General features: G+C 39.4%; 7 protein-coding genes and 1 long non-coding RNA gene across 10 annotated transcripts; 4 read left to right on the forward strand and 4 right to left on the reverse strand.

Moving 5' to 3' along the window:
- Window positions 1–26,021: 26,021 nt before the first annotated feature.
- camkmt (calmodulin-lysine N-methyltransferase) lies at window positions 26,022–190,804 on the reverse strand. The gene is made up of 11 exons (XM_036573831.1): window positions 190,505–190,804; window positions 188,149–188,327; window positions 184,487–184,551; window positions 75,231–75,291; window positions 71,326–71,380; window positions 67,876–67,939; window positions 61,232–61,298; window positions 58,140–58,214; window positions 42,638–42,701; window positions 39,642–39,773; window positions 26,022–26,775 (listed from the first exon to the last, which is right to left on the reverse strand). Exons 1-11 carry the CDS (start codon window positions 190,601–190,603, stop codon window positions 26,683–26,685), a joined length of 954 nt encoding a protein of 317 aa, XP_036429724.1. The 5' UTR covers window positions 190,604–190,804; the 3' UTR covers window positions 26,022–26,682.
- A 115-nt stretch (window positions 190,805–190,919) lies between these two features.
- prepl (prolyl endopeptidase like) lies at window positions 190,920–206,232 on the forward strand. The gene is made up of 14 exons (XM_036573832.1): window positions 190,920–191,201; window positions 192,911–193,039; window positions 193,144–193,210; window positions 193,330–193,542; window positions 193,898–194,024; window positions 194,815–195,031; window positions 196,058–196,249; window positions 197,412–197,618; window positions 198,538–198,713; window positions 200,705–200,921; window positions 201,010–201,159; window positions 202,051–202,177; window positions 205,439–205,521; window positions 205,995–206,232. Exons 1-14 carry the CDS (start codon window positions 191,097–191,099, stop codon window positions 206,091–206,093), a joined length of 2,109 nt encoding a protein of 702 aa, XP_036429725.1. The 5' UTR covers window positions 190,920–191,096; the 3' UTR covers window positions 206,094–206,232.
- On the reverse strand, window positions 206,146–216,893 carry slc3a1 (solute carrier family 3 member 1). 2 transcript variants are annotated; one of them, XM_036573833.1, is made up of 10 exons: window positions 216,355–216,893; window positions 213,867–214,046; window positions 213,567–213,709; window positions 212,470–212,595; window positions 210,424–210,543; window positions 208,936–209,060; window positions 208,640–208,841; window positions 208,239–208,415; window positions 206,818–206,943; window positions 206,146–206,679 (listed from the first exon to the last, which is right to left on the reverse strand). In XM_036573833.1, the coding sequence occupies exons 1-10, from the start codon at window positions 216,764–216,766 to the stop codon at window positions 206,254–206,256; spliced, it is 2,037 nt and encodes a 678-aa protein (XP_036429726.1). In that variant the 5' UTR covers window positions 216,767–216,893; the 3' UTR covers window positions 206,146–206,253. The 2 variants fall into 2 exon arrangements, with proteins under 2 accessions (XP_036429726.1, XP_036429727.1); XM_036573834.1 differs by lacking the exon at window positions 216,355–216,893 and adding an exon at window positions 215,245–215,356.
- A 6,437-nt stretch (window positions 216,894–223,330) lies between these two features.
- ppm1ba (protein phosphatase, Mg2+/Mn2+ dependent, 1Ba) lies at window positions 223,331–251,916 on the reverse strand. 2 transcript variants are annotated; one of them, XM_036573836.1, is made up of 6 exons: window positions 251,699–251,916; window positions 233,102–233,971; window positions 232,845–232,962; window positions 229,511–229,622; window positions 227,825–227,882; window positions 223,331–223,522 (listed from the first exon to the last, which is right to left on the reverse strand). In XM_036573836.1, exons 2-6 carry the CDS (start codon window positions 233,954–233,956, stop codon window positions 223,493–223,495), a joined length of 1,173 nt encoding a protein of 390 aa, XP_036429729.1. In that variant the 5' UTR covers window positions 233,957–233,971; window positions 251,699–251,916; the 3' UTR covers window positions 223,331–223,492. The 2 variants fall into 2 exon arrangements, with proteins under 2 accessions (XP_036429729.1, XP_036429730.1); XM_036573837.1 differs by lacking the exon at window positions 251,699–251,916 and adding an exon at window positions 240,586–240,746.
- Window positions 251,917–252,080: 164 nt separating this feature from the next.
- On the forward strand, window positions 252,081–266,590 carry LOC118810232. The gene is made up of 3 exons (XR_005007408.1): window positions 252,081–252,253; window positions 264,605–264,651; window positions 265,012–266,590. It is a non-coding gene; the product is annotated as an uncharacterized LOC118810232 (long non-coding RNA).
- A 30,022-nt stretch (window positions 266,591–296,612) lies between these two features.
- Window positions 296,613–365,206, forward strand: lrpprc (leucine-rich pentatricopeptide repeat containing). The gene is made up of 38 exons (XM_036573838.1): window positions 296,613–296,797; window positions 298,944–299,167; window positions 299,691–299,813; window positions 299,894–300,015; window positions 301,001–301,059; window positions 301,224–301,310; window positions 301,458–301,584; window positions 303,246–303,390; window positions 303,651–303,808; window positions 304,755–304,860; window positions 305,006–305,113; window positions 311,890–312,008; window positions 312,089–312,182; window positions 313,708–313,777; window positions 314,906–314,933; window positions 315,199–315,256; window positions 316,781–316,887; window positions 318,539–318,616; window positions 318,739–318,801; window positions 319,003–319,116; window positions 319,236–319,366; window positions 320,918–321,003; window positions 327,472–327,679; window positions 332,160–332,284; window positions 334,096–334,202; window positions 342,482–342,550; window positions 342,631–342,721; window positions 344,976–345,118; window positions 347,464–347,608; window positions 348,746–348,872; window positions 352,371–352,459; window positions 352,607–352,811; window positions 354,490–354,620; window positions 355,383–355,498; window positions 358,591–358,665; window positions 360,861–360,945; window positions 362,269–362,411; window positions 364,971–365,206. Exons 1-38 carry the CDS (start codon window positions 296,643–296,645, stop codon window positions 365,034–365,036), a joined length of 4,287 nt encoding a protein of 1,428 aa, XP_036429731.1. The 5' UTR covers window positions 296,613–296,642; the 3' UTR covers window positions 365,037–365,206.
- Window positions 365,207–366,214: 1,008 nt separating this feature from the next.
- Window positions 366,215–376,557, reverse strand: abcg8 (ATP-binding cassette, sub-family G (WHITE), member 8). The gene is made up of 13 exons (XM_036573840.1): window positions 376,391–376,557; window positions 374,962–375,066; window positions 374,471–374,618; window positions 373,037–373,275; window positions 371,410–371,542; window positions 370,848–371,117; window positions 370,592–370,754; window positions 370,360–370,458; window positions 368,591–368,790; window positions 368,396–368,472; window positions 367,899–368,166; window positions 367,142–367,269; window positions 366,215–367,044 (listed from the first exon to the last, which is right to left on the reverse strand). The coding sequence occupies exons 1-13, from the start codon at window positions 376,454–376,456 to the stop codon at window positions 366,907–366,909; spliced, it is 2,034 nt and encodes a 677-aa protein (XP_036429733.1). The 5' UTR covers window positions 376,457–376,557; the 3' UTR covers window positions 366,215–366,906.
- A 10-nt stretch (window positions 376,558–376,567) lies between these two features.
- On the forward strand, window positions 376,568–398,738 carry abcg5 (ATP-binding cassette, sub-family G (WHITE), member 5). The gene is made up of 13 exons (XM_036573839.1): window positions 376,568–376,932; window positions 378,059–378,180; window positions 379,045–379,181; window positions 381,742–381,840; window positions 382,269–382,401; window positions 383,977–384,116; window positions 384,338–384,467; window positions 384,829–385,042; window positions 393,184–393,389; window positions 394,589–394,727; window positions 394,992–395,177; window positions 397,410–397,522; window positions 398,248–398,738. The coding sequence occupies exons 1-13, from the start codon at window positions 376,637–376,639 to the stop codon at window positions 398,430–398,432; spliced, it is 2,100 nt and encodes a 699-aa protein (XP_036429732.1). The 5' UTR covers window positions 376,568–376,636; the 3' UTR covers window positions 398,433–398,738.
- The last annotated feature ends 24,977 nt before the right edge of the window (window positions 398,739–423,715 follow it).

Below are 423,715 nucleotides of genomic sequence, written 5' to 3' on the forward strand. Positions count from 1 at the left end.
TTAATATTATTAATATTAAGGACCTCTATGTGGGCCTCACTTTTACTTTAACCCCTTAAATTTCCAGGGCCCAAACTTTTATTGCACACTTCTATAACCTCAGAATAGCTCAGTCAGTTTGCATTAAAGTCCCTGTACTTACTGAATAATTAATAAGGCTTATTATTTTAGGGGTTAGCTACTTACATATTAGGTTCATAATAGTGAATATTTTGTGGTACTTACTGAATAATAAGCCTGCAATTTAGGGGGTTAGGTTAATAATAAATGTGCATATTATTCCAAAGAGCATGCCGAGTTACTCAGATTAGACACATCTGCAATAATTGATGGAATTTAGCTAAACAGCACTTACAGTTTGAAACCACTGTTGCCAACAGTTTGTCTTGTTTCTACTGTTTATTTTCACAGGGCCCAGTGCTTGATTAACACAAGACTATGTTCAGTCCACTCACACTAGGTGATACAAATCTAATGGAGTTAGCTACATGCTAACACGATTCACTTAAATTCATATTAGAGAGGAGAGAGACCTTGTACCTGTGTCATTGTGCTTGCTTCAGTTAAAAAAATCTTTTCTAGCTTTTTTTAAGATTTTAAAATATACCTTCTTATTACATTGAAGTAATACAGACTTAAATTGCTTATAACGATACCAGTTTAGCATTGCTACAGTGCCTTTGGTCAGCCATATTTAGCAGTGTTACATATAATGCTAGGTCATAATACAAACCATCTTTTTGTAATATGTTTTTATAGAGGACAAGCTTCATAAAAGCAAACATTACAAGTGCTGCTATATAAAGAGCAGAAAAGGTTTAAAAAGTGAACAGCATCAATTCTGTGTAATGTAGTCATGATTCTGTTACATCTGTGATGAAACAGCATCTCAGCGATCATTATATCAAAATTTAAATCACAATTCAGTGTGCTGACATGGCCTATAGTCATACACTCTTAAAAATACAACTAGCAAAAAGGGCTCTTTGGAGCGATGCCATAGAACCACTTTTGGTTCCTTAAAGAACCTTTCAGTTGAGTGGGTTAAGAGTTTTTAAAGAACCATCCATTTAAAAAGGTCATGCGTAGTGTGCACATACATGGACAGGTCATTTATGGCCAGTTTGTTATTTTTGCCTGAACAAAGACAAAAAGTATCTTTTAAAAACATGAATGTTTTTCAATAATTTGTGCATCACAGTACTTACTTAAATGCAGAATCCTTTATTTTTAGGAGTGGGGTTTGTCTTTTTGTACAGACTGGAGCTATGTACCATAAGACGGAAATGTGGAAACATGCAGCTACAGGTGGGCCTCCTGGTAGAGCAGTGCCCGCAGGCATGGCCTCTAAGCTGGTGCATAACTGGATAAACGGTCATGGGTCCTCACAGTCAGATCAATTTCATACTCTAGAAAGATGAGTCACTTGTGCCATTTTGGAGTGGGGAGTATCACACATGTCTCCGGCCATTGTTGTGCCGATTTCACTGTTAAATCGGATTTTCTGCTCGTATGGAAATTGCGTGTCACCCCTGCCGAATAAGCCCAGTTTTACATTATCTATCCTGTTCCCCATCCGATCCGGTGCAGCACCGGGGGTAAACATTGCCCCAAGATGTATCCCTCACAGAGCACGCCTTCACTCAGTGTTCAGGCTTCTTTCTCGCTCTGCCCCCCGACCAGGCTCGCTAATTATCAGCTAATGATGATTCCTTTCACAAAGAACACATCGCAGACTCGGGAGGCATGATAATGCTCTCCAGAGGCTTTTGAAGGCGCTTATGTTTGTGTGTGTGTGTGTGTTTGTTTTAAGTTTTGTAAAAAGTGTATTTGTATTGTTGTGAAGTGTACACTTGTTTCTAAATGTCTATTTTAAAGTGTCTATTTTAAAGTGTACACTTTCCAAAGTGTTTCTTTTTTGTGAAATATGGTTTGTAAAGTGTTTCTTTTTTGTGAAATGTACACTTTTTCTTAGTTCTTTGATTTTTTAAAGTTAACACCTTGGAAAGTTTTAGATTTTTTAAAGTATGCACTTTGGAAAGTGTGTGTGATTTTGTGAAGTGTACATTTAAAAAATGACCCACTTTAAGTGTATACTTTATTTTTATTTTGTAAAGTATGCTCTTTGTAATGTGTTTTATTTCTTAAAAGAAAGGTTAAAAGCATTTCTTCTTGGTTACAGGGTTTACAGTTAGGGTTAGATTTAAGGTTAGGGTGCTTATATTCATATGGTACATATGGGACATATTTGTGACCTCATGCCCTGACAGTGCGTGAAAATAACAAACCTGTTTGTATGTGTGTGCATACATGTTCAGTCCCCAAAATCTCATTTCAGACAGGTGAGACTCTTATCCCCATGCACAGCTGCACACTGCACCCCCTGCAGGTGGACGTTTTTCTTGATGCCGACGCTGCAAATGAAACCAGAGGCTGGGACAAGGCACTGTTCAGAAGTAAGGAGAACAGAGCAGATTGGAGCGAATGGGGTGGAGAAAATCATCCCTGGAGCACAGAGAGCACGTACCGTACACCAGGAGTCACTAGAATCATGCCACTAACGCTTGCATACTACCAGCAATATAAGAACACAGTTGCTATGTGACAGCTGTTTGATATGTGACACTACACGTAAGGATATGCAACATGGGAAATACAGGTTTAACTCAATTTTCTATCATTCTGTGAGCGCAAACACATCAAGGCCTTTTAATGTATGGCCTTAGTCTCGTGAAGGAAGTCCTGAGAGTAGAATAATAAAGAGGAGGAACCTTCATTCGTCCACTCCAAACAGGCCCTAAAACAGTTTGCATAACGCTGACAGCACCGCGCCAGCCGCAGTGTGAGTGGAGAACACAGACACGGTCCAGAACATGTGACAGACCCTGATAGCGATGAAGGAGGATTTCAAAGAGGCTGTGGAGGGGAGTGTGGGGGGATGTCTCAGTTCACCCTCGCACACACCACGCACACCTGTCTCCTCATCCATCCACACCAGCTCTGTTAGCCGGCCACAGCAGCAGCGCTGACCAAGAGCCAAAGCTGTCCTCTCCAAGCGGTCGGAAGAGTGCCATCCTGTTTCTCTCCATCCTCACTCTTTTTATCCCTATCCCTCTTTTTCCATGCTTTTCTCTCTCTGTGCCTCTCCCTCTCTTTTTCCCATTTTCTATTCTTCCCCCTCTCCTTCCATACCTTTCTCACCTTTCTCTTCCTCTCACTCTGTCTCTCTGCTTCTCTCTCATTTTTCTCTATTCTCCCCTCTCTCACTCTCTCTTCATGCTTCTGACTCTATATCTTTCACTCTTTCTTCCTCTCCCTCTTTCTCTCCATGGCTCTTTTACTCCATCTTGCCCTCTACATCCATCCACCTCTCTCTCTCTCTCTCTCTCTCTCTCTCTCTCTCTCTCTCTCTCTCTCTCTCTCTCTCTAATTTTTGCCTCTTTCTCTCTTTCTGTCTCCCCCCTCTAATCTGAACCTCCTTTTTGTCCCCCTCATTGTCTTTATAAAACAATTGGCAGATGTAACATTTAATTAAATGCGGTATCTCCTCAGGGCTGCCTGGTCTGTCACTGGCTTTGTGAAGGAGGTTGCATTACAATTTGCTGAGAAGCATGATTTGAGAGAGAGAGAGAGAGAGAGAGAGAGAGTGCAGATGGAAAAAAAGAGAAAGTAATTTCTGGATCCCTGTTGAAAAAAGGTCAAATGCTTTTTAATGACTGTGTTTTGTGATAACGGCGAGCAGGGATGGCAATAATAAACTTGCAGATTGGTATCGTGCGCGTTGCACTTAAATGCCGCGCACCGTTGAGGACTTAATTTACTAGCGTGGCACCGGGCGACTGTCAGCAGGTGTGATTTCTCTATTCCAGATGCCAGCCCTGTTTGCTGCAGAGCGCAGCCAATTTGAAGAGAGCAAATACAGAGACGGACAAGCGGCCAGTTATTGAACGGCGATTAATAAATGTGAATAAATACAGGCGAGGAGTGGGCCGCTTCCCCAACAGCAGACCCTTTTTCTTACATTTGACGCTGTTAAATTAGAGAAACAGAGCAGGACATCGATAAGACAGTGAGGAGGATGACATGCATACTGATGGCACACAGTGGTTTGTTCTTTTGGGTCGCGCGCTCTGGCACGGGTCACAGTGCTCTGCCACCTCTCAGTTTGAATTCAAGGGCTTTTTTCTGAGCTATGATTAGTCTTCACCATGGTTACTACTCTAATGCCTTTTAGGTGGCATGACCTCACTGCCAGCTCCTTTTAATGGGAACAGATGATTGACACACAAACACACAAACACGTGCACGCTCCAATTACGGACAACACAAAAGAATATGGAAGTGATCGTGTCTGGTTTCAGAGAGAGCGCTGGTTCAGAAACCTTCACAAGCTAACATGTCATATTTAAACGCACCTGCTCATCTCTCGTTGAATACTTATTTAGCTGTAACTGTATTTCCATGTTCTCTTCCAACTGAATAGGTGACTGAGATTGTTTTTCATTTCACCGAGTGGAGAGAGCGCCTACAACTACTACACAGCTAAATCCAACCAGTGTTTGTTAATGTTTCCATTCAAACCCTTAGCACTCCCTTCTCATTTTGGAGAAGTTTTGTTCTGTTCTGACAACAGCAATATATGTGTGGTGTGTGTGTGTTTTTTATATTACATACATCCTCTACAGTGAACACACTTCTGTACATTTTAATGCACAATTACTGTGTATCTGAATTTAACACATTTGAAAAAAAAGTGACCTGTGCACAAGTTATGTCACATTTCATAGGTTGATTTGGCAAATAAATAGAAATGATGCTTAAAAGTTGCATAAATTTACCATGTTTACCACCTAAGTTGACCTTTTTTTTAATCAATAGTCAAATTTTTTAATTTGATTATATAAATACAAATTAAACAGTATTTTCCCTTCTTTAAAGCAGAATCACATTTTTACTTTTAAAGTACAGTATCTTCTCCATTTATATATTGAGACTGCACAAACTTGTTTTCACATAAAAGATGACTTTAGCTGAGGTATTCATTTATTAAGCTTCTGTTTCATTGTCAGTGGTAGAATATTAAAATATATATTTCCTGTTTTCTGCTGATACACAAATATCTTAAATTTGTAATCAATTAAATGAAACATACTTTCTAACTGAATGACTCAAAAACTGAACAAAAACAGTGTGCAGTGGAATTGTTAGAGTGGTCAAGCTGTGTATACTGATGTGTTTAAATCTGTATGTATGCATTTTTATTCTCTATGAAATGTCACATCACTGTGTCACACTTTATCACATAACACTGTATTGGTACTGGTTTTAAACATATTTTTGAGCCAGGATTTTAGTTATGCAGAATTTCATTTGATGTAATATTATTAGGGTGAACAATATTGAAGAGAAATCAGATTAAAGAGAAATCAGCACAGTGTAGAGAGATCAGAATTGGATTTTTATTTTTAATCAGTCTTTTTAATGAGTTAAAAAACAATACATTTAGATGACAGAATACTGAAGTAAACAGTTTTGAAATGCATTCCATAGAAGACATGGATAGGTATTTGTATGATTTCTGTATTCGGGCGATTTCTTGAGTATGGGATCCATTTTATTTATGTGCTTCCTATTTAGAAAGTTTGCCTTCTAGACAGCAAACATCTTTATTAGAGGTATGTGTTTATGAAGACTATGAATACCGCATCATCAGTGACATGAACTCCTTGATTGTACAGACCATGCATTTTTTTTCTTTTAATAATCCATAATTCCTTTTGTGCAGCCTCAATCGTTCATATACAGTGGTGATTTAGGTTAAATAATTAATAAGAGGAGTGATCTGAGTGCCTGCAGTCTAAGATATTGAAATGCAGTAGTAGGAATGTATAGTCATAAGAGGGGGGGGGTATTAATTCATCCTAAGGCTGATCACACAATCATATATAACAAGGAGCTTTCTGTTCACTGACCGTATAACAAACAAAAAGATCTTTAAAGCAGTCCAGTGAACACATATGTACAGGTGACAGCGTTTGTATAATCTGAGCTCTGCTACCTCGAGGAGAGTTAGTTGAAGGCTTCAGTGCACTTCACTCAAAGACTCTGTTTGTGCTGATTATGCCCAAGTAGTAGTGTTGTTCATCCACTGGCTCACATGCCAAAACAAGCATTTATTTAGCTGGGGACAAAAGGAACTCTGGTTAAACCTGGTCACACACACATGCCAAACAATCTGAAAGAGGCTGCGTGTCTCTCTGAACCTTCGACAGTGTACACTAGAGTTTTGGTGGCCTTGGAGGTCTAGTGCATTCCAGAGAGAGTGAAACGCGAAGCCGACCCAAGGATCCTTTCAAGATCTGCCTACAGTGACGTAATAAGAGTCTCCCCCGCACTGTCATTATTATCTCACAAGTAGGTGAACTCCTTCTCCTCCTCTGGTCATCCCCCTTTTGTCTTTTTCAGTACACTGTTGTTCCCATCCTGAGAGAATTCTCAGGAATGCACAATGCTTCCCAGGCAGACCCACCGGTCCTGAAGGGCATAACGGTCGGAACGCGAAAGGCCCATCACCACCCTGCTCAGAGCAGGAGAGCCCTTCTGCGTCTCAAAGGCGCATTCGGGGGAGTTTTTGGAGGGCTCCAGGAGTGGGGGGCTATGGACAAGGTAAATAGATGCACTCGGTAGGCAGAAGAGCGTCTTCGCTCTTAATTGGGGGGGAGGAGAGGGGCCTTACTCCGGCACTGCAGCAAGCTGCTAGCGAGGCCTCAGGCACATCCTTACAATGCAAGGTAATTGGGATTTCTACCTTGGTGAAAGCTGCTAATTTTCCATAGGAAGTGCGAACAGGACCTTTGTCCGGCATGTTTTCCTTTTTCCTTCCTAAGGGAGTTAGGGGAGTGGAGAATGGGGAATGGCTGGGGCAAGTACCTGAGAGGAGGAGAGCCTCTGTAATGAACCACTTCACATGCTGGTTTATGGGGGGAGAGAAGAGGAGGGGGAGAAAAAGGGCCAGAGAAAAAGGAAGCCTAATTTTGTGGCCTGAGAAAGGCTGGGGGCACAAAAGGTCTTGTTTAAGGACGCTATTAAGAGTATTCTTCAGACGGGCCTTAGTCTTCAGCAGCAATAGGCCACTTAGCACAAGTGTACCAATCTCAGTCCCTAATGGAAACAAACCGATGCAATCTGTCAATGTTTACCATTATGGATTTCATGTTCCAAATCCCATATGCAAGGCCTCAATACCGTGGAGGTCTGATACATTGTCTGTGCCTCTGATAAGTTTGCCAACATAGCCACAAAACGTAATGCAAGAGATCTAAATGTCTGATCTTGTGGAATGTTTAGGCCTTTTTGTTAAGTTGATCGCTTGTGATTATCATTGACGGCTAAGTCACTGTAGCAGGCCAGTTCAATCAGGATTCAGGAAGGTTGGACGTCCTGCATGATTTATGCTACAAAGTGAGTGTTTTGTGAAAGTATTTAGTAAAGAGATCTTCATATATACAAATCTGCTTTTAAAATTTGACACACTTTATTAAGTTCTAAAACATCTCATGGCACCTCACATTAATTCCATAAGCCATTTACATTGGGTTCAATCATTTACAATGGGTTTTCGGAAGGGATGGAGAACAGGGAACGACAGCAAGGGACCAGCATAAGAGGACAGACTCTCTTTCTCCACACACAGGGAGCAACAATTAAAAGAAAGAGATTTCCGTTCCTTTTTCCATTTCTCCCTTTACAACGTAGGATTGGTGAACAATAGCCCCCTGCCCATTGCCCTGCTTCTGACTGCCCCCCTACTGGCCTGTGTGGGGTAGAAGAGCTTCCTAGAAGTTAGCCCCACTTCCGTTGTGCTTTTGTGCCCTGGTGGCCTGGCTCCAAAAGCCTCCAAAAGATATTGTAGTAGCTGGTGGCCTGCAGTTCCTGCCTGTATTGTGCAGGTTGTTCTTTCAAACAGTCAAAAGCAGCCTGATCAGAGCTCGGCTGTTACATTGTACGCGTCAAAACTTACAGAAGAAGGAGCTTCAGCAGGAGCAGGGTTCGTACTGAACATCGTACAGTTATGTATGAATTATGAGGTGGATGTTTTAAATAAGGAAATGAATTGCAACTCCTTATGGAACTCATGGAATAGGGCAGCAGAGGATGCTTATTATTAGCAGTAGTAATAGTATTGTTATTTTCTCGTGTATCGATTATATGGTTTTTTATATATATATATATATATATATATATATATATATATATATATATATATATATATATATGTATATATATATGTATATGTGTGTGTGTATAAAATATTCGTTTGAGCGCCCAAAATTACATATTTTGTTGATTTTATAAAATACAATATTTTTACTTAGAAAATTATATAATTTATATAATATATATAATTAAACATATAATTTGACCTGGAGTGCCCTGGCTTTTTTTATGTATTTAACATTTTGCTGCTGTTGGAACAAAACTCCATTTTTCAGCTTTTGACCTAAACATCTGAAAATACCTGTTGCCCTTTACATGGTGTGTAAATTTCATGATGGATGAACCAAAAGAAACAACACAAAATTACTTGGAAAAAGTCTGGTTCCATTGACTTGCATTAAAAGAAAAGTATATATTTTTTCCTCTCCTGTAAAGTTACCATTTTGGAGATACGAGGCCAACAACAGCGATATATCTCTGTGCTCTAATGGTAACACTTTATATTCACTGTCTACTGTAGATGCTTTGTTAATGCTCACCTTGTCTTTAACTGACATTTAACTAAATATCCATTGAATACAATTTAAAGAAATACTCCACACTTTCTCAAGATAATCTCTAGCTGGTGCATCCATAGTATATGTCTGATAAGCATGGACGAAATGTTTGCCACATTTCTCTGTGCTTAATAAAAGAGCGGAAATATGTTGACTCAAACATGTTGACAATCATAGAAGCTAATGGGCAGATGCTAAAACACTTTCCCACTGCCGTCTTTTAAATGGGTTTCGAGTCAACAGGTTTTCTGTTTCTTTCTAAGTGGACAGAAATTATTTCCTGTGGTAACTGATCAAATTGTCCAGGTGCGGCAGAGAGAGATTAGGCTAAAAAATGCTGGAGTGTGCCTTTGACTTTTCCCAAACCATAAGCCTTGCATACTCTAAACTTCAACCCAAAACCTAAAGCTAACCCTAGTACTAATAGTAACTTTAACACTGTTTCACCAGATAGTTTGTTAATAATTTGTAGGGGACAAAATACAGTGCCTGAAATATGTAACTGATGACTGCACTGAGCTAATGTGCTGGTAGGATGAAGTACCACAAAAGAACAACGATGTTTGAATATAACTGTTTTATGGTCCACCTTGTAATATGTGACCATAAACAGATTGCTTGAGAATAGTCAGTGATACGACTGCTTAATTTGAGTGGTGAATATAGTGACTGTACTGGCTTATAGAGAGAAACAGATAGGCGCAGAGACGGGGAGAAGCTGGCAGACAGTGTGACGGTTCCATTAGAGTTACTTTACTGTAAGCTGGGGCACGGCTCTGCTGCTGTAGAGGCTGCTGTCACCATGCTGCTGCCAAAATGACAAGCACTCCAAAGAGGACACGAAGGACAACTGAGAAAGTGTCATCTTTTCTTCTCTCGCTGCGATGTCTTGTTCGATAAAGGAGCAGCAGAGGGAACAAAAGGAACAATGAGGAGAGAGAGAGAGAGGGGAGAGAGAGAGAGAGAATCCACACCATACGGTAGAGAGACACCGCGCTGACATCTGAATTACATTTTAGGCGTGTGAGGAGAAAGAAAGGGAGAAATAACTGCGTCTCGAATGTTTATTTAACTTCGGCTTTGTCTTGTCACTCAAGCGCCCAGAGCTGCAGCTCAAATGGGCATGTATACATTGGAAGGCGCACAGATAACTGACAGACTATGTGTACATATTGCAGGTTCAGGTGCCAAAGTGGCACAGCTGACATTTATATCATTTAACTTCACTGACATTTTACCCCACTGCACTGAATGTATGCCACTATCTTTACATGCCATATCTCATCTCGCACTGCACTGGGGGATGTGTCAAAAAGGACATTTGTAGTGTACATATAACAATAATATAAAGATTTCTGGTTGATTAGTCCAGTATATGGTCAGATATTATCAGTGTTGTAGAACGCAGCCAGATAGGGAATCCCAGCCTGTTTAAATTTCTAAGGCAATAGTGAGATAATCAGAGTTTTCAGCTGTCTTTCTCACTTAAATGCCTTCCTAACAGTTATTTTAATCTGAATCAGTATTGGGATTATGTTTTAAATCGTGTGTCATCTACTGTCATTCTTTATATGAGAGTAAATTGAAGGTAAGAGCAGTTAGCTCCTCCCTGAGGACCCAGGCATGACTGACAAAGTAGTTTCATAGTTATTAATTAATTCATATGGTTATAGAATAATGAATCTATTACTTAATAAGGTGACACTTTATTTTGAGTGGTCCTTTTAGATGAAACAAACACTCAGCTGACTCTCAGTAACATGTCAAAAACATGTGGGTTAGGATTAGGTTTTGGTTTGAGGTTAAGGTTAGGGTTAGGATTAGGGCCAGGGTGAGGGTTAGGTGTTGGGTAAGGTTGGTAAGGTTAGGGTTTGTGTAATGGAAGTAACATATTAACAGTGCATCTACTTAATGTAAGTAATGTATCAACAGAACAAGTTATTTACTTCAATGTATTCAGTACTGCTACTTCACTGATATGTTGTTGATGTGTTACTGATAATCTGTTAAGACTTTATTAATTATCTCCAAAAGAGGCTCTTCAAATACAGTGTTACCCTTAATAAAAAAAAAAAAACAAGCTTATTAGTTATCTATCCAACTAAGAAACAGAGAGATAGATTTATCGATATACCATCCATATATCCATCCATCCATCTGTCTGTGGTCATATGCAAAGACTTGGACACCCCTGGTCAAAGTAAATGTTTTGTTGACTTTCAGCGAATATATTTCTGCACAATTTAAATGCACACACATTAATGTTTACTTGCTGAATTGAACATATTAGGAAACACAAAACAAAACAACAAAAAAAGTAAAATGGCTAATCCAAAAGTTATGGCACATCTTATATTTTATTTCTTCCAAGATTTGAAATTCAACAAATAAATAGAAAATGTGCACTTTAATCTGCGTTAAAAATCTATATTTAGGTGTGTTCTCTATTTATCCATTTGTCTATCTATCTATCTATAGATAGCTATTCCTCCATACCTCCATCCATCAATTAAACGCAATGCACATTAATCAAAATAAAACAGTGCGCCAGTTTTAGCCAATTGGTTCATTTTCACTTTGTCCACTGACGCCTAACAAACTAATAAACAATTTACATACAAACTCTTAAAATGAGCAGAACACCAAAAGAAGCCTAAACATAAGGCTAATAATAAGTCTAGTAATAATAAAGCCTAGGAGTCAATGGTTACAGTTGGATTCAGTCCATCAGCAAACTCTATTACATCCCCACTCTGCTTTTCCAGCCTGTCTAAATCACTGCATAATAAATGGAGCTACAACGATGAATAAAGAAATGAAATTTAAAGAGCAGCGGGGCTGGCTGTTAAATCTGATGACATTTCCTGCTAGTAAGATAAGCATTAAGTCACGATGAAACAATAAATAATTGATAGCTATCATAGTAGGCGAAATGCTTCATTTCACTTTCTTGGCTTTTTAAAAATCTGAAGGCCCCAGCGTGAGGAGGAAGAGGGCTGGCAGGGTGAGCTGCTCCGGCTGAAATGGCACGTTTGGTGACACTGTATCAGCGCACAGCAGGGCCAAATTATCCATGAAATAAAACTGGGTTATGAGACAGGTATGCTGATTGTCTTCTTAAACCACCCCCCCAACCTTCCCAGCACACACACATACACATACGGTGCAAAGAAACAGAGACCCAAAGTCTGACATCTCAACCCCCACACAACCTCATTACAACCTTTCAACAAAGGTTAGCACCTGAAGGCACTCTGACTGTGCTTTGATGGCTCTGGGTCTAAAAATGTCAGTCAGACGGCCCCCTCATGTCAGCACCAGCTCCATCACTCTCTTTCTCTCTCTCTCGGCGTGCACTTGTGCGCTTTTCTCCCGCTCCCACACTTATTTGGGAGTAATTTTATGTGCCAGCATGGCACATAATACACTTTTAATGGACAGCTAATTCTCTGCCATTAATTTGTCAACATGATTACTGGATCTGCCGTCTCAGCGCAGGCAAAGTCTGGGCTCTTTTTAAGTACATACAAGACATTAATGTGTTTCTATTCAGGTTTACATCAAGGGACGTCAGAGATTTACATAATGCGGCCATTGAGGTCCATGACAGCCCCCTTCTCTCCCGAGCTCGTTTTTCCTTGACTTGATTTCTTCCTTACAAAAAAAAGGCCCTCTGAGCTCTCGAGCTCAGCTCAGCTGAATGCTGCCATTTCTCTGAGCCGGGGACGTGACCAGAGCCGTGGAAGAAGGATGTAAGAGGACATCATAGCCTCTTGAGTGGACTGGCATTATTTTAACATTTGCTACTAGACAATTTTACAGAAGCAAACAGAGGTGGCTAGAGGAGCCTGAACTCATACTCGAGTAAAAGTTCTGTTAGAAGTAATGACTCAACTAAAAGTTTCCAAAAAGAAACTTGACTCAAAGTACAAAAGTAGCACATCAAAAAAAGTACTTAAGTACTGAGAAACGTATAGAACTGGAGCGGAACGTCTTCTTGTTTTCAGCATCAGCATAAGAACTGACGTTTCTTAGGCTCTTTTCTTCTCTTTTTGATATACTCTTGGTTTAAAATAGAATGATAAACCTCAATAGTCAGCAGTGTGACCAATCAGAAAACAGCACAAGTGCTGTCACCAACATAATGAATTTAAACAGAAAGAAAAGGAATTAGGGGAGAGCGGGGCACAACCTAAAACATTTTGGTTTTTGCAAAATAATGTTTAAAATATTTAATATGGAATAATCATGTTTTTATACATGCAACATGTACATCTCTAATACAACGAACACTTGAACTTTGTTTCTAGCACCTACCGTTCATGTACAATTCCCCCTAAAATGTTGGGAAGTGCAGTGTTACAATTTACCCCATGGGTGTGTTAACTGTAACAGACAGAGGGTCAGTTTAACACTTCCTAGAAAAGTCTTATGAATTAGTGCAAACAAAGTTAATTCCATATAATTCTGTGTTGTAAGAAACAAATATATTTTCTGACTGTACTGCATTATGTATTATCATCTATGACAGTCAAACAGATCAACTGACAGATATGCACACACACACACACACTCACACACACACACACACACAAATTATATATGAAAACTATCTGTGTGTCAGATTTATTTTAGTCCAGTGAAGGACAGCAAATAAAAACATCACACATCAGTAAAATATGGAACATTGTTTCTAAATAACTACAGCTTTACCAGCAACTGATAATATCAATTTTATTAATATACTTATTTAAAACCAAACATCTGAAAGATACTAATAAAGTAGAAGTAAATCCCTGTTTTCAGATGTTTTCTGTTTTTTATCTTAAAATCTGTGTAAAAATATGGAACAAAAAGGCATAATTTACTTTATTTGTCTTTGTTTACTAAAGGTGGCTTAGTTGTAACAACGTGTAACAATTAACTCTGCAGTATGGAGGCTGTACTTAAGCCCAGCTAGCACTTGCTGTGAGCTTGTCACCTGCTTCAGAACATGCTATGCTGTAGGCAGCAAGATGATGATTAAAGTAATTAAAGACGTTGGATTTTGTGATGTACACAAATAGCTCAGTAACCAAAAAAGAACTTGTGTTGAAAAAATTTCGTACATGTGCTGAAAACACTCTTGGGCACAGATCTCTTTAAAATGCTGGCGAATCGCTCTGAATTTTTGCGGGAGGCCTTGGCTGGGAAACATGGCCAGAAGCACACGCTGCTTGACCTTGTATAAGAAGATAAAAAGTCTGTGTTAAATTGTGCCCTGTGTTAGGTTGCTCCCCGTGCTCCCCTATTAATTGAATGACTAAAATGGAAAAAGTACACTTTCCATACAAATACAACTGAGTAAGTAAACTATTATGATTTGAAAAAACTCATGAATGTAAAAAGCCATCAAACTTTTTACTCAAGTACATGAGCAGAGTAAACATAACTATAGCACTCTAAATTGTCACTTCCTGGTTTACTCTCAGACCATGTGACTGATTTAAGCATCATGGCTTCATATAGGCTGACCTGATAGGGCTAAATGTGGGCATAAATAGGGTGCATTTTGAGGTCCATGCCAAACTTTATATTGTCATGAGTGCTCCCTTCCACTTACTGGCACTTCTTTCCATCACAGATAAATGGGTGTTTCTTGTCAGGCTTTTGGTAAAGTGGTCAATTTTTCCAGAGTTTTCCTTTTTTCATGTGATCTCAGCATTTATTAAGTTTTACATCACGATTAAAAAACACTGTGGCTGCATCCAAAACCACATACTGTACTATACTACACATACTACACTAATGAAGGGACTTCTATTGGTGGTGTCCTATTTTTGACATACTAGTATGAAAGTATGCAGTTTTGGATGCAACCATTTATACCCCTATAGCTGACACTTGGCACTGGACATGGTAACCCTAGGCTCATGTTTGGCTGCTCCAGAGCTTCCCATTCTATTGGTCAGTGCTTTTCTATGGAGATTATACAAGCAGTGTGTGCACAGTTGGACTTGTGTGCAATGGGTGCACCTTAAAGGAACTACATTCACTAATTAGATAGGGGGAAAACTTTTGGACATGTACTGCAAATATCAGCACAGGCCACAAGCTGTTACTACCTAAGGTTCAGTGTGAACCCATCCTAAACACATGGCTGAAGAGTCCACCTCACATGAAAGCTCTTCAGAACTCTGTACACAGGAGGTTGAAAAGGTACGCAAAACCCGGAGGTTTGCGCACAGGTCACGGCTACGAGCAGAGCCTTAAACCTCCCAACAACACAACCCAGGAAACACAACCTCTTCTGGCAGGAAGTTAACAAGGCGACAGACTGTAAGATCAAAAAAAGTCCCTCTGCTCAGGTTTTGGCTGGGCAGAGCACATATACACACTGGATTGTTTTTGCCGGCAGTTGGACTTTTCCTGAGGAGCCATCTTTGATGTACAGAAAAAAATGAGGTTGATGGACAGGTCAGAAAGAAGCTCCTCCTCCTCTCCCACTACTTTGATGTACAACTACAAGCAGCATTTGAATTAGTTTATTATTCAATACTTATAATGCAGATGCTACATAAGCTATTAAATAAAGTTAAATAACATGTCAAATAGACAATTCAAAAAGTTTTCTGTTTACAATGTTGATAGATTCTACTTATTTGATATTCACTTTTGGTGATAAACCTATTAATGGTACAATCATATATCATACCTTACTAATTCTTACTTGAAAAGGGATTGTTTTTGTGTCATATAGTTTTAGAATTTTAGAATTTTGATCATTATCATTTTTAAATCTTAATCTTAACACAGCACTGATATTTCTTGTATCTATATATACAAGAAGTCATATGCAAAAGTTTGAACAGCCCTGGTCAAATTACATGGTTGATTTTGTAGTAGACATTTATTTATTTATGTATTCATTTATTGACTGACTGATTGAATGATTGATTGCTGAGCTTAACATGCTAAAAAAATGAAACAGTGCTTAATATATTAAATTTTTTTCAAGAAAATAAACAGTAATTGTGCTTAAAATGCACAAGGTGTGTTCTCTGTAGAGGATGTGCAACTTATTTTCACTTAGAAAATTAACAAAATGTAATTTGACTGGGGCGCCCAAACTTTTGCATATGACTGTATATCATGAAATAAAAAGAAAACTCATTAAAGTGTTTGACGTGTTTTGGAATGAAATTCTTCTCACGAACAAATGCATACAAAGTCTTCTCACCACAAGACATTTTAAATTTTTGTTTTTAGCTTTTATGCCAACCTGATTTAAACCCATAATCTGCAGAGACCCCTATTATGGTCCACACTTACCTACATGACTTAGATATTAGTTTTCTAGTTTTCTATTGGTGTATTTGTATTGAATGTTAAGCTTTAGATTAATAGCTGAATAATGAGGCTGCAGCAATGATTTTAAAAAGTTAAAGTCAGTACGTGTATTTACAGGAAGTACAATGGACTTGTACTTTTACTGTAAATCAGGGCTAAATATTTAAATGTGCAAGTCATAATTCATAGTAAAACTTCAGTAAAGGATTATCATTTGCACATATTTGCCACTGCTGCTCCTCTTGTTGTTCTAAATATCCCACATATACCAGCTTTCATTGACTGATTCTTTGAATTTTGTACACATCACAGCTTGTATTACTAATAAGAAACACATTCATTGCCTCATAGTTGACTTTTACTTTAAATATTGCTTGTAATATGAGCAGCATAAACATTTGGAAATGAGGACTAACCCTGGCTGTTGCACAAGCAGTATATCATCACTGTCTTAAAAACCTAAAAAACATTTTCATTTTTTCTCATCATTTGAGCACAGCAGTTATGCTTTATATTGTGTGAACATTTTGGACTAATAGAGCCAGAATTATTTGAAATAAAACCTCTTTAACTTACACTAAAAGTTAAGAGTGTTTTTGCCTTCTCCTGTAAAGTGACCATTTTGGAGATACACTTTTTTCCCCATGATGATGTATGAAGGAAAAAAAACTTTTTTTGTGATCGTGACTCATTTTCTTTTTTATTTTTATGTTTTTTTATTCAGTGGGCCTTCCCTCTGACCGCATATTTTGACCCTGTCATAGTGACCCAGACTTGACCTCCAGCTGTCACTTCCCAGCACCATCTATGGTCGCTGGTCTTTTAGAACACTGTTTCTTGCCTTGCTCTCAGGGTATTGCCTCTACGTTTTCAGGGCCTCTGCTTGGTCTCTACACATTATTTTCCAGAAACAGCACCAACATCAATATCCTTTACAGTCCTCTCATTAACTAAAGCTAACTATATGTGTACCAACATGAGCCACACCGAGGAGACGCTTCATGTCTTGCTCGTCTTTCCGTCTGTTTTTATTTCTATTATAAACCAAGGTTTATGACATTCGACTGAACATGACTACTTAAGAACGAGCAGTAATTGTGTGACAGGCTAAAGCTTCAGGTTCTCTTATGTTGACAGTGAGTCGACGCTATCAATTAGAGAAACTGTGGGACCCTAATTAACGGCATCAAACGGTTAATTAATACGAGCAGTGTGAGTTAATCTACTGCGCAGCCTGGCTGCATGTAGTATAGCATGGAACGCAATTTCTATAATCCAGGCCGTGGCACAAAGCATGGCGTAATCTACACAGAGAAAGACTACAAGCAGGAATTTGCATGCCAGACACAAGGCTTAGACCCGGCGAAGCTCTACAGGCTACTGGTTAGCTGATCTGCGCTCACTCAGCCAGAGACAGCAGCTAAGACTTTCTGTGCGAGCGTATGAGAGTGACAGAAGGTAAGAGTAAGATTTGATGGCAGTGCACATCGCTGCCTCGTTGACCTTCAGAAAAAGGAACTGACCCTCTTAGTGCTTAGCAGGCCACTTGTGAGAGGAAGAGGCTTGTTGACCAATCGCAGAGCCTGAAAAGGATGAGAGCCTTGGGGGCATTCACATGGTCCCCTTGGAGACCGAGAGAAGCCAAGAGGACTTGACGCCACTAGTTCCTGTGAAATAGCTCGGGTACCTAGGACATGCACACATCCTGTACAATCATAGTTACATTGTGGCTAAATAGAAATGACTCATTTTTAAACTGGTCAAACAATACATAGGAAGCAGCCACAGCAAGCTATTTTTCAGAGCTCTGTAATCACTGTGGCTGAATACGGAATCAACATCATGAGGAACCAATCAATAAAACATACGCTGTTCCACTGCCTCTTGAGCTGCTTGGCTCTTATACAAAAAGCTTAATGTCAGATGCAGGTGAATGTAGCAGTCATGCAATGTGATGGAGAGGTAGCTCTGTAAGAGCTCTCCTTCAGTGGACCGCATTCAAGACCCCCGGCCCAAAGAGGCTTACTTCTCATCTGTCAAATGAGGGCATTAGGTTTGAAAGAGTTTGCGAAACTACGTTCTTAAAAATGAAAGGCTCCTAAATGGTTATTGGCTTAGATGCACAGTTCTAGAAAAAATCTTTAATTGATATAGAATGTTCATATTATGTGGGGGTCCTTTAAAATTCAAAATCTCCTTTACAACAATGCTTCTCACACAGACATCCATTGAAAGATTCCTTAGCCTCTTTCTGCTGGCCCCCTAGTGGCCATTCTGCTGGCACAATGGAAATTGATTTTTTTTTCTCACCAATTTAGTTGCGCCAATTCCACCCACTAGTTAGGTCTCCCCCAATCACACGATACAACCAGTGCTATGAGGGTGAAGGGTAGCACAGGCTTCCTCTGAGACCTGTGAAGCCAGCCACCACATCTTTTCGACCTGCCGCTCACACAACATCACTGGACAGCTGAACGTGCTCGGAGGAAAGCGCCAAATGCCAGATCTGTTACGTCAAGTGAGGCCAATTGTGCTCTCTTGGACTCCCGGCCATTGGTTGCTGTACCATCTCCGAGGATCGAACTCACGATCTCCTGATGCTTAGATGGTTGCGCCGCTCGAAAGCCCTGAAATCGACTTTTTAAAAATTATATTTTAATTAATGTAATCTAATGCAACATAACTCTTTTATCAGATTAACTCAGACACAGTTGACTTTGTGTGTGAAATGCTGTGACACTGTATTGAGCTGCTGGGGAGCAATGAGGGTGAAAGGGGAGAGGTGAGACCCCCTGCTGTGAAAACAACGCCTCTCCATTTAGGCAGTCCTGCTAAAATGAAACAGACGGCACAACTGCAGCTTATCATGTCATATCAATCATGGACAGCCACTAATGTACATAAAATAGCTATTAAACACAATAGAAACGCTTCAAAAATGTTGATTTGCTTGCTCACCTACAAAGACGAAAATCCAGTTTGCGTCCAGCTCATAAATCAGACACCTTTCCGTCAAAATATGTTCTCTTAATGTTACTGAAGACAAAAAATGCATAATTCAAAGGAGGGACCTCCTCCAAACTGGTGGAAACGGCAATTTATGGCTACTGTGAAAAAACTGGGAAGCCAAAAGTAGTTCTTCTATAATATCACTCCAGATAACCCTTTTTGGCACCTCACTTTTTAAAAAGAGTGCTGAGCAGCAGTGTATATAAGTAGTGCATCTCCAGCATTGCCGTAGCAGTCAGAGTAACTGAAATCTAAAATGCAACCCTGCTCCAAAATATCAATAATCTATTTTATATCAGATACAGCATCCGTCTTTCATGAGTGAACTGTACCAAAACTACTTCACCTCATCATCGCACTATATATGACGCTAAAAAAGGTTTCACGGAACCTTCCTGAACATGCAGCCATGGAAATGGCCTTGCAGATACGGCAGTGTTGACAAACAGGCCTGATACAGTCTATTCATCCCCATCAGTGAGGTTCTCTCAGTGGAGGATGTGCAGGAGTGAAGGTAATTCAGGTTCCTCAGGGCTGCTAGCAGGAGTGAAGCACTTCCTGCCCTGCTGCCAACACTCAGAGATGCTTTCAGCTCCTCTCTGTTCTGCTCGACGAAGGGAAACCTTTTAAAAAGAAAGTAAGAAATTCGAGGACAGAGATTTTAAAATCTACTTCCTCAATAAAAAAGAGTTCACCAAAAGCATTTAAAAAAATCATGTTGGAGAGGAAGAATGTGAGCTTTTATTGCTTTTCGAATCAAGGACGAGTGGTTGGGGGGGGGTGCAGAAGTGGGGCGCAGAATTTGGGAAGTGAATGCAGCAGCGTTGAGTCAGAACACTTCGGAGCTCAAAGCGCAGCCACAGAATTCGTCAGTAATTCTCAGAAGAGGTAAACAGCAGAAAACTTGAAGTGAACTAGAGGAAAAGAAATATCTGAGTCACTGCCCATCAGAACTGAATTCCCTGAAATTCCCACTCTGATTCCACTTGCAGGGAATGTAAACAGATCTCTGGCTATGAACACAGTGTCTTTTATTCGTAGATACAGAAATCTAAATGTTGCCGGATACACATTTGAAAATATGAAGTAGTGAGTAGACCTAATGAAGTGCTGCATTAGTAAATGTTCTCTGTTAGAACCAAACCTTGTACAGCAACTTTACAGGTTGAGGAGAAAACTTTAACTTGTGATGAAAGTTAATGCAACAATATTGTTATCTGAGTAATTTTAGACCATTTTAATTGGTCCATTCAAGATGAAATTTTAATACAAAGAGTAACTAGAATTTTGCAATTATGTGAAGAAGTAAAAAAAAAATGCTAAAAATGAAGAAGCACTAAAAATAACAATAAAAGTAACTACTCCTCTGATTCATTACATGCACTGCACTATGCGATCTAATCCATTTTTTGTTTAAAATATGCCTTATTAACAATGTGAGTAGAAGTTGAGTAATTTAAGGTTGTAGCTTTCTTTAATAATTTCTGCAAATAAACCTAGAAACAATCCAGTCCTAAGCTGGGACTGATGTGCATGGCATGAAGAGCTATGTGTGTCTGTCAGAGCTGTGGAAATAATTTAGTTCTCTGCAAAGTTGTTTTTCTTTTCTTTTTTTTTTAAGTGAAGTGTCTGTTAAGGTAGATGGTGCTGTGCAGCAGAACTGTAGACTACGTCAGTCTTGAAGGATGCGGAACACACAGCTCATTATTAGGGCTTATAAAATATTCAAGCTACCAAGAGTGACCAGCATCTCATCACCTGTCTCCAGGACCTAGCCCAAGTCTACACTTTCAGAAGTAAAGGTACAAAACAGTGACTGGGGTGGGACCCTCAACATCTATGGTAAATAACTGTACCATAATCCATTGAAGTTATATTTCGTCTTCAGGCTTTTATTGCTCTGTTTTAAAGCATTAGCTTATGAAAAGGTACAAATACGTACTTTTCACCTGGAAAAACTTATTTAAGGTACAAAATTGGACCTTAAAGCCACTGTTGTACCTTTGTTCATACCCTGATGAATGAAAAATGTACCTGCACAGAACGGCACAGAAGGTACGAAAAGGAATTTTACTCCACCTGTGTTTATTCAGAGTTCTACCTAAAGTCTTAAAGGAGTTATTCCTGTCACTCATAAATAAATACATAAATGAATGAAGGAATGAATGAATGAATGATCTAAAATGCAAGTGACACTTTATGGTAATTATGAAAAGCCATGTGACCAGCAGAGAGCTGGTAACATGCAAGAAAACACTGCTTATTTTACCTTCATGCAGCCTATTAGCTTCTAACTAATTCACAGCAGTATCATAAACACTGTGCAGAGTCGTTCAGGTACAGTACATATGTTGAAATGGATTATAAACAAATATCATTGGAAAATCTATTTCATTCATTACCGTTACATGCACTACTAGCATCGACTACAAAGCACTTCAACAGATTTGACAAAGTCTATCTATCTATCTATCTATCTATCTATCTATCTATCTATCTATCTATCTATCAGTATGGCAAAATCTCACTCTTAGGTATCCACTTTTATGGTATTGCATTTCCTGTTTCCAGTTCAATTAGGTCTAATTTTTGTTTCAAATATATACAATTTCATTTTACGAACAAATTTTCAGTTCAGTGGAATTTGACAACACTAGTCTTACCTATAGGATCCACGTTCCAGGATTTCAGCCTTTTACAGTGTGCAAAAGTTTAAATACCCCCGGTCAAATTATGTTTTGTTGAATTTCTAAGTGAAAACAAGTTAACACATCCTTTACAGAGAACATGCGTAAATATCAGTGCACAGTTTCTATTTTTTGTTTAACATTTACATATTGGAGAAAAATAAAACAAAATATGAAATGTGAAAACTTCTGCACAAGCCATATTTTGTTTGTTTTTTTTTCCCCTAACATGTTAAATTCAGTAAATAAACAGTAATTGTGTATAAAAATGTGCAGAAGTGTGTCTCGGTAGAGGACGTATTAACTGATTTCCACTTAGAGTATCACTGTGTCGTTGACCAGGGGAGCCCGGACCCTTGAATACGACTGTGTGATACGTATTTGTATGTTTATTTTTCATTCTTTCAGAAGCCAGGTGTCGAGTAAGCGAGTCTGTGAACGGGGTAAGGAGAGATAAAATGGCCACCTGAGCCACCGTAACCCATTCACTATCAGTGCTGGCTCTTTGGCCTGGCACTGCTGACCTGAACCCATGACTACACAACATGGTGCTCGCTGTGTGTCTGTGGGTGTTTGTGCAGAAAGTCATGCATCAGTGGGAGGAACCTGAGCCAAGCGTGCTGCCAGCTGCCCCAACTGCAATCAAATCTCCCACAATAACTCCATATTTGCCACTGCTGGACATTTTAATGGAAACTAGGCATAAAATGCATGAGCAAACAAACTAATTGAGAATTTCCATTTCTACTTCTAACGCATTCATACGCCGCCACCTTGGAGTGCATTCAAGCAATTTGCGTGGTGTAGACGGAAGTAATTCAAAGCTCTATCTAGCTCCATGCACTAGTGGAAAATATGGCAGCCTGCATGAAACACGCATGTAGTTCATTTTTAAATGGCTGCCCTCTCTTGGTCGGTTAACAGCGCCTGCTCTCTGCGTCTCTCTGCATCTTGACACAGCACACTGAGCCTAATCGCACATAATTGGGTGGGTGGGACAGGGGGCCGGCCCAGGCTTTGTGTGCAAAGGGCAAGTGGTCAAGTTAATGGGGCCCTTGTATGGAACAGGGAGCTCTCTCTCTCTCTCTCTCTCTCCATTTCTCCCTCCCTGGCTCCAGCAGGATGGAGGGAGGGGAGAACAGGCCTCTTTCAAATCTCAAAAGACAGAGAGGGGGCACTCGTTCCCCCTCCCTCCGCCAGCAGTAACCTCTATAACCAAGGCCTGTGGATTAGGCCGCCTAGCATGCTCCTATAGCTGAGCAGCCAGAGTTCAGGAAGAGAGACAGGAGGCGAGACAGGCGGAGGGCTTCAGCTGAGACTTAATTCTGAAACTGAAACTTAAAAAAAAACTTTATGCTTTAATCTACTACACTGCACAGATCTAGAAATTAAAAATAGTTGGAATTTTACATAAAAAGCTAGATGTATTTGCATAATCTATCTCACACAAAATATCACAAAGAATCAATTTAAAAACATAAATAAATAAAAAAAAAGATTTTTGACTTTTGAGATAATGTCCATCAGAACTCCTCAGGCGCCAATATTCACTGCAAGATCTAATGATATTACAGAGTTAAATCTGACTCAGAAACTTACGTTTTAATCTAATACACTGCACAGGTCCATAAACTAGAACTTAATTTTACATAAGAAGTAAAAAAGAACAATAAAAATCTGGATGTATTGCCATAATTCATCTCAGTTCCACAAAGGACAACAAAAAATAAATTTAAAAGCAAGTTAAAAAAAAAGAATTAAATAAATAAACAATGAAAATTCTGGACAAAAACTTATTTAACACACACACACACACACAAATTAAATGAAAAAAAGGAAGCTTTAGCAAATCAGCATCTAAACCGTTCAATTCTTACATCGAAATAGGCCACAGATTTAAAAAAAAATTTATACACGACAATATATTTTTTTTTTTAAATCTGAAATTAATTACAGCAATTAAACAATGTTAATAAACCCAGAAACTGCAACTTTGTCTTTATGCGCAGCATGCTGTATCAAATAAATCGGTGACAAAGCTAAAATAATATTTGTTGAAAAATGGCACTGGACACAAAACTGTTTCAAATAATGATTTAATCACAGTAATTACAACCACCTGCTCCATTAGTGTAAAACAATCACTTTGGACTCATCTGTGTATCGGGTAGGAAATACAGTCACAGTGCAGAAGCACACAGCTCAGAAAAATACAAAGCCAAAAAAAAACAAACAAACAAACGTCAAATAAAACGAAATGTTTAGAAAAACTCAAACGAATAGAAACTCAAACAATCTGAGTCAGAAGCAGCTCAGCGTAAACAGCTGAAAGTGGGGCACCAGTGAGTACTTACACTACACAGACCGAGATTTATGATAATACTTCTCTTAAAGTGATCTTGATATGATACCTTGACTGATATAATCACATGCAGACCCTGTGAAACTTAATACAGTGAGTGTAAAGATTTGTGATATGCTGATATGTCAATACGTATCAGATTGGATATAACTAACACTGTAATGCACCTTTCATTCCCTCCTCTCCATAATAGATCATTCCATCTAAATACTCAAAACATACCGCCTCCTCTATCTCGCACAGTGGATGAACCTTAAATTCATTCTGCATTGTGTGGTTTGTGCTGAATACAGTCTGTTAACACAGCACTCCATACAGTGTTGAAGGTCTTTCCGTAAGCTTTTGTAATACAGTATGTTAACCAAACATCATATTCTCACAGGACTTGAATATGGGCAGTGAGAGTGGGTCACAGTGAAGCAAGTGCTCTAGACTCTCCTCTCCTCCACAAAGCCTTTCGTGTAAAGCTTGAAGCACACTATAGAAACAGCATCACTAGACCATATTCATATTTCGTCAACTGGTCAGTGCTGTAGGATGAATAGAATGTGGCTATGCACGGTTACATTAAAATAATTATGCCTGGGATATATAATTAGGCCAACCATTATACAATGAGCCATTGCATTAAAGGGGAATTCCACAGATTTTTCAAATTTTTTTCTTCTACTGAATGCCTTTAAAAGCTCCCTCACATAAAATGATTACATGAAATAGTTATGAAAGTGCAGCATGCCTGAGACACTGTTTTATCATAGTCAGAATCAGAGGTAAAGCAGTAGAAAGTCATGTGTAACAATAAGATAAGCATTTTTTTTCTGTAACAAAACAATGTAACACATGCTAGTTCTTGTAATCACATTAGTTACTGACTTGGGAATTTCATTACTTTTGTTGCGCTACTCATATTTTTTCAAAAGAACATTAGTAATTATGTCTAATTCATTTTAATATTCTTAATATAGATTAGAGACTATCCCTGCCTGTCCTTGTACAAAAACTGCATGTGCATGTGCTGCCTGCCACAGCGTGGCTTTGATTGTGAATAAAAGCAGCACAGCGCGGGCGCAGGAAGTGCTGTAAACTCAGTAAGCAGTCTGTCGAAGCATCTAAACACACTAATACGAAACTGATGGATAAAGATTTTATTTAGAGGCAGTTGCTTTTGGGCCCTTTCCAGAGGCCAGTTGATATGTTTTCAAACAGCATCAGCTAAATTCATAATTTTATTCAAGCATGACTGGCTGTTTAACACCTTTTAAATGATGTTCACTGTGAAGCATCTAAACTGAAATGTACTGAAAATGTACTGAAATGACCAGGGTCTTTCTTGTACTTTACAATTAGACTGGACTTGTGTAGGTTTGATAGAGACACAGAAGCACACATTAAAAAATCTAAATATCATAAGTAACAAGTGAAGTAATCCCATCACAGTTTGAGATAAGTAATCAGTCATTTGGAATGGATTACTTTTTAAGTAACTTCCCATTTTTTTTTGCTCTTTTGGGCCTAAAACTATTTCTTTTAATCCATATCAAAATGTACCAGAGATGTGTATCACTGCTGTCGGAACAAAACCTTGTATCTCCAAAATGGTAACTTTACAGGAGAAGGAAAAAACCTACTTTACTTTTAATGTAAGTCAATGGAACCGTATTTCTTTCCAAGTCATTCTAGGCCATTTCCTTTGGTTCATTCCTCATGAAATCTATATACAATGCCAAGGATAACAGGCATTTTCAAATTATGCCCAAAACTGAAAAATGAAGAAAAAAATTGAGATCAAGGTTTTGTTCCGACAGCAGCGATATGCAGGGCACTGTAAGGCAAAATAGCCATCAAAGAAAGCTTATTTTCTCAGATTTACCATTATTTTACTATCATCAACATTACACATAAAACTCTGAAGATATGTGGTGAATCACTGGTCATTTTGGATAGTAAACAAAATAGATATATTTGTATTGTTAACATCACAACCCTGGTTCCTTTCACCACCACTGTAAAGAAATCAGAGTCGGTTTCTCTGAAATGCACCATTTCACATTAAACCACTCTGAATGACTTTGTTTACATCTCAACAATTGGATTACGCAAAAATTTTGAAGAATCGGTGGAATTCCACTATAAGTTAACATCTGTTATAAGTCAATGACTCAAAACTGATGGTATGCACTTCAGCATTGAATGATATTTCCGTTGTGCTGAATACATCTGGAAGTATTCAGCGAGTTTGTGAGGATGGCTCTGTTCCATGTGGCCATGACTCTGTTTAAAAATTTCACACAATTTTTATCGCACAGTAACAAGGTCAGGCATGAGTTCACACACCAACTCAGTCACATACACTGCAACACACATTCACACACGTACACACACTCTCTCACTCCCACACGCTTACAATACCCTAAAAACGTTGTGGTTAAAGGAGTGAAAAAGGCTAGGTTGAGTAAACCCCTGGAGGTCACAGTGGCAGAGCCAGTGGGTGGCACAGCAGGGCAGGCTGGCACTGCCAGGCTCACAGCAGGCCTGGACTTGGTCTGTGGGTGAGCGTGAGCAGCACAGGATAGTGGATGTTCTCGTCGTACACGTCCTTCCCCTCGGTTTTCATCTGAAACACACACAACAAAGATCAACAAGGATCCTGAGAAGTTATTCAATCACTTTGCTTGACCTGCTGAGGGCCAGGTCCTACATTTTCCCTGCATTTTATTTTTTTTCCCCTGGTGTTTGTGAGATGTTATGCAAACCAAGTAGGTTTACATGACCATTTTCCAGCCTCTCTTTATCCCTTAAAATTACTTTTTGTTTACAATTAGTTTTTCTTACTTTGTCTTCAAGATTTATATGCAAACAACCTCTCTTCTAACTGGTTTCACTGTATTGTGCCTCATTCAGAAAGCAGGTTATGCTGAAACATTCCTTATAACTTCAGTGTAAATGGGCGGAGCTAAACTGCTGTAGTCTGAACAGATGTATGTTATTGTGTTCGTTTTTGGTGAAATCACAAACACAGTGAGTTCAAAATGGACTGTTTTTGCAGTTTCGCTTCCATAACTTATGGGCTGAGGAATGAACAGTATATTTCAAAAGTTGGTGATGATAAAGATATGGGCCCTTTAAAGTGACAATTCAGTGAAAAATACACAATGTTCCTGCTTACCCAAAATGTTAATGTCCGTGACACTGTTTGACCTACTGCTATCTATAAAAATGCACACACATATAATGCATGGCTGAAACAGCAGTAGCAGCATCATGAGGCCTGAACTGTATCTGTGCTTTGGTCAGTTGTGCCATAGAGTGTTGAAAGACTATTTGAGATTATTTAAAGCTCCAGTCAGTCCATGTTTTCTATCTATGTTGGTTAAACTTGCACTAGTGGGCACAAAATACACATGTACAAAGCACTGACTTTCCAATATCCGATAAATCTTGTCCCTGTTCCTACTTCACTCATTAGGAAGGTTTTTGATTGTTTTCAAGACGATGTTTAGCTATTGTAAACTGTTCTCTGTCAACAGGGGCTTTTTTTCCAGATGCTCTTAAAGCTGCCCTGGTGAAAAAAGAGTAGCATAAGTTTTCTAAATAATTTATTTAAACTAATTTCTAACCTCCTTTTTAAAGTAAAGTCCAAAAAGGTTGTTTTCAAACAATAAAATTGTATCTAATATCAAACAAGTTATTTGAGACGTTTCAATCAAGTTTTCATTCTAACCATAGTACTAGATGCAGCACTGGTTCATGTTGTGAATGACCTCTGTCTTAGCACTGATGCACAAAGCCCCTTTATTCTGGTCTTACTGAACCTTAGTGCAGCTTTTGATCAATATCATTGATCAAAAGATTCTACTCCACCATCTTGAGTACAGGATAGGCTTCTCAGGCACAGTTTTAGAATGGCTTAAATCATATTTAATGAATAGACAGTTCTTGGTTTCACTGGGAAATCATTCATCAAAAAAATTAACATTTGCTTGTGGAGTCCCACAAGATATCATGATATCAATTTTCATAGCTACACTGATGACACATAATAATACATTTCCATTCCTTCTGATGATCAAGACTCTGTAGACAGGCTAACCAGCTGTGTGTCAGATATTTCTCAGTGTTTGAGAAATGTTCTACAACTAAATCAGGAAAAAACTGAAATACTGATTGTTGGTACTAAAACTCAGTGAAAGCTGCTTTATGAGAAGCTCAGTTCTTTAGCTTCGTAAACCAAACCTGAAGTATGAAACCTGCGTGTGATCTTAGACTCTGGGTCTGTTTTATCCCGCATGTAAACACAGTCACTAAAGTAGCTTTTTATTATTTGAGAAATATCACTAAAGTTCAGCCTTTTCTATCTCAGAGTGACGCAGAGAAACCTGTTCATGCATTTGTTACGAGCAGACTTGATTACTGTAAGGGTCTTATTACTGGACTTCCTAAGAAAACAATACATCCTCTACAACTCTACAACATGTGGCAGCACAGATACTAACAAAAACAAAAAGAGCTTATTTCACTCCCGTTTTAAAAGAACTGAACTGGCTGACTGTGTTCTACTGTATACTACGTTTCTTGGTATTTATCTCTTTAATCTGATCAGTGTCATTGTCTTACATGATGTTAAATTAATACTAGAATAATAGAATATAGTTTCTTCTATTACTGTTAAGCTTTATCACCTGTCTTTGAGCTGCCACCTGTAAAAAAGTGCTCTATAAATAAATTAAGATATTATTATTATTATTATTAGTAGTAGTAGTAGTAGTAGTAGTAGTAGTACTAAATAGTCAGTGTATTTTGCCAAATTCCCTTCTTTCAGTGTAAACTGGGCAGTCCTAATCTTGGGTTACGCATGTGTACAGTGCACTCCATAAATATTGCCATTCCTAAATTAAATGATATTTTCATTTAAATTTATTAATATTATTGTTTTTAATCCATTGTACTTCAAATAAAGGTTAGATTTTTTGGCAATATTTAGAATAAAAGATCAAAAGCATAAAAAATAAAGAATGTTTTTTATAGCTTGATTTGCTCATGTTTACCAGGGGTGCCAATATTTGTGGAGGGCACTGTAGACAATATCTTCATCAATCACAAGGCTGATATGGGTTGTCCTGCCTGCACTGTGTTCCCCTATGGTCTCTTTAGCTAGCTACTGTAAGTCAGAGAAACTTACCAGGTGAAAGTTAACAACTAAGTAAAAGCTAACCTGGAGAGCATAACTTAGCTAGGGAGCTAGTTCATCTGTCTGCCTGTCGTTTGTCCATTCATTCGTTCATCTGGCTAAGCCAGCATTCCCTGGATGCAGTACAGAAAATAATCTTCTCTTCTTTAAGATGCTGCAAAATAAAAGCTAGATTATGCTTTTATTGAGTCATAAACAAAGCAGGAAGAGTCTACAGCACCGCCTGCATACGTAGAGCCTGTTTCACTCGTTTCTTCTTGCTCATACTGTTGTGTTTAGTGATTTTCAAGCCATGTTTTATTAATTATGTTGTGTTTAATTTTTTCATTCAAAATTTGCTGGATGTTTATAATATTCAATTTTAGTATAATACAAACATTTCAAACATTTTACATAATGAGAAGTTAATAGCTTGATCCAGTTCAAGGCGACTGTGTGATGATTAAGCTGTTGAATATAAGCTTCTCTTACTTGTTAGATATAATGGCCTCGTAGCTCCAGTGCAACAATGCAGACACAAACTTTGGATGCCAAACATGTCTTGGCTGATCAGCCATATTTGAGTGTAAGGGATAAAAGCATGTAAATGTAAGTTTTGTAGAACTACCACTTTAATAGTAACATGCAAAAGCCAGCACTGATTTATTTGCATCTTGTTTGAACCCCTGTTGCTTCCATCCTTGTTATACATGGCTCATCTCAACAGCACCCGAGCCACAGTGAGCAAACAGGGACAGGCACACTAACTGCCTCACAATGACTCATTTAGAGCTGAGGTGTCTGCATGAAGAACATCAGCAAACCCCTGTCGTGCTACAGGCCCCCAGGCTCCACTTGCTGCTAACAGCTGAAATGCGGCATTACTGCCACCCTCTTTCTCTCTGCCAGCGGGCCGGCTCGCTGCCCGGCAGCCCTGCCCTGTCCCAACCAATTGGCTTTCCCGCAGGCCGGCCCGCACACTCCTCCACGAGCACTGTGCAATCCTGTTAGGAAAATCACAGCCTCTATACAGCCTCCAAAACTGACATGCACACAGTGCTTAGAGAAGGTGGTGTGAAGCACACATATACAGGGAAGGAGAGAAATAAGCACAACCAATAGTCAACAAGCAGTGCTACAAAATTAATACATCTGGGTTGCATATTAAAACTGAAGACATTCCAAATGGTGTAATCTGAAGTGAACCAGAGCTGCACACACAAGTGCATCGCAGCAAAAAATATCCTAGCAAGCAAAATCATTTTTAATCTGCTCAATATTTCTAATGTTCTTTCATTAGGAGACTGTTGTAAGATTATTCAACTACTTCTGGACATTTTTAGTAATAAAGTAATTATATCTAGTGAAACTTCATTGTTTGTTATTTCATTGTTTGTTTGAAGTATTATTTGTTGAAACAAATAAAATTATCCATTAATACAATAAAACAATAGAAAGAGGTGGAATAATCGTATAATCTTCCTACAACAGTCTCGTAATAGCAAACATTAGATACACTGAGTAGATTTAAAATTATTTCACTTGCCAGTATCTCATTTTGCACTGAATAAATTATGATTAAAGTACTCTATGCAATTTCTAGGGGCCCCTGATATGCAAGTAAAGACCCCGAAAATTTGTAGGTTGTGCTGTGTAAAAAAAAACAATTCTAGTTAATGTTGTCCACCTTTGCTGTTTTTTGGCACTTGGCCTACCAGCACTCATTTTTTACTGGCTAGTAGCCCTAAACTGTTCTGAACTTTTCACACTTTGCTTTTACTTATAAAGTTTGCTACAAAGTGATTACTAAAAGGTATTCATACAGAGCACATGGCTACACTGCAGATGGCTATGAAATTAAATAAAGGCAATCAATACTAAATGTTTATTTCCCCTCCAGCAGCGCTCTCTGTTTAATTTTGTTGAACAGTTTTAGGATTACGTTCAGAAAGTTTGCATTTCCAAGACAGGACTTTTACACTACAACAGTAACTAAAGCACCTGAAGTTGATCTGTTTTATTACAATGTGTGCATCTGTATGTCAGGCTGGAGACTGGTGACCAAAACAAGTATTTATTATGTCAAAGATAAAAGTGTTAGCAGCACAATGAAGTGCACAAACTACATCTCTACACCAAAATTGAGGCCTCTGATTTGGGGTTTTATGTACAACTTTGAAGCAGTGTGGCATCACCTCAACCCTCTGCAATTATATGTTCAACTGAAAATTCATATTTTAACCCTTAGAAGTTGAGCGTTAATTAGTGTGGTTTTGCTACATGATCTAAATTAAATTACATAATTAATCACAGTTACATAATGAATTACATAATTAGAATCTGCACTTTCATAACTTCTACGTTTGTAAGAAATAATTATTTTCAAATTACCCCATGCTTTCGTTATTGCTGTTATCTGAAACTTTTAAGTAGTATCGTCCCCTTTGGGCTGAGGCAACTCATTATCATTACAGAGCTCTGAATAACAGCACCTCTTATAGGTTGGGAGAGCTTGGACAGATCAGAGGGGGAAATAAAAAAAACTCATCTACAGCAGATAAATTCACACTGTACTAACACTGTAATAACACATGTACACTCCTCTCCAGCACACACACTCTCTTTCTCCTCAGTGGCTAGAGGAGGACAGATGAAAGACTCCCCTCTTGCCCTTCATGTGTGTTATCTCTCCCTCCACCCTCTCTACACAGCGGCCGGTGGTTGAACCCGTGACCCCTCGGTAATCAGGGCGGCCAGCCGGCCAACACTAAACCCACTGCAGGGACCAATACATTCACATTCAAATCCCACACCCCAGAGAGTGAGAGAGAGGGGGGGGGAGAAAAAAAATCATAAACTGTTAGAGAGTGATACAAGAAAAAGCTTAGAGTGATGGAGAGAGAGTGAGAGAGAGAGAGAGAGAGAGAGAGAGAGAGAGAGAGAGAGAGAGACAGACAGACAGACACAGGATAAGAAGGAAAGTCAGAAACTTAGAGAGTGATATAAGAAAGAAGCTGAGAGAGAGAGAGAGAGAGAGAGAGAGAGAGAGAGAGAGAGAGAGAGAGAGAGAGAAGACAGAAAGAAAAAAGGTGAGAGTCAGAAGAGGAAAAAGTTGGAGAAAAGGGAGAAAGGAAGGAAGAAAAAGCAAAAGAGAAAAAAAGAGAAAGAGGAAGAAATAAAAGCAAACTTTATAAAGTGTTAGACTGATACAGGAAATAAGCTTAGGGTGAGAGAGAGAGAGAAAGAGAGACAGACAGAGAGAAAGAAGACAGAGAGAGGGGGAGAGAGACCGACAGACAGAGGATAAGAAGGAAATTCATAAACTGTTAGAGAGTGATATAAAAAAGAAGCTTAGAGAGAGAGAGAGAGAGAGAGAGAGAAGGCAAGAAAGAAATTCTAAACTGAGTGATAAGGAAAAAGCTTAGAATGAGAAAAAGAGAGAGAGAGGAAAAGAAAGAAAGAAAAATGAGAAACAAGAGAAAAACGTCAGAGAAAAGAGAAAGGAAGAAAGAAAATAAGAGGGAGAGAGAGAGAGAGAGGAAGGGAAGTTCAAAGTGTGAGACTGATATAAGAAATAAGCTAAGGGTGAGAGAGAGAGAAGGAGAGCAAGAGACAAAGGTAGAGACATGGAAAGAAAGTAAGAGAGAAAGAAAGAAAAAGAGAGAGTAAGAAAAAGACGGCGAGCCTGCAAAGGTGAAAAGTTTAACAAGCAAAGCTGTTCCTCCTGATCAGAGGCCGCTAATCAGCTTCATGGGTGGCTGCATAAATCGGCTCGTACGTTAATCGCACGGCTGCCGAGATGCAAGTCATTTATTTTATTGCCACTTTCGCCCCCTCACCCCTTCTTTTTTCTCTTTTACTCGTCCTCTGAGCCGGTCCTCAGAGAGAGAGAGGGACTGAACATCAGCAGGTTTGAATCGCCAGCCCCAGAGAAGGATGGATGGATGGATGGATGAAGCAGGAGTGGAGAACAGACGCTCGGGCGTGTGGAAAGGGGAGGACTCGGAGGGGTGAGGTTAATGTGTGCGGTGTGTGTGATGTGTTTGTGTATGTGTTGGGGGGAAGCTGTCAGAATTAAAATTCATGACTCTCTTCACCACCATTTGAGTAACAAGATTAAGACGGGCGGGCGGAAAATAGCGGCATTATCAGGCGGCTTGCAGTCCTCCAGCTGCTGGGGCTCTATTCCAGAACAGTGGGGATAAGAGGATAACACGCAGCCCCCTCGCCGCAGCGCCGCACCGCTGAGAGCACAGCACAGCCCCACACACCCCTACACACACACCACACCATCCTGCCTTCCATCAGCACCACACACTGTCTGGATGTGTGGGGAGGTTTTGGGGGTCAAAGGAAACACCCCAATCTCCAGGACATCAGAGACTGCAGCTGAGGAGTGAGAGACATATGGGGGTGTGAAAACATTCACACACAAACAACCACACACACACACACACACACATAAGTAAATATCTGGCATTAACTCTGGACTGACCATGTCTGTTTAGGCTTATAGGTAAATAGTCGGACTTGGTGTAGTGTGGAAAGTGTCTGTCACTATCATTTTTCAAAATTTTCACACACACACACAAAACGTACATACACGCATACATACAATACTGTGCAAAGGTCTTAGATACCTGAGCACATAATTAATAAAAGTAAAAATAATACCTATTCATGCGCATAATAAATGCAAATAAACATAGATGTAACGTTTATGTTTTTTTGCTTTTATTATGCATATCGCTACTGTCGGAACAAAATCTTCATCTTCTTCTCCATTTTTGCCAATTTTCAGTTTTTGACATAAATTATCTGTTGTCCTTTACATTGTGTGTAAATTTCTTGATGAACAGACCAAAACAAATGGCCCAAAATTACTTGGAAAAACGTCTGGTTCCATTGACTTACATCAAAAGCAAAGTAGTTTTTTTTTTTCTCCTGTAAAGTTACTATTTTGAAGATATGAAGTTTTGTTCAGACAGCAGCGATATATGTATAAGTATTATTTATATGTATATGTATAAGTAAAAGGAATTTCTTGTTTTCAAAAAAGATGTCTTTTGAACTAGACAGAAGAACAAAGTTTAATTTCAAAACCCAAAAGACATCACACAGATGTGTTAAAGCATTTCTGATGTATTTCATGAATTAATTGTAAAAATTGATTAGACAAACCAAGAGCTTAGGTTAAAGGTTAAACAAACACACTGACACACATAAAACTTACTGCATTATTATTTGTATTCATTCCAAAGTAACTAAATGCTTCTTAATAGAGATTTTCAGGTATTTATCTTTTTTATTCCTCCTTTCTCTTTCTTTCTCTCACCTCATCTAAGTTTATTTCATATATCATCCTCACACTTTAAGAATCTTTCTTATTCATCTTTCTTTCACTATTTTTTCTAATCAGTCTGTGATGTAAGTTAACAGATGCCATGTTGGCAAGCATTGTACTGGATGTTGGGGTGGGACTGGGTGGTTGAGCGAGGGCTGTCCCACCCACCCAGAGAAAGCAAAGACAGTTATCACTGCTGTCGGAACAAAACCTTGTATCACCATTTTTCCAGTTTTTGACTTAGTTTGAAAATGCCTGTTGCCCTTTACATTGTGCGTATGTTTCACAATGAATGGACCAAAAGAAAAAACCCAAAATGACTTGGGGGGGAAAAAGTCTGGTTATTTTGACTTGCATTAAAATATGTATGTTTTTTGCTTCTCCTGTAAAGTTACCATTTTGGAGATACAAGATTTTGCATTTTGCTCTCTTGGACTCCTGGCCACGGAAAGCTGTGCCGAAGCTCTGTTGGTACCTGTTAAAGATTGGTACCACCAGTTCTTAATAGTATATACATTCTTCTCTTCTGCCCATAAGTGACATGACAGAATTAGCAGTTAGCATTCTGCTCCCAGCGTGTTGAGCTGTCCAGTGAAACTATAGGACTTTGATAAGACAGTAACAATATGTAACTATATATAATAAGACTTTTGTAAGCCTAGACCTAAACCAAACCCCAAGTCTGGACATTTCTGCCCTGAAAATGTAGGAAAACAAACACACACACCACACACACACACACACACAAGTCTGGGTGTTCATCAGAAGATAAGAACTGTGCCTTAATCACCTTCAGATATGATGAGGCCACTTCACTTTGTCCTGCTATCACACACACAGCTGTAATATCCTGCTGACATGTCCAAGAAGCACACACACTCATGTGCATGTAAAACCTCTCTCTCCCCCTTTCTCTCTCTCTCTCACACACACGCAAAGGCACACTCACACACAGAGGCAGTAGTAGAACACTTGACTCAGCTCTCATGGCCCCTCACTGTTATCATCATTATCCACACAGTGGCACAGTAGGTGGTCCTGTTTCCTGTGCAGCAAGCCCCCATCAGCCTTCAGGTGCACCATGCCAGTGTGTGTGTGTTTGCAGGTGTAACTCAGGGAGAATGCTACATTCATATCCTCCTTACTCCTACACCTCATGATGCTTTGAGCGACAGATGGACAGAACTTCTGGTAAAGTGTGAACAGATAATTTATTAAATGCTAATAACATGCTAACATATAAATATATAATTAATGTAAAACAAATAAATATATAAATTATATATTGCTGGGATGTTTGAATGCCTGTGTGCTGATGTTTGTGATCGAGGTGTCAACAGAAACTTGAACATGCAAGAAATGCTTTAGTCAGAAGATTATACTTTCAGTCGTATGCAAAGGTTTGGGCGCCCCGAGTCATATAAAAAAGTAAAGTTAATACATCCTCTACAGAGAACTCTACAGAAAATGCACAATTACTGTATAAAATAATAATAATAAAAAAAAAACATTAAATGTGTCTTGTGCAATTTTTGATCACAAGGTGCTGGCTCACTATTAGTACCAAGAATTAATCAAGTTACATCAGGGGGTAGAGCCTTTTTATACAAAGCCCCGCGGCTTTGGAATAACCTTCCAGTCAGTGGTCATACCTACTCGTTTGTAACTTAGTCGAGCTTTTGGTAATTAGTTTTTCTAAGTAGATAAAAGGTGCAGATCTGAGGGTGTCTGTGCTGTCGTCCCACTGCTCTTACAACTCACTTAAAGTGGAACTCAACCATTCAATGGTTTAGATGTAAACAAAGTCATTCAGAGTGGTTCGTGTGAAAAGCCCCTTCCTAGAGAAATTTACAGAGTCAGAATTGTTCACCATTATAGTACTAGGAACCAGACATTCGAAGCATTAATGGCTCTAAAAGCCATGTCCCTTTAAGTTATTACACAAAATGGTTATGAATGTGTTGCTTAATACTTGAGACATTGTTTTGTGATAGTTTTGTTGTAAATTTATGGCCTAAAACATATTTTTAAAACAAAATATTACTCCAGGATCACTTCCGTGTTTCCTCTGTATTTTTCTCCATTTATTTTTGCATCCTGGTTCAGCGCAGTTCTCCATCATTCTGAACAATTAACCAGCAAGGTAAACTGTGATTTATCACGCCTCCTCTGAAGAACACTAACATAAGCTATGAGTTTTGTTGACACCATGAGACACAACTAATAAACTGTATTCCTAATGGCTTCAATCAGACTAGTCTATTCTGATTGAGGTGTATACAGGGACGTAATTCTATTCCGATTGAGCTATTAGTCAGATTATTAATGGGTTATTAAGCTCCATGTAAACGTGGCTACTGAGAGCCAGGTACAATATAAAAATGTAAAATTCACAGAGTCATTATGAAGCCACATGTATTTGCTCTGAAGCACTTCTGTTCTTGCCAAACTTTCATTTTTACTCAGCTGTGATGTCAGGTGCAAACTGCACACTGTCCCAGAATGCCTCTGAGACATTTCATGGAGCATATATTGATAAATTAAAAGGTAAACACACTTTCTTTGACTTCGTAATGAATGACACTTCCCGTCTGTTTGCCCATAATTTCGAAATACAGGTGTGAGGAGAAATGTAAGGTAAATGTAATGTAATACATTATATACAAATACAAAAACAGAATAAATAACAATTTTAGGCAGATAGTGAAAACAATATGAGAGGAAGTGGAATGGCACAAGGTTTCCAAACTTGCTTAGTATGCAGAACGTAATATCTGTTATCCATCAATCTTTTATTTCCATCATATACACACTCACACACACACACACAGTTTCCCATTCCACTACTCACTCTAAAGGGTATTCACTCTAGGTGCTTTAGTTATTGTGTTAATATAATTACATGTGGACAGTGAAGAGGTCCAACATTAGACTTTGAAATGATTTCACCACACAATTCCTTTCTGAGTTAGCTGACTGAGTGAGATGTGAAAGATAAATCCACGGCAGCATAATACAGGGACTCTTTAGTCATTGTATTATGAGGTTCTGGGCAAGGACATTAAAGGCACAATGAAAACAGCTCTCTCTCCCTCTCCAACTCTCTCTCCCTCTCGCCTTTAACCATCTTTCAGCTTCACATCTGTCTCTCTCCCTCATTCTGCCCACTGACAGCTCTAAATTCACTCTCTCCAACCCTGCAGCCCCAGTGGTTGCTTACCATTTTTTCGCAAGCACCTGCCTCTGGCCACACACAGCCGCTGGTAGAGTGGCCACTCAAAGGGCCATGAACAAAAAAAGGCCCAAATCACTCAGTGCCAGGGTCCTGCTGGCAGGCCCATTTTCCTCAGGCATGGGCAGGGCCACCCGTCAGGCCCTCGGGGCCTAATGGGTCCTGACAGCTTCCTCCACAGTTAAAAATGGCAGCCATAGCCATCCTGTCAATGTTAGTTAACCAGCTGGACTCCACAGCCACTGCCGGCCAGCCACTGTGCTGATGGGCATGGTGACATGGGCAGTGGCCAGCACTCATTTTTATGTCCCGTCATTGTGCTCGGACTTACTTAGGAGTTTGACCTGTCAGAAGTTTTCATTTGAGGTTGAGTGCTGGAGATGGAGAAACACATACGCACGATAAACAGCACCTTCAGAGTTTGGAGCATGTAAGTGCAGCAAAACTATGCTTTTCAATGGCTGGAGGTTTGAGTGACTTTATTCAAGAGATAACTTAAAGGGTTCATGTCCTGCACTGTTTGTTAGTGTGGTTTTACATAGCAAAAACAATTGCAGTTCATGCTCACATCACCTTTTTCCAGCCTCTCTTAACTGTTGTCAAGTCCCACCAGCAAAAGGCAATCACCGCCTGTCAATAGTTTGGCAACCGAGCTGTGAGTGTGGACTTCTAAAGAGTTTCATCCAAAACTTTATAAGCATCAGGGAAGAAATAAACACATCTCTTAGCCCAGGGGTGTCCTAAGTTTAGCCCCCAGGACAAATGCAGCCCGTGTACAATTTTAATTGGTCCAAACTTTGAATATGGCCCATGGTTAACACATCCTCTACAGCAGTGGTTCCCAAACTGTGGTATGCATACCCCCAGAGGTACATCAAATGACAGTCGTCATATGTCAAAAAAACTGACTTAATCTCCATTTAACTTCATTTAACCAGCCGGCTGCACAATTACACAAGTAACTACATGGGTGACACAAAGAGCTTCCAGCACATAGTGTACTTGTGATCTAACAGTTCAGTATTTTACTCTTTTATTATAAAAGGTTGTATTAGAGAAGAAAATGTTTCACTCCAGCCTCTTCTGAGCACCACATATTCAGGAGAAACTATCAACAGTAGAGCTGTGGGTGCCAAGGCTCATCGATGTGTGAGGGCAGCAAAGGCTATTCTGTCTGGTCTGAACCGGCAGAAGGGCTACTGTGGCACAAGTCATTTTTAATGATGGTTACAGGAGGAATGTGTCACAAAACACACATTGCATCCTGCTGCATATGGGGCTACATAGCTGCAGACCGGTCAGAGCGTCCCTGCTAACCATCAAAAAAACGTAAAAGTGCTTGCTGGGCCTGCAAGTATCTGAACTGGACCTTGGAGCAATGTAAGAAGCTTGCGTGTTCAAGGTGTTACCTGGTGTCCAAATTTGCTCAGATCTCAATCCATTCGAGCAGCAGTGGGATGTGCTGGAACAACAAGATTGATTCACAGCAGCTCCACCTCACAACCTAAAGGATCTGCTGCTAATGTCTTGGTGCCAGATACCACAGGGCACCTTCAGAGGTCTCACAGAGTCCATGCCTTTGTGGGTCAGAGCTGTTTTGGCAGTATGCGAAGGACCAACAGCATAATAGGCAGGTGGTCACAGTGCTTTGGCCCAGTGTGTATATAAAATTGTTTTAGGTTTTGCCTTTTCAGTTTCTGTAAAAACACACACAAGTTTTAGTTCATTAAGACTCACCTTCAAGTGCAGGTCCCAAATGTGCGAGTCATAGTTGTCATAGCGACACACAAACAGTCCCACTTTCTCCGCCAGTCTGCAGAATTCTGTTAGTGTGTCTCCCCTCGTAGGTGCAAACACTAAAGCTGTGCCCTACAGAGATGCACACACACAAACATACACCAGAAACATTATTTACTTCAGTTTATTATTATCAACAAATGCTTGTTTTTCATTTGATTCCAAGTTATAAGTAAACAATCTAAATCCCATGTGTCAAACACAAGGCCTGCAGGCCAAGTCAGGGCTGTGGTACAATCCTATTCAGCCCGCAAAATCATTTTAATTTTCTATGAATATTAGCCCATTTCACCATGAACTGCACTACATTTCCCAGCATGCACTGCAATGTAACGTGGGCTCCCACCCCCTCCCAAACAATGATCTATGGGACAGCACCACATGCCAGGTGTCTAGTTCAAGCGAATGGGCAGTTTTAAAAACGCTGCTGTACACTGGGGACATTTAAAAAGGTTTAACAGTTGTCCACAGCTAATGTAGTCTATTGTTTTATATGAAACAATTTGTTTTTATTTAACATCATTTTTTAATCATTTAAGTATTCAGTGCCTATTATTTGCCATTGTAGTTTTGGCATATTTTGAATAAACAATGGCCAGTTTGGGTCATGGCAAAATGTTAAGTAAAAATGAAATAAAAACACAGCTGGCCCACTGATTGAGATTTTTCAATATGGCCCTTTTAGTGGTTGTGTTTGACACCCCTGCTCTAAATAAACATCCATTCCAAGCTTTGTTAGTCCGAAGACCAGCAGTGAAATACTAAACTGACTTGTGAGTAAAAAAATAATAATTTTAATTTTGAGAATGAGTATCTTCCCAGAGATAAATGATACTGATTGGAGAAAAAGATCTCCAATATACAACCTCAATAGCATCAGACATCACACTACTTACAACACTCTACCATTACGGTAAAGTAAGTCAAAATAATTCATAATTAGTAAAGCCCGGCTGAAATTAAGTTTCCCTCTGTAAATAAAAGCAGCAGTTTCACTTGCAGAATGAAGTGATGAGCACTGATTAAAGAGCTAAGCTCAATCCGGCTGTGTCGTCTCCATCCTGGCCCACCGTCCTCCTCTCAGCGGCTCAGAAACACCATCAAACAAGGCTCACCGCAAGTGGTGGTTTGCATCATTACATTCTATTTGATTTCTCCCAGGTATTATATTAGATAATAAACAAAAAGATTAAAGCTCACCTAATCCAATCAATGGCTGCAAGCGCATCCCCACCCTTTATAGATCAACGGGCCCTGGACGGCCAGCCGTGCTAAGAGGATTACCCAAAGGTTCAAAGTTTCTTTGAAATCCTTCGGCTTTAAATATTATTTCATATTTTTTGATCATATTATTGTTTTAATTAAATGGTGGGCTGAGTCCAAATGAAACAAACAAACAACAAACGTGAAAACAAGCGCTGGATTGGCTCACTTCTGCTTTTTTTTTTCTTTTTTATATTTCATTAGTGTTTAATTCAAGTTTGGATGTGTGCTAGAAACACGCACACGCACACACACACACACACTCACAGCTGTGTTAATCTGTGTAGTGTGTGTGTAAATGTGACAACTGGTCCAACTTCATTTTATAATAACAAGAGTCATTAAAAGGAAAATTAATTGGATTTCCTGAGTGCAGTCAGACATTTGGCCACCACAGCCAGACTGCTGGCCACTGCCATTAATGATATTCTATCCAGAGCTGTCTTAATCATGAAAAAACAGATCTCTCTCATTCCTGAGTGGGTTATCGTTTTTATTGCAGGGATGAGAGGACTGTGTGTTTGATATAATCAGCCAACGTTTCATCACCTAAACCGTAAGCCTAATTCATTACACGGCAGGAAGAGCTATCACTGATCAGCTCCTTTGAAATGTGCAACTGTATGGATATGTGAGGGTCTTTATTTAAAAAAAAAGAGTAAGAGAGCGAGAGAGGGGGGACAGAGGGATGGAAAAACAAAAAGGAGAGAGAAAGAGAGAGGGAGAAAGACAGCGTGAATAAGAGTAAAGAAAGAAAGAAAGAAAGAATAAGGGGTAGAGAGAGATGGAAAAGAGGCGGAGAAGACAGCGACAGAAAGTAAGGAGTGAAATAGAGAAAGATGAAAGGTGAGAGTGTGAGAGAGAGAATAGAGAAAGAAAAGAAAAAAATAGAGGGCATAGAGGAAAAAAGGGAGAGAAAGGGAGAGAGCAAAAATGAGAGAGAGAGGGCAAAAGAGTGTGTGAGAGAGGTAGAGAGAGAGAGCAAAAAAGAAAAAAGAAAGAGTGAGGGAGGAACAGAGAGAGGGGGAGAGAAAAGAAAGAATGTGAGAGAGAGAATGAGAGGGATGGAGACAAGCAGAGAGAGAGGGAGGGAGAGAATGGGAGAGAGAGCAAGAGAGAGAATGAGAGAGAGAAAGGGAGTGTGAGAGAAGGAGAGATTTACTGAAAGAGAGGAAGAGAACGAGAGAGAGAGAGATGGAGAGAGATGTAAACATAAACATGAAAATCACAATGATCATTGGGGCTGCACAGCATGTGCTTGATCACACAGCTGTAACACTGACACAGAGCGAGAGAGAGAGAGAGAGAGAGAGAGAGAGAAAGAGAGAAAGAGAGAGAGAGCTCTGCCCTTTTTTAATATAAAGACATCCACTATCAAAGGCTGTACTTGAAAAAAAACCTTGAAGATAAATACAAATCTGTTGCTATCTTTGAAGCTTTTTCATTTGCCGTGGCTCTGGCAGCGGCGGGTCTTATCACAGGGCCAGGGAGGAGAAGTTGTGTGCTTTATGATTAGTGCAGAGCATCAAATAGGCCAGAAAGCCCAATTCAAGTTACGTACAATAAGTATTAAAGTATTACAAGATATTAATCCGACCATTCCATTACTCACCCAATCACTACGCAGTGACTAATTACTGAGAGTACACGCATGCACACTCACACATACTTACATCAGGTCGCAGTAATCTCCTTAGAGCATCAACCAGACTGGCTCTGTACTGGTCCAGAAACAGGCTATGACAGACAACACAGCAGAGGAAGAGAGAGACAGAGAGAGACAGAGAAAGAGAGATTACACTGCATTTCAATGATAGTTGTGTGAGATAAAGCTGTCGGTTATTTATTTTTTGTTTACAAAAATTTCCACCTACAAAGTGATTTGCAAGAAAAAGATTATTTCTCTTGTATATGTATCACATTTTTCCTTTGTCATTTCATGTCTTGCTTATGCACTCAGTGAATATCAAGAATCAGAATACAGACCTGAGAAATACAGTACTGTGCAAAAGACAGAGACCACCGTCAATTTATTTAATAGCCAGTCAAGATGGCCATTCAGTTATTCAGGAGATATTTCTGAGGTGATTCTACGTAAAATCATCTGCTTGCTCAACACTATGGGTCTGAAAGGATGTGTAGCTGTCAAGAAGGTGTTACTGAGAAAACAGGCTGCTGCTGGTGCTCTCAGAACTATGGACTGTCCATCCCTTAACATCATAGAATATGTTTGGGATTATTTGGATCATTAAAAGCACAGAGTGCAACCAACTTCTTAGACTGAACTTTAGAGGTACGGGAAAACATCCCTGCAGATTGGTTTGAAAAACTGAAAGCAAAAAGAATGGAAGCTGTAATAAAAGCAAAGGGTAGACATACAAAATACAGAAAGAAATGATATCATTCAGGCGCTGCAGCTTCTGTGTAATTTTCTGTCATATCGCTGTTGTCAAAAGAAAATTTTGTATCTCCAAAATAGTAACTTTACAGGAGAAGGGAAAAACCTACTTTACTTTTAATGCAAGTCAATGGAACCAGACTTTTGTCCAAGTCATTTTGGGCCGTTTCTTTTAGTCCATTCATCATGAACTTTACACACAATGGAAAGGACAACAGGCATTTTCAAATTATGTCTTCTTCCAACAACAGCCATCTGGGTCATTTTACATTTGGAGAGGGAATTCAGGGGGATACATTACAAAAAAAACAAACAAACAATTTTTCATCCCAAAACTAAATAATATGTCCATTAACATCTCCTATTATCATACATGCAAAAAGGAGAGCTTAATTCCAAACATATTTTACACCATATTCATATAACACCAGTGACTGTGACTCCAGTGACATTCTGGTTAAAACTCAGGATTCTGTAAATTGACTAACTCGTTGGTGGTCAGATGACATTGTGCAACTATTTAAAATCAGTAGTGAAAATTATATTTGGCATTTTTTTGACAAAACTTTAATTACCCAGCCATTAAAGCACATAATACTGGTGACACACAGAAGTTATGTGCTGCCTGATAAACAAAATTATTAATAAATTAATGAAAAATAGTGAGCAAGTGTGAACTTGCCTTCTCATGCCTTGCGATGCTTCCTCTCTGATGGGTTTTGACCCAAACAAGCAGTTCAATAGAGCTGAAAATACTGTGTTAAAATGTCATATAAGAGTCCTGATAACACCAGTGACCAAAATCTCTGTGACTAATGATTTTTTTAAACCTTTTTTAAACCTCTTAAAAATACTGTTTTATATTAAAAATGATTTCTCCAATGTTGAAAATTGGTTTGTGATGAGCTGTTTCACATTTGTAGAGTGATGATGAAACTGGATAAAAAAAAAAGAAAAATCAGAGAAATAATAAGGGAAAAATATTATCTAAACTTAGGTCAACTGTCTAAATGTACATACCGACTTCTGGAGCTGTGCCTAATATTTTAAGCATCTTTTTAAGCCCTGCAACCTTTGCGACATGGTTTCCCACTCCAAATGGAGAATGAATCCTATATCTTTTTTGACACTCAAAAAAATAATGAATAACTTGTCCTTTATGGTCGTTTTGACTGTAAATAAAAGAAATGAAGAGTGGTCTCTGACTTTTGCATAGTACTGAATATGAGCATGGAAGAAGCTGCACACAAACAAAGGCTAGCATGTCTGCTGGACTTCTACATGCAGTGTATGTAAAGTAGGAGTCCTGAAAGCTCTGTGTTATTTGGGTCTCAGTGATATGAATAATAATTTATTCTCAATTGTCACAATCTTACAACAAAATTACCATGTTGCAATAAAGTTTTTCAAATACTGACAATACACTCGAGTCCCATTATTTCTCTGAATGATGGTGTGTGTGAGAGTGAAAGAGAGTGAGAGAGAGATGGAGACAGAGAGTGTTTGTTTATTTCATGGTCATTTCTGCTTGAGTGCTTGAGTGTAATTGAGAGTGAGCTAATCACTGAGAATGTATGTACAAATGTGTAGTTGTGTGTAGAACTATTTGAGTGCTAGACAATGCATTGATGTGTGTGTGTGTGTGTGTGTGTGAGTGAATGATTGGCTGAGCATGAGACTTATTTCTGCTGCAGATTTGAGCCTGAATAGACATTGAGAACAACATGAGAGGAGCAAACGGACTCCAGCGTTTCTTTTATTGCACTTATTCCCCGGCCCTGCCTCTCTTTTTCTCTCTCTCATATTTGTATAGCACTGCCGAAGACCAATGAAACATCACATCTATCACTTGCCCACCAATCTTCAGGTGCCATCAGACTGGGGTTGCATTCACATTTACAGCGAGTGACTTACAAATGTGCCCTGTCGTCCACTCAGAGAATGTATCCTAGCTAGTATAAATAACACTCTGCCAGAAATGAGAGTCAGTGCTGATACCTATAAAGACACATAATATAGAAATAAGTGCAAACACAAGACATAAACTATATGGACAAATGTACTGGGACACTCCTCCTAATTATTGAATTCAGGTGTTTCAGCTGCACCCATTGCTAACAGGTGGATAAAAGTAAGCACATAGCCTTGCAGTCTCGATAGACAATGGCAGTAGAATGGGTCGTACTGATGAGCTCAGGCACTTTAAACAAGGCACTGTCTCAGGATGCCACCTATGCTACAAGTCAGTTTGTGAAATGTCTGTCCTGCTAGATCTGCCCCATCAACTGTAAGTGCTGTTGTTGTAAAATGGAAGAATCTAGGAGCAACAACAGCTCAGCCACGAAGCGGTAGACCACGCAAACTCACAGAGCGGGGCCGCCGAGTGCTGAAGCGCACAGTGCCTATCCTCTGTTAAATTACCTGCTAAAGAGTTTCAAATTGCCTCTGGAAGCAACATCAGCAAAAGAACTGCGTATTAGGAGCTTCACAAAATTGGTTTCCATGGCTAAGCAGCTACACACAAGCCTAAGATCAAAATGCACAGTGCCAAGCGTCAGATGGAGTGGTGTAAAGTGCCACCACTGGACTCTGGAACAGTGAAAACGTATTCTGTGGAGTGATGAATCACACTTCTCTGTCTCTCAGTCTGATGGATGAGCCTGGGTTTGGTGAATGCCAGGAGAACATTACCTGCCTGACTTCATTGTGCCAACTTTGAAGTTTGGTGGAGGAGGGATAATGCTATGGGGTTGTTTTTCAGGGTTTGGCCCTTAGTTCCAGTGAAGGGAAATCTTAATGCTTCAGCAGACCAAGAATTTTTGGACAATTGTACGCTTCCACCTTTGTGGGGACAGTTTGAAGAAGAACATTTGCTGTTCCAGCATGACTGAGACCCAGTGCACAAAAACAAGGTCCATAAAGACATGGCTGGGTGAGTTTGGTGTAGAAGAACTTGACTGGCCTGCACAGAGCCCTGACCTCAACCCCATCAAACACCTTTGGGATGAACTAGAACAGAGACTGCGGGCCAGGCCGCTCGTCCAACATCAGTGTCTGACCTCACAAATGCTCTTCCGGATAAATGGGCAAAAATTCCCACAGACACTCCAAAATCTTGTAGAAAGCTTCCCAGAAGAGTGGAAGCTGTTACAGCTGCAAAGGGAAAACCAACTTCATATTAATGCCTATGGATTTAGAATGAGATTTCATAAAGGCTCCTGTGGTTGTAATGTGTAGGTGTTCCTATACTTTTGTTCATATAGTGGATCAATAAGTGCTAGATTAGTGTTCATTTAAAGGCTTCACAAAGAGGTGGGTCTTCAGTCGGAATTTGATGACAGTGAGGGGCTGCTGGGACAGCCAGCGGAATTTCATTCTATCACTTCATATTATAAATAAAGCTAAATCAGCTACGATGTTGGTGTGGGATGCGCATCAGCTACGATGTTGGTGTGTGATCGCATCAGCTTTAAAGGATTTAGTATTGCCCCATTAGAAGAGTGCCCATAAGGCATCCTTTACTTGTCTTGTGACAGTTTCTGTCTGTGATTGTATTGACTGTAATTTTGACTGTACCTATTAATGTTTGTCTGTATTAGAGAGCAATGTAAGCTTCACATATCTGTTATAAATAATAAAAAAATATTCTGACAACTGATTATTTAGCTACAAAAGGAGACTTGAACTATAAAACAAACTTAACTGAGCAAAAACAAAAAGTATGCACAGGCTTTCAAAGATTATAAAACACTTAACTGAAAAAAGATAAACTAGCCTTTACCAAGACTGAAAGTGATACAAAAACTATATGGCAACAACATATAAAAGGGCTTTGTTTCTTACAGTAAGCCTGGCTCTACACGTTGAAACTTGCATGAAACTTTTTTGTGCAACTTGACAGGTAGTCAAAGTTGCATGCAACACAGCCAATTATTCCACAAGTTAGCAAGGTTAGTAGGTAGTTTTTTTGTGTATCATATCATTCAAAATGTCTTGTGTTGTGCTATTTAGCCTCGTCAAGAGAGGAGAAAATTAATACTCTAGCAATGTAGATCACAGCAGGCAAAAGTTATTCCAATAGATGTTTTATTTTCTTGTCAAATGAAATTTATTTTTATGTATGTTTCAAGCAACTAAAGCTGCAGTGAAGTTTCATCATGCAAATAACATTATGCATGCCAACTAACAGCTGCCAATTTCTGACAGCCTTACAGATTGTATTAAAGTCAAACAGGGATCATACTGTTACCTTTTAATCAAACCCAGTCCTACTCAATTGCTTCTCCCACCATAGGTAAAAGTATTGTCCTTACATGCTTATTGTATTAAACTCAGACAGTCAAAACAGAGCAATCAGTTTTGCTGATGAAATGTTTCCGCTCTCCTGTCCTGTCAGACGTTCAGGTCTAAGTCAGGCTGAAAAATGACCTCTCTAGCCATGTATAGTCCACTTCAGTCTGGAATCTCAGTCTACTTCATTAGCAGCAAAACTACTGACCCTGTGTTTTGGGTGGAGCAGGTCAGGGTGGACAATAGAGGGTGAACTGAAGGGTGGGACAGACGAGATTTGGTCAGGCAGGACCAGCCTTGACCAGGGCGACCCTTCCCAGTTTTAACATGGTACTTCCTTTTTCACTTCCTCTTATCCACCTGCCAGTCATCCGATACCACTCTATAGTCATCCAATTACAACAAATCCTTCCCTAAACCTTTTTGCTATGCTCACTGAGTTTATTGCACCTATTAGAAAGTTAGTTCACTCACGTTGACCATTTTTGTCCCTCTGGTCATCCATTTTTCCCCCATTATGAAGTATCATTGCTCCAATTTTGACAGCTTTCATGCTAAAGCTACCAAAATTGCTGTGATGTTCTGAGTCCTGATATGAAATACTTATCTGCTTTTCACTCACTATTCCTCCTTTATCATCCCATACACTTAAAGTGACTGCATTCTATAGACTTCGTCCCTCCTGTTTACAAACTCGTGCCATTAAAAAAAACAAACAAGCTCTTTCATTTTCATTTCTCAATCAACCTACTGAAACCCACATTTCCCTACTCCTAGAATTGAGCTTGAGCGAGCAACTGTGGACCATCGAAAGCACATAAATGCATCATACTGAGAGCACTCATCTATCTAACCCTATCATTCCCTAGAAACCCACTGTTTTTGTTACTCCTTGAATCTAGAGCCATGTGGCTTGGTAGAACGATTTGACAGGTGACCCAAAGTACATAACTGCATTTCATACTGATAGCACTCGCCTATCTAACCCTGCTGTCCTTTCTTTCATCTCTCCATCATACCATAGAAACCCACCGATTTCAATATTTCTTGAATTTCCAAGGTATATTCAACAAACTCTGTGGAAATATTCATCTTTTGACCCCAAGCGTTTCATACTGATAGCACCATCTAGCATTTCCTCTCCTCATTTTACCCCTTCCTTTAGTGCATAAAAACCTACACATTCTCTCACTACTTTTAAGCTAAGCTAACTCATGCGTTCTTTCTTTCTTGTAGTGGGCTTTGACAAGGCGACACAAAGCTTGTTTATAAGCTTTAAATTCTAGTTTTTCTGGATTCTAATTTTCAGCGCATATCAGTACCTCATATCTGCCAATCAATGAATTGGGTACATAAAATGCACCAGTCATACTCAAAAACATGTTTTTTGAAATAATTATAATAATAAGCTCTAAATGTAATGCAGTGCTGGTTCTTCTCATACGCAAACTATACAAGTTCTGTAGGGTCCCCCACCTACCAGGGGTGTCCCTCATGGCAAGCCTGACAGCATATTTCATAGCTATTTATTAGAAAAGTGTATTATACATTTCTTGAGAGCGAATGGTACCCTAATAGGCCTGAACAATTTGTGGTGTTCACAACAAAGTGTGACAGATCCCACTGAATATAACAATATGCTATTTTATTTTTTGTTATTCATATAAAAAAAATTGTGGGATGAGACAGCAAGATGCATGGTTTAGAAGTGGTCTTTATGCTTTTGTGAGGTTAAACTCTGTAGTTCTTTCACAAGTATAAGTAGGCCAGAGACTTCTTTCATATCTGTATAAATGTAAATTATTTTTAGACTTAGAGATAAAGACATGTCAGGTATGTGTAATAGCCTATGTTTTCTCATTTAATCAATTCAAATATATTATTCAGTTTACAGTTTATCCAGGGCACAGAATCTAATGTTAAACAAGATGGTCGACTCATAGGAGGGCATTCTAGGCTACGACAAGCACTGATGTAATGTCTACATCTTTGTAATATTACTCATATTTGCATTATGTTAATGAAACAGACACTATAAAAAGGATGACAGATTAGAAAAGACACTCTAAATAGCCCTACAAGTCACAGATTTTGGCTTTGACACAATTGCCCAGCTCAACAAATCTTGCCTACACCCCAGAGGGCACCCAGATCTGGGCCCTGCCCCCTCTTCCATTTACAGAATAGATCTGGTATGGTATGTTACAAAAGTACTACATTTATTGATGAATGTAATTAATCCAAATGTGCTTATGTAAGTTCTTTAGCCCAGTTCTTTAGCCCAACAGCACAAAAAAGGACAAAAAGACTAGACCATCCACAAAGAGAGCCAATCTCTTTGACACAGAGAGCCAAACTCAGAAGCCTTTCCTAGCAGAAGCCTAACCCGGTTAATCTGGAGGTGAACGCCCTTAGATTATGTCGAGCATAATCTGGGCAGGGTCCCTAAGGGTGGCCTGCCACTCTGACCCCACTTCGACACTTAATCTGCCCTAATCCCGCCGGCATTAACCTCATCCCTGTTATGAGACCTGAAGGGTGCAGTGGAGGAGCGGCCGGGGAAGGCATTTACTGAATTACTCCATGGAATCATATGGTGTTGTTTAGCAGCTTATTCTAATCAGATGACTGACATTAGCAACGATTAGTGAGTAAACCTTTCCTTTTAGAGGAGGGTTGTGGATTTTTGTCTTTTTTTCATTCTGCTGGTCATGGTTGCCCACATTGTTTTGGCTTCCATATTTATTGTGCTTTGACTAATTCATCTGCTTGTGTGAAGCTTTGTGTGAAATGAAAGGGGATTGTGGGAAGAAGGAAAAAAAAACAAAAGCCCTCTCCTGTCTGTCTATTTGTCTATCTCTCTTTTTCTTCCTCTTCCTCACAAACACAACACACACAAGCCTGTCCAACTTGCACCATAAAGCCAGGTCAATGAAAACGGACAGTTATCGAAACAGAAACTACTCTCGAGCATTAGACACAAACTGTAGTACATTTTAGATTCTGCCGTGAACACAAACGTACACACACACACAAAGGCTTTATCTTGGAGCCCACACACAGGCAGCTTAGAGCAGGCAGACATGCCAGGCACAGTGCTAGCCAGGCAGCCGCAGTCGCAGTAACAACAGCAAGGCCTCTGCAGGAATTCCACATCAGTCTTACAGCGCTGCCAAGATTACACCACTGAGCCGTCTGTGTGTGTGTGTGCATGTGTGCAACAGAAGATGCTCTGTTCCTATACGTATAGTACTGTGCAGTCTTAGGCATCCAAAGTGTTTAAAACCATTCATTTCAGCAGCTTGTTTTTGCCAGAAAAAACCTACATTATTATTATTTATCGCCGTCAAACCGGTTCCATTTTCTTGGCGACCACATGGATAGTGTTTCTCCAGAATGTCCCATCTTCTGTTGGGGTTTAGGCTTCTTGATGGCTTATTCATGATATCTCTGATTGTGTCCATCTATCTTGTTTCTGGCCATCCTTTTCCTCTTTTAGTTTGAAGTGTTCACATGTTCCAATTGTGCTTTCAAATGAATTGGTTCTTCTCATATGATGCTGAAAGTTGAAGATTGCTTCAGCTTGGTTACCTGGGCGAGAGGCAAGACTTGATTTGGTCAAGAATCCATTTGTTTTAAATCCATCTGCTTTAATTTGCCATACAAGCTACTCTCAAAAGTCCTCACTAATACTAAAGTTCACATTTTTCCTGGACTTGTTTGTATTGTCCAGCTTTCACATCCATAAAGAACCACAGAAACGACCACAGCCTGGACAATTCTGATCTTTGTTTGTAGAGACGTATCATTCCCTTTGAGGGCATTTTCAAGCTCTATCCTTGTTCTGCTGAGTGTCAATTTGTGTCGTATTTCTCAACTGCTGGATACTATGTTGTTAACTTTGTTGTCAACATTTCATTTGCTTATCCAAGTAAGCAAAAACTGTCCACCACTTCCATGCACTTGGCTTGTAACTCACACACGTTTATCAGGCTGACGATTCTCCACAAGGAGGCATTGTTAGCACACAAGCAGAGTTGCCAGGTTTATAGTTTTCCGGGCTAATTACCAGGCATATACAACGTAGAGACTTGATTTTTCAAATATATGGGTATCTGACCTTATCTTGGTATTTAATTGCGTCTTCAAATAAGGTAATCATTGTTTTGAGTAAATAAGTGCAATCGCATCTTGAAAGTAGCAAAGTTTTTGACTTTGCGTCTCATATTAATTGAAATGGAAACATAAGTGCCGTTGCATATGAAAATATTTCAAACAAAAAGATGACATATTTGTGCAGAGTTATGTCAGGTTATCATTCTGTAAGTAGTGAGTCACATATGCCTTAAACACAATTGCTAAACCAACCAAAAATAGATATTGATCACTATGCTACTTGAACACAAACAAAAGTAAAGAAAATGGAATATTTGTAACAATCTAAAACATCAGAATATTATTTATTGAGAAATGCGGATTTGTGAAAAGCAAAAATGATTGAAATGCCAATCCTTAGTACCGCTAGCTGTAATATTATGTTCTTATTTGTTGCTATCTATAAAATTACTGCCTGAAAATCCTCATAGTGGAAGTTGAAAGTGGAGGCAGGCTTGATGAGGAAGAAAAGAAGTGTGTGGTTACATGCTCTCTCAATATACTTTAAGATAAGGCTGTAACTCTGCCTCTGCCTCTCTCTCTCTCTCTCCCTGGTGTGAGGGTCTTGGCGGCGGCTTGCAGCGTTACTGGGCCCCTGCCTGAAAGACTATAATTAATGGCAGCAGAAGTACGGCTGTTGACCTTTTCGCAGGTGATCGTCGGTGCAGCGATGTTCATTAATCGCAGAGAGATCACTCTCCTGACGACGGCAATTACAGACAAGTCGCCAGCAGGAGCGATGGGGGGACAGTCACCACCGCGTGAGTCATATTCACTCTCGCACACACACACGCACTTACACACACATCAACCACATGCTGGCCCTCTACTGTTCATTTCACCTGCGTATTAGCTGCCATTTGTGTGGCATTAGAATAATAGTAGGCTGTGTGGGGTTTTTGTGCTCATCGGAGCGAGCGCAGGTATCACTGCCCTGCCTGCTACGCTCACACGGATTTATCAGAACACGTTGTGTGGAGCACATCTTGTACAGGTTTAGTGTGTGTAGTAAGCATTAATAACATAATAGAGTGTGACAGATGAATAAGCTTTTGAAGTTTGTCCTTTAAAATGTTGGGGTCAGAAATTTGGCCGATAATTAAGAGATTTAAGTGCATTAAAGGTTCTGGCTAATTCATTTTTAATATACATGTCAACGTTTCAACCTCTATGTTTCATAGCTCATTTTTAGGGGTGCACACCCACTTTATATAGCATTTCATGTTCATTTACATTTAATTTTCTTGGTCGCAGCTTTTTTGATTAATGTAAATATTAAGTAAAGACTAAGTATCTACTAATGTAAAGATTCTACTAAGTATCTACTAATCTAAGTAGTCAACAGAATTAACCCTTAGAATTTGGGTTATTAGTGTCATTTTGCTATACTTTCTAAATGTAATTAGTGCTGTCAAAGTTTATGTGTTAACGTGATAAATTATGAACAGCACCTACACCAGTAACATATATTCGTAGTTTGACCCATTGAACCATCCATTGCTCCAGCCTAAAGCCCAGCCGCTCACACGCTGGTAATGCCACTGTGTAGCCCTCTCATAGAAATACAGCTTTTTAATGGCAGGTTTTATTGATGGCTCTCTTTATAAAAGGTATTTCCATCTACTGCCATGCTGCGAATTTGTTTAGCGCCGAAGTACACTAAGTCCAATATCTCATTTACAAGCCAAACACAGCACTAATACAGGCAATACCAGTAATATCAGCAACATTAGCACTGGAGGATGCTACGCTGATCACGAGAAAAATGTGGATAAATCTACTACCTGAAAACTAACAAAACCAACAGCAACATGGAAAGCTCCAGTTCAAAACGTCAGCAACAGCCAAAGCTCAAAACAAGATGCAACATAGCAGTTGGAAAGCGTGAAGCTATAATTGAGGAAGAGATGGAACATGCAGCCAGTGTGGCTCTCAACGGACATCAGTGACGAAAAGCAGAAACTGCATTCACCTTATTTTCATTTTCACCTTCGCCTCTACGTTCAAGTAGAACTACTGAAGGGAATAAATTTATTCTGATTACTTTGTGCACCGATATAGCTAAAACAAAACACTTTCTTAATTAAGATGAATTACTATTAGGGTCAAATTAGAGCAATGATGACAAATGTGATTAATCGTGATTAATCATTCTAACAGTCTGACAGCACTAGTCTTCATCCAATTACACGATATGTTAAACAGTCATATTATGAATTACATTTCATTTACATTCTGCATTGAGAAGTTCGAGTGTGCACCGCTAACGTTTTTCTTCTGTTTGGTTTGATCCCAAACCATGAATAAAACATGGCAAAACTGTAAAGAACATTTCTGTACACTAAATCTTTTAAACAACTTAAACCATAACAAAATACCTCCTTTTTCTATTTACGCACACAAATAATCTCAAGTTAAATTGTGCATTTTTGACAGAATTTCCCCACTTGTTATAATGAGCTACACATGAGAAATAAGCCATAGCAAACTGCTTTTGCCAGCTTTACCTGCAACCTTTAAGAGCTAAAAATATGCCTCTTCTTAAAATTCAATTTTTAAATCAGTCTTTTCATTTCGATTGAGTTTTAACTTCCATTCAGTAGCCATTAAACAGAGGCTGGAACTCCAATCTAATCTAACAAGCTAATGTCCCTGAGAGTAATGTTACATTAGTTGTGTTACATAATTAGCAAAAAATCAAGTTTGAACTTAGCAGACCATTTTACCTCTACATGAGGGAGCACACAGCATAAGGATAGGGAGACAAATCAGCAGTGCGATCTATGTTAAGAAGCGGGCTAATTGAAATGTTTGTGTTATTCTCTCTCCCTCTCTCTGTCTCTCTCCCTGCTCCTCACACGGGCATAATTATTTGCAATTTGCCTAAGACATCCATTTGCTGGGACGCCGAGCATGAAAAAAGAGGCAATTTGGGGAAAAATGGAAATGCCTGGCGGAGTTAGCCGAGGGGAAGTAACGTGGTGCCAGCCTGGGGCTGACGGCTGCCATCTGATAAGCGCCACGCGTGGGGATATTAGCGCACCGTCACCAGGCCAACGAGCCGTGCACCGTTATTGAGGGTGTGGACATATTGCGGCTGAAAAAGCTGCTAAAGGGTGAGATATGATATTTGGTTCACAGTGATGAGAGCAGAGATGGCACGGAGAGCTGCGCTACCTGTGGATGTTTGTAAACTTGTAACAGAGCGGGTTTGTGTATGGATGATCATTGTGGGTTCTTTTGTGCCATAAATGAGAGGGTTGGAGGTGAGATGTCGGTGTGGTTAGTGTATTTAAAAACCCATTAAGCCGCAAAGGCTTGTATGTGGGCCCACACTTCAAACTTTACTTGCATAACTACATAACTTACATACTAGCACATGTCTCTTTCCTGCATGATTCTGAAGTGTGTCGTGTCTGCTGCTGGCCCAAAACAGTAGCTGCAAGGCTCCTGACTGGAACCAAGAAAAAGTAAAGAGGTAAAGGTAAAGAAAAGCATCAGCCCTATACATGCCACCTTATGTTGGTAACCAATTAGATGTAGAGCTGAAGTTATGGTTTTATTATTCATTTTGAAAGCTTTGAAGTGCGCAAATCATAGTGCGTTGTCATGATGCAGTTTTATCACGGGGAAGCGTGTTCTTAGACACGATGCAAAGCAGAGTTACACCTCAATTCTATCACACCAGTCATACATCAAACACACTAGCAGCAGTTCAGCAGCAGTCCAACCAACATAAACATTTAGCTCAGCAGCTCAGGAACTGATCCTAAGAATTAATGTGCTTGCAGCAAAGCAAAGATGTCAGGTGTCTAGATCAAGCAAACAGGTAGGGCAGACCTAGCTCCTAGAGACTTTTTAAAATATTTATGTATTACATATTTTATATTTTATTTATTTAAAAAAATGTTTTTTTAATAACTCATGTGACATATTTTCATGTGACATACTACAATTTTTAAATCAGTCTTTTCATTTTGACTTTTATATTTTATCTATTAAAACAAAATTTTCAAATTACTCATGTGACATATTTTCATGTGACATACAAGTGCCTATATTTTGCTGTTGACGTTTTGCTGTATTTTGAATAAACAATAGTCAGCTCAGGTTATAGCAAAATGTTATTTAAAAATCAAATAAAAACACAGGTGTTCTCTGCTCCACTGATCTCTTGAGATTTTTAATATGGCCCTTTTAGTGGTTGAGTTTGACACCCCTGCTTTACAGGATGGTATCGCTACCAAGAAATCATGGCCCGCTGAATACGGAGCCATTCGAGATTCTGCCTGGATTTGATGTTACTTCTGACAAACACAGATATTTGAAGTGTGTAAGCCATTGAAGTGACATTCTTTAGATTTTTATATTGCAGTTCTCTTTTAGCCTGTTAGCTAGCTGACCAGCCTAGTTCTAGTTAAGAAAATAAGTTGTCAGTCCCTCAGTTTAAACAGAAAATGAGTTCTTACTTCATCAGTATACTTGGTGGTCCATGTGAGCAGGATTAGAGTAAAAAATTAATCCACTAACAGCACAAGGAATTTTCGTGACGCAGTAATGCAGAATTCGGTCATAGATGTGCGTACATCCTGTACTTTACAACAGCTTTGAACGTGGCTCAGCCAATCAGATTTTTGGACCAGAACTATCTGATTTATGAGGATAATTTTCTTGTTGAAGTTATTGTGCAGTTTTTACCATACATCAGTGGCACTTGTTTTAATCTCTTTTTCTTTTCGTTTTCATTGAAGTTGATTTGCTTGCAAAGCACTTTGGCCGACACTTTTTGTCTTTTAAACATGTTACATTAATAAAGGTGACTTGACTTGTGTATGTGTAAAGAGTGTTTTAAACTGTGGTGTTACTTGCTTTCTACCTACTACAAACCAAATAGGGGGAAAATGAATGGGCTCAAATGAGCTGAACTGACTGAATTGAGTTGAATTGTGCTGAACTGAATTGAATGGAATCAAAGTGAACTGAATTACTGGTTTCATAGTAGTTGGCGAAGACTTTATAGTAGTTAACAAATAATAAGCAGGTGATAAAACATCAAAGTAGCTGAGATCTAACTTTCTCATTGTAAAAAAAAAAAGGTCTAATTAAAAAAAAAATCAAGGGGGATGTTTAAATGACTCGGGGGTGGATGTACAAACAGACATCAGACATCTTTAACAATAACATACTACAACACAAAAAAAAAAATGGAAAGAGGGGCGACAGTTCTACAAGGAAGGTGATTTATGGCTTATTTTTTGACCAAATCAAGGGCCATCACAGAGTCGCTTACTAAGTGTTGTCGAATCACTGCAGAAGGAGACATATCCTACATGTAGACCTGCTTACTGAACACATGAAACTCCAAAAAAAAAGCTCATGATAGAAAAAAAGTTGCTTTGTACATAAGAGCAATAATGATTGACATAACTAAAATATGCTGCTGCTTTCTGGCATTTAAGTCTGCAGTGTTTATGAGCTGGTTGATGATTGTCATGCTCAGATTTGGAAAACTGTGCTTACTCTTTATCTAGTCCTATATTGTGTGCCTGGCTACTTTCATTGTTAAAACCAGCTGCATTAATTTGCTTTAATCCTTAAATCCATGTAACAGCAATCTCCATATTTATCTCCAAAACACTAACAGTATCATTTCTAACATGGGACTCAATAAACTCATAAACTCACAAGAAACTGTAGCTGGGTGTCTTACAGTATGTTAAAGGCTCAAGAGGGAGCGATACGTCGATGCATTACAGTACACTGTTGGAAATAAAGGTTCAGTGCAGGTACATTTTTAGTTCAACAGGGTACAAACAATGTAAATGTGGTGTTAGGGTCCAATTGTGCACATTAAATAAATTTTCCCAGGTGAAAAGTACATATTTGTACCTTTTCATAACCAAATGTTTTAAAACAGAACAATAAAATAAAAAGCCTGGAGACGAGACGGGGTGTGTGGAGTCAATACAACTTAGAAAATATGATTTCAATGGATTATGGTACAATTATGTTCCCTGACTAAAGGTACTGAGATGTACCCTTGAGGGTACCACCCCAGTGACAAGAGGGGTACTGCCCCAGTGACTGTTTATTTCTTTATTACCTTTATTTCTGAGGGTGTATAGTTACAGTAAATGGTTAAACTAGGATTGCAATTGGTCAGTGTCAAAAATGGAAATTTGAATGTGTCACTTTAGCAAGTGTGTTTTCATTTGTATTTCAGATTGTTTATTTTGAGATTTTAATATTGAAAGTATTAAGCAGTCATTTTGGGTGGGCCAATAATAAAAAAAATGGGCCCAATCATAGCACCATCACCGGTTGAGACTTACCAGTCAGCACACATCACCACATCAAAGTAGCCCTCCAGAGCGGACACGTCCACCTCACTGTCCCATCTGACCACTCTGAGGAAGAACAACAGACTTGCACTGTGAGCATTTGTGTACATGAGAACAACAATCAGAGAAGGATAACAACAGAGAACAAAATGAGTGAAAGAAAGCACAGTAGCTGACAGTGATGATATTTACCCTAATTCAGACTGTTTTAACTACTACTTTGTAGCCAGCAGAGCTTGAGATTTATCCACTCCAACACATACTAAACCTGGTAAATAACTGCAAAGTCAAATCAAGCACAGTACTTTGCAAGAATCAGAGACCTCCCTTCATTTATTTATTTATCTTTCCAGTCAAAACAGCTACCAAGTAAAAGTTGTTCATTTCTGGAATGTCAGGAAAAAGCAGAAAACCTTATTTAACAAGATATTACACTACAAGTTCAGAGAACCTCCATTGTTTTCAGGAGATTTGCATTATTTTTTCAAAGAAATTTGAAGGGACATTGTTCCACACCTCCAAAGCTCAGTCTTAGAAGTTGGTTGCATGTTCTGCATCGCACGATCCAAGTAATCCCAAACACATTCAATGATGTTGAGGTCTGGTGGACAGTGCATTTTTCAGTCACTGTGCAGCTTCTTTGATCTTCAAATTCTTTTTCTTAGTGATGTTTCCTTGACAGCTACCAGTTTTACCTTTCAGGCTCATGGCGCTGGGCTGTCCTCTCATAGTGGAAAGATGAAAAGAAACACTTCCCGGCTTTTTCAGATCTAAAGTGGAGCTTGATTTTCATCTCTCAAAGATGAAAGGTTCAAGCACTGTTTATCTGATGGGGACAGTTTTGATGGTCTACAAGTTCTTGCATGGTTGTTAGAAGTCCCATTTTCTCTGTATCTTTTAATCATTTTTTGGAAACACCTGTTTTTTCACTGATTTTCCTTTGACATTCCCTTTCCTTGTGCAAGTGGATAATCTTTTAGCTAATCTCCTCAGAAATATCTCCTGAAAAAAGCGGTACTTAGAGGCCGTTCTGACTAGAAATTAAATAAATGAAGGGTGGTCTGAGACTTCTACACAATACTGTTTGTTTGAGCAGGCAGTGCTCTTCCACGTTCTAGGACTGCAACTGTTAGTGGGCCACTGCACCCACCCTCCCGATCTCCACGCCCAAAGTAGACTGTCCAGAACCAGGTAGAGACAGTTACAACAGTTGACTTTTTATTCTTGCTCACTCACTCTCTCTCTCTCTCCTCTTCGCACCTATCTCCTCCTTAAGTGGCGAGGCCGATTTTCAGGCTGGCGAATCTGATTATTAATTAGCCATTATTAACAGTCAGTAAACAAAAATTATGTCTTGTGGAAATACAATCTCCTCTCTCAGTGGGGGGCCACGCCGCTTATTCACTGAGTTGAGAAAGAGAACCCCCCCCAGCCCCCTCCCTCGTCCAATCACGCACGACCTTCACCCCACTCAAAGCGCGTGCTCTGACAGGAAGCCTAATCTCTAAAGAAAACAATCAAAGTAATGCAGGCTAATTATACGTTTACTCTTGCACTTCATCAGCCCAGGGTAAATACAGAGGGAGGAGGGAGGTGTGTAGAGAGAGAGAGAGAGAGAGAGAGAGAGAGAGAGAGAGAGAGAGAGAGAGAGAGAGATGAGAGAGAGAGGGAGAGAGAGAGAGAGAGGAAAAGAGGAGAAGAGAGCAGTTAGATCACTGAACACCAAAATTACTTTAGGTGATAATGCATTTGAATGGCGGTACGCAGATTGTGAGCTGTGTTGTGGGAAATGCGGGAGGTGTGTGTGTTTTCGTGATGGAGGCTTCAATCATGGAAAGAGGCTCATCACCCTGTTGAGATTGGACTCAGTGCATGTGATTGTAGCTCTCAATCATGGATGCTGATACCTAGTTACAGAGGCAACTTGGTTCAAAGGGTAACTTGAAGTCACGTGACCCCATCCTCCAGCACTAGGCTTGACAATGACCCGAAATACCGGTGCGCTACTCACACTTCCCACCAAACGTCCGTTTGCTTCTCACAGTTAGGCAAAATTTGACAGTAGGCCTGTACTAAAAACAAAGTCCTCTTATTCAGGTAATAGTGTTGGAAATAACCATGGCAAAGGGTTAAACCCGGGACTTGGTGGTGGGAGGGTAAATTTGATCATTTTGAGACTGTCCCTACTGCGGGAGAAAACACAGTGATAGAATGTAAGTGGAGCTTAGTCTTTGTTAAATAAAAGATCATAAAAATAGCACAGTTCTGTAAATTTGGGGTTGTGGTCCTAAATAAGGGAGAATTCCACCAATGCTGCAAAACTTACACATATAATTTGTTGAGAAGTAAAAAAAAATATTTAAAGTGAATTGATGAGAAATGGTTAATTGTAGAGAAATTAACAGACTCAGATTTCTTTACAGTGGTGGTGACAGGAACCAGGGGTCACAATGTCTATAACACAGATATAACCCTTTTATTTACTATCCAAGACCACCCATGACCCTTTTTTAAACTGGAGGTAAATGAATTTTTACCCTCACTGGGAGCAGTTACCGTGGTAACTCGGTTAACCATAACCGAGCACAGGCCTATTTGAAAGCCTGCGGATCAAGTCACCTTAAAGAAGTAGCTGTTATATGTTAAAAAAACAACTACAGGATGCAATTCAGGCTTTGGTAGCTGTTTCCACTGTTTTTAGCGAAGTGATGGACTTCGTCCATATTTATAGATAACAGTATGTCATAATGTGTTAAAATAACACATAAGCAAGTCTATTTGAGGTTACTAAACTCAACATGCCTTCAGTTAGCGTGGTGCTAACTGATGAGCTATAAGCTTTCATTATGTGTTAGCCACATTAGCCTCACAGCTCCAGTGCAAAACTAAAGAAGCAAACTTCAGACATCAGATGCCTTGGCTGACTGAGTGCATTTGGACTAAGGGGAAGAAAGAGTAAATCATTTTTTTTCTCAGGTTATTACTTCAAGTGCACTTTTCGAAGCATACTCAATAAATATAGAAGATGGTGTAGACGTGTGAAGCTGGTAAATGATGATGTTGTCCATCAGTAGAAAGCTCACCTGCTGGACACATCAGTGGAGCCGAAAAGTCCAGCTTGTCTGTTCTTCTCGATGACACCACGAACATCTGATGAGGAGGTCAAGGTAAAGGCTTTTTAAGGTCTTCCATAAAAACACATTCCTGCCTATAAACACACACTCATACACTCTGTCTTTAGGCTAATATTATTGGTATTTGTTCTAATATTTATGTGATCATCTGGGAATATAAGTGCTTACTGATCAGATAAATAGCTTTTTAAATATCACTTTCTATAGGTGCCTTAAACTTTTACACAGTACTAAACCTTTTAAAAAAAATAGGGAAATGGAAAACCTATAGAATGTGGTCATGTTCTCTGTTCAGCATTTTAATGTCAAACACCCGTAAGTCCTGATCCACTGCAATACTTGCAGCATGTGTACATGTACACTCCATACATTCAAGCCATGCGTTATAGTTATAAACAAGTGTGTGGAATTTAATTATAATAATATAATAATAGAATTAATTATATAATAATTAATCATGACAGCAATAATCATTGTCATATTGCCCAGCCGTAAAGGTGTGAATATTAAACTTTCAATTAACACCACATTTGTGCCAATCATTAAGATTTTTTATGATTTGAATTTGATGAAATCTTGTTGTATACAGTCTTGTTTTGCAGAAAGAAAAACCACCCTGTAATTTTTTGCCACATTTGTGGTTCTGAATATCTAAACAAACGGACAAAAACAGAAATGCAGAAACGCCTGTTGATACAGAATGTTAATCCAATATGAAGTTCACAACTCTCAGCAACAAAGTTGTTGTGTTGTCTCAGTTGCTGTAAAAACTGGCTTAGCTGCAAAATATGCATGAAACTTTCAATGTATTAGGTCTTCAATGTACATGATAAGCTCCTTTTTTTTTTAAATTGTGTATGATGTTAAGCCAGGCATACCCTACATACCAGCCTCCCTCCATCTCTATCCCTCCCTCCTATCGCTCTCTCATCCTTGGATTACCAGCAAGAACAAAACCAACTCTTGCAAAGCTTCCCCATAGACAATCAATAAGAAGGCTTTTAACCTGTAGCCACAGCTCCCAATGAGCCTCCACCCAGCGTGCTCTACAGCAGGACTGATGGTAGCCCATCTATTAATAGACCAGACCACAGTTTTAAGCTAATTCAATTAGGATTTCTCCCTTTTCTCCTCCTGTCCGGTCCCTCTCCACACCAAACAGCCACAGCAAATCCAATCTGTAGCGCATAGTGCGGCTCGGAGACTCTGAGTGTTGCTGATGGAGGAGGGCAGGGTAAGAGAGGCTGGGGAAGTGTGTCACACGGGTGCGATCAGCCGCTAAGGAGATACAGCAGAGCTTACAGTGTAATCTCATCAGGAGAAGCCCACTGGGGGAGAGGTCAGACATGCTGCGTATCACATCACCATCCACACAACACACACCCACTAACACTCCATACATTCGAGCCATGCCTTATAGTGATAAACAAGTGCATGGAACATGATTTGACTTCATAAATCTTCAACTGTCTGAAAGAAGGACGTTTACATAGAACTGTACTCAAAATTCGCAAGTACTACAATGAGAGAGTGAGAGAAGGAGACTGAGAGAGGGAGAGAGGGAGAGTGTTATTGTGCTACTGAGTATTTTATTATTGTTGTTGTTATCATTATCATCACTAACTCTTTGGTTACCATTACTTTTACTGTTTGTGTTAAACTTCACAACGTCCTCATCTTGAATTGAACTGAATTATGTTCTCAAACCACCGTATGTGTACTCTGAGCCAGGTAGCACACAGTGGCAACAATGTTCGTGCAGGCACACACACACATATATAAGTAGTACTGTATGTACAAAGTTTCTTCTTTTATGGCCAGAAATGAGCACATCTGCCCTGGTGTGAGTGGAATGACACTTTCTCTACCCACTCAGCAGACTCACTCTTAGCACAACTTCAGATAAGTAACTGAATACAGCTGTCCTTATTTTTTAGTAATTAAACCATTGAAATGACTCAGTTGTGGTCAGTAATTGTGAATCAGACAGCTGACATACTATTATGTAAAAAAACATAATAGAATCACTAAACAAATGCAATAAAAAGTACTTTGGGCTCTAAAATCTGATTGGCAGATCTAAATTCTAAGCATCTGTAGTATATTCGACATACACATGAATGAGCCAACACATGAAATGCACCAAGTTGTTAAAAACAGTGTGCTATTCATTCCATAATCTCTTACTGTAATGCTGCTTGACAGGTAACACCTACTGTTAACAAACTACAGAGCTTGGCTGAAGAGTTCATTTAATTTCATCTATTATTTCTGCTTTTGTTTATTTTGTTTAAGCTTTTTCTTAGAGCTTATTCCCTTTTAATACTTATTTTTTCAGTTGTATTTGGCTTAGTGACATTTAGGTACTGGTGTTTTCTTTTACTTTTTTCCACTGTATCTGCATCTCTCATTTTTATTTTACTTTTAAGGCTGTAAAGCACTTTGATCTGGTTCCAGTTGTAAAATGTCACATAAATAAAGTTATTAATATTATTATTATTAGTAGTAGTAGTGGTAGTAGTAGTAGTAGTAGTAGTAGTAGTAGTAGTAGTGGTAGTAGTAGTAGTAGCAGTAGTAGTAGCAGCGTGTTAATTGTTTGTGATCATTAAAAATTATTTAAAAATAATTTATTAAACGTGTGTACTTTTTCAGTTCTCTGAAAGCATCAACACTTGAGGTCATGCATTACAGTGATTTTACTTCACTTTGCATTATGCAAAAACATTCCATAACAGAGATAATATTACTGTAACCCACATCCATTAGTGGATTATTGCTTTAAAATACTTACCAAATCTATTGCTTTCAGAGTCGAGCAATTAGCCAATACAAACCCCCATGTCTGTAAGAGCACACCTGCACAAGAAGCATACAGCCAGCTCTTGGTTGATCTGACTGGACATCGTTGCAGCATGCCTAACCACACCTGGTGACTATGTAGTTATTCGAACCCACGCCCTTTCAAAATTAGCATCTGCGCCAACGGGCACAACAATACCAAGCAATTTTCTAAAATTCTACATACACACAGAGACAGGGAACCAAGTTGGACAGCAAGTTAACTCAATAAACTGCACTCTTTTTATTCAGTGATTAATATTAAGGCTTGTTATCCAGTAACGACTACAAATCATTCAGTCACTGCTACAGAGTAGTATGTAGATTATGAGAGTAAGGAAGAACAATCTGCACCCACTGATGGGTCTTTGAAGTTTCAAGGGTTACGAATATTTATTTTCTGTTTCTCTACTACATGAATGTCAATATTTTAGACATAATGGAACACTTCCACTGATCTTCAGCCTGTAATTCAAGGCTGGATGAGCTTGAGACCAAGCACCATATGGAGGCTCCATATCAGTTATCATAGTTACAGGTTGGGCACAGTTTGGAGTAATCATTTCACAAGCCTATTGTGCTCTAATAGAACTGTTCTGAACTCCTTTCCTCCCCTCCATTTCTGCCTTTTGAAAAACCTATACAGTGTACATACAGGAATGTTATTTTTATTCTCCAGGGACAAGCGGCCTTGTTCTGGCTCCAATCACATCATCAGATCTATCAGTGCTCTATTATGGCAGAAACATCTCTCGCACAAAGCGCCGCCAATTAATGTTCTATCAACCCACCGGCAGCCTTTTCACTCTCTATAAGAGGAAATGGCTTAGGCACGGACTCTGACTGTTGCGAGCGTGTCCTCTCTGATTATCCGTTCTCGGCACCCTTCCCCTCCATTTGGACTCCTTTCTTTTAAACAAATCTCTCCTCTCAATGGAGAATTGTGTGCGTTTTCGTGTCACCACCATTGTTCGCCGGGTGCTGAGATTCAATAAAGGCCCATTGTCGTCTCAGCGGCGGCTGTTGTGCTAACGAACACGGGTGCTGTAATTTCGCCGTATTTGCCGTCATCTCTGTTGCCGCTGTTTTTCCGGCTTTTGTGCGCCGGGTGGTTTAGGCTGTCGTGAGATGGATGCGCTCCAGTGGGAGGAACTGAAGAAGAAGAAGAAGAAGAAGAAGCAGAAGAGAGAGACTAAGAGAAAGAATGAGAGAGTAGGAGGGACAGGAAGAGACTGAGAGAATAAGAAAGGAGATACAGCAGGTGAATCAACAGACAGCTGCAGCCTTCAGTGGCATGAATATGTATTAATCATACTAAATGGCAGCTTTGGGTGTCAGCTGGAAGATTTGACTTATTCTCGAGGTGTGTGTATGAGAGAGAGACAGACGGAGAGAGGATGTGCCTCAGGCAGGGTAATCTAAGAGAACATTATGTCACCGTGTGCGTAGGTGCATGCATGTTAATAATGAGTGAATGTTCCTTTTTGGAGAGATGAGATGAGGAATTACAATGTGTGCAGAGTATGTGAAGTGTATGGAGTATAGAGTGTGTGAATGGTGTAGTCCACGTGGTGTACAGACTGTATGGAACATATAGAGCATGTGGAGTGTGTGAAGCACATGTGTCAGACTCCAATCCTTGGGGGCCAAAGCACTGCAGATTTCACTGTTCTGCCTCATTTATCACACCTGATTCAACTCAGATAATTAGCAAGGCCTACCTGAACCTACCTGAACACTAGATGAGAAAAGCTAATCTCTGCAGAGCTGTGGCCTGAAAGGAACTCAGTTTGACACATCTGGTGTAAGGCGTGGGGAGTGTGTGGAGCATCTACACCAGGAGGAGCGAAGTAGAGCTTGCGAAGAGTGGCACATGAGGAATGTGTAGACTGTGGAGCACTGAGAGTATAGAGAGTGCATGCAGAGAAACGTGTGGGGAACACACAAAGTGTCTAGAGTCTGGAGCACACAGAGTATGGAGTGTGTAAAGGGTGGCATGTGTGAAGTGCATAAAATGTGGAGCATATAGAGCGTGAAGAGTACAGAATTTGTAGAGCGTGTACAGCATATTGAGCATGTATAGCACAAAGAGCTTGAAATGTATCGAACGTATAAGCGTATGTAGAGCATATTGAGCAGGTACAGTATGGAGCATGTATAGTACAAAGAGCGTGAAATGTGTAAAACATGTAGAATATGTAGAGCCCATGTGTCAATCACAAGGTCCGCAGATCAGGCCCATGACGCAATCCTCTCCGACCCACAGAAGTAATTTAATTTTCTATTAATATTAGCCTGTTTCACAACGCACTGCACTACAGCCCCCAGCATGCACTGCAACATTATGTGCACTCCGATTCTCCTCCCCCAACAACAATCTATGAGACACCAGTTACACCAGTTCTACACAATTCTACCTAATTCCACACCAGACATATTACCAAACGCACTAGCTGCATTTCAGCTGCAGTTCAGCCAATATAAAACACCCAACATCAGCTCAGCAGCTCAGAAATTGGGCCCAAGTATTAAACAGCTTGCAGCAAAGAAAGGATGCCAGGTGCCTAGGTCAAGCAGATAGGTAAGTTTAAAAGACTGAGCTCCTGAGGGCATTTAAATTTTAAATATTTCAAGTATTCATGTAATATTTGAAGGTTTACTAAAAGTGCCTATATTTTACTGTTGAAGTTTTTGTGTATTTTGAATAAACGATGGTCAGTTTGGGTTATAGCACAACATTACTTAAAAAATTAAATAAAAACATTTACTTTCGCAGGCCCACAGGTTTGTTGTGATTTTCTAATATGGGCCTTTAACTCATTGAGTTTGACACCCCTGAAGAGCATATAGAGCACGTGGCATATATAGAGCATGCAGAGTATGAAGAGCATATAGAGCGTGTAAAGCAGGTTAAGCATGTAAAGTGTGTAGAGCATGTAAAGCATATAGAACATGAACAGCATTTAGCACATGTAGAATGTGCAGAGCATGTTAAGCTTGTAGAGCATATAGAGCATGTGGAGTATGTAGAGTATATAAAGCACAGAGTGTGTAGAGCATGTACAGTATGTAGAGCTTGTAGAGCATGTAAAGTGAGTAGAGCATGTAGAGTGTGCAAAGCATGTGGAGCATGTAAAGTGTGTAGAGGATGTAGAGTGTGAGGAGCTTGTTGAGTGTGTAGAGCATGTGGAGCATGTAGAGCAGAGGTTCCCAATCCCAGCCCTGGTGACCCCACGCTCTGCAAATGTTTTGTTTTCCCTACTCCACACTCCTGACCCATCCCATAAGGAGCTTGTTAATTAGTTGTGTTGAATCAGCGTGTAAAGCGTGTAGAACATGTTAAACATGTGGATCATGTAGAGTAGGATCATTCAGAATCTTATCCAATAAGGCCAGGTGTGGCTCCAGGTTTTGATTCCAACCAAGCACACGCACCAAGCACACCTCATATAACTCACTAATTGTCTGAGGACTGACTGAACTGCTCAACTGAAATGAAAACTTGCAGCCACACTGACATTTTGTGGATAAGACTGGTGACCCCCGAAGTAGAGCGCATGGTGGTAGCATCTTGCTTCTCCAGACTGAACACGCTAACCTACTCTAGACAAAAGATTCAAATACAAAGCGCCTGACAACAATGCTTTGTTATTTTTTTTGGGTAAAAAAGGGTGCATGATATCAGAAAATTGAAGCCCACACACCCACCCACACACACACACACACACAGTAGTTGCTGAGTATACGGAGGATACTCTGGATGGCCTTCTCATTCCCATCAGATAGCAGCACTTCCTTCACATCAGCACAAACCGCAATCTGAGAGAAAAGAGAAAAGACAGAAGACAGAGACAAAGATGAAAACCCAGGAAATGAAAACACACACACAAAAAATCACAAAAACAAAACATCCCCCTTATACACAAACACACACACCTCTCGGAATTTTAAAACCCCTCTGCACACAGACCACCCTCTCTCTCTCTTTTACTCTCCCTACCCATTTCTCCCCCTTTCTCTCCCTCTCTCTGTCTCCTCTCATCCCTCCCCTTCTGTCTCTCGGCCCGTTTTTTCATTTTACGTCTGCATTATTTTAATCATTCAATCAAATCAGTCAATACTTTTATCATTCCCGGTGGCTGGGAGCCCTCTATCTTGCTATCACTCTGTTGGGTAATTGCATTGTGACAGGGGATGATGGCGAGCGCCGAGCCTTTCATTTGCGGCGAGGCGTTTATCAGGCGGGGCCATCGCGCTCCGCTGTCACTCCGCACTCGGCTCGCCAGGCCTGCCTGATGCCCTTCATATAACTTTGTACCGTGCTGCCTCTGCTTTTTTGTGCTCTCACTCTTTCCCTCGCCTTTTGTTACCCTATTTTTTTCCTTTCTTTCGTACCATCTTTTCATTCAAGTGGTTGTCTTTATCGGAGGGGTGTGTGTCGCCGTTGTTTTGAAGAGGGAGTGTGGGTAGAGGTGGGCTCAGGAAGAGCAGGGGTGTGTGTGTGGGTGTGTGTGTGTATGTGTGTGCAAGATGGGATTTTTTAACACAAAGGGGAAGTGGCATGTCAAAGCAAATCTATACACTGCATTTGTGGACTGCTCTTGCATGTGTACAGTACTGTGCAGAAATAAGAGACCACTCTTCATTTATTTACCTCCAGCCAAAATAGCTATTACGTATTCAAGTTATTCATTTTTCAGCCTCAGGAAAAAAGCAGAAAACATAAAATTACACAGAATTTTTCAGCATTTAGTGTGTCCATTCATTGCCTTTATTACAGCCTCCATATTTCTCTGCACCTCTAAAGTTCAGTCTTAGAATCCATTGAATCCATTGTTCTGAGAACACCAGGAGTTTTGTTTGATTTTCAAATGTTATTCTTTTTGGTCTATTTCCTTTATTCAGTAAGAGCTTCTTGACAGCTACACATCCTTTCAGACTCATAGTGCTGAGTTGTCTTCTCACAGTGGAAGGAGGACAGAAACACCTGTGGATGTTTTCAGACCTGAAGCCGCTTGATTTTCTCCTCTCTCTCAAAGATGAAAGCTTTAAGTGCTGTTTATCTAATGGTGACAGTTTTGGTGGTCTACAAGGCCTTGCACAGTCATTGGAAATCATTAGGAATTCTCTCAATATCTTGTAATACTCCAGTTCTGGAAATTCTTGTTTTCTCACTTATTTTCCATTGACTATGAAAGTGGATTATCTTATATCTAATCTCCTCAGAAATATCTCCTGAAACTGTTACTTAACGGCCATTTTGACCGGAAATTAAACAAATGAAGCGTGTTCCCTGACTTTTGCACTATCACTGGGTGTGAGTGATTCTGTCTGTCTGTGCAAGCGTCCTTATGCCCCTAAACACTAGGCTTATAATTTGGTTTGCAGTCTTAAAAAAGGCACTGCTAGTTTGTTTTCCTGCAACACGGTATTGATTAGCCTGCTATGATTAATCTAAAAAACAAGTTAATAAAACCTTGGCACAGTTAGATCTGGAAATGTTTAATTTCAAGCAAATGCAGAATTCTAGCACATAGCTAAGGACAAAGTCATAGTCTGAAGCAATTTGATCAATTTTGCTAACCTAGAATATCCAACAGTGACCACATTTAGCAAGACAATTTTTAGCACTTTATCACAGCTACCTACAGTGCTGTTATCAACCTCGCCGTTGGCTGCCCTTATAGATCTTTAGTGCTTTTATTGTACAGCTCTGAATGTGAACTGACAGCATTGATTAAGTTCTCATCTTAAACATCAAAGTGATTGACTGAAGCCCCGTCCCACAACAGGCTGACTCATGGTTACGCCAGAGAACATTCAATCAAATTACAACAACTATGAATTATTCAGTAAAACTATGAAACTAGTACATAGGTTATGTATTTATGAGAATGAGGAAGTTATAAAAGGGAGATTCAGACAGATGAACAGACAGACAGAGCAGTCAAAAGGCCAATGAGAGCTCTACTCAGTCACATCTAGCTGGTACCATGCATGTGAGCGCAGTCATCATTAAAAACAGTCAGAGATGGAGCGTGAGAATGCGTGAGATGGGGAAAAAAGAATGCTGGATAAATACTGCCTCCATCTGTTTTTCTAGTGTTTTTTTGTTCGCTCTCTCTCGCCCTGAGGAGTGATACCAGGTCAAAGGAGCCTGCAACAGTAGCTCGCCACATGGCTCCTGACCTCAGGGCATCGGAGCAGTCACTCGAGAGGAACATGAGTGTCACTGCCAATACCACATACCTACAGGACAGAGAAGAGAAGAGAAGAGAAGAGAAGAGAGAAATAATGAGAACAGAACAGAACAGACAAGGAGGAGAGGTGAGGAGAGGAGAGGAAAGGAGAGGAGAAGATAGAAATAATGAGATAAAAGAATAGACAAGAAGAGAAGAGCAGGGTAGAGAACATAAGGTGAGAGAAGATATAAATAATGAGAGAAGAGAAAAGACAGAGAAGAGAAGAGAAAGACAGAGAGAAGAGAAGAGAAGAGAAGAGAAGATAGAAATAATGAGAATAGAGAATAGACAAGAAGGAGAGTGGAAAAGAAGACAAGAAAAGATAGAAATAATGAGATGAGAATAGACAAGAACAGAATATTAGAGTAGAGAAGTAAAGAGAAGATGGAAATAATGACAAGAGAAACAAAGAGAAGACAGAAATACTGAGAGAAGAGAAGAGAACAGAAGAGAACAGAAGAGAATGGGAGGGTTGGGGAATAGCACACATGACCATGAATAAGACAAAGGAAATGAAGGAGAGATGAGAACCAGAATGGAGGGACTGGGAAGAGGAGTCGAGGTTTTGCACTGGTGCTTTGCAATGTCACAACACAGGGGTATTGAGTGGTGCAGATAAGGCTGGGTAGGTCTTATGAAGACACAGCAGAAGATCGATTAGCTCTACAGCATATCCATCTGGAGGGGAGCCCATAGACCACCACTCATGACACACCAGCCCTCAGGACATGTGTGTGTGCGCATGTGTGTGTGAGCATGCATATGCATATGTATGTGCATGCTTGTGTGTAAGCATGTGCTCATGTGGAGTTGGCCCGTTGGTCCCCAGCTGCTGGAGCGGAAATGCCTGTGTATTTGAACTCATTTCACATTGCTTACAATATGCCTGTGTTTGGGTATCCATGCTGAAATTGACCATTTGCCTGTGATTGTGTTGTGTGTCTGAGCTCATTTTTGACTTACCATGAGCCCAGCAAGACATGTCATTCCTCCACCCAACTCGCACACAGAGGAACCCCTGTAAGAGCAAGAGAGAGGGATGGGGGAGAGAGAGACAGAGGGAGAGAGAGAGAGAGCTGCATGAGTGTTGAGCCTGTACAATAACTCTAATTAACTGTGCATACCTTGTCTCTGTAGGGGAGTGCCATTGATTGGAATGCAATTCCACTGGGCTCATTGATTTCAAATCTCTCTCTCTCTCGCTCTTGTTCTCTTAGAAGGAAGTGACATTGTCCTTTTTTCTGCTAGAAAAGGTGGATTTGTAGCGTAGCAGGAAGATTAACTTAATTAGAGTTATAAGGATCCCCCACAGTGCTGTTTGCAGTGTGTACAGATGGCAGGCCTGTGGGCTTGCTTTGCCAACACAAACACACATGAAAAAATTACACGTACTATACATAACAGACATGATATACTCTGGTGCATTCATATTTTTAACGCATTGGGTTAACGCAATACAAAGTAACATGTTATAGTAATGCTGTTAATTTTTCTGTAATCTTGTAAACAGTGTAATACATTACAGTCTAAATTCTTATAATCACATTACAGTTACTGGCTTAATAAGAATGTCATTACCTGTGTTACTCATATGTTGCTAAGCAGGACTGAGTGGTAACGCAATACAACCCTATTTCCAAAAGGTTGGGACGCTGTTCAAAATAGTGAAAATAGTACAAAAACAATAATTCAAATGTTGAAACTGAGAAATTGTATTGTTTTTTGAAAAATATATGCCCATTTATAATTTGGTGTCAGCAACACGTTTCAAAAATGTTGGGACAGGGGTACGTTTACCACTGGGTCACATCATCTCTTCTTTTAACAACACTTTGTAGGCATTTGGGAACGGAAGAGACCAACTGCTGTAGTTTTGAAAGTGAAATGTTTACCCATTCTTGCTTGATGTGGTATTTCAGCAGCATAATCAGTACAAAAGCATGAGTCTCCTTTGTCGTATTTTTGTTTCATAATGCGCCAAATGGTCTCACTAGGTGACACGTCTAGACTGCAGGCAGGCCAGTTCAGCACTTGGACTCTTTTACTACAGAGCCATGCTGTTGTAATACATGAAGAATGTGGTTTAGCATTGTCTTGCTGAAATAAACATGGCCTGCCCTGAAAAAGACGTCATCCGGATGACCGTATATGCTGCTCCAAAACGTGGATATGCTGCTATCGTTCAGCATTATGGTGCCTTCACAGATGTGCAAGTCACCCATTCCATGTGCACTAATGCACACTATACCATCACGAATAGTGCCTTTTGAACTGTGCACTGATAACAAGCCAGCTGGTCCCTCTCCTCTTTAGCCTGGAGGTCGCAACGTCCATGATTTCCAAAAAGAATTTAAAATTTTCATTCATACACAGGACACTTTTCCACTCAGGCCCAGAGAAGCCGGCGGTGTTTCTAGATCCTATTTATATATGGTTTCTTCTTTGCATAGTAGAGTTTTAACTTGCATTTGTGGATACAGTGACAAACTGTGTTCGCAGACAAAGATTTCTGCTAGTGTTCCTGAACCCATGCAGTGATTTCCACTACAGATTTCATCTCTGTTCTTAATGAAGTGTCGCCTGAGGGCACAAAGATCACGGTCAGCCAATACTGGTTTTCGGGCTTGTCCTTTGCATACAGAGCTTTCTCCAGATTCTCTGAATGTTTTAATGATATTATGCACTGTAGAAAATGAAATCCCCAAGTTCTTCGCTATTGTATGTTGAGAATGTAGGAATGTACTATTTTGAATTAAAATAGGGTTTAAATGATTTGCACATCATTGCATTCTGTTTTAATTTACAATTCGCCCAGCATCCCAACTTCTTTGAAAACGTAATCAGGATACAAACCTAAGGTAATTGTATTCTGTTACAGTAACAGAAAAAGACAGTAATCAGATTACAGATACATTATAAAAAGAGGGTGACTATAGGATTACATTAAAAACGCATACGTGCAAATTCGTCACCTTCCATTGATTTCATTTTGGGAAGAAGCGTCCTGATACCAGCAGAGAATTCTAAAGAACCCCCCCCTCACCCATCTATATACACCCAGTTTAGCCATTCTGTAGACATTTTAGTAAGTATTTCATTTATATTGGCAGAAATACGATCTGCAGCACTGTCCTGAAGATATTTGAATCAAGCTCCTCGTAGATTTGGCCATTTTACTAAATGTGAAATCAGTGACCATTTATGTGAGGCACAGTATCAGCTGCTTATGTCCCTCCCAACCATGTCTGTAAGAGAACAATATTAATTTTGCATGGTGCATTCTAAACATACATTTCCTCTATATAGATTATCAGTGCCTGTCCTTGTACATAATTTGCGCACACGTGCTGCCTGTGATGGCTGACTCTATGATTTTTGTGAATCAGCAGTATAAGCAGGAAGAGCACCATAAACTTTGCAAAGAATCTATCAAAGCATCTAATCACATTAGTATTAAACTGATATGCTGAAGATTAGAGACCTCCAATCTCACCTAAACAGGCCAGACTTGATTTTCACTTTATTCATTAAGATTTCATTTGGAGGCCTGGAGGCAGCTGTTTTTGTTTCTGTCGGCTAGTTTCTCGTATTTCAAACAACATAAGCCAATTTTTGATTAAGCATCACTGGCTATGTCTTGTTCAAAGACAGGCCTTTTAAGCAATGTTTACTGTGACTATTTCTTTCTGAATAAAGCACTGAAAAGGACAACTGGGTTTTCCCTTGTCCTTCCCAGTTGGTACGGATTTGTGTGGGTTTTAGAAAGTAACTTAGAAATAAAAAAAAGAGTGTGATGTAATGTGATTAATGTAATGGGACAGTAATCTCATTACAGTTTGAGAGAGGTAGTTAGTAATTTGTAATGGATTGCTTTATGAGAGTAACCACCTCGACATTGATTTTTAATACCAATGAAAGAAACTGTATTCAGATCTGTATATAGGATCTGTCATTTACAGCTCTAAAAAAAAAAACAAACGTTGCTAACTTTGTCGCCCACTGAAATCAGACAATGCGGGCACTGTGCGTATTAAGCATGTAATATATAAGCTTCCAGAGAGGCAGACTCTGAAAGGAGGATGAAGGGCTGATTGTTGCAAGGAGTGCAATTAAAAATTAATGTGCACAAAGCTGTTAGCATGAGCTTCAGCAGGGACAAAGGCCCAGTGACAGGTAGCTATTTGGCTGTACAGTGGGCCAGTATAGAGAGAGGCAGAAACTGCAGGGCTCAAGTGGAAAGATGGGAGCTTGCTGTAAATTGCCTCCCTGCCTCTCTCTCTCTCTCTTTCCTACACTCCTTCATCCTCGCACTTGCTTCTCTTTATGGGGAGTGCTTGATAACAGCTCCGCCAGATAGTGCCAGGGCAAAAGTCCTGGATGACACAGAGACATGCTAGTCACACATACATACACGAACACAATAGAAAATGAAAAAAAAAGAAAACAAGAGGTAAAAGAGCAGTGAAGGAAACTGCCAGAAAGAGATCAAGAGTTTCAGAAAGTCCTCTTAATATTTACGCTTCAAACCTTGATGCATGTAAAGAGGCAGGTGCATAAAGACCGCACACGCACAAACACACGCACACACAGAGCGGCCCATGGGCTCAGCGCCCTGCGCTCTGTCTCTGTATGCCCAGTTGACCTTCAGCTTGTGGCTGAGTGATCGATAAGCCTCTCTTCCCCTCCTCTGCCTCTTGAATGTAAAAACAGGAAATCAAAGGCTCGTGTACCGCCTTGAGTGCAAATCAAAAAGTGCCCCTTGCATCTCTGTCAAATGGCCTGAGCAAGAGTGGAGGGGGCAGAGGGGGAGAGGGGAAGAGAGAGAGGGGGAGAGAGAAAGAGAAAGAGAGACAGAGAGAGAAACTCACGTAAACATTTGACGTTTCTTCAAACAGTAGTAGGCCATCACCTCTTCAGAAGGCCAAACACCTGAGAGAGAAAGCAGAGACAGACATAAAGATTAGTAAAGTAGTCATTTTGGGCCATTTCTTTTGGTCCATTCATCATGAAATTTACACACAATATAAAGGGAATTTTCAAATTATGTCAAAAACTGAAAAACAAAAATGAAGATAGAAAATCTTTGGAGTTTTTCTTTGTTGCTGTTGGCTTGCTCATTTGGGTCTTTGACCTGGATTTTTTTGTAAAGGTGCTATAAAAAAGTAAATTTAATTTTCACTTGGAAAATCAACAAAACATATTTTGACCTGGGGTGCCCTTTTGCATAGGACCGTATTTCTATATATGTGAGACAATGCTCATTAATAAAGGTAAAAGTGAATGTGCCAGGGTTAGCCAGCTGGCTAATATACAACCATGGTGCCTGAGGTCTGATGTTATTAGCCCAAACAAAATAAACAATTTACACACACATAAAAGTAACATTTACAAGAAGCAACACAACACAATACGCCTAATATTAAGCTAAGAGTTCATGGGGTTAAGAACACTGGACAGTTTGTGGGCATCCTGCTGACTGCCCAAAAGACAAAAAGCGACGCTCGCTGCTCTCTCTCTTACACAGGCTGCTGTGTTCATCCTCTCTGTTCTACAGAGACTGCACTGAGCCTGTAATACAGCTCCACAGCACTCCCTCTATCTATGCACACACGCACACACATACACACACACACTCTCTCTCACACACACTCACACACACACACACACACACAAAACACACAGAATTCTGGCTACTTAGAGCTGTGTAAGCTCTGTGTGTGTGGGGAGAGTGGGGGTCCAGTGAGTGATTATCAGAAGGAGCAGGCTGGTGGTCTTATCACCCACTGTCAGCCTCTGCTCCTTCTGCTAGCTCCAGCAAGAGCCATAACGCTGCTTTTGTCTCTGAAACACACACACACACACTCACACACACACACTCTGGCAGTGGAAGAGATAAATACTCATTTCAATAAACTTCGGCCCCTGAGCCGTCACAGCGACGGCTGAGACGCTGAGCTGCTGCTTGTGTGTTTGGGGACGTGTGCAGGTTTACACACACACACGTGTGTGACATCACTTCTCTGCGAGTATATTGGAGAGCCAGGAGTAGGAATTTTGGGCCTCTTGCCTCAGCTCACATGCCTTAAAGGGCCCATGTCCTACATGTTTCTTGTATTCTATTCCTTCCCTGAGATCCACTAATGATGTTCATGAGGATTTACTCGTTACTGTACTTTGTGCTGCTGTAACAGATGACTTACCCTCTTGGATTAATAAAGTGATCTATCCAAAAACAGAGGGTATATTGTTTTTCAAGGGGAAAACTCAAAAATACTTAACTTTTTCAGTAGGATGGCTCTGTCACTTCATTTCCATATGAAAACCACAATTAAAGCATAAGCTTCTTTCCTATTAACAGCTCCAACATATTAATATCCTGCTATTACCTCCAAAAACTGTCATTCCTGTTTTTGCTGTTCTTCTTTCTTTTTTTAAATTTTTCGTCATCTTTGTTAGTATTAAAACCAAAAGTCTCATTCTTCTTACAGACCTTGACCAGGCTAATCCACTGAATGTTTACATGGAGTGGTCCACTGGAGGGGTGACAGAAAGTATGTAGTGCTGTTCACACTGTATCTAAAAGTACTCTTTTGTTAGTACTTAATGAACGAAGTGCTTCAATTAGGAGTATTTCATTAGGCCTAAAAATCACACACACACAAAAAAGTGGGCCCCTGTCTCGTCAGTGTCCCTGGAATCATCCTAACCCCCCCATTCAGTGCCTCTGCAGAGAGCTGGAGAGAATCTGGCATGGGCACATAGTCTCTGCAAGCATGTCTACTGGCTCAGTCTTAACGCTTCCAGTGTGTTTTGTCTGCCTGTGCGTGTAGATGTGGCTGCATTTGTGTTGTATTACAAACAACAGAGTGAGCGCATGACAGAAACAGAGGCTGTGTGTGTGTTTTTGTGTGTGCACGTGTGCGAGAGAGTGTTTGAGAGAGAGAGAGAGAGAGAGAGAGAGAGAGAGAGAGAGAGAGAGAGAGAGAGAGAGTCGATATAATAAGCAGCTTATGACCTGCCTTTCACATGGGCCTGTTAATGCCTGTCTCTCTCAACCTCTCCGCAGCATCAACCTAAGATTAACTCACCCAAGCAAGATTTAATAATGCCTATTGATAAAACGTCAACATATGCCTCTGCCATTAAATAGGCAGCCTCTGCTTGCTATTCTCCACAAATTCTGCAGCTCGGCGGACTGATCAGCTGTATGACATATTGAGAGGCCACCATAAGGTTTATCAGGAAAAGGTATTAACAAGGGAAAAGAAAAAAAACACACTTATGACACTTAGAGGTCACAAATTGCAAGGAGAAACTTAAAGTCCTAGCAACTAGCCTAGCAGCTGAAAGTTGGTCACTGGTTATGTCATCATAATCTCTCCAGCGTTTCCCGGGTGGTTGAGCCAGTAAAAGCTGGGTTTGTAGTGTAGGGGTGAGCCAGCTGTGCATCATCCATGGCTGGAAGGCCTCAAGAACATAATTGTCAGAGGAAAAGGCACTTACTGCTCTTTTTTTAGCAGTCTAGATGGTGAATTATAGTTTCTCACCATCAAAATGGATAAAAAATTGACACAAAGATGTGTATACAGATACAGATCAGGTATTATATATGTACTATACGTACAGCATTATAACCCTTATAAGTCACACTTGTCACCAGCATTATTTCTCACTCATAGATCATTTAAATAATTAGTCATGCACCGATTCAATAAATTGGATCAGTGTTAGAATTGATACTGACCTTACTGCACATGTTGGACATCATCAAGACATGAACCATCCACATTCGTTATAAAAGTGCAACAGTCTCATTTTATACATTTTTTTCAAGTAGTGGCTCCCAAAGTTTTTATCTTAGGGGAATCAAAGTGCAGTGTTTGTGGCGGGCCAAGGACCAAAAAGACAAAATATAAAAATAAAAATGTAGATAGGATTCAAACTTAGTTTTAAAAATATATTTTATGACATTACACCATATTTTTATTATGACAATACTTCAAAAATACACTTTTTAAACAGAAAATAAGAATTTAATAGCATAAATATAGTATAAATATATCGCTGTTGTCGGAAGAAAACCCAAAATGATAACTTTCCAGGAAAAGGAAAAAATCTACTTAACTTAATGTAACTTAAAATAAGGGGCAACAGACATTTTCAATTTATGTCAAAACCTGAAAAACAACAGAAATGGAGAAACAAGGTATTGTTCTGACAGCAGTGATATGTTTATAAAGATAGGTTAGCTCTCTGACTGGGTGAGGGCCAAATCAAACATCCTCACACTTTGGACGGCCCTGTACTAGAGCAACACAAATTGCCATATGCTTACATGAAAACAGCTGCAGAGAGCAATTACACAGTCTAAATGTATTTATGTATGTATGTATGTATCAGTGTGTGTGTGTGTGTGTGTGTGCGTGTGTGTGTGTTTTGCTGGAGTCAGGGGTTGAGCTGCACTTGAGGAAATGAGGAGCTCATGAGGTGATAGCAGATTACTCTCCTTCCTGCGGATAATGCAATCACTTCTCACCTTCAATTACCAGATGAGAAATAGAGCTGTTTCAATCTCTCTTCCTCTCTCTCTCTCTCTCTCTCTGTCTATCCATCCTGCTCTATCCCTCTTTTATCCTGCTTTATCCATCTGCATTTCCCTCTGTATTTTGACAGTACCTCTTACTGCATGCTATACCAACCACTGAACTAAAACTCTCTCGTACACTAGTGACTGTGCAGTGTGCGTGCATGCATTATACAGTCACAGACGCAGGTCATGGCCCATGCTCATTCTCAGACAGAGAGAATAACCTATTTTCAACCCAGAGCAGCTTGTAGCTAAAGCTGGTTAGTAATAGCACAGACTTCCAAGTACACGATTGATCATGTAACTAATACCCACACTCGCAGACACAGTAATGAGGTGTGCTTCTGGCTTTTGCTTTGGGTTGTTAGCTAACACATGCTTAGAACAATCCTCAGCACTCACATTGCATCAGTAACCCAAAAACCCAAATCACAAATGTTGAATAAGTCACAGACACAATGTTCAGTAGGGGAGTTTTACAAAGCAGGCTTTTCTCAGTTTATCAGGATAACTGAAGACCTTTCACAGTTGAGAGTTATTATGCACTTTCCTGTATTACTTAAAGGTATTGCAATATTAATTACATAGTTACATAATGAATTATATTTACTTTAGATTTACAGTCTGTATCGACTGCAGGCCTGATTTTTGCATTTGTTTCAATGTTAAGAGATACACAAAGATAACTTTTCATCAAATTCAAAACATAAGTCTCTTCTACATAAGACCACAAACATGGCATTGATTTAGAATGCACATTTTTGACAGAATTCCTTCACTTGATTCATTAAGACATCAGTGAGAAAAAAACAAACATCAATTTTTTTCACTTTTTTTTATCGTATGGAATTTATTTGTCATGGATTTGAGGCTAAAAAAGGAATTTTTGTAAATATTTTTGGGTTTTTATTATAATGCATGACCTGTGTGTGTGTGTATATAGCATGATTATACAGTCAGGTGAAATTTGATAGGCTACACTGATCATAATGTTATATTTGCTTACATTTGAAACTACCAGGCTGGTTCAACCCTTGTGTGGTGTTGGGGTCTGTGGGACCCATTTTCAAAGTTTACAGAAATAAAAAATGATGCGATTTATTATTATTTCAACCTCAGATTTGAGGCTTGGCCATTGCTCTTTTTCTGTGAGGAACATATAAAATAATACATTTTCAGTGACTTCACACTGTTCACCCCCTAAACATTTATATTACACATGTGGTGTTGGGTGAACCGGCGGGGAATAAAAGTATGGAGGTGCTGTGTCCCTTCACTCTGTTCTCCTCCTACATGGCCTGCTGTTAGTGTGTGTGTGTGTGTGTGTGTGTGTGTGTGTGTGTGTGTGTGTGTGTGAGAGAGAGTGTGAGGGCGGACAACATGTAGAGGCTGCTGACTGGCTACAGCTGCTAAAGGAGAACCCTACGCTGGCACCTTGTGATATTTTAAATATCTGGTATTTTTACATAAATTGTTATGGCTGTATTGATTTAAAAAAAACAATAATGCGGTGGGTTCACCAGACCACTGAGTAACACAAACATGAACCCCACACAAGGGTTAATATTTTTTTGTGGGCCAAGGAAGCTTTTCCAGTCGGTTGCGTGAGTCACAAGCTGCAAAAGTTTGGGAACCTAATACACCAGCTAATACAAGACCAGTTAATACAATGTAGAATGAAGAACAGAGAGAAACTAAAGCAGGGCACCCAGGTATAACCAGAAGAAGACACTGCCCATTGTCTGGCAACATTTCACATTTTGGCTAGTAAAAATGCAGAGCCTGTGGCCCGAGTGGTCATTTGTCTTGGAGATTTTTTTTCGTTCTTGCTTCGGACACAGAACTAATCAGACAAATCAGTTTGTTAACCGTAACCACTGTTATAGCTAACATGGTGGTGTGGTGACTGTGGTGGTCTCCCCTGCTGAGCCGGACTGCCTGGGGTCATAAATACTGTTCCATTGGCTGAAGTTCGCTAATATCTCTCTATGAAATAAAGTTGTGATTAAATTAAGGTGTTAAATAAGATTGTTATACTGAGAGGTTCTTGCTGCAGTAGCTACACAGTACCTGAAGAAAAACTCTAGACTGGTTGACATCAGAGTGGACAAGCTCAGCAGGAGGGATTGCCAAGGTCCCCAAAACAGCAAGTTGTTAGGGATGTAAAGTTTTTAATAAAAGCAATACCTGACTGGTTTCTGGTGCTGAAGCATGCTTGTTTATTGGAAATGCAATGTATATATGATAAACATGCTTCCACAAATTCATGAATTTGTCCATTAGAATAACTGGCTTGGTGGCCCTAGTGGTCAGTATAATTTCTCAAATTTATAAATCTGTCTACACCTCAGTAGAGCCCATGTTTACACTGTTATATTTGTTACATGTAGTATTATGTCTGCATGGTGGAGTCTTGTGCGAGTGTGCTTGAAGCGAGTTAACGCATAATCTTCTGCCTCCATCAGACTTAGAGCTCCAGGCTGAGTGAACTCCTGACCTGCTGAACTTTGGGAAAGTGCAGTGGCTGACTAATCCTGACACCAGCGCCGGACACTAATCACATGAGCCGGGATGAGTCCAGCAGCTGCTGCACTGCACTCATTCACACATGCACACATAACTCTCTGGAATTCTATTGTTTTCATATTGGTTTGATGAAGTGGGGAAAATCTTTGAACTTTACACAGGAGCGATAGAAAGCAGCTTAGAAAGGGCCAAGCTAACAACCAGCTAAGACTGTTTTAAAGACACTTGACCTGATTCTGGTTCAGATTTACAGAAATAAATATAGAACGGTTGAGTTTAAACAAAGAATGTGATAATCTGTTCACAAAGTAGTAGTTAAGTACACAGTGCTCAACAACAATGAACACAATATACACAACACAATCATTTTTATTGTGTATGTATGAAAAACGGCAAAAAGTGACAGACTGTAAAATCCACACAATAAGACACAGAGAAAGCAAGTCAGAGAGAGAAAGGAAAGAGAGAGAGGCCTTGAGTGTAGCATGTGAGGTGTGTGTGTGTGCAGGCTGCCAGGCGGCCTCGAGCTTTCTCCAGATGATCTCCACATTAACGCCGGCCTCCGATAATTCTTAAGCCTCCTCCATTTCAGATCCAATAACGGATAAGAGCGCATTTCAGCATGATCAACTGCCAATCTGTTCCCTCACACCGCTACTTTACTCCCACTCAGGATTACTGGACACACTCACACAAGCGCACAGATAACAAGAGCCACTGAGCGGCGCCTCTGAGAGGACAACGCCGATCCTGGTTCCAAAAAAAAAAAAAAAATGTGTGCAAGTATGCACACATACACACAACTCTCCTCAAGTCATACTAGCTGATCTGTGAAAGACCCACCACTGCATAACTCCAGCCAACCCTGTGTTTACATGGATTTCTGTTGCTGTTGGATTTTTGTCTCCAACAAAATAATAATAATCACTTACTTACTTGTCATCATTGCTTACTGACATAATCACACTTAGTCTTATTCTATCTGTCACACACACATACGAAGTTCTATGATGGCCCTCCCAACACGTTTCCAGATGGTAATAATCCATCGGTTTTAGTTAAACCTGTGGAGTAACTGGGGTCTTAAAGGCCCCAGTGCAAAACAATAAATGCCCCCCCCCACCAATCATATGAAGATTACTTCAGATGAAAAAATAAAGTGACGATTTAAGTTGCTTTTTTTTTTCTTCTATTGTTATGTCTCGAACAAGTTGATGCTCTGAAGCATCTGATGTAAACCTAACCACTACACCGTAACAATTATTTGTTCCTCAATGTGATGTATTTCTGAGTAAAACAGGACATTTGGGCGGGAAATTGATGTGGGATATAATTTTTTTCTTCAAGATTTGAGTGTGAAAAGCAGCCATTTTCTGTACTTTCTGAAACATCACTCAGTATTTATTAAAAGCTTGATGGTAATGTGTATTTTTTTTTCCTTCTAAGACGAAGACAAGACAAAGCACCGGTTAGCAGGCAAACCTTTTAGCATCCACACTTCTTTTTTTTCCCACACTTTCATCCCAAACACAAGAGAAAAAAAGATTCAGGTTATCATTAAAGCAAATCAGTGTATATCTGTAACCAGCACCGGCTGTACGTTATAAGTGACATAAGCAGCTGCCTACGGCCCCACGGCTGCCGGGGGCCCCCCCCAATAACTTCTGGGTTATTACTTTACCCTGTGTAAGATGCTGAAGTGAGGGGAACAAAAGCATCTGGTTAGTCATATCTCAAGAGCTTAAAGATGTTTTTTGTGGTGTGAATGTTATGTCATCTTTTTGGCTTGTAGTTGGACAACAAGAAGTAGAGGATCTGGGTTCTGTCTAATGAAGCAGATCCAGCTTAAACAGAGTTTCTGACTAAGTTATATCTTCACAGAACCTAACAAACATAGACGCAGTTAACTCGTTTTACACCAGCGGTTAACAACTTTCTCTGTTAATCATATTTCTGTGAGTCATGGTTGTATCTTTGTGTCGGTATGTACATGAAGGGACCAACAAAGATTGTAGCGTGTCCACAGTGACTGTGAGGCTACAAAAGGCAGTCAACCTTAGTTTGCCGTTGTTAGCCTGGTGTGCTAGCGCTACAACAGTTCACATTTAAACCCAGCACAAACCCAAAAGCTCACTCAAAACCACCAAACTCCCCAGTTTCACACCCAGAGGCAGCACCACTTGCCTCCAGCTCCTCAGCAAAATGGCAGTCAAAGGGGCGGGTTTTGTGAGCGCTGTATGTTTTTCTGGAACACCGATGAGGATGCCAAGCAGAAAAAACCTTCTGTCTCTGTAAACAACTTTTTTTGGATTAGGGTGCGGATGCGAGGCCTGTAACGAGCGGTGGAGGTCCCGTGCCACATTTCCCGAGCAAATCTCCACCCCGTTCTTCATTGCGAATCTCCTCGGTGCTAATAGCCGTATCAGAGGCTGGAGCGGCCGGCTGAGCGCACGAGCCGCGCCTGACTGATTAGCATAGCGGTGACAAGCCGAGATTACTGGCCTCACATTGCTGCCTCCTCACCCAGGCAAAATTACAGGCCTGTCACCTGAACAGGCTTTATTTGGGGAATGTTAATGTATATAAACAATTAAGGAGAGAGAGGGAGGGAACAGAGGGAGAGAAATGATAGGGATGGAAAAATGGAAGGAAAGTAGGGAGAGGGTAACGGGTAGAGGGGTGGGGGGAGAGTAGGATGGATGAGAGAGGTTTTTGGATAGATTTTTACTCTGATCTTTTCTGCTTTCATTTTGGAGACTTTTAATGGGGTGCATGTACTCGTAAGGCCAATACATTATTTGATGGTAACTGGGAAAATGTAATTACTATTATTGGACTGAATTACAATCGATAATTTAGCACCTTACTTTTTAGCTCACACATGCACACATGGATGTACATGTAGATACCAGTGGTAGGCATTTTCATTGTTTTAAGCTCATTCAAAGCATAACATAGGAGTTAACACCACCATTTCACACACAGAAGACCAGAGTTTCCCTGTTTAAGCAGGAACACCACTGCTATACACCACTGCTATACCAGTAAGAGTTCATGGGCAAGACTCCTAATTTTACATTAACCATCATGCACAATGGTACGCATGTGTTACGTTATACCGTATGCAGGCACAATACAATTATACAATAACAGCAGAGACAGTGACTGAAAGTGACTTTCCACAGTGTCTCAGGGCTGCCTGAGCAATGCTACCATAACAGCTACGACGTTTCCCGGGTCGGCCGCTTGAATGACATTTCTCCACAGCTGTGAGGCCTCACAGGCAGAGAGGGACCTTACCCTTTGAATATAGACTTTTCCCAGGTTACAAGGCTTCCTGGCCTGGCCAATTGAACTATGTTACAATGCAGGAAACAGGGTGCCTGGGCTGGCCACCTGTGTTGCTACACTGTAGCTATGAGACCTCCTGGCCTTAGAGGAACCCCAAGGACTCCTGGCCAGCTAAGTGACTCTGTGCTGTGGTCTGGGGGGTTTTCCCCCTGAAAGCTCATTTAAATGGCAACAGTAAGATCAACAGTTAATAACTGAAAACAGGCAGACCACTAAAGTGATAAAGTTAATCAGCTAGAGTATCAGTGTGGGATGTGATTGCATCAGCTCTTAAGGAGTTAATATTATTCCACTGAAATGAGTGCACTTAATAACCCTGTATACTTGTTTTTTTAGCTTTCCCAATTGGTGGGACAATAACTGTATTTCTGTTTTTATTATTTGACTGTAAATTTTATTTCATTTTTTTTTGCTGACTGTATGCATTCATTTATAACTGCATTTTAAGGGGAAGAAAACTGGCCACAAAACAGTTAATATTTCTTTGCTTATTTCATTTATTTAATTACTTGTACAAGCTCCTAATTCATTTACAATCTAATGTTGCCACAATCGGCAGGGGACCATCCCAAGTATTTGAGCCACCTTGAGCCTTGAGGTCAGAGGCCCCTGGGCACTGGAACAGTCTTTTATAATCTACTGGTAATTCAGTAATTCAGTATTGGTTTCAGTATCAGCAACATCAAGGTGGTAGGGGAGGGTGGGGAACAAACTAATGTGGGGCACAATTTTAAAACAGACCTTTTATGTTATTATACAAGGTCAAGCAGTGTGTGCTTCTGGAAATATTACCACATTTCCTAGTCATGGTCTCCCACTGTCCCACACTGGAAAAAAAAAATCTCATGACAGTTTTCATATATAATTGAATGTGTGTGTCTATCATTGAGCTGTCTGTCTGTTTTATAGACAGATAATATATAATGCAGTATGGTTGGAAAACATTTGTTTCTTACAGTGTTGTTTCTTATAGTGTACAGAAATGGGTAAAATAGCAATAGACTAAGACTGTGTGCTTATTAGGTGATTGGGTGAATTCCTCTAAGTGAATTTTTATATGTGTTTGTGTGAGAGAGACAGAGAATGAGTGAGTGTGAGTGAGTGAGAGAGAGAGAGAGAGGGAGAAATTGAGTGGGTTTATGGGTTCAGGTGAGGAAGCGTTAGCAGTTATAACAGTGGACAGACCACCAATCGCCAAAAACCTCTTCATGGATAGTGTTCTCTCTCGTGACGAGGGTGGGCTACTTGTAAGCCGTCACCATGACAACATGCCACAGTGGTACTTTTGACGGGTACCAAAATTACCCTTGTGTCCTTACTCATCACCGTTCAGTTTGATTCAGATATTCAAGTTATGCCAGCACAATCTGAGCAGAAAATTAGCGTTGTGATTATTTGTTGTGGTTAACAGTGACTGACAAACAGCACAGAAATGCTTGTGATTTATCAAGGTGTAAGAACCTAACAGAATGCTGCAGAATGTCCAACATCAACAAAGAATGATTTCAAGTTTGATTAATGTATAGTTAATTCAGAGATAAATTGCTGAAAGCCGAGGCTACTGTTACTGTAAGCACTGCGGTAATGTGTTGATGACCAGAAAGTGAGCAGGTGGGGGGTTAGAGGGCTGAGGGGAGCTTGAAAAAGAGGTTGAGAGAGGACAAGATCTCCACCCCCCCACCACTACCACCAATACCACCAATCTAAAGCACTATGAGTGAAAATCAGCACAACAAGGAACAGTGAACAAAACAGGCCTCTTCAAATTGCCCACAAAAGGCAAATACACTCGACCATCACCCACGAGAAAACCACATTCATAAGCCACAGCCTGCACAGCCTCCCTGATGCTTAAAACATGAGAGAGAGAGAGAGAGAGAGAGAGGCAGTGAATACATCAGGATGTCTTAGCATCTGTGCTATCTGATTGGCCAAAGTCACAGAGAGCTGTGTGTCAGTGTGTGCGATCGTAAACTTGTGTGTCCATGTCTTTACATGAGACATTGCGTTATCGGTTGAACAGGCTCTGAACAGGCTCTAAACAGGTGTCCAACGGGGTCTGGAGGACCAGCTGATTAATCCTGAGCACTCTACCTCTGCATTCTATTTGGACACAACACACACCTTAACTCTTTAAAGAAGCTGCCTTTAAAATCTACTATTCATTTTTAATCATATAATTTATCAAAGCTGCTATCATATTTACATTGATATGTTAAGAACGTGATCTAACAAAGCTGGAAATTCATAGATTCGTTTTTTGTCTGTGTCACAAACTACCATTTTCAACATGAAAAAAACATGGATAGTAATATATTTCACATTCTATTTGCCTTTTTTGTTATTCCGATGAAACAAACCAATAATAAGCACTTGGTAATCTGATTTTGGTTCTGGATCTGTGTGCATGCTTACTCAGAAACCATCAAAGTGCATCCAACAATAAAGGCAGCACTGTGCTTCTTTTATACAGTGATAGAAAATACAGAAAGGTCCAATGAGGATGTACTTTCTATGGCAAATGAGGAAGCTGAATCTGCCACAGGAGCTGTTGAGCCAGTTCTACACTGCAGTAATCGAATCCGTACTGTGCACATCCATCAAGTTCAAATTCCTTGTATGTGTCAACATATTTGGCCAATAAATCTGGAGCAGTATTACAGAAACCTATCTTTTTGTCTTAAGATCTGACAGGTCAAGATAAGATTTTTTACAAATTGTATTACAGAATCAAATCTTATCTTGATTTAGGAATCTTCTTTTATCTCATGGCATCTTATTGTATTTCAAGTTAAGAAATCTTAACTTACTCGATTGAAGTCGACAGTCACCTGTGATGTCTGTTTCCTAGCAACCGAGCATACGTGCACAGCTGAAATGTAAACATGTAATCAAAGGAATCAAGCTTGTTAGCCAGGCAGCTAGCTACTGTTACTGATGTACCAAAGGTCAAATAAAACTAAAGCGTTATAAACTGAAAGTTAAGAATATTGTGAAAGTACTTTGTGCTGTTTTTCAGAGCGTCGCCGCTCCAGTTTCAGTTTCATTTCCCAAACACTTTAGCCGAGCATGCTAACGTTATTCCTCCTAATAAACAGACACGTGTTCAGCTCTGTCTCCGCATTATTCACCACCATGACTGTAGCATTTTATCATCAACATTAACACACGAAGGTAATAAGAGGGGGTGGTGGAGGTCGAGTCTGCAGCTTCTAGGGTTTTAAAACGCTGTTCAAATAAAAAAAATAAAAAAAACCCTCACAAGTCAAATATGCTGCCTGTCACTGCATAAAACTATAGAAACAGAAAGTTAAAACAGTTAAGATAGCTCTGTTAAAGTCTTAAAGTTAGGACAGAATTTAGAAAATTTCGTCTAGTTAGGATGTTTCTGTAATACTGTTTTCTCATACTGAGTTAGGATAAGATCATGAACTTAAGAACTGTTGTTCTGTAATAGCTTCTGTCCTAAATTCAGTCCTAACTCAAGTTGTCATGGTGACTAAACAGATACAATAAGACTGCAGACTTAGTTTCTGTAATATGGCCCCTGATATCTAAACTCAGGTTTTTCGCAATAAATAAATAAATCTTTATACCTCATATAATGTGCTTACAAAAAGAGGTCAGAAACATGATACATCTATATTGAACAATTCAATCATATTCAGACACATTCTTCTCATTTATTTTTGGCCTATGAAGTATGCAAACATCTTAGCTATTACAATATGTCAAAATCAGCCATGAATTGGATAACTGTGATTTTACAACTACCTTACCTAGTAACGTAGGTAAGGCAGGTTTGGCTCTGATTTAGGAGAACAACCTTCTGACCAATAAACACGGACTTGAAAGTAAGCTGAGACACTGAAAAAAGAAGACTGTGACCGAAAATAACACAAGCAGCCAGATGCCAAATTAAAATGAAGTAGAATTGAAACATTCAAAACGCTTAGCATATGCATTAGAAAGCAAATGGAGGCGGTTATGAATAACTCATAGTGCAAAGCACTCTGGGTGGTTGGGCACTGGAGCAGTTTGTGTGGGGCCACAGCCTGGTGCAGCAGAACCATATGCTGGCTGTAGCCTCCTCTGCAGCATGCAGACTCCCTCTATCTCTCTCTCTTTCCCTCTCCCTCCCTCTGTCTTTCCCTCTCTCTCTCTCTCTCTCTCTCTCTCTCTCTCTCTCTCTGGACAGAGAACGGTGCCTGCAGGCTGTGCTTCGGCGTCGGCGCTTTTCTCTCTAAACGAAGATGAGCGCGCCGATATCCCGGGGCCAGCTCAGGGGGCCTCTATCTAACCCAAAATGATTTTTAGCACGCCGACTCAAGCACTTCCCAGAAGCAATGTCAACCCACTGCCACAGCTCAAACCCCTCTCCCCCCCTCCAAACACTCCATCCTCTACACTCACATGCACTCACTCAGAGCTCTCTCTCTCTTGCTCACTCTCCCTCTCTCTCTCTGTGGGGAGAGAGAAAAGCCGAACAGACAGGAGGAAGTTAAAAAGCTTAGCAGCGAGGGTCAGCTCACGACACAGGGGCTTATCGTTTTTCTGTCGCTCCCCCGCCGGCCAAAGAAGGGACCTCTTTTTTTTTCCCCTCCCCTCCTCCTCTTCTCTTCCTCATTCAGGTGAAAAGATTACTACTTCCCTTGCTCTCTCTCTCTCACTCTCTCGCTCTCTTGTGCACACACGCTCTGCCTCCCTTTTCACATCTTGATGCCTTTTAAATGTCACTTATTTTACATGAGGTATTTTTGCGGGAGACGAGGAATCAGGAGCAATCAGGGCCATTATCCCTGTGGGGCAATGGCGGGTCCAGATGCATTACGACACCCTTCCTCAGGCTGGCCACAGCGCCAGTGCGGCACTTCTAGGGGAATTAAGTGGCAGTGTGGGGGGAAGCGGCGGCGAAGGTAACAGCATGGGCAGTGTGGGGGGCAGCAGCGGTGATGGGAACAGCACTGCGAGTGGGGGGGAGGAAGTGGCATTGATGGGAACAGCATGGCCAGCGCAGGTACGACTCCTCTCCCTCCGCCCTTAAGTGAGCGTGCCTCACTGAGGCCTAATCAAAGTGAAAGCCCTGGACAAAGCAGCAGCTCCGGACACACTAAACCCCGGCCTTCCCCCCAGGGGGAGAGCCAGGCCATTTAGTGACACACACACACACACACACACAGACACACACACACCTTTATCCACCTCCACTTACTTGGTCTTCTTACACCCTCTTTTTGCACGCACACACACACATGCACACACTCACACACCTATCTGTCAAAGCTCTAAAACGCCACACAAACCCATTTACACTGCTGCCAAATGGTTGAAGTTTAATGTGTGTCACAGATTACCTGAGAATGTAGCTTTTACTTGCGTATTGACTCAGTATCCTCAAATTCCTAACAACTCCTCTACAATCAACACTAGCACCACCAACTAATGATGCACTGAAATTAAATTTCTTTCTGAAATCGAAATTCATTTATTGCTGTTTTATTTATGCTGGCTCGGGCTGAAACCATTGCTCGGCATTATTAATCAGGCTGACAACATAAAACTGTTTATTTCTGTTTATATTATATAGTGATGTTCAACGACCTAACGCAACTCACTGATAGTGTCATATGTAAGAGAGCATATACCGAAAGATAATAGGGGAGCTTTCTTAAAAAGTAGACACTTACGTGACACATATGCATGTGTGAATTAGCTTTCCTTGGAAGCACAACGTTACCTTCAACCACCGGAAAAGAAAATAAGCAGCATAACGGTGATAAAAATGGACGAAGCTGTAGCTCTTACAGGCACCAGACTGTAACTGCTACACCATTTAGGGTGAAAGAGTAAATCTGAATAAGAAGCCGGTCAATAGGAAGCTCTTCACATTTACAGGCCACGTTTTATCAAATTAATCACGTTTTAGTCGATTAATTCACATGAACAATCAAAAATCTAAATATTCATTTTTTGCAGCTCTAATGCTGACAAAGCTTTAAATGCAATGGGAAAGAGACCAGACAGAGAACTACATAAGCCTACTTCAATTTTAAACAACTTGCTAAACAATATTAAATATTATGCACATGTAATATAACTGTTAAAATTATTATGGGGCATTGATAAGCTGTTTTGTAGCTGATAAGCTACATTTTTCATGCGACATATGGTCTGTATTTTTTCCCCATTATATCTCATGTTTATTATCGTTCAAATGATTTTAAAGTGTTAGATTTTGACACTTCATTGTCACTTCATTGACTTGAACTTGAATATTGAATATTTTGCCTTTTTTCTTTTTCTATTTTTTTCTTTTTTCTCTTTTATCTGAAAACCAAATGTGTCACTTTTGACCATTTTGAGGTCATGGAGATTACGCAAGCTGTGTGCACCTGTGTCAGCAATGCTGTTCTGTTCCTCAGTCCTCCATTAGCAGCAAAGAACTTTAAACAGTTGCTACTTCTGTAAACCAGTTGTCAATGTTCACCTTTTAGTCGCTAGACAGGGAGAAAGAAGTCTATCCAATCTCTTGTAAAGACACAAAGGCTGCATCCAAAACTACATACAATACTCACTATACTACACTACAGAGTGTACTATTAATGGCGGTGTTCTAGTTTAACATAATATTTAGTATGTTTTTTGCATGTCTGGAAACAGCCAAAGAGTCATCAAGCAGTGTGGCAGTGAGGAGAGTTTCTTCTGCGAGTTTGAGAAAAATGGCTGAAGATATGAGTGCATTGTGACATAAAGGCCACAGGTTATCTCCAATAAGTGCTCTTTTTTATCCTTTATTCCTGTTTTTTTGATTGTTAAGACATGAGATGTTGCATGAGTGCTGATCATAAGTGGCCAATAAAGGTGCAAAGGTCTTCAAAATGTAGATGTTTTATAATGGTAAAAAAAAAATGTATATTACAGCAGAATCTTTGTTTTTTAAGTGTTCAAAAGCATTGTGATGATTTTTGGCCATAACACCCAGCGCTAGCAAAATCTGAAACATTATCTAGCTTTTTTAGATCTAAACATACATGATTTTCACTCTGACAGCGATATTTTCAACATTAAACACCTCCATTTTTACATGCTCTGGATTAAAAGCAGCAAAACAAACACAAAAACAGGCTGCAAGTTTGCAGCAAGCCTTGTTAAATAGTGCTGCCACAGTATGACATCACACACCCTCGCTGTATCAGCCCAGACAGCCGCTAACAGCACCGTGGTAAGCATTAGTGGCCCAGGAAGAGATGCTAATGCGACAGCTGAGGGTGACACTTCCTGTTACATCACAAAGCGTCACAACAAGCCCAAACATTAGCCCATCTACATGCCACTCCAGGCGTCTGTAGAACGCAAAATGCTCCAATCTGGAATTTTCCGTTTCATCCCCCCTTAGTCTACAGGCATCTAATGAAGAACAAGCTTTGCTTTATAGAGCTGAGCCCAGAGGGGACTCTGAGATACACACATTCTTATTTACTGTCACTAGGCATGATATAGAGACAGTCAGATGTAATACTATCATAGAGTCCCAGAGACGTCTTTGCTGATCATTTGTGATGCGAATTATAGATTTGTCGAGTAGATAGTGGTGCACAGATTAATGGCTCTAAGCGCTCACTCGGTAAGAGGAACATTCAAAATAAAAAGTGTTCAGCACAACTCTTAATAACTCTTACCACATAAGAGTCATCAACATGCACATGGAGCCAAAATGCACTCAGAAAAAAAGGCTGTAATTCTGATACTGAAGCTGAAAAGGAAAATGAACAACCGATTGGCAGAATAGATAGATTTAACCCATACAAATCAAAATTATCACTAAAAGCTCAAGCTACTCTATACTGCCAAATGTAGACACAGAGTTCAGGTGTTTCAGTCACACAATTTGCTAAAAGGTACATAAAACCAAGCACAAAGCCATGCAATTTCCATAGAATAACACTGACAGCAGGATGGATCATGCTGAAGACTTTCAGTGACTTTAAACGTGGCACTGTCATAGGATGCCACTTTTGCCACAAGTCAGTTCATGAAATTTTGGCTCTGTTAGATCTGCTTCAGTCAACTGAGGTGCTATTATTGTCAAATGGAAGATTCTAGGATCAGCAAAAGCTGAGCCACGAAGCAGAAGACTATGCAAACCCTTCTGAGCAGGGCTGCCAAGTGCTGAAGTGCATAGTGTGTAAAAATCACCTATCCTCAGTTCTAAACTGTGTCTGAAAGCAACAATGTGCCACTGGACTCTGAAGCGGTGAAAACATTCTCTGGAGTGAAGAATCAACTTCACTACCTGGCACTATATGATGGATGAAACTGGGCTTTGCAGATGCCAGAAGAATGGTACCTTTCAGAATGCATAGTGCCAACAGCAAAGTTGAGGAGGAGGGATAATGGTCAGGGGTGTTTTTCAGGGTTTGGGTTTAGCCCCTAAGTTCTAGTTTTACCCATGTATATGCTTTGTGGTAACAGTTTTAAGAAGGCAGTGGAACTCCTGTGGCCTGCACAGAGTCCTGACCTCGACTTCACTTAACACCTTTGGGATGAATTGGAACAATGACTGCGAGTCAGGCCTTCTTATCCATCACCAGTGCCTGACCTCACAAAAGCTCTTCTGACTAAATAGTTACAAATTCCAAAAGACACACTCCAAACTCTTGTGAACAGCCTTCCCAGAAGAGTGAGGGCTGTTATAGCCGCAAAAGGAGGGCAACTCCATAACCCCATATTAATGCCTGTGGTTTTAGAATGGGATGTCCAAAATGCTCATACAGGTGTGATGGTCAAGGGTTAACATACTTTTGGCCACAAAGTGTAGCTCAGACAGAGAAAAATTTCTTATGATTTTAATTTAATGAAAACTTATTATTGTGAATAACCTGTTCTGTGGAAATGTATTTTACATACAGAATTATATAAAAACTAGTCAGAAGTGCAGACTCCAGTCTGTCAATACAGAATTCCAATTTAATGTAATTGCAGTTCACTGCATTGTAACTATGCAATTAATGACAATGACAATTACATTTAAATAGCAGAACTCTAGACTTCTAAGAGCTAACAGGCTAAGGAAGAGTGTATCATACCTCAGAGAAAATGGCACAGTGGCACTAGGCAAGTGAGCAGAGTGCGGAATCTACAGGTGGTCCACACAGAACTGAATCCACCAGATCAGCAGCCTCTAGCCATTCGTGTGTGTATGAGCACTGCTCTTCTATAGTCTAGTTCAGCAAGACCCCAGCAAGACTCAAAATTTCCACAGCCTCTCCTGACTCTACTGCTGATAAAGAGAGAAAAAGAGAGAGAGAGAGAAAGAGAGAGAGTGGCTGTTTTGTGTGAGGCTAATAGCGGTGCTTGGTGAATATGTGGATTATGTCGGAGCTGCTGTCGTACTGCTTATCTAAGGAAGGTAATTTCCACCTGCATAACTCTGCCATGTAGCAGGAGGCAGCAGAGGGCCTTTCAGCAGTCGCTTCTGCGCAGCATTGCAAGGGAGAACAGAGAGAGGTGCGCGCACGCACACACGCACAGCAAAGTTTAACCTCTCCCACTGGAAGTCAAGCTATTATTCGGTACAGCAAAAGGACTTATCTCCTGCCATCCGAGAGTACAATGGAAGGGCTCTTTGGTCCGGACTCTATTGTACGCTCCTCGCTCCTGCTGCTCAGAGGATAAAGCTATTGTATCCCAGTGAGCTGCAGGAACGGAGGTGGCAGGAGTGCAAGAATGGGCTTGCTTCTGTGCACAGTGCAGCGATGAAGAGAGAGAGTGGGAGAGAGAAAAAGGACAAAGTTGGTCAGATTCTGTATACAATGTTTGTACAAAGCTACTATAAGGACAGAAGAGATACAAACTTCGTGTGTGCGTGCGTGGGTGTATGTACAGAACTACTTTAGAGCCTGAAATATTTGTCCAAACTCGACAGGACTCAACTGCTCATGTCAGGTTCGGTAGGGTTTCCAAATGTATGTCAGACTCAGGTCAGGTTCAGATTTCACATTTGGGTTCTCACCTCCCACTTTCAACAGATTTCACCCTGCATTTCCCCTGCTTTAGTTCTTCTCTTTGCTTAATACTTCCTCCCTACTTTCATTACATTAAAATAGTTTTTAATCTGGCACCTGGTGTCACCCACCCGTTTTCACAGAATTCAACACCAAGGTCCACGCTGTGAGAAAATAAATGTTGGGAGAAATAAAACAGCAAACTGATTCAGGAAACTACAGATTAGTGTAGCCTAAGGATGTTTAATTTGTTTGCTAAATATTTATTTTATGTTATATACTATATGGACAAAAGTTTTGGGACCCCTACACATTACACCTACAGGAACTTACATGACATCCTTTTCTAAATCCATAAGCATTACTATGGAGTTGGTCCCCGCTTTGCAGCTATAACAGCTTCCACTTTTCTGGGAAGCTTTTTATAAGATTTTAGGGTGTCTGTGGGAATCTTTGGCCATTTATCCAGAAGAGCATTTGTGAGGTCAAAACACTGATGTTGGATGAGAGTGTCTGGCTTGCAGTCTCCATTCTAGTTCATCCCAAAGGTGTTGGATGGGGTTGAGGTCAGGGCTCTATGCAGGCCAGTCAAGTTCTTCCACACCAAACTCACTCAGCCATGCCTTTATGGACCCTGCCTTGTGCACTGGGGCTCAGTCATGCTGGAACAGGAAATGTTCTTCCCCAAACTGTTTGCACAAAGTTGGAAACATACAATTGTCCAAAAAGTCTTGGTCTGCTGAAGCATTAAGATTTCCCTTCACTGGAACTAAGGGTTCTAGGCCAACCCCTGAAAAACAACCTAACAGCATTATCCCTCCTCCACCAAACTTTACAGTTGGCACAATGCAGTCAGACAGGTAATGTTCTCCTGGCATTCACCAAACCCAGACTCATCCATCAGACTGAGAGACAGAGAAGTGTGATTCATCACTCCACAGAATATATGTTTTCACTGATCCAGAGTCCAGTGGCGGTGTGCTTTACACCACTCCATCCGACGCTTGGCATTGTGCATGGTGATGTAAGGCTTGCATGCAGCTGCTCAGCCATGGAAACTTGCCAGAAGAGGTTTGGAATTCTGCCATTATTGATCAGCAGTGCATTGGCGCATGTTGCACCTCAGCACTCGGCGACCCGCTCTGTAACTTTACATGGTCTGGCACTTCGTGGCTGAGTTGCTGTGATTCCTAAACGCTTCCAGTAATACCATTCATAGTTTGTGGAGTATCTAGGAGGGATGAAATTTTGAGAACTGACTTGTTGCAATGGTGGCATCCTATTACAGTACCATGCTTGAATTCATTCATTGAGTTCTTTAAAACAACCCATTCTTTCACAATGTTTGTAAAGGCAGACAGCATGGCTAGGTGCTTGATATTATACATTCTGATTTTACAGGACAACGTAAACCTCAGGCCCAATTCAAGCTCTCCACTACTATGAGGAGAGAAGAGATATAAATTGCACCGTGTGTGAATGTGTAAAAATTGAATAAAAGGAGACGAGAGATACAAACTTGGAGTGTGTGTTTGCGTGTGTGTGTGTGTGTATGTCTCAACCTTGATATGAAGAAGCATTGCTCTTGGCTGGTGTAATTCCTCTAATAGGCTGCTTTCTTAATACTTCATTAAAGCGATTTAAGGCATGGAGGTCAGTGAGCAGTGCTACTGGAAGAAAGCTGTGGCCTAAAATAGAGGCCTTGAGGACAGGTGGAGGCTGACATGCCCCCAGCAGCACTGACCACAGCACAAAGCCTCATCAGCCCGATCACACTCCATCTTCAGACGCCTCCACAGGGCAACAGGGTACGTGTATGTGTTTGTTTGTGTGTGTGTGTGTGTGTCTCTGTCACACACACCAGCAACCAAGAGCACCAGAGGCAGCTGAGTCAAGGAGCAGCAGTGAAGGGTAAGGAGAGAGAGCACAGAGCTGGACTCCTCAGAAAGGTGCAGGTAACAGCAGGGAATAATATCCATAACACCTGCCACAGACCCCAGGGCTGACTCAGACTAAATTAACCCACATACTGTAAACTCCTTATAAAATAAAAGGCAATGTTCTGGAATTCTAAAGATGCACACCCTCATTCAAAAGTATAGAATAAAAAAAAAAGTTACGAGTTACGATACGAGTATTTGCAGATACAAGTTATTCTAATATTCTACAGGTGATAAACCGTATGTAGGAAGCTGTAAAAAATGATGATTAAAGGAGCTCTAGATGATTCCCTAATAATTCAGAAAACATGAAGAACTAATTCATAATAAAATTGATAAGCACAATACCCTTTCAAAAAGTGGTGACCAAATCTCACTAAAGTGCAGATTATTATTTAATAGCATTTGATATTTTTACCATGTTAAAACTTATTTTATTAATATTTTTATTACAAGTAAAACCACCACTTTTTTAACATTTAGTTTATAACATTTCAATTGACACTGTGTAATCAGTGAATAACAATTATTAACATGACGAGTGATTCCAAACTTTTGAACAGTAGTGTATATCAGTGAAATTAAAGAAACATTTCAGTACAGCCATAACAAAATCTCATTTCTCAGAAAAGGTAACTTTATAGGAGAAGAATATCAATTCAAATCAACTTAATCATTATACATTTGAACAACAGTATAGTGTGAAAAAACACATTCAGGTTATTCCCAGGTACATCAGACAACAGATGCAAAATATTTGCCACAATGTTTGCAATTTACATACAGCATCACAGTATTAGTGATGACCTGTGCATCACTAATCTTAATGGAGTCTGGAGTTAAAATATATACTTTACAGCAATGGAACATATCGCTGTTGTTGGAAGAAAACCTTGTATCTGCATTTTAGTCGTTTTTCAGTTTTTGACATTGTGTGTAAATTTCATGATGACTGTACCAAAAGAAATGACCCAAAACTACTTGGAAAAAAGTCTGGTTCTATTGACTCACATTAAAGGTAAAGTATGTTTTTTCCTTCTCCTGTAAGGTTAGCATTTTAGAGACACAAAACCAAAAGTGGTTTCCCTACACCCTCAGAAAAAAAAAAATATATATATATATATATATATACACGAAACTGTTACTGGGGCAGTCCCTCTCTTGTCACTGGAGTGGTCCCCTCAAGGGTACATCTCAGTACCTTTAGTCAGGGAACAAAAGTTGTATTGACTCCACACACCCTGTCTCGTCTCCAGGCTTTTATTTTATTGTTCTGTTTTAAAACATTTGGCTATGAAAAGTGCAAATACACACTTTTCCACCTGGAAAAACTTATTTAAGGTGCACAACTGGACCTTAAAGCCACTATTGTACCTTTGAGGGAACATTTACATTGTTTTTACCTTGAAGAATGAAAAATGTGCAAAACCTTCATTTCGAACAGTGTTTGATATCAAGTAAAGAACCCGTGTGGCCAACTTTATTGGTCCACTCATCATGTTCACACAATGTAAAAGGCAGGTGCAGTTTGCAAATGGTGAAAAAAAAAATTCAGAAATTTGAAAACTGAGTCAGGAGGTTTTGATATGACCGCGATAATACACGTGACAATTTATTCTCAAGTAAATCACAATCTAAGAGATGTGAAGAAAGACAGCTCAAGGCTGAATCCTTTCACAGCGAGACAGAAAGAGTTCTTCAGATCTGATATTAAGCAGAACCAGCAGCGGACACGCGCCGAGAAACAGAGCTTTGCGTAAATATTTCATCGTAGAAAAGCCACGTTCCCAGGAGCCATCACGTTCTTCCATAACATCTCACTATGAAGCTGAATGCTTGGCTCGCTGGTGGCTGCTGAAGTATTCACTCAGTATCGCAGGCTCTTCATCTGAATGAATGTGCTAATTTACACATACACACACACACAGGCATGCATCCACACACACATGGGCATGCAGCAGCTCTGCTCTGCCATTTTCACATGCTAAAACACTACCCGCGCAAACCGCAGCCGCAATCAGCGATGTATGAGCAATGATACAAAACACACAGTGCAAATAAAAAAAAGCGCTGACTGTCTGTAATTAAGGGTAATTATGTACCTTGCCTTAATTAGGCTGAGTAATAGGGCCATGTTCTTGCCAAGTAAAACAGGCTTTCAGAGCACAAACAAAGGCAGCAGCTAAGTGGCAGGTAGGATCGGGAAGGGCCTGCATTCTGAGAGCTGCTCCGCATTCAGCATCACACCAAATGAAAGGAACACGCCGGAGAAGGAAAAAAAAAAGAGCAAAAGCCGCTCGACATTTGCCTGCGCTTTACGCCCGCTCAGAGTGCTGACCCAGGAATACATTTTTTGCCCCTTTAGCGACCTCTGGTAAATTTTGTCATCATCAGAGCGATTGAGGCTTCAGTTTAACAAGGCTAACAATGAATGCTTACATGTAGAGTAGTATAGTGAGTGCGTGCGTGCGCGCGTGTTACAGTAAAGTAATGAGTGCTCTATCTCCTCCAGAAAGAGCATCATCTCACTAACCCCGGTGAGCAGTAGACGGCTGTGCGGTGTGATGGACAGCAGCCATTGTTTGGGGGGGCTGCTATCTCCAGGCGACGAGTTGCCGTGGCGCTCTTGTCGCCGTGACACCAATGGACTGAAATGAAGAGAGCTCATCCCTCCCACTCAATTACTGACCCTGACAGCTTGCCATTGTCTGCCCGGCTCTATCATTAACGTCACTTATGAACTAGCGCGGCATTTATAGAACAGCCGGCTCAGCCAGCCACTCTCCACCACCCTCACACACACACGCACACACGCACGTTCATACTTTCAACCCCCTCCCTACATAAACCCTCATACTTTCTCCCCCCCAAACACACACACACACACACACACCACTTTCTCTCCTATAAACGCACGTGCACACACACACTCCCTCCCTTGCACAAATACACTGCAGTAGTGTGCGAAAGTCAAAGACCACCCTTCATTTATTTAATTTCCAGTCAAAATGGCCACTAAGTGCAAATTATTCACTTTTAGGAGATTTCGGAGAGAATATATAAAGACATTAGACTGCATGATGAAGTGGAAAGTCAAAGGAAAAAAAACAGGAGCTTCCAAAACTGGTGTTTAAAAAATGATTAAAAGATTTCAAGAAAATGGGTCTCCTAACAACCTTACAAGATCCGGTAGACCACTGAAGCGGTCACCATCAGACAAACAGCACTTAAAGCTCTAAAAAATCCTCAGATGTCTGTCCGTCCTTCCACTGTGAGAAGACAGCTCAACACTGTGGGCCTGAAAGGATGTGCAGCTGTCAAGAGGCCCTCACTGAGAAAAGAAAATAGACATAAAAGGAAAACATTCGCAGTAAAACACTGAAACTGGACATCTGAGATGTGAAGTAAGGTTTTATGGACTGATGGGTCTAAATTAGCAATTTGGATTACCTGGATTGCGAGAGGTAAAAATGAAACCAACTTCTAAGACTGATCTTTAGAGGTGTGGAAACCCCTAACCCTGCAGATTTCTTTAAAAAACTGAAAGAAAATCTCATGAAAAGACTGAACGCTGTAATAAAGGCAAAGAGTGGACAAATTAAATACTGAAAAATTTATATATTTAGTTGTTGCAGCTTCTGTGTCATTTTCTATTATATGTTTTCGTTTTTTTTGGTTTTTTTGTTTTTTTTTCTGAAACCAAAAAATACTTAATGGCTGTTTTGACTGGAAATTAATTAAATAAAGGTGCTTATCCAGCCACTTTCCACAACCCTCACACACAAAAAACAGGACTGTGCAAACAGACTGCAGCACTGTGCACCTGAGAAAATTAGATTTGAAAAGCTATTTATCTGATCAGTAAGCATTTATTTGCTCAGAAAAACACAAATATTAGAACAAATACAAATAACATTAGCAGAGAATGTATGCGTCAATGTGTTCACAACCATTTCCAAACCTCTCCTTGTGGAAGCCCAGTATTATTTGAAGTTAGCATCCAGTACCTGGTTTAACTAAACATTACTTCATTATGTTAAATTAAGTGTGGAATTTAACAAATACTTGTGATGACTCGGGACATTCAGGAGACATCTGAACACAAAATATCAACTACTTTTTCAAAATAAGATAACTTTGTTACTCCTTGTTGTGTGTATGTTTATTTCTAGCTATTCCAGTGATATATTGTGTTTTTACATGCAGAAACAAACTGCTAAAATAATTACTTCTAAATAAAGTGCTTATGTAAGACTTTTGCACGATACTGTACACAACACTTTTGGTCTCAAAGACATATAAAGACACACATTCATAATTTCCACCCCCCCCCCAACAAACAAACTACTTCCTGTGTCAAAAACACGTGTGCACACTAGGGGTGGAACAATGCATTGTGATATTATGCTTCTGCAATGCAAATTTCGACAAAGTGCACAGTGGAGAATGGACATTCTATTAATCATTACATCAGGTGTAACTGCATTGCTTGAATGCTATGTTTGATCAGCATCTTTACCTCACTTAATCACTCCTCTTGCCTCCCAGCTGTAGTGTTGCTACTATGTTGAATAACAATATGATTAAATCACTTTCCTTCATTCAATTTTTTTTATAGCAGCATTATTATTGTTATTTTATGCTCTTGGGCTCCCCCTACAGCTGCAGAGTGTATTTCACATTTACACCACTGTCATAAATACAAATTGCGCTGAAACTCCCCTCATGGACAACAGTACACGTGCATTGATTGACAAGCAGACGGATACAGAATTTGTGTGCACACGCATCACACATGCATATGGATGCTACAGATTACACTCACAATTACTATGTTTCTATGTACAAATAACCACACTGTGAGTGTAATATGTAGCGTCGATACGCCTGTGTGACGCGTGCACACAAAGGCCGTTGGATTCTGCCGGGGAGCTGGAATTCGGCACAACACTGGCAAAGACAACATCAGAAGACAAAGAATCATGTCGACTTACAAGGTAGAGTAACACTGCAGGATTTTATTACAGGAGGTCACAAACTTTCAAGGGTTATTTGGCATGAGACTGATAAAGACTGACCAAACCGTTTGGTGTGAGATGAGTTTATTTCTTTATATGCTAACTTAGCCCAAAATGGGACTGAGGTTGGATGACTTTTGGCATCCAGGAAAGCTATAAAACTGCACAAGACAGAGATGACAATAAGGTTACAGCCTATTTTGCAATCTTTCATAAATAACTTTGGCAGGGGTGTCCACTCTGCTGTCAGATTTTCAATGTTTTCCCATTAGCCGCGAGACCGTGTTTCATCTGTTTATCTCTTTTAGCTCTCACCAACAACTAAAAGCTGAGATTTACTCTTGGTCTGGTCTCTTGCCTACTTTATTGCTCTTTCTCTCTTCCTCACTTCCTCTGACTACATCTTCTTCTGTCTATTAGCAGCCTCTGCCATGATGTCCATACTAGGAATACTGAGCTAGCTTCTTCTTATAGCGAGCTGAAGATCCGTAGTTGTTGGTGTGTGACGTGGTGCCATAAAGCATTGCACAGCTGTCACAAGAGGTTTCTTGCCCTCTCCTCCAAAGAGACACAGCGCTATAGCAGATGTTATAGCCATAGAATGGCCATGACAGAGACACTATTCTCCCTATTAAAAGACAGTATTCCATAAAAATGATTGAGAAGCTGGTATTTTAAGGTAAAATTGTTACATAATATTCATGAGAATACCGAATCGTGGACCCAACATCTACTGAATCAAATTAAATCTAATTAAACATTCACACACAGCATGCTCAGTACACTTACAGTCTCTCTCCTAGACAAACACTCCTCTAGGTGCCTCATCTATGTCACAAAATACCAAAAAAAAAAGAAAAAAGAAAAACAATGAGTTGTAAACACACTTCACAGAGCTGTACAAGCCCATACTGACAGGAAACGCGTTTGAAAACCAAAAGGGCATATGCCGAAAACACAACACACTGGCATATGCTATTGCAGGTTTGATATCGCACAAAAAGGAAGAGGCTGGAGATAAACAGAGGCACTGCTGCCTGAAAAAGAGTGAGAGGAACAGAACGAGCGAGGAAGAGACAGCGAGAGAAAGAGGGAGAGAGACGTATCATACAGTCATTTTTATACCAGCGTGATTGAAATGGGGTGAAGGCTATGGCAGCTCCAGCCATTCCACTGTTTGCATTCATTCCAGCAAACAGACTAAATAAATACGCCATCATCTACGGGCCAGCAGCGCGATTAGAATGTCAAGATAAGCGAGGACACATGGCAGCCATTCAAGAGAGCGAGAATGAAACCAGGGACGCCAACAATCCCCCCGAATGTCACTCTCTTTTACTCTCTCCCATACATCCCTACTCTTTTTCTCTCTCCATCCATCTCTCTCACACACATCCATACACGCCGATTGTCAGTCACTCCTCTGCCCCATTGAACGATGACTGTGAATGTGCAGAGATATGATGATAGAGACTGCTTACAGCGGCCTTCTTTGATCAACAAGGAGTCTGTCCAAAGAGCGGATTAAGAAGAAATAACAGGCATTACGATAAATTACATTCAAATTGGCTTCATGTGTAGTTTTGTTTATTTTTTTCATTGTTTTATTGTAAAAGCTTTTTCAGGCTACATTTTTTTTCCCACAAGCACACTAAGATTTATGTATATAGATTTCTATATCATAGATTTATGTATATGACAACTGGACCAAAAGAAATGTTCCAAAATGACAGAACAAAATCTCACAACATTAAAATTAAGAACTAAACAAAACATATATTAGTGAGTTCAGCTACTTTAAGGTGCACCCATTGCTGACACAGGTGTTCAGTAGCACACTCACACTTTTTGTAATCTCTACTGATCAACAGAATGGGATGTGCTGGAGCAGCTGCCCATGAGCCTAAAGTCACCAAGCCCATGCCAAGCATTGGCTAGTGGGGTATAAAGTCCCCCAGCACTGGGCTGTGGAGCAGTGGAACTGTGTTCTCTGGAGTGATGGAGCTCCATCCAGTACTTTGGGATAAGCTGAAGAGGTGTTTATGATTCAGAACTAATCATCCAACAACAGTACTTGACCTCAATGATGCTCTGAATGCAATCAAATCCTCACAGCAATGTTCCAACATCTAGAGTAAAGCCTTCTAAGAAGAGTAGAGGTTGTTACTACACCAAATTCCCTATTAATATCCTTGATTCCAGAAGAAACACTGAATTAAAAAATGACTACAAACTCACATAAAAATGTGTATTTTTGCTTCTCCTGAACAGTGATGACATGCTCATGTGAACAGTGATGATATGCTCATTAAATGGACAATATTTACAGCCCACCCAACATTTAATCCATATCATTACTGTCAAATTAAAACCTAATGACTTCATTTTTTTATAAACCATTTAAAAACTGATGTTAACATTGTGTGAACATTTCATGACAAATGGAGAAACAGAAAATTCCATGGAACAGAATCTTCTTACATTAACATACATTCATGGTTTCCAAACTGGGGTACATGATGTGAGGCTCTGAAGCCTCTCCCAGCGCTCATTGGGCGGAAGGCAGGACACACCCTGGACAGGTTGCCAGTCCATCGCAGGGGTACTTAAAGCATAATTCCCCTAATTTTTCACATTTTTTCCATAATTCAATAGCGGAGATGTTATTCAATTGCTGAGATGTAAAAAGTCCTTCTGAGTGGCTTTAAGCGAAACAGTACAATGTGGAGAAATTTACCAACTCAGACTGTTTCACAGTGGTAATGATGGGAACCAGGGGTTGAGATCTCTTCAACACAAAGCCACCAATGAGTTTTAATATGTAATGTTGATAATAGTACATAGTGGTAAGTGGTGGTAAAATTGAAAAATAATTAAAACATCTTTGAGTACTATTTGGCCTTAGAACATCCTGTTTGTACCTCTCAACCATTAATTGTGTTTTAATAACGTATGTTTTAAAACAAAAGCTTATCTCAAAACTATTGCAAAACAATGTCTCAGGCATCAGACAGAGTATTCATAACCATTTCATGTAATAATTTTACGTAATTTAGCTTTAAGAGGCATCCAAATCCTCAGACATCTGGTTCCTATCACCACTGTGGACAATTCTGACTCTGTAAGTTTGTCTAGCATAGAGCAATTCACTTCAAACCACTCAGAATGACTTTGTTTACATCTTAATCATTTAATTAGGCAGGAATTTTGAAAAATCTGTGGCATTCCCTTTTAATAGCCATTTTGACTGGAAATAAATGAGTAAAATAAGTATTATATGTATGCTTCTCCTCTCAGCTTTCTGAGATATGAGGTTTTCCCATGATGAGTATATCGTTGCTGTTGGGTGAAATGGTCCAAAATTACTTTTAACTGCTTACATTTAAAGTAGGACTAAAGTTGAGGTCCATGCCTGTTTTTTTTGCCCAAAAGGACTAGTATATCCATTTGTTTTGTTTTGTTTTGTGGCTTGACTACTCAATGTAGTTGTTTTATCATGTACGTATAATGCGCATATATAGTTGCTTCTGACTGGTCCAACACATCTACAGATGGTTCACAAGCACTGTGTTATTAGATAAAAGTTTCCCTACTTAAAACTTATAGCTTATAATTAAAATTGCACCTCTTGCAATTTGAAAATTATCCTCTTTCAAACTACAATTTTGATATAAAAACAGTTTATTACTCAGCCCTGTTTAAAAGTAAAGAATGTTTTGCCCTCTCCATTTTGGAGATACAAGGTTCTGACAGCGATGATACGCTGATTAGGTGGCTAATATGAGAAATCAACCCAACTGTCATTCGAGGCTCATACAGTAATAACTATCAGTGCAGAGTGTGCTCAGATATTTTTTCACATTTCATTTAGCCTGGTCTATACCCTCCACTGCCCCACCTTCATCCTTCCTCCACCAGCCCGTTCTCCAGGGGCTGCACTGACTGAGACAGACAGCACAGGCGGAGAGGTATGCTCTGTGTGTGTGTGTATGTGTGTGTGTGTGTGTGTGTGTCTGTGTATGTATGTGGAGGGGAGGGAAAGGGGGGATCCTGCCAGGCCTGGCGGAGCCCTCAAATGAATATTTCACATCTCCATCTGAATATTTTAGGGCTGACAAGCGCGTGTAAACAGAGGCAGGCAAAGTGCCCAAATCCACTCAGGAGAGACTATTAAGTCGTCAGGCTCTTGCTGACAGCCACCAAGCGCTGTGGCAACACAGGCTAGTCAGCAGACAGTGGGGCATCGCCAGCAGACTGCTAATTTAACTTGTCTTCAGGGAAGAGCGAGCGAGAGAGAGGAAGACGGACCGAGAGAGAGAGGCAGAGAGAGAGAAGAAACCAAACTTAGCATGTCACAGGCTGTCATACAGGTCTATGGAGCAATAGAGCAGAAGGCTGACAGAGAAGAAACATAAAAGTACCAGTGGTCCAAGTGTGTATGTGTGTAGGTGTATGGGTGGGTGTATGTGTATCAGGTGAGGGGTCTCACTTGGACCTGATCCTGAATGTGGAAACCTGCCATGTGTTGAGTACGCGTGCGTCCGCATACTTGCTGTCCATGCCTAGCTTGTTTATGTCGGGTGATAAAGTGCACCACTCAATAGGACGAGCGCAGGTGAGCGTGCACGCGCACACACACACACACACACACACACACATATACACACACACTCCTTATCGCTTCCAGATAGAGCCCATGTGAAGGTGACCTAATTAGTGCTGCCACTAGGGCACATATTAGACCACTCTTTTGTTTATTTAATTTCCGATCAAAATGGTTACAAAGTTACTCATTTTTGAGAGTCAGAAAAAAGCAGCAGACATAACTAACAAAATATTAAACAAGTCTCCAAGACTAAACATATCATTTAACTCTTCCATCTTTCCAATCTTAAAACCAACCAGTTACAGCTGAGTCCCCCCAACAAAAGCTGCTCCTAAAGCTCTCACTGACATTATGTTCCCTTCAAAAACACACAAGAAACTACACAAACCCACATTAGCTGCCTTCAAATTTCATTAAAAGATACAGAGAAAATGGGACTCCTCACCATGCAAGACCTGGTAGACACCAAAACTGTCCACATCAGACAAACAGCACTTAAAGCTTTCATATTCAAGAAAGAGGAGAAAATCAAGCTCCACTTTTGCTTCAGATCCACAGGTGTTTCTGTCCTTCCTTTACTGTGAGAAGACAAGACTAAAAAAAATGTGCCAACAAAGAAGCTGACGGTGTTCTCAGAACAATGGACTGTCCACCCAGTCCAGACCTCAACATCACTGAATGTATTTGGGATTTCTTGGATTGTGAGAAGCAGAAAATGCAACCAACTTAAGACTGAACTTTGGACAAACATAATGTATGTATAACACCAATCAGCCATAAGATTAAAACGTCCTTTTTTCTACACCCACTGTCCATTCTATCAGCTCCACTCTCCATACAGGAGCACTTTGTAGTTCTACAATTACAGACTGTAGTCCATCCGTTTCACTGAACGCTTTGTTTGCTCCCTTTTACCCTGTTCTTCAATGGCCTGGACCCCACAGGTCCACCACAGAGCAGGGATTATTTGGGTGGTGGATGGGGGATCATTCTTAGCACTACAATGTTGGTGGCATGTAAGTGTGTTGCACTGCCTAGTTGAAAAACAGTAGAGAGTGCAGTGTTTCCTTTCCATAGAACCACTGTCTCCTAGCTGGGTCCCTGCTGGCGGCTGGGTCCCCAGCTCCCCTACTGCCCCACCCAGCTCATGAGGCCTCTGCTCAGGACCAAAGCAGCTGGCAGGGTTTTGACTCGCTAGAGGCTGGTGCGCCTCTTTTGCTGATTAACTTTTAATCAGGCACTTAGTTGAGCAGCTGTTTGTCACTCTGGCTCTATACACGGGCGACCTGACACTGAAGGATCAATGGCAAGAAAAAATGCTCAGCAATCGGTTATTTTCAGATCTTTGCTACAAAAAATGAGACCTCAGAGTAGTTCTGTGTGTTTAATCAGCGCATTCCTAACTTTTAATCTGTCTGTATTTGACCCCAGGTAAACTTTATTGCTGTAAGGTATGTATGCCTTTCATTATTGAGAACCACCACAAAATGCTGCAATGTAAGATATGAGATGTGATATATATATATATATATATATATATATATATATATATATATATATATATATATATATATATTTATTTATTTATATACACACCTAAATGCGCATACAAACTTGCACAAAGCTTGTCCATCATCTCAGGCTTCCCTACTTGTTACAGTGATTATATTCTTTGCTTTGAAAAATGCACAGTGTATATAGTGGTGTAAAAGGCAAAAGCAGTGCCTTTTGAAATGATACCAATTCAATGTGAAATAGCATGTCTGATTCAAGGTTATAAATTCAGAGAGGCAGTTTAGTCAGTGCCAGGAAAACATTCCTGACATCATCATTCTGCCACACCAAACAGGATGGCTCCACGGACTCATCCTTACATCAGCATGACGCAAAAGGAATCTGGATTTGGCCAACCAGGAAACTTTTTCCCCCACTCCTTAAGCTTCTTGAAGCTGCTGTGCTGGAAACGTTACTTTAACATTTGTTTTAAAAATGACATTAATAATATATAAATAAGGTCAGGGAGAATAATAACTTTTTAGTATTATTTTTTACAAGAATAATGAATAAATACTGGGATGTGGTTCTGAGGTGCTGGTTCAGAGCACAGAGAGGCAGAGAAGTTAACTTTCTGCACTGTTACTTACAGAGGCAGCAGCCTCAGCAGTAGTCAGTAGTCAGCTCCTGTTACATATTCATGGTAAAATCTGATATGTGGTGCATTCTGAGAAGACATTCTGCACAACAGTGCTAAACTATGATGTGATTTGTGTGGTTGCAGCCCATTTGAGGCCCATTCCTTCCATCCTCCTTTGATTTCTTGATCCACAAATGGTTCAAACACTGGTAGCCTGCGGCTTTTCACTCGATAAATTCTTGATAAAAGCTTAAAACAGCTATATGTTGAAAGTCCTGGACAGCACTCGTTTGAGAGACGCAAGAACTGGCATGCTTAGCACCAACTATCATGGAAAGTTCAAAGTTATTAAAGCGCTCATATCATGGAAAACTAAATTTTCCTCGATTCTGTTTTATTCAAAGACTTTGTTATAACTAAGAAACTAATATAGAAACTGTTATAGCTAAGAAAACTGTTATAACTAAGAAATTAAGCTGCAAAAACAGCCTGATATTCACCAATACCTTCCTAAATTTTTCCTTAAATTTGTTCTTGAGAAGGGTTCCAAGAAAAAGTCTACGTCAGATTCAAGACGTTTTCTTAAAGCACAGAATTGTTAGCACCTTTGTACTCTTGAGTGTGTATAGACTCTGTTTCTACCTAAGAAAAAATCCCAAATAAGAAAACATTGGTGAATGTCAGAATGAATCTTCGCAAAATCCGCGCAAGTGGATTTTAGAAGAAATTTCTTCTTCAGAGCAGTTGGTGAATGAGGCCCATTTTTTTGGAAAAAAACAACAAAAAACGCTTTTACATATACCTGCCTATTTAGCCTATTTCACATTAAAGTTAAAAAGAGTGTCTCAGCATGCTCTGCAAGTTGGTTCAGTGCACAATCAGAGCAGCCAATCAGAACAGAGGTCATTTACATATATCAGTTTATAAAAGGCACAGTCATAGAAATAGAATGTTGAATTCTAAGGGGAAAAAAGAGGTTGGAAAATAGTCATATGAAACAAATTATGACCAAATTATTACGAGTTTTTGGTACAAAAAACACACAGACATCATGACCTCAGAGTCATGTGACATACGACAGTTTGTTATTTTGTGTAAAAGGACCTAAAATGGCATCTTATCAGCTTAGATGAACTAAGCAGATCCTACACATCACCTCCTATCCTAATTTCCACAGCCCAGCTTTTCCTTCTCTTCTTCTTTATGAGGAGCAGAGGAATGTGGAAGTCACTAAGACAATTAAAAACAGAGAGGCAAATGCATGGGTGAAGCTTAGGGGGGCTTGCAAAGGGGAAAAAAAAAAGCTCAAGGTTGGACGTCTGTGTTCCGCAAACCCTGTGTAGAGCACTTCATGTATTCAAGCTCAGCACACACAAAAGCTCTGCATCTCTGCAGGAATTCAGCCGAGAGAAGGAGCAGGTGATGCTTGACTCCTGAGTGCGATGCAACACTTGTCTCGCACAATCGGCGAACATGAATGCAAGCATGTATGAATGACTATGTGGGGTTCATATGAGTGAAACACTGTCATGCGAGTGACAATATCCCCTCTTACTAATTCCAATGGGCTTCAGGGCAAATTAATACTGGGGTGGCAAACGAAGAGGCGAGAACCTTGGCCTAAGTGCTCACTCTCCAGCTCTCTTTTTGTATATATGTCTATAAGTGAGGGATAGGATCTATATGATTGCTGGACTGCATGTTGTTGTAAATGCGCTGGGAGAAAATGAGGGCTTTTGTGTTTGCAAGAGCTAGTGTGTGTGTTTGTGTGTGTGTGTGCGCGTCGAGGAGGTGTGAGCCGACCACCCCGGGGTCAACAGGCAGGCAGCCAATAATTTACCCACTGACAGCAAATTTCATCTGTCTACCGCCTCCATCCACTGATTATGCCATCAATACTGTGCGGATGAGAGGAGCTGACAATTGACCAGGCCTGGATCAATGCTGGCTAATAAGCATTTCGTGGAGGAGGGAGAGAGAATGTGAGAGGGATAGAGAGAGAGAGAGAAGAGAGAGAGAGAAAGCGAGAACGTGAGTCAACCAGAGACAAGTTTGATCCAATTCTGCTGTTTGGCGTCTGGTGGTGTAAGTGCGATGATTGGGGCTGTTATTGCTGGTTTAATGTTGGGCAATCAAGCTATAGTGGTCTAGATATCAACAAACATCAACAAATTGTCCCCTTTCTTCTGATACCCTCTTCTCTGACTCCGCCTGCCCTCCCAGGAACAATGCCCAAACAATTGAGCCAGGAGCGGTGTTTTCACAACCTGAGGAGGGAGAATTGATAGCCACGGACAAGCAGAGAAAGGCTTTTTTTTTTTGTTTAGCGCCGTCTTTTTTTTCTGTGTTGTTTGCGTGAAGATGTTTTCCCTCTTTTTTTCTCTCTCCTCCCCATGGTTCCCGCCAAAGGAACTTGGCGGTCCGGCTCGTGAGATAATAACACAGCCAGGTGTCGGTGGAATTGTGTGATTTGACTTTGCGTAAATCACCGTGGTGGGTTTTTTCTGTGCCAGTGTCATTTTCTTTTGCTCAAATTACCTTTTCCGTTGCCCTGTGGATCACACAATTGGAGGTGCTCTATGGATACTGATTGAGGCCTTTTCTTGGCGTCGACAGACTGGCATATATCTACCACTGTTAAAGACGGCGCTTTTATTGCAGGCTATTATGCCTTAGGTATAGGGAAGGCTGAGAAGGGGAAGAGAGTATTGACAGACAGGTGAGTGGAGAGAAAGGTAGAACTGCCTGGACTCTGGGCTTTTGAGAGGTAAATGGGTAGAAGTCTGAAGACGGAGCCTCAGCGCACATGCTAGCTGAGAGCGAGAGGAACGTGTCAAGAGATCTTTCTGTAAGTAGGGTGCCTTATCAGGGATGTAGACAAGTGGGAGTTGGGTGGGTTTTTTGACCTAAAGCATGCTGCATGTTTACTGCGATGTAATTTTATGGTCAAATAGTCTATCAATAGCTTGATAAAAGAACCTAATTGATACGAGTCAAAGTAGCAAAAGCAAAAGAAGTTACAAATCATTAGTTTCAGGCACCAGAAGTCTACGGAGGAAACTTTCCCCGCAGTAGGTGCCCAATGATGTGGCCTATTAAGGATCTATAACTGCAGCAGCATCGTAATTCCTACCCCAGTCAGCTGTGAGACTGTTGTGTGAGTTTGAGGTGTTTAAATAGAGAGTGAGAGTTCAGGGAGACAGCTATTGAGATAAAAAACAAATATTAGGTCTTTTTTTGGAAAACATGAACAGAAACGAATAAAATGGTCCTTGCTCTTATCCATAGTGTGCCGCCTGTGAAGAGATCCCAGTATACAAAGTGAAGCCTTATATTTCTCTGCTCCTAAGCACAAAATTATAATCAACATTAAATATCACTGCAAACAATAGCTAACAACAGATAATGTTATGACTGTCTCGTCTGCTGCCACTTCCCAATCAGCTCTGCAGTTCAAGTTCAGCTTTGGCCATTATTCTGTTAAACTTCTGCTGCCTTGCTTGCATGTTATGCAACTTTATCTTACAGGGAAATTCCACTGATTTTTCAAAGGTCTGCTTAGTTAAGTTGATAAGATGTTAGCAAAGTCAGTCAGGGTAGTTTGATGTGATATGTTCAGTACTAGATAAACGTACAGACTCAGAATTGTTCGCAGTGGTGGTGATAGGACATGACCAGATGTCTAAAGAATTTAAATGACAACTTCACAGAAAACTATGGCATGAAATGTTTACAATATGCTGCCTGATGCCTGAGATATTGCTTTAAGATGACTTTGAAAAAAGGTACTCAACAGTAAAAAAAAAAATGGCTTTATTTTCATTGTTAACATCATAACCTCTGGATCCTATCACCATTATAGTAATGATATCTGAATTGGTAAGTTTCTCTCTACTGTGCACCAGTTCACATCAAACCACTCTGAATAGCTACATCTTGATGTGCTGATAACCTTAGACAGTAATGCTAAAAACATAGCTGGTGGTCTATAATCTAACTATAATTCAACTAAATGACATTTATTCATAAAGGCAGAAGTTACTCAGTGTAATCTAAATAAAAGTAACTATTTACTGAAAGTATTTGAAGTCTAGTCAATTTGTTAGGTTTATTTTGAGACGTTCTTAGTTCAGGGACAGTGTAAATTATGTAGCGGATAGCTGAACGAGGGTAGGGAAAGCAGGCCTGCCTAATTGCTGTTAATAATGGAACAGTGGCGTCAGTTCATTTGCCGTTTTTATGCTAATTAGTAGCTCTGACTGAAACATTTGATTACGAGACCTTGACACAAAAATGGTCAAACACAGGTGATGTATTATAAGAAGATGAGTTTCAGAGGGGTGTACAGGTTGCTGAGGGTGTGGCGTGTGTCCTCCTTAGCTAAATTAAAGCCTTTCTCTTCTGTTCTCTCTCCTGTGGGCTCTCAGAAGCCTGGTCCACCAGAGTCCACTAGTGGTCCTGCCTGCTAAAAGGCCCACACCAATGCTTTTGGACATTCCTCTGCTCACTCAAACGGCCTCGACTCTCATTTACATTTTTATAGGCCCTCGGCAGGGAGGGAGACGCGACATGTCCAATTATCAACCCTGCTGCATAGTGACAACGTCCCCAGCCTCGTCCCCATCTCCTTCCTTTCTCAGCCGAACATCCTCCAGCCCTCACTGTTGCCGTCAGAGAACGCAAGGCTCCAGAATGCTAAATGCTACAATGCTAAAGACGTATGACTGGGGGTCACGGGCCATGCTGAATTCTTAAACAGTGTAGTGTGGCTCCATGCCGCGAGAATGCACAGAAATGGTAATGGGCAAAAAAAAACCTCATACTAATTCATGTGGAGCCTGTTCCAGCCAACCTCTCCACAGTCTATCGCCGAATTAATCTAGCAGTAAAGCGGGTAACTTCATCTATGAACATGGATTTCATAGATGACAAGATATCCACATGACAAGATAAATCTAGGATGTCGAAGCCGAGACGAGATTAAAGACCGCGTAGTGGAGCACATTAGCGTGGAGAGCCATCATGCCTCTGCATATTAAATTCATTCATTATATGCTGGGGACCATCTGGTCTTCTAAGGATCTCTCCGGAAATATCCTTACTTATGAAAATGAAAATACAGGCTTCTCAAAGCTGGGCTGACATGATGAGGGCTGTTAGCTTTTTGTTATATGAAGTATCGCAATGCTAAGCCCCTTTAGGATGGCTGAAGGAAAGGCAATCAGATAATCTATGGCTATGGAACTCAGTCATCATCGTTTATGGCATCAGACTGTCATTATTTTTATTAAAGATATAGGCTGGGTGCAGAGTGCTGGAGGTCACCCAAAGGGCAGTATCAAATACAGACACTGGCTCCTCAAAGGTTCATTAGGTGATTTGTTTGGTATTTTCTTGCTAGAACAAATAACCTGGAAAATGATAAAAATAATAAAAAAAAAATTGTGTTAGCAAGGGCATGAGCACAAGTGGATTATGTGCATGAGAAACCTTGTTTGGGAAACTGCAGGGAGGAGTGGAGGGCTTTTCTGTATTTATACTGACCTCCTGTCAGTCATTTTAAAAGACACTCCCCTACACCACAATACTCATCTCTGTTTGCACCAAGATGGTGGAACCAGGTAAGCGAACTGTTCTGCCAAAGTACTACTGCAGTAAAAAAAAAAAAAAAAAAACATCATGATAAGAAACAGGCTACAACAATAATCAACACTGGCAGCACTTTTCAAAGATGGAGAGAAGAATTGCATGCGAAGGGGATGAAGGTGGACACATAAGGTATTTCTACTGGACAGGTATGTAGATGCAATATGTCTTTAAGCATTGCACTGTTTGAAAGGCCAACTTTACATAATGACTCAAAGGCAAAGAAGTATTTAGAGACTACCTGAACAGCATAATTCTCTCTGAATAAGTAAGATGTAATGGCATATCATCATACTTTGACAAGCAACATGAATCAATGTTCTATGAGGAAAGAGCAGTATTGTAGTCCTCTCTTGATGCTTACAGCTTTCAGCTAGTTTCCTGAAAGCAAGCACCACCATCCTAAGAAAAACTGGTCGACAGCCTTGGTATTTACTGTTGTTAGCATTGTGTGAAACTGTTGTTTTAGCTATGAAAAGGACGTTACTCAGTGCGCTCTATTGAGATGTAGGCTATATTGAGTATTCTGATCTTCTCTTAAGCAACGTAACCATAATGCCTTAACTTGTACCATGTATATCTAAATAAAGTATGGCAATACCCTCAATAAACAACCTGCCTCATCGCTAGAAAGTCATGACAATCCTTGGTAATGCTAGCAAGTTCTAAATGAACGCCGATGGGCACCATCGATTCTACGAGCGTGCTTTGTGTTGACGGATGGGATTGGGAGGTGGATTCAAAGAGAAAAAATAAATAATAATAAATCATTCCATTGTTGTTTTGTTGTAGTTCAACTATTTAACCACTAGAGGCTCAGTATCCTGACAAATGCACCTTTCATACTGGAAAGAAATCCTCCCTCCATGAAGATTGCCATTAAAGAGGAAACAGATAGGAATACACCCTCAGCCAGTTGTAGTTGGAGCCCAAAGTGAAGCTTTTGCTGTTTCTCACAAACATGGGTCAGTGCCCATTTTTTCAGGCACGCCATACCATCATGCTCTATGTAAGCCACCACCCACTCGCGGCAATGGCTGTGAGTGACAGCTGATCGCTCGTCTCCGGGACAGCGGGGCCGGCTACACACTGATGCATTTCATTACATGCAATTCGGTTATCACCGAAAGTAATTTATCTAACATCCGCCGTGCCATCCTTCAGTCTGTCAGGAAGACCTGATGTGACAGGAGGGGGGGGAGAGAGAGAGAGAGAGAGAGAGAGAGAGACAGAGAGAGAGAGAGAGAGAGAGAGAGAGAGAGAACTGCTGACATTTGTGCAAGGCATCCTCCCCCTGAATAAGAAAAGAGACTGATTATACACTATTATATCTGTGGGGAACACAACCTCTTGGCCTAATCTGGCCAGCAATTGAGCCTGTGCAAACAGACCCAGTCAAGAGAGAGAGAGAGAGAGACAGGCAGTATTAGGCAAATCAAGAAACCAAAAAGTAATAATAATAAAAATGAGACACATTGGCTAAGAGAGACCACCTCAGAAAAAAAAACACCTTAACAGAAGCAACCACAACCACAAATGATACAGTGTTAAGGGGCCTTTATCATATAAAAACAAATTTTGCTTACATTTTTGGAACAAAGAATAGTATTTGGTATGTATACACTGTCATACCTTCAAAATATGCCTTCCATATATGGAAACTAATTTAAAAAACATTTACATATATCTGCTCGTTCAGCCAACAGCAGTTTAGCCCCACCCATTCATACTGAAGTTATAAGGAGTGTTTCAGGCCAGAATGTTTTTGAATCGGTTGCCAAAAAGGGTAGCCAACCAGAGCAGAGGTCATTTACATGTGTTAGTCTTAAAGGGATAGTAACAAAACAGCCTGTTTAATTCTATGAGATAAAGAGGGGTTGAAAAAACGGCAACGTAGAAAAGAATTATGACTGTTTTTGGTACATAAGACCACTCAAGTGTCATAAGTGGATTTAGGGGGAAAAAATAAAATGCAAGAAACTTGTAGCACATGGGCCCTTTAATGAATGAGACACACTAAAAGAGAGAGGAAGAGAACACAAACAAAACAAGCAAATGCAAATGTGTACACAAGCTACATGCAATGAAAAAAATTTGATTGCAGAAAGGAACACAAACACTGTCACATACTCAACACATACTGATTGGACAGAGGCAAATGCATAGATTCAGCAAGTATCAATTTTCTCAGTTGGTTTTGAAAGCTCCCATATACACACACACACACACGCACACACACACACAACCTCGATACTGTGCGGTCACACGCACACAGACACACCTGAAAGATATAGATCCTGTCATTCTGTCCTCCCCCTGCCCCTCTCACAGGGAATTACTCATCCCGTGCAGAATATTAAAAACAAACAAACAGACTGAATTCACTTCCTGCACGAATTACAGCCCAGCTGATTGCATCTGACCTCTCACCCCGCTGTCACACGCCAATCAGAAGACTCCACCCCTCCCTCACAAACACACAGTCACATTTGTTTCAGTACAATGCCAGGATGTGGGGTCATATGTCCCAAATGTAACCAGCTATTTTCTAAAGCTAATCCTAAACCTAACCCTAATCTTAACCAGAATAAAAATGAATGGCTTTGTGCTTTCAATTAAAAAAAAACAAAAAACAAAAAACAACAAAAAATGCATTTTTGTCAAAAAAAAAAGCACTTTAGAATGTCAGGCGATGTCAGGTTGCTTTCTTTGTTTAGAAGTGGGTGTAACTGTTACATTTTTATGTCAGTGACATGAAAGAAATTATGTGCCAGTGGAACATCACTGATTTTTTTTCATACCGTACTTAAATTCTTTATATAATGATTCATGTTTAAGTCATGTGTTAAACATGGCACAAAAAGAAATCATGTTTTACATACCGCTGACTCTTCTCAGTTTTAAGTGGCGTATATGCCGGTAGTGAGTTGCTTACTACTGGCATCTTTCTCACATCTTATTTACATTATGACTGCAAAACATGTTTATCTTGTGTAAATCAATATGTTTATATCTGAAGTATACTAAGGTACTTTATTAGCTAATACCTTTGTTTAGCAGCTAACTAGCTCACAATGATCACTAAAGGTTACCATGGGCTAGCAGTGTAACAGTCTGGGTTATATGCATAAATATGTGCCAAGCTAGGTTCATCTGAAATGAAAAGCGGCAGGCCACAGCTGCATTCCAGCTCGAATGGCGTATGCCAGTAAAAAGTGAAACAGACAAAGTAGATTAGGGTGATGACAATAAAAGGGAATGAAGGAGGCCTATCATGGTGAGCCAGATTGATCTGACTAATCTTGAAATAAGCTAAGGTCTATTGTGAACATATTTGCTTTAACTTAATTTGGGACAAAACAATATGCAAAATTTTGAAAAAAAATCAGTTTTTGATAACATTTTCTAAAATGTAGCACTACTGGTTCTTTTTTCTCTGTTCCAACTGATCAGATGTCTGAAAATATAAGTACTGTGACACATGTCATGCATCGTGAACATTTCTTGAAGTATTGTGGTATTATATTTTTGCCATATCACCCACCTTTAAACAGCGTTCATGGAAAGTGTTAATCGCTCGCTTACTTTACACTTATCTCAAACCAACAACACAGCAAAAAGAAAGGCATCTCGTAAGGTAGCGCAGTCAGTCCTCTATTCAGTCCCTAAATACCAGTGATTACAGTGTTACGTCACGTGAAATGCAAGGATAAACTGTATAAGCAATATCAGCATTTGCTTAGGGCCCCCAAGCCCCACTAGCATGTAATGGCTCAGCCAGTTTCATCAGATGATGCTGTGGTCAGATCTTGTGCATGAAACAAGCTGTAGTCCGGCAGGTACTGAAGCGTCAGTGACTGTAATGTTTCCAGCAGTGTCTGACAGTTAGGTACAAGTGTACAGGACCCACATATAAGACAAGCGACTTAAGATACTCAACAAATCTTGTTAGAATTTTCCCATTTCACCTTGGGTGTAGCAATTCCATTCAGGCTTAAATGGTGTAGCAATTTCATTCAAGGGACATATACAGAACATAAAATGAGAACAAGAAGCTACCGAATAAGAAGCCAACTATTTCAGTCGAGAAACAAAATTTAGTATCACTGCTTGGCTAGTGTTACAAAGCAATATCGATACAGGTTTGTCTACCTGCCCACTACTAGCTGGGGCTTCCTCAAGTATGATGATGCTTAGGTCCCCCCAAATGTACAGAAACAGCTCTGCCTCAAAATGTATGAAAACAAACATAGACACAGACACACTATGGCTTCAGTAGCAGGATGGGCAGGGTGGAAGGATATGTCTGTCTTGTCGGATACAATGAACTAAGATTTGGGTCATGACTCATGAACCCAACGCCGTAAGTGACATCATTCTACACAATGAAGGCAGACTTTGCCGGCCTTGTTGATTTTGCTCAGAATATGATCATCCACTGCAAGGTTGCTCACTTTTGCTTAAACACAATGTCCGACTGAACAGACGGATAAGCGAATTGTTCTTGAGCGAAACCGCAATTTCTGCTGCCATCCGCTAATTCCTCCATCTGACGTGCCTGAATATTCACGGGCCCAAAAAAAGAACGGGCCGAGAGAGTAAATGGGTGTTTAATTGGGCTTAATTTGGCCTGATTTCCCCTCATTACCACGACGCGTGTGTCAGTCAGGCGCGGGTGCGGAGGTGAGGGGTCAGGGAGAGAGAGTGCCGCTTCACACCGCTTTACGCACCGAACGCACTCTTCCCAGACAGACGATCTGTCATCCGCCGTGACACCTGGACACAGACTGCCTTTATTACCATCCTGCTCAAATTCACTCTCTGTCTTCTCTCTCTCTTTCTCAGACACACATACACACAGTCTCTCACTCAGACACACATACTAACACATCCTCTTTCTTACAGTCTCTTGCTCAGTCTGTCTCTCTTCATCCTCTCTTCACAATCACACACACATGCATTCAGTCACACTCTGTCCATTATCTCCCTCTCTCCCTCTTTCTCTCTGTCAGTCTCAGGCTCCCTGTCGTTCTCTCCTCATCCTCATGTCTCCTCTAGCTCACACTTTTAACATTTCGAGGTACAGCAGTCTATTGGATAACTGCTGAAGCTCTTTTCTGAGAACATTCCTGTAGGCTAACAGGACACTACAGTTCGAAAGCCACTGGAATCACTTGTCACATTACCCCCTCGGTCATTCAATTGTTAATTAAGTAATGAAGGGTACTGTACAGGTACAGTTTTATTCATCAAGGTACAGAGAATGGAAATGTACCCTTAAAGGCACAACACGGGTCTTAAGGTCCAACTGTCTTCCTTTTAAAAGTTTTAAAGATTCACCATATTCACTTTTCCAGAGGAAAAGAAACTTTTACATTATTCATTTATTCATTCATCATTTTAACCGCTTAATCCAGCTAGGGTCGCGGACCTTCCTGGATCAGGGTCTTGTCGTGCGGATGGGCTTTATGGGGTCTAGGGATCTTCAGAGCTAAGTCGTCTGGAGCAGTACGCCCCTGGTAGGGTCTCCCAAGACAAACAAGTCTGGAGTGAAGACCCAGACTAACTCGATCCGAAATCCTCCATGATGAAGGGATGCGAGAAGACCATGTACCCCGTCCAGGAGAGGCTTACCCGCGATCTACCCCTGGAGCCAGGCTTGGGGGTAGTGTTCCTCGGCGAGTACCTGGTGGCCAGGCTCAGCCCAGAAAAGGCAACATGGGGGGGGCCATGTGGGCCCACCACCTGCAAGGTCCAGTATGGGGGACCAGTGCAGTGCCATATAGGCGGTGGGAGATGGCAGAGAGGTCCTTGGCGGCATGGACCCCTGTGGCGGAACCCTTTACATTGGCAAAGCTTTAAAACAGAAGAAAAAAAATAAAAAGGCTGGAGTCAAGACAGGGTGTATGGAGTCAAGGCAACTTAAAAAACAAAACAGCAATTGAATGTGGTAGAGGAATATTCCATAACTAAAGGTATTGCAGATACCCTTTAGCGTGCCACCCCAGTGACAGTTTAGTACCTTTTTTCTGAGAGTGCACTATGAATATCTACTGTATATTATCTGGGAACTCGTGTAGTTATGAAAGTGAGGGACTGAAGTGTTTAAGGGGTTTCTAGTGCTGTTACACAACACAAACATGTTAATAATATAATAATGCAATAAATGATTAATAGCACTACTTATTGAGAGCATTGATGCATGAAGCTTGATTTGCACATTGCACTGCTTTGTACATTAATGTCATGCATTCGCCAGTATCACGGGATGATATGGACTTCATTACCCAGAACTCTCAGGAGGATCACATGACTGGGCTACTTCCCTCTGACTTGGAGACTTCGACAGACTCCATTAGCCACAATACTATGGGGGGATCACATGACTTCTGACAATGTCTCGCGCTCCTATCAGCGCTCTCGTTCTCCAGAGTATTAACTATTTGCGCCTGTGTTTTAGATCATATGATCAGGACAGGATTGTTTATAAGCCCGGGCTTTAGTGAAGTTCAGTGCGAGGTATTTCTTCTTTCCAAACTAACTGAGCGTATTTTGACCTTTTGCTTTGTTCTCTTGACTCTGCCTTTTTGCCTAACCCACTTTTTGGATGCTGTTGCCTGTTATTTTGTGTTCTGTGTTTTTGACCCTCTGGACTGTTTTTTCTACTTGCCCTTTTGTCTTGCCCCTTGGTTTTGTGTGCACAGTGATATGATCATCGTTGTTTTTTATATCTGCTTTTTGGATTTGACCCATGCTTGTTTTTTGACCCAGCCTTTGCCTAACCCTATTCGTCCTTTTACACCGCGAACATCTGGTTTCTGTTGCATTGTCACAATTAAATACAATCTTTATGGTCAAATTTGACCAAATAAGACAAATGTAATTAATTGTGACATCAGAATGTATTTTTAGAAATTTTATAAAATGTTTTGAGCATTTTAAGAAAAACAGTAAGTTATTAAATGATAAATAACACAGCTATTACCCATTTACAATCATATCTGTGTGAAGTTATATACCAATTTGCTAATTAGCTCATTTTTATTAGTCTTTTCTTTTTTAAACAAACACCCTATAAGTAATGAGTTGTCTATTCAAATAACATGAATCAAACAAAGTGCTACACTTAAAGTAAGAGGTAACTGGCTATTTTACACAATGAGTCATGCATATTTATGCTACGACATTTTGGTACATGTGTAGCAGCAGCATTCAAATACAGCGTGAGTGCACTTACCTGACATGTTTGCACCATAAATCTCAGCTAGTTTGACGCTCAGCTAGTTCAGAATCACTCCAAAATACATCACAGTAATGATGCAAAGTAAAATGCAAGTACAGCTTTATACACACACACTTCTACAGCTTATAGCTATCAATTCTTGTTATTTATACATTTAAATGCAGCTAAATTGGTTGATTAAAATGTTTGTGCAGATGCCTTCTCCCTACGTAAAGAGTAGTGATGTAGAGGTCAGGAGGCAAGTGAGTCTACCCCAGAGCACAGCTGATCTGGGTCTAAATCCTATTCACAGCCACAATAAGCTGAAAAACAGCAACTGGTTTACAAAGTCCAGCGATTTTTCAGTGCACACACATGCACACACACACACATACACTGAACTTTCAGTGAACCTGAGACCAGTGACCAGGTCATTTGTGAGACTGAACTCTGCGTAGCATACCCAAACACACAGAGACACACACAGTCTAATCCTATTTCTGAAACGGTGAGGCACCTACAGCCCTTGATCAAGAGCAGCGTGAGCACTGCAGTTTAAGATGGCTATAGGGATCACCTGCTTTGGCTACACCAAATCTGCCTTGCTTAAATCTGCGCGCTAATTCCCTCCAGCATATGCTGCTGAGCCAAACACCGCTCAAAGCTTCTTACACACCTGTGGACTGCGCTCAACTTTTCCCCCACCCACTGCCATTTCAACAATTTTCTGCAGGCATACTGGGATCACAGAAACTCAGTCCTAGTAGACTTAATACAGATATTACTGTAATTTGCCATCCTATTCAAATGTAATTACACCATTACATATTACTTTACATATACATATCAACAGGTTCAAGTCTCTACTTCTGATTTTTCCATTTGTTTCACTGTTAAGAAATGACAGAAACATGGCAGAAACAAAAGGGACATTTTTCTTTCCATAAAACAAGACTGAATGTGTTATAATGATGCTTGTTTCAATAAGTTACAGGCGAGAAATACCAAATTACAACATGCTTTTGTTATCATACAGTCTTTATTGTTCGCCTCCAGCTAAAGGGAAACTGTAATGATTGATTCATCAATAGAAGTGGTCCACAATGACTTGGACTAAAATCTTGTAATAGTAACATACACAAGTTAAGAACCATCTTTCCTTCACATTTAAAGTTTCCATTTTTCTTACAACAGTGATTTCTGTGCATGCATGCAACACACACTCTATATGAAGTACTTTGCAGAGGTCAGAGACTATTGTGCATTTCTTTAATTTCCAGTCAAAATGGCAATTAAGTTATCCACTTTTCATTTTGGCCACGAAAACAGCAGAAAACATGTAACAGAAAATAACAAAGAAGCCTCAACAACTAAATATAATTCAATTAATTCAGTATTCAGTGTGCCTTTATTACAACTTTCATTCTTCATGAAGTCTTGCTTTCAGTTTTTCAAAGAAATCTGCAGGGATATCTCTCTCCACCTCCAAAGTTCAGTCTTAGACGTTGTTTATATTTTCTGCTTCTCACAATCCACGTAATCCAAACACATTTAGTGATGTTGAGGTCTGTTCTGAGAACACAATCAGGTTCTTTACTTTGACTGACAGTGGAAGAACAGAGAGAAACACTAGTAGATCCTTTGAGTACTGTTTTAACTGATGGGGACAGGTTGGTGGTCTGCTAGGTCTTGCACGGTTGTTAGCGGTGCTGTGCAAGTCACTGAAAATTAGTAATTAGTTACCGTTTGTAGTTACTTCTTTTAAAAGTAATTGAATTACTTTACCAATGCTTGAATATAAAAGTAATTAGGTATTAGGGAAAGCAACTTTTGCAAAACTTTTAAACGTGGACTCCTTGGCTCCCTGGTCAGTGGCGCTAGCACTGGGGTCTTTCGCGATTAGCTTTGCAGAAGCGTGTTGTTTTACCAGGTGCTTCAGAAGATTAGAATATTCTTTGATGTGAATAAAGTTCTCACACCTGCACATAGACTACAAATCGCCAGTAAATTTTTATCCTTGATTTTGAGGAGGGAAAAATAATGCCTGTATTTCCAGGACAGCAAGCACACACTGCCGAACTGTCGGCCATTGTGTGGGCTAATGCTGATTCATTCACTTCTTCATTGCGCCACCGTGAGGTCAGGTGACGTTAGACCATAAAGAGAAACTGGGGAATAGGCTGCATTTTTCCGCTATAGTCTGCAATTGTCCATTAATATTTTCACACAAAACAAAATAAAGACTAACAATCCCATTTAAATTTCAGTAATTGTTTCAGTACTTTCAGTTATTTTGTAATTTGTTACTTCCAAAACTGGTTGTCAGCCATATCATTTTTCTGTATGTTTTGAAATCTATTTCATGTCATTTTTTTATTTATCTTCTTTGATTTTCCTCTTCATTATGCAAGTGTCCTATCTTGTTTGTAACTTTCTCAGAAATATCTCTAGAAAGATGAATAACTTGTACTTAATGGTCATACTGACCAGAATATAAATAAATGAAGGTAGGGTCTCTGACTTTTACACAGTACTGTATGTAAGTGTAAAGTTGCTGGAGGAAACATTAAAGTCAAGTTGCTCTTCTTTAAACAGTTTTTACCTTTTTTTCTTCTTTAATTGATAAAGCTTCTCTGAGAATGAACTGGCGCCTCATAAAGGACCCAGTGTGCTATTTCATTACATAAGTGAGGGGCTAAGAACTAAGAAGTACTAAGAATAACATCTATACAAGATTCCCACTAAAAAAAGAGAGAGAAGAAAAAAAGGGCGAAAAATCTCATGTATCCTGAGAGGTTTTAGTAACTTCCATCTTTTTGGTTGATCTGCCTCTCAGTCTCACACATTGCTCTCTGTCTCTGCTTGATGGCTCATCCTCCAGCTGGATTGCTCCTGGGTGTGTGCAGGTTTAACAGCAGTCATGGTTGAAAGGCTTTTATACAGAGAGAGATAGCACTGAGATGCAGCCTACTGGGGCTTACAGAGGAAAGTGAGACATGTCCATCAACATGAGCTGGAACTCTCTCTCTCCCGCTCTACCACACACATATGTACACTCAGAGTGCATAGACAGCCAGAGTTCACTCAGGCTTTACAAAGTGACACACACACACACGGGCGCACGCACGCACACACACACACACACACACACACACACACACACACACACACACACATTTGTGAGTGGTCATTTGCTCACTCAAAAATGCAGACATACCAAGCACAAACAATATTCTGGATCTTCAGTATCTGAAGACATCATATATGATGCAGAGTGGTGCATAAGTGGCTCCATCTGCCATGTAATCATACAATCCCAAGCATTACCACATCCCCCACCTGATATTTTCCATTTACATTTATAAAATGTTTATAATTAGCATTACAGAGAAGCATAACACATATTTTTATAGGGTTACAAATGCAGTAAAATAAATAAAAAACTGACATTTTAGCATTATAGCCCAGAGTCACCTAAACATTCTGCTCTTCTAGAGTACAATAACTACAGCAGTCATCAATTATCATTTTGAAATATCTGTCAAATCTAAATCTTTCTGATGGCAAAACATTTTTTCAATCAAATTATTGGCCAATACCAACATGACTCCGATCATTGTGTATCCCTCCTTTTTTCCATTCATATTTATTTCTAATCACCTTTATATCTCTTTTATATAGGGTTGTAAAGCACTTTGAGCTGTTTATTGTTATTGTTATTGTTATTAAATACTGAAATATTAAACTATGCTGAGTACTATGTTTAACTTCCAGCCTTTTTATTCAACATTCACTCTGCTGACAAAAACAATTTCGATATTCAAATTTGATGATGATACAACCGCACTGGGTTTTCAAAATAATGAACTATAAAGAATACAGAATTGAAAGAATTGAAATAAAGAATAACACTCATTTCAAATAATGACAAGTCTTCATACCAGCATCTTCACCGTTAGTGTCTCCAGGACAAAAGAACTTCTCCTAGACTTCAGAAGGAACACACTCAATCCACATCAAAGGCACAGAAATACAACACTGCTTCCAAAAACGCTGTGTCCTTCAGGCTAAAGAAGAGAGGGACCATTCAGCTTGTTTTCAGCACACAGTTCAAAAGCCAGCATCTGTGATGGTATGGGAGTGCACTGATGCACATGGAATGGGTGACCTGCAAATCTGGAAGGGCATCATTAATGCTGACCAATATAAATAGGTTTTAAAGCAGCATACGCTGCAATCCAGACAACGTCTTTTTTAAAAAAAGGCCTTGCTTATTTCAGCAAGACAATGCCAAACCACATTCTGCACGTATTACAACAGCTCCATAGTGAAAGAGTCTGGATGCTAAAACAGCAGCTAAAATCCTACATCAAGCAAAAATGGGAAAACATTACACTTTCAAAACCACACTCTTAGTAAAAAGGGGCCTATGAAGAACTGAAAAAGGGTTCATTGTTAGTGGAACCCTTTTTGGTGCTATACACCAATCAGGCATAACATTATGACCACCTCCTTGTTTCTACGGTCATTGTCCATTTTATCAGATCCACTTACTATATAGGTGCACTTTGTAGTTCTACAATTACAGACTGTAGTCCATCTGTTTCTCTGCATACTTTGTTAGCCCCCTTTTACCATGTTCTTCAGTGGTCAGGACCCCCATGGACCCTCACAGAGCTGGTACTATTTGGGTGGTGGATCATTCTCAGCACTGCAGTAACACTGATGAGGTGGTGGTGTGTTCAGTTTGGCAACACCGTGCAAAACAAGCTGAGAATAGTTCAGACGGCCCAGAGGATCATCGGAGTAGAACTCACGACTATGGAGACACTGGATGCAGAGCCCATGCTATCCTTAGCGATCCCTCATAATCTGTTCACCTGGCACGACACCAAACACAATCTCAGGTGTCGCAGACCCCAGAGCTCTGTTCAGAAAAGGACAGACTTACTAACAGTTTCTACCCCAGGACAATCCGCCTCACTGTGAATGACATGCAAAAAAAAAACTGTTCACACTGAGCCTCACAGACACCAGCCATTCACACGCAATCACTCCATATAAAACCAACAACAAACACTAAGCCTTTATATTCACACCAACACAAGCTGTTTAGCCACGTATATAATTTTTCTCCATGTGCACATTATGTATAATTATGTCTAAGTCTTTGTGTGATGTTTGTCCATCCAAGTCTTGTAAGTCTTGTCTCATAAATATATTCAATCCCTGTATATTCCTGGGCCCTTGTGTAACATCACCACCTACCTCTTTCATTTTTCCACTTAATTGTTCAAAATATATTTACCTATTTATTACATTTGCTATATTTCTACATAACTGAGAGGCAATGCTCTCTTCCGCAGTACTGTCGTTTATATTCTGTTACACTGTGTATTTATTTGACTGTGAACCATGTAAGAATTCCAATACACCTCAAGTCAAAGTTTATTTATATAGCGCTTTTTATAACGGGTGTTGTCACAAAGCAGAACAGAAAAATCCAGGTCCAAGCACCCATGAGCAAACCAATGGCGACAGTGGCAAGGAAAAACACCCTAAAAGCAAGAGGAAGAAACCTTGAGAGGAACCAAGATTTAAAAGGGGAACCCATTCTCCTCTGGTTACACCTGAGGTGTAAATGCCATTAAGGGCATATTGATCCTAATATTATATACACATTAAAAAAAATCAAACATCAATTTCACCATATTGTACTTTTTTCACTATCTGGACCAATAAACAGTGATATTTTAGGGTCTAAAGCCTCAAAACTCCTGTCTTCGTCCCTGAAGCTGACATCAGACACAAACACCCACATATTACACTTACAGTTGTATGAAACGTTTGGTCACTGCTGGTCATATTACATGTTTTGCTGATTTTCTAAGTGAAAATATGTTTACTTACATCAATGACAGACTTGTTGTTGGACAGTGTTGATGAGCGGGCCTACGCCCGCCTCGTTGGCGTTGGGCTGGTTTTGAAATTTCACACTCTCTGTGCTCCCATCTTAATAAGTACACGTTGTTGCCCACATTTAGCCCTTAACTTTCTAAGGTTGTCCACAGACGTTTGTGTTATGAGATCATGCCTGGTCTCATTTGACTAGCCTCACCAGTTTCTGTCCTTTCCATTCATTTGTCCTTCCTTTATATCCCTGTTAACTGTACAACTCAGAACAATAAAACATGTATAACATGTTTTCTTTTCTGGAGTAGAGGCATTGTATAAATCGAGTAGCACCTCCCATCACTGTTGTTTATACTGAGATTTCTTATTCTGTGTGAATTGGTCATAAGCATTACAGATGTTCTGTGGTATATTACAAATAGTACTTTAAGCACCTAAAACCTTGGAAATGACACAATAACATAACGTTAATATGTATAAAATCTATAGTTTTTCTCTTAACGCTATTTGTTTTTATTCTAATATTAGCATTTTCTGAACAATAAATGATTACTGCCCAGATATATGGCTTTTTAAGTACAATTTTCTCAAGTGCCTAAAACTTTTGCACAGTACTGTACATTCTTGGTATTTTCATGACCTTCGGCACAAGTGGTATAATCATAAAAAGGTAGGGTTAGGCAGCAGAACCCAATCGAACCAACTCTTTTCATGACCTTTAAAAACTGAATGCTCGTCTGCTGCTCAGTGTGACACTTTTGGCAGAGGCGATGGAGGAAAACCGAGACAGACTTAAAAAGCTGGAGCTTGATCTGTAATTTTAGTTTTCTTAGATTTACACAGATTCTGTTAATTATATGATGTTCCATCATGCATCAGGTATCAAATTCACATTTAGTTGTTTGTTCTTATTTGTCATGGAAAAAATTATTCAGTCAGTTGTATTTAGCTAGTATCTGAGTGAAGTAGAGTGTCGAGAGAGCTAAGAGTGAGTCTTGGGAGGCGATAATGCAAGGGCAATTTGGTCCAAAGTGGGTTGAAAATACCACTGCGTCGGCAGATTTTGAATTTGAGCATATAACACACCACTGAGCTACACTTACACCTGCATGAAAGTGGGGCCCTTAAACTGCAAATGGCCTGTATGTGGGCTTTTGCTTCAGTTCCCTGCTCTTAACCACAGACACTATACCTTCAGAAGTATCCAGACACCCCTTCTCATCAGTGAATTGTAATCTCCATAGAAAAGCTTTGGCAATAGAATGGGACACACAGGAGCAGCAGGATATGAGCCTAAGGTCACCATGTCCAATGCTAAACATTGACTAGAGGGGTATAAATCCCCTCAGCATGGCCATGTAAATGCCTTCACAAATGCCTATACATTCACTGGAGTGATGGAAACCTTTGCGATGAGTTGTAGTGGTGTTTGTGATCCAGAGCTAATCATCCAACATCAGTACCTGACCTCACTAATGCTCTTGTGGCTGAATGCAGTCAAATCCTCACAGTAATGTTCCATCTAGTGTAAAGCCTTCCCAGAAGAGTAGAGATTGCAGCAAAACAGGGGGCAACACTGTCTATTAATAAGTTGTGCAAGCAGGTTTCTACCAATTTTAGGTTATATAGAACATATTACATTCATAGTAGTTGCTGGATAATAAGACTTATGATTAATAATTCAATTGTAAAGCTGCAGAAATAGAATTAACCTCTTTCAGTCATGCTAGCATGTTAATATTTGTTAATTTCTTCTTTATAAATTGGAACACAGACAGTAGGGTGCACTCTGGAGCCCTGTAGCCCCTCCCTCTGAGTGTAATGTCTTGGTAAGGTCAGTAAGAGGTGAAGCTCAGGACCCTGTTCTGCCCCTTACTCTTCTCACTGTGCCCTTGTGCCCTTGTACCCCCGCGCCCCGTCACACACTCCAGCTCCCTCCTTTCCCCGGACTCACTGCCTTCATTACACTGCTAATGATGTGTTTACACCCCTGTATGTTATTAAAGGCTAACCTCAGAGCACTAATGACTGGGGCTCACTTACACACACACACACACACACACACACACACACACACACACACATACACACACATACACACACACACACCAGAGAAACCACTACTGTCATGGGAGGAGAAGCAAAGGCCTGGAAACACTGAGGTTTTAGAATTTCCATAGACATAACATCAGTATATGATATGCATGGAAACAGTATAGTAAGGTTCCAGTTATAGTTTAAGCTAGGGACAGCATGGACCAATCCCATTTTGCCCCTTGCCCCTACCACTTAGCCCTTAGCCCTCCGTTTCGCGCATTCACGTCTAGGGGTAGGGTGTCCCTTTTTTGGTTGAGATAGAGGGGTAGGGCAAAGTGTTGGGGCTACATGGCCCCTCCAAACGGAGGTTTTTCAGAGGCGCACTTCAAACTACGGAAATCCGCAGAGGCCACAAGGTAGTTATAATTTTCTGGATTGTTATCTTAAGATCCTGACTTAATTATCTTGTGATCTCAAGACAGCAAGAGTTGTTCTCTTGAGATAATGAGTTAATTATCTTGTGATCTCAAGATAACAAAGTTGCTACTGCATTACATTAATAATAATAACTCGTTATCTCAAGAAAATTCTAGCAAAAGCTCATGGCCTCTCCAGACTTCCGTACCAAACGTGTAATAAGAAAAAAAGAAAAACTGGCAAGATGGCTGCACAAGCAAACAAACAAAGCCACAAGTGTAGGTATTTTCTCCATAGAAAAATTACAAAAAACAGTGTATTGTCTTAGTTTCACTGTATTATTGTCCTTTTCTTCATAACAAGCATACAAATTTGCTAATAGTATGCTAATAAGAAGTGGGATTGGGCCTATATATCTGTTGATTTTAGTCACAGAGAACACAAGTAAACACTTCTTCAAGTGCCTTCATACTTAAGAAACTCCTTTTCCACAGAATAATATAGTATTTTTACTGACATGTCAACTTGCATAGGATTAATACAACCTGGGGTTATAGTGAAAGGTGAAAGTCTTTACCGAGTGTGAAGTCCATAAAAATGACTGAGACGGCACATTTGGACAGGACTAAAATTACTGACAAACACCAGAAAAAATGACATCCTGCACCTCCCTATATAAACCAACCCTGTCCAAATAGTGCTTTAGACAGTATTGTATCTGCTACATCCCCAGGTGCTAGAGTTGTGATCTTGCTTCTTATCTTTATGTTTGCAATGTGATCACAAAAACAGGGTGCTAAGAGGTTAAATTCCATACTCCATAGTCTATATAAGAGTCATAGGAGGCACATCACTAAACAAAGGAAGCAGACTCAGACCCCTCCCAACTCCTTCCTCTCAGACAGGCCGCTCTGTATGTGCACAGTTACAAATACAGCAAGAGACACTCACCCACATCCACAGTTGCTTGCCTGACTGTTATCATCCTATTGCATTTTGCAAGGCAGACTGATAAGTTGCACAATCCAGCTGCGAAACGCAAAGCATCAGACGGTATGTTAGTGGGTGTGTGTGTGAGTGTGTGTGTGTGTGTGTGTGTGTTGTTTTATTTTGAAGGAGAGGTAGAGCAATGCATAGATAGGAGTCTGCCAACAAAGTCATGCGGATTATGTATGTATGAGTGGTACGTTTGTGTGTGTGGGTGTGTGAGACAACACAAAGTTGCAGCCTACAGTCCACCAAACCCCCAGCCCTCCACCTACCCCCTCCAAAAGCTTTGTAACCCTCATTGCCCCTCTGCCGCAAGACCAGCTAACCAATGCTGGCCAATTATGGCCATATGAATAGAAGTACAGCTTTGGCAAATGGGTGCAGGTCTAAGGGGCCGGCTGAAGGTCCGGCAGGGGCCAGCCGCAGAATGGATGGGGTCTTTCCCTGCGCCGCTACTCATTTTGCCCAGAGAAAGGAGTGTATGGAAACAGCACGAGGAGAAAAGCGTTCACGCTCTCCCCAATCTCACGCCCTGAAAGCAGCCCAATCAGCAGTGGAGATGGAGGTGGTGGTACGGAACTGGCCAGGGTCACTCACACACACTGAAAGCATTTCAGCTCTCTATTGTATGTGTCGAAATAGGCAGACACCAGGCAGCAGCATGACAAGCGCAGTCCACCTGTAGGGATGAGTGCACAGCGGCATGCCAACACAAACAAACACACACAAAGATGTCCATACCACCACATAACTGTGCACGCCTGCTCATGCCTATGCAGAAATGCAAATTGTTTACATACAAACAAATAAGGTAAAGCATTTACATACAAGCACATTCTACTAACAGCCACATACATGAGTACAATACAAGAGTAAAGCTGAACTATTTATACACAACATTCATATGCAAATGTTTGAATATCCCTAGTCAAATGACATGTTTAGCTGATTTTCAAAAATAAAGTTAAAATAAGTCAAAATAAGTTAAAATATCCTTTACACTTCAACAAACATAAAAATATGGTATTTTTCTTGAAAATTTTAGTGCACAATTTCTATTTTTAATATACTGGAAAAAAATAAACATAAAATGTGCCATAACTTTTACCCAAGCCAGATTTTATGTGCATTTTTTCTAATATGTTAAATCCAACAAATAAACAACATTAAAATGTGTGATCTCTGTAGAGGATGTGTTTATTTGTTATTTAGAAAATCAACAAAACATTACGTTGTTGATTTGACCAGGGGCACCCAAACTTTCGCATACAACTCTATTTGATCATGTTGTTTTCTGTTTTGTGTTACAGATAAAATTATTCAGCCAAGTGAGGTTGGAACTAAGTTATTCCAGCGTTAAGAATGTGTCATGGGAAGCAATAATGCAAAAAAAAAGCCTCTGCGCCAGTGTTATCACTTAGACATATTTGTGCCTGCACGACAATGGGACTCTTAAACTGCAATGGTCTGTATGTGGGCCCACACTTAAAATTCTTGCTCATAACTGCTACACTATACATCCCAAAGTATACAGAGAGCCCTTCTAATTACCTACCTTAAGGCGCTCTTATTGCTATCATAGGTGTTCAACTGCGCACAGCGCAATCTGGTTTATAGCTTCTAGAATTTCAGCTTCTAGAATTTGGTTTATCGGTTGGTATACTGTAGTAGGTAACACCTCTGCCTTCTACGCCATAGACTGGGGTTCAATCCCCGCCTGGGTAAGCACCCTACACTATACCAATAAGAGTCCTTGAGCAAGACTCCTAACACTACCTTCGCCTACCTGTGTAAAAATGATCAAAATTGTAAGTCGCTCTTGATAAGAGCATCTGCCAAATGCCGTAAATGTAATTTCAGTAGAAAAGTAATGCCAATAGAATGGTACCTTGAGAAGCCGCACACAAGCCTAAGGTCACCATACCCAATAGCAAGGACCAGCTAGAGGGGTACACAGCCCCTAAGCATCGGGCTATGGAGCAGCGGAACTGTATTTTCTATGGTGACGGAGCTCCATCCAGAACCTCTGAGATGAGCTGGAGTGGCATTTGTGACTCAGAACTAATCATCCAACATCAGTACCTGACCTCACTAATGCTCTTGCGGTAATCTTTCAACATCTAATGTAAAGCCTTCTCAGAAGACCAGATGTTCCTGCAGCAAAGGGGGAAAACAGACAGTAAGTTAAGCCCTCCTGTCTTGATCTCAGCGATTTTTCCCAATTTTCTCCCCAATTCAGCCGTGCCAAATTACTAGCTAGGTCTTCCCAAGTCATAATGCAATGTCTTTGGACAGCTCAACACGCTTGGAGGAGTGCACTAACTGCAAGACCTGTTACACTAGTTGCCAAACACCTCGGCTAGCTAGCATTGCACTGAATGACAGGAAAGAAGGAGGGCCATCCTACCCACCCAGAGAAAGCGAGGACAATTATGCTCTCTTGTACTCCTGGCCACAGATGGCTGTAATATCACCAAGGATCAAACTTGCAAGTTATTGTTAACAGACATGGAAAATATGCTCAATTGTATTAAATTTCTGAGAGGCTTTTGACAAAGACTGTATCTGTGTATTTCATCGCTTACATTGTTTTATCTGTTATTTTAGCAAACAAGTAAGCTAGGAGACAGCCAACATTCCTCTTTAGTTCACTGTGGGTTTCAATTATGGTAAAGGCCGTTCCACTGCATGCAAATTCTGAAATACAAATGCTCAGCTTTGTCCTCTCCCTCTCTTTGATCACTATATCAGAACGCTGGTCGCAGTGACATGGCCGTCTTTCATCCAGGGTCGGCCCTCCTCCTCCGAATGAGCACTGGGATCGCCACCCCGTCGCGCCACGCATCCTTTAGCCCTCTGAAATCGCCATTTTAATTCCCCTTGCGCTCCTATCTGATAGCTTCAAATTAAAGTCCAGTATCTACCCTCTTAGTTCACTCAGCAGCTTGCAGCTGCGTTATTGAAGTGCCTTCTCATTGTCCTGCATTGTTCTGTCTATCTCTCATTGTGAAACATTTTTACTGGTTTTTTCTAGTTTGGGTGAAATGAAGATGAGCAAGATTCTGAGACGACTCTTTGAGGGGGAGTGAGTGATAGGCCTGTGTGGCCTGTGGTTTCTGCTGTTTGGTGTGTCTTTGAGGCAAGAAACAATGTAATCTTTGAGATGGGCTCCGCACATAGACAGTGGAAGGTCTTATAAAGACGGAGAAAACAAGAATAAGCTTTTCATTTCTGTTAGACAGTACACAGGTGACACAAGACACATATAAGAGTATGAAAAGTACAGAAAAATTACACTTAAGTGAAATCATGGATACTGAGTCTAAATCTTATGAGTCAAATGAGGGAGTATCGAGTCAAAAACATACTTGTACATAAAAGACAAAAGAAAGCACACTATTTTATTACTTTTTTACAAACTTAAAACAGAAGGCAAAATGCAAATAAAAACAGAAAAAAATTATTAATAAATCCACTTTGACTTGTATTAAAACAAAAAAGGTACACAGACAAGATATGTAATGGTCCACTTCCTCAACTTCATTGGTTTTTGTACACATATGCTCATTTTGAAACTGATGCTTGCAACACATTCCAAAAAAATTTTAAAAAATGGGACGGGGTCAATTTAAGACTAGGAACATTGTTAAATGTTCAGAAAAAAGTTTAAAAGAGGTGATGTAATCATGCTTGGGTATAAATAGACACATCTAGGAGAAGGATGGCCTTTTATGAGCGAGGACGAGTTGAGATTCGACACAAAAAACTGAATCAGCATTTGCAAGGATTTTACAGTGCATATCATCATCAAAATATTCAGGAAATCAAAAGAAATCTCTGTGCATAAAGTGCAAGGCCGACACCACAACTGAATGCCTGTGACCTTTGACCCCTCAGATGGCATGGCATTAAAAACTGGCATGATTCTGTGATGGACATCACCACACGGGGCTCAGAAATACTTTGACAAACCACTGTGAATAAAAACTGCTAATCGCTGCCTCAATAACTGCAAGTTAAGACTGTACTACGCACAATACAAGCCATGTTTCAACAACGTCCTGTTGCGTGCTGTTGACTTCTCTGGACTCATATTAATACACAGCTCTAGCACATTCAAATGGGAAGATGTTAGCATATTAGCAACTCCAGGTGTAAGCTGGATTTCTCTATTGCAATAACGAATGTGACTTTCCACCCTGTTGTACACATAAAAAGGTCCTATGTACATTAAGACCAGCTATTCCTAATATACTCTACCACTGACAAAGCAACTTAACCACTACACTGGACAAAGCTTCCTGGTTTGTTTGGGGTGTTTTGGTGAGGTTGCCAGTGTTATGATGTCAATTCAGTGCACAGCTGTGTTAGCTTGCACGTAATAGTCGAATTTTGACTTCTTAAGGATCTTATAATTCAGAGGACCAAGTGGCATTCAGGGAAAAAAACATACGTAGGACAAAACATATTGGATATTATCATTATTACCATTATGTTCACCACAGGGCGTGACAGCACTGATTTTTGAAAATCCCATTCATTTGTGCCGTAGAGATAACCATCTTAGCCGCAGAATTCCATATATGGGCATGACACCAACTAAAGAAAGACGACACAACTTCAGTGGTCAATTATACATACGACGTTGCTTTTATACATACATACATCATCTAAACCGCTTATCCTTCTGGGTCGCGGTGGGGTGCTGGAGCCTATCCCAGCTGTCGATGGGCGGAAGGCAGGATACACCCTGGACAGGTCGCCAGTCCATCGCAGGGCAGACGTTGCTTTTATGATTATTGAAAATATTCAAAGCACTAATTACATAAATATTGACTAAGCAGACTGCATTTCAGCTGGGTTTCTTAGGGAACACCCTTGTGACACTAAATGAAGCTAAATGAAGAGGGGACAGAGCTCAAGTCTGTCGCTGCACCAGGCGAATGTAAATGCAGCATGAGACATTAATATTATTTGTCTACAGTGTGAAAGGCGTGATAGCAGAGTGCGAGCTTTGGTGAAAAACAGACATCATGTAGTTTGGTTTTGTTGAGGTTCCGCTTGTATTTGGAGTTACAGTGTGAAAATTTGGTCATAGTGTGAAAACTGTTTCCTAATTATTGGAATGACTCTGAAATGTGTGAATGTGGTATTTTCCAACATTGCCCCCTCACTAATTCACATGCACTTACCCATACTATCCAAACAAATACATTTTGCACCACATTTGAACAAAAGTCTGGTGAGCCCTGGTCAAAACTCATCAAGAGATTATAATTCCTCTCCAGCTGTGCAATCATCATTGAAAGGTGCTGGGCATAATTTGGGTGGATTAGGAGATTAGCAGACTATTGTAGCAGCTTTTTGCAGGCTTACTGACAGCCCTTGTCTGATCTAACCCCACTGATGAAATGCTTTGTCTCTACTGAGTGCCAGCCATTGTTCTGCCCTTGGCCGGGTCGTTCTGGGGGGAAAAGCTAGCAGGGGAAGGCTTTCACATTTGCGTAGCATATTTTCTGATTTACTCAGTGTTGTATTATTTCATTAATTTGTCTCAGCTAATGCACAGAGATTTAACCCCCGTCAGAGCAAGAGAATTATTCTGTCAGGAGAATGGAGGAGAGTTTTTTTTTCCCCTTAATGGGCACGCACACGCTCACCCTCACACTGCGATGTATTAATGGTCTAATACTTACATCTGTATAGCACACCTGTTCTGAACCCCAGGCTTGCCCACAATTAAAGACCTTCACCACACCACAAATATAGGACTTACTATTTGTGTGCATGGAAAAATGCAGGCTAGTGTCACTGAACACTGTAAATATATTTGTACATTATCAATGATAATCTTTTTATTTAATCCTCAGAGGAAATATGAATGCTGCTGTAAGGCACTGACCCTGACTGGACCTCAGTTAAACCAAAGTTCTCCTTTTTCAGTTAATCCAACATGCATTCTGCCCACATTGCCAATGAAGAAAGGCTGAAATGATGAAAATGACAGAAGGTAAACAAATATTTCAGATAATCAAAGCAGCAAAAGATAAAGCAGCAAGATTTGCTGTTTGTATAATCACTCTGACCAAGTACATTAGGAACGGGTCTTCAAAAATCACTTTTCACCAATCTCAGCACTTTATAGTTGCCAACTCCATCTGCAGTGGACTGGGGGGGCACCTTAAGTGCCACTATGTGTGTAGTTGGTAATCTAGATCAGGACAAAACATATGGCCCGCAGGCTGGAACCAGCCCTATTATGGCTTGTATTCAACCCACCACATGAACTTGAAATCCATGTTCTAAACTAAAATCTTCTTAGGGATATAACTGACCATTTGCAAAATAATGATTAACATCAGGCTCAACCAATCACTGCTTAGCATCTGTCTCTACACACTATTTATTCCGACAAGTGGATGAAAACCTCAAAAAAGGGGAAAAACTCCTCAGAACAAACTCGGGGTGAGAATTTGCCACAATTATTAGGCTTAGAAGTGGTTTAAATGGTCTTACTCAGAAATGTAAAATTCAGGCATACACTATCCCGATAATCTGGAGGGTGGGGTTGTTTTCACTTTATTCCTGAAGCTGAAAACGTTTTGGCAAACCACACTCACAGCTCAATGTGAAAACAATTGACAGGCAGTTCCAAGCAAAGATTAAATTAATCTAGGTTACTTTTATTTGCTAACATCCATTTTAACATGGACAATATTATCTAATATATCTAAAGAGAAATAACTTTGCAGAACATTGTTAAGATCAGTTTGCAAGAGAAGCAAGCTTTTCTTAGCTTAGCTGCTGAAATTGTTCACAGTAAATTGGTCAGACTATGCAGTACACACAAGTGCAATTCAAATTTTGTATTGTAGGCATACAATCCCTCCTTCTTTTAGGTTTGCTAAAAGACAGCATATCTTTTATTTACCTTTCAGATAAATAACAATGCAATAAACACATTTACGAGAAGCCAGTGAGGCCTACCAAACTGTGTTTTTTTGGTCCAGCCCACTTTACATTGGCCTGAGTGTAATGTGGTCCATTACTTAAAATTGATGGACACCCCTGATCTAACTGGAACAAACTGAATTTTCAGTTTGTTCCAGTTTGAAATTGAAATTTCAATTTTTTTCAGTTTTCAGTTGAAGTTCAGGAGGCCTCAGCCAGTACCCCAAATCTCAAGACTGATTTTCAGGGGTTTGCGATACTTAGCACACCTCGTATTTTAGCCCCTTAGCTCTGACAGACAACAAAAAACTTGAATTGAGTGACTTAATGAACAGTTTTTCCCCTGAGCCACCACAGAACTCATCTCTTAGTCTTTGTACAAGACAACTTGATTTCTGCAAGGACGTCTAGTGACAGAGTTTTAAACTTTGAAACTGAACAAAATGGAATCTGATTGGGTGCAGTTGGTCCCATCGCTTGTCTGTCAGCAAACAGTCCACCTACAGGACCGAGTTCATCTGTCAAACAAGCGCTGTTTTTGCTTTAGCTGAGATGAATGCTTTTCTAGCGTGCCACGTTCCTCAAATACAAAATCTATATTAATCTTTAAATCCCTTTACTTACTTTGACATATAAAGAACATCTAAGAAAGTTTGAAAATTTACAGCTATTTATTTTTGTTTGTCACAATTACCTTTTTGAACAAGAAAACATTTTTTCTGTATGCTCAATTTATTGTTATTCTAATTTCACATATAGTCATAAAAAAAAAGTAGCACACAGAAAGCTCCAATTCCATATGTTCGTGCATTTCACTATCACTATAGTGGATATGTATGCACTGCAATTACTATGTTGACAAATTTAAATGAGTTTAATTTGTCCTTCCACAGGTAAGCCAGATTCATTCAATTTATTGATTCAAATCATGAAACCCATTTAACCTGCTGCCTCGTTTTTTCAACACGACCTCTGTGGTTGTTATTTTCTAGAAAATGATAGACGTGCTACAAGACGAAGAAGAGGGCTGATTACTCAGCACTTGATATATGAATCTGAATATGAACTATATTACATAGCCTGGAACGTGAAGGTACTCATCTCCTAACTACACTTCAGTGGCTGCTACACTATTGGTTCTTTCAATTTGCACTATTGAAATGTTTGCCCATATTATGCTAAGCTGAGCTGAAAACCAGATGTTTACTGATTTGAATCCCAGGATTGATTCTTAGTTGGTGACTGTGCTGTGGACCAGAGGGTTGCCAGCATCAGGATCCTAGATATGACCAGTGTGCCATGGTTCCCTTGCACAAGGCACAAAAGATACTCTGGCTGCTCTGAATAACATCTCAGGCTGCACAGCTGGGTATTATGTAACAAAATATGACTTTCCATTGTGAAATTTATTTACTACATTGCTTAAGTGTCCTACATACAACTCCACTAGCAGTTTGTACTCATTACTGAGTTACACTTCTATACATTTTATGTCTTTATTTACAACTTATATAGTGTTTTTAATGCCTTCCTGATTTGCATCCTAAAAATTATATGGTGTTTTTTGTTTCTGCTGCTTTTGTGTTACACATACAAACAAAATTGAACTACCACCACCATTCTTGTGTGGCACTAAAGAATCACGAATCTTTCTTTAGTTAGAAGTTACACACTTTATGGCTAATTACTACACCACTTCATTAATGGAAAAGATTTTCTTTAAGTAGCACACCAGCCCCCTACACAACCCCCCCGCCCCCCACCACCCCCACTGTGAGACACCCTCTTTATAGTGCTAGCACTGGAGCCTTAAAAAGCCCTCCTCTAGTGTTCTCCTTCTTCAGGCCATGGGAGTGGTCTGGTTCGCCCAGTGGTCCGGTGGCCTGGTGGCCCAGGTGTTGCAGGCAGTGAGGGGGAGCACCTGGCAGCTAATGTGGGGTTTGGAGAGGCTGGCTGGGATAATGGAGGGCAGAACGACTCCGCGTCTGGACAAATATTAACCCCCTGCTGAGCAACTTCTGTCTCAACACACCCAACAGCAGGCAGCTAAGCACTGACTCAGGTGTAAGAATGGAGGCTGAAGTGTGTGTGCGCGAGTGCGTTATGTATAAAGAACCAAGATTCCTCGCAGACGTAGGTCTCTAAATCCCCAACGTCACCTCACTTAGACACACCAAATCACTCTCCACCTCGGGGGAAATCTTACTTCAACTCAACAGGCCTAAATTAAAAGGATATACAATAGTTAAGACACTACTGATCCCCCCGTCAACAGAGGGATCTCTTAAGAGAACAAACAAATACATTTGTGGTCATTCTGGTCTTGCCTAATTGACTGTGCCTTGGACACAAAGAGGCCAGCTGGTGTGGGCTGCTACAGTGGGCAGGTGCCTAACACTCCCTCACACACGTCGGTGGGGGGACTGGGCAGGGAGGCCTTTCAATTAATGACACACCTTGCAGAGGAGCCAAAGTCTGGCACTGTCCGAAATCTCTACTTGTTAATCCCCTGCTAAGATGACTAAGCTTTTCCTAAAAGCTTCTGGATAAATATTTCCACTTCCGATATTTCAATTAGGAAAATAATCTAGCCCTGCAGGTGTTCACAGAAACCCGGGTAACTCTTCTTAGTGCTACAATTTGTGTATTTGTCATACATGAAAATATACGCCATAAAAAAACAAAAGCATGTCTAGCAAAACTTTGACACAGGCATTTTGTATGTACAGTTAATTACATACAAAGAGATTTTGTATGTACAGTTTTTGTATGTACAGTTAAGAGATTTTGTATGTACAGTTAATTAATAGCATAAGTTACAGTAAAGAACAGTAGCACTGGATGATACTGATAAAATTAATCACTCAACAAGATATTTTTAAAATACATCACAGTAACCCAGTATAAAATTATATTAATGCTAATATTAATTAAGTTAATGACTCCATGCTTTCTGAGCACTCTATGCTAAAAGAATATCTCACAAACCTGACACCTCATTTTGTTGTCTTCTTCCATTTTCTTCTTTAAAATGACATGAAAGAGAGCCTTACACAGCACTATAAACATCAATTAGACAGAAACCACATCTACAGAAAGGAAGCTTAATATTTATTTATGTATTTTGAATGGTTCCTTCAAAGCAATCTGAAACACACAGATTCCTTCAATGCAGTTAATTGTCAGGGCCTGAATATCATGAGCAAAGTCTAAAGAAAAAAAAACAAGGAAAAAAAGAAAAACACTAAACCTCCTTTTGTGGGACCCCACTGTTTTATAAGAATTAACTAAAAATATATCAATATCACTAAAACAGAAAAGCAATAACATGGTATGTCAATATTACGGTATACCAGTATACAACTAGTATACAAGATATATGCCAAGCCCTACACAACAGTTCAGGATGTTTATATTTTGTGGCCTTCAGAGTAAGACCTGTAACATGGTTTCTGTGCTGACATTCAACAAAACTTATACTGTATATCAAATAATTCATTATTTCTCTTGGTTAGTTTGGTCAAACACAAACAAACGCACTACTGACTGCAGTGCAATGTTAAAATGACTTCTTTATTCATTACTGTTGGCCCTTTTTGCTTCTTTTTGTTGGTTTGGTTGGTTCGTTGGTTGTTCTTTTCACAGTTAACCGCAAAATCTATTTAACACTTAACATGTTCAGACTGGCGAACATCAAAATCTGCCTGAATGCTGGAGTTGTAATGCTTTACAAAAGTCATTATTCAATTTGGTCGAACATGGCAGAGTCTCAGTTCTTAACATTTTTCAGTATATTTATCAACATGTGAATGTGACATCAACATGTAAATGTTTTCATTTCCAGTTTATTAGAGCATTCAGAACTATAGAAGTACACTATTTCAAACAAAAGCTGTGCTTTACAGTGTCCCAAACTAACGATGTACGTTGTCAGGAGGGATTCTATGCATGATGCCACAGAATAACCATTCTTGGTTCTCTAAAGATCCTTTCAATGGATGTTTCTTTATAGAACCATTTGTTTTGGTAAATGGTGAGAGTAAACTTTTTTAAAGGTCAAAGAACCTCCACATAATGCAAAAAGCTGTGGAAGAATCCTTTTGTCTCCTTTGTCTTAATACAGTCATATGCAAAAGTCTGATGCAGCTCAAAAGTGAAAATAAGTGAAAAAAGTGAAAATTCATTCTCTACAGAGAAACACACTTCTGCACATTTTAATGTAGTAATGTTAATGTAATGTAATGTTTAATGTAGATACTGCTCATTTGCTGAATTTATCATACTGAAAAAAATAAAACATGAAATGTGGTCTGTGTACAATTACTGCACATTTTACATTATATATATTTTTTTCCAATGTGTCAAGCTCAGCAAAAAATTGTGGACTAAAATTATTTAAGTGTGTTCTCTATAGAGTGTATATTAACTTATTTTTACTTAAGTTGTGTTCAAACGCTTGCATACGACTGCATGTCAGCTCTAAGTTTAACACATTATCCCACAAGCTAACATGCTAGTCACAATAATGTGATACAACACGATCCAATATGCTGGAATAAACTCAATAGGATATGACGCATTATATCCCATGCGCCAGATCAGGCCCGCGAAACAATCCTCTCCGGCCCGCAAGAGTATTTGAATTTTCTATTAATATTAGCCTGTTTCACAATGCACTGCACTACAGTCCCCAGCATGCAGTGCAACGTAATGTCCGCTCTGACTCTCCCACCCCTACAACAATCTATGGGACAGCAGTTACACCTCAATTCTACACAGTTCAGAAACCGGTTGTATCGCCAAACACACTAACTGCAGCTCAGCCAATATAAACACTTAACGTTAGCTTTGCAGCTCAGAAACTGAGCCAAGTCTTTATGAACTTGCAGCAAAGAAACAATGCCAGGTGTCTAGTTCAAGCAAACAGGTAGGTTTAAAAGAGCGAGCTCCTGGGGACATTTAAATTTCAAATATTTCAAGTGTCCATGTAATATTTCAAGTCCCTTTTTTTTATTGTGGAATTTTCATGTTTTGAATAAACAGTGGTCAGTTCAGTTTATAGCAAAATTTTAACTGAAAATTAAATAAAACATAGGCGTTCTCTGGCCCACGGATTAGTTGAGATTTTTTAATATGGCCCTTCCAGTGGTTGAGTTTGACACCTGCTTGTCTCTTTTTGCCCAGGGTCTGGACATTTATAACTAACTCTAATATTATCTATACTATTGCCCTAATAACTATCTGAAATCTAATGTCTTCAAAAATAAAAAATAAAAGAATCAAGAAATATCAACAAAAATGAAAAATGCAAAAAGGATGGCAAGATGGCTCCCGGTCAACCACAAATGGTTCTACAGACTTGAGCATCCCATGTACAAAGAAGATTCTTTACAGAACCATCCATTAAAAGGTGGGGCCTCTGTGATTTTTGTGGTGGTCAGAAAGGCTAGAAATATTATTAGCAATAATGTATAGCTTTTTTTTTTATAGATTTTCAATAACGATACCAATACCGATACCTTGATTTTGATACTTATTCCCGATCAATATTTTCTTCAGTACCGTCTTTTAAAAAAGACTTCAGCTGCTGAGTTCTTGTGGAAGGATGGCAAGATGGTTCCCGGTCAACCACAAATGCAAAAACATCTCAAAACATCCATTTTTATTCCCTTCCGGGTTGATGAAGTAATCTCCCTAACCCATTTACACAATTCCATACCATTTTAGCCCCCATCATGTCTAAACCTTACACCTTTTTTGGTAACCTTTAAAACCAAACGCATATGATGTCTCTTTTTTAAAAACCCACTCTGGTCTGACTCTTACCAGCTTGTTCTCTCCTTACAGGGCCCTCTTGCGCAACTCTCCATAGGGCATCTCACACAACCCTCCAAATACGTACAAGAGTGAACCTCAGCTATAACTTAACTATAACTGTCATCTGGTACAGCTCCCTTCTGTGGGGCCCAGAAACTCTTTCCCCATTACAGTCTACTGCACACAGTCCATAGTCTGCTTCCCTATATTACCTTATTAGGAGGGCTCTCTAGTCAGCCAATATTTAGTTTATTGATTACTAATAAGGGAATGTTTTATTTAATCTTTCCCATCACACCCCTGCATTATCTTGTTACATTCCTACTGAATGCACATTCCTGGCTTTACCCAGGTTCATCATTATAACCTTTGAACCAAAGCACCAAATCAACCAAATCAGTGTGTTCTACTGCTAAGTCACAGCTGGCGAAATTCATCAGTTTCACTTTTTGTTCTTGTGCCACCCCCTCTCTACGTCACTCTCTCTCTCTGAAGTTCTCCACACTCTCAGTGGAACACCTTTGCAATCAGCGGAGGCCTTATGAAAATAAAGTGCATGCGTGTGCATTGTCTGTTGGAGGAGAATATGCACATTTGCAAAGCGCTCTCCCACTCGCTACAGGAGCCTCTGTGGGAGGCGAGGGTGAGTGTGTGAGCTGTGTTTGCCAGTGAGCCCTCGAGTTTATGTGTGTGTGTGTGTGTGCGTGTGTGTGTGTGTGCGCGCATTCGTGTCAGTATTTTTTATGATGATGTGTAGGTTGGCCACAATTGAAAAATGCCACTGATTCCACCCACTTGAAAGCAAACAGCAGGTCCACTAGTGTTTATGTCTAACACTTGGCGTACGGAGCAGAGTAAGAGAAAGCGAGCGTGTCAGGTACAGTGGTGTACTATAGGCTGTAACATAAACACATACACACTCATCGTGTTTGAGGCGCTAATGGGCATGTTTTTTTTCCTCGTCAGGCCATGTTTTACATGCTAATTGACTTTTGCCACCTCATATTTAGATCACGCTCTCCGAACGAGGCTCATCAGGGGCCAAACGCAAACAAAAGCGCTGAGGGTGTTGCTGTGTGGGAAGAGGGTTTTTATTCTTTGTTATTTTCTGCGCACTTTAGCATGGCTGCTGGTGAACGACAGCACAGTGAGTAAACGAAACAGTCAGCTGAAGATGGAAGGGTTATGTATATTGTGTAAAACCAGTTTCACCCAGATGTTCCTCCTTTCCGGCACTTAGAAAAGGATTTAAAAACGAGTCAGTCCACTTTGAGCTGAAGCAATACTAACATTTCTTGCAGTTTAAGTCCAATATAGCATTCCTAAACTGATCAGAGCAAAGTATAAAAACTGTTGATTCCATTATCCATAATATATATATTAATATATACATACAGAAACATTACATCATGTGGAGGTTCTTTAAACTTTAAAAAGGTTCTACAGACTTGAACATCCCATGTACAAAGAAGATTCTTTACAGAACCATCCATTAAAAGGTGGGTCCTCTGTGATTTTTGTGGTGGTCAGAAAGGCTAGATATATTATTAGCACTAATGTAGCTATAGTTTTTTTTTAAAATAGATTTTCAATAACGATACCAATATCGATACCGATTTTGATACTAATTACCGATCAATACTTTCTTCAGTACCATCTTTTAAATTACACACTCATAGTGGGTGTGGCTTAAACCAAAAATGCGAGGTGCTGGAAGTGACTGTATTTACTGAACACTAATCAACAAGCTTAACAAGGCTGATTACTTAGGGACTGAAATCTGATATTAAATAGCAACAAAACTCCTTAGCGTTGAAGTAATTTGGGGGAGAATGAGAGCGAAAGAAAAGGGGGAGGGAGAGAAAAAGGGAGTGAGAAGAAAAGAATAAAACAGAGGGAGAGAGAGAGAGAGAAAGAGAGCGAGCAAGAGAAAGAGAGAGAGAGAGAGAGAGAGAGAGAGAGAGAGAGAGAGTGAGAGAGGGAAGAAAAGGGAAAGCGTGAGACAGGGGAAGAAAGAGAGAGAAAGAGAGAGAGGTAGAGAAAGAGCAGAGAGAGGAAAAGAGAGTGGAGAAGAGTGAAAGAAAGAAAGAGGGGGGAGGAGAGGACGAGAGAGAGAGGAAAGGAATAGCTGTCTGGCTTCTGCCTGAAAGACCAGCTCCACACAGGCCGGAAAAGCCAATCACGTATGCATTGAAAAAGTCCCTCCACTGCAATTATTCAGCCAGCCATGATGATACTGAGCGAGGGATGAAGGAGGGGGCACAGAAGAGAGGATTAACGTGCAGGTTGCACACACACACACACACACACACGCACACACTTCTAAAACGGTAGCACTCTAAAAGTCCAGAGTCATGACTAATTCAAAGCGCTCGCTCCCCAGCCCGAGCTATCTGGGATCTGTTTTTGAAAACAGAGTTGGTGAGAGGGGACCACAACTGTTTGCATGTGTATGTGTGGCTATACGTCATCAAGAGCTGTGATTTGCCCAGGATGTCTACACTGAGGGAGGCTGGGCGTATCTGTGTCAGTGCAAAACTCTCTGTTCTGTAGGACAGCAATCTTACCTTGCATTACATGCAGTAAAACTGTAGCAACTATGTCTACACATCACTTTATCTGTAAGCACTGAGCGTAGAGTCTGAATCTGACGTAGCTGGACAAAATGCAGTCTGACACAGAATACAACTCCACATTCCTGATCCTAGCACCTGTTATGTTACCTTTCAGCAACAGTGACAGCCATCATCATGTTTTCTGTGCTCTCATCTTCACACACACATTCACCTCATGGACCTTGGTGTTCTGCCAATGACACGACAGTGTACAGCAACCCAGATTATAGACATTCTATGAGAAAGCTACCTTCATTGGGCCTTCACAACACATGTGTAAGGACTAAATAATTAAAAAACAACACTTTAGTCTTTATAAACAGCTTATGGCAGTATTCCCAAAACGGCATGACATTTTATGTAGATGTTGTCAAATTAACGCTGCATATTTTCCCCTTTCACATTAGTTTAAGGCCACCTCTCAAAGAACTAATAAACAGTGTTCTTAAAAAAAGCCTGTCTTCCAAGTTCTGTTACTTGGAAATGAAGCTTCACAAGAGTGTTTTTAGACCAATAAGCCATGAGAGGCTAGGCGCTACTGCAATTTTTCATGGGGTGATCTTTTTAGACTTTTATACTGCCGTTTTACAGTTATACTGTAAGTACTTTAATTCAAGTCTGTAATATTAATGATGGAGTTGTTCAGCATGTGTGCTATCTTTTAGCCTGTTAGCTAGCTGACCAGCCCAGTTCTGCTTAAGAACATAAGTTGCCAGCCCCTCAGTTTAGCAGAAAACAGGGTTCTTATTATTATTCATTAACAGCACCAGGGCTTTTTTCATGCCGTGGTGTAGTAATACACAGTTCAGTTGTTGTAAAGCGGCCATAGGTATGTGTATCTCGTGGATTTTACAATGGCTTCGATGGCAGCTCAGCCAATCAGATTTTAGGACTGGAACTTTCTGTTTTATAAAAAAAATTAAAAAATGCCCTTCACACGTTACACGGTCATTATCTCCTAAATGTTCACATAGCCTAGTAAGTATCTCGGAAAAAATACTGACATAGACTATTCATATATACTCAAGTCTTGCTTTTTAAACATGTTCTTCAGTTTATGTATGTGTTATGAAAATTAAGGCAGTGGTCAAAAACCCTCCTCCTGAACATTTACCGTCCTAGAGGTTTCATCTCCAGCTCAAATCCATCCTGTTTCATCTAAAAGAAATACTCAGGTGGATGGGGTGGATTAGTATTGGTGCAAAAGTCTGTAGGAAGGTAGACCACCAGCTTAATTAGGAAGGAAGAATAAAGTAAAACCAGAAAAATTAAAGAAAAACTAAAGTAGAAGTACATGTAGAATACATTAAAGGCTATGAAAAAAGCCAAACATGAAATTTGAACCCAACATATGTTTATGAAATGATGTCAAACCTGAGTTTTTACCAAATTGGAACTAATCTTACCTGACATGAATAGTTTATCTGCGTATCTGCGTTCCAACAAATATTTCAGTTCTACTGCAAGTATACAACCTCTATAGAAACTCATCTCATCACTGCAAAGCACACAGAATGGTTCCACAAAGACCACAAACATGCATGGACATATGTACATGTTAACTGGCATAGAAAACACACACACACACACACACACACACACACACACAGTAGTAGGAAAGAAGTATGTGGCCTGCATAACCTGGAAGGAACCCGTGCTTGTCAATGGGAAGTGACATCTGTGTGACCTGCAGAGTGTTTAGGACCCTCTGCTTTTTCCTATCCGGCCCTAGCAAGCCAAACACTGTACTGTATGTGTGTTTAGGCTCCGGGGGGCACGGGAGAAAGAGGGTGAGACTAAGGGCACAGTGTGTGTGTGGGTTGACCTTGGAGACACACTTAAACTAATGAAGCCTACATAAATTACACAGAAGCCTCAACAACTAAACATAATAATTGTTGTTCAGTATTTAGTGAGTCCATCCTTCGCCTTTAATACAGGTTCAATTCTCTCCAGGAGACTTTTTCCAGTTTTAGGTTTTCAAACGAATCTGCAGAGACATTCTTCCACATCTCCAAAGTTCAGTCTTACAAGTTGGTTGCATTTTCTGCTTCTCAAAATCAAAGTAATCACAAACACATTTAGTGATGTTGAGGTCTGGACTGGCCAGTCCAAATTGTCCAAATTCTGTTTTGTCCATTTCCTGTTCTTTTTTTTGTTGTGCATGTTGTCAAAGAATTACACATGTGCATGACAAACATATTTATATATTTTTCAAAGTCCAAGTGTTTTTGAAATACATATTTACATATTTTTCAAAGTCCAAGTGGTTTAGTCATCGTAATACAAATGGAGTTTTCTCCAGTATGCTCAAAACAACTGACATTGTTTTGAGTAAAAAATGAAAGGAAAGGCTTTATAATTGGGCTTGGATGTTCTTTTGATTTGTACATTGCTTAAACATAAGCTTCAAAACATTGCTGATGGTTGCCATTGGTAATTTAATTGTAAATATCAACTTATTATTCTAATATTTGGCAGTGTTGTACATGTCCAGAGACCTTCACTGCATGAACTGCAGATTGCAGGCTTTTGTAAGACAAATGCTAAATAGCTCAAAAGGTGCTACTCTATTTCAGCCATGACAGAGATGGAAGAGCAGATAGGGAGCAATGAACTATATTGCTAGGTTTGAGTTTTTTCAAATGTATTTCAATCAACGGCTGCTGCAATAAAAATTTTCAATGCTGTAATGTTTTGGTGCTTTACCTGTGTAATAGAAGGGGTGTTTAGGCTTAGTCTACATACAAAACAAACACCAACTTGGCATACACTCTTATGGTGGCGAGATGCTGAACACCACAACTGGGAAGCTGCCAATGTTGCGGTTTCAGTATTCTTAGTGTTGCTGTGATGCAGCAATCAATGCAGTCCTTGATTATAGAAATACTTCAGTGTTTTTAAACTTAATCTCTATCTGCTGCATCTGTAGCATACAGTCAGTTACCTCAGACAATAAATTGTACCTATTTTTCTGCATCCAGTAAAACAACAGAAACAATGTGGTAATCAGACACATGCTACTGAAGTTGCCAACAGAAATTAAGATGAAAAATGCCTTTAAATTGTGTCTTTAACGTGGAGCAAGTAAGTGCATTTAACATGTGCACCCATGTTTGTGAAGATATCAATGAAAAGGTCCTCTGGATAGGAAAATGGCTGGGAAAGGAAAAAGAGGGAGCAAAGGATGGATAGAAAGGACGACACATGGAATTGGAAATTTGGTGTTCCTTAAAGAGGCTTCAAGGAATCACCTCACACTTGAGAGTAAGGTTTGAATCCTGAGAGGGTCTGTGTGTAAATGTATCAGACATATTTGGTTCTTCTATTCTGTCTCCTCTCACTTTTTCATATGCCGTCACTCTTTCTGCACTCAGATTAAAGAGTGGACACTTCTGTTTGAATTCTTCACTGATGAGTTACGGCCTGCATTCTAAAGCACACATACACAAATCCCTATTATAACAACAACCAATTTCCCCTTCAGTGCAAATCATCATCATCATCATCATCATCACTCTGCTGGGTGACGCTCCACTCGTCCTCTTATCCTGGTGCTACTGTTCTGGCATCCTCTGCTCAACGCTGAGCGTGTGGACTCATCAGGGCCAGAGCATCCAACTGCTGGAGAGATTGTACCACTTTGGGGGGCGGGTGGGGGAATCATAAGGTGGGATCAAATCATTTGATTAAAGCTGAGTCGGACCCCTGGCTCTGATGAGCAGCGGTCACAAATCAGAGGGTCCAATCAGAATAATTCTGCTGCTACAGTGATGACTTCCACCAGCCTCAATGCACCCCCTACAGAGAGTGTGCGAGTGTGTGTGTGTGTGTGTTCTTACGATAATCAGAGAACGGATACTGTAATAACACTAGAGAGAAGAGAGAATGTGTGCATGCCACACACAAAGTGATGAGTGTTAAAGTGGAGAGAACTAGAAACTGAGCAACGTGAAATGCAACCATGTCAAAACTCAGTCAAAAACAAAGAAAAAACAGTACTATCTTAGTGCTAAACCAGCCCATATAAACACTTTTGGACCATTCTAGATTAAATATGGACATCCAAAACTTGCAAAAAGCATTTCATGCTTAATTTGAAGTAGACATTAACTTATATTTTATGTTATAGCAGTTTTATTCTTCGCCTCTGTTTTCCATTTCTAACATCTGACTGAAACACATTATTCAGGCTACCACTGGTACCTGAGGTCAGTCATGTATCTAGGACTTCCAGAAGGTCCCACTTATAGGAAATCAAAACGGGATTAGTTAATTCCACTGTCACTTCCTAATTATTTTTGTTTTGGTTAACCCTTGTGTGGTGTCAATGAAAATGTGTTATTTTATATTTTCTTCACAGAAAATGAGCAAAGGCCAAGGAATCTGAGGTTGAAATAATAATAAATCGCATCATTTTTTCTTTTGGTAAATACTGAAAATTGGTCCCTCAGACCTGAACACCACACAAGGGTTAATACTGCTAAAATACACCTTCAATCCAGCTCCTGGGGCCAGGTGCGCCAGCTGTTCATACCTTTAACAGTAGGCTAGTTGTAGTGTAGATGTTTACTAAGTTCAGGTTTATGTATTACTAAATCAACAAAAGTTGCACCACACAAACAAAATTTTACATCGAGCACCTCTCCCTGAGCAGTTGTAAGTGTTGGGGGAAACTAAAAAACAGGACCTAACAAGAAAAGGCTGTTAATAAACATTGCATTCCTGCATGAATGCTGCGTGCGCTGGTTTTATTTTCAGCTCTAATCACAATGTTGGTTTAAACAGCACCAAAAATATAGTTTTTCAAACCATAGTTCCAGTTCAGTACGGATGGCAATAGGTACTCAGTGTTATTCGGGTCAAATTCAAAAACTGAAAAATATAGTTTTTTTCTATGCTAGATATATTTTTGTCCAGGGCAGTTTACTGACGATTACTTGGTTCTTAACTCATCCTTTTCATGTTAAAGTGATGATGTTTAGCTTTAAGAGACTTTACAGTGAATAGTTAAGCTACTACGGTTTGGTTGTGCAACAGAACTCAAGAACACAATGCTTTAAAACTAAGGACTGAGTAAAGACTTCACACAAAGTTGAACACAAACTAAGGCATAACCACTGCAGCCCAGTCCTGAAGTCCTAACCAATGGGAGAGCTAGGCTGTATCTACCTAGACAGAGGTTAGAAGTTAACCCTTTTTTTTCCAACCAAAACTTTGCAATGAAAAACAAGATTATTAATTGTATTAATACTATGAATAAAAATGATTAGTATTACTATAATACTTCCAGAGTTTAAATGTAACAAGCATGATGATTATATTAAATAATACTAAACTAAAATTTACAGACATACTTTTTTATTTCACATAAATCATTCAGCATTCCTCAAAGGCCTAGAAGTTCTTGAGGGCTGCTCACTGATTTTCCTCATTTTCTAGGCACTTGCACAGTTCTGTACGTAAGTATCTATTTATAAAGAGAATTTTCTAAGCCTAACCCTAAACCTAATCTTAAGTCAAGTCAAGTCAGCTTTTATTGTCAATACTACAATATGTACACGACATACAGAGTACTGAAATTGCATTACTCTGAGACCCCATGGTGTAAACATTAAACACTAATCATAAACAAAATAAACACTAATTGTAGAAAAATAGATAATAAAAAGAAAAAAAAAAAATAATATAAATAATATAATATAAGAAGGTCCTGAAATTAACACTAAAGTTTAAGGTCTGTGGGTATAAATAGAGCAAATATAAACAGTAGTGCAAATTAGAATGAGCTTATGGAGCAGTTAAAGTGATGAGTGCATAACAGAAAGTGATGGGTGCGTAACAGTCCCTGGGAATGTCAGAGTTCAGTATACTTAACCTCACTAAACAAAAAGAAATGGCTTTACCCATCAGGTTTTAACACATTAAACGTGGCTCTTACAAAAAAGAAAAAAATAATAATATAATTCTTTACAAAGTCAGTAGCATTGTGTTGGCCCTGACATTGTAAGTTAGCCATGTTTTTCTTTCGTTTTCCTGCAAAGCTTCACATGAATGAAAATAAACGCTTTCAAAAATCACAGTCTGTGGTAAACAAAACGTATTGTCCCACATAGATTTTTCCCCCGAATCACCAGATCCGCCGAACTTTGAGGTTGTTGAGGAGGCAAAATATGGAAAACATTCCTTTTCTCCATAGAGAAAAACTGCTTAGACAGCTTCTAGCATGGGCATGACGCCAACTACAGAATGACGACACAGCTTCAAATGCCTATATCATGGATACGTCTCAAGACGCTGTTTCAAATGTTGATTTTCTTGATTTTTCAATACGGTTGCAAACTCATTAAACCCCTACAATGCATGGGTGTGAGAGATATGTGTCTCTGAGAGAAAAAGATGAAGAGGTGTTATGACTGTGAGCAATTGCTGTGTCTCTCCTGGACTTCTCTACTCCTGTCCCTGCACACACCAGCACCACGCTATTTTCCCCAGGATTTACAGAGAAATGCATTACAGAGACAGAGAGAGAGAGAGAGAGAGAGAGAGAGAGAGAGAGAGAGAGAGAGAGAGAGAGAGAGAGAGAGAGAGAGACTCCATATGACCACTTTAATGCACTAAGATGTTGTCGAGCAAGAATATTATTGATGTTTCTGTGGCAACACGGGCTGAAGCTGAGGATTATACTGCCAACGTTCTGCTGACTAGAGGGAGCAATAAATCATGAAACAACTCAGATGGCACTGAGGAACACAAGGGCACAGAGGGCACACACAAGTGGGAAAGAGTGTCAGAAAGACAGCGTATGATCTGAAACACAGAGAGAAGACAATTAAATACGTGGGCGCTTTGTCTACGCGTGTGTAGTCGCTACAGCTGGCTCCTGCTCTTTCCTTCTGCAAACACACAGATGTGGCTTTTAAATCTTCCTGAAAATCCCTGGCCTCTCTCTCTCTCTCTCTCTCTCTCTCATTCGCTCCCTCAATCAAATTTGCCAGCAAAATGATCATCTGTTCAGGAAAGATTATCTTGGCAAAAACCATCTATCGAATTACAATAGCACTACTTTCATCCATCTACCCTGAGCTTCATCCCAGTGTGTGTATGTGTGTGTGCATGCGTGTGTGCGTGTGTGTTTGCGTGTGCACGGCAGGCTACTCCACAGTTCTGCACCCTTTTGCATTAGCATAATTGTATGGTATCACTGGACAATGTGCTCTGTACAATCCATTGCGCAAAAAAAGACGACAAATCAAAACCGATAATCTATTTAATGCGATGGGAAAAAAAATACCAATATCATTTCCAAATTCCATTTTCAATATTCTCAGATAAGAGCATTTTAAAAATGTACTCTCCCTTTATTCAGAATTTGTATAAAGCCTCGTTCATCCACCTTTTTTGCCAGAACTGCACCAACATTCAAGTGACCATCTCAACACACAATTATCAAAACAAGTACATGGCTGGTGACTGTTTTCAGACATTGTGTCTGCATCTTATATGCACCCAAATTAACCTCGCTTTAATGTCTGAATAAATTTGTCATCAAATGTACTGCATGTAAACATGTACTAACAAACAGCGATAAGGCAGAAAAGCTTTGGGTAGTTTTTGTTGAATAAATAGCATCATTCATTACCAAGATTAGAAAAGCAAAAGTTGCCCAGGCTTCCAATTAAAATAATTCACTCACAGTGCCAAGAACATTTAAAGGGAAATGTAAAAATGGCAAAGGGACCATTGCGTGTGTTTTTGTATCCGTCTGGCTCCTAGAGGGACTCCTTGGGCCAGTTAAGATTCAAAAATGCTGCTAGGTTTACACACACACACACACACACACACACACACACACACACACACACACACACACACACAGAAAACTCCTTATTTCCATTGCCCCTTACTGATTTGCAGTACCAAAAATATCAACCTGCTTCAACACACACACACACACACACACACACAATCACACATACAGTATTTTAGTATATATAGCAGATTAGAAATCCACTTGCATGAGATTTTTAAAAAAATTAATAAATAAATAAACAAGGTAAATAAACAAAGAGGAGTTTACAAAAGTTTTTAAAGAGAAAATGTGACTCCTAACTACTGTGCCTTTTGCTCAGTAATGTGTATATATGCTGTCGGACCAACACCTCGTAGGAGAAGGAAAAACTTTTATTGTAAGTCAGTGGAACCAGACTTTTTCTCCAAGTAATTTTGAGACATTTCTTTTGGTCTATTCATCATTTCAATTCATGAAATTTACACACAATATAAAGGACAGTATGTTCAAATTATGTCAAAACCTGAAAAACAACAAAAATGGTGACGTGAGGTTTTGGTCAGACAGCAGCAATGTACATATATTCACATAAATACATGCATACACACACACACTACAGAACAGCACAGGTAGGTTTTGTCATTCATAATGGTCAGTAACATTAGACATCAACATAGCCCTTTACATAAAGACCTGTTACCTATTTAAAACAAAGAACTGCATATGGTCAGTGATTCTGGTGAGTAAATGTCTTATCAATGACTGAAATTAGATAAGATGCACATTCTTATAGTGTTATGTGTTTCTGAAAAAGAGTACTGAAACCAAAGACAACATATTGCACTCTCAAGTTGGGGTCTGGAGAGCCCCTGTAAGATTTGTGGCTAAAATACAGCGACTGCTGCCACCTACAGGAAAGAACGAGTTCACACCAGAGCCGAATGCCCTGAGACGCTGACTGTAGACCAGTGTTGCCCGAGCGTTCATATTCATTCTTAAGACTACTGAGGGCGAAGGCTGATCCAAAAGCAGTGGTTTGTTAAGGAGAGTAGCCTTAACTCCTGCTTTGGAATGCCTTGCCCTTAGTAGCTATTCTTCCCAACAGCAGGGGTCTCCATAATTGAACTAAAGCCAATAACTTTGTTTAAGAAAAGGCTTCCTTTTTCAAACCTGGCTTGCAACCTGACGAAGTGAAAGAGTGCATTATTTAAGCATGCAAACTCAAAAAAACCCACCAACATTGTGGAGAAACTTGTTGACTCAAAACACTTATAATAGAAGTCAATGAGCAGATACTGGAGTTCTGAGTCAGACGGTTTTAAGCTTTTGAGTCGAAAGGTTTTCTGTGGTAACTGTACATTACAGATGTAGCAAATAGATATTAGGTAAAATGGAGTATCCCTTTAACATCTAAACATTTTCTAAACCAGAGAACCTGGAGTCCCTATGTGTCTGAGACAGAGTAGGTCAAAGGGCGTCCTTTTGGGGTGTTTTGAGGCCGAGCGGTGTGTCGTGTGAGAGAGGAGCGGAGAGATTCCGCTGTGATTGTGTCGGGGCGGATGGGACACAGGCTGTTTGTCTCCGTCCACTTCTGACACAGGAAACCCAGTTCAGCTTCTTAGCATCACCCAAATCCTGTTCAAATACAAAATAACCAAAACAGTGCGAAACAAAAGCCTCATACTGCCCCGGAGTCCCCGTCTGAAGCGTCTGCTGGACTACATTAACCTCTCATTCTGGCTTTTATCTTTTATTGCCCTTGCCATTCACTGCATACTAAATGTAAGACTTTTTAAAAGCAAGGCCTGAACAACACAATGATACACTGTATCACATGAAATTACATTGTTAGGATTGTTTAAATATTATAATTTTGGGATTTAATGTCTTTGTTTTGGTTTACATATGACTGCACTATAAATCTACTTTAGGATCAGTTGAGCACAGTCAGAAATCATTTTGTATACTGCACTCTCAAAAATAAAGATACAAAACTGTCACTGGGGCAGTGTCCCTCTTGTCACTGCGGTGGTGCCCTCAAGGGTACATCTCAGTACCTTTAGTCAGGGAACATAATTGTACCATAATCCATTGAAATTATATTTATAGTTGTACTGACTCCACACACCCCGTCTCGTCTCCAGGCTTTTTATTGTATTGTTCTGTTTTAAAACATTTGGATATGAAAAGGTATAAATATGTACTTTTCACCTGGAAAAACTCACTTAAGATACACAACTGGACCTTAAAACCACTGTTGTACCTTTGAGGGAACATTTACATTGTTTGTACCTTGATGAATGAAAAATGTACCTGTACAGAACCTTTATTTCTAAAGTGTGTAATATATTAAACACTTATCATATTAAACATTTTACTTTGAAAGGCTTTGTTGTAATACTGCCTTTAAATTAACTCCACAGAGCTCACTGTAAACGTAAATTTAGGCTACAAAATGGTGCTGTTACAGGCACCAAGAAGGTAATTAAAATAATACAAGTGTGAACTTTGTGACTTATACTTAAAGCTTAGTAACTGAAAAATGGTTCTTCAAGGTGAATCTTGAAAAATATATATTCAATTGCTTTGAAATTGTCATATTATGATGCCATGGGAATACAAGAAGGTGATTAAAAGCTCATTCTACTTGAACCTGTTTAACTACATAAAAATCCACGTTACATTTTGCTCCTTTTCGCTTTGTGCCCCACACTCCCCTAACTGAGCAATCTACTGATTATTGTGGTAGTTAATTGAACAATCAGAATTAAAAAAGGCCAAACAATAAAACTTGGAGAGGGAACGGTATGTTTTGAAACTGAAAGTTTATATACTCGAGGGAAATCAAGGGTAATTAGATTTTTTATGACATGGCCCCATTAAAGGGGAATTCCACTATTTTTTCTAAATGTCTGCATAATTCAGTGGTTGAAATGTCAACGACGTCATTCAGAGTGCTTTGATGCGAAATGGTTCATTTGTAAAGAAACTTACTGACTTACTGACTGACTGACTGACTTATTTACAGTGGTGGTGATAGGAACCATGGGTCCAGACATATTTACAGTGGTGGTGATAGGAACCATGGGTCCAGACGTCTGTAACACAAATATATTTTATTTAAGATCCCAACCTACCAACGTTCACAAGTCTTCTGAGGTTTTTAAATGTAATATTGATGATGGTAAAACAGTGGTAAATCTGGGGAAAAAAAGTTTTCTTTGGGGACTGTTTTGTTTTAGAACACCCTTAATGTATCCCTCCACCATGAACAGATTAGAATAAATTCATTAAGATACTTTTAGGCCAAAACGTATCTTAAAACTACTGTAAATCAATGCCTCAGACATCAAGCTGAGTATTAATAACCACTTAATGTAATAACTTTCTGTGATGCCTTAAACTCTTAAGATGTCTGCTTCTTAACACTACCACTGTCAACAATTTGTACTTACTAAGTTTCCTACAATTATTCATTCTGGACCAAACTACCTCTGAATTAGTTTACATCTTAACCATTTAATTATGCAGAATTTTTGAACCTTTGAAATATTCTAGAAAACTTGACAGGAAAAAGATATAACTAGGAAGCCATTAAAAATACTTTTTAAAAAACAAAAAAACTGCATATAACAGTCACCAAGAAGACTAAGTTGACTTTGAACATAAATTTTATTTTATTTTATTTTTCATTTAATCTAGGGAGCAAGTTTATTTGTCACGTACAGTGTAGATCAATTGTGTGTACTTCCCTCTTCTGGTAAGTTTGAGTACACAAACGTTCACAGCATTATCACAGAAAAATTGTGATGGAATTTAAGCACTATGGCACACCACAGGTATGAATCCAAAAGGAGCAGACTTTAAAATTTTAGAATTTGCTACGGTCTGGTCCAACACGCTTGAGGTTGCACAGTCTGAAGTTGTCAGTCTAAACACGTGGAGCTGAGGAGGAAACCTGTCCGTCAGCAGTAGCTCAGTTCTACAAAGACCCAGAGTGCTTTGCACTGAGTATCTCTTGTACAGACGCGGTGGATCTTATGCGTGCTTGTGTGTTGTGTCTGTTAAGTGCTCTAATGCTTTGCATTGTGTAAACATTTGCAGTAGCGTCGAGGTACTCACACAGATGGACAGAGGATGTGTTGATTGATTTGTTTATGTACTAGACTGGATGGCTCTCAGTACGGAGGCCTGGAGAGGACAATCAGCATGCACGCCTGCCTGTGGAGTGCTTTTGGAGGACAGCAATGTACTCTGCCAAATATTCATTTAAAAAAAGCACAGGTTGTAGACTTTGGGCCATTGTTATAGGAGCTGGCTAAGGAATTAAATAGCAATAGGAGAGATATACGGTATCTTACAGAGATAAATGGTTGTGGGATAGGACTTCACTGTAAAACATACTGTGCGCACATTTGGGTATATTCTACCACTAGCAACGAAGACACAAGGATGACAGACAGTGCATGTGCACAATTCTACTTTGATGCTTTCAAGTGTCAAACAGAAGTTTTATACAAACAAACAAACAAACAAACAAACATCAACATTAACCTGCAAGCAACCATTTGAATGAAAGAAATAATGTAACTAAGACATATAAGCTCACTCACAACAAAGACTACACTTTTAAAAATAAAGGTTCCCATATGGGTCTTCATGGTTCTACACTCTAAAAAGTGCTGACTTGAAAGCAGCTTAGTCTGGGTTGTTTTCAATCACACAGCTGAGTCATTATTGGACACAAGAACACAAGATGGATTAATCTAACCTGTGGAAGACAAAGCACACAAATCCAGAGAGATACACTTAATAAAGCATCACACAAACTCAAAGTACTGATACTTGCATAAAATTATTACACAAGTAAAATAAACTTAAGTACAAAAAGTAGCAAGTTGAAAATTCACTTGAGTACCTGCTTCTTACTACATCCAACATTTGTCGGTATAGGAACTGAAGATTGTATGGCTCTATTCTTCACTTTTTGGGATTCCTTTGGTTAGAAATACAATGCTAAAGCTCCAGAGTTGGAGATGTGACCAATCACAAGGCAGTACAAATATAATCACCATCAAGACATGATGAAAGTAGACACAAAAAAAGAATTAGTAACTAAATATGCATGTGTAAAATGAGACTGGGTAAAAAGTAGACTCACCCATTTTTTTTTTATTCACCAATACACTTGAAAAGAAGTGAAAGTATCATGATTTGAAAATACTCAGGAGAGCACAAATCCACCATTCTTCCACACACTTCACTTAAGTACATGTACTTGAGTAAATGTAACTAGTTACTTCTCATCTCTGAATAAAATATTTCTACTTGAGTTAAACTATGAAAGTAGTTGCTTTTTAAATGTAGTAAAATATAAAAAGTATATGTACTGTGAGGTATTCTAACGATCCAACATTTCTCCCCTTGTGTCCTCAGTTTAGGACAGAAGTGTTCAATCTTATCGACAAAGGATCTGTGTGGCTGTGTTTTCATTCCAAACAAGCTGGAGCACACCTTCTACTTATTTAATCAGTTGGTCTCCGTCTTCAGCAACTGATCATGTGAGCTCCTGCTTGATGGAATGAAAACCTGCATCCACACCAGCACTTTGTGGATAAGACTGGACACACCTGGTTTAGGAAATGGGTAAAATTTCACTCCCCCTCCAAGCTCCTGTCATATCAGGTATCTGATTTAAAAATACCCCACACAGCGTTAAAGCATTTTCCGTAATTGTGAAAGCTTGTCAGAGCTGCCCGGGCCTAGTCACACTCACTAAGCTATGAATAACATTCGGTATTTAGGGGCAGTATTTAGTGAAAGGTGGACTAGAATTGGTTTGATTTTCTTGTGAAAGTGCATCATATTTCTTTGTATATTATGGAAACTTTTCTTGTGGGGCAGGAGCAGCCAGTGGACTACATACAACTACCCACTGTGGAAATACACTTATATGGACAAAAGTATTGGGACACCTACACATTACACCCACAGGAGCTTTTATGACATCCCATTCTAAATCCATAGGCATTAATATGGAGTTGGTTTCCCCTTTACAGCTACAACAGCTTCCTCTCTTCTGGAAAGCTTTCTACAAGATTTTAGGGTGTCTATGGGAGTTTTTGCCCATTCATCCAGAAGAGCATTTGTCAGGTCAGACACTGATGTTGGACGAGAGGACCTAGCTCGCGATCTCTATTCTAGTTCATCCCAAAGGTGTTCAGTGGGGCTGAGCTCTGTGCGGCCCAGTCAAGTTCTTCCACACCAAACTCACCCAGCCATACCTTTATGGACCTTGCTTTGTGCACTGGGGCTCAGTCATACTGGAACAGAAAAGGTTCTTCCCCAAACTGTTCCCACAAAGTTAGAAGCATAGAATTGTCCAAAATGTTTTGGTTTGGTGATGTATTAAGATTTTCCTTCACTGGAACTAAGGGTTCTAGGCCAACCCCTGAAAAACAACCCCATAGCATTATCCCTCCTCCACCAAACTTTACAGTTGGCACAATGCAATGAGACAGGTAACGTTCTCCTGGCATTTGCCAAACCCAGACTCGTCCATCAGACTCCAGTGTCCAGTGCCAGCGTGCTTTACACCACTACCCAGCATTTGGGTAAAAATAAATAAATAAATAACCCACCATTTTGTGTGTAGAAAAAACTTTAAGTAGTGTATAACTTTCACATTATGTGGAGGTTCTTTACACCTGTGGTTCTCAATCCTGATCCTGGAGTACCACTGCTCTGCACAATTTAGTTTCTCCTGCCCCCAACACACCTGATGCAACTACTGAAGTAATTAGCAATAATTAACAAGCTTTCCTGAGGTGAACTGGGCATGTTACAGCAGGGACAAAACATGAAAATATGCAGGGCAGTGGTGCTCCAGGAACGGGATTGAGAACTACGTCTTTAAACTTAAAAAGATTCCTCACAATCTCATTTACAAAACATAGTTCTTTGTAGAAACATCCATTGAAAGACTCCTTGGGCAAGAAAAAGTGGTTATTATGTGCCGTCTTTCCAAAAAAAAACATTTATTTTTAAGAGTGTTCAACATATCACAAAAACCATAGTGACTACTATTCAGTAGGACCACAAGGCCAGAGCTTATGTCTACCACCATCTCTCAGCTTCTCTATACATTTCCTCTGCACTGCCACAACAGCCAGGAAGAAAAAGGATGAAAGAAAGAGAGAGAGAAAAAGGCGTGTTGACTGGCAGTGCTGGAGCTAATATCTCCACTGTTCACGGTGCCTGGGCTCCCCATAACTCTTCCCAACATGCCGCGCTACACCTTCAAGACGTGCCAAAAACCGCAGCGTCCTATCACTTCTGATCCCCAACACCCAACTGATTCATTTCAGTCCTCATTAATATGGAAATAAACTACAAAAACGTCCCCAAAAAGTGCCTGCTGGGAAGTTTTTCCAGCTTTTCTGTTGCTAACATGTGCGCTGGGTTGGAATGGCGGGGGTGCATGTCGGTCGCACTTCAAGAGCGCTCCAAAACAATGGTCTTATGGACCATAGGCCTCTTACTCAATCATTTTTGCTAATTGGTATGCAAATCAGGAATGATACCAAGGCCTGCAGGTCTGTAGTACCTGATAATTCTCAAATGTTCCAAAATATAACCAGAAAGAGAATACTTAACAATCTAAAAACAAGGGATATAGCGTAAATACCAAAGAGATTAATATTCACTATTCACACAAATGTATTCAAACTATCGAAAACATTAATACAACAACACCTCCCTCACTAGAGCAGGAAGTAAACAGCCCATTAAGAGGGTGCGGGGGTGGGGGGACTTGACTCGGGACCTGTATGTTTGAAGAGGGCTGTGGTGCTCCAGGTATTTGTTTCAAAGCAACTCACTTCAGGTGAACTTCAGTGCAGTGCTCTTAGGCGCTGTTCAACCCTCTCCACACCACAGCTGTGAAAAAAATATATATATATATACATATACACACAAAACTAAAGAGACAAAAGCTTCCGTCCTGCTCTCACACACCCACTGGAACACAGGGCCCAGGTTAATTCACACAACTTTGTTAGTTTATGATATCTGCGATCATGGTTTCTGGTCGCTGAGGGACGGAGCAGCTGTTGGAAATATACAGTCTAAACTTTAATAAGAAAGTGAGGATTGTTCACAGTAGTGCTGACGGAAACCGGACATCTGAAGCGTTTAATGCCTCTAGAAGCCCCCCCCCCAGCTTTGGAACAATCTTCCAGTCAGTGTTCGGGACTTAGACACAGCCCCAGTCTTTAAGTCCAGGCTAAAAACCTACTTTTTTAGTCAAGCCGTTGGTAATTAGTTTTTCCTGTTAGGTAAAAGGTGCAGATCTGGGGGTTCATGGACTCGTGTGTGCTTTCTTTGCCGAGTTGCCCATCCTGTGCGGTCTGATGCTGTCACTTCTTCTGCCTTGATGTCCACTGCTTGCCAGCCTTCTGGACCAGTTTGACCGCCATGGAGCTTCCTGCTGTACAACGCTGTGCAAACCTCACCAGCATGAACTGAACCTCCTTGGTTTGCTCATGGGGGCTTGGACCCTGATTTATCTGTAAGCCTGCTTTGTGACAACGCCTGCTGTAAAAAGTGCTATATAAATAAACTTTGACTTGACTTTGATACTAAGTTATTACATTAAATGGTTACAGATATGGTGCCTAATGCCCCAGACATTGTTTTATGATAGTTTTGCGAAAAGGTTTTGGCCTAAACGTATTTTTACAAAGCTTATTCATGGCAGAGAGGTACATGCAAAGTGTTATAAAGCAAAAGTCCTTTTTCAGATTCACTACTATTATATCATTATCAGCACTGCATATAAGAACTGTAGGTTCTCTGTTCATGTTCTATAATAAATAAAATGGCTATATTTGTGCTGTGGACATTGCAACCCCTAGTTCCTATCAACCAGATTCATTAGAGTGTCTCTCTTTCATTAGAGCCCGTAAGTTTAAAATGCTCTAAAATGCACCACTTTACATCAAACCACTTGGAATGACTTTATGACTGAATTATGCAGAAAATCTTTGTAAAATAAGCAGAATTCCTCTCTAACACACACAATTCAGTTCATCCAGCTTTCAGAAGCACCTGAATGGGGGAATCAGGTGAATATGACTAGGGCTGCACAACAATCATCAGGATCCAAAAAGAATCAGTTAGTTCAACACTATTCCTGCAGACAGTCAAACTCTGAAAATTAAAATAAAAATAAAATAAAAGATTGAAATAATTAAAATAATTTTCACATTTACCTTTCGCACCATTAGTGCTGCTTCTGAATTTCTGGCCTGTAGCGTACCTCTTCTTCACTCATGCACTAAAAATGTGAAACTATCCTAGCAGCTTTGGGGCAAATGATGCAAAAGAGACCCCCTCAGTGCAGGGCAGATGGCTCCCCATCGACCTGGACACATCCTCAGCATGAGAACAGCACAACAAGAGCACTTTCCCAAACTTCTCCAGCTAAAGGTCATTAAAGAAGAGTAGACTAAAAGAATAAAATAAAAATAGACAACAGGAGATGGGGGATAGGTGGAGTGCTGATGGTCAGATTGCAAGCGGATGGAAGCAGAGCGAGGAGAGAGGAGAGAGTGATAACACTAGAGTGCCATTACATGCAGGCACACAATGATGACCTCAGAGAGAGGACAACCTCTCTGCGCACACCAAAAGCTCTGTCTTACACATACACACACACACACACACACACGATTCGCTCACACAGAGCGGCTTAGTTCTTTCAGCTGGAATTAGATCAAATCTTCCAGCAAAATTGGCTTTCAGTCTTAGTGGAGGTGAACGGTGTATCTGTGGCAGGACACAGTGAAAGCAGGAGTCGTCTGAACCTGAGGTTCTCAACCAGAGGCAAAGCCATCAATTCCCCAGCTAGGATGAGAGAGTAAATGCATGTCATACAGTTGACCCAATCATGCTCCTCCCACAGATGTGCTCTTCTGAAGTTAGACATGCTTTACAGAATGTTGGTCAAAATCCCATTAAACCTACCCAAACAGCTTTTGTCAAAAGATTGCGGACATGTGCTCATTCACCGTGTCTATGTTATCTATGTTTAGACTGGTTACATAGATATGCTGCAGTACTAGTTGTATTATTATGCTGTAAATAATTATAAATTAGGCTACATGATTAAAATTAAATGAGAAGGACACAGAATTGACCATACAGCCGACACCACCTTCATTACAGGGAAAACACTCCACCCTGGTCTATCCTATCAATGACCTTACTCACCCATAACAAATGAAAATAACTTGAAATAAGTTAGGACTACATTAGGACTTGTCCAACCTATAGTTGTGATGAAAGACTGCATTTGTGGGCGGAGCACAGATAGGTTACTTAAAAACCACCTGGAACATTGTGGAAAATATTCTACAAGTTTTTCATGCAATAAATACATGAAATCATATCTGAAAAATCACTGGACAAATTAGAGGTTAGGGAACCAGCCTTGTGATCGGAAGGTTGCCGGTTCCACCCCCTGAGCCGACAGTATGTGACTGAAGTGCACTTGAACAAGGCACCTAAGCCCCAACTGCTCCCTGGGTGCCACAGTTAGGGCTACCCACTGCTCCGGGCAAGTGTGCTCAGTGCTCCCTAGTGTGTGTGTTCACTAGTGTGTATGTGGTGTTTCACTGCACAGATGGGTTAAAATGCAGAGGTGAAATTTCCCCATGGTGGGACTAATAAGGGTAACTTAACTAACTAACTTAGAAAGATTTGATCAGACCACATGGGTTTTAATATACTGAACAAGACAAGAATTTAAACACACTTTGTCATAGAAAGTTTTTCTCTTATTTTTACTACTTTCCAGATTTCAGACTAATAATAAAAATATTTCGTACTTATGAAATTTGAAATAAAAGGTGTTAAACTAGCTTTAAGACTTTTGGATAATTCACAGGAGCCATCATGTGCCTTGATGCAGCTTTGCACACTCATGGCATTCTCTCAAGCAGCTTCACGAAGAGTCACCTAGAATACTCAGTGCTGTGTTCAACAGTCTTAAAGATGTTCCACACCTGCTGAAGACTTGTTGTCTACTAAGAGCTACTGAAGTACTTGTCAGGGAGGGCATAACATTTTTGTTTTTGAAATAAATTCACATACGGGCAACTTCACTATTTATCTTCCAAACTAATTTCAAGCATTAAATACAGGCCAGATCAAAATGCCTGCAGTATTATGAAAAACATACATTCAAGCAAGTGACCAGTACTGAAGTCAACGCAGGTCAAGTGAAGCAAAGGTTTTGCAAACATTTGTCCTTTGTGTAGGTTTTGCAGGTATTTTTTAAAAAGCTACATTGATTTCCCTTGCAGAATATTCCTTAATCACTGGGCTAAACAAGCTGAACATGGGATAAACTGCTGGTGAACGACTGCTGCCTGCTCTAAAAAAGCTGAGAAGCACTGATCTAAGTGCTGACACACACATGCTGATGCACCTATTCTGTCAAGCTAAATACACTAAGCACACGCGTACAGACTGCAACCCTGCACATTTACACCGGCGTGCTAAAAAAGAATTTTCTCTTCATGAGGCGATGCCAAAACCGTGAGTTTGTGATGCGTGCGTGTCAGGCCATAACGGACTCAAAGTGCCTAGTGTGTTTGACCATGGGGATGATTGACCACGTCGCAATTCCAGAATCAATGGCTATGTGTGTGTATGTAATTAGAGTGTATGTTGCATGCTTCGAGCATATACACTACTGTCAATTCCCACGTATGTGAATGTGTGTCACTCACTGACTGAACTGTTAATGTACTGTTGAGGTGTGACCATATCATGGCGTGTAAGTGCGTGTGAGTGTCTCTCTCTAATGGTCCTCGGGGGCAGGCAGCTCCAGCAGCAGTAGAGCATTAGCACTCAGCCAGGCCGTTTGGGTATCGATGGGCAGCAGCGGTGCTGTAAGCCCCCGCCGGCCGCCACGCCCTCCGGACCGTCTGGCGCCGGTGACCTCTGACCCCGAGGCTGTTTGGCAGGGCCGTGTTCGCTGTGACACAGCATCAGCCATCGATCCTCCACCGACACCAAGACAGCACTTAACACTCTGACTGCGGGAGTAATGGAGCCGGCCCACTGTTATTACTGACTGTGCGTGTATGTGTGCCGTCGCTCTCTCTGCCAAACTCCATCAATACTAACAAACTACTACAACATCGAAAAATGCTACACTGCAGTGTCTCTTTTTTATCGATTTAAGCTTATCGTTTTTTCCCCCTCCACTACTCTCTGTTCTCCTTCTCACTCTACTGCACCTACTTTTTACCCCCTAAAACCGATTTTTTTCATTGCAAACAGAAATACATCGCTTTAATAATAAATCACATCAGTCTTGTTGAAGTTTTAACGTTTCTTTGCAAACTGTGAAAATAACATCATTATTGTGGTTAGTTCAGGGTCCGCAGCGCCCCCTCTGGTTCAACTCTACTATGAAAGTCCTTTCGCTTTAAGTGACGCAATACCTTAATTATGCATTTTTTAAAAAATATATGATTGAATATTCCATTTTGTCATGGCCAATAACAGAATAACGTCTCTGAAAACAATTTTAGGTAATTATGAGTATGAATCAAAAATGCTAGCCAGTACATGACTAGCAAACATATCTTTTAAGAGCTGTACACACATAAAACCAAAACTTTTTTTACTAAAACACAAAAAGGTTTATTTAAATGCAGAATATGTGTTTCGCTGGTGACTATTATTAATGTTACACACTGATTCTCAGTCTTTGGGACACATTTTCTTCAAAACAATTGCATCTAACTCGCCATGTGGCCATGAGGGACAGGGATGCAGTCTCACTTTTTCTGCTCTAAAATATAGGGGTGTGGCTAAAATAAGGCTCCAGACCCAAACTTTTTGTGTTTCAGTACTGACATGAAAACATGGGAGAGCATTGTTTGAATGCATTTTTTTTATTATTATTTATTTTAAAATGAAACTCATAATGAATCTAAATCTTTCAACTTCATTTTAAAATAAATCAAAAAGAAAAAAAAAAACAAAATTAAATATTTCTTTCACAAGTGTAAATTTAGGGGTTAAGGTTTAGGACAGACACCTCCCAATAAAAAGTACTCTATAAATGATGATTTTGTATATATACTGTTTATTACTATCTCAGTTAAGGCCTTGGGTTTAAATAGTTATTAACAATCACTGTAAAGTTCTATGGCCTCAATACTGTTTTTTAAATTAAGATTTTTTTAATGTGGGATCACAGTTCAAACTATGCAGCAGTAAAGTCCCTATAGGAGTGTGATGTAGATCAGTACTGGAGAACGAATCTATATCACAATATGCTGATCAGCCAACCCTCTGATGACACCACCTGCCTCACACTGAATAAAAATGAGTCTGAAATACGAGAGGCAGACTGAGAGGACGTGGTCACAAGTTAAGCAAGTTGTCGTCACTCTCCTACATAATGTTAGATAAAATTAGTTGTGTGAGAAACTGCCACAACAAATCACCCAAAACCACCTGGAAAAACTAGCCAATCTAGGCAGTCCAATGTTTTTTTGTCTGTTAAGACAAGAAATACCACCGCTGTAGTAATGCTCTTCAATATATATGCTCTTCAACGGTCAGGACCCCCACAGGACCACCACAGAGCAGGTATTATGTGGGTGGTGGATCATTCTCAGCACTGCAGTGACAGAAGTGGATCAGACACAGCAGTGCTGCTGGAGTTCTTAAAACACCTCGGTGTCACTACTAGACTGAGAATAGTCCACCAACCAAAAATATCCAGCCAACAGCGTCCTTTGGGCAGCGCCCTGTCACCACTGGTGAAGGACTAGGGAATGACCAACACTATGCAGCAACTGGTAAGCTTTTGTCTCTGACTTTAAATCAACACAGTGGAACACAATGTGGTAGTGTCTAACCAATTGGACAGTGAGTGGACACTGTGTCCAGCAGCACTGCTGTGTCTGATCCACTCGTAGCAGCGCAACACACACTAACACACTACCATCACTTCACTGACACCCTAAATATTGGGCGTCGAACTCAACCACCAGGTCATATTCAAAGATCTTAACAAACCTGTGGGCCAGATGTATTTTTATTTTATTTTTACTTAACATACCGCCAATAAATACAAATTGTTTTATATAAAACAATGAGCTACATTAGCTACAAATAACAGTTAAACCTGCTGGCCCATAGATTATTATCGGAGGAGGGTGTCAGAGCACACATGTTGCAGTGCATGCTGGGGACTGTAGTGCAACTCATGGTGAAACGGGCTAATATTAATAGAAAATTAAAACAATTTTGCGGGTCATAACAGGAGTGTGCCACAGGCCCGATTTGGCCCACGGGCCTTGATACATGGGACCTAAATAATACCTGCTCTGAGCTGGTCTGTGGGTGTCCTGATCATTGAAGAACAGGGTAAAATGGGGCTAACAAAGTAGTAAAGTGGCCGATCAGTGTGTTTGTGTGTGTGTGCAAGAGAGCAGTGTGTCACAGAGTAATAAAAGCATATTACAGTCTTAAACAGCTACTGTAAACCTTATGCACACTTGGCCTGGTGCAATTATAATGCTAAATACTGCAATTACAATTTATTTTACAATATACTAAAACACACTGGTAAATTCTTTATGCAACACAATGGACATGCATTATTTTTGACCAATATTATTTACATTATTTACTGTTATTTGGATCATCGGAGGTTTGCTGAAGACTGTGGTACTGTGGCCTTCTGCAACATCGTTATAGCACATGGTCAACATACTGTCCCTCTGTCTCTCACATCTGAGTGCTGTATATCGCCTCCTCATCTCCTCAGTGGACCAGGTAATAGGCTGTCCAAGCGGTGCGCTAACCTCACCCCAAATGCCACAGTGGCCAGGGAGACAGGGTCCGTGCGGTGGCCCGGGGGGCGAGTTGCTAAATGAGATGCTTCACCTCAATTGAAGGGGAATCATTTCTCCTTTATTTCTCCATGTGCGCGACCTTGTCTTTCTTCGCCCGTGTGAGGTGAAGGACGCGGGGGGCTAGCCGCTGGCTGGTGGGGGGACTTGGCGGGGGCTGGAGAGGGCCACTAGAAAGGGGGTCTTTACCACAGGCAGACGCAGAGATTGGGTCACGCCGGGGGAAAGAGGCTCTTGAGTGATCTGATTGCCTGGTGGAGGATGCAGCGGCCCTTAGAAAGGTTGCTAATAGCATAGCCCCCTTTTAGTGAACAGCACAATACCTACTAATTGAACTTGATGCAAGGCTCTTGTGTACACACACGAGTACACACAAATGTGGACAAATTTGGATAAGCATTGAAACTGGGGAGGGGAAAAGGGGAAAAAAAGCTCAGGATAAAAACACAAACACAACCTGCGCACATTGGAACATGGAGGCACTCGTGCTCTTCCTGTCTATCTCTTCCAGCCAATCGCCTACACGCACTTTCATATACCTTGCTGACAAGTGTAAAATGTATTGATAGCTAACATAGAAACTATTTCGGATATACACACACAGAGTACTGTGAGTATTTTTAGCCAGGAAAAGTGAATGACACTTGTTCTGAATTGATTAGCAAAACGCTGGGTATTGTGGCCTAGCAGAGAATGGGCCTAAACGATTCCCATTGATTAGTGATGCCCCACTTTGGAGCACGCTATGGGTTTTCCTCTCACCACATGATATTGTGTGTGTGTGTGTGTTAGTGTGTGTCGGTGTGCTTGCAGTGAATGATTGGAAATAAATAGGGATGTTATAAGATCTGAGTGAGTAAATTCAAAATAGATAATGATGCGCTAAAATACAAATTCTTCACCAGAACCAAAATCAAAATATAGGACACACTCAAACAACAAACACCAAGGTAACAGTTTATTTTATATATAACTTCCCATTTTCAATTGATGTAATATGTTCACGGTGCTTCAAAAACGTTAAACGCCATGTTGGGAAAGGAAAATGAGTGAAACAGTTTGCTAAATTACATTTGATATTAAAAGTTGTAAAATTATAAAAATGTAATACTTTCTGGTTTCACAAAGACATCTAAAGCTAAATTTAAGCAATGTTCCACTTTAATGATGGTAAACACCCTGTTTTTAATATGTAAAGTACATGGATTTAGTCTTGGATCTTCTAGCAGTCTGAAGTTTCTCCAGCAGGGAGGGTGCTATTAACAGGACTGAGATGTAACAGAATACAAGAATTCAGAAACCATATTCAGAATACAGAAATTAAATATCTGTATTTAGTTGGTTATATTTTGTAAAGGTATTATTCTGATTACAATTTTTAGGCAAATATTTTTAGAATACTGGCCCATTTAAATAAAAAAAAATTATATTAAATATTTACACAGTATCTTTAAAACAAACACCATTCATTTTTGTTTATAAACTATTTTAAAATCAGAGCAGGTCGTGTGAAGATGTAATGTAAAGACAACTCAAAAAATGGCTTCCTTACAAACCTTGAAGTTCCTGCTAAAGCCTGAGTAGACTGATAAATCAATGTAATTAGTATGAGTGTTACTAAACTCCATTGAGGTATGACTGAACTGAACAGTCTCCTCAGTAGTGGACGGGTAATAAGCTTAATAACGGCGATGTACTGGACTTGTGCATGCATTTCATGGGCAAGTTACATATATTTGTCATTAACTGAAAATCGCATGGCCCACTTCACTGGTCAAATTCCCATGTGCCTTAATTAATTAATATGTCAATAATATAAATTAATAAGTATTCTAAATGTATTCTGAATACACTGTGTTTTATGTCACGATGGATTACAATACGGAGTACATTTAGGACAGTGTATTCAGTTTTCAGCCACCACTACTTTTTGGCTATTAGCACACAAGTCGCTTTGGTTTTCATCATTTTCATCAAGAAGAAACAGCCCTAAACCTCAGCAATTTCAGTAAATAGGTTAATGCTAAAGACTGTATACAGGTCTAAGCAGAAGACTGTGATTTAGTTTTACTGTTGCTCAGACTGTTTGACCATGTCTGTGCATTTTAAATCACTATTTGTGAGAAGACCAGAGATTTCAAATTTTGCCTTTTTGGCCTTTTTTCCTCGTTCAGTCATTTTCGAGCATTTCCAACTGAAAACGTACAAAGGCTGAAACTGAGACAGTTAAGCAATTTTTTTTTTCCATAGAACATCAACCACAGTGCACTTAAAATGAGCCTCTTTATGAGCTTTTAAAATTAGCCTCTTTATTCTGTCCAAACCTGCCAGACAGAAAAGAGTGTATCACATGCAGACATTCTTAGGTATTTTTGTTCAGTAATTTAATAGCCTGTGGCATAAATAAACATTTCACCCCACCGGTAACAAAAGCTGCTGAGCGATACCTACAACCACAAGCAGTTCAAAAGCAGAGGAAAGTAGAAGCCTTGGATCAGAAATAATTTCCTCTGATTTGCTAAGAGACCTAGACTCCCACATATCTCCTAAACTAGTGTATGTGGAAGCCCCACAAATTTCTTGCAACAGGTAAAAAGACATGACACGTCATAAAATAGTACGCCATGAGAAATGACCAACAAACCTCCTCCATTGGTAGCATCGGCCTAATGTAACAGATAAAATAACAATGTGTTTAGAGCAGAGCCTGAGTCAGCTGAGGCTAAACAAAGATAAATTACAACCCATGCGCCCTGTTTGGAATAGTTCTACTGGACAGTGAAGGGACAGCAGGAGCACTAGAGAAGAAGAAGGAGGGGTGGAGAATGAGACATCATTAGAAGAGCTTTAGAAAGTATGAGAGCACCCCCAACTGGACAAATGTAAGTTCACTCCATAAGGCAGATTTAACCTGTCTACCACAAACTAAAGGCCCAGTAAAATTCAGTGTTTTCCAACAAGGGCCGTGCAAAATCGGCTCAAACACGCTAGCTTTAAATAACTAGTCCTAAACACAACCACCTCCACAAGTAATGCTGTTAGTTTCAGCAGCATGTTTCGCACTCCGAGTTAAAGCACAGAGGTCATGCACGAGGCAGCCATTGCCATTTCAGAGGCCCCAGGTAAGAGAGATGCAATTAGGACGCTAGCACGATCAATTAACCAGCTCTCCAGATCTACAGTAATTAGCTTCTCCATTGTGGAACAGTTGTAAAAAGCCACTTGGCAAAGCAGCAGAAAAGCATCATCTGCATTGTTTTTGGGAGAATGTGGGAGTGTGTGCTGTGCGGGTGTGTGATTGCATGTTTGTGAGGTGAAGAGAGTTCTACACCGTGTGTGTGTGAGCGGTGAGATGAGGGCTGAGCGTTGGCAGCTCTGTGATTGGCACACTTTCAAGACCACGTCGTGGTGTGGAATAAAACAATAGAATCTGTCCGTTTGCCCTTGCTCTGGTCATGTAGCTGAAAACGCATGGCTAAAACTTAGCGCAAGTGCTAACTCAAAGCCACAGTACATTTTCTATGGACATGACTCCAGTAACGCCCAGTCTGAGGCCATATACACACGAACACATGCACTTAAAAAGCACAGTGGGAAGGCATGGCATCATCTGGCCACTGGGCCAGCACCACATCAATCCTCCATAATCCTTAGGGCCGGATGGAAGGAGAGGGGACGGATAAAGCACCAGTAACAACCCCCTTCCATTCCCCACTCCACCCCATCCCACCCGAAAAAAAAAAATCCCTTCCCTTCGTCTGCTCTCTGATTGGGTCATTTCCACTCAATGCATTTTGTGAAGCATGAACCCCTGGGCTGGGCCTAACAAATGACTTCTCCTTATTGCAGCAGATTAGTTCTCATCACGGCTCTGGCAAGACAATGAGACGGGAACCAAACTGGCGGAAAAGTGGAGGGCCGCTCACGGCTGTCTGTTCTATGGGTGACGACGCAGATAGGGAGAGCTGCTGTGGTCGGACTAAGGCAGCCAAGCCCATTCACACAGTCTGCATTCATAGAGAGGCAGCCAGTAGTCAGTGTATAATTACACTACTGCAACAAAGGACCAACAGCAATGAAACTACAGAAAAATGTAACAAACAGAATCTGGCTTTATCACATGTCCTTTTGATCATTTATGAGTAGTAGACAAGACATCTTTAACAGTTTACAAGGTTCTGGGGTAGCAGATTTAATTTATGACTGCATAAACTAAATGGACAGCTTAAAGGAGAATTCCACAAGTTTTTCAAAATCTCTGGATAATTAAATCATAGAGAGGCAAAGTATTCAGGGCAGTCTGAAGTGAAATGATGCTCTGTGGAGAAACGTACTGACATGGATTTCCTTACAGTGGTTCTCTATGTCTATAACACAACATAGTCTATAATATAGCCACTGTATTTACTATCCAAAACCAACAGTGAACCTACATGTGTCTTCTGAGACTTTATCTGTAACACTGAATGGTAAAATAGTAGTAAATCTTAAAAAAATAAGTATTTTCTGGGCTTCACTATGCATGTACCTCTCTGTAGTGGGCAGTATACTGTTTGAAATGCTTCTCAGGGATGAGTTTTGTACCCGTTATACTGGTATGCCAAGAATGTACCTGCTGCTCTATTTAAGGTAGATTCAAACGAAAAAGCTGTTGAATAAGAAGCTAACTTCAGCCTTGTAGAAGTTCAGGTGTGAAACGACATTTAGCACTGTTTTACCAGGCCTGCAGGGATAGTGTTGGAAAGCAGTTTAAAATGGACATATAAGAATAAAAACCCATTGTTCACCTACAAAAACAGGTGTTTTTATTTTAGATTTTAGATTTTTTAGATTTTATTTGAAAAGATATATATACATACTACAATTTATAACAAAATCATCAGAAGTTTTAATCATACGGGATGTAAACTTTTGGCTATGTCTGAGGCTACATATTCACAAACATGTCATGTAATAACTTTCTGTGAGGGAGCTTTTAAAGGCATTAATCATGTCAGATGTCTGGTTCCTATCACCACCAATGTAAACAATTCTGCATCTGTACATTTCTAGTATTTTTTTATTAATTAAGGTAACCTTATCAAGCTTGCTCATGTAGGTTAGGGGGCACCTGTTTTGTTCTTCCAGCTAATGACTGTAGTAATTAGTTCTACCATGCAGTTGCTAACCTGGCTAATGTTAGTGCTACCATAGCCAATGTCTTGAACAGTGCCTTTCCTTACTTTCCAACAACCAGCAGCTGTTAATCCAGAAACCTGTGGTAGAGCAGAGGAGGAAGTGTGTCATAGCTGCTTAACACAAACATTGTTGGTGTTACTCTTTAAAGTCAGCCTTCTGTTGTTCCTTTTGTGACTCAGGAATCCAACAAACTACCATGCTCTCAGTCATGTGGCACACTCTTAAAGTCATGTGAGGATGTGCGGAAGTGGGGCTTAAAGAAGTGGCCAAAGAGACTGGAGAGGTGAAAAAGTTCAGATAAATGAGGGTGATCTGGAAGGAGAACGAGGGAAGGAGAATGTGACACAAGGTAGAGTTCTGGACAAGAGGAAAAAAAAAAAAGAATGAGGGCCTTCATCCTGTCCTGAAAAGCCAGCGATGTGAAGCGACTTGTGGTGTATGTGAAAAAGTGCAGACAAAAGGCCCAGCCTAGCAATCAGGCCTTCTCTCCACTACCCTCCCCACTCACTCACCCCACTAACCCAGCAGCCTGGGCTGGAAGCTTCTTAATCTTTCTCTTCTTGCTAACACAGGGATCCGGAGGTGTCATATTCCTCCCAAACATTCCTGCTCCTTTCGTTCCAAATGGCCGGTGTTTTGTCGCCAGATCAGGGCCCCCCTAATGAACCTGGGTGGGGTAGGGTGGCGGTGGTGCTGGTGTGTGGTGGAAATGTAGGGGGGGGATCTTCAGAACTCAATGACTGGACGTAATTACTTCTCTCCTTTTCTTCGTTCCCCTTTCTCTGAGCCAGCGCTCTCCAGGAGCCGAGCAGGCCCCCGGCTTTCGGGCTGGTTGGCCAAACACAAAGGAGGGGAGGGTGGGGAAGAGGGGGGCACGGGACCCCCGGATCAGCTGTCCCGGAGACACGGGGCCAGTCAGCACTGGGTTAGCCAGCCTGTTATGACCTTACGGCACCACCGAAAATAGCTTCTAGGTCCAGAAAAACGCAAAATAACAAACCCTAAAAGAGAACTGATTTATGATATCAGTGACGCAGACTAAAAAAGTGAAGGCACTACATAACTGATCATGAGTCATGTTGCATGGCAATGCCTGATGCTTCTTTTGCAAACAGGAAAGAGACATTCTAACATGCTAAAAGCAAGATTAGCAGATCTCTGCCCACAGTGTTCCCCTATGAACTGGGGGTGACTCCCAAATGATGGGGTGTGGTGGAGAGGGGGTACATTGTCTCTACAAGCACTGCAAACATATATTACTGTTGTTGGAACAAAACCTTGTATCTCCATTTTTGTCGTTTTTCAGTTTTTGGCATAATTTGAAAATGCCTGTTGCTCTTTACATTGTGTCTATATTTCATGATGAATGGACCAACAGAAATGACCAAAAATTACTTGGAAAAACGTCTGGTTCCACTGACTTATATTAAAGGTAAAGAAGGTTCTTCCTTCTCCTGTAACGTGACATTTTGTTGGAGAACAAGATTTTGTTCAGACAACGTCGACATATATATATATATATATATATATATATATATATATACACATATATATATATATATATATATATATATATATTAGTACACTGTTTATCAAACATTATTACAGGAAATAAATAAAACATTCATAATATAAAAAAAATGTTAAAAAAAAAATGGATAACATGCATCTTAAAAGGGACATTCCACACTAAAATAAGAGTTATGTTATTTGTCATGTTATGCATTATTCTGTAGCACAGCATTGCAACCTCCAGCCTCATCGGTCTGACAGCGTACATTATGTTATATAATTTTTACGTTTTTGTTCAATAATGTTCTCTCACTACAATATCCAGCATGCATTTTAACAAATGCATCATACAAACACTGGGAATCCCTGTGGTGTCAACCAATCCTGACTGCTAGCCGCTGATCTATAAGCTATAAAACAAATACAACCACGGTAGCTTTTGTGTAACTGTTTGTGTTAACTGCACAAAATGGACTCCAGAGACAAGTTTTTCCCTTTAGCTTTTAAAAGTAACTTTAGCTTTTAGCTGCATGTCGTTCTCATCTGACAAGTCATTTCTGTCGTTTTATTAAACCATTCTTCTCATCATAATGGCAATTTGAAGATTACACCTATATGACTACAATAAGATACTCGTTCAGCTCTCTAGTAGTACTGTTAGCTATCTGCCTTCCTTCTGCTCTCACCAGCAAATAAAAAAAACATTTCAAAACTGCTCACTCCTAAAAATCCACCCAAAGATTTTTTTATCAAAAGTTCCTCCCACCTTCAAGATACATTATCAGAAGGGGCGTTTTCTATTCTTTAAACAGGAAAATCTCAGTCTGGAGACTGCAGCAGCAACACTTTAGGATGCGAGCAGGCATGTTTATAACAGCGATGGTTACATTTTTCTCTCTGGACACAGGGCGCCCTTTAAGTGAATGCCTATTCATGTTCTTATTCTATTCAGGGTTTGAGATTATAATCTTTTGTCTGCGAGGTTTATGCTGTTGGAAACTGATTGTAACTAATTTTCTCACACGCTCTAAACACTGCACTCCCACCCTGACACCTCACAAGGTTACACAGCACCACTAAACACTAGTACACTAATTAGTCTGCACAAAAACACAGAATGGCCACTAAGGTGTGTGCACACACATACACACCTCAAAATAAGATGTGTTCACAGAAACACACATAGAACGCTTGGCAGACGACCACCCACTCCCCACCAGTCCCCTTAAAACTAACTCCCACTCATACACACGCACACACCCTGTGCGTGGTGTCAGGTTTTTGGAGTGCTGCCCAAGCCCCGAGTGAGAGGTGGCCATTTACAAGCCTCATTCTCCACCAAGACGCTAATCAGATAAATGATCTATTTGTTTTAAAACATCATCAAGTACATTAAGGCTGCAGGAAAGCTCGCATGGTTGCTAGGCAAACAGGGTCTCAGCTACATGGGGGCTGAGTCGGGGGGGGAGCGGAAGCTCTGGGGGAGTCCACCAGCTCACCAATGGGACGAGAGAGAGATGCACTCTGATGGATGCAGAGCAACGAGAGACAAATTAACTACAGAGCGTTAATCACTTATCCCTCTAATGGCACAGAAACACAGACTCACACAAACACACACACACACACATATGCCTCAGGACACAAACAATTGCCCTCTAAAACCACTGTAGGACATCACTTCCCTGTCAATGTGCTAATCTAATTTTCAATTAGGGTGCTTTCATTACGACTTTCAAACTTAGATGACTCTTCAAACTACAAACTTTGGGACAAGGGCAATTTAAGAAAAGAAATATCTGTGTGTAAAGGTCAAGCCATAAAAGCCCAATTAACGGCCAAGATTTTGGCCCCTCATGCAGTACTGCATTTAAAACTGGCAGGTTTCTGTGAAGGATATCACCACATGGGCTTGGCAATACTTTGACAAACCATTATCGATAAACAACGTTCATCACTGCATCCACAAATGAAACTCTTCTATGTGCAGCAGAAGCCATATGTCAACATCCAGAAATGCCGCCAACTTGCATATCGCTGCTGTCAAAACAAAACCTCGTATCTCCATTTTTGTCATTTTTTAGTTTTTGACATAATTTGAAAATGCCTGTTGCCCACCGTGTGTAAATTTCATGATGAATGGACCAAAAGAAACAGCCCAGAATGACTTGGGGGAAAAAAGTCTGATTACACTGACATACATTAAAAGTAAAGTAGGTTTTTTCCTTCTCCTGTAAAGTTATCGTTCCGGAGATACAAAGTTTTGTTCCAACAACAGCGATATATAAGATATAAACATAAATAAGATAAATAAGATACAATAAAATATAAACACACTTTTGAGCAACATATGCTGCCATCTAAACGACATCTTTTTCAGAGACATCTGTGCTTATTTCATCATGACAACACCAAGCCACGTCTTTCACATGTTACAACAGCATGGCACAATCAGTCCAGATCTGGTGTATTATTAAGTGCAAAATATAACAGCAAAGGCCCATACAGTTATCCCAGTATCACTGTGTTATGCGTCCCTACCTCAAACAGAGTCCTGTTAGGAAGGACACACGTTTACATTCTGCAAAGTGTGAGGTGAAAAGCAACTACTGAAAAAGCTTTGTAAAGAAAAATATATACTTCACATTTTAATTAAATCTCTATATTTGCACCGTCCAGTGGCTGCATTTGTCTTCAATCTACTTCAAGAAGAGCTAGGAATATTTGACACGGTGACACATAACCTTGTGCAAAAGAGAAAGGGGTTTATTGAAATCCAAAAATGAGGAGGAAATGAAGGGGAGCAGTAAAATCCAATAATCACCCAAGACTGCAGGGTGAGTTCTAGGCTGTTATTTCTTCCCCTGCAATCTTTTTCTCTCGCCCCCCACCCTATCTCTCTCTCTCTCTCTCTCTCCTAATTCCTGACTCGAAGGGATCTTTTAGACAGGGGAAAAAGAGTGACCTGACCGCTGAAGTATGTCTGTAATTACCAGGGTATTAGAGCCATGCACAATGCCTCCGCAAAGTCTAATTTTGTTATTTAATTTCTTTAAAACTCTCTCTGACCACCACTACGTTTGTGCTCCGGCTGGTGCCACATGTGACTGCCTCAGGTTCCATTCTTATACTTCCAATTATTAAGTAGTTCATATAATACACCTGTACTAACGTTTCATCAATCATTGTATAATCACTGTAATATAATCATTGTACTTTATTTCATTGAATTTCAAAATCCATGTGAAATCACCAAAGGCCTCCTGATGGACTGTCTCAGAAATGGCTTAATACTTTCAGGAAATTATATCATTGCACCCAGTAAGTAGTGTGCAAACTCTTTTGAGATATATTGAGGCTTTAAAATGTGGTCTTACATATTAATGTGTCAATTAAGGACTACTATAAAATAATTAATAAAATTGGAAGCACATTTCAGTGAACAAATCTGTTAAATAAACCAAATTAAAGGGAAGTTAGCAATAATTTATATCTAAATAATACATCAATCTTTATTCTAGCACATTGTGCAATGGATAATCATACTAGACTTTTTAACAACCGACAGTGTCAGAATATTTAAATGCTGAGAATAGTGAAATGTGAAGAATGAGTCATTCAGTGATTTGATTTTCCACAAGAGATGGAAGTTTATACTGTCTGCTAGTTGATGTAAGGGGGGCATTGATGATGTTCATGATATGCATCAGAGGAACCCAACAGCTATCATCTCTCCTAGCTCAGCTAAAGGGACTATGAGGATGCATACATGTTACTTTCACACCTTGTTCCTCCTCCAATGTTAACCTTTCTGCTTGTTGTAAAACAAGGCATTTTTAATACTTTATCTGATTAGGACTTGCATTAACCTGTAAAATGGCATATGTATCTCTGTTTCTTCTCTTCTGGAAGTAAACATATCTTAATCTCTGAAAATATTATGCATCTAGCATCAATAGTTCAAATTTAACAACTCATCCAATTGCACCTTTTCTGCAGAACTTATTTTAAGGCAAAAATTACAGCCATACAGCCATATCCTGAAGCCTCTGTAGCTCAAAAATTAATGAAAAAATAACCCTAGATTTTGATCTATAAGGCACATTGACATTATTTTCTGAAAGTAAAGAGGACATCCGTGGTGGTCAGTTGGAAACTTTCTAAAAATCTGGTCACTGAAAGTGGATTATTGCATAAAGCAGCTTTCTGTTGATGACAGTGTGAACAACGACACAGCAACTCAGACATTTTCACCACTAAAGCATCTGACTCATTTAAGCCACTCTCATTGCTTATGATGAGATCAGGCGCTTTGCACTTTGGCCCCACCCCATCTGCATACATACTGGACTGGCCGTTTGTATGCAAGAGTCTGGTCAGCAAGTCGCCCGATAAACATCAGCGGAGAGAAGTGTTAATTAAGCATTACCAGTACACGAGTGAAGAGTCACACAGAGTCAGAACAGCAGACCCTCGAGGCTCCAGAGGGCTAACCAGGCCTTGCTGGACAGCTATTGTCTCACTCAAGGCAATTAGCATTCTGGGAGCCTAAATCTGCATAATTGCCCAAGCAGAGAGTGGGAGAGACAGGGGTGTGAGGGGAGACCACGGGAGGCACACAAACATCCACATAAACAAATATGTGTGTGTAACACACTCCCCAAACACACACATACACACACACAAAACAGGAGATTCACTAACAGCTAATGCACAGATGGTGCTGTAGCACCTCTTGTGGTTAAAGCCAAGATATGGTTGACGTTTAAAGTTTGATTCTTTAGTTTTACATTGGAGCTATGAGGCCAATGTAGCTAACAATTAATGGAAACTTTTACCTGGCATAGTATGGAATCACAGGCCTTAATCATTGCACATGTGTCTCAAACCACATCAGGTTGTTAGGTAATCTCAATCTGAAATAGACTAGGCCTGTCACAACCATGACATTTTAAAAGCCAATAAATTGTCTTTTATATGAATGTGATTAAAATGTAACTCTTTTTTGTTCGCTGTATGTATCTATTAAAGGACACACTCACAGTGGCCAAATTAGCTGATTAGCTATCTTACTTCCCAGCTGTTAATACACAGCAGCTCTGAAAACAGACACAGCTTAAACTCAAATAAACAAACATTACTCACTGCTCCCCTCTACAGAAGATTGCACCAAATTGCATCAGTCAGTTACTTTTTTTTTCTTTCTATGCATTTCCCTCAACCTAATGGGGGAAAATACACCCACTTTTGACTTAAAGGGTCCATATCTTGGAAAACCAAATTTTGCTCACATTTTTTGAAGATTAATAACAGTTTGATGTAAAATAAAAAATGCACCAGTCACCCAGTCTATACAGCCCTTATGTGAAAGCTCAGCTGATAAAAAAAGCTCATTCTGAATTCACTTTTTTGTGATGTCACGGGAAACAACTCTTTTACACTTATCTGCCTATTCATCCCCAAGCAGTTTAGTTCCACCCATTTACACTGAAGTTATAAGGAGTGTTTCAGCCAGGACTGCTTTTAGAATGAGGCTCAAAATAGGGCAGCCAATCAGAACATATCTTATTTACATATATATGTCTTCAAGGCACAGCAACAAAAAACAGCCCGTTTAATTCTAGGGGATAAAGAGAGGTTGGAAAACGGTCACATAAAAATTAATTACGATTACTTTTGGTACAGAAAGGAAAATGCCTTAAGGAAAAAGATAAAATACAAGAAAGCCATAGGATATGAGTCCTTTTAACATATTGTGAAAGCTAATAATTGTTGAAAAAATTGTGGTCAGATCAAATAATTGCAATCTGATGATTATATAATAATTGTGACAGGCACAAAGTAGACTTGATTCCATGTAGTTCATGCGGTGACATTGTATATGTGAACAATGACTCAGATATACATGTGTGGTTCACTGTTATCTATAAAAATATACAAAAGTGAAAATTGAGGCTTCAAGATGGCTGCTACTACTCTTTTTACCTATGTGATACACTCCTGTGCATTCTTCAGATAACAGTGTGTCACACAGTGTCGACAAAGTTTGAGGTGTGTAGTATGTGTAATGCTAATAAGCGTATGCTAATTACATTACTAAATTAGCTCATTTAGCCCATAGTGTAAATCTAAAAAAAACATTTTGGACCATAAACTCATTTTGATTGATCAGCTACACTTGGGGTGGGGAGTTTTTTGCCAAACTGTTGCTTTAAGCCTTGAAACCAGAACAGTAATACAACCAACTGCACAACCACAAAAAGTTGCCTATGAAGAGCATTTATGGAGGCCAAAGGGGCTGAGCTTTGCAAGATCAGGGCAACTCTGTGAGTGAAGGTCAGTGGAGTCCAATTCCTTCCCATAATGTCCAGCCTAGCCTCTTGTCATGTGATCAGGTTCAGGCCACTTCAGTGGGGAGTCTCCTTAACTCCTCACTCCAACACAGGAAGCCTTGACCCCTGACATATGACCCTGTATGGACACACGCTGAGGTATCCTAGTGGTGGCAGAAGTAATTAGCAAAGTAGGATAGCATGTATCTTAGCACATAACACAGAAACAGAAGATAAAAAGCTTAGACTACAACTTTTTTACTTCAAAATATGGCAAATTCTCCAGGATCTCATCTGATGCACATCAGTCCCAAACACGTGAGGAAGGAAAAGCTGGTGTTTGAGTCCATACTGGTGGTCAACAAGCCTCTCCAAAGCCCTTCATGTCCATCCAGCATGTTCAGATAAGACCTATTGTGTCCCTCTTGATCCCTGCTGGAAACAAGAGCACTTAAATCCACAGTACGAGCAGGCCTTCCAGCCCTGATGAGGCAGATCACCCTAATCTATACATTTGGATAAGTAATCCACATTCAGCACCTCAGAGGACACAGAGACTTTAAGGCTAGTTGAGTCCTTAGGCAAGGATTTGGAGTTTGGTATGGAGCATAGGTAATAGAAGGGCACCCCCTCCCTCCTCAGACAATACAGCAGGCTAGCTGAGCCGACAAGAACATGGGGGGAGATGTTTGGACCTACCAATGCGTGAGATCAATTAGGGGTGGTTGAGAGGAAGGCCTGAAAAGAGAAAGGATGACCCTGCCTTGAAGAGGTGCAGCGGGCCAAAGAGAGCCGATGCTGCCAGCTCGTGTTAATCCAACCAGAGAACAAGGCAGTTAGCAGAGATAGCAGAAAGGGGGTTGACTAACTTACTGAAATCCACCATACGGCCGGGGGTCTTTCTTCTAAGAAGACATTGTACTGTGTGTTGAGTCACATTTTTTGCTGTGTTTCACATTTTGTAACAAATACAAAAGGAGAGAGAAAGAAAAGAGAGAGGAAATACACCAGCCTGCCCCCGCCCCTCCCCCTCCAAATCTCCAACATCCATATGTAATGGTTAATTTAAGCATAACAAAACAGCCACATTCATAAGAAACAATAACATATAGATCACATGCTTCAGTGACATCCAAAAATGCAACAAAGTACATGAATAGTTCAGATTCATTGTGATTGTCAGTATATTTGCTTTTCAAAGGAGACCATCAGTATACTCCACAAAATCACATGACTGCCTCACTGATTCATAATACTTACAGAGAAGTCTCATTTTGGTGTTACTGCTGCACCCTAGAGACAATGTTTAAAATATAAAAATAATCTTATGCATTATGATGCTATGAGTTCTTTACAAACTCTCTGTACAGTGTTGAATGCACAGGCAATGAAAGATCTGAACAATCCAGTACGATTTACTCTTACAGTTTCAGTAAATTCAGCTCCAAACAAATCTTACACATTTACTTCCTCTTCACAGGAAGAATAAATTAGACATCTCTAATTGCTCAAGTGTGCCTGCCAGTGGTTCCTTAGGGATCTGCAGCTTGAAGCAGAACCCAAACTCACAAACACCTTCCATATTTCACTCTACCAACACCAGCCACTCAAATGCCACAGTCAAAGTGAAGACAGCGAGTGAGACCAGAAGTCTCCAATTCTTCAACAAAGCCTGCATGAAGAAATTTCTACCTTGGTGGTGTCCAGTTCTGCCGTTTTTTCCAGAGTAGTGCCGTTCGGTACGGCCCAGTTATAAATCTGTCAACTTGACTTTGTTTCCACAGCCAAATGACCCATACTGTACGTGAGAATTTGGTTACCGGATATATGGGTGGAGCCAGAAATAGTGCATATCATTGACTGGTCAAACACAATCATCAGAGAATCATCACATCATTACTCAAATCAGCCTGAAAAAACACTAGCTAGTGAGTGACTTTACACATAAAACCAAACAGCAAGAAAAAGGTAAATCAGAACTTGAAGGTCCTCCATTTTTGCTACTGTTGTTTATGTTTAACACTAGTGTCCTTGTGACAACTACAAAACTGCCAGAAGGCTTTAGAGATTGTAATCAATTGTGATTGTAATCTTGATTAGCGCTGGACGATTTGGGGAAAATATCTAATTGCAATTTTTCTGACTATTATTGTGACAGTAATATAAACTGTGATTATTTTCTATAAATTAAGGTCAAGGCCTGTTTTTGTTGGCCCTGAAGAGCAGCATATCCACGCAAAATATTCATGCACTTTCTGGCTTGAGGCTTGAATGCTGAACACAGCGGACCAGACAGGCAGTTTCTTGTGGTTGCGTTATGTACACTGCACATGGCTGTTTGGTGACGCAGATTGGTCCAACTTATCTGCAGGCAGTTGACAAGCTACCTACTCTCAACTCAGCAGTGACACTGATATATAAGCTCCAACATCACTGCTGTGCCTCATATGTATTTGATATAAAGTGGTCAGTGAGGCTAAATACAAAGCACAAATACAAAGTGTTTGAATGGTGAATGTACAAAAAAAAAGAAGTTTATATACAGATTGTGTTCAAAATTCTCACATACTGTGCCAAGATAGAGTACTCACAGACATTTCCGGTGTTGTCAAAGCTGCTGAGCACCTCATCTACTCTGATGGGCCCAAGGTTATCTCTGAAGAAGGCAGAAGGTTTAGATTAGCCTGCAATTCATTAATGCGAGCATAAACTCTACAGACCATACAGTGAGAAGCAAAATATTTGGGTATAATGAGGTGAAATGGGTTTTTGTTAAGATATTCACAAAATTTGTATTCCAAAGCAAAATGTGACCATGAGACTAAAGCACAATATGTCATCGTTTATTTCTGGGCAATGTTTTATCATATAACACAAACAATATAGGAATAAAAAACATTGTTGTGTTTACTACTCCAAATTCAGCTTGGAACAAAAACATTTAAAGCAAAATGAAGCTGATTTAAGTTAATATTCGATCCCAAACCTGAAGTCCGTGACCCATTCACATCAACAGGCTCATTCTAAAACTTGGTAACTTCATTTGTAACGCTCGGACGAGCCTTTATGGCAGCCGCTTCATGTTGAAGCTTGTTTTTGAGGTGTTCTGACTTCTGTTCCTTCTGTTCCTCCAATAGATGAAATGCATCATCAATAGAAAATCAGACTGGCTTGATAATAATGCAGCAAAACAATGACCTGTGCATTACGCTCAGGTCACTGTCCTGCTGCATTATGAACTTCCAGCCAAAGAGTTCAGAGGCACATGCTGGGACAGGGAGGGCAAGATATTTATGCAAACTTCGTTTTTTTTTGCTGCTACCATCACTAGCTATATCCTCGAAGAAGACCAGTGACCCAGGACCAGAAGCAGTCGTGACACTGCCTCCACCATGCTTTACAGATGGAGTGGTATGCAGAGGACTATTTGCAGTCCCTCTCTTTCTCCATGGTAAATACTGACACTTTCACCCATGTATGCTAAAGACTGTCTATCTTTTTCTACATAGCTCTAAAAAAGTTCCTGTCATCAGCTGCTGTGGTCTTGCTGGGATGGCCTAATGGCTGCAGATTGCTTACACCTCCAGTAGTTTTTCCACCTTTGCTTTAATCTCATGTTCAAAACTCCCTGCTTTTCCATCAAATTCAGTTGTCCAGTTTTCAACGTTTTGTGCCTTTTACATCAAAACAAGACCACAACTCCAATGACTACAACCAACCATACACAAACACAGCTCTTTTATGTGTTTACAATTAGGGGATCTGATACTTGAGCAATTAGAATCATTCATTAGCCCCAAATGAATAACTGAAACTAGTTTTATGAATATGTATCAAAAACATATTTTTATATTTCTGTTTCTCACTATATATGTAAGGGTGCTTTTCCACCAGACAATGCAGTATGGCATGATACGGTTACGAATTCATGATTACAAATTTTGTTGTTTCCAGTGTTTATTGTTGAACACTGCGAACTGCGTGAGAAATCCTTTCACTACCTCACAACCCCAACTACATTCATGAGTACCATTATGTAAAGAGAAATGGATACAGGTACTTGATCAGGTAAGGACAGTTACTTGATTGTCCATTAGATTAGTAACTGTACCATTCCATATCACACTTTCCAGTGGAAAAGCACCTTAAAAGGGAATTTCACTCACAATAAATTGTTAAGATATAAACATTTCTGTTCAACAATAAGAATTTCAGCATAATTCAATCATTGACATGTTAACAGTCATTCAGAGTGATTTGATATGCACTGCATTATGAAAATGAAAATGCTGCCTGATCCCTAAGACATGTTTTATGATCATTTTGAGTTAAGGTTTTGGCTTTTTTTTGTACATTTATGGTGGAGAGAGACATGCAGGGTGTTGTGGGACATTTTTTCACCATTATCAACACTACATATAAAAACTCAAAAGACTTGTGTAGGTTCACTGGTGGTTTTGGATAGTAAATAAAATGGCTATATTTGTATTGTAGACATCACGACCCCTGGTTCCTATCACCACCACTGTAAAGCAATCTGAATCCTCTAGAGTTGCTCTCTCAGGGGTGTCCAATCTTATCCTCCACGGACTGGTGTGGCTGCAGGTTTTCACTCCAAACAAGCTAGAGCACACCTGATCCTACTTTTTTAATCAGTTGTCTTAGTCTTCAAATATTTCATCAGGTGACCTCCTGCTTTGTTGGAGTGAAAACCTGAAGCCACCCCAGCCCTTTGCCGATAAGACTGGACACCCCTGCTCTAGAGGGATTGGAAATCTATGAGCCTGTTCACATTTAACATGTGTTTCATGTCTGAAACGTATCTGGATAAACTTTGTGCAGATTTCATTTACACTTTTCACTAAAATGCATCCCCAGTGTGACCAGATGACATTCAATTGTACTTTTCCCTCGTAAAAAAAGGACATCAACACATACATCATTTCAGTTTCCCTTTTGTTTACTCTTTTACCTGTTCCTACACTTTGGCTTAGACCCTTTATCGGCCTGTGCTCTTGATTTGGGGCTAACTCCTGCCATCTTTTGTTTCATTATTTATCCTCTCCTGCTAGGCAGCGCTTGGCAGATGCAATTCCTTTCACATAACTGTACATGGATAACGAAAACGTATTACGTTTACACTTGAGTCTAAATGTCAAGATCAGTCTCTGGCCACCTCCAAACATCATTTGAGAGGTCCAATTGTAATCCACTCACAGTGCATCTTGGGGGTGTTTACACCTGGCTTTTCATGTGGTCAAGTGAAATTCAAACATCATTCAATCACTGAAAACACAGGTTAGTGCAAGGTGTAAACAGGCACTATGTCACATCACACTGCGTTATGGGACCATTCCACTATATTGGCAGGGTTTGTGCTTTGTTTACATGCGGCAAATACTGACAAACACTGTGAGAGCTTAAAAAGACTATTGTTTTATTGTGGTTTAGTGACACAGTCCTGTCAAATGAAATTAAGTGTATCTTAACCAACTCCAGAGGGAGGCCAAACAAATATATTTTGATAAAATTAGCATTCAAGCCCCCAAACAAACAGTGGACTGACCTGAATATGCTAACATATTCCACTTACGCTAACATATATCACCTCTTTCATTCACAGATATTTTTCAGAGCTGGTGTGTTTAAGTGCTTGTACTTTCGAGAAATTTAGAATTTTCAAGTCACTTAAAGCCCATGTACAGTTTACAAATGAATATTCACAGAGAATCCATATGATTTTTGATTTAACTCTAAAATTATTGGTATATTTCACTTTGTTATTGGTGGATTTCACTCGCTTTTTGTAATATTTCACTCAGCCACTAGCAAACTGACAATATTACTGTACTGCACTACATTAAATCCCAAAAAAGAATCCCAGATTAGATCTCACATGGCTTGAAGTAAACACAGAAAGGGCCGACAATCTAAATCTCGACACCTCAGCTAATGTTACGAGTCTAACCTCATCATAACTCATGTACGTCCAAGTTGCATGAATCTTGCTTTCCCAAATACTTTCCTTGCATTGTTTCGATCTTTGATCTGGTAGCCATGTAGATTCACATGCTAGTCAGCTCTGCAGGCAAATCCATGGGCTACAGATCAGGCAAAATCAAGAAAAGCACATTGGAAAAGAAGTCTATTCAGAACCAGCCTAGACCAACTAACCTGAATCTGAATGACTTTGTTTACATCTCAACAACTGAATCATACAGAAATCTTGAAAAGAACATCTTTTACTACAAACCTGAGTAAGGCACTGTACTGGGGAAAGCAGGCACTTCTGTACTCAACCCACTGTCCATCCAATGGGTCGTCACTCTCTGACGAGGGAACCTTGATCCTAGAAAACAGGTTGAAAGAAGAGAACCTGCGGACTGACACCTGTTGAACCTCAGCACTGTCGACCTGTCGCTGCCTCAACACCTGGAACAAGAGGAATTGACAGGTTATGTCAAAACCAGAAGGGAGCACGCTTGTAGATGGTAACACAGTATAGGCTCTAAAAGAACACTCCATTCAACACATTTAAGCTTTGCAAGCCTTTGCAAAGGTATCTTTACAGTGTATGTATTGCTATCAGGAAAACAAAGCATATCCTGTGTGTGATTCACCCACTGCAACTCAGTAGCGGCTTGTTAAATAGCTGATAGGTTGAATCAGGTGTGTTGGAGCATGGATAACATTAAAAAGTAGGGCTGGGCAATATGACAATATTTATCATTATTTATCATTAGTCGTAAAGTACTTCACCATAATATGTTTTTCTGAGTACACTGTGGATATAGTCAGTATTTCTAGAGCAATAACCAACTGAATGCTTCATTATAAAAGCATATAAAAACATTTGTTTATAAAAAGCATATTTAGTTTCGTCTAACTGAATTTAGTGCAGCGAAATATGTGAAAGACACTTTAAATGTGGCACTACTGACCCTTTTTGATCAAAGTATTGTGATATTATATTTTAACACACGGCCTACCTCTACTAATCGGGAACACATCCAGAATACAGAAATGTATCCGTTTTTAGTCGAAGTAAAGGCAGCATTCAAAATACAGTTACTTTTCACATCCTCGGGAGAATACTTTTAGAATACTTACCAACTAAATAAAAAACACTTTATTCTAAAAATATATGATCAGTTATTAATCTCAGTTACTAAGCTTGGCTAAAAGCCTGATAAGGCTGATAAATCACGGTGAAAGCTAGTTAATTTCAGCAATACTGAGCTTTGTTGAAGGATGATCAAACTAATACTCTCCTCAGTAGTGGACATGTTTGTAAGTGATAAGCTTAGCACTGGTGTTGCGCTGCACTCCTGCTCGTAGGATTGTGAGAGCAGCAGTGGACTGAAGCAGGTGATAAGAAAGAAAGATTTTTCATGGATCTTATCAGTAAGTATACTAAATGTATTCCGGATATGTTACTTTTTTATTTATTGTAATGGAATATGTTACTGAATACATTTAGGACAGTGTGTTCATTATTCAGCCATCACTACTTTGCCCAACCCTGACAGTGAGGAACCACTGTTGTTGTAGAACAAGGTTTCTCAACCCGTGGGCCGCGGATTACCCATGGGCCACAAAACACCCTTTGGTGGTCCTCGGGCCAATATTAAGGGGGGCCTGTGATCTATTGTGGGCCAGTGATGGCACTTTGTCATAAAAATCAGTGAAAAAAGTATTGACACAAACCCCAATCTGCTCCCCCAAAAATGTGTTAGAAGGACATTTTACTTAATTTGCTATCATTCTGTTGATATTTTATGTTCACTGATATGTACTGCATACTGCGAGGGTAGACACCCAAACATAGCTGTGTTGAAACTTTACCAAAAATGGCAAAAAGGTGGACCTTTGTTTTCCTGTGGGCCTCCGTGCTTTCTAGTGATAAACAGGTGGGTCCTGAAATGGAGAAGTTTGAGAACCCCTGTTGTAGAGCACCTGCACAACACTAAAGTTATGTTTTTCAGTTTCTCAGTCCTGCATCAGTCCTCCTGCAGCTATGAGTTGGGGGGTCTGGCCTTCTAGATACAGGCTGAAGCTGCCCAGAACTCCAGCCCAAGTTCTCAGTGTTCTCCTCCTCCCTCAATCAGTCTTTCCTCATACTACCACCATGCTGAAGGCATGGTCTGAATCACAAAATAAATGTTGTGTTTCCCTGCACCTGTCAACACTGTCATCCCATTGCTTTGGTGCCCACAGCGTGGTCACAACGTCGTCACAACGTTGAAATGTAATTCCTCAGAAAGTTGTGACAACGTTATCTGACAACACTGTCACAACGCAGTGGCAACGTTGTCAGTACGTTGCCACAACCTCCTAGAACCCTCATAGCTTCCTTTATGTTGTGCATTAAGTTGCTAATAGGCGGTCACAATAATGAGCTCGAGACAACTTTGTTCAGGCAATGTAAACAGCACCACCTTTTGACAACGTTGTAAGAAAGTAGTGAACGTTGTGACAATGTTGTGTGTTTGCTGGAATTACACCGAACCGCTGTGTACAGGTGGGCTTCAGGTGGGCTGCAAGTCTGGAGCTGAGGAACACCGAGCTGGACAATAAACTAGCCGTTAGCTGAGCAGAAGTGCGCTCACCTGTCGCAGAATGGTCCACCGAGCTCGAGCCACGTCGCTCCCACAGTTGGAGTCTTTAATCTCATTCATCCTCGGACTACCTGCTCGGTTTGAGTCCATTTCTCACTTAAACAACGAATTACAGTGTTCGTGAGGGATAAACAGTTTGAATAAATGATTCATGCAGCTACTGTCGCTGTCGGCTGCCGATAATCTACAAAAAAGCCGCCACAGCGCCACTAAAAACAGCCCAAACAGCCGCGGTTTCTCCCGCTCCGCCGGTATCCAGGCTCCTCCAGTAAGGCACGCTGCTTCCGTACACTTCCTCTGCCCAGGGAAAGCAATCTATAACTAAGCTCATCGAACACAGATTCCCATAGTTGAGTCTGATGCTTTTAGATCTGTTATTCCTGTCTGCCTGAAATGTCATATTTCGGCGTCGCTCACTTTTTGGATGCACATGTAAACATGGAAGCAACTGTAAACTACAACAAATACAAAATAGTTTTATTAGAATAAGACAGGCTGGCAGCTGCATTTCGGAGCATTTTGAGACGTAGCTACGTATGGCTTATAGTTTTGAATGAACTGAAAGGAAAGCCTGATGCATTAAATGAGTTCATCTGCTGTTCTGCGTTCAGTGTCACGAAGCGTAAATGCAGGTCGGTTTTACAGTCAGAGGAGGTGGATCCGTCCAACTACACGCCTCTATACAGCGGTAAGACAGACTGCCGCAGTACCTCCACACATCCATCAACTCAGGCTACTCAGTCCAAAAACTTCCTTTCATGAATTTTGCTTCAATGTTGCTGAAGTTTAAAGGGAAACATCACCTGTTTTTTTTTTAATTCTCCATAATTAACTGGTTCAGATGTAAACAAAGTCGTTCAGAGTGGTTTGGTGTGAAATGCTCCGTTCTAGAGAAGCTAACCGAGTCAGAATTGTTCACAGTGGTGGTGATAGGAACCAGACGTCTGAAGAGTTTAATGCCTCTAAAAGCTCCCTCACAGGAAGTTATTACATGAAATGGTTAGATAAATGCTGCTTAATGCCTTATGACAGTTTTGTGATAAAATTTTGGCTTAAAATATATATTTTAATTTGTTTGTTTTTTATCCATTTATGGTGGGGAGGTGCATGAAGGGTGTTGTAAGGCAAAATAGTCCCCAAAGAAAACTTATTTTTTCAGATTTACTACTATTTTACCATCATCAACATTACATATAAAAACTCAGCAGGCATGTGGTGTTTTTGGATAGTAAATAAAATGGCTATTTGTGTTGTAGACATTGTGACCCCTGGTTCATATCAACACCGCTGAGAATCTTGAGAAATCTGAAATCTGACTCTGAAAGTTTCTCTACAATGAACCATTTTACATCAAACCACTCTGAATGACTTTACATCTCAAGTACTGAATTATTTATTCAGAAATTTTGAAAAATTGGTGGAATTCCCCTTTAAGGTAAATCGGCAGATCGTCCACATCATTTTAATTTTTTTTAATTAAGGTAATAAAGAATATCACTAACTTCATTTGCCAAAATATGTTCATAAACTTGACAGATCAGTGCAAAAACATAACAGTTGCAAACATACGATGTGTAAACACGCAGAGACGTGCAAACCTATTAATGTGCAGATATAAGTTACTATATAATAAAGAACAACAATAGTATCATTACAGATAGAAAGAGGAAAAACGAAACAAGCCACAGGGGAAGAAAGATTAAATGGCATATGAGTGTCATGGTATTACATGGTATAAGTCACATTTTCCAACTGCAGAAAGAACCTTACAGCTTACATTTCGTTAACAAAGATTGTACCAAAAGCCAAGAAATTCTGTGCTAAAACTGAAAACAGTGAAAGGTTTTTTAATGGCTCATATAATGGAATATTAATGGTTCCTCTTTTTTAAATGGAAGAGTTTAATATATAAAGATTGTTAAAGTTTTGTAATGTACTGTTTACTCCCCAGTCCATACAGTCATCTTACTGATTTATTTATTTTTTTGATATCAAGAAAACCAACTCATTTAAATATGTCCGCCTATTAAGCCTACAGCAGTTTAGCACCGCTCATTCACACTCAAGTTATAAAGAGTGTTTCAGCCCAGACTGCTTTTTGAATGAGGCACAATACAGAACAAAACTCATTCACATATGTCGGTTTTAAAAGGCACAGAAACAAAAACAGCCTGTTTAAGGGATAAAGAAAGTTTGGAAAATGATCATGTAAAAAAGAATTATGACAGGTTTTGGTAGAAAAACATTCCAACATTATAAGTGGAGCTCAGTGAAAAAAAAATAAATACAAGAAGCATATGGGCTCTTTAATATTTTGCATTTATGAAGAAAACACTTTGCTAAGATAGTGACATTATTTACAAAAAAGACCTACATGATAGATTTTTTTTTTAACAGAGATGTGTAACTACCTTGGTCCACTACTCAGAGGCTGAGCTGGGGAAACTGAGAAGCCTTGAGCAGCGTTTTGAGCGAAGGTTACGTTCAGTTTATCAGCAGTTTACCGATGTGCCTGACCACGCAGCAGTAAGGAACTTTTATATAAATTATTTATTTGAGCTAAAGCAGTAGACCTGGATAATGTGATGATGAATCAGTCCATCTTATAGAAATCTTACTCTGACCTGTAGTTCCAGGGATCTCGTCATGTATACATTGTGGAGGGTTCTGGGATCTTCAGAGTGGCACATGGAGAGGGTAAACTCCCATCTTTGCTTCATGTCTTTCGCTTATTGATTTTGCTTATTATTTTAATTGTGTCGGTTGCACATGTTATAAGCGGATGAATGTCCAATCAGAAGTGTGTTTTCCCTCAGGTGAGCAAGACCTGGTGCCGGTGCTCCATGCTGACTGGGCAGGAGATGTGGATGGGACCATTCAGAAGGTCAGGCTCTCTCCTACAGAGTCTGTACTGGCAGCTACTGTGAAGAACAATCACTGTGAGGAGGCCAGATGTGTGCTGGTTCAATTAGAGCAGCTTACTACACCTCAGAAACCCCTGCTCATCCTGGACAAGGTGTTCAGCTTTGGTAAGGCCAAGAGTCCTATTCAGCTTGAGCAAGGAGCCCTCTGAGTCTTCTCTTAGTGTACTAGGGCTAATTAACAAGCCCTTTATGAATTTATAACAGGCCTATTTTTAGGCCTAAGTCACTTCAGGCTCACTGTGCTAGAGGTGCTGTTCTAGCATATTGATCTCCTGATTTGCAAGATTAAATCAGGTACGAATTGGAGGAAAACTATCATGACTTGTCAGTGAATGTATGATCCAGTCCAGATCAATTCAGTCTTGAAACAGTCTTCTATACGAAGGACCTTTCGGTGGTCCTTTAGATAATCATTTATTGATAAAATGACTGATTTTATTCTCTTTCTTACTCATCACAGAGTGGGCCACTGATGATGTGCTGTTCTACACCACTCAAGAAGGGCTTCAGTGCAGGCATGTTTTCAGACTCCACCTTACCGACACTGGAGCCCAAAGCACACTGGTGTACAAGGAAAAAGATCCAGAGTAAGAAAGCATTAGTGTGTCTGGCTATCTGCTTTCAGAGTGTTTCATTTCTTTTTAAAAAGTTGCATGTCGTCACTGTCGAAAACAGAACCTTGTATCTCCTAAAGTAAGTAATTCTGAACTATTTCCATTAGTTTCTTCATCATTAAAAAACTAAACAGAAATACTGTTATGCAGAAGAAATATTAATACTCTATTTAAACAGAGTTTAAGCAAAGCAGAATGAGTCAAACCAAACACGGAACATAACACCACCACAAATGTTCAGCACTGACATTCACGCAGGAGCTGAAGCTCTGCAGTAGCGCTGTATGTGAGTTTGAAGCTTCAGGCTTCATTTTGGTGCTCTGAGCATTAAAAGGGGCAAACAAACCATGAGCAACCATAAACTCTAAGGTGAAAGAAATATTAGTTGATGTATATATTTTCAAAACTTTTTTTTAACCTGTAAACTCATACTCGTGAAAAGATGTATGTTTGTTACCCCCTTGGGCGTAATTGAAACTGTCCTAAATATACTGAGTATGTAACTGTAAAGTACACATGGTTTTACATAAGGAAAAAAACTGATATGTATCACTAATTCTGTCCCAGTTTACATATTTTTCAGAATTGCTTGTCGTCACAGCCCAAAAATTCAAAATTCAAAATTCACACATCTATGCACCCAGAGTGGTATATCCAAGAACGTAAACAGTTGTCAGTCACATTTGTCATCTATTACCTCTTTCTCCCCTGTGACTGTGCCTGTGCTTCTATACTGAAGAAGAAATGTTCATATTCTCTGCAGGTTCTTTGTGGAGGTCAGTCGCTCCAAAGACCAGAGGATACTAACAGTAAATTGCAGCAGTAAAAGCAGTTCTGAGGTCTGGATGATTGACAGCAGATCTCCTCTCTCACATCCCACGCTAGTGCAGCCTCGTCAGCCTGGCCTGCTGTACCATGTAGAGCACTCAGACAACCAGCTCTATATTTTAGCCAACACTGGACCAGGCCACGAATACCAGGTAACCACCACATCTTTGTTAGATACCTGTGCAGTTTCAAACTAGTTTTCCAACGAGTTTTCATATTGAGTTCTCCAGGACCAGGGTCGGTGATCACTGCCATAGAGGAACCACTTTTGTTTCCCTAAAGAACTTTTCAGTGAATGGTGATTTAAATAAGCCTTTTTTGTAAACAAGATATAGGAGTATAAAAGACATTTTTCAATTTTAATTATTTGAAATGCAAAAGTTTTACATCAATTAAAATGATTTTTTTTCCCTAGAAGTTTTTCCAAGTACCCCACGCTCGAGTCAGCCATTTAGGAATTTTTATATTTAGACATGTAGACACTGAGTGCGTTTACATGCACTTAATAATCAGATAACTGCAGAAAATCAGATTTTGTCAGTAATTTTATCAACGTGTTTACATGCACCTTTGAAACTCTTTACATGAGTTGGGCAGTAATCGGATTTCTGCTTTGCAACCAGCCAATAAACTCACAGAAGAAGACGTGATGTAAATGTAATGTTAAACTCAAATTACATGCCGTGACTTTTTTTAAAACATCGAGCCGCTTTATCTGAAAATACAAACATACGTATCTAGAAGATCAATAATATTTAAATCCTTCATTCCTTCATCAAGAATGTACTTGGTTTCATTGTCGCTCCAAAAGTGTTTCGCTGCTTCTTGTGGCAGCGCTGCTTGCTTATTTCTGGTACTGGCGTCTGTTTTCGCACATGTGCAGACTGAGTGTTCCGAAAGAAATCAGAGTAAGAGTTTACATGCACTGAGAAATCTGATTACTGAGCTAAAATCCAACTCTCTTAATCAGATTTTCTAATTGGATTTCTAGACCTTACTCCGATCTAAGAAATCCGAGTATGCTGTTTACATGACTGTTTGAATGATCAGGTAACTGCAGAAATCCAATTATGATCGGATTATTAAGTGCATGTAAACACACTCATTGTATGTTTGAGAGAAGGACCTCAATGTATCTTACTCTTCCTCTGTCATGCTCATGTGGTCCAATCCTGAAGCTGCTGCGGACTCCTTTCACCTCTCCGGCCATGCAGCACTGGGAACCCACGTTCAGCCCTGGTCCTGGAGCGGTCATTAAAGACATGGAGATGCTGCAGGACCACTGTGTGTTTACAGTGAGAGAGCCTCTGGGTCGACTCCAGCTCCACACCATTCCACTAAATGCAGCTAATCGTGTGACCATTCTTGAGGTGAGAACACCTGTTTAAAGCTGCAGTCAAGAATTTGTCGAAAACAAAGACTCAGCACAGAATTCTAGATGAAAACAATGAAAACAAATGAACATTAGATGATTAATGATTACATTGCAGAAATTCAGTGTACACAAAATGGCTTACGTCATAAACCTCACACCTCATGACTGCTCTTTATGATGGTGTTAAGACAGAGGCTACCACAGAAATATGGCTGCTGTATTTTTGAGAGGCAGCTTTTTAATCATCTAATAGCACTTCTTAGACCTTGAATTACATAAACAAATTTGTGACTGATCTGTCGCACACACAGTCATTACAGTAGTGATTTTATGATAATAGCCATTTTATGACAATAGGTTATGTAATAATATGTTGTACCTTATCACTGTAATCTAATCTCCAAACCTTGAACCTTGAACATCACATTTCTTTCATCTGTATTGTTGTACAGTAAATGTTCCCATATCCCTCTCTCCTCATAAAACAAAATAAAAATAGCCCTAAACCTAAAAAATCAGCGTAAAATTTATTCTGTGTTGATTATAGTACAAGATTTGGTCATATACACTATGTTTAAAAGTGTATAGTCACTGTTTCCAGTAATATTAAGCCAGTAATTTTTGTATAAATGTATTATAATATGACAATAATGTGACTAAAATAATGACTATAATATGATGTTTACATTTACTTCAGATGTGTCCAGAATGATGAACAGGGTGTAGATGGTTGTAGAATGACAAGAAAAGCTGTATATACATGAAGACTAAAATTAATATCCACAGTGTTTTATGTTTGAAAAGCAGTGATCAGATCTCAGGACAAATAACTTGACAAGAAATTACAGTAAATATATAATTACAATGGATTTCTGTCCTTATAAAAGGAAGCCAGAAAGCTGACCGTAGTGCTAGGAATCCAAATATCATGTATTTATTAGCCTCTACATCACTGGCTATGCTAGTAATCATGATTGCTTGCAGTGTATTTCTGCAATTTCTTCAGTAATGTATTTGCATAATGCTTGATGGATATTGTACTGCGCTACAGAATATTACATAACATTAAGTGCTCGTTTGGACTGAAATGTTCATTTAAAGAAAGCACTATTAGAGCTTTAATTGTTCCTAATCCTGCATATTTCTGTTTAACTTAGCTGCCCTTCTGGGCCTGTGCTATAGAGACACAGCGGTTAGGTACAGTGGACAGTGATACATTCAGCTTCCTCCTGTCCTCTCCGGTCCATCCCCCAGTCCGCTACCACCTTTCTCCCACCCATAAGCGGCCGCTGTCTCGGGAAGATGACCCCCAGCGCACTCTACTGCCTGAGTATCACACCACACGCCTGCAGGCACCCAGCCAGGTATGAGGAAGCATATTCTTACTCAGGGACACACACTGATGTCAAACTGCACTGTTTACAATCCATTAAACTGCAATGGCCCATGTGTGCCCCCCACTTCAATACTATTATAACCTTATTTTGTATGTAACCATATAAGCTTATTTTCATATTAGTTACTGAATCGTTTATAGTAGTCACTGAATGATCTGAAGTCTTAAGCTTAATTACTGAACAGCAAACCTTTTGTTTGAGAGGTTAATGCTTTACCTGCTCTGGTCAGGCACCTCTGTCTGATCAAGGGCTTGATAATTAACCAATATGTTGAAGCAACACTAAACTTTGTTTGGTCTTCCAAGACTGAGCAGAACATATTGAACATGGTGTCTCTCACACAAGTACTTTTCCCACACATCACAAGGCTTAATATGGACGTTGAATTCTCACAGTAAATATATGTAAAATACACTATAAAGGGCCAATGTCCTGCTTTTTTTCTTGTATTTAGTGTCACTGGTGTACCAAAAACAGTCATAGTTCATTTTAACGACTGTTTTCAGGCATCCGTTTATCTCATAGAATTAAACAGACTGTTACTGTGCCTTTACGATTGATATATGCAAATGAGCTCTGCTCTGATTAGCTGCCCTGTATTTTTTTTCCTCACTCAAAAGCTGTACAGGCTAAACAGTCCTTATAGCCTAAGCTGCTGTAGGCTGAAAAGATAAATGTGTTGGTTTTTGTGACATCACAAAAACAGTGAACAGAGTCAAACAGGCTGTTGTTACAGTTTAGTTTCCTTATATGGTCGGGGGAGTGATAATGTTTACATACTAAATCTAACACTTTGTTTAAAAAAGGGTGTAGATCATTTAGGTTTCCTTGATATGGGTACTTGAATGTGAACATGAATGCCTTTAGCATGACTTTGTGTTTTTAGGATGGGACCATGGTGCCTCTGACACTTTTCCACATGCAACCATTAACTGATCTGAGTGAGGCTCCGATGCTGGTGCATGTGTATGGAGCTTATGGTCTGGATCTCAGCATGGGCTTCTGCCCTGAAAAGAGATTGCTACTAGAAGATAACTGGGTTTTGGCCTACTGCCACGTCAGGTACTGAACTACTATCCTAAAGGGCTGCGAAAAAATGCATGCTGTTCTTTGTTTTGTTTCATGCAAGCAAAACATATAGTAGATATTTTTATGGAAGAAGTATTAGGTGATATCTGAATGAAAGAACTTTCTCATAGCCTTTTTCTGAAAGCAAAGTTGAAGGACTTTTATGCTGTATGAGAGATTGTCCCAAAAAGTGTCCTAAGCCCCACAATCCTCATCCAAGTCCACACTTTGGTGAGGTCAACAATATATACACATATAGGGCAAGAGATCTTGAGGGTGCTAGCTTTAAAGGTGTATATTTTGTGAGCGATCAGAGCAATGTGGCGTTAGCTCAGCTTAACTTTATGCAAATGAGCTGTGACATGGGGTGGCGATAACCAATCAGAAATTATGTTCTGATTCTGTAATGGTGACATAACAGTGAAACTTTAGTTGTGAAGTGATAGCTTAGCATAGCCTAACTGTGAACTGAGCTTATGTTTTAGGCTTAGTTTACTGTTTTGTTTAATGGATAATGAAAGTCATGTAGAACATGCTCTCCTGAGACAGACGCAGGTCACTCATAATCAAATGTTAACAAAGTGAGCAAAAATGTTTTCGCCTAAGTATTTCTAGCATTTATTTGGAGTATGTAGGAAAAAAAAATGCTGAGAAATGAAATATTATGAATTTGTTATTTTCATTTTGATATCCACATTATAAAGTTTTTGTCTCATGTGATGTTGGTTAATAAATATAGCCTTTGTTGGCTAAGCGCTGGGTATAACTGGCTTCCATGCATTTAAAAATGTAGTTTGCATGACCACACAATCCAGTCAAACTTGGCCCCTAGTGACCAGTCAAAGACTGCCCAAGCGTCACTGAGTAATTTTATCGCTGGCGGTGTGCGCACAGGGATTATGAGATTATGCACTCAGAATACTTTTTTTAATAAGCCAATTTACCTATCTACTGTAGCACAATTGACATTATAAATATAATACATCTTAATGATGTTAAGTTAATTAAAAAGTTAAATTAATAAATGCAATAAAATGATAAATGCATTTTACTCAGAATATTTTTGTCTCTGCCATGTTGATTCTGAGTAAGAGGCCTCTGCTGAGTCTGCACTGATGCCGTCCTTGCCAAATGCCACAAGAAGGGGGCATAGAGGCATAGAGTGAGCACACATTTAAAATGCCAAAATGATTTCAGCCTTGCGATTCACACAAATGCACTAATTGGAACAAGGCTTTAGATCTCACTATGCCTTGATCATCGTCAGCATTATCATTATTATTTTACTTATTTGTTTTCTTTTTTTACTAACAGTCATGATATCTGTTTAGAGTCTATTTATTTCTATTTAGAGTGTTGAGAATTCTTATGTTTGTGCATATCATTGCTATTGTAACAACTTTGTATCTCCATTTTTGTTGTTTTTTAATTTCTTTACAAAATATGAAAATGCTAACTGTGTCAAAATTTCATGACAGATGAACCAATAGAAATTGTCCGGAATGACTTTAAAAAACAATACTGGTTACATTAACATACAATGAAAATAACAAATGCTTTATCTCTACCCTGAAATGAAATAACGTTAATACAGTACATAGTGATTTTGTGTGTAATTTTATGTTTATTTAACCATTTGCAAACCTTTCCTCAAGGCAGCTTAGTATTAATTGCAGCCATCATCCAGTACCTTTAGATTTCATTGCTAAATCAAGAGTACTGGTGATGGAATTTAACGAATCTTTGCAATGTCTGGGGGAATCGAGGAGAAATCTGGAAGCGAACATCAACCTGGCTCAAAAGATATCAACTACTTGTTTGAAACCTCTTTTGACTTTTTACTGTATTCATACTCATTTATATTTAGTCTTCTGTGGTGTTTTTACAAGCTCAGACACAGTTACTGCTAAGATAAATGGTTTTAAACTGTGCGTTTAGGTGTAAGACTTCTGACAGTACTCTGTGTGTAACGTGTGTCTGGACAGGGGGGGTGGCGAGTGTGGTTTGACTTGGCACTCAGCAAGTCGTTTACAGTTCAAGAAGAAAGGAGTGGAGGACCTCAGGGCCTGCATCCAGACTCTCTTCCAGTCTGGAGTGTCCAGGCCTACACTGACCGCTCTCACTGCACGTAGCGCAGGAGCTGTTGTAGCAGGGGCACTGTGTAACCAACACCCTCAGCTCCTCAGATCTGTTCTCTTACAGGTTTGCATCTATTTGTAAGGTGCATTTGTATTTATATCTGCTGCAAGAAAAGAATGACTGACAGCCTCAATCCACTTGTTCTTTCTAGGCACCTTTTCTGGATGTCCTTGGCACCATGCAGGACCCATCCCAGCCTTTAACAATAGAGGAGAAAGGGGAGTGGGGTGACCCCCTTACAGACTCCCAGCACAGGGACAACATCGCCTCATACTGCCCTTGTCTCAATATCACTCCTCAGGTAATTCAGACTGGCTTTACTAGATGCTGTACTGTACATGTTATGTTCACAGCCTAATACAAGCCGTATTGCTCAGTTCTGATTCTTTGCTGAAATCTGATCTTTCTGTCTTGATTTACATTCATGTTTGTATGTGACCAAAAGTTGTATGCAAAAGTTTGGGCACCCCGGTCATGTTTGGTTGATTTTCTATGTGAAAATAAGTCCACATTCTTTACAGTCTTCTGCACAATTAGCGTTTTCTGCTGAATTTAACATTTTTTTTATATGTTTATTTTCCTTCAATATGTTAAACTTGGTAAATAAATAGAAATTGTGCTCTAAAATTTGCAGAAAATTTGCATATTTACATTTGTTCTCTGTAGTGGATTTGTCAACTTATTTTCACTTAATCAAAAAATCTTAAAATCAACGAAACATATAATTTGATAACATATAACATATAAAACATATAATCAAGGATATTTTTGCATACGGCTGTATATTATCAAGTAGGTCGCCGTTTACATGCTGTCAGCACTGGATGATGACCTCAGTGAATAATGACGTTACAAGGAAAAAGTTTACTAAGTTTTTACTTTAGAAAAAAGTCTCATTACAGCCGTGTGGCTGCACATTGGATGTGTGTCCAGTCTAGGACCACATATGTAAGAGGCTTAAATCTGAATCGAAAGGATCAGATTTTTATATTCATACAGCTCTGAGCAAACAAATAAATAGATACAATGTTTAATTTATATAGCATATTTCTCAAGATGAAGGTCACAAAATCAACCAAATCTGTAAAAAATCAGATCTGTGTCACGATAAGGCAAAATATCAGATTTGCGCCACTTTAATCCTGTAAAGTGAAGTGATGTTATGACTGATAGCTGTGTTTGTGTGCTTCAGCTCTATCCATCCATGCTGATCACTGCTTATTCAGGTGACAGCAGAGTGCCTCTGTCAGGGGTGAAGAAGTATGTGGAGAGACTCAGTAAGGCCATCCAAACCCACACCAGCAGCCTCTGTACTAAAGGTTAGTCCTCACCTTCTCCTATCAAAATGATGTTCTGATTCATTCAGTGATTATTCAGCTTTAATACTGATATGAAAGAACACTATAAACATAAGCGCTATTTAGGTCTATATAATACCAAAAGTGTCTTTCTTCAGGACCACAGGTTCTGGTATGGACTCAACACCGGTCAGGTGTCTGATATTGCTCCAGCATTTAGATGTAGACTGTGCTCATGCAAGACTAGTGACCTTACTGTTGTCCATTTATTTGTAGCCCCTAACACATAATTCACAAGCACTACTTTGGCTATAACTTCTATTCATCATCATCATCACCATTCTTCTTTTTCTTCTTCTTCTTCTTCTTCTTAGTATTATTATTATTGTTATTATTATTATTATTATTATTATTATTACTGTTATCAAGAGGAAAGAGGTCGGCTCTGTATTGTTGATAGGACAGCAAGAAGAATTGAATGAATGGAGTATTGGTGTATGATGTACACTAAATCATTTGTCATAGTTGTTATTTTAGATACAGTAAGTTATGCAGTGTACTTTAAAGGTCCCATATTATGGAAAAACAAATTTTCCTCACTTTTCTGGAACAAAGAGTATGATGTAGTATGTACACTCTGTCACAGCTTCAAAACTTCTGTTTCATTCCCCAGTTCATACAGTCCATATATAGAAATTAAGTTACAAAAACACTCATTCAGTCTGCAACATTTTAACCCCATCCATTCACACTGAAGTTGTAAGGAGTGTTTAAGCCCGCACTGCTTTTTGAATGGGGCAGGGCAGCCAGCAAGAACAGAGCTCATTTACATATCGCTGCTGTCGAAAAAAAACATGTATCTCCATTTTTGTCGTTTCTCAGTTTTTGATATAATTTGAAAATGCCTGTTGGCCTTTATGTTGTGTGTAAATGTCATGATAAATGGACCAAAAGCATTGACCCAGAATTACTTGGAAAAACGTCCATTGACTTACATTAAAAGTGAGGTAGGTTTTTTCCTTTTCCTTTACCATTTTGGAGATATGAGGTTTTATTCCAGTGATATATCAGTATTAATGGTACAGTAACAAAAACAGCCTGTTTAATTGTAAGGAATACATATAAGTTAAAATGGTCATGTAAAAAGGAATCATGACTGTTTTTGATACATAAAACCACACAAATGTCATAAATGGACCTCAGCAGGTAAAATAAAATGCAATAAAATTGTTGGATGTCCCATTCAATATTATGAACTACACACTGAAATGTATGCTTTAGTTGTTTTATTCAGTATTTAATGTATTTTGGAAACAAAAAGTTGTTGTTAAATGATAAATAGCTTATTTTAGGATTCTTCGTCTGGTCAACTGTCTTTAATTTTACTGCTATTCTTTCTCAGCCTTTTTAATATAATCTGCGGCTTCTTTCATTGTTTTATTAAGCTTCCTATTAGTGATTTGAAACCTGTGAAGTTGAACAGGACTGGCATATTAGAATAATTTTATACATATATCTGCAACCATATTGGAAAACATTGAACCCAAGAAGTGGCAGCGTAAATGAACCTGGAGGTCACTGGCTGTAATCCTGGCCCCTTAAAAATCAACCGGTGGGATTTAGGAGAAGCCCTTCTGTCATCTCCTCTGGAGAGGAGGGCTCAGATGTGAAAACGGGCGATTTATTAGCAGCCTCTTCTCCATATCAAGCGGAGGTCACCTTGTGTGTGAGCTGCAGTGTGAGATATGGTGTCAGCACATCCCAGCCCAGACCCCCTCAGCGTGCCAATCCCTCTCCCTCTCTGTGGCTCGTTAATTAACACCACACACACACTTAGATGTGCACCAAAAGAAAGTCTCCCCCCTCTAATCTCTTGCTCTCCCTCTTTGGGAGATAAAATGCTGATCACACACGCCGGCAGCTGGGGGTGATTAGCATGTTTATAAGATAGCGTATCAGGCTGAGAGATAAGGAACAATACACCGGGCCGAGCCAAGGTCAGGAGGAGGCTTGTGAAACACACGGCCCAAAGAGAGGCAGCCTGATAGAGGGAGACACCGGCAGCCACACTGCCGATAACAGGCAGGAGACGGAAGAGTTTTCAGGATTAGCTGTGTGATATTTGCACACTGCTGCTCTTATAAAACAGTGGGGCCTGAACGTGGAGTGGTGATCTGCAAACTAGGTTTAAGTTCTTGATGTACCGAGCAGCGTGGGAGAGCACCAGTATCTTTTAGGATTAGGCTGCTTGCTGTCTCATTGGCTTCAGACTCTTAAAGGTCCCTACATGGCGCTTAGCTTGGATATACAGTTCTAGACCTCAGCTCATTTTCCCTCTTCTAACAATCTGAATTTGCCTCAAGTAGTTTTTGCTAACTAGCTGATGAGTTGGAGAAACCTCAAAGTTACCATTTGTGGAGCTTTAATGTGGCCACTCACTTTGTCACCAAGACCCACTTTATATCAATAGCTATTGCTGCTGTGAACATTATGGATGCGACAATATAGGAATTTGTCGGCTAATGCCGATGTCCAGTGGTCTCCATGTACATATCTGCCGATGTTGATACATAAATATTTATAAAATGTAGGAATTTGGAATTAATTAGCATCTGGGTTAGCATTACAGAGAGGAATCAGAAGTACAAGATTTATTTTGGTAGAGTTACAGATGCACTAAAATGCAGTCATGCAACATTTGGAAGTCCATGGTTAAATGACCTGTTTTGTTGACTATTGTAGTGAAAATAAGCTAACACGTCCTCTAGAGAACACACTTCTACACATTTGCAGTGTATTTGCATTTAAAATATTGAAATTGTTAAAAAATAAAATGTGGCAAAAGTTCTGGCATATTTTATATCCTGTTTAAAAAAATTCAAAATTAAATATTTTGCATTAAAATTCACAGAAAAAAGCCATGTTTAAGCGTGTTCTCTGTAGTAGGATGTGGCTAATTTTCACATCCTACTACAGAAAATCACAAAATGTTATTTGACCAGGGGGGGTTTTGCATACGACTGTAAGTAAAATGCAGCCTAAAAGTCCTCCTCTTTTAGAATACCTAAATACACCATCAAATCACAATTTGAAATATTGACCAAATCTATCCAAAGCTGTTTTTAAAGCAATTATCTGTCAATACCAATATGATCGTGATGTCATCGTGCATCTGTTGAACAAATGTTTCTGATCGACGGTGATTCTGACTTTGTGTTAATGTCACTATCTTGTTAATTTGTTTGTGGTGTTAATTTGTTCTCTCACTTGCTTTCCCATCAGGACACATCCCAACTATCTTGCTGGACCTTCAGCCAGGGGGTGATCACTTTGGCCCAGAAGACTTTGACCAGTCTCTGAGTGAGGTGAGTTACGACCACCCTCTGTCTGCTTTTAAATGCAGTTATTGTTTAATGTCCATCTCTTTCAGAACGTGTTAATAAGGTAACTTGTGTTATTCTTTCCTGTGAATGATTCATTTGAAATAATCTCCCCAAAGGTCTCTTCTATATATCACAATTTGTGGTTCACTTATCAAACCTGGAACATATTATTATGTAAAGCGATAATGAAGCCACATAGTTGTAATCATTCTGTGACTTGGACGGTTTATAAAGAGTCTGTCATGGCCACGTGTAAGGCAGTAAGTCATAAAGCCTGTGCGCTGGTCAGCAGTGAGGTGTTATGTCAGTACTAGGAAACCAAGGTACAGATTTATGATTTTACATAAGAGCTCATACACAGAGCTCAATGTTCACGTTCTTTCTAATTTAGTTAATGTATCTGGGCAAATAACGTTTACAGTCCTCCATGTCATGTGAATTCTTTTGTCTTTCAGAGTGCTCGACAGGTAGCCTTTCTCTACACAACGCTGGGACTGGACTACAAAGGATCCCGACAGAAAACGACAGGACGAAGAAAAAAAAATAAACCATAGAGACCTTATCATCGACACCTGTGGAACCTCTTTTTTTCATAAAGAGCAAGAATTTAAATTGAATGTATCTGCAGTTTTATTAAAAGGAAAAGCATTTTCATTGTATTTTAAGCAAAAATAAATGAGACATGTGCTTTAACATGTGGTAGACACTGCATTCTCAGCACTTGTACAGAATATCCAGAGCACTCAGGTAGCAGGCCTTCTCAGAAACATAACACTGAGATGAATGGCCAGTATGAAACCGCTGACTGGTGGAGTATTCCAACAGCAATCCCTGCCCCTTTGAGGTTCTGATTCTGGCTTTCTGGAAGCTGCTCGGAGTGTCGGGGAGTGTACTGATGCGAACACTGAGCTGATCTGGCAGCTCAGTAATGGCAGAGAGGTCTGTTTCTGAATCTTCACCAAAATTTAGGACCACCAGGAAGGCCCGGTTCAGTCCATCCAGCTCACGCAAGAAGGCAAACACATTAGCATCTTCCCAGATGTAGCAAAGCCATCCTCGAAGCAGCACTACGTCCTTTTCTCTGAGCAGATTCAAAGCTCTGTACAGCTCCAGCACAGACAACGGGTCACCCTGCTGAACCTGCAGACCAACACACATGCATGATTTTAATGGATTTTTCCATCACAAGCCTCATGTTCATCTACAGAATACTAAGATATTCTGGTACTGATTCCACTAATACAAAGAAGATACAAGTAGGGAGTTGGAAGGTCATACCTCTACATTGACGGTTTGGTAGTTTGGACCTATGTCCAACCAGGTGCCATTCTGACTGTCACTAAAGCCAGCATTGAGTTGACCATTCCACTGCATGGGTGTTCTCTGAGGATCCCGGCTGTTGTTCTAAACAAGAACAAAGTGACATGCTTACATGTTTTTAAGTAAGGACAAGGGATGCAGCAAAATTTTGTCTGCAAAGAGCCAAAAAATGTTTGTTTTTTTACCATAAAGGCAAAAATGCTGCATATTTTGAGTGAAAAAGACTTATACTTGATAAGTTATTACTTTTTCAGCATTAGGAAAAAAAGCAAAAAACATAACAGAAAATTACACAGACACCTCAACAGGTAAATATAACATCACTTTTCCAGTGTTTAATGTCCTCTCTTTGCCTTTATTACAGCTTAGATTCAATTCAGTGTTTTATTGTAGCTTTTCTTCTTTTTTGTCTATTTCCTTTTCTCAGTAAGGGCTTCTTGTCAGCTACACATCCTTTCAGACTCATACCACTGAGTTGTCTTCTCATAGTGGAAGGATGGACAGAAACACCTGGGGATTTTTTCAGACGTGAAGCAAAAGTGCAGCTTTGATATCTGAAACACGAAGGCTTTCAGTACTGTTTATCTAATGGGGTCACCAGGTCTTGAGGAGTCCCATTTTCATTTAATAATGGGCCTTATTTTCATTGGGCCTTATGCAAGTGGAATATATTATATCTAATTTTCTTAGAAATGATTCCTTTAGCCATTTTAGATGAACATGATAAAGAAATTTGAAGGCAGCTAATGCGAGTTTGCGTAGTTGCTTGTGTGAATGTTAGTGTGTATTTGAAGGGGAACATAATGTCATATTGGAACATATTTAGTTGGGAGGATAGAAGTGGCAGTAGGTGCACAAAAGTACTGGACAAATTAAATAATGATATATCTAAATAAATAAACAAAAAAATGTTAATTAAATAACTAAATTTGTAGTCTCTGACTTTTGCACAGTGTGTAAATTAGAAATAGTGTTTAAAAATATGATGTTTCATTTGCTCCCCTGCATCAACTTTAAGTTCTATCAAATTTAACCCCAAACCTAACCTGAACCTTAACTTCAATCCAAAGCATAAAGCTAATCTTAATCCTAAATGTAACCCTAACTCTGCTGATTATCAACTAAGTTTCACTAAATAGTTTTTTTAATAATTTCAGCATCTGTGAATAATGTATAGGGGACTCTCAAAATATGACCACTACATTAAGATCATTTTTCTAGTGCTATAAAAAGGCACTTGGTTGTCAGGTTCAGGTTTTGGCCCAACGCATCCGTCCAGGGTTTAGGTTTTGTCCAAGAACCTTCATTTCAGTGCATGACTAAGAAGGGCAATGGGAAATGCAGAGATCATAGACAATGACTTCTAAGGCCTCACTTACTGGGTCGAACTTTCCAAAAGGATCCTGAGTAACAGAGACGTTGACGTTTTCCATGCCAATCTCCTCTCCGTAGTATGTAGTTGGCGTTCCAGGCAGTGTTAACAGCAGCATATTGATAGCCCTGACATATTCCTGACCAGTTCTGGAGCTCATGCGTGGCTTATCATGGTTTCCCACCTGCACAGAAATTTCACAAGTAAAGCAAGATGATGCATCTAATGCAGGGGCTCCAGAATTACTGACACCCTTGGTAAAGACAAACACTAAAAGCCACGGTTGTTTATCAGAGGTTGCATTGATTTTGGAAGGCACGCTGTTGTAGTAGCGCATCTTCATGATTACATGGGAAAAGTGAGCTCTGTGTTCAGATGACAGTTCTACAGTTACATCTGGCAACTCACCACCCAGTTTGGCCATTTCCCTGTAGGCATGTTTGACATCCACAGCTCCACTAGTTCCTTGGCTCTGACTCCAGACAGACCATCAGGGAGATCCAGCAGATAGAAGTTAAAGGGGATGTCAGCCTCTTTGACAAAAGGGGTTCCATAGTACATCATGGTCTTTTCAATTTCTTCATAGTCGTAACACTCTGTCACCATGAACCTGGTTTAGGAGAGGACCCAAAATGTTATTTATCCTAAAAACGCAAAGAATATTTTACACGGGATAGACTTCAGGAAAAAAGAACAAAGAATACCGGTAACGTCCTGGTTCCCTGCTGTATTCATCCAGGACCACTCTCCAGCCCCGGAGGATGTCGTGCAGACCCACTTGAGTGTATGTGTAGTCGTGGTACAGCTCAAACTCCGTGTTCACAGTCTCCTGTACAGTAAACCATGCAGGGAAACGTAACATTACTAAGAGGTGCCTGGAAAGCACAATGCAAATCATCAGAATATTAACACCTGTCTTTGTATATTTTAACCCTTAGCAGTCACCATTATCGCAGTTATAGTCAGAAATGTTTTAACACACCCAGGTAAATGGCATGCTTTGTTGATTTCCTGAGTGAAAAGAAGTTAACACATCCTCTACAGAGAACTCGCCTAACTATGGCATTTACCTACAAATTAGAGCACAATTAGTATTTATTTATTTAAAGATAATTTAGAACTACAAAATGTACACAGCCCACATCTTATGTTTTATTTTTTCCCCAATATGTTAAATTCAACAAATACACTGTAATTGTGCATTAAAATGTACAGAAGTGTGTTCTCTGTAGAGGATGTGTTAATTTGTTTTCAGTTAGAAAAACAACAAAATGTAGTTAGACCAGGGGTGCTCAAACTTGTGCATACACACCACAAGAATCAAGTAATTAGATTATATTTTTTACTCATAGCTCATTAAAACCAGAAGAGAAATGTTAGCTAATTAGTATTTGTAAGTAGAAAAGATGATTTATTAAGATTTAATTTGGATTAAACGTTAGACCATATGGTCTTGTTACTGTGGAAAGAAAAAACTAATTCTTTACATTTTGCCATGTTTGTTATTTGTTGACATAAAAAAAACCAAACAATAATTACATGGCACTCCAACTTGTTGAGGTCATTCATAATAATAATAATAATAATTTTTATTATTATTATTATTATTATGTGTAGATGGGAGCATTATACCTGAATAACCATTGTTAGCTATTTAGAATCTTTTCAGGTGCTTATACAAAGAATGCTCATAGGGAGAGTCCGAGGTCATTGAGGGTCTGGTCACCACCATGTGTTTGCTGCTCAGGTCCTTTTTCTTTTGTAACCGTGCAGCATTAGGATAATTGGAGTGACTGGCTGGTAAAATCCAGGGAAATATGCACCAGTAATCTCCAAACCACGCTGAGAACAAAGTCCCATACATGCACTCTGAAAATATTTCAGACTCTTTAAAATGGTAATACAATCATGTTTCCAACAGAAAGACCACATTTTTACATAATGGACTTTACAAATATACTTAGAAGAAGGAACCAATAAAGAAAAAAGCCTATTAAGCGAATGTCTAACAGATTGTGCATGGGTGAAACATTATACAGCTACAGTTTTCAGAGCTTAATAATGTTCATCTACAAACTCAAAACTGTACTTAAACTGAGTCTGTGTCCAGAGAAAGGTCCAGGCTTGGTCTGGATCTGATTAAATGTAGTACATGACCCTTGATCTGCACTGTACAAGATGTAGTGACTCACAGGTGGCTGGTTAGGGTCAACTTGGGGTTCATTCCTTAAATGCGTAGCTTCAAGCATGTGCTTGACAGCATCCATGCGGAAGCCATCCACCCCCTTCTTCAACCAGAAATGGATTACGTCCTGTTAGAGAGAAGCAATATCGTGATCAAAGATTATTAATAATAGCATTAATAATTGGAAATAATATTTTCACCAAAAAAAGTGTGCATCATTGACATCTATCAAGAGAAATCCATGCACAATACCAGCACTTATATGTTGTAAATGCTGACAGAGGAACCTTTTATGTAGGCACTGGAAGCCATAGTTGATGTGCATGACAGCATCTCCTCTCTGCTGCTCATTCACAATTACGCGTCTACTAATCAATTTAGATTTGAATCTCTCAGGGAGCAGAGGCCAGGCTAAAATGTCCTCAAAACCCTGTATCATCTCTGAATGCACTATGAACGCCTGGCAGCTGTGATGCTTATATCTGTCTGAAATGTAGAGGTGGGTCAAGTGTCCAGTTATAAGTCGTACACTTGACCCTCCTTGTGCTGGGCGCCTTTGAGAAGTTTGGCAGGTGCTGATGTCAAGCTCAGGCAGTGGGCACAATGCCCAGGTGAGCCACTGTATGCCAGCGAGCCAGATAAAGAGGCTACTGTGACTCGCCCCCACTTAAAATGCACCTGGGAAGATCGCAGCCTGCAGGGTATTACACAACACACACTCGTCCATTCATCCTCCCACTGCGTGATGTTGCCAGCTCTCTCGCTCACTCTGTCACCTTGTCTTTCTCACTTTCAGAACCTCATAATGCCATCTTCAATCATCTCCCCCTCATGTTCAGCATCCTACACTGATTACGCCCTCACAGTACACCGAAAAGGGAGTGTTACATATTCTTTTGTCTGCTGTTAACAGCATGGAGGCTGGAGTGCTGATATTTTTATGCCCTGAGTTGTCAGTCTATTAGACGTAACTACCTTATATCTAGACTCACTGGCCATTTAACCAGGTAGGGGAGAGCACAACTCAACCTAACATGTTGGTTTTTGCTAAATAACTGTAAAAGTATCTGAGCACAACTAAGAATTTTAATACAAACAACTTACATCTCTGCTGTGAATCAAAACCTAACTTGTTCTTAGCACCTACCTTTTATGAACAATTCAGCCGAAAGAGGCATGAGTGCAAATTTAACGACTAACCCAAAAAGTGTCGCTTATTGTAACACACTGAGGGGCTAGTTGGTACAGTCACTACACAAACTGGTAAATCAATGCAAAACACAGTTATTCAATATGATTTCATGTTGTTTGAACTAGACAATCTTTTCATCCTAAATGCATAAAAATATATTCATCAAAATAAATATAATTAATAAATGTCAATGTGCCAAATGTATTTTTGACCACAAAGTAGAAGAGCTAATATCAGAACAATAAAACTAAAATATATTTTATTTACATGACATCTACGGTACATTTTTGATTAGTCTGCGCATAAAAATGTCCAAAAAATTGATGGTGCCTCACTCTCCTATAATCCCACCATATATACAGTTACTAAGTGTAGCCCATCTGTTACGCACAATTCATCAGCCACCATCTTCTCTGCTCTTTAATCGAAAATGACCATGATAGGACCTCTGCTGAATAGATGTTGTTTTAGTGGTTGATTCAGATATTTGAAGGTGCACCAACAAGGCAGGTGTCTCTAATAAAGTGGACAGAAAGTGCACACTTAATGACTCCAGAAACACTGTTGCACCCTCTAACATTCCACAACTTTGTCAGTATCACTACTATGTTGAGGATCGCCCATCTCCCAAATGATATATGGTAAGTGGTGGTCCTGTGGTGGTCCCTTTCCACAAATGGACGTGGCTGAAAAGTTGCGGGGCAACAGAGGACCTACAGTCCATAATTTTAAACCTACAAAGTGCATCTATACACAATCAAATGATCAAACAGTATGGATATAAGGCTGGTGTACCTAATAAACTGATAAGTGGTAAGTGTGGTCATGCTGGCCATGCTTTATGTGTGTATGTTTGATTACCGTCATCTCCTTTACAACATCGGGGTTGCGGAAGTTGAGATCTGGTTGCTCTTTGAGGAACTGATGGAAGTAGCACTGTCCTCTCTCTGGGTCATATGTCCAGGTGGAGTTCCCAAACACACTCACCTAAAAAAGGATTGAACATTGAAACAAGAGTGCAACTTTGCTATTAAGTTGTCCATGCAAAGACAGCTAAACTGTAGCTTCCATAGGACAGAAAATTGATTATGTAAAATGGGTGGGCAATATATCAATACTTATCATTGTTGTGATGAATTATGTCACATCTAGGCAAACTGTGGGTATCATCAATACTTAAAAGAGAATTCCACCAAGAATTTCTGCACAATTCGACTGTTGAGATGTAAACAAAGTAATTCAGAGTAGTTTAATGTGAAACAGTACATTTTAAAGAAGCCCACAGACTCTGACTTCTTTACAGTGGCAATGATAGGAACCAGCGGTCGCGATGTCTACTATGCAAAAAGTTTAATTACTATTCAAAACTGCCAGTGAACATGCACATATGTAATGTTCATAATGGTAAAATGGTTGTAAATCTAAAAACTCTTACCTCAAAGCTATCACAAACCAATGTCTCAGGCATCAGGCAGTGTATTCATAACCATTTTCTGTAACAGTTTCTCCATGCTAGCTTTTAGAAGCGTTAAACTCTTGAGGTGACTGGTTCTTCTCACCACCACTGTGAACAATTCTGACTCAACAAATTTCTCTAGAAAAAAGCATTCTGTCTGAAAACTCTCTGAATGACTTTGTTTACATCTTAACCATTTTATTATGCAGAAATTTTGAAAAAAAAAACAATGGTTCTCATTCATCTGTACCATCTCAGAAAAACAAAATATCATGATGCATAATGTATATCTTAAAAATGTCTAAACATATTATATTTTTGCCTTCTCGCTATATGAATCACAATATAAACCATATTTAAATAACTGGCACTATTCTGAAAAGACATGACATACTGGAACAAAATCAAATGTGTCAAAAAATTCTCAAACAGACAAAAATGAATAATGGTGAGAAAGATTTGTCTACCGATGTGTATGCATTTGGAGTGTGCACCATCATACCCAGTTGTTAGGCGGATGGCCCTCAGTGCAGTTCACCCAGATGTAAAAGTCAGAATAGTGATCTGTACGGTTACGGCTGAGCTGGAACCAGACGTGTTTATCACTGGTGTGGTTGGGGATGTAGTCCATAATCAGTTTGATCCCTGAGACAAGTCACAAAATACAGCTGTAGAGAAAGCAGGAGAACTTGCCCTGGACTCAGCAGTCCATCAGACTGTAATATACCATTATAAAGAAGACATAAAGCTGTCAAACTGATTGATTTCAGTGATATTGATTTATCTGTCTCATTATGCTCACCCATGCTATGCATGCTCGCCAGGAGGTCATCAAAGTCTTCCATGGTTCCAAAGAGAGGATCGACAGCCCTGAAGTCTTCCACATCGTAGCCAAAGTCCTTCATTGGAGACTTGTAGAAAGGGCTGATCCATACGGCTTTGATGTTTAGGTACTGGAAATGACTCAGCTTTTCCTTGATACCTGAACACAAGCTTGTGTTAGCATACTGGCTCCTTCTGAAACACTCAGCAAGGCTGAGGTCATATTTAGACCCAATATTTTTAAAACCATCTTCTGAAGGCAACTGCTGCATGTGTATGATTACTTTTTTATTGGTGCACCAACCTCAGTTTTATTTGTTTAGTATCCAGGTTTGAAAGCATATCTTTATTGCTACTTTACACCTTCATAAAAGTCCATTTAGTGCATTTTATGGCACATGCAATCATAATTTTCTCCATTATCTAATGCCAGTGAAGGTAAGCAAGCTCGTCACTGGTGAAAAATGACAGATAATGGGCTGGAAATTGAATGGCATACTCCACATGCACATGTGGCCATTGATACAGACACCTGTTGCTCAACTTGAGCCACTTCAAGGTGGTGTTCACCTCAGACCACTTCAAGACAGACGTCTCTATGTATTCAGGTTACCATTTTCACAATAGAACTAATAATAATTGGTACAAAATCACAGATTACCTGGTCATCTGTGCACACTTTGAGATACATGTTTATTCATTTTTGTGTATTCTTTATGAATGGGCATATGAAAATACTGTAAATAGGCTCATACATTAAAAGACATGGAAGCCCCACAACATATAGTTACTGTTTTACACTCTAATCCATACTGACTAAAACAGGTCTCATAATACTGGCCCAGCAACCATACCCTGCTTGCAATGCAGCTTCATACAGCACCTCGCATTTTTAAAATGTATCCTTAAATATGGCTCATAAATCAGTTTTTCATTTTCTGTATTTTGGTTTTATCGTTATGTAATCACATAGCTTGGACAGGCTTGAAGAACAGAACATAAAATGGGCTTTTTTTCACTTGACTAATTATAGGCCTAAAAACATGCCTGTGACCAGGAAACAAACATCATAAAAATGTTTGGCTACCACAAACCACCCTAACTGCAGTGCATCTACAAAAAAAGTCTTGCTACTAATGGGAATGTCTGAATGTTGGCCTTTCCCAGTACTGTCTGTAATGGTGTTGGAGTCACATAAAAATACTGATATTTAATCAATGTTGATTGACAACGAGCATTATATCCATGATAACATACTATCTCAATAAAACAGCAGTATTCATGTTGCCGCTATGATAGACAGTGATAATGTAAGGCGCCTTATATACGAACAATATAAGAAAATAAAAAGAACAAACCATCCATCCATCCATCATCTAAACCGCTTATCCTTCTGGGTCACAGAAGAACAAACCAGTCCAACAAAACAAAGGTTGTCAGGTTTGTAAGCCAGTACTGGTATAGAGTACCAGCACTCAGGAGTGCATGGGTTCAATAACTTTGTTAATTCTCACTTAACCCCTTAAACAGCCAGGGCCAAGTTTTATTACACACTTTTATTACACACAGTTTGCAGTGAAGTCTCTGTAGTTACTGAATAATAAGCCTTAGAATGTAATAAACCTGGGAATTTAAGAGGTTAAACATCATCAGATATCACAATATGGTGACTTATTTAGAAAAGAGTATTTCTTTTTTTAGTTAATGTTTACACGACTAGTTAAAATTCACAGCTGACAAAACAGGGACCATTGTTCCTGTTATTGTTCAGACAGTCTGCCTTGGAGAAAACCACCTGACTGGAGCCCCACAGGTAACTTAGGTTTGAGGCCCCTGGGTAAGAACATCACCTAAATAGAGACCCCAGGTAATCTGAGGACCCCTGGGCTAGAAGACGACCTGAATAGTCACCCCAGGTCATTTGAGATCCCTGCCTTAGAACCCTACCTGAATAGTGACCCCAGGGAACTTGAGACCCCTGGCTTAGAACCCTACCTGAATAGTGACCCCAGGTAATTTGAGATCCCTGTGTTAGAACACTACCTAAACAGAGACCCCAGATAATATGAGATTGGGACCCCTGGGTTAGAAGACTACCTGTCTAGTGACTCCAGATCATTTGAGTTTGGGACCCCTGGGCTAGAACACTACCTGAGCTCCAGGTAATCTGAGACCCCTGTGCTAGAACACTACCTGAATAGTGACCCCAGGCAATTTGAGTTTGAGACCCCTGTGCTAGAACACTACTTGAATAGTGACCCCTGGTAATTTCAGTTTCAGACCCCTGGGCTAAAACACTACATGACTAGTCTGGCCAGTTAATTTGAGTCTGAGACCCCTGGACAAGTTGTCAATCTAGCCTGTTTTTGCATAATAATCATCAGTGTCACAGTTGCTGACCAGTGTTCTCGTGCCCCCGTCATGTTCAGTGTTATTTCATCTGCAAGAACGTGTGAGTGCAGAATCACCTTTGAGGTCTCCCACCCCGTCGGCATCGGAGTCCTTGAAGGAGCGCGGGTAAACCTGGTACACCGGGGTGGTCTGCCACCAGCTGAGGCACGGCGGAGAGAGCACGATGACCGTGATGGTGAGAGCCACCAGCGCCAGGGTGCAGGCCACGGTGAGCCAGAAGAGGATCTCGCGCGGCAGCCTGTAGCGCGCCTGACCTGAGTACAGCAGCAGCACTTCTTTGGGCATTCCCGCGTGCGGCCTGATCTGCGTGTAGCTCTCCTCCCCAGCCGGACAGCCCTCCATAGACACAGCCTGCTCCTGCCCCCGCCGGCTCGACTCCTCAGGCTGACTGTCCCCCTGAAAGGCCGAGTTTTCCACCCCTTCTTTCATCTCCAGCCCACTGCTCTGCTCGTCCTTCATCAGACTCATTCTGCCTCAGAACCTCACAGAGGAAACTCTGGCGCCTCACTGAAGCCTCACGCGCGAGCATGTGAGGCGACTCTGCACGAGGAGCGCTTTTATAGCGACATGGCCAGGTTCACAGTCCAGGGTTACTCCCTCTCCCTCTCCCTCTCCCTCCCTCACACACACAGCAGTGAAACAGGAGGGAGGTGAGGAATGACCACCGCACCGGTCCAACTTCGCCAGGTCTGTGGAGGTTTTCTATTAACGTTTGTGCTTCCAGCTAATCTAGTAAATCTCTGCTAGCAGACCTGAACCGAGCAGCCTGAAACCTCCCTCAAGTAAAAGTGTTCCAAACTCGAGTGCCTTAAAGGGGAACTCACCCATATTTCCGATATGTCTACATACTTAAATCGTTGAGATGTAAACAAAGTCATTCAGAGTGGTTTTGTGAAAAATGGTTCATTGTAAGGAACTTACCGACTCAGATTTCTTTACAGTCTTTACAGGGGGGGTAGGAACCAGGGGTCGCGGTTTCTACCGAAATATAGCCGTTTTGTTTACTTTCCAGTATGACCAGTGAACCTAAATGTGTCTTCTATGTTTTTATATGTAACGTTAAATGAAAAGTAGTTATAAAACCTATTGGGACTATTTGGCGTTACAACATCCTGCATGTACCTTTCCACCTTAAACAGCTTTTCGTCCAAAAGCTTATTTCAAAATAGCGTCTCGGGCATCAGGCAGTGCATTCATAACCATTTCATTTTAAAAACTGTCTGTAATGTAGCTTTTAGATTCATCACATTCTTCTGACGCCTGGTTCCTATCACCACCATTGTGCATAATTCTGACTCGGGAAGTTTATCTAGAACGGAGCATTCCACATCAAACCACTCTGAATGGCTTTGTTTACAATTCATCCAATGAATTATATTGACATTTTAAAAGCTCGGTGGACTTCCCCTTTAACTACCACAAAAGTTAATAAAGAACTGCAGGGACAGTGAGAGGTGTGAGCCAACAACAAAGCAGTCCAGGTGCTGAACTAACAGAAGAAAATGAAATTGACCTTTAAAAAAGGGATCTCAGTGACTGAAACTGAAATGAGGACAAACTAGATGTCTCACAAATATAGGTTACAAACATTAGAATTAACTCACACAAGATCCATCAAAATGTTACTCAGGTACATGTAACTGATTAAATGGAACTGGTCACTGTCCATCTGCTGTTTAGTCCTGTTCGTCTAACGTTTTTTTTTTCCTTCTTTTGATTGAGTGTCCAGTTTAAAGTGTAATTTTTTTTATTTGTGATTGTTCAGAAAATGTATTTATCTCAAAGAAGTTAAAAGATAAATGTAGGCTGCTGAAATAAACCATTGTACTGAACGCTGTACTAATTATTCTTCATATCAACCATGAACAGCCTACAGTGGAGTACGGTTTTCTGTGAAAACAGAAACAGTTGATTGCAACCTTAGTGTAAGACCAGTCCGGTGACCCAGCCCATGATCTCATATGATAAATAGTACCAAATCATACCCGTCACTACAGTACAAAAAAGTATGTGAACACTCCTTATAATTAGTGGGTTTGGCTATTTCAGCCACATTTATTGCTAACAAGTACATAAAATCAAGAAGAGAGCCATGCATTCTCCGTAGACCAACACTGGTAGTGGAATGTATTGTACTAAAGAACTGACTTTTGGACATGGCACTGTTACTGGATTCCACCTTTCCAACAAGTCTATCAAATTTCTGTCTGGCTAGAGCTGACCCAGTCAACTGTAAGTGCTGTTATTGTGAAGTGGAAACTACTCAGCCATCTTTCCTCAGTTGCAAACGCAACGGCAACACAAGAACTGTTGGGAAGAAGCCTCATCGACTGGATCTTGATAGCTGAGCAGCTGTGGACAAGCCTAGGTTCACCATATATGAAGTGTCACCGCATTGGAGCACAGCACACCACCAGTAGAAACAGGTGCTCTGGAGTGATGAATCACCATCTAGCAGTCTGACTGACGGACCCGGCTTTAGGAGGTGCCAGGAGAACGCTACCTGACCAAATGCATGGTGCCAACTGTAAAGTTTGCTGGAGGAGGAAGAATGGTCTGGGTTTTTCATGGTTTGGACCCCTTAATATGAGTGAAGGGAAATCTTAATGCTGCAGCATACAGTGATGTTCTAAAACTGTGTCCTTCCATCTTTGTGGTAAGACCCTTTTCCTGTTTAAGGTTTGCTGAGTAAGGTGTGGAAGAACTTGACTGGCATGCACAGAGCCCTGATCTCAACCCCATCTAACACCACTGGGATGAAATGTTATACTGACTGCGAGCCAGACAGAGCCTGATCTTACTAATGCTCTCGAGGCTGAACGTGCCACCACAGCCATGTTCTAAAATTTAGTGGAAATCCATCCCATAAGAGAGGAAGTTGTTATAGCAGCAAAGGGGGACAAATTCCATACAAATGCCCCTGATTTTGGAATGTGCTGGTGTCCACAGCCATGTGCTGTAACAATGTATTGTCATATATCCTATTTGAGGATATTCATAAAATCAATACAGTCTTGGAAGTGGGCTTGAGTTGCAGTAAGGTGCAGTATTGGTTTGCAAACCTTAAACAGGCCTTAATGTGGCGTTTACGAACAGCGGCGTCCTCCTTGGCAGCTTCCTTTCATTCTACCAAAAATCATGCAGCGCGTGTTATCCTGAGTAAACTTATCCGGTCACCACCTAACTTAGGGTAAAATGTAACATGGAATTTTTCAAGTGTAGTTTAACAAGTTCAAGTAAAACATGCTTTGGTCACGCTTTCATATTCCCACAGATACCTCATCCGCACATTTTGACAGGAAGTGGACAGATATTTCTTGAGATTAACCTTGAAGACTGTTTTGTACAATTAATTTTTTTACAAGTGGTTTTTCGATTAGTGAGTTAATATAAGAGTAAAATAAGTCACAGATTTCACACTTACATTATGTTAATCACCCCCTTCGTGCCTGCAATATGGCACCGCTATGAAGCATATAAGAGGTAGCCAGCTACCTAAAGTACAGCCTCCACATGTGATTTTCAAAGTTATTTTTTTGGAGCTTTTATGCCCAAATTTCCTGCAAACTGTAGGCTCAGCATTGTTCGACCACCACCAACAAACCCTCATTTTTAATGAATGTGCCATACCTGTTGCTGTACGCTGAAAAGTCTTTAGAAGGTTCTCTCTTATTTGTGCTACTGATGGTAAAGTGGAAAAGCATGAGAACTGTGATACCACCCTCAGCCTAATGGTTTAAAAGATTCTTCCACACAGTGGCAAAATATCAATTGGTAAAACCTAGTAAGCTTGATTTTGCCACCGATTAAAAATACCCTCATCTAATTACGTGTTCTGTTAGTTTTCTAAGTAAAAACACACATCCTCTACAGAGAACAGGGACGTTTAATGTTTTTTTCTACACATTTTTTCCATAACTTTCTTTCTTTGTAAAGGATATATACACACACACATACATACACTGCCCTCCACAAGCTTTATTTGAAGTATAATGATTAAAAGAAAAAACCTAAATCTTATCATGAAATAAATATTTTTCTCAAATGTATGTGCCACAATTGCAGGCACCCCTTCATTTAGTACTTTGTGAAGGCTCCCTTTACAAAGATAACAGCTCTGAGTCCCTTCCCATAATGCTTTAGGAGACTAGAGAACACAAGGTGAGAGATCTGAGACCATTGACCCATAAAGAATCTGGACTCTCCACCACTTCCCACAAGTTTCCTATAAAGTTCAGGTCACCGGACATGGGTGGCCATGACAAAAGTTTGATTCTGTGGTCACTAAACCATTTTTGTGTTGATTTTGAGGTGTGGTTTGAATCACTGTCTTGCTGGAAGATTCACCCATGGCCAGTTCCAGTTTCCTGGCTGAGGCAGCCAGGTTTTGATTTAATATCTGCTGGTCCATGATACTATGTATCCATGTAAGTTGTCCAGTTGTTCCAGTAACATTTGGGAAACTGCTCAACAACCTTTTGTCACACAAACATTGCTGTCTTCTCTGGTTTTTCTCTTCGTGATGGGTTACTAGGGGAGTTTGGTCTGTGTGTCACCTCATATTCATTCCCCAGCGAAACAGGAAGATTCAAAATTTCTAGAAGTGCCAGCAATTGTGGCACACATATATTTGAGAAAAATACTGATTTCATAATAAGATTTAAGTTGAAGTTTTTCCTTTCAGTCACTGTACTACAAATAACGGTCAGATTTTTGTAAATATTTTCAATGAAAGATCAAAAGAATAATCAATAAAGAATGTTTTTACAGCCTGTTTCGCTCATGTTTACCATGTGTAACACTAAAATCTGTAGAGAAAAAGGCCTTTTAACTTTGCTCCCTGTAGAGGATGTGTATTTTCACTTAGAAACGTATTTAAACTTCTGCATATGACTGTATTTTTATTTTATCATTAGTGCAACAACATTAATCCTTGAGATGGGTTTGTCTTATGTTATGCACACCTCTGCAATGAAATCCAAAATAAATTGTCCTTGAGATGAAAATCAGAACAGCAGAAAGCATTAATTGTTCCTGTGACATTTACTAGGCTAACCTTTTACAAAGTGGCAGACTGCATAAAACTTGTACACAGCAGATCAAGAAAGAAAAAGAAAGGGGGGGGAAGCAAAAACCAGCATCTAAATGGCAAAAAGGCTTCCTCCCTAATTGGACTCTTACATAAAGCATTTATCACTGGAATACAAGATGAGGAATAGCTTTTACTTGATCTTTATTGTTCTGCTCAGTTTCACCTTGCAGTTCTCATGTTAGCAATGCATTCTGTAGTCATCTATTACTCCTGAAAATGCATTTGAGCAAAACCAGTATCACACTTGTATGCTGAGTCTGAAAATAATGCGTGAATTCATCATAAAGCTTGTATTTTCATGTTCAGCTAACCAAAACAAACAAAAAAACCCACACCATTTTACAGTATACTCTGAGGACAAAAAAAACAAACAAAAAAAAACAAAGGCAGGTTGTTTGAAGAGTTCCGTTGTGCATTGTGAAAGTGAGAACTGAGGAGGAAGGAAGGCAGTGATATGATACAGAGAGAAGAGGAGGTGATGAGTAGTGTGACATTCTTGGGCACCAAGAGTATCCCTTTAAGCCTATAACACCCACAGGTTTTGGCCAATCAGGTCACACTAGCACATGACTTGTACAATCTCAGTATGTCCAAAGTAATTCACACATCATTCTTCTGATGCCAGCCACACGCACCTACATACACCAGCCCTTCCATGTCAAATCACCTGAAGCAAGGAGCTTTTGAGATCACCCATTACAGAACTATATGCCGCTGCATAAGGGCATGGGGCAGTGGGGGATAATGGATACAAAGCCAACAAAATTTGTAATAACATCTTTGTGCTGGCATCTTTTAACTCAATTTCACAGTTTTAAGAAAATTTAACTGAACTTCACACACTGCAATTTCCCTTTAACATAATATTTTCCCAGGCAACATCTCAACTATATGCACATTAGATGATTAATGGTGTTAATAAATCATTTGTTTCCATCAGAAATATTTAATTATTTAATTGACCTGCTTTATGTTTTCCATAGTAAGAACTTAAGTTCATCAAGATGAGGGCAATATCATTTATTAGCAACTAACAGTCTTGGTAACAGAAAACGCCAAAACACTGCAATGAAATCTAATAACGCTCTTGAATTTTCCACATTAACCATCTGTTACGAAACTACTGACAGCTGAAGGACATCACTGAAAATAAAAGTACCCTTGCGATTCTTTTCACATTGCAAACATGCTCAAATAACAGTGGCCTCAAGGATTTTGCGACAGGTGATATCGAGCCCCAGCAATTTGACATAGAAAGACTCGGACACACAACCCTTTGTCACGTCTATTGCTTCTCAAACAGTAAGCCATAAACGACAATATTCGAGGAAAAAAAAAAAATATATGAATTTATATATATCTCTATATATATTCTATATTCTCTGAAACAGCAGGATTAAAAGCTTATAACAACCAAATGAGTGATAAACTGCAGGGTGAAGCAATATTGATGCAGTCTCCATAAACGTCTATCAGAGCATGTGAGTGTGTGTGTGTGGAAGGGGGGTAGGGGTGTAAAAGGTGCAAAAAGCCATCAAGCTCCAAACCTTTCCACACAGGTTATGTAGTAACGTAGCAATTCCTCCAAACTTGTTCCACATGCAATCATCAGTCAAGGAAAATCCTGATTAAAGCCAGTGATGGTCCATACCCCCGAAGTTGAGGGGTAGCAGTGGTCTCACATTGCCCAGCTGATCTGTTGTGCTCTGGGCTGAGGGTCATTGAACTGCCACTTGCCCAAGTTCCCATCCGTAGCCGATTAGAAAAAGGCACCACAGCGCTTACGGGCGTGCATTGCCCCAAACATCAGTTTCAACAAGAACACGAACAACCACAAAAAAAGCGCAAAAATCGGTCTTTATTGTTTGATGTGTATTTTGATTTGTGATGTGTTTTCTAACGTTGAAGTTCTTCTCTTTCCCTCATGTTTAAGCAAAAGTGTTTGCAATCCCTTTGGACTGACTGCTTTTTCCATTGTACTTCAAATCATTACTGGTGGCCCAATCATTTTCTCTGTTTCTTACAAAAAAGGAAATAAAAGTATGAAGGGTTTCTTCCGAACAGAGGAATCTTTTAAGGGGTCAGGCCCTCAGATTGGGCAGTTACCAGGGGTCCTCAAGGTCTGCACCATTCTATAGAGAGAGCAAAAAGAGATGTAGCAGAGAGAAAAAAAAAAAAAGAGAGAGAACAGAGTGATTAAACATTTTTTATTAAAACGATTACTGATTAAACTCCAGTGCAGAAATGTATCCCATCCTTAGTTATGTAACAGTCTCATAAAGCACTTTTACTGTAGATGAATATTTTGTACAATGTTAAAAACATTTGTGGGGACAAAGCAAGTCATTAGGGCCATCCTACAAGTAGAACACACTGGGATATCTGTGATGTAAACCACTGCTGGCAACACCTCCTGTAGTATGTGGAGCAGAACTGATGAAGTTTATGAAGAAAAATGAAGGACACCAGCCCAATGTTCCCTAATTCACTACAATCTCACAACTGCTGATATAATACTACCTCACAACCTCTCGTCTGACTGTGAACCTCTACACCAACACTACACCAATTCAAAGACTTTTCAAGACACCTCAGGATCACTCACTGAAATTTTAGCTCTTTTGGAAAAAAAATAAAAAAATTCAGCTCCTCCAAAAGATAATAGCAACTTCCTGATAAACTAGCCAGTTAAAAAAATACCCTAATTCTAAAGCAGTAACTGACTTTTCTTCCTTCTATAGGAAGCATGATTAGGTGTTAAACTTACCAAATGAAACAGGAGGGCTGCATTAATCAAGAAGTGAACACAGAATTAGAAGAGACTAAAACGCGTCTGGGTGTTGGCTAATGAGAGACAATGCCACTCCATGGCAAGGCCTAAACTGTGAGTGTCTTTCATGCATGCATTAAAAAGAACATGTCTGTACACATTGCTATGTTGGATAAACTAAAAAAAATCTGAAGTCTACTGCTAGTGAAGGCCAGCCAGGAATACTGGTTACTATGACTGTATACCAGACAAATCTGTAGTTTGTATAGTGTGTGTATCCAAAGGCTGCACAATTTAGATGAATGAGAATGAATGTTAATTGTCTAAAAACCTCAATTCCAAAAACAGTTGGGACAATGTGAAATGCAAATATAAACAGAAAGCGGCCATTTCCAAATCCACTGTGACCTATGCTTGAACAAAAATAGTAGCAAGACAAGATATTTAATGTTTTACTATATCCACTTTGTTGTTTTTGTATATATTTTTGTATATGTTTGCTCAATTTAAAAAGTATGTTTGCAACAGCTCATCTGAAATGGACTGATGCACAATGGAAACATGTAGTGTGGTCTCCCAGGTCAACTTTTCAGACCGATTATGGGAATTATGGACATTCTGTTCTCTAGGCCAAAGAAAAAAAGGTACCAGTGAGATAATTACTAGCATAATAAAAGTTCAGAAGCCAGGGTTTGTCATGGTATGGGGACATATTAGTGCACATGGTATGGGTAACTTGTAGATTTGTAAAGGCACCATTAACGCTTTAACACACATTTTGGAGCAAAATATGCTGCCTTCTAGACAATGTCTTTTTCAGGAAGATCAATACTTATTTCAGAATGACAACACCAAGCCAAACTCTGAGTGTGCAGGTGCTAAACTGGCCTGCCTGCAGTCCAGAACTGTCTCCCACTGAAAACAAGTGGAGCATTATAAAGTGTAAAATACAACAAAGGCCCTGTGCGGTTGTGCAGCTGAAGACTTGTACGTTAGAAGAACGGCAAAAAAAATTACACTTTCAAAACTGGATCAACTGGTGTTTTTAGTCCCCAAATAATTATTAAGTGTTGCAAAAAGGAAAGGTGATGTAACTACGTTAACATGCTCCTGTCCCAACTTTTTTTGGAACATGTTGCAAACATGAAATATGGAATGAGTGTTTATTAAAAAAAATAATAATAATAATAATAATAGTAATAAGATTCATAAGCAAAAAACATCAAATATTGTGTTTTTGTACTGTTTTCCTATATAATACAGGTCAAACAGGATGTACCAATCACTGCTTTCAGTTTTTATTAGCATTTCACATACTGCCCTAATATTTTTGGAAACTAGGTTTATATTTAACAGAAGATTCTCTATTAATCTTGTGAATTAGGCTGCATGAACAGCTGTGATCTGTAACTTACCAAACTTTCAATAGCAGTGTCTGAGATTGCTCAGCACACACCATAAATCTTGCTTTGAGACATCTGTTCAGTACTGCAGCAGAGGAATAGCAACAGCTGACTGTGATGGTGCAGATAAATATATATATATATATATATATATATATATATATATATATATATATATATATATATATATATATATATAAAAAGCAATTTCAATTTATAGAGGCCAGTAAAACAACTGTGCAGCCCTAGCGTATGTGTAAGTTCTTTTCTCTCAGTGAATGTGGTAGCAAATGCATACAGGGAGGGGGAGACAGAAACACAACAAATCGAGTACAGACATAGTGTACTCGGACCAACACTCAGACTAAAGCACAACATACCTAAACTACTTAGCACGTCACACAATAAACCAGACCAAGGCAAGGAAACATCATCCTCTAGACACAGAGACTGTCCAAGAGCCCAGATCACCAACACATTAACTCACTCACACTCTCTCTCTCTCTCTCACATGCACACGATCTCTTGGATGTCAAATAAGGGAACTTTTAAGACTAACAGTCCAGCTGTGACACAAACACAGAAATCTATCATTCAGTTTATATCAGACTGAAAAGGATTCACAGATGAGCTCAATCTCAAATGGCTCCCTACTCATTATATTGGAGGTCTTTAAATCAGACCTTTAGACCAGTTTCCTTTCCTGGATTTTGTAATCACTGGTAGTTAACTTAAGTGTTGACACAGCTGAGTGGCCACCTAGTCATACCTACTAATGTCACTCACTAGTAATTACAAAATCCAAGACTGGAAACTGGACTCAAGGTCCAGATTTGACGACTTCTGCATAGGGCACTATGCAAATTATGAATTTTGGCTTCTTCACCCAAAAAGTGCAGTACACACCAACTGGCCACTTCATTAAGTACACCTCCTTGTATCTACACTATTTGTCCATTTGATCAGCTCCAAAGACCATACAAGAACACTTCATAGTTCTACAACTGCAGACTGTAGTCCATCCTTTGTTAGACCCTTTTACTCTGTTCTTCAATGGTCAGGACCACCACAGAGCAGGCATTATTTGGGTGGCTGATCAATCTCAGCACTGCAATGACAATAGCATGGTGGTGGCATGTTAGTGTGAGTTATGCTGGTACAAGTGGATCCAATACAGCAGTACTGCTGAAATTTTTTAAACACTGTGTCCACTTACTGTCCACTTATTAGACACACCTACATTGTCGGTCCACTTTGTAGATGTAAAGTCAGAGACAATAGCTCAACTGTTGCTGCATGGTTTGTGAAAGTTATCTTTTAGGCCTTCACCAATGGTCAAAGGACCCTGCCCACATGCTGGATATTTTGGTTGAGGGACTATTCTCAGTCCAGCTTTGAGACAGAGGTGTTTAAAAACTCCAGCAGTACTGTGTCTGATCCACTTGCACTAGTGCAACAAACACTAACACAGTGCTGAGAATAATCCATCACCCAAATAATACCTGGCCTGTGGTGGTCCTGACCATTCAAGAATGGGGTAAAAGGGGGATAAAAATGTAGAAATGGTAAGTGGAGCTGATAAAATGGAGAATAACTTTATGAAGTGGCTGGTATGTTTATGCCCAGTATTAAATTGCACACAGGTTAAACATATTTGGGTGCAGGAGCCGTTATTTTAAGACATACACAGTACACTATGTAAAGAGTAGGGAGCCTTTTGAAACTCAGCCATAGACTTCTTTTGAGCTTAAACCCACTACATCACTGAGGTTTCCCCAGTATGCAGTGCAAAAAGGCAACTTGTCATGACCACAAACTCAAAAGCATCATTATCATCATGAGACACAGTTTAGAAGAAACAGCTTAAAAAACACAATAATCATGCCCTGACACTATGTACATTTGTTATGTATTAACTGGGGGCAGTCTGAAATCTTTACAAGAAGTTTTTCTTGTTGGTGATCTCAGCCTTTGTGCTTTGTTGCAGTAGCCCAGTGGGATTAGCTCACCACAGCTGCGGGTGTGTTTTGAACTGACCGTGTGTGCTTGCTGGACTAAGTGCGTGACGGAGAGGGAGGTAGCCGCAATGTGACTGATGGACTCGGGTGAGGTCTCATGATGAGATGACTAAAAACAACCTGAAGTGGAAGAGGGACCAATCTACAGAGCACATACACTCACTCCTAGAACTTTTGTATTGCTACATATGTTTTGACTGACCGCGTACTGGGGGGATCAAAATATAACAGCAGGCCACTCACCCCATCTTCTTCTCTTTGGGGATTGAGCCGGTTATACACAGCCTCGATGACGCTGTGCCTGCGAGGAGAAAACGCATACACAAACACACGGGGAGAAAAAGATTGTTTTTGCTGAAAACAAATGCTTATAAAAACATACTGTTTAATGGGGCATTCTCAAGTTACATAATTTTTTAATAATTATGAATTATTCCAGAAGGGTAAATTAGCATATGGCAGCCATATTACTTAAAAACTCAACATATTTTTGATGATTATTGAGATTCAGGCTCTTTTAAATAAATAAAGTAAATTTTTTGATACCAGTTCCAAGAGGACTGAGCAAAAATCCTAGGACTAGTTTGCAAAAGTAGGTTTCGCATATTATGCAAATATGCAAAAAATCTAAGCAGGTGGAGCTAAATGGTCCAAATTGCAAAGCAGTTTATTTTGACCGAAGGAATCTAGAAAAATGAATTTTATCTCTAAAAATTTTGGTTTAGGAGTTAGAAGCCATAATGCGTTTGTCTGCACTATGATGCCCTGCTTTGGCCAATCAGCGTAATTTTTTGTTTTCTGGAAAGTTGCACACAAACTACACCTACCCTCCAAGTCTGGTGTCTGTAGGACTTACGATGTCTTCTGCACAACACATTTTTCATGAGAAAAAGTATAATAATAATAATAAGAAGAAGAAGAAGAAAAATCCTGGCAACTACAATAGGGTTCTATGCACTGCGTGCTTGACTCCTAATTAAGATTCATCATCAGTCCAAAAAATCTTAAAATCTCAGAAGTCCGGTTTCAGTGTTAAAATGAAAATTGCCTTCGTTTTTGTCCATTTCCTTTTCCCAGTAAAAGCTTCTGGACAGCAACACATCCTTTCAGACCTATAACAGTGTCTTCTCGCAGTGGAAGGATGGACATATATACCTGTGGATTTTTTCAGATCTAAAGCAAGAGTGGAGCTTGATTGTCTCCTAGTACTAGAAGAAAGTTTTAAGTACTGTTCATCTGATCGTGATAGTTTTTGCAGTCTACTCTGTGGTCTATTAGGTCTTGGCTGGTAGAAGACCTTTCTTTGAACTTATTTTTTCCTATGCAAGTGGATTATCTTCTATTTAATCTCATCATAAATATCTCCTTTAGCCATTTCACATGACAGATTTGCTGACTTTTGCACTGTACTGTTCTTTAAGTACTAAAAAAAAAGTGCCATGCTCAAATGAGGTTTTATACTAAGCTTATACTTCTTGTTCACACTGCATTCAACAAACTATTGTTACGTATATACGTTTAGAGCATTTTATAGCAATTTTTAGTTTTATTTTCAGAATATAATGCATTTTCTCAAGAAGACAATTCTTTTAGACAACCCTAAGAAAAATAAATTATATATATATATATATATATATATATATATATATATATATATATATTATATATATATATATATATCTCATAAGCTATAATCAGGCCATCACAGCTCTGATGGCAATGCAGACAAAAGCTATGAATTACAGTGGAATCTACAGTCTGGCGCAGGGTGTGGAAAGGCAGTAAAAAAGGAATGTACAGACATGCACCTCTTCACACCTGAGGTTGATGAACTCTTATACTCTCACATAATCTCTATTTAGATTTCCAGAGAGTTTAACTGGTGTCACTGTGTGTGTTTGTGTGGGTGCGCATGTGTATTTTGCTTACTTGCTGGCAAGGCCTCCCCCTGGTGGTAGGTTTGGGATATTCTCTGTGGCAAGGTTTCTCATGACATGTACCAGATCAGGAATGCCCTCCTCGCCCGCTTTCTCTATGAGCTCTGAGAGAGAGAATAAACAAAAGGTTAAAGGGCACTGAATACAACCACAAGCATCAGAGACTGTGTGACAACCCTGGTCATTAGAACACAAACAAATATCTCTTTAGAGATCGAGACAAAACAGCCAGTGAGAAACAGACATAAATCGCTTTATATGTGGCCTGATATCACTTGTGTTGAAACTATCTTTGTGAATGGTAACTAACAGGACCTAGGAGATGGGAGGGGAGCGGAGGGGGAAAGAGAAAGAGCAAGCGAGCGAGAGAGGGGGGGAGAGAGAGAGAGCGCAAGCGAGATAGAGACAGAACATGTGAAAAAACAGGAAGAGAGAAAATAAGGAAAAGAAAGAGGAGGGAAAACAGTAGCGAGGTACAGTGGGAAAGAAAAAGAGAGAAAGAAGAGAAAGTACAAGGAAAAACAGGAAGAGAAAAAGAGAAAAAGAAAAGAGGGAGAGAACAAGTAGAGAGGCAAAGTAAAAGAAAGAGAGAGAGAGAGAGAGAGAGAGAGAGAGAGAGAGAGAGAGAGAGAGGGAGAGGGAGGGAGGGAGGGAGAGAGAGAGAGAGAGAGAGGCCGAAAGAGAGAAGGGCAGGGTAGTGGGACTGTTGAAGGGAACCCTACGGCCCAGTTGGACTGCTCTGGGCCCGGTGCCAGCTCGATGTTCAGCCAGCACATTCCTCGCCGGAGCAGCAGTGCTGACGACTCCCTAAGGCCCTCTCAGCACCCAGCCAAACATCACCACAATGTTACGCCAACCTTGGCCCAACACTCAGGGCCATGAGTTTACATAACCTGCAAAACTGCACTAAACTCGCAGCCGCTCGTCAAAGCATGTACAGCATCCAGAAAGAAAAGAGAAAGCCGGAGGAAAAGAGAAGGAAATTAAAGAAACAGTGTCGAGCTATTGAAATTTTACACAAGAAAATAGGGAGAGGACAGACGGAAGGGGAGACAGGGAAGGGAGCACAGAGACAAGGAAAAAAAAGAGAAGGGAAGAGAGAGAAAAAGAGAGAGCTTTTTCAAGATGATCCGGGATTTAAGCGACAGTACAGATCACTTAAATCATCCGCTAGCCTAATTTTTCATTCACAGCTAAACATGTGAAGGGAGATTTGTATCAAAAAAATGGTTTGAAACCTTTTCTTTTTTTACCTTATTACAACATTTCTGTCAAACAAACTAAGACTCACCAATCTTAAATCTAAAAAGCCACTGTAAAGACTTAGAAAATTCATCAAAGTGCACAATCTAGCCAGTCTGAAAAGGATCATACTGACTGTTTCTCTTAAAGACAAAGTAGGTATTCAGTATCTTGGAAAGCATGTAGAATTTTAAGCTGTTCATAGTAATGACAGCACTGTTGTGATACAAGTGGTCAGCTGACCTCATGATAGAGCGCATGTCCAAAAGGTGGGTTGGCGGGCTGGCTGAAGTGGGTAAAGGAGCTTTGGGATAGTAGCCATAAAGAAATCTTACACTGAATGCATGTTACTGGCACAACACAATTCAGAATCAAAGATGTGTGAAAATTTCAATAGCTTTACTTTAGATTTTTATTAGAATATTTGGTATCAGACTTAAAGAAATGGTGTCAAAAAAAGTCAAATTTACCCCAGATGTTCAGTGCCCAATTTTTTTTTAGCTTTGCACTGGAGCTAAAAGGCTAATGTAGCTAACAAGCCATAGAAATGTAGGAATTTAATAAAATAGCAGGGACAGACTGTATTTACAGGTTTTAGTGCCAAGTGACATATATATTATCGTCCGCATAACTTCCAGCTCTCAGTATAAATTTGCATTCAAACTCTTGGATGCACTGTGAAACTGCCGTAAAACATCACTGGAGTAAACATGACCACTGCGTTGGCAATTTGTTAGCACAGTAGGCTACTAGGTCAGGCTTGCTTGCAGACAGTTTAGTACTTCTGATTGAACAAGCTAAAACAAAAAGACGCCCACAATGAGGTCTTGTATTCCAGAATGTAACAACAGAAAAAGAAAATACTTGAGCAGTCTTGTACATTGCTACTGATTTCCTAGCGATGCTGAATCATGTAAACTATGACTTCTGGCCAAGAACACTGACTAGCAAGAGAGTTGTTTAACAAAGATATTAAAATCTCAGGGTGTACAGTGATCATTTTTCAACCCATAATTACATCACATAATGAAGATACCCCAGTGTGGTATTCTCAAATCTACTGCTGTTCCATCTAATTTTTAATGGGACAGCAGCAGTTACTTCCAAGCACTGAATTTGTGGTAAGCACGGTTTACTTTTGTCTACATTTTTGTTGTGCTTTTTGTTTTACCATAATGCTGTAGGTAGTTAGCAGGCTTGCTAGATGTTACTTAATGCTTCGATACATGCAATATATGCTTAGTTTCTTTGCTGTAGCCTATGTTAGCCTTCTACTCTGTATGCCGTGAATTTAAGCAAACCCACGTGTTATTTACCTTCTTGTCTACAAGGAATACCAAATGGCGCCAAGGAAAAAGTGATTCCTATAATCCAAAATGGCTGCCCTGATAAAGTTACAGCACTCAGCTACACAGTGAAGGTTTGTTCATTTTTATAGAGTACACCAAATAGGACAAATACTGTGTACTAAACCACACTGGCAAATCTTCTTGACTGAGCAACTGTTTGGTTAAGTGTAAAATTGTACATAATTTTTTATCACATCAGTCCTTCAAGGTCCCAAAAATCTTTTGAAAATACATTCTTTTTGGTCAATTTGAGTTGGAACAGACATATTTACACTGTTCAAGGAGAATATTTTAACACAGGTAACACTTTAATTAAATAGTCCACTGCAGATGAAGATCTAATATATAACTTTATATCTGTAGAAATCTCTATCACTAAACCGAGCCTTAGACCTAACCATAACCTTATCTTCAATCCAAAACTTGAACTTAACTCTAATCCTGATTATAACCCTATAAAGTTACTAATCCTAACCCTAACCAGATATATTAATAATTTAAACGTCTGTACATAATCTGCTAGTGACTCTGCAAATAAAGGGGGACCTAAATACATACAACAAGGTTTCTAAGCATGGACGCCACCATCAGTTAACTTCCTTGTAATAATGCAGCCATTACGGCTAAGACATCAGCGATAGTGTTGCTGCTTGTGACTTTTTGTGAGTGTAAAGGATAAAAAAAAAAATAAAAATTAAAAAAATAAAAATTAAAAAAGAATAATAAAAATCTCACCTTCTACACGTGATTCAAGAAACTTATCCAGCTCTGCATCTTTCTTCACTGCCTCCTCTGACACTTTGGGTGCATTTGGCAAACACACTAACACAACACTCATGTTGTCTCGGCTTCCCTGAAGAGAAAGAGAAAGAGAAATTTCCTCCAGTAATCCCAAAAACACCACAATACAGGACAATTCAAGTGAAAACCAGGGCCCAGGACTAACTGCCGAGTTAGCTAGGGTAATCCTAAAGGCAGAAATGCCCCTGTACCTTGTGTAGACACGTATCCACCACCTCATTGCAAACTTTCTCCAAGTCATCCGACACCTCCAGCCTAGCGCGGACGAAGGCGCACAGCTCCTCATTGCTCATCACGTCCCAGATGCCGTCGCAAGCAAGCACCACAAACTCATCTTCAGCCTCAGAACGCACAATCTCAAACACTTCGGGCTCAGGTGATACCAGCTGCTCCGTGGGGCCCTTTCCCTCCACGCACTTGTAGTCATAATCGCCAAGCGCCCGTGACACAGCCAGCGAGCCATTGACCCGCTGGATCATAACGGAACCACCGGCATTCTGGATGCGCTCCTTCTCACGTGGGTTGCATGGCTTGTGGTCCAGCGTGGAGAAGCAGACATGCGCATTTCGACACAGCAGCGCCCGCGAGTCGCCACAGTTAATGAAGTACATGTGCTCGGGCGAGAGTAGCACGGCCACGGCCGTGGAGCCGCTGCGGTCCATACCATTGCGCAGGTCTGTGAAGCTGCGCATGTGCTCGTCGATGCGTAGGAAGCCGGCACGAATGCCGCTCTTCACCGCCTCCACAGCCGGCGTCTCAGGTGATGGCGCGCCGGCTCGCCGTAGCTCATCCGCGGAGCCGGCCGCTACTATGTGCTCCAGCAGATGCTTTGAACAGTAATTGGCTACGCGTGAGCCAGCGTGCCCATCGTACACAGCGAAGAAGGACCAGTCATCCAGGCCGTGGGGGAGGCCCACTGTGGCTGTGTGTGCATCCTCCATCTCCACCCGCCATCCCTGCATGCTGCTTAAGCCATAGCGCAGGCCGTTGCCCTCTCCATGTGCGTTGTGCTTCTCTGTCTTGGGCTTGTCCAGGAATGCCCCCATGGCTCAGGTCACCGTCTAGGGCACAGAAACAGAAAGTCTGATCAAAACATTAATTTTAGTATGGCACAGTATTAAAGTCAGAGAGAGCACACACAAACTACACTGACATTTTTCTCAGGAGCTGTGAAATAGATTTCATTTTTCACCGATAGACATTTAAGTCGTTATATTAACATTCTCTGATAAAATTCACTATAATTCATTATTTTCTTATTTGAGAAGAATGCAGTCCGAATTATTTAAATGACTGCTGTGAGACACATTTATCTTTTCATTTGTTCAATACTGTATTAAAATTGTTACACCCTTAGTTGCTACTCAGAGTTAGCTGAGCTCAGCAGATAGCTATCAAGCTCTTCAAGTAACATTCAAGGACAGTCTGTGAAAGCAATACACAAAACGCTAATATTATCATACTTCAGTATTATAAACTTTACAAGTCTCCAGCTGAAGCTGACAGCAGATGAGTGGAATTTAAAATGGAGTGCTGACAGCTGAACCACTGCTGTAGAAAGCCTGAAGAACCAACAACTACATGGACAGCCAGTATCTGCGGTGGTGGTATGGGCTTGCCAGAACAGACCTCCCCGAGCAAGTTAGGTGCTGTCTTTAACCAAAATTGCCAAGTACATTCAAAACAGGTTCGCATTAAACAATAACTCCTCATTCCAATTACAGAATGATCAGCTTACCCTGCTCATTTTAGTAAACTATACAACAGATAAATAATAGCTTCGTACTCACTTCAAAGATTTTTAGACATACAAAGCAAAAAAATTTGACGCTTTATTTTTAACTTAGAAAGCAGTACTTCAAGGCTTTGGCTTAAATGTTTAAAAAGCGTGAACTGGCGAAGCTAAACAGCTGTAGTCTAAATTTGTTAGTTTTAGTGACATCACAAAACACTGTTTTTGCAGCCTACTTTCCCTATATGAACTGTATGGACCTCAGTATATTTTGAAATGTTAACATGTTGCATCAAACTCTCTTTACTTAAGCTCTTTTATTTAAGAGGAATATTCAGTATTCCATGATATGGGCTCTCTAGGTGTATAGGCTACCAGCTAACTCAGATCCTAAAACAGCTGATTTCTTAGAAAGTACAGAACACATGGTTAATTTTAGTATAGCATCAATTGTGTACCCTCAGAGTTAGGAATCATACTGAGAACTACATAGAGTGCAAATGACTTCCACACTCAGCCCACAACGTCCCACGCTGGGCTGGAAACAGTAATGAACATGAATATAGAAAGATTAGACTTGCTTCCCAACAGAAGGTATTCTATTAACACAGAACTGAAAAGCTCTGAGTGAAATAAACATGTTGAGGTTCTTGGCTCTGAAGCCATGGAGTGGGTGTACCTTCTGAAAATCAACACACTGTGAGCCTGATAATCCTGCTGCCTCTGCAGAGCTGCTTTAGTTTTTCAAAGATGTCAAGAACTACACTGCTCAAGCAGTTCAAGCTATCGAGAACAAAAGATAAAGTTCATGAGTAGGAGAAAAGCTCTGGGTATATGAGCTTTAAAAATCACACTACCCCTATACTTGAATATGTAACACTCACAATCTCTATGTTTCTATTGCTCAAAGCAAAACACACCTTCATTCAATATTTTACCATCATACAGAAATCATCTGAATTCCTGTGTAAATTCATAGAAGCCTATTCTAACAATTAAAAGCTATTTTGGAGAAGGTGCTTGTGAGAATGGCTGAAAAGACTTTTCACAGAGATGGTACAGTACCTCCTATATTTCTTCTTTAAAACACAACTAAGCTTTAAAATGAGTTCTTTTTAATTGAAGCACTTCACAGCCTAAAACAGGCATGTCAACCTGCAGACCTTCTGGGCCAAAGTGCAGTGGATATTAGCGTGTACCCTCATCTAACGCTCTCAATTCAATTCATGAAGGCCTGGCTAATTAGCTGATGAGCTGAATCAGGTGGGTTTAATGAGGCAGTGTGCTGAAGTATGCAGCGTTTTGGCCCGCAAAGACGGGAGCCTTACGCATGTGGTCTAAAAGTACACACTTAAAAATGATGGTTTTTCAAGGGTTCGTTAGTAAAGAAAATGATTGTATATAGACTCATGAACACTCAAAGAACCCTTTGCATGATTATATGGTTCTTTGCATTGGGAAAGGGTTCCTGTTGGATATGGTTCTACATAGAACCTGTTTGAAAAAGATTCTATACAACACCAAAAAAGGTTCTATATAGCACCAAAAAGGGTTCTTCCATTGCTATGATGTCAAGCTTGCAACAATAAAAGAACCCTTTTGGGTGCTATATAGGCTTGTGCCCTGTGATGGCTAACTGAGTTACTACACCAACAGTCCCCATGATAGTAAAAACTCATTTATTGCCACTTTACTTATTAAATTAACTCATGCAAACCACAGCAAAACTCCTGCCTGAACATAATTTAACTCAAACATTTTGGGTGATGTGATATCCTACATTAATAGCACATGTGTTGTAGCTAGAAGAGATAGTTCTTTAAATCAGGCTGTTGGTATGTGCTGGTTGAATGCGCTCAGGCAGATATCGTACCTCAAGCAGCTTATGGCACAGTGTGCATTTTAGGACATCCTCAGACCAAAGCATCAGACATCACAGGAAAAAAACATCATGTCTCATCTCTCATACAATCAGGCTAAGCTAAGCGGCTACAGATACTATAGCACTGAAGCGTAAACTTTGGGGAACATTCACAATTCTGTTCCTTCTTCCTGGATCAATTACAGTTTCATGGCCAAGTTAAAGATGACAACATAATACAGCCACAACGTTTACTGAACTGTGTTGTTATTATGTTCTTTTAGTTGAAAGAGATGATAAAAGAAGTTTCAAATGGTAACAGTTTGTCTGCTTGAAAGTCAAGGCTTGTCTTAAAATTACTGGATGAAAAAGTATTTATTATTAGTAGTAGTTGAGGTTGTAGTAGTATCTCTAAGTACATCAGCTGATGCATCAGTAATGTTTCTGGAAGCACTAGTGATTACAACAACAACAACAGCATCTATTATTATTATCATTATTTCAATGCAGTAATTCTGAAATGGACCTTCATTCTGAAAAGTATGCAGGAATAAAGTGACAGCGTGCAAGTAAATGCTTAATCTTTGTCAATTAAAAAGTAAAGCAAAGATAAAAGAATAACCCCCAGTTTAACCCTAGTTCAACCCCAGTTCAGCCCAGTTTAACTGTGTACCGTGGTTATTTTCCCAAACAGTTATTCAAATAAGAGGATTCTGTTATCGGCACCGGCCTGCTCAAACACTCTACTACAGATTTGTTACATGACTGTACTGGATTAATTTTTTTGTCCCTCCGAAATCCAATCCAGGATTTTCTTCTGATATCAGCACAATACAGAAACCCATCGAAGCAAATATGCCATCTCTGTTTAAAGTCAGGCATACACTTTGATCTTAAAAGTCTTGTTCTTTGGTTTGCTCAGACTGTATGAAAACGCTCAGTCCGATTGACACTAACATTTCCAATAAAGCAGTTTCTCCCAAAATGTCCCAAAACTTTGGGAAAGCAAGCAACAGCAGGTTTGCTAACTAGTGCCATACTGTGTATTGAAACAAAATCAGGAGATAATGTACATAGGGATGGTGTCTCTACAGTCTGTTTTACAAAGACAATTAACAAAAAAAAATTTATAATTAACATCATTGTCTTAACTGTTATAACTTACAAATCCATTCAGTCAAGCTGACACTGAAATTCAGATCATCAATTCTGTGTGAACCTTATTAGTGCCAAAGCTCAGTTATCTGCCATTTTATCTTCTGTTCATTCAGAACGGAAAGTGCCACTGTAGCAACTGCTAGTCTGGGTGTAAAAGAGATTAAACGTCTCACTCAGCAGGAAGACAAGATTTGCTCTATTGTAAAGCTCATGCCAAGTTGGGGTGTGTACAGGCTGTCTAGACATATTCCCATGGGTATTCCCAGGTGAAATGCATTTGAGAACTAAATTTGGGTGCATTTTAACTTGAGTATGCTACACTGCTTTGCCATAGGGGTCACAAGAAGAGGTGTGAAGGTACTGGAGGACACATTACCTATCAGTGATACTTTATACAGAATGGAATTAGATGAGGGGTGGCCCATATGATCATTTTTAATGTTATCATTATAATTAACATCACAACATACTTGTCTGAGCATGACATAGATATCATCAGTACTTAAATAACACTGAGCCACTGCGCAATTAGTACATACTTAGTTCTGTTTTGGATTAACTGTAGTGTGATACGTGAAAGGCTGAACAAAACTCACTGTATACATGTATCTGTTTTGTGATTGCATTTTTTAAAGTGGCACTACTGTTGCTTTTTATCTGTATCAACTTATCACACAAAAAAAAGTCTCCCTAAACAAGGCAAACAAAATAGAGAATCTATTAAAACCTCTTCATCTAGCAGACAATTGACAATACAAAGATTTTTAGTTTTCTAAAAAATACATAATAGTCTATAATAGTCATATAATATGGCTGTGTAAACAACAAACTATCAAGTGTCTTTCTCTGAGAAGTCTTACTGTAGTAGAAACCAAGTTAGGCCTGACAGCAATGTATTTTTTTTTAGCATCGAGAATACTCATCAGACTGCAATGTACTCTTGCCTTTGCCAATCACACAGTGCATGAACTATAGAGTGCAAATTACATGATCTTAAACAAGGTATTTATCAAGATTTTACCTCAAGCTAACCATGCAGGGTGTCTATGGCTGACCACCATAAAAGACTGTACAACCCAAGTTTTACACCAATGGGGAAAATAAGTTAGCCATGCTGGCATTAGCACAGTGACCTCAGCATCACTGTTTTAATTCCAATAGTGCAAACAGCAGAGTTCTGGAACTTGGAGCTCACTGCCAGCCAGCAGTGTAAGCAGGTCAAGCACATTGCCAGCTCAGTCACACCACAGCCCTTATTGTTCACAAGGGCAAGCTTCAACCGCTGAACAGAACACAAGTGTGGAGTTGCGTGATTTATTTTTACATAAATAAATAAAAGTAAATGCATCATAAAATGCATCAAAACTGCTGTCTTTACAAACAACAGTAAATTATTAAGTTCCATAGGTCCTAACAATTACTTTTCACACTAACGAAGCATTTAAACAGAATCAGTTTCAAATGGAGTATTTTTTCTGCTGCTGTCCCTCATCAACATCAATTGCATTATGAACTCCTTGCCTCTGCCTAGAATGTGCCACAGGTGGACCCTCCAACTAATTAATGACCCCAGACCCACCAGAAACCAACAAACATTTGACTGGAAACAAAATCAAACCCAAAGACAGAGATGTCAAGCTTCTACGTGGATAAATGATCCAAAATCCCTTCTAATGTTTTGTTCAGTACGATAAAACATTAAATAAAAAAAGGCCTTTTAAGGTTTATTGCCTCATTTCTGTCAAGCGATGCTGCACAAAATACTAAAAAATCACTTACATTTTTCAAGGTTAAAAAGGGTTTGACTTCAAAGTTTATTTGATTTGCTATATGCCTGAGCCATGTCTAGTTATATGTGTTCTTAAATATGTTTTTATTTTTTGTTTCATTTTAATCGTGTCTGAAGACAAGTAAGCTTGTTTCACGAAGCAGGATTTCTCCGTTAGCGCAGTTATTTAAGACCCTTACCTCTCATCTTATTGAACAGCGCTTGACTTTGGGTTTATGTCATCTGGCTAAGCGACAAAATTGAACTTTGTGAAAATACCATCTGGACTGTGTTCTTAAACATATGTATTGAAATCAGTGGAAAATTTCCCTCTAAGGTGTTTTTTTTTCCTTGACGGAACCAATGTGGATCAAAACTAGCTGGGATGCACTAATATGAGAACTCTGAGCAAGTATGGGTCAGTCAATTCCAATAGAGGTCCACCTTGATTAGCATTACAGAAAAATGCATAATTTATTCATGCAGGGATACAAATGCATTTTACTGTTGCTTCCCTGGACATAACTGGAATGCAACCACACCATATGGAAAGCATAAATTAAGCCAACTCACACTAAAATAGACAGAAACTGCTGCATACAGGTAAAATAAAGCACAGAATGCTTGACATTTCATGACCTTTTTAATATTTATTGTGTTTACACTGACAGCCTGATACAGTCACATAAAACCAGATTTGCCATGCCTAGCACAATGCTAATTTTAGTAAGCAACTCTATGGTATTTGGTTTTTATTCTGTGGCAGTGGTGCATATTTGAAAGCTGATCTAACATAAACAGGGACGTGCAGCTCAAAACAGACCTACAAGTAACATTCTTTATATGTTGTAGTTTTAGACGGACTCTTTGTCTAAAGATTCAAACTGTCTCAGAATATAACAAAAGGGGCCTGTTAGTTATCTGCTCACCTGCTCAGCCTACTCAAATGAGGGCAGACTGCACACAAACACTATTATAGCTAGGAAACATCTTCAATGAACCACATGAATCATATAGCAGTAGTCTACATACACAAACTCCATTACATAGGCAGTAAATTATTCCATTCGGTCAGCTGAAATAAAGCAGCATGAAAATAAGAAACAAACATGGTCTTTATTGCGTAAAACGATGATACATACAAGGCTACACTCACATCTCTTTATCGATCCGTGTTCAAGAGCTGCAATTCCACTTCATGCTTCTAGAATCATGACAGCAAAGCCTGCTGCAAACACTGCACTCAACAATATTAAAGCCAACCACACAAGCTAACCCATATTTCTGACATACTAATCCTGTTATCATAAACCAGAAATGCCGGACACATTTATCCCAGCTACAGCAGAGCAGACTGCGGCCCAGTCATTTGGCATGTGATGATGTCACAAGGCAGCTTGTCTGAGCGTCTGCGTCTCACGCCCATTGAACTATAAATAACCCCTAGCTAGGATTGCACACTACCCACATTCCATCCTCTGAGGCCTCCAGCCATATACTACTCCATTTCCCAACTCTCACCTTTCATCAAAGGGAAACTGCATTTCCTCTTAACTCAAGCCTCCAGAGCATTTCAACAGGCCTAGTTGGAAGACCCTTACATCTCAAAGGAACATGAGGCAAGAGTTTAAGTTCTAGGCTTGATGGCTTCCCTTCAAGGAAAGCATTATCTGCTAAAGTCCAGCATAATGTTTGATATCAAAACAAGGTGCCGCGTACTGAACACCTGCGCCCTGACTCCATGTCCAGCATATCACTTTGATCATGCGCTGCGATTAGCATCACAGTACACTAAAAAGGCCAGACAATAATAACTCATTGGTTATGGATGTGGCTGGTTGCACAGACGGCTTTTTGTATTAAAGTAAAAGACAAACAGAAACGAAATACATTCAATGGGGATAGGAAGTGGAACAGACCTTTGAAGGCCATTTCAATGATGGCACCCAATAAAAGGTAAAATGGCAAATTTATACAGCACTTAGCTTATTAAGCATCTGTTCCAGAGAAACGATGCTTTCACAGATTGTTACCCAACAAATGCACGGTGATCATTCAAGATCAAGTTAAACATAACAAAATAACTAAAATGCATGTGGTTCAGCCACAAAATCTACTCTTTACTACCATGAAGAGATCAGCTTTGAAATGACTTCCAAGCCCTGTTTTATACATGTGAGCTTGCAGAGATCCTGCAGAGCGTGGCAGAAAGCATTTACATATCTGCTTCTTATCAGAGACACAACATCGAGAGCAAGCCAGAAAACAAACCTATGCTAACTCTACTCATTCTATAAATAGCCTCTATCATTTACAGCTCAGTTCTGTAGCACAGCGAGTGATTTTGCGGCTTTTAAAACGTGCTTACCTGACCTTATGTAGGCCTGCATTCAACAGATATGTATCCAGGTGATCAGCTGCTCTAACAAGGTCCCTACATTCCACTGATGTGCACAGAGGAGGCCTACATAGTCCCAAGATGTATGGCACTGCAATGATGTAACCACTGGACCACTGTCATATGTTCCGTTTCCATGCCTACCATGCCTGGAGTGGCAGCTAAGAGTGGTTTCTATAGCAACAGAGAGCTTCAACAGGGCACTTCAGTGCATCTTTGCTGTGACCAGTCCCTTCTCTGGAATGGAAAGTGCAGCGAGAGCGCAGACAAACAAAAATTCACGTTGGACTACGAAGCACAGGTCTGAACTTTCAGTAGAAGAACGTATGACCCATGTTGAGAATCATCCTCAGTGCTCTCATTGCATCCATTAAAAGAAGATAACTGAGGCTTACATCTAGCTATGCTTTCACAGGATTATGAACAATGGAGAATGAAATAAATCTCTGCACATCCTTTTTATCTCTGGCACGACTCAACAAATTTGAGCCAATCTTTTTTTTTTCTTTTCCATGTGCACATTTAAAAAACATCCTATACCTATTTTTTAATCATAATATCTTGGGCTGCATGATTAATTACATTTTTATCCTCATCAAGATAAGAACTGGTCTGTATGTACCTTACAGTGGTAGACAGAAGACAGCAAATGGAATATTTTATGCTTTTGAATGGAGCAGCAAGGAGAAAATCTGTCAAGGGAAGTGTATCGCAACATTGCGCGCAATGCTCCACCAAGAGTTCAAATTTCCCAAATTGTGCCAGAAACACAGACACTAAATGCACCATTAACACCACGGACACATCATTAAAAATACTGTGTTCAAAACATATCTTAGGATAAAATAGTGGCTAACACCATCGCCCACCGCAATGGAAAGTATGACACGGTTATTCCAGTAATGCTATCACCATGGCAACATTTCTATAGCTGCATACTGCCGTCAGGCACTAGTATGAGGCCTAGAAATATCCTTATTTTAAATGCAGTGTAATACAAGAGAAGTGTATCCTGCCTGAGTTAAGAATCAAAACATGGCACACATGAACATCTGAACAACTACAGCATTGTTAACCATCAGTCTGTAAAAAGACTAAGAACTTGATTATTTTTATTTTGCACAATAGTGAACAGTGATTTTGCAATATTTGTTACATGCTTAAAGGAGAGGTTATAGTGATGCTTTTATAATTAAGAAAAAGCAGGAAAAACTGCATATCAAATTATCTGCTATTGAACAATTAAAAAAAGGACAACATAAACAAAAAAGTTAAACATATTGAGATTTGAAATATTAAATTAAATATGATAAATATGATGTTTAATATAGTAAATATTAAACATTGCTATCGTTCATCTAAACTTAAATTTTGCATTTGTTTCATTCAAAGAAATTGAGTTAAATAAAATCAGTTAAATTGCCTGTATTGTCAAACATGTTTTTCAGTAAGAAACAGCAGTGATTCTGCAGCCAAATTCAGAACTGCAAAATAAACTTTTAAGGCTCCCTTTCAAGCTTCTCTTCACATATATTTACATAGAGTAACTGCAGTAAAAATAAATTGCAGGTTAACTCAACATAAAATCTAACTGTAATCAGTAAATCAGGATGACAGAATCCAACCAATCGCACTGGGTGTTTAATTCACCAACACTAGCAGTGTACAGTGGTACTTTGTTGAAGTAGCTTACATCACATTGTGATCATTAAAATACATTATTCATTCCAACGCACCTGAAGGGGTACTACAACAGGTGCACAAATGTGTTCAATTTTAATAGCCTTCCCATTTGAAAAGCTATGCCAGTCCAGCAGAATCTAGGCTCCAGTAGTGTGCTTCTCAAATATTCAGATCAGCCGAGGTGTTCCATCCATTTTCAACATTTTCTCTCTTCATGCTATTGCTGTCACACTTGACCCCGTGTAAATAAACAGGCCTCAGTTTGAACAAAACATCGATTCTAAGTTACACGTAAGTGAAACACCAGTCTTAAAATGCAGATTACAGCCATTAGAACTAGTGAAGTCACTGAAACAAACTCTTTTGGCTGAAACCGCAATTCAGGAAACAGTGAGCTGAAAAAACAAAGCCAAAAACTAACTGCTGGATTTTTTCATAGCCTTTGTTATACTATTGCATAAATTATTACTTTATTGTTGTTTGATGCGGCAGTAATGACCTTTGCACGAAAGCAAAGGAAGTCTTGTTTAAAACTATTTGTGGTGCTCGTTATCATTAAGAAGATTTGTACTTTTTTTTTAATTTATACTTTGTTGTAGGCTGAAATTTTGTGGCATCCCTAATTAAGGCATTCCCTGTTCTGCCTTATTTAAAAGCTTTTTTAGCCAGAGATCTTCTTTCACTCAGAGTCTGAAGGCCGCAGTGTAAATTTACAGCAGGGATGACAAAAGGATTTTTATGCATCACAAAAATTCATAATTTGAAAGAATTAGTGGCGCCTCGATTTGAACATTTTTCAATGCAGCAGAAATAAGAAGAGCTTAAAACGTTAATATAGTAATGATTTTGATTTCTGTTTATTAGAGCATGCAATATTATGAAAGTGTGATAATTTATAGTTAAGCCCTATAGCCAAGAGCTAATATGCTAGCCTTGAGCAAATATGCGCTAACTAAGTGTTCTTTTCCTCCATGCTTTTGATTTTGAGTTAAAGAGGAATCTATATTGTCAGAGGAGGGAGGGTCTGCCCTCATTTGTGGGACTGCCTGATTATTTTTATTATTCTCCAAGTAATATAATCAGTATTAAACTGAGTGCTTTATTTGCTCCAGTCTTTTGAATGTGTGGTTTGATACCTGTGTGTATAGAAGCTCATTTGGAACGATATATGATGCATTTTAATGTTACAATCTTACTTAAAACACATTTTTGTCGAATTAACTAATCTTTTAGTCTTTTCAAAGCAGCACACAGGCACATCTTAGATATGAGAGAAAGAAAATTAAAGAGGAATTCCACCAATTTTTCTAAATTTCTGCACAATTCAAGGGTTAAGCTATAAAAGTCATTCAGAGTGGTCTAATGTACAACAGTCTACTGTAGAGAAATCTACCAACTCAGATTTGTTTACAGTGGTGGTGATAGGAACCAGGTATAAGTTTTTATATATAATGTTGACAATGTTAAAAAAAACTTTTAAAAAAATTGTTTTCTTTGGGGACTTTTTTGCCTTGCAACACCCTACATATACCTCTCCATAATGACTGCTTTTTAAAAACACATTCTGACCAAAATTCTCTCTCAAAACTATCGAAAACAACAAGAAACATATTTATAATCATTTAGTTTAATCACTTTCTGTGAGGGAGCTTTTAGAGGCATTAACTTGTTCAATGTCTCTTTCCTATCACCACCACTGTGAACAACTTGGGAAGTTTCTTTAGCACGAACCATTTCAAATCAAACCGCTCTAAATGACTTTGTTGACATCTTAACGGTTGAATTATTTTGAAAAATCAGTGGAATTCCCCTTTAAAATACAGAACTCATCTTTGTTAACAAGAATACAATAATATAAAAATATATTTATATATTAAAATATAAAAATATATTTAAATTTTTTTTTTTACATTTTGGTTTCTGGGGTAAACTTAATAAACACAACAACTGTTTATTTTACAGATCTGTGATTTAAACAAATTAGCTTTGAGAAATTCAAAACATTGTATTTGTCTGGCAAAAATCCACTGGGAACTGCATTTGCATGCAAAATTGCTGTTCCAAACCCACATTTAAAGATCCAATATTTAGATGACAAGTTGTTACTTGTCTGTTAACAAACATTAAAAATAAACGCTGATGATAAATTCTACTTGTCTCACCAAGCAGACAAGTCTTAATGTTGAAGCCTGTAATCTGACACGATTCCCCACTAAAAATAAACAAACTAGTGTTGCCAGGTTACTAGTTTCTTTGCACCATTCAGCAGGCCAGCTGGACCTTCTCAAACTGCAGTGGAATGGGACACTTCACTCCAATCCCATCATTCAGACCGTTCAGAAATGAAGGTGGTAGAACATGGAGTCATAAAAAAGGCCTCTACTTGCCACACTGAATCCAGCTTTGGTTACATCGCAAACCTAAAACATCATATTATGTATTTTATCAGTACCACTTTCAATGCTGGAAGAGCCGTAAGATCTTAAAGAACAAAAACGGCAATAGAATATATATTGTTATAAGTTGGGTTGCCATTCAAAAAGGGGAAACCATTGACAGTGGCTGACAGCCAATGTGGCAGGAGGCTTTGATATTACATACAGTGCTAGTGGTTGACACGTAGCTCAGCCAGTGTGGGATGTGCCTAGAAATCTTTAGGTAGGAAAATGAAAACAGTGAGAAATGCATCAGATGGTCAGTGGGTGGGCCAGCAGAGGATACAACTAAGCCTCCACACAATACACTTTAGGTCTACAAGTGGACTTGAGACCTTTCTCAGTTGTAATTCTAAAAGAATGGCTATTCTCTTTGTTCTGTATCTAATTAGTGCAAGCCTGGCCGCCATATCTTCCAGACACACACACTGACCATAAACCTGGGATTGTTTATTGTCTTTCTAAATGTGGGTCCAAGCTTAGCATAAGAGATTTTCTGCTTAAGTCATGGAAACAGAGCTGATGAGTCAGCTCATCTTCCCAACGTCTTCTGCGTATCACTGTCTACATGCCCATTACCCAGTACCCAAAGCATCATGAAAGCTTTCAGCATTGCAACAGTTCCACCAGCTCGGCAGTTAAGATGTCTTATATTTCAGATATGAAGCTAAAAAAAAAGTAAAATGGAAAATATCTGAATGTGATTTAAAGGGTATCCATCATACAGACACAAGGCAGTGAGCACAACACTATTAAAAATGTCCTCTATCCATCATTAATCAGATAGAGAAAGACAAAGAGACAGAACGGAAAAGCATCACAGGGTTCAGAGGGTTTCCAGATACAGCAGTTAACAAGCTAACTCAATTTACTAATCCACTCAGCAGATACATGCAGTGTTTGATTAGCATCTGACCAGAGGTTTTTTTGCACATCAAGGGATTGTGGAACAATAACACTATGAAGTGACCATTTCTTCTTTACCAAACCACATCACTATATAACAACAAATAACACACATAAGAAACTATAAAGACAAATCAATTCAGCCTCCTCATTTAATCTCATGAATACAGACAGCCTAGAGTGTGCTGCATTAAACAGTTTACTCGCTACTCTGGACACAAAACAGAACTCACTGAAAAACCACACACAGCCCAAATAATTACACGATTAGCAATGAGACCATTTACTGTTTAAAGACCTAGACTAACCGAACAAGCATGACAGGCAGTTATTGAAACAATGAACAGTTATAAAGCTTATATCAAATAGAAAACAGCATTCCTCTGTCATTTCAGCTTTAGGTATGCTTTAAATTAGAGTATCTTCCAAAAATACAAATATTAAATATAAGCACTATTCAGATATGCCACCCATAACAATACATGCTATCAAGTTTTTCTCCATTTATACATCACGTATGAGCCACCTGTGCTGATATACCCTAAAGCTAAAATCATAACATTTATTGAATATTATCATGATAAGATCTATCACAACATATCTTACATGATGAAAGAATTAGAGTCTAACAGTACACAGCCTTAATCAACCACCGAACATTAGGCCAGGAAACTGACATGCAGTTTAAAGAGAAAAGAACACCAATTTAAGAGGCTCTAGATTCACCTCCAATTTGTCTTACTTATCTTACTTTTCACACAGCTACAATACAAGGCATACAACTAAATATTATGTTACAAATATTATGACTACAGTGTGCAACACGTTCCACTGAAGTGTTGCTAAAAGTCTAGTTGCCTCAAGTGACAGGCTGAAATACCTTCAAAAAGGCCATAAAATTTAATTTATACCAAATTTCATTAAACGTGTATCACATCAAAAGAACACTACCCACAAGCAGGCCAGGCACAGTACGTTACATTAATCATATCACCTGCAGTCACTGTAGTCTAAAGAATGGGGTGAGCTACAAAAAAAAAAAATACTGAATACAAAACAGACAAAAAAGTAGTCTGACCATTTTAGACTAGCCTAACAGGAATTCTGTGTAGATATTCTACACCCAAAAGGCTTTTCTGCCTTGTAGGTCAACTATGCCTTGTCATGGCCACAATGCCACTGGTTGTGCAGTTTTCCTAAGACTGACCAAATCCAGTCTCTCACTCACACACAAAGCTGGAACAGCATCAACTGGCAGCTATGATAGAATTTAGCCTAAATCGAACATCATTTGAGAGCAAAAGTAGAATCAGCTGGCCAGTTAAACATACGAGGGTCTCAGCTTTATAGATACAGCTGTTTATTCTTTCAACTTAAACTGGACAAATACAACTGTGGGTGCCATGCCAGTACAAATATTCAAAATTACTATGGTTACAGTTATTAAATCTAGGCTATATCACATAATATAATGGGAATTATGTCACAACATGCCTGTCAGACTTTAAAGAATAGTGAAACTCTTTGCAATTACAAAATATTTCACACACCAGGCTTTTACATCTTAATAACTCTGATTTAGCAAATTCATCTTTGGTTATTCTAAGAACCAGCATCGGCTCTCTCTGTGCCAATACGTCCGTTTGGAGGGAGATGAATGAGGCAGAGATCATCAGATCCAGCTTTTAAGCAATATCATTCTGTTGAGCTTTCCATTAATTAAAACAAATGAAAGAGCAAAGAAAAAATATGAATGCAATTAACATATTAAAATCCAAAGCAATCTGTAAAAGCTATCCTAAATTAAACAGTTTAATTGCTTTTCTGACACAGTGTGTGAAAACTGGTATGCCTTTAACTACAAATGTCAGTCTCAACACAGGACAGATGAAGGTTACAGGCAGGTTACACAGGTTTTACAGCACATTATTTTCTTGGGATGCAATGAAACAGGAATCAGGGGCCAATATTTTCAAGTCCATACCTGCTGATACTTACGTCAATACATAAATATTAATAAAATTTGAATATTGGAACTAGATCTACCTGGATTAGTATTACAGAGATATTTCGATATTTGTAATATGTATTTGTATAGGGTTATAAACACAATTAAATGAACACTGACAAGCTAGAATACCAGAAAAAAAACATACTAGACATTTAAATCTTTTACTTTGTCAACTTCCTTGCTAGCGCCAAAGAACGATCCAAAAAGGTTAACAACAACATTCCTCAATGTGAAATTGCAAGGATTTCACCCTTTACAGTGCAGAGTATCATCAAAAGATTCCCGTAATCTGGAAAAATCTCTGTAACAGTGACTGTCAACCTCCAAGACAGGACTGCATTTAAAACTGGCATGCTTCTTGGACGGATGGGGATGGGATTACTTTAACAAATTATTGTCAGTAAATACTGTTCACTGCTGTATCCACAAATGCATGCTTTTCTACATACAGCTGATATTGTATGTCAACAACATCCAAAAATGCTGCCAACTTCTTTGGGCTCAAACTCATCTGAAAGGGACTCATACACAACAGAAACATGTACTGTGGTCTGAAGAGTCAACCTTTCAGATTGTTTACGGAAAAAAATGGACATTGTGCTCTCCAGGCCAAAGAAAAGGACCATCCAGACCTTTACCAGTGTAATGTACAAAAGCCACTGTCTCATGGTATGGGGGTATATTCATGCCCATGGCATGGGTAACTTGCACATCTATGAAGGAACCATTAATGCTGGAAAATATATACACATTTTGGGGCAAAATACGCTGCCTCCCAGAAAACAGATTTGTCATCCACGGTTATTTCAGCACGACAATTCCAAGCCACATTCTGCCCAAGTTACAACAGCATGGCTGCATAATCCAAGAGTGTGGGTGCTAGACTGGCCTGCCTGCAGTCCAGACCTGTCTTCCATTGAAAGCGTGTGGCACATTATGAAGCGCAAAACAAGACAACGAAGGCGCCACATGGTTGCGATGGTTGCACCTGTCGACTTGTGTAAAGGAATGGATCAATCGGTGTCTCCAGACCGCAAACAATTATTAAGTGTTGTTAAGAGGAAAGGTGATGTAATACAATGGTAAAGAATCACCTATCCCAACGTTTTTGGAATGACAAGCCTCAAATTTGAAATAAGCATATATTTACAAAAGAAGTTCATAGATTCATAAGTTCATAAATAAAATATGTTTTCAATGTAACACAGGTCAGCCAGAACTTTCCAACCACTGCTTTCTTTTTTTATTACCAATTCACATACTGTCCCAACTATTTTTGGAATCAAGGTTTGTGGAAAAAAAAAAAAGAGTCTGGCTTGAAACCAACGACCCCATCTTTAATGACGCATTTAAAGTTACAATAAAATGCTGATACACTGTTAAATTGTGATATTGATTGATAAACATTATATCTATGATGGCATAATATAGCAGTTTCCATTTTGCAAACAGAAATACACTAAGTAAGACTCCATTTGGTGTAATAATAAGAGAAGAAATCCAATAAAACATTCTTAGCAGGACCCAGGGATACAACTTTATTCATACGGTTTTAAATCTGAAATGTTAAATGGCTGAATGTTTAGCTAGAGCAAAAGATAACGCTACGTCCCATTAATTAGTCTCTGTAGGCACTGTCATTTATTCCATTCTCATTTTGATGGCTCACTCTGCTTGGACAACGCTAAGCCTAGTAGGTTAGTATAATACCTTTGTTTTCTAGGGTAATGAGAGTGTAGCATCCTCTTAAAAACAAGTTAGAAAGGGAGGGAAAAAAGAGCACCAATCACAAGCAAAACCATCAGTTTGTTCTAACCTGTTAGGGTGAATATGTCTATACCAAGCAAACAGAAATGTGGTTTAACATACTTGGATAAAAAAACACTTATCCCTGCCATATAACCTGTTCATACATGAAATAAAATCAACAAATTATGAATATGTGACAGTCATTCTTTTTAAAATATTAAATCTACCCACTGAATAAAAGTGTCCAATAGGAGTACTTTAGTCTACAAATGTAAACTATGTTGGATTTGCTGCTATAAAGCAGTGCCAGAGAAGCTTTTCTACACTTTCAAGTACTTCTGTACCTTGTACATTCAATTGTTTTCATAAATGCCCAAATAATCATGAAAGAATAGTACCTGTAAAGCACTAATGACACCCAACAACCTGCTAGCAAGAACAGCATATAAACCAGAGACAGAACCTACGTTAATTCTATTACATCCTTAAATAATAAGACATTTGATATACTGAGTTTCACAGTATATGCCACTAATCCGTGCCAGACACACCTACGATGAATATTTTTTTTCCTTTTCCTTTTTTTAATAATTTTCATTATTGGGAACAACACAACACAACAGTAACTAATGGCGAGAACTTACAGACCAAGATTTTGCTGTAAACCCTTGAGCTAGCAAACCTACGTGATTCAGGTTTTAGTCAAGTTCAACCACCGATATAGGGTAACAAAGAACAGACAGGCGAAAAGTAGAAGTAACATCACTTGCTGGCTTCGAGATAGCTAGCTCACGTTTCCTAGGGTTCATCTCTGTGATAAACAAACTAGTCTCTCCAATTTAAAACGCTGTCTAGAACTGGAGACGAGTGAGAATAGCGTGGTTATTTCGAGGGAATGATGAAACAGCCAAGCAGCGTTAGGATATGTAGCGAGTCACTAGTTGCTCGTTAGCCAGTTTAACTAGGGCGCTAGGTTAGCTGGCTGGTTAGTCGCAGCCACAGTGTCAGGTGTTACAAAACACAGCTAACCCATTAGCTAGCGCTAGCTAAGCTTGTCGGCTTGCCGGAAGACTGAGGAGCAACTTACATTTCTCAGGATGCAGTTATCCTTCCACAAGACGCCGCGTACCAGGCAGATGACCACTTGATTTTCCTACGGCAAGCCCACTCCCTAACCATCGAATTATTTTGCTGGTTATGGTGGACACGCTCGGTTACGGCTAGCGCAGCTGTGCTAGCTGTTAGTTAGCCCAGCTAGCTACCAGGCTAGCTAATGCGGTGGATTTCACACGGTCAGCTCGGACTGCACCCTCAACAAATAGCGGATATGACCGTGAGGTTTTTCATACATATTTGACACCCGCTGCCGCCTCTGTGCAGTGTAGGTCAGGGAAAGCCAAATCCGACGAAATGTGGAAGCTAATGTGGCGTTTCGGTTAGCTACATGTTAACGGACAGATGACGTCCTCCCCATCACTGACGGCCAACAGCTCGCAGTAGCTACGTGAGGGGCGGAGCCTCGAGCACAGCACTGCGCTGAGGAGAGCTACATATGGGGACACTGGCTTAAACAGTGGTCGGTCAAATGAAACGGCACCGCAGAGGGCAGTAACAGGAGGAGAGGATGTCAGGCCCAAAGAAGGTGAACGAAATTTCCAAGATGAAAAAAGCTACTGGCTACAACGTCTTTCGTAATCAATATAATTATACACAAATTGAGGATATTGGGCTACAGAGTGTACTACTTAGCTTAGTATACACCTACACTACGTCATTATTAATCCATTAGCGAAGTATATCTCTCAGCCCAGTATTCCTCACGATAATATCATTAATACATTAGCTTAATATTCCTCTTAGCATAGAACACATCCAGGCTATATATCGCTCCACTACCCTAATATGGTCTACGCTATATCATAATTTATTAATAGTACTAGTGTACTTATTAGAGTAAACACTTAAAAAGATGATTCTTCAAAGGTTCTTTAGGAAAGGCAGTAGTTCTATATAGAACCATTTCATGCTTAAATGGTTCTTTGCATGGTGAAATAGTTCTTCAGATGTGTTGTATATATTTCTAAGTAGAACCTTTTTGAAAATGGTTCTAAATAGCACCAAAATGGGTTCGGCTATTGTTACGATGTCAAGCTTGTAACAATAGAAGAACTATATTTGGTTCTAAATAGAGCCATTGCCTTTACTAAAGAAGCTTTGAAGAACCATCTTTTTTGAATGTGTACTATAAGCAGTGGTGGAAGTGGCCGGAATAGCTACTAATTCCTGTTTCTGGTGCCTTTTCATGCTGAAATATTCCTTAAAAAATAAAATGCACCAATAAATGTTCAAATCTAGTGCATTTCCTACATTAAAAGAATTAGGAGATTCAACAGCTGAAGTTTGTTCTTGGCAATGCTTTACATCAGGGGTCCTTTTTTCTACCATGAAAAACCCTTGATTTTATTAAAGGAATAGTTTGGTGAAAAAAAAATCTAATTTACATGATTTTCCATTTACCCCAAATGCAGCCAATCAGCCAATATATGTTTGGTGGTTTGCTACTTTAGTTTAGAACTGGAGCTGCTGTAGTTTTGAAAGTGAAATGTTTTCCTATTCTTGCTTGATATAGGATTTCAGCTCCTTAACATTTTCAGGGCATTATTTTTTTTTGTATTTTTAGATTCATAATGCACCAAATGTTTTCAATGAGTGATAGGTCTGGACTGCAGGCAGGCCAGCTTAACACCCGGGTTCTTTTACTACAGAGCCATGCTGTTGTAATATGTGCAGAATGCAGTTTGGCATTGTCTTGCTGAAATAAGTACGGTCTTCCCTGAAAAAGACGTCATCTGGGTGACAACATAAGCTGCTACAAAACATGTATATATCATTCAGCGTTAATGGTGCCGTAACAGAAGTGCAAGTCACTCGTGCCATGTGCATTAATGCACCCTCATACTATCACGGATGCTGGCTTTTGAGCTCTGCGCTGATAACAAGCCAGCTGGTTCCTCTCCTCTTTAGCAGCTCAGCTAGGACTCAGCTTCCATGATTTCCAAAAAGAATGTAAATTTTGATTCATTGGACCACAGGGCACTATTCCACTTCATCTCAGTCCATCTTAAATGAGCTCAGGCCCAGAAAAGGCGGCAGTGTTTCTGAATCCTGTTTATATATGGTTTCTTCTTTGCATGGTAGAGTTTTAACTTGCATTTGTGAATGCAGTGATGAACTGTAATCACAGACAGTGGTTTTTGGAAGTGTTCCTGAGCCCATGCAGTGATTTCCACTATTGTCTGTTTTAATGCAGTAACGCCTGAGGGTCCGAAGATCACGGCCAGCCAGTACTGGTTTTTAGCCTTGTCCCTTGCATACAGAGATTTCTCTGGATTCTCTGAATCTTTTAATGATATTCTTTAACCTAGATGGTGAAATTTCCAGGTTCTTTACTATTTTGTGTTGAGAAACGTTATTCTTGAATTGTTGTACTATTTGCCCACGCGGTCTTTCACAGAGTGGTGAACCCCTGTCTTTACATCTGAAAGACTCAGCTTCTCTGGGAAGCTCTTTTTATAACCAATCGTATTGTAAAATGTCACTACACAGATACATAGCATTAGTACAATAATGCCAAAAGCTTGCTTGATGTAAGATAGTTAGAAGTTCATGTCTGGTATGTTACTGCAGCTTTTCTTGCAGATGCAAACTTTACATTTTATATTGGAAAAAACTACAGCTGTACTGAGTACGTTCTTACAGAATTACGACGCCTCAAACAATTGAATCCCAGATAATCTCGGTTTATGTTTTCTCCGTCTTTGTTGTGCTCACTTACTGTCATGCCAGTGGGTCCAGCATCCCCCTGACACATTGCTTCATGTGTATATTCAGTTTCCAACATATGTGGCTCATTTGCGCTGAAATTGTGGTCAAATTCATTTAAATAATGAAGATTTGATTTTTTTTGCTGAACTATCCCTTTAAACACAGACTTGATGATACTTCATATTCTGCTTCTAAAACACAGTCTCCTATTATTCTGTTCACCTGCGTATTACTTTCAGTCCTTAGGCCTTACTGTCATCCCCCAGTTCTCCTCATACCTCTCCCTCCAACACTTTCTCTTTTTTTTAAAGCTGAAAAATAAAAGCACTCAAAATCTACATGTTGCCAACAACAGTACTTTTAATTGTTGGGCATTTTCATTAAACACCTTATCATCCATAAAGCTTTGTTTAAGTGAACATCAGGAGTTACTAAACAGCAACTTGAATCCCAGTCTGTAAACCTATTTATTTTTCTTAAATAGAAATTATGCACTTTCTTTGGAAAGCAGGAAAGTTTGTTAGGAAAAAGGAAGAAAAACTGGCTTGTTGAATATTAAACAAAAATAAACTTACTGTATTGGTTCATCGGAGCTATAGACAAGGTATTTACAAAAAACAAAACTATATAAACATTTCCTAAAGGTTATAGAAACTTTAATTGAAACTAATATTACTAATGTAGGAATCCAAACAAGCTTTTCACCAAGGCAAATTACAAGGAGCAAGGCAAAATATGAAACGCGTTTCAAAACACTATTGCAACAGAAATACTGAATGACCTTGTTCATGTGAAGATGTCATCTCTTTAGCTCACAGTTGCTTATATATGGAATATTAAGAACATTAATGACAATTGAATGGACAAGATAAACCAAATGACAGCATCAAGGTTTGAGAAAATAAAGTGAACAGGCACTCTTATTATTGATTGCATGCTTTCTTTGTAACTTAACATTGCATTCTGACAGCCTGCTGCAGAGTGCACTACCATAAGAACTGGGTGGATAGATCATGCACTACAACTTTCCATTGGCTTAATGGACTGTAACACAGTACTTTGTTTTATGCACACACTTTAGAAACAGTGTAAAACAACCATGTGTGGTTTTCATTTTGATAAACAATTCAGTACATGTTCACATTCTGAGCACAGACACTGTTCCATGCCAACTTTTACTCCTGAATCAGCGTTCCAGTGTGTTCTGGCCCCTTTCTAGCTCTGATCATATAATGATGTACACTAAACCTTTATTAATCCATTAGCCATGTGTACTTCTTAGCATAGTATACATCTACACTGTATATTTGTTTATCTAATTAATTAAACAATATGCAATACTAATCCTTTATACTAGGCGCAGCTACCCTAGTGTTCTTCTTAGCCCATTGTACATCAATACAATATATCATTATTAATCTGTTAGCTGCTTAGTATTTTTATATATTATAACGACAAAAGATTTTAAAATTGCATGTTTTATATCTATACAGGGATATGTATATGGAATGCTCTCATTGTTTACTTTGGGCAGCTTCGCTGTAACACCATTTTAAAACTAACCCTGTCATGTGGAGGCTGTGCTTTATAGCCTGGCTAGCTCTCACTATGAGTTGTTTATATGCTTTAACTCTGTTACAGATTTTAAGGTGATTAAAGTAAGTGTGAATTCTATGTTTACCAGTTAAATATACAGCTAAACAATGTCCCAGGTTAGATAGAAACAAGTAGCCTATAAAAGCAGTTTTCATCATATTGAGTCTAGGTGGAGAAAGCATGAAAATGCTAGATGATAAGGTGATGTGGGAGCCACTGGAGCAGGTCTGACTCCCTCTGCAGCTAACAGGCGTGCAGTAGAAGGAGTTGAATTTAAATCAACCCCCTGAACATTTAGTTTTGCACTGATGGATACCTGGAAGCATACCAGCAGCAAGATGGTGTAGTGGTTAGCGTGTTTGCTTCTTGTCCGTGTGGGTGAATTTCTATATGTTCCATGTGTTCACATGGGTTTCCTTCAGGTGCTCTGATTTCCTCCCACAGTGTGAGTTTGCCTCCACAGCCTTGATCATAATAAGCAGCTGGGGAAAATGAATGTGGAGGCAAAATTCAACTAGCTAGTCAGTTTGCAGCTAGCCACCTGGTCAGTAAGAGTGCAGCACTCAAAAGGCTAATCAGACTTCAAAATTCAACTCAGTTAGCCGATCATCCTGCAAGATTCAACTAGCTAATCAGATTGCAGCATTTAATCATTCAGCCCAATCAGAAAACAAGAGTCAACTATTCAAACTAATACAACGAGATAGTCTTTGGAAAAACTGAACAATTGTAATATTTAATACAAGTGTTTTCTCCTTCTATTGCTAGAGACCCAATAAATGCACCCTTTTATGCTGTAGTTTGTGAAAATATCTCTCATAGATTATAAAGTATTGATCAATATGATGTACCTACCGCCCTAAATAGATCTGAGGCCATTTTTTACTGATAATTCTGCCGCTGGATCTATATATAAGTCTGCATGTAAGTCTACACTGTAAATCTGCTCTTTTAATCCTGTTGGTTATTATGCTTCTTACTTGCCATTAATGTTCAGCATTTGTGTTCTGAATAACTTTTAATAAATAAATAAATACATTTGGAATGTTGCATTGTTGTAAAACTAAACGTTACAGAACATTAACTTTTATTTTTGCTACTTGTTCGCATTTCTATAGAATGTAAAATAAGATTCATGAGCAGGTATTTTTTCAATAATCCCCCTCTCTCTTTCATGGTGTGGTAAAGGGCTTATGACATTACAGGGGCCCATGTCATGCACTGCTTGTAAAGGCCCTTTCTAAAGCACTAGCCTTGGCCTACCCCATCACTAGAGCTAAAAAGCCTGGCCTGTGCTTAATGAGTGCTGCTGAAGCATTGCTATGGAGACTGCAGAGAGCCTTTCATCACCATGGAGACTATGGAGGATTGTCTGAACACCGGGATCTTCTTATTCAGAAATGAAAGGAGGAAGCTAAACTTATCCAAGGGCCGTTCTGCTATTCTAGAGAGCCTCACGAGTCCGCCATTATGTCATAGTCAACTTCGGTTATAAAAGTGTCAGTCGTGCTGAAGTGATAAAACAAGAGCTAACTGATAACTTCAAATGAAACAAGGACACGATTCTAAGCGACAGTCTGTCAGATATAGATTTAAATGGAATGTTGGGAGGTGAGTTGAACTGAGAGTTAATTTAAGGCTGCCCTTCATAACACATGGAGGTTGTTTGGGCTATATTTTAATGGAAGTGATTGCTGACCATTTTATGCATTTATCTACACACTTTTCTCTGGTGTTGAAAGTAAAAGCTCACATTTTGCTTGCTTTTGAAAAGTGGTTTGCTACCAAACAGGCTGCCAGAAGTTGGTGGTGTTTTTACCTGATTAAATATGCAGCATTTGGCAGATGCTCTTATCGAGAGCAACTCAAAATTGAATAGTGTTACAGAGGTATGCAAATGTAGCATTAGGAAACTTAACCCAAGGAGCCATATTGGTACAGCATGGTGTGTTTGCCCAAGCAGGGAATCAAACCTCACTCTACAGTGAGTTGAGTGTTATATAAGGACCAATAGGGAAGTTTAGAATAATTACCTGTAGGAGGCTTATCAAATCTCACTAGCCAAAAAGTGATTGCTTTGATTTTTATTATGTACTCAATTTGGACATTAAGAGAAATTAAATTTCTGAAGTTTAAATCTGTTTTACTTTACACAAAAGAGGGTTCTTCAAGGGTTCTTTAGTAAAGGACATGCTTATCTGCTCTATGTCCAGAAGCATGTAGACACCCCTTCTTGGTGAATTCTGCTACTTTAAGGTGCACCCATTGCTGACACAGGTGTTCAGTTGTGCACACACAGCTTGTATAATTTCCATAAAAAAGAACTAAACAATAGAACATGACCCTCTGGAGCATCTGCACATGAGCCTCGTCATGTCCAACGCCAACTGTCAGCTGGAGGAGGATAGCATTGGGTTGTGGAATCGTGGAGCTGCATTTTCTGGAGTGATAGAGCTCCATCCAATACGTTTGGGATGAGTTAGAGTGGACTTTGTGATCCAGAACTAATCCTCCATCATCAGTACCTAACCTCACTAAAACTCTTGTGGCTGAATGCCGTTGAATCCTCACAACAATGATTCAACATCTAGTGTAAAACCTTCCCAGAAGAGTAGAGACTGTAGCAAAGCAAGCATAATCTCTATGAATACCTTTGATTTCAGAAGAAACATTGGATAAATGGACGTCACACATACATCATATCATATATATATATATATATATATATATATATATATATATATATATATCATATGTGTAGATCAGAGAGGAACCTCCTGGGACTAGGAGTTGGACTAAAGGCCTTATGCGTTAGATAAACTACCAACATAAGGAACTAACAGTGGAATCAGCCAATCATGTTTTGATTTCCATTGAGTGAGATCAGTTTTATGAGGACAGACTGTCATTCTAGGCCTTCTGGAAGTCCTAGATATGACACTGACTGCAAATGAGTTGTAGTCTAGCCAGGTTTCAGTCAGTTGTTAAAGATGTAGCAGCAGCTGTTCTATTTCAGGGCTCTTTACTAAAAGGGTCAAAAACTGCAACATACAAGATAAAATAGATCTTAAAATTGGCTACAAGTTTGAAATAAAACAAATGAAATGTCTTTTATGAACTGTAAATCACAGTTAATGCATGTAAATCACAGTTAATGTAGTGTTACTGTATTATTAGAAATCTCATAAGGGCACTCACAGAAAAAAGGATTGTTATAAAGATGGGAATTTTTTAAGTTTTTTAAGTTTTAACATTTATAGCTGAAGACCTAGCACTACAGACACAATTAACCACTGGTGTATATAGAACCATGACAACTCAGAAAACCATTTGAATGGTTAAATGGTTCTTCTACATCAGGGGTTTCCAGTCTTATCCGCAAAGGGCTGGTGTGGTTTTCACTCCAAAAAGAGAAGAGCACACCTGATTCCTCTTGTTGAATCAGTCAGTCTCAGGCTTTAAACAACTGATCATGTGAGCTCCTGCTTTATTAGAAAGAAAACCTACAGCCACACCGGCCCTTTGCGGATAAGATTGGACACCCCTGTTCTACATAATGGAGAATATGTTGTATATGGTTCTTTGAATAACCTTTTAAAAATAGTTCAGTTGAACATCATAAAGGGTTGTGCTATTATTCAATGTCAAAGATCTTTTTTTTGGGTACTATTGAACCCTTTCTGTTTGCAGTGCACATTTTCTTTCTGTACTGTGCCGTGTTTCTTAGAGAATGTTCCTAAGATAGCTGAGCATTTTAGTTGATGATAGGAGGACGTGGCGGGAATTGGAGGTGAAACTCCCATGGATACATACTGATGTAGCCAAATATCAAAAAACGTTTTAGAGGTGGGCAAAAGTCAGTACATCTTGATCGAAGATTACAGGAAAATAACAATTTTATCTTTAAATGATATATGATGAATTGTGCTTAATATGACCAAGGACATAAACTAACATGGTAAAAGGTTTTTTTTATTTCAGGTTGACTTCAAGTGGATTTAAACATGAATACATCAGTGAGATACCCCTGACAGCCATGATGTTTTCTTAAATTAAACTGAAAGTTTGTGGCTTGAGAGTTTGCAGCATTATCCACTCTTGGCTTCAGGTGGAGTCAAGTTTCAAACTTAAAAAGTAAAAACAGAGAGTTTGCAAGGCTTCCAGAAGGCCTCTTTCATCTGACTTCACAGTGTCTCAGTGAGAAAAGCTACCCTCCTGTCTACAGTAGGAGTGAAAAACAGTCATTTGGAGATCTGATTATCAAATGTGGGTCATCTAGCAAACTGTAGCATGTGTTCATGTATTGAATATGTGTTTTCTCTTTTCAAATGTGGCCATATATAACTCTGTGTAATGGGATTACTCCCACTCAACAGCTGTCTCCTCACCACCCTGCTCTTCTCTCTGAGCCACTCCCAGGAACTCAGAGGAAGGCTCCTATGAATGTCCCGGAAACTGAATTATTGATCCGAGCAGGGACGGACAGGCTAAATGCTGTGCAAGTAAAAAGGAACTAGCCAGCTGTACAATGACCCTCTGCTTAATCTGATGCCCTTTACATTACATTCACTGCCATATAGTCCCTTATGCTGACTTGCACCAGCACACAAGCCTCAATTACTGGCACAGTATGAAATGCTACCAAAAATGGAAAGCAGTGATTAGTAAATTCTCTTTGATTTGTATTCAGTTGAAAAATGTCAAAAATATGACATTCAATGTTTGTTTTTTGTTTTTTTTTTGGTAAATAAATGTTCATTCCAAATTTGAAGCCTACAAAATGTTCCAAAAAAGGGTGTCACCTTTAAAAATCATTTGGGGGCTGAAGACACCAAATGCTCCAGAGTTTTTTGCCATTTTCTGTTATATTTGTCTTCAGCTAAGCAACTCCATGGAACCATTGTTGTCATATTTTGCACTTCATAATACTCCACATGGACCTCAGAGACAGACAGGCCAGTCTAGCACCCATACTTTCTGATTACACAGTTATGCTGCTGTAGCACATGCAAAATGTGGTTTGGTGTTGAAGTCCATGAAAAAGACGTCATCTAGAAGGCAACATATTGCTCCAAAATGTATTTGTATCTTTCATCATTAATGGTGCCTTCACAGATGTGCAAGTTATCTATGCCATGGGCACTAATGCATCCCATTCCATGACAGACCCCAGCTTTATGCAGGTAAATAACATGGTTGATCCTTTTCTTCTTTGGCCCAGAAAACATGTCCAATATTTCCATAAATAATCTGAAAGATTGACTTTTCAGACGATCTTAAGCCCAGAGAAGTCAGCAGTGTTTCTGAATGTTGTTGACATGTAACTTTCACTGTACATAGTACAGTCTTAACTTGCATTTGTGGATACAACGACAGAAAGTGTTTATTGAAAAAAGTTTGTCAAATTATTCCTGAGACCATGTGGTGATATCCACCACAGAAAAATGCTGGGTTTTAATGCACTGCAATCTGAAGGGTTGAAGGTCATTCAGTTGTGGTTTTTGGTCTTGCCCTTTACGCACAGAGATTTCTCCAGATTCCCTGAATCTTTTCATGATATTATGCACTGTTGAGGGTGAAATACCTAGAATTGTTACACACGCTTGTTGAGGAACATTGTTAAACCTTTGAATTTAGATTTTCAAAAAATAATGAAGTTATTAAGGTAAAACATTAAATATCTTGTCTGTGTACCATTTTTCATTTAAACACAGCATTTGCAAATCGCTGCTTTCTGTTTTTATTTGCATTTCATATACTGTCTGAACTTTTTTGGAACAGAGGTTTGTACAGCAAAGTAGTCATGTGTGTTTTTGTGCCTAGTCTAGTTAGAGTGTGCATTTATGGGTCTTGCATGTAAAAATGAGAAGGAAATCAAGGTTAGCACATCTTTGCAAAAATATTTTTAAATATATTTTTTATAATATTTGTAAATATTCTAATTAAAAAATATTATTTTTTAAATGATATTTTTGTAGGCAGGTTTATTGCATGTGTGAGAAAAAAGAACGCAGTGTTAAACATAAATGTTATTTCTCTTTGTAACAATTTAAATAAATAAATAAATAAATATTACAAAATACTACAGACACACATGCTTCTCATTCCTAAGCACTAATGTAGACTAATGGCTGAGGTAGTTTATCACAGCTACCTTTGAATCATTAATGTATAATTGTATAAATAGTGATATAAGGGGTCCAGTAAATATGTTAGAGACTCGGTCATCATGAGCCCAACCCCCACAGTACTGGCCACAGTATGATTACACCGCTTGGATTTTTGGTAGTTATGCCATTGACCTTAGCACATGCTCTTGGAACACTAGCAGCAAAACAACCTCAAAGAAATAATAATCCACTCATATATATACTATATATAGGGACCAAACATGCTGGTTTACATGGTTTAAATCATTAAATAATTCTGCTTTGGTCTCATTTCACCACAGCACTCGCTTACTGACAATAATTTTATATATTATTTATGCAGTTTTTACTTTGTGTAGGTGACCAAGCATATGTGCATTTTGATTGGACACTTATTTATATGTCCTAATGGCGTTGGATTATGAAGCACTTTTATAATAATATGCCATCAAGTTCTATCCCAGCAGTCGGGAAGTGAAGGAACTACATTTTTTAATTCATAAGTTTCACATATAAATAATTAAGCATACCATTTAACATTTAACCATAACATTTTATACAGCTTTATTTGCTGGTTTTCATTAACCCTTGTATGTTTTAGTTGCTTCGTGGTCTGGTGGACCCACCACATTATTGTTTTTTTTTAATCAATATGGCCCATAACAATTTATGCAAAAATACCAGATGTTTAAAATATCATAAGTGGTAAAATATCACAAGCGTTCTCCTTTAGCAGCTGTAGCCAGTCAGCAGCCTGTCCATGTTGTCCACCCTCACACACACGTATACATATACAAACACATACACACACACACACACTAACAGCAGGCCACATTTTTATTCCCCACAGGTTCACTCCAATACCACATGTGTAATATAAATGTGTGGGGGGTTTACAGTGTGAAGTCACTGAAAATGTGTTATTTAAATGTTTTTCACAGAAAATGAGCAAAGGCCAAGAAATCTGAGGATATATATGAAATAATAATAAATCACATCATTTTTTCTTTTGGTAAAAATTGAAAACATGTCCCACAGACCCGAACACCACACAAGGGTTAAGTGACCAGTAATTCTGAACAATAGTGACAATATATGCAATTCATTGTATATATAGAGTACAATATATATACAAACATCAGTGTACTGCTCTTCACACTGGGCACTGGCTTTATAAAATTTCCAATTACTGCAAAATTCAGTTCAAGATGTTTATTGTTGTATTATATTTTGGTCACAATGTGAAAAGTACACATTTAACATTCAGTGTGGAACTGTTAAGTTATGCAGTGCAGAAAAATCCACTCAGCACACAGCAGACTTCAGTGTAGTGACGGTTAAGATATAAAGTTCACAGCTCTGCAGGAGTGAGGTAGGAGCAGACACATTTCAGAGTGTGAATGAGAGTGAACAGTCTCTACAATAGGAACTGTGACTAAGATCTGAAAATACCACTCTGGATATTCTGGTTATTGACAGATGGCAGCAGGACAAGCAGCCTATTGCCGGGAAGTGCAGGTTCTATTATGAGCTTCCAGCCTTTCTTGATGCATCAGATTTCTTGTATAAGCAAAGCCAAAGCAAAATGAATATGAAAATGAAAATATACACCATATTTCAAATGTTTGGAATCATTTGAATATACAATAATGACTTTATGTACATAAAATGTTATCATTTAAAGACAACAATATCTATTTTATTCAATATTTCAAATATTTTTGGAATTTATTAAATGCTAAATAATATACTGTAATTGTCTGTTTACAATAGTATTATCCAGGTTTCTTTCCTTGAGCTCAGCACTTTTCATGGATGATCATTAATTCTCTATATATATATTATATATATTATCTCTCTCTCTCTCTCTCTCTCTCTATATATATATATATATATATATTATATCTCTCTATATATATATTAAATCTATAATGTTATATATATTAAATCTCAAACCTCCAAAAAGAACCACTGAACCCTTGAAGAACCATCTTTGTAAGAGTGTATGATGGAGAACGTGTTTTAAATGATTCTTTATAGAACCTTTTTAAAATGGTTCTGCTATTAAGTTGCAGAAAAACATTTTGGGGACTGTACACCTGTAAAAACGGGGTTTTTAAGGGTTCTTTAGTAAAGGCAGTGATTAATAGAGCTCAAAGAACCATTTGAATAATAAGGTACAAAGGTGCAAAAATGTCAAATTGTCAAATTCCCATCTGTAATATAACTACACAGAATGGAAAGCTGACCAGAGACCGGTCGAACAATGGTGTTTTGAATCATAGCAGCACCACCTAGTGGCTACTGATTGCCTTATTTAGAGCACATTTATAAGGTGAAAGCACTGCAGTTACTTTGTTTGTGTCATTGCTGTAGAAACAAACCTTATATCTCTTGTTGTTTTATTTTATTTTTTTTTACAGAAGATTAAAATGCCGGCTGCTCTTTACATCATGTGGCATTAACAAAGGTAATAATGTTTTTTTATTCTCCTCTTATGAAGTAAGATACAAATTTTTGTTCTGACAGCAATGAAATGTAGTTTCAAATCAAGTGAAAAATTCTAAAAGCGTAAAAGGGACATTTTTAAAGCAGATATGATGCTTCTGTGTTTAAGTTTTTCAGTTGTACTTTAATAATCCAGTCTCCAAAGCTATTTACTTAAAGATATTAACATACATGACTGTGCACTACAGCCACATAACCTACTACACTATTCGAGTGTCTAATGTATCTAAACTTGCTTTAACTTTGGTTGAGACCACACCAAGGTGACCCCGAGGAACCACTAACAAGGATCCTAACATTGCCCTTGTCTTCTAATCTTCAGAGTTTCTCTCGGAGGGAGTTCAGCTGGAAGAAATCATTTAAGAGAGCCGTGCCATCTTTCCCCCGAGCATACACAAGGCCACCTCTGCCTTTCCTGGACATTTGATGCTCATTGATTTCCACGAGCAAACAAGCAGGGCTTGTTTATCTGAGAGAGCCCAGAGACAGTCGAGGCTTTAGCGAAGAATGACAGAATCAGAATGTGTGTAAAGTCAGAGAGAGCGAGCACCAGCAGGGCAGACTCACATAGTGGCCCACTCCTAAAATTAACTGTACATTTTCTTTTTAATTTTATATCTGTGTTAGGAAGCTCATCTAAATCAGCAGTCTCAAAATCAATAAAGGACAGTATATATAGTCGTATGAAAATGTTGCACCCCTTGGTCAAATTACATGTTTTGTTGATTTTGTGTAAATAAGTTAACACATCCTCTACAGAGAACACACTTCTGCACACTTTACTGCAGAATTACTGTTTATTTGCTGAATTTAACATATCAGAAAAACATAAAATGTGGCCTTTGCGAAAGTTATGACACATTTTGTATTGTTATACAGACTGCACACTAGAATTTGAAGAAAAAATGCTGTATTTGTTCTCTGTAGTTGATGTGTAAACTTATTTTCACTTAGAAAACCCATAAAATATGTCATTTGGTGTTCAAACCTTTGCATTCAACTGTGTAAATTTAAAGTGTGCATAGGGTCTGTAATGTTTTGAATATCAGAACACAAAGCTGACGGTTTTAACACTGTAATTAAAGAAATATGCGAACTGTTATAGATGTGGATATAGAGTCAGGAGTAAATGGCACATGGTTTATTTTTAATACGGTCAGAGATGCAACGTGTCCCTAATCTCTGCACAGAAGATGCTGCTAAAACCTAAATTCAGCACTTACCCAGTTTGCCTAACTGACGAGGCAAACTAGGTTAATGAGGCCGGCCATTAAATTAGTTATACAGGCCGGTCTGACCTGTAGGAGAGAAAGAGAGCGGGGGGTGGAATTATCTCGCCATTTATGTGTGCTTGCACGTGTGTGTCAGAGGTGGGAATAATAATCGATTCTTAGCTGCATTGAGATTCCCTCTTAAAAGATTTTGAATTGATTCACAAAATGTCATTTAGACAGGTTTCTATTGAGTTTCTATTTAATTTTAACTTGATTTGAAAGACTTTATAAAGTAGGATAGGTGAGTCCAGGGAGAGCTGTAACACTTGTCTCTGCCTTTATAATTTAGTGGTTGTTTGTGTAGTAGTGTTATAACTGAAGTTTGGGGGGAGGAACATGCCTGGAAGCCCTCCTTCTTACAATCTAACGCCCTATAAATTCACATCCTCACCTTTCCGTGACAAAGTGTTCGCAATCCCCCCTGCCACCCAATCACACAATCAGCATAAACATGCTGGGGTGACCAGCTAAACCAGCACCAGACCAGCACTAAACCAGCATAAATCAGCTTAGACTGGCAGACAGCTTAGACTGTGCTGTTTTTTTCAGCAGGGCAGTAGTTCCCAACATTTAAAAAATAAACAGTACGAGTTTCTTATACAATATGTGACACAAAGATCTGTCCTTTTTACACACTTCTGCTCCATTAGTTTCCCTGTTGTCAATGAATAATAAGCCTGGAATTTAAGAGCTTTAAGCTTTTGGATGGCAAAACAGGCCTATAGCCATAAAAAGTGTTCAGAGTGTACGTTACATTCAAATTCAGCTAAGCTAATGGTGTCTGTTAATGACAAATACTGGGAAAAAACAACGTAAGCTATAGAAAATAAAAAGAGATGCATCAAAAATCATTGCATAATCATGTCTCGGCACACTGAATCGAAGTCTAATTGAACTGTGATTGCTGAGTGTATATGTGTGTGTGGATGTTCCTATACTAGACTGTTATGATGACTCTGTTACTGATAGAGCCTGTTCATAATTAATGATGTCATTTAAATATGCAGAAGGACAAAAGAGGCACCGCAGCTGAGTTATGATCATCGTCAAGATGGATCACCACTGCATGCTCACCTGGCCACTCAGAAACACTGCTGGTGAAATTGGTATGACATCATTTCATATGTTTTTGGATGAAACAAATATTTTCCACCATTAACAAACAATCTGTTCCATTCTGTTCTATGACAGGGATGTTTGGACTTACAGTAGTGTTTATAGTGTTTATAGTGTTTATCTGATGTTTGTTTCCATACTACAGCAGGGAGGCAATTATATGACTTAGCTTAATGGACATGCAGTCGAATGCAAAAGTTTGGGCACCCCTGGTGAAATAACATGTTATGCTGATTTGAAGTTTGAAGTTAACACGTCTTCTACAGAGAACACACTTCTGCACATTTTAACGCACAATTACTGTTTATTTGCTGAATTTAACATAAAGGGGAAAAAATATGGCCTGTGCAAAAATTATGACACATTTAATATTTTGTGTTTTATTATTTTTTTCAATATGTTTGAAAATCTAATAACTTTGAAATTTGCACTTAATAATTGCAGAAAATGCTTATTTAAGTGTGTTAGCAGTAGAGTGTGTGGTAACTTATTTTCACTTAGAAAAATCAGCAAAACGTCATTTGACTGGGGGTCTTCACACTTTTGCATACAACTGGACATATGGCATAATAAGGATTTGTGAGGGACATTTAAATGTGTGTGTGCAAGCTGTCTCAGTCTGTGGCCGCAGCTGTGTGATCTAACAGTAGCTGACAGGGAGGTTGGAGGGCACTCTCTAGGGTCCTGAGGCTGGGAGCACTCTACACCACATTACGGCAGAACTGTTCCCCGTCCCGCTGAGCTAACAATTAGCACACACCAGTAGAGCAGGGCCGGCCTGAGTGTGTGCATGTGTGATTGTGTGTGTGGGTGAGTGTGTGTGTGTGTGTGAGTGTGTGTGTGTGAGTGTGTGTGCCTTTCTGAAGACATAAATTTGCATTTTGGAATATGTAATAAGTCCACACTACGTTTAATGTGCAGATGTCTTTTTTGTGCTTGTGGAGTCCGAATGTATAGCCCATTGAACTTTTTTTGTCTTGTAATATTACCAGGGGAGAAACACAAGCTTCACCACTCAGAAATAAACTGCAGAGGTGGTAACACTGTGGTACACACCCACCACCCTCTGTAACTAAAAGTTAGAGAAGAAAGTTGTGAAGTAATTAAATGAATGTACCTGAATAAATTCTTTAATGGATAGTAGATTGTGGGTATGTTTTGTGTTACTGTTACATGATCCCCCACTCACTGTTACAACCCACCAGGGTGTAACAATGGAACGTTTGGTATTTACATCTGGGTATCTCACAATGGCAAACTATGACTGATGGAGCTGGGCCTTTAGTTCAGGCCATAAATGTCAAAACATGGTCAAAAACAAGGAAAAGCACATGTATGATAATGGTAATGTCTGCTAGTATCCCTATGTGACTCTAATAATATGTTAGCACTAAGCTAACGACAATTCACATAAACATTTTTTTCATGTTCTATTTGAAGCTGCAGTTTTACAGTGATTCCTTTCCATTGATTACAACTGACTGAAACGTGGTTAGACTATGGCTCATGTTCACATCAGTGACGTAAAAAAAGGGGCTTATTAAAAAGAAATCAGTGAAACGCCTGTGAGAGAACACCTATGTTTTTATTTGATTTTTAAATAACATTTTGTTAGAACCTGAACTGGCTATTGTTTATTCAAAATATGGCAAAACATCAACAGCAAAATATAGACACTTGTAATAAACCTGAAAGTATCACATAAGTAATAGTACAATGCTTTTTACAAAGTATTTTACAAATACTTGAAATATTTTAAAAAAGCCCCCAGGAATAGGTCTTTTCAACCTACCTATGAGCTTGATCTAGACACCTGACATCTTTTCTTTGCTGCAAGTTCATTAATTCTCTGGACTGACTTCTGAGCTGCTGTGCTGAGTCTTTATATTGGTTGAACTGCAGCTGAAAGTGTGTTTGGTACATGACTGGTGTGGTAGAATTGAAGTGTAACCGCTTTCCCATAGCATGTTGTTGGGGAGGGGGGTGGGAATGCACATCACGTTGCAGTGCATGCAGGGCGTTGCAGTGCATGGCATTGTGAAACATTATTAATAGAAAATTTAAAACATTTGGCAGGCTGGATAGAATTGTGTTAGAATTGATCTGGCCTGCGGGCCTTGTGTTTGACACATGGGGCCTAGAGTGATGTTTCCTCTCACAAATGTGGTTCTTACCACTGGAACTCAAATGTGATTGATTGATTGATTCTCTGCCATTTCCAAATTACGTTGGTATTTAATTTGACATGTTAGGCCTTCAGTTCATTTCATGAAGTCCTAACCAATGGCAGAGCTTGCTTGGCTGTATGTACCTAGAAAAAAAAAATTAATTAAAATAATTAAACAATTTTCTGTTGAGTGCTTCAAGAAGTTCACAAATTTGTTCCCAACCAAAACTTACCAAAAAGAGTAGTACTACAATATTGGCAGAGTTTAATACAACAAGCATGACGATACTATTAAATTAAAATGAACTAAACATTACAGAAATACTTTTTTATTTCACAGAAATCATTAGGCCTTCTCTGAAGTATCTTAAGTTAGATATAATGCAAACAAACATTGCATGAGGCTGATACAAAAAGTGTTGGAGCCCTGATTTCCTGACAGTAATTTTTACAGAGTGCATTTGTTTTGACGGTGAGATTCGTATTTGTGTTCGTCTTTTCCTTTTTCATGCCGTTACCCATTTCTGTCACTCTACACTGTGTTAAAATATTGGAGAGTGTGTGTATGTAAGTGCACTAAGCTGTCTCACACAGAGACGCACTAGGTGAGCTGTGCTGGTAGTCTGATCTGTTAGCCCTTCTACATTTAACATGAGGCCGGTCTGCCTCGTCTTGACTTATTCATCCCACCAGCCACTGGCTAGCGCTAACCTGAGCCGACAGCTGTGCGCCTGGTGAAGACCTCTCCATCTCCCCTCAGTCTCTCAGGATTGCAACTCCCCCCCCCAAACCTCAAATCTCCACACACATGACACACACACACATGTTCCCAGTGGAGGAAAGTAACAAAGTACATCTACTGCTGTACTCTTCTTAAGAAGAGCTTTCAGAAGTCTGTACTTTGGCTCTGTAAACTTTTTTACCTTCTACTTTACTAGCATTTGTATGGAAATAACATTTAAGAGAGATTAAAGAGAGATTTAAAAACAAAATTAAAAACACACTGATCAAAAATGCAGTATATTTTAAAGGAATGGTTTGGAAAAAAAAATATTTACACAATTTTCCAATTACTCTAGATGTAGTTAACCAACCAAGACATGTTTGGTGTCCAAACTTTGTGTCTTCAGTTCAACACTGGAGCTGCAAGGATAATGTTGCTAACAACCACTAGAAATCAATAGTCACCCATTTTTTTAACTTCCCTTTCATTAAAGTGACAGCCTTGGCAATATGGTTTAGGGCACAGTATGACTTTGGCTACACAGTGATGTTTTGTTCATTTTTATAGTTTAGAGTTATAGTAACTCTTTTTTTGTGGAACATGAACATATTCTCAATTTATTAGGGTGTATTCCAGTAGGCTTAATCTGCCATAAAGGCTGTTTTGTCAACTTTAATATCAAGTCAACATAACACTATGTCAGGTGACATCAGTTTTTTCTCACACTGGGCTGTGTTACGCCACTTTTTTGGGTGAAATGACAGAAAATTGTAACAAGTGACTTTGCAGCTTAGTGTATGTTATAGTGACAAAGCTGATGAACTGACAAAGCTTATTTCTTAATGAATAAATGGCAAAATGAAACTCACTTTACCTAAGTGCTGCAGAAAATGCTCACTTTTGCTCATCCAGTCTGACTTGGCGAGCTATGTCATATTATCAGCATTAAGTAACTGGGTGACACTTTATTTTCAGTGGTCCTTTTTATATTAAATAAACTCACCAGACTCTCAGTAACACATCAACAACATATCAATGACGTAGCAGGAGTGAATACATTCAGTAGATTATCAAGAGACTTTAATGAACTACGTAAATAAAATGTGTTTATAATCTGCTGAATTCAGTTGTTTTTTACTTTATTTCGAGTGTTCAAATTCATATCTGCACATCTTAACCAGAGAGGTCACTGAACATGAAACAGGTTTAATACAGACCATCTCAACATCCTCAACAAGCTGTTATAGACATGCTGCTGACACCATTCTGTAAGTGGACTTTAACTAGATTAGGTATGGGTTAAAGTTAGGGTTAGGATTAGGTTTTGGGTTGAGGTTAAGGTTAGGGTTAGAATTATGGCCAGGGTGAGGGTTAGAATTAGGTTTTGGGTTGAGGTTTAGGTTACAGTTAGGATTAGAGCCAGGGTCAGGGTTAGGTTTTGGGTAAGGTTGGGTAAAGTTAGGTTTTGCTTAATGGAGGTAATATATAAAGTCTGCTTCATGTAACGTATCAACAATACATCTACTTAATGTAAGTAATGTATAAAGAGAACATTCTCAAGATATTTACCTCAGTGTATTCAGATGCTTCATTACTGCTACTTCACTGGTATGTTACTAATACTCTGTTAAGAGTTTATTAATCATCTACAAAGGACCACTTCAAATAAAATGTTACTAGTAAATGTGATATACACTGAACTACAGGGTCTACATATGTCATTCCACCCCATTTCACATGACATAGATGTTACATCAACTTGACATCAAAGTTAGCAAGTGCAAACTTTATGACAAATGACATTTACTGAAATATGTGTTCCTGTAGGTCTATGTCAGTGAACTTATGTAGGTGTCATGCAGCCTTATGAATACTGCCCTGCAGTAAAGTGTTACCCTTAATCTTTATCTAACCCTTTAAAATCCCTGGCTTATTACACACTAAGGCTTATTATTTAGTAACTACAGTTAATTTAATGCAAACTTGTTGGCTATTCTTAGGTTATAGAATAGAATAATAAAAATTTGGGCTATAGACCTGGTTTATAGCACTACTGTGGATGTCCATTGTACCAATAAATTAGACTAAGAAAAAAATGGAATGTGTTCATGTAGATGCTGTAAATGACACAGAGACTGACAGTTTATTTGATATCTATTTAAAGTACAGAAACACAGACACGTAAACCATGATAAACAGGAGTGCAGTGCAGGCCTGGCAGAAGGAGGCCTGACCGATCCAGTGGAGAGAGACAGATTAGATGGACTGTGTAAGAGAGAAGGAGTGTGTGTTTTGAAGCCAAGTTCATGGGCTGGGTTGAGAAAGATCGATGCCATGATCGCTGGTGTGTGAGACAGATATTCACCAGTGACCCTCTGTCCCAGGACAATTCATGCTAGGAAGTCTGCTCTCCCTGGAGATACTCAGAGGGACTGTACACTGAGCAAGACACATGGCCACCAGAGAGCTTGTGTGTGTGTGTGCGCGTGTGTATGTGTTCATGTGTTCATGCACATGCTTGTTTTTCTGTATTGACTAGATTTACTCCAGATGGGACGCCACTTAGCAGTACAGAATGCTTTGCTTCAGTGCATCATGATTCTGTAGTGTGACCTGAAGTTTCTGATAAACTGTTATGGCCACATTTATCCACAAATATTTATTATTATACACTGTCAGGCAATGGGATTACACTTGGTCCCTGTGTATTATTTATACAGTTGTATGCAAAGATTTGGGTGTGTCTGGTCAAATGACATGTTTTAATCATTTTCTAAGTAGCAATAAGTTAATACACAGAAGAGGACAATGACTATTTGCTGAATTTAACATATTGGAAAAATATAAAACCTAACATTTGGCAAAAGATATGGCACTTTTCACATTTATATAACATCAGCAAGTAAATAGAAATTGTGCACTACAGTTTGCAGAAAAATGCCATATTTAAGTTTAATGTAGAGAATGTGTAGGCTTATTTTCACTTGGAAAATTGACAAAACGTAATTTGACAGGGGGTGTTCAAACTTTTTGTAGTCAAATGTATTACTATACAACAGTTATAGATATATCAGATATAACCACACAATCTGAGTGTTCTACATGCGCTGTTATTTGTGAGAACACCACATTTTTGTCACAATTATTGTGTCATTCTGCTAAGCACCGGTTGCTCAGTAATGACCCACTCTACGCTGCAGCCAAACATTACTATGTTTATCAAATACAAAAATAGAAAACAGATCAATTAGAAAATTTCTAAAATGTGATATTTGACCTACAGTCTGTTTGGTCAGATTTTGAAGAAAACAGTGACAGCAGGACTACATCATATTCTAAACCTGTTGTTGCCCCTAAACAAGCTTTTCATTCATCACCTCTGATGGTAGAACACCTAAACAAACTGGAAATGGTCGGAATACAAGAGGGTGAACAAGATGGGCTGTCTGGAGCAAAGCAACATTCAGATGAATCTGGTGAGTGCTGATAAAGCTGAGCAGAACCTGATATTGTGACAGCTTCAATACTCTTGTGTTTGTAGCTACTCTTTTGGCCGAAGGAATTGCCAATGTTAAAGCACATTTGATACACTGTTTAGGGCTTTTTCGCTTTTTCAAAATCTAGGGGTCCCAATGTGGTTCCATGAGGGGTTACAAAATATTTCTTTAACACTCTGAAAAAGGTCAAGAAACCCGGTGCTCAAATTGTACTGTTCCACCTTAAATAGTGCACCAGTTACATTGTGGCACCTCAGGCACCATTTAATGTAGAACCGGAAAATTCAAACAAGAAGATGGTGAATGAGAAGCTGACTTCAGTCTTGTAAAAAGTCGAACGTTGAGAGACATTCAACAAGAAGCTATTCTACTTTTGCGGAACAGTTTCCTGCTGGAGATGTGAGAAAAGCGGCTATAGCTGAGCTAAAGCTTAAAGCAGAGCAAAGTAAGTCTGTGTTTTCGTTTCTATTATATTTTTAGCCTACACTAGTACATTAGCACATACTGAGACACATTTACAGCCAAGATGGTAAAATGGACATACTATTTTGTGGCTCCCATGTTTTTTTGAAAGGACAAAATGGCTTTTCTTAACATTTGGGTTGCCAACCTCTGCCCTACATTATACTATAGATATACACTTGGATGAAACACACATAGTTTGAGTGAGTGTTCTTCTGCTTATATGTGTTAGTAACCGGCCCAAAATAGCCCTGTTTTCTCTGGATTTTTTATTAAGTCAATACATTTCTGTCCTAAATGTACAAAAACAAGTATACATACACACAACTTTATACAGCTGTTATCGATTCACTGACATAGTGACAAACATCAAGTTATAACACATTCCCTGTTATATTAGTGGCCTGGAGTAGAGGCATGGACTGATACGGAAGGACATATGATGTAGTAGATACAGTACAGTATGACAGCATGACAGTAAGACATACATACATTAATATCAGGAGAGCTATAGAGCACTCTGACAGACAGGGGAAACTCGGTGCACACAGAAAGACAGAGGTCAGGTATGAGGCAGAGGCAGCACATCTTCTCCTGCAATCTGGCAGTGAAATGAATAGGTATAGGTGGAGGTGACATTGAAGAGGATGCAGACTGACAGCTGCTCCGGCACAAGGAGTCAAGAAAGGAGAAGAAGAGCAGGTTCTGGTTACGAGATGAAGAGAAAAGGGGAGATGAAGCTGAATCTGAGGCTGTAAGTCAGGCTGGACATAAAGCAGAGCAGAGAGGAAATGATGGAATTTGTATCAGCGGTTTTCCTTTCAGGCCATGCTTGTTCAAATGCCTCCTAGTGGCAGTGCAGTCACACCTGTAGTTAAAACAGAAAACAAGTCACACTGAGACCCATGATAAACAAGCTCAAAATCATGCAAAATTGGAATTTCAGTGTCTAAATAGGATCAGAGAGGCTCAATATGTAAGTGTAGAATGTATACATAGTTATTTACAGTACTAATCAAAATTTTATACCTGTCTAATTGAATATATATATATATATATGTACAAAATTCAATGATGTGCAAATCATTTAAACCCTATATTTCATTGTAAATTGTACAAAGACAACAAATCAAATGTTGAAACTGAGAAATGTTGTTGTTCTGTGAAAAATATATGCCCATTTTGAATTTGATGCCAACAACACGTTCCAAAAAAGTTGGGACAGGGGCATGTTTACCACTGTGTTTCATCACCTCTTCTTTTAACATCACGCTGTAAGCATTTGGGAACTGAGGAGACCAACTGCTGTAGTTTTGAAAGTAAAATGTTTTCCTGTTCTTGTTTGATATAGGATTTCAGCTGCTCATCAGTTCGGGGTCTCCTTTGTCATATTTTTCATTTCATAATAAGCCAAATGTTATCAATCCTTTCCTGAAAAAGACGTCGTCTGGATGGCAGCATATGTTGCCAAAACCTGTGTATATTGTTCAGCATTAATGGTGACTTCACAGACGTGCACGTCACCCATGCCATGTGCACTAATGCAGCCCATACCATCATGAATACTGGCTTTTGAACTGTGCACTGATAACAAGCTGAGTGGTCTTTAGCCTGGACATAGCGTCCATGATTTCCAAAAAGAATTTCAAATGTTCATTTGTTGGACCACAGTCCAACACTTTTCCACTTCCCCTCAGTCCATTTTAAATGAGCTCGGGCCCAGAGAAGGTGGCAGCATTCCTGGATCCTGTTTATGTTGAGAAATGTTGTTCTTAAATTGTTGCACTATTTGCTTTCACTAAGTGGTGAACCCCTCCTCATCTTTACTTCACTCAGCCTCTCTTAGATGCTCTTTTTATACCCAATCATGTTACTGACCTGTTGCCAATCAACGTTCTCAGTTTCAACATTTGATACGTTGTCTCTGATGCATTTTCAGTGAAATATAGGGTTTAAATGATTTGCACTCCATTGCATTTTATATTTATTTACATTTTTCACCGCGTCCCAACTTTTTTGGAAATGGGGTTGTATATATATATATATATATATATATATATATATATATATATATATATATATATACACACATATATATATACATATATATATAAAACCTACTTTACTTTTAATGTAAGTCAATGGAACCAGACTTTTTTCCAAGTAATTCTGGGTCATTTCTGTTGGTCCATTCATCATGAAATTTACACACAATATAAAGGCATTTCCAAATTATGTAAAAAATTGAAAAACAGAAAAAAATGGATATATGAGATTTTGTTTTGACCGCAGTTATGCTAACATGATTTACAGTTTTTTTCTAATACAAATATGAATAATAAGTTTTCGTCAGGCTTAAAGGGGAATTCCACAGATTTTTAAAAATGTCTGCATAACTTTAATATGAAATACATAATTTTCGAGAAACTTACCGAGTCAGAATTGTGCACAGTGGTGGTGACGGGAACCAGACGTCTGAAGCCTTTAACGCCTCTAAAAGCTCCCTCACAGGAAGTTGTTACTTGAAATGATGCCTGAGACATTGTTTTATAATTGTTTTGAGAGAAGATTAAAACATTTTTTAAACTTATAGCTTTTTAATTTATCACTATTTTTCCATTACAAACACTACATATAAAACTCAGAAGACGTTGGTTTTCTGGTTGTTTTCGATGGTAGATAAAATGGCTACTTGCATTATACCTATTGCAATCCCTGGTTCCTATCACTGCCATTGTAAAGAAATCTAAGTTGGTTAAGTTTCTCCAGAATGGAGCAATTTCGTTTCAAACCACCCTGAATTACTTGTGTTCACATCTTAAAGTTTTATCTATGCAGTAATGTTTAAAAATTGGTGGAATTCCCCTTCAAGGATGCAGAAGAAACGGCACTCGAATGTTAACAGTGCCCCCCTACAAATACTGTGGAGTAAATTAATAAAATGTATATTTCATAAAATGACCGTTAAATGTGAACCTATTAGAAGCTGCTTTTGTTTGTAACAAAAGTGTAACAGTTTGTCAGTTAAAGTGACTGTTACACTTACTGCAATTAATATTTTAGAAGCATTTTATGTTGTTTTTATCTATTTAATTTGTGCTACAGCACATGCAACTTTTACAGCACCAGTGCTAAATGCTCAAAAAGTTTCCGTACAGCACTGAATACATGTTTATCAGTTGATGGCGATTGCATATTTGAGAATACGTTTGTGTGCTGTCTGTTGTCTAACACATGCACTTGTGTTTTTTCAGTGCATACATGTGAGCTCTGCATTGGTGAACGTGTAACAGCATGGCTGGTGTTGCTTCGGGACAGAGGGAAGGTGACACCCAGCATATGATCCTAAAACACGGTGACGGCTTCCTTCACCCTGACCCGGCACTGACTGACAGCCTCACGTCAAGAAGCCTCAGCCCCCTGCTCTCCCACTGTGTGCCGGGGGCTACCCAAACGTACGCTTAAACTGCAGGCCAGCGGACAGACAGATACAGACATGGACAGAGCACCAAAGGGCAGGTGGTTCAGCAGACAGCTGTCCAGTGTCGCGGCCAAAGACGCTCAGCTCAGGGGGTCAGGAGATCGCCGTGACAAACGAAAGAGTGCGAAAGGGAGCGGATGAAAGAGAGGAGGCCTGATGAGGTTTGAGATGTCCCTCAGGAGAGGCAGAGGAAAAGAGAGGGAACGCCTCACCTTGACGGACGAGAGAGGCAGCGTGGGTCAACAAAGCGGGTTCAAGGCCTGCTCTGTACACAAGCTAATGAGACAGCTACAGAGAGATGAGGCATGTCGGGAATAAGATGCCGGGGGTGGAGAGAGAGAAAGGTAAAGGCAAGAGAACCTTCACGCTGCTGAAGAGAAGTAAACAGGACGAAGTGCGGATGAGTATGAAGGTTTGAGATGAACAGGAGGCGACAGCAAGGAGTGAGGAGGAGAGAGAGAGCGTGGGTGAATGTGCTTTAGATGACAGAAAGGTTGACTTTGGGGCAGTGACTCCATCACTAACTCTCTAGGAGCTCAGTGTGTGTTTGCATTGCTTATATATAAACACATGCAGATACAACGGCTCCACAGAGAATTCAGACACTTTAACCATTTAAGCATTGGTACACTTTCAAGGGCCCTTTCTGTTATCGCTTTTTTAAATAAATGTGTTTGATGTGGTATGTAAGTGTCCTCTCCAGTCCATATAGTCCATAAATGGACAGTAACCTGCAAAAACAGCCTGTTTTGAATTCACTGTTTCTGTGATGTCACAAAAAAACAACATATTCACAAATATCCACCTCAGCCTACAGCAGTCTAGCCCCACCCATTCATGCTGAAGTTATAAGGAGTGTTTCGGTCTGGGCTACGTTTTCAATGAGGCACAATACACAGTGGCAAATCAGAGCAGAGCTCATTTAAATAACCAGTCTTTAAGGCACAGTAACAGAAACCTGGAGGGATAAAGAGAGGTTAGAAAATGGTCATATAAAAATCAATTATGATTAGTTTTGGTCCCTAAGCATACACAAACATCACACATACATCTCAGGGAGAAAACTGAAGTACAAGAAAAATGTGGGCTCTTCAACAAAGTTCTCTTGGTTATTTAATAAAATTTTAAACAAAATGATATTTGTTTCAGAGAAGAACACCTTTAGTACAACAGAAACACACCAGCCACCTTTTGAATACTTAAGAGTATTAAGAAAATTAAAATGACTTGGAATGGTCTGTTTAAACTAAATGTCTCTTGGTCTAACCTTTTGTTTCCTAACACAATGAACTAGTATGGCACTAATAACTATGTTTGGAGGTCACTGTATGTGCTTCCTGTCAAAAGTGGGATTTTTGGTTTTCAAAGAGCTTTTAAGGGATCGTATCATGGAAACATGTATGATGTAGTATGTAAAATAAAAATAAATATTGTTAAATATAAGTATTGTTAATGGGGCGGCACGGTGGAGCAGTGGGTAGCACTGTCGGCTCACAGCAAGAAGGGCCTGGGTTCAATTCCTGGCCGGGTGACCGGGGTCGTTTCTGTGTGGAGTTTGCATGTTCTCCCCGTGTCTGCGTGGGTTTCCTCCCACAGTCCAAAAACATGCCGTCAGGCTGATTGGACATGCTAAAATTGCCCCTAGGTGTGAGTGAGTGTATGTGAATGTGTATGTCTGTCTGTCTGCCCTGCGATGGACTGGCGACCTGTCCAGGGTGTATCCTGCCTTCCGCCCAATGACAGCTGGGATAGGCTCCAGCACCCCACCGCGACCCAGAAGGATAAGCGGTTTAGATGATGGATGGATGGATAAGTATTGTTAAAGTTTTAAAACACCCTTCACTCTTCAGTCTATACAGTCCATATGTGGAAACTAGATGCAAAAACAGCCTTTTTAGGATGAATGAGGCACATTACAGGGCAGCCAATCAGAACAGAGCTCATTTATCTTATATCAATCTTAAAAACACAGTACCAACTATGGTGCATTAAGGTGCATAAATGTCATTAATAGACTTAAGGTGAAAAAATAAAATATAAGAATAGCATAGGGTATATGCCCTTTAATATGGCTGTCTGTTCTCTTTGTGCTTCTGCGGTAGCTTCACATATGTATTTTGATGAAAACATATCATATGTGTAAATATTTCTGAGAATTTTTGTGACAGTATTACTAATTTATCATCGTTTCGGCCCAAAAGAGTTTTGGTTTTGGTCGGTTTAACACACCTGACCCAGCACATGAGGAGCTTGTTAATTAGCTAATGGGTTGAATCAGTTGTGCTAGATGAGAGAAAGCACAAAAATGTGTATAGTGTGTCCATCTTTACAGAAAAGCACACACATTTCACGTGATCATATGTGAAGCACATGTTCGCAGGTGAACACTTGTGTGATTTATGTGATTTGACGTGATATGAAGCATGCTTTCCACGTCAGCGTTATTATGTTTTAGGTGTTTTCATCCTATTTTGCTCTTTCTCCCTCACCGTTCCTTCCTGTTTCTCTTTTCATCCTCTCTCTCGTCAATTACTTTGCCTTTTCTGAAGTCCCATATATATAGCCTGTTGGCTGGAATCAGACATTTCTTCCAGGTTTATTTTTGTATGAGTCGTTTCACTGTGTTTCTCAGAAATAGGCTTGAGAACATTGCTTTCCAAATGTACTCAAATCATAGCTCACACAATGTCTATAATCTGAGCACTTATACAATCTTGTTGTCATTTTCATAGAAAAGCCTTAGAATGGCCTTCATAAGCTGTGGAAAGAATGTTTTAGCTGTACATTGTACGTGTTCACTGAAAAAGGTCAGCCTTGATGCCATTGTAATTTTTTTCTTTTCTTTTCGATTTTCTTTGGGTTTGTTCTCATACAAACAAAGTGTTTTACATTATTCCCGTACCCAAAGTTAACCCATCTATTTCAACATTACACCATAATTACATATAAAAAGTGTAGATTAATGATTTATGATGCAAATAAAGAATAAAATAAAAAATAAAAACATACATAAGTGGAAAAATAATGTGATGTGTCTAAAAACGTGATTATTCGAACGTTTAAGTCATGTCATTTTTCTGGAATAATCTGCATAAAACATCTTGAGTGAAGTTTGCCCTTGAATAAAATCTCTTCAGAGAAATTTTAAAAAGGAAAGTGAAAACAACCCATAATTGTAAGTCTGGAATTTTAGACTAGAAATTTACATTTCAGCACTTAAAGTCTTGACAGTTGCATAATAAACATTTCAATTTACAGTTTTAAATTCATCCCTTAAACATTTGATTTAGGATAAATATTTAAGGGGGCACTTTCCCAAACCCAGATTAAACCTAAACCTAGACTAAAAAGAAATAATAATTCACCATTAGCACCACAATTAATCCTAGACTAAGCCTAATCCATGTCTGGGAAACTGTCAAAAGGTTGTTTTATACAAATGGCCACAGGAAGCCATGATTTGGGCAAAACCTAGGGCTGGGCAAAATGACAATATTTCATTGTTATTGTGATAAATTATGTCACAATATGCTTTTCTGAGCATATTGTGGATATCGTCAGTACTTAAAAACAATGACCAACTACAAAGTATACAGTGCATAATTAGGCCTGTTTTGGATTTATTATTATTATTATTATTATTATTATTATAGTTTTTTATATGTGGCACTACAGGTTCTCTTTTGTCTGTTCCAACTTATTAAACCTCACAAAAACTAAATATGACTATGCACATCATGCATCATGAAAATGTATTGAAACATTGTGATATAATTGCCATATCGCCCACCCCCAGCAAAATCTACTCTTCATATCAAGGAAGGCGCTTTAACAGAAGCTGAATGTTGCGAAATACCTCGAATACATTCGTTTTATATTCATTAAAAACATTTTTCTTATGATATTGTTATTTAAAAAAAGGCAAAAAAAAACTTAACAAGAAAACGAGGGTTCCCCAAACTTTTGACGGGCAGACGCACACAAACCCACACAGTCCAACTCCCTCTCAAACACACTTTAGATGGCACTATTCTCACCCTGTTTCTCTCTAAAAAAAAGAGGAGAGACCCCCTCCTCTCCTCCATGAGCTCAATAAAGCCTGTCCCCCTCGACACCCCGCTGAAAAGGCCTGGGGGGCTCTATTTTCGCGGCGCACAGGAATGCGGCGGCGGCGGCGGCGGCGTGACAGTAATCTCCCTCCCCGGGGAAACGCAGACTCTAACTGATAAGTGCCGGGGCGCGGGGGAACTGAATCAGTCACAGGCGTCTGCAGCGGAGCGCGATGGCGCGCGGCGTCTCCTCACAGCCTCGGCCGGTAATGTGAAACGACACAGCTGACATTACACACTGCCGCCAATCACGGGGAGACCTCGCTGTCCAGCCGCACAAGCAGCGCGACAGACTGAGCGCATTAGCTCCGCTCCTGTCTCCTGCAGATGGAGCTTATTGTCGTGTGCGCCGCACTGATGACGGGCAAATGAGGACTCTGTCCACCAGAGTGAGAGTTCAGATGGAGGCTGAGGAGCGGACACGTGGCCTGAACCTGAACAGCTCCTGCCTGTTTATTGTGCCTATTCATTTGTGCACTGGAACGTCCATGTGCTGGGCTGCTTTATTAGGATTTAGAGTATGTATAGGCCCTCTTGTTTATTGTTCAGGGTCCACTTTGAGATTTATCATCGGGATAACAAATAATAAGCCTATAACTACATCAGTACTGTTTAACAAGCAGTAGAATGCTTCATGTGTGTCACCTTTTCAAAGAAGAAGTAATGCTTCTGATGTCACAAAAAAACCTCAGATCTCAGGAATAATTTTCTTTGTAGAGAAAGAAAAACCGTAGGAAGGACCCTGACATAGACACACACACACTTATACATAACAATTATGAGACCATCTCACTCTCCACTTTTTGTGGTTCCAGTTTATGTCTGTGACGGTATTTAAATAAAAATATAATTGTTGCATTTCACTGGAATACCTCACTCAGTATAACTTCTATACCTGAGTACTTGCATGTTTGCATATTTTACTTCTATGAGAATATTCGCTGCTAGAGTACGGTATCAACCAAATACTGTATTCCATGGCTGTTCTGGTTGCTACCTGTAATGAAGGAGGCATTGAGGCAGGATGCAAGTGCGAGTTGCACTACAGATAAATCCATGACGAGACAAAACAAAGTAAAACAGAAACGAGAAACACTTGAGACCAATGAGAGGGCGGGGCTAGGAGACAAAGAACAGGTGAAGACAGGGCAGGGAGGAGCTAACATAACAACAAAAGCACATGTCACAAGAAAACAAAGGCACATGGCAGACATACAAAAACACAAAGCACTGGGAAACCAAGAAAAAGGCAAAAACAGAAAGACCAGGACAAAGAGTGAACAGACGTTACACTATCTCAGTGACTGCTATGCTCATATACACTATCTGCCTATCTGCTAATATGTCATAGTATGTTACATCTTCCTTTGCACAACTCCACAAATTCTCAGTACCGTGTACTGCCTATTGTTTTGCACTTCTTGTGTTGCACCGACAATAAAGCCTCTTGAACTTGAACTTGAACTTGAAATGTCTATGTAACAAGTGATCATTACATGTTCACAAGAGTTAAAAAACCGCTGGCATTTTCAAATGGAATAACCAACGATAACATAACAAGGTAACAGGATAACATAAGACACTTATGACACTTATTAACCCACAAAGGGAAATTAGAGTGTTTCAGCAGCATATATAACAGACAAGCATGGAATACACGTTAGAATTAAAATGTAAAGCATGTATATATGTACATACATATATAAATGCACACTTACACATATATACATGTACATGCATTCAAATTAAAAAGTCCATGAATCGCCTGGAACGTTCCATGCATTACTGGTATTTTGGTATTTCGCTGTTAGATATTATTTTTATATGGTCATCATTAAGTGATTCTTATCATTTTATTTTGACTGTACATTAATTTGTGAGATTTCTCTCGACCTGCGCTGGACAGTTATCGGCCCACTCCCGCACATAACATAGAAAATTAGCCACGCACCACAAGATGTAGTGATTGGCAGAGTCCCACGGGAATACAGACCTTGTAATATTCCTGTAAATTAACCAAATTCACACAGGTGTCAGATTAGCATACTGCTATATCTACTGTCACATTCAAATTCTAGCTCTTACTAACTCTAAACTACTCACACCTGTTTCTAATAATCAAAACTTGCTAAAAAATAGAGACCGAGGCCAAGTGTAACCTCTTCATTCTGAAGACAAGAAGCTGGAAACTTCCTCGTTTCTAATGACTGGGGACAGGGACCACATTGCTGTAGGCTACAAAGGAGAGTGGAAAAGGTCAGGTCAGATTGCACTCTCCTCACCTTCTCATGGTGTTGTCAGCATTTGGAGGGAGGCAAGACAAAGCTTGTCTCCCAAAAAAGAGGAGCACTAAAGGAAAATACAAAAGGACATTTCCAAAATGTCATGTAGCTTAAGGCTTTTAGGGTCAGAGGGAGAAGAGAAGACCTGAACCTTTCAAGAGCACTCTTGGAGAGTGTGTGTGAGAGGGAGACAGGGTGTGAAGGAAAAGTGATGATGATGAGGACACAGTCACAAGATGAAGGTCAAGGTCACAATCTGACCGGCTGGATGCTCTAACTTCCTCAGTTGCTGGGCTGTTGTTTTCAGTTACCTTTACCGGCATGTAAAGACTCCACATGGCTGATTCTCACATTGCTTTTGCTGGTAGCTGATTTCAGATGGTCTAAGTTGGTCTAGGTGGTTGAGCTGGACATCCAGCTGGACTACTCAAAACATACACTCTGCCATTCAATCAGCTAGTTAAGCTTGACCAGCTTGGTGAAGCTGGCCATGCTGATCAACCATTTTCATCAATCTGGTTATGCTGGTCAATCAGTTTGGTCATGTTGGTCGACCATCTCATGTTGGTTGACCAGGTTGGTCAAACTAGTCAAGCTGTTTTTTTCAACAGTGTCTCCAGGTCTTCTCCTTGCTTCCATCGAATCCTCACACTACAATTCCCGTGATTCTCTGGACCCCAAAGCCTCTACCAATTATGAACCACTTCCCAGATCCACCTGATTAACGGTTGATGAACGGTTGTCACCTGTCTCTCATTACCCTCTGTGTATAAATACCAGTCTGTTTTTAATGTTTCTTTGCAAAGTATTGCCAACCATATTTGTTGTGTCTGATATTCCAGTGTTTATGACCTTTTTCTCGTTTCTCGTTTTGTGTCTTTGGTTCCCTCTTTTTGGTATTGTTTGCCTTTGACTGATTGCCATTTTGGCTTTGACCCATGCCTAGCCCTCATGTTTATATTTCTGTTCATTGCTGTCCTGAACTGGTTAGACTTAGGCACTTCCTTTGTTACACCACTCCTTGTTAATATCTCCTTTTTGACCTTTTACATCCATCAGCGTCTGGTTAGTTGGACTAACATTACAAGTAGGGTCATTTCTGTGAAAAATAAAGAGTGTGTCCAGCTGTTATTTTTCTGTCACCTTCCTAAATGTTCCTAAAATGGCCTTAAAACTAGTGTCTTGTATTTTCTCCTCCACTGTCAGCTTTTTTTCACTCCGCTGTGAATCCCAACATATTGGATAATTATGTGAGTACTGACTGGGCCATCAGGGGCCTTTAACTGCAAGGGGCTGCGTACAAGGGCCTCAGACCAAAAGTGAATGAGTAGTACAAATAAATGAAGAAATGTTAACAATTCTCATGGTCCTCAGGTTTTAGATGATATATAAATAATAATATAACTTCCATATTATTATTTATTTTATGCACTTACGGGATTTAATTCAAATAGGATGTTTTAGATTGAGTGTTATAGTGAAGTTAGTGTTTACCGTAAGGTCTGTGTAGGTTTACTTCTGTTTTTGCAACATGACTAAAAAAAAAGAAAAAAATCTTTAATTTAATTTAAATATTTAAAAAAATCTTCACATCTTACACAAAAAGCACAAACTGGTACAATGTAGACACAATATTATCTCATCAGTGGTGCTTAAAGTGAACTATTCAGAGAGTAAATACAGATATGAAGCATTGTTTAATCCCACTTTTCAACTCTTGTATTTTTAAGTATGTGTGTTTTTGGACCATAAACCCTCACAAAGACTCTAATTTGACCCCAGGAGAAATCAGCCCTTTAAGGATAGTCAGAAGAGAAGGAGGATTCCTGTTGAAGTCCTACAGTCTTGGAATGTGAAGTCAGTCAAAATACAAATACTGTATGTGTGTATGTCTCTCTCTCTCTCTCGCTCTCTCTCTCTCTCTCTCTCTCTCTCTCTCAGGGTGTCCCAGGCTGTGTTGGTTGCACATGCTTGACTGAGCGGCCTTGCCCCACTCTCTCTTCCTGATGGCTTATTAGTAATCAACACCATTACAGCATTATGCTAATGTAAAGTGTGAAACACCATCGGGACAACAAATGTTGGCTGTTTTGTGTTTAGTGTTTAGCAAAACATGTATGGGGGTCTGCATAAACTTGTTGGACAAATTTTCAAATGCTAAAAAGGAAAAGTTCACCTCATGAATATTGACACCGGCATGAGAAAATAATGAGTGGCTTTCTGGCAGCGCATAAAGCGAAATATATAATACACAGTGCCACATACAAATATGTCTCACAACATAATTAATTATACAGTTCCTACTGCATTAAACATTGCCGCTAAGTCTGGTGTCTGCCGCCTAAAGCACTAAAGCCCCAATTAAGGAGCGTTCAAACAGCATCACGGCTGCGCCAGCAGTAACACAGTAAATCAGTGTGGGATAGTGAATGTGATGTTATTACTGGAAAGTCTCTGTTGTTGTAGGCTGAGAGCAGTTTTTCACTCGAGCTTTCCATGTAAAAAGACCTCCATGGTACATTGCAGGCAATTTGAGACTCTTTGGTGCAGATGGGTTTTTGGCCATGGTTTCATCTCAGCTCTTCTAGCAAATATCAGACATCAGTTCTCACTTGAATGTGCTTTAGGCAGTAGGGAACTCTCAGGGCCTTATAGTCCTTCAGAGATGGCCTGATGTTTTCTGTGAAACAAAGAAAAATATGTCTGTAATGTTTTGTTTATTTTTGTTGAATATAATCTTCATATTTGGTCTATTTAAATTATGCAAGTATTCTTGTAATTCTCTAAGTAATTCTTGTTAAGTTTTAGTTTAATTTAACAAAAGAGTTGAAAAAACACCCAACAGAAAACTATCTAATTAGGATTTTGTTCTCTGCAGTATCCTGGTAGATACAGCCAAGCAAGTTCTCCCATTGGTTAGGACTGTAGGAGATGACTTAAAGGCCTAATGTGTCAGATTAGCCATTAATACAATAAGTGGATTTTGATTAACAATGGGTGGGACCAATTTTATGAGAAACAAACTTGACTATAGGCCTTCTGGAAGTCCTAGATAAATCACTGTCTGCGTATGAGTGGTAGCCTAATATGCTTCAGTCAGAGGGAGAAGAGCAGCAGCCCTGTGCCAAGACTCTAAAGGAGTCACCTTAAAACTGCTACATGGTAAAATCTGTGTTAACATGTCTGTTACAAGCTTCAATTAAAACATAGAATGTCTTCTACAAGTTTCAAATGTCCACATTTAATCTAGAACCACTAAAAATATTCATCTGAATTGTTGTTAGCTTAGTGCTAACTTAGTACTAAAATTTCATAATGGTGTTAGCACTAATTGCCATTATCCTGGACTCATGTTTCCTTATTTTGGCCAGGTTTTGACCTTTGCGGCCTAAAGTGAGGGCCTAGCTCTAATAGTCTGAATATAAGTAACCCAAGGTCCATGTTACTGGCGAACTTATACATAAATACTCCATGTGTGTCTAAACTTTACATATTTGTAGAAATGTATTTAGTCTTAAAAGCCTTACAGGAATTACATTCCTAATCCTTTTCCACAGCAGCCATAGAATGGTTCTCTTTCTGTTATGGAGGTCGATCAGTTGAATTATGCAGTTTTTTTTAATGTTGTTGATAGAATATGGTTTACAAAACTGTACTTGAGCTGAATTTTCATCTCTGCAGGTCAGCAAGCGAGACAAAGTTTGCGAAAGTCTTTTTAAAGGATGTTCAGTGCTAAGAAAACCTTAAGTTATCCTTTAATTATATACAGAACCTTTACATTATGCGGAAGTTCAAACTTCAAAAGTGTTTTTCAGACTCTTATTTATAAAAATAGTTTATAAGAACTGTTTCACTAAAAGGTTCTTTAGGGGACCAAAAGTGGTTCTTCTATGGCATTGCTCCAAAAACCCTTTTTGGCAAAGGTGTATATGTCATGCAACAAGTCTCAATGTCCTATTATATATTGTTCTGCTCTGCACTGCATCTTACTTGAAATGACAGCCTGCATAGTTGAGTGCATCCAGTGTGTGTATGTGTGAGCTACTCATGGTGGGTAGCTCTCCATCCAATCAGGGCCTGAAAACTAAGGTCCAAACAGCAGCCCTGAGTCACTGATCATAGAAGCATGCCTAATTCTCAGGTGATTATCCTGATGCGTCAGGCATCATTACAGCAGTGTTGGTCCTGCAGTTCACAGACTGTCCTTAGTGCGCCTGTCACAAGGTCATCCTGGCAGCCTCAGAGTGAGCAGATATACAGCATATGATTTGTCCTTTGTTGTCACGCTTGGCCAAGCCAGAGCAGAGATCCAGCTATGGAGCTGCCTTGGTCTGGACAGCTGATGAGAGTGGACAGGCCAGGAAGGCTGGGGAGGTGCTGGAGCATGAGAGCCTCTCGATGATAATAACAATATAATGATGCTGGTAATGATGCGTGGATGATGGCGGATGTCATCGTCTGTCACATCAGTTGGATTGTGATCATTATCTCTTGTTGCAAAATGCACACAAATGCATTCCTGAGAAAATATATGCTGACCTTCTTTGCATATAGTGCAGTCCACCTCAGTCATTGGCACTGGATGCCATCATAAGAGATAATAGTGTTATCCAGAATCGTCTAGAGCAGTGCTTCCTAGCTCCTTCCCAGGAAACCCACTTCATGAGCTGGATTAGGGAAGACTTTAAACAGTGGGCAGTAGATCACCAACACTGGAGCTGAGAATACCGGCCTAGACCATTGTGATTTAAAAGGCTCATAATGTACTCATATTATTCTTGCATCGTAATTTATAAGGTCATTTGAGGATGTTTATATGAAGTTAAACAGTTATAATCCATTTTTATGTAACTATTTTCTAACATTTCTTTCTCCATTAGCTTTAGAATTTCTCTTCCTTTAACATCATTTTCATCACTGAGCCTATTAAGGGCCCATTTCACTTTTTTTTTGGAATTTTTACTTATAACATTTGTGTATTTTCATGTACCAAAAATGATCATAATTCATTTTTACATGACTATTTTCCCAGCTTCTCTTTATTCCATAGAATTAAACAGGCTGCTTTTGTTACTGTGCCTTTAAGACTGATATATGTAAATGAGCTCTGTTCTGATTGGCCATCCTGCACTGTGCCTCATCAGCTCAGCATTCAGAGCTGAAACACCCCGTAGAGCTTCAAAATGAATGAGCGAGACTAAACTGTAGGCCGAATAGGTGGATACATGCAAATGAGCTGGTTCTTGTGACATCACAGAAACAATTAATTCAGAAAGGGCTGTTCTGGCAGTTTAATTTCTGTATATGGTCTGTGAATGGTAGGTTTTGAAAATTTTGTTAAATGTTTACATATATTAAGAATTTTTTAAAAAGTGAAGGAAATTCGGCTTTCCATGACATAGCCCCTTTAAGACTGATGTATGTATATTAGCTATGCTCTAATTGGCTGCCCTTTACAGTGACTCATTCAGAAAGCAGTCTGACATCACAAAAGCTTTAAAACCATGTATGGGCTGTAAATGGACTGGGAAGTGAAATTTTAACAATATTAACACACTCCGAAACTCTTTTATTTAAAAAAATCAAGGAAAAAATGTTCTTCCATGAAATGGGAAGAAGAAGAACATCGCTGGAAAGTGATGTGAAGGTGAATGAAAGTACAGACTCAGATGTGCTTTCCAGGTTATGACGATTCAGATTCCAAAACTGAGAAAGCTGAATCTGGGTCAGCGTACAGAGTGCAGTGAGTGGTGCGGTGAAGGTGTCTGCCTGCGTGTTTTGGGTCCTAACACTCAGTCAGCTCAGTCCCCCGGGGGTCCTCACAATGTTTGCGGTGTCATTTTTCTTGCCACCAGTTCTGCCCTCTATCCTCACACGTGTGTGACACTTTGGTTCACAAGGATTTCAGGGAGACAACACTCTTCTCACTGGGGAGAGTCCTGCTCCTGCCACTGCGTTCACACTCTCACACTCCCTGATACGCACAGACATGGACAAAGCCTCAGGGACACTCCGCTTTCTCTCTTTCTCCATCTCTCTGCTGCATGCCTCTTAGTTCTTATGGTGCAGTTCATGCGTGGACCTTTTTTGTTGTTTCAACTCTGCGCTCTAACACATCAGACTAAAAATGAAAACACTGGCTAAGACGTTAAAGTGTCGACTGTCGGCTGTAGTTTCAGTTTATCCGTGCTGAGTGAATCGCTGAGTGAATTTTTATACCCTCCACAGTCCTCCAGTGTTAAAGGAAGTTATGATTGTTCCAGTGTTGTGTATCACTGTATCGTTAGTTTATGTAATAGAAACCTTACAAAAGGTTTAGAGTTCATTCCAGATGTAATATTTTACATACGCAGTTCATAGAAGGCGCAAAGGCAGAAAAGGTAGCCAAAGCATTAAATGTGTGAAAATAAAGTGTTTGATATGTTAATTAATGTCAGTTTGAAATCAAAACTGACCTTATTCATCTTGTTAGTCGGTGGTCTTATTAAGCACAATTTATCATATATAATTTTAAAAGACAAAATTCTCCTTTTATCACAATCATGTGCCTCTTGAGTGCACTATATATAATAATATAATAATTAAACATTATAAAAATATAACACACACATACACACACCTATTACCAAGAGAAACTGTTACAGATCTGTTACAGTACTATGTTTCACTTGGAAATACCTTACAGTATGGAAGAAAAATGCATTATATTTTCCATAGCATGCCACCTCTTCTGGGAAAGTTGGTGACATGGTGGCATGTATATTTGCAACTGATTGAGGAGAACACACTGACAGACATCAGTTCACAATTAACTGAATAAATGTTTATTTATAGTAATTCTAATGTGAATGGTTTTCATTGTAAATATATGCTTACTGACCATGTTCTTTTTCATGTGGCCTAAATTCTTTTGCACAGTATTTAGATTTAGATACCCATGAACTAAAGCTGACATTCTGCACTTTACACTGTTAGAAATAAAAGTACTGATCAGGTACATTTTTGTTCATCAAGGTACAAACAATGTAAATATTCCCTCAAAGGTGCAACAGTGGTTTTAAGGTCCAGTTGTGTATCTTAAATAGGTTTTTCCAGGTGAAAAGTACATATTTGTACCTTTTCATATCCAAATGTTTTAAAACAGAACAATAAAATAAAAGCCTGGAGATGAGACAGGGTGTGTGGAGTCAGTACAACTTAGAAAATATACTTAGAAACTTAGAAAATATAATTTCAATGGATTATGGTACAATTACCTCAGTGACAAGAGGGGTACTGCCCCAGAGACAGTTCAGTACCTTTTTTCTTGGAGTGTAGATGGGAGGTGGCTTTGTGATATGCAACAAATTGTTTCCCACATCAGAGAGCTGTTTCATGGTTTACACATCATAATTACTGGTTTAGATCTGAAAAACAATATGTTGGACCCCAAATTTGAGATAGACTGGTTAAAGGGGAATTCCACCAATTGTTCAAAACTTTAGCATAGTTTTATAATTGAGTTGTAAACAAAGTCATTCAGAGTAGTTTGATGTGATGTGGTTAATTGTACAGAAACTCACCAATTCAGATTTAGATCCGTGTGATGATAAGAATTGGGGTCACCAACACATACATACATACATACATCATCTAAACCACTTATCCTTCTGGGTCACGGTGGGGTGCTGGAGCCTATCCCAGGTGTCATTGGGCGGAAGGCAGGATACACCCTGGACAGGTCGCCAATCCATCGCAGGGCAGACAGACATATACATTCACACACACTCACACCTAGGGGCAATTTAGCATGTCCAGTTGGCCTGACCGCATGTTTTTGGACTCTGGGAGGAAACTCACGCAGACACAGGGAGAACATGCAAACTCCACACAGAAACGACCCTGGCCGCCCAGCCGGGAATCGAACCCAGGCCATTCTCGCTATGAGGCGACAGCGCTACCCACTGCGCCACTGCGCCACCGTGCCGCCCCGGCACTTCTCCAGTATGAGCAGTGAACCTGCACATGTCCTCTTTTTAATATTTTATAATATTGCAATATAATGTTGGTATTGGTAAAGACGCCTGGTTCCTATTACCACCACTGTGAAATATTCTGATTTTGTAAGTTTCTCCACAAAGGAGAATTTCATATCAAACCACTCTGAAAGACTTTGCTCACATCTTAACAATTGAATTTTTCAGAGATTCAACAGAAGACATTCATCTTTAAAGGCTGGCCCAGTGGGAAGCACCCTTGTTTGATGATGTCATTATTGAATATTGAAAGTATGGAAATGGTGTGGCTTCCTGTGCTCTGCTGCAAGTATCTCGTCTGACCTTGCCATGATATTATGTTTGTTTGTTTGGTGAGTTTTAAAAACAATGGTAAGCAGAAAGCTGAGATATACCATTTTCCCATCCACAGACCTGAAATATAAATATTCCTCTAACATATGATATGGTCTTCAATTTGGGCAGAGGGAGAAAAAAGATCAGCAAAACTCTACGGTAAAGGAGTGAAAATAATCGGTAAATAATTGATTAGCATGATGAATAAAAGATTGCTAACAAATGCATCCATGCTGTAGAAAAATAGCCCAGGCATTTCATCAGTTCATTCAGCAAAAAAGAAAGAGAGGGAGGAGGGAGGAGGGAGCACCAGTGCTCAGCTCACCTCCTCGCTTCTCCTCTATAATTCAGTGACCTTGAGATGTTTCCTCCCCTGAGCTCCCCACTTTTAGCTCTCATGGCCTCTGAAAGAGCGGCCACTCCCCTCAGAGCGGCAGGCGAGCGGAGTCTATCAAGCAGCGTGCTCCCATTCACAGAGCAGGGTGCTGTGAAGGTTCGCAATCAATTCTTTAACAGCTTTGTAGGACCATCCTCACACTAGCAGTGGAGGTCTATAGGCAGTGTGGATGGTTGTATGGGGGAATTTGTTTTCTTGTGTACAGTTAGTAAAATATTAATACTGTGTGTCTGTGAGATTGTGGTGGCTCCAAGTGATACTTTATAGGGATCACAAGGCTTCTGCTGGGAGCATATTGTTATAAAAAAAATCCTAGGTCTACATATGAGGTATAAATAATCATAATTCATTTTTATATGACAGTTATCCAATTGCTCTTCATCTCTTAGAAATAAACGTTGTTACTGTGCCTTTAGGTATATGCAAATGAGCTCTGTTCTGGTTGGCTGCCATGTGTTGTGCCTCATTCAAAATGTAATACAGACTGAAACACTCCTTATATCTTAGGTGTCAGTGGGTGGGGCTAAACTGCTATAGGCTAAATAGTTGGATATATGTAAATATGTTGAAAATTCAATTTTCCACAACATGGCCCTTTAAAAAGCTAGATGGTTGAAAGATATTGGGCCTAAAAGCATTGTTAAGGCCAATGCCAGTAATGATGGCAATGCCATTAATGATGACAGCTGGAAAAAAAGCATATAAAAAGGATAGAAATGTGGATGACTTTACAGCAAAAATGATACAGTGTATCAAAAATATGAGCTGCAAACTTAGCGAACAAGTTGAGTAATTGAATGTGTTGCATGCACCTTTGATTTTGAATTGCTTTATGTAATTATATTGCAGGCAACTCACAACATGCAACTAGTTGCATGAAAGTTTCACCATGTGAAGCCACCCTAAACTCAATGCATTTTACACCCTTAATAATAAGTATTCAACCACTCTCCTCAAAGCCAAGGTTAAGGTCAAGTCAAACTTTAGATCCTCAAAAACAGTCATTTCAATTAATTCAGTCAACAAAAGTCATTTCAAGTCAATTCCATCGGCAAGATCAGTACAACTTCAGCAGAAATACAGTATTCCAAAGCACAAATATGGCCATTACTTGTTTATGTGATCTCTCGAAAAAATGCCAACCTCATCTTGACGCTTTCATGCATGGTGTCCACATGCGGACAGTTCCATTACATGTTTAATAGAGATGATGATTTGTAGAAAAAAATCTTTTAAAATTTAATATGTTCTTTAAAAAAAATGCATGAAAGAGTTTTAAGGCCTGTTCATAAACACTCATTCTGCTTCACAAGGCTCGCCAAAGCCCCTCAAAGTCCAGCTCATACACTAGCAGCACCACCCCTCAGTAGGAGGGCTTGACTGACAGGGGTTGACGGACTGAGTCTGGGACGGCGCAGGGCCTGCTCAGTAGGAGTCAGACGAATGTGCCTGGCAGGCAGTGCCTGTTCCATGTCACCTGTCAGCTGGCTGCTGCTGTGTGGGTGGCACGTGTGTTGGTGTGTCCACTTTGAAAACGAGTGCAGCATGCCACATGTCAGACATGATAGAGCTCCTCGGTCCTGACACCCGGCATGAGACATGGTTACCCGGTGGGCATCGGTTTGTGCCTGGCAACACCCCACCTGGCTGACCTTTTCCAAACTTGACCCCAGACAGCACCAAGCAGCAAAGCACAACATGCCTCTAAGCTAAAAAATTATACAGCAGAAATACAAGGAGACCTATTGTAATATCTGGCATTCAAACAAACAAACAAACGAATGAATGGATTAATGTAATGTTCACTGCATAGTTACTGTTCACTCACATGTCTGTTAATGACAGTTATATTTGTACCTGAACATAACATAACTTGTGGTTATCACTGCTCATTTACTCAGATCAACCACACTTGTGTTGATTGTAATTAAAATAAAAAAAGAAGAAACTTTTAAAAATACAAATCATATTTTCTACCTTTAAAATGCTGCAGTCAGATCATTCCACTTCTCTAAACTGAAATTTGCTGGTGTTTTGGGCTACTTCACTGAAATAAGCATTTGAATATATGACACATCAGGTAAAGGGCATAACTAAATAATGATTAATCAGTGTTGAATAAGAGCAAAACCAGTGTCTGAAGACTACAATGATGTTACCTTTCATCATTTATTTAATGTGATGGTTTGTTATTTTATGTATAAATAAGTTGTGAAAGTAAACTTGTGATTTTATCTTACTTAACATAAATTTACGTTAAATGTATGTATGCAATGTGTAAACAGATATGCATTTGACTATGGCAAAGATTTGATGTAAATAAAAATTGATTTATTATTTAGTAATTATTTAGTAATAAACTAAATTATTAGCCATATAAATTTTTACTTACAGTAAATACGATTTGTACATTATATGAAAGATGAATTCAGAATTTATATTTTTATATTTTAGATAGATAGATAGATAGATAGATAGATAGATAGATAGATAGATGAGATTTCCTGAAGGAAATTTAGGATTTTTTTTTTACAGTGTGAACATTTAACCTGCTGTTTGCAACTAGTTTCACCCACAGTGAGGTGAGTGACTTAGGTCAGGTCATTGATGACGAATCGTTTCTCTAACTTGAATAAAGGACATTTCTCAGTCTTGAAGCTGTGCTATTAAATTACCGCTATGTGTGCATTAGCTGCGCAATCACTTTTACCTGCCCATAATGGAGCCACTGGTCAACACACAGATGTTAACGTTAAAACCACAGACTCTTAACTACACACCTATGGTTAAAACTAACTCACGTCAGCTGGCTAAACCGTAGTGTTAAAACAGCCGTGATAACACAGAAAATAGGATCTTGAATTGACTTACACTCATAATTCGTAGCAAGGTGCAAATAAACGTCGATAATTATTTAGTAAATCACTGCCCGCCTAACATAAACTGTGCTGTGCTTTTTTTCTTAAATAGTACTGGGGATACAACGTTACTGCAATACAGCCCAGGGTGAAGCGCCTAAAGTAGTGATGAGGAGTCGATTCCAAAAGAGCCGATTCTTTGAATCCAGTACGTCTTGGTCGAAATACTTAAGTCGACTCTTCGACTCCGTGTTTTTCCGTTGTAGTTGGCTCAAATGACATTCTGACGGTATCGTGAGTTGAGTTCGTTTACCAGCTTTATAATACAACGCTGCTCACCGGTCGCTGCTAAAAACGTGATGAGTATATCCGCCTTTACCGTGCACCGCTCTGCGCTCTAACTCCGCTACGGAAACATGATTAGGACTGCAACAAGCAAGGGTTTAAAGCTGCACAGGGAACGAAATCAAAAAACAATAGTAAACATTATTTTTCGCAGAACGCTGGGGAAAACAATATGGGGCTGAAGTTGGCATTGTTTCGCCTGCTTCTTATTCAGATATTCCGTTCCACCTTAAAAGGTGCTGCAGCAACGTTCTTGCACATGTACACTATTTAGTTAACTACTGCATCATTTAAGGTGGAACGGAAAATTAGAACGAGAAAACAACTGGCGAATTAGCCAAATTCAGCCGCATAGAAAAAGGAATACGATAATATTCAGGGGCTCCAGAATAAAAACTTTACTTTAAATCTGGTTAACTGGCTATGATTTATTTATTATTATTATCAAAATTATGTAGTTATTTTCTCAGTACATCGCCCCGAATTTGCCTTCGAAGCTCGAGGTTTTAAATCAATGGTTTTAAATAAAGCGGAGTTGATTTCATCGATTCCAGCGACAGGAGTAGACAACTGGAATCAAGTCCAAAAACCCGAGGTCGCACATCACTGCGGTCAGCACTGGATGCGTCCCCTTTAACGTTTCCATGGTCTGATCCAAGCGCTGATTTCAGCTGTGAACTAACTATATTTACACATAGCACAGGCAAGGCGCTTAAGCTATCTAAACTGCGTTTAAAATATAATATTAAAACATACGGCATACAATTATTCATGATACGACGTATTTCATAACATCTGTCCTTGTTAAATACACAACTCCCCCCTCTGTATGTGGATAATGTACTCGTCCGGCGCCCTCTGCCCTGTGACGCGGTGCGGATGTCCTTCTCCCACTCTGCTGCAGGTTAAACATGGCTGCGCTCTTACGGTCTGCCCGGCTGCTGAAAATCTCCCCCTGTGCCCTTCTGCCGGTGAAGGGGACACACAAGCATGTAGCGACCGTTAGTGGCTATTGCAGTAGAGCGGTCTGCCGAAGGGCAGCGGGGCTCAGCGGCAGTGTGAACAGGTAGGTTGAGGCTGTTGGCCGCGGCGTGCTGCGCAGCCCATGCTTGTTTAGATCTCACAGTGACCGGCGGGGGCATGACCGTCACGAACAGGGCTGAAGTTGGCCTCTTATTCGAGTTTTCCGTTCCACCTTAAATGGTGAATGTAAGTGGTTCGTCATTTAAGGTGGAGCGGAAAATTTAGTTAAGAAGCTGGCGAAAAAGAAGCCTATTTCGGCTTTGTCCGTACAGACTGCCCTCAGGATAACATTCATCCTGACCAGGAGGTGTTAATGTGGAGCCTTTGCTAAAATACAGATATTAGATATTTCATTCCATTTGTGCTCGGGGTAAGTTAGCTATACGGGTTCTGCTTTGGTTTGAAGGAAAACGAGGCTGAAGTTGGGTTCTTGTTCGAATTTCCACGTTCCACCTTAAATGGTGCAGCACCAGCACGTAAAAGCTGCAGTATTTAAGGTTGAACGAGAAAGTTTGAACCAGCCTGGTTGAAAAAAACGCGGCCTGCTTTGCTTGACAGACTCAAAGCTGTGACTTTACAGACATAAGATGTCACTTATCAGCAGTTACATTTCATTTACATACTCATTTTCTACGTATAAACGCCTCAACATGTCTGTATCAGTTGTGTTACCTGTTACAACGTGTCTGTATCAGTTGTGTTACCTGTTACAACGTGTCTGTATCAGTTGTGTTACCTGTTACAACATGTCTGTACCAGCTGTGTTATCTGTTATAACATGTCTGTACCAGCTGTGTTCCCTATTACAACATGTCTGTAGCAGCATTGTTAACCATCATTAGTTGTATAGCTCTGCCTCAGTTCCATGATCACTGTCTGTTCCCTGGTGTGAATCTTTGGAAACATGCTAGTTATCTCTGATTTAATGCATATTCCCCCTGAAAATGAATACATTTGTAATCTGGTGCATCATTACTGTCTCTTTCCTTGTTAGTGTTTACCAGGTCAGTGGGTCAAGGTCATTATTTATCATGTGCACTTTGTCTCTCAGTGAGGCCACATGTCAGACAATAATACTCTGTTTTGCCCACTTTTTCCTAATATCTCTAGTCTAGTCTGTACAGCAGTGCTAAATGAACTAAGAGGTCTTTTCACTCAGAGAGCAGCAGGGCTGGTTGGTCTTGAGGCCCTGAATGGCTGCTGTACATAGAACTTAACCCAAGCATCTTAAAGGGGAAGTAGATTTCCAAAATAAGTCAATCATTGTGCTGTAAACATAGTCCTTCAGTTTGTTTTGATGTGAAGTGGTTTATTATGGAGAAACTTACTGACTTGGAATTCTTTACAGTGATGGTGATGGGAACTAGGGGTTGCAGTGTCTGAAACGCTAACATAGCCTGTCTGTTCCACTCTGGATTCAAACATTAAAAGGTTTTGAGCCAAAGCCTTCATAAAGCTGTCTGAAAACAGTGTTTCAGGCATCAGGTAGTGTTTCATAACCATTTAATGTAATACCTTTCTATTAGGGAGCTTTTAGAGAGAATGATTTGACAATGATTTAAATGCTTTAGATGTCTGGTTCCTATCACCACCACTATGAATAATTCTGACTTAGTAAGTTTCTCTAGAACATAGCATTTCGCACCAAAGCCTTCTGAATGACTTAAAATGTGCAGATATTTTGAAAATTTCCTCTTTAACCAGTTTTGCCTTGTCACTGACTTTTTAATTCTTATGTAATTTTCTCTCTTCTTTTGTTGACGGTCATATATGTATACATAGGGCAGTGGTAAAACCTTATAAACAAACTGCAGAGTAGAGCTGTGAGGTATTGATGAGTATCACTATCACAGTATCAGATGATATTTAAGTTAGCATGTCATTTTAAGTTAATGAGGCCATTTTTGCAAACCTTTATTGATTTTAGTCTGTTCATTTAAAGCAATGTGAGAAACCCAGTAAATGACAGTTGTCTGTTAGGTCCTGGGCAGTATAAAGCACACAAAAGTGAATTAAAAAGACATAAACAAACTATTTGGCAACAGGTGTATTATTTATGGAAATTATTACGAATCCAATGCTCATTATCTGTATATTGATAAAATACCATTAAACCTGGAAAGCAAGCTTATGGTATACAAGTATAGATGATATATTACCCAGCAGTAATGGAGCACTTCTGTTTTCAGTCCTTTCTCGTACAGCTCAGCGTGGCCCTGTTCAGCACTGCGTTACTATGGTACAGCTCCAGAACAGAAAGGGGTGGTCAAAGATGAGCCCAGCCTCGGAGTGCGCACCAAGCAAGCCCAGCAGTTTGACTGGGCTCTCGCAAAACTGGACAGCTCAGTCAGAAGGACCGGTCGAGTTACCAAAACATTGCTTCAGCGCATCTTTCATGATATCTGTCGAACAGGTAAAGCGGGGTGACATTAGCTCCTCTATTAGTAAGCTTTATTATCTAGTATTATCTCCTGGAAGTGGACAATATGACAAAAATATATACCTGAAAACATTTTTGCAGTGCAGCTTGTGTATCATGATCATTAGTTGTTCTGATTTTTACACTATGGCACTACATCTAAATTAGCAGAGCCAGTTATGCTATCTTGAACTTGAGCATCATTGCTCTTCTGTCAGTATAGTGAAAACTTAGTTATATTAAATTTTCTAATTCCAGTAGAAGATGCAGTACCCACAATATGCTCAGAAAAAACTTGTGATCTAATGTATTGTGATGAACAATATAGCCCATCCCTAGTAGCTGCTATTACTTATTCAAAAACTAAAATGAAACCAATATATAATGTAAATGTGGGAGTTGATGGGCCCTTAGATTTTAAAGCGTTGTAGACAGTGTAGCCCTGTTCATGATTGTGCCTTTGTCTGTTATTTATCTGTGTTTACTGACCACATGATGTCTTGTGTTGCCACTCCAGGCTACCCCAGTGGGAACCAGGCTCTGCTGCTGCTGAGAAGTTGCGGCTCTCTGCTTCCTGAGCTGCCCTTTGCCGAGCGCACGGAGTTAGCCCACCGTGTCTGGGAGAAGCTGCAGGAGTTGGGTAGGAGTGCACCTTCTGCTCTCCCACTAGTTCTAAGCCTGATGCACAAATCCGTTTTAACTTTAATGTTTCTATTCTAGGTGCTACCTATGATGTCAGCCATTACAATGCCCTGCTTAAGGTCTACCTCCAGAATGAGTTCAAGTTCTCCCCCACTGACTTTCTTGCCAAGATGGAGGCAGCCAATGTCCAGCCCAACAGAGTGAGTGAAGTTTGAGTAGGATGTGAACAAGTGAGCATCTCTGCTCGCTGAAGTAAGGGATGTTAGAATCAGTAGAATGAATGATTGTTTCAGTCGCTTGAATGGTTTAGTTAGATAAAAGGCCATGTGCTACAGTTGTCTTTTGAGGCCCACTTATGACATTTATGTGGGTTTATGTAGCAAAAACATTTCATTACTGTCCACAGAAAAACGTGTATCTCCATTTTTATTTGATTTTCAGATTACTACATCATTTGAACACAACAGTGGTCCTTTTCCATGATGAATGGACCAACAGAACTTTTCCAAAATCACTTAAAACCTCATTACATTAACTTGCATTGAAAGTTGAGTTTTTTTTTGTTCTCCTGTAAAGTTACTATTTTGATGATGCATGTTTTTCTTTGCACAGCGATGATGTATAATACGTTTTTAAATGGCCATTTCCCAAACTTCTCTTTATCTTTCACAATTAAACAGGCTGTTTTTGCCGCTGTGCCTTTAAATCTGATATTTGTAAATGACCTGTGTTTTGATTGGCTGTCCTATATTGTGCCTCATTCAAAAAGCAGTCCGGGCTGAAACACATCATATACCTTCATTACGAATGGGAGGGGCTTAACTGCTGTAGGTTGCATAGGCAGGTATATGTAAATGCATATGACATCACAAAAACAGTGAATTCAAAGTAGGCTGTTTTTGTTGCTTAGTTTCCATATTTGGACTGTAAGGATTGGGCAGTGAATGTTTTTTTTTTATTTTTTTTATTTTGAAATCTTTACCAGTGTTTATATACCATATCAATTTCTTTTATTTCAAAAAGTGAGAAATTCAGTTTAATTTGTTTTTCCTGACAAATGTGGGTGTCAAACTTATTGGTATTGTATTCTTTTCAGTAGTTTTATGATTTAATGACTTGTGGTCTTTGGTTTTGAGTTAAAATGATGATTTAAACAGGTTAAAATTGACCATCCTCTGCTGTTAGGTGACCTATCAGAGACTGATTGCAGCATATTGTCAAGATGGTGACATTGAAGGTGCAAGGTAAGAGAGGATTTGCTGACATAATTTGTTGGCTTTATTTGAACATTTTATGAAATAAACTGAGTAATAATGTTTTTGCTGGTAACTCATAGTCAGTCTGTTGTATGTTTTGAGCGCTCTAAATGTTTTTTTAGTCATGAACTAAACTCCTGTTGTGTCTGCAGTAAAATCCTGGCCTTCATGAAGAGCAAAGACCTGCCCATCACAGAGGCTGTGTTCAACTCCCTGGTGACGGGCCATAGTCGAGCAGGGTGAGTTGACTTTAGTGGGAATACCAGTGGCCCTTCTGAAGTGTGTTCCCCATCTGCTGATCTTTCTGTAATTTAGCCTCTATCTGTTTATCTTTTTATCTTACTTTATCTGTCTGTCTATTTATTTATTTTTCTGTTTGTTTGCAGAGACATGGAGAGTGCTGCTAACATCCTGTCAGTGATGAGTGGGGCAGGCATTGAGCCAGGTCCAGACACTTACCTAGCTCTGCTCTGTGCTTATGCTGAGAAGGGAGACCTTGCCAAAATCAAAGAGGTGAGTGTTGATGGTCTGTGTATACATGTACTCTGCTAAATTGTGCTCAAAATAATTTTATAATGTCATTCTGCCTTAGATTGGAAAATACAGATCAGTACAAATTTAGTTCTGTCGTAGAGGGTCGGTGTTTAACACAGTTTGGCTGAACGATTTTCTGATTTCTGATTGTGATTTTTCTAAACAATGTTACCGTTGCAGTTTTCTCTTTGTTTAAAACATGGGATGTAGTTGAAATTGCTATTTTGATATCTAAAAGATTAATTGTTCAGCTCTATCTTGGTGTTTTCGCTGCTCAAACACATCATTCAACTCCTTTGCTAATTAATATTTTATTAGATTACATTTTTATAACTATTAGCAAACATTCAATAAAATAAATAGTAAAACCAAATACTTAAACCCCAAATATAATTGGTTAACAAAGTAATCATCCCTTTATGTAAAGTGTCAAAAAAAAAGTAGGGCTGTCAAAAGATGCAAAAATTATGTAGCATATGATATAGTTGAATAAATTGTGATTAATTACATTCTTTTCTGTAATTAATAGTGATTGTCTCACTTGCGCAGATTTGACCCCGAAGAATTTCCTGTGTAAAAGCAGTACATTTTGATATAGCTATGAGTGGACAAAATAAGTCTCATCAGAATGTTATTACTTTCAGTAGCATTGTTTTCATTATGTAAAGACAGGCTTCACATGAAGCTGAGCATAAAACCATGAACTTGATTTCTGCGGAGTCAGCACAGTTTCCACTTTTCATCAGTGTGTCCAGTGAGAGCAACAGTGGCTGCATGTTCCAAACAATGAGTGTATATATCATATATATCATTAATGGTTCTGTTCTGTTCATACAGTTTATGAATCCTTGTTACAGTGGAGGCTTTTGAGGGGAACTCTAGATTTCTACTTTTGCTGTTGAGTTACTGCTTCATCAGCGGTGGGTTTGACTTAGGGGTGGGCAGTGTGACGATATTTTAACATTATCCTGGTTAATTATGTCTCAATAGGCTTTTCTGAGCATGTCATGGGTATCGTCAGTACTTAAAGAACACTGTCTATTACATGTTTCATTTCAAATTGAGAATAATCTGGCCTGTTTAACTGGATTTAGTAAAAATTGGCTAAAGGTATTTATATAGTTATAGCAACAGTGCACAATCAGCTGGGCTTTAGGTTGGAAATCGATTAAAGTAAAAATGGAAGATACGTTATTAGTGTTATTAGTGATAACTTTGACAGTTCTAAAAAAAATTGTGAATTTAGGGGAAAAAATGTAAACAGTGAAAAGGGTGTGGGGTCATATAGCCCTGTTAATGATGTCTGAAAAAACTTGGCAGATAAGACATTGATTGCACCAAAGAGCTGAGTGTAACAGTCCCTGCACTGATGAAGAGAAAAAAGCCAGAATCGTGGTCCTGTTTTCTTTGGTTATTTTGAATGCTCATTACAGTTCATTTTCATTTTGACTCAAAATATTACACCCGTAGTTAATTGCCAGGTTTAGTGATTGTGTTTAAGCAGGGAAATCACTAACCGCTGACACTGACCCTCCAGGACCTGAATCGAATGCCTTTGCTATTGAGAGATGTTTGATCATTTGTATATGGTAACTGCCTGTTGTGTTTCAGTGTGACTGTATTCTTTGCCTCGTTCCCAGACTCTAGATGCAGTGGAGAACAAAGATATCAGTCTGATGGACAGAGACCTGATGCAGATAATGTTCAGCCTGACTAAGGCTGGCCATCAGCAGCATGTGCCGGAGATAGTGGAGCGCATGAGACATGAGAGAGGCTATGTACCAGGTGCTGTTCTCTAATCTACATATGACTATGGTCTTTCTCACTTTGTACATATGGTTTGCCACACCTTTCTTTTGTTTTGTTGTCAGGTATCATATAGGGCGAAAGTACACAGACAAACAGAATGCATTTCATGAAGGCTGAGAAAAAGCACAGAATGAAACTCATAACTGTTCTTTTTCAGTGTTGTGAATATGGTTTTTAAGTGTGTGTGTGTGTGTGTGTGTGTGTGTGTGTGTGTGTGTGTGTGTGTGTGTGTGTAGATGCGATGAACCTGTGTTTGAGTCTGATCACCCAGGGCTTTGAGGATACAGCATTTGCTGTGCTGAAAACCTTCCCTAGTCTGCAGGCAGAGTCACAGAACGGTGACAACCCAGACCTGGGCAACTTCTTCCTCCGTCACTGTGTGAACATGGATAAGGTGAGCAGCCTGACAGCCTGCCTGCTACTTTAGAAAATAGGAACTTAAAGCAGCAGTTTATGATTCTGGAGATTATCTATTATCTGTTATCACAGAGCGTCCGGACGCTGCACTTCCGCACTTCCAAGTTCCGCCTTTTGCGTTCCGTCAACATTACGTTATAAATTAAAATTTGGAAAATCGATTTTTGACATTTGTGAATCCATTCAGAATCATCCACGTCCGCATCGCAACGCATCTAAGAATCTAATTTTCCCCCAACTCCTAATGTCTGCTGCTATTGTTTTTGCAGCAATACAGGACAATAAAATGACTTAGGTCTGTTTCAGTTTGAGGCAAGTGTGTGGTTATTTGCAATTTGCAGGGGCTGTGAATTAGCTTTATCTAGAAACTCTACGTACATTGCATGTGCTGCATTTTATGTAACAACATTTTGTTGAAGGGTGTGATTTTCTCCATACACAGAAATGATGGTGAGCATTACAAGCTCTCTGCTTCGATTTCCAACCGTCTCCTCCTGTATAGTGTCTCTGTTGCGAATTGGTGGTGAATAACCTTCCTGACTTATTTATTGTGCTCTGACAGAGGAGAACATTCGGTGCATGCATTCTCTTCATTTTACTATATTTATAATACATTTCTTTGTAATGCTAATCGAGGTCGATGTAGTTCATATTTCTATTTTTTTTTATAAATTTGCATTTTGCTTTTTTTAGCTCGTTAAGATTAGCTCACTAACTCATGGACCCAGCTTTGTAGTATTGATTCTGGTCTGGTTAAACTGATAAATGGTCTCTTAATTTTAATTGACTGTACAAATTAATGTATTGCATGCTCTTTTGCCTGTGAAAGAGTTGGGAATGTACATGCATTTGCTAAAGAAACTGAATATCATTTTCCGTAATTTTGCATTTGTGAGTAAAATGATCTTCACTCTGTCTTACAGTCGCCTGAAAAGTTGGTTCATTTCTGTAAAGATCTGAAGGACTCCAACTTGCACTCTTCTCCACTGCAGTTTACACTCTATTGTGCCCTGGATTCCAAGAAGACAGGTGTGTGTGTTTGTGTATGTGTTTGCTTTGAGGCTGCCTTTTTTGCTAGTTTTCTGTGGTGTGCCCTTCCTAGCAGTCCCACAGAATATGCATGGATACACTTTGAGAGATTAAAACATACTAACTTCTCTTCCCTTATTTAAAGCTATGGCAGTAGGGCTGATGAAGACAATGAAGGAGGAAGGCCTTCCCATCAGGCCTCACTACTTCTGGCCACTGCTAACACAGCATCAGAAAGACAAAAATGCACCAGGTAAGTCCTCAGACTGCGTTCTTTATTTCATTTTAGTCTGATTAAATAGCTAAACTTCAAAACGCTGCTTATTCAGGATTCAGTGCATTTGTGTGTCTCCTCTCCAGCATAATTCCTGCCTCTAAACAAGCTGAACAGTGAGTTTTTTCAAAGTGGCTATGCTTGCTTGCAAATATTCAATCAGCCATAATCAGTGTTATGAAGGCAGATTCTAATCAGCTAGTCAGCCAATCAAGTAATGTCATATATTAGAGCTGTATTTGTCTTAAACGTCTGTCTGCCATGTGATGACTGAGTGCGGAGTTTGTATTTATAAGAGTTTGGACGTTATTTTTTCTTTTAAGAATAAATAGGGGGAAAGAGCCCCACCAGTCTGTTCTCAAATCTTGTTTGAGATGTTATTTACAGCTGTTGCTAGTTTATTATGTATGCCTAGGTATACAGTTACTGGCTGCAGTCCATCTGTTGTTTCACAGTTTATCAGCCTTCTTCTACCCCATCCATCACTGAAAGGACCACTTCCATGTAGGTGTTATTGCTATGCTGAGAATGTTCCACCACCCAAATAATGTTTGGCCAGCTGTGGTTCTGTAGTGGTCTGTTTATGTAAATATGTAATGACCTAATGGGGAAGAAAAGTCTTTTATAAAGGCATTAAAACAGCTGAGACAGGTTGCTTAGTGATTTACGTGGTCAGTAATTGAGCTGATTCACCTTTGGTAGTACATGGCTCCTGTATTTCTAAGTTTTTATAATATTTAGTGTATGTAAATGTTATGTTTGTAAATGCTACAGAGGCGTGCAGCTGGATTTAGAAAGTATATACAAAACTTAATTCCAAACAAGTTGGAACAATATGTAAAATGTGAATTAAACAAAGCCAAAAACAGTACAAACACGTGATAATTCATGTTTTTCCTTCTGAACTGTATTGTCATCTTTTTTTTCCTCTGGTAAATACAGGCTCATTCCAAATTTTATGCACCCTAAAGCGCCACATTTTTAATAGAAAGGAACTTTCTGGACTGCAGACAGCCCAGTCTAGCACGCACAATCTTTGACTACGCAGTCATGCTGTTGTAACATGTAGAACGTTGCTTGGTGTTGTCATGCTGAAATAAGCAGTCGTCCAGAGGGCAGCGTATGTCGTTACAAAATGTGTGTACATCTTTCAGCTTGAATGTAGCCTTCACAGATGTGCAGGCGACCCATGCCATGGGCAGTGATACTCTCCTATACCATAACAGACCCTGGCTTTTGAACTTTATGCTGGTAACAGTCTGGATCACGTGTCAAGCTCCAGTCCCCGAGAGCCATTACAGTGCGGATTTCTGCACACTGCCTCATTAAACACACCTGATTCAGCTCGTCAGCTAATTAACAAGGCCTTCATGAACTGAATTCAGAGCGTTAGATGGCAGTAAATGCTCCACAGCACTTTGGCCCAGAAGGTCCCCAGTTTGACATGCCTGGTCTGGATGGTCCTCTCCTTCTTTGGCCCGGAGAACATGATGTCCATTATTTACATAAACAGTCAGAAAGGTTGACTTGTCAGACCATGAATGAGCTTATTTTTACGAAAAACACTGAAGTCGATAAAATAATACATTAAATCTAATTTTGTTTAAATACATGTCACAGTGGATTTAAGAAACCACTATTATCTGTTTTTATTTGGATTTCACATACTGCCCCAGCTTTTTTGGACTCAACCAAAGACCCATCGATCCCTTTGATCACATACAAATCCTATGATATGCTGCATGGCCTCTGAACTTCCTGGTGACCAAAGCCTGGTTGTGCCTGGCTGGGCGATTTGGGTAAGATGCCTGGGGCTAAAGGGTGAAAGGGTCATCATGCCTCAGAGGCTCTGGCAGCCCTGCGTCTCCTACAGTCTGTCGGTGAGCTCTGGGAGCGGTGAGCTGTAGGGGCTGGAGGTTCACAGTAGGGTTAAACTCTCCACTTAGCTAACACTGCACTGCTCTTCAATTCTGTTGGAAAATCACCACATGCATACTTGAGTGATGAGGAAACTCTGTTTTTAGGCATTTTATTTTTAATAATTTTGACACTGCAAGCATTGGGTCTCAATAAGACAGTGTTTGTAGGATGAAGTGCTCGAGTGCAGTGAATGTCATGAGTTGAAATAAAGTAGCATTTTTGGAAAGTAGATGTAATCATACTTGAGTGCTGTGGTAGGATCTTGTGTAATGCATAATTTGATTGTTTACATGCGAACAAAGTCATTCAGCCCCCAACAACGCACTGCAAAAGATGACATTAAAGGGGAATTCACTAAGTTTCTGCACAACTGAATGGTTAAACCATATCATATATTCATTTTAAATAGCATTAAACTGTTCTGATGTCTGGTTCCTACCACCACCATGAACAATCCTGACTTAAGTTTCTCTAGAGTGGAGCATTTTGCATCAAACCACTTTGAATGATTTTGTTACATCTTAACAGTTTAATTATCCAGAAACTTAAAGGTGAAATTCTCCTTAAATGTCATCTTTTGCAGTACATTGTTGGGGGTTGAAACCTGAATAGCCCCTCCCTCTCAAGCAACTTGGCCTCCTGCATCCCATTTACTTGTTGGGCCATTTAGCAAAGGCAAACTTTTCGTTTCACACTGATTTCCCTGGTTGTTGGCGGACACCCTCATGAAAGATGCAGGCTCACCCTCAACCCCCTCCAGTTTTATTGAGTGTGTGTGTGTGTGTGTGTATGAGAGAGTGGACGCCGTGGTGAAGCTTATGTGACGGAATGTGGAGTGACTGGGTCTCATGTAAATGCGAGCGCTCTAAGGGAATTCACTTTGGATTATGCGCACCGCTGTGCATGGCCATGAAATATTAAGCGCCATGTCACTTTCTGTCCACAGGTGTCACTGGCGGGCAAGCGCCCACCAACCCCCTCCTCTCTCCACCAGAGAACGAGTGAGGAGAGGAGGGGAAAAAGTTTGCATTTTGATGAGGTGTGGATTTGGGCAGGCGAGTTTGAGGAAGCATATGCTAGCACCGTCTTACCAGCCGCGAGCGAACAGCGCTTGTCACTTCAGAGCGGTGGAGGCGCCTTATCTCTTATGACATGAAGAACGCCCCGGCCCTCCTCTCCACTCACACCCAGCTTTTAGCTCTGCGTTAGAAACCTGCTCACCAGCCAGATGGGGAGAAATCTGTATCTGCCTTCCTCTTTTGTCATCTGCCTGTTCTGTCTATCTCCACATTCACTCCTATTCATCTTTAACGTGCTGCCGTGTTCATCTTCTGCGGCCGTTGAAAAGCAGTCTCAGCACAGATTTCGGCTGATATCTCCCTTAGTGATGACGAGATGGGGGACGTCTCAAGGACAGCAGGGAGAGGTTTATGATCTTACTTTTCCCATAAATGTAAAGGTTCTGTACCAATTTAAGGACTCTTTCTAGAACCTTCTTGTCAAGGTGTTTTAAACTTTTAAAAATGGTCTTTCTAATCACACATCTCGTTCTCTAAAGAACCAAAAGTGTTTTTTCTATGGCGGTGGTCCTGAGGACCCACCCTGTGGTCCATGTTTTTGCTCCAGCCTAAACGAGGACAAGTTTGAGGACTGTTTACTTATAAAATAAAGAGAACATGTGATTTGGCCAGTGGTTTCCAAACATTTGCCTGCAGCTGAACTTGTATTGAATACTTTATCAAGTGCGGAGATGCTCCAGTGTGGAGTATTCTAGAACAGTAAGAGCTTAGCACTTTGTTGCCACTGTAACCAAGTATCCAAGCATTTGAACTTTTCAGCATTACAAAACACTGCAATTCACACCACAGTCCATAGATGAAGTGCACTGAGCCCAGTAGCGTAAAACATTCCACACAAGTGCATCTGTAGGTGCAAATCGGTTACCAGCTTATGGTTGCAGTTATCACCTGTATTGTTTGGTTAATAGTAATTACCTATTTTTCATTGGCGAATGATGTTAGCAATGAAGATTTGCTCATAAGTCCTAGTGACATCTAGATTCTGGTCTTTCGCTGAAAGATGAATTTGCATTTGTAGTTTAAATTCCTCTGTGTTTAATCCCTGTAGTTCTTCTGAGTTTGTTTGTAAAGTCTCTTAGAGCATTGCTTGGTGCACTTTTTTGTGTGCTGTTGATGCAAGGATATATTACTGCTCTCCTCTCTGCTTTTGAAACTGAGTCAACTATCAGAGGGCTAAGTTTCCTGTTTACAGAATGACCCCTGCCCTTTCACTATTCTCCAGTGAAAGAGCCTCTTTACTGTCTTGATCCCATTGTCCATTTGCAGCTCGGCCATGAAACCTGGCGATATAGCAACCTGAGTGTCACCTGAGATTTCTGCTCAACCACTCAGGTGCTGTAAAAGCCTACTTGCACACTCTCCTGAGATCCAAAGCAAAAACAAAAATCTGCTGATTCCGGCAGCTTGGCGAGACACGTGACGGGGCCAACTATCCTTTTTCCAGCCCCATTCACATCTTCCTGGTCGGACGATGGTGTTTGGGCCTGAGAAATGGATGTATGGATTATTAAAGAGGAAAGCAGGTGTGCTTCTTTCATAGAACGAATGAATTGCTCTCAGGATCCATTGAGGAGGGAGCATCTAGATCGACTGTTTTGCTTTTTGTTGAAAGTGGAGGAGCGGCGCGCCAGTGAGAGAGCATGAATGGAGGGAGATGGACATGAACGAGTGAAATGGAGAGATGGGGTGGATGGATGTAGACCCCAGGTGCCTTACCTGGCTAATGCTCTCGCCCACTGGTTGCTGGTGGCCCATGGCTCCAGATACAGGTTTTAATGGCAGATAAAAGCAGCTCTTATCTTTTATTCAGCTGTGAGGGGAGAGAGAGGCCGGTGTAGCCAGGTGAATGGGGCTCCCTTGGGCTTTGCGATACACAGCAGTAAGGACCAAGGTGGAAAGTAAACACAACAGAAACCACTGCTTCACGTGTTCCAAACACTTATACCCCCCTCTCACAGATGTGTGCACACTCATTTAGCCCACACACACACACGCACACTTATGCATGGCTCGCTTGGCAGAATGGGTGTGTTCCATATTCATGTGGCTACTCCCAGGCCCTGCTTCAGGCCACAGCTCAAGGCAGTGCTGTGGAGCTTAGTGTGGGGATAGGATTGCTGAAGGAGTGTAATATTCTGATTAGTGTGTGTTTTTAGCCAGCGTATGTCTTGGCTTGGTGTGTGGTAAATAGCCCATGGGTGAAGATGCAGATATTAAAAAGCTCTTTGAGCCAGTTTTGCATTTGCATGGTCCCTCTGTGAAAGATGCAGTAGTAGTAGTCTTAGCTGTGTACATTGGTAAGTCCATTTTGGACTTGCCGTTCAGCCAGGAAAAGTGTAATGGTTAATATTAGAGGTAGGCAGTATGGGGAAAACTATCTATCATTAATTTAAGTCATTTTAACCGGATGGAATGTGTCACAATAGTTAGTTTTTCAGAAGTTTGATACAACAGAACAGATAAAGTTCCATTAGTGCTGCATGTCATAACACGAACTGTGAATACAATGATTTTGCTTTCTTTGTAATTAAAAATGTGGCTGGTCAGTGTAAGTACTGACCACATCCCCAGTATGCTGAGACAATTTGTCATAGTAACGATAAATAGTGCATTATTTCCCACCCATGTCAGTTGACCAGAATTTCTCCATAATTAAACGATTAAGATGTAAACAAAGTCATTCAGAGTGGTTTGCTGTGAAATGCTCTGTCCTAGAGAAACTAACAGTCAGAATGGTTCACAGTGGTGGTGATAGGAACCAGACAACTGAAGAGTTTAATGCCTTTAAAAACTCTTTCACAGAGGGGTTATTGGACGAAATAGTTAGGAATATGCTGCCTGATGCCTGAGACATTATTTTACAAAAATTTTGAGGTAAGGTTTTGGCCTAAAACATAATTTATTTATTTATTTTTCTTTAATTTAAATCATTTATGGTGTAGAAACACATGGAAGGTGTTGTTAGGTAAAATAATACCCAAATAACACGTTTGTTTTTTAGATTTACCACTATTTTATCAATAACATCATTACATATAAAAACTCAGACACGTGTAGGTTCACTGGTCATTTTGGTTAATAAATAAAATGGCTATATTTGGCTTGTAGACGTTGCAGTCCCTGGTTCCTATCACCACTACTGTAAAGAAATCAGAGTTGGTAGATTTCTCTGCAATTAACCATTTCACACTGAACTTTACTTATATTTTAGTTATTGAATTATGCAGAAATTAAAAATTGGTCCTATTACAAAATTCCCATGTAAGAGCGTAAGAGATTAATCATTAGTATCAGTCAGCGTAATTTTATATGGTAACCAAAAGGAAAAAACAGACTTCACTTGTTTTAGACAGTGCTTTTACACCATGCATTACCAAATTATGTGATTACCAGTGGTCAGACAGGATTCAGTTTAAACAGGCAAATAATGTGAACTTGTGAGCAAATTTACAATATATTGTGTATTATACTTTGTAGAAAGACTTCAAAAAGTATTGTGTTCACAATATAAATTGCATCAAAGTTAAACGATACATTTCCTTTCCAAGACATTATCAGTGCCTTATTTTTAGGGTTTTTGCCAGTGCTGTGAACCCTTAATATTGGCCAGTTTCAACCGAACAATAAGTCAGTGGGGCTGTAATTATGAGGAATGTTAAATATAGATAGTAATAATATATTTGTCCTGCTGTCTGCTGCTGCTACTGACTAAATTGTGTGCAGTGGCATTAATTCTGCTGTTTTCTTCTTCCTCAGGCACTCTGGAGGTGCTGAAGGCCATGCAGGAGCTAGATGTTCTCCCTGATGTTGACACTTATTCCAACTACGTACTGCCCACCTTCCCCTCAGTGGACACTGCCCGGGCTGCTCTCAAGGTAATAGCCCTGTCTATGAGTATGTGCGTGAGATAGGGAGCAAAAGAATATCTTCTCACCTGTGGCCATATCTGCTGCAGGGTGCTGGCTGTTCAGTGGACACTACTGGATTTGTCTCAGCGGAGGTGCGAAATGAGGCGGCGAGGGGAAATCTTTCAGGGTTGCTTTCTTTGAGTGAGTATGAGTATTGCAGACTTAGACTCTCTGCATCATATCTCTATCTCTGTCTCTCTCTTTCTGTCTTTCTGTCTCTCTCTCACTCCCTCACATACATATATATTTAGATACAGTCACACAAATATCTTCAAGATGCCAGTCCACCTGGACCCTGTGCGCACAAAGCATAGACACACCCGCAGTAGCACCCAGCCTACATTTGCGCCTGGAGGTTAATTTCCCTCATAAGTGTGACACAGACACGCACACTTTTCTGCCAATCCCCCGTGCGCTCATCAGGGCTTTTAAGTGATTAGTGAGTGATTGCCAGAAAAGAGGGAATAAAGTGCCTTATCTGGCAGAGGTGAAAGAGGACGAATGCTGCTAAATTATGGATGGTCTCCACCCTCATCGCAGCTTTGCCCCTTCCCTGCATCTCTCCCTCCATCTGTTATCCTCTCTGCCTGTTTGTGTCGCACTGAGAGGTGTCTCATCCACTCCCGTTTTAGAATGAGAGGATATGCAGGCCGCTCAGATGTAAGGTGATGTGACAACACAGACTGTACACACCCTCTGGTTGTCCCCAGATCGGGGATGTTCTGTGTTAGAGCTATCTCTGTGTGAAAAACACTGATATTCTGGATGCCTTTTATCTGAGATTTGGGCAACTTACAGAGTTTTATGGGTCTCATTTTTAGTGTCTGTAACAGACAACGTTCTGTACGCCGTTCTGTGGAAATGTCTTAGACACCAAATTGTTTAAAACCATTCATCTCAGCACTAACTATGTTTTTCCTGTTAAAACACTATATAGCACTAGAATAAACAAAAAAAATTAATGCAATAGCAATGAACAAGAATTTCTGTTTTTAAAGGAAGTAGTTGGCGTGAGCTTGTTAGCCAAACAAAGATTTGGTTCCAGATTCCTCCTTGAATCACTGAGCCACTGTATGAATTTGTTGAATTCCATCACCAGCACTCCTGAGTTAACTTAATGGAGCATTGATTAGCCAAACCAGGTGTTGGGTAATAACTACAATCAGTGCTGTGCTTGGAAAAGCTTAACCGAAACACATTGACATGCATAAAATCACTACTTATTGTCTTAATATTATTTGTATTTATTCTAATTTTAGTGGTTTTCAGAGCATATATATGCATGCTGACCAGATACATAGCTTTCCTAAATGTATTAATTTTTTATAATTTTGGATGCGTAAGATTTTCACTATACATATAACTTTTTTTTATTTTCATACATTCCGTAAGTCAGAACGGACACGATGTACCCACGAAACAGCAGTGCCGCATTTTAATCAATATTTTTTTTTCGTTTAAACCTCTGTTTAATGATGCAGTTTGTAAATGTGTTTTAATTATTATACCAATCAAATGATCAGGTAAGCTTATGTTGTGTTTTATCATGATAATGATATCATATATTGCCCACCCCTAGTCAGTAATAGAATATGGGTTATGCACTAGATTGGAAACCTCTCTAAAGATCCTGACTTATTGATTTATTTTGTGTCTATCTCTACAGTGTCTTCATCCTCCTTCCCTAACATTGACATTGGTGCTTTCAGAGCAAGCCTGATCGCTGGGTTCAAGGGGTAAGTGTACGTGTGTATGCGAGCATGTGTGAGTGTGTCTTTTTTCCTTCAGGCAGACATTCATTCACCCTTTATTTACTTCATGCATATGGATACGTCATCCTGGGGCAATAGCCCAAGTGCAATGTGCAGAGAAGCTCCTAAATCTCTCACACATACATTAATCCTTTGTGTTTCATAATCTAACCCCTCACCCCTGTCTTTCTGGATAGGTCATTAGCATATGTTTGAGTCATTGCACCTAGCTGTATGATGTATTATGATCATATGCATTTATGCTTATCAGCAGGACGAGATAAAGGAGCCATAAGTTCAGCTTCTCCTTCTGCTGTACTGAGCAGTGGCTGGTGCTGGTGCTGCCCTGCATGCAGAACATTTAGAAATGAGGGGAGGATGGTGCGGGGCGGTTGTCGTTGGCGACAGTTGTCAGGCCGTTAATTGGGGTTGTCATGAGGGTAGAGGGGGATGTAGGGGCCTGTCTCCGTGGCGACCTGCTCCTGTCATAGTCAAGGTCAGGGGATAATTTAATCATTAAAAGACACTGGAGTCTTCTCCCCACCTTCTTGCTTGTGTGCTGATCAACAGAGACAAGAGGGGCAACATAAGTACCAGTACCAGTATCGATACAGTGGCGATACTGATTTGATATTTGTATCGGTACAGCAGTACTCACTACATATATACAACATAAATAACCTAATATCTTCATATTCTAGCGTAAGTTTTGGTTTTTGTTCACTTACACCCACTTTACAGCTAAAAACCACAGACATTGCCCTTAGGAATTGAACTTGGCTTTACTTTTTTGAGAGGTTCAGATTGTAGTTTACAAATGCTTTTTATAATTAAAAATGTCAAATATGTATTGGAAGCTATTTGTACTGACCTAATAAAAGTGCCGTTTTTCTTTTTTTTATAAGCAAAACATAGTCCAAAATCACTTAAAAATGCAGTTTTTTATAATCTGACTTTTGCTTATCATTGGTTTAGATCTGTGTTTGACCTACAGTGTATTTATTTGTGTGTTTGTTTGTGCGTGTGTGTAAATGCATGTATGCATGCAGTAGAGTGTCTCTGTGATTGTGCCTTTATTGTTGAACATCTCTGATCCTCTGCTGCCCCCTGCAGGTCGAATGATGTGGAGAGCATGACCAAGGTAAGCATCTGCTCTTTAATGTCATCATTCCCAGTACTGCTCATGGTGACCCCAAGCTCTGCATATTTCACTCACATTAACATACCTCATTCATCTCTTCAACCTGTTATCAAGTATTTCATGAGCTGAGTTACACGTGATAGCGCTGTAAAAATACAAACATTTGTAATGTGTGGTTTTCCAACAGTGGGACCAGCACTGTACTGTAAAGCATGCAATTATTGATGTACTTAGTGTTCTGAATTTTTTATTTTTTTTGTTTCAGATCACAGAGCTTCTCTATAATGACAGCCGGTTCAGTCAGGCAGGCACAGACAGTGCAGGTATGCTTTTATTGGATCTCTCATTCTTTAACTGGTATGGATGTTTCAGGCTTTTTGGATTAGTGCCTTCTTTCTTGTGTTCACTACTACAGGCCTGTTAAGATTGTGGCTTTATTACGCCATTTTGTTCCATCATAGAAAAAAATTGTTTGTGGCACAGAGAAGTTTAAAAGATGGTGGCACAAATGGAGATAAACTCAAGACCCACAAAAGTACAGTACCGTGCACAGTATGCAAAACCAGAGGAAGCGTTTCACAGCAGCATGACTCAAAAAAAGGAATGCATCTATGTTTTCACTTGTAATGGGAAGGTGCTTTGCCTAACTGGCCTAAACGGCTAATGTCATCTTAGTAAATATAATATTAGGCTACAAAAAAATGATAATAGTGCCTGGGACGATGTTGATATATTTTAGGATGATTATGGGATGATGTGTGCATTGACTATCTGTAGAATATGCAGTAATAAATTAATATCGTACCTTTATGAACAGAGAGTGAAAGAAAAAGAACAAGTATGACTGATAGTTTTAAAAAGAAGTCAAGTCTTAGAATATTTCCGTAAAATACTTATAACAAGTATATAACTGTGCATGCCTTTGTTGCTTTTGCTTGGAAGCACATTACCTTCCACCACTGGCAAAGAAAACATGCTGGGATCAATTCTGAAGCAGCAGAGTGGTCATTAAATGGCAGCTTTCCCTCCATGCTGGTGTTCTGACAAACTGAACCACTCAAACCACTACCTGAGGCAGTTCACACTGAGTGATTTGTCAAAATAAGCTAACGTCCCTTTAAAAACTCAAACAAACAAGCTCATCGTGTTACATGACTAACGTTAATGCTGCAGTATTTTAAGCCGCATCAGTTTCTGTAAAGAAAGTGTTAAGCAGCTATTTCAAAAACTATTGAATATTCAGCAGTTAGGAGTTACTGATGGAGATTAATGCATTTGCACACATACAAGTGGGTGCAAGGCAGAGAAAGAGAGGAGGAAAGCACTTGTCTGTATATCCAGGCTCACTGATGGAGTCTGTCCTGACAGCCTCTCTTTGCGTTAAGTGTGTGTGGTTGATGCAAGCTGAACCATCGCTGTGTGTTTGTGTATTTTGTGAGACTGTGTGTGGAGCTGTCTGGCTGCTGACTCTGCACTGAGTAAAGTGTGTGTGTGGGTGTGTGGGTCTTGCTGCGTCTGGGCCGGCCTCAGAGCTGGTGCACGAGCAGGTGGGAGAGATGGAGACGGTCTCTCTGTCTCTTCTCATCGCCCTGTGCCACACAAGTGTGTGTGTGAGGCTGTCAGTTGCCTGACACACATTAAACCACACTTCACTCAGGACTGCAGCAAAGCTGCCTCTGTCAGCAACACACACACAAGCCTTTGCCCCTTTTGTTCAGTATTCTTTTTAGTATTTCATAGTTTTTTCTGTTGGTAAGCTTGAATGATTGTATGTGTTGGAAAGTGTTGGGATTTGTCTGCATGGGTGAAATGAGCAAGAGCCGTTGTTCCTCTTCTGCTTAACCCAGACAACGTGGCCTACTTTCTCTATAACCTGTTTGACGGAATGACCGAGACAGACGTGCAGGCTAAAGAGGAGAAGCTGAGACAGTACCTCAATCAGCTTGGGCAAAAGGTATGTACATACACTAGGGCTGCGCAATACGAACAAAATATTACTATTGCTGTTGTGGTGCTGTTTGTTGCAGTTGCACTGCACTTTGCAACATATTACAAACACATTGGGGAAGTGATGTGACATGCTTAAAGGTTGCCCTGCATTATTTTTACCTGCGTCAGTTTAAAGTAATGAAGTTTGGGGCTGATCCAGGCTTGTTTTAATGGATTAGGTATTGGGTAAAGTAAGCCAGACCCACAGCCTAAAGCAGTAGGGCACTACTGAGTTTTAAATGTACTTATATCGGAAGAATAGTGGTCAAAAACAACTACCAAAAAAATATGACGTTGACTTCTATTTTGCCATGTAACACCTTGCATGTACCTCTCAGCCATGAATGAATGAGACAAAAGCCTTATCTCAAAGCTATTGTGAAACAATGTCTTTGACATTAGGCAACATAATTCGTAACCATTTTATGTAATAACTTTCTGTGAGGGAGTTTGTGGAGACAAACCCTTCCTTTCACCTCCACTGTAAGCTGTTCTGACCCTGTAAGATTCTGTACAATGGTGCGTTTCACATCAAACCACGCTCAATGACTTTCCATCTTAATGATGTATTTATTTAGATCAGGGGTCAGCAACCCAAATGTTAAGAAGAGCCATTTTGTCCTTTCAACAAATATCAAACCACCTTGGGAGCCACAACATCTATCAAGCCATCTTGGCTGTAAATATGTCTCAGTATGTGCTAATGTACTAGTATAGGCTAAAAATATATAATATAAACGCAAATGCAGACTTATTTTGCTCTGCTTTAAGCTTTAGCTCAGCTGTAGCTGCTTTTCTCACATCTCCGGCAGGAAACTTTTCTGCAAAAGTAAAATGGCTTCTTGTAAAATGTCTCTTAACGTTTGACATTTTACGAGACTGAAGCCAGCTTATTATTCACCTGCTTCTTGTTCAGATTTGAATTTCCCCGTTCCACCTTAAATGGTGCAGCGGATACATTTTGACACCTCAGGCACCATTTAAGGTGGAACAGGGAAATTCGAACGAGAAACTGACCTCAGCCTCGTGACTTTTTAGTGTTTTGACAGTTTCTCGTTGCAGATTAAACGAATCAGGAAACAGCCGAAGTGCATAATAAATGCAAATAAGTCCGTTCGTCTACTGATGTTCGTGTTAAATCTTTCTTTTTTAGCTACTAGCTAGGCGAGATTGTTCTCTGTGTTGCTGTGGCCAACAGTCTGCGCGCCAACCTTCAGGGTTAAAGGGTAAAACAGCAGTTATAAGCTACGTTACTTCCAGCGTTTAAGACCGTTTATTGCTAAAACTGTGTTGAACGATCAGCAGCTTTATTTTACTGCAAAGGAGGATTATTTTATTTTTACCTAAAAAATCTAATTCTGCTGTGGAGCCACAACAGTGAAGCAGAAGAGCCGCATGCTGCCGACCCCTGATCTAGAGTTTTGCAAAATTGCTGGCCTCACTTGTTTATTTCAGCTTCATGTGATGTCATTAGTAAAGGTTAATATTATTGGTACACACACTGAGATTGCTGGGGAGTGCAGTTTGCCCATGTAATCATGTGCCGTCTCCGTTTTTAACTTGTTGAACTTGGTGGAGAAAAGGGGTTTTAATTTAACTACATTATGTCTTTGCAGAACATCACCATTCCTGTAAACATCTACAGAGGAATCAGGAACATTCTGGACTCCTACCACGTGCCTGAGCTTATTAAGGTTCTGCTTGGTTGTGTCTGTACTGAATGAACTGAACCATATCAAATCTGAAGGTCATGTCAAGGTCAAGGTCATGGGCATGTGATACACTCTTCATGTTGATATCATTTCTCTTCCTGCAGGACGTTCTTGCTCTTGTGGATGACAAAGAAAGCATCAGGGCCTCGGATGCTCCCACCCCTAGAGTAAGTGAGCTTGAGTGTCAAAGGTTTCGGAGATGCCTGTTACTGTGTACATATACAGTTGTAATGCAAAATTTTGAGCACCCCTGGTCAGATTACATATTTTGTTGTTTTCACTTAGAAAATAAAAAAAAACGTAATTTGACCAGTTAGAAAGTGAAGACAGAATAAATGGGAGAGTCTAAATGACGCTCTGCTTCTCAGGGTTTCGAGGACAGAGTGCTGAGTCTGGAGAAGAAGCTGGAGGAGTTGAAGTCCCAGGGAAAGCCGACTGGAGCTATTTTCAAACAGCTGATCAGTGCCCTCTGTGCTGAGGAGGTGGGCTCTCGCTCTCTCACAATCATCTTGTCTGTTTTTTCTTTCTGTACTGTTAGATTCAGGAATGTTTTGATATATATGTATTAAATGTAAACTGCAACCATGACATGTCACTTCAGAACCTGTCTCGCGCTCTGGAGGTGAAAGCCCAGCATGAGGAGGAGATGACTCCCAGTTGCTATGCTTTGCTCATCAACCTTTGCTGTCGTCATGACAATCCTGAGGAGGCACTGAACCTGAAGAGAGAGTTGTAAGTTTAAAAGCTTGTGAGGCAGCCTCATTTTGGATGTGCATGGCTGTGTACCAGAAGAATGCGGTTTGTTTGTCAAAGATTGAGAAAGCAACTTTATTGTAATTGTTATGATAGCAGGATGACTTAATACATAAGTTCTAGTTGGATGACTTAATTCATAAGGTCTAGTTGTAAAAACCATGATTCACCATGATTCTTATTTTTTATCAGTATTCTTTTTCTTCTTCTTATTATTATAATAATAAGAATATTATTATTTTTGTTTATTTTTTTTAAATAAATAGAAAACTAAATATTATTAAATAGACCATCAGAAACAGGCCAACAATGAAGCACAAGAATATCACAAGGAAAACAAAAGGCTAGGGGAGAATGGACGACATGGCAGTAATGAAAGGAACATTCAACAAAGGTGGACCATATTAATAAAAAACAAATAACACAGAAGAATTATTGACCACAAGATTAATTAACCACAAAAAGATCGTGGGTGGATGCAAAAAAAGACAATACAGGAAAAGTACCGACCAAAATCGGACGTCAATGTGCAACAAAACTATGAATTTTCTGGATTTTGGAAAAGTATATAAAGCCTTATGTTTAGTGACCAGTGGAAGCTATTCTGTTGTATTGTGGCCTGTTCGGTTCAGTTCATGTATGTTTCTAGAATTGTCTCAGAATCAACTAATTTTGTTAGAGCATTTAGTTGAACTCTTACATACAGACTTTTTCCATTTCTGGCTGTTGATTTACTTTTGAAACATTCATGTTGCCCAAATCATATCGCACATGCATGTCCTGACAGCCCTAGGCAAATTCATTTCTCCAAGAACCATTAAAGGACAGTGAATTTTCTGATACAGCCTGGAAACAATTGGTCCTTGGAAGGTCTTTAGCAGCACTGAGATAGCCAGCAGTGTTGGTGGTGGATTTTAGAGAGCAGTTTTGAAGGATTTTTTTTATACCCACATGCAGCATCAAGTGCAACAGATACCTGCAGGTTGTTAGCGGCCATTGCGGATTCTGCACAGTGCCATTGTACTGATCTTTGTAGAACACCCACTCCTTAGTTAGAGTAGCAACTGCGCTGAAGCTTTTCCATTTGTAAACTATCCTGTAATTTGTGAAGTGCCTGCTTGTGTACTGATGGAGGCTTATTACAGAAATCCTTCTGTAACCCTTCTGAGCTTCAGCAGCTCTAAAATCTTTCATGATCAGGACACACTGCGTCTGAACATAATTCTGTCATCAAAAGCAGGTAATAAAAATAATTAGTGGTGTTTATATACAGCAGGGCAGGTCAAACCCACAGCTGAACTTACTGGAACAGTCAACTTCAATTAGCCTCTATTCAGGAGACTTTTTCCATCGATGTTGAGCATTTATTTATTTATTTATTTATTTTAAACAAAGAATTGTTTATTTATTAGCATGACTATGGAGATCAGATTACATGTAAAGAAACATTGGTGGAGGAATCTAAAGACTTCTGAATGGTTAACAAAATTTTTCTCAGTGCTCTGTTTGTATTGTTATCTCTCTGTGTAGGGCTCGTAAGGACTCTGAGGTCGCCCTGGATGCCAACAAGTACATGAGCTTGGTCAAAGTGCTGTCCAAACATGGCAAGCTTGAAGGTTAGTCCACTAACAGAAAAGTATTCCAGGATTTAAAGAGTCAGGGTTCTCTTTAGGAAGGAGTAAGGCTGGCTTTATACGGTAAAACTTTGAGTTGCCTGCACCACAATTTCTGTGTTACTTGATAGTTACAGAAAGCAATTCAAAAACAAAGTTGCATGCAACACATTCACTTACTCCTCTAGATAGCCATATTAGCAGCTCATGTTTTTTGATAAGCTGTAATTAGGTGTAATAAGGTGTGATTTAAATATTCACAGTATTTCTCAGATAACTGACAAAATGAAAAACTACTAGCCTTGCATAGTCAGTTAGATAGATCTCCTTTGTCTTATTTTGCTCTCTATCGAGCTGGCACCATTTGTAGTCAGTGCTTTGAAAAGGTGTGGTTCAACGAGATCACATGAATTTGATTGGCAGCAATTCAGGAAACTTGTTCCACATAGTTGAGACGCCTGTGACTGTTGCAGCTGGGTTTCAAGTGAGTTTCAGGACACTTAATATTATGCAATTTAGATTCATATAGGTTTCAAGCAACTAAAGTTGCATGCAAGTTTCACTGTGTAGAGCCAGCCTAAGATGGTTTAAGGATGTAATATTGGCCGGCCTTTTGTTTCATGCTTTCAGTGGGGTAGGTTAATGAAATAACAGTGAACAAATGAGATAAAGTCATAATGTGCACTTCGTTCTGATTTCTGAAAGGCAAAGTATTGCAGAGAATTTTTGTTGAAGGTAATTTTAAAGGACTGCCAGTTGCTTAATTAGTTTGGCAAAATTCTAAATCAAACGTGCAGGCGTATGTGCGTATAAGTACAAGATTGCGTGAAGCCCTAGACATCCATCTCTCTGGACGGCCACATTAATCAGCCATTATCTGAATTCCACGGTGGATTTCTCCACGCTCTTGTAAGACACAATTACAATAAGAGTGTTTCCTCTTTGCTTTTGTGCACACAGTGATGGCGAAAATATATACTCACGCTCCTTTTTTACCATGTGTGTCACTCTCGGCCCCCCTCCCGGCGGATTCCTCCTGTCACCGAGCAGGGGAAAATTACAGGACCTGCGCCACTTTAACGGAATTACCGAAATCCGTCCTGATACTAATGGCATATCATGTCGGGGAAAGTGCTTGAGCGTTTCTCACACACACACACATACATTTGCATGTGAATTCAGGCGAGGGTGTGTAATGAGGGGAAGTGCGTGCACGCGGGCGCGTGTGCGTATGTGTCCGTCAGCTTGAGCGAGCGGCCATTAGCCCACCAGTGCGCGCCAGCAGCTTGTCTCCCGCATTAACACACCTCAGTGCTCTGCCACTGCCCACATCGCTACGGCAACAGGCCCTGCTTAAAGATCATGACTTGTGGCACCAGCGCGCACTGGCTGCCCCAGCTTTTAACAGCTCTGTTTTGCTGACTTTTTTCCACCCCCTACTCCCCACTTTCACCACTCAGGTCCACATGTTTTGGAGGGGAATCATAAGCAGCTTTTTGGGCCCTGGACTGAGCAGAGGGGAGTAATGACGTGTGTGATATTTGTTTACTCCTGTGTATGCGTGATATCTGCTGGTGGGCTGGGACCATGAGCAGCCAGCGATCCATTCAGCCCCATTTAGCAGCATTGGCCGACTGGCCATGATTACGTGCAGGAGAAGCCTGGGCTGTCTCTTTTTCCAGATCTTTCTAGCCTTCAGTTGCAGCAGTCAAGTGTGAAACAGCTGCTCCTGATATACAGGACAGTACATAGCAGGGTCTGTGTGACCTCATTTGTAGTGCATATTTCTTGACCTCCTCATATATGGGCTCTCTTAACTTGTGCATTAGTTTCATAGTAGTTACGAGTATTAAGTCTCAGGATTAATAACTAAATAGTAAGCCTGCAGTTTAATCAAGATGTTGAGTCATTACTGTCGAATGTTATTTACATGTAATTACGCTTACATGATTAATTGCATAAGTTAATGAATTACAGTTCACGTTCTACGTCAACAGTTTCGAGTCTACCGCTTATTTGTTTCAATCCCAACAGATGACAAAGGTGGCAAAAATGTGAAGTGTGTTTCAGCAAAACAAGACTTTATCTAGAACAGTAACCTCTAACCAAATTTGAAGTTTAAAACGTTCGTACTACAAATGTGGCATCCATTTCAAGTTCACTGTTTTCGTGTAAATATTTCTCCGCTTCTTCCGATGAGCTACGTGTGAAAAAATAATGAACAGTTACACCCTGCATTAAGTTTTTGTCAGTGATGGCACTGATTTAAGGGTTAACCCTTAGCTTTCCTCTCTCTCACACATGCAACTTGGACGTTAGTTTGTAGTATTTACTGAATCCTTGATAACAGCCACTGTATTTTGTGACTGATTTAAATTGCAGTATTTTTCTACAAATTAAGCTACAGGGGTCTCATTTCTAAAACTTTAATACGCGTAGATACGATCTCAAAATGAACGTATGTGGAAGTTCATATTTAAGTAGTGATTAAGTGTGACTTTGACATGAAAATGTGCGTAGATGAAGTTTTCAACCTGGTGTGGAAATGTCAGACCGATTGTGCCACAGGAACAACAGGACGCAGTTTGTGAAAATAGGTGGATTCATAAAAATCTTATCTGTCTTAGAAACTTATCTTAAGAATGCATTTACAATATAATTCAGGTACGTTTTATAAATGAAGCTCCAGGACTGTTTTACACCCAAGAAAACCAACATATCCACTTTAAAGCTTGTACACTAAACATACGGGGCCAGTCTGCCAGTTAGTTGTGGTTGTGTTGTACACAGCACATGGGTGTTTGGTTGCTTCTGAACTCTTCTGCAGCCAGGTTAAATTTCCCCATTTAAAACTAAAGACAGTGTTGTTTGTAATGTAGGCTATACTTAATGGCAGCTCTTGCAATTCAAAAATTGCGCTCTTTGAATTTTTTTTTCTTCTATTAAAGCGATTAATGTTTCAGCCCTGCCTTAAGATTAGTGACTGAGTAGTAGGCCTACAGTTTTACCTCCTTGAACCCTGTGGGACATGTATGAAGGCTCACACTTCATGTTCTCATTCTCAGAACTACCTCACTTGCATATTTTGTTTCATAGTTATTACTAATTCATAGCATTTACTGAAGATGTCCAAAGATAACTAAATAATAAGCAAGAGGTTTAAGGGATTAAATGTCTTGAGGTGCTACTTTGAAGCCCAGCTGGATTGCGGTCAATTTTGTAGTTACTCTTTACTCACTTAGTTAAGCCATGGGTGTGCTTTGGCACAAACAGCTCAAACACACAATATAATAAATTGTCTCAAAACTGGAGGACCATCCTGTAGGATCGCTGGGCCTCTGTGCTGCAATGTACCTCTTGTCTCAAGCTAGTGGGAATGCCACGTGATTCACTACTTACACTACAGTGATGACCTGTTGGAGAATGAAAAGGTTGTTAGTTCTTATCCCTGATGGGTATCACTGCCGCCGTGCCCTCCGGCGAGCCACTTAACCTCAATCGCTCGAGTTCATATCCAGCTGTTAACCCACGCCATGCCACTTTCTTTAAACAAGAGCTCCAAATCAAACTGATAGCTTGTCCCATGCTGTACCGACTGCTGGGATCCTGATACAACACACCCCTCTCCTGCAGATCTCTGATGGCAGAAATGCTGGTGTTGAGTGAGCGGAGTGTAATCTTACTAAAGCAGCCTCTCGAACACTCAGCATGACCCCTGTGTTAAACCCGTCTACTGCCTTTGGTCCCCCCACCTTTTGCCCTGTCAATTTTCCTCAGCCCAGAGAGCTGGGATGGATTTGCATAACAACAGGACAAAAATTAGAGGGAAGTGAAGTGACAGGCCGGAATTTGGACGACAAAGTAGGCTTGTGTGTGCGGCACTGCTAAATACTGCCAGCACTGGAGTTGGGGTGGGTGATGTATCATAATGTTATTTTTTGGTATTTCAAGACATTTTATTAAAATACCTGTCAAAAACTATTGATACAATGACTTTTATTCGGCGGTGCACATGCAGCTTTTCACATGCACTAAGTTAAACGGGGATAATTATGCTGTCCTTGTAATTAATATGCAGTAGTGCTTTAAGTACTGATATCAAGAGTATGCTCAATAGCTAAGTTTCCATCAACCTTCTGCAGAAGTTGAGTGATAAAATTAAAATGCGTTAAAATTGTTTTGCTACCCAGCAGCATGTTCCCATGAAACTGACTTTTACTGATAAAAATGCCTGAGAAGAACATTTTCTTTATTTCGTTCTTCTTCTTCTTCTTCTTCTTATTATTATTATTATTAATATTAATATTATTATTATATTCTTTTTTTCATCTGGACTTTTACATGTGAGATCAAGTTTGTCTTTCATGTAGATGGGTTTGAGATCCTTTCATTAAGAAAGACTGTAGCCTTTTCTGGACATCTCTCTCTGTAAGAGTTAAAAAGTGGCAATATTTCTTTCAAAAATGCTCGTCCCCACTTCAGTCCAGCTCTTCCTCTCTTGCTGAGTTTGTCGTAAGAGGAATGGGAAGGAACATGAAAAATGGTCCCATGACACTTAATGAATGCATTATTTTTCCTAAAAATGCATGTTTTTGCAACATTTTAGATATCGGGAAACAATTTACTGAAAAACTGAATTTTTTTTCAACAATTATAAAGTATTACAGACTATATCCATTTCCATAGTGTACATCGACAAATGTTTTGAAGCATTAAATCATTTTCTCAAAATCCTTTGAATACATAACTAGTGTGACAATTTTTCGCATTATCATATGTTGAACCCTAGCACTAGAGCCAGTTAGAGACGTTTCATGCTGTCTTAGTTACTACGTTCATACTATTCCGAGCTTCCACCACTCTCAGTAAACGTGACTTTCCGAACAGCTTCTGGGGGGCACAATTTGGCAACCTCTGTGATCCATAACTGAAAGAAAATGCTTGTGTAAAACTGCCATGTCACGCTTGTATAGGACTGGACAGCTCATCTGTTTATTCCTCCGTTCCTGCACATTAGCTGTCGCGTGTATGTAATAAAACAGTCACCTGCAGTCTTGTACAGCGTGTATTTCCTAGGTCAACATTATATTGGGTTGTGTGAGGTGAAAACTTTCAAGGGTGGGAATTTAACAGATATTTGAAAGCGGGTGCTCTGACAGACTTACTTGCACATAAACACAGCTCTAGAGAGGCACTTCTGAACAGGAACCTGAAAGTAGCTGAAGGAGTTTCTGTGCATGTTTGTTTGAGGACGTTTGTATTTCTCTCACCAGTTTGGCTTCAGATGATTAGTATCGCCGGTGCAAACAGGCCCTATCGGTATCAGCCCATTAGCGAGCCTCTAAACAGTGCGTAAACACATCTTAATTATCTGGCTTGGTGACAAAGCAGCTGTTGAGTTTGGTTGGAGGGGGTGTTGGGGTGCTGGAGAACGACGGACCCCCGGCCCCTGCCAGATGGGAGCATTGCCCAGTAAAAAGCTTCCATTACGGCGGGCGATCGGCGGCACGCCTGCGACCGCGGCCCACCAGGTTCACGGCGGGCACTCGCCGCACACCTATAATTTACCGGGATGCTTTCGCAGGGAGCTGCGAAAAAAAAAGCAGCCCGCCATTGTGGGGGCCTGGTAATTGTAGTCTCGTTTAGAAATGCAAGTAGCAATTAGCGGCGAATTGGCATTATACGCCAGCATTTGCATTCCCGCTGGGTGTAAAATGTTGTTTTAATAGCGGTTTGTTTTCCCCACATGAAATTATCTAAGGGGCCTTTTATCACCTCCTCCCCTCTCACGCTGGCTTCAGCATGCATCAGCAGCGGCAGCAGGCCCATCAGGGGACAGCCCTGCTACTAGCCTTAGATTTAATCCCACTGAGTGAGGAACAGGCAGACGAGAGCATGACAGCATATTGGAGCAGGTTCTTGTGTCCTAAGGGGCCTTCCTTCAGGCTTCCTTCCCTATTAACCTGGAGGCGAAGGTTGTATATGAGCTGCCACACCATACCAGAACTGAGGCATGGTTAAAGGAGAATTCCACCAGTTTTTCAAGAGTTCTGCAAAATTGAATCATTGAGATGTGAAGGCAATTGTTCCAAGTGGTTTGATGTAAAGTAATCTGAGAAACTTATTGACAGTGATTGGGAGGCAATTTGGCAATCTCTGTGATCAATTACTGCTAGAAAACGATGCATATCATTAGCTATCATAAAACTTTTTTTGCTTTTTTGTTTTTATTGTTTCATACCATTGAAAACACCAGCTACCCTTGACATTGTGTAAACACTGAATAACGAATAAATCAACTCAAAATTTAAAGCAGACCTTACATTTTTTTAAAGTTCTATATAGACGGTGAGTTTTTTTCCTTCTATACAGTTACAAGGTTTGCTTTAAGAGAACAGTTGTTTAGAGGCACTTTAAAAATGGCCAAGAATGTCACAGCTGATCACAGATCTCTGTCTCTCTCCTGTTCAGAGGCAGTGGACATTCTGAAGGAGATGAAGGAGAAAGATGTGCCGGTGAAGGACACCACGGTCACACTGTTATTCCACACGCTCAACTCTGCCGCTTTAAAGGGAGACAGCACCACCATCCGGCGCCTGCAGGACACAATCTTCACCCTGGGCCTGGTCAGTCCCTCCAGCAATCTCTGCTCACCGCTGGTCACTGCATACCTGGAGAGGTGAGTGGAAATGAACCCCTACTCTTTCCTCAGAACCTGACGCACCTGAGACACCTTTAGATAAATTCCTGCATTTGCAAAACACCAAATGGACAGTTGTGTTTGTCCTCACATGTGTGCTTACAGGGACATGGATGGCCATCATTGCCTTCTGGCTAAAACGCTCTATGCAAATTGAACCAGAGGGAAAGAAAACAGGCGCCGTTTCTCCGAGCTTGGCCCCTCAGCCCCGCCCCTCAGCCTCCATTGAGGTCTATTTGCGAGAGCCGCTTTTAAGTAGATCAGCTCATTTGCATGTTAATTATGCACCCTGTGCTAATTGCTGGATTTGCTGGGGACATGCAGAGCAGCGCGTAAGTGCCTCCCCCCCCACCCGCACTTCTCCCTGCTGGGGGAATACAGGGGTGTACATGGTGTTTGAGTCAATGTGCCCCTTCCAAGACTGTTTGTTTTCCTGTCACTCGAGTGGCGCAAACACACCGGCGTGGCGCGCGCTTTAATTGCTGCCTCGCTCGCGATAAGCTTTCTAATTTAAGTCAGGTTCATTAGTGAGACGAAACGAGGGGGGAACGGGGCGCCTCTCCGCAGAGAGGCAGATAAGCTCACATACGCTCTCACGCGGTGACTGGCAGCCATCCTCGTCCACAACTTTGAGAGGAAAAACTAAGCAGGAAGAGAGACCGGTACCCTCGTACCAAAGTAACCTGGTACTCCTACTGCATTAAATATCAGCTGACTTCATAAAGCAAGTCTCAGTGTTAAATGAACTGCCCAATCTGTCTTTTGATTCCCTCTTTGTCCTTCCTCCTCGCGCTGTCACAGTCTTTTGTCCTCCCTCGCCCCCAAACTTTTCCACCCTTCGTAACTCCCCGCCCCTTTTTTCGTCTCCCTCTCATTTCCCATGTCCCGTCAACCCTCTCTCTGTCTCTCTCTCTCTCTCTCGCTCTAGTTCTCTCTCTCTCTCTCGCTCTTACTCTGTCATCCCTCTCTCTTCCCCGTCTTGGAAAGCTGTGTGGACGGGGGACAAAGCCGCGCGTGTCAGTATCTCGTCAGCGTGTCAGCTATAATGACTTAATGAACACTTCTCTATGGGATTAACTCTGACAGCCGTCAGCACGTCGCCACGACGACCACGGCCGCCGCTCCTGATCCGTCCTCCTCTCCCCACCCTCCTCCTAATGAGCTGAACAAAGGGAAGTGGCAGGAACTTTTCTTTTGTGGAAGGGGCTGGGAGGGACATATTAATGGTAACAACAAGAAGGGAGGAGAACAGGGCTGTCAAGGTTTTTTTTATAATTTATAGATATAATTTTAAAAATCACACATTTGCACACATTTGACAGAGACGTGTGTCTGAGGAGCCTTTGAGAATCTGCAAAGTAGTGGATAGGAAGCCTGAAAAGTGGGGATACAGGTTAGCATGACATCTTTGTCAAGTGGCTAGACAGCTGTGGCTGTGCCCTACGAGTATGAAACTCAAGCATAGATCGCAAATCCTGGTGTCACCCCTCTGTATTACACACACTCTCTCTTTCCATGTTTTTCTTCCCTCCTTTTTTTTATACACCCCACCCATTTAGTGGTCTCCTTCTTTGAGAATACGTAGAATGGATGATAACATGGATGCCAGTCTGCAGAACAAAAGAAGAGGTGGGCGAGAGAGAGAGATGGAGAGGAGGGGAGAAGGGATGAAACGTGCTTTCTTGTCTAATTCTTCAGGTTCTTTGCGCAAAGCACTCACTCATGCTTCTTTTTTTTATTCTCCTGCGACTTAATTGGCTGGAAAGTGCTTGACATGCAAAGTTGGTGACATTAACGGGTACATGTTGCAGTGAGGCTGAACGCCAGTGACAGCTAAATTGTATCCAGGGAAATTATGAAGCCTTCAACATGGTTAAGTCTTTTTTTTTTTTCTGCTTTTTTTTTGCGCCTTTTTCCTGGGGAGGCTTAGTCACTCGCATGGGGTGGTTAGTAGTGGGCTCTGAAGGGGGTGGGGGATAATTGCGGTTTGAGGGGCTTCATATCATATTGATGGTTCTGAATCTATCTCTTAAAAGTTGCTCTTTCCCTTTTAGTTTGAAACGGAAGGTTAGTTTAGGAGTGAAATGGACATTTGAGGGAGAAATCTGTGAGGTGTAGGTATTATTTTTGAGCTCTGTAACATCAATTTTTTTTCTTTTCCACAGCAAATAAACTTTTTTTTTTTTTCGATTAAAACTTTTGTTCACTTTTTTAATAACGCAGCTGTCTAAACAGGTTAATGTGTGTGTCTGTCTCTCTTTCTCGCTCTCACTGTCTCTTGAGTCCGTTGCTCGGTTAGCGCGCGCGTCTGTATTTGAATTGGCTCTTGACTCCCGCTTGATGAATAATATTGCCGCTCTTCATTTCAATTAAGCGCGATTGCCTGAGAGGTGTCGTCACGGGCCAGGCTCAATCACTGCTCTTCTTTTGTCCGTCCCCCAAAGAACTCCTCCTCTCCTCCCATTCAACCCAAACCAAGGTCACCCCTGTCCGAACCGCATTCCCCTGGCCCCCGCTGTATAATCTCAAGGGTCGCAAACGCCGCAGAAATTATACCTGTTAAAACCTCACTGGTTCACTTTCGCACCCCGGCTGCCCCCTCCCCACCGGCGCCCTATCTGCTTTGACCTCCGCGTGATTGGCACGGTAATTACCCAATCACTTGATGGCTGCCACTGCAGTCACAATAGAGCGATTGGAGTGGTGTTTTTCTCGTCTGCTCCCTCACTTTATTCCTCAGTCAGCCCTCTGTCAGACGAGCACTGAGCTCTTTGTTAGGCAGGGAGAGGGAGAGAGGGAAACAGAGCACGCCGAGTAGATCTAATTTTGTTGCCTTATTCTGTCAAACAGCCCAGTCGGGGGTGAGGGCGAGAGGTGAGCGACTGCCAGAGGAAGGTGGGGTCCGCAGAGTTGAGAGAGGCTACTGACCTTAAGGCCACGTCCTTACCGAGAGAATGTTTTCATGTGTTCTGTTCCTGAATAACAAATTGGCTCTGTTGGCCTCCCTGTAGGTACATTCTGATATGAGAGTTCTGAATTGTATCACTTTCGAGTGTTGAAAGTATCTCCAGTTTTTCTACTATAGAAATGAGTGGGTGGGCCTGCCAGAAATCCCTATCATCCATCCACTAATCCCATTAGCAGTTCTTTTTCTTAACAGAGAACACCTCAACAGCAAGAGTCAGAAGTCTATGTTGCTTTCACACTGTCTTCCAGTTCTTTTTCATACATATGACCCTGTTTACACCTGCTTGTGTTACACGTTTTGAGCATCAGTATGATAGCCTGAAAGGGATCACCACATAAGAGAATCTCAGTATCTTCAGAACTTCTAGAACACTGAACACATGCATCAATCATAAAACAATAGAGTCTGTAAACAGCAACCAGTGGGTGGTAAGTGAATAAATTGTAGTAACAAGCTGCATTTATTATATTTATTTATTTTTACAATTAGGTTTTTCCTTGTGCTCCTCTATCGTTTTATTTTTGCAACAGTGACTTTTTGCAACCTCCTGAATAAATAAATTTGGTGATAAATGTATTGTGAAAATTGGTAATGTTATATTTTGTCATGTCTCCCACCCCTAGATGTAAGTTCAGATTTAAAGTATGTTTAAACTCAGTCACTCAAACAACTTCAGGTGCCAGATGCCAGTCATACAAGGATAAATAGCTTTGTTCCTCCAAGCCACATAGACCCCTGAGGTCAGAAATGAATGAGATTTTTGAAAATCACCGCTATCACACCCTGTGATACACAGTTTCCAAGCCCAGTACAGTTTGTCCTGTATTCATTTTTACACTGTCACTGGATCCTCTGAATTGCAAGGTCATTAAGGAGTTGACATATGAACATTGCTACATCCATTCTAATAGCAAGCCACCACTCCTGCACCATTAAATGTCACGTGTCTTCACAATTGAAGTGTACTATTACATTTCAACACCATCATATAATGACACCAGCTGCTTTTAATGTACTTTACGACTGCCAAAGCTACTTAGCTACTATCCTCGACAAAGCTTGCTGTTTTATTTAGGATATTTTTGTGTACTTGCCTGTCTTTTGATGTCAGTTCAGTGCTCAGCTGACCTGTCAATGACTGCAGTGACTAAAATGGCCATCTTTTTGTAAACATCAAAACGCCAAAGTTGGGCTCTTTCAGAAAGTAAACAAAGTAAAAAATTTTAGGCCTGTTTTTTAACTGCCGGTGGTTGGCAAGGAAGTGGTCGCTGGCAGCAGTATCCCATAAAGGATCATGAGTGCTACACTCATGAATGCTTGTAGCCTGTGAAGCTTGTTGCCAGCAATCTATGCAACACACTTTTTAAAGTTTTCTAAGAGAAGCAGTGGTCTTAATGCTTAAGAAACGTTAGTCTAGACTGAAGGATTAATGGCCGTGTGTTTGTGTGTGTGTGTGTGTGTGTGTGTTTGTGCGCATTTGTGATGTATCAGTGGGGACTTGACAGGAGCATTGGAAGCTACTATGGAGAGCCATAAACTGTACAAACAACTTCCACGAATCCACGACATCATCAGTGGCCTTGTGGAGAAAGGAGATACTGAGTTACTGCAGAAAGGTAAGACAAGAATATCAGATTGATATTTGGCCGTTATACTGAGTTCAAGTATTAAAGTTGGTTTTTAAGGGAAAAATTGAGACTGGTACACCGATACATGGGACTGTGTATCACGTAGTAGGAAATGTGAAGAGAAATAAGTCCTCATACATGCAAACGTGTCACCTTTTGGCAAAATTCACCGTTTTAAATGCTGAATGTACTGTTCACACGAATCGTGTCGATTTTAAGTTTTTAATTTCCAAAAAGTTTCTGCTGCCAAAAGATATTTTTTATTGCCCTGTCAGGCCTATGATAATGTTACTGAAACACGAAAAGAGAGCCACGTTTTCAGAGTGCTGAAGTTCTTTCGTCAGTATGTTTTGAACAGTGGGTAAAAAGTTTTTGTTAATTATCATTTGTGATGAAAACACTCAGCTTCCTGAGAGCTAAGCGACTGTCTAGCTTTTAACTGTAGTTTCACGTAGTGTAGTGGGTAACATCTCTGCCTCCCACGCTGTAGACTGGGGTTCGATCCCCTACATCCTATGCTATACCAATAAGAGTCCTTGGGCAGGACTCCTAACACTCCGTTCACCTACCTGTGTAATATGATCAAATTGTAAGTCGCTCTTATTTATAATTTATAATGGGTCTCATTGACTTTAATCCTGATTTGTAACAGAATATCACAAAACTACAATTTTTCAGCGCGTCTCTTATTTGTGTAGTTGTTGGTCATTTAAGTAAATAGTTCCACTGCAATTACCCCTGTATTTTTGTCTGAGAATACACCAGAAATCCATGTTAAAATCACTAAAAAGTTTGTCCTGCACATGATGCCACTGGGCACCGTGACAGCGAATTGGTTTCTGAACTTGTCACCTTTTTCACTACTCATGAGTTTTCATGTCCACTCTGATACATGGTCACATGAAGTGTGTGTGTGAGAGAAAGAAGCAGAGAGACATCGCAGGGCTGCTGTGGGTCAAGCTGAAGGACCTATACGATCATGTTTTTAATAGTCTGTGTCCTTGTAGGGGGCATGGAGAGGGCTTCATGTTTTTTGTTTGGTGCTGAGTGTGTTTGGAGAGTAAGGGTGTAAGACCTTTGGCTGGGGTGGAGGACCACTCTACTCATCAGCACCCGGAGCCCTCCCTCCGCATAACCTTATCCACTCTTGTCTAGACACACAACAGGCCCATAGTCACTCCCCAAACACACACACACAAAAGCATGAGTCCACTTTAAGTGACCCAGTCAGAGTGTGTGTAGTATGAATAGCAGGCTTTAGAAAGTCTAAGAGCAGATCAGTTCAGCCTTGTAGAGTTATCTCCCTGCTCTGTTCACTGTATTGAGATGCAATCACTGTCAGATTGAAGTGAAGTACAGCACAAGGCTTCCATTGTATGAGTGGGCAGTATGTATTGCATGCAAGTGAAGCAATTTGAAATGCCCCCCATCACCCTGGACATATGAACACACGTGAATACCCGCACGCTTCCTGCCCAGTATGTGAAGGCATGGTTTTTATTCAAGCTTGAAGGCTTCCCCCTCTCTGTCTCTCACTCACACATGTGCACACCTTCACTCACACTCCTTCACACACACACACCAGCACACCTAGCTGCAGCCTGATTGAGTGTGATTGCATTGAGTGCTGCGCTGCTGAGGCTGCTCTTTTGAAGAAGTTTGCACAGCCTGAGCCTGCCGACTTAGCGCCACAGAAAGAGAGCAGCGACAAAAACCACTGGAGAAAAGAGTTCCTACAATTGATGTACTCATAAGTGTGTATGTGTGTGTTTCCTCTCTCTGCTTGTTTCTCTGGGCAGCCATGGACTTCGTGAGCCAGGAGCGTGGCGAGATGACGATGCTGTACGACCTTTTCTTCGCTTTCATGCAGACAGGCCGCTACAGGGAAGCACGCAAAATCATTGAGGTGGGACTGCCGTTATTGTGTCCGAAGCACACAGCTATTTAAGACGCTTAATTACTGCCGCACAGATTTTAAATTACATTGGGCCCAAAGCTCAACTGACGCCATTCATACCACACAGAAAAGCAAGCAGGTGGAGAGGAGAACAGTGTATGTGGTTATAAAAGAGGCAACACGAACAGATGCACCTTACTGAATTTCAGTAAGAGGTGTTCATCTTTGTGTCTCAGGTGTTCACAAATGAGACTTGCTCACTCGCACAGCAATTCTTTGGCACCAGGGGGCCTTAAGCTACTATGTATTTGTGACAGTATGTAGTTATAGCAGTACTATAATTATTATAGTAGTAGTTGTTTTGTGGTTTGTGTTGACAGAAGAATTGCTAATAAACATTGACTAGGATTAAATAGGTGTGTATACAGTCATATGCAAAGGGACACGGGATGCTTTTTTATTTATTTATGTTTTTTTAAATAAACTTCTCCCTATATTTTAGTCGCCAACATAAGGTAAGATGTTAGATGACCATCCGTGGCCAGGATCTGGCAAAAGTGGCGGTTACTGCTCTCCTCCAATTGTGTTGAGCTTTTAGCTGTCCACTGTTGCTGCATTAGCAACAGTTCTAAAAGATGCAGTGGCGGGCTTTACATTTCTCGGAGGATGTGCTAGCCTTCACCCTCCGAGCACTCGTGGTATTGTGTGATCTGGGGAGAGCTATCCAGTGGAATTCAGTGTTACTACTTTGTGTAGAAAATTGGAAAAAATGACCAAAAAAAAATGTCTGACAAAAAACTTTATGTAATTAAGCTACATACACAGTCCACACAAAAAGTCTTACCCAGGCTTGTATCTATGGGCTGTTAGTAAGATGAGCACATTGCAAATGGATTTTTCTTGCATACTGTGCTTGTTCTTAATAGTCTGGTGGGATTGCTTCCGTCCACTCCCATGTCACGTCCTTCAGCTTCACAGAGCTCTTTCCAGTACACGACTGATTTTGAGATGCCTAATGTCTTTTGAGCACTTCTTTTATGAAGAGTTTTGAAGGATGTCTTTCTGCAGACAGAAAAGTCTCATGAGTCCTTCCGTTCGATGTGAAGCGGCCTAGACAAAGGCATTTAGATGTTCAATTAGCCAAGCATTCTAATTCAACACTACTAGTCTCTTTCAGTGGTGCCGTGCGGGACCTGGTCCACTTGCCAGTCAGGAAGCTGCTTCTGCTGATTCAACTACATGCATTGTCTTTTCAGTGTGCATTTTTTTTGAGGGGGGGTAGGCTTCTTATAAAGGTGGATTTTTAGATGCAAAGCACTTCATGGGCCGGCCTTTTAACTCAGTCACTTACACACTCATTCACTCACATTTAACAGATGAAGATTCTTCACAGAGGGCACTGTTAGCACTCAGATAGCTCTTGGTGCTTCTCATTATCAACACTGTGTGTCCTTGTTTGTATATACTGGTTAGGGCTGCACAATACATGATTTGTTTAGTATCATGATACTGACCATCACGATTCTAAGTGCTGCAGTGTGTAAATGAGCCAGTAGCTTAATGTTTTATTGTGTGCTATGAATATCCTGACCAGTCTCACTCACTCCAAAAGAGTTTCTGGTTCTATGCTTGTTTGAATGAATCAAGGCATTCCAGTGACCCAGCAAACTTAAATCTTTTTAGTCAAAAATGTTACAGGCCAATCTTCAACTAACTCACATTAAGGGATAACTAATAATTAGTAATAATAATTTTAATGTGTTGAGTTGCAGTGTGATACAATTCAAGCTGCAGTTAACATTTACTTCTGTAACAGGTTATGCTGTTGCTTTTTTGACTAATCAGCTGGTCTGGTTTTATTATTACACTACGGTGTGAGCCAAATGCTTTTTATTCCTTCTTAAAAAAAATAAAAATGTGACCAGAATTTTGATTTACGAGCATCCATGAGAGAATGGATTTTGACCCCAGTAGCCAACTACTTCATTATGCATGAATACAAATGTGCAGATTTTTTTTAACAGTCTGTGCAGCTGGCCTTAAATGCTACTTATCTTGCCAAACTAACCTGCGTAGCTGTCTAACGGTTTAATTTAAATTCATTTAGATAGCTACTGATTTTATTGTAAGACTTGTCTTGTGCCTTGTGTGACGTCTCACGTCAGTGAATGTGAATCTCAGTGGTTACAGAGTTTGTACAAACAGCGGTTAAATGGCCCTCCTATACAACGGGAAAAATCTCCTGAATGGAGTGTTTAATTTAACAGCACTGAGAAATTAAAACTAGGGGAAAATGCTTTTTGCTGTCAAGGTTGTAGCATCAGGGCTGCACATACACACATCCAGTGGAGGGTATTCTCACAATTTTAGGCGGTCAGATCAATTGGCTCAGTTTACCAGTGAGTACCGTCTCTCTAAAACAGATTTTCAGTAACGTTGACAGTTTTTAAATTCCCAAATTAGCCAGATTAGCAAGATTAACTATCCTTTAATTTCAGCAAGTCTTATTAACAGACACCACAATGTGTTGTCATAAAAAAAACTATTTCAATAAATGTGAAACTATCCAGATATTACAGTAAGAAACACCTGTCCAGCAAACAGACTTGCAGACCAAAGTTACAAGAACATACACTAAAAGACAGGAACACAGATGAAATGTAGGAAACTACAAGAAAAGAAGATAATAAATCCTGAATGACTGAAAATGATTCTAATGTTGTTCAGGTATTGTGAAGGTAAGAGCTTGGACAGATATAGGAATAATCTGATTGCGAAATTAAACATCGTCTCTGACTGACAGGAGGATAAAGGAAGAAGAGAGAATTTTAAGAAGTTCATGTTAAGATGGTGCTCAGATTTTTTTTCTGTGTGCACCTGTTCATTTCAGATTAGGAGCACCAGTGCTCTTTAGCCAGAAGCTAAATAGTGAATTTCGTTTGAATTGCTCAGCGTGGCATTAATTTTACCAACTTTTACTAACTGTACTTAACGTCACTGAAATATTCATCTCCCCATGGTTTTCTAATATGTAGCCCAGCGCTACCTTTAGTTGGCTGATATTAGCCATCTAGACTACATAGCTAAACCACTTCCGTCAGCAGGAGCACAAAACCTTTTAGGAATCTGGGGCCAGATTCAAGAAAGTGTCTTAAAGAAAATCTTATTAAATGTGTTTTTTTTTTGTCTTAACTTCGTTCTGAAGAAAAAAGGGACGCGAAAATTGTTTTTCTTCAAATAACTTTTCTCGTTTTTTCTTAACTCCTAGCTTAAGGATAATTCTAAGAACAAGTGTTATTCTAGAAAACATTGTTCTTAGGTATGTTCTTAAACTTACGTTGGACTTGCACTCATCTCAGGCTGAGTTGAGGTGATCATCTAAATTTATCAAACTCATTCGCTGCCTATTGCTGCTCCTCATCCTCGTCCCTCGCAACTACCGAATTTTCTCCCCTGTTGGCTGTTTTGTCCTCAGTCACCTCTACACTTTTAAAAAAGAGTGTAAAGAAAAGAGTAAAGAAAATGGTTCTGTATAGAACCATGAGCACTCAAAGAATCCTCTGCATGATTAAAAGGTTCTTTTGCATTGTAAAGGAGTTATTTGGACTGATGAAGAATGTGCTGTAGATTGTTCTATATAGAACCTTTTTGAAAATGGTTCAATATAGCACCCAAAAGGGTTCTTCAATTGTTACAGTTTCAAGCTTGTAACAACAGAAGAACCCTTTTCGAAAAGGTTCTATATAGAACTGTCTGTAGCACATTCTGCATCAGTCTGAAGAGTCATTTTACAATGCAAAGAACCCTACAGAATCATGCAGAGAGTTCTTTGAATGAACTTCTTAGTGTCTTAAGAATCTAAGTTTTTTCTAAAGAAAACTGTCGTGAATCTGCCGCCTGGTGCTTTTGTTTCATTTATTCATTGTTTTTGTGCTTCTGTGAAACACTTCCTTAGTTTTAAATATTGTTTAGTAATTTTTAGTAAATAATGCATCAGTAGTGAAATCCACATGAACAAATTTTATAATCGATGTAGTCAACTTTGTCAAATATTTGTTGCCACTATAGTTGTAATATAATTCCAATGTAGAGTTTTGTCCACGTTTTGCAGCACTGATGTGTAAATGTGTACCTATATGAGCCTTTTTCGTCATACCGTTAGGCCTTTGTTCTGTATTACTTTTCCAATAGTCTGGCAGAGACCTGAGCCTGTGTATTAAAAGCTCCATCAGTAAGGGGCTTTGGGTGAACAAGCTAAGATGCTGTCTGCCATGCTACACAGAGTTCTGAGGGATCTAGGCGATGCCATTTGGCTTCTGTTTCAATATACACCGGATCATGATAATTCCTCCTGCCTGGCTCTTGGGTATTACTCCAGCCGATAAGCTATCGATGGTCACTTAAGGACGCTGTATTCTCCAGCAGCTTTGCCTCTTTGATGGTTTAGGATTCAAGTGTCAATCTCTCTTAGAGCCTTAGCGTATTAGTTTTGCCCTGAATATAAGTATGGCCGAGGGGGTTTATGTATTGCTGGTGGAGGAAGATTGATCCCATGCTGTGCACCTCAACAGGTCATGTGCGTCACTGAGCAGTTGGATACTTTTAACATGAAACAAGTGAACGATTAGCATCCATTGATGTGCCTGATTTCATTGGATTAGTGTTAAGAGGCTGGTGGATTGTACGTCTATGATTGTAAAAATCCATTTGTAATATTGAAACCACTGCTGAAAAATACTTGTCGTAAGACCGGTTTCATTGCTGAAAGTAATTTGGTTAAAAAAAAAAAAAGTTACTCGTGATTTCTTTACAGTGGTGCTGATAGGAACCAGGAATCGGTATGTCTGCAACACATATATAGCCATTTTATTTACTATTCAAAACCACTAGTGAACCTTCATGTGTCTTCTGAGCTTTCATGGGGAATGTTGATGGTGAAACAGTGGGCAAAACTGGAAAACTAAGGAGAGAATTTTAAAAGTTTGAGAAGTTTAAGCTCAGATTTTTCTGTGCACTCCTGTTCATTGTGCAAATCACAAATATAGCCATTTTATTTACTATCCAAAACCACCTACACGTGTCATCTGTGCTTTCATACGGAATCTTGATGATTGTGTAACAGTGGGAAGACTGGAAAACTAAAGCTGTGTCCAAAACTGCATACTACCATACTCTATACTCTAAACTACTGAATGCACTTCTAAAGGTGACGTACTAGTTTTAACACATTATTTAGTATGGTAGTATTTTGGACACAGCATAAGTTTTCTTTGGGGACTACTTTGCGTTACAACAGCCTGCATGTACCCCTCCACCATGAATAAATGGAAAAATAATCTTGATGCTAAAAGTATATTTTAAAACTATCCTAAAACAATGTCTCAGGCAGTGTATGCATAACTATTCCATGTGATGACTTTCTGTGAGGGAGCTTTTAGAGGTGGACGTCTGGTTCCTGTCACCACTACTGTGAATTATGACTTACTGACTCGTTAAGTTTCTCTAGAAAGGAGTCTTTCACACCAGACCACTCTGAATGACTGTGTTTACATTTTAAACATTTAATGATGGAGAAATAAAAAAAAAAGGTGGAATTCCACTTTAACCTAAATGAAAGCCAGTTACCAGTTCTACTCCTAGCTTACTCTAAGGTGTAGTCCCCTTACTGTTTTCATCTCTGAACTTTTCCCACCCCTTAAAACATAAACGCTCTCAACATTTGCGCTAATGGAGGCTCATTTAGCAGAACCAGGAGTGGTCTCCTCATGGCCGACCGCAGGGTCAAAAGCCCCTTTTGTTTGACCAGGATGTGGCATTTAATATAGGGCCACTCCTCAATTTTCCACTGGCTAATTAAAAGCAGTGATATCTAAGTAGCATTGGCAGATGCAGACATCAGTTGTGGCCCGGATAGGGGCTGTAAGTGCAGCGATTGAGTGCTCTGCAGGTGATTTTGTTGTGTGTAATTGTGAGATTATTAATAATAGCAGGTAATTAAGTGAAACGAATGTAAACGATTTGGTGTAATTAAGATGGTTGTGTAGCAGCACTAAAGGAAAGCGATGTGTAACTGCTCAGGAGAGTGTGTGACCTGTGTTGAGACTGTGTGTGCCTGTTTTTTTTACTGCAAGGTTGCAAGGTATGAATTAGATGAGAATACTTTTAGTAATGACCGAGCTTCACAGCCGAAGGAAGGAAACACAATAGATGCAGGACTGTTCATTACAAGAAGTAGGGCTGTCACAGTTCTGTGATAAAGTGCAAATTCTTGATTACAAAAATACTTGATTAGAAAATGGATTAAATTTTACCTTCTTGATTAGCATTGATTAATTGGTCATTTTTATGAGAATACATAAGTTTGAGGAACTGTTCTCTTACAGTATTGTAAGGTAGTATCAGTCTGTTGAAGTTATTATTGAATAAAATAACAGTAATTGAAGGGTTTCATTCTAAAGTGTGTTATAGACTGCTTTTAATAATTTCCATTTTTTATTCATGATATACGTTATTGAGGGTGGTCTTTATACATACAAGAAATTAGTCTATGTCTATATTAATACCACCTTCATTACAGCAACCATTTTTTTTTCCATTTTGTTTCTGTTGTAATTCTTTTCAAAAGCTTATATGCGATGTTGTTACAAATGGATATGCAGCATTTTGGATTTCAACTCTTTAATAATTAATATGACAAGTGATTCTAACCTTTGGACAGTACTGTAGGGGTCTGCATTAGTTTTTCTCTTTTCTCTGACCACTCCAAAGAGAGACTATGGACGACATTATTAAACACACATTGTTAATTAATTGCTTATAAACAAATAACACTGTATAGTGTTGTGAACCCAAATCTGTATCTAGTAGACTTGGTGTGTGTGTCTGTGTGCACGAGGGCTTGAGAAGCCCATGCTTAGACGTGTGTTGGGTTAATGCATGTTTGTGCGTCTTACTCCTGCAGACCACAGATTTAATGATCTGACCTAGTTGTTCTTTTGAGGATTGGTCAGCCATCCAAGTGACACGATAGTGTCGTGTGTTTTCTTGGAGGGGGAGGTTCTCATCATTCTGGATTTGCTCTGAGATTTGGCCCAGGCTGGGCAACAGGCCTGGAGGCTGATGGAACATTTTTAGCAGAAAGTAGCAAAAAAGGGACTTCATAGCAGTTGAACTCCTCTAAAGAAGATTACGGGAGAGAGGGGGAAGAGTGAATTTTAATTTGTCCTAGGGGCTGTTGTGTAAGAATATAATTCTCCAGCTTTGGTGCTGTTTGATGCCACTAGTATGATATTGTGAGAGGACAGCAGTCTTGAGGGATGAGGATCTTGTGCTCTGACAGATTGAGAGAAAGAGAGAGAGAGTTTAAGAAAGGCCTCTCAGCCTTAGTATGACTAAAGCACAGAAGACATCCCAGTCACTCCTCTCTGCCTTTTCTGTTTTGTATGTGCACCAGTTTTATTTCTTAATATCAGTATGATTTTGTCAATTGTTTTCATTTAACCAGGTGTACCTGCCATAAAGGTGCTCTTTGCAGTTTTACAGTTACTGACTGTAGCACATTTGTTGCTGTACAGTTTGTCAGCCACCCTCTACCCTAGCCATCAGTAGAAAGGGGGCACCATAGAACCACCAGCAACCAGATATTATTTAGATAGTGGACTATTCTCAGCACAGCAGTGATGAGCTAGTGAAAATTTAAGAGTGTGTGGTGCTGGTATGAGTGTTTAGGCACAGCAGCGTTTTCATTGCTCAAGGTTAAGTTTAAGGCAGCAAGTTTTGTTTACCTGAAAAAGACAATAAGGTTGCCATTTTTAAAGTCAACGCATGGCGTAACTAAGTTATATAATTATATAAGTTATAATGAAATGTTCAAATTTATAGTATATTTCACTTGTTTCGCAGTATCTGCAAGCATAAACATGCACATGGCCTCACCTCGTCTCATGCACAGACGTAACGTTGATATATATATGTGTGTGTGTGTGTGTGTGTATGTATGTATGTGTATATATATATATATATATATATATATATATATATATATATATATATATAAAACACCAAAACTGGTTGGTCATCCATGTAAACTTTAATGTTGAGTCATGGCTTTTACAGGAAGTACATTCTAAAATGGTGCATAAATCAGTTATATATTCTGAAGTCCTATTGGTTGCTCTTAAATAAGAATCATTTTCACCTGTGAGAGATTTGTTTTTGTTACAGTAGTTGCAGATACAAGCCAGGAATGTACTTTTCTTAAAGTTGTGCTGAATTGTTCTCCTTCACAGACTCCTGGTTTAAGAGCAAGACCTGGCAGACTGCAGTGGTTTGCAGAGAAGTGCATTACAGGCCAGCAGGTAAGATGTTCTCACTTATAAACACACACTCTCCTATACAATCATGTACTAAAACTCAATGTGTCATTTTCCTTCTGTAGATGGAGGCTCTGGAGAACATGGTGGATATGACATCAAAGCTGTTTGAGTGCGACAGAGATGAGATGTACCACTACCTGCTCCGCCTCTGCAGTAAGTGTGTGTTTAAATTACTGATGCACCGAAATGAAAATTCTTAAAACTAAAATTCAAGACACACTCAGCCGAAAATTAAAAAACAAAAATAGAAAGAATTAGCTATTTTATATATAAAATGCTATTTTATTTATACGTTTGAATACATGTAACATATTGCTGTGCAGTGAAAAACTAGTATCTCCCAAATGGTAACTTTACAAGAGAGGGCAAAATGTTCTTTACTTTTAATGTAAGTCGATATAAAGATATTTTATTCTAAGTAATTTTAGAGCATTGCTATTTCTCCATTCATCATGAAATTTTCACACAGTGTAAAGGACAGCAACAGTGTTCAAATGATGCAGAAAACTAAAAATCAACTAAAATGGAAATACATGGTTTTCTTTAGACTGCGACGATATGCTGATAATGCTTTAAAGGCATGTATAATAGCAATAGCATTCATAATGGCAATGTTGAAAAAGAGAACAGAAACTACAAAACGTAAACTCTTTGCTACATAATATTAAAACTTACAAAATTAAGAAGTTGTAAAATGAACAAAACACATCTAAAGCTGATTCCAGTGTCACTCTGGTATACTGATGGAAAATACCGTGTTGTGGTAAAGCATGTGTAAAGCATGTGACTCCCTGTCTAGCAGTCTGAAGGGTCTCCTGGGGGTGCTGTTAGCATGCAAGTCACTTTAGTGTCATTAAAAGAAGAAACAGAATGATCTGAAGAACACCTGTGTTTGCAATGAGAACTTTCAAAGTGATTTGTAAGTTTTTTTGTTACCAAAATATACAGAGTTACTGAGAATTACGTCAAATCAATGGGAGTTAAATCAATGGGCAGTGGGCAAAATGGCAATATTTTATCGCTATCATGATAAATTACAGCAAAGTAGTGTTTCTGAACAGTTTGCGGATATTGTCAGTACATTTAGCATGTAAACACTTTTGCTGAATTTTGCCGTATCGCCCATCCCTAGGCTGAGGTTAGTGAATCAATCTGATGTGCAAAATCTATGTATGTGCAAGACGTTGGTCGTTTCCCCTTCAGTGGAGCAGCACTGCGCATCTGCTGTATATTTGTGTATGTGTGTCTAATAGAAGTGAAGTCTCAGAGGCCCACAGACACACATTTAGCCTCTCAGCACTTGATTATTCTCCCAGCATGAAACTGAGGGTTGGAAATAGCTTCCAACAGAGAGATTGTCTGTGTGTGTGTTTGTGAGTGTGCTTATTTTTTGAGAGGCAAACAGAAAGAGAAACTCCTGCTCGATGCAGTGAATCTCACTCACTACCCTCCCTCAGGGGAATCACCTCCAGACCCATATTTGAAAAATATCTACGTTTAATTTGAGTATTTAATTTGAGCTTTACTCGGCTGTCAGTAAAGAGTACTTTTCGGGATTTTATTCCAATTTTGAACCATTTTATTGGTCCATACATCAGGCATGTTATTGGAGTGACCACATGTCGTATAAACATTATACAGGTTTGTAGGCACTTTTGTTTAAAGGGGAATTCCAAGTTTAAAAAAAAGGCATAATTTTATAATAAAGATAATAAAGATCTAAACCATCTGGGTCACGGGGGGTGCTGGAGCCTATCCCAGCACTCAGTGTGCACCACCCTGCTGTCTGGCCCAAAATGTTTTTAAAATCCATTCATGGTGAAGAGGTACATGCAAAGCTAAATTATACCCAAACGGAAAACGTTTTTCTCAGGTTTACAACTGTTTTATCATTATTAACATTACGTATAAAACTCACATAACACATTAAGGGTTTACTGTTTACTATCATTGTACCTCTGTGATGCACCATTTCACATTGAATATGCTGAGTTATCAACATCTCAACAGTTGAATTAAGTAGTTTCGACAAAAGAGTAGAATCCTCTTTGCTTGATCAAAATTGTCAACAACTTATTGTTGCATCCCTAGGTCTCATCTTCTATTCTACAGTCTGACTAGTGCAGTCTCTCTCCAACCACCTGTTCCACAGTATGTGCATGTTTTTGATGCATCGGGAGTATTCGCTCCTGTCCATGTGAGTGGTCTCTCCAACGTGCCACTCTTTTATTATATAGTGGACATATGAGGCTGCCTCCCTCTTTGGAGCGTTAAGGGAGTAAGCAGGTTTCAGAATTGAGATTTTATCAGGTCCAGAATGATTGGAGAAGTGTAGAAGCAGGTGTGTGCATGTACGTGATTATTCCACATGGGATCCCACACAGCACTCTTACCCTTTCTTCTCCAGAGGACACAAATGACTGGCGTAAGGCTGAGGCAGTGTGGACGAAGATGCAGGAGGAGAACGTTATTCCCAGAGAACGGACCCTGCGCTTGCTCGCTGATATCCTCAAGAGCAACAACCAGGAGGTTCCCTTTGAGGTGCCTGAGGTAAAATAACCCAGTAGCCTTGTCCAGTGCTACACAGCAGAGCTTTACTTAGGCCCCAAATTCTGTCTGAACCTGTATGCAGCCTGAAAACATTGTTTCCAAACCTAATCTGACTCCACCCACAGCACCAAGTTTAGCATCTGAGCATGACACAAACCCAGTGACCACTACCAGTGTGAGACTAAAATAAATCTCCACGTTCCTAAAGGTAGCGCCCGTTATCATAGCAACAGTGTGACATTAACTATGGCAGCAGTTGTCATATCAGTAACCATGATAAAAAAATTAGCCTAGTCAACAACTATCCAGAATTTGATTTCAGTTCCACTTTTTCCAAGAGTTTTTTGAATTAGAGGTCTGCATGGCTTTAATTATTAAAGAGCCCCCATCATGGAAAAATTAATTTAAATAAAAGTTTGATGTAGTACATAATCATGTCTGTATGTTCAGCTGCCAAATTAAGCTGTATAAACAGCACATTTGGACTTCATTGTTTCTGTGATGTCATGAAAACCATTGCATTTACATATATCTGCCTATTCAGTCTACAGCACTGTAGCCCCACCCATTTACATTCAAGTTATATGGAGTGTTTCAGCCTGGACTGCCCTTTGAGTGAGATGCAGTATAGGGCAGCTAGTCAGAACAGAAGGTGTTTACCTAGATCAGCATTAACTATAATAAAATGGCCGTGTAAATATAAATTATGACAGTTTTTGGCACAAAATCCTACACAAACATCATAAATGAAGCTCAAAAAAATGAAATACATGAAGAAATGTATAATATGAGCCCTTTAATGCCAGCACCCACACACTTCAAGTGTGTATCAAGTCCACTTACTTCTGCAAAATCTAGTGTTTAAATGCAGCTAGATTTTAAGTGTAAATTATGCATTACATGATAATTACTAACGCATTTTGTTCTGTGGCACTCATGCAGCGTGTCTGTTGCCCATCCATCTGCTTAAACAAGTAACCAAAAACTGTCTAAGCACACCCCTTTCATCAAACTCACTATGACCGCAGTGCCTTAAAATTAATCCCGTCCCAAAATTATCTCGCAGATTACATGGGGCCTGTAGGTGAAACCATGTTGTGCAGACCTCTACTTCAAACAACATTCCAGAAGTTTGTATTTTGAAAAAGCTATGTTTTATTATGAAGCATGCTTGGTTGATCTTCTTCCTAACGAAGACAGTGACTCCAGAATGTCAGATTAAGATTAATTAATTCAGATTAAGAATTGTTTGAAGGAAGGAGGAAGTAGGGGAGTCAAATAGGGAGAAAAATGAAAGCAGCGTAAATGCAAGCCACAATTTGTTAAAGGGGGATTATACCGATTCTTTTCATAACTAAATTAAGTTGAAAGTCATGTAGAGTGGTTTGATGTGACCATTCTAGAGGAAATTTGTCAGAGTTGTTCACAGTAGTGGTGATAGGAACAAGATGTATGAAGAATTTAATGCCTCTAAAATCTCTCTCACAGAAAGCCATTACACAATTTCCACCCCCATAAATTTACCACTAATTTTTTATTATGGACATTACATATGAAAGCCAGAGGACATGTAGATTTATTGGTCATTTTGGATAGTAAATATAATGACTATATTTGTGTTGTAGACATCAATAACCCCTGATTCGTTTATGTCAAGTTTATTTACTATTTCACACAATGGTTCCACAGCCATTTGACATCAAACCACTCTGAATGACTTTGTTTCAACTATCAAATTCTACAGACATTTAGAAAAATCATTGGAATTACCGTTTAGGTGGGAAATGGATTATGAGAAACTCAAACATGACATTTGAACTTGACCTGAGCCTGATGGGACGTTTGAGGAATGATGTCTGAAGCTGTCCAAATCTGACGTGAACAGTCAGTCCGATCCCAGATGTTCCAAGCTCTACTACACTAAGATATACACGCTGGCTATGCCGTCAGCTTGGCTCTTAATCCTCGCTTTTTGCATTAAAAGATGTAATTGGATTTTAGGATGATGCTAACAAAATCCCAGAATTAATGCCTGCAGTTAATGCAGACACAAGGTCACAGTGTCTAAATGCCTCCATATGTTGGCTGTTTGAGGACTTGGCCTGTTGTATGCCATGGATGGAGTGTAGTGATGAAAACACAGTTACCCAGAGGGCCATGTGGCGTAATGCTGTTTCCATGTTGAGTGGTAGAGCAGTCACACTGCAGCCTGCTTACTCATTAAATTAGATACATGCACACAGAAATGAGATGCACCCTTTTTGTTTCTTTCTGTTGTTTGTTCTTTTTGTGCCAATAAGAGCAGCACATTCAGTGTAACAGGTGTATGTCCTCTGTGTGTGCAGGTGTGGTATGAGCAACATGAAGCCAAAGATAGTTCTGAGGTGGCCAGAGGGGAGAGTGCTTCCAGGGTTTCCCCTCCAAAAGAGGCTTCTGCTGCTGAGTATCACCTCAGAGTGATGACTCTCAGCAAGAAAGGGAAAGTCCAAGGTATGACCTTTACATGTTAGCGCTGATTTTTATTTATGATTCTACCACTTGAAAATCTCCTTACTATTTATTTTGGCTCCAGTAATTATTGTAAATGGTGTAAATAGATATTTATCTGTTTCCTATATTTTGCTGCTCTTATGCTTAAAATCTGGTTCATACTGTGGCTGTTGTGAGTGTTGTTATGCATATGTTGAAGGGCTTACCCCTGTTCTTAGCTCCTTCGGTGTTTAATTCTTTGCTGAGACAGGTGAATGACATGGCAATACTAGGATGAAAATCTTCAATGACATGGACATACTAGGATTGCATGGATATGGGAATTAAAACATGATAAAATTCAGTTTGAAATATCAGTCAAATCTAAACAAGGCAGACAATTTTAAGGTGTTGTCTGCTGGCACTGAATATAACATCATTGTGTATCCCTAGAAAATCTGTTTGTCAAAAGGTTTGTTTATTTATTTATTTATTTATTTAGATGCACCACTGGACTTAAAAAATGGGTCAGGTATCAACCAGACTTGACCATTGCACTACTGATACACTTTCTTAGATACAGTTGCATATACACTCACTTTGTTTTTATTAATGGGACTGAAAGCTTTACATACAGATAATAATTATGAATGATCACATTACAGGTTTGTTTAAGGAGATGAAACGAGTCTTAGTTGGCACTTTTTGTTTCTCTAAAAAGTGTTGCAGCATGTCCAAATAAAAGGCCCTTTTAACAAAGCATGACACAGCAGATCCAGAATGAGAGAAATAAGAGATTTTTACATTTTTAATTCAACTCAGTGTAGGCTAAAACATTAAAACTGTCAGATTTTGTGAGTGATATTGAGATTATGTGATAGTTAATTTGTCTACAGTGATCAGTTAGACTCGCTATCCCCAAAATAGATCGGATGAATATGGTTGAGTATGAAATACATATCCAGTGTGCCTCATTTTAAAAAACCGTAATTGCTAATAATTCTTAAAATGGATATCATGTTTTGGAAAGGTATGAGGTGTAAAGAGAAAAAATATCAGATCAGTACTTGGACAGTATTCTGAGTTGTATCGAGAGAAACAGTTGGAATGGTGCACCTCTACTTTTTTCCCTCTAATCAGCATATCTTCTCCCTACAGAGGCCTTTAATATTCTGAAGGAGGCGGACCGGAAGGGCATGGCTTTGGGACCTGCTTCATACGATGCGCTCATCAAGGCCCTGCTGGCCTCAGGCAACCTGGAGGATGCCTTAGCAGTCAAAAACATGTGAGTCTACTTCTGTCATCCATTGTCTTTCTTGCCATCATGCTGTTTTTTGTGCTCTCATGCATTTTTCGTACAGAGCTGCGTCATTGATAAGATGATTTGCACTCCCGCTCTGCCCTTTTGTCTTTCTTTTTGTCATGCCCTCCCCCCTCTCTTCTTCTCTCTCACTTTCGTCTCTCTCTTTCTCTCTCTTTCAAATGCACATTAAACTGCCTCTCACTGTCACACGCAGGTTAGGGGTCATTGTCTTAGTTATTGTACGCTGTGTTCCTTCTTGGGGAATCTTCCGTGATTGAAATGAATAGTTGCCCCTAATCTCACTCTTCACTGTCTCTCTCACTCGCATACACAGAGAGAGCAGTTTAAGTCGTCCATGGAGCCAGATAATCTCTTTGTTCTCAGAAAAGCTTGGCTAGACGTAGAAATGACAGTCTTCTTCTGATTAGTAATAGATCTTTAGTGTTGTATTAGTGTAAATGGAAGCAGGGATTGTTCTGCACTTTATGCAAGATGCTCTTTGAATCGAAGGGTTTAATGCTGTAGATCTCTGTAGTGCTCAATATGTTCTCATAAAGAAAAGTCGTCACCCCCTTCGTTCTCTCTGCATGAACTTGGATGAAACAAGAATTGTTATAGATCTGTTTCTCCAGCCTCTGCTGTGTTTCATTTCTACACAGCCTTTTCTCTTAGTGCTATACATTGTTTATTAGGGATGCACTGATTATAGAATAACAGATAATTGTGGCTGACACTGATTCCAGATTTTTAACTAGGAAATTTTAATGCTGGTCACCAGAGTCCAGGACTGCTTCTTTTTGCAAGATGTTGCACATCCTACAGAGCCTATTCTGGTAGCACTTTAAAATAAAAGTACCCTTGGTTTGAAATGAGTTTTAATGGTTTTTAATTAGTTCACAAACACCTTAATTAACAAACACCTTGATTAACACATTAATAAGAAGGGCAAAAGTGAGTTGTTATATTTGATGAGCATGAATGAGATAGAGCTGACAGGTTTAACACTGACTGATGAAAAAGACAAAGATCAGTAACCAGCAACATCTGAGCTTTTACAGCATAGATGAATGTGTTTACTGTTTAGACAAACAAGTCACCATTTCCCTTTTTATTTGTGTGTTGTAACTGCTTATTAATTACTTTTAAGGTGTGTGTGAACTGATTAATAACCATTTAATAACCTATTTTTAAACCATTCATAATCTCTCTATAAGGGTGGTCTTATTCTAAAGTGGTACCCCTAATCTAGTCTTTCACATGTTCTCCAACAGCCAAAAAACTCTCTAAGGAAAAGTTTCTTAGATGTTTGAGATGCACTCGAGTGGTATCCTAAAACTTATTCTCTTTCTCCTTGAGCACTCCTGGAGCCAGTTTTAAATGAAGTATTGAACCTTGAACTGCAAACCTGAGATTTTCAGTGCTCGTTTCTGTGTTTTATTTAGTGGATAACGAGCAAAAAAATCACCATTAGATCAGAATAAACATGCGTTTCTGCTTAGAAATGATGAAATAAAGGTTATGCAGACAACATTTGAGCATAGCTAGGAGCTAAATGAACAAAGGTACACAAACTTTATCACTGTATCTCAGCCAAGCTAGTGGCTATTTTAAACACCTACATTAAAACATATACATTCTTTCCTTCAGCACATTTTTACATTTGTGGCAAAAGATGGACATTTTTGATAGCAGGAGTTGTGGAAGTGTAGTGTTAGCTGTGGATAACAGGAATGTTAAACCATTCATAGTTCAATTCTCCATTTCATTGGCAAATAATACATTGGCCACAAATATGATAAACCTCTATTGTTTGTCTTAGAAAAGATCTGTCTTTTTTGACATCACTTAAAGCCTGTAGACCAAACACACTGACCCGCTTGCACAAAGACAAAGAAAAGCGAGAAGGCTTAATGCCTGACCATCGTTCCCCATTCGGAAGAGCATCTGAAGTCTTTTCAAACCGAGCCATTGAGGAGTGCATAAGACCCTGCTTGCACTCAGCTTAATCATAACACTCCAGTGTGCTGATAACCATTGTGTCTGCGTGTGAGGTAGAGAGAGTGTGACTTCGATGGCCTTTTGGCAGATGTTGGGGTGGGTGGGGAGGGGTGTTGAGGGCTGAGCAGTGGAGGACTTAGCGGGCAGATTAAGAGGATTGGGAATAGAGCGGCGGAGAGAGGGATTGCATGCTGCTTGGAGGGACGGATGAGGAGGGGAGGAGAGGGACAGAGGGATTTTCCCAGGCTCGATAAGAAGTAGTCTGACCCCAGCTACGGCGGCAATCTGCTGGGCAGCCTGCTCTAGGCCCTTCGCCGTGGCGATAAGGAGCGGCGGCGGTTGCTCAATTGGGCAGCAGGACTAATCTGGCCAGCAAGCGTAATAAAAAAAGAGAGGGGATGGGGGTGGGGGGGACAGTTTGATTGAGGTTTTAGCAAGTGAGGGTTGAAAAAAAATAAAAGGCCAAAACCTGGAAGAAGCGAGGGGATCCAGGACAGGGATTTGCACATGTGCGCACACACTCAGCCTCTCATGCTCATGTCTTATTTGTACTCATTATCTGACTTCACTGGTAATTCTTTCCCTACAAATTGCTCATAGCACTGCACATATAGCTGGTACCATGTTTTTCATTGTTTTTCGGCCAACTGGTAAGCCTTAATAACTAGGGGCTAACCATTATGAATATTTACTATAAAACCGCTTTTAAGGAGCTAAACAGTACAATAATGGATTATATTCATCAATAATTAAATGTGATAAACTCCACTAGTTTTGCTTAAACAGACTGAAATGATCGTCAGCTTTAGAATATGGAGTGTGATTATCAAGTTTGAATATTTTTTGGATGCACCAGACATGAATTTTCAGCAGATTTCAGTTTCATTACAGGCAAATTTGGGCCGAAAGCTGTTTGGATTGTGTTTGTTTATTTTTTAAACCCGACACACAATCTGACTGCACTTTTCCACATTTCCAGTGCTTTTTATTAGCCAAATTTGCAACATGACTTCATTTGCTCTTCAAATGCTCTTTAGCTAAAGTGGCATTTTAAATTCATAAATAAAAAAAATTGTTGCCTATTTAAAAAAAAAACACCAAATTTAACGAAGTGCTGCATTAAAAGTTATGCCTAATTATACTACGACTTTTTGGCATCAGGGTAGGAACAGCATTCAAATACAGTGTGAGTGCAGGTACCTGATTCACGTTATTTATGTCATAAAATTGCAACACATTGGCCAGAATAAAAGCAATAAATTTGGCCTGTTGCTGGTTGCATGTTTGTAAAATCTGCTGACTGCGCATCTCTACTTTTATATTGTTTTTGTTTGTTTGTTTTTTTTTCCCTTTATGAAATTTTGTGTTCAACTGCGACAAGCCAGTAAATACTGGCACTTTATGGGCAATAGTTTTGCCACAAAATCTGCAGGACCTTCATATCAGCTAATATATCTACATCCTTTCCCCTCTTACCTACAGCGCTTCCAAACATGTTTCAGGATTCCAGTTGAGTGACCTGGCCAGCAACCTCCATATTATTACACAAGTGAAGCATGGAAACCTTAAAGGTGAGTCCAAGTTTTGTACGATTAGCCATAAACTAAACAGTTTTGTAAGTAATAACAATGACATTCGCTGTAATTATTTGATACAGAAAGGCAAGCAGAATAGACTGAACATACGGTTGGTTTCCCTCTTCTCATTTCCACACCTAGATGCTTTGGTTAGTCTGAAGGGAATGCTTCAGGCTGACCAGGTACCCTCGCAGCTGGCCATCACCCGCTTGGTCCAGGGCCTGGGTAGTCGTGGAGATGTACAGGGCATTCAGGAGGTGGAGAACTTGGTCAAGACATTAGGCCCGTCCATCAACCTGTCCAGCATGCTGTTTGTGAACAACACTGCCCTGGCCCACATTAAAAAGTGAGCTTCTGTTCTCTGCTCTTAGTTTGACATGGTGGTTGGTGTCTGGTGACTAACGTTAAAAATCTGACCGGCATGAATTTTGAAACTTCTGCTTTGCAAACTTTGCGGGGAAGTAAAATAAGAAATTCCACTCAAATCCTGTGCGTCCTATAAAATGCTATGAAAGATCCTGGAATTCATATTTTTGTAAATTAGTTTTCATGTCTTTAATAGGGCTGCAACAGTTGGTCAACAAAGTTGATTGACATGAGTAACGTAAGTTAAAGGGAAGGCTGACGCATAATTTAAAGCAGCACTATGTAAGATTTTTTTTGTTAAAGTTGAAAAGTAGCACTACTGAGACAAGGGAAAAAATAACATGCTAAAATATGTTTGTAAAGTCTTAAATTATTAATTTAGGAGATTTCGGGTCGTTTTTTGTGGGAATTCTTCGGACCGTGTCATATGACTCAAATAGAAGCTTCAGCTTGGTGTTTGGATCTCAATTGCAAAATCAACATTATACTGATGAAGCTATGCTGACAATAGTAGATAATTCACTTGCATCTTCAGAAGAAACGTCCCTCACCAAGTTTTGACTTGGTTCTCTTTGAATACTCTTTCAACATGTTTGCAGTCATCAGATGAGCTCGGGGAAGCGGTCTGAAGCACAACTGACATTACGAGATGTTCTGCACGTTGCATGCAATTACATGTTTCCATCAGAGAGGCCTTCAAATCCCCAAAACGAACATTGTAGTTTTAATCAGCAGTGCTTAGGAATGTTAGTAATGTTCATATGATGTGGTCATTCATGCAGATTGCAGTACAGTTGCTTCACTTCTTGTGAATAAAGTGGCACAAGGTGTAATTGTTTGATCTATTGAGCAATAGTTGAATAGTTACAGTAACCATTGTTAGTTGCAGTTCACTTCAGTATGTGTAGTTCATTACTCTGCGTGGAATAAGGCACTAGTTTTTAACTCCCTACAGGCCTGCGTGTCCCCTGCTGCCTGCACTGCATTTAGTCCAGCTAGCTTTCTTCCTCTGCATTCCCCTCTCCCTTTTCTTCCCTTCCCCTTTCTTTTTTGGCCATTATTATTACAGCCCCCAATCGACTGTGATCGCTGCAACCGGCCGGTCTGAATAATTCAGCGTGGCCTGCGCTAATGCGGTGCCCAGCTTCCGGAACCTTCCGTCTCGCCTCTTAACCAGTCAGTTTGGCTCAGCCGCGCTGGCTGCACGTGTCAGTGTGGTTTAGGCCCAGGCGAGGGTCAGAGTTCACCCTGACAAGAATGGGGAGGGTATGAGAGCAGGGCAATGTGCCCATTGAGCCATGAGCGAGCGCTTTGCTTTTCTGCTGTCCTCTGCTGTCCCGCTCCTCACAGCGCAAAACAGAACACAGTGACAATCTGGAACTGGCCTGCCCACAACTGTGAATATTAATATGGCCAATGAAAGTTTTATGCCCTTATTATTCAAGGGGTGAGGTTACCCTCTCTTTGCTCTACTCAGAAGTGAACTGCTGATTGTTTTATATTGCTGCTACATGTCTTTTCCACTCATGTACATATACATATGTTATTGAAGTGAATGATGAATAGCAACTTTGTTCTAGGCTTTGTTTGTATTTAGGTCAACTTATCCGTTCTACCATGACTCTTAAATGATGTCTTTCTTTCTTTCTCTCTCACAGTGGTGACATTCAGAGTGCAGTGGAGGGACTGGAGTCTGTGTACACCCAGGGCTCAGATAGTCCACAGAAAAACATTTCCTTTGTCTTCCGTAAAGTTCTAGAAGCAAACAACGAGGGTGCCCTTGATAAATGTAAGACCTAAAGCCCTGGAGAGCCCTTTAATTTGTGAACCTTGAAAGCAGACAGCTAAAAGACCAACTTGGCTCTTTACTTATCTTTCAATTTTACTGCTGTTCACAGTAGTACAGTATTAATGGTTATGATAGCATATGTGCTCCAAGTCTTGCTACTTTCCCATGATCTCACGTTTGTTTTTATCTGTGAAACAAACAGTCATCAAGTTACCCGTGTTTGTGTCCATACCTAAGGTTTCAGCCATATAAACATTCTGGGATTGTGGTAGTAAAACATACTTCTTTTGTGCCCAGGGCTAATACAGGTATTTTTGATTATGTTAAGCGTAATATGGACAATAGGTGATGAGTTAGAAGATGTACTTTAAAAATAAACATTATGTCTGGTGTGTATGTTTGTGCATACTATGTACAACATTGTCTAGACCATTGACCATTGAAGTAATAGATCTTTCATATTGGGACTAAATATCTGCATTATACAAGTGTAATGGTGAAACCAATGTTTAAAGGAACCATGTTATGGAAAAGTGAATTTTCCTCATTTTATTATTGTTTCATAAAAGTGTTTAACATTTTGCAACTGTTTTTGGTATATAAAACCACATAAGGGGAAAAACTAAAATAAAATAAAAAAGGGCCCTTTAGTAATTTTAAGCAATATGTTCAAGCACTATGGATGCCATACATTTCTAACCATGACACTCTCTCTCTCTCTCTCTCTCTCTCTCTCTCTCTCTCTCTCTCTCTCTCTCTCAGTGAGTGCCATGGCTGAGCGGCTGTGTAATCATTTTGCCTCATATAGGGCTGCCACTGACCTATTCCTGCAGTACCTGGACACGGGCAGGACAGAGGAGGCAAAGTTCCTGCTGCAGGTAACTTCAATCCTCCACAGCTACAGCACATTCTCTGACCTTACTGACAGTCCAAAGGATTCTGAGCAGTGCCATTTTGTTTCACTACAGAACATTTCAGTGGATGAGAGGTGCCAGAATAAAGATCCTTCATAAAGTTTAAAGAACTTCCAAGTAATATAAAGGCCATACACCAGTCGAACATTTTTCCTTGAACTCCAAACCAAAAACCATTTAGGAGTCTTCTAATTTTATTTTTGTATAGAACTTTATTATATCATTGCTGTTGGAAGAAAACCATGTATCTCCAAAATGGTAACTTTACAGGAGAAGGAAAAACATAATTCACTTTTAATTTAATTTGGCATTTTCAAATTATATCAAAAACTGAAAAGCAAAAAAAATGCAGATATGAGGTTTGACAACAGCGATGTAGTGGTTCTTTATACTTTAAAAAGTTTGTTCACACTCTCATCGTATATCATGTTTACAAAAATGAACCCTCCATCGCTTTGGTACTGTTCTTTGATGAGTGGGGGATGCTGAATATGTTGCTGTACTCATGCTCAAGCCGGTTTTGCTAGCTTTAAGTTCCGCTCTGATGATCTCCTGCCCTTTCAGTGCTCTTACTGAGTCCCACATTAGATATTCTGCTTTTACTATGCACATTATATATTCTTTTCTTTAAGGAAGCCAGGCATCTCCCAAAAAGCCCCCTAACAAGTTGAGTAAAAAGTCTTGTAAAATAGCTGAATTAAGCAGCAGCTCAAACCAGGTCGTGAAAGCAAGCCTTTGGAGATGAGAATATACCAGGAGAGCTTCAGACATGGCGGGCTAGAATCCTGAGAACGTCCCACAGAGGGAGTTCTAAATGTCCCTGAAAATGTAAGTTTAGGACAGGCCTCGGATCAGCCATTTAAGCCTACAGAGGTCCTATCGTCTTGTATGTATGAACCACAGGCTGATCTTAAATCAGTCCTAAAGTGGAGCTCCTCCCCTGAGAGCAGCATAGCGCTTGGCTGGTGTTTTAATTGCTCTGATTGTACTAAAGGCATTCAGGCGCTGAGCTGACTCTGGTCCATTTTAATACACAAGCCTGTTAAAAGCCTCCCAGGCCTCTTGGCTTTTTAATTCAGCGGCAGCCGGCGAAACACACATCCTTCACGACTGGCTTGTAACGCGACCTCATTGCCACTGAACCCAGAGAGAGCTCGGGGCAGCACAGCAGTTTTAAAAAAGCATCACAGTCTCACTTATACAAGACCACACACACACACACACACACACACACACACACACAGACAGCTTTTTCCTCCACACAGTTTTTATCTGACAGAAATGGTTATAGAAAGTTGTTGATGTGTAGTACATAATTGCGACCGTATCTGATGGTGTTGTTACTGGGGACATACCTTCCTGAGTGTATTTAGTATGAAGAAACTTGGAGTTGTATACCCTTTTTACTCGCATCTGTCGAACTGAAGAGGCTTCATGTAAAAATGCATGCTGAATCCACACAAGAAAATCAGATAGGACTGCTTATCTAAATGGGGTCGACAACCTGAGTGACAAAGCCTTGCTGAAAGCTGGAAAGAGATTAATGCCAAACACTACAATTTCTAGCTGCTTATCTGAAAACCTAGATAACAGTCCAATGCTTGTTTACATTCAGAATTTGCAACGCTGCTCACACTTGACAACTTGTCTTTATTAGGAAGCTGTGTGACACTGGGTAACATAATGTTGATAGTGCACTGGATCCTTTCTTTCTTTCTGGGAATTCACTGGTTATTAAATTAGCAAAATTGACATGTAGACTATCATCTGATGTTAGTCACTTAAGTCAACATTGACTGAAGCACTCCTGTTTGTCGTTTAAATATACACAGATTTCTGCCTCTATATTTTGTCCTGTTTACTTACATTACCTTCATGGCCAGAAATATGTGTCACGCCAATTGCATACAATCGAACATGCATCCGTACAGTCACATGCAGTCAGTTCATCAAATTTCCATCCAGTTAGAGCTGCTATAGTCAGCTGTAAGTTCTGTTAATCAAATGGTAATTAACTGGTAAAAGCCACAGACAAGCCTAAGATCACCTTGTGCAGTGCCATGTGTCAGCTAGAGTGCCGAGAGAACACCGCTATTGGACTCTTGAACAGAGGAAATAGATTTTCTGGAGAAATTATTCAGGCTTGAAGCCTGGAATAATGGAGGAATAGTGGCCTGGGGCTGTTTTTTTTATGGTTTGAGCCCTATAAATTGAATGAAAACCTTAATGCTACAGCATACAGTGACATTCTAAAGAATTGTGTGCTTCCAAATTTGTGGCAACAACAGTAGAGCTTGGTGTGGATGAATTTGAATGGCTGTCAAAGAGCCCTGACCTTAACCTCATCTAACACTATTGGGATGAACTGAACTGCTGACTGTTAGCCAACTCTTATCCAGCATCATTGCTGACCTTACTAATGCTGTTGGGGCTGAAGGGAAGTGAATCTTCACAGCAATGTTCCTAAATCTAGTGGTAAGCCTTCCCAGAAGAGTGATGTTTGGATGTCCACATACTTTAGGCCATATAGCATACTTTCTGTGCATTGTAAAGTTTACTGGCCTTGAATACTAATCTGTGTTCGGTGAAAGTAGCGAGCAGCTGATCTGAGATCAGTTCTTAGCAGCGCTTTTCACCTGTAGCGTATTAAGCTAATGAAAGAGTGTGAAAATTATACACTGGTGCCTGAAAGTGTTGCGGGCATACAGATTCAAATCAAAGCCTTTATATGACTAAGTGTAGATAATTATACTTCAAATTGGGCTGGTGCTGTACATTTTAATTTTCATAAAGAAATAAGTGGTTATCCCCCTGACTCCCTATTAGCTGTGTAATTAACCTTCAACTGTAGAGGCACTGCTTTGAGTGCCAAGAGATACAGAAGAGGATGGATACCATTCAGCAGCTCTTTCAGTACACGCACAGACACACACTCTACATGTACATGCCTCTCTGTGCATTTTTACATGTGTGTGCACTCACATAGCTCTACCTGGTGGTCTTTTCTTACTAATTCAGTGTGCAAGAGTTTTAAGGGTTTTCTTTTCTTGCTTTAGCGCTGTGCAGCAGTTGTTGAACAGAAGGATGCAATGATGTCCTACATGACCAAGATCTCCCAGAAGTCAGGACAGGTACAGTACATCCTTATCAGCTTTTCAATCCTGTCTCTCATTTTGCCTGAAGTCTAAGCTTTCAGCTCATAGAGTGAAACTGATGTTCACAAAATACTCAAAACAGAACCCTGGCTGCGTCTTTGATAGAATGTACAGTATTACCATCTAAATTTATGAGCAACCAAAAGTGCTGCTTGGCATCATGATTAGGCATGTGCTGACAAAAATGATCACGTTGATTTACTTAACGTTTTATCATTGTTTATGGTATCATAATTTTGCATTAAGAAAAACAAACAGTACATTAATAATTTAATACATGTACGTACATGTAGTGATAGTAATAACGTTGGTGGTAATACATTTTGGGGAACTTCCCTGATGGCACTTTGTATAATGACATATAATGGCATCTTCATTCCTTTCTGGAATCCTGTGCATTTGGACATCATATCTTCAGTTTTTCCTAGTTCTTTTCTTCAGACTGGGAAGTAGAGCTTTGGTACTCTAGCTAGCACACTGGCCCTTATTCATCAGTTACATACGGTCATATATGACTGTAAAATGAGGGCATGCAGATTTCACAGGCAGTTTTGTTATTCATCAGTTTCATCTGTAAGATCAAGATTGTTGCTTTTATGAGCTTGCTTTGCTATTAATTAACCAAAACTATTATTGCTATCATCTATGACACCAATGATAAGAATAAAAATAGAAAATAACAGTAATACTAATAATTTGTGCATGTGGCAGTCCAGTACAGAAGTGAATGTACTTATTTTACATGTACAGCAAAGGCTGCAACCATTCCATGTTCGATTTAAAGACATATTTCACTGTGCTTTTGTTTCACTCTACTGATATCACCTAAAAAAAGAAACAATACAAAACACAACTAGTGCAGAACATCTCATACACACTCATACACTCCAACAATAGAATGTTTAAATGAAAAGAAAAAAAATAATACAACTACACAATCACGTCACCTGCCTTGAGAAGCAAAGACGTTATATTTATTTCACATTTTATTATTTCCATCACAATTTTAAGACTGTTAAGTTTGGTCAGTAGGGGAAGCGGTGCACTCACGAGCCACTGAATACTGTTATTTTATTGGCTCCTACCGAAACATGCATGATTTCAGTGTGCTTCGTGTTAATGATATGTAAATAAGGTGCCGTTAGGCTGGCGCTTGGTTTCACACACTGAAGCAGATTCATCATTTGTGCTTAAGTCTCTGCTCGTTTCCACGTCATACAAAGGTTTCATGAATCAGACACAGGCTAGAGGAAAGAATAGCACTGCAAACTTCACCGTGCTGTGGAGGTCCTCAAACCAGTAATGGCCTATTCACACTGAGAACGCCATGTAAAGTTTTAAAAGTAAACACACATATTAAAATCATCTTTCACATCAAGTCTAAAACTGATTGGCCTGTGATACTGCATATACTTTTAATAGGGCTAGCTCAAATTACTGCATGCGCTAGTTCAGAGCTCAGTTGTCAAGGTTGCAGTCCAAAGAAATGGTGGCAGAACAGCATAAACAGGCATAACGTAAAAACATACATGACTAGCAACACGCTGACTATAAAAATGCAGAGGTTAAAGAAAAGACAATGCCTGAGGTCATATTAAAGGTCATATTAAAGTTCCCTGTAAACGATGAGTTCATTTTTTTCACTTGTAAAATTAACAAGGTGTATTTTGTCCAGGGGTAGTTTTGCATATGACTAAAAGGCTGGGATTGACTGATTAACAAGGTACAACACAGCAAATGTTCATAGCCATTTTGTTTATTTAGCCGTATCCGTTTGTCTGTTCATGACCAGCTCTTTTTGTAGAATGTTTGTACGCAGCCCGTGGGCCTTTTAGTTGCAATGTTTGAAGGAAAAATACTAAATTCATCATCGCTACTACTCATAAATCCTTTTCCCATGTCCTTGTTTATAAAAAAAAGAACAAAAAGCAGTGCGGCAGTGAAGTGGGACCTTGCAAATCCAGAACTGCTTTGCGTATTTACAAAAAAACAGCAGCTTGTTTGACTAAAATGCAGTGACGGTATTTTAAAGTGCCCACTTTAATAGCGTGTGTTGATTATCGTGATGTACCTTATTATTGAATGTTGGCACATGTCTAGTCATGACTGCTTTTTCCCTCTTAACCTGTTCTTTCCTTTTCACTTAACCTCTGTGTGCTTTCATTTTTTAGGTGGCCAAGATAAAGACTCTGATAGAGTTGATTCCAGAATTCGCTGAGAAGGAGACAGTCTGTGCTTACTTGATGAAGTGCTATGGTAAGAATGCTGTGTGTTTCAGTGAACTGTTGATCAGTCCTACGCAGCTCCATCTTAATCTCCTTTATGACTGGTCTTTTTAAAGTTTTGTTGTTTGGGCACCCACATGCCATCCGAGTGCCACTTTTGAGCTAATAAATTCAGATCAGTGTCCATGGTTCAGAGATGTGGCACTCGGCTCGTCAACCCGTCCTCGATTCCCGCTCGTTTGAGCGGCGCTCGGCTCACTGGCCTGTGGCTAAGCAGTTATTACCCGGCCAATTAAAAATGCAACAAGCGGGGCGTGCTTGCAGGCACCCAGGAGCTGCGTTTGCTAATAAAAACATGTGTTCCCTAATGAGGGCCTGCTTTAGCCAACCTGGCGTGAGAGCTCTGACATGTTAAAGTACTTACAGAACTCTTCCCTGGCCAATTCGCACTGCTGTAGCGCATGACTATTTAATGAGGCCTGTGGCACCTGCCCACTGGTCAAGAGCAGAGCAGAATGAATGATGAGATATTTAACACTGCGCTGTAGTCTGAAAACTCTTCCTGTGTAGCTCATCCGCTTTTGGTTCTTGGTCATTTTATTTATTTATTTATTTATTTATTTAACTTTTTTCTAGCTCTGCTCCAAATGTTAGTTTTCTCTCTGTATCCTTCCATCCTGCAACTTAAATGTATACAGCATATACCAATACCGAGCACTGACTCAATGAATTTCTGATGCCATTCTTTCTCTTTTCTTCCTTCTTTGTCTTTCTTTTCATTCTCTTTCATTTCTCTTTCCTTTTCTTACATATATCTCTTTCTGTCTCCTCTTTGTCTTCTTTTTCTTTTCTCTTTTTCTCTTTATTCTTTATTTCTTTCTCTCTCTCCCTTTCTTTCTTGATCTCTGTATTTATTTCTCATTTTTTCTTTCATTTATCTCTCTCTCCTTTCTGTCTGTCTCTCTGTCTGCTCTCCTCTTTGTCTTCTCATTTTCTTTCTTTGTTTCATTCCTTTTTCTTCTCTCTCATTCTCTCCCCCTCTTTCTTTCTCTGTATTTCTTTTTCTTTTCTTTCTTTCCCTCTTTCTGTTTATTCTTTATCTCTTTCCCTCTTTCTTTCTCTCACCCCTCTTTCTCTCTCATTCTCTCTTTCATTTATCTCTTTCCTTTCTGTCTCTGTCTGCTCTTCTCTTTCTCTTCTCATTTTCTTTCTTTGTTTCATTCCTTTTTCTTATCCTTTCTTTCTTTTTTAACTTTTTTCATTCTTTATCTTTTTTCATTTGTCTCTGTCTCTCTCTCTGATCTTCTCTCTCTCTCTATCTCTCTCTCTCTATCTCTCTCTCTCTCTCTCTCAGCTCTGGATAAGGACCTTTCCTCGGCGAAGGCTCTGTATGAGCAGATGCAGGCTGAGAGGCTGCAGGTAGATGAGTTGTCTCTGAAGAGACTGGCGTCGCTTTACAAGGATGCTGGAGAAACTGTTCCCTTTGAAGAGCCCCCGGTAAATATTGCACACTGCTCAGCTTATTTTATAACACTGAGTTATTTTACTTCTGTAACGTTCTGTGTGCATTAATCATGCATGCAGAATATACTGAATATATATTCTTCAGTACAATACAATACAAACTAACTCCCAATCAGGAGGATGCTTATGCTCACAGAGTATATTTACCTGGCTTATTGCCTGCTTTAAACCTTCTGTCGGCCTTGTAATTTGTCTTAATGTTAGTGTTAGAGTGACAGACGGTATCAATATTTTAACGTTAGGTTTGTGTGGTTATAATTGTGGTTATAATTTAAGAAGACTGTTTACCAGTAATGACAAGCCATGTTGAGTTCAGCCAAGACATCTGGAGTCAGTGCTGTTTCACTGTGACTGAGACTCGTCATTGTCACCTATCACAGCGCTACCACTTACTTTAAGATGTTCTTCTTTCATATTCAGAAGTATGCATTTCATAGTTGATTACATTCACAAAAATCAGTGTTGGAGAACATTTTAGGTATTTGAGCTGTCTCTGTTGCATTTTGCTGAAGGGATATACTGAAATTTTGTTTTTCAGGTGCTTAACAATTGAATTTGCTTCATTTAACAGCATGCACAATTACCCCCACCACATACACATGCATACGTTAGAGTGCCTCTGCTGAAATTACATGTTTTGTCAGTTTTATAAGTGAAAATAAGTTGATTCATCTTCTACAGGGAGCACTTCTGCACATTTTAATGCACAATTATTATAATTATAATTTAACATATTGGGTGATAAAAAATAATTCCAGTGTGTGTAACTTGGCAAATAAGTGGAGAATCTGCACTAAAACTATCAGAAAATGCCAGATTTAAGTTTGTTCCCTGTATGGGATTTTTCCATTTAGAACATCATGTAATTTGGCCAGGGATATTTCAACTTTTGTATACAGTTATACATACGCAAATTATTTGTGCGACTTTTTAAAGTTGAAGGGTTAAAAAGTGTGATATTTCAATGCTGTTGGTTCTGCTAAGGCGATAGGACCAGGCTGCAAGTTCCCAGCACTGGGTATCATTAAAAACTTTTCAGTATATATACCAATACTGAAACTTTGATAATGATACCGTCTTTTATATTATAAACTGAAAGTGGGTGTGGCTAAAGCCAGAAACTCACCAGATTGACACATTACAGACTAATCAAGTGCTGACATTAATAACATGCGTACAGAATGTATTATTTTCGAATAAGCATGCTCATTGGTTTACAAATGCTTGACCAACCACTTGGGATTAAAATCTGGTAAGCAGTGGCAATTCTTCAGTACTCTGTAGTGTTGAGTAATGATTCAGTTGGTGTCACAAAAGTATTGACTTTTGATAAACAGCCCTACGAGTGACAACACAGTGATTTACATCCAGGAGCTGTGAGACGTAGAGTGCAGTAAAATGAAGACACAAACAAGACACTTCATAAACTGATAGTTCATATTGAGTATTTTATCTCATGGAAAATTTCCAGAACTTACAATGGTTAGTTTCTCGTCTGTGTGGTGATTGCCCAGTGCCAGTATCCCTCTCCCTTTGAACAGCATGGCCAGCCCAAAAGGAAAAAGTTAATTCTTGTTAGGCAGGGCAGATTTTATTACCTGGAAATCAGGACTTTTTCCCCTTGCCCAAGGTAACCACAGTCTCACTTGAACAGTCACCTACAACTTACCCTATCGCCCCCTTTCAGCCCTTATACTACTGTAAGAACTTCCTCACCCTCCTCTCTCCCCTTTGTATTATTTACAGCCTGTCAGAACGCTGTTGCTGTGTTTTAGAGCAATGTTAAAGCAAGAGCCTGTCAAGCTCCCTCCACCACCCCACCCACCCCTACGCTCTCACTTCACCTTTTAAGTTTGCACAAAGCAATCTCAGGTAGTGCTCCCCTCTCTCTCTCCTCCTCTCCCTCCTTTCCTCACTCAGTCCTTCCCTCTCTCTTTCCCTCCTTTCCCCTTTTTTCCCCCGTCCCGAGGCAGCCGCTAATACCCGAGAACAAAGCGTCTCCTGAGAGCGCCGATAAGGCCAGATTTGAGGTGCTGTTCACATCTGGCCCCGTTTCCCCGACACAGCTACAGCTATTTATCGACTTTAATTACGCTGTTAATAGGGGAATATACAATGTCGGAGCAACAGTAATCTTCTGAAAGCGCTCACCTTCGGAAAAAAAACAGAAGAGGCCTGGCTTTTAGAGGCGGCCGCCGCTTAATTAGCAGGACTTTAGGGAGGGTAGAGTGTAAATGTGTTTGTGCATTTAATCTGTGCTGAGATGAAACCAGAGAGGAGGATTGGCTGGGCTGTGGGCCTGTTAATAGATTGCTCCAAAGGAGATTTAGATGGTAAACATAATCATGCATATTAGGACTTTCCTAACACGGCATTACCTCAGACTCCTTTTTAGAGTGGCGGGGTACAGTGTTTTGTCAAGTGTTTGAACTTCAGTGCTAACTCGCCGTGGCTGCAGTGTAGATTTATGGGCTTTTTTTCTCTCTTTAATTTAATTGGCTAATCCATGGACCTCTTTCCTCTTCCTCTCAGGAGACATTCAGGTTCTACGCACAGAAACTTAAGGAATCCAAGACCCCCAGTACTGCAGATAACTAGAAACCTCCCTCCATTCTTATCTCTTCTTTTTTTTTATGTCTGCTCAGATCTTGTGTAATGCTGTGAAGTTGATTAAACTTGTTTAACTCCTGCTTATAATTCTGTGGAAGATAACATGAAACGATGCCATGTACAGAAGTATTTATGTTAATAAACGTGTCAAACATTCACTTTGTGGTTTGTGTTTCTGCTCTTTCCTGTCTGTATTTTCTAAGAGATCATGGTATATGCTAATGCTATCAGGATTCCATTGTCAGAAGAAAGGGAGGTTACCAACACTGTAAATGTACAAAATTACAGCATGGACCTAAAGTTTTAAAGGCACATAGCATTCATTTCCCAGGGGAAAGTGACCTTTATACATTTTCCTAACTTTTTTAGGTAGAAAAACTAAAGTCTAGAGTCAAAACAGGGTCAATGGAGCCAATGCAGCTTTAAATACTTAAGTGGAATATGGGGCAATTATGTTCCCTAACTAAAGGCATCAACCCAATGACAGCATTATTACCCTGAAAGGTACAGTTTTTGTGGGCGTGGCTTAATCACTGTCATTTGTCTCCAACACTATGAGGACACCACATAAATTTTTACCCAGTAGCACCCATATATTCAGTAATAACTAATATTTAACCAATCCTATCCTAGGTACTAATCCTGTGTTGTACATAGTTATATGCAAGAGCACTCCTGATAAAATGATGCGCTGATTTTTTAAGTGAAAATAAGTACACGTCCTCCACAGAGAGCACACCTGCACCGTTAGAAGTAAAGGTACTATGCAGGTTTTTCGTTCATCAAGGTACAAACAATGTAAACGTTCCCTCAAAGGAACAACAGTGGTTTTAGGGTCCAATTGTGCACCTTAAGTAGGTTTTTCCAGGTGAAAAGTACATATTTGTACCTTTTCATATCCAAATGTTTTAAAACAGAACAATAAAATAAAAAGCCTGGAGACGAGACGGGGTGTGTGGAGTTAATACAGCTTAGAAAATATGATTTCAATGGATTATGGTACAGTTATGTTCCCTGACTAAAGGTACTGAGATGTACCCCTGAGGGTACCACCCCAGTGACAGTTTCATACCTTTGTTTCTGAGAATGGGGGCACATTTTAGTGCACAACTACTTTTAATTTGCAAAATTAATGTGAAAATATGAAAAAAAAACAATGTGGCTGGTTTAAGAGTTACAGGATGTTTTATATTGCATGTTTTATTTTTTCCCCCAAATGTTAAACTCAACAAATAAATAAAAATTATGCACAAAAAAACTGCAGAAAAATGAGATATTTAAGTGTGTTCCATATACAGGATATTAACTTATTTCCACTTAAAAAATCTACAAAACAGTTATACTTAACGTGTTCAAACTTTGGCATATGGCCATACATGATAAATACGTGAATGATGAGTGAAAGACATACTCGATGCTTTTAGATGTGTTTTCTATTTCAAACATAATCTTGGCAAATTTTATCAGGGTTTTGCACCAGTGCAAAACTTACATTATCCGTTTTTTTACAATACAAATGCTTTCCTAGTGTGCCTTTCTAAACGTTTCAAAAGCCCTTTAATATACCTTTACTGGCACATTGTTAAGCTTAATAATCTTAGTATACAAAAAGATTAAGCTGTACAAAAAAACAGAGAGAAAATGCAAAAGCTGCAGATGGATATCTGCCATAAAGCTCTAATCGCCTGCCAAAAAGAAAAGCTGAAGGAGGCTGAACACTGTAACTGGTTGTGAAGGAGGGTGGGCGTACACGGTGCTTTGCTGCCATCCAGCGGCAGCCAGGTGTAGCCCCGAATGACTCGAAGTGTCTTCCAGAGAGGATGTGGCCTGTGGACTGATTATCTGAGAGCGTTTCTCGTCACCAGTCCTGGGACGACTTCTGCGTAATGAACCTGAGGGACAGGTAGTAGAGCAGCATGAAGACCAGCACTACAGCAATCAGCACCAGATAGCAGGAGAACAGCGGGAACTGGTTCATATGCAGCGCCTCCACCACCTGGCAGGGACGAGACGAAGAAACAGACCAGGAGTTACAGAAATGGCCGTTTGAAACTGGTTATGTGCGTTTTGGTGTATTGTGTGGGGTTTCTTACTGTCATGCCGTCGATGTTGATGGTGAAGTTGCCCAGGTTGACTGAATATGAGAGGCCGCGGAACTGGAGCTGCAGCATGCCCTCAAACCCCCAGCGCATGAAGGAGATGTGGGAGAACCAGGAGGCCACTGATGGACAGAGAACATGGCACACGCCGCCGTTTCATTAGCGCTATTCAGTTAAACAGCAAAGCACTGATGTAGCTACGGGCTCATTGTTAAAATCGTTGAACTTTAGCCTTCAGAGAGCGCTGGAAGATGGGCGGGGCTATGTATTTAACCCCGCCCCCGTACAGCCCCTAACTGCTATATGGATCCAGTCCACCAATCTAGCTAATCTTCTCCTGAGTGCGTTTTGTGGAGACTGCGTCTAAAGCGTCCACGTGTCTTGTCATCTTTTGTCGTGGTCATTCTGTGGTCTTCTTAATGACGTAATCGAATACTGTGAATATGCGGATATATATATAACATGTTTAACATATTGGGAATATATACATATATATATATATATATATATATATATATATATATATATATACACACACACACACACATAACCTTTACATAGGCCACATTTTATGTTTTATTTTTTATGTTTTATTAGTAATTATGCATTAAAATATGCAGACGTGTTTTCTGTAGAGGATGTGTTTGACTCCAAACCTTATGCTAAAGGGCTATTTCACGATTTTATATATATATATATATATATATATATATATATATATATATATATATATATATATGTGGGCTCTTACCCGTCCACATGTTGTCCAGGCTCATGACAAAGCCCCCTGTCAGGTAGAAGACGGTGAAGAGCGCATTTCCCATGAAGGCTGAGGTCTGTAGCGTGGGCAGTGCTGCTGCCACGAACAGAGCCATGGACCGACTGCAGTACACCATGAGCCATACCAGTATGAAGCTCAGCAGGAAGCGGTCTGGTGCGGTATTGAGGCCAGCCAGCCAGTAGATGGGCAGACCGTACACAAGGGTGAAGACACAGTGCTCTGGTAACTCCCCCAGGACCTAAGATACACAGGGAGATAACACACCCAGTGGTTAGACATGGTTATAATCACAAGAGTTTAAGGATAAAGGGAATACAGAATATGATGCTATGCTGTTTACTCAAAAAAGAGATTACAGTTTTCACAAAGTCAGCAACAGAAGCCACATGGAGCTCTGCTGCCTTCTTGTGGTCAATATCTAAACTAGTCCTGCTGGTGTGGTTCACTGCAAGTGTAGGAATGTTTACCTTGGCAAAAAAGTATGAGGTTATTGAGTACATCCTATCCTCCAGTTCATGGTAAAGCATGGCTCTCTCTGAGTGACCTGTAGATGCCCAACACAAAACAATGCTGGGTGCATACAAGTAAAGGAACAGCCTCTTATTCTATAACAAAAGAACCTAGTGTGACTGTTTTAGCCTGTACATGTGCTGGTAACTCACACTTCGCTATGACATCCAGCACCACAGCGAAAGGCGTCAGAGCTCCTATCATGTAGAGCAGGGCCACGGTGTCCTGCATGGACAGCCGCTCCTCTCCCGCCCCAAAGTAAAGGAAGCCAACAAGCAGTGACATCAGCAGGGCCTCCAGGCCATGGACCACCACCATCACCAGGTTACGGTAGTCATTATACACCTGCCGTCTAATAATCACACCAATACAATCGTTTGTGTTTGAGATTAGCACAAATTCATCTGTTATAACTATGCTGGAAACTAAGCATGGATAAAAATGAATTTACACAACTTTCCCCTTAAACTGAATGTCACTGATCAGCTGACACATAGATGGTATTTGCTTTTGAGGCTTTGAGGCTAATGTTGCTAACATGTAAGACAGTTTATACCCCACCAGTTAGCGTCATGCAAAGTTGTTAGAGTTCCACTGATTTTTCACAATTTCTGCATAATTAAATAGTTGAGATGTAAACAGAGCCATTCAGAGTGGTTTGATGTGAAATGTCCCATTCTAGAGAAACTTATCGAGTTAGAATTGTTCACAGAAAGCCTTCACAGAAAGTTGTTACACTAAATGGTTACAAATATGGTTCCTGATGTCTGAGACATTATTTTATGATAGTTTGTAACAAAGTTTTGACCTAAAATCTAATTTTAATGGACAGGTGTATGTGAAGTGCTATAAGGCAAAATAGTACCCAAAGAATACTTACAAAACATATTCATATATGCGTTCAATATATGTTCATGTCTTTTAAAGGCATGTAGGTTCACTGGTTGCGTATTTGTTCATATTTATAGTAAATAAAATGGCTATATTTGTGTTGTAGACATCACAACCCATGGATCCCATCACAACCACTGTAAAGAAATCTGTCTTAATTCTGAAAGTTTCTCTACAGTTAACTATTTGTTATCAAATTACTCTGAATGACTTTAAATCTCACTGACTGAATTATTCAGAATTATAATTTACGTAATCTCAGACTCGCTTGTGTAGTTTCTGAGATTGCAGGCCTTTGACACACTGTTATCTATGAAAATTGGCAAAAGTATGCTGCATAACTAAGGCTTTGTTCAGACTGCAGGCAAATCAGATTTTTTTCTCAAATCAAATCTTTTGAGAGACTGTCCACACTCTTATTTGCAATTGATCAGATCGGATTTGTGTGTCCAGACATCACCATCACTGCATGGGTTGCTGTAGTAACAACGTTAACAGTAACAGTAACTATGTAGCAACGCTAGGGATGCAGATTTTTAAACGCGGATGCAGGAGAGATGGGATGCATCATCTCACCCGCCAACCTCTTCAAAAATCTCTGGCATAAGCTTGAACCTTTGGGGCTCTTGGATTTGACATTAACGTTGTTCACCGCATTGCAAGTGATGCAAAAAATTCTTTGAAATCTGATTTGAGCAGCCAGAGCACCCAGACTGAGATGCCTCTTATAAAAATCAGATTGGAATCACATTTCAGATCACCTCTAAATGTGGCTTGGATCCACTTTGCAAAAATCACATTGTATGTGGATTTTTGCTGTCTAGGCTATCAAAAATCAACCTGGAAACAATCTGGATATGCCAAAAATTTGGGCTGACAATCTGAACAAAGCCTAAAAACAAAAGTCCATTTTCTGTCCATTTAGCTACATTATCCTCGTAACTCCAGTGCAAAACAGAGACCCAAACATTCCTTTAAAAAAGTTTACAGAATAGATATACAGGCTAATACTCATACAGGGCTTTCTTACTTAATCAGGACAGTGAACTGGTGCAGTCGGCCAGGCAGGTGGTCCATCTGTTGGGACACTGTGATGATGCTTTCGTCTTTTGATTCGGAACGGATGTTGCTAGCAAAAACACAGTGAAAGAACACTTTGTGAGCTGCTGCCTGTTTTTTTCCGCCTAGGAAAAGCACTTGTGCCATTTGGGCTTGCAAATATGTGAAGACCCTTCAGATATGGGTCAGTAAAAGAGCTTTACCTTTGGGTATTCTCCAGCGCTGAAACACTGTGCTCCTCTGACTTCCACATGAAGTCATTGGTGTTCTTCACCTTGTCCTGAAAATGGGCTGCCAAGATCCTGGCTAGTTCTAAACATGCAGCCTCTTTCTCCAGACTGCGCCGGTCAATGCTGATCAAGTCCACTGTAACAGAGGAACACAGTTCAGATACCTTGACCAAACTAATTCAAACTGAGATAGATGTAGGTTTTATGGATTTGAGACGTGTTCCCTCACCATAGTAATCTGAGGGATTGCAGTAGCGGGGGCACGGATACCCCAGAGATGTAAAGTAGGACACCATGTCTTTGGCTGGGCCACAGTATACGGCTGAGCCTGAAGAGAGCAGCACCACCAAGTCAAAGAGCTGAAAGATGTCTGAACGGGGCTGGTGGACCGAGAGCAGGACCAGACGGTTCCCTCGGGCCAGGCGGGACAGGGTGATGACCAGGTTGTGGGCAGTGAAGCTGTCAAGACCTGAAGTAGGCTCATCAAGGATAAGAATGCCTGAAAACAAATGAACAATATGGGATATCTGCATGTATGGATGTTTATGAAGGTATATCTGCTGTTCTATTCAAAGACTATTGGCTGGATAGGTTCAATTCCCTGTTCAGACAGGGAAATCAGTGCTATGCCAATAAGAGTCCTTGGGCAAGACTCCTGATGCCACATTCGCCTACCACTGTAAATCCACTGTAAATATGGTAGCAGTCTGTTTTCTTTTTCCAACTAACTATATTAGATGACTGTTCTTAGTCACCATGAGCCTTTTTATCTTGATACATCCCAGACTCACCTGGGTTCCAGAGAAGCTGAACAGCGATGCTGACCCTCCTCCTCTCCCCACCGGACACACCCCGTACATAGTCATTCCCTACCCGTGTGTTAGCACACTGTCTTAGCCGCAGTTCAGCAATGACCTCGTCCACCTGTGCAGAGACCTTAATTAAGATTACATACCCACTGGACAGAAGGGCTGACACTTAATGCATATTCAGTTTTTAAAGGAATTTTTCAAAAATCCATTTTTTAAAAGAAACATGTTTTTCCCAATAATTCACCAAACTTTCCCTTTTTCTTGAGTGAACTGATGGGGTCGATTTAGTAGGCAGTAGCTTTGTCGTTTAATAAATCATTCTTATCCCAGCTTGTTTTGGGTAAAATTACATACACTCACCATCCACTTCTCAGGAAACACCTTCCTAGTTCTTCCACTTACTGGCCACTTTGTGACGTCCACCTACGTTATAGGACCTCTGTATAGGAGTACAATTACAGGCCGCAGTCCATGTGTTGCTGCACAGATTGTCAGTCACCCCCTGCATTGTTGGTTACTTTCTGACCACAGGGCTGCTATTGACCATATTGTTTTAGTGGTGGCAGAAGGGCATAAGTGTAAAGTAAAAGTGTAAAGTAAAAGTGTCAAGTAAAAGTGTAAAGTAAAAGTGTAAAGTAAATGCTCCTAGATGTACTTAAAAAGTAAAAGCACTTTTGTAAAAAGCTGTCTGAGTTTCTAATTCTATTCTTTATTGTGTGTTAATAATGGTCTGTGCCAAACCTTCATGCATCTGCAAAATCATACAAATGACTGATTTTAATATTCGTTTTTTGTTTGTTTTTTGTACCATTTATGCTGAAAACTGTTTTTTGTTAAATAGGTCTTGTAAGGAAAGTTGAATAAGGATTTTTGTCTCTCAATATATTTTCACATTAGAGAATAAATGCTGGCTCATGACTATTGCTTTCTTTGGATTCCATTTGAGAATGACTTATCATTCTCATCTGCTGCTTCTCTATTAGCATTTTTCCATTTTTTTCCACATTTTTGGTAGCTGTGTAAGCAGCCAGTCATAGGTAACTAATTTTCTAACAAATTGATGCTTGACGATAAAAATTGCAGTTAGCAAGCCTAGTCTGAATGTGTGGTGAGTAGAAAAAGTACAGATTTTTCTTTTGAAATATAGTGAGTAAATGTAAAAAGTGACAGAAATACTCAAGTAAAGGACAGACACTTAAAAAAATGACTTAAGTATGGTAACAAAACACTTCGTTATATTTTGTCCATGGAGGCCCCTCAGTGACACAGCATTGGTAGTGTGTTACTTTCGTATGAGAATTTAAAATAGTCCACTACCTTAAATGTTCAGCCAGGAGCTGTTCTGTGGTCAGAAACTCACCATTGGGTGAGGATGACTTACACATTTAGTGCATGGCAACTATTAAACTACAGCATCTAACTGTACACCAGTGAGGTGGACCTACAAGGAAGATGTTATTAATGAAGTGGGTAGTGAGTGTGTGTATAATTCTGGAACGTTGGTTGACCTTTCCTTCTACTGCGTGATTGCGTAACTGGAAGTTATCTGATCATGTTATGCTGTTCAAGAAGACGGGGAAGAATTCAGAAGTGTTCAGTGGTTTACCCTATGATCTTTCTGCGCCTGTGAGTAATATGTTGGCAGACGCAGCTGGGCCACAAAGAGAAGAGTCTCCCGCACAGTCAGGTGGGGTAACAAGCGGTCTTCCTGCCGGACGTGAGCAATGCTCTTCTTCACTAGCGAAGGTGTGGAGGGTTTACCATTGATCAGTATCTCTCCGGATTTCTTAATGCCGCCTTCATCCCGACATGTTATGATGTCCAACAGGGAGGTCTTCCCACAGCCTGGGAAGGATGAAGCCAGAAGGAGTAAAGATGGATGTGCTTATCTCTCTGGTTTATAAAACCCCTTTACCTCAGAACCCTCTACCCTGATTACATTTGACCGATATCACTTTCACGCCTTATCTCAAACTTGTCTCTAGTCCCTGCCAAATGATTTCCGTTGCTTCAAGAATTAAAGCACCCTTTAAAGGGCCCATATCATGGACAATAACACTTTTTAAACTTGCTTTTTTAAAAAATAAGAGTCTGTAGTGTGTTAGTAAGTTTCAAAAATACTGTTCACCCTCCAGTCCACACAGATGGAAATTAAGTTGCAAAAACTGTGGGTTTTGAATTCACTATCACAACCAATATATTTACATATAGTCAGAGAGCAGTTTAGCTCCACTGTTCAGCTCAACTGGACTGCTTTTTGAATGAGGCGCAATACAGGGCAGCCAATCAGAACAGAGCTCATTTACATTGATCAGTCTTAAAGGCGCAGTAACAAAGTGCTGTGTCTTACGTGTAAGGGATATAGAGAGGTTGGAATTGTCATGTAAAAATAAATTATGACTGTTTTGGAACACAAAGCCACATAAATGTCACAAGTGGACCTCGAGGAAATAAAAATAAATGCAAGGAAAATACAGCATTTAGAGCCTTTAAGAGGGAATCCCACCATTTTTCAAAATAACCATTTAATTCAAACATTGGATGCGAACAAGATGTAAACAAGGTGATTCGGAGTGGTTTGTTGTGAAATTGTTCAATGCAGAATTTACCAATTTCTTTACAACCGGTAGTGATAGGAACCAGGGCTTATGATGTCTGAAAAAATAAGTTTTCTTTTGGGGACTATTTTTCCTCACAACACCCTGCATAGAAAATTTCAGGCCAAAACTTGCTTACAAAACTATTGAAAACAATGTCTCAAGCAACAGGTAGTGTATTCATAACCATTTAATGTCATAACTTTCTGTGAGCTTTTGCAGGCCAGACATCTGGTTCCTGTCACCACCACTGTGGAATGTGACATGGTAAGTTTGTCTAGAACAGAGCACTTCATATTAAAATAGACTGAATGACTTTGTTTACATCTTAACCATTTGTTTATGCAGACATTTTAAAAACTCGGTGGAATTTCCCGTCAGGTTGGACTGTTTATCAGGACTTTGACTTTCTTTTGCTGGTGTGGTCTAAGACTTATTCCTACCTGAGCTGCCGATAACAGCCAGCATTTGGCCGCTGTGCACCCGCAGGTTCAAGTCCTTGATGGCAGTCTGCTTATTGCCCTGCACCTCCCAGGGCATCTTAAACTCAGACAGTCTCTCGTACCAGGGGATCTGAGCTGCTGTGTCCACCTAGAGTACACACACAGATCGATGTTACATCATGTGCATCCATGCTTAGTAGTGCCAAGAAAACATCACTACACAGTTTACAGTCTGTGTGTGTGGAGTCCACTACACTAATACACACATTAGAACTGACTGAATCATTTTAGGGAAAAGTTAACCCTTTAAATTGATAAGGACCTGTATGTGGGACCACACTTCAGTTCCTCACTCTCAGAACTACATAGCTACATTTCATTTTTTTAGCACTTACTGAGTAATAAATCTTTAAATTAATAACTGCATAAAAAGCCTGCTGTTTAGGGGTTTCTAAGAATGATTTGTTTTATTAAATAAACAGAACAGATACCTGATAGTGCAGATTCTTGACCTCCAGTTCATTGCAACCCCCACTGTAGGTAAAATAGAGGCTGCTGTCTTCTTCTCCTGAGGGAAACAGGCTAATGTCTCTGTCCTGTGTGCGAGAAGGAGGCATTAATGTCACGAGACAACCCTTATGTTAATTTATTTTCTAGTCAAAAAGGCCATTAAGAACAAGTTATTTATCAGTGTCAGAAAAAGTAGAAGAAAAAACAGGAGTTTCCCAAACTGGAGTTCAAAAACGGATTAGAGATATAGACAAATTGGAACTCCTAAAAACCATGCACGACTGAATGAGTCCAAGTTCGTAATTGGATTGCGAGAAGTAGAAAATGCAACTTTTAAGAATGAACTTTGAAGTTGTGGAAAAATATTCCTGCATATTTCTTTGAAAAACTGAAAGCAAGTCTCTCGAAAAGAATGGAAGCTGTAATCAAGGCTAATAGTGGACACACTAAATACTGAAAAAATTGATACTGTATTTCGTTTTTTAGTCTTTAGTATGATTTTCTGTTAAATATATTTTCTTTCTTCCTGACACTGAAAAATTAATAATTGGTAATTAATGCCCATTTGACCGTACATACAAAACAATATGTATATATGTGTTAGTTTAACCCCTTAACATCCCAGGCTTATTACATACAAAGACATATTATTCAGTAACAACAGGGACATCAAAGCAAACTGGTTGAGCTTCTTAGATTATGGAAATGTGTAATAAAACCTGTTGAGGGGTTAACCATTTCCAAATCTGTCCTCATGGAAGCCCAGTATTTAAAATTACCATCCAATACCCAAAACCTCAATCAATCAATCCTTCACTAAAATTCGCAAAATTTAATTTTGTTTTTTTACTGACAAAAACATACTGCTGTGATAAATAGTTTTAAACAATTTTCTTGGATGCCTAAGACTTTTCACAGTCCTGTATGTTCAAAGACATTAATGTTTTGAATGTTTCTCATGCTCTATTTAGTTTTATTATGGTAGTGGTCACCTTGACCGAAGCATTATAGAGAACATGCCGTTCCAAAGAATCTGTTAGTGAGGCACTTCATGTGTCTCAGCCAATTGTCCACTTGTAAAACTGATTAAAGTCTTAACCATTTTATCAGATTCCAGGAGATAAGCGGACAATGTTGAATCCTCGCCTGGTTCAGGGTCCGTTCAAATAATGGCACACATGCTCATTATATAATACAGAGCTTTTTGTACAGCATCTCTCTGTGTAAACTCTTGAGTGGTAAAATCAATAGCTCAGATGCAATAACGAAGCTGGACAGTGAGGAAATGAATACGAAGAGGCTTTCAGAATCCTGAATGGTCCTGAATGACCTGTGCTCTCTATCTCTCTGTGTTACAGTGTCCCTGTTCAGTTTGTTCGCCCTGATTTCCCCATGCTGGTTCTCACTCACCATGCTGGGTGGCAGCGCTGGGATGCTGAGGCTGCTTTCCGAATCCAATTCGCTCCCACTGGACATGGTGCCTGACAAGTGGAACTAGTAGAGTTGCTGAATTGGGAGTCTAAGACCCCTCGGTCCAGGTTGGAAGCCTGAAGGAGCACCTGTTGCTCTCTCTGCTGAGCTGAACTGCTGTGGACAGTGTAGAGGCTGCTCTATATACCTCACTGAGCAAAGGTCAACTGATAAGCGCTTCTGTTTATGGTGCCAGCTTCGCTGGTACAATGTGCACTGGAGGGCCAGACAGTCGCAAAAGTGAACTGTCCAGGGTGGCTGACGGAGTGTCCGTGTGAAATTACGTTTACGGCGGTGAATGAGCTGAGAGCAGACAGCATGAGTGGGTCATACTCTATGAAAGCTGATGAACAGGGAAATGGATCTTGCGAGTCTTTCAGGTTTGTGTCCGTGAAACGGCCGGCCGCGGAGAGCCCAGCGTGCTCTGCCCAAAGCCAGCCGCCCTGTAGCCTCAGCGTGAGCGGAGTGTCCTACACAGTCAGGTAAGAATGAGCTCTAATGGAAATGATTTCAGTTTCAAAATACCAGATAATAATGTTACCCTTCAATGTCTGGCAAACACGACAGCATCTGTGTTCTATACAGCATTTTAAAGTCATTCTGACAATGTCTTGCCTTCATAATGTTCAATGCAAAATAGACAACATGAAAATGAAAACTAGAAGTTCAAACATTTGTGTTCAAACAATGTTGCTGCTTGTCTGAAACAACTTGTGTAGAGATAAGTACAATTTCATTTTACACTAAGAGTGTTGTTGGTGCACCTGAGTCTGAAACAAAATTTTATAGTTTATTTTCAAAAGATGAACTGAAAAGCACTGAACATTTGAAACAGTGCAATAAAATTGTTCATTTTTTAGTGAAACCCTTCTGCCGACTTTCACTAGAAGCTTATGACACTGTCTGTCTTATTAGAGTGCTTAAATAATTTATTCACATGTTGCAATTAATTGCAATTGTAATTCATTTTCAGTTTTTAAATCTATAATTTTGGCATAATTAAGGTAGTTTAAAAATGATTGATTAAAATATTATCAAAAATGACTTGGATTTGTACTTTAACAGTGTTTTAAATATTTCAGTGTTCAATTCATTCTGTAAATTGTATATAACTACTATATTATATATTTATTATGATATATGACATACTATGTCATATGTTATTAGCTATAATGTTTAATAGCTAATATGTCTAATATATTTTTTACATTTATTTTATATTATGTTCAGCAATTTAACCTACCATAATTACTGAATAATAAGCCTTAGAATTTGATAAACCTGTGAATTTAAGAAATCACATTTCAGTTTTGTAATAATGCTTTCTGTAGATAGAAAATCAATTCAATTTTTGTTGAAATGTTGTTGCAGATTTCCATGAAATATTTAACGATTTCTCTAAATATCTCTACTGTATTTTGTGCTGCATTGTTGTCTGACCAAAAAAACCTTTTATTAATACATTTTACAAACAAAAAGTGAATCTGAGCTAATCGGAATGTGATGAATCTCGCATGTAAAACAGACTTGTTTCAGATGTACATCAATGTGGATTGTCAACAGCTCTTTGTGTAAATGTGATGTTTGATAACCCTGTTCCTGTGTCAGTGAGCGTGTCGGGCCCTGGTGGGATCTGAAGTCTTATAGGAAAAAATGGACTCGGCAGATTCTCAATGAGGTGTCGTTTCATGTGGAAAGCGGTCAGATAATGGGCATCCTGGGGAACTCAGGTGAGGGTTCTAACAACATCTCTTTATAAACCTGCAAAATATCAGTTTACAAAAAGACAACTTGAGTAGTTCTTCTCTGCTGTATCAGTAAATTACCTGCCTGCCCACCGGACATTTGCACACTAGTGTTGTTAAGTTAGTAAGTTCTCTTCCAAGTAAGTGAAAAAAGGAACTAAAATAGCTTTTTACTAGCTTTTTTCCATAATTGCTACACAGTGTTTAAGGCCTGTTACAGATGTATGCAAAAGTTTTGGCACCCCTGGTCGAATAACGTTTTGTTGGTTTACTAAGTGAAAATAAGTTACACACTCCACTACAGAGGACACACTTCTACACTTGCTAATGTACAATTACTGTTTATTTGCTAAATGTAACAGGGGGAAAAATAAAACAAAATGTGGCCTGTGCAAAAGTTAGTACACATTTATATTTTATGTTTTATTATTTTTTCCAATATGTTAAATTAAGCAAATAAATAGAAATTGTGCACTAAAAACGCCATATTTAAGTTTGCTCTCTGTAGACGCTGTGTTAACTCATTTTCAAGAAAACATATCATTCGACTAGGGGTGTTCTAACTTTTGCATGCAACTGTATGTTGACTGACCTGCTGTCTTGAAACCATTTTTCAAAATGAAATGCTGAATAATTTCCACATGAATAAAGTGTGTTATACCAGCTCAACTGTTGCCGAAACAGAGTAAACTGAAAGACCAAATTGTTAATGCCATTTATTTGCATGGAAATTATTTACATATTTAAATCAGTGCTTTACTGTATTATAATGCAACTACATGTCAAAGATTATTTTCTGAAATGTACAAATATCATCTATGGCTGCTAAATGCTGGCATTTGTCTACAGGCTCTGGAAAGACCACTCTGCTGGACGCTGTCGCCGGTCGCATTGGCAGTGTGGGCACTCTCACCGGGGAAGTGTTTGTGAATGGAATAAAACTCAAGCAAGAGCAGTTTCAGGACTGTTTCTCTTATGTGCTTCAGGTTAGTACACATAAGACACGTGTGTATGTGTCTGTGTGTTTGTGTGTGTGTATGTGTGTGTGTGTGTGTGTGTGTGTGTGTGTGTGTGTGTGTGTGCGTGTCTGATGTTGGCCTGACCTTCAGTCTGTGAGCGTACAGCAGATAAAGAAAGTAGGGGAAGGTAACAGTCTGGGTTACTAGAAGTCAAGTCTGCAGAGCAGCCTTATTAACTTTAACACACTCTGTGAAGTTAAAGCTGTGAGGGTTCTGGAGGACTCAGCGCTGCTCAAATAAGGTGCACTGCTCCTCTATAATCTTCCTCTGAGCCATTCATGTGTATCCACTGCGAAATTAAATAATCACCAACAGGCCGCAGTCATTTAGGGTAATCTCTAATATTATTACTGATAAACTCTTCAGGACTCTAGAGGGCTGTAAACTAAGCCAGTCATTAATTTAATTCTCAGGAGCTAAATCGGAGGTGCTGATGTTGAGGGTATAGAGACGTTAATAACCCAGAGAAGCTGAAATGGCCACTCAGACAGTCCAGAAAGTTACACTCACAACTCACTGTAAGAGACTTTCTGTAGCAGAATCACTGTTCATGATCAGTCACTATTCAATTGCTGTCATTTTATTTAAATCAATTTAGACATTATAGATTACATAAGACATTCGTCAGAAGATGTTTAAAGATGTTTTATTTAACGTAAACAGAATGTAAAGAGAAATATTTTATTAAATGATAAATAATGTACTGTATTTATTTAATTTTTTATTTCAAATATTTGATAATATCTGCTCACCACTGATGAAATATGAGGCTTTCTGGATTTTAAATTTGTTATGACTTAATTCTCAATGTTTAAAAGCTTTCTCGTTCATCATTCTGGATAAAATGTAAAATTTCTATAAAATTGTGGAATAATAGCATCATAGTCTCGTGGTAACTTCACAGGAGAAGGAAAAACTTCACTTTTAATGCAAGTCAACAGAACCAGACATTTTTCCAAGTCATTTTGGGTCAATCATCCATGGTCAATCATCATGAAATTTACACACAATGTAAAGGACAAACAGTATTTTCAAATTATGTCAAAAACGACAAAAATGGAGATACAAGGTTTTCTTCCGACAGCAGCAATATATATATATATGTATTGCTGCTGTTGGAAGAAAACTTCTCTGTAAAAGTGCACAAGTCAGAAACCACTCAGAGGCTCCTGAAAAAGAATAGAAGCTGTAACACAGACAAAGAGTGGACACACTAATTGCATTTTTTTTTTAGTATTATTTTGATTTTGTTAAATTTATATTTCTGTTTTATCTGACACTAAAATTCATTACTTGTACTTAATTGTTTTTAAATAAATGAAGGGTGGTCTCTGACTTTTGCACAGTAATATATATACATAAATAATTTTATATAATAAAAAGAAATGTTATAATTAAATGTATAAAATTATTCTATTATGATGCTCTACAACTTACCAGATTTCATTAGTAGGAAACTTTGAAAATGAGGAAATTTCTGATGTATCTAGAATGATAAGCAGAGCTGTAGATGATTCTATAATGACTGAGGAAAAAGGCTGTATAATAATGAGAATGAAGAAGTTATAACCCAAAATGCCTCATATTTGAAACAATCTCATTATCATTTATCATGAAATAACTTTGTGATATTCGTTGAAGACCTTTTGATTAAAACATCTTCAAAAGGCTTCTGGTGTCTATCTTGTAGTGTTTCAGTCCACACTGTATAAACAACAGAACAAAATAACAGCAATTATTAATATGAATAGATGTGATTCCAAACTTTTGCTAGTGTGTTCTGCAGTTCTAATCTGATCTTAAGGTCACCATGTCCGATGCAACGCATTGACTAGAGCAGGGAATAAGAATAATAAGTGCATTCACATTACAATATGATACAATTATTAAGACTAAAGCTGTTATAATAAAAGCATAATTTTTGGATACAGCCAGGTTTCCCAGTCACAAGAAATAAGATCAGAACAAATCCATTACATTTAGGATAAGATATTAGTATGGCAAAAATCTAAAATAATATTTCATAAACTCTTTTTATTTTCCTGATAATTCTGACAGTTCAGATAACTGGATTTGAAAGTGATTGTAGGGATTCCAAAAGACCAGGGATTGTAAACATACATATTGAAAAGTCTTTAAGAAAAGGCGTGGGGGTATTTTACTGCATGATATGTTATGAGCTGAGCTTGGAAGTCCCAACAGCCAGCAGCATGAAGAATCGCATTTCACAGCTCTGAAATTACAAGTTTATGTTTCTGTTTGTAAGCATTTGAGTCAAAAGCTTTCCTATGTGGCTTCCAATGTGATATGATTGCAGCCTACATTGTGAATAAACTATCTAAACTAAGGTTTTTATCTTCAGGAATTGACGGGTGTGTAGTATATATTTGATGGAAATGGAAATGGCTTTACAAACCCCTGGGCTATGGCTTAAAAAGGCTGTTATGTGCTACTGGTGGTTTGTGTGAAAGCATTTCCACTGCCATTCTTCTCTAATGGCCACTATCCCTTTCTCTCTGCTTCTCAGAGTGACAATCTCCTGAGCTATCTGACAGTAGAGGAAACTCTGACATTCACGGCTCAGCTAGCTCTGAGGCAGCACTCTTCCATGGCAATCCGCAAGAAGGTGAGTTCTTCACTGGCGCCATGGAGAACCACAATGATGAGGATGTAAACTCTGGCCTATAATGATTCTGTTTGATTATGATGATTTAGGAAACGATTTGATGCATCATCAAGAGTCAAGTTTCCATATTCTGATTTGATTTCGTTATTTTGGTATGATTAACTATTATTAATGCTTTATAATTATTATGTTTAAAAGTATGCACAAATGTAGTGGAAGTAGTGGAATACATGCAATAAAAACTACAAACAAACTAACTCTTTTTGGTTTTTTTTTTATTTGACGATAGCTTGAGATTTTTTGAGTTCACACTTCATTCAATATTATTGTAATGCATTTTAAGCAATTATAACATTGCAAAATTGATTGTTTGTCTAGAGTCTAAAATTACAGCTGCATTGAATCACATACTTCTGGTTCCTTTCTAGGTGGCTGCAGTCATGGCGGAGCTGAGCCTAAGCCATGTGGCTCACAGTGTGATCGGGGGCCGAATCTTTCCTGGTATCTCTAGAGGGGAGAGGAGGAGAGTGTCCATCGCTAGCCAGCTGCTCCAAGACCCCAGTGAGCTTCCCTTTCACTTGCCTAATCTTAACAATGTTAAAAGTATATGTCAAAAATTTTCAGACTAAAAAGACGCTTGTTACAGAAGCCAATAAGCAGGTGCTGGAACATCTTTCCATTGGCTTCTATTATAACATTTTAAACGTTTGGAGTCATTGGGTTTTTTATTCTTGTCTAAGTGCAGGGAAATTATTGTCCATGGTCATAAGTCATATTCTGATGCAGCAGATAGAGATTAGGTTGAAATGAGGTTGAGATGACAAAGACATTCAGAGTTGTTTGATGTGAAATAGTTTATTGAAGAGAAACTTACTGGCTCAGATTTCTTTACAGTGATGATGATTCTTTACAGTGATTGGAACCAAGGGTTGTGATGTCTGCAACACAAAAACAGCCTTTTTATTTACTCTAGAAATGAAATGGTGAACCCACTCGTGTCTTCTGAGTTTTTATAGGTAATGTTTACAGTTATGGTAAAATATTGGTAAATCAGAAAATAAAAAATCTTTATCTTGCCTTTATAATGCCTTTGCATGTGCCATGAACAACTTTTAAAAATGACATTTTAGGCCAAAAATATATCTGAAAACTACAGTGACACAATGTCTCAGGCATCAGGCACTGTATTCGTGACCATTCACCTAATAACTTTCTGTGATGTAGTTTTTTAGAGGCATTAAATGCTTAGGTTGTCAGGTTCCTATCACCACCACTGTGAACAATTCTGACTCTTTAAGTTTCTCTACAGTGGAGCATTTCACCAATACATTGGACAGAAATTTTGAAAAATTGGTGGAATTCTCCTTTAACATCACATCTGCATGGAAAAACTATGACATATTTCTGCACATTAAAGCACAATTATTGTTCATTTGCAAATTAAACATATTAAAAAAATAAAATATGAAATATGGCATGTGCATGTTTAGGTTTGCTCCATGCAGGGGTGGTCTTCACTTCTTTTCACTTAGAAAATCAACAAAATGTGTAATTTGACCAGGGATGCCTGAACTTTTGCACACAACAATATATTTGATCATGTGTTAGTAACTATGCTGTTCCCACACAAGCTGTTAATGAAAGGAGTTTTATATAGTTTTGCACAAAAGTGAAGCAGGTAAGCACAGACTCCAGTCCTGATCCTCCAGAGACGAAGCGAGGGAAAGAGAATATTAAAAGAGTGAGAGGGAGGGTTATCATGTTTATGGAATTAAGCTGGGGTCCATGAGGATCCCTCTGGGGGTGCTTTATCTAGCTCCTTGGACCTGAGTGGCATCTTGGGACTCTGGACCAAGGATTAGCCCCCTTCTTAACTAAACACAAGCACGGCCAATTATAAAGGCTTCACATTGGCTGCCTCCTCCAATCAAGCAGGAAATGAATTAATCGTGCAATTAATTTGGCTCCAACTTTGGACAAAGACAATTCTATTAATTGTTCTATTAATTGGACGAATTAATGAGTCAGGTGAGACTCATCTTAAAGTTTCTTAAAGAGGCCATAAAGTTAAGTTATGAAAAGTTCCTCATGTTTTGGTCCTTCTGTTCTCTGACTTTCTGCCTTGTGTCATCTCAGAGGTGCTCCTTCTGGACGAGCCAACCACGGGCCTGGACAGCATGACGGCCAACCAGATTGTGGTGCTGTTGGCGACGCTCGCCAGGAGGGACCGCATCATTGTAGTGACCATCCACCAGCCCCGCTCGGAGCTCTTCAGAGTAAGTACGAAGAAGCTAAACATCAGGGCTGCCCAAAATGTACTCGAATAGCACTAAATGACTTTTACAAGCGAGGTGATTAACCTAGATGTCGCTCATATCAGATTGCCATAATAGTCATGTGGCCTCGTCATAAATGTTAGTGGTTTATGAGTTAACTCACTCACAAGGTCAGGATGCAATAAATTAGCAATATTGTGAGTGTCCTCTTCTGCCCATAGATTTTCAGCACAATAGCCATAATGAGCCGTGGAGAGTTAGTGTTCTGTGGGCAGCCTGAGGAGATGGTGGACTTCTTCAGTAGATGTGGCTATGAGTGTCCAGAGTACTGCAACCCCTTTGACATCTATGGTACTGTTATTCTGCTGAAGGCCTTACACTCGTTGACCCTCTGTTCTTGTCAACTGCTCTTTTTATACTGTCTAATAGTAAAGAGTCATTATGTTCTCATTACATTTTCATATCTTCAAACAAAGAATTGTAAAGGTGCCTGATTGTTTTTCAAAGGCATCAGTGAAGTAAGCATGTGATTAGCAACAGTGTTATGACTAGCCTAGTGACAGCATTTTCTGCTTGATTGTACTAAAGTTAACTTCTCAGGGAGGTTTTATGATGTTTGCTCAGAATGGAGAGATATACTGATGTACTGATATACTAATATGCTATACTGATAATGGCAATATGACACTGAGTCACCTGTTCTTACTCACAGTGGACCTGACGTCAGTGGACACGCGCTGCAGTGAGAGAGAGGCTGCCACCTACAGGCGAATGCACGAAATCACCTCAGCGTATCAGAGCTCAGATATTTATCAGAACATGATGTCGAAGATTCAGGAGAGCTGTCACCATTCCAACAAACCCGCGATCCCCTTCAAGAACAAGAAGTCCCCCAACTGTCTGTCCAAACTGGGCGTCCTCCTCAGGTGGGGATCTCTCATTTGTCCTCTGTCCCTCATGACAAGCAATATGTTAGTTGCTATAGCGCATTGCCTCTTGGCTTTGTTTCTTATCTGGAACCATGTGCAGATGAAAGATGTTCCAGGGTTATTGAAGGTCTTTGACATTGCCAGCAGAGATGATGTCTTATGTGTTTTAAGTAATAGTAGGAATAGTATTTATTAGGGGTGGGAATCTTTAGGCACCTCACGATTCGATTCGATTACAATTCAGAGGGCTGCGATGCGATTATAAAACGATTATCGATGCATCTCGATGCATCTTTTTTTTTCTATATAGCATTGATATTTTCTCACTACAAAAACTAAAACTACAAGAACAACCAACAGAAATATATTAAATATACACAAAATATACACAGAATATATACAGAATATAGAGACAATATACATTTTAAAGTGACTAAGTAACTCGGTGTTATTGTTTAAAGTGACTTGGTACCTTTAAAGCAAAGTATTTGTAATGATCCATAATGAACTTACTTCCAATATGTTTTTTAATAAATCAAATGCAAGTGATGCGGCAAGTGAACTAGAAGGCTCTCATTCAGTGCTCTTGTTTGGAGCACGAGAAGCTGCTGCTACTCATCTGCGATAAAATGCGCAGTTACGGTGAAATAAGATCCAGTGGTAATGGATGTCCACGCAGCACACGTTACAGCTATTCTACCCGTTTTGTTTAATGATTTTATAACTTCGGTTTTGGTCTCGTTGTAGAGACGGGGGGGATCACTGTGTCAGTAAAGTATCTTTGAGACGGGACGTGTGCAACATAGCGCGAAAGCAACGACTGAGAACCGCCATGCAGACTGCAGGTCACATTGCAGCACCACGGTAAAGTTAGTTTTGTTTTCGATATTCGTCTTTTCGGCGCTAATAACATTTGATCGGACTACGGTAGTCAGTAAAGACTTACATATTCATGACAGTCCGACCACAGAGAGTGATGCACTCCTGTTCTTTTGCGGTTTGGGTGACATTTAACGTACCGCTATTTTGTGTTAATACCATAGAACTGAGACACGTTTTTCAGTCGGAAGGAAAATCGTGCACTTCTAGACCACGCCTACATCCATGCACACGCCTCTGTTTTCCTCCAAAGCGTTTCAGCGCATTTAAATACATATTTTAATTGTTCGTGCTAACAATAGACACCGCCAGACAGGAGAACATCAATAGCTCCATAAACACTGTGTCCATACACATCTGATTAATTGTGTTATTTGCTCTAAATTATGGTTAGAAATACACACCACTTTAATTTAGAAAAAGGACTTTGAATTAACCTGTAACTAAAATGTACTTGCCAATACTTGTCCTAAGACATTAGCAGTCTTGAAGGTTTAATAGATCCTTAACCATCTATATTAGTTTAAAAAATGAGAGTGTAGAAAAGAAAACGTCTTATTTAAGTGGATCAAATTGCAAATCAAAACAATTTTATATCCATCAAAAACTCAGTGAGTCAGAATTAAGTTATTTTTTCCATTTTCAATTTCGACATTTTAGACATTGAACATTTAAAATACTGCTTAGATTGAAAATGCAGCATTCACTGCAATTAATGCAGCTGAAATGCTTTTGAAGGTTAAAATACAAATATTAATATAAAGTAATTATTGCAGTACATTCACAATTCAAAAGTTGTGTATGATTGCTGAAACCTCACTGCACCATACACAATTGTTTGTAGTGTTGGGTGTAACACAGCTGAAATTAATAAAAAGTAGTCACAGCAATATGTCCAAAATTTAAAGGTTGTGCATCATTGCTGACACCTTGGTGCACCATACACAGCTGTTTTTTATGTTGTAAATAATGCAGCTGAAATATTATTGAAATTCAAAATATATAAACATTAATATAAAGTAGTTATTGCATTATATCCAAAATCCAAAGGCTGTGCATCATTCCTGACACCTCACTGCACCATACACAGCTGTTTTTAATGTTGTAAATAATGCAGCTGAAATATTATTGAAATTCAAAATACATAAAAATTAATAAAAAGTAGTCACAGCAATATATCCAAAATCCAAAGGCTGTGAATCATTGCTGACATCTTGGTGCACCATACACAGCTGTTTTTAATGTTGTATAAAATTTAGCTGAAGTATTTTTGAAATTCAAAGTATATAAAAATTAATAAAAAAGTAGTTACAGCAATATATCCAAAATCCAAAGGCTGTGCATCATTGCTGACACCTCACTGCACCATACACAGCTGTTTTTGATGTATATAATTTAGCTGAAATATTATTAAAATTCAAAATACATAAAAATTAATAAAAAGTAGTCCAAAATCCAAAGGCTGTGCATCATTGCTGACACCTTGCTGCACCATACACAGCTGTTTTTAATGTTGTATAAAATTTAGCTGAAATATTATTGAAATTCAAAATACATAAAAAATAATAAATAGTAGTTACAGCAATATATCCAAAATTTAAAGGCTGTGCATCATTGCTGACACTGCACTGCACCATACACAGCTGTTTTTAAATTTGTATATAATTTAGCTGAAATAGCTTTATACTTTATATTAATGTTTATGTATTTTGAATTAATAGCATTTCAACCATATTACATACATCACTAAAACCATTGTATATGGTTCAGCAAGATGTCAGCAATCATACACATCTTTTGGATTTTGGATGTAATGCAATAACTGCTTTATATAATTTTTTATTTATTTTGAACTTCAATAATATTTCAGCCACATTACATACAACACCAAAAATAACTGTGTATGGTGCAGCTAGGTATCACCATTCATACAACTTTTTTGGATTTTGGATCTAATGCAATATCTCATTTAAATAATTTTTCATATATTTTGAATTTCAATTATATTCCAGTCACATTACATACAGCACTACAAAGAATTGTGTACAGTGCAGTGAAGTGTCAGCAGTCATACACACCTTTGGATTTTGGATATAATGCAATAAATACGTTATTTTTTTAATTTAATTTCAACTTCAATAATATTTTGCCCATCTTATAAACAACACTAAAAACTACTGTGTATGGTGCAGTGAGGTGTCAGCAATGATGCACAGCCTTTGGATTTTGGATATAATGCAATAACTACTTTATATTAATTTTTATTTATTTTGAACTTCAATAATATTTTGGCCATCTTACATACAGCACTAAAAATAGCTGTGTATGGTGCAGTGCAGTGTCAGCCATGATTCACAGCCTTTGGAATTTGGATATATTGCTGTGACTACTTTTTATTAATTTTTATGTGTTTTGAATTTCAATAATATTTCAGCTGCATTATTTACAACATTAAAAACAGCTGTGTATGGTGCAGTGAGTTCTCAGCAACGATGCACAGCCTTTGGATTTTGGATATATTGCTGTAGCTACTTTTTATTATTTTTTATATATTTTGAATTTTAATAATATTTCAGCTGCATTATGTACAGCATTAAAAACAGCTGTGTATGGTGCAGTGAGGTGTCAGCAATGATGCACAACCTTTAAATTTTGGACATATTGCTGTGACTACTTTTTATTAATTTTTATGTATTTTGAATTTCAATAATATTTCAGCTAAATTATATACAACATTAAAAACAGCTGTGTATGGTGCAGTGAGGTTTCAGCAATCATGCACATACTTTAAATTTTGGACATTGCTGTGACTACTTTTTATTAATTTTTATGTATTTTGAATTTTAATAATATTTCAGCTGCATTATTTACAACATTAAAAACAGCTGTGTATGGTGCACCAAGATGTCAGCAATGATGCACAGCCTTTGAATTTTGGATATATTGCTGTGACTACTTTTTATTAATTTTTATATATTTTGAATTTCAAAAATATTTCAGCTGCATTATTTACAACATAAAAAACAGCTGTGTATGGTGCACCAAGGTGTCAGCAATGATGCACAACCTTTAAATTTTGGACATATTGCTGTGACTACTTTTATCAATTTTGAATTTCAGTAGCATTTCAGCTGTGTTACACCCAACACTACAAAGAATTGTGTATGGTGCAGGTAAGTTTCAGCAATCATACACAACTGTTGAGTTTTGAACGTACTGCAATAATTACTTTATATTAATATTTGTATTTTAACCTTCAAAAGCATTTCAGCTGCATTAATTGCAGTGAATGCTGCATTTTGAATCTAAGCCGTATTTTAGCTACATTGCATCCTCAAGTGACATTCAAAGTTTGTGTGTCATCACTGAAACTTATCTGCACCAAACACTGCTGACTTAAATTTTCAGTGTCTAAAATGATATCGAAATTCAAAATGAAAAAAATGTACAAGATTTAAAACTTACATCTGACTCACTTAGTGTTTGATGGATTTAAACTTTTGATTTGCAATTTAATCCACTTAAATAAGACGTTTTCTTTTCTACACTCTCATTTTTAAAACTAATATTTTAGATGGTTAAGGATCTATTAAACCTTCAAGACTGCTAATGTCTGTCGATTACCGAACCTCTGTCATCAAGCTAACTAGCTATATCAGTATACAGGTAATATCAGTTTTTACAGGTAAGGTTTGTTCAGTACTGTTAGGACAAGTATTGGCAAGTACATTTTAGTTACAGGTTAATTCCAAGTCCTTTTTCTAAATTAAAGTGGTGTGTATTTCTAACCATAATTTAGAGCAAATAACACAATTAATCAGATGTGTATGGACACAGTGTTTATGGAGCTATTGATGTTCTACTGTCTGGCGGTGTCTATTGTTAGCACGAACAATTAAAATATGTATTTAAATGCGCTGAAATGCTTTGGAGGAAAACAAACGCGTGTGCATGGATGTAGGCGTGGTCTAGAAGTGCATGATTTTCCTTCCGACTGAAAAACGTGTCTCAGTTCTATGGTATTAACACAAAATAGCGGTACGTTAAATGTCACCCAAACCGCAAAGGAACAGGAGTGCATCACTCTCTGTGGTCGGACTGTCATGAATATGTAAGTCTTTACTGACTACCGTAGTCCGATCAAATGTTATTAGCGCCGAAAAGACGAATATCGAAAACAAAACTAACTTTAGTTGTTTAGGTGGTCATAGCAGCGATGCGTTATTCGCATTTATAAGCAGCGCACTTGGTTTCCTGGTCCGTAAATATGCAGCGAGAGACTGTCAAACACTAAAAAGTGGCGAAGATGAAGTCACTTCTCTTTCGAATTCTCCCGTTCCACCTTAAATGGTTAGAATTTAAGGTGGAATGGGACAATTCAAATAAGAAGCGACTTCAGCCTCATAAAACAGTCGAACGCTGAGAGACATTTAACTGATCTACTTCTGAGGAAGTTTTCTGGTGGAGATGGGAGGAAAGCGGCTGTAGGCGAGTCTTAAAGCAGAGCGAAGTAAATCTGCGCACTCGTTTATATTGTTTAGCCTATACTAGGACATTATCACACACTGAGACATACTGGACATTAAATGTTGTGGCTCCCAAGCTGGTTTGATTTTTGTTGAAAGGACAAAATGGCTCTTCTTATCATTTGAGTTGTGACTACTGACCTAACCTGGCTTTAACGCAGAGGCTGCCGGTCGGATTTCTCACTCATCCAGTTGTGTTTTTGTTATGTGCCGCCACAGACTGTCCGGGCGCTGCACTTCCGCACTTCCAAGTTCCCGCCTTTTGCGTTCCGTCAACATTACGTTATAAATTAAATATTTAGAAAATCGATTTTTGACATTTGTGAATCAATTCAGAATCATTCACGCCCGCATCGCGATGAATCTAAGAATCGATTTTTTCCCCGCACCCCTAGTATTTATTCATTTATCCATAAGAAACAAAGTTCCTGCTGTAGACTGACATCATCAAGCCTTGTATCAATGATAGAAAAGGGCTGCATTTACTAAAGGGCAGCATTCTTAAGGCTACACGACACAACTGACATAATTATATAGCAACTATTCTGCCAAATTAGTTTAAACTGCAGTGCCACAGTAAAAGTATTCAGACCTTAGATATTTACAAATTATGTTATGATCTGCTTAAACCCCAGGCATTTATTGAGATGGCAAGTTTAATATATGCAAAAATCATAATTTATAGGTTTATCATGTTTGTCATAATGTATAGATTTATCATGAGTTAGATATGCCATAAGCAGAGCCTTATTTTAGCCACACCACTGATCTTTAGAGCAGTTTTTTCAAACCATTTAACATTTGGTAAAGTTTCAGTAGGCAAGGCAAGGAAAGGCAAGTTTATATATTCAAAGTGCTTTACTTTGATGAAAGACAAAGATAATTTAAATTATAAATTAAAAAGTAACAAACTAAAGGAGAATAGAAATTAAAAACATGATTAAAACAGTAGATTTTAAAAGAAAAAGTAGTAAAAAAAAAATAAAATAAAAATACCATTAGAATATTGAAGTGCCGTTACAGGAGAGAAGTGCAGTAGAGCTAACAGTGTTCTAAACTGAGCTGAAAGCTGCTCAAACAGGAACGTTTTCAGCATGGATTTAAAAGTGTCCAGTGTCGGGGCTCTTCTAATGCTCTCTGTCAAATGGTTCTTTTTAAGAGCAGCATAGTAGTGAAACGCTGCTTCTCCAGGTTTAGTCTTATGTTAAGTTGGACTAACTGACTAGTTCCTAATGATCTGAGAGTTCTGTTTGGCTCGTGTTGCTGCGACATATCAGATAAATCTGCTGGGCCTACACCATTAAGCCATTTACAGACCAGTAATAGTACCATAGCCAGAAGTTCGACTGCTCCATAGCCCAATGCTGGGGGGGCTTTATACCCCTCTAGCCAAAGTTTGTCATTGGGCATAATGATGTTAGGCTCATGTGCAGCTTCCCTTCTTTTACTCCTAGTGAGAACTCTGACAGTTGCATTTTGAATCAGCTGAAGCTGTTTGATTGTCTTTTTTGAGAGTCCAGTTGGGAGACCATTACAGTAATCAATCCTGCTAGAAATAAAGGCGTGGATGAGTTTCTCCAGGTCTGCTTTAGTCAGAAAATCTCTGATCTTGTTAATGTTGTTAAGGTGATGAAATGCTGATTTAGTGACTGCTTTGACACGACTGCTAAAACTGAGATCAGAGTCCATTAGTACACCAAGGTTATGTGCTAGTTCTTTAGATTTTAGGGATCTCGAGTCCAGACAGACAGCTTGTCTGTGCCTCTCATTGCTATTCCCAAATAAAATAACCTCTGTTTTATCTTTATTCAACTGCAGAAAGTTTTGTCCAATCCAGTTAATGATGTACTCAAGGTACTTACAAAGTGAGTCAAGGGCACTATAGTTGTTTGGGGAGAGGGCCAAGTAGATCTGAGTATCATCTGCATAGCTATGGTAAGATATTCCATAGTCTTGTAGTATTTGGTCAAGAGGAAGCATGTGTGAATTATATAAGAACAGCCCAAAAATTGAACCTTGGGGGACACCACAGGTCGCTGGCACTCTCTCAGAAACATTATTTTCTACTCTGACAAAGTAGTCCCTTCCATGTAGGTATGAACTGAACCATTTTAGGACAGTTCCTAAGAGACCAACCCAGTTCTCAAGTCTATCTATGAACATTTTATGGTTAATGGTATCAAAGCTAGCTCTAAGATCGAGCAGTAGTAGAACAGATTTGAGATGACTCACTGTATCGATTAGTATTTGATTATTAAGAGCACTAAACTGGGATGTTTTAACCATGATATCTTTATGCGGTGATGGAGAGGTTATGGGCTCTTTGGTGCATATAGATGTATTAATAGCTTGCCTGAAATGATGGATTTTAGAGATGCAATCTCATTACATCTCGTTAATAGTGCTATGACTGTTTTGGTATAGATATTTATAAAGGCTTACTCCAACAAGTGTCAGCTGTCACAACACTTGCTGAGGCGAAATGAAATCAAACTTGACGAAAGCAGCCTTTATGTCTTATCAGCTGTCATGTTGTAGTTGTCATGTGTAGGTAATGTGCGTGTTGTGTAACCTTTTGAATGTTGCCCCTTTTCTCATCCTCTAATAACCTCTAAGATCTTTATGTGTCTGTGCCTGATAATGACAGGAGCCTGGAGCTCAAATATTGACAACTAATTAAGGCATCTGACCCCATTTTCCACTCATCTCTTTCTTCTCTGTCTTTGTCTCTAGGAGGACATTAAGAAACTTGTCTCGAGACAGGATGGGCGTTCTCATGCGTCTCTCTCAGAATCTCATCTTCGGTTTCTTTGTGGCCTTCTTTGTCATGAAACTTGGTAATGACGTCGCTAAAGGTGCAGTGCAGGACCGAATCGGTATCATCTACCAGTCCATGGGTGCTTCACCGTACACTGGAATGCTGAATGCTGTGGCCCTGTGTGAGTTACTGCTTTAGTCTATGTATCAGCTTTAATCAAAGCAACTTTGAATCCTGGAGTTGCAAACTTGCACATACTTTCAATAGTTCTTGACTGCATATTCCTTTTAAAAACAAATAAATATCACAGTACTGAGAGAGCTGCTCAGCAAACTAAACTTTTTTCAGCTCTTTCTGCTTTCACACAATAACAGGCACAGTTTGTCATGAGCACTACACCCAACTGCTGGTAAAATCTGTTTGCTTTTGCCTAGTCCAAACACCCTCGGACTAGAAAGCACAAGAAAAACGTCAGCAATCAAACTCTTAAAGTTAACGTGGTGGCCTGTGGACCAAGAGCTTGTCTACCCCTCGCTCTCTATCTCCCTTTACTCTATGTGTTCATTAATGATAAGGGAAAGACTTCAAGACTAAGACTTAGAGCTGGCCTCTAAGGAGGGAGTGAGAAAATCCACTGCAGTACTCAACTGGTCAGCACTGCAGACTGGCCTTGAGCTCCTGAGATAACATTCAGTGCTATCATAAAATGCTTGTGCTACTGTATTTTAATCTTTCACATAGTAGATCTGATTCAGATCCCAAAGTTCGTGTCCATGCTGACATATGAGCATTGTAAAAGTGTCAAAGGTTATACTGTAAATGAAATAAATATGCAAATAAAATCAGCGGAACAAAATAAAGGAAACGCATTCATAGCAGAAAGATACATGCAGAGGGTTATAAGACAAAATAGTACAAAACAAAACTTTATTCGTTCAGATTTACCACTGTTTTACCATTATTTACATTATATATAAAAATTTAGAAGTCATGTGTAGGTTCACTGGAGGTTTTGGATAATAAATAAAATGACAGTATTGGACAATGTGACTCCTGGTTCCTATCACCACCACTGCAAAGAATTTTGTACAGTGCACAGTTTTACACAAAACCATTCTCTCAATGATTTAATTATGCGGAATTAATTTTATTTTATTTTAATTTAATTTTAATGTACATGCAAAATGTACTTACATTTTATTTTATTTTTGGTCATAAAAAAGCAATAAATTACTATGTAGTGTATGCAAGTTCCAGAAAACTTACAGAAAGGCTCCTGGAGTGGCAGACCTTAATTTTCAAAAATATTTATTAATAAACCTTAATGACATTAGGTTGTTTATTGTCCTGTGTTTGAAGTATATGCTATGGTCTCTGCAGTCCCTGCTCTGAGAGCAGTAGCTGATCAGGAGAGTAAGGATGGCTTGTACCAGAAGTGGCAGATGTTTCTGGCCTACATCATTCACATCCTGCCCTTCAGTATCATCAGCGTATTTATCTTCTCCTCCTTTCTCTACTGGTGAGTCGACTCTTTTTTCTGCTGTGTAAGCATTCAGTGTATGGATGTGTGTCCGTGATGCAACTCAGGTTGGGCTGAACTTTATCCTGATAAGATTTTTTTCTAGAAAGAAGGTAGGAGTGAGGGAAAGGTAATGGACTGTCAGGCAAGACTGTGAAGATAAAATGTGTCCAGTTTTTACCACACTGTGGTACTTGTTACTTGTTTACATACTGTGTCCCTGTGTGTGTGTGTGTGTGTGTGTGTGTGCCATGCGCATCTCAGGACGGTGGGCATGAACCCGGATCCCTGGCGCTTCTTGTGTTTTACAGCTGTGGTCTTGGTGCCTCACATTATTGGTGAACTCCTGACACTGGTGCTACTGGGGGTCGTTCAAGACCCCAACATGGTCAACAGTGGGGTGGCCTTGCTTAACATAGCTGGGATCATGGTGGGCTCGGGGTTCCTCAGGTAACACTGTCATGTTGTGATTATGCTTTATTTCCAGTTAAATATGCCACATCCAGAGGTGTAGTCTATGTGATATACACATAGATACACTATGTGTCCAAAAGTTTGTAGACACCTGTTCATTGTTTCCTCTGAAATCAGGGGCGTTATTAGAGGATTTACCCCCCTTTGCTGTAGCAACAGCCTCAACTCTTCTGGGAAGGCTTCACACTAGATGTTGGAACATTGCTGTGAGGACTTGATTGCATGCAGTCAGAAGAGCATTAGTGAGGTCAGGCAGTGATGTTGTATAGTTAGTTCTGGATCACTCCAGCTCATCTCAAAAGGTACTGGATGGAGCTCTATCACTGGAGAAAACACAGCTCCACTGCTCCATAGCCAAATGCTGGGGGCTTATATCCCTCTAGCCAAAAGCTTGGCATTGTGCATAGTGATGTTAGGCCTATGTGCAGCTGCTCCAGATTCTATTGGCAGTGCTTTCCTATAGAGATACACAAGCTGTGTTGAACACCTGGGTGCACCTTCAAGTAACTGAATTCACTATTTAGAACTGGTATCTGGACACTTTTGGACATGTAGTGTATATGCTATACACCAGTCCTAGGGTCCTAGAGATCGACCACCCTGGGCTCAGATCTGACACACCTGGCTCTAATATTCATATGTCCCTGAAACCCTTCATTACCTGAATCAGGTGTGTTAGATTAGAGCTGGAACTAAACTCTGCAGGGTGGTAGATCTACACAACCAGAATTGGGCACCTCTGCTATACGCCCGCTAGCAATCTACTAAGATTTGTGTATACCCACTTAAAAGTGTACAGTGCCTTCCATATTTGGCCATTATGAGAGCACCAGTCTTTCCATGCTGATTTTGATACCTGAACTCAGGGTTCTGGCTGAGCCCAATGATTTAGATGATGTGGATTTGATATTTGTGCTCTGTTAAGCCACTCATGTTTCATATCTGAAAAAAAAACAGTAAATTAGACAGTAATTTACTTTTGCTGCAATCCTAACTACTTAGATATGAACTGTTTGTTTCTCATTAATTTAGAAAAAATCAGCGATTGCAATGAAAAGAGTCATATGTAGGTATAACTACAAAACTCTCATGCTTTACAGGCCTATCCAGACATTTTAGACATGGCAAACTGTATCCTCTTTCCAAAAATATTCAGTCAAACTCTAACTCTATGCAATTTAACATCATTATGGATATATGGTAGAGGCTAACATACCATAGTCAAGCCAGTTGTACACTGACATTCTTTTTATGATTGTACAAGTTTTTAGTTCAGTTTTTCTGTAATGTCTATTATTTTTTACTGACTAAGAAACAGTATCAGATAAGAATGGGCCACATCTAATCTTCGATCTGTTTGATACAGTATCGGCACCGATACCAATCCAGTATATTGAACTGGTACATCACTACCAATTACTACCATTGCATGTGAAACTTTGAGCAAAGATGGCAACAGGTATCGATGGTAAAAGGTAATGCTGTGTTGGATATCAGAGGGAAAAGAGGAATAAATCTGATCCAATCCTGTAACAAATCTGTTGTGAAATAGCACTCACTCACACTGAAAGATGTGATATTAACTGTGTATTTCCTCTTGTGGGTTAGTAGAGTGAGTGAGTAGTTTGAGCATGATGTCTGTCTTAGGTGAAGTGTATTAATTAAAAATAGCACCACACCAACCAGCCCCACACCCCAGCACATTAGCACACCTACAACACATTTACATGTCCGCAAACCCACATGTTACATGTTTTTAAGTCTCTCCCTGCTGCCACTGCGGTACCCCTGGTGCTCCATGTTCGCCGCTCCACATGGCCACGCCCCTCAGTAAAACTCCATCAGTTCTAGCCAAGTTGACTGACAAATTGAAAACAAAGGCGTTTTACAAATGCCAGTCACATAGCAATTTGCCAGCAACCAGCTACCTCTAGGAATTATTCTACCTAAAAATGCCTTGTGCCATTGCCAGTTGGTTGCATGCACAGAAAATAGGCCATTGCCCCTTTAAAATTTTGATGTTTCCAATAATATCAAAGTTTGACAGAACAGTCACTGCAAAAGTGAGAAAATCATTAAGTGGGACTCTCATGTGTGCTAGTCACACTTCAGACTGGACTACACCACAGACCATAACGTACACTTTAGGAAACGTTGACTAAGATTAATATGATATATTAAAACATGCTTCTCTACTTTTGAGAACAGGAATACTCAGGAGATGCCAGTGGTGTTCCAGTGGCTGAGTTACCTCACCTTCCAGAAGTACGGCTGTGAGCTCCTCATTGTCACCGAGTTCTATGGCAAGAACTTCACCTGCAGTAAGAAATGTCCCTCTTTACTCCTGGATTAAATACATTCCACACTTAAAGAGGAATTCCACCAGTTTAAAAAAATTGCTAGATAATTTAATTCTTTAGATGTAAATAAAATGTGAAATGGTGTGTTGTGGAGAGACTTATTGTGCTGTAAAAAGTGGAAGAGGGCAAATATTGATAAATGTAAAGTTTAATCTGATGTAAAAAAAAATTTTCACAGCTTCATACAAAGTAATTATTAAATCAGGCAAACTGTTTCTATTTTTTTACATTGTGACTTGGATTTCTTTACAGTGGTGATGATATGAACTGTTGTAATGTCTACAATGCAAATACAGCCATTTAATTTACAATCCAAACTAACCAGTGAATCTACACGTCTTCTGAGGTTTTATATGTAATGTTGGTCAATGTTTTATGTAATGTTGGAAAAATATGTTTCATTTGAAACATTAAAAACAATGTTTAGGGTATCAGGCAGTGTTTTCACAACCGTTTTATGTAATAGCTTCAGCTCTTCAGCTGCCTGGTTTCTATCACCACCACTGTGAACAATTCTGACTCTGTAAGTTTCTGTAAAATGAAACATTTCACACCAAACCACTCTGAATGACTTATTAAACATATTAACCATTTAATTATGCAGAAATTTGTAAAAGTTGGTGTGATTCCTCTCCAAGTAGAAAAGTTCTCAAGCTGTTTCTTGACGCTCTTATGCTCTGACTCAGGTGCAGCTGCCAGTAACCCAGGAGCGTGTTTTGTAAAGAATGGTGACTCTATTATAGAGCAGGGTTACCCAGGAGCACCTTCACGCTACACTCAGGACTTTCTCCTGCTCTACACCTTCCTGCCTGCACTCGTACTGCTGGGGGTCATCAGCTTCAAGATACGAGACCACCTCGTCAGACGCTGAGCCTGGGTGTGTTTGTGTGTGTGTTTGTGTGTGGAAGCAATGAATGTAATGTGTGTTATCTGCCTTTGTCAGATGACAATTTCCAATAAAAATGTAGAGTTTAATTTAGTCAGTAATCCAATATTACATCCCCCACACTGCCTTGGAGGTGCGGAGGTTATCTGTGTTTCTCTTTGTAGCTTATCCAATAAACTTTGCTGGTCATAGCAGTAAACAGATATAATAACAGATGATAATCAGTGTGACTGTATATATTAGATTTTGCATAATAAATGTTTAAACAATAAAACTGAGTGTATTTTAGTATTTGCGTCTTTTATTTTTGTCCTGCAGTTAATAAGTAACAGCTGCTTTGACGTTTTATATTACAATCATTCAGACTTCTTTAAAGGTCAGACTTCAAATAAAATGTCAGCAGATCTAAATATAGTTTTCACTCCAGGTGACGTTGATCTGAGATCAAGGCTAGAAATATAAACCCCAAACGGAAACTGAGTTAACCTCAAAAAACAAACAAACAAACAAATAAAACAGCAAAAGCATCTACAGTTGAAGTCATATGTTTACATACACCTTTGCCACATTCATTTAAACTTTTTTCACAATTCCTGACATTCAATCCTAGTACACATCCCCTCTCTTAGGTCAGTTAGGATCACTACTATATTTTAAGAATGTGGAATGTCAGAATAAAACTACAGACTGATTTATTTCAGCTTATTTCTCTCCTCACGTTCCCAGTGGTTCAGAAGTTTACATACATGTGGTTAGTATTTGGTAGCATTGCCTTTAAATTGTTTAACTTGGGTTAAACGTTTTGAGTAGCCTTTCACAAGCTTCTCACAAAAAGTTGCTGGAATTTTGACCCATTTCTCCTGACAGAACTAGAATCTGGTTTGTAAGCCTCCTTGTTTGCACATGCTTTTTCAGTTCTGACCATGAATTTTGCTATGGGACTGAGGTCAGGGCTTTGTGATGGCCACTCCATTACCTTCACTTCGTTGTCCTTATGCAATTTTGACACAACTTTGAAAGGATGCTTGGGGTCATTGTTCATTTGGATGACCCCTTTGCACCCAGGCGTTTTAACTTCCTGGCTGATGTCTTGAGATGTTGCTTCAGTATTACCACATAATTTTCCTTCCTCGTAATGCCATCTGTTTTGAAGTGCACCAGTCCCTCCTGCAGCAAAGCACTCACACAGCATGATGCTGCCACCTCCATGCTTCACAGTTGGGATGGTGTTCTTTGGCTTGCAAGACTCCCCCCTTTTCCTCCATACATAAAAATGGCCATTATGGCCAAACAGTTCCATTTTTGTTTCATCAGTCCAGAGGAAATTTCTCCAAAAAGTGAGATCTTGTCCCAGTGTACAGTTGCAAACTGTAACCTGGCTATTTTATGGTGGTTTTGGAACAGTGGCTTCTTCCTTGGTGAGCAGCCTTTCAGGTCAACTCGATATAGGACATGTTTTACTGCTGATATAGATACTTTTGTACCTGTTTCCTCCAGCATCTTCACAAGGTTGTTTGCTATTGTTCTTGGATTAATTTGTATTTCTTGCACCAAAGTATGTTTAGGAAACAGAACACGTCTCCTTTCTAAATGGTATTATGGCTGTGAGATTCCGTGGTGTTTAAATTTGCATGTTATCTCTTGAACAGATGAAAGTGGTACCTTTAAGCATGCATTTAATAAATGAAAGAAATGTTTCTTACTGGCCTATAGAGTGCAACAAAGTGAAAAACTCCATTTCCCATAACGCGCCTGGTCAACATGTCATCAGACCGCACTGTCAACACTAAACAAAACATGGGCTAGCCAGCTAGTTTAGTAACAGCTAACATTTGTTCATGCCAGCTGAATTGTGTGATTAAATACATAATAAAGATAATAATATTAAAATAATGAAATAATAATAATAATAATAATAATAATAATAGCATTAAATAATATTTTCAAAGGAAAATAGCCTTGATAAGACAGAATGTAGCTCAGCTGACTGAAACAAGCTCCTATAACCTTCCTGATAAGCCACCTACATCAGTGATGACATCATTCTCTGCTATCAGTTATCAGGAGCTCACAACTGTAATAAACACATTACGTTCATCATGTGATCTTGATCCTGTTCCTGCGTCTCTCCTTAAGATGGTTTTTGATTCAAAGTGATGTTTAACTATTGTAAATTGTTCCCTGTCAAACTGCTAAAAATAGGAGCATGGATCCTTTTGTACTAGATAATTTTAGTCCAATTTTAAACCTGCCTTTTTAAGTAAAGTCTTAGAAAAAGTTCTTATCAAATAATTAAATGCATATCTAATATCAAACAACTTATATGAGAAGTTTCAGTCAGGTTTCTGTTCTAACCAAAGTACTGAGACAGCACTGGTTGGTGTTGTCAGTGTCCTCAGGCTCAGCGCTGATGCACAAAATCCTTCTATTCTGGTTTAATTAGAACTTAAAGCTACTTTTGATACCGTTGATCACAAATTCTAATCCACTGTCTTGAATACAGGATAGGCCTGTCAGGCACAGTTTTAGAATGATTTAAATCATATTTTTTAGTTAATAGACAGTTCATGGTTTCATTGAGAAATCATTCATCAAAAAAACATTTCCTGTGGAGTCCCACAAGGTTCAGTTTTAGGGCCTTTGCTTTTCTCTTTGTACATGTTAGCTCTAGATGATGTCATTAGGAAACAAATTATACATTTTCATAGCTACGCCGATGACATGCAATTATACATTTCCATTCCTTCTGATAATCAAGACTCCGTAGACAGACTAACCAGCTGTGTGTCAGATATTTCTCAATGGATGTCGCAAAATTTCTACAACTAAATAAAAAAAACTGAAATACTGATTGTTGGTACTAAAACTCAGTGAAAGCTGCTTCATGGGAAACTTGGTTCTTTAGCTTCATATACCAAACCTGAAGTATGAAACCTGGTGTGATTTTAGACTCTGAGCTCTGGTTTATCCCAGTTGTAAACACAGTCACAAAAGTAGCTTTTTATTATTTGAGAAAAATCACTAAAGTTCAGCCTTTTCTATCTCAGAGCGATGCAGAGAAACCTGTTCATGCATTTGTTACAGCAGAGAAGATTAATGATCTTTTTGCTGGACTTCATATAAAACAATCCATCCTCTACAACTCGTACAAAATGCAGCAGCACAGATTCAAACAAAAACAAAAAGAGCTTTTATCACTCCCATTTTAAAAGAACTGAACCGGCTGACTGTGTCTTTCAGGATAGATTTTAAAGTTCTGCTATTATGACTAAATGACCTAGAACCCACTTACATTACAGACTGTCTGTCTGTTAATGTTGCAGCACATGATATTAAATCTGCAGATACTGACCTTCTGCAAACACGGACATGGACAGACTCTTTCAGTTACTAAACTGTGGAGCTCAAAACCACCTTTTATTAGACAGTCAAGCTCAGTGCTCACTTTTAAAAACATTTAAAAACGTTTCTCTTTAATTCTTTGTTTAAAAAAAAATTAAAGTCCCATTTAAACCTTTTCCAGACTATTTGAACGAATACTGAGAGACTAAGCTACGGTCACATATCATTTTAAGGTAAAACAACAATATTACTCAGGTGCTTTAAAAGGTGAGTGAGAACCTTTAATTACATTTAGTTTTGTTCATAAAATGCTTGGTTTTACATTAAAAATAAAGCTCTCTGTCTTTACTCTGATGTATTTCTTAACTGATTCAGTGGCTGAGTTACCTCACCTTCCAGAAGTCTGGCTGTGAGCTCCTCATTGTCACTGAGTTCTATGGTAGGAACTTCACCTGCAGTAAGAAACGTCCCTCTTTCCTCCTGGATTAAATACATTCCACACTTAAAGAGGAATTCCACCAGTTTTTCAAAATTGCTGCATGATTTAAATCTTCAAATGTAAACCACATAAAATGTGAAATGATGTGTTGTGGAGAGACTTATTGTGCTGTAAAAAGCAAAAGAGGGCAGAAGCTCATTAATGTAAAGTTTAAAAGGATGTAAAAATGCTTTTATTAATTGAAACTAAAATATTGCTTTATACTGTTTCACAGTTTCATTCACAGTAATTATTAAACCAGGTAAACTGTTTGTTACCATATGAAGTCATTTTTTTTACATTGTGACCTGGATTCCTTTACAGTGGTGATGATATGAACAATTGTAATGTCTACAATGCAAATATAGCCATTTTATTTACAATCCAAACTAAGCAGTGAATCTACACGTCTTTTGAGATTTTATATGTACTGCTGGTCAGGGGAAAGTAAAATAGTGGTAACTGTAAAAATGATGTTTCCGTTGAGGTCAATTTGCCTTACGTTGCTCTGCATGTATCGCTCTGATATTTTTAAAATGTTTCACTCCAAAAGCTTCATCCCAAACCTACAATAAAACAACGTTTAAGGCATCAGGCAATGTTTTCACAACCATTTAATGTAATAACTTTCAGAGCCATTAAACTCTTCAGCTGTCTGGTTCCTATCACCACCACTGTGAACAATTCTGAAAATGAAACATTTCATATCAAACTACTCTCAACTGACTTTTTTTTATCATTTTAACCATTTAATTAAGCAGAACTATGTAAAAGTTGGTGTGATTCCTCTCCAAGTAGAAAAAGCAAACTTCTCAAGCTGTTTCCTTAACACTCTTATGCTCTGACTCAGGTGCAGCTGCCAGTAACCCAGGATTGTGTTTTATAAAGAATGGTGACTCTATTATAGAGCAGGGTTACCCAGGAGCACCTTCACGCTACACTCAGGACTTTCTCCTGCTCTACACCTTCCTGCCTGCACTCATACGGCTGGGGGTCATCATCTTCAAGATACGAGACCACCTCGTTAGACGCTGAGCCTGTGTGTGTGTATGTGTGACAGCAATGAATGTCTTGTGAATCATCTGCCTTTATCTGATGACATTTTTCAGGCCCTTAATTAGTCAGTAATCCAATATTATATCCCACACACTGCCTTGGAGGTGCGGAGGTTATCTGTGTTCTTTTTGGTGCTTGTACAATAAACTTGGCTGGTCATAGCTGTTAACAGGTATAAAAAATAGATAGTAATCAGTGTGACTGTACATATTACAGTTTTGTAGAATATATGTTTAAACAATAAAACTGAGTATAAAGTGTTTGCGTCTTTTATTGCTGTCAGGTGTTTGGAAATTGCTTTCAAGGATGTGTTGGACGTGTGGAGGTCCACGGTTATTTTTCTGATGTCTTCGCTGATGATACAAAGCCAAAAGGCAAGTGGGCCTTGAAGGTGGGCCTTAAAATCCTGCCACAGTTTCACCTCCAGTTAACTCAAATGATGTTCTTTAGCCTTTTTAGTATTTAGTAAATATTTGTTGGAAAAAATGCTTGTGTCATAAACAAGTTGCTAAAACTGTAGTTTATAGACATGGAATCTGTGGAGGGGTTAAATATATGAGTTTTAATGACTTCAGTCTAAGTGCATGTAAACTCATGAGTTCAACTGTATCTCTCTGACACTGACTATCAGTGTATCAGTAATTAATACAACTTACATTTGTACAAGATATTTGTAATGGTCAGTGTTGGCCAGCTGTGCTGCTGCTGTCTAAGTCAAGTTCACGCACAAGAAGGATCTGTGCTTAAAACTGAAGATTTGTTTATTTCCTTTTAATCTGGGAAGATAATCACTCTGACTAACACTGCAGTAAGAGATCAGTGTGTTTCACTGATGTACCATTCAGCATTTTCTAAAAAATACTGCCCAAAGTGTGGCCAAATGTGGCTTATGAATAATAACAATAACAACAACAACAACAACAACAACAACAACAACAACAATAATAATAATAATAGCAATAATAATAACAACAACAACAACAATAACAATAATAATAATAATAATAATAATAATAATTTCTCCTTAAACACTGTTGTAATGATCAGTGGAGTGCTATAAAATACATTTTTAAAAACTCAGTTTGAAACCTACCTACCTCCTTTTTTGTATATTGGACACTCCTGCTCTGAACATTACGTACTAAAATCTCACTCGTACTTCAGCAGGCTCCTAAATTTGTGATGATGGTCTCACAAAACAAGCAATCAAACAAACAAAAGCTTGCCGTGTTGAAACATCAGAACATGGTCCCCAATACAGAATTATTAGACGCAGTCATTATGAAAAACTCATCTTTCCCTACATTTGACATTCTGAATTATCGTTTATAGCCCTACATTAAGGTAGGTTGTTTTCCTTTATCTTTCTCTTTACCTTTTTCTTTCACTTTCTTTAGTGCGAGCCAATCATGTACAGTGCACGTCACATGCTTTTACAGAAATCAGTGAAGACTACAAAATTAAATACATTTAAAAAATGAAAGAAATGTTTCTTACTGGCCTACAGAGTGTAAGAAAGTGGAAAATTCTGTGTCCCATAATGCACCTGGTCAACACATCATCAGACTGCACTGTAAACCCTCCCAAAAGTAATCAAAACATGGGCTAGCCAGCTAGTTTAGTAGCAGCTACCATTTGTAACATAAATAATAAAATAATAATATTCAAATAATTAAATAATTATAATAATAGCATTAAATAATATTTTCAAAATAAAATAGCCTTGATAAGACAGAGTGTAGCTCAGCTGACTAAAACAAGCTCCTATAACCTTCCTGATAAGCCACCTACGTCAGTGATGACGTCTTTCTCTACTATCAGTTATCAGGAGCTCACAGCTGTAATAAACACATTAGGCTCATCATGTGATCTTGATCCTGTTCCTGCGTCTCTCCTTAAGATGGTTTTTGATTGTGTTCAAAGTGATGTTTAACTATTGTAAATTGTTCCCTGTCAAACTGCTAAAAATAGGAGCATGGATCCTTTTGTACTAGATAATTTTAGTCCAATTTTAAACCTGCCTTTTTAAGTAAAGTCTTAGAAAAAGTTCTTATCAAATAATTAAATGCGTATCTAATATCAAACAACTTACATGAGAAGTTTCAGTCAGGTTTCTGTTCTAACCAAAGTACTGAGACAGCACTGGTTGGTGTTGTCAGTGTCCTCAGGTTCAGCGCTGATGCACAAAATCCTTCTATTCTGGTTTAATTAGAACTTAAAGCTACTTTTGATACCGTTGATCACAAGATTCTAATCCACTGTCTTGAATACAGGATAGGCCTGTCAGGCACAGTTTTAGAATGGTTTAAATCATATTGAAGTAATAGGAAGTTCATGGTTTCACTGAGAAATCATTCATCATAAATAAATTCTTGTGGAGTCCCACAAGGTTCAGTTTTAGGGCCTTTGCTTTTCTCTTTGTACATGTTAGCTCTAGATGATGTCATTAGGAAACAAAATACCAATTTTCATAGCTACGCTGATGACACACAATTATACATTTATACTCCTTCTGATGATTAAGACTCTGTAGACAGACTAACCAGCTGGGTGTCAGATATTTCTCAATGGATGTCGCAAAATTTCTACAACTAATTTAAATAAATTAAAACTGAAATACTGATTGTTGGTACTAAAACTCAGTGAAAGCTGCTTCATGGGAAACTTGGTTCTTTAGCTTCATATACCAAACCTGAAGTATGAAACCTGGTGTGATTTTAGACTCTGAGCTCTGTTTTATCTGCATGTAAACAGTCACTAAACTGTGGAGCTCAAAACCACCTTTTATTAGACAGTCAAGCTCAGTGCTCACTTTAAAAAACATTTAAAAACGTTTCTCTTTAATTCTTTGTTTAAAAAAAAATTAAAGTCCCATTTAAACCTTTTCCAGACTATTTGAACGAATACTGAGAGACTAAGCTACGGTCACATATCATTTTAAGGTAAAACAACAATATTACTCAGGTGCTTTAAAAGGTGAGTGAGAACCTTTAATTACATTTAGTTTTGTTCATAAAATGCTTGGTTTTACATTAAAAATAAAGCTCTCTGTCTTTACTCTGATGTATTTCTTAACTGATTCAGTGGCTGAGTTACCTCACCTTCCAGAAGTCTGGCTGTGAGCTCCTCATTGTCACTGAGTTCTATGGTAGGAACTTCACCTGCAGTAAGAAACGTCCCTCTTTCCTCCTGGATTAAATACATTCCACACTTAAAGAGGAATTCCACCAGTTTTTCAAAATTGCTGCATGATTTAAATCTTCAAATGTAAACCACATAAAATGTGAAATGATGTGTTGTGGAGAGACTTATTGTGCTGTAAAAAGCAAAAGAGGGCAGAAGCTCATTAATGTAAAGTTTAAACTGATGTAAAAATGCTTTTATTAATTGAAACTAAAATATTGCTTTATACTGTTTCACAGTTTCATTCACAGTAATTATTAAACCAGGTAAACTGTTTGTTACCATATGAAGTCATTTTTTTTACATTGTGACCTGGATTCCTTTACAGTGGTGATGATATGAACAATTGTAATGTCTACAATGCAAATATAGCCATTTTATTTACAATCCAAACTAAGCAGTGAATCTACACGTCTTTTGAGATTTTATATGTACTGCTGGTCAGGGGAAAGTAAAATAGTGGTAACTGTAAAAATGATGTTTCCGTTGAGGTCAATTTGCCTTACGTTGCTCTGCATGTATCGCTCTGATATTTTTAAAATGTTTCACTCCAAAAGCTTCATCCCAAACCTACAATAAAACAACGTTTAAGGCATCAGGCAATGTTTTCACAACCATTTAATGTAATAACTTTCAGAGCCATTAAACTCTTCAGCTGTCTGGTTCCCATCACCACCACTGTGAACAATTCTGAAAATGAAACATTTCATATCAAACTACTCTCAACTGACTTTTTTTTTATCATTTTAACCATTTAATTAAGCAGAACTATGTAAAAGTTGGTGTGATTCCTCTCCAAGTAGAAAAAGCAAACTTCTCAAGCTGTTTCTTAACACTCTTATGCTCTGACTCAGGTGTAGCTGCCAGTAACCCAGGATTGTGTTTTATAAAGAATGGTGACTCTATTATAGAGCAGCGTTACCCAGGAGCACCTTCACGCTACACTCAGGACTTTCTCCTGCTCTACACCTTCCTGCCTGCACTCATACGGCTGGGGGTCATCATCTTCAAGATACGAGACCACCTCGTTAGACGCTGAGCCTGTGTGTGTGTATATGTGTGACAGCAATGAATGTCTTGTGAATCATCTGCCTTTATCTGACGACATTTTTCAGGCCCTTAATTAGTCAGTAATCCAATATTGTATCCCACACACTGCCTTGGAGGTGCGGAGGTTATCTGTGTTCTTTTTGGTGCTTAACCAATAAACTTCACTGGTCATAGCTGTTAACAGGTATAAAAAATAGATAGTAATCAGTGTGACTGTACATATTACAGTTTTGTAGAATATATGTTTAAACAATAAAACTGAGTATAAAGTGTTTGCGTCTTTTATTGCTGTCAGGTGTTTGGAAATTGCTCTCAAGGATGTGTCGGACGTGTGGAGGTCCACGGTTATTTTTCTGATGTCTTGGCTGATGATACAAAGCCAAAAGGCAAGTAAGCCTTGAAGGTGGGCCTTAAAATCCTGCCACAGTTTCACCTCCAGTTAACTCAAATGATGTTCTTTAGCCTTTTTAGTATTTAGTAAATATTTGTTGGAAAAAATGCTTGTGTCATAAACAAGTTGCTAAAACTGTAGTTTATAGACATGGAATCTGTGGAGGGGTTAAATATATGAGTTTTAATGACTTCAGTCTAAGTGCATGTAAACTCATGAGTTCAACTGTATCTCTCTGACACTGACTATCAGTGTATCAGTAATTAATACAACTTACATTTGTACAAGATATTTGTAATGGTCAGTGTTGGCCAGCTGTGCTGCTGCTGTCTAAGTCAAGTTCACGCACAAGAAGGATCTGTGCTTAAAACTGAAGATTTGTTTATTTCCTTTTAATCTGGGAAGATAATCACTCTGACTAACACTGCAGTAAGAGATCAGTGTTTTTCACTGATGTACCATTCAGCATTTTCTAAAAAATACTGCCCAAAGTGTGGCCAAATGTGGCTTATGAATAATAACAATAACAACAACAACAACAACAACAACAATAATAATAATAATAATAATAATAATAATAGCAATAATAATAACAACAACAACAACAATAATAATAATAATAATAATAATAATAATAATAATAATAATTTCTCCTTAAACACTGTTGTAATGATCAGTGGAGTGCTATAAAATACATTTTTAAAAACTCAGTTTGAAACCTACCTACCTCCTTTTTTGTATATTGGACACTCCTGCTCTGAACATTACGTACTAAAATCTCACTCGTACTTCAGCAGGCTCTTAAATTTGTGATGATGGTCTCGCAAAACAAGCAATCAAACAAACAAAAGCTTGCCGTGTTGAAACATCAGAACATGGTCCCCAATACAGAATTATTAGACGCAGTCATTATGAAAAACTCATCTTTCCCTACATTTGACATTCTGAATTATCGTTTATAGCCCTACATTAAGGTAGGTTGTTTTCCTTTATCTTTCTCTTTACCTTTTTCTTTCACTTTCTTTAGTGCGAGCCAATCATGTACAGTGCACGTCACATGCTTTTACAGAAATCAGTGAAGACTACAAAATTAAATACATTTAAAAAATGAAAGAAATGTTTCTTACTGGCCTACAGAGTGTAAGAAAGTGGAAAACTCTGTGTCCCATAATGCACCTGGTCAACACATCATCAGACTGCACTGTAAACCCTCCCAAAAGTAATCAAAACATGGGCTAGCCAGCTAGTTTAGTAGCAGCTACCATTTGTAACATAAATAATAAAATAATAATATTCAAATAATTAAATCATTATAATAATAGCATTAAATAATATTTTCAAAGGAAAATAGCCTCGATAAGACAGACTGTAGCTCAGGTGACTAAAACAAGCTCCTATAACCTTCCTGATAAGCCACCTACGTCAGTGATGACGTCTTCCTCTACTATCAGTTATCAGGAGCTCACAGCTGTAATAAACAAATTAGGTTCATCATGTGATCTTGATCCTGTTCCTGCGTCTCTCCTTAAGATGGTTTTTGATTGTGTTCAAAGTGATGTTTAACTATTGTAAATTGTTCCCTGTCAAACTGCTAAAAATAGGAGCATGGATCCTTTTGTACTAGATAATTTTAGTCCAATTTTAAACCTGCCTTTTTAAGTAAAGTCTTAGAAAAAGTTCTTATCAAATAATTAAATGCGTATCTAATATCAAACAACTTACATGAGAAGTTTCAGTCAGGTTTCTGTTCTAACCAAAGTACTGAGACAGCACTGGTTGGTGTTGTCAGTGTCCTCAGGTTCAGCGCTGATGCACAAAATCCTTCTATTCTGGTTTAATTAGAACTTAAAGCTACTTTTGATACCATTGATCACAAGATTCTAATCCACTGTCTTGAATACAGGATAGGCCTGTCAGGCACAGTTTTAGAATGGTTTAAATCATATTGAAGTAATAGGAAGTTCATGGTTTCACTGAGAAATCATTCATCAAAAAAAAAAATAAATAATAAATTCTTGTGGAGTCCCACAAGGTTCAGTTTTAGGGCCTTTGCTTTTCTCTTTGTACATGTTAGCTCTAGATGATGTCATTAGGAAACAAAATACCAATTTTCATAGCTACGCTGATGACACACAATTATACATTTATACTCCTTCTGATGATTAAGACTCTGTAGACAGACTAACCAGCTGGGTGTCAGATATTTCTCAATGGATGTCGCAAAATTTCTACAACTAATTTAAATAAATTAAAACTGAAATACTGATTGTTGGTACTAAAACTCAGTGAAAGCTGCTTCATGGGAAACTTGGTTCTTTAGCTTCATATACCAAACCTGAAGTATGAAACCTGGTGTGATTTTAGACTCTGAGCTCTGTTTTATCTGCATGTAAACAGTCACTAAAGTAGCTTTTTATTATTTGAGAAAAATCACTAAAGTTCAGCCTTTTCTATCTCAGAGCGATGCAGAGAAACCTGTTCATGCATTTGTTACAGCAGAGAAGATTAATGATCTTTTTGCTGGACTTCATATAAAACAATCCATCCTCTACAACTCGTACAAAATGCAGCAGCACAGATTCAAACAAAAACAAAAAGAGCTTTTATCACTCCCATTTTAAAAGAACTGAACCGGCTGACTGTGTCTTTCAGGATAGATTTTAAAGTTCTGCTGTTAGTTTTAAGACTCTAAATGACCTAGAACCCACTTACATTACAGGGTGTGTGTCTGTTTATGTCGCAGCACGTGATCTTAGATCTGCAGATACTGACCTTCTGCAAACACGGACATGGACAGACTCTTTCAGTTACTAAGCTTCTAAACTGTGGAGCTCAATACCACCTTTTATTAGACAGTCAAGCTCAGTGCTCACTTTAAAAAACATTTAAAAACGTTTCTCTCTAACTCGCCGTTTAATTAAAACTCCAAGTCCCATTTAAACCTTTTCCTACGGAGCCCCGGAGGAGACGGAGGTAAAAAAAAAATCATTAATTCGAGCGAACGTTTTGCAGTTCCTACGCACGTTTTCTCTTATTCGTGGTCACGATTTCTTAAATCGTTCCCTCCTTTTCTTTTAATCCTGCGCACGTTTTCTTTACTTCGTGGGTACTTTTTTTATTCGTGATCACGATTTTCTAATTCGTTCTCTCGTTTTCTTTTAACTGTGGTCATGTTTTATTTTTAACTGAATGCTCGTTGTTTGTGTTTTGATAACAGCTCCCTGAGACCGTCTGACGGGTTTTGACGTGTTAGACTGATGAGATAATGAACAGAGATGCTCATCAGGTCTGACTTTGATTTGGGGGGTTATGGGAAAACTGCAGCTCTTCTTCACAGCGAACGGCCCACGGTGTTTCTGCTCCCGGTCAAGCTGCGGTGTTAGAGACCATCACACAATTACAGGACGAAATGATCAGCGTTTCAACATCCTCACATTAATATATCTACATCTAATCCATAGATCTGTTAAACTCTCTCGCCATTTGACCTCATCGCCCATGAACGTTTCTGCGTGTTTTAATCTGAGTTTGTTGAAAGTTGACGCTGATCATTTCCTCCTGTAATTGTGTGATGATCTCTAACACCGCAGCGCGTCGCGGGGCAGAAACAGCGCTAAGCGGCCGCTCTGCGTCTGTGATCTCTGTTAAATATGATCATTAGACAGTGCAGTTTAGTGAAGATTGTGGTTGTAGTTTATTGTCTTCCTTCATTTCACCACCAAACTGCAGCTGCACTGATGAATCTGAGGGTCGTTTGTTGTGAAGAGGAGCTGCAGTTTCCTCATAACCCCCCAAATCAAAGTCAGACTTGATGAGCTTCTCTGTCCATTATCTCATCAATCTAACTCATCAAAACCCGTCAGACGGTCTCAGGGAGCAGTTAGTTACTCCTGCACGGGACAAATGACACGACCTGTATCTACTACACTGATTTTGCGCACGAATAAAAAAAATAAACAACATGCGTTCCGTTAAAAATGAAACATGACAACGATTAAAAGAAAACGAGAGAACGAATTAGAAAATCGTGGTCACGAATAAACAAAAACGTACCCACGAAGTAGAGAAAACGTGATCACGTTTAAAAGAAAAGGAGGGAACGATTTAAGAAATCGTGACTACGAATAAAAGAAAACCTGCGTACGAACTGTAAAACGTTCGCTCGAATTAATTATTTTTAACCTCCTTTCCAGAGTGTTTGAATGAACATTGAGAGACTAAGCTACTGTGAACACCATTTTTAGGGTAAAACAGCAATAAAAAGGTGCTTTAAAAGGTGAGTGAGAACCTTTAATTACATTTAGTTTTGTACATAAAATGCTTGGTTTTACATTTAAAACAAAGCTCTCTGTCTTTACTCTGATGTATTTCTTAACTGATTCAGTGGCTGAATTACCTCACCTTCCAGAAGTCTGGCTGTGAGCTCCTCATTGTCACTGAGTTCTATGGCAGGAACTTCACCTGCAGTAAGAAACGTCCCTCTTTCCTCCTGGATTAAATACATTCCACACCTAAAGAGGAATTCCACCAGTTTTTCAAAATTGCTGCATAACTTAATTCTTCAGATGTAAACAAAATAAAATGTGAAACGGTGTGTTGTGGAGTAATTTATTGTGCTGTAAAAAGTAAAAGAGGACAGAAGTTGATTAGTGTAAAGTTTAAACTGATGTAAAAAATGCTTTTATCAATGGAAACTAAAATATTGCTTTATATTGTTTCACAGTTTTATTCAAAGCAATTATTAAACCAGGTAAACTATTTGTTACCACATAAAGACATTTTTTTCCATTGTGACTTGAATTTCCTTACAGTGGTGATGATATGAACTGTTGTAATGTCTACAATGCAAATACAGCCATTTTATTTACAATCCAAACTAAGCAGTGAATCTACACGTCTTCTGAGATTTTATATGTAATGTCGGTCAATGTAAAGTAAAATAGTGGTAACTGAAAAAATATATTTACTTTGAGTTCAATTGGCCTTACATTGCGCTGCATGTTTCTCTCTAAATTTTTAAAAATATGTTTTATTCCAAAAGCTTCATCCCAAACCTACAATAAAACAATGTTTAAGGTATCAGGCAGTGTTTTCACAACCATTCAATGTAATAACTTTCAGAGCCATTAAACTCTTCAGCTGTCTGGTTCCTATCACCACCACTGTGAACAATTCTGATAATGAAACATTTCATATCAAACCACTCTGACTTTTTTTTAACACTTTAACCATTTAATTATGCAGAACTATGTAAAAGTTGGTGTGATTCCTCTCCAAGTAGAAAAAACAAACTTCTCAAACTATTTCTTGGCGCTCTTATGCTCTGACTCAGGTGCAGCTGCCAGTAACCCAGGAGTGTGTTTTGTAAAGAATGGTGACTCTATTATAGAGCAGGGTTACCCAGGAGCGCCTTCACGCTACACTCAGGACTTTCTCCTGCTCTACACCTTCCTGCCTGCACTCATACGGCTGGGGGTCATCATCTTCAAGATATGAGACCACCTCATTAGACGCTGAGCCTGTGTGTGTGTGTATATGTGACAGCAATAAATGTCTTGTGTGTTATCTGCCTTTATCTGATGACATTTTCAGGCTCTTAATTTAGCCAGTAATCCAATATTATATCCCACACACTGCCTTGGAGGTGCAGAGGTTATCTGTGTTCTCATTGGTGCTTATCCAATAAACTTTGCTGGTCATAGCTGTTAACAGATAAAATAATAGATAATAACCATGTGACTGTACATATTATATTTTGTATAGTAAATGTTTAAACAATAAAACTGAGTATAAAGTATTTGCGTCTTTTATTGCTGTCAGGTGGAATTTGGAAATTGCTCTCAAGGATGTGTTGGACGTGTGGAGGTCCACAGTTCTTTTTCTGATGTCTTGTCTGATTTCTTTTGATTTTTCTGTGATGTCAAGCAAAGAGGCTAGCAGCCCTTGAAGGTAGGTCTAGGTCTTGAAATCCTGCCACAGGTTCACCTCCAGTTAACACAAATGATGTCAATTAGACTTTAGCTTCTAAAGTCATGATGTTGTTTTCTGTAAATTTCTAAACTGTTTAAAGACACATTGTGTTGACATGTTGACATGGAATCTGTGGAGGGGATAAATATGAGTTTTAATGACTTCAGTCTAAGTCTATGTAAACATATGACTTCAACTGTATCTCTCTGACACTGACCCTCAATGTATCAGTAATTGGCGCCACTTATATTTGTCCAAGATATCTGTAATGGTCAGTGTTGGCCAGCTGAGCTGCTGCTTGTCTAAGTCAAGTTCATGCACTGGAAGGATTTGTGCTTAAAATTGAAGATTTTAATCTGGGAAGATAATCACTCTGACTAATACTGTTGTAGGAGATCAGTGTGTTTCACTGATGTATCATTCAACATTTTCTAAAAAATACTGCCCGAAGTGTGGCCAAAGTTGGCTCATGAGGATGTTTGGTTTGGCCTGCCATAAAGTTACCCTTTAATAATAACATTTCGCTGTTGTCAGAGGAAAACCTTGTTTCTCCAAAATGGTAACTTTACAGGAGAAGGAAAAAACATACTTTACTTTTAATGTAAGTCAATGGAACCAGACTTTTTCCAAGTTATTTGGGTCATTTCTTTTAGTCCATTCATCATGAAATTTACATACAATGTAAAGGGTAACAGTTATTTTCAAATGATGTCAAAACCTGAAAAAATGAAAAAATGGAGATACGAGTTTTTTTTTCCGACAGCAGTGATATACTATTAGATATACTACTACTACTACTACTACTTCTAATAATAATAATAATAATAATAATAATAATAATTTCTCTTTAAGTATGTTTGTAATGTATAGTACAGTGCTATTAAATACATTTTTAAAAACTCAGTTTGAAACCTACCTACCTTCTTTTTTGTATATTGGACACTCCTGCTCTAAACTTTACACACTAAAATCTCACTCATACTAAAGCATTCTCTTAAATTTGTGATGATGGTCTCACAAAACAAGCAGCCAAACAAACAAAAGTTTCCTGTGTTGAAACATCAAAACATGGACCCTAATACAGAATTGTTAGCTGTACTCATTATGAATAACTCAATACATCATCATCATCTTAAACCGCTTAATCCAGATATTTAATTTCCCTACATTTGATATTCCAAATTATTGTTTAAAGCCTTACATTAAGGTACATTATTTTCCTTTACCATTCTTTTTACCTTTTCCTTTCACTTTCTTTAGTGCAAGCCTATCATATATAATACACGTTGCATCGTCTTACAGCAACCAGTTCACACTACACAATTTAATTCATTTAATGCTTTCTCTGCTATCAATTATCAGGAGCTCACAGCTGTTATAAATAAATGAAGTTCATCATGTGATCTTGACCCTGTTAATACGTCTCTCCTTAAGATGGTTTTTGATTGTGTTCAAAGTGATGTTTAACTATTGTAAATTGTTCCCTGAAAACAGGTGCTTTTCTGGAAGCTTTTAAAACTGCATTGGTGAAGCCTCTGCTAAAAAGAGTAGCATAGATCCTTCTGTACTAAATTACTTTAGACCAATTTTAAACCTGCCTTTTTTTAAGTAGAGTCTTAGACAATGTTGCTGTCAAACAATTAAATGTGTATCTAATATCAAACAAGTCATATGAGAAATTTCAATCATGTTTTCATTCTAATCAAAGTACTGAGACAGCACTGGTTTGTGTTGTCCGTGTCCTCAGGCTCAGCGCTGATGCACAAAATCCTTCTATTCTGGTCTGACTGGATCTTAGTGCAGCTTTTGATACCGTTCATCACAAGATCCTAATCCACCATCTTGAATGCTGGGTTGGCCTGTCAGGCACGGTTTTAGAATGGTTTAAATCATGTTTATTTATTGGCAATTAATAGTTTCACTGAGAAATCATTCATCAAAAAAATTTAACATTTCCTGTGGAGTCCCACAAGGTTCAGTTTTGGGGCCTTTGCTTTTCACTTTGTACGTGTTAGCTCTAGGTGATGTCATTAGGAAACAAAATATACATTTTCATGGCTACACTGATGACATGTAATTATAAATTTCCATTCCTTCTCATACTGCTGGGGGTCATCAGCTTCAAAAATACGAGACCACCTTGTCAGACGCTGAGCCTGTGTGTGTGTGTGTTTGTGTGTGTGTGTGTGTGTGTGTGTGTGTGTGTGTGTGTTCATCTGTGAAAGCAGTGAATGTCTTCTGTGTTATCTTGTTTGTACATACAGTGTCTTTGTCAGATGACAATTTCCAGTAAAACTTTAGCCTTTAAATTAGCCAGTAATCCAATATTACATTCCACACACAGCCTTGGAGGTGCAGAGGTTATCTGTGTTTCTCTTTGTAGCTTATCCAATAAACTTTGCTGGTCATAGCTGTAAACAGATATAATAGCAGATAATAATCAGTGTGACTGTACATTTTATATTTTGCATAATAAATGTTTAAACAATAAAACAGTGTAAAGTATTTCAGTCTTTTATTGTTTTTCTGCAATTAAAAAAGAACAGCTGCTTTGACGTTTTATATCATTCAGACTCCTTTAAAGGTCAGACCTAGATCAGCAGATCTAAATATAGTTTTCACTCCAGGTGTAATACATTTTTATAATACTGTGTTTTACTCAAGTACTGTACATTTCTACCTCAGTAAGTGCTGTGCTCATCTATGTTATAATCTGACTGCGTATACCTACATATTATAGCATGTTAAATATCTCTGCACCTTATTCTCACTACCTCATGTTCAGAAATGAGTGCTGTGTTGCGCTGCACTGTCCTGTCTGTTTACTGTATCTAATGTCTGTTTTATTTATCATATTTATTGTATTGTTTCTAGTTTAATGTCTGCATACTTACATGTTTGCACGTTGTCTGTACTGTCATATTTTGTTCCATGTTGCACCATGTTGGACGTAATTTTGCTCCACTGTGTACTTGTACATAGATGGAATGACGATAAAAGCCTCTTGACTTGACTTGATTTGAGGTGACATTGATCTGAAATTAAGGCTAGAAATATAAAACCAACACAGAAACTTAGTTAAGCTCATAAAACAAACAAATGAATAAAACAGCAAAAGCATCTACAGTTAAAGTCATAAGTTTATGTACACTTATGATGTATGTATTTGGTAGCATTGCCTTTAAATTGTTTAACTTGGGTCATACATTTCGAGTAGACTTTCACAAACTTTTCACAATAAGTTGCTGGAATTTTGGCCTGTTCCTCCTGACAGAACTGGAGTCCAGTTTGTTGGCCTTCTTGCTCGCACATGCTTTTTCAGTTCTGCCCATAAATTTTCTATGGGACTGAGGCCAGGGCTTTGTGATGGCCACTCCATTATACTTTGTTGTCCTTACAGCTGTAATAAACAAATTAAGGTCATCCTGTGATCTTGAACCTGTACCTACATCTCTCCTTAAGATGGTTTTTGATTGTGTTCAAAGTGATGTTTAACTATTGTAAATTGTTCCCTGTCAACAGGTGCTTTTCCGGAGGCTTTTAAAACTGTCCTGGTGAAGCCTCTGCTAAAAATAGGAACATGGATCCTTTTGTACTAGATAATTCTAGACCAATTTTAAACCTGTCTTTTTAAGTAAAGTCTTAGAAAAAGTTGTTTTCAAACAATTAAATGCTTCAAGTTTCAATCAGGTTTCCGGTCTAACCAAAGATTACAAAGATTCCAGATCACAGGATGAGGCTTCAGAAGGGCAGTTTTAAAAGCCTCCGGAAAAGCACCTGTTGACAGGGAACAAATTACAATAGTTAAACCTCACTTTGAACACAATCAAAAACCATCTTAAGGAGAGACGCAGGAACAGGATCGAGATCACATGATTACATAAAACAAACATAATTCATAGCAGAGAAAGACGTCATCACTGATGTAGGTGGCTTATCAGGAAGGTTGTAGGAGCTTGTTTTAGTCAGCTGAGCTACACTCTGTCTTATCAAGACTATTTTATTTTGAAAATATTATTTAATGCTATTATTATAATGATTTAATTATTTGAATATTATTATTTTATTCTTTATTTAATCATACAATTCAGCTGGCATGAACAAATGGTAGCTGCTACTAAACTAGCTGTTTTGATTACTTTTGGGAGGGGTTACAGTGCAGTCTGATGACGTGTTGACCAGGTGCATTATGGGACACAGAGTTTTCCACTTTCTTACACTCTGTAGGCCAGTAAGAAACATTCCTTTCATTTTTTAAATGTATTTAATTTTGTAGTCTTCACTGATTTCTGTAAAAGCATGTGACGTGCACTGTACATGATTGGCTCGCACTAAAGAAAGTGAAAGAAAAAGGTAAAGAGAAAGATAAAGGAAAACAACCTACCTTAATGTAGGGCTATAAACGATAATTCAGAATGTCAAATGTAGGGAAAGATGAGTTTTTCATAATGACTGCGTCTAATAATTCTGTATTGGGGACCATGTTCTGATGTTTCAACACGGCAAGCTTTTGTTTGTTTGATTGCTTGTTTTGTGAGACCATCATCACAAATTTAAGAGCCTGCTGAAGTACGAGTGAGATTTTAGTACGTAATGTTCAGAGCAGGAGTGTCCAATATACAAAAAAGAAGGTAGGTAGGTTTCAAACTGAGTTTTTAAAAATGTATTTTATAGCACTCCACTGATCATCACAACAGTGTTTAAGGAGAAATTATTATTATTATTATTATTATTATTATTATTATTGTTGTTGTTGTTGTTGTTGTTGTTTATGAGCCAACTTTGGTTACATTTTGGGCAGTATTTTTTTTAGAAAATGCTGAATGGTACATCAGTGAAACACACTGATCTCTTACTGCAGTGTTAGTCAGAGTGAGTGTCTTCCCAGATTAAAAGGAAATAAACAAATCTTCAGTTTTAAGCACAGATCCTTCTTGTGTGTGAACTTGACTGAGACAAGAAGCAGCACAGCTGGCCAAAACTAACCATTACAAATATCTTGTACAAATATAAGTGGCGCCAATTACTGATACATTGAGGGTCAGTGTCAGAGAGATACAGTTGAACTCATGAGTTCACATACACTTAGACTGAAGTCATTAAAACTCATATTTATCCCCTCCACAGATTCCATGTCTATAAACTATAGTTTAGCAACTTTTTTCTGACACAAGCAATTTTTCCAACAAATATTTACAAACAGATTATTTCACTTATAATTCACTACATCAAACTTCCAGTGGGTTAGAAGTTTGTATACACCAAGTTGACTGTGTCTTTCAATTGCTTGGAAATTTCCTGAAAACAACATCATGGCTTTATAACCTTATTATAGGCTAAAGAACATCATTTGAGTTAACTGGAGGTGAAACTGTGGCAGGATTTTAAGGCCCACCTTCAAGACCTACTAGCCTTTTGGCTTTGCATCATCAGCCAAGACATCAGAAAAATAACCGTGGACCTCCACACGTCCAACACATCCTTGAGAGCAATTTCCAAACACCTGACAGCAATAAAAGACGCAAATACTTTATACTCAGTTTTATCATTTAAACATTTATTATGCACAGTATAATATGTACAGTCAGACTGATTATTATTTATTATATCTGTTAACAGTTATGACCAGCGAAGTTCATTGGATAAGCACCATTGAGAACACAGATAACCTCTGCACCTCCAAGGCAGTGTGTGGGATACAATATTGGATTACTGACTAATTAAGGGCCTGGAAATTGTCATCTGATTAAGGCAGATAATACACATGTTCTGTACATAAAATGCTTGGTTTTACATTTAAAACAAAGTTCCCTGTTTTTAATCTGATGTATTTCTTAACTGATTCAGTGGCCGAGTTACCTCACCTACATCACTCTCTCAGTCTGCTGCAGAAACCCTTATTCATGCATTCATTTCTAGTCGCCTGGACTATTGTAACTCTCTACTTGCTGGTATTAACTCCTCCCATTTATGCAAACTCAAGACGGTACAGAACTCTGCTGCTCGCCTTCTCACCCGCACTGGTGCACATCAGCATATTACACCCATCCTGCAACATCTCCACTGGCTTCCTGTAAAATACCGCATACAGTTCAAAATTCTTCTCCTCACATACAGAGCTCTGCATAACCTTGCTCCTTCTTACCTCTCTGATCTACTTGTTCCCTACAAACCAACTCGCACTCTCAGGTCTTCCTCTGCTGGTTTACTCACTGTCCCACCTTCCAAACTTCATGGGTACGGTGATCGTGCTTTCTCTAGGCTGGCTCCCCGACTCTGGAACTCTCTTCCCTCACATATTCAACAGGCCAACTCTGTCTCCACTTTTAAATCTAAACTTAAAACCTATCTCTTTTCTATTGCTTATAACTGTTCTCAATCCTAAACCAGCTCTTTGCCAAGTCCCGCTATGTTTTGCTTGTGATGTTATGACTGTGCTTCATGTTCTCATGTCTGTCTTTACTGTTCTGTATTTCAAAAACCTGTAAGCATCTTTGAGTTCTTGAAAAGTGCTATATAAGTATAATGTATTATTATTATTATTATTACCTTCCAGAAGTCTGGCTGTGAGCTCCTCATTGTCATTGAGTTCTATGGCAAGAACTTCACCTGCAGTAAGAAACATCCCTCTTTCCTCCTGGATTAAATACATTCCACACTTGAAGAGGAATTCCACCAGTTTTTCAAAATTGCTGCATAATTTAATTCTTCAGATGTAAACAAAATGAAATGTGAAACGGTGTGTTGTGGAGACACTTATTGTGCTGTAAAAAGTGGAAAAGGACAGAAGTTGATTAATGCAGGATTTAAACAGGTGAAACTAAAATATTGCTTTATACTGTTTCACAGTTTCATTCACAGTAATTATTAAACCAGGTAAACTGTTTGTTACCACATAAAGACATTTTTTTACATTGTGACTTGGATTTCCTTACAGTGGTGATGATATGAACTGTTGTAATGTCTACAATGCAAATACAGCCATTTTATTTACAATCCAAACTAAGCAGTGAATCTACACGTCTTCAGAGATTTTATATGTAATGTTGGTCAGTGTAAAGTAAAATAGTGGTAACTGAAAAATATGTGTTTTATAAAGAATGGTGACTCTATTATAGAGCAGGGTTACACAGGAGCACCTTCATGCTACACTCAGGACTTTCTCCTGCTCTACACCTTCCTGTCTGTACTCGTACTGCTGGGGGTCATCAGGTTCAAGATATGAGACCACCTCGTCAGACGCTGAGCCTGGGTGTGTTTGTGTGTGTGTTTGTGTGTGGAAGCAATGAATGTAATGTGTGTTATCTGCCTTTGTCAGATGACAATTTCCAATAAAAATGTAGAGTTTAATTTAGCCACTAATCCAATATTGTATCCCACACACTGCCTTGGAGGTGCGGAGGTTATCTGTGTTTCCCTTTGTAGCTTATCCAATAAACTTTGCTGGTCATAGCAGTAAACAGATATAATAACAGATGATAATCAGTGTGACTGTATATATTAGATTTTGCATAATAAATGTTTAAACAATAAAACTGAGTGTATTTTAGTATTTTAGTTTTTTATTGTTGTCCTGCAGTTAATAAGTAACAGCTGCTTTGACGTTTTATATTACAATCATTCAGACTCCTTTAAAGGACAGACTTCTTCAAGTAAAATGTCAGCAGATCTATATATAGTTTTCACTCCAGGTGACGTTGATCTGAGATCAAAGCTAGAAATATAAAACCCAAACGGAAACTGAGTTAACCTCAAAAAACAAACAAACAAACAAATAAAACAGCAAAAGCATCTACAGTTGAAGTCATATGTTTACATACACCTTTGCCACATTCGTTTAAACTTTTTTCACAATTCCTGACATTCAATCCTAGTACACATCCCCTCTCTTAGGTCAGTTAGGATCACTACTATATTTTAAGAATGTGGAATGTCAGAATAAAACTACAGACTGATTTATTTCAGCTTATTTCTCTCCTCACGTTCCCAGTGGTTCAGAAGTTTACATACATGTGGTTAGTATTTGGTAGAATTGCCTTTAAATTGTTTAACTTGGGTCAAACGTTTCGAGTAGCCAGTTCTGTCTCCAGTTCTTTTTCTGATGTTTTGGCTGATTTCTTTTGATTTTCCCATGATGTCAAACAAACAAAAAGTGGACCTTGAAGGTGGGCCCTAAAATCCTGCCACAGGTACACATCCAGTTAACTCATGATGTCAATTAGCCTATTTTAGGCTTATGAAGCCATGATGTTATTTTTCTGGCTTTTGAAAGACACATTTAACTTGGTGTATGTACACATCTGACCACTGCATTTTTGATATAGTGAATTATAAGTGAAATAATCATTTACAAAGTAGACATCCTGAACAACTTGCTAAGACTCTAGTTTATTGACATGGAATCTGTGGAGGGGATAAATATGAGTTTTAATGACTTCAACCTCAGTGTATGTAAACTTATGACTTCAACTGTATCTCTCTGACACTGACCCTCAATGTATCAGTAATTGGCGCCACTTATATTTGTACAAGATATTTGTAATGGTTAGTTTTGGCCAGCTGTGCTGCTTCTTGTCTCAGTCAAGTTCACGCACAAGAAGGATCTGTGCTTAAAACTGAAGATTTGTTTTATTTCTCTTTAATCTGGGAAGATAATCACTCTAACTAACACTGCAGTAAGAGATCAGTGTGTTTCACTGATGTACCATTCAGCAATTTTGAAAAAATACTGCCCAAAGTGTGGCCAAAGTTGGCTCATGAGGATGTTTGATTTGGCCTGCCATAAAGTTACCCTTTAAAAATAACATATGCTACTACTACTACTACTACTACTACTAATAATAATAATAATAATAATACAAGTGTTTTTAAAAAAGTATTTTGTAACGTGTAATGCAGTGCTATAAAATACATTTAGGGCCTACTTTGTTGTATTTCTCGTTTCATAAAGTGCCATATGTTTTCAGTGGGTGATCTGCAGGCAGGCCAGTTTAGCACTTTTTTACTATAGAGGCATACTGTTGATATATGTGCAGAATGTGGTTTTACACTGCCTTGCTGAAATAAGCAAGGCCTTCCCTGAAAAAGGCGCCGTCTGGATGGCAGCATAATTTGCCAAAACATGTATATATCATTCAGCATTAATGGTGCCTTCACAGATGTGCCAGTCACCCATGCCATGTGCACTAATGGACCCCCAAACCACGGATGCTGGCTTTTGAACTGTGTGCTGATAACAAGCCTGATGGTCTTTAGCCCGGAGGATATCTCAAATGAGCTTGGATCCAGAGAAGGCAGTGGCATTTCTGGGTCCTGTTTATATATGGTTTCTTTCTTGCCTGGTAACGTTTTAACTTGCATTTGTGAATGCAGCGACAAACTGTGTTCACAGACAGTGGTTTTCAGAAGTGTTTCTGAGCCCATGCAGTGATTTCTACTACAGAATCATGGCTGTTTTTAACACAGTGCCACCTGAGGGCCCAAAGATCTTGGCTAGCCAACACTGGTTGTCAGCCTTGTCCCCTGTATACAGAGATTTCTTCAGATTGCCTAAATCTTTTCATGATATTATGTACTGTACATAATGAGTTCTTTGCTATTCTACATTGAGAAACGTTATTCTTGAATTGTTGCACTATTTGCCTGTACAGTCTTCACAGAGTGGTGAACCCCTCCCCATGTTTACCTCTGAAAGACTTTTTATAACCAATCATATTACTGACCTGTTGCCAATTAACCAAGGTTTTTTTTTTTAGCATTACACAGCTTTATCAGTCTTTCATTGCCCCGCCTCAACTT

Source organism: Colossoma macropomum, unplaced genomic scaffold (genome assembly GCF_904425465.1).
Source record: "Colossoma macropomum unplaced genomic scaffold, Colossoma_macropomum, whole genome shotgun sequence".
NCBI lineage: Eukaryota > Metazoa > Chordata > Actinopteri > Characiformes > Serrasalmidae > Colossoma > Colossoma macropomum.

Coding starts and splice junctions, on each gene's coding strand:
- camkmt (XM_036573831.1), bottom strand. CDS start 190,603: ATGGACTCAAACCGAGCAGGTAGTCCGAGGATGAATGAGATTAAAGAC. Junction 58,215..61,231: donor TCCACTGATGTGTCCAGCAG/GTGAGCTTTCTA, acceptor GTTCTTCCTCAG/AGTGGTCAGATGGGACAGTG. Junction 39,774..42,637: donor GGAGATTACTGCGACCTGAT/GTAAGTATGTGT, acceptor GCATCTCTGTAG/GGCACAGCTTTAGTGTTTGC.
- prepl (XM_036573832.1), top strand. CDS start 191,097: ATGAGTTCATCTGCTGTTCTGCGTTCAGTGTCACGAAGCGTAAATGCA. Junction 195,032..196,057: donor GACCAGGCCACGAATACCAG/GTAACCACCACA, acceptor CCAATCCTGAAG/CTGCTGCGGACTCCTTTCAC. Junction 197,619..198,537: donor GCCTGCAGGCACCCAGCCAG/GTATGAGGAAGC, acceptor TTGTGTTTTTAG/GATGGGACCATGGTGCCTCT.
- slc3a1 (XM_036573833.1), bottom strand. CDS start 216,766: ATGAGTCTGATGAAGGACGAGCAGAGCAGTGGGCTGGAGATGAAAGAA. Junction 210,544..212,469: donor ATGTTGTAAAGGAGATGACG/GTAATCAAACAT, acceptor TCTCTCTAACAG/GACGTAATCCATTTCTGGTT. Junction 206,680..206,817: donor ACCAAACCGTCAATGTAGAG/GTATGACCTTCC, acceptor GTTGGTCTGCAG/GTTCAGCAGGGTGACCCGTT.
- ppm1ba (XM_036573836.1), bottom strand. CDS start 233,956: ATGGGGGCATTCCTGGACAAGCCCAAGACAGAGAAGCACAACGCACAT. Junction 232,963..233,101: donor TGGATACGTGTCTACACAAG/GTACAGGGGCAT, acceptor CTTTCTCTTCAG/GGAAGCCGAGACAACATGAG. Junction 229,623..232,844: donor TCTTGAATCACGTGTAGAAG/GTGAGATTTTTA, acceptor TCTCTCTCTCAG/AGCTCATAGAGAAAGCGGGC.
- lrpprc (XM_036573838.1), top strand. CDS start 296,643: ATGGCTGCGCTCTTACGGTCTGCCCGGCTGCTGAAAATCTCCCCCTGT. Junction 321,004..327,471: donor CAAACATGGCAAGCTTGAAG/GTTAGTCCACTA, acceptor TCTCCTGTTCAG/AGGCAGTGGACATTCTGAAG. Junction 354,621..355,382: donor CGAGGGTGCCCTTGATAAAT/GTAAGACCTAAA, acceptor TCTCTCTCTCAG/TGAGTGCCATGGCTGAGCGG.
- abcg8 (XM_036573840.1), bottom strand. CDS start 376,456: ATGTCCAGTGGGAGCGAATTGGATTCGGAAAGCAGCCTCAGCATCCCA. Junction 373,276..374,470: donor GGCTGTTATCGGCAGCTCAG/GTAGGAATAAGT, acceptor CATCCTTCCCAG/GCTGTGGGAAGACCTCCCTG. Junction 368,791..370,359: donor CAGTTCACTGTCCTGATTAA/GTAAGAAAGCCC, acceptor TGTGATTATTAG/ACGGCAGGTGTATAATGACT.
- abcg5 (XM_036573839.1), top strand. CDS start 376,637: ATGGTGCCAGCTTCGCTGGTACAATGTGCACTGGAGGGCCAGACAGTC. Junction 384,117..384,337: donor CCCGCTCGGAGCTCTTCAGA/GTAAGTACGAAG, acceptor TTCTGCCCATAG/ATTTTCAGCACAATAGCCAT. Junction 395,178..397,409: donor GTGGGCTCGGGGTTCCTCAG/GTAACACTGTCA, acceptor TTTTGAGAACAG/GAATACTCAGGAGATGCCAG.